The 465,694-nt window shown below is 42.1% G+C and overlaps 43 protein-coding genes, 1 long non-coding RNA gene and 2 other non-coding genes across 77 annotated transcripts; 19 read left to right on the top strand and 27 right to left on the bottom strand.

Moving 5' to 3' along the window:
- Positions 1-8,097: 8,097 nt before the first annotated feature.
- On the top strand, positions 8,098-21,461 carry Su(z)2 (Suppressor of zeste 2). The gene is made up of 7 exons (XM_032436120.2): positions 8,098-9,850; positions 12,499-12,732; positions 12,843-12,939; positions 13,016-13,192; positions 13,681-13,921; positions 15,090-18,750; positions 21,127-21,461. The coding sequence occupies exons 2-6, from the start codon at positions 12,579-12,581 to the stop codon at positions 18,741-18,743; spliced, it is 4,323 nt and encodes a 1,440-aa protein (XP_032292011.1). The 5' UTR covers positions 8,098-9,850; positions 12,499-12,578; the 3' UTR covers positions 18,744-18,750; positions 21,127-21,461.
- A 16,543-nt stretch (positions 21,462-38,004) lies between these two features.
- On the bottom strand, positions 38,005-38,086 carry TRNAS-AGA (transfer RNA serine (anticodon AGA)). The gene has a single exon. It is a non-coding gene; the product is annotated as a tRNA-Ser (tRNA).
- A 10,072-nt stretch (positions 38,087-48,158) lies between these two features.
- Positions 48,159-48,256, top strand: TRNAY-GUA (transfer RNA tyrosine (anticodon GUA)). The gene is made up of 2 exons: positions 48,159-48,195; positions 48,221-48,256. It is a non-coding gene; the product is annotated as a tRNA-Tyr (tRNA).
- A 21,065-nt stretch (positions 48,257-69,321) lies between these two features.
- LOC6626260 (probable salivary secreted peptide) lies at positions 69,322-69,905 on the bottom strand. The gene is made up of 2 exons (XM_002048737.4): positions 69,691-69,905; positions 69,322-69,628 (listed from the first exon to the last, which is right to left on the bottom strand). The coding sequence occupies exons 1-2, from the start codon at positions 69,862-69,864 to the stop codon at positions 69,452-69,454; spliced, it is 351 nt and encodes a 116-aa protein (XP_002048773.1). The 5' UTR covers positions 69,865-69,905; the 3' UTR covers positions 69,322-69,451.
- Positions 69,906-77,877: 7,972 nt separating this feature from the next.
- Positions 77,878-105,128, bottom strand: Drl-2 (Derailed 2). The gene is made up of 11 exons (XM_002048738.4): positions 104,409-105,128; positions 97,181-98,037; positions 92,278-92,405; positions 91,956-92,193; positions 91,720-91,888; positions 91,476-91,633; positions 91,264-91,406; positions 81,980-82,395; positions 81,780-81,920; positions 81,423-81,719; positions 77,878-81,334 (listed from the first exon to the last, which is right to left on the bottom strand). The coding sequence occupies exons 2-11, from the start codon at positions 97,311-97,313 to the stop codon at positions 81,223-81,225; spliced, it is 1,935 nt and encodes a 644-aa protein (XP_002048774.3). The 5' UTR covers positions 97,314-98,037; positions 104,409-105,128; the 3' UTR covers positions 77,878-81,222.
- LOC6626262 (tyrosine-protein kinase RYK) lies at positions 85,753-160,989 on the top strand. 2 transcript variants are annotated; one of them, XM_032435719.2, is made up of 8 exons: positions 85,753-86,093; positions 140,677-141,533; positions 146,303-146,430; positions 146,515-146,752; positions 146,820-146,988; positions 147,075-147,232; positions 147,302-147,444; positions 160,894-160,989. In XM_032435719.2, the coding sequence occupies exons 2-8, from the start codon at positions 141,401-141,403 to the stop codon at positions 160,897-160,899; spliced, it is 975 nt and encodes a 324-aa protein (XP_032291610.1). In that variant the 5' UTR covers positions 85,753-86,093; positions 140,677-141,400; the 3' UTR covers positions 160,900-160,989. The 2 variants fall into 2 exon arrangements, with proteins under 2 accessions (XP_032291610.1, XP_070066597.1); XM_070210496.1 differs by having other exon boundaries at positions 160,891-160,989.
- On the bottom strand, positions 156,010-157,149 carry LOC6626640 (uncharacterized). Its single transcript, XM_002048740.4, has 3 exons — positions 156,946-157,149; positions 156,646-156,881; positions 156,010-156,591 (listed from the first exon to the last, which is right to left on the bottom strand). Exons 1-3 carry the CDS (start codon positions 157,022-157,024, stop codon positions 156,274-156,276), a joined length of 633 nt encoding a protein of 210 aa, XP_002048776.1. The 5' UTR covers positions 157,025-157,149; the 3' UTR covers positions 156,010-156,273.
- On the bottom strand, positions 157,445-160,497 carry LOC6626641 (armadillo repeat-containing protein 3). The gene is made up of 4 exons (XM_002048741.4): positions 158,983-160,497; positions 158,620-158,852; positions 158,121-158,514; positions 157,445-158,059 (listed from the first exon to the last, which is right to left on the bottom strand). The coding sequence occupies exons 1-4, from the start codon at positions 160,444-160,446 to the stop codon at positions 157,550-157,552; spliced, it is 2,601 nt and encodes an 866-aa protein (XP_002048777.1). The 5' UTR covers positions 160,447-160,497; the 3' UTR covers positions 157,445-157,549.
- Positions 160,986-166,676, top strand: Cap-G (Chromosome associated protein G). Its single transcript, XM_002048742.4, has 9 exons — positions 160,986-161,480; positions 161,580-161,756; positions 161,814-162,631; positions 162,696-163,344; positions 163,400-163,907; positions 163,973-164,352; positions 164,407-165,114; positions 165,183-165,329; positions 165,823-166,676. The coding sequence occupies exons 1-9, from the start codon at positions 161,199-161,201 to the stop codon at positions 166,492-166,494; spliced, it is 4,341 nt and encodes a 1,446-aa protein (XP_002048778.1). The 5' UTR covers positions 160,986-161,198; the 3' UTR covers positions 166,495-166,676.
- Positions 166,677-172,461: 5,785 nt separating this feature from the next.
- Positions 172,462-182,643, bottom strand: Ack-like (activated Cdc42 kinase-like). Of its 2 annotated transcripts, XM_002048743.4 has the most exons (8): positions 182,520-182,643; positions 181,940-182,009; positions 181,219-181,612; positions 180,059-181,144; positions 179,271-179,995; positions 178,978-179,209; positions 173,176-174,642; positions 172,462-173,110 (listed from the first exon to the last, which is right to left on the bottom strand). In XM_002048743.4, exons 1-8 carry the CDS (start codon positions 182,641-182,643, stop codon positions 172,919-172,921), a joined length of 4,290 nt encoding a protein of 1,429 aa, XP_002048779.2. In that variant the 3' UTR covers positions 172,462-172,918. The 2 variants fall into 2 exon arrangements, with proteins under 2 accessions (XP_002048779.2, XP_032291605.1); XM_032435714.2 differs by lacking the exons at positions 172,462-173,110; positions 173,176-174,642 and adding an exon at positions 174,892-178,723.
- LOC116650854 (uncharacterized) lies at positions 182,005-182,767 on the top strand. Its single transcript, XR_011417042.1, has 3 exons — positions 182,005-182,162; positions 182,300-182,652; positions 182,720-182,767. It is a non-coding gene; the product is annotated as an uncharacterized lncRNA (long non-coding RNA).
- Positions 182,768-183,372: 605 nt separating this feature from the next.
- Positions 183,373-188,959, bottom strand: TppII (Tripeptidyl-peptidase II). The gene is made up of 14 exons (XM_002048744.4): positions 188,652-188,959; positions 188,469-188,588; positions 188,068-188,404; positions 187,707-188,012; positions 187,402-187,645; positions 186,478-187,032; positions 186,292-186,413; positions 186,072-186,228; positions 185,805-186,010; positions 185,586-185,749; positions 185,410-185,521; positions 184,347-185,345; positions 183,953-184,283; positions 183,373-183,897 (listed from the first exon to the last, which is right to left on the bottom strand). The coding sequence occupies exons 1-14, from the start codon at positions 188,703-188,705 to the stop codon at positions 183,525-183,527; spliced, it is 4,080 nt and encodes a 1,359-aa protein (XP_002048780.2). The 5' UTR covers positions 188,706-188,959; the 3' UTR covers positions 183,373-183,524.
- A 219-nt stretch (positions 188,960-189,178) lies between these two features.
- On the top strand, positions 189,179-190,321 carry ND-MWFE (NADH dehydrogenase (ubiquinone) MWFE subunit). Of its 2 annotated transcripts, none has more exons than XM_032435720.2 (3): positions 189,179-189,367; positions 189,547-189,633; positions 190,126-190,321. In XM_032435720.2, exons 1-3 carry the CDS (start codon positions 189,269-189,271, stop codon positions 190,228-190,230), a joined length of 291 nt encoding a protein of 96 aa, XP_032291611.1. In that variant the 5' UTR covers positions 189,179-189,268; the 3' UTR covers positions 190,231-190,321. The 2 variants fall into 2 exon arrangements, with proteins under 2 accessions (XP_032291611.1, XP_015030382.1); XM_015174896.3 differs by lacking the exon at positions 190,126-190,321 and adding an exon at positions 189,917-190,023 and having other exon boundaries at positions 189,188-189,367.
- Positions 190,322-190,459: 138 nt separating this feature from the next.
- On the top strand, positions 190,460-193,175 carry Nrk (Neurospecific receptor kinase). The gene is made up of 4 exons (XM_002048745.4): positions 190,460-191,076; positions 191,131-191,410; positions 191,469-191,711; positions 191,773-193,175. The coding sequence occupies exons 1-4, from the start codon at positions 190,681-190,683 to the stop codon at positions 193,038-193,040; spliced, it is 2,187 nt and encodes a 728-aa protein (XP_002048781.2). The 5' UTR covers positions 190,460-190,680; the 3' UTR covers positions 193,041-193,175.
- A 1,312-nt stretch (positions 193,176-194,487) lies between these two features.
- GLaz (Glial Lazarillo) lies at positions 194,488-198,513 on the bottom strand. 3 transcript variants are annotated; one of them, XM_070210497.1, is made up of 5 exons: positions 198,385-198,513; positions 196,993-197,418; positions 195,155-195,309; positions 195,020-195,092; positions 194,488-194,920 (listed from the first exon to the last, which is right to left on the bottom strand). In XM_070210497.1, the coding sequence occupies exons 2-5, from the start codon at positions 197,134-197,136 to the stop codon at positions 194,648-194,650; spliced, it is 645 nt and encodes a 214-aa protein (XP_070066598.1). In that variant the 5' UTR covers positions 197,137-197,418; positions 198,385-198,513; the 3' UTR covers positions 194,488-194,647. The 3 variants fall into 3 exon arrangements, with proteins under 3 accessions (XP_070066598.1, XP_002048783.1, XP_070066599.1); XM_002048747.4 differs by having other exon boundaries at positions 198,211-198,509; XM_070210498.1 differs by having other exon boundaries at positions 198,469-198,502.
- Positions 198,514-198,754: 241 nt separating this feature from the next.
- Positions 198,755-201,076, top strand: LOC6626305 (transcription factor grauzone). Its single transcript, XM_002048748.4, has 4 exons — positions 198,755-198,895; positions 198,951-200,209; positions 200,272-200,662; positions 200,726-201,076. Exons 1-4 carry the CDS (start codon positions 198,776-198,778, stop codon positions 201,005-201,007), a joined length of 2,052 nt encoding a protein of 683 aa, XP_002048784.1. The 5' UTR covers positions 198,755-198,775; the 3' UTR covers positions 201,008-201,076.
- Samtor (S-adenosylmethionine sensor upstream of TORC1) lies at positions 201,040-202,157 on the bottom strand. Its single transcript, XM_002048749.4, has one exon. It carries the CDS (start codon positions 202,021-202,023, stop codon positions 201,121-201,123), a length of 903 nt encoding a protein of 300 aa, XP_002048785.1. The 5' UTR covers positions 202,024-202,157; the 3' UTR covers positions 201,040-201,120.
- A 101-nt stretch (positions 202,158-202,258) lies between these two features.
- Positions 202,259-205,185, top strand: LOC6626307 (2-acylglycerol O-acyltransferase 2-A). 2 transcript variants are annotated; one of them, XM_015174104.3, is made up of 7 exons: positions 202,259-202,350; positions 203,366-203,628; positions 203,698-203,795; positions 203,855-203,986; positions 204,061-204,402; positions 204,465-204,664; positions 204,734-205,185. In XM_015174104.3, the coding sequence occupies exons 2-7, from the start codon at positions 203,500-203,502 to the stop codon at positions 204,889-204,891; spliced, it is 1,059 nt and encodes a 352-aa protein (XP_015029590.1). In that variant the 5' UTR covers positions 202,259-202,350; positions 203,366-203,499; the 3' UTR covers positions 204,892-205,185. The 2 variants fall into 2 exon arrangements, with proteins under 2 accessions (XP_015029590.1, XP_070066596.1); XM_070210495.1 differs by lacking the exon at positions 202,259-202,350 and adding an exon at positions 202,982-203,002.
- Positions 205,186-207,566: 2,381 nt separating this feature from the next.
- On the bottom strand, positions 207,567-225,869 carry Gdap2 (ganglioside induced differentiation associated protein 2). Of its 4 annotated transcripts, XM_002048751.4 has the most exons (13): positions 225,602-225,869; positions 218,450-218,528; positions 218,228-218,379; positions 218,031-218,173; positions 217,831-217,963; positions 217,639-217,748; positions 216,750-217,010; positions 214,563-214,690; positions 214,377-214,477; positions 208,676-208,829; positions 208,472-208,611; positions 208,193-208,391; positions 207,567-208,118 (listed from the first exon to the last, which is right to left on the bottom strand). In XM_002048751.4, exons 2-13 carry the CDS (start codon positions 218,522-218,524, stop codon positions 208,074-208,076), a joined length of 1,641 nt encoding a protein of 546 aa, XP_002048787.3. In that variant the 5' UTR covers positions 218,525-218,528; positions 225,602-225,869; the 3' UTR covers positions 207,567-208,073. The 4 variants fall into 4 exon arrangements, with proteins under 4 accessions (XP_002048787.3, XP_032291607.1, XP_032291606.1 ...); XM_032435716.2 differs by lacking the exons at positions 216,750-217,010; positions 217,639-217,748; positions 217,831-217,963; ... (2 more) ...; positions 218,450-218,528; positions 225,602-225,869 and adding an exon at positions 216,244-216,386; XM_032435715.2 differs by lacking the exons at positions 216,750-217,010; positions 217,639-217,748; positions 217,831-217,963; ... (2 more) ...; positions 218,450-218,528; positions 225,602-225,869 and adding an exon at positions 214,789-214,831.
- A 766-nt stretch (positions 225,870-226,635) lies between these two features.
- On the bottom strand, positions 226,636-307,033 carry LOC26531019 (uncharacterized). Its single transcript, XM_070210494.1, has 3 exons — positions 306,781-307,033; positions 301,727-303,700; positions 226,636-232,548 (listed from the first exon to the last, which is right to left on the bottom strand). The coding sequence occupies exons 2-3, from the start codon at positions 302,813-302,815 to the stop codon at positions 230,758-230,760; spliced, it is 2,880 nt and encodes a 959-aa protein (XP_070066595.1). The 5' UTR covers positions 302,816-303,700; positions 306,781-307,033; the 3' UTR covers positions 226,636-230,757.
- A 1,306-nt stretch (positions 307,034-308,339) lies between these two features.
- cn (Kynurenine 3-monooxygenase cn) lies at positions 308,340-310,280 on the bottom strand. Its single transcript, XM_002048755.3, has 3 exons — positions 310,093-310,280; positions 308,837-309,883; positions 308,340-308,776 (listed from the first exon to the last, which is right to left on the bottom strand). The coding sequence occupies exons 1-3, from the start codon at positions 310,180-310,182 to the stop codon at positions 308,534-308,536; spliced, it is 1,380 nt and encodes a 459-aa protein (XP_002048791.1). The 5' UTR covers positions 310,183-310,280; the 3' UTR covers positions 308,340-308,533.
- An 837-nt stretch (positions 310,281-311,117) lies between these two features.
- On the top strand, positions 311,118-313,117 carry CanB2 (Calcineurin B2). The gene is made up of 4 exons (XM_002048756.3): positions 311,118-311,284; positions 311,443-311,482; positions 312,451-312,749; positions 312,816-313,117. Exons 1-4 carry the CDS (start codon positions 311,282-311,284, stop codon positions 312,984-312,986), a joined length of 513 nt encoding a protein of 170 aa, XP_002048792.2. The 5' UTR covers positions 311,118-311,281; the 3' UTR covers positions 312,987-313,117.
- A 1,204-nt stretch (positions 313,118-314,321) lies between these two features.
- LOC6625675 (defensin) lies at positions 314,322-314,639 on the bottom strand. The gene has a single exon (XM_002048757.4). The coding sequence runs from the start codon at positions 314,602-314,604 to the stop codon at positions 314,365-314,367; it is 240 nt and encodes a 79-aa protein (XP_002048793.1). The 5' UTR covers positions 314,605-314,639; the 3' UTR covers positions 314,322-314,364.
- A 522-nt stretch (positions 314,640-315,161) lies between these two features.
- On the top strand, positions 315,162-322,812 carry PolZ1 (DNA polymerase zeta catalytic subunit). The gene is made up of 14 exons (XM_002048758.4): positions 315,162-315,388; positions 315,453-315,682; positions 315,739-315,983; positions 316,052-316,293; positions 316,350-316,782; positions 316,838-316,957; positions 317,020-317,433; positions 317,494-317,581; positions 317,644-317,754; positions 317,811-319,986; positions 320,043-320,854; positions 320,926-322,020; positions 322,091-322,318; positions 322,371-322,812. The coding sequence occupies exons 1-14, from the start codon at positions 315,269-315,271 to the stop codon at positions 322,759-322,761; spliced, it is 6,705 nt and encodes a 2,234-aa protein (XP_002048794.2). The 5' UTR covers positions 315,162-315,268; the 3' UTR covers positions 322,762-322,812.
- A 775-nt stretch (positions 322,813-323,587) lies between these two features.
- Nop17l (Nop17 like) lies at positions 323,588-329,407 on the bottom strand. Of its 2 annotated transcripts, none has more exons than XM_002048759.4 (5): positions 329,203-329,407; positions 326,352-327,798; positions 325,192-326,296; positions 324,971-325,121; positions 323,588-324,350 (listed from the first exon to the last, which is right to left on the bottom strand). In XM_002048759.4, exons 2-5 carry the CDS (start codon positions 327,595-327,597, stop codon positions 324,132-324,134), a joined length of 2,721 nt encoding a protein of 906 aa, XP_002048795.1. In that variant the 5' UTR covers positions 327,598-327,798; positions 329,203-329,407; the 3' UTR covers positions 323,588-324,131. The 2 variants fall into 2 exon arrangements, with proteins under 2 accessions (XP_002048795.1, XP_015029557.1); XM_015174071.3 differs by having other exon boundaries at positions 329,236-329,407.
- Positions 329,408-329,534: 127 nt separating this feature from the next.
- sax (type I BMP receptor saxophone) lies at positions 329,535-332,729 on the top strand. Of its 4 annotated transcripts, none has more exons than XM_015174105.3 (8): positions 329,535-329,654; positions 330,126-330,243; positions 330,401-330,436; positions 330,577-330,652; positions 330,708-331,372; positions 331,431-331,841; positions 331,904-332,129; positions 332,189-332,729. In XM_015174105.3, exons 1-8 carry the CDS (start codon positions 329,588-329,590, stop codon positions 332,336-332,338), a joined length of 1,749 nt encoding a protein of 582 aa, XP_015029591.1. In that variant the 5' UTR covers positions 329,535-329,587; the 3' UTR covers positions 332,339-332,729. The 4 variants fall into 4 exon arrangements, with proteins under 4 accessions (XP_015029591.1, XP_002048796.2, XP_070066093.1 ...); XM_070209992.1 differs by having other exon boundaries at positions 329,559-329,723; XM_002048760.4 differs by lacking the exon at positions 330,401-330,436 and having other exon boundaries at positions 329,536-329,654.
- Positions 332,730-333,143: 414 nt separating this feature from the next.
- On the bottom strand, positions 333,144-335,270 carry TTLL12 (Tubulin tyrosine ligase-like 12). Its single transcript, XM_002048761.4, has one exon. The coding sequence runs from the start codon at positions 335,160-335,162 to the stop codon at positions 333,264-333,266; it is 1,899 nt and encodes a 632-aa protein (XP_002048797.1). The 5' UTR covers positions 335,163-335,270; the 3' UTR covers positions 333,144-333,263.
- A 215-nt stretch (positions 335,271-335,485) lies between these two features.
- Positions 335,486-338,147, top strand: puml (pummelig). 2 transcript variants are annotated; one of them, XM_032435874.1, is made up of 2 exons: positions 335,486-335,533; positions 336,761-338,147. In XM_032435874.1, the coding sequence occupies exon 2, from the start codon at positions 336,827-336,829 to the stop codon at positions 338,045-338,047; it is 1,221 nt and encodes a 406-aa protein (XP_032291765.1). In that variant the 5' UTR covers positions 335,486-335,533; positions 336,761-336,826; the 3' UTR covers positions 338,048-338,147. The 2 variants fall into 2 exon arrangements, with proteins under 2 accessions (XP_032291765.1, XP_002048798.1); XM_002048762.4 differs by lacking the exon at positions 335,486-335,533 and adding an exon at positions 335,560-335,923.
- A 1,042-nt stretch (positions 338,148-339,189) lies between these two features.
- cathD (cathepsin D) lies at positions 339,190-340,664 on the bottom strand. The gene is made up of 2 exons (XM_002048763.4): positions 339,640-340,664; positions 339,190-339,580 (listed from the first exon to the last, which is right to left on the bottom strand). The coding sequence occupies exons 1-2, from the start codon at positions 340,552-340,554 to the stop codon at positions 339,320-339,322; spliced, it is 1,176 nt and encodes a 391-aa protein (XP_002048799.1). The 5' UTR covers positions 340,555-340,664; the 3' UTR covers positions 339,190-339,319.
- A 311-nt stretch (positions 340,665-340,975) lies between these two features.
- Positions 340,976-342,916, bottom strand: zda (peptidyl-prolyl cis-trans isomerase zonda). 2 transcript variants are annotated; one of them, XM_032435876.2, is made up of 7 exons: positions 342,738-342,916; positions 342,151-342,663; positions 342,000-342,082; positions 341,781-341,922; positions 341,547-341,714; positions 341,255-341,485; positions 340,976-341,182 (listed from the first exon to the last, which is right to left on the bottom strand). In XM_032435876.2, the coding sequence occupies exons 2-7, from the start codon at positions 342,655-342,657 to the stop codon at positions 341,105-341,107; spliced, it is 1,209 nt and encodes a 402-aa protein (XP_032291767.1). In that variant the 5' UTR covers positions 342,658-342,663; positions 342,738-342,916; the 3' UTR covers positions 340,976-341,104. The 2 variants fall into 2 exon arrangements, with proteins under 2 accessions (XP_032291767.1, XP_002048800.1); XM_002048764.4 differs by having other exon boundaries at positions 342,734-342,915.
- Positions 342,917-343,157: 241 nt separating this feature from the next.
- On the top strand, positions 343,158-347,295 carry LOC6626985 (endoribonuclease rege-1). 3 transcript variants are annotated; one of them, XM_015174106.3, is made up of 6 exons: positions 343,176-343,466; positions 345,488-345,568; positions 345,629-345,841; positions 345,901-346,652; positions 346,708-346,929; positions 347,004-347,295. In XM_015174106.3, the coding sequence occupies exons 1-6, from the start codon at positions 343,263-343,265 to the stop codon at positions 347,206-347,208; spliced, it is 1,677 nt and encodes a 558-aa protein (XP_015029592.1). In that variant the 5' UTR covers positions 343,176-343,262; the 3' UTR covers positions 347,209-347,295. The 3 variants fall into 3 exon arrangements, with proteins under 3 accessions (XP_032291763.1, XP_015029592.1, XP_015029593.1); XM_015174107.3 differs by having other exon boundaries at positions 343,177-343,466; positions 345,626-345,841; XM_032435872.2 differs by lacking the exons at positions 345,488-345,568; positions 345,629-345,841; positions 345,901-346,652; positions 346,708-346,929; positions 347,004-347,295 and adding exons at positions 343,550-344,045; positions 344,112-344,230; positions 344,710-345,465 and having other exon boundaries at positions 343,158-343,466.
- LOC6626986 (uncharacterized) lies at positions 347,220-352,449 on the bottom strand. Of its 2 annotated transcripts, none has more exons than XM_015174070.3 (3): positions 352,092-352,449; positions 351,953-352,019; positions 347,220-347,664 (listed from the first exon to the last, which is right to left on the bottom strand). In XM_015174070.3, the coding sequence occupies exons 1-3, from the start codon at positions 352,158-352,160 to the stop codon at positions 347,309-347,311; spliced, it is 492 nt and encodes a 163-aa protein (XP_015029556.1). In that variant the 5' UTR covers positions 352,161-352,449; the 3' UTR covers positions 347,220-347,308. The 2 variants fall into 2 exon arrangements, with proteins under 2 accessions (XP_015029556.1, XP_002048803.1); XM_002048767.4 differs by lacking the exons at positions 351,953-352,019; positions 352,092-352,449 and adding exons at positions 350,407-350,467; positions 350,556-350,804.
- On the top strand, positions 347,874-351,726 carry Adck1 (aarF domain containing kinase 1). 4 transcript variants are annotated; one of them, XM_015174108.3, is made up of 5 exons: positions 347,884-348,037; positions 348,632-349,325; positions 349,383-349,934; positions 350,002-350,365; positions 350,423-351,726. In XM_015174108.3, exons 2-4 carry the CDS (start codon positions 348,672-348,674, stop codon positions 350,341-350,343), a joined length of 1,548 nt encoding a protein of 515 aa, XP_015029594.1. In that variant the 5' UTR covers positions 347,884-348,037; positions 348,632-348,671; the 3' UTR covers positions 350,344-350,365; positions 350,423-351,726. The 4 variants fall into 4 exon arrangements, with proteins under 4 accessions (XP_002048804.1, XP_015029594.1, XP_032291764.1 ...); XM_002048768.4 differs by lacking the exon at positions 350,423-351,726 and having other exon boundaries at positions 347,874-347,959; positions 350,002-350,401; XM_032435873.2 differs by lacking the exon at positions 350,423-351,726 and having other exon boundaries at positions 350,002-350,401.
- A 2,286-nt stretch (positions 352,450-354,735) lies between the features above and the next one.
- LOC6627090 (probable WRKY transcription factor protein 1) lies at positions 354,736-382,612 on the bottom strand. The gene is made up of 7 exons (XM_032435785.2): positions 382,561-382,612; positions 375,992-376,438; positions 374,901-374,986; positions 374,048-374,838; positions 370,344-370,731; positions 369,835-370,260; positions 354,736-355,255 (listed from the first exon to the last, which is right to left on the bottom strand). The coding sequence occupies exons 1-6, from the start codon at positions 382,610-382,612 to the stop codon at positions 369,841-369,843; spliced, it is 2,184 nt and encodes a 727-aa protein (XP_032291676.1). The 3' UTR covers positions 354,736-355,255; positions 369,835-369,840.
- Positions 382,613-385,165: 2,553 nt separating this feature from the next.
- Cyp9c1 (Cytochrome P450 9c1) lies at positions 385,166-387,647 on the top strand. Its single transcript, XM_002048770.4, has 2 exons — positions 385,166-385,998; positions 386,063-387,647. The coding sequence occupies exons 1-2, from the start codon at positions 385,270-385,272 to the stop codon at positions 386,912-386,914; spliced, it is 1,581 nt and encodes a 526-aa protein (XP_002048806.1). The 5' UTR covers positions 385,166-385,269; the 3' UTR covers positions 386,915-387,647.
- A 10,879-nt stretch (positions 387,648-398,526) lies between these two features.
- LOC6627092 (venom allergen-1) lies at positions 398,527-399,673 on the bottom strand. The gene is made up of 3 exons (XM_002048771.4): positions 399,495-399,673; positions 399,039-399,436; positions 398,527-398,981 (listed from the first exon to the last, which is right to left on the bottom strand). The coding sequence occupies exons 1-3, from the start codon at positions 399,648-399,650 to the stop codon at positions 398,609-398,611; spliced, it is 927 nt and encodes a 308-aa protein (XP_002048807.1). The 5' UTR covers positions 399,651-399,673; the 3' UTR covers positions 398,527-398,608.
- A 707-nt stretch (positions 399,674-400,380) lies between these two features.
- On the bottom strand, positions 400,381-402,145 carry LOC6627093 (carboxypeptidase N subunit 2). The gene has a single exon (XM_002048772.4). The coding sequence runs from the start codon at positions 401,938-401,940 to the stop codon at positions 400,495-400,497; it is 1,446 nt and encodes a 481-aa protein (XP_002048808.2). The 5' UTR covers positions 401,941-402,145; the 3' UTR covers positions 400,381-400,494.
- An 18,626-nt stretch (positions 402,146-420,771) lies between these two features.
- Positions 420,772-421,775, top strand: LOC6627094 (isochorismatase domain-containing protein 1). The gene is made up of 4 exons (XM_002048773.4): positions 420,772-420,901; positions 420,970-421,100; positions 421,169-421,378; positions 421,439-421,775. Exons 2-4 carry the CDS (start codon positions 420,978-420,980, stop codon positions 421,709-421,711), a joined length of 606 nt encoding a protein of 201 aa, XP_002048809.1. The 5' UTR covers positions 420,772-420,901; positions 420,970-420,977; the 3' UTR covers positions 421,712-421,775.
- Positions 421,776-422,104: 329 nt separating this feature from the next.
- Positions 422,105-422,758, bottom strand: LOC6627095 (larval cuticle protein 4). Its single transcript, XM_002048774.4, has 2 exons — positions 422,653-422,758; positions 422,105-422,586 (listed from the first exon to the last, which is right to left on the bottom strand). Exons 1-2 carry the CDS (start codon positions 422,725-422,727, stop codon positions 422,191-422,193), a joined length of 471 nt encoding a protein of 156 aa, XP_002048810.1. The 5' UTR covers positions 422,728-422,758; the 3' UTR covers positions 422,105-422,190.
- A 123-nt stretch (positions 422,759-422,881) lies between these two features.
- On the bottom strand, positions 422,882-423,464 carry Cpr60D (Cuticular protein 60D). The gene is made up of 2 exons (XM_002048775.4): positions 423,323-423,464; positions 422,882-423,254 (listed from the first exon to the last, which is right to left on the bottom strand). The coding sequence occupies exons 1-2, from the start codon at positions 423,425-423,427 to the stop codon at positions 422,949-422,951; spliced, it is 411 nt and encodes a 136-aa protein (XP_002048811.2). The 5' UTR covers positions 423,428-423,464; the 3' UTR covers positions 422,882-422,948.
- A 68-nt stretch (positions 423,465-423,532) lies between these two features.
- LOC6625041 (uncharacterized) lies at positions 423,533-424,425 on the bottom strand. The gene has a single exon (XM_032436620.2). The coding sequence runs from the start codon at positions 424,347-424,349 to the stop codon at positions 423,639-423,641; it is 711 nt and encodes a 236-aa protein (XP_032292511.1). The 5' UTR covers positions 424,350-424,425; the 3' UTR covers positions 423,533-423,638.
- A 26-nt stretch (positions 424,426-424,451) lies between these two features.
- Positions 424,452-425,598, top strand: ND-19 (NADH dehydrogenase [ubiquinone] 1 alpha subcomplex subunit 8). 2 transcript variants are annotated; one of them, XM_002048777.4, is made up of 5 exons: positions 424,452-424,590; positions 424,651-424,806; positions 424,987-425,162; positions 425,228-425,318; positions 425,381-425,598. In XM_002048777.4, exons 2-5 carry the CDS (start codon positions 424,678-424,680, stop codon positions 425,510-425,512), a joined length of 528 nt encoding a protein of 175 aa, XP_002048813.1. In that variant the 5' UTR covers positions 424,452-424,590; positions 424,651-424,677; the 3' UTR covers positions 425,513-425,598. The 2 variants fall into 2 exon arrangements, with proteins under 2 accessions (XP_002048813.1, XP_070066474.1); XM_070210373.1 differs by lacking the exon at positions 424,452-424,590 and having other exon boundaries at positions 424,601-424,806.
- LOC6625043 (RNA-binding protein 28) lies at positions 425,581-427,928 on the bottom strand. The gene is made up of 3 exons (XM_002048778.4): positions 426,725-427,928; positions 426,409-426,664; positions 425,581-426,348 (listed from the first exon to the last, which is right to left on the bottom strand). The coding sequence occupies exons 1-3, from the start codon at positions 427,876-427,878 to the stop codon at positions 425,743-425,745; spliced, it is 2,016 nt and encodes a 671-aa protein (XP_002048814.2). The 5' UTR covers positions 427,879-427,928; the 3' UTR covers positions 425,581-425,742.
- A 128-nt stretch (positions 427,929-428,056) lies between these two features.
- Positions 428,057-429,046, bottom strand: LOC6625044 (uncharacterized). The gene is made up of 3 exons (XM_002048779.4): positions 428,775-429,046; positions 428,358-428,717; positions 428,057-428,307 (listed from the first exon to the last, which is right to left on the bottom strand). Exons 1-3 carry the CDS (start codon positions 428,855-428,857, stop codon positions 428,103-428,105), a joined length of 648 nt encoding a protein of 215 aa, XP_002048815.2. The 5' UTR covers positions 428,858-429,046; the 3' UTR covers positions 428,057-428,102.
- A 176-nt stretch (positions 429,047-429,222) lies between these two features.
- Pof (Painting of fourth) lies at positions 429,223-432,077 on the top strand. 3 transcript variants are annotated; one of them, XM_015174111.3, is made up of 4 exons: positions 429,223-429,749; positions 429,946-430,710; positions 430,773-431,006; positions 431,088-432,077. In XM_015174111.3, exons 1-4 carry the CDS (start codon positions 429,350-429,352, stop codon positions 431,243-431,245), a joined length of 1,557 nt encoding a protein of 518 aa, XP_015029597.1. In that variant the 5' UTR covers positions 429,223-429,349; the 3' UTR covers positions 431,246-432,077. The 3 variants fall into 3 exon arrangements, with proteins under 3 accessions (XP_015029597.1, XP_002048816.1, XP_015029596.1); XM_002048780.4 differs by having other exon boundaries at positions 429,820-430,710; positions 431,118-432,077; XM_015174110.3 differs by having other exon boundaries at positions 429,224-429,749; positions 429,820-430,710.
- Mmp1 (Matrix metalloproteinase 1) lies at positions 431,712-461,058 on the bottom strand. Of its 8 annotated transcripts, none has more exons than XM_015174066.3 (6): positions 460,698-461,058; positions 453,086-453,314; positions 437,264-437,667; positions 436,198-437,116; positions 435,955-436,120; positions 431,712-432,339 (listed from the first exon to the last, which is right to left on the bottom strand). In XM_015174066.3, exons 2-6 carry the CDS (start codon positions 453,194-453,196, stop codon positions 432,176-432,178), a joined length of 1,764 nt encoding a protein of 587 aa, XP_015029552.1. In that variant the 5' UTR covers positions 453,197-453,314; positions 460,698-461,058; the 3' UTR covers positions 431,712-432,175. The 8 variants fall into 8 exon arrangements, with proteins under 8 accessions (XP_015029552.1, XP_002048817.1, XP_032292509.1 ...); XM_002048781.4 differs by lacking the exon at positions 460,698-461,058 and adding an exon at positions 459,313-459,756; XM_032436618.2 differs by lacking the exon at positions 460,698-461,058 and adding an exon at positions 455,985-456,497.
- Between the last annotated feature and the right edge of the window lie 4,636 nt (positions 461,059-465,694).

The following is a 465,694-nucleotide window of genomic DNA, read 5'->3' as shown; positions in this document are numbered from 1 at the left end:
TCCCTGTAAGAGGTTTCCAGTACGAAGAAACGAAGAGCTTAACGAAAACTTAAGAGTATGTATCCTTGACATAACCAGTTCATAGAAGAAGTTCCAAAATTGTTGATTGTTATGCCGTAAAGAATATCTATCTCATTATATCTAACGCATTTCAACAAGGCATCAAACTCTACTTCTCAATATATCTCAAGAAGAACTAAGAAAGTATGAGAGGATGATTTTTAGTATATCTAAAGTATTTCAAAAAGCATATTTCACAATATATTTCAAGGACTTGAGCAAAGTATGAAACATTATTTTTCATTTTGTATCTCAAGCATTTCAACAAGGAAAGAAAGTGTATTTCTCATTATATCTTAAGGACTTTGTGAAAGGCTACTTCTCATTATATCTAAAGGATTTTAAAAGAGGGTTCTTCTGATATTACCTGAAGGATTTCAATAAGCTTTTCACAAGTTTTTACTTCCCTTTAATATGTTCAGATTCACGGTCTCTCGAAATTCTCTCGATAAAGTTTAATGTCAAGAGCTTAAAGAGAAAAAATCATATACATGTCTTTATTAAAAAAGGTTCTCTGCGCCAGCGTTAGCACGAAAAAAAAACGACTCCATTGCCAAAAACGGTATTCCACAATGACTAAGCCCTTTCCGATTCAGCCTCTTGGCCAGGACCTAATTGAGATAAGCCTCTTAAATTTGAAGCCGGCGTAGCTGTGCCTGTCTGTACTTTAAGGCCAGAACTACCTATTAAATTAATACTTGTAGATAGTATCAGAAGACCCAACTTGTGTTGCTTAATATCCACTTAAGGTTGGAGTGAGAAAAGTCTTTAATGGAGACAAACGTAAGAGTTCGAGATACTTTTCTTGAATGAGAATGTGTGTGTACTATAGGAAAGAAGTTTAAAGATGATTGAGAGAATTAAATGTGTAAGGATGTAGTTTTTTAACTGAAACTGAGCTATTCTAGCAGAAGAACTTTACAAAGAAATAATTCACCCAAAAGTCGACATCTTGGGAATTTCCACAAACCAACCATATAATACTTTTCTCACAAAGGTATATATTCAGCGCAGTATTTCAGCGAATGCTCAAAAACCAGTCAAACAGCACTTTTATTGGAGGTGTGGGCATTTTTAATGATCTCATGTAGGCGTGATCGATTGCCATCCAATTAGGTAAAGATTACGAATTCTTAAAATAAGAATGCGCTCATTTTTGGTTCGCCTGTGGCCCGACTCTCGATTCTCACTGAAATTATTTTCATTTTTTTCATTTATAAACAAATGTAATACTAAGCCAAATAATATAAACATATTCAAGGTGGAACTCGCTTGAAAGTCTGTGAAAAGAATTACAGATTTGTGTTTTAAGAAATGTCAAAATATTGCTACAGTAGCCACTCGATAATTAAAACATTAACAAGATATGTCAGTATCTGGGAAAACAAATATAATCAGCATAGTAACTGCTTAATTTAGTCAAGATATCTTGATAAACAAAAAAAGTATCCAGTTTCGGACCGACTGTTCCTATGGCAGCTATATGATATCGGGTACCGCTCCCTCCTATACCAACATACATATGTATGCACTATCTGAAACAGAGATAAGGACCTATGCATAGTATCTCGTCTGATCTGGAATATATTAAGTTGTCGGAGACACAATTTTGTCGACAAATTTATATACAATACTCTCTAGAAGTGTATTGTGTTCTTTTTCCATTTATGAAGCTTAAACTTGTTGAGAATTGTAAGCATCATGCAATGAAAAAAGCAAAGCGCGCAACCGAAAAGCTGCTAAAAATGTATAACTTGGAATGAAGGGACTCTAATGTCTTGGAAATATCTATTTTGATTACTGAAGAGTTCCAATTTCTGTAAATTTCTATTTCAAGGCGTCTAACGAAATGTAAATTTCTATTCTACTTGCGACACAGTTTCAGTTTAGGATTGTTTATATTAAGAGGGGTTTAAAGCGTTGAAAATATTCTATTTACTGAACAATACCAATTTTTGAGTTCTTTTAGCTCTCTTTTTCTTCTAGTAGAGTATCTAGACATCATTTAGGTATAAGGTCTGGAGCAGAAAGCTATTTCGTTTGGGAATTTTGTAAAGACTGAACCGAGTTTTGACATCATTTTATAAAGCAACAAATTGAAGTGGACTTAGTCAGGGATACCTCAAGCAAAGCTAGAGTTTAGGGACTATTTTTCGAAGAGCCCTCTAAGATGATGTGCGTGTGTGTGTGTGTGTGTTTATCTAAGGAAAAGCTAATCAGCATAACAAATATGACAAGAGACATAAAATTCCGAATCAAAATTAATCAGATTAAGTCCACATGTAAGCCATGTACACACACTCTCTCTCTCTCCCTCTCTCTCTCTCTCTCTCGCTCGCTCGCACACACTCAGCACAAGTTTTTGAAATCTGCGGCACATTCTTGATATGATTATGCAAATTTGTGGCGCTTGCGGCAAGAACTGACGGCAAGGCTTTCGTAAATCATTGCGAGCAATTTAAATAGCCGCTTTAATTGGAATTTGAAAGTTAAAGATTAAAGCAGAGCACGAAATGTGGCAACAACAATTGAATCTCTTAAATTGCGCACATTTCGCAACATCCCGTGGGGGAAAATGCCTGTCAGCTAGCACCCCCCCCCCTCCCCGCCCCCCGCTTCACCGCTCCACACTCAACCCGCAAACGCTGGCAAATTGGAATTTTTCAAGCCCACCCCGGACACAAAAAAAGGCGTCGCCGTCGGCGTCGACGCTGACAGCGACGTCGCGCAACATTCATAAACTAATTAGTGAGCATAATTTGAAAAGTAATGAGCGCGTCGGCGGCTGTGACAAGTCTTTGCAGGTCGTACGGTCGGGCATTACGCAATAATTATAAAAATAAAAAAAAAAAATAACAAATACCTGAAGCACAGAACTAGCGGATAGCTGAGCGTATGACAAATAGCAAAGCGATTGTTAAGAGATTAGAGATCCGAAGGCCCCCATAATTAATCATGTGCCAATCGCCTTCGTGTTGTTGTTGTTTGTCTCAATAATGTTGTGTGATAAATCGAAACAAATTATAATTGGACAAAGCACAAAGCAACAACAACAACACAAGAGCTTCAAAGCTGTGTGTGTGTGTAAAACGAAATGAAACGAAAAAGGCGCAGCAACAACTGAAACAACAACAGCAATAACGGCAGCCTTTTAAACTACACCCACGAACGCGGCATCAAAATGCGCCTCAACAGTTTCCCAATCAAAATGTAAATATGCCGCAGTCGCGGCCAGCGTCAGCGTCGCTGCTCCCAGCAAAGTGGTGGTTTGTCTGTGCAGTGTGCGCGGGGGTGATGGTGGTGGTGTTGGATGGCCTGCACTGCTGCTGGGGCTGGACGACTGCTTCGGACAGCCTGTTTGCAATTTTAAAGTAAATATTATACACGCACACACACGCACGCATACAGCTCCACTGTATCGCTGCAGCGAAAAAGCAACTGCAAACGTAACAACAACGGCAGCGGCAGCGGCAACGCCATCGCCATGTTTGCGCACTACGTGAAACTTGCCGCTGTCGCTGCCAACGTCAGCAGCAAAATTTGTATGCTGCCGTGGCCAGGGCACAGCACGAAACGCAAACCAGCCCGCTAGGAAATCTACTAACAAGCGCTACATGTGCGCTGCCAGGCGCTGACTAAATTGTGCGCTGGGTAGTGTGCTTTGCTCGCATGTGTGTGTGTGTGTGTGCGCAACATTAAATGGGAACGATGAACGACGAGTCAAAAGCAATAGCAATAGCAGCAGCAAGAAAGCGTAGCGCTTGTGTGCATGTGCATGTGTGTGTGTGTGTGTTTGTATGCATGCAAGTGTTTGTGTGGCTAGCAGTGGTGAGTGAGCAGCCGTCGGCTGCTGCTCGCTGCCGTTGTTGTTGTTGTCGTTGTTGTTGTTGTTGGTATTTGGAGTGTAGCTGGCATTCAGCTCTAGACGTTTACGTTTACGTGTACCGCAAGTGCTCATTACGTATTCCACTGCACACATACATAAATATATAGATGCACGTATGCGCGCATTGCGTTTTTTGAGGGTTAATATGAAAAGATACTTCACAGATTTTTAGCTGGCTCGCAAATCTTTCATGTTTACTCGCTCGTTTATACCCTTAATTCAGCTCATTTTGGCTTTTATTTTTATTGCATATTTATATTTTGCCCACTTTCTGCCTCTCTCTTTTTGATACATTTGCCTGACTCTCTGTGACTGTCTTTGTCTTTTTGTGTGTGCGTACTTTGCCTAATAAATTATGCGCCCTTTTGATAAATGTCACTTTGAAAGTACATTCCACCTAATTGTGGCGAGACCGTGAAAGAAAATAACAGAGCGAGAGGATGTGAGGATGAGAGGAACAGACCGGGATATTAATTGCCGTAATAAGCGCACCTGTCAAAATTTATTTGATATTTAACAGTTTGGCTGCGACAGAAGAGAAAAGCGGGTGCTATATGTGCACAGGAAACGGAACGAAATGGCATTAGAACTTAATTGAAAAAGCTAACAAATTGCATGAATAGCCAGGGTGCTGTACTTGTACGGAACGAAACGAAATGGAAGTGGAATACAGCTAAATTTAAGCAGGCAGCAAATAAATGGGAGGAAATAAAACGAACTGGCAATGGAATGAAATGAAGCTGGCCCAAAAAAATGACTTTATCTGGAACGCAACGGAATGGAACAGAAACCATAAAAACACGAAGAATTAAACTGTTTCTTATAGAACGTAACGGCAAGTCGAGAACAAAATAAAATTAAGTTATGTAACTGGAACGAAACGAAATGGGAAAAAACACGAATTAAAACAGAAGAAATATGAGAAAAGAGATCTTGCCTTACATATAACACGTAACGAAACTGAGTGGAAACGGAACTAAAGTCAAAAAGAAACTGTGTGTAAAATGTACATGGAACGCATAGAAAATGGAGATCTTGAACACAAAATAGAGAAACGAAATGGGAACGGAACAAAAAACGAAAAGAAACTGTGTGCAACGTCTAGATGGAACGGCTGGAAATATTAAGATACATTAATTTAAACTTAACAATACAATTGAATTTGAAATTGGAAGAGGCCCGCGTTAATGCAGACAGTCGAGAAACTGCTTAAACATAACAAATGTGTATCTACAGTCAAACAGAAGTATCTGCCGCATGTCTGTTGTGGTGCAACCGAACTCGGCAAATATTCAACTCATGCAGCTTCTCGTAACCGTAATATGCAACCGCACAGACAAAACCACAGTCGGTTGCTACACACACATTAATTATTCGTTTTGCCAGGAGGATTCATATCCAGCTGGGTCGCAAGGACACACACACACACACACACGCATCTATCTCTCATGGATGCAGTTAGACACTCGCCCAAAGCATTCCAAATGGGTTCTGCATCAGCTTGGAGCAGTGTGGGTCCACATATAATTACTTTAGCATGCAGCTCCATTCCAACAGAGATTGGGAGTATGCATAAATAATGTGTAACCGGAAATGTAGAAGTCAACGGATAATATAACCGGACAAGCCTCTAGCCAAAAGCAGCTTCTGGACGGAAGCAGATATTATAGATCTCTACTCGACTCCGGAACTGGGCTGGTCAGGATTGGATAAGACTTGAGTTTAGTGCCTTACTCCCCCTTAAAATGTATTATTTATACTTATCGTCTAATAGGCGTTTCCCTTCTTAACATTTTCGGAAACCATTTTCGTGCAATTACCTGACTTATTTAAATCGTTGATGATGATTTATACAATACAGTCACCCATTAACTTTCCCCATTCTAATAGTATAAGGCTTTAGCAACACACATCACACTAAAGAATAACAAACTCGGTGGAGCCTAAGTGTGATTATGAAAATCGCATAGAAGGGTCATATTTGACAAAGGAAAAAGCGAGTAATAGCGATGGTTAGGAAAAGAGAACGATAACGAATTTGAGACAGTGAGAGAGAAAGTGAGCCAGAGAGAGAGAGAGAGAGAGAGAGAGAGAGAGAGAGAGAGAGAGGGAAAGAGAGAAAAGAGAGAGATATATTTAAAGAAAGAGGGAGAAAAAATAGTTTTGAAGCATTATTTGACAAACGGAAAATCTGGTGATGTAGGGGAAAAGAAAACAAGAACGAATGAGGGACTGTATGTGACAGAGAGAGAGAGAAAAAGAGAGAGAGAGAGAGAGAGAGAAAGGAGGAAGATGAAGAAAAAGAGGATAAAAGAAAGTTATAACGAAAATATGGGAGAATAAGACCAAACAGGAGAGCGTAATTGCGAGAGAATAAATAATTGAGATTGTGAGCGAGAGAGTGCGTGTAAGAGAAAAACTGGAGAGATATAGAGAGAGAGAGAGAGAGCGAGAATAAGAACGCGAGTGAGAGAAAATCAACGAACGAAGATCGAGAAAGCGAGTGAATGAGTGGGACACATCGATAGAAAAAGCAAGCGATGGAGAGAAATAGGCGGAAAGAGCTAGAAATTGAGAGAAAGTAAGAGAAAAAGATATAGGCAAATTGGCTATGGCAAAGACAACTGATATTTTCCAAAAGATATTAATAATTGAAATGTAATTCATGATATTGAAGAAGGTGAAGGTTTAGGTATATCTGGTTTGAGTCGCAGAGCAAGCGGAAAATGGACGACATGTACATTAAAGTGATGTTCCACTGTACGATTTGACTGTACTCGCTGTCCTGGCTTACGTATCATGCATATATCTAAATAAAACACGTATCTGCATCGTTTATAAAACTGAATAATCGCGATATACGAATTTTCCACCTTTTGCTGTGCATATTAATGCCTAACAAGCCTTGAAATCAACGCGAAGACGTGCCACAAAAAATGCTCAAGGATATGCGATTTGGCACTTGTCCTTGTCGCCGACGTCGCTTTTGGCTCCGTCTCCTTTAAGCCTTTGAAATGCAAATTTTTGTCAGCCGCTGAAGTCGTTTTCAATTGAATTGAAATCAAAAAAAAAAGAAGAAAAATAAATAAAAAGCCGCCCCCTGACTGTCAAAACGAGAAGCGAGATCAAGTAGGCTTCAAGTGTCAAGTGCGTGTCTGTGACAGGCAGAGATACAGCTTAAAAGATACACAAGCGCACAGATACACGCACGCACACACAGATACACGCACGCATACAGTCAATGGAGAGGACGTTACCTTTCGCATGTGGCCCCACAAGTCATGCAAACGGGGCATATTCATATTTTATACAAAATGCCCAACGGACAGAGTGTGAGCGAGAAACAACAACAGCAGCAACAGCAGCAGCAGCAGCGGCAGCGACAGCGGCAGAGAATTCGCGATAATTATAAACGCCAAGGCCAATACGTAGCTGGCACGATTGACGACGTCGCTGTCGCTGTCGACGCCAGCGTCAATGCAGTAGCGTTAATCTCTCATTTGACAGTTGAATTCAATTAAAAACGGCACCCACACACACACACACACACGCACACAGGTACGCAACGCACAGCCACCCCAAAAAGGTAAAGGCAGCGCAACGCAATACACACACACGCACGCACAGAAACACACATGCAGACACGAGCAGAGGCACGAAGTCTTCGTGCCAGAGCCGAGCAGCCGAACGCAGCACTTGCAGCCAATCAAGCCTCACAACAGCCGCAGGGTGGGCGGTACAGCAATGGCGCGAAACGGCAACAGAGCGTCTCTTTGTCTCGCTCTCGCTAGCTCTCGCTCTCACGAGGGCCTCTCAGGCGCAGACGCGAACATTGGCAGCGCGGTGCCGAAATCGTTGGCAGGTCTAATCAGAATCAGTCTTTGAACAGTTTTCGTGCCGTGCACTTTGTGGACGGAGTAAAGTAAAATTTTTCGCTGTCAGCAAAAGAGAGACAGTGATTGAGTGAGTGAGTGAGAGACAGAGCAAGAGCGCTGAAAATCTCAGCGGCTGTTCGTGATAATAAAAACGTGTATGAGAAATCGATAAGAGCAGCAGCAGCAGCAGCTGAAGTGAAAGAAGCGCGCACACATACAGCGTGTATATGTGTCGGCAAGTGCTATAAAGTAAGAAGCAGAATAAGAAGAAGAAGAGTTAGTTCATCATTTGGCTTGAATCGATTTATGCTTGTGCGTAAAATAGATTTCAATTCGTTTGCAGCATTATAGCCGGTAACTAGTTACCGTAATTTGTGGCCACTGCCCGAACAATTTGCGTCGCAGCTTGGCAGAAAAATTCAACGTTTGGGAAAAACTCGCGCTGTTGTGTGTACATTTCTAATAAGAAGAAAAATTTCACTTTGCATTTGATTGCGCGGCGAGCGCGGCGAAATGTAACGAAAAAAAAATGTTATAACGCTCTCCCATCAGTGTGTGTGTGAAAATTTTGTAAACACACGTACACGTGACAAGTGCGTTTGTGTTGTTGTCGTATTGGAATTTTCGTCGCTGCCAGTTCGAAATGAGCGAAAAAAAAAAAAAACAAACAACCGAAACTAAAACTGCGGCGAAGGCGAAAACACGCGCGCGCAAATTGTAGAAAGTTTTGTTTTGGGTTTTGGTTGTGCCGCGCTATGCTATGCTCTCCCCACACAGCCCACTAGGGGCGGCCAACAACGTACGCTCTCTCGCCGCGGCGAATAGATACAAATTGGTGTCGTCGTCGTCGTCGTCGTCGTCGTCGCTGCTTCGTGTTTTCTGTTGCTGTCCGAGCGCTCGTTTCGCCTCAATTGCGCGGCGAGTACCCGAGTGCGAGTACGAACGCAGCGTAGCATTTGAATTTCGTGCATTGCTTTTAGTTGTATTTTCAGCGGCTGCTGTTGTGGACAAATACCGCACGTTCATAACGCAAGTAGATTTTGCCTCAAATTTCAATATATATTCGCTGTGTTGCCGCGTCTCTCGTCATCGGCAAAGCTTGTTGCGTGCGCGTCGTGTGTTTATATATGTGCATGTGTGTGTGTGTGTGTGTGTGTGTGTGTGTGTGTGTAACCACCCTGCGGGTTGGTGTTGTAAAGTGCGCTCGTGCCGGCGCCAGTTGCTGCTGCGACTGCTGCTCCGGCTGTTTTTGTTGTTATTGTTTCGCTTCGTTTCGATAGCGATAACAGCGCGGCGAAGCCTCTGCCCACTGTGCAAGCTGTGGCCATTTCGTCACTGTCAGCGTGTGCGTGTGTGCGTTTGTGTGTGTGTGTGTGTGTGTGTCTGTGTTAGTGTGAGCCTTGCTCGTAAACTAATACGACAACGACATTGAAGACGTCATCAATGTTGTCAATTGTACGCCCAAACCACCCACAAAGACCGGCACAGTGGGCCACGCGCGCGTGTCTATGTGTGTGTGTGTGTGTGTGTGTGTGGGCGTGGGCGTGGGCGTGGGCAGCATTGATGAATGGCATTTGAGTGTTTGCCTTGCCCACACATTCTCATTATCCTTAGCTACGTTTGCATTTTCTTCTTCTACATAAGCTGCAGCTACCGCTGTGTCCAGCTACCTTATCGCGCCCCTCGCTCCTTGTGCCCACTTTGACTTGGTTTGCCAGCTTTTGTTTTTGCTGCCTTCCTTTTTTGCTCGCCTTTTGTTTTGTTTTTGTTTTTCTGTGTTTTGCTAGCATCGCATCGCATCGCATCGCAGCGCAGCTTCTCTCGGCTTGTTGTCACTGCTGCCGCCTATTTCGTCTTTCGCCTTTTACAAGCTGCTTTCGTGCCAGTTTCGCGTGAGCGTGTGACGTACAGAGCAGAAACATGTCAAAGGCAACAACAAAATGAAGAAGAAGAAGATGAGGAAGAAAAAGTGGGCAGCGCATAGCGAGCCAATGCGACTTTTAGTTGCCCTACAGCTCAGTTTCTAATTGTGAGTAGAGCATGTCCGAGTCCAAAAACTAGAACTATATCAATTTAAATATAAACATCCAATATGCATCCAAACACATAAGCCCCAAACAGGGTTGTTGAACTCTTTTTTACGGCAAACCACCTTCACTCAAATTAACACTTTTAATTGTAAGAGCTAACACTTGGCAGAGTTTCTCAAGGAAATGGATTTCTATAGGAATCCAAGCTCTAGATAAAGTTAGAATGCTGGCGTTAATATTATATAATTAATAAAGTAATCTAGTTATTAAAGAACTGATCATTTTTAAGGCAGACAATAAGACAAGCCTCAAAAGAAGGTATCAGAATGGAATAGAGTACTCAAATAACATAGGGTACAAAATAAATAAGATTAAAAAATGAAAATAAGTTCAATTGCGGGTTCGTAGCGAAATATAGGAAATATAGATAGTCTTTGGTAAATGCAAAAGCCGGGTAATTCGAAGAAATGCGAACTAGTTTAAGGATAAGTCTTAAGAAAAGAGTTTAAAAATGAAAGCCTTTTTGTTTATTTGTAAAGTAAAATTATGCAATATGTTGATAGTTTAGTCGGTTCAAGGTCTGGATTTTTTATAGGTTTTGAGAAAAGGAGTGCTACTCTTCCAATTCATATACAATTATAAAATGCTTTTGATTAAGCTGTGCATTCACAAGTTTGAAGTGTGTCCTAGATTATCTGAAGGTAGGGATCCAATTTTTGAAAATTACCTGATTCAATATTGTTTTTAAAAGATATTTTTGTTAATTCATTTTTCTGACACTCCACATTTTTTAGTTGATTGAATATATTTCATAAAATGGATGTGTTTGTTTTTCAACATATTTTCCTTTGGAAATGTTCAGGCAATTTCCTTTTCTGTTTTCCAATTTTTATGTCTAGAGAACTTTCAAAAATCTAAAAAAAAAAAAAAAATAGAGTTTTTCTGCAGATCGTTAAATTTTAAGAATTATTAATTAACATTTTTGAAATTTTACTATTTGGGTTTTCAACTTTTTTATCATATACAAAATTGACAGTTTTTGTGCTTTGATTAACATAAAAATGTAGAATAAACTCAGAGAATGTAATTTTTTTAAATTCTCACAGCTTTCGTATTTGTTTGTTAAAAATAAATAATGTTATATGCATAAAATTATCATTATTATGTATGCAACATACATTACATTTAGATGTTCTAGTCTCGATTAATATCTGTAGAAACAACTTAATTGCCGACAGGCACAATTAGGACTAGCTGCTAAAAGACCTTACCCGGCACGTCTTTATTCACACTTTATATAGACGTTAACATTCATGACATTTGCTGCCGTTTTCTATGTTCCATTCAAATCTCATCAACATGATGTGGCACACATTCCCCTTGCCCCTCCTCTTGCCCCTCCTCTTCTACTGCTGTTGCTGCTGCTGCTGCTGCTTTTGCTACTGCTTCTTCAAGCCAACCTGCTGATCCAACTGGCTGCCCACATCATAATAATTATCATCATCATCATCATCATCATTATGATTATTATTATCAACGCCGATTGTTTGTGTGTGTGTGTGTGTGTGTGTGTGTCGGTGTGTGTAGGGCACACAAGAGCGTAATTTTCGTACTTTATTCGTTTGCACGACGAAGAAGAAGACAACGACGACGACGAAGACGAAGGCGAAGACGAAGACGAGGCAAAAACCTAAAACTAGATTCAAGTACACACGTTGAGTGCGCAGTTCGTGTGTGTGTGTGTGTGTGTGTGTGTGCTCGTTGCGAGCTTGTGTGTAGGGTGAACTGTGTGTGGCACAAAGGGCGTCGCTTGTGCGCCCGTAAGCCCAGCAGCTCCCCCTCTCAGCCGCACCTCCTCCCACTGCCCTACGTCCGCTTCGCATATGAGTTAGTTTTTGTTCTTGTCTTTTTGTTTTTGTGCATACATCTACATATATATTCGTATATATAAGTATATATATGTATATATATATATATATTTTTGTTTTCGGCATTGTTCCGATTCCATGGATGGCTGATTTACTAGCTGAAAGTGTTGTGTCTAGTGCCGCCTGACGTTGCCATATCTTTGTGGCAGACACAGATACAGATGCAGATGCAGAAGCAGAAGCAGATACAGATGCAGATACAGATACAGATACAAAGATAGAGATACTTGTGTGTGTGCTTGGCTTTTGTTTGACGAGACCTAGAGACCCGACCGACCGACCGACCCGACCGACAGACCCGACCACAATCATGTTGATGGGTGATGATGGTTGTCGGTTGTCGGTTGCTGCTTGCTGGGATTTTGCTTTATGTTGTTTCTCACAGTTGGAGTTTTTCACTACTTTTTTTTACCTTTGTTTATGCCTAGCTGTGTGTGTGTTTTTGTGTGTGTGTGTGTGTGTGTGTGTGTGTAAAGCTTTGCCCTCTTATAGCTCTCCACTTTTTGCGCAGTCGCAACAGCTTTGTCATCAGCCTTGGCTAAGATCTAGCTGTCCCATTAAGCGCTGTTCATCATTAGATGGCCACACATCAAAAGCTTAGATATATTCATACATTATTAACAATATATAATGCTAATAACTGGAAAACTGCGAGCGCTTGTAGGGATTGTGCCTGACTGGAGCGCTACTTTAACTCAACTCCTTTCTGTTCCTTGCAGGACATGCTAGCATCTTAAAAAACCAACTACACAGAGGCTAACTACACATAAAAATAACAAAATACAAATTTGTAATAAAAATGCATCTGAAGACGGAAACCCAGCTGGACAAGCTGCATACCGAGCGCAACGGCTCCGTTCGCGAGCTGAACCAGTTCAATGAGCTGTTGACCTGTCGCATTTGTCAGGGCTATATGATAGAGCCCACCACAGTTGACGCCTGCTATCACACGTGTAAGTGGGCTACACGAGTCTGCCTAAGAGCCACACGAGCTGCAACTCAATTAAAAAAACTCAAAAAAAAAAACGTTTCCTTCTTTTGCTTTGTGTTTGACACTTTTCAGATTGTCGCAGTTGCATTCTGAAGCATTTGCTGCGCGATGTTTACTGCCCACAGTGCAAGTCCAGCGGGGGCAAGCACATCAGCGAGGATAACCTCAGGTAGGTGCCACTTTGCCTTTGCCCGACAACCACTTCCATCAAGCTAAGCTTAAAATCAAAATCGACCCATGCACAGATCCGATGAGACGTTGCGTGCGCTGATTTATAAACTGGTGCCGGGTCTCTATCAGCGCGAATGCAAGCGTCTGGCTGAGTTCAGGGAACAGCACCAGGAACTGGATGCCGACGAGGAGCTGCTGAGACCCCAACTGGAACAGCAACAGGAGTTCTTTACGCCAGGCGAGCCTATTAGGTAGGATACCGCAACCTGTTCTCTATGGCAGATGCGCTTCCATTTATTCCTAGAGTTTGGCTATTTTTTCGTATTATTCCTAAAGCGATTTTTCATGGTTTTTCCTTACAAATTTTCTCTTTCCCAACTGAACTTTTCGTAATTATTATTTTTTGTTACTTTGAGATATTTCTTTTGGTTTTTTTTTTTGTTAAATATCTTTTATATCCCAGATATCATTCAATTCAATTTCCAGTTATCCTTATCCATCCTTCTCGTTTCTTTCTTGAAGGAAACTCTTTGCCATAGACTGCGGCTTTTCAATTGAAGCGCTTGTAAATACCTTCTTAAAGATACAATTCATTCGCTTTGCGAACTTTTCATATTATTGCGCGAAAAGTATTTGCTGCTCTCAATATTCTGTTAAGTTTTCTTTAGCTAATTGTTGCTGCATTGCATCTCACTTACACTTGTTTTTCCGCCTTCTTCTTCTTTCGGTTTTTGCACAGTTTATCGCTAGAATATCATCCCGCTATGCTGAAAAACTGCGGCTCATCCGAAAAGCCGCCCATCTGCTATCTGCAGTGCCCCGCCGACTTGAGGGTTGTGCATCTGAAGCGTTTCCTCTGCTCCAAGTACGACATCGATGCGGAGAACAAACACGTCGAGGTCGAGGTCACGTACGAGGATGAGGTACTGCCGCCCAGCTTTACGCTCATGGATGTCGGCTATTGTTACCAGTGGAAGCGGGTGAGTTCTCAACTTTGTTTGCACATGTTTTGTATTTCCCTTTCTATTTCTATTTCCATTTCTATTTTTTCGGCTAAGGCTGGGACTGGGGTAGAATTTGCTGTGCCTGTGTCTGGCACTTCAAATTAGCCGCTGGCAAATCGGATTGTGCCGCCAGTTTAGTGTCCTTTCCATAATTTATATGCACACACAATGCCCGGCCCTAGTTTTGTCAAGAAATGCGCAACGCATTAGGCCAGAAAACACAGAGATCATAAAGTAAACACAGTTTATTTGAGGTAGTTTAATCTAGGGGGAGTCCTTTTGAGGTCTTTGTGCCTATGTGAACTAAGCTGTCCTTATGAAACTTGATTCAGTTTCGTCTTTTTAACTGCAGACAGCAAATTCTACGATATCCAACGAATCGAAGAACTATAGCCTGGCATAGAAATAATCGTTCTAATATGAGATTGTGTTAGCAAAAACTTATTTTCTGAAGTTAGCTTTACCAAAACCAACAATGTTGCGATTTTCCTATGCCATTCAAGGCTAGACAAAAAACTTTTTTACATCAGCCTACATTAACATATAGCTGCAATAGGAATTATCCGTTCAGAATTAAGTTTTTCTGTGTAAAATTGTTTTGTTTCTTTGAGTTATCTTCACGAAAGTTAAACTTTATAATATGTCCGTTATATAAATAAATTTTAATTAATCGTTGCACTATATAATATAGCTTGCATAGAAAGAATCGAACGATAATTGAGTTGTTTAACAAAAACCGAACAAAATTTCCATAATAATTCCATTTTCTTGAGCTTCTAACTGTTTGCCTAAAAGGTTTCTATAAAGATAAACCATATTAAATAGTTCTCTTAGAAACAAGAAAAAATATATAAAATATCTATCCATACTATAGAATTCCCTAAGAAATAATCGCTTGAAAATGGGCAAATATAAGAAGAAAACTCTTGTGTCTCTCAAAATATCTCGAGAAAACTGGGCATTCTAATGCTAAACTCATTTGATTTTCATAATTTGATATCTTAAATAATATAAAAGACAGTCGACAATTAGTAAATAAATATAAGCATCTGTATAGCAGGATATCTATCTATTCTCGTAGAGCCCCAACGATAACTTTTTGCTTATTTGTATTTTGTTCCACGCCCTTTTGTCAATTGCACAGCACGCGCCCATGGCATTTCGGTATAGGATATTGCTGCACGAACGCGAGACAACAAAAAACGATGAGAACAATTTGTCAAAGGTTAAACAGGATATTGAGTTAAGTTCCGCGGCGGCGACGGCGACGGCAAAGAGCGGCAAGTCGGTGACCTTTGCCATGGACGTGGATGTGGCTGTGGATACACAGCGTCTGCCGTTGCATGCCACAAGCAAGGCGCGCAACAAGTCCGCACAGAAGCTGGCCAAAAGCAAGCGCCTGGCCAAACGGGAGCCGGACGATGCCGCCACAGCGCCAAGCAACTTCAAGAGCCTGCGCAGCAACGATATGCGCTACAGTGATTATGGTGTGGCTGCCACAAGTTGCACGCAGCCGTCGGCACCGCTGCTGCGCGTCAAGAGCGAACCGGAACCGGAACGCGAAACGGAACTGGACAACCTGGGCGCCGTGCCCAATCTGAACATTGTGGTCAGCATACCGCAATCGCAGCTGAGCAAATCGGCCGGCTACGGCGACGAGGGCGGCTTCGAGCTGAAGACGGCCAACAAGAAGTCGTCGCCGCCGCAGACGGCGCTGGTGCGCAATCTGCCCAAGCTCAAGATCGAGCTGAACAGCATGAAGGCTAAGCTGACAATGAGCAAGTCGGCGGAGCCGCGGCTTGAGGACACGGCCACAGCGCAACAGCAGCAGATCGATCTGGAGACATATGCCAAGAATATTGGCCTCAAGCCCATCGAGCCGGCAGCTGCAGCAGCCGCTGCGTACGTGCCTTCGCAGGATGTGCTCAAATACAGCCCGAATGCGTCGCCCATGTCCTCCTCCTCGTCGTCGACGAACGGCTCCAGTGGCACTGTCGATGCCAGCACCTGCACGAATGCCAGCAGCAATTGCTCCACGTCCTCGCATCGCAAGCGCAAGAAGAAGCACTCAAAGGAGCCGAAGGACGCGAATGGCAAACGCAAGAAACTGCATGCGGAGATCTCCTCGCAAACGGACGGCAAAATGAAAATGAAAATAACAACAACGCACAACCACAAGGCGCACAAGCTCGACCTGAAGCGCTCCCATTCCCTCGCTGGCGGCGAGCTGGTCTCGCTGAATCAGCTCAAGCTCGAGGAGCAGGCCCCATCGTTGGCCACCAGCAAGGAGGATGCACTGAATCGCACGCTGGGCGAGGAATCGCGCAGCATCAATAGCCTGATGCCGATCAGCTACAGCAGCTCCTCCGCCTCCAATTCCTCCTCGACCGTCGCTGCTAGCTCCGCCGTCTCCTCCTCTGCTGCTATTGCAGCTGAGAAGCTGACAGGCAGCGGCAAAGAGCTCAATTTGCCCGCCTCGCCACCGCTGCCGCCCAGTCTATTCAAGGGCTGTACACCAGCCACGCCCCCGGCTACTCTCACGCCCACTTCTGCACCGGCTGCGCCCGTCAAGCCCAAACTGGCCGCGCCGCCGAAGCCCGCCAAGCCGCAGCTTGTCAGCAATCACAACAATCGCAAGGCGCCCATGCTGTTGACCTGTGCCACGCCCACTGCGAATGCAGCACCACATTTTGCCGTGCCACAGACGCCGCAGCGGCAGGCGCCGCCGCTGCCGCCGCATCACATCCAGCGCTACCAATCGACGCCCAGCTCGATAGCCAGCGCGGCCAACAAACCGCACAAGCGCTCGCTCTCGCTGGACGAGACGCAGGCCCAGCTGCTGGCCAAACATCCGCGCCTGGACTACCACCAGCAGCAGCAGCAGCAGCTGCAGCTGGTCAAATATGCCGCCAGGCTGAAGCCGAGCCCAGCCTGTGCACCGCCCATGCGTGTTTATGGACCCGATATGGCCAAGACGAGCCCAATGCCGGTGCGCTGTTCGGCCAGTCTGAGCCTTAGCGTGCCGCAGCCAACGGCGACCACAACACCACGAGCGCGCAACAGCCAGGTGGGCCAACAGGTGGGCCAGACGCTGCATGGCCTCAGCCATCCGTATGCGGAGATTACGCGCCTCAGCCTGGACCTGGGCGGATCAGCTGCATCGCTGATGGGTCCGCCGGCCAGTCCGGCCAAGCAGCCGGCCAGACGTGCCGCCGCCCATGCGGTACAGTCGCCGCCGCTGTCAATGCCGGCCATGGTTAAGTCGCCGCCGCTCTCGGTGGCGCTTAGCGGGCAGCGCGGCGGCAACGGCAGCAACATGCCCAATGCGGCTTATCGCACATCGCCGCCTGCTTTAATAAATCTGCGCAGCCCGCAACACGCTTTCGCAGCCAAGGCAAATGCTGGCGCGGCCAAAGTCGCAGACAATGCCAAGAAAACGGCAACTGTTGCTGGCGCAGTGGCAACGACAGCAGCAACTGTTGCTGCCAGCAGCAATCAAAGCAAAGCCAATGGCAACGCCGCGCTGGACAAGTCCAAAACAAGTTTGCGCGATTTTCGGCCGCCAGCAACAGCAACTGGCACGACAGCAGCAGCAGCAGCAGCAGCAACAGCCAAGGATGCTGACATACTTGATTTATCAGCGGGCACAGGACGCAGCAGCAACAGCAACAGTAACAGCAGCAGCAAGCAGGCAACAACTGCCAGCAGCAACAGCAACAAGCACAACAAGTTGGCGCCCACAACGTCTGCCCTGAGCTGCAACAACAACAGCAGCAGCAGCAACAGCCTGGAGGCTGCTGTAAATAAAATCAAGCAAAACTTTGGCGCCAACAGCAACAGCAACAACAACAGCAGCAGCAGCATCAACAACAACAACAACAATTCTGCGGCGGCAGCAACAGCTGCCAGCGGCGATGATCTACAAAATCTGCATTTGCTTTCGGAGTCGGCAACGGCGCGCGAAAAGATCTCGATTAAGAGCGGCAACATCTACGAGAATAAGCCAAAGAATGCGCTGGTCAGGCCGCAGAATGCGTCTGTGCGCAGCATACCGAATCCATCGGCGTTGGCCTTTCGCAATCAGGCGACGCCAACAACAACTGCACCAGCAGCAGCAGCAGCAGCAACAACAACAACAATTGCTGCTGCGACAACAACAATTGCTGCTGCCATAACAACAGCAATTGCTGCTGCTGCAGCCGCCAAGCCGTTAACAGTCAAAGCCGAAGAGCAGCCCAAGTTGGCAGCAGCCGCAACGCTGCTCAGTCCCAGCAGCAACAACAACAACAACAGCAGCAGCAACAACAACAACAACAACAACACGAGCTGCACTGCGTCTGCTGCTGCTGCTGCCACCTCGCCGCGTGCACTGAAGAAGCCGACAACAATCGATCAAGTGGCTGCCAATTTGAACATACGCGCCGAGGCCAAAGCCGCCGCCCTCGCCGAAGAGGCGCCACTTGTGCTCGGCGGGAGCAGCAGCAGCAGCAACAGCAGCAACAGCAGCAATGGGGCAGCAACTGCAGCCAAAACGCCGGAACTGGAGAAGGCGGCGAGCAGTGCGGCTAACGTGGCCAAAACGGATGCCAAGGCGCCAGCAACAGCAACAGCAACTGCAACGGCGACAGCAGCAACTGCGACTGCAACAGCAGCAGTTGCTGCCACGCCCACCACACTCGCCCTGCCCTCGCTGGCGATGCCAAGCGCTGCGAGTGCTGTCAGCAGCGATTCAATGTCAAAGCCGCCCGTTCAAATTGCCGCCACCGACACTTTGGCATCGGTGGCAAGTTCCGCTTAGTCACAAGGTAAGTGCCCCAAAATGTTCATATAAATCGAATATCATATCGAAACACACATAAACATGCACTTAAATGAAAGACTGAGCGACACTTGTAGAGAAAATGAGCCATATACTTATTTATACTCATTGAAAAGAAAGCTGATACGCATAAATACGCATTTGTGCAGTGAATATACTTATTGATGTACAGTAAAATTTAGAAAAATACTCGAATAGAAGCATGTCTGCATGGAAAGTGCTTTTATATATTCCTTACAAATTAGTTAAATACTCAAATGGGAAACATACTTTTGCATGCTTCTAGAATATACTCTTAAATACTCAGTTTTTCTTTTAAAGATATTCAATGATACTTTCTTAATTTAACAGCAGACTCACGTTTATTACATGTAAGACACATACTCTTGCATATACCCGAAAATATACTCACACATACTTATTTCTCTTTAGAATATAATTTAAATATATTCAACTTACACCGAATATATTTAATTTACTCATTGATATTATTCATTAATGCCTAATTATTGCACATATTCGCAACATACTCGCACATACTCTCTTTTATTAAGCACTATACTCATTATTACTCACTTGAATATGGTAACTACTCACTTTTACTCACATATGCACAAACTATACTCGCCTTTTACACATTATAAACTGAGCACAGTTGCTGTTATGCTGCCCATTTTAAGATTTGATGTTTTCATTTTCAAGTGCAACATTTAATGCTCTCAAAATTTGATTTTAATTTTTGTTATTGGCATAAAAAGTTCTTAAAAGCTTTCGGTTTGAAATTATATTTTGGATCTTAGAAGCTATTTATAGATTTTAATGGTAGAAATTACAGTTTTGGATAGTTTAACGACTCGAAATAAAACGCATTTCTTATGGAATGTTGTCGGTTCCATTAAAATTCCGTGAGTAATTGACATATGAACCTTGAAGAGCTTGCATAATTTATTTTGTTTCTAAAGAATGCGGAATATTATTGAAAAGTTCAGACAGTTGAGAGATATACAATATATGTGCGTCTGTCTGTCTTCAAACCGTTCGGATCAGACCTATATATAATATAGCTGCCATAGGAACGATCAGTCGAAAAGTTGTGTCTGATATGGAATTTTGTTTTCTTGTATTACGATAACTTGACCAAACTCGGGATTCATTAGCTCTATTATAATGCTCACATATAAGCTATATGTCTACAGGGGTATTAAATCTACGGCATGCCGAAGATATTCTTACTTTCACGTTAACCTTTCAATCAATTTTTAATACACAATTGCCGCATTTCAACAAATATTTGGGTGTCTAGACAATTGAGCTTATCTATTTGTTTTTATTCGCTTATCTATTACTAATATTATTGCACATATTATTGCTCTTTATTGCCATTATTATCATTGCTATTATCATTATCATTCACATTATCATTATCATTATCATTTTCATCATCATTATCATTTTCATCATCATTATCATTGTCATCATCATTGCCATCATCATTGTCATCATCATTATCATTGTCATCATCATCATCATCATCATCATCATCATCATCATAATTTTCATTAGCATGCAAGGTATTTGCTCATTTGCTTGTAAATTCTTGGACCTAGCTTTGGATGCCTTCGCTTTAGTGGGTTTCGTTTTCTCTTCTTCTTTTCTATTGTTTGCCTTTTGACTGACCTCTCCGCATGTCTCTGTGTATGTATTTTCTTTTTGGCGCGTTTCCCACACTCACCCAAAAAAACTAAAAAAAAAAAAAATACGAGTCTCAAATTATACAAATTACATTTCGTGTTTGCGCGTTTTCTGCTTGTTGCTCGTTTTTTATTTTTCTTCTTCTGTTTTTTTCTGCTTTTTTCTTTTCTTTTTGCTTTTTCTGTGCTCTTTCGTTTTTCTCAAGTAGTCATTATACACAAATTTAGCGGGCAACGTTCGTCAACGTGTGTCTTCCACGTTAGCCTCACCTCTGACGCCGCGCCGCAACCCCCCCGCCCATCGACTAACTATCAAACTATCTCTCTCGCTCTCGCTGTCTGGGTCTTTGGTTTGTTTGTCGGGCATTCGTTGGTTCGCCGGGTCGGTCATTCCTACGAGCGCTGCTTTATTTTTGCCGTTATAACAACAACAACAAGAACAACTCTTTTTATTTGTAGTTGCTTTTTATGCAGTGCTTCTTTTTTTTTGTTTTTGCTTTTGGCCTGCTTTTTAATGAACAGCCGCAGCATGCAACGCCGTCTCTCATTCTGTCATACGCTCAGTCTCTCGCTCTCTCTCTCCCTCACTCTCTCGCTCATTTGGACATTACATCATTTTCGTATTTTCATCCATGAATAACAATTTTCCTGTACTCAACAAACAAATGCAGCGTTTCTTTGGATGTGCGGCACGCAAATGTATCTCGTGGCGCCACTCGAGAGTCTACAAACCAGCAGCAGCAGCAGCAGCGGCAGCGCCAGCGGCAACAATCAGAATCCAAATGCAAACTGATTCCAGTTCCAGTTGGACTAACGCAGCCAGTTCCAGTTCTGCTGCAATCACAATTGTTGAGAACCACGGAGAAAGGCAGCTGGGGGGCTGGCACACACGCCCCTTGCTGCAGCGAGTAAGCCTTACAATTTAAGCATAAGCACACTCATTGGCAATACACACCCAAGACAAAACTCGCATCAATCCAATACCAAAAAAAAAAAAAAACAAAAAGATACAAGCTATAAGATTCAAGATACTTAAACACACACATCTGTAGATACGAATGCGACACAAATTCGCGCACATATGCAAATATTTGCGATTGGAATTAGTACGCGTCGAAATAAATTATAAGCGTAATGGAAACATATATAACGTATACTATATATAAACGTATTTGTTGCTAACTACAACAGCAACAACAAAAGCAGCAACAGCACAAAAAAAAAAGCTGACACAAAAATGCGAAATATAAATAAATAACCACAACGCGAGCTGCTGTTGTTGTTGTTGCTGTTGCTGTTGTTGTTGGCAAAGCAAAAATGCGAACGAAAATTAATTATAAAATATCAGCAAAATAACAAAAACAAGATAAACAGAAACGTAGATACTCTAATCGCTGGCAATATTGCTATACATACGCTAACGTGTCGGGCACACGTCGCCAATCCAACTCGCTGAAGATGATGAGGAATATTTGGCAGATCAAACTACTCGCTGTTGCGCCAGCGAGTGCGTCTGAGGAAGAAGAAAGGAGAGCTAAGCCAAGTTGAACTCGGCAACAAACTCGCTGCTGATAAAGCGAGTGCTTTTAAAAAAGTGCGTCAATTAAATGCGGCGAATTCGCAAGCAAAGTGAGTTGTTCATCTACTCGTTGTTGCGCCAGCGAGTCAGCTTGAAGCGAAAACCCTAGTGCCGCTCGGAAAGGAATGCAAAGAAAAAATGAGTTAAATAAACTCGTGACTTGAGTCAACGTGTTGTTGCAATAGCGAATGCGACTCGTTGGGCTCTTGACAGCTCGTTGTTGCACTAGCGAGTGCGGAATAAAGCGACTGCGACTCGTTGTGCTCTACAACGGACTCGTTCATGTGCTAACGAGTGCTATAAAAGAACGGGTAGTAGAAACCAGAATAGAATTTGTTCCTATAGTAGCTAGTGTATCGAACGCGTAAGCTCTCGAAAATAGCACTCGTTCCAATACATATATATTATAATGACAGTCAAAAGTTAAAAGAACTGGCTATATATACCCCATAGACTCCATAGACAGCGCCTTAAGGGTATCAGCTAGTTCATAAACGGAATAATTGTAAGCTGATAACATGGGAAGGGGAATAAAAGGCGTATTTGTATTATTGCGCGTAGCTAGAATCAAAAACAAATCGCATAAATTATTTAATATGATGAGAAACGTGCAGCAAGTTTATCGGAAGTGTTTTTTTTTTTTAAACTACATTTTTTTTGTCCGCGGCCAAGTGTGAAACGCGCACTTGACGCAGGTTGTTGACGAGCGCTGCGAATTTTGGGTTTTTAGATTTTTCGGTGGTGGTGTGTGAACAGTAGCCACACACACAGACACACACACGCACACACGTACACACACACAAACACTCACGCACGTTCGCTGAGGCGATAAAATTTTAACGATTTTGCGCCGCTTGAGCTGAGCGTGTCAAGCATAAAGATACAAAACTCAACAGATACATATACGAAATAACTATATATAAATATATATAGACACCTATATATAAATATATTCAAATAACGTGTAGATACTTTATCGCATTAGTGTTACGTTTAATTACAGCACGAACTTTGTACATAAATTTAAATATCGAAGCGACAAAAATCTGGACAAAAATCGACAGAAAGAAAAAAAAAAAGCTTCGACCAAAAAACAACATAATAAACTGTATTTATAAAAAGAGTAAAAAAAGGAGGTGCTTTGTTGTTTAGTAAATTTATCGATAACTTTCTATCGCTTAACACGCGCCTATCGATAAATTTAAAAAACAACCTGGCCTTAGTTTAGCTACTTTTAGTATATCGTGTATCGTATATCGTTGTCTATATCGATAAATATCGTCATGCAAAGCTTTACGAGCTCGTTTATATCTCTCTCTATAAATTTGTGTCGCAACATTTGCATTGTGTTTTATCTGTTATTTATATATGTACATAATTTATAAAGTTTAAAGGCCGCAACGACAGCCGAATTGTATAATATATATATGTATGTGGCGCAGTTTCCGCTGCTCACGTCATCGGTATCGATATCGTTATCGTCACCGTTATCGATATCGTCAAGTTACTCTCTCAGCCCTGTCTAGTTATAAATATTAATATATTGAAAGAAAAACAACCCCTTGGCTGATGAGAATCTAACAACCACCTTTTTGGTAAAAATTTGTTCAAATTTACATAAATCAAAAACCCCACCCCCTTGCCCATTCAACCCTCAACCCCCGCGATATCGATATGTTTGCGTAACCCTGGAAACTGCGCACGAAAAGCACTTAACAATTGCAGCTCGAAATTGTTGTAAATTCCTAAAAGAGAAATGAATTGAGAACAATTATAGAATTGTATATTTATTTAATATGTAACAACATTAACTAACAATTAATTAATGATTAACTCTGGCTATTGGCATCGTGCAAAAACTATAATTATAATTATATTATTTTTAAGCTCTGATATTAATGTTTGTTCCCAGTGAAATGTTTAAACTTTGATGCTGAAAATTAACTAAATATACAACAACAACAACAACAAAAAATGGAAAAAAATTATGATATAAACTTAATAAACAATTATATATTTAGAAATCTGAATGTGTGCACATACAACATATAATTATAATTATTAGAAACATATTATATTATTGTTAGAACCATTTTTGCGGCGCAACTTCACATGTAATCCACACAAAATTCTAAGTTAAACAATAAATTAGCTGATTTTCAAATAAAACGAAAAATGAAAATACAAAAACAACAACAATTCACTCACAAATAGACAAATGCGTTTTGTTACTTTTATGACCCTGATAAATCAGTGCAAAGGCGAAGCTGGAGACGGAGCGGGAGGCGGAGGCGGAGACGGAGAGGGAGAGGAAGGGCACAGGCGACAACGGCGTCGACAGAAGGTGTCGTTATGCGGCCAGGAAGACACATACGAAGATACTCATACGATATACGAATATCGGGTTACAGTCGCCGTTACAGTTATGGGCCATATTGCGCCTAGAGATGAGCGCGTGTCGTGCTTTTTCAAGCACAATACAACAGGTTTCTGCATAGAGAAAATGTACTCGTATTGTTTATCTTTTAAGGATTTTATATAATTATTTATTATTTTATATAATTTCTATACTTATGTATTTATTTGAGTTTCAGTTATGGGCCTTATTGCGCCTAGAGATGAGCGCGTGTCGTGCTTTTTCAAGCACAATACAACAGGTTTCTGCATAGAGAAAATGTACTCGTATAGTTTATCTTTTAAGGATTTTATATAATTATTTATTATTTTATATAATTTCTATACTTATATATTTATTTGAGTTTCAGCCGCCCTTTTTCGTGCAGAGTTCAACAGGTTTTATCATCGAAGAACTTCACTCGAGCAGTTGGACTTTCGAAGGGTTTTGTTCTTACTTATTTTTACTCCAGGTATGGGCTTTACAGCGCTTTGATCTGAGCTCGTGTCGTGATTTTTCAAGCACAATTCATCAGATGCTGCATAGAAAATCTTCACTCGAGCTGTTGGCTTTCAAAGTCTTGTGTATTATATAAATTTTATAACACTTTCATCCTTTAATTCACACTCGATTCACACTCGATGAGCTCATTAGCAATATGTGAACTCTGAGTTTTGCTGCTTCAATATATTTGCGTGTCGATTCGTGTCACGCGTGCATCTCTAATGTAAATTGCCAAATGGCATTGCGGCCAACGAGCTGCACAAGTGGCAAGGGGGGCTGGGCAGCATGAGACACTGTGCTGTGGGCTGTGGGCTGTGGGCCGTTGTCAGTTTTTCATTTGAAATTCCAACCCCCGCTGTGGAAAATTGCACGCCCAGCACCCAGCAGTGTCAAGGCAAAGGCAAAGGCAAAGGCAAAGTCCTGGGCCCTGCGACCGCTTTACTTGTTGGCATTGCAGATTTCAACGCTTTTCATGGCTAAGGCAAGGCATGGGCCGGGAAGTAGGTGTGGGTGGGGGCAGGACACTTGCCGGAAACATATGGCGGCACGCTAAAACCAAAGTCGTCGTTGTCGTCACAGACACACACACACACACACACGCACGCACACAGAGTCAGGCACATGCATAATGCCAAAGCCACAGCCGCAAATACGTAACAACTGGCACGTGCCCGAGCTCGTGCCATAACCTTCAAGGCAATGACAAAGTCGGGCGGGGCAGAGTCGCGCCAAAGAGGGTGTGTGAGCGAGCGGGCAACATGACGAGGACGAAGGCGAGAGCGAGAGCGAGAGCGAGGCCGAGGCCGAAGCTTTGGCTTGTGGGTGCCGTGCCTGTGTGTCTGTGTGCATGTGTGTGTGTGTGTATGTGCAGCTACTTGTTGTGTTTTATTTGTTTGTCGTACTTTTATTAAAAACGAACGCTACCTAATCAGCAGCAAAATGTCGCACTTTACTGCACACACACACACACACACACACACAAGCACACAGACAGAGATATAAAATTGAGTGTTGGAGAGTTTGGAGAGTGGGCGAGCGCGACGTTTGGCTCTCGCCCGACGCCGCACACCCGCTGCCGTCCATTGCGAAAACGAACTTATCAGCTTTTTGTTTTTGCCGCTGCCTTTGCCCGGGAAGCTTTGCCAAAGTCGTCGCCAGCGGCTGTCGCTTCATCCGGCCTTCGCAGTTCGCCTGCAGCCAGCAGTACCCCTACCCCTACCGCGAGACCCCCGCCAGACAGCTTTGTTGCTGCTGATAAATAGCGTTTAGCTGTTGTTGTTGTTGTTGTTGTTGTCATTGTTGTTGCTTTTGCTGTCGTTGTCGGCATTGGAACGTGCCCAGCTTTGCGATTTGCGATTGGTAAATTGGGTAATTGAAAACACTTAACCGTTATGATTTATTATCTATATTATAAGCCAGACATATCTGTATGTATGTAAGTGTCATATGCCCGGCCCCCACCCACCGCCTCTGGCTGTTTGCATTTGCAGTAAATTGTGTAATCATTTTTTGACTCGTGCTGCTAAAGCAACGCTTTCCATTTTATTGTTAGCTTCGTTTAACTGCGGCTGTTATTAAAAACGAATCAATCATAGATACATCAGCTTTTAAATTCCGTTTGATGGATGCTTTGGCTGGCATTTATGCCCGGATGTGGAGCACAACATTACATCAGGCTTGAAAGGCAGTTATTTGCGTTAAGTTGGTTGGGCTTTTGGATTTCCGTGGAAAATATTCAGAAATATTGCATTCAAGAAAAACAATTAAAACTTTTTAAAGCTGTCGTACGATTGAAGAGGTGCTTTTACTAGGTTTTTCGCGTGTTAAAGTGTTGGAAAGTGGGCGAAAAATAACTTTTTAGCGTGTTTGAGTGTTGGAAAGTGGGTGAAAAATAGTATTTAGCATTGTTTAAGTGTTGAAAGGGGGGGGGGGGATAGTATTTGGCTTGTTTAAGTGTTGGAAAGTGGAGGGAAATAGTATTTTGCTTGTTAAAGTGTTGGAAACAGAGTATAAATAGTTATAAGTATGTTTAAGTGTTGAAAAGTGAGTTAAAAATAGTTTTTGGATTGTTTAGCTAATGGAATGTGAGTCAAAAATAGTAGATAACATAAGAAACTATTTAATTTATTAATTGTGTCATTTATATTCATTCTACATTTAAGTAGAAGGCTTTTTATATTCGAAAAATTTGGTATTTAAAAATGCAATCAATAATTTATTTCACTGTCAGTGATTGAAGAAGCTTTCGCTAGATTTTCAGTGTGTTTAAGTGTTAGTAGAAAATAGTTTTCAGCGTGTTTAGTACTGAAAAATGTATCAAAAATAGTAAAAACACATGGGAAAATATTCAAATTATTAATTGTGTTTTTTTTTTCAAAGAATTGTAAATTCAAATAAACACATATCTTACATTCGTAAAATCTGGTTTAAATGTAGATATTTTTAAAATGAAAAAGGTTTCGGCGTTATGTAAATCAAGAGATTACTGGATGTCCCAAGTCCTATACAAAACTATATAATTTTAAATACAAGTTTCCAGTTACATTTTATTTACTTTCCCTAAACATTCAGTCCTTTTGATATCAAGTGCCTATTCATTGAATCAATTTGATATATTCAAAAGAAAAACTTGTTTAAACGGCACAAATAATCCTCTAAAAGCACATTTACTCAGCTCGATTAGTAGCCCCTTGGTTTTTCTTTTGTATTTTACTTAAACTAGCTCTCGCAGTCCAATAAGCTTAGCTGATTTTTAGGGCCCAGCCTGGGGAAATTCCTGTCTGCTCGGGCATGAACAAAAAGCCACATTTGCCTGAATGCGCTTACTCAACTATTTCAAAGCTTAGCAAGTTGTTTTATAAAGTTATTTTGTAAATTTATAAACCTCTGCTTGTTTTTCATAAGCTTATTTGCAGTTTTCTTTATGGTCGGACAATGGAAAAACTTTACAGAGATTGGCAGAGTTGTCTACGTTGTGAAAAAGAATGCTGCAAAGTTTCAGTCGTATTAAAGTTGGGTAATGAGAAGAAGAAAAAACAATGAAATTAATCAGTTTGAGCTAATGCAAGATACTGATACACATTAAAGTAGACTGGGATTACATAAAGTGTTGAATAACGCAAGTTCATAAGTGCATACAATTTAGTTAAAGTGTTGAATAAGACTAAAGTTTAATTGAACATTTTAGTGTTAAGCTAGAGTTGAATAATCATTATTTATTTAGTTAGACATACAGTGTTGAATAGTGCTGAAGTATAGTGGAATAATCAGTATTTAGTTAGACGCATAAAGTGTTGCAGAAGGCTAAAGCATAGTTACCAATTTAAGTATCTAGTTAGAAGCATAAAGTGTTGAATACGGCTAAAGCATAGTTGGAAATTTATGAATTTCAACAGGAGAAATAATTTGGTGTTTTGTGATTGGATAATATAATGTCTGTCTAGCTGTAGCTAGAATTCTATTAAAGTTATTGCCAAAAGCAATGGCTTTCTTTACTTTCCCATCACAGAGAAAGGTTAGCACTAAAACATGTTTTAATATTTTCTGTAGTCCAAAAGTGAACAAAGACAACAAAATGAACATGTTTTCAATAGATAAGCAGAAAGAAAGAGATAACAATTTGAACGGGAACTGTTAAAACCGAAGCTGACATTAAGATAGTTTCGCTTAAATTAAGAAATGTTCATTTTAGCGGTTATTTTGAGCTTGTTTCCTCTTCAGTGTTTGTGACAGCTTTCGTCTTGCGGCATTAAATCGCAATTGGGCTCCATAAATCAATTATAATTTGCAAGGCATTAGTTTTATGGAGGTCATCGAAGCTCAAGCACTACGAGAAAGTTAGCCCTGGCCGAATCTTATCGGAAATTCGTTAGGTTTTTTTTTTCCATGCGCAATTACTGCAAATCGAAGCTTGAGGCCTGGCCAGGCGCCATCTGTGGGCCAGTTTTGTGAAAATTGTAGCTGTGCGAGATCTGCGCGTCGCGATAAGCGACAGAGAAACCAAAGCCAGACTCGAAAGCAATTGGCAGTGCCAGTGCAGTTCCCCCTCGCTTCCACTCCTCTTCGCAGCACGTTCCGCTGCACGCTTCAACTTTGAACCCGCTGCCAAAGACAGCAAATATACTTTTGTGCAACGATTAAGACTAATGAAAAGGTCAGCCAGTGGGAGCGACAGACAGAGACGGCAGAGCGAAGGGAGCACAGATCGAGTGAGTGCGAGCGAGCGGGCGAGTGAGTGAAAAACAACAAAATGAGCGTTAACCAAGCGAATCCTCGGCACGTTTTGCAGTTGCGGGCGTTCAAGGTGTGTCCCTTCCACCCGCTGTTAACCCGCTGCCAACAGTCGCAATAATACACGATATGCGAAAAACACGCAAAGCGAATTCGATTTCGTCTCTGCTGTTGTTGTTTTAGCTGTTGCTGCTCTCCACTCTCCGCAGCTACTCTCCACCCCCCCCCCCCCCCCCCCCCCCCGGCTCTGTGGCCGTTTGTTGCTCGCATGGCAATTTGCCATTTTGAACAAAGTCGGAGCCAGCCACAATTTTGCGGCTTCATTGGATGCCGTTGCCAAAGGCAGGCGCAGTCGAAATAAGCCAAAGAGTAGTGCGGGACGAGTGCAAAGTTAGGGGTTTGGGGGGGGGGGTCAGTTTAGCAGATGCCTGCCTTTAGCCTTTGGCAACGGGGGAGCTTCTGATTCAGATTCTGCACGTCCCAACGCAACGCGGTCTGCAGCTGTGCGATGTGTGAACGTGCACAGAAAGCAAGCGACCCGAATCTGATGAGAGTGTGAGTGACGTTCCTTGCAAGTATTTGTGTGTGTGTGTGTGTGTGTGTGAGTGCGTGTCTGTGTGCGTGCATGTTCTGTGATTCGACTCAACTCTATGGCCGTGCACCTGTTTTGTGCGCTCTTTGCTGATTTTGTTTTGTTTTGAACTCTGCATTCTGAGTGATTGCATTGAAAAAAAAAAAAAGCACAAAAGCTGCTGCGCTGCTGCTATTGTTGCTTTTGTTTCATTTTTGTTGTTGTTATCTCGCAGGCTGTAGACTGTAGGCGGAACTCAAATAAAAGTTATATTGCCGCTAGAGGGGCATTCGAGTTAATCGAATAATAAGCGCGTGCACACAGACACACACAGGCACACGCACACGAGCACAAACAAGAGAACTGGCTGCAGTCTCGCCGAGGTCGAGACATGACCAATTGGCGTGTTTTTCGAAATACTTCGCTTCGTTGGAATGGAAGATGATAGCCTCGCCGCAATGCCGTCTCTCGCCGCATTGCCGCCTCGCCGGCTCGCCGCCTCGGCTGTGCGCCGGCATTCGCCTTGTTATGTTTGCGCCTCGTTTTTGATTTTCAGCACACACACACACACACGCACATGCACACACACTTTTTTTTTGTATTATTTTTATTACCTCTGCTCTTGCTGTCGCTGCAACGGCTGAACGGGTTGTTGAGCGTGCGTGGGGGAGGGGAGGGGGATGCACTGGGTGCCCATCAAAATGATGTGCACTCATTTGTGAAGTGAGGCAACATCGACGGCGCTTTGCGCGTGAGAAAATACACAAGTCGGAACTTACTTTTCACCCTTTTGTGGAGCCAAGCGGTGCTACTTGAAAGCGATTCTTCGAGTTGCTCAAATTCATTTCTAATTGATTCCGAATTACTTTCAATTGCGGCTCCAAGTCGATTTCATCTCAACGTATATCAATATTCAATATACATACTTATATGTATATAAATATATATATATATATATACATACATATGTGTGTAGATTCCTTTGAATGATATGGCATCTGATTTACTTGACTCGAACAGAAATGCATTAAAATGCCGCTCCCCTTCGACTAGATATGCGCATATAATTTGTTTAATTACAATTAATCATTGAAGTTACAACTTTAGCTACATTAAGATGTAGATATGCGAGTGTTTTTAGAGATTATAAATCTAGATGCATCTACATATAAGGCACTCACAGGTGACACCTGATTTTAATATACAAATTACGTGCTTATAATATATACGAATGTTTATTCAATATAAGGTAGAGCGTATTTTAAAACTGAACAATTGGCCTTAAGCTGGGCCTATCAGTAATATTCTTATGCTTCAGTTCTACAATTGTTGTAAACATTTTCTTTAATCTATTGTTGTCAAATGATTCGGAAAATATCTGAAAAACACAAGTATTTGATGCTCCATAAGTCAGTTTTCGCTTCATTCAACAGATCCTAAGTTATCCGTAGTATTATGCTGTCCGTCGAGAACAGAAGCTAAGAACTTTACGAATAACATCTTACGACTTCTTCTTCTTGAAAATTCTTAAGCTTGTATTGCTCACAGAGACCGTAATACTAAGATATAACTTTACCTAACTTTATTTCGCAGCACATTTATATTTATGAAACATTTTATATCGAATCATATATGGCTTTTACTACAGATCTTATCGACTAAGAAGCCCGCACAGTTTTTTTTTCACAAGTAACTGAAATGATTTACGCAGATTAAACATTGTTTTTGTTAGCTTTCTGACAGTTTAGTGATATGTTTATCAATGCAGTATCCGCCGGCATTTATAAATGTTATAAATATTATATAAAAAAAATATTTCGCTTAGTCAGCTTTTGTTTTACTTAAACAACATTCAGCTTATGCGATAGCATTTTCTCGGTTCCTTTAACCGATTCTGATAACATTTTGAAAAGCGTACGAAGATAGAATATGTAAAAGATGTCAACGCCCTGAGAAATCAGAAGAAACTCTACATAAAGCTCTGAGTATTTTAAGGGGGCAACATTACGTAATACTTTGAGTATTGTAAAGGGGAACTTTACGTAATGCTTTGAGTATTTTCATTGAGTTATAAATATAAATCTATTTATTACCCCATGGAGTAAAGAAAATGTTAAGTAATGCTCTGACTATTTAAAGGAATCTTTAAGTAATACTCTTAGGCGAAATTGGAGGTCTATCCATCCTAATCTTAGCTTCTTCCATTGTCTAATAAGTGAAGCATCTTACAGTTTCCGTTTCAAGCAGCTTCTGAGAAACAGAGTTAGTAAATTTTCGTCTATCAATACTCTTTAGATATCTTCCATTGCATTGTGTATATATATTTCTGATCAGTATAAAGCCTAGCCCAAGTGCTGCCAACTTTTGTATATCTTTTGCAACTACCTTGATAAAATATGGCAGCGATTCGTCTTTTTTCAGGATAAAACGGAGTTTTTATACGAATAACCTGAATGTTCCTTCCAGATATCTCAAAATAACTCACGTCAGATGTTCATTGAAATATATATAAGGTAAATTTTGATAAAATCGCGCTGCTATATCTTATCATCTCATAACTTCTATGGGAACAATCCGCTGGAAATTGAGAAAATTGTCAAAAAGAGAGCAACAACAAAAATATGATTAGTATATGCGTGCATGTATGTATGTATGTATGTAGATGTATTTGTGCATTTGGGCGCTTTTTAATGGAGCGCAACTAAAGGTCTGAAACTTTTGAACTTGCAGTCTAGTGTCGACGTTGGCATCATAAAATAAACAATAATAAATACGCTCGCATTTTTGCTCGCATATTGCGCGAACGGGAACACGTTTCAAAAGCGCCAACAGAACATTCATTTTGTTGCTTGTTTTGGGCAACAACAAAGCTAAAGTTTTCGTACAAAAAAATTCCACAGCGTTAGCCGTGTCTCTTCCGCTCCCCGCACTCTCTTTATGTGTGCGCGTCTCTCTCGCTCTCTCTCTCTCTCTCGCTCTCGCTGCTGTAGTTGCCCGTCTGCAACAAGCGATAAATTCGTATGAACAAATTGAATGTGCGCTATTGCTGTTATTGCTGTTGCTGTTGTTGTTGCTGTTGCTGTTGCTGTTGTTGTTGCTGTACTTGTTCTTGTTGTGCTTTTCGTTCGCTGTTGTTGTTGATGTTGTTGTTGTTGCCGCTATTCGCTGGCGTATTTCATTTCATGACTGACTGCCTGACAGCAATTTTAAATTGCAGTGCGCGACGCCAAAAATGGAGCACATTTTTTATACAATTTTTCTATTTCGACTTTTCATGCAGCTCAAGGTTTACAGTTTTGCATGGACACATACACACCAGCGCACACATACATACATACATACGTGTATATGTGTGTACACAGCTCACCCTTGTCTGCAGACATTTTATTTTACACATTTTTTTTTCGCCCGCTGCCACTGCAAAAGTTTCTCTGCCCCTGTCTCTGCCTCTGCCGCTGCCAACTAGTGCGCCATTTGTCATGTGTCGGCTGCGGCGGCGACGTCGCTTGTTTTTATTTGCTCACTCTGCCAAAACCCGCCCGCCCGCTTGCCTACCTCCTGCTGCTGCTGCCGCCCATTTGCCTCATTCATCAAGCAGTTGCTTAGCACGCCTTGCTTTTTCTATTCCTATTCCCTTGTCGTTCAGTCCTGCAGCCTTTAGCTCTGCTCTGCGCTGCCCCCCCTCTATACAGCTGCTCGCAATCTTCACTCTACACACACACATTCTACTAGCGCTGGCTGTAACGTTTTTTTGCTTATTCTCGGCTTCGTCTTCAACTGCTTTTCTTCAACTACATTCCCTTGGCCCCAAAATAAAGTGCGCCTTCTCTCTGCCCACTGCCGTCGCCGCTGCTTCTGCTTCTGCTGCTGCTGCTGCCGCTGCCGTCGCTCTCTTCACAGCACTCTCGCGCTCTTTAGTGTCTGTGCTTTGCAATTTTCTAGCTTTTTCGCCTTGTTTGCGTGCAGTTCGTTGGTTGTTTGGGATTTCGGGCGGGGGTGAGGTGCACTGGGGGCCTGACGCTTGTGCATGTGCGTGTGTGTGTGTGTGCGTGTGTGTGTGTGTGTGTGAATAGCATAAAGTTCGGTCTGGGTCCAACGGACTACGGACTTTGCTTTATTTTCACATTTTTCGCTCTGTTCTGTCTCTGTCTCCTTCTCTCTCACTCGCACTCGCAGTCTGTGTTGCCAACCAGCGCTGCCAACTTTGTTCGCAAGCAAAAATTCATTTTAAATTTCATGGAAAATCGTTTTAATTATATTCGTAAAATTTCATACAATTTTTTTTTCGACCTCTGTTGTTGCCCTGTTCGCATTTTCTGAAACTTTTACGCTGAGTGCGAAATCATAAATTTAAATGAACAGCGAACGCTAAGTGTTAATGCAATTAGGTGGCAACTCGATTAAATAAATCTTAATTAACAATTTAAATGCTGCCACCCGGTTGTGCAACAGCTTTTTAAAGTTCCAGCTTGAGCTGGCATTTTAAAATGGCGTCATAACAGTCACAATTTTGCATGCTTACACACACACACACAAACACGCACAGGCACAGACACATGCACATGTGAAGTCCTTGTCCATGTCCCTGACAGCTATTTGATGGCTCTGTCTCTGGCCCCAACGAGCCAAACGACGCCGACGCCATGCGGCGCGAGGTGCGCCAATTTGATTGGCATTCACAACAGCAACATCTGCAGCCGCAGCAGCGCCCCAGCATCAGCATCTGCATCAGCTTCAGCTTCAGATACTCTGGCAAGAAGCAGGAAATTCAATTACGCCATTTGTTGTTGCCTGTCATATGAAAAGCGCATAATATTACATGAGTCACAATTTCATCTCGCCTTTTATATACATGAATATGTCCGACATAATCATATTGGACTTTGATTGACTTTTGCTTTAATGCTTTAACAAGCATTGCGACGAGCGCAAAATTATAGCTGCAAGCTATATTTAGTACTTTACAGTACTTTATGCTCGGTACTCTAAAGTATTCACGCTTTATGCTTGGTACTCGAAAGTATTCACGCTTTATGCTTGGTACTCGAAAGTATTCACTATATATATTTGCTTAGCTCATATCGTTTTATTTGTTTACTACGCGAAAAGTCGATTTATTCAGCTTGATGAAGGCCATTTAGTAAGATTTGAGAGTTCTCAATACGGCTCTATGCTAGTTATTCTACTAATTAACACTCTATTCCTAGAGTTGAAGCATTCAAGCGTTTTATGAGACAGCTTTGCTGGTAAATACATTAAAAACATTTTGAATCAAATCCCAATCCAAATTGTATTTAAATTTTGTTAAGGAAGCACATACGTTACGGCAAATAAGTATTTTATAATTGAGTTTTTCGGGGGTGCATATTTGCAGTCATTTAACGAGTACCTTGCCCGAAGGGTTAAGTCAAAAGGTTACAAATGTATGCAAAATAATGCCCATAAGGGAAAATATCCATATGCGGATAAGAATCTCTAGAGCCAGCCCGTACAAATGACTCTTTAGATAGATCAACGGCGAAATGATTTAATAAGCACATTTAGGCTAAGGGTAGGTTTTCTTCTTCTTCTTCTTCCTCGATTATGAAGGAGCGTAAGAGTATGGAATTACTCGTTGTACTCGATATACATCCAACTCTGAGCTGCCTTGGAATGATGCAATAATATCTAAAAAAAAAAAAACAACACCAAGAGAATGTTCCATTTTTATGGCTCTCAAATTTCAGCAAAATAATATACTTGACGTTCCATCAGAAACATGTGCAATATTTTTTTACTGCGGCGACATAAAAACAAAAAAAAATAAGAAAAAACACAAAAAACCAGCTGCGGCCATTTTGAGATATTTTATTGCCCATAAGTTTTGAGTTATGACAAATATAGAAACTGAAAAGCATTAAGTTTGGCGACAGGCCGCGTTTAGCCATAAAATCGAAACGAAAACGAGAAGAAGAAGAAGAAGAAGCAGAAGAAAAATTAATATGCGACACAAGTCGGAGAGGCCTTCAATAAGTACAGCAGCAATATAATATATGTATATCTATAGCTCTGCCGCCTGCCATATAAAGTTAAGATGACAGACTTGAACTTGAATACAATATGTCTATAGCCATACATATATCTATAGCCATATATATATATATATATACAAATATATCTATCTATAATAGTAATTAGCAGTCGAATATGTGTGAAAGCCGCGCAGCTCGTTTGATTTTCTGTGTATGTTTATTTACAGCCCGAGACAGCATATCAAATTTATTAAGGCTGATAAAAATCGACAATGTCTGGCCTTTTTTTTCTGTCAAAGATAATGAATACAGTGAAACCAGCTTGGCCAGCTGAAGAGCTCACATGATATCAGAGCGCGTACAAACAAAATGCGATTGAGCTTGTTTTTGGAATTGCTTTGAATATGTTTAAATACTCGCAAGTTATTCGCAAGCCAAACAAAAACAGTTTTTGAATTAATACAAGACGCAACACTCAAAGGGAGAGCTCAGAACTTGGCACCAAAATTATCTGAAAAGTAGTTATAGGTATTCGAGGTGCATATTCCATTCTTATAAACCATAGTCTAGTATTAAGATACTCTTTTAACATTTTCTAGATACTCTATTTTCGGTTCAAATATCAAATATCTTGAAATCGAGCAGATTGACCACATTCCAGTTCAACATTTCAAATGCGGCGTAATTTCTAAGTGTCAAAATATCCTACGAGTAATCCTTTCCCCATTCTTATTTCGAGCCAATCGAAGCTCTTTCAGTTCAACAAATATGGCCACACTAAAATATACCAAAATTGTAGTGTTTAAATTCCTTAAACTAATCTTTTCATTATTAAAAGAACTTTTATATAATCGAATACTCCATTTTTATATACAGCAAATAGAGGCTTTTCCAGTTAAACCGTTGATTTGGACTTATACTAAAAGATACGTTAATACTATTATATTATCCTCTTCATGTAGTATCTTATGTGTGCATGTATTTATATGGTAACATTATATAAAGCTTTGCAATTCATATTTAAGAAGAAAGTCTTAAGATTCTGTTTCGTATCTTTTTTCTTTGAATACAATTGAAGGAAGGAGTGTTAATTTTAAGATCTCAATCTGATGCATTAGGCATATATATGTATATATACATGTGGAATTTCAAGAATATGCGCTAAAACTAAAACTATCTTTAGAAATATCTATAAACATATATTGATAAAATGTGAATTGCTTGTTTATGCTTCTTATTCATTTAGTTCGTCTGCTTTATAGCTGTTTTCTAGCCAAATCTAGACATTGCTTTTAGCTTTAAAATGCAGCTTGAATGACTAAATTTTGTGGCCAATTTGGGCAACACTTTCGTAACATTTGAAATGGCACTTAACACGTTTGGGCCAATTGTCTGTTGGGCTAAATATGTATTGCATATAAGACTGGGATTGTTTTCAATGCAGACAATTGCCATAATTTGGCTTAGATATGTGTGCATGTATGCCGTGTTGCCACATCCGGCTACATATCCGCATCCGTATAACTGTCTATAGATATTATTGGGCCATGTTCCTGCCGCATAAAATGCGGCAATCGGCACGTTTCAACTTCCCCACACGGTGCCGTGCGGCAGCTTCGGCGTGGCAGAGAGACAGCTTCATGAAATTTCTATACAAAACTCGCAGCCGACACGCGTCGCTTCGACCTTAACCATAAAATGGCGGCGGTGGCAGCGGCAGCGGCAGAGGCAGCGACGCTGTTGACGACAGCTACGGCTAACCAGCCCAGATTAAGCTGTGTGTGCCCAGGCAACTCTCTGCTCCTCTTCTTCTTCTTCTTCTTCTACTTGTTGTTGTTGTTTCTGTTTGGAGATAAAAATGCCATAAAAATCGCCGCCAACGCCCGCAGGTAAAACACACGCAGCAAACCGACAAAAGCCAATAACAACAACAACAACAACAACAACGAGAGCATGAGGAAGAAGAAGAGGAGCAGAGGCGCTGCGATAACGAAGCATGCACACAGCATTCGCCCATTCATTCATTCATTCATACAGCCGTGTATTCGTTTATTCATTTGGACAGCGGACAGGGGGCTTGGCAGGTAGAAACGGACGCACAGACGGACGCACTTGTGGGTGGGCTCTGTTTTTCAACATAAAAGTAGAATAAAAACTCACAACGAAATGAAGCGTGTTAATAAAAAAAAAAAAGTGGTAATGGGGGAAAAAAAAAAGAAGGTTGTCGCGGCACTTTGCACGCGCGCCCTTGCTCTCGCTCGCAGCCGGTAGGATTCGAACCTACGCTCCCAGAGGGAATCTGATTTCTAGTCAGACGCCTTAACCGCTCGGCCACGACTGCTCTTGGCAAGCGAGCGTCTAGTTAGCGGCTTTACGCTACGCATAGCAGCGGCGACGGTGAGGCGAGGCGCGGCAGCGAAGCGGCGACGTCAGCGGCAGCGAAGCGGCGACGTCAGCGTCAGCTAAAAATAAAACATGCGAGCATGTGAGTGCATGTGTGTGTGTGAGTGTATGTGTAAGTTCTTGTTGTTGCTGCTGCTGCTGCTGTTGCTTTTGCGTCGTTTCTCTTGAGACGTTGCGTCGTCGCTCGCACTACAGATAAGATACTTTTTAGACTTTAAGCTTCGCAATGCAATAAAAATAAAACCGTACAAAAACTTATTTACGCTTTACAAACTTTTGTGCTCACTCTCGCACTCGCTATCTCGCTCTCTCTCTCTCTCGCTCGCTCGCTTGCCTGCTCGTTTTTAGTTGTGCCTTAGTTTCGTTTTGTATTTTTTTGTTTTTGTTTTTTTGGCATTTTCATTTCCATTGTTCTGGCAACGCATTAGCGCTGCCTTCTTCTTCTTCTTATTCTTCTTCTTCTTCTTCTTCTTGCTGTATTTATTGTTGTCGGCTTCACGCAAAAATGCGTAGAAACAATTTGTTCATCTTGTGTCTGACCTCTCAAAGTCGTCCCTCCTCTGTCTTCTGTCCCCTCTCCCCTTTCGCCTGACCCCTTCATCACAGCGTGTCTCCAACTTTACGTCGCGGCGTGTCCAACGTAGAAAATCTCTTTGTTCCGTGTCTTAAATGACATGAGTTTGCAGAATTTCCGCAGCAATTTTTTCCAAATACTTTTTTTCTGATATACATACATCTTTATAAATGTATGTATCTATATATGTACAAACATAGATTCATATGCATGTGTATGTATGTACATTCGTGTTGTTTAACTTTCAAGTTTTATGTATATCTACATATTGTATATGCTCTACATTCTGTGATGTTCTCTATTTCGCCATCATTTCGCCGCAAATTCGCTTTATTTGCAGATTCTAGTGCTGATCCAGAGTTACCACCTTGTTCCAAATATGGTGTTTACCTTTATAGTTAACGATAACTTTCTTTTTATTTCTTTTAAAAACATATCCAAATGAAATTTAAAGAATTTAAAACTATGCAAAATATATCAAGAAAGTTCTCTATAACTGATTAACAAGACAATTATTTTAACTATTTAGTAACATATTAAAGAGTTTAAATAATAAGAAACTGCTAAGCTTTTCAAATAACTTTAGTCCTAACACAAAAACAACCAAATCGTCGAGAAAAATCGCATTTTAGCCGAATGCGGAACTCGGAACAGAGTTCTATTAACGCACATCTATATACATATGTACCTCCAGCCGTTTGCATACATATTTTCCTCGTCGGAGATGCCTTAACTTTGAACAGGTTGAAGTGGTTTTCGTGGTTTTGGGTACGATTTCAATTTCAGGCTAAAATTCTCAAGGTTTTTGCCAACTTCAACTTCAGTATTTCCATTAAAATTTCAAATTTTCAAATGCTTGCTCGCTCTTAACTAGGCAAATATGTGCACAATTGTGTTGCCAACTAACCAGACGGCAGCTTTAAGCACCCCCCCCTCCCCCTCTCCCTTTTGAAGGGGCTGGGAGGGAGTATGGGGGCCAGGCACATTTAGCCTTCGTTGTGAACTCATTAAGAGCACATTTTTAGCTTGAAAAGAACTTCGCCTGACTAAACTGTGCAAACAATAACAAACCCATTAGATATTAGTACAAGTATCTGAAGTGCTTTCGGTTCTCGGTAGTCGCGCTTAATGCTTAATTCAACGGATTTTATACCCCTAAAAGCATCCAGTAAACTGGTCTTACTCAATTGTACATTGAATTAGTTCGCATTAAGGGGAATAAACATAAGTTTTGGTTGTATTTGTAGAAAATGAAGTTAGCTTATGTCGGCAGAAAGTACGTGAGGAAAGTATCTGGAATATATATGTTGATATAAACGAAACCCATTTGACTAACTTGCCATAGTTTTTAATAGATCGATTGAGCGAGTTACTAAGGCAACTTATCTAATCAGTTCTATATTCAAATTCCAGGCTAGGGTGAAAATATAGCCGTGTCTTCGTTAAATGTCAGAGGAAACGGAACGGAAGACGGTTTTTGGGTAATTCCACTCTCAAGTGTGGAAAAAACGCGAAAACGTTTGTATGCAACGTTTTGCTTACCATCCGATCGACCTCAAGCTTATTTTCAATGAAATTTGTTCAAATTCATTTCACACTTGTTTCACAATTTTCAGAAAAGCCCAGTCCCGCTTAGTGGAAATGCAAATCAGAGATTTTATAGATAATGTTTCCGTCTTAAAATCAAAAGAATTTTATAGTAAAGATTGAAATAGTCTTTAACTGAAGTTTACCTTCGCGGTATTAGTAATATTTGATAGAAAGTTTTTCATTCAGGCCACTGCACAAAGAAAATGCTGGTTCGAAGTCCCTTAGGCTGTATTAACTCTATTAACTAAGTTAGATTGTAGGTATATATATGTTACTTATACTAAGAATAACTGTAATACAAATGGACATCATTATATTAAGAAATTGGAGATCATTAATATTTAGACTTTCATATAGTTCCGCTGGGATTTGTCATTTAGGAATATGTATTTCGTTTTGAATGTGGAATGTGAAATGTGGAATATCTATCGAGCTTTATATCTATCTATCTGTCTATCTACTTGTCTGTCTGTTTTTCTATCTATCTATCTTTATATCTATCTATCTATATATTTATCCACCTATCTATATATCTATCTATCTATCTATCTTTCTATCTTACTATCTCAATATCTTTCTATCTATCTATCTATATATCTATGTGTCAATCCATCTATCAATCTTTCTATCTATCTATCAATCTTTCTGTGTCTCTATCTATATATCTATCTATATCTATATCAAGATATCTGTCTATCTATCTCTTCACCTACCAATCTATCTTCTGCCTATCTATCTTTCAACCTATCAATCTTTAAGTACATCATATTAAGTTCTTGCAATGTAAACATGTTTTGGGATCTGCATAGAACCCAAATAGTTGACTGTAGGAAGCAGAGGATATTCCACTTTGCAACTGCTTCAAATTACGCTCAAGTATCGACTCTTGAATTAAGCTTAGCTTCTTTTGGTTTCTTACGAATCATCGGTTCTTAAGATGCATCTGAGTGGAGAAGTGTGTATTTGTACTTTGGTCCTTTTTCTCGTGGCTTGTCCTTCGATTAACAATGGCGTCTAATGCGCGCTCCAATTGAGTATCGAGTGCCTTGCGATGATATCAAACATCTTAACTTTCGGATTTTCAATTCGCATTGTTGTTGCGCTGCGGCATTGACCGCAAAACGGGGGATGTTGCGATGATTACAGCGATTGCCCATTTATTTTCTTCTTGTGCTTCTTCCTTTTTTTTCGTTTTGGGGGTTGGTCCTTGTCGGCCTTGTTTGAGTCCTTGGCCAAATGACGTATAAACGATGTGCCAAATCTGGGCCCCGAGATTAGTATGACCAATGGTGCACATAAAAATTTTGATTTGCTTTTTTTTTTTGATATAAATATTGATGCTGTTTATACGTAAATGGGGCTCTAATGGGATTTGTGGCCAGAAGTTGGGCACACTTATTTAATCTAACGGTAAACTAGGGCTATGCTAAGAGCTTTTAGCAAGCTTTTACGGTACATGCTTTGCATTCACACACACACACACACACACACACACACACACACACACACACGCACATAAGCTGTCAATAAAAGAGGGCAATGCTTGTTTGAGGAGCGGGACAGGGGAATTTGACCCTTTCTGTTGTTCGGAAAATTGTTGGCGAGTCAGCATTTTCCCATTACCTTGGCTACAATTTAATGTGAAAAACACAATGCAACAACAACAGCAACAAATCTGTTGCAAAGAGACATTGCCATGCATCTTACGGTCCGTTCGGACGTTCGCCGCATGCCGCAAGCCAAGGAAATGAAATAAATTGCAAATAAATTCAATATACTCGCCAGTGCAATTGTGTATCTGTGTGTGTGTGTGTGTGTGTGTTTGTATGTCTGCGCTCGCATTAGAGATCCAGTAGCAGAGATACATAAATCAAGGCCATAAATGGCAATTGCGCTCGACGCCGACGTCGACGTCACTTTGATTGGGAGCAGGCAGCAGCAGCAGCAGCAGCGTCGTCGTCGTCGTCTTCGCATTGTGATTGGAATTGTATACAATGTATATGTATGTGTGTGTGTGTGTGTGTATTTGCTTGTGCATGCTGCTTGCGCTCTCCTTGTACGTCTCCCACTCCTTCTGCGTTTTGATTTCGCCTTATGCACTGGCTGGCACTTGAGCGTGTCTTGCACTCGCCGCCAACTTGAGTGTGGCTGCCGGAGAGTTTGTGGCGAGACGGGGCGAGATCGTAACAACTTTTGCATAGAGCTTTTGTGCTCTCATTTGTCATGATTTTTTGAATATGTGCCCTACTACCCCTCGCCGCCTTGCATGCGGCTGAGTGAGCGTCGGAGTTTCTGTGTGCGGGGAGAGATCGACACTTGAGCATATTTGAAATTGAGCTTTTGCGCTCTCATTGCGCATTATTTGCCAGAATTTTGGCTACACATATACACATGTATGCATGTATGTATATTATGTGCTGCCCAGGGCAACCGCAACTACTGAGATTCTGTGTGTGTGTGTGTGTGTGTTTAAATCAATCTTTATTAAGCGCGCCCGTTGCCTGCAGTGGCGTCGCGCAATAAAAAACCAAATTGCATTGCCGGCCACTGTACCCAGCAGTTACAACAACAACAACAGCCTGAACCTGTTTAAAGTGCAACTCGCGACGAGTTGTGCTCGTCGCCTGTGCTTCAGATTTCTCCATCACCTAACTTGTTGTTGTTGCTGCAGCTTTTATTTTATTTTTTTTTTTCTCTGTCGTCTTCGGGCTGCAAAAGTCGAGTGGGCTCTTGTGCTCAATTTGGGCCTATGTTGTTGTTGTTGTTGTCAACGCGCATTGCCGGCGCTCACTTATGCGCACCGCCTCTGCCGCGGCCGCTGCTGCGCCAATGCCCGACGACGTCGCGTCGCGCGCTGCGCATATCGCAAAATGCAATCGCAATTAAGTTTTATTTTGTAGCGAGCGCATTTTTTAATTAGCAAACGACGCGGCGTACGCTTCGTGTCGCCAGCGCAGCTACCGCCCCAACCAAAAAAAAAAAAAAGCTTCCCAAGGCGTCAGCTACCGATCCCCGCAGTCGCAGTCGCTGCCGCTGCCGCTGGCACTGCCGTTGCCTATGCTGCCTACGCGCGCGCCGCTGCTAATGATGATGATTGCTCTCTGACTGCTGCCGTCGCATTGTGACGTTGTGTTAGTGATGGCAGAGCGAGAGGCCAACTGGAAAGCTTCGGCATGCACGAAATATACAGTTGAGCGCTGTAACATATGAAGAAAGAACTTTTAAGATAAATTATTTTTGAACCAAATTCAAAAGTTTTATAAAATGAGTATTTAACCATATCGCTAATATGCTTAAATGTAAATTTACATATGTATGTTAACTTGAATATAAAACAGCTTGTACACACACACATCTATGTTAAGTCAACATAGCCTGTTAACGCGCTGTTATGTGTAGAGTCTACATAAGCTGTTATTAGTTTTTTGCTTATGCACACACTCACACATCTATGTTAAGTGTACATGGTCTGTTAACTCGCTGCTATGTAGAGTTTACATAAGCTGCTATATATTTAAGCTTAAGCACGCACGCCTCACGCGCCCATCTCTAGGCTGTATCTTTTTCTGTATCTGCGCATTGCATACGAAAAGTGCACGAAAATTTATTCGCTTTTCGATATTTAGCACCCATGGGGGTACTCGATCGTTGTTGGATCTCGTTGCTATATTTGGCGCACGGCACCCCGCTACACGCCCAACCCCCCTGCGCCACGCCCATGGCCCAGGGAGTGCAACAACTGCGTAAAGCGTAAATAAAATAACAAAATTTTCATATTGATTTCGTTGCCATTTTCAGTTTTATCGTTCGTCACTTTTGCGACGACTGAAACAACAACAACAACAACAACAACAATGAAAAGAACAAGCACAAAATTTGCATTTGACTTTTATTGACATATTCGCATTTTTATTGATCGCTTTAATTTGCATTTCGATTTCAGTCAAAGTTCTCCTTTTATTTTATTTAGCATTTTTTTTCTTGTATATTTGTGTTTTTATTTATTATGCATATTATTTTGTTGTTTTGCGTGCCCCATAAACTGGTTGCAGCCGCCACATGCTGTGCAACATTTGCAATATTTATAAAAATTTTATTGCATTAATTATTTAATTTACGGCTTTCTTTTATGGCATTTAACGACATGAATATTTGCATTCCGTTTGCCCCATAAAATGCATTAACCAAGCCCGATAAACATATTGTTCATATGCACACATATATAGTATATATATACATATATATATATATATATATATATGAAAATATATATATGTATATTTGCGCATTAATGATTGTCTTGTTGATTATTATTGCTTCATTCGCATACATTAGGTAATTTTTTAGCACTCGCAATAATCGCATTGCATCTCGTTTACCAACACTTGCAAGTCGATACTTTTTGCATTTGTAATCGATGCCGCATTGACTGATTGATTGATTCATTTACTCAGCTCTTTGCGCATACAATATGCACAACAGTTGTCATTCGGTGTCATTTTGAATAATGGCACGTTCCACTGGCCTCATTGTTATGACAATTTGCGTGAAAGGAAATGAGTTATTCGCCTTGAGGTTAGGTTTGGCTTGCTTTAAATGAGTAGTTTAATATCATCTTTAGGCTATGGAGAATAGAGTTCAACAAAAGGCATTCCAGAATTAGAAATAGATCTTATTGTGCAATGTAAAATAATACACGTAGCCAATGTATTAGCTTATTTCACTAATGAGCTACATTTAAAGCCCTTTCTTTTAAGTTCCTTCACTTCCAAGTCCTTCTGCTTAAAATGAAGTGAAGAGTTCGAACTCCAGGCTGCAGTTGATATGTTTCTGTGTCCTTATTGAAGATTATATTGGTCTAATTCCTAACTAATATGCAAGCTTGCAAGTAAAGTTTAAATCATATAGAAATATTCAAATATTTATTATTATATTTAGCTGAAAAGGAAGGGAAGGTGATTAGGAAGCCAGAGTGTCAAAATGGACACACTTTTCAATGTTTACTACAGGTGTTCGCCAACATATACTCTATTCTCGTTTGGGTATGTTTGTTCTATATTTTTTTGTCATCAAGCGAACTCTAAAGTTGTCGACGCGCGAATGGGAACAGCAACAGCTGCCACAGCTACCGAGTTGAGGCTTTAAATGAAACTCTCGAGTTTAGTTTTAAAATATGTTCAAGTCGGCAAACACTCTACAAAAGTGAGCACAAATATGCGACATTAGAATTTCGAATGCTAATGGAAGATAGAATAAGGAGCAGAAATGGAATGTTGCCGGAAACCGGACTCTAAAAGCAACGGAGGGAGTCTAATGGAAAAGTTATCAATGAAGTAATTGGAATTGGCTTTTGTCTGGAGGGGAAAAAAGGGAATTGAATAAACCCAAACACGCAGAGCCTTCAGCTATATCAGAGAGAGACCTCCCCAAAAAAAAAGAGAGAGAGAGAGAGAATAATAACAATAATAATAATTGCGATAAGCGAAAACAATATTATCGGAGACTCGTGTACGACCCGGTCCGGCCCGGGCACTTCCTGGCCCTGGACAAAAGTTAATAACTGTGCCGTTAAAGTTACGGCGAGGCCCGTTATTATTTCATGGCTTAAAGCTAACGTCCAGAAAGGCCGCAATGCTGGGAAATTCAGCTCGTAGTCGCATTCGCCTTCCGTGCTCGTTCGTGCAAGCAGAAGACGCTGTTAGAGCGCCGGGGCGAGGGTGAGGGTGAGGGCGAGTGACAAAAGGAAACCTTTGCGGTTAATTGCACCACCATCAATCGCTGGAGGGGTGCGCCGGCGGGTGTAGGACACGCGGGTCAAAGGCAGCGTTAAATGTCAATTGGGCCATTCGGAGGGTTGTCCACGCCGCAACGCCGACCCATTGTCTGTCTGTGAGTCGGAAAACCTGCAAACCAACTGGTATTTGGCTCTAACTGTGATATGTGTGTGTTTAGTTTGTATTTGAGATATATTTACCAGGCATTTCCCGAAGGTTTCCAACGGGCTGATCTCAGAGTCTCTCACTTTGTTATGTAGCCTTCTTGAGGCCTTGGTTCCCCATAAATTGCTTTGAATTCAACACATTGCCTTGCAAGTTCCCAGAAATATCAAGAAATATAATACGATCTTAACTTGATCAGAACTTCTAAAAAGGAAAGATATCTTAAAGTACTTTAAACTGTCCAATAACTGGCATAAACAGGGGCAGTACTCAGAAACTCGAGGAGTTAGGAAGTTTCCAATATATAAAACAGACAATAAACTAAATATCCTTTATAGAGCTAAGCCTCTTTAATATGGCCAGATCTCGAGGAATACAAGAGTTCGAGAGCCCAAATTTGGTATGCAGTTACCTGTGGTCCTTACCTAACTGAAACTAGCTAAACATTTGCCATAAGACCAGCCTACGCTCAGTTATAAGCTGTATAAAAATGATATAATATACATTTCGCACATTCACAGAGTGGATAAACCTAGTCAACAATAGAAAAGAGAGAGACAGAGAGAGAGAGAAGAGAGCTCGATTTAATAACAGTAACTATAACTGTCAATATGCCCGCTGGGCAAAGTGCGGCAACCCCGCACGGAGCACGCCCCTGGCCGCTGGCTAATTAGCTGGCCAAATGTTTTTTGCGCACACGAGCATTTCGCAACAATTGTTGTTGTTGTTGTTTTTTATGGCGAATTGTTGTTGGGGCGAATAAAAAGCTTTTGTACACATTTAAAGCGAGCGAAACGGGCGAGATTTAAAATAAATTATAACGTCATATTCCCAGGGGCGCTTTACGGGGCGCCGTTTGTGTTGTTGTTGCTTTGTTGAGTGCTTTACGCCGCCCTCTTTGGAGCGGCAGCAGCAGCGGGAAGAGAGCCACCCAACCAAACATACACCCACACACGCACACTCAAACACACCCACACACGCACACACGCACACACATATGTCTGAAACGAAGACTTGCGCTCGTCAACGTCGACACGCCAATTCCATATGTTACACCAGAGGTGGGGCGGGAGGGGGCAGCATGCGAGGGGGTGGAGTGTGTAAAGGGTGTGCAAAGCATAGCACATCAACAACACAGCGTCCAACGGCGACGACCGCATGGCATGAATTCAGCTTAACCTCAAACCATTTTGGGGCTACTCTCAATAGCTCTCCACGGGCATATGTGCATGCGAGTGTGTGCGAGTGTGTGTGTACGTGTGTGTGTGTGTGTGTGTCTATTGGGGTAAAATACAAGCAGGCAGGCTGGCAGAGCAGCGACAGCAGCAACAACAACAAAGCGCTGCTACTCTGCGATTATTTAACATGTTTCCGCTGCCGCCGCCTATCGAGCCCTAAACAGCAGCAGCGACTGAGGCAGCGGCAGCAGCAGCGACTGAGGCAGCGGCAGCGGCAGCGACCGCAGCGTGCGAGCCCTTTAGCATTTTTTGAAATTGCTTTTTGTTGCTGCTTCTTCTTTTTTTTTTGGATTTACAGCTGAGCAGCAAGAAAAACAAAAACAAAACGAAACGAACGAGCGCACGAATAAACTGAATGCCAGCCAAGCCCTTAACACACACACACACACACACACACATACGCACGCACTCACACGCACAAACAGGCGCTAGCTACTCCATTTTGTATGCGCTGTTTTAGGGTGACCAGCTGACGTCAATAACAGTTTTTACAGCCGGGCCAGGCCTTCTTGTTGAAGATTTTCGTTGGCATCGTTGATTAGTGAAGCTTTTTGCATTTCATTATCTTGTTGCTTTTGGTGGAAAGGTGCTTTCGGGTGAGCATTATTTTTGATAGCGCCACACCTAGCCGTAGCAGCAGCTGACGATTTGGATCGACGCGTCTATCGACCTTCGATAGCTCAGTTGGTAGAGCGGTGGACTGTAGAAGCGAGCAAGCAGAATTAGTAGACATCCATAGGTCGCTGGTTCAAATCCGGCTCGAAGGATTCTTTTTTTTTTTAGTTATTTTTATTATATTTCTGTCTTTAAAGCTAGTTGTACACGCTATGCTTTGTTCAGTTGAAAGTATTTGAAATGCAGCAAGCTCAATTATGGTTCACTTTTTTATATATATGCCCTCCTAGGCAATGGATAGTAGGTGGTATGTTAATGGTAACCCTTTTTTGTATCACACAAAATATATCTATTTGATAAGCTGCAGTAAATTACTTTCACATTCACCTGAGTAATAATATTTGGAATGTAGATCTAATTCTCATTCCAAATGAAGCAACGTTATCCCTTTGAATATTTTAGGAAGCTGGTCACCCCGGCATGCGCAACGATTACAGTGGAACGTCTAATGAATGGGCTGTTACCTCATGCATTCAAATGAAGTTGGGGGAGAGCTTAATACGCAGTACGCAGGACACGCACAGCGGACAGGACACAGACACAGATACGTACATGGTCTGGCGGGGGAGGGGAGGAGTGGCGGGCAGGGTTAGTCAAATAGAAATGTGAAACATGCGACGTGCTACGTGTAATGATAGGCCTATTTTCATATGCATATTTCATTAACTATTAGCAGCGACGCGGCAAACTTGCAACAATAATTGATGAAGGCGAATCGAGGCGCCGCAGCAACAAATGCACACACACACACACACATGCAAAGTGCTCCCCTGGGGCAATGCTACTGTAAATGCGGCGCCAGTCCAATGTCAAAAACACACACACACACACAGCATTCGCAATCATAAAATGTGAGCTTTATGTGCGCGCATTTATCCTTTAATATTTTTAAAGCCCACACAAAATGCTAAACCCCCACACACACACACACGCACGCACACAGTTACAACAGAAGTGCAGAGAGCATGAAGGCTTTATAAAAATTAAATATTTGCCCAGGAGAGCCAGTCGAGCGGACTAGGCAAAGTGAAAGGCACCAAAGGGGAGCGCAACGTGGAGAGAGCAAAACACAGCACATCAAAAAAAAAAAAAAAAAACCAACAAAGTTTACAGCGTGCAAACTTTTTCTTCTATTTTGATGCGCTGTCCTCGTTGCTGGCGCTGTCACTGCTGCTGCCGCTGTCGCTGCTGCTGCTGCTGCTGCTCTCAGTTGCTGTGCGTGTGTGTGTGTGTGTGTGTGTGGTGGGTGGTCCACAGGGCGCCCTCTACCGTAAATTTGATATACGAATACGTTCAAGCACACGCACACAGTTGCACACGCAGAGAATTTGTATTTGCTTTTGACTTTTTATGTTAAGAACATTACAGACATTGCATACACGTTGCTGTTGCTGTTGCTGTTGTTGTTGCTGTTGCTGTTGTTGCTGCTGTTGCTGTTGTTGCTGTTGTAGTTGCTCTGTGCATTTATTTCACTTCCATTTGGGGTTGGCTAACGCTCTTTTTTGCTGGGCCTTCTGTTCGTTTGGCTGTGCCGTGTCCTTATTTCCGGCCACCCTCTTGTTTTTGTCATTTCCATTTTATTCGACTTTTTATTTTATTATATTTTCAGATTTCGCTTCCCCGGAGCTTCAATTATGCCATTTAATGATTGGTTCGGCCTGCTACAGCCGAATGTGCCCAGACTGGGCTCATCATTTAATCGAGTGCTTCTTTATGCGCTCCTCCTAAAAGGTAACTGACACACACCCTTACTTCTTATCTACACGTACATATGTCTGCGGTCCCAGTTTGTCAAGTGTTGAGAAATTTGAAAAAGTTTGGTAGGTATAAAAACTCTTTCTATCTGGATGAAATTACTTTTGTTTGATTTGAAAAGTATTGAAGGAATTTGAATTTTTTTAAATTTATCTATCTTTTTATATATATCCGGAATTTAAAATATCTTATAATTGTATTTTTATAATTAATTTCTTCTCTCTCCGCAATATCACGCTTTTTTGCTTATGTCTTCTTGTGAGCTTCATAAAACTATATTATGAAAAGAAAATAGAGCAACGTATTCTTTTTTTGAGCTCTGGACCTTACATTAATAGCAAAATGTGCCTTAGAACATCAAGAATATCATATAATCCCTGCATGTCCTTTCTGAATACTTAGTTTTTCAATAAAAGGAGTCCGTTGCATGTTTAAATGTTAAATGTTAAATATTACTTCAGCTTATGAGCATAGAAACTACCCGTAAATGGCATGAATATGAATATGAATAGCTCTATTAAGCTTCCATTATATGAATACTAAACGTATTCCATTTACAAATGCTAAATCACTTAACTACTCATTGCTTCAGCTTATGCGTATCAAAGCTACTCATACTTGGGATGAACACGCATATAAATAGCTCTGAACAAGTTCTTTTATTCCATGTATTATTTCCATATATTGCAGCATTTCTTTAATTCATTTAACTACTCATTGCCATAGCTTATGCGTATAAAAACTACTCATACTTGGCGGCAATGCATCATTTGGGTACGCATTCAAAAACGATTTGCTATTCGAAATCCCAGTGGAGCGATAGTTACATTAGAAATCCACTTCAAATTCATCAACTCAACTCAAACAAACGAAACCGAACTGAACTGAACTGAACTGAACTTCAATTCTATTTAATTGACACGAAGTCTCGCATTAGACAGGCGGAACTGCAAGTTTCCCCAACGGAGGCATCAACTGGCAAGTTTCCAGTTGATTTATGGCCATGTCCAAAAAGTCCGCACACCTTGCCACAACACAACTACGGGAAGTTGTGGACCCGGTGTGTGTGCGTGTGTCTCGTGTGTCTCGTGTGTGTTTTTGGTGTTTGGTGTTTGCCGGCGGTTTGTTGTGCTGTGTTCGGGTTGCGTTACCGTTCTTCTTTCCGTTCGGGGACTTAATATATTAATCAAAGGCATGAAATCTTTATCAAGTTGTCATGGCGTACGACTGACAATGAGTCTGTCCGTTGGACGAAACCCGTTTGATCCTTAACACGCACGGATTTCTGCTTCTTGCCGTTGTTCTTGTTGCTTGGTCGCATTCTCATTTGCAATTTGCAATCGCAATCGCAGAATTGCACGAGTCCCCAAAACACAAATACAACAAATTGAAAGTGTGCTAAATTCAACTACAAATTCAACGAGGGCTGCTCTATAACTAAGGTCTTTGGCATTCAAGTTTAAGATTGAATATGCATTGTGTTTGGTCTGAAATCTGGCTTAGATCTTACATTATCAAGGAATTAATATTTGTCTTAAAGTAGGTAGTAGCTAAAAGTAGGAAACAGCCCTCGTTTTAACCGGAAACAGCCTACTTTGTCTTGTGATTAAGTAATCGAAATAAACATACACTCGCTTGGGATTTGAACCAGCAACTTCATTGCTATTGGCTCAAACAGAAAACTTAGTCGAAATATTCCATATTGTTTCATATTAAAAGCATATCTATCTATAAATTTCGAGTATCTACATGTTTCTTAACTTATTGTCAAGTTTTAATCCACCATTGGCTATTTACGTCTGCTACTAAGACACCGCCTGCGATTTGAACCAGCAACCTCATTTTAATTGGTTCAATTTAACAATTTATTTGGCGTGGATTGCGTTAGATTCCTTATTTATTATCATGCTTAAGGCATATCTATATAATGCATGTCTATGACTAAGAAACCGACCCATCCATGCACTAGCCTGGGATTTGATCCACCACCTTTTAATAAGTGGTTCAATTCGACAGTTTAGTTTGCATTGCATATTGTTTATTACTTTTCAATGTTCGAAACATATCTATCTATAGAATTAAAATATATAAATGTCTGTCAACTTATATTCCCGAATTCCTATTGATGTTTCTGATATATTTGATCTCTCTCTCTCTCTCTCATATTATTAGTTTTATTCGCCACCTCTTAATAATATAGTCTAATTTATGCATTCCTTTACGTTCTTTATCAATCTTGACTTGAGTAAACAATAGTTAAATCTCTTTCTAAGGCATTTCAGCCATTTGCCGCGCAACTCTCTCAAAGATTAGGGATATTCCCTTGCTGCAGGCCCCATATCATGTCTCGGGCTTTTACACACTTGAACGACCCTCGTGTCTGCCTCTGCGCGTAGTGCGAATCATTTTGCGAGCAAACTCTGAAATTGTCACAAGATTTCGTTTGGGTTTGAGTTTGAGTTTGCGTTTACGTTTGAGTTTTGCGATCCGTTTCCAATCCGTTTTGTTGTGGCGGCAAACATTAATATTCACATGTCGTTCGACGGTATGCGCGACCAGTTACGGGACGGGCGGCAAGGGGGGAGGCATGGGGCAGAGGCGAGTTGGAGTGGGACGTGCCGGGCACGGAAAGCGGCCCTGATGCCGGAGCTACCCATTCCCCATTCCCCAATCCCCATTACCATTCCAATTCCCATTCCCGTATCCATTCGCTGCTCTCTCTCTCTCTCGCTCTTCATCTCTCTCCGCTCTTCGCACTCGCTGCCTAAACAGGCCGTTCCCCGTGTTTTTCTGTTCTGCTTGCTCTGTGCCCCCTTCCAACCCACTCCCCCCCCCCCCTCCCACTCCCTGCCCACTCCACGCGCCGCTTCCATCTGGACACAAAACGCGCTTTAGGCTGCATAAATTTATTCGTCGCTGTCGCTAACTAAAGCCGAGGCGGCTTTTCAGCTACAGCTCCTCGGCCCCAGCCCCGACCCCAGTTTCAGTCGCAGCCCCAGCTCCAGCTCCAGCCTCTGCCTCAGCCTCAGCCCCAGCCTCGGTCCCAGCTTTGGCTACGTCTCCGTCTCCGACTGGGCCTCAAAACAGGTTCCATTTATGCAAGTTTCTGTATTGTTGTTGTTTTTGTTTTTTGTTGTTGCTGGCGACGCTTTTGGTATTGTGTGCTAGTTGTTGTTGTTGTTGTTGTTGTTGTAGCTGCGGCTGGCTTTCGCATTGAATTTTGCACCTCGACTTTGCCGCAGATACATTTTACTTATCGGCATCTAAATTCAGACACTGTCATGCAGTTCCCTCAGTGTTCGCCAGCTCCCAGTTGCCCAGTTGCCCAGCTGCCTCTGCCTCTGCCTCTGCCTCTGCCACAAAACGCGACTCTTAACGAGTAGCTCAGCCTCAGTCCCAGTCCCAGTCCCAGCCTCAGCCTCAGCCTGAGCCGCAGTCAGACTCTGTTTGTCTGTTTCGGCTGCGGATTTGGCCACAGGATGAGCAAATAGCGCCGAAAAATGCACCGAAAAGTATCAAATTTCAGTTGAAATACAAGAAATAGCTTAAAGCAAGACTTGCTCGACTCGTAGATACCCTGTACAGAGTCTCGAGCTTGGCGCCTGTTGCATTTGCACTTACCTCTAAACACAAACAATTGCCATCTTCTACTTCTTAGCGCAGCCCCCTACTATGCTCGACTAGTAGATACCCTGTACAGTATTTTACACTTACCTTACACTTCACTTATATCTACCACAAAGTCCCCGAAAATCGAATTCCTAGTCGTACCGCACCAATCGTGCTCGACTTGTAGATACCCTATATACATTCACAAGCTTACCTCGAAACCACAGCTCCCCGTTAGTAGAAAAAATGCCTTCTAGTGCCTATTACGATCTTCGATTTTGATATACTTTTCAGGTCCTTAAGATGTCGTTAACATGTTCGCATATACCAAAAAAATTAAGGCCGCGAAAGTACTCATCCAGAGAAAGTATTCGCTTTCAAGCACAATTTGCGTCTCTAGCTCCTATAATAGCCGAGCTATGCGCTAAAAATCGATAATCGATATGTATCGAGACTGCAATAATCGATAAAAAGCAAAGAAATCGCCGCGTCTTTCATATCGAAAGACGCGCTGACAGACAGTTAAGCTGGCAGATAAACTGACAGACAAATTGACCGACAGATAAATATAAGGTCGAATAAATAGCTGGGTATGGCCGGATATAATTGATCTTTAATGTACACTAGAAGGGGCCTTAAGATGAGGCTTTAAAATTCCGATTAACAAAGAAAAAGACAACTTTGTCATCTAGCCACATTTCTTGTTAATATTTACAGGGTATAGAAACTCTTCTATGCATAGGCATATGTATAGCTAGTTATTTCGTAATGCCCATGGGAAATGCTTGAAAAGCGAAACGATTAAATATTGAAAAACTTACTCGAACTAATCGTTTCTGAGCCAAAGCCGACAGCATCAAATTCCAACAGACTGATGCACATTTATTCCAAATATTATTATTTCAATTTCAATTTTTTAATTTTGTATTTGAATTGGTTTATTTTGTGGAATTTTTCACAATTTCTCAAGTTAATAAAGTTGACTTTGACTGATCAAATTGCTTCTGCTTCGTGGGCGAAGTAAACATCCGCTGGGATCTGCGTTGCCTTGGAAATTGGGATTGAAATGATTTCTTTGTTTACTTTGGCAGCAGCAGCTCTTCTCTAGATACACTCGGCACAGTACGACTATATATATATAAGTGTGTGCATAAATACTTATTATATGCAAACAGATACAGCTACAGATACAGATACAGCTACAGCTACAGATACAGATACAGATACATACGTACATTAAATACCCTACGCATAGAGTCATTCGTTGATGTTGCTCGTTTGTTTCTTTGTTTGTTTGTAAATAACGCAAATGAAGGCCTTTGTAGCTGATATTTAGATACAAACACACAAGCACACACACTTGTTTATACGATTAACTTTCTATGCTGGACATTAAAGTTAATGAGCTTTCGTTTCGTTCAAATGTTTGTCCATAAACGAAAGTGATCCAAAGCAACTCGCACATTACGTACCCTCAGCAAATCTCACCTGAACTCAGTTCAGTTACGGACAAAACACAACCCAAGATACGATCTTGTTCAAGAGTTTGAATGTTGAATGTGGCCAGATTGAATGCTGACAAGCCTGGCCACCATTTTGTGTTTCAGTGTTGGTAAACGTATACATTATTTCTGTCACTAGATACTTAAAGCATGACGGGTTCATTTACCTCCTTTCGAGATTGTTGAGTTTGAATAATGAATACTCACAAGCCTGGCCACCATTTTGAGTTTCAGTGTTGGTAAACGTGTACTGGTCTTCTGTTATTGGATACTTTGAGCATGCTGAGGAAAAGCAATGTCCTTTCGTTTGTACACAACATTTAGGCAACATTCAGGCTATGAAATGGGTTTAAATAACTTGAATAACAAAACATCACGGGGAACATCTTACTCAATAATACATTTTCCTGTTCCATCAGATCTAAGAAGAAACTCGTTATATAATTATTTAGACCCTTTCAACTAGTAAATATTGAAATCGGAAAACTTAAGCATATGTTTCCATGCTTTTTACAATATTTTGCGAACTATTAAATGTTATATCTGGGATTTTCCTTTGAAATGCATAAAGTCTTAAGATAGTATTACGATCCATATTACTGCGAATTTTGAGCAAGTTTTAACCGCTAGAACTCGAACCCTGAACTTCGTTGTTTAGTGGCTTAAAAAAGTGCCTCACTTAGACAACTCTTTCGCTGAGATTTGTTCTATGATGATAATACAGTTAAAACTCGCTTGAGCGGACAATTTTGTCGTTATGAACCAGGCCAGATCCATTGCCCCTCCATAAGGCGAACACTCCTCTTGAGCGGACCCAGAAAACAGTTTTCATTTAAAAGGAGTCTCCTTAAGCAGAGTTTTCACTGTGCATATATCCGCCTAAATGTACGGAGGAGGCGTTGATTGTAGCCCAAATGAATCCAATAATTGGAACTTAAAGATAAAGCCATCGTAACAGGAGCTCACGTTAAGCTTTGGCTCTACTCTACATATAGAAGATATTCCCGTCTCGTTCCCTTCCACTTCAAAGAAGTAGCCAGATCTACTCAATCTCTATCTCAATCTCAATTTCAAATGGACTCTATTCGCCTAATACTCTTCGAGCTGTAAAGTAACTTTAAGCTATTAGATACGCTAGGTGCACGCCCACGCCCACCCGATCGAATGCCCAGCCAGACTCTTTATGGCCAATACTCAATTTCCGCGACTGTACAAAATGCTGAAATCCCGTCGAGAAAAAAGCGCGCGCTGCATTTGGCTGCGGTAATTCGCTTTGAAACTTTTGTGCAAAGTTGTACGTAAAAGTTAATTGATTTATATTTTGACATTTGCCGCAACAACAAAAAGTGTAGACAAAAAGCAAAAAAGAGAAGGTGCACCATAAAACTTGCAGCTCCAGAGACCTTTTCGTGACAAATGCCGGAAAGTCGACGCTGACGTCGCCGTCGCCGTCGCTGTCGCTGTCGCTGTCGCAGTCGCTGGTTTTTGTGCCGCTGGGACTTGAGAGTTTTGCAAAAGTTACTTAATCATGAGCTTCAATTAGTGCAGCGCAAGCTGTGTGGACACACTGGTTACGGACCGGGCCATAGGTTTCGTGCCAAGAGCATATTGTGTGTCGAGACGTCGATGCGGCGAAGGCAAAATAAAAATGGAGTGTCACGGCTGTCGCACACAACTGGCTGCAGTAGGCAAAAAAAAACAACAACAGCAAAAGAGGATGGAGGGTGGCAAGGAGAGGGAGGGTGCTTGCGCTCATTGTTGTTTTTGTGCGCGCGGCAAATTGGCAGCCGTTGCCGCCAGTCGGTACCCAGTCGCTCGCTCAATGAGCCGCTTCCGTTGCCTTTGTACAGCGACACCCACCGACAGCCGCCGACTGGCATTGTGTGCGCCGCGGGACTGGGCCCCAAGCCCGTTGACACGATTGCACTTACTCGCACGCGTGCTCTCTCGCTCGCTCTCTCTCTCTCTGCCTATCTTTCTATCGCTAGGCCCTTTTGGGGTGTTCTCTTTGGCTCGTTTGGCTCGCAACCGTGAGACTCCACCTCTGGCCCCTTGGGAGTCCCACACTCTATGCACAGCTCTCTGGCGTTCGGCTCGCGTTCGTGCTCTGCTGCTTGGCATTCGTGTTGCTGCTCGGCTTTCGCTCTGCTCGTCGCTCTGTTCGGCGTCTTTCATCAGCATATTTCGTGCTTATCGCTGAGTGATGAAAATTATGTTGATGACGTTTGCACACACAACAGCAACGACGCTGCCGCTGCCGCAGTCGCTGTTGCTGTTGCTGTTGCTGCTGCTGCTGCTGACGCTGTCTCTCAGTCGCTTTGTCTGCTGTGTCTATCTGTGTGCGCTTTGCACGTCGTCACCTACAGCTCTGCTGCCCAGCCCCTCACCCCTTTGGCGTCAGCGTGCGGCCCCAAGCGGCGACAACTAGCGAAAGTTTGTGCTAAATTGGAACATCAGCGTTTTGCTTCTGTTTATTTTCATGTTTGCTTTGCGCCAGCCCCATCAAAAGCATGCGGCGGCGAACTCAGCTACAGCTACAGCAACAACAACAACAACAACTATACAATTTTAACAGTTAAATCTTTTATATGCAGTTATTCATTTTATTCTTCATATGTTTTTCTTTTCTTTATACTATGCTTACGTTGTTATTGTGCAAGTTTTGTCGTTTTCTCATTCAACGATTTTGCCTATCGCCGCCCTTCTTTGTGCTTTGTCCATTTTCCATTGCATTGCGTTTCTTACTTATCTATCTTCCATCTTTGTGCTTCTCGAATGGAAGATTGCTTCAATTATCATTTGCAAGTTTTTACAGTAAAAACTAAAGACAATTACGGAACTTTAAAGATATGTAAGTACAGTAAAGACTCTCTGGGGCGGATAGCGACTGGCAAAAGGAAAGTTACAATCATATGAGATTTGTATATTGGAAATGTCCATGAGCAGAGTTTCCACTGTTTGTATAAAATCTTGAATTTAATCAAGTTTTAGCAGTGATATTGATTTGATTTCTTATCAGATTTGGGTGTTAACACGTTTTTGTTTTTATCATTTTCAGGTAAATGGTTGACAGAGCTCAAGCTTGTCTGTTCACACTGGAAATTCTATGTTCTGTTTCTATTTGGAGCAATATCTGCATTGATAATATGAAAGTTTCTATCTGAAATCTTAAGATATTTAACACCACCTTATCGGAATTGCGAGAGCAGATATCTGGGTAAGAAGATTTCCGTTTACCTAACTCGTCGCATACATATTAATATTCATTTAGCATTTGCGTAAGTTTCCATTTATAATATTTTTCCAATATTTCGTATTTCAACATTTATGACATTTTGAAATATTCGTCTGCTCATTGCTAGGGGTATTCATTATATCCAATCGAATCTAAATATATATTTTATGGCATTTTCGAAATGTGGGCAAAAAAAAAACTTTATCAAAATGGCCGTCCAAATGAAAGTCTGTTTCATTCAAATGTCGATAATGTGCTAAACGGCGTTTCTTTCAAGCTTCTCTCGCATTTTGTAGGCATTTTATTTTCCATCTTTTCAGTATAAATCAAGCGCTTTATCTCGAGACACATTCTTTCAAGTCGCCAAAGCCTGGATGGGGAAATATAGTATTAAGGAATGTTGAAGAATGTCAGATAAATTCATTTTTATGATACTTATGCATATTTACAATTGACTATAATTAAAGCTCATAGTGGGGAATAACTTTCAGATTTATAAACCTTTACATTACATGAAACTCTAATTCAAGGACTTTTCAAAAACATAATGAGTATTTTCAAGCTAGAACTACAAAAACCTTTGAAAACCCTTTGATTCGTCATAAAAGAATATGTTAATTTGGCGAAAAACTGTATTTCCGTTTTGTGCAGTTTGAGTTTCCACTCATTTCTGAAATGCCACGATTTCGAAATGAAAGTTAAGTGCGGAAAACGTGAATTTCAGTCAATTTTGAAAATGCCAATTTCAACTGACTTTTGGCCAATTTTTCAGACGAACAACAACAGAAATGGCAAAACGATATTGGGCGTAATTAGAAGCGAGCCAAAAACCAAAATCGACAATAACAAAATGATTTTAGAGGCTTGTTTTTGCGTCTTTGCTTTTTATTCGATTTGATTTTATATTATTTTGATTGTTGTTGTTGTTGCTTTTGGGCGAACGTTCGTTCAATTATTATCGGCATCGGCGGCAAACGAAGCAGAAAGCGAGCTGCGGATTGAGAGTGCCGCCGTTTCGGCAAGCGATGCGCTGTTGCCGCTTTTCAGCTGCGGCAGAGCCAAAATGAAGCAACAACACACAGCCAAAGCGAAACCCAAAACATAACAAAAACTGGCGCGCTTATAAAATTTTCCGCGCTTTTCTGTTTTGAATCAAAATCCGCACTCACACACACGCAAACGAAATCGACACACACACACACACACACACACAAGCGCAGTTGAGCCGTCGTGTGCTCTCGTGCTCACACTCTCTTGCGGCGAATTCGCTTGCGCTGCTCTCACATTCGAAATTCGAATAAAATATTGAGTTCGAATTGAATATCTTGTCAGTCGCTTGCTTTGCCGACTGCAACGTCACGAAAAAGGTCACAACAAACACACACACTCGCACACACACACACGCACACACTCGCACACATATATGTAGACGCGCGCACATGCTCGCATACGAACGCATTTTACTATAATTTACTTTTGCGTTTGCCGTTTGCGCTGTTGCCAAACTTCATTATTACGTAGCATGGCGAAAATTCAGCCGTCAGTTGTGGGTTGTTTGCCAGCTTTGTGGGCCACAGCGGGGGCGACAGCGCAGATCGACTTGCGTTGCGAATGGCGCCATTTATGGCGATTATTAAGTTGACGCCGTTGCCGTTGCCTGCTGGCACATTTGATGAGCTTTTCTTCTACACACTCTGCCCCGCTCCAAACAGCACGCTGTGTGTGGCACACGCCCCTTGCCAATGCCAGCACACACACACACACACGCACACATGTATGTATATATGGTCATAATGAAAACTGTCGCCTATCAAAATCGCAATTACGAGTTTGTGTTTGGCTTTGAGCATTATCGTTAGCTGGCGCCGCTTTTACGACTTTTCATTTAACGTTTTCTCGCTGAAAATGTGTTTGTTTATGACTCTGCCCGGCCCCTCCACCCTCGCACCCTTCTGCTGCACCCTGCACTCATTTATTTATAATTATTTCAGCGAATGCCTGTCGAAAGCTTCGGCTTCGCTTCGGTCTGCGGTCTTCGCCAAGTGATAAAATTTAATTATAGCATTTTTGCGTGTCGCTTTGGCATTTCGATTTAGCCCGTTTTGTTTTCAATTAAAAGCCAAAATAAATATTTAGCCAAACAGAATGTTAATTGAATTAAGTTTTCGAGCTAATGCGTGTGTGTGTGTGTGTGTGCCCCGCCGTGCAGCCCGCCCCGCATGACGTCAATGCATGACGTCTCTGTGCCTCTGCCTGAACGCGACGCCATTTTATGCGAGCGAAGGCTGTGCGTTTCGATTGCCGTACATTCGAAAGAGGTGCAGAAGGAGGGGAGGCGAGGAGCACTCAATTGTTGTGCGTTCATGATAACTGTTCATAGCTGTTCATAACTGTTTATAGCTGTTTATTGCTGCGTATTAGAGAAGAAAGCGAGAGCACGTTAAGAGCTGAGTGGAATTTTTTACACGTGGCAATTGTGAATGAAAGCTAAGCTGTATTTTGACACCTGAGTTCTCTCTTCTTCGCATTCGTATCATTCTTCTTCTAGGACATTCGTCATCTCTCTCCCTCTAAAGTAAATACATTTGTGAATCAATTGATAAGCGTTTTCGATGTGAAAAATCTCCTTTAAGATTATTTAACTTGCACTGGTTGTGAATTTTATCACATAAACAACTCGAATACACGTAAAGCTCGCGAGTTGTCAAGCTTGATTAGGTTGTTTTTCAATAGAACACCCTGTAGCTTTAAGGGATTGTACTTGGTTCGTGTAAGTAAGGCATAAGTTTATATATCAAGAAAGAAGAGAAGATTTTAGAAGACAAGCAAGTATTTTCATTTTAGCTGCAGCTAGGCAACTGTACTTTGTCATATTCGGACTTTGCCAATGGATTTCAACTGTCAATAAAAGTACAGTTACGCATAACCTCAAAATGTTGTCACTTAACAAACATAACCTACAAATGTGTTGGGCTCCTCCCCTCTCCTTACCCTCTTCTCCCGACTAAAAGAAGAACTCGCATCACGTTTTCAACCACGTTCAATACAAATCTGTCAAAAACTCAGCCACTAATAAAGTGCTTTAAAATATGAAAGCGAAAAGCAACAACAACAACAACAAAACATTTAGTTTTTGCTACTGTGGGTCCAGCTGAAGGTAACGGCACTTTTGACAGCTCATTTCATTAAAAATGTTGATTTGTGTGGCAAGTCAAGTGCCGCCGCGCAATAAACTAAAAGCCCAAACGGACTCCGACGGGCGGCAACTCGAGTCACAGATGCTTCGAGATTTTGACGGATGCTCTGGCTCTGGCGGGAGCAGAGGCGGCGGCAGGTGTCGGGGGCAGAGTGACTGTGGCAACATAGTCGAAGCCATTTTATTGCCACGACTGCAGCTAAAAATGGGGAATAAAGCGAGCTTCCCGCTGTGGCAGGACGTGTGGCAGAGGAGGGTAATGAGCCGAGGGAGGGGGGTGGCAGCTGCGTCTCGACTGATGGCCAAATAATTGACTGTGATAATTGATTGATTCGGAAATAATGGACCTTGCGGCATGAGAAATGCAGCAGAAACAAAAGCCAAAATATAGAGAAAGAAAATATAGAGAGAGCTGGACGATACAGTGGAAACTCTTTGAGGCGGACAGAGGCTAGGCTAGCGGAGGCTAAGCTTAGTAGACAACAACTGGATATGGATATGAATTGATTCATTTGTGATTCATTTATGATTTGCTTCAATTATGATTTAATAGGAGTGTTCGTTGGCGGAGTTTTCACTGTATGTGAACTTATGTAGCTTTGGCGTCCCAAGAATGAAGACTGCTCCTTTGTATCATACGAGAGCAGTGAAATATTTGATGTGACTTTTTCAGATAAAGTTCGAGCTTGTGAGGTTAGGTTGGTTGCAAGAGTGTAGAGAGTTGCCAGACGGACTTTCTGATCCCAAAAATACTCATTACAAAAGACGATATTTTCCTTAATAATCTGATTCGTATTCTTATGCAGATAGAATAAATTAGGTACAGTGAAAACTCTTAGAAGAGACTGACGAGGAGGTGACATGAGAAAAGACAAGGAGAAAAGAACCTCTTCCCTTCACTTCTCTATTAGTTGAAATATTTTCATCAACATCATAATCTTATATTTCTTACAGTCGAAAGAGTCTGGTAAGACTTTGCCCAAAGCAACTGGCAGTCAAATAGAAAAGGTTTTTGAAAAAATGTTGTAAATGAAATAATTCATAAATTAATGCGCGTCGCGTCTTTGCAAATGCTTAAATTCAGTTGCTCTCTTGCAGTGAAAGAGAGCGCGCTGTAAAAGTGAAGAGCGAGCGTCGCATTTGTCGCTTTGCTGCGCTTGCAACGAAGAGAGCGCAAAACCGGTTGCCGAGCAGCCGACGACGACGACGACGACGACAAGAACCGAACGAAGAACTGTGCACGATTCGTCGGCAATCGAACGAAAAAGTCGACCAATCGCAGGCGAGCCGACAGCAGCTAGCCGAAGTGTGCGAGCGGACGGCGATTGGGCGGCGCCCGAAACGTGCTGCGATTAGGCCAAACGGTCGGGTTGTTCGGGCGTGGTTAAGGCGCGTTTCGTTAGCAAAAAGGGGGCGAGTTTTTGCGTCAACGGAACAGGAGCAGCAGGCATACATATGCACATGAGTATGTGTGCGTGTGTGTTTGTGTGTGTGTATTGATTGAAGGGCTCGGGTCGGGCGGGGGTGCAAGAACTAGCGCTGAGCTGAGCTGAAAGGCAAACGAAAAGTTGGCTTGATTTAAAATTAATGGCCGCAAAGGTGCAAGTGAACTAGACGTGAAAATTTACGTTTATTCACAGCTGCAAATCAGAGCCAAAGAGCGAGTGGAAAGCACATACAACCAACTGAGGTACAGTCGCAATTCGTTAAGCGTAGCGGAATATTAAAGCCCAACGGGCTGGCAAAAATGCCCAACACAGAAACAGAAATACAAACATCGAAAATACAAGCGAGAGACTTCGTTCCCTCATTATTCATTATGAAAATGACAGAAAGGAAAAAAGTATCTAACCATTCAAAATCAGCCATATGGAAAGATATCTTTTCCGAGCGCTGCACAAACAAACCGAATGTTTTGGGCGAGCGGAGAGCGGCGCGAGAAGGGAAGAAGAACAACACAAACGAACTAAGCACAAAGAAAAATGCCTCGGCGCCTATGTAAGTGTGCGTCTATGCGTGTGTGTGTGTGTGTGTGTGTGTGTGTGTGTGTGTGTATAGTGGTTGCGTGTATTTGATGAGCGAGGAAACTCGAACTGTGTTTTTTTTGGGGTTGCTGTGCAAATGCGTGGGCGGCAATGTGGATGGATTCCCGTGGGGCAGGGGGGGGGGGGGGTGGGGTCGGATAGAAGTTGGTGCTGTGTGTGCTATGTACTTGAACAAATTACGGGTCTGTTTTATGTAAATGAATGAGAGACTTTTGTTTAACTTGCGATTTACAGGCGCGCACATGTGTGAAAGTCCATCTGTTTGTTCGTCTTTTCATAGTTTGGCTGAATCAGCGTTAATGTAACTGTACCTATTTGTATCGTTAGCTTGCGTTAACGGTACCTTGTTGTTACTTGATTTCCCATTTATCTTAATTAATTTTACGCAATTTCGGCTTGAATTCAATTGGCGCCATTTTCGATAAGTAAATGCGTGCAACTCTGGCGTCTTATCTGTGCGGCTGGTGTGTGCAGTTACTAGCCGTGCTGGCGCCATCTATCAGCTATAAAGCATGTTCAATTTAATGCGAATTGGTTGGTGTCTTCGCTAACAAGTTTGCCCTTTTCTACGCTAGGCGCTAAGTTTGCTAAGCATGAAGTTGGCTGCGCTCAGACAAGTTACTTCGTCAAGCTGCTCAACGAAGAGCGCCAATCGTTGAAATTTGAATTTACGCTCTGGCTTAACGAAAATCTTTATTTGTTGGAATTTAAATGGAAATGTTTGTTAATGCAACGTTTTTCAAATGTAATTTAAGCAATTAATTGCTGATTTTGCACGGATATTACAATGTTAGGGCAACTTAGTTCCTTTTAGGTACTACTGTAGCTATATTTAGTTAATTTTGAATTTTAAATTAAATTGAAACATTAACAACCATTAAAGCAAGGCTTCAAAATTTTTGTTTCTGATGCAGTTAAATACTCGCTTGATGTCTGTTTGTCGTTGTCTTTGTTGTCGTCGTTTTGTTACAAATATAACAATTAAATTCACACTAAGCCACACGAGTTATTCAAATGCCATTCAATTTATGCGACCAAAGCACTTGCATTTCCCTATTTACACATTTATGGCAATTGCATTTCTATTTTCTAAAGGTGTGTGCGTGTGTGCACCTGTAATCTATGCAGTTCATGCTGGGGCTTACCTACAAGTAATTGCCTTTCGATTTTCATGAAATTCATTTCACAGTAAATACTAAAAGGCCAAATTTCGATGCATATTTTATGGCAAAAGAGATGAAAAACAATTTTTGTTGCAGCTGAGATAAGTTGACTTAATCACTTTTAGCATGCAAATAAGCTGCAACATGCCAAATGTGGCGATAAATAACGACGAACCTAATGCCGCAGTTCAGAGTTCACCAAATTCCAACGATTCTGCGGCACACGCCACTTGCCCCTTGCCCCGCCCAGTTGCAGCTGAACTGGCACAAAAATATTTGTTGCCGCTCATCAATATTGATTGCCGAGCCTGTGTGTGTGTGTGTGTGTGTGTGTGTGTGTGCGAGTGTGTGTTGGTGTTGTGCAGGTGCCCTGTTATTTTAGAATTTTCGGCACGAATTTGTTATGCCACAAATCCCCAGCAGCGCTTGTCAAAACTGTTGCTGCTGTTGCCACGTTGGCCAAAAGTGGCGCAACGGATTGGCCAACACCCCGTTGCAATCAGCCAATCAGCCAATCATAAATACTTCATTACGTTTGCATCAACTAGCAAAGGGGCCAACGTTGCACGTTGCACGCTGCATGGTGCACGGTGCACGATGCACAGTGAGTCGAACATAAGCGAAACTGGCTTGACAATATAAACAAATAACAAATAAGTATTAGGTAGATCGTTACTTTTTTAGGAATTATTGATTCAATTAATCGATTAAATAGTTTAGGTAAGAAAATCGATTGTAGACATCGATAACAAAAGCCAAAACAAACAGAAATCTATCGATAACTAACTAGCACACATTCGATAGCATAAATGGAAAAAACATATCGAGAACAAATTCAATAACATATCGAATATAGATACTACTATTATCGATAATAAAATCGATAACATATACATGCTTGATTAATTGTATATATCGTGTTAATTTGATAACAACTCCGATATAACTATTTCTTGCGCTGATAATAGCATTCGATAACATGCAAATGTTTGACTTTTTGTACATATTGAGCTCATTCGATAACATAAATCGAATATACTTACTTCGTCTACCGATAACTGCAATCGATAGCAAAGGTATGTGTATTGGTTTCTATATATTATATTGAATCAATTCGAGCAGATAAATGTGAACCGATAACCTACAAATGTTTGGCTATTTTCTTACATATTGACTTTTGGAGCATGTTCGAACGAAGAAATGCCTATTTCATATAACTTGGCACACTGTGCAGTGGTAAACTTTGATGATTACAGCTTGAGGCACAGGGCGAAGGAGTTGGGGGCGGAGTTTTTTGTTGGGAATAGGGAATATCTAGCGCATTAGAGAAACATTCTCCAAGCAATGCATTGGCATTAATTTAACCAATTTTACAGATTCAAAGCTGAAAATTGTTTGGCTTGTTGCATATTTGAAGCGATTGTCCCTGGACGGGGAGGCGGTGGGCTGGGGCGTGGCTACGCTAGTTGGCAACACGTAAACGTAAACACCTGAAAGCAGATTGTGAGAACGTGCTGCGAAAATAATAATAACAAGTCCGTTTGCTGGGGCCAAATTGCTATTTATTAAAAATCAATGTTGCTGGCAACAAAATCAGCAGAATTTAACCAGCCGCAGCGGCATGTGGCAAGGTGGCATGTGGCAGGATGCCATGTGGCATGGTGACGGCAATTGTGCGGCTGTGATGGTGGCTCTGGCTATGTCCGTGTCTGCTCCAACCGGCTGACGTCTACTCTGTCGCCATGGCTGTGCCTCGGGGCCGCACTGCGGTCGATGTTTCTGCCATGCTCCAATAACTGTTGCAGCAACACCCCCACATACACACACACACACACACATACGCACAGCTTGCCACATATGCCAGGGCCGAGAGCAGTTCATGGGGACACCGGCATCTGGTCAGCCAGGCGACATTTCCGGGTAGTTTGAAGTAATTGCTTTGCAAGCTGTTGCCTGGACATGGACGACGTCTGTTGCACAGCTGTAGCCAGAGAGAGAGAGAGAGAGAGAGAGAGAGAGAGAGAGAGAGGGGGGTTCTGGTTGTGGGGCTGTGTAGTGGTCAGCTTAGCCAGCAAGCGGCTTAAGTTAGGCATTCGACCAAAATGACTGCCAGCAGCGCACCACGCGGCGTATGAGAAATTTGTCAACTAAATGCGCACCCAAAGCGAATTTGGCAGCAACTGCCTGCATCTCAAGCGAGGGTCGCTCTTAAAGTTTGTCGCAATATTAAGTATTTTACATGATTTGCGTTTTAGTTTAAATGTGGAAAGTCACTCTCATGCAGCAAGATGTAAAGTGAAGTGTGGTGCGGGCAAGGCCGGGTAGTAATAATCGCTATTTATGTTCGCTTTATGCCTAACGTGCATCAAGTTAGCTTAACGAAATTAAAATAAAATTTATTGTGAAGCATCGCCTTACTATGCGATTCTCATAAATTCAATTGTTTACAAATCTTACTTGCTGCCCTGCTCTCTCTCTCCCTCTCTCTCTATCTCTCTATCTATCTCTTTCTTTCCCTCTGTCCCACTTTCCCCCTCTCTCTCTCCTTCTCTCTCTCGTTCATTTTCTCTCCCAATAATGTTCTCAAAAGCATTACCATACCATGCCATTCTCATAAATTCAATTAGGATATAGATTGTCTTGTTAAAAATTCTTGCTCTGTTCTCTCTCTATCTCTCTATCTATTCCTCTCTCTCTCTTTCCCTCTCTATACCTCTCTTTCCCTCTCTGTCCTCTCTCTCTCGCTCTTTTACCCTCCATTTCTTGTTCTCTAAATTTTCTCATAAATTTCCATGTCTACTTTCCTTTCTCCTTTCCTGTATCTCTCTCCCCTTCGATCTCTCTTGTTCTCCACCTCTCTTTCTATCGCTCTCTCTATAAAAAATATTGTGAAATTTTGTGCTATTTTTTCTTACTCCCCTAGAAAAATGTTCGACTAAAAAAGAACTCTACGTGACTTTGAGTGCATTTTTTTACAGCCTTGGCTGCAGTTGTCGCAACTCGACGGAGCGTGCAAGTTGCGAGTTTTCTTTTCAGATTTGCCCCCGCCCATTTTTTGGGGTGGTAGGACCAGTTTAACCCCTAACCCTCCGCCGCCCCCTACCCCGTCGCATTGATGGCCAACAGATGGCGTGTGTATCCGTGTGGCGGCATCCGTAAACATATCCGGCTCCGGCTTTGCATTGCGAGCCGCGCGTTTTGCATATTAACTAAGTGAAACATTTCGTTGACAACTTTTCAAACATTTGTGCGTCCTGTGCAAATATTTACCTACATGCAAGCAAAACAAATAGAGACAGGGAGGGACGAAGGAACGGAGGAGGGGGCTTCGATTTGGTCGCCTTTTGTCGCCTCAAGACGTTTGAAATTGAAATTTCAATTCGATACAAAATGCTGGGCCTTATAGAAAATAGAGAAAAGGACTTCGGGGCGCATCCTTTTGACCGTAACGCTTAACATTTTCGTTTGGCCAACACCCCCTCCCCCCTTCCCCTCCCTCAGCTCAGATGAGGCCCAGGCCAATAAGTCCTTGCCCCGCCCCCCTTGTGGCGTCTGTCTGCTGCAGGATTTGTGTGCAAAATAGCTAACTGAAAAAGAAAAAAAAAAAAAAAATAAATGTGTATATTTCGTGCTCGCCTACATATTTATTAAATATTGAATGTTTTCCCTTGCCAGCTGCCTGCAGGCGCACAAAGTTTTCTTTTCTTTCCGTTTATTTTTTCTATCTATCTTTGGTCCTTTCTGCTTGCGGCCAGGAGCACCCTTAAAGCCCGGCCAGGACTAGGGCATAATGCTGCCACACCAGGTACCCCCATGCAAATCATCAGAACGCCTTCAAGTGCAAGTTATGGCTAGATAATATGTTGACGATTCGTGGGTCGGCCCATTCAGGCCCATTCAGGCCCATTCAGGCCCATTCAATGGCCGCATGAAGCGTTCTATAGCTACTTATCTGTTTGGCTGGCACTCAGTTTCGCCAAGAAAGATCGTCAAGATATCAAGCATTTACATGCTTTTAATGAAAATACTAAAAAATCAGTTGATTTTCAACACGCCGAAGTTCCGATGCTCTTTCAGATGTGTAGCTGGCAGAGCTTTTCTTTTGAGCAATTTTTCGATTTTCCTCATTCGATATAGTTCTTTGATTTGTTACTCTATTATAGATAGAGTTAGAGCTCTATATATCTGGTAAAATATCAACGTTTTCTATCCTTATGCTCATTCTACCCATTCTTACGGAAGAGCTTTATGATATAGTAAACCGATCTGGCTAAGATTTTACTGATTCAAGAAGAACTTTCTGCTTGAACGTTGATTCCTGTGGTAGATCTATGATATAGTGCACCGATCCAGCGAAATCCTACAAAACACAAAGACGAACCGATGCAATTCTATGATATGCGCTTTAAAACTGAGCAACTAGCAAAGTGTACACATAACATGACAAATTTGTAATGCCCTAGGTAAGAGTATATATAAATTATAGAATATTCCAGTATCTAGAAGGTCTTCCTTTCTATCTGAGGCCTTTCAATAAAATTTAATCATAGTCTGAACGCAGACAGTTTATAGCTTCGAGAGAGAGAGGGATAAAGAGAGAGAGAGAGAGAGAGAGAGAGAGAGAGGGAGAGAGAGAGAGGAAGAGAGTAACGTTTTTATAAATGCAAATTCTGTTTTATTTTAAATTTTTATTATTTTTTTTTTTTTAACTTTTTTAAACTATATTTTGATTGCGAGTTTGGAAGAGTTTCGTATCGGTTAAATCCCGCCAAGCATTACAGCTTAACGACCCCAGATCTCGACGGTGGAGTTGAGGCCCTTGCTGACCTGGCTGCGCAGATTGATTTGGGCAAAACGATAGCCGGGGCCGCCGGACCACAGGCTGGGCGTGGCGCCAGAGCTGTTGCGGAAGTTATCGATAACATTGATGGCGGTGATCGTGTAGAGATTGCTGGTGCCCTGCAGCAAGAGAGTTGGTTTTCAGTTTCAGCTGTTATCGCTGATATCTATGCTAAACTTACGGAACGGGGAAAGTCCACATTGATGTTCCAGTAGCTGTTCTTCAGCGGGGCACGCACCTCCGTCTGGCGGGAGAGCAGGTAATCGGTGCTGTTCCTCTTGCCCCAGGTGGCGCTGTAGGCCTGGCTGGCGGCGCACAGGGCCAGCAGAAGAACGCAGCTGTATAGGAATTTCATTGTTTCGAGTTGGAAGACACTTGGCTAGACTCTGTTTGCCTTCTGCCACGATCGCTCTGCTTATATAGTGGAAGCTCTCCCTCGTTCCTGCGGCTATCGCGTGAGTAATATTGTTTACATACGAGTGTGGTTTTTAATTAATTTTCCCGTCGCTGAGAAGTGTTCTTGCTTTGTTTTTTTGCGCGCGCGAGCTTGCACAGGGGCGTAGATGCCGCCAGGTAAATAGAGAGAGAGAGAGAGAGAGAGAGAAAGCGGTGAGTTCCGCCGGGTAATCAGTTCGCTTGATAAGCAACGCAATTTTTATTTTATTATTATTACAATTGCGTTGACTCATGCCCACTCGAGCTGCGGTTGCATTATTTCGGACATGTGTCCAGCTCCTCGAAACTCTTATCAATATCAAAATTAAATAGAAAATCACATTTTTATTCAAGTGCTATCGAATTCGTGGAAGCTGCTTGGCCAATCAAAAACTTGATTTCGATAATCATGAAATTTTGCTTATCAATTGGTTCTTTTTTCTTTGAATAATTTTTAGCTGATTCTGCTGAAAATAGATTGTCATTATGTAAATGTTATCGTATCTGTTCGAATTTACATTTTCACATTTGTCTTCCTTGTTGTTCTCTTTGTTTCCATGCGCCATTTGTATGATCCGTTATGCGTTGCCCTTGCGCAGCTGTAGTTGTTGTTGTTGTGCTTGTATTTTGTTCCTATCTATGCTCTCGCTCGCTCTGCAGCGCATCTCTATGCTTCTTCTTCCACGCTCATACATTTTGTTTTTGTATGATCAGCACTGCTCTCTAGCCTCTGGCCGCCATTATGCGTTGATCTCGCGCCCATGCAGAGCTGCTGTTGCTGTGTTGGTATTTTATTGTTGCCCATGCCTGCGTGCAAGCCCAGCTTTACTCTCTCTCTCTCTCTGTCCCCGCCTCTGCTCGCGAATTCTTAAGTCCGTTTTGTGTAGGCGGCTTGCACTCAGGCAGAATTTCGTTTTAGTTTTCGGTTATCTCTTGATTGATCTGGTTGCATTCGTTTTCTCTTTGAGCTGGACGCTGCTCCTATTGCATTTGTTTAATGTGAATAATTAATATACATATATGAATAAGCATATCTATTGCTGCTCCAGTGATAAAAAGCGAAGTCATTCATTGAACATACACGTTGTGTATGCATATATGTGTATGCTTGCATATTACCTTATAAGCAAGTAATTACAAGTGCATGTACATATATTACCTATAAGGAAATATGTGTGCATTCAGCTAAAGTAATAAAAAGTATGTGTGCATTCAACTAAAGTAATAAAAAGTGAATAAGTGTTCTAATTTAAGATAGTGCTTTAATTTATGTCACATTCGTTACGCAATTTCGGCAATCCGTTATTCGCTGCGCCGTTGTTGCTGTTGCTAAGCGCAGATTTTTTGCATTCCTTCTTATTCCCACGCCTAACGGATTTTACGCTCTCGAGCTGTTATGTTGCTCTCTCAGTAGGTAAGCTGCATATTAACATGGCTTCTTTAACACATCAATGCCAATTAGCATGGGGCGTTCTGTAATAGCAGCTTATGTTAGGGCTCTGAATTTGTTTTAACATAGTGCAGAATTTTACATCTCTCTCATCTGATAAGCTGCATATTAACATATTGCTCTGTTGAGTAACCTAACAGATCAATGCAAATTAACAGAGTGCAGAATTTTGCAATTACAACTTATGTTAGGGCTTTTTTGCTCAAAATTTGTTGCGTTTATCTCATTAAACAGGAATTTTAAAATGATAAAACATTGTCTGTCGAACCGTTCATAACGTTATCAGTGCTGTTTTGTAATTAATTTGAGCACGTTTGAATGCGGTGATCAATAAAAAGCTGTTTGTTTACCGTTGTCGAATTCGCTGTGATTGCTGACACAAGGGCTTAAGGGCTAAATTGAAAATTGTTGAACTATAAAACGTTTCTATTATGCGTCAAATGTTGCATTTATTTAAATTTAAAGCAAAGCTCTTCGGGCAACAGACCTGCTAATCACCCATTTACAAAAGGAAATAATAAATAATCAAAAGTCTTGGCTCAAAGGTCATTCACACTATTTGCTCTGTATGAAATCCATGCTAATAGCACTTAAACAATTGCATATTGATTGCAGCTTTTGCCAAAAGTGGCAAAACAATGAATACAAACACACACACACACACACACACACACACACACACACACACACACACACACACACACACACACGGACACATGAATTCAATTTTGCTGCCAGGCATTTTGGCCAGAAACGTAAAGCAACAACAATTGGCCTGAGGTTATCATCGTTATGAGTGGCATTTGTTTAATTATGCTCAAAGTTTGTGGGTTCATTAAATTGCTGATTACAAATATTTCAAATGTATCTGTTGTTTGCCCATCCAATTGAGCTGAATGGCAGATCTAAAGTTGAAGTTATATATGCAGATAATCTGAGCTGCAGTTGGGCTGAGTATTGCCTGGGGCTTTATGGCTGCCACACGACTGCCCGCGCCCGCCCCCAAAGACGATGCCGGGCTCTTATCTGTGCTGCTGACGCAATGACTCTTGGCCTGGTTGGCTGCATATTTATTGCAAATTACAAAACCCAAGTCACTTGCTTTCAAATCAAATCTCATTACTTGCAGCAGCCCAACGCACGCGCCTGATAAGGGCGGACAGGCACAGGATGGGAGGGGGGGGGGCAGGGGTGAAGGGACTGCTGCCTGCTCCCAATTGCAGATCGACAGACATATTTGTCACTTATGAAAGGGATAATTTGCCACGGTTGCCAGCGACAACAGCAACAAGGAAAAGTCTGGGGAAATGCTTTGGGATTTGAACAAAAGAAAAATGCCTGCGGCCAAAACAGAACAGCGTGCAGGGGGTGGTGGGAGGGGAGGGGGGGGGGGTGTAAGGCAACCCAATTGCAATCGACTGTCGGCATTTTTATGCAAAACTTGTTAATCACATTTTATTGACACATTTGACAGAGCGTGGGGGGGGGGGGGGGGTGTGTGGCATTGTGTGGCGTCACTCGAGGGAATCGATTTCCATTTTTAAATTGGGCAAATTAAGGGCGGCTGGCGCGACTGACTGCTGCAAGCGCTGCCTGATAAGCAATTTGCAGCTGGCAAGTACCCTCATTGCGACACACACCCCACACACACACACACACCCCGCACACACACACACACACACACACACACACGCATGTTAAACTCAACTCGACAATTGCCAAATTTAAAAGCAATAAACGTACGAGCAAATTTCTGGGTTTATGCCACGTTCTTTACTTTTTTTTTTTTATTTTAACTGTTTGACAAGAGGGCGGTGAACGCGTGCCACAGTTTCACCCGGCAACCCGCAACCCGGAACCCGCCACCCCGCAGCCGGCACCCTGCACCCTGAACCCTTCACCCTGCATCCTCAAACCAAGCGGCAAATGTCTATGTCTGAGCTCTGACTGGCATTCCGGCGCTGACTGTGCCATTGCTGAGCTTAAACATGCAAAGGCTTCCCTTTCATTTGCGCTTTCAATGCCAATTGAAGCGCACCCCAAGAGAGAAACTCACCCCCCTTAGACACCCCATAGCGGGGCAGAGTTCAAAATGCGCTTTGGAAAAATGTCAAGTGCGGAATGTGCACTTTTGACAGTTTCAGTTCATTCGCCAGTCACTCACACACTCACACTAGCACACACTCGCCCCTCGTCTGGGCTCTGGCGTCTGGCGAACCCTGACAGGCCAGTCTTTAACCCTAAAACATCCCTCACACACAAACTGCCATCCAGACACGTACCCATAATAAAACTTGCAGCCTGTTCAGAAACAAAAAAAAAAAAAAACATGCAAAAACAAGTTGCGCAACTCTTAAATACCTCGTAATCAGTTAAAGTGTTGTTTGCAGCTCAAAAGTATGCTATTAAAGCTTGCCACAGACTTTTCGAGGCCGAGACTCTGTCTGCTTCGATAGCTTGAGTTATCGTTTATCGATAGTCGCAATAAGTGCATAAATGAGAGATCGGAAGTTTTTCCAAGCATAATTACCTCAACTTCTGCATACCCTTTCTGCACTTTGCCCACAGGGTATTATAAACAAAATCAAATATTAGAAAAGCGTCGGGCAACAACCATTCCCCATACCCCGCGCCCATGCGCAGCGTGTGTTTTTTATGTTTTTAATGTGTTTTGCTGCTGCTGCTGCCGCTGGGGCAAGAATTAGTTGCTGCTGCTAACAAAATAACACTAAAAAATGGAACTTAATGCGACGGCAAACGACAACAAAGCCAAAGCACAAAAATAACAGGAAGCAGGAGTGCAAAATGCCACAAGCAAAAGGCAAAGCCAAAGCCAAAGCCAAAGGCGAAGGCTCAAAGGGGCAGCCGCTTGAAGTTGCCACCAACAGTCGTGGCCATTGTTGTTGCAGCTGCTGTTGTTATCGTTGTTGTTGTCGTCGTCTTCGTTGTTGTTGTTGTTGTTGTCGTTGTTGTTAATTGCTAACTTAATGGCGCTTTAATTAAATCGTAACACTGCAGGCGGTCATCCAACCTTAGCTTGGAGCAATAGAAAGCCGAATACATCTTGTATATATGTATACCCCGCACCTAGCCATGCCCCCAATTACCAGCGCCGCTTTCTCATTCCTCACTTCGACCTTGCAAAAGTTATAAACTGTTTGCGCCAAAAGTTGAGCAGTTTTTATCAATAACAAATAAACAAATATTCAGCTGACCGCAGACAAGATAGCTACCCTCTTCCTCTTCCTCTTTTGTTGTTGTTGTTGTTGCAAGTGATTCATTTGGCTGCAACCCCAAAACTATGCAATGCTTTTTCTTCAAAGCCGTCTGCAGTTTGGCTCGATTTGTATCTGGCTGCCACCCGCTTGTCTGGGCCCTGTCTATTGTGCTCTAATTGCCGCCTTTATCATTCGATTCAACTTGAATTATCGTTATTGTTAGCTCTGCGCGAAGCGAACTCCGAAATTGGCGTAAAATTGCAATTAACGAGAGCCCCCAAAACAGTTGCCAGCCAGTTCTCACCAAAGGCAACTTCTTACATATATAAATCAAATTTTAGCTTTCTAAATTGTCTATTCCTTAAATACATTCGATTGTCTACAGACATGATCTGGGTAGCAAAATTAAGTTGATGTCGGGCAAAAACTATATTTCTATATTCGTTTTAGAGACGCAAGATCCTTGTTTAGCTTCTCATATAGAGCTCTAGGTGTCTAACCTTTGGCCTCTAGACCTCTAAGTCTGGCAACATTATTTTAGCCATGTGGAAATTGCCCTCTCAAATATTCTATATAGGCATAGGTCGAAATCTTCCACCCTCCCTGGCTCTAAGTTCGCTTTTCAACCAGTTCTATATATATATATAATAATGCACACACGAAATCTGCCAAACAGAACTTAGCTTGGATTATATTACTTCATTTTTATAATATTTACGTTTAATCAAATGGAAAATCGATTGCAATAACTGAAACTGAAACTGAAACTGTAATAATAATATCACAGTTCCAACGAGTTGCCCTCTCGTGAACTGTACCTACATATATGCACATCTCTGCATATCATCTCTGTCCGCCTGTCTGCCTGTCTGTCCGTCTCAAATTGCAGGAAACATAATCTCTATTGGATTTTAATACCCTTGCCAAGGGTATTGTTCATTTTGTTGTGAAAGAAACTTTCAAGTAGGCCTCATAAGTGCTCAATAGAAAGAAAAGCTGAATTTGTGGATGATTGAGGCATATTTACAATTAAGTGAAGGGAGGACATGGCATAATACTCGCCTTTGGTATCTGAAGTGTATCTGATCTTCGACCTTTATCATGCATTTATGTAAGGGTATTTAAGCTGCCGCAATCCGAAAATAATCTATATTGCTTGTTATGCTTTGTTTTTTCTTATTGCATCGAAATGTATTTATTTTGTGGTTGCGAGCTTTTCAGAGTGTAATCAACGTTTTACTAAAAAATATATGCACACACACACACACACACACACATACTCAGGCATATGTCATTTTAATTAAAGCACCCGAGAGAAAGCGTGCAAAAAAAGCCCAACTCCAAATGCGGCTACAAAATGGAATTTGTTCGCTGAGTTTTACGATTTTAAAACAATGCAAAAAAACAACGAAAAAAAATAAATTGTTTTTCGGTTTTTGTTTTTTTTTTTTTTGATGAGCAATAAAAACTAATTTACTTTAAATTATTTTCTATTGATTTTGATTAAAGCGCTTTTAATAATCCCCTATCACGTGTCAACATTCATTTTGTGCATTTTAATTGAGCGTCGAACATTGAAAACGATTTTGGTCAAATGCACAAATCATTAAAAGTTACGAAATCCGAGCAGTTCTTAAATAATTAAAATCGTTTTGCTACACTTCATGTTCATGAATTCCGGTAGCTGACAATTTAATTTTGGCAAGCATTTGATTCGATTTCAATTGGGCCACCATTTTAAAATATTAATCGGTTGCAGCGCCAAGGGGCGTATGGATAATGGAATGCGCTTTAAAGTTTTTCTATGTGTTGTCATACATTCTGTAGCCTGATTTATGCAACAGATGTGCCAGCCAGTTGGTTCGACTTGCATAAAACATGCGTTCTATTTGCCATTATTCATCCATTTATTGCTGCGGGATGCCCAAATGGGGTCCAGTGTTAAGTGTTGTAAATGGCTGCAAATGCACATACACGTCATTAGTGTCGACAATTATGAGAGCGCATAAAAACCCGTTAAGCAGGCAGCGTAGCGCAGCACGGCTCCAATTGGCTGGGCGTGGCAGGGGGGAGGGGGAAAGCATGTGTGGGGCACGCACAACAAACAAACAAGTTTGGCAGCACCCGAAAAGCCCTTTGGTCAACTGTGCGTTGTTCCAGTTTTTGCCAGCTCAGCGGGGCGAATACACAACATGGCACTTTTTATTTTTGCCACTTGCCATTTGCCACTTGCCGCTTGCCACTTGCCACTCAACAAAGTGCTGCCGTTATGAAAACGAAAAGCGAATGTCCTCTCGGACTGGCAGAAAAACAAAAAGGAAAAACACAAAAAATAACAAAAGTGCTGAACAAAAAACAAAAAGCAGAACTGACACTGATTTTGTAATTAGAGCGCAGCTAAAGAGGGGTTGGAGAGAGGGCTGAATGGGAGGGGGAGGGGGAGGGCACTGCAAATGCGCAGAGTTCAGCATTTGACACGCACGGCAAATATATTCCGGCGGGCGTGTGTCTGAGTGAGACTGTGTGTGAGGTTTAAGGCGCAGCTGTATTTGACTTAAGTAAACGAAACTAAGTAGTTTGGGGCCCTACACATGCCAAATGCACCACTTAGAGAAGGGGAGATTTCAGTAGCTGTTTAACGCACAGTTAAAACATTGTGTAACGTTTAAGTCTAAGTTGGAATCAGTAGAAATCTATCGCTAGGCATGCCAGAGGCAATGCTTACAGAAGGGAAGAATTCAGCTATTGCTGTCACACTAAGTCTACTGGAGTCTACGTTCCCAGCAGACATTTATATTTCTAAGCATGCCAAACGCACTGCTTACAGCAAGGAAGACATCAGCTATTGCTGTCACACATGCTATAGAACGTGGAACATAACTATCTTTAAGCATGCCAAAGGCACTGAATGAAGAAAGCAAGTTTTCAGTTGTTATTTGGTTTAAGACCCGCATTTAGAGTTGAAGGCAAGTTGCGAGTTTTTTTCTCTGGAAACACAATGCATCTTCTGTTCAGCATAAACTGTTGTGGCTTGCCATTATCTTTTTTCTGTCGTGTTGCCGCTGGGTAGCTAAGAACGTGCCGCAGCATGGACATCACGCATACGACGCATAAGCCAAGACAAGCCAATCAAGTGAGGCAACAAGAACGGACAGCATAAAACAAGCTGCCAACTGCGTGCAACTTGCAACTGTTGCAACTCGGACACGTTATACTTACTTGCTTAGAGTAGAAACCATTGAGAGATAATAATAATAAATAGAGCTTTGTGTGTTTTGTTGATGATTCAAAAGGAACATTTATTTAATTTGCTTTTTGTTTTAGTTCGTTTAGTTTGTTGCTGTTGTTGCTGTTGTTTTCCTCGATTTTTGGGCAAAAATTGAATTTCTGCTTTTGCTTTTTGCTATTTTAAATTGCCACCACCCACAGAGTCGGAGAGTTTCCAGAAAACCCAAAAACTGTCGCACAGATGAAGCTACATTTGCTGTGTGAGTGTGTGTGTGTGCGTGTGTATGTGTGTGTGTGTGGGGTGGGTCGGGAGTGTGTATGTGTAAGTGTGGGTTAGTTTAGCAAATATTTATCCAATACACATACATAGTAGTATACTAGGGTACACATATATCTTAAGTTAGACAGAGACAGAGAATACATCTATATAAAAATTGGGCAGTGTTTAAGAGTGAGAGACGTTCAGAATCTGAATGTTGATAATATTTAGAGGTTGTGTTTTGCTTTCATTGCTCCAGCAGTGAGTGTGCTTATGTGTGTGTGTGTGTGTGTGTTGTTTTCTTAAAAATACATAGAGAAAACCTAGTTGATGCATGTATTAGTCGTCGTATCCTTTTGCTGTTTGGCTGTTGTATTTCGTATTTGAAGAGTAGCAAAAATATCCCTTGGGGATATTGCTAGCTATTTGTTTTTGCGAATTTACTTTCTAGTTGTTCAATTTGATGACAAAATATACATACAAACATGGTACATACATTAATACATACATACATTCAGGAGTTAGAGTATTTTATATAAATATATATATGAAACACATTCAGTTAGTTATAGTTTTAAGTGAGTGAGTATGTGTGCTGTGTGTGTGTGGTTGTGTGTGTCAATTATTATTAACTATTTAAAACTGTTATACACTTAGTTGAGGGTTTTTGGAATTTCAGTATTATATTTGTTTGTTTTTGTTTTTTTGCATCTGCCAAGCAGCTTCACATAGTATATACTACATTATAGAGTTGAGAGATCAGAATCAGAGAATTATTTACTAGATTTCATTCTTTTTTTTTTCGTTTTCGTTTCTTAAAGTCAGTTTAGCTTTTAGTGAGTACTCGTATTAAGTAGTAGTAACATTCATATTCATTGATCAGTTTTTTCATTGAGTGCAAAGTAAAATTCTTGAGCTTGAGCTGGCAGTGTAATATTTGATCTTTTTCTCAGCTAGTCTGTGCTTAAAAGTTAAAACATATTGTGATAGAGCTTACGTAGCTAGAGTTAAAAAGCAGCTGTTAGTGTTTAAAAGTGAATTTCTTATTTGTATTTTCGATTCTATTTGGCTTTACGATATATTCTGTATCTTTTTTGTTTAGCACTTTTTTGTGCGTTCATTTTATTGCACTTTCAACATTTACAACAACACTTGCTGTTGTTATTTCTTTTATGGTTGGATTTTAAGTTTTAAATTTTTTGTTTGCATGGTTTTTGAACAACTTTCAGTTGTCTTTGCTAACAGAAATGCAAAAAATAACATAAATAGAAACAGAAACAGACACAATGTAGCGCAATTCAAACTAAAACTAAAGCAGAAACAACAACAATAATATCTTAATCTAGGCAGGTAAAAGGACGAGCAGTCGAAAACATAATAGAAAGCTACAAAAAGTGAAAATAAATATCGTGAAAAATTGCTATTTTGTTGTTAGAAAAGAGCTTTGAAATCACGTTCAACAATACAAAAATTAATCAAGCTCAAAGCTCCTCGCTGCGTAACTGTTTCGACGAGCGCTTGCTCTGTGGGCAGCTTTTAAAGCACACAATAGCTTTAAGTTAACTTTAATCAATTTTTCAATCTTAAAGCTCCGCGCTGTTTGGAGCGCTTTCTACATAAACAGCTTTTAAAGCTCGATAAAGCTTTAAGTGAGCTTAAATCGATTTATCAAGCTCAAAACTCATTGGTGCTTGGCTGTCAACCAGCTAATACGCGTTCTATATAAGCAACTCTTAAAGCACACGAAAGCTTTAAGTGAGCTTTAAGTGAGCTTGTATTGCCTAATTCCCTCTATATTCCTCTGTTAAATAGTTGCTCTTGGTAACAACTGTAGCTCACATGTGCACATTAAAACTTGAGACGGACTAAGTTAGCTGAAGCAGTTGTCAGTTTAATAACAAAATTAGCGTGAAGCTTGCTGTGTGCGAGTGTGTACATTGGTTGTGTATGTGTGTGTGTGGGTGTGAGTGTGTGTGCCATTTGGTTTGATTTGAGTTTTAGTGTAGCTTGGTGCTTTGAGTCTCTTGTGGAATTTAGCTTGAACCTATTGCTTTTGCTTATGACATTGGCAATTGATTTGATTTTGTGTGACTTATGCGTTTAACAATTGCTTTACAGTGTCTGTTGTTTCACCTGATTCTGATTCTGATTCTAATTTGAACTTCAGCTGCCGCTGTGCCTCACTTTGACTCGCAATCAGTCGAGAATTTTCCTTACAAATATTTGATAATAATATGTAATATAATAATATTTAAATGCTCGTTGGTAAATCAATAAATAAATATATCGTTTGATAACAATTGAGGACAACATTTGAGAACAAAAGATTCCGTATTTTGTTGTCGCACATTCAACTTTCTATTCGCTTCCCCTCTCTCTCTCTCTCTCTTCCTCTCTCTCTTTCTATCTTTGTGTTCTCTTGCTCTTTTCTTATGCACATTCAATAAAATATGCATTCTCAATACTCAATTTGCATTTCGCAATCTGAAGTGTATACATATACTATATAAGCATGTGTATTTAATTTCTAGCTACTTAAATGCTCAACTGTACTTACTGTAATGCATTCCAGAATACGCATTCGGCTCAGTTACAACAGAGTATGTAACATTTACTCCTCTTAATTGAAATTCAGCTGTTTTATAATTAGATTTTGGTGATAAGTCAACTGTTTCCATTATTGAACTTGTTAACACATCCTTTGCAATGTGCTTTACTAAGAATTACGGCAGTTATTGTTTGCGATTTCTGGCAGTTTACGTTTCTAGGAACACATGCAAATGCAACAAATTGCCTCTGTTTGCATTGTTGTGCTTTGAAGTGCAATTGTCTGCAACTGTTGTCGAGTTAATTGGTTTCTGTGACACTTAAACGCCTTAATATTTACTTAGACAATAAATTGCTATATACTATATACACATATACGTACGTTCAATTGGTTACACACAGACGCCAGAGAAATTGGTAACAGGTAATTCACATTCAATTCTCACATTTAAAATGCAAAAGTATTCAATTAATTTATCTTACGCAACTCGTGTGCATGCATCTAGTTATACAATAAGTTTTTCACGCGCTGAATGCTTAGCTCGCAGGCCTATCAGCCAGTCATCATCAGGATCCTTAGATATACATGCCCAGATCGACGTGAAAGTCTTGCAGATAGGACAACAGCTGGGCGGGTGTCGGACGCTGTTTGGGCTCACAGTGCCAGCAACAGTTCATGACCGTAAAGCTACACAGGTGGAGCGAAGGTGACGGTGGGGGGATTTGGGGTTGAAGGTTTTGATCGGTTTTGGAAACTAGAGTTAATAGCTACTTACAATTCATCCGGGCAATTTACGGGCTGCTCCAGACGATAGCCGGCAGCCAAGTAATTGGTAAGCTCAAATATGTCCACCTCCTCGTGCGGCATCTGGGCTAGTGTGACCAGCTCCCAGTAGAGTACGCCCAGAGACCAGACATCGCCCTGCGTGGTATAGACCTTCTTTTGCAGCGACTCCAGCGACAGCCATTTGAGCGGACGATTCTCATTATCGCCCAGACAGTCATAGTCATCTGGGAAGAGATCCCGCGAGAGCGCGCTGTCGCAAATCTTCACATACGCCTCCTCGTCCACGCTGCAAGCAGATGCAAGAGGTTACATTGACGCTCTCGGCCCCATCCAATCCCATACTTACTAGCAATTGCGTGTGGCCAAATCCTTGTGCACGATGCCCAGCGAGTGCAGATAGGCCAGCGCCTTGGTTATATGGAGTCCAAACTCCACCAGCTGGCGGGTGCTCAACGCAGTGCTGGATTCCCGTGACTTTTGCAAGTACCTGCAGAGTACATGAAGGAGCATGATTCTCCTGGGGCTGGAGAGGAGCGAGAAACTTACATCTTTAGATTGCCCTTGGACGGATAGGGGTATGCAATCTCCGGCGGGCCGGGCAGCTCCGTGTTGGCCAGCAAAGGCGCCAATATGTGCTGATGGCTGACGCCGATCAGCAGCGAGGCGTCCTGCAGCAGGCAGGCCACCTGCGTCAGCGAGGCGCCATCGATGACCGTCTTGACCAGCGCATCGCAAGTCTCCCCCAGCTTGCCCGCATAGATGCGACCAAAGGTGCCCTCCTTAATGAGCTGTTCATAGCTCAAAGCACCAGGCTGCACGCTCGGTATGCGACGCAGACGCTCCTTGGTCTTGTCGCCATGTCCGTGACTGGCCACGGTGATGGTGCTGCCGGTGGCAATGCCGCCGAAGAGACTGCCGCTGCCATTGCCACGGCTGCTCTTCGGAGTGGACATGCTGCAGGCCTGGTAGATGAATGGAAAGGAATATAGAAGAGGATTTCTTGTCAGCGAATGCCTAAACATATGTTGGGTCAGACGTAATGCAGAATAATTCTACAGAAACCCTTATTTTATTAAAAATTCAATAGAGGCAAGATTCCTTGAGCTTTTGTAGAGATCTTTTACTTAAAAGAAAAAAACACATACGTTTAGACTTTACATATCCTACATAGTCGTTAACCTCTGCAATGCCGGAAGTATTATCATCTAAAACGAAACTCTTTTTAGGGATAAACATTTGATGAGTTTTAGGCAGCAGGAGATGGGGTTTTATGAGTGTGGGGCCTTACGGCTGTGAAAATGTTGCAAAAAAGGGGGCAATGAAAACGCAATTTCATCAACCGGATTTGCATCTTTCATTTTGCATCCGTTTACCGTTAGTCATGCACTTGGCTGCGCTTCGTTCATTCATTTTAATGAATTGAGTTCCGTTTCCGCTTGAAGGAACTGCTGATGTTGCCAACTGGCTGGCAGTTGGTGTTGCCAACGCCGTCAAACGCCTGCTGCCTGCCGCCTGCCGCCTGCCGCCTGCGCCATAATTTGTACATAAAGTAGGGAGTGTGGCCCATGGGGAGGTGGGTCAGGCTGTGAGGCAGAGCGGGAGGAGCTGGCTGGGTGTTGGGGCTAGAGCTGTATCCGCCAGGACAGCCGTAGTTGTCTTACGGCATGAATAATTTATTGGTTGGCAAAAAGCTTTAATTCGTCGAGCATTATGTTTGCATAGCCTTGTGCCAGGAGCCAGTAGGGCGAGACAGGAAGAGGGGGGTGGGAGCGGTGGCAGGAGCGAAGCAGAAGCCAAGCCCTAGACCAACAAAAAGCAGCAACAGCAACAGTGGGAAGCATGGAGGGCGCAGCTGTAGGAAATTGCGAGCTGAGTTGTATAAACAACGTCTTTTCCGGAGCAGGGGCTTGCAGAGATGCGCGGAAATGGGCTGGTAGGGGCCCGAAAGGCACTCAAGATATATGAACAAGATATAGAGAGAGGCAGCAGCTCCTTAGCCGCGGCTAGCAGCTCATTTATTTTCATAAAATTCACACAGCGAAAATCATTTGCCCGGCGGGATGGCTGCGAGGAGCAGGGATTCTCAATGCACTGGTCTAATAAACTCAAGAAAAATCTCTTCATTTCTTTCTTAATTTGGTGTGGAAATTTACATAAATGTTCGAGCAGAGCAGAGCAACCGCCACCTGAGACTGAGTCCAATAATTTCGTTTATTAAAAGTTACAGCTTTATTCGAGGCGTAAGCGCGACATAATATGTGGTCTATAACAATGTCTGAGCGGAGGACAATTGCGACACAGGCACACACAAGGGGACAAGGAGGGACAACAAACGAGCGGCTGGCAACATTGACAGCAATAAAAACAATAGTTGTTTGCCTTTTGTTAGTGAATTTCATTCATTATTGCCTTTATTGCCACTTTGCTCAGACAGTTGTCGTCCTGTTCCTGCGTCTGCCTCGCGCTCCTTTGTGCGCTGTTGTCCTTTATTTTATTTGTTTCTGCTTCTTGTTGTTGTTGCTGTCGCACAAAGAAAATTCAATTAAAACGCAACAGTATCGCACTCCATCATCAAAGCTCCGACTCTAGATACTGCTAGATACTGCTGCTGCTGCTGGCACTGCTACTGCATGTCCTGCTCCAGCTGCTCCAGCTGGCTTTGGCCGAGCTCATCAACGCGTGCTCGTCCCCTCTCGTCAGCGGCAGCTCGTGACTGCGACGCTGGCGATAAATCCTTGTCGCCCAACTGGTCCAACGACATGCAAAGCGCTCTGCACACAATGCTAGTCAGAGAAGAGAAAAGTGGTTGCGGAAGGGAGGGGTGGGGGGGAGGGGGGGGGGTGACAACAACAATGTCACCGACAGGCAGTACAAAAGTGTCTGCGGGCTGCACCGGCGTCGCTTTTATGACCCTAACTGAGGCAAAGGGAAGCCACTTCCTATCGTTGTCCTCGTTGTAGAAACAAGCACAATTTATATATAACATATATATCAATTTGTATGTTTATTGCTTTTTTTGCATTAGCAGAGAGAGCAGAGCTGCCCTCTAATGAGTGCAGGTCAAGTGCAATTAGATTTGATGTAATCGGCTTAGCTTTAATCGCAGTGCTGCACAACGCTGTTAGAAAAAGAACAGAAATTCCAGCTTGAATCGCGGAAAATATAATATCTTAGCCCCCTATCAACAATCAAGGCGAATTCTCTGTGCAATTTATAGCTTAAACTGATTGAGAATTCTAAGAAAAACTTGAAAGTGCTTTGCAATTGGAACTAGTTCTTCTATTATTGGAGCACATTTGACAGGACAGGATTTAAGCTGAGTCTGTGATACGATTTCTGACTCTTCATATCAATTGAGTGCTTCGAGCTCTGCTATTTCTGCGTATTCCTTTCGCAGCAGCACCTGCAACAGCTCCGAATGCTGTGCAACTACGCCCTCTGCTCAAAGCCAAGCTATTTCTGTGAGGAATATTAAAAGTGCATGTCAAATAGACAATATTGCAATGGCTTTTACTGCTGTTTTTGTTGTCGTTGTTGTTGTTGTTGTCGTTGTTGTAGCTGCAGTTGTTCTGGTTGTTCTTGTGGATTCTTATTGCTTAAACTGAAAATTGGAAAACATCCGTTGCCGTCAACTGTTTGACTATTCGCAGTTCTCATCTCGCTTTGCATTGACACTCAGATGAGACAAGCTCTGGAGAGGGGAGGATTAGGGGACTGGGGAGAAGAGGAAAAGTAGTCACCAAATGGCTGACAGCATGGCCATAGATAGATAGAGGAGGAAGGGTGTGGGCAGCTGCTTGTTAGTATAAATTTGCACAAATTTAAACTTGATGCGGCAGGGTGGCTCGGGTGTCAAAGCAATAGAGAGAGGGAGACAGAGAGGGAGAGAAAGAGAGAGAGAGAGAGAGGCTGTGGGGCGTTGTTGTTGCCAACAGAGGCGACACTTGGCAACATATAACCAAAAACAGCAACAGCAGCAGCAGCAGCACCAACAACAACAACAACAATAACGACAATGTGGCTGAAAGCGTTGGCAATGTTGACGTTTGGTTTGCAGCTGTTTGGCTTTGTTGTGACATTTCTAATGACAACACAACACGGCAGGCACAAGGCAGCATGAAAGCAGGGGCTGGTTCAGGCTGTGTAGCTGCTGGTCTGCAAATGACATGCACACACACAAGCATACACCCAAACACACCCACACACTCACACACACACTCACGTAGACACAGAAATTTTGGCTCTCGCACACTTGACAGGCGTCTGATTTGTTTATGTCACTTGCAGCTCTACGGCTGCCCACACACACGCAACACACGCAACACACACACACACACACACACACACACACACACACACAGCACACACCCCGCACAACCACAGCGTTGAGTTGTCCTGCCCCTCGCAACTGGCTCGTAATTAAAAACGCTTGATGACAATTTTGCCAACATTTCGTGTGCATTTCCTCGCCTGGCAGCGTTTTTGCCAGCAACCAAAATGCAGCACAAACTTTCGAAGGCAGCAACCGACAACAACAAGCAACAACCAACAAAAAGCAACAACAACAAGCACTTCATCAGCTACAACAATAGCGACAGCAGCTACAACAATTTCAGCGCCATTTCAGATAAGCACAGTGGCACACACATGTGCAGAAAAGGTAAGAAAATTTTAATTACTCAATTTTAATTTTATTTAAAGTTGTACTTCAGAAAACCCTCAATAACAATAGTTCTTTCAAGCTAGCGCCAACAAATCAGATTTAATGTTTCTGTTACATTAAGAACGGATTATCTTTTATAAAAATAGCTCATCTAACCTTCAAAAACTTCAAATTGAGCTTACAGCACATCGAAACGCTTGCGAATCGTTTAAATGTCGGTTAAGCTAAAACCCTGGGCAACTCTCAGGCAACTTCCCATCCTACTGTGCACACTGTGCATTCTTGTTCAAATTGTTCTAAGCTGTTGCTAATGCAGCTACACACGATTGCCGCAGGCAACGTTGACAGCAGCAACATTGGCGGGCGGATATTACGTATACGAGCCATCACCTTGGCATTTCGAGGCGAGCGGCATCTTAATGAACTGAAATTAGTCAGTTGACAAAAGTTGAGTTTGTGCCCAGGCCAAAGAGTCTTAGCTCGCAGCTCAATTATATTTCAATTTACCTGACTGCCTGCCCTTTTCCATTCGCATGCCACATTTTCCATTTTCCATTTTCTATTTTCTTCGACTCTCTGGAGTCGAGCCTTTAATCAAGGTTGGGGGAATTCTAAGTTTTTTCTTACGGAGGTAAGCTCTCATTAATTTCCCATTTGGCATTTAGGGTACAGAGGGAGAGAGAGAGAGGGAAAGAGAGAACCTTCTAATTGGCTGGGAAACTAATTTGAATTTTCGTTTGATTTATGCCTGATCGATTTGATGCATGGCAATTTGATGAGTTGCTGCTGTGTCGTTAGAGCTCGCCCCATTTTCTACTTTCTCCGAGCATTTGAGCATTTAATAACAGTTTGGCAACTTTTTGGGCGCCTTTTGTTGTGGTCTTAAGCATCTAATGCATAATTAAAGGCCCAAAAGCCACGGGTCCTAATTAAAAGTGCCGCCTACTTAACCCACTTTGCCGCCTACACACACAAACAACGACTCGCACACACTCACACACACACATACGCACATACACACTGACACACGCCTAATTAGAGGTAATTGCCTTTCAATTAGGCATCGCGTGCCCCTGGACACGCCCATCAGCGAGTGCCTGCCAATTGGTATTCAATTGTGGCTGGCAAAGTGTAAAAGGTTTTTACTAATTAAAATATTAAAAAAAAAGAGACGCTCTAGATTTATTGCGAAATCATCGATTACTTTCCACAAAACCCAATCTAAACTGAACACCTTGAATAAAAAAACTCATAAATGTGTTTTATATATTTTAAAACTCTATTTACCATAACCCACTTCCAGTCAAAAGTGAGTTATGCTACATAGAACTAGGCTAAGCGGATTACAAGCTGAATGAAGGACCCGAGAGAATAATTGGCAGTGGAGTTGACTTAAAGGGAACTTCAATTGTCGAATAAGTTGGAAAGGAACAAGCTTAACTGGCCTAAAAGAGGCTCTGTGCGCGTCCTGCTCTAAGCAAATGCATAAAGTGTAGTTTAAAAATGATTGAAAAGATTCAAATTAGAAATGTGCTTTACTAATTTTCATAACAATATTGCAGTCGAAAGTTTTATAAGATTAATTGCCAGCCATAGAGCTTAAGACTTCGACAACAGGTGTCAGATGGACATTATGCTCTCCAAAGTCTGACCAATTCCTTTGCGCTTAAAATTTCTTCTGTTCTGCTGTCCATTCCAACTCTCTCTCTCTCTCTCTCTCTTTTTCTTCTCTATCTGGTGTCTGTCTCGCTCTGTGATCAATGCCTCAGGTAAACAACGCAAACTGACCGCAATGAAATCAGCGGAGAGCAACAAGCACGCATCCATCTTATCGCATTGCAAGCCAGTCTCTGGTCAAGTGGGTGGTGTGAAAACCACAAAAGCCTCTGCCACAGTCTGCAGCTGACCAAATCCCACATAAAGCCCATGTTCCATGTCAGACAGCGAAACTCTCACTCCGCGTCGGTCGGGCTCGCCGGGTAACCGGCTAACTGGGCAACAGGCAACAGGCAACAGGCAACCAAGGCAACATCCGCTGACGCCTTCCGTTTGCCTCTCTGCGGCTGACAGGAAGCAATCAATAGTGTAATGGCAGACAAAAGCATCCGTTATAGTTTGGCACTCGATGAACAGAGCCTGTACTAGGTCTGGAAGGACCGAAGGAATACTAGAGAGCGAAAAAACCAACGAAATTCGAGTGCAAAGAAATGCAAAAACTGAGCTTAAATCAACTTTCAGCTGTGCAATTTGTCAACCTTTGCCGAGGGCGAGTCGACCCCCAGCTGCGCCACGCCCCTCACCTGACCAGACTTAAGCCCCGTCGCACATTAAAATGTCCTCTCCACCCCTCTTTTGGCTTTGTCGCAAATGTAAATAATGCGTTTTAATCAAAAGAACAACAGTGGAAAATCCATTAACGGCGTACGTGCCGCACCACAGTTCCTCCGCTTGCTCCAAAAGGGGGACAGTTGTCGGGTTACTCACCCCTCCTAGTCCCCTTCACTTTGCTTGGGCCTAGGCTTAACTTTTCGCATGCTGCGCGCGTCATTTGCAGGTTGATTTACAAATTTCTTTAATGAGGCGACGACAACATTTTTAATTAGCACCTGTTCGGGTTGCACGAACCTCTCTCGTAATCTCCATAAAACACTCTAGTCTGGGCGTGCTCCATGCAAATTAATTTCCAACTTTGCGCTGTCTATGCTCCTCCCCATCTCTTCCCATCTCTGCCTATTTTCCTTCGCTTCGCTGGCTCACGCACTTCTCCAAGTTTGCCCTCAAATGATGACATTCGAATGCGTTGCGTAGCGTGGGGCTGGAGGTGGCTGCTGTGTCGCCTTCTAACCCATTCCCTCCATGTACTTGCTCGACATCTTCAACCGCAGCAGCCACTTACGTCCCATCCCGAGTCTACGCGAGCTTACTTCTGATCCAATATCCTAATGCCTTTCTATGTTTGCTTCGCTTTGGCGCTGCACATGGCGTGTAGCTGGCCTAGGAACTGGCTCCCATTCTGACTCCCCGCAGTTAGTGGTTCCCCCCATTCATCCTCTTGCAATAATATTTTGCAAGTGTTTCTAAACAAGCACAAAGTCATGTTTCAACAGCTGTAGTCTGGCTTCTGCTCGCTGCTGTTTTTATTGTTATTTACCCCACTCTTCAGGCCTCTCCCCTGCCCTTTCCCTCACCGCGTCCCTTCCACTTGTGCTGTAATTGTTGTAGTCCCCACAGCCGTTAGCTAAACTTTCGCTGCACATTAAAGCAATTTGGCCAACATTTATAGACTGATTTAATAGAATCAAAAAGGAGTGGTTGGAATGAGAGCGACTAGACAGGAGGGTGGAGTGCGGCGAAGGATTGGGGCAAGGAGCCCCACACAAATGAGATATTTCCACACAAGTGAGCAGATCAGGGCCGACAACATTTCAGTGTGTGCACTTGGATATAATTGTTTGACTAAATGAGTGCGTCGCCCCGCTGCCCGCCCCCGGCTTCCTTAAATTCCCTTTGCTTAGTGCTTCACTTCGCTTAACGCTCACAAATACTCATACGAGTGTGTAACAGGAGAGTGGCTACTGACTATACCAAGAGAACAGCAATAATTATGGCAAACACCCCTTCCCTGAACTGCCTCCGCTCTTCAGACAGAGGCATATGCTATTTGGGGCTCAACTTTTGTTGAAATTCATTTAACTCTGCATCGCCCCCTCTGAGAGTGAGTCCTATCAGTAGACAGCAGCAAATGGATACGACTCTTGGCATTGTGCATTATTCCAGACATCCAGATATTCCTGATATCTATGAGAATCCATGTGAGTGCCTTGAACGAGTCATGACTGTAGCTGCTCCGCGGAAGCCCCCGTCAAATGGCTCGAAACGGTTGCCATAATGAGGACGAAATTGAAGTCTAAACAAACAGAAATCGTTTGGGCAAACAGAATATGCCAGGACAAAGTACGGAAGCACTTTAAGAAATGTTAAGGAATATGCAGCAAATAAAAATCCAAAGGAGTCTCCATGGAAATTGAATATTTAATTATGCGTCGATGGAAATTGCGTTTGAAGATGGTGACGAAAATGGCCCAAGCAATCACGAGAATGGCGACAGAGCGGAGGAAAGATAGCGAGAGGAGATGGCAGACTCTGTTGTCTAGGAAAAATGTGAACGTTGACGCCGCTTGGGTCTGTGAAATGTTACAGCTAGAAAGACGAGAAAAAAAGCTGCTAAATAATTTATTGTAATTTGCGACAGATTTGCCAAGGCCAAGAAGTTAAAGTGTCAGAGGGATTTCCAGAGAACGGGGAGGGATGCCAGAGAGGGACAAATGTGAAAAAAGTTTTGTAGGGTATCTTTAAATTAATTTGGGATTCGTACAGACAAGTCTCAAGGTTTAACAGCTGCCTCTTAGGGCTTCATTTGTGGCTTCTAGTTAGTTTAAATTTAGTTTCCCAACTGGAAGGAAAGCAAACGGTCGCGTAAACAGAGTATAAGCTTTCCTTTCTGTGTTTGCCTGTTTGTCTGCGACTGTGAAGCTCCATCCGCTTATCTAAACAGACTCACACGCTTACCCCATGCCCTCTTTCCTATCTACTCACATATAAGAACGCGTATCTCCGTCATTCAACTCTGCTGGCAGTGGGTTTGTGGGTCGCAACACGTGGTACGTGAGCGCCGGGCACAACTTGCCCCAACCCACAGAAACCCCTTGGAATATGGAACAGGGCTGGCTGGCACCCTGGCAAACTGGCTGGCACCCTGGCGCGCGGCAAGGAGGGTCGCATATTTATGAATGGCTCTTGTTTCGAGTTTAACGCACTTCGGGAGCTTTATCAGCTCGTAAATATAAATTAGAATTTAATTTTTATCGCCGTGGAAAGGTGGCTCGAGCTGGGCATTCGATGGCTTGGGATGTGGCTACAGCCTTGGGAGCAATCGTCTGGTCTGGTGAGTGCTGCAGATTGGCAACAGACTGGTTCTGGTGGCCTAGGCAACCGACCGACCCATTGCAGGCTGAACTTCAACGGGATTCATTTCCATTTGTGCCTGGCGCATGGCACGTGTCACAACATATCAAAGGCATTGGTTTACCTGAGGGCAGTTGCCTGCTGCAATCAACCCCCAGGAGGAAAATCGTGTGACCACAAAATCAGAGCAATTGGAACTCACCTGAGTTAGCTGGGAGGAGGCGTAGTAGGATATTCTTGAGGGACAGACTGATTCTGGCTTTGAGTAAATGGTTTCTCCACCCTGGTCTCCCATTGGCAGCAGGGCGGTGGCGTAGGGTGTGGGTGTGGGCGAGCTGCGGAACCCTGTAGGGAAAAAATAGTTTGGGAATCGATAAGTAAGCAATGGGACTAGGAAGAGGACGGATAACTTACGGTCGAATATGCTGCAGGACTTTTTGGTCTCCGCTGGATATTTGTTGAGGCTGGCGATGGTCGCGTAGGATCCGGTGGCACTCGGCGGTCGACCTAAAGGATCAAGGCGAATGAACACATTCTGATGACTGCCATAACCCGCTGTGGTGAAGCTGGTGCTAATGGAATGGGAAGGGAATGTAACAAATGAGAGGGTCAATGTAAGGAAGCTAATTGAATTGATGGACCAATCAATAGGACTTACTGTAGCGAGTCCTGGCGCAGCTGCTTGCGAGCCCGCACATACATCATGCTAGCCACGAGGCCTACGGCTAAGACCAGGCCCAGAGCGCAGGCAGCAGCACTCATCAGAGCCGGTCCCTGGGAAGGGGCGTGGGCTGGGGCCGGCGACTGATTTGGTTCAGGTGAGATGCCTGCAATTGGAACGGGAACGGACAATATGCGAATGACAGTCGAAAATTGGAGGGAATGGTTACTTACCCTTGGCACAGATCTTGTTGCGCTTGAAGTGGAGCCGGGTGTCGTTGAAGCGGGGAGGTCCCTGCACTACCATGTTGACATTGACCGGCAGTTGAAGGCTGGCGTTGCCAGTGCAGGGCAGGTAGACCAGGAAGGACTCGATCTCCTGCGGCACCAGACCCTTGTGTGGAATGCTCAGCGTGGGTGTACCCAGTGCGTCCTGGTCGTTGGCATATTCGATGCTGATTGTGTAGCGCAGCTACCAGTGGGATAGCCAGTTAATGGAGTGCAAATCAAATTTGAAGTGAACTAAATGGAAAGGGGAAAGGGTTGGGTGGCTTACCGGATAAGCAATGAGACTCTGCCAGGAGAATTCCAGCTCGTGCACATCTGCCGGGACGGGAACGGTGAAGTGCATCGCGTATGTGTTAATGGCTCCCTCGTGCACGTAGAACAAATCCGCCTCCAGCCCTGCGAACGCGAATAGATGGAGGATGAGATTGGGTGGCGGATGCATTGCAGGCATAAAGAGAAAGTTTATTTCACAATTTGCTTTGTTACACCTTTCCCTTGGTGTCCCTTCTTTGGAGTTTCTACTGCTGTGCAAACTTTGTGCATGCTGTGTTTATTTTCCCCGCAGTTGATGACTCTCTTTTCCCCCTCCAACTGTATCTACCTTTGAGCTTCAACGGAAATTGATTTCCTCGACAACTCAACAACAGAGGGTGGCAGCGGGTTTTGCAGCGGGTGAGCCAAGCTCGGTAAACAAAACCCAAGACACAATAATAATCGAAATCGAATCCGTCACCAGCAGGCGACAATGCACGGGACGTCAATTGGTTCTCGCTCTCGGGTTGACTCGAATGTCGCCCGACAGGCGCCCGGGGGGAGCAGCGGGACTCGAATGGGGTGAGACCAAATATTAAAAGGTGTCAAGTGATGTCTAACTCGATTTGAGACGAGACAGCAGAGACATCATCCTTCGCTTTGTGTAACTTTAACTAGCTACGCGAACGTCCTAATCTCTGACCCCGACCATGGGAGCCTTAAGCCCCTGCCCCCCCACTCCGCTGACAGTGAAAGACGAGCTGTTCAAGTTAAAAAGACGTGAAATTAAATTTCTTCATCCGCTTTCATTGTTGTCTCTGCCTGACTCTCCCTCCTGCCTTCTCCGCCTCTTACTGGGTTGCTTTATGTTGCATCATTTACTCTTTGGGATCAGACTAAGACGCGTCCGCAAACGTCTTGGCCTTGCTTTGCATTTAAAGTCGCAAATGCTGTTTACTCTCCTCAACTCGCCTGCCAGTCCTTCTCTCCCTTCCTGCACTCCACCCTCCCTGCCTACAGCTGTTTCACTGTGCGTCTGTGCCGGATGTAGAATGTTGTGTTTCCGGTGGAGGCAGAAGCGAGAAGCGCGTATGTGATTGTGCGTGCAGTTAGGATAGAAGAAAAGGCGCTTGCGCGATTCTTAAAACAATTTCAAATCCAATTACAGAACAAGAGAGCACAAGAAATCATTTTTCGTTAGCTTCCTTCTATTCATGACTTGTCTAAGAACTTCCCCAATTCTTACGCCGTTTTCCTTTACAGTTTCATTTTGTTTTTGAATTCGAAATTATTATGCACCCTGCTGACTCTGCGGCTCCCCCAGGCTACTTAAACTGTGCTACTTTCCTTTTACGTTTCCCGCTTTCCGCTGACAAACTGCAGAGTTCCCTGCCGCGGGATGACATGAGAGAAGAGGAGCTGCAGCTACCTCGTTATTCATCCATTTAGGGGAATGCGACGCAGACTAAACAAAAAACACAAACATAACCTCAAAGTGACTCACATTAAATATGCACAAACACACGAAAAGGACAATGTCACTCAGCCCGAGTTCGTTGTAGGACAACAATGACAAAAGGTGCCCCAAGAGGTAGAAGTGAGGACTTGTAACCGCAATGGGATTGGGAGAGAGAATGGGAGAGGGAGAGGGAATGCACTTGTGTCAGGCTTAATTAATTCAGTTCTGATTGAAAACGGATGTGATTCACTCTCAAAGAGACTTTCAACTTTTCGATTGGCCTCTTTGGCGAATTTAAGCCACAAGCTGAAAGCATCTTTAATTTCCGTGAGTTCGTTTTCGTTCTGCATCTAAGCACGGTGTTCCTGGAGATAAGGAGGACACGCAGGTTGACTACGGTCCCAAGTCCTGCTCCGTCGAACTTTGGCCGTCTTTCATATCACGCGCCTTGCACAGCGCCAACTTTGCCGTCGCCTGGGAAAGTTTTGGCTCGTTCAGGAGTCTGCCTTGTCCCAGTAAGTTTCCTCGTGTCCCCCTGCCGCTTGTCTCTCTAGCATAATTATAATACCTGCGATTGTCTGAATGGCTTCGCCACACACACGTGACGCTGCAACCGCAGACGCCCGCTGCCAGAGCAGGAGGTGGAACCGGAGAGGAAGGCTTTGGTGGGCGAGACTGAGGGTGGAGGACCGAGTCTGGGTCGGCTTTGACAATGGCAGCACACAATTTGCATAAAAGATTAAGAGGATAATTAGTGTCATTAGCTGGCAGCCGCTTTGAAGGAGTGCAACGTGCATTTTCTGAAATTATCATCCTGACTGTCGACCTAGTCGCTAGCCTCTCTGCTCCTCTCCAAATGACACCTCGACAGGGCTTATCCCTTTGCTGTGAATCAGAGTCGAGTTCGGCATTTAATTGGCACAGTTTTAAATCTCTCACACCTTTCCTTTTTTTCCTTTTCTTGTTTTCTCGCCTTACTCAGCAATAAAGCAAATCGACACCAAAACACCCTGTTAAAGGAGCAGAAGGTCGAGGGTTGCCTTATTAATGTGGCGATTTTCGGGCTGTTTTCTATTCATTAAAAATAATTTTCTTTTGCATTAACTTTTAATTTAAAGGGAAATTTCGGAGCATAAGGTGGGAGAAAGCTCTAGACCTAGAAAGGTCCTTTTTCTCGTGGGGTTCCCGTTCGGGCTCAAGAAATGTGCACATCAAAGTGAAACTTGTTGAAATTGCATTTTTACGCGTCCTTGCACAGCGAGCACTAGAAGTTAAGGGGGTGGGGTGGACGTGGGGGTGGGGCAACCCTCCCCAACTGGTGGCTGATGCTGGTGTCGCTGGCAACTCTGGGACGAACATTGCTCGTTGCTGGGGAAACACGACTCGCTGGAAGGCAGAGCGGAAAATCTTCAACAAAAGCGTAAAAAATATTTAATTTTAATGTTGTCGTCACTTCATCGAGGGAAAAGGTATCGAAATATATGTATATAAAAGTATAGTTAGAAGCAGCCAGAAAAGAAATCGTTTAACTCATGTTTACAGCTGGCTTTATGGAACAAACTTACAGATTGTAACTCGAATCAAGGGTGCAAAGGCGAGGGGGGAAGGGGGAGTTGAAGGGAGCTGTGTACTCGATTTTTATTGCCGGAATGCATCACGTCAATCACAGGCAGCCAGCAATGAGAGGACTGCCAGAGAGCGAAGTTATTCGAGAAATGCGTATGTTGGAAGAGAGGAAGGGAACTGAAACAGAGAGAGAGATGGGACTTATGTTAGGGTCTGGATTTGGGTTTGGGTTTGGGATGGGGTCATTCAGCTATGACGCGTCTTCCACACGAACAAACAGTCATAGAGACATATGCGGAGAAGGATGAGGGGACCTGAAAATAAATCATGCAACGGCATGTAGCACTGTTGATGGGAAGGGGGAGACGATAGAGTTGGATGGGTCAGTTTGTTTGATTCCAAGCTGCTTGTTCATTTTGAAATGGAAACAGGGCCAGAGGGTGGCAAATATTATGAATAAGGGGCTGATAACTGGTCGTTAAAAACATAACGAGCTCTGTGGATGGGGTGGAAAAGAAGAAGGGGAAAGGAAGGAGGGTATCTGTAGGAAGTGCGAGATGGAATCTCTGGAAATCGCGCATAGCACAGGAAATTACAAAGAGCAACAAACAAAGTGGAAGATTCTTTGAGTTGTCGCTAATGAAATCCGATTTGCATTGAAGGATGACAGGGGTCAGAGGGAGCCAAGGGCCGCGCCTTGTGAAGTGTCAATTGCTCGGACGAGCAGCTCATGGCTCAGCACACTTGAATGCAGTCTCAGAAAGAAGTGCAGAACGAAAGGGGAGCACTTGATACAGGCAAAGCAAGGAGAAGGAGGCAAGGAAGGGGAGGTGTAGTAGCTGACCTAGTAACATGCGCGACAGCTGCAGCTCAAAGTTGCCTGGCCATTCATCAATCTGCGCCTCGAGCGGACCTTGTGTGGATTATTTTTATGCTGTTCAACTAATTGAAGTGCCGTGATTTGGCGATTAGAAGCAACCAGTGGGAACTAGGACTAGGATTGAGCCTGCATAATGAGATGGAAGCATTTTGCTCCAATTACACTTAAGTGCCGGAAAATGCTGTGCACAGTGGAATGATGAACTGGTGGGTAAAGGGAGTTGGAGAGCGAATTGGAACCGCCCCGACTCACATTTTGGAGCCATGAACCATTAATCAACGTGAGTAAAAGAACGCGACGGGCAGGACGTCATTCCGCCTTGGCACGCCGAATGAATGCCTATTACTGTAACTATTTTCGAGGATACGGAATGGGTAGGGGCGAGGCCTGGCACAAGGTCGATCTGGAGGCACTTGAGTAGCTGGCGCCATCAATAACGAGGCCTCGCGTTGAGCAACAAACGGGAAAACAGCAAAACAAACAACAAAATGCGCCGCACCGGTCTGTGAAGTCGTTATCAGCAGGGGGAGAGGGAAAAAATCGGAGCTGGCTGAGGGGTGGCCAAGCATGGCGGGCAGCCACTTGCAGCTGTCAACAGGGTGGTGAAGGCGAAGGTGAAGGTGCGAGGGTGGCTCCGGCTACAGCCGGAAATCGATTTGTGTGGATTTGTTTTGTCGTGTTTTCGCGTAACTTTTGTGGTCGTCCACCTCCTCTTCTTCGTCTCGACGTCGTCGTCGTCGTCATGGTCAACAATTATTTTGGAACTATTAATGACTGCGACGTGGTCTGTGCCTACGCCTCCCTTCCACCCTTACCCCTCCTTGACTGTGCTTGTTTGTTTTTCCTGTTGAGGAGCAATGAATTTGTCCTGTCGCACTTTGCCATTCAACTATTAATCATATCTGTGGGGCGGGGTCGGAGGCGTGTCTCGAGGTTCGAGCAACTGTCCCAACGATTACTTTCAAATCGAAACATACTTTCCCTCTCAGAAATAGGTTTCATATGTGGACTTACCCATCAGTTTCATCACCTCGTGGTGGCTGATAAAAATGTTTAGATATCCGCTGACCAAAGGTAGCTGCCAAGTGATCCAAGAGATCCAGAGCAGCTGCAGCAGCGAGCTGCGGCTGGCGGCCATACTTAGCATGAGGAGCACTTCCTCTTCTCCCCCTTCAGTTTCAGCTGTTTCGTGATGGGGATGCTTATTTGGGTGCCAGACATACAGTTAATAGCTTGTCAGTGCATGTGACGCCACAATTGGCGCTCATTCCAGCGGATCTCCCGCATGAATGCCCGCGTGGAGTTTGATTCCCCTTTGGCTCTGTGACAGCCAATTTCAATGTGTTGCCATTGAAATTTCCGGAGGCACAGACGAGACTGTTCCGTTTGGGCCTGAGCTCGGTTTTGATATGGCGCGGCTCTGAGAAATGCGTTAAAATCAAATTCCGGCAACGGCAACTGCTGCTCACAGTTCCGGATGCGGCCACAAAGCGACGAGCAGCTCTACGTGGACTCTGTCTGGCAAATTTGGAACTTTTACTCTGGCTGTCCCCTTCTACGGACTGGGTTCAACTTTTCCAGTTTTGTTTTTAATGCGGTTGCTTCGGTTGTTTTTGTTGTTGTTGCCGAGTTCGCCTGTCGACTGCAAGCGGCATCAGCATTTCGTTAGCTTTTTTATTGGCCACTTCTTCCCCCTTGCCTAGCTGCTTCCACTCCTGCTGCTGGTGGTTCAGCTCGTCACGTTGGCAACGTCTCGCCCGCTGGTCAGTGGCTAGTGCCAGTTGTTGGTGTCGAGCACGTGTCCAGGTTGTCCTCCTTGTGCTGGTGGCCTTTTTGTGCCGTCTGCTCGACTCTTAGTTCCAAGCACAGTCCTGTTGAATAGAAAGTGATTTAGTTGACTTTCGGACTGAAGATGCAGAGTCTGTGACACTCTGTGATGTGTGGTGCGAGAGTGTGTTAGAGGAGTGTGTGGTGCGAGAGTGTGTGTAAGAGGCGTGTGTGGTGCTGTGGTTGAGTGGCTTTGTTGTTTGTTTGTTTCGAAAATAATTTGTAAATGTGCAGCTCAAAGAAAGTTTTCTGCCTGCAAAAGTAATTACAAAGTTGAAAAAAGATTAACAGCTTCGAGAATCGTCCAACAGAAAGACGAAAGGGAAAAGGGAACAGCAGGAGGTTCTTATTTGATTGAAGCTCACATGTGCTGCTTCGACTGATGTTTTAATAAATTCCTGTTAATATTTCGTGTGTTTCTTTGCTCTAAATAATTCAGTGGGCAATGGAAGGGCGAACGAGAAAAATGGGATAAACTTTTTGTTTGCAAAAATGTTTGTGTGGATTTTGTGGTTGAAGTGGTTGTGCCCCTACCCTAGTGGTGCTCACGCCTTCTGGGTGCAGCTAGAGCCAGTGCCAAAGTCAAAACAGTTAGCCAGGTGGAAAGTCAAGAGTTGGCATGGAAATGGAAATGCAAATGGAAGGAAAGGAGGGAAAGAGAAATAGGAAGAACGGCAGTCAAGTGCCTCCAAAATGAAATTGTTGCCAAGAAACCGACCTCCAATTCCACCTGTCCTCTTCCCTCCTCTTTTCTCCTGCTACCCTTCCAAATCTCCATGGCTGCAGATTGGGAACTGTTTCTGGGTTTTTTGGCCGCAATAAAAATCGAAATCAGAAAACTTTGTTGCCGCTTCCACTTCTTTGGCTTTTCGTTCACTCTTGTTCCACAGCTATGGAAAAGTGCTTAAACTTTTGCAATGCGCGGTCAACGCAGCTGTGGGCGTGGCAAAAGTGCAGCCGTAGAATGCGGAATGCGAAGTGTGGCAAGGATTTAATTAAACTTATCTGAGATGAGAGCGGCCGCCGCAAGGATACGCAAGGCGACGACTCACTTGATTAAGAACCAGATCATCAGGACGTCAATTGCAGCTCAGATCCCTGCCAGGCAGTCACAGCCACAGCCCAAGCCCAAAAGCTGACTCTGAAGCTGAAGCCAATGCCATTCAGCAAGTTCATTAATAATTCAAAAGACAAATAACAAAATGTAAGTGCACATGTGTGTGCGGCTGTGTGTGTGGGGGTGTGTGTCCCTTGTGTGTATTTGTGTTGACATTGCGAGGAATGTAACTGATTTAAATGGAGCAGCAGACAAACAGCCTGCAGCCAGCAGCCAGCAGCAGGAGGCAAGCAGCTCACCTCAGCTTCCTTTCAGTCCAACAAGTCGCGAGCGCGTGGCAAACACTCGCTGGCACGTTGGGAGGCTGCCTTCCCTCGCGATGGAGGAGCGCTCGACGTCATCATCGATAACATATTAACGACGTCAACTCAATCATAATCAGAAGGAAGGATAAGGAAACGAGGGATGTATATCTCCCGACCGGGACAGGGACAGAGAGTTGTCTGTTGGCTGTCGCAGGCGGCAGACGGAATCGTGAAACTGGGGAGCCAATGTTGAAAATTTTCTGCTTAGTCACACGCATCATCAGTCAGTGCCCCATGCCTCGACTCAGCGCCACGCCACGCCACGCCACGCCTCCCTCGCAAGCCCGCCCATTCGCGCAAGTGACAAATTGAGCGACGGGCTTTGTCTTTGGCTTGAAGATGATGTTCGGGTTGCTTCAGGATGCTGATGATGACGATGTGAGTCCTGGCAACTGTCAATTCAAAAAACTTTTCAATTACATGATGTGGAGTCTAATGAATAATCATCTTTCTATTTTGCTTCCCACTCTGGTCCCCACAAGCCATAATCATTATCTTCATAGGATTCCCTTTTGCTAATTTTTGTTGCTCGCAATATTTATTGATGTTCTTTATTGTTTGCCTTTGGTCTATGCCACAACCGTTTCGCGTTTATCGTTCATTTCGTTGCGCCAAATGAGGAAAGGCTGTTTTGTGTGGCAGGGGCGTTGGCGCCTCAGGGCGTGGCGTGGGGTGGCAGGCAGGCTCGTTTCAATTATAAAATGGCTTTCGTTTCTAATTGAATCGTGAGTTTGAGTTAAGCAAAGTTAATATTTTATTTCCGCCTCGTTGTTGTTTCAATTGCCGGCAAATCTCACCCCCAATCTCTGCCCCTCCTCTGGGGCGCTGAGCTTTCTGCTGTTTGCCGCGTACTCCCTGTGCCCCCTACTGCTCCACCAACCCCCATTGGCGACTTTAAATGCCAGTTCGCCTTGCTCTAGTTTCCCATTTGCCATTCCTAGCTTCCATTTCTCATTTCTAGACTCGTTCCAATTGCTGTGCCATGTTGCCAAGAGCCGCGGGGCACTTGCTTTTGCTTCAATTGCAGACACAAAGCAACGGGGCAGTGGGCATGTGGCAGGGAGCAGGGGCGGGATGCTCTGAGCCGCCCCATTTGTTGTTTTTGATACAATGGCAACAGATTCAGTTGCTGGCAAAAAACAGCAGCACCAGACGACTGCCACATCGCCTTGGCTATTAAGCTCATCCAAAAATAGCGTTCATAAAAACAAGCAAAAACCCAAACTTTGAGTAATTCGAGATTTTTAATATTCGTCAATAAACTCAACTCCGACAATTTGGCCTGCGGCACGCATTTAGCAAACAGTTGGCCTCCATTTGCCCTATCTGGTTGCAGTTCAATACCCATTTTTCGCCCTGGTCAAATGCTGCGTCATTTCGCTCATTAGCTTTAATGTGACTCGCCTCCCATCTCATAAACCTACAAATTTCAATATGCATGCACCAAGCTCAAACAAACTAATGCAAACAGTCAAAAGTCATGGGGGAGGCGGACTTGGGGTTGGTTTGTGTGCGCGACTTCATTAAACTAGGGGTAAATATTTTACAAAAAAATTTCGCGCACAATATTAAAATTCAACTGAAATGGCAACTGTTTTGCACCTGTTTCTCGACAATGGTTTAGATAAATTTGCAGCTTTACAGTTTGATAGCTGATTAAAAATAACGAGCGACATTTGCATCTGTTTACCTGACAATGACAAAATTTTTGTGCGCCATACCTGTACGAAGTCTATACGAGTTGCAGGGTACATCAGTTATTTACATTTTTTGTGTGTTACATGCGGAAGCTACAAATGAAAGTTGAAAAAGCTCATTAAAGCTTTAAGTTGCTTGCCTTCAAAGTTTCTCATAAGCTGAAAGAATTTAATTTAAAAGCGCGCTTTTATCTACTCTAACCATAGCATAAACATGCTTAAGTAAAACTTTTAGGCTTTAGACTTAATCAAAAGCTCCAGCTTTTCTTCTTTTGTTCAAGAAGATCTAAGGCTTCCAATGTACTGTCTTTTATTTGTATTTTCTTGATTATTATTGCAACACAAATCGGCAACAGATCTAATGCACTTATATTCAAAGTAGGGTATATTTTAGCTGGTAGCTTCGATTGCGTTATATTTGCTGGTGATTCGGCAATTATTTCGTGTGGGGAAATTAGGGAGAGGCGCTTTATGGGCACATTTCTGCCAGCATTTTGTGCTTGGCCTAATGTCCAAAATGTTCGAAATGTTCGCCGAGTTGGCTAATTTGTACAGGCAATTAATTTACATTTGGGACGAGGAGAGTGAGCATTACGATTGGACAACGGCAGGGACGTAGGCGGGAAGTGCTGCAAGCCATTTGTGCGATTTTGTTACATTTCGGCGCTGCGCCCCGCTGTACAATGAGAGAGGGGTCGAGGGCGTGTACTACTATAGCCCATATGTAATAGACAGGCCCCGGGGCCGGGGAGACAATTTGTCGTTGTGTGCCAGGCACATGTGTACTAAATATCGCAACTCCATGGACACTAATAAAGGCTGTGGCTCAAAATGTGGTTGGTTGAGGCTGGCTTTAGTCACGGTGGCTTGCTTCCAACTGCGAGAGTGGAATTTGTGCCATTTAATTTGTTGCTATCTAATTGACAATTTGTGCAATTTTCAATGAACACGTACAATTTATTTAGGGCTACAATTGTGGCTTAAATGGGCGGTTGCGAAAGCAAATTTAATCTATGAGATGAAAGTGCACAAAAGAGACTCTTGCAATCAATATTTCGATTGATTAAACATTTTTTCTAAATCAAGAGCTGAATGAAGCTCTTGTTCAATCTTCAAAATAGTTGTGAAGTAAAAAATTATTTTAAAGCAAATCAAATTAAGTTCAAGCTTAAATGTGAAATTCCTTATGGAATTAAAACCAAGTTCTATAAATTCCAAAGTAATTTCCCAAATAAATAAATTTAAAGTTTAACTGTGGAATCATTTATTACTTAAAGCGATTTCTATAAATTCCAAAGTGATTTCCTAACATTGCATTTCACATGAAAAACAATCTCAATTATGTTTTATGTGCTCCTTTTGATAACTCGTACAATCGGTCGCTTGTCTGTGGCCATTTCTCATATTTATGTGCGGTAAATTTATTGTTATAAGCGAGAGCAAGTGACAGAATCGCAGCTTAGCGATGACACTCTTAGGCGCCCTCAACGACGCATCCCCACGCACCCCCTCGCAGCCCAAACGACCACCTCCCTCACACCCAGTGGAACCACCCTGTCTGGTTGTAGCTTTTATCTGGCAAGTGCCATAAAAAGAAATAACTCGACTCAACGAGCCATTTTAAAGCTTTGAAATGGGAGCCTGGCGATTCCCAGGACAATGCCGGGGCAATAATCATTGATTTATTATGGCTGTCATTTGAGGTTATTAAAATCGTATCATATTCAGATTTGGGATTAAGGACCAAAAGTCCTGTGGCTATAATTCAGCTATATCTGAAAAAATGAAATGAAAGGTGGGGCTTGCATAAATAAAAGTCAAGTATTTATGCCCCTAACAAGCTGCTCTCTACATTGTGTTTTTATAGGGCAATTGGACGGGGATAATTGATACATTGAGTCGTCAAGCAGGGCGCTAAAAGCGTGCCTAATCTATGCATATTTCTCAACTTGGGCACATAATCAGACGCCGTCCACTTAGCTGTGCCCCCCCCCCCCCAAAAAAAAAACAGAGGCATGCGAACATAAAAGAAAGAAGCGAGCCAGAAAGAAAGGCTGAAAAAACTGTAGCATACATTTTGGGGCAACATTTAGTTGCACTTTGCCAGTGTGCCCATTGTTGTCCTTTATGTTTGCCCATTTATGTGGCAGCCATCGTATCCTGGCCGAGCACTTAGGCATTCCATCAGCGTGCGCCCTGGCTCGGCGTGGCGTGTCTGGGACGTGAGCGTGCAAAAGGTGTAGGGTGATGGTGGGGGGAAGCGATGGGTGCGGTGCGCTCGACAATCGCTCAAGACCGCCCAAGCGCAGAGTAAGATTTGCATAAGTTGACATTTTCTCAAGTTGCTGTTGTTCCTTTTGATTTGAACGGATTTTGCGGCCATTAACTTTCGCTTATTTAAAATAGGGAGCACGCATTACTTATTTACCCTATAATGTTATGTTAACAGGGTATGATTAACTGCAGACAAGGTATGCGACGTTAAGAAGAAGCTGTCCGCCTTACTTTTTTTAAATGAAAAGCAATAGTTACTTGTGTAGCCCCAAACATTATTTGTGAGGGTAGACAAAATGTGCTGCAAACCAGCTACTTATACACCCTGTAAAGCACACCGTACGGAGAGAACATTATAAACTTTGAGTTTAGTGTTTGAAGTGTCCCTTTTGTTGTAAGGTCCCTCTCTCTTTAAGTCCATAACATTTAGAACCCTTTTGGCCGTTGCTTATTAATTCATGCTTTATTTTACAGGGCATTTTCTGAACGAGCAGTCGTTTAAATTGTTTTTATTGCCTACTTTATAGAGTTGGTCAAAAGCTTTTAATCTGTCGCACATTGCAATTAGTGTCAACGCTTAACACAAACACTCCTCACAAACAGCATACACTGAGCGCAAGCAACGTATACAAAGATAACTAAATGTTTTTAAATAATGCCCAACCCTTTAAATATATTCCCCCTTACCGACTAGGTAACTTATACAACTCAGCGAACTAGTCTCCACTAAAAGTTTTTGGATTTATAAAAAATGCTTATCAGATTTGTTTCTTGGTTTCGCACAGTGTACTCGACACACACATGTCTGGCAGTAAAGAGGACGCAATGGTTAAATGCGAAAATATTTATTTAGTTTCACTTTGAAGTGGGTCGTCTGTTGACGTCCCGTCTCGAACCGTGCCGGCTGGTTAGACACGGCTGCTGCCTTCGGGTTCGAGAGGACTCTGAGTGTGTTTGTGCGGGCGTTGAAGCTGTTGTTGAGTGTTGAAAAAAGTGTTTAGTAAAACACATTAAATGCTTACTTATCAAAACGCAATCAGCTTAGGCGCCGAGTCCTGTTCCCTGTGTCCTGCGGACTGCGGACTGTCAACCGATATGAAATGTTATGCTTTTAATCCTTTCATTGGCAATTCGACACAGACATGCGGCCTTATGGCCAGTTGACACGCACAACAACAAACACACACGCACAGGCACAGCTTGGGGGCGTGCTTAATCCTTTTGGCTGAGAACGAATTCGCACTTTGGGCCAACACTTTTATTTGCTTGGCTATAATATATCATTTCACAGGACACCAGCCAAACGCTGACAGGCTTGTTGCAAAACGGGGGTGGCGGGGTTTTGGTAATGAGTGGAAAAGCGCCTTGGAAATTTAAGCGCTTAAAAGCCCATTTAAGCCTGTCAACATGGCTCTTGGGGCATTTGGGGCTCAATGTCCTCCTCGTAGCTGGTTGCCAGAGCACGCGCGAGGCGAACCGCCAACCGCGAACAAGAATAATGCTGATGTTGTGGATGGCGCGGCGCACGTTCTGCTTTACATTTATTAATGATTCGCTGGGTTTTGGGTTCGAAACGAAAGAAATATTTGGTATTTTGGACGGAGTTCAGTTCGTCACTTCACGAAATCGAGTCTGCGTGTCCTCTATGGCCGAACTGCCGGCAATATTGCACAATAAGGATGCTCGCGTGCCTTTCGCGTTCCTTTCGCGTGCTCCACGACCGACTGACTCTACCGGAAAGCTGTGCGCGACTAAACGCAGTCCGAGAAACACTTAGACCGAAACCCCAAAAAGCCGAGCTTCGACATAGTTGCCTTCGTGTTTGGACTGTGTGGGCACATGCGCAGCTCGACTGGCAATATGCCGGCTCTTGAACGCAGGGAGGTTAGGGTGTTTGCAACAGCAGAAGGGACAATTGTTTGCTGGTTTGTTGTTGCCACATGCAACTGTTGCGCATTTTTTCCAAATGGCATGTGTTTTTTTTTTGTGCTTTTCCTTCCCACTATTTATGCTTTGTTTTGGAGAGAAAGAGAGCGAGGAAACGATTGGGGTCGAAGGGATTCTATTGATGAACCGATAAGTTAATAAGCATATCACATAATTCAATAATAATTATGGAAATGCCTCGCAATAACAGGCCAAAATTAATTGTATTGGTCTCAAGTGTGACGCTCATATGAATATATACATATAAATATCCCCAGTCCAGGTCGAACTCATTAGGAACAACAGAATATTATTAAGTAAAACTATGTAGTTGATTGCTTGACAAACAGTTCATTGTCCTCAAGCTAGCTCAATATTTACCTGTGTTCCTCCTTGAAATTACCATTAAAAAAATACTCTCAAATTGAATACAATATTGAACTCATAAAATTATTATTATTATATAATTAATAGTATTTCACATTGCGCTATATAAAGTAGCTAGATCTTAAGATAGATTTGATGAAAATAATACAGAAATGTTGAATGTTGTAAAATGGGACTTATGTGAACTTGCGCTTTAACTGATTGTGAATTATAAATTCTGATGCTGAAATGTCTTTCTCTGCAAATAATAAACGCTGTTATTTGGAATAATGCAATGGAGAAAGAAACTTGCAACGGAATTGTGGATAGCTTGTACTTACATGTTAACACAAACACTTGCATATATTTAATTGTATATCAGCCATATGGATGTGTGTGGGCTTCTGACTGTGACAAGTAGCCCTATTTGTTGTGCTGCAAATTCAATTTGTCACTCGAAAGCCGTCGAAATGAAGCAATTTCCTGTTAGCTGCCAACAACAGTAACTAAAAGAAGAGCTGAGGCGATGCAGGACCAGAGAAAGAGAATGATGAACTGTTGGGAGCAACATTTTCCAAACTAATTAAATGAGACGAGCTCAACGAAGTTGGAACCGAACTAAGCAAATTGGGCAACTTGTCGCAGTAATTACATCAAAATATATAAAAAAGAAAAAAAAATTTGGGGGAAAAAAACAGGAAAAAAACAACTAAAAGCTGCACAAGCAAAAAAGCAGAAAATATATATGAAAACTGTCTGTTTGATTCATTTGGGGCCAGGGCAAAGTTATTTGGCAGGACCTGTCCCAGGAACTGACAGATGGCCAGAGCTTCCGACACAAAGCTCAATTTACTAGAAGAACGAATGTCAATTAAAATTTTTAATGAAATAACTTTCTTTGATTTTGAAAAAAGTCGCAGAGGGGTCAATGCAGACCCGGCTGTTCGGCTGTTCGGCTATTTGGCATTGCCAGCTGCAGAAATTCAATTAAAAAAGGTTGATTAGTTCGCAATTACATTCCCGAACGCCTCAAATATGCCTCATTACCAATAACAAAAAGCCGCCCAAGCAGCAAACAAGCACAGAAAATTTCCTTCAAAAAATGTTGTGACAGCCTCAGCAGGAAGGACACTTTGTGCTCTGGACTTTTAATTAAAGAAAACGAGCCTTGAGGTTCTGCAAGAAAATCATCAAATGGCAAGTCATAAGGAAAGCCTCAAAAAATAATTGAAAATATTCACGCTGTGCGAAAGAAAACCCTTTTCTCAATTTGTGACGTCATTTATGATGTTTACACGTGCAAATGTAAAATGAATTGACGAAGGGAGATTGGAGATTGTAAAGTGGAGTCCTGCAGGAGCCACGTGCCTCGTGTGGCCATTAAGTGGCGACCAAGTAAATTGCAGGCGATTAAACTCTGACTTAAGACAGGGCACATCGACTCCCTGGTGGAGTACTTTAGAGCGACTGCAACTGATAACAGATAAGCTTATAGGCAGGCAGAACCACAGGAGAACCACAAAGCCACCAGACGTGCACTTATCAGTGGAAGCAAAAAGCAGCAGCCCAGGGACACGCCCACATTTCTGTAATGAATCCAGCTCATAGCCGAAAAACCCACAAAAACCAGTCAAGGCAGAGGTGGGGAAAGGTTAAGCGAGCCACCACCCCGTGCAACAAATGTGTATAAAAAGCTGCAAAGAGGGATAACAATAAGCAACACGAGCTGCAACAACAACAATTGACAGACGCTTAAATAGTTGCAGGAACTGAAAAAAGCTGCAGCAAAGTGGCAAAGTTCACACCAACCCCAGCAGAGAGGGTGCCGGGTAGTAGAAGGGGAGGGAGAGAGTAAAACCCAAAGCACACTGCAAAGCGGGATAAGGATAAGGAAAAGGATAATAATGCGAATGCGAATGCGAGAACAAAAACAAATAGTATGTGAGACTTGATCTGTGGCTGCGACTGAATGTAGTTTGTGTGTGTGTGTATGTGTGTGTAGGTGAGTTAGTGGCGTGTGTGTGAATGTCTGTGTGGTGTGTGTGCACAGAAGGGGTGTGTGTGCATGTGGCAGGCGCACGCGAGGCAGAGGACAACAACAAACAAAAACAGAGAACAGAAAATAGAATCAAATCGCAATAAAACGAAACGGAATCCTCTTAATGCGCCATGTAAACAAAATGGGCACGTGACCCGCAGGAGAGCGCCTCCCCTCGACTTCCCCTTGAAACTCCTTTTCCTTTTCCAGCCAAAACTTGTGTCCTGCTGGCGCCGGACAAATTGCCTCGTGAAGTAATCCTGCCAGGCAGCAGATGCAGCTGCAGAGGCGTCTCACAGTCTCCAAGAGGGGAAGGGGGGAATAATTCACAGTTGACCGAACACTGTGAATGCACTTTCCAGTCGCTCATCCCATTTATCCTGGCGCACAGTTATCAGAGTCCTTGAATGGCTGTCAAGTTGCGGCCGCTTTACAAATCGTTGCAAATTCTCAGATCAAATATTTTAGAAGGAAGCAGAAGATGAAGGGAAAAGGAAGAAGAAGACGAGTGCAACAATATAAAAGATGTATCTGATGTGTCCGCCGAGAGTCCGTTGCAATCCTTTGCCGCAGTCCGCAACAAAAGCAACACAAGCTCGGACACTTGCTTCAGTCCTACCGCACTGCCTGTTGCTGCCACATTTTGGGGCATTTCCTTTATTGCTTCAACGCTTTGCAATCGTATTGTCAGCTGTTGAGAGAGGAAGAGGGGAGAGGCAGGTGATGGGCTGCTGCCACTTACAGTTAAATGCCTTTAAATTTGAGATCTCAAGTTTCTGGTTCAGGCTTTTTTCCTTGGCCTGTTGCCAACTGCCCACTGGCAGCTGCCAGGTTTCTATTGCCTCACGTATTCCGTATTCCTGACTCGTTGGTTAATTACCTCGATAAATGGGTAATTGCGGCACTCACATGTCATATGGGGCCAATAACCCTCAGACTTGAACCCAACCTAGATGCCAACTTCACTTCACTTCTTTTTATTTTATGCGTCACAATTTGCTTCAAGTGACTCCCTTCCTTGTGGCAGATCCTGGAATGGAATCTGCGGAACTATCGAGATTTTTACGAGTCAACTTATGAAGTCCGAAAGATAATAATGGGCCAACACTTTACTCTTGGCACTAATTCAAAATCCGCCAACAAGTTTAAGAAGCGCCTCCGGCCAAGGCCAAGTTTTCGTGTAGTTGGCTCGTTGGCTCGTTGGCAGCCATAAACAGAACTACACTGAGAGAAATTTAAGGGGAAATCAGGCGAATCACTTGCTACGATATTGTCTTTATTATTATTCCGAGGGAAACTATAAGCAAAACTATAACCAAAAGTCAGGCGAGTAAATTGTTTGATGCTTTGGGCCACAAACTCAGTCGCATCCGCCCTGACTTAGTGGGGAGCTTAGAAGGGGGTTGGGGATGGGAAGCTGGTCGGAAGCGACGGAAAACTTTGCTTGCCAGCAGCAGTCGCAGTAGCCATCAACTGTCGAAGTCCACTTGGATGTCAGCAGTCGGCAATGGGCCAAAAGGATAAGCAGCGTCGCAATATGAAAGATCCGCCCGTCCACAGAATCAAGGGATAAAGGGACAGGGATATGGGAAGTGGACTAAGGAGTAAGAAGATTTTCTTCGCTCAACATTTTTATTGCTTCTTGCTGTCTGGAAAGAGGCTGTTGCAAGTAGCGCCAAATTTGTATGATTGGAAAAACTACAGAGCCAGGCAAGAGTCTAGGCAGGATGGGATACGGATGTGAGGATGGGCATGTAACTGTGGGGAGCACGCCGGGTAAATGAAGTGTGACGCTTTGTTTTCCTTTGATTTAGTTTTATGGGTCTACATCGGATGTAATTGAATTATGCAACTTGGCGCCGACGCCCGACGGCGGCAACATACAACAGACGACATTATTAGTATCGGATCGTAAAAGCGAGTCGAGTCTATCCAAAGAAGGGGATGATGACATCCATATCCATGATGACGATGCGAATGATGATAGAGAGCATGCGATATTGCATAAAACAGGCAGGATATGGATGCGAGCTGGGACAGGAACATGGCAACGCTTTTTAGCGTTGATATTTGAATTTTAGATGCCTCGCTTCGTTCGTGAACAACACGCAGGGAAATGAATTGGAAAATATGTCTGCGGTTACCCGCCAGTCAGAACGGGCTGAGCAATAGAGCCGTCGACATCCTGTTATATTCTGCAATATCCTGCAAACCCAATGAACGCAAATTTCCATAACTCAATAAAGCGCCGCATTAACTGATAAGCAGTTGGCGGAGCTCCCACTGTAGCCACTGGACTAGCTGGGTGATGAGTGATAGGAACATAACTCAGCACGATATGGAGTCGATGGAATCAGCAAATGCCAATGATATGGCAATTGGAGCTGCTCATGCTCAGCCAGGGACAGAGAACAAAGCGATGCGCAGCCTAATTGACTTGAATTGATGCTCTGTTGCCCTCCGAAGTTGACTCTGATCCAAAGATGAAACGGAACTGAAACAGAACCCGTTTCAGGGGCCAAGCAACACGCGTTTGCTTTCAGGTCGAATGCCCCCTGGGAGAATAGGAAAGCTTGACTCAATGGAAACGGGTTCTGTTTCAATTTAATGCATCAGAGTCTGAGACCTGCCCATAATTAATATGCGAGTTGCCATAGAGCAATCTGTCATTTCACAAAAGAAGTGCAACCGAAAGTCACCCTCCGACAGCACATGTGACGTATGACAGGAGGACAGATTCAGATGCAGATTCAGACAGCCCGCTTCAGCGGCTTCCAATTACAGTTTCATGTCCTGTCAGAGCCTTTCCAGATCCACTTCAATCGACGAGAGTTTAAAATCGAAACCATGGAACCAATTGAAATCAAAGACATCAAACTGGACGCCTCCTTTGGCTATCCCACCTCCACTCCGACTGCAATTGGAGTCCCGATGCGCAATGTTGGGTTGGGAGATTGCTCTGGCATTTGTGCTGTGCCTGTTTGATTGTTGTGTTTGTGTCCTGTTGGACAAGGACTAAGCTCTGTAAATGACGTCTGCAGCAGGGGTAGCAGCTCACGCCATGACACGGGGCTTACAGGGCTCGACGGATGTCGTAATTCCAATCAACACGATTGAACTCGAGGATTGCCCAACTCACACAACAAGTTAAGGAACACGCTCTAGGTCATGGATTGGTGCAGTCACCAAGTGAGGAACAATGCAGTTTAGTGGAGCTCCACTCGAAGGGTTTCTAGCTTAAACTTCTTTACCAAAGTTGACCGAAAATGCTCACGTCCGGGGCACGTGACCAAAATGTTTTCCCATAAATTTGGAAAATATGAAAATGAAGAGACTTCGCTTTTTGAAAATATAAGAAACTCGTTTTTCCCCAAGTTTAAAAAGTCTTTCACCGACTTCATATGCTTTGCAGAGAATAAAGTTTGCACGAAACCTTTGAAAAATTCATCAATGAGTCGTAAGTCGCAGCTGAAAGGCCTCGCCACGCCATCTGTGGCAACCCTTCCACCCACAAGACATTAACCCCAATTGGCTAAATGGCTCATTAGGTCAGTGGGGGAGTCCTCTGTCTGTCTCTCTGTCTGTCTCTTTGTCTGTCCGTGGCTCATCCGTGAGGTAAGCAGCAGAAGTCACTCGGCGGCCATTCAGAGAAGTTTTCCGCATTCAACCAGTCGGTCGTTGGGGCTTTTCCATTTCTATTCCCATTCATTCTCTGGGAATGAGAACGGAAACAAAACGCAACCGAGTTGCACTGCTGCGTGGTCAGTTATAATTAGGGGCGCTTTTAGGGTTTTATGGGCTAAGCGATTATCGCCAAGAGCCAAGCGAGGAGCTAAGCGGAAAGTGAACGCGACTCGTAAACACTTTCGCGTTGACCCACTCGAAGGGATTCCATTGTACCAGCGGAGCTTTTCCTTGCCCGTCCTCCACTCTGAATTCAATATTGTTAATTGGCGACATGGTTCCGCATGTTTCGAGAAACCCAAGCGACTCATAAGCTCATCGACTACAGCTGTAGCCCAATTCGAAGCAGCTCCAAGTTATGCTGGCATTGCTCGTCTAGTAGGGGGATTGGGGTTGGAATAAATATGGGTGCGGTCGTGGATATCCATAAGTCAATGAAAATATGTATCTGCGTCTGGGACCGGTTCACGGTTTGGGTCTGGGTCTGTTGTAGAGTTGATTAATTGGCCATAAACCAAACGATTATCATACTAATTTTGAGAACAGGAGGCTTAGACTATGCGAAGTTCTCAAATGTTGATTTTCTAAGGGATGGATTCGAGTCAATTGAAGACATAAAGTGCCGTATGTGGATCTGGACCTGGAAAGGACATAAATGCCTTTTGGAGTTGTTCGGTTTCCATTTGCCTAGGCAACGTTTACCGTTATGATTGTGGGGTGCAACTTCCGCATACTCCCCTTCTCATTTCGAAGTTTCACGAGAGTTTCACGGAGCTGCCCCATAATCAAGGGGATGTGCACGCGGTCACACTGTAGACTGTGCTGCCCAGGGGAAGGGGGTAGACGCAGGGCAGTAATTGCTTAATTTGATTACGTGCCGCCGTAAAAAGCAGAACAGGAAATTTGCACACACACACACTCTGAAACACACACACTCTCCAACACCCTGTACTCGGTAATGAAGTTGATTCGCTGAATGGATGAATGGATGGATGGATAGATGGCTAGGCAGCTAGCAGGCACTCGCACACGGGTGGTTCGCGCAGTTCTCCCCAATTCTCAGCCCCCCCACTGTCCCCAGTCGCCATCCCTTGCCTTTAAACTGTTTTCCAGATCCCAAACAACTTAATTTATGTTTTGGGCTGAAGCTGAAACCCTATGCCCGAATGTCGCCAACGCATTTGCCGTAAACAACAGTGCGGACAACAACAACAACAAGAACAACTTAAACAGGGAGAACTTAGTACACAAGTGCAAATTCAGAACCAACAATGGAGCGTGGAGCGTCAAAGGCACGAAATGGAAAACCATTTGGTTCGGTTCGTGCGATAATTAGAAGCGACCTCTGCACGCTCAATTAGAAGCTTGTAAGCATTATACCAGAAGGGAATGGGAAGCGGGGCAGAGAATTGGGACAAACACGTCCCTTGTATATGTATAAACACTCTCTAAACTCAGCTGCAACAACAGAAGCAAGCAACATGGTGGTCGCAGTGTTGAAGGAAAACACGCGACCAACTGCAGCTGGACAAGGAGTGGGTCGAGTCGAGTGGAGTGAGGGCAAGGATTAGGCAGTAACATGACGCGAAAGAGGCAAAGCAATGGGTCAAAGGGAACAGTGGGACGAATGGCGACTGGTTGAATGTCTTAATTAACTGTTAGCTGCACTCAGCGAAAGCAGCAGGAGGGATCGGGGTGCAGTTCCAAGAGAGAGTAGAGTTTCTGCTCCTGCCTGTAGCCTGTTGTTGCCACTAAATAATGGCGAGGACACCGACGCGGACGCCGTGCTGCAACTTATTTATGATTTGCAATTATTTTAGAGAGAGGTTCGCTTCGCTATTGGATGGAACTGTGACGAGGGGGAGGTACGAGTTAGGCTCGCTTATCTGATTTAGAGGTACACGCAGTGTGCATAAACCTGAACACGTCCCCATCATCATCAACACACGCACACATACACATATACACACATGTGAGTTGGTTGTGGCTGTTGTTTCATTTCTTTTTTTGGCCGCGGCGCCAGACGAAAGTGTTCGCTAGACAAATGCCATGGTAAGCGAGTGGGAAAGGAGGTAGTAGGGAGTCAAGGGGCTGCTAATGGGGAGAGAGAGAGAAAGGGAGACACTGTGAGAGACTGGGCTGACATGTCACTTGGCCATAAAAAAAGTTTATGTCTGACATGAGCCAAAAACAATTTGCATATTTTTCCACTGGATAACAACTTAATTTAGGATACATTCGAGCAACTGTGACGGCGACTGCGACTGAGACTATTGCGTAACCTGGTTAGAAGGGGTTGAAGGCAGGTCATATCTGTAGATGTACCAGACAAGGTTTGGCAAGAAAATTTCATTAAGTTGAGAGTTGACCAATTATTTGCGAAGTGGTCTTCGGCGCGTAAGCCCTGACACGGAGGCGAAGTGGATTTGCGTAAGCAGAAGCTGCTGCAGTTGGTTGGAAGCTTTCACCTGGAATCCAATTTATTTGCTGTCGTCGGTTTGACTTTTGACTGACGCCATATTTTCCGCAACATTTGCAATAGCCGTGAGCTCATCCGCTTCCGTGCAGCGCGCGGCCACTTAGGGAAGCTGCTGCTGCAGACTCCTGTCAGAGATGCATGCGGCATGCACACTGTGGCCGGGCGGGCATTGATGGTGTGCAGCCATTTCTCAAAGTGTCATGACTTCCTGAGCTCAGACGCAGCTCCAGTGAGAGACAGATTAGCATAATCTGCATCTGATACTTAGACTACAAGACTTCGCTCCGCTGACAATTAGTGGTAAAAAATTAAAGCAGAAGTTGGCAATTGAAATATGAGCAGAATAAATGGCTCAACTTGAAGCTAACTTCAACCTTGCCGCTTGAATTTATAATGTATTTTTTATTCCATTTCCCACCCCTCTTTAAGCCAATTGGTTCAGCCTTTGATGTGCGTTGTATAAGGAAAACTGTAAATGATATGATTAGAGGCAATTTCCAGTGCATTTACAGTTATGAAAGGCAGTCTCTAATCTAATAGAGAGTGCACAAAGCCAACGCAGAAGCCCCCAAAATTAAATCGCTTTCATTCACTTTGTGTGTGTGTGAAAGTGGATTTCGCTTTCTCAACCACTTTGTGTGGCCATAAAAAGTGGCAGCAGAAGCAGAGAGCAAAATCCATTTACTCTCTGGCCAAGAGTTTAGGGGCAGCACCTGAAATGTTCGTCCCGTTAGGCAACTTTAAATGCATTTGGCGTAGTTTTCAACTTTGGCGTTATGGGCAAACGCTTCGTCGAGTGGCAAATGTTGGCTACGTTTTGGCCTGGTCCCTTTGGCTAAAAGTCGACGTGAGCTGCTGATTTTCTTTTTTCTCCCGTCTTTTTATTTTTATTGCATGTGCATGCACTTAGCCAACACTGCCAGCGCTGCACAACACTACGCCACGCTAATAAACTTGAAACTTTCGAAAGGGCCCAAAATCGAGTCAGAACTTTTTCATTGCCTGTCGCCGCTCGCAGCTCCTACCCCAAATCCTGGCTTTGCCCCTGACTTTTTGGGCGTGTGTTTGTTTTTTTCATAGTTGGGCGCCAAAATGGCGCACATTGGGCGCCAAAATGAATTTCATTTCACAGACGCAACGCGTGCAATTTTATTCACTGTCGAACCAAATTTGCCGCGCAGTTCCACGACTTGCAAAACTTTGCCCTGGCTCCAGAGAAGAAAAAAGGAAAGAGACGACATTGAAATTAATTTGCCAGTTTCTTTTTCTTTATTTTCTGGTGCTGCCTTTTAGGCTAATTTGCCAGAGTCCATTTCTGTTGCCAGCTGCTCATCCATTTCCATTTTCATATCCATATATCCACTCGCCGAGCACACATAGAGAGCATTTTTAATCCCATGCCAGTTGCTGGTCTCTCTGTGAAATAAGCGGTTGCTGAGAAGTCACTTACGAGTAAATGCTCAATGATAGAGCTCTCTGATAGAGTCCACTCGAATTCACGTTTCACGACAGAACAGTTTGAAGCCGTTAACAAGCTCTGCCTGCTGTTGATTGCGATTGGAAATGCGTTTGCTGCCAGTTGCCTCTTAATGTTGCCCCGGCAACACGCGCTGACAGCCAGCTCGTAAGGGAGTGGGCTGTGGCAAGCTATGGCACGGGGGATGCGGGGGCAAACACTTTGGCAATTTGCAATTGGCATATCGAGAGCACAGAGCTGAGAGTTGAGAGTCAAGATGCATTCATGCATGCAGACAATCCACGGCTCGACGCACTTCTATTGCAAGTGAATGGCACCGGACCCAGTTGGCATGGGTACCGTCAGGTGGTTTCGGGGTCTGCCGCCCGAGTGTGGGGCCCGAAATGTGGCGATAAATCACGCAACGTTGATTCCGTTCGCAAATTTATAATGTAATATTTACGGTTCAGCATAATTCAACATTATTCACAGCATTTGCCGCTATGCACTGTAGCAAAAAATGGATTAAATGTGAACCAATTAATATTCTAATTATAAGCTGGAATATCTGGATTGCATTATGTATTTGTACTAATTTTATTATAGGCACAGAGCCGAAAGTATCTTAAGATTAAGATTCAATGGTTTTCTGTCAATAAATTGACTTATTAAAAGCACTTCTCATAAAAAATTCGAACGCTTGTTAACTTTAATACTGCTAGGACCCTCTGTAATACACACTCCACTCCACATTCTTTTCAACTTTACGAATTTGTTGTGGCACTCAGATAAGGGACGAAAAGGCATTTGGCACTTAATAAAAGTTTTTTGGTCACGTTAGTTTCCAGTAAGTGGCTTTAACAGAGTTCAACAAAGGCAATGAAATTAATTTCATGGCTCAAAAAACACAAATCGTAAACAATTAGAAAACGGTTGCAAACATACCATACAATACAAAAGAAGTGAAAGAATTTCGGATAAACCAACACAACAAAAAGACATGTGAGAATTGAGTGCGAGAAAAAGCCAAAATAAATCTTCAAGTTTGCCTTGGCCGGGGCAATAAATGTCCACTTGCCCATTGTCGTGGACGACAGCAGGATCCATTCGAATCGAACACTGACCGCAACACTCACAAACACGCAACTTTGATATGAGCAAATGTTCGACTAGAGAATGCCCTATATGCAACTTGTTATTCATATTGAACTTGATATTGGAGCAGGGCATCGATCAGTGCCTTCTGATCTCTGGGAGGGTATAGTTACAAGAGGTTTGCTTATATGATATTTACATAGATGGAAATAATTCGCCTTGTAGATAGGTCGCTGCGATGAAGCTAGTTGTAGATACCCCTTTGGGAGCACTCTTGCGGGTTACAGGGTGCACAAGTGTGGCCCATGAAATCAGAAACAATTGTCAAAGTTAGCAACTCGTTTGATTGGGCCAATTGTGCACAGTTTGTTCACACTTTGAGCCGGACATGCAATTAAAGTTTGCGGTCATCTCTCCTTCGGGCCAAAAGTCTGCCCTAGCACTTGAGTTGATGGCACACAGGGTTCTCGCATGAGGAACGCTTCTTAAAACTGCAACATTGGTGCTCTTAATTGTTGGCAAAGTCTCGGCTGGCCTCGACTTAGACTTGAAAAAGATCTTCCAGCAATGTGTGCTCATGTGGACACGCAACTGCCAACTGGCAACTTGCAACTTGAAACTGGCGACATGACTAAGTAAAACGTCTGCCAGGCAGGGCAAGTCATAGCAAGCACTTGGCAAGGATTCAGTCTAGAGTCGAAGTGCGCCGCCATTGGCAATGTAAATACATGTGCGAAAGCGACCACCTGAGAAATCAGCACGCCACGAGGGCGTCTGCCGTGAGGGTCGCGGAGCTTGGGGGGGATGGGAACCTGGGGGCTGGTTGTGTTTTGGCTTGTTACCAAATCGCTTTAGCACCGCCGCAAGGTAACAATAAAAACTGTTGCCGTCGCATCGATTGTATCCTGTTGTTATATATTGATCTAAAATTGAATATGGAATTGCGTGTGGCAGCTGCTGCTGCCGTGTTGCACGTGGGTAAGGCCACAGCTGCCACTTGCCGCCTGCCACAAGCCGCGGCTTAAGCCCTGCGCATGCAGATCCTGTCTAGTCTCTGCTCTTCTCAATATATATATATATTTGTATATATTCATAAATATATTTATAGAAAAGTCCTTTGCCAATGCCGCAAGATTTAAACATCAAAGGCAACCACCCACGATTCGCCCACAGCCGGGGCTTTTAATGTCTTCATATGCGCGTTGTCCTTGCGGCCGTGCCACAGATTTTTATGACATTGCCGCACATTTAATTTAACAGCTTATCAAAACAGTTGACACTTGCACAGCGCCAACTTTTGTCCCTGTTACACCTACAGCAGCTTCTGCTGCTGCTGCTGCTTCTCCTGCTTCGCCCCATTCCAACCTTGTTTCAGCTTCAGTTTCAGTTTCAGTTTCGGCTTTGGGCAACCACATTGACAGCGACAGTGACAGGCACAGGTTTCGGGTTCAGGACAAGCGGTGGCTCCCTTGACGCCATTTACATTTTGGTTAACTGTAAATTGGCTTTGTTTTCGATGTGCTGGTGTGTATGTGTGTGTGCGTGTGTGCCGTAAAGTTTTTGAAGCTCATTGAGCGCGTTAATTGATTTTCGCGCCAAACAAAGGCAAAGTTTGAAGCGCCGAGTTGGCAGAGGGACAGAGGGTGCAGCACATGCGGACGAAACAAAAGCGAGACAGCTATGCAGGACCAAAAGGACGCAAACGACCGCAGGACCAAAAAGGCCAATTGTTGGCGGGCGGCGGTGTCGGCGGCGACACAATAAAAGCAGCAAATGTGAAGGAAGCACTAAAAAAATATGCCAACAAGGGGAGGATCGGGCGACTATAGCTAGTGTTTATGTGTGTATTTGTGTGTGTATGTGTGTGTGTGTGTGTGCATTGTGTGTACGCGCGGCAACTGAAGCAATTTACGAAATGACATTATTTGAACGCAAAACATAAAGAAAAGCGAACGAGCGAGAGGGAGGAGCGGCTGCACAGTGGGAAAATGGGAAAAAATGACGACAACAACTAAAATAGACAGCAATACCAGAGTTGCCCCCACGCTCGGTTGCCACTGTTGCCATTGTTGTTGTTTTTTTTTTACGTTTTTCAAGCTGCAACAACAAGAACAACAAATTGAAGCGTCCTTTGCTGCAAGTTTACATTTATTTACAAAAGAGGGCGCAACTACTTTTTTGCCACTTCATTTTTTCTTTCTGCCCTCCCCCCACCACTCTCGACCGCTTCTATACATATTTTTTTTGCATTTGTTTGGCTTCGCTGTCCCTTGAAAAACATTTTATAGCCTCTTGTGAGCAGGGTGCGGGGGCTACATGGGGGCAAAAGGGCGTGGAGGCGGGCAGGTCAATTGCAGGCGCTTCTCAGAATTTTTTTCGATGTTGCATATGTGTGGGTGGCAATGGCTTCCGGTGGATTGCAGGGCGAGGAGAATGAGTAGAGGGGGGTATAGGGGGGTGTGTGGCATGCATGAAATGATAATAAAAACGAAATAAATTTTATGCAGCAGCGGGTGGAGGGCAAAGAGGGCGGGGCCTAGAGTGACTAACCAAGTACATGCACATTTAAGAGGGATAAAACGCATAAAATAAATGAAGTGCACACACACACACACACACACACAGCAGCAGCAGTAAAAACTGTGTGTGTATGCTGTAACTGACGAATATTTCGAGAAATGCCTCATAAAATAAATGACTCAGCTGTTAATGTGCGCAAAGCGCATATCCTTTCGCCTTTAAAGGAATTTTAGCTCTGTTTATTGATTCGTTTTAAATTTGATAAGCAACCCCCCCAAAAGAACAATTGACTCTACTCCCGCCTCCCTAAAGTGAACAACATGAATGTTCGACCATGTGGCGTATAGTCCAGCTGCTGCTGCTCCTGCCCCCATCTCCCCCTCACTCCTCTAGCATGTGTGTGCCTGGATTTAACAACAATTTTCTGACTGCACAAAGCCTTTTAATTAAAAATGTGAAATCATCTGCATTCGGCGGCAATGTCTGCTCAAATTTACCTTTGTAGAGCCAATATTTACCTGTTCTGATTTTAAAATTTCTAGTCAGTGTGTGCCCCCGCTCCGCTCCGCTCTGCTCTGCTGCTCTATGTTATCCATTGGCCATAGCTCCTGACCCTGTCAGCATATTTTATTTGCCCATGTCAAGAGTCTGCAGAGTGCCAAAACAAATATCAATATATACATACACATATATATATACATATATTTTATATATACACGTGAATTTATTCTGAATTTAAACTAACCCAAATGCAGTTACGAGTGCAACCATCAATCATTCAGTTCACAAAATTTGTTCAAATTACACAACACTGGCAAGTACCGTTAACATTTGCATTTACTTAGCATCTGGCTGGAAGTTTGATTGATGAATATATTATGTTGGGTTATATGTTATGCTACAATATTAGCTGAAAGGTGGATAAAATAATTCATCAAAAGTATACCATTGGTAACATGCGAACCAATTACATTATAATAACAATGGAAATTTATATTGTGCAACGCTTTAAATATTATCCAAAGATCCGAGACATCAGCATGATTTACACGTGTGCATATATAAAGTTTCAAAGCTTTATTTGAGATGACAGTACTGTACATGTTAACTTCATGTTAACTGGAATGAACATGCCATAGAGAATAGCAATATGCAAAGACAACATTTTAATTGAAAACATTTAAGTGCAACATCATCTCCATGTTCAAATTTTAAAACGAATCCACAATTCGGAACATCCTTCAGCATTGTGCAGTGTAATGGAAAATTTTGCTTGTTAAACAAGTTGAACACAAAGTAAAATGGTTCAGTTTATAACCGAGCAAGAGAGGGAGGGAGAGAGGGCAAATCGAATGCAATTGTTGCCAGAAAAGCAATGCCAATGACAGACACAATTATGCAAATGTGTGAGTGTGTGTGTGTGTGTGAATGTGTGTGTGTGAAAGCAACATTGCATAATGAATGCTCTACGATGCGTGGGTGTTCGATATGTTCGTGTCATGTTAAATATGTGCACACACAAACATTCACACACACACACACATAGACGGGCACACACAGCAGCCATTGTCCAGTGATGCGTGCAGTTGAATCTCAGCTGAATGTGAATGTGAATGTGAATGCGTATTGCGAATGCGAATGAGTGTGCCTGAATGTGCGAATGTGGGTGCCTTGCGATTGGTTTGCCATTTGTTGTTGTTCGTGTGCCATGTCGCAACTGACCCTTTGATTTATCAAATGAAATTGTTAATTTGTAGTCAAAGCCAATTTTGAGCTCCACATGTGCCACAGCCAACAAAAACCCCCTGCCCAACTTTGTTTGGAAGCTGCATGCCACAGAAAATGTGCAACAACATTTGCTGCGGCTGCAGTTGTTGTCGCACATTCGGAATTGACAATAATTGAGTACAACAGCAACAACTTAAGTTAATGCAGTTTCGGTTTCCATTTCAATTTCAGTTTTGAGCTTCAATTTTGAGCCACGAAATGAAAATTTCAATTAAATTCTGCACTCGGTCCAATTAATCGATTTCCATTTAAATTTTAATTTAAATCAATTGCCGCACAGATTTGTTGCTCTTGTTCTTGTTAATGTTTGCAACATGCATTTGTTTGACTTGCGGCTTTGTGGCGTGTGTGTGTGGTGTGTTTATGGTGTATGGTGTATGGTGTGTGGTGTGTGGTGTGTGTGTGTGGCATAGAGATCAGACGCAACAAAAATGCATTTACCATAACCAAATTGATGGCGATTTTAATTGGCATTGATTGCAAAATAACAATTGCATTTAATAACCCCCCGACACGCATTTATGCATACCCTATACAATAAATATTTATTGCTGCACACACACTCTCTCACACACCCCTCAAAATATTGAAACCAATTTATGGCCTCAATCAAAAATGCTTGCATAATTCTCGCACCGCTCGCTGTCATTCTCCTGCTGTCCCTGTCACTCACTCTCGGACTCTACCTGTCTCGTGCTGTTGAAACAATTACCATTCCAGAGGTGGGAAGGAAGGCGAACACGCGGCAAGAAGCCATTTTTGTGGGGTTCAGTTGAAGCCAAACTGGACACACAATTTCCGTTCCATAACTTGACGCTGCGCTTAAATATGAACTGAAGAGAACTATTATATTAACTTTATTCTTTAAAACAAAAAAATTGGTAAATTTTACAAAGAAAACGGAATTATTCCTTAACTGATTAAGATCTAACATTTTATGTATGGGAAATTTCGACATATGTATATATAGGATAATGGCGCGTATGCCCCGGTGTTGCCCGAGATACTTTTCAAATAAATCTTTGAAAATGAGTTTTAAGCCGATCGGAAGCTAAACAGAAGAGTTTCATACAAACTTTTTTCACGATGGGTTTGGGTGGAATTTCCCGAAACCCCGCAGTGAAAATTTCAGCTCCCTTGTCAGTCAGTCAGTCAGTCAGTCAGTCAGTCAGGACAAACAGTTTTATATACAGAGATAATCGTAAACTTTTCGAAACGTCCCTTTTAGATATGCCCCAACCATTTGGAACTAGTTCACCTTGTCAAAACTAGAGGGGGACACACGCTTAAATGATTTCAATGAAGGCAATTTCCTCACACGTCGTCAGAGGCTGATTTAATTTAACCTTAAATGGGAAACATCTATGCACGCGTATCTTTCCGGTGAGTGATCGAGTTTCCGTTCATGTTCCTCTGAATCATGTGACAAGGCACATTTGTGGCGCGAAACCTTTTGTTTGACGCAAAATTCAATTAACGCGCAGCGCACACGGAGCCCACAGCCAATTTACAGTTAACCAACATTTGAATGACTTTGGCGGAAAGCGGCGCTGAATGCGAACGTCCCTGCTCGGGCGCTCGCTCCCTGACTGGGGGAATCTCTTTGATAAGTTGTAAAATTTAATGCGCCATCATGGTCGTAAAATCTGTGTGAGGCGTCGACAACAACTCAATGAAGTTGCCACACACAATATAAAGTCATAAAACGGAAGATGGCTGGAAACGGGTGAGGGCTGCAAAGAGCATAAAGCAGCCAAATATGCATGATGTACGGGCTGGAGGAAGTCAGGGCTGGAGTCAGGGCAAGCTCACAGCGCGGATGGGGCACAGAGACTGGCTGGCTGACTAGAGGTCTGGCTAACGTGGCCAGTTGCTGTTGCTTTAAGCGAATGCCTGAAATTCCGTTTGGCAAACATTTGGCCTCGATAAACGTGGCAGCCGTTCGCTGCAGGGGGTGTTCCTGCTTTCTGCTCCCGCCCAAGTGTTGATAGAAAGGCATTTTCACAGGTGTTGCGCTGCAGCTGATTTAAATTATTCGCATGTTTGGCTTTTGGCCTGGCCAGGGCATAAATTCCGGGAATGGAGACCGAACGCAACCCAACCCGACCCGACCCGGCCCGACTGAAACCGTAAGCTGACCGAAAGCAATTGGCCGAGATAAGATGTAATGGCTTTTTATGGCCCGGCCTTCATAGTTATCTACAGGAATTACGAGCGAGGCCAACGCCGGGCTGACCAGTAGCCAATAGCCAGTATCCAGTGCAGCTCGTCGCTGCAGCTGCTCCTGGGCACAGCTTTAAGTTCCGACAAAGTCAATGACACTTGGCCAAGTGTATTGCCAAGCAGCCACCCACATGACTTGGCTACAAGTTGCCCGTAGCCAGTCGCCAGTCGCCAGTTGGCAGTTGCCAGTTTAATGGCCGCTGAATGATTTAGCAGAAGTCTGCCGACTCGGCTAGCAGCCACTGTTGCTACTCCTGCCACTCCTTCGGTTGCCTCCTGTTTGTTTGCCAAGTTGGCAGCCGGCTGCACGTTTCCCACGTGTATCAGCCCAGGTTCGATTCATTCTGATTCAGTTTGATTCATTTGAGCTGCGCTTTGCCTGCCGCATGCCGCATGCCGCATGCCGCATGCCGCACAGCCGCAATTTACATTCAATTTTAGATCCATGCCACAACGCATAATAGCGAGAGAGCAAGTCCCCCTTTCCATAACCAACTCCCCCGCAATTCTGGCCACAATAAGCTGCTCCGTGTTGCCGCATTTTGTATCATTTTTATTGTTGCTCCGCCCACGCTCCGCTTGCTGGCTCAGACAATTGCACTTGATATCTCAGGTGCTCGCTTTCGCACATGTATTTACATTACCAATGCAGCTGAACGACTGCCCCCGGCCCTCGCACCTCTCAACCACCCTCGCTTGGCATATTCTACCCTTCTCGCCTGGGTTGTGTTCGCTTACCCAACCAGCTCGAGCTGTGGTCTTCGTCCTGTTTCGCCTTGACTTTCCTTGAATAGTTTGTTCTCCATTATATGCCAAGTAGCCTGTTCCCCCCACTTGCCCCTTGTTCTTCACGCTGTGCATGTTCAGGGACAAACACACATTTGATGAGCCGAAAGTGGAGTTGGGAGCTCTCCCAGTCGGAACTTTTCCCACAATTACAAGTATCGAGAGCTGCACTTTGAAGTGCACTTTTCATGCGAACACACTTGAAGCGAAGTGCTTTCCGGCCGAGATTGGATTGGGCTTCCACATCGAGTGCTAAAACCACAAACATTAATTGCAGTATAGCTCAAAGTGCCGACAATTGACCAATCAAATAATTTGGCAAACTTTAAGTGATATGGGCGGGACATAATATTTATGTTTTGCGCAGAACTGGAGGAAAATTATATGCCAGCTATGGTTTAGTTAAGTGCATGACGAAAAATCTTACTAGTTTTGGCTTTTCACTCAAATTTCCTAAGGCAGAACTCCTTAAGCAATGTCCACCACATTTCATTTTATTACTCCAGTATGCCTGACATATGTGTGTACACTTACAAGTATATCCTGTAACTATATAAATGTAATCTCCTTTAAAAGAGGCTTTCGTTTCTTTTTTTGCACACACATGTCAGCGTGTTTAGATGGGGTGTTAACGTAAACGAAAAGCACAGAATGAACTTGATTATGTGCTTTCATTCACACCTTTTGCGGCTTTTCTTTTTCGCAGCTTTTCATCAACATTTCTGTGGCTTTTCCTTGCTTCTTGTTGTTGGCTGTTTCAAAAAAAATTATTTTCAATTTGAGCTCTGCGAGCCATGAAATTAATTTCGTTTGCTTTTCCAAGCAAACAAAACATCCTCGTGTAGGATCTCTAATCCCTAACCACACATATGTACAGAGTTATGTGTAGGACTCTTAAGATAGAAGCTGCCCTTCAATGGGGTTTCTGTCACACAGAGTTCATGTTGTCTGAAATCAATCTTTGTTCACATTTCAAGTGCTTTTAACCTAGACTCACAATTGACGCTTCCATTGTTCGAGCAATTGTCCTGCAGGACAAAGGCCAAATGTGCTGTGGCTTTTTAGGAACAATTGAATTCTTTTAGTGATTCCTTTACAGGGCGAATATATTTATTTGCCGCGCATTTATTACAGTTATTCATCTCATCCGGCTGGCAGCTCTTTATTATGCGATTCATTTTCATCTACTTTATTTCAAGTTTATCTCAATTTGAGGCAGCTACCCTGACCAACCGTCCCATTTCCCCACTACCCCTCTTCACTTTTTCTCCACTCCATAAAATACGATTACTAATCGCTTTGTCTACCCTGCTTTGACTTGGACTGGGTCTGCTCTGGTCTCTGGTTCTGGTCTAGTCTAGTTATATGGGTGTTTCTTGCTGCGGGCCCTTTTTGCGCAATCTCTTAGTCATCCACGTCACAGAAGGACACGCCCACTGCACAAGAATTTGCCAGCTCATCATTTGTGCAGTGCTGTGTAATTAAAGGCGCTCCAAAAAGCTCGACCACAGCTGAGACACAGTCAGCCAGTCAGTCAGCCAGCCAGCCAGGCCCAAGGCAATAGCAAAGGACACGAGTGAGTTGCTTAGTCCTGTGCAAAACCTATGGCCATGCCCATGTCTATGAGTCTCTGTGTGTGCCGCCTTTTCATGTTGATTATGCTAATTTCCAAGTCGACTCCGAACACAAATTTCGAGTGAACATGTTTCAGCACTGTTCAACAGCAGCTGCAGCAGGAGCTGGGGTAAAGGGAACAGCCAAAGGACCTGTCAGCCGCACAAATCCATCCATGGAACGTCTTTTGGCTTTGGCTACATCCGTTTCGCACAAGCGTCGCGCACTTCCTCTTCCGCCGCGGGCAACACAAGAAATGCCGTTTGCCACTTTAATGAAAAATGCTGCATAATTCAATCCCCCCCTTCCACCCATAGCACACACACACACCTCTACACCTTCCCCCTAGAGTTAACCACTTAGGTGTTGCTGCCTTTGCCCGTAATTAAGGCCCGGAAGAAGTGAAAGCAATGCGCATGCTGTACTCGCAGCCCACAGCTCCTGGCCATTAACTCCACACTTCGATGGCTAAGCATAAAGTGCGACACTTGCACAAAAGAAAACCCCCCAGCCCCGCGTTCTCACACAACAATCTGGAAGGGGTGTAGGGTGGATAAGGGAGCACAGAGGTTTGGGCATGGAGAATTGGCTTTTGGGGCTGGGGCCACCAAACAGGCGAATGTGAATTGTACGCACAGCTGACAGTTTTGAAAAATGAATGGGCGCATGGGCGAGTTGCCGAGTGGGCGTGTCAGCCGGCGAGAGCAAAGTCATAAAGCAGCGGAAGCCGCGCTGCGGCGCAAATGTGCCGGAAAATATGGCGTCAGTCAAAAGTCAGCGCAGCGCGTTTAATGCGCGCGACAGCAAATAAATTGCATTCGGCTGCAATGCAGCCAGCGAGCCCCCCTTCACACCCTTTACCACCATCTCGTTTAACCTTAAGGCGGGCCAAAGGTGAAAGGAGAGCTGGAAAAAGCAGCTCAGACAAAGAAAAGAGTGAAAAGCAATTTTAATGGACTTGAACCACCCGCTGCGTATTCTAGCGCAAGGTGTAAAATGCGAGAGAAAAAAAATTGGAAAAGCGGGAAAAAAAACCCTTTTCCCTTTCTTAGAATGAAACTAATAAAGCATCACAACATCACGACATTGAAGCCCCGAGAAAGAATTCGTCCTGCACCTGCACAATGGCAAACAATGATGAATGCGAGCTATTTCTGAAGCCAGGAAATAAGAAAGGAAAAACGAATAAAAAGATGACAATGAGCCAATAAAGTGAATGGCGAAGAATGTCATAAAAAGCTAACGTCAAAGCTCAGCAGATATCTCTTGAATGCACAAGTTACCAAAGGATCTCGTGCAACCAAACTAGTTGTTGTAAGTTCATTTTAATTGCCATGACAGCCGGGCCAACAGCTACCCCAGCAATCCCTGTCCCAATCTCTGCCCTAAAATGTCATTCCTAACCCTACGCAATAGTCGCAGTCGCAGTTGCCGTCACAGTTGCTCGAATGTATCCTAAATTAAGTTGTTATCCAGTGGAAAAATATGCAAATTGTTTTTGGCTCATGTCAGACATAAACTTTTTTTATGGCCAAGTGACATGTCAGCCCAGTCTCTCCCGGTCTCTCCCGGTCTCTCCCTTCTCTCTCTCTCCCCATTAGCAGCCCCTTGACTCCCTACTACCTCCTTTCCCACTCGCTTACCGTGGCATTTGTCTAGCGAACACTTTCGTCTGGCGCCGCGGCCAAAAAAAAAATGAAACAACAGCCACAACCAACTCACATGTGTGTATATGTGTATGTGTGTGTGTGTTGATGATGATGGGGACGTGTTCAGGTTTATGCACACTTCGTGTACCTCTAAATCAGATAAGCGAGCCTAACTCGTACCTCCCCCTCCTCACAGTTCCATCCAATAGCGAAGCGAACCTCTCTCTAAAATAATTGCAAATCATAAATAAGTTGCAGCACGGCGTCCGCGTCGGTGTCCGCCACGGTGTCCTCGCCATTATTTAGTGGCAACAACAGGCTACAGGCAGGAGCAGAAACTCTACTCTCTCTTGGAACTGCACCCCGATCCCTCCTGCTGCTTTCGCTGAGTGCAGCTAACAGTTAATTAAGACATTCAACCAGTCGCCATTCGTCCCACTGTTCCCTTTGACCCATTGCTTTGCCTCTTTCGCGTCATGTTACGGCCTAATCCTTGCCCTCACTCCACTCGACTCGATCCACTCCTTGTCCAGCTGCAGTTGGTCGCGTGTTTTCCTTCAACACTGCGACCACCATGTTGCTTGCTTCTGTTGTTGCAGCTGAGTTTAGAGAGTGTTTATATATATACAAGGGACGTGTTTGTCCCAATTCTCTGCCCCGCTTCCCGCTCCCCATTCCCCTCTGGTGTAATGCTTACAAGCTTCTAATTGAGCGTGCAGAGGTCGCTTCTAATTATCGCACGAACCGAACCAAATGGTTTTCCATTTCGTGCCTTTGACGCTCCACGCTCCATTGTTGCTTCTGAATTTGCACTTGTGTACTAAGTTCTCCCTGTTTAAGTTGTTCTTGTTGTTGTTGTTGTTGTCCGCACTGTTGTTTACGGCAAATGCGTTGGCGACATTTGGGGCAAAGGGTTTCAGCTTCAGCCCAAAACATAAATTAAGTTGTTTGGGATCTGGAAAACAGTTTAAAGGCAAGGGATGGCGACTGGGGACTGTGGGGGGCTGAGAATTGGGGAGAACTGCGCGAACCACCCGTGTGCGAGTGCCTGCTAGCTGCCTAGCCATCTATCCATCCATCTATTCATCCATTCAGCGAATCAACTTCATTACCGAGTACAGGGTGTTGGAGAGTGTGTGTGTGTGCAAATTTCCTGTTCTGCTTTTTACGGCGGCACGTAATCAAATTAAGCAATTACTGCCCTGCGTCTACCCCCTTCCCCTGGGCAGCACAGTCTACAGTGTGACCGCGTGCACATCCCCTTGATTATGGGGCAGCTCCGTGAAACTCTCGTGAAACTTCGAAATGAGAAGGGGAGTATGCGGAAGTTGCACCCCGCAATCATAACGGTAAACGTTGCCTAGGCAAATGGAAACCGAACAACTCCAAAAGGCATTTATGTCCTTTCCAGGTCCAGATCCACATACGGCACTTTATGTCTTCAATTGACTCGAATCCATCCCTTAGAAAATCAACATTTGAGAACTTCGCATAGTCTAAGCCTCCTGTTCTCAAAATTAGTATGATAATCGTTTGGTTTATGGCCAATTAATCAACTCTACAACAGACCCAGACCCGAACCGTGAACCGGTCCCAGACGCAGATACATATTTTCATTGACTTATGGATATCCACGACCGCGCCCATATTTATTCCAACCCCAATCCCCCTACTAGACGAGCAATGCCAGCATAACTTGGAGCTGCTTCGAATTGGGCTACAGCTGTAGTCGATGAGTTTATGAGTCGCTTGGGTTTCTCGAACCATGCGGAACCATGTCGCCAATTAACAATATTGAATTCAGAGTGGAGGACGGGCAAGGAAAAGCTCCGCTGGTACAATGGAATCCCTTCGAGTGGGTCAACGCGAAAGTGTTTACGAGTCGCGTTCACTTTCCGCTTAGCTCCTCGCTTGGCTCTTGGCGATAATCGCTTAGCCCATAAAACCCTAAAAGCGCCCCTAATTATAACTGACCACGCAGCAGTGCAACTCGGTTGCGTTTTGTTTCCGTTCTCATTCCCAGAGAATGAATGGGAATAGAAATGGAAAAGCCCCAACGACCGACTGGTTGAATGCGGAAAACTTCTCTGAATGGCCGCCGAGTGACTTCTGCTGCTTACCTCACGGATGAGCCACGGACAGACAAAGAGACAGACAGAGAGACAGACAAAGCGACAGACAGAGGACTCCCCCACTGACCTAATGAGCCATTTAGCCAATTGGGGTTAATGTCTTGTGGGTGGAAGACTTACGACTCATTGATGAATTTTTCAAAGGTTTCGTGCAAAGTTTGTTCGCTGCAAAGCATATGAAGTCGGTGAAAGACTTTGAAAACTTGGGGAAAAACGAGTTTCTTATATTTTCAAAAAGCGAAGTCTCTTCATTTTCATATTTTCCATATTTATGGGAAAACATTTTGGTCACGCGCCCCGGACGTGAGCATTTTCGGTCAACTTAGGTAAAGAAGTTTAAGCTAGAAACCCTTCGAGCGGAGCTCCACTAAACTGCATTGTTTCTTACTTGACGACTGCACCAATCCATGACCTAGAGCGTGTTCCTTAACTTGTTGTGTGAGTTGGGCAATCCTCGAGTTCAATCGTGTTGATTGGAATTACGACATCCGTCGAGCCCTGTAAACCCCGTGTCATGGCGTGAGCTGCTACCCCTGCTGCAGACGTCATTTACAGAGCTTAGTCCTTGTCCAACAGGACACAAACACAACAATCAAACAGGCACAGCACAAATGCCAGAGCAATCTCCCAACCCAACATTGCGCATCGGGACTCCAATTGCAGTCGGAGTGGAGGTGGGACAGCCAAAGGAGGCGTCCAGTTTGATGTCTTTGATTTCAATTGGTTCCATGGTTTCGATTTTAAACTCTCGTCGATTGAAGTGGATCTGGAAAGGCTCTGACAGGACATGAAACTGTAATTGGAAGCCGCTGAAGCGGGCTGTCTGAATCTGTATCTGAATCTGTCCGCCTGTCATACGTCACATGTGCTGTCGGAGGGTGACTTTCGGTTGCACTTCTTTTGTGAAATGACAGATTGCTCTATGGCAACTCGCATATTAATTATGGGCAGGTCTCAGACTCTGATGCATTAAATTGAAACAGAACCCGTTTCCATTGAGTCAAGCTTTCCTATTCTCCCAGGGGGCATTCGACCTGAAAGCAAACGCGTGTTGCTTGGCCCCTGAAACGGGTTCTGTTTCAGTTCCGTTTCATCTTTGGATCAGAGTCAACTTCGGAGGGCAACAGAGCATCAATTCAAGTCAATTAGGCTGCGCATCGCTTTGTTCTCTGTCCCTGGCTGAGCATGAGCAGCTCCGATTGCGATATCATTGGCATTTGCTGATTCCATCGACTCCATATCGTGCTGAGTTATGTTCCTATCACTCATCACCCAGCTAGTCCAGTGGCTACAGTGGGAGCTCCGCCAACGACTGCTTATCAGTTAATGCGGCGCTTTATTGAGTTATGGAAATTTGCGTTCATTGGGTTTGTAGGATATTGCAGAATATCACAGGATGTCGACGGCTCTGTTGCTCGTTCTGCCCGTTCTGACTGGCGGGCAGCCGCAGACATATTTTCCAATTCATTTCACGAACGGAGCGAGGCATCTAAAATTCAAATATCAGCGCTAAAAAGCGTAGCCATGTTCCTGTCCCAGCTCGCATCCATATCCTGCCTGTTTTATGCAATAGTCGCAGGCTCTCTATCATCATTCGCATCGTCATCATGGATATGGATGTCATCATCCCCTTCTTTGGATAGACTCGACTCGCTTTTACGATCCGATGCTAATAATGTCGTCTGTTGTATGTTGCCGCCGTCGGGCGTCGGCGCCAAGTTGCATAATTCAATTACATCCGATGTAGACCCATAAAACTAAATCAAAGGAAAACAAAGCGTCACACTTCATTTACCCGGCGTGCTCCCCACAGTTACATCCCCATCCTCACATCCGTATCCCATCCTGCCTAGACTCTTGCCTGGCTCTGTAGTTTTTCCAATCATACAAATTTGGCGCTACTTGCAACAGCCTCTTTCCAGACAGCAAGAAGCAATAAAAATGTTGAGCGAAGAAAATCTTCTTACTCCTTAGTCCACTTCCCATATCCCTGTCCCTTTATCCCTTGATTCTGTGGACGGGCGGATCTTTCATATTGCGACGCTGCTTATCCTTTTGGCCCATTGCCGACTGCTGACATCCAAGTGGACTTCGACAGTTGATGGCTACTGCGACTGCGACTGCTGCTGGCAAGCAAAGTTTTCCGTCGCTTCCGACCAGCTTCCCATCCCCAACCCCCTTCTAAGCTCCCCACTGAGTCAGGGCGGATGCGACTGAGTTTGTGGCCCAAAGCATCAAACAATTTACTCGCTTGACTTTTGGTTATAGTTTTGCTTATAGTTTCCCTTGGAATAATAATAAAGACAATATCGCAGCAAGTGATTCGCCTGATTTCCCCTTAAATTTCTCTCTGTGTAGTTCTGTTTATGGCTGCCAACGAGCCAACGAGCCAACTACACGAAAACTTGGCCTTGGCCGGAGGCGCTTCTTAAACTTGTTGGCGGATTTTGAATTAGTGCCAAGAGTAAAGTGTTGGCCCATTATTATCTTTCGGACTTCATAAGTTGACTCGTAAAAATCTCGATAGTTCCGCAGATTCCATTCCAGGATCTGCCACAAGGAAGGGAGTCACTAAAAGCAAATTGTGACGCATAAAATAAAATGAAGTGAAGTGAAGTTGGCATCTAGGTTGGGTTCAAGTCTGAGGGTTATTGGCCCCATATGGCATGTGAGTGCCGCAATTACCCATTTATCGAGGTAATTAACCAACGAGTCAGGAATACGGAATACGTGAGGCAATAGAAACCTGGCAGCTGCCAGTGGGCAGTTGGCAACAGGCCAAGGAAAAAAGCCTGAACCAGAAACTTGAGATCTCAAATTTAAAGGCATTTAACTGTAAGTGGCAGCAGCCCATCACCTGCCTCTCCCCTCTTCCTCTCTCAACAGCTGACAATACAAAGCGTTGAAGCAATAAAGGAAATGCCCCAAAATGTGGCAGCAACAGGCAGTGCGGTAGGACTGAAGCAAGTGTCCGAGCTTGTGTTGCTTTTGTTGCGGACTGCGGCAAAGGATTGCAACGGACTCTCGGCGGACACATCAGATACATCTTTTATATTGTTGCACTCGTCTTCTTCTTCCTCTTCCTCTTCCTTTTCCCTACATCTTCTGCTTCCTTCTAAAATATTTGATCTGAGAATTTGCAACGATTTGTAAAGCGGCCGCAACTTGACAGCCATTCAAGGACTCTGATAACTGTGCGCCAGGATAAATGGGATGAGCGACTGGAAAGTGCATTCACAGTGTTCGGTCAACTGTGAATTATTCCCCCCTTCCCCTCTTGGAGACTGTGAGACGCCTCTGCAGCTGCATCTGCTGCCTGGCAGGATTACTTCACGAGGCAATTTGTCCGGCGCCAGCAGGACACAAGTTTTGGCTGGAAAAGGAAAGGGAATTTCAAGGGGAAGTCGAGGGGAGGCGCTCTCCTGCGGGTCACGTGCCCATTTTGTTTACATGGCGCATTAAGAGGATTCCGTTTCGTTTTATTGCGATTTGATTCTATTTTCTGTTCTCTGTTTTTGCTTGTTGTTGTCCTCTGCCTCGCGTGCGCCTGCCACATGCACACACACCCCTTCTGTGCACACACACCACACAGACATTCACACACACGCCACTAACTCACCTACACACACATACACACACACACAAACTACATTCAGTCGCAGCCACAGATCAAGTCTCACATACTATTTGTTTTTGTTCTCGCATTCGCATTCGCATTCGCATTATTATCCTTTTCCTTATCCTTATCCCGCTTTGCAGTGTGCTTTGGGTTTTACTCTCTCCCTCCCCTTCTACTACCCGGCACCCTCTCTGCTGGGGTTGGTGTGAACTTTGCCACTTTGTTGCAGCTTTTTTCAGTTCCGGCAACTATTTAAGCGTCTGTCAATTGTTGTTGTTGCAGCTCGTGTTGCTTATTGTTATCCCTCTTTGCAGCTTTTTATACACATTTGTTGCACGGGGTGGTGGCTCGCTTAACCTCCCCCCACCACTGCCTTGACTGGTTTTTGTGGGTTTTTCGGCTATGAGCTGGATTCATTACAGAAATGTGGGCGTGTCCCTGGGCTGCTGCTTGTTGCCTCCACTGATAAGTGCACGTCTGGTGGCTTTGTGGTTCTCCTGTGGTTCTGCCTGCCTATAAGCTTATCTGTTATCAGTTGCCGTCGCTCTAGATTACTTCACCCGGGAGTCGATGTGCCCTGTCTTAAATCAGAGTTTTATCGCCTGCAATTTACTTGGCCGCCACACGAGGCACGTGGCTCCTGCAGGACTCCACTTCGCAATCTCCCAACTTCAATTTATTTCACAGTTGCACGTGTAAACATCGTAAATGACGTCACAAATTGAGAAAAGGGTTTTCCATCGCACAGCGTGAATATTTTCAATTATTCTTTGAGGCTTTTCTTATGATATCAAATTTGATATTTTTCTGATTGTGTTTGGAGAGTTTTTCTTTTAATTAAAATTCTGCCCCCACTTAGACTGTCACAACAAATTAGAAAAGAACTTTTGGGATTTGCCGTTTAATTTGGGCCTTTTCTGCTAATGAGATGAGTTTTCGGCGATTTTCCGGCAATTTCAACTTCAACTGAATTGAACGATTTTTAATTGAATTTCGTGCTACAGCGAAATCAAATCAACGTGGAATCCGATACGTTGATACCCGAAGCGGACGTGTGATGGACGTGTCGTCGCTTGGTAATTGCCTCGGACGAGTTGTCCAATTTGTCTGGCTGCATGTTTGGGCCTAATCAAATTTAAGCCCGGCTTTTGTTGGCCAGCAATTCGTGCTGGCAATTAGTTATGCGAATATATATTCGAGATGGGCTGCGTTTCGAGTTGATGCCAGCAGATTGGATTAGAGTCCATTTGCATGGCGTCAAACAAAAAAGGCCAAAAAAAAAAGAAAAATCCAAGCGCAACAGTTGCAACACGAGTTTGAGGTGCGAGGCGGAGGGCATTTGGTGGCAGCGACTGCGCATGTGACCACGCAGCGATTCGTCGAAAGCAGTTTCGGAATTTTGGATTTCGGGTATTCGTTTGGGTTTGTTATGTAAACAAGTTTCGGCAGTTGGCTGCCGGATGATGGTCCTTGCGGTGTGTCTGCGACAACTTTGCAATTTAGCCTCCAGAGCTCTCTCGACAATCGATAAACGGTCTGCTTTAAGCGCATTAAAGTCTGTTCTGGGTCCATTATACATTCAGTTCCATGCCGCTTGTCACTCAAAGCCACAATATAGCCAGGCTTGCCTACCCGCAAAGCCTGGCGTAGAATCTAACCCATTTCTGGCTTAATTTCTAACACCGTTGCGAGTTATTTAATTTATTTTATTTACTAATGCTTGAAATGTAATCTGTTGAACGGAAATGCCGGTTGGACACTTGAAAATTCCAGTTGTGAGTGGCTCGAACATGGGACCAACAGCCATTATAGCCACCTTCCCAGACCCTCGTCCCAGGCACATCCTTTTGTTAGCCAACTGGTGACAATGGGAACAGCAAAAACAGCATTTGAGCTGATTGCGTTTTGATAAGTGCGCTCTTAATGTGCGTAAGTGTGTGCGCGTGTGTTTGTGTGTGTGTTTGCCTAACACACCCAAACGGTTCAGCAAACAGACAGTTGCCGACCCACTTCACACAACACGAAAACAAATTTGCAATACCCTAAACATGTTAATGGAATCACAAGTTAACTCTCTTGCAAGAAAGCCATTCTCTTCTTTTACTCTCACGATCATCAGATCTTAAGTCAAACCTCTTTAGCTTTAGTTACTTAGGCTGCATATCCAACTCGTCTGTCACGACTCGGCTGAAACTATCATTTTACTATCAGCTGGGTTTTGAATCTAAGTTGGCTTTGCTTGCTGCCCACAGGGTATCTCTTAGTCGCTCGGATCATATGTCCTGCTTAGTATGTAGAGCCGGATTTGTGAGTGTGGTGGCATGTTCTTGTATGTGCTAGTTTGTGAGCTGTCATCCAATAACCGCAGCATTGCGTGACCAGTTTTCATGTATGTGGTTGTACTTTGCTTTTGTGGGCAGTTTGCGGGCGGAGGCAGCGTCGATTTTCTGGACTGCATGTCGACCGTGTGGGCAGTGTGTATTTTTCGGGGGGTGTTCTTGTATAAAAATCAAAAATGTTGACACTAATTGAAATATGCCAGAGATTAGCGACGGCCCTAAATAATGGCAAACAACTGATTACCACCCCCTTTTCATAATCCAGCCCCTGGCCCTAAACGTGGGCCGCCCTTAAAAGAAAATTATGCAAATTTCTCGCTGCGCTTGGACACTTTTCAATGCGCACGCCCTCCTCAAACGAGGCCCTTTGGCTCGATTGAATGGCCACTAAGTGCTTTGGCTTCTTCGATGTGGCTCATAAACCGCATAAACAACAACTACAATAACAACAATGGCAACTATGCGGAGCCCAAGTGCAACAGAAAGCTTAAAGCTTATGCTGATTTTTATGCCACACCCTGTAAGCAGTCTAAAGGGTATACTCAAGCTATGCAATGGGCAAAAGGCAGCATCTGTGAGCAGAGCATTCCTATTTATAGCAATCTGAATATAATCAAAAAGCTTGTCTCTGTTCGATATGAAGAACTTAGGATATATTGCAGGCTATTCTTTATAAAGCTTATGTTAATCATAAGCAGATTGAAGCGGAAACCAACAAAAGACAAAAAAGTAATCTATAAGTTCTACTTATCCAACACAACATGATTTATTATAAATTATATATATATATATATATATTATAAATTTTCCAAGTCAAATAATAGCCGAGCAGTTCTGGGCTGCTTCAGTAAGGAGGCGAACAGGGTATCTCTCCGTCACATACACTCCACTCGACTCCCTTTGCTTGTTTTTTGTTGTGGCCTCGATACCATTAAGCGCGCTTAGGCAGGGGAATGGGCATAGATTAAGCACGGACACGGCATACCGAGTCGAATATTTCAATTTACATCTTAGCCGGTCAAGAGGACATGAGCCTAAGTAGGCTAACTCGAGCAGCATAATTTCCAAATGCTGTCAAGAGTTCGTTCGCCCCAGCCTAGATTCTGTGCGAGAATCTCGTGCCAATGCCAGACAGTAGCTGCCAGCACAGATTTGCTTAAAAAAGAAATTTCAGTTTAATAACCAAAATGACAGCCATAAATCAATGATTATTGCCCATTGTACAGGGCAGAGCTGTGGCAGGGGATGGGGCAGGGGCAGATGCGGATTGCTTTTAGCTCAAGTTGTTTGCCGCTTTAAAGTGGCTACTGCTCGTTTGCCGGTCTGAAATCCGAGATATTTTTATGGGGCACTTGGTAGATAAAAAGACCGGCCAGACCCAGACCCTAGTCTCTGTTTCAGACGCAGTCGGAGTCGGAGTCGCAGTCGCAGTCTAGGTGGGGATGCCGGGTGTCGCTTAGCTGGCGATTCTGTCACTTTGTCGCTTTGTCGCTTTGTGCACAATAAATTCAGCCACATAATATTGAAAATTCCCAGCCAAGGGTCCCAGCTCTACACCACCGAGTGTTGAGTTATAAAACGTAATTGAGGTTGTATTTCATGCCAAATGGTTGCTTCGTTCGGTGCCCAATCCCAATGGCAGGTGGTTTTCGGTACGTACCCTGCATGATAATCACATTTACGCTCTGCGAAATCCCATAAGTTCTGGCAGAAAAACGATGACGATGACACGAACAAAAACTCTGCAGACATGCAGACAGGCAGACAGAGCGTCATTGGATATGTTTTAAATTTCAATATTCCATCAAGATTTATTCTATCAATTTTGGGGCCATAATAACAAAGATATATTGTGTACTTTTAAAGAGCTTTTATACCAACACATCTCACAGAGTCTATGGAGAGTTTAAGCTTAAGGCTCACTAATATATATGCACATTTACTCACACTCACACACGCACACACGTCAGCTGAACAGCTTGTCTCTTAATGCAATTAATATTAAATATTATTATGCTAATTTGCATTTATATTTATTATATAAAATACGAAAGCATATTTTGTATTTATATTGAATTTGCTTTTTAATTCAATTGATTAAATATGGGTTTGCTTTAAGTGTATTTTTAATTTGCCATACATCGAAATATTTTACTCGTACTCATCTATACTCATTTTTATAACATTTATTGCTGTACCTGGTTATTACTGCGCACACATGTGACAGCTTTAGTGGCCATTATCTGCCAGGTTATTCCAACTTAAACAATTCTCTCCTCTCCTCCCCATCAAAGACCATGCCTAATGTAAATTAATTGCCCATACAAATTAGCTGGGAAAACAAAAATGTTTCGATTTTGGGCGCAGCAAAAATTGTTGCTACAAATGCGTTGACCAACGTATAATGCGCAATTTAGCGTGCTTATCAATTGTTATCGACTAATAGATACCCTATACTGTTCGCAAAAAAAAACAAAAGATAAAGAATTTACTTTTGAATAGAGATTTGGAGTCGTAGCTATTGGGTATTTGAAGCAGAAACAATAGCCCAATTATGAATGGGTATAAAAAGGTACATATATCAGATGTTCAACGGCACCAATATACCCCTTACACATAGGGAATTTAGGCATTATACATCCACAGCAACACAGCCGCGTGGCAGGTAAACAAAAGCTCGAATGTTGCTCGTTATTTTTAATCAGTTATCAAAATTTATCACTTTAAATTTGTCTGCAATGTTAGGGGCGAGTTCTGGACTCTGTATATAGTATAGCCATACAGGATAGAACCGAAAACGGAAAGTTCATGGCTGGCATTTTGTGTTTATTTTAATTTTGTGCGCGTTATTTTGTGTTGAACATTTACGCGAGTTTAATGAAGTTCGCCCCGCAGCACCCACGCCCTGCTGCGGTCCGGTCCACTCATATTGCATTTTCCCACTTGTTTATAGTCGAGAATATGTAGAGAACATTAAAGTTAATGGGCAAGCGCTGAACCGGCGGCTATTCCACGCACAACAATATCCGGTAGAGCAACTGGAACAATGAGAGCTCATAAAACTAAGTTGAAATGCAATTCGATACTTTTTGGCTCGAAACTGAGCTAACAACTATTTGCCAAATGAGCAAACAGCCGCTGGGTCTGCTAAAACTCCATCGGATTCGCATTCCATCAACCATCCGCCCCGTTGACTGCTCCGCTACGAAGTAGAATTTTCGTATTATTCGCATTTTTTGGATTTTGTTTTGTTATTGCCGAATTCCATAAATAGATTTCAAGCACTTTAATAACCAAGAAAATTGAAGATTATATTAAATCTGTTTCCGTTTGCCGCTCGTAAGTTGGAATATACATATATTTTATATGCTCTAAATTTTTGATTCCTTCTAGCTTGCCTGCTCGCATTTTAATCGCTGAAATAATTGAAAGCACAACAACCCGACGGCCAATCCCAGCCGACGGCAATGACAACGTGGTCTGCCTTACAATTAAAGTCGCCATGGCGCCAGGTGCTGAAACACAGGGGTGGGTGCTAATGGAAATTGACGGGGGCAATAACATTTACTTAGCTTGACTCTCAGACGCACGGTTTCAATTAGAAATGAAAGCCATTTTATAATTGAAACGAGCCTGCCTGCCAAGCCACGCCCCAAGCAAAGACGCCCACATCCGACATCCTAAAGCTAAAGATGAAATTAAATGAACATCAATATTCTGAGCAACAAAAATGAACAAAGAAGGGAAATTCCTTGTAGCTAATGATAATAGTTAGTTAGGGTTCTGTCCAGAGGGGTAAGAGAGAAAGATAGTGAGAGGGGGAGATATGATTATTCATTAGACTCCACATCATGTAATTGAAAAGTTTTTTGAATTGACAGTTGCCAGGACTCACATCGTCATCATCAGCATCCTGAAACAACCCGAACATCATCTTCAAGCCAAAGACAAAGCCCGTCGCTCAATTTGTCACTTGCGCGAATGGGCGGGCTTGCGAGGGAGGCGTGGCGTGGCGTGGCGCTGAGTCGAGGCATGGGGCACTGACTGATGATGCGTGTGACTAAGCAGAAAATTTTCAACATTGGCTCCCCAGTTTCACGATTCCGTCTGCCGCCTGCGACAGCCAACAGACAACTTTCTGTCCCTGTCTCGGTCGGGAGATAAACATCCCTCGTTTCCTTATCCTTCCTTCTGATTATGATTGAGTTGACGTCGTTAATATGTTATCGATGATGACGTCGAGCGCTCCTGCATCGCGAGGGAAGGCAGCCTCCCAACGTGCCAGCGAGTGTTTGCCACGCGCTCGCGACTTGTTGGACTGAAACGAAGCTGAGGTGAGCTGCTTGCCTCCTGCTGCTGGCTGCAGCCGCACACACATGTGCACTTACATTTTGTTATTTGTCTTTTGAATTATTAATGAACTTGCTGAATGGCATCGGCTTCAGCTTCAGCTTCAGCGTCAGCTTTTGGGCTTGGGCTGTGGCTGTGACTGCCTGGCAGGGATCTGAGCTGCAATTGACGTCCTGATGATTTGGTTCTTAATCAAGTGAGTCGTCGCCTGGCGTATCCTTGCGGCGGCCGCTCTCATCTCAGATAAGTTTAATTAAATCCCTGCCACACTTCGCATTCCACGGCTGCACTTTTGCCACGCCCACAGCTGCGTTGACCGCGCATTGCAAAAGTTTAAGCACTTTTCCATAGCCGTGAAACAAGAGTGAACGAAAAGCCAAAGAAGTGGAAGCGGCAACAAAGTTTTCTGATTTCGATTTTTATTGCGGCCAAAAAACCCAGAAACAGTTCCCAATCTGCAGCCATGGAGATTTGGAAGGGTAGCAGGAGAAAAGAGGAGGGAAGAGGACAGGTGGAATTGGAGGTCGGTTTCTTGGCAACAATTTCATTTTGGAGGCACTTGACTGCCGTTCTTCCTATTTCTCTTTCCCTCCTTTCCTTCCATTTGCATTTCCATTTCCATGCCAACTCTTGACTTTCCACCTGGCTAACTGTTTTGACTTTGGCTCTGGTTCTAGCTGCACCTGGAATTCCATTCCGTAGCTGCACGCAAGCAACAGAAGGCGTGAGCACCAGTAGGGTAGGGGCACAACCACTTAAACCACAAAATCCACACAAACATTTTTGCAAACAAATAGTTTATCCCATTTTTCTCGTTCGCCCTCCCATTGCCCACTGAATTATTTAGAGCAAAGAAACACACGAAATATTAACAGGAATTTATTAAAACATCAGTCGAAGCAGCACATGTGAGCTTCAATCAAAAGAGGAACTCCTGCTGTTCCCTTTTCCCTTTCGCCTTTCCCACTAGAAGTGTTGGACGATTCTCGAAGCTGTTAATCTTTTTTCAACTTTGTAATTACTTTTGCAGGCAGAAAACTTTCTTTGAGCTGCACATTCACAAATTATTTTCGAAACAAACAAACAACAAAGCCACTCAACCACAGCACCACACACACCTCTTACACACACTCCTCTTACACACACTCTCGCACCACACATCACAGAGTGTCACAGACTCTGCATCTTCTGTCCGAAAGTCAACTAAATCACTTTCTATTCAACAGGACTGTGCTTGGAACGAAGAGTCGAGCAGACGGCACAAAAAGGCCACCAGGACAAGGAGGACAACCTGGACACGTGCTCGACACCAACAACTGGCACAAGCCACTGACCAGCGGGCGAGACGTTGCCAACGTGACGAGCTGAACCACCAGCTGCAGGAGTGGAAGGAGCTAGGCAAGGGGGGAAGAAGTGGCCAATAAAAAAGCTAACGAAATGCTGATGCCGCTTGCAGTCGACAGGCGAACTCGGCAACAACAACAAAAACAACCGAAGCAACCGCATTAAAAACAAAACTGGAAAAGTTGAACCCAGTCCGTAGAAGGGGACAGCCAGAGTAAAAGTTCCAAATTTGCCAGACAGAGTCCACGTAGAGCTGCTCGTCGCTTTGTGGCCGCATCCGGAACTGTGAGCAGCAGTTGCCGTTGCCGGAATTTGATTTTAACGCATTCTCAGAGCCGCGCCATATCAAAACCGAGCTCAGGCCCAAACGGAACAGTCTCGTCTGTGCCTCCGGAAATTTCAATGGCAACACATTGAAATTGGCTGTCACAGAGCCAAAGGGGAATCCAGCTCCACGCGGGCATTCATGCGGGAGATCCGCTGGAATGAGCGCCAATTGTGGCGTCACATGCACTGACAAGCTATTAACTGCACGTCTGGCACCCAAATAAGCATCCCCATCACGAAACAGCTAAAACTAAAGGGCGAGAAGAGGAAGTGCTCCTCATGCTAAGTATGGCCGCCAGCCGCAGCTCGCTGCTGCAGCTGCTTTGTATCTCTTCGATCACTTGGCAGCTACCTTTGGTCAGCGGATATCTAAACATTTTTATCAGCCACCACGAGGTGATGAAACTGATGGGTAAGTCCACATATGAGACCTATTTCTGAGAGGGAAAGTATGTTTCGATTTGAAAGTAATCGTTGGGACAGTTGCTCGAACCTCGAGACACGCCTCCGACCCTGCCCCACAGATATGATTAATAGTTGAATGGCAAAGTGCGACAGGACAAATTCATTGCTCCTCAACAGGAAAAACAAACAAGCACAGTCAAGGAGGGGTAAGGGTGGAAGGGAGGCGTAGGCACAGACCACGTCGCAGTCATTAATAGTTCCAAAATAATTGTTGACCATGACGACGACGACGACGTCGAGACGAAGAAGAGGAGGTGGACGACCACAAAAGTTACGCGAAAACACGACAAAACAAATCCACACAAATCGATTTCCGGCTGTAGCCGGAGCCACCCTCGCACCTTCACCTTCGCCTTCACCACCCTGTTGACAGCTGCAAGTGGCTGCCCGCCATGCTTGGCCACCCCTCAGCCACCTCCCATATTTTCCCTCTCCCCCGGCTGATAACGACTTCACAGACCGGTGCGGCGCATTTTGTTGTTTGTTTTGCTGTTTTTCCGTTTGTTGCTCAACGCGAGGCCTCGTTATTGATGGCGCCAGCTACTCAAGTGCCTCCAGATCGACCTTGTGCCAGGCCTCGCCCCTACCCAATCCGTATCCTCGAAAATAGTTACAGTAATAGGCATTCATTCGGCGTGCCAAGGCGGAATGACGTCCTGCCCGTCGCGTTCTTTTACTCACGTTGATTAATGGTTCATGGCTCCAAAATGTGAGTCGGGGCGGTTCCAATTCGCTCTCCAACTCCCTTTACCCACCAGTTCATCATTCCACTGTGCACAGCATTTTCCGGCACTTAAGTGTAATTGGAGCAAAATGCTTCCATCTCATTATGCAGGCTCAATCATAGTCCTAGTTCCCACTGCCACTCCTCCTGGTTGCTCCTAATCGCCAAATCACGGCACTTCAATTAGTTGAAGAGCATAAAAATAATCCACACAAGGTCCGCTCGTGGCGCAGATTGATGAATGGCCAGGCAACTTTGAGCTGCAGCTGTCGCCCATGTTACTAGGTCAGCTACTACACCTCCCCTTCCTTGCCTCCTTCTCCTTGCTTTGCCTGTATCAAGTGCTCCCCTTTCGTTCTGCACTTCTTTCTGAGACTGCATTCAAGTGTGCTGAGCCATGAGCTGCTCGTCCGAGCAATTGACACTTCACAAGGCGCGGCCCTTGGCTCCCTCTGACCCCTGTCATCCTTCAATGCAAATCGGATTTCATTAGCGACAACTCAAAGAATCTTCCACTTTGTTTGTTGCTCTTTGTAATTTCCTGTGCTATGCGCGATTTCCAGAGATTCCATCTCGCACTTCCTACAGATACCCTCCTTCCTTTCCCCTTCTTCTTTTCCACCCCATCCACAGAGCTCGTTATGTTTTTAACGACCAGTTAACAGCCCCTTCTTCATAATATTTGCCACCCTCTGGCCCTGTTTCCATTTCAAAATTAACAAGCAGCTTGGAATCAAACAAACTGACCCATCCAACTCTATCGTCTCCCCCTTCCCATCAACAGTGCGACATGCCGTTGCATGATTTATTTTCAGGTCCCCTCATCCTTCTCCGCATATGTCTCCATGACTGTTTGTTCATGTGGATGACGCGTTATAGCTACTTGACCCCAAACCCAAACCCAAACCCAGACCCTAACCCAAGCCCAATCTCTCCCTCTGTTTCAGTTCCATTCCTCTCTTCCAACATACGCATTTCTCGAATAACTTCGCTCTCTGGCAGTCCTCTCATTGCTGGCTGCCTGTGATTGACGTGATGCATTCCGGCAATAAAAATCGAGTACACAGCTCCCTTCAACTCCCCCTTTTCCCCCTCGCCTTTGCACCCTTGATTCGAGTTACAATCAGCTGTAAACATGAGTTAAACGATTTCTTTTCTGGCTGCTTCTAACTATACTTTTATATACATATATTTCGATACCTTTTCCCTCGATGGAGTGACGACAACATTAAAATTAAATATTTTTTACGCTTTTGTTGAAGATTTTCCGCTCTGCCTTCCAGCGAGTCGCGTTTCCCCAGCAACGAGCAATGTTCGTCCCAGAGTTGCCAGCGACACCAGCATCAGCCACCAGTTGGGGAGGGTTGCCCCACCCCCACGTCCACCCCACCCCCTTAACTTCTAGTGCTCGCTGTGCAAGGACGCGTAAAAATGCAATTTCAACAAGTTTCACTTTGATGTGCACATTTCTTGAGCCCGAACGGGAACCCCACGAGAAAAAGGACCTTTCTAGGTCTAGAGCTTTCTCCCACCTTATGCTCCGAAATTTCCCTTTAAATTAAAAGTTAATGCAAAAGAAAATTATTTTTAATGAATAGAAAACAGCCCGAAAATCGCCACATTAATAAGGCAACCCTCGACCTTCTGCTCCCCTCCCTCTAGCTTTTAACAGGGTGTTTTGGTGTCGATTTGCTTTATTGCTGAGTAAGGCGAGAAAACTTGGAAAAAAAAAAAAAAAGGTGTGAGAGATTTTAAACTGTGCCAATTAAATGCCGAACTCGACTCTGATTCACAGCAAAGGGATAAGCCCTGTCGAGGTGTCATTTGGAGAGGAGCAGAGAGGCTAGCGACTAGGTCGACAGTCAGGATGATAATTTCAGAAAATGCACGTTGCACTCCTTCAAAGCGGCTGCCAGCTAATGACACTAATTATCCTCTTAATCTTTTATGCAAATTGTGTGCTGCCATTGTCAAAGCCGACCCAGACTCGGTCCTCCACCCTCAGTCTCGCCCACCAAAGCCTTCCTCTCCGGTTCCACCTCCTGCTCTGGCAGCGGGCGTCTGCGGTTGCAGCGTCACGTGTGTGTGGCGAAGCCATTCAGACAATCGCAGGTATTATAATTATGCTAGAGTGACAAGCGGCAGGGGGACACGAGGAAACTTACTGGGACAAGGCAGACTCCTGAACGAGCCAAAACTTTCCCAGGCGACGGCAAAGTTGGCGCTGTGCAAGGCGCGTGATATGAAAGACGGCCAAAGTTCGACGGAGCAGGACTTGGGACCGTAGTCAAGCTGGGTGTCCTCCTTATCTCCAGGAACACCGTGCTTAGATGCAGAACGAAAACGAACTCACGGAAATTAAAGATGCTTTCAGCTTGTGGCTTAAATTCGCCAAAGAGGCCAATCGAAAAGTTGAAAGTCTCTTTGAGAGTGAATCACATCCGTTTTCAATCAGAACTGAATTAATTAAGCCTGACACAAGTGCATTCCCTCTCCCTCTCCCATTCCCTCTCCGAATACCATTGCGGTTAAAAGTCCTCACTTCTACCTCTTGGGGCACCTTTTGTCATTGTTGTCCTACGACGAACTCGGGCTGAGTGACATTGTCCTTTTCGTGTGTTTGTGCATATTTAATGTGAGTCACTTTGAGGTTATGTTTGTGTTTTTTGTTTAGTCTGCGTCGCATTCCCCTAAATGGATGAATAACGAGGTAGCTGCAGCTCCTCTTCTCTCATGCCATCCCGCGGCAGAGAACTCTGCAGTTTGTCAGCGGAAAGCGGGAAACGTAAAAGGAAAGTAGCACAGTTTAAGTAGCCTGGGGGAGCCGCAGAGTCAGCAGGGTGCATAATAATTTCGAATTCAAAAACAAAATGAAACTGTAAAGGAAAACGGCATAAGAATTGGGGAAGTTCTTAGACAAGTCATGGATAGAAGGAAGCTAACGAAAAATGCTTTCTTGTGCTCTCTTGTTCTGTAATTGGATTTGAAATTGTTTTAAGAATCGCGCAAGCGCCTTTTCTTCCATCCTAACTGCACGCACAATCACATACGCGCTTCTCGCTTCTGCCTCCACCGGAAACACAACATTCTACATCCGGCACAGACGCACAGTGAAACAGCTGTAGGCAGGAAGGGTGGAGTGCAGGAGAGGAGAGGACTGGCAGGCGAGTTGAGGAGAGTAAACAGCATTTGCGACTTTCAATGCAAAGCAAGGCCAAGACGTTTGCGGACGCGTCTTAGTCTGATCCCAAAGAGTAAATGATGCAACATAAAGCAACCCAGTAAGAGGCGGAGAAGGCAGGAGGGAGAGTCAGGCAGAGACAACAATGAAAGCGGATGAAGAAATTTAATTTCACGTCTTTTTAACTTGAACAGCTCGTCTTTCACTGTCAGCGGAGTGGGGGGGCAGGGGCTTAAGGCTCCCATGGTCGGGGTCAGAGATTAGGACGTTCGCGTAGCTAGTTAAAGTTACACAAAGCGAAGGATGATGTCTCTGCTGTCTCGTCTCAAATCGAGTTAGACATCACTTGACACCTTTTAATATTTGGTCTCACCCCATTCGAGTCCCGCTGCTCCCCCCGGGCGCCTGTCGGGCGACATTCGAGTCAACCCGAGAGCGAGAACCAATTGACGTCCCGTGCATTGTCGCCTGCTGGTGACGGATTCGATTTCGATTATTATTGTGTCTTGGGTTTTGTTTACCGAGCTTGGCTCACCCGCTGCAAAACCCGCTGCCACCCTCTGTTGTTGAGTTGTCGAGGAAATCAATTTCCGTTGAAGCTCAAAAGTAGATACAGTTGGAGGGGGAAAAGAGAGTCATCAACTGCGGGGAAAATAAACACAGCATGCACAAAGTTTGCACAGCAGTAGAAACTCCAAAGAAGGGACACCAAGGGGAAGGTGTAACAAAGCAAATTGTGAAATAAACTTTCTCTTTATGCCTGCAATGCATCCGCCACCCAATCTCATCCTCCATCTATTCGCGTTCGCAGGGCTGGAGGCGGATTTGTTCTACGTGCACGAGGGAGCCATTAACACATACGCGATGCACTTCACCGTTCCCGTCCCGGCAGATGTGCACGAGCTGGAATTCTCCTGGCAGAGTCTCATTGCTTATCCGGTAAGCCACCCAACCCTTTCCCCTTTCCATTTAGTTCACTTCAAATTTGATTTGCACTCCATTAACTGGCTATCCCACTGGTAGCTGCGCTACACAATCAGCATCGAATATGCCAACGACCAGGACGCACTGGGTACACCCACGCTGAGCATTCCACACAAGGGTCTGGTGCCGCAGGAGATCGAGTCCTTCCTGGTCTACCTGCCCTGCACTGGCAACGCCAGCCTTCAACTGCCGGTCAATGTCAACATGGTAGTGCAGGGACCTCCCCGCTTCAACGACACCCGGCTCCACTTCAAGCGCAACAAGATCTGTGCCAAGGGTAAGTAACCATTCCCTCCAATTTTCGACTGTCATTCGCATATTGTCCGTTCCCGTTCCAATTGCAGGCATCTCACCCGAACCAAATCAGTCGCCGGCCCCAGCCAACGCCCCTTCCCAGGGACCGGCTCTGATGAATGCTGCTGCCTGCGCTCTGGGCCTGGTCTTAGCCGTAGGCCTCGTGGCTAGCATGATGTATGTGCGGGCTCGCAAGCAGCTGCGCCAGGACTCGCTACAGTAAGTCCTATTGATTGGTCCATCAATTCAATTAGCTTCCTTACATTGACCCTCTCATTTGTTACATTCCCTTCCCATTCCATTAGCACCAGCTTCACCACAGCGGGTTATGGCAGTCATCAGAATGTGTTCATTCGCCTTGATCCTTTAGGTCGACCGCCGAGTGCCACCGGATCCTACGCGACCATCGCCAGCCTCAACAAATATCCAGCGGAGACCAAAAAGTCCTGCAGCATATTCGACCGTAAGTTATCCGTCCTCTTCCTAGTCCCATCGCTTACTTATCGATTCCCAAACTATTTTTTCCCTACAGGGTTCCGCAGCTCGCCCACACCCACACCCTACGCCACCGCCCTGCTGCCAATGGGAGACCAGGGTGGAGAAACCATTTACTCAAAGCCAGAATCAGTCTGTCCCTCAAGAATATCCTACTACGCCTCCTCCCAGCTAACTCAGGTGAGTTCCAATTGCTCTGATTTTGTGGTCACACGATTTTCCTCCTGGGGGTTGATTGCAGCAGGCAACTGCCCTCAGGTAAACCAATGCCTTTGATATGTTGTGACACGTGCCATGCGCCAGGCACAAATGGAAATGAACCCCGTTGAAGTTCAGCCTGCAATGGGTCGGTCGGTTGCCTAGGCCACCAGAACCAGTCTGTTGCCAATCTGCAGCACTCACCAGACCAGACGATTGCTCCCAAGGCTGTAGCCACATCCCAAGCCATCGAATGCTCAACTCGAGCCACCTTTCCACGGCGATAAAAATTAAATTCTAATTTATATTTACGAGCTGATAAAGCTCCCGAAGTGCGTTAAACTCGAAACAAGAGCCATTCATAAATATGCGACCCTCCTTGCCGCGCGCCAGGCTGCCAGCCAGTTTGCCAGCCCTGTTCCATATTCCAAGGGGTTTCTGTGGGTTGGGGCAAGTTTTGGCCGGCGCTCACGTACCACGTGTTGCGACCCACAAACCCACTGCCAGCAGAGTTGAATTACGGAGATACGCGTTCTTATATGTGAGTAGATAGGAAAGAGGGCTTGGGGTAAGCGTGCGAGTCTATTTAGATAAGCGGATGGAGCTTCACAGTCGCAGACAAACAGGCAAACAGGCAAACACAGAAAGGAAAGCTTATACTCTGTTTACGCGACCGTTTGCTTTCCTTCCAGTTGGGAAACTAAATTTAAACTAACTAGAAGCCACAAATGAAGCCCTAAGAGGCAGCTGTTAAACCTTGAGACTTGTCTGTACGAACCCCAAATTAATTTAAAGATACCCTACAAAACTTTTTTCACATTTGTCCCTCTCTGGAAATCCCTCTGACACTTTAACTTCTTGGCCTTGGCAAATCTGTCGCAAATTAGAATAAATTATTTAGCAGCTTCTTGTCTCGTCTTTCTAGCTGTAACATTTCACAGACCCAAGCGGCGTCAACGTTCACATTTTTCCTAGACAACAAAGTGTGCCATCTCCTCTCGCTATCTTTCCTCCGCTCTGTCGCCATTCTCGTGATTGCTTGGGCCATTTTCGTCACCATCTTCAAACGCAATTTCCATCGACGCATAATTAAATATTCAATTTCCATGGAGACTCCTTTGGATTTTTATTTGCTGCATATTCCTTAACATTCCTCCAAGTGCTTCCTTACTTTGTCCTGGCATATTCTGTTTGCCCAAACGATTTCTGTTTGTTTAGACTTCAATTTCGTCCTCATTATGGCAACCGTTTCGAGCCATTTGACGGGGCTTTCGCAGAGCAGCTACAGTCGTTCAAGGCACTCACATGGATTCACATGGATATCAGGAATATCTGGATGTCTGGGATAATGCACAATGCCAAGAGTCGTATCCATTTGCTGCTGTCTACTGATAGGACTCACTCTCAGAGGGGGCGATGGAGAGCTAAATGAATTTCAACAAGAGTTGAGCCCCAAATAGCATATGCCCCTGTCTGAAGAGCGGTGGCAGTTCAGGGAGGGGGTGTTTGCCATAATTATTGCTGTTCTCTTGGTATAGTCAGTAGCCACTCTCCTGTTACACACTCGTATGAGTATTTGTGAGCGTTAAGCGAAGTGAAGCACTAAGCAAAGGGAATTTAAGGAAGCCAGGGGCGGGCAGCGGGGCGACGCACTCATTTAGTCAAACAATTATATCCAAGTGCACACACTGAAATGTTGTCGGCCCTGATCTGCTCACTTGTGTGGAAATATCTCATTTGTGTGGGGCTCCTTGCCCCAAACCTTCGCCGCACTCCACCCTCCTGTCTAGTCGCTCTCATTCCAACCACTCCTTTTTGATTCTATTAAATCAGTCTATAAATGTTGGCCAAATTGCTTTAATGTGCAGCGAAAGTTTAGCTAACGGCTGTGGGGACTACAACAATTACAGCACAAGTAGAAGGGACGCGGTGAGGGAACGGGAAGGGGAGAGGCCTGAAGAGTGGGGTAAATAACAATAAAAACAGCAGCGAGCAGAAGCCAGACTACAGCTGTTGAAACATGACTTTGTGCTTGTTTAGAAACACTTGCAAAATATTATTGCAAGAGGATGAATGGGGGGAACCACTAACTGCGGGGAGTCAGAATGGGAGCCAGTTCGTAGGCCAGCTACACGCCATGTGCAGCGCCAAAGCGAAGCAAACATAGAAAGGCATTAGGATATTGGATCAGAAGTAAGCTCGCATAGACTTGTGATGGGGCGTAAGTGGCTGCTGCGGTTGAAGAAGATGTCGAGCAAGTACATGGAGGGAATGGGTTAGAAGGCGACACAGCAGCCACCTCCAGCCCCACGCTACGCGACGCATTCGAATGTCATCATTTGAGGGCAAACTTGGAGAAGTGCGTGAGCCAGCGAAGCGAAGGAAAGTAGGCAGAGATGGGAAGAGATGGGGAGGAGCATAGACAGCGCAAAGTTGGAAATTAATTTGCATGGAGCACGCCCAGACTAGAGTGTTTTATGGAGATTACGGGAGAGATTCGTGCAACCCGAACAGGTGCTAATTAAAAATGTTGTCGTCGCCTCATTAAAGAAATTTGTAAATCAACCTGCAAATGACGCGCGCAGCATGCGAAAAGTTAAGCCTAGGCCCAAGCAAAGTGAGGGGGGCGAGGAGGGTAACCCGACAACTGTCCCCCTTTTGGAGCAAGCGGAGGAACTGTGGTGCGGCACGTACGCCGTTAATGGATTTTCCACTGTTGTTCTTTTGATTAAAACGCATTATTTACATTTGCGACAAAGCCAAAAGGGGGCATAGAGGTGGAGGGGACATTTTAATGTGCGACGGGGCTTAAGTCTGGTCAGGTGAGGGGCGTGGATCAGCAGCAGGGGGTCGGCTCACCCTCGGCAAAGGTTGACAAATTGCACAGCTGTCAGTTGATGTTAGTTCATTTTTTGCATTTCTTTGCCCATAATTTTGTTTTTTTTTTTGGTGCTTAATCTCCCTTTGCTCCTGCCCGATCCGATTTGTGCAGGTCCTGTCAGGCTAGTGCCAAACTATGGCGGATGCTTTTGTCTGCCATTACACTATTGATTACTTCCTGTCAGCCGCAGAGAGATAAACGGAAGTCGCCAGCGGATGTTGCCTTTGTTGCCTGTTGCCTGTTACCCAGTTAGCCAGTTATCCTGTTATCCTGTGAGCCTAGCCAGGAGAGAGTGAGCGTTTCGGCTGACCAACATGGGCTTTGTGTGGGATTTGGTCGGCCGCAGTGCAGCACTTAACATAAGGAGCTTCACCACCGCTCTGCCCCTGTGGTATTAAATGCTGCTGTGAACAGCGATCCGGAGACACCATATGCCCACGGTTTTTGCACCCTCAACTTGGTCATTGATATTATTGTGGTCAAGTTGCGTTCGCTCTGAACTTAAAGGGGAGCCCATTAATCCCATTGTAACTGTCAATGACAGGGCTGGGGGCGGGCACTCAACGGGATTGACAATTGTAATGAGCCAAAGGCAATGATTAGCAAACTGTAATTGACGACAAGAGTCAATAAACTGGGTCAAAAGGTGCACTTGGCGACCTGCCCAGCGAATGGGGTCAAAACTTTAATGACTTGGTTCGCATTCGAGTGTTTAACCAGCTCTTCCATTAGAAAATGAATGAGAACGTGTGGAACGGGCAATTAAAAAGGCACTTCTTGGTTGCTTAATTCTCCCCATTAAAGCGAATGCAGCGCGAGGGCAATCGAAATGCGATTATAACTGACATGTTTTCATTCAATATTCATGAGTATACTCATGCTCGGCTACCGGGCATATACATGGATACATGGATACCCATCAATCAATTCTGAATTGCCGTTGAGTCATATTACATACGTGTATACGAAATGCTGCCAAACTAATTGCATCAAAGTACTGCCCGGGTGCCCAATGCGGCGCGGGGAAATTCGAGTGAACTCCAACCGGATGTGCAACAAATTATATTATGGCAGCCACTGAAGCGAAACCCAATCAACGGCCAACTACCATATCCAACTGGGAATAACGTAATGGAGAGCGCGAATCGGCCAAATTGGTTGTTAATCATATGAATTCAGCTTGATTTCATACAATAATGCCTCAATAGATAGAGTGTAACTTGAACAAAGTGAGGCGCAGCTAACTTAATGAGTGCATTTACATATTCCATGCTGCCAGATCGCTAGCTTAAAGTTGCATGTAAGTGCAAGTGTTTCTGTGGACTATGAATTGACGGTCATACCAGTAAAATGCATCTCAATTGAAAGCTTTTGTCTTGTCAATAGTCGGTTCAAACTCAATTTAATACACTGAAGTAGTTGCTTGGTGCTGCCAGATCGACAAAATGCTTAAGATTTTCTCCTAATAATTTACTCTAAATGACTTTAAGACCTTGCCAACCACAATGGAACACAGGCATATTCTACAAATTAATATATAAATGCGTGTAGCCCCTACAGCCGCAACCCGCCATCTTTGCTGCCATGCCGCCCACTGACACGCCCAGCGTGAGGCAACGTGACACCTGGTGACTAATTTATGTTCATTAAGCAGGCGTTAAGTCGCCTTGAGAGCAGCTGCCGCCGTCCTTGTTGGCCCTCATTTGCATACATTTAGGAGCTGTGCGGGGGAGCTGGGCGATGGGGGGCAGGGTAGAGGTGGCCATGCGATTGCCGAAAGCGGCGCACAACACAACACAAGAAAACACACAAAGCACACACACATACACATAGAGACCTGATTACTTGCTGTGCGCCGAGGTGACAAACCAAAATGTGTAGTTTCATGTAATTTTGGGATCGTTGGAGCGGCTGCTCCTGGCCAGATTAATATGCAAATGCATGTCGGGAGAGGAAAAGGTTGGGAAAGAGAGCGAGAGACGGAGAGCGAAGCGCTTTAAGCACAGATTACGCGCGTGTAGAAAGTAGCTGGGGGAGTAAGTGGCAACCGGCAACTGGCAACTGGTAACTGGCAAATGGTGAGGTGAAGTAGACACAAAAAATCAATTTGCAACACGCGTCTCGACGTCCTCTCCTCCTCCTTTTTTTGCACTCTAATTTGTGTGTAGTGCATTTTCGTGTCCATGTCCGGAAATGGCGAGAATTAAAGCTAAAGCAAGGAAAAGTGAAGCTTTACCAGTGCGACACACACACAGAAAGAGAGGAAATGTGGCAAAGCTTTGAGCTTGTAATCAGCTTGAGAGCTCTGCTGCTCGAAAACCCATTTGGCAGCTATAAATGGATAGGAGAATGGGGGATGAGGGTTAAGGAGCTGCTGTGCATAAAAACCCGCGCACAAATCCCATCAAATCTATCAAAATCATTTACGCAAATCTCACGACACAACAGACCAGCAGCAGCAGGAGCAGCAGCAGCAGGAGCAGCAGCAGCATTAGGAGCAGGACTCAGGCTGCGGCCCGGGACTTAGGTCAGGCGCCATCAGTGTCAGCTGCGTTCGGATTTGGATTTGATCCAATCAACGATCCACGGGCGAAGCTTTATTAAAATGGAACAAAACTGTTCGCACGCCACCCAAAAACAAGGCGCCAAAAACTGACAGCAACAGCCAAGGAGAAAGGGGGATAGGGAAAGAGAGGGTGAGCTGGCGCCTGAGGCAGACAGACTAGCAGTCAGTCAATTGTAGTTGTAGTTGCGTGGCTGTTGCTCAAAGTTTTAATTACACGTTCGCTGTGCCAAGACCGGGAATCTGGGAATTGGGAGATTGGGACTGCAACGGGAACTGAAACTGGGCGATTGCCCGCAGCAACAAGGCCAGCAACTTTTTTGGCTGTGGCTTGGCTTGGCCAGGCTGTTACGCCTGTTTGGGCTCGGCAATTGGTTACTTCGCTTCTCCTGGCTGCAACCAGTTGCTGTTGTTGTTGCTGCAGCTGTTGCCGTGTTTCGCATTTGCCTGGCGACAAAGATTTATCACCTAGAAGGACACAGGCACAACAGCAGCAACAACAATCAACATCGATGGTTGCCCAAAAAGTTGACACGAAGGGGCTGAATGATAAAAAAAATAGACCAAGGCTTAAAGGCAAATCCTCAGGAGGGTTTCCTTCTGCAATTATAACTTGCAGGAATTGGAGCTATAATTATTTTTATCTCAGCAATTCGCATAACTATTTAGGTTTGCGTCTGTAACTTTTAAAGCAGCCCACTTAAAAATCGCACCCCGCGGTCTGTTTCCAGCTGCAGTTTGTGTGGGAGCAGCAGCTCGTGGGTGGCCGCTTTTTCGGCACGGTTTGTTACATTGCCGGAACTGGGCGGGGGGAGCGAGGCACATTGGTGCGCGGTTTGTCAGCTTGGCGCGCTGATGATGGAGTGCGGCATTGTTGCATTTTAATTGAAATTTCTTTGTGAACTTGCCGCAAGAAGAACAACGCAACTAACGCGAGTGCAGAACAGCGACAACAACAACAACATAAACGTGTCGCCAGCAATCACACAGCAAAACAACAACAACAGAGCGAAAAACGCGAACAACGCCAAAGTAGCAATAATAATGAATGAATAAAACGAATAACAGCAACAACAGCAACAGTTGCTGTGGGCCTTTATTGCTGTTGCTGCTGTTGCTGCTGTTGGTGTTGTTGGTGTTGTTGCCGTGCTGCAGCTGCCCATTGACATCGTGCGCAATGACAACCAGCGCCAGCCAACTATATTGAGGTCGGGCTTGGGGTCGGTGTCGGGGTCGGCATTGGGCGTCTGTCGGAGCAGGGGCGATTCGGACAATAGGGGGGATAACAGGGGACAACAGGCGTCGGCAACGTTTGCTTTTTTGCGGCACAACACAAATATAATAATAAATTTCGCATATTGCTGCCGCTTCAGCTATTATTTTTCATAAATGAAACTGTTGTCAATGGGATGTTTCTGCGGTGATTCTTATTGTTGTTGTTGCTGTTGCTGTTGCTGTTGCTGTCGTTGTTGTTGTTGTTGTTGTTGTTATTGTTGCTTTTGTTGCTGCTTTTGTAGCTGCTAGTGTTGTTGCTGTTTTTGTTGCTTGCTGGTTGTTTGGTTTTTGTCACCGCTTTATTGTTTTTACCACCCACAGGCTGAATGCCTGGCATTGCGGTCACTTTATTGTTTGCCGGATATGGCCAACACAGTTGCCGCTGCAAAAAGTGGCAAGGCTCAGTTGCACAAAGAGAAAGAGAGAGAGAGACAGAGGAAGACAGAGAGAATGAGAGTGAGAGGTGCCTGCGGTGTTGGTTAGAGCCGTCGGCTGGCAACCACGTAATTTGCCGTCTGATGAAGATTTACGACATGCAAGCCGCAAAATAAACGCCGAAAACACACACAGTCAAGCACATAAAGCAAAAAGCCAATAGACTAGAGGGACAAACCCCCACAAACTACCCGCCCCTTCCATCCCTACACCAAATCTCTGAACTCTACATGATGAATGCGCTGGGGCGCACCAAGACGTCAACCCTATCGAGCCGAGGCTGTGCTGTAGTCTCCTACGAGTAGACAGGCTCTTGCTGCTGCTGGCCATTTATGTAAATTAAGCAACAAAATGCACAGATTTGTCTTCTGTTTATTAGCCAAGATATGGCTCTCCTCCAGGCTATAACTCACACGCAGCCAAAGCAAAATAATTGCAATTGGACCCAGGGGATGGCCCAAGTTGAAGTCAAAGAGAAAGTTGTCCACTCGCCTCACTTGCTCTGATGAAAACAAATTATGTGCGAGTTCTTTACTCAAGGCTACTCAAATGAGTGGGAGTGCCATGCCCACAACGCATAGATACATACGTAGCCAAATATCTGCTCTTAATGGAGGCCCCATTAGCCAAATGAGCGGGGATGAGTGGGAGGCTGATTAGGAACACAACTTCTCCAACTGCCTCTCGCCAGCTCCTGCTGCTGTTAACCCACTTTGTCTGCTTATGAATACTTTGTCCAATAAATAATTCATGCTGCAAGTAAGTTGTCTGCCCGGAAATGCCGCCCAGAGTGAGCCTCGAGTGGCCAAGTGGGCGGGCGCACTCAACGGATGTGGACGATTTTGAATGATGTGGGAATACGGGTGTCGGATGCGGATGCGGATGCAGGCAGCGAGTAGCGAGCAGTCGGCAAGAGAGAGGGACAAAGCCGGAATCAGTCGTACAGACGACCACACAAACGGATATGTAATGCAATTCACGAAACCAAATGAACGGTTTAAGGAGCCTAGAAGCGGAGCTAAGCGGATCAAGGACTACACATGTTTCCAACTGGATAGGAAATGTGCCATGGCATGGGTGTAAATTAATGCAGGCAATGTGCATGGACTTCAAACTGTATCAGTTGTGCTCAAAATATTCCAATTGGACATTAAGACCCTAATTGGAATTAACTGCAAGTTAGACAAAGGCTCAAGAGCTGAAAGCATCATTTGGAGATAATTTAATTTCATAGTAAATTATCTAATAATCAAATCAAATATCTAAAAATTTCTTAGCGAGGATTAAGCATAAACATAAGCAACTGCAGAAGTTGCTAAAATGCATTTAAAATTCACAACTTGTTCTGACTCTTCGGCCCTCTTAAGCTAACTTAATAAATACTCGTGCTGACTGACACTTGGAATCATTTATTATCACACCATGACCCTTAGCTAACTATACACAAGTACACACACAAGTTCTCTTATGCAGGCTAGTATATAGAATAGTTGTATATGTAAATCTAGTAGTAGGTAAAATGCGGGCAAACAAACTGGTACAGTTAGCTAGTTTAGTGAATAGCTTTGGGCAACTTGAGTGTTTGGTTTGGCTACTTAAATTGGCTAAATTCAATGAGGTACACACGCCTTTTGTTTCGGCGCCGCATTGCGAGGGACTACTGTAGCTGGATGAGCACATGACCGGCATGCCGCTTGTATAGCATTAGCGATATGTTGACCAGGAACGGGGCTGCCAGCCAAAAGATGCGTGTGCCAATGCCCGTTGCCTCGCGATGGAATATGCCTGCGGCGCCGCCACGTCCCGTATTGCAGAAGGACTCCTCGCAGCAGGATGTGCAGGCATAGAGCTTAGTGCGCTCACCTATAACAATGCAGCCGGGCTCACAGTTGACAGCGCATCGTCTATCCAGCGACCACATCTTTGGCGAACTCGTGGAGTTCTCAGTGCTGGTGGTGTACGAGAAGCGCTTGACCTATTTGAGAAGGAGGAGGTTAGAGAAATCCTGCTGGTAAGCAACAGCTCTTACCATGCAGATGAACTCCTCGCCCTGGCACTTCTTCATTAGCGCCGTGCTGTTGCGCTCAAGGACATCTACGCAGGCCGGACCGTCGTCCATGGTATCACAGGCATAGCACCAGAGCTTGTTCACCCGCTCGATGGCCGCCGCCGTGCGATGAATATGCCCGCCGCTGGTAAGCGAGGTGCTCAGGCTGACTGCCGAATTGGGTCCCGATCCGGGCGAGCTGGTGCCCGTGCCAGTCACTGTCCAATGAGATGCGCATCTTTATTGATTTTCCCAGCTGGGCTCGAAGGTCGCTGCACTTACCATTATTAATGCAGGCCGTGAACACAATGGAGCAGGAGGTGAGCACAAAGTAGGCGAGTGTGAGAAGAGCTCTGGACATGCTGTGTTGGCCTCCAACTGGGCCAATAAACACCTTTTGAGCCAGTTAAACAACTTATTCTATAGACCCGAGCAGCCGCGAGCAGACTTTTGTTTATTTGGAAGAACCAACTGATGTCGTTTGACAGCGAATGTCAGGATATAAAGAGCTGGCGATAATGACATGCGCAGTGGGATAGCAAAGACACAAACCCAAGCGTATTTGCGATGGACAACATAAACCAGTTGAGAATTATACAGAAGCATTTAGAGAATGATCGAAATATACGATTCGGGATAGCTTATGCAGGGATAAGAAGACAAAAAATGGTTTGCCACAAAATTAAATTCTTTGAGAGCGAATCAGAAAATATTCTGAATATTCATGCAATTCAATTCTGAATCGATGCCAACAAAACCCAGAAGAAAATTAACTAGAAGATACGGTATTTCAGCCGCTTGACTCACTATAATATTGCTGAATATTTATTGGGGCTAACATCAAAATTTTGCATAAAAACAACAATAAAATCTTTTGAATCGAGCCTCAGTAGAGGCGCAAATACTGTAGTGCCTGGCGGCACTGCATGGGGTAGAGTTCGCCTATATTGTACATAAGGTCAACAATGTGTGTGGGGCGCAGCATTCGCCAGGGCATAAATTTCAAGGTCTTCTTGTCGCAATGTATGTCCTTCTCCATTTCCAGAGGCAACGGCACCTCGTTGTACAGCATGCGACCGTCCACGCTGCGCTGCAGGGTGCAGGGCAGACCAATCTGATCGGCGAAGCACTTGAAGAGGATGGCACGCTCGAATTGACAGCCGCTGCGCACCTCGCCCAAGGGTATGAAGTTGGTGTGGAAGATGTGGCGCAAAGACTCCAGATGACAGCGCACAGCGTGGCGGGAGCACTCCTCGGTGGTGTTCAGATCGAGAATCTTGATGTCCTCCGACATGACGCTGTTGACGGCCTCGGCTATGATCTTGCTGCGCTTGGCCACATTCTCAAAGTCAATGCTGCGTCTGATTCTGTCTGGATTCTCCACAAGGCCATGCAACTGGAAGGGCAGTAAATGGTTAATGCTGGTCGGAAATAATTGCCAAGCTCATAATACCCACGGCCAAGGTCTCGTTAAGCGCCTCGAGGAATTCAGGCAGCTTGGTATCAGCAGGTCGCTTGCAGTAAGCCCACTTCTGGTCGCCCGCAATATCGACATCGTGCAGGCAATGAGATGGCACACAAATCACATCATCCGCATCCACAGAGGGTCGGTCAAAGTTCACCACCAGCACAGGCTCCAGCGGCGAACAGTCATGTCGCAATATATTCTGAAAGCAGCGGAAATCTTCAAACTTACGCTTGGACACGTAAAAATCCTTGCCAGCAGTTATATCCGTAAAGCTCAAACAGTTGCGAATACAGAACTTCATGGTGGGGCACTTGGATAGAATGCTCTCAATAGCCGGACCCCAAGTGGAAACGCAGAACGCATGCTTCTGGAACAGCATCAGTCTGAAAAGAAATCCTGCGTTTAATTGGATATAAATACGATTTGCCAAAGTGAAGCCTGGCCGACCGACTGCAGCTAAATATCACATTTGAATTGGAGTAACTTACACCTCGAGAATGCCCCGATCAATATAGGCATCTACGAAACAATTGAATCGTGTGGTCTGTAGTATAAAGTTGGTGACAGCCGTTTTGACCAGATTGGACAGAGATTTGAGAGCGCGCTTTATCGAGGACACGATGTAATTACTGAGCAGCACCTCGCGAACGGGCGCCTCGTCGATAATTGTGCACAGGCAGCGGAATATGTTGTGGACCAATATGGAGTGAGCATAGGAGCGCTGTTAAAGGCAATTTTTAGACTATAAATGTGAAACGATAAATCGATAAATGAAAATCGATAGACGAGCAGCGATATATATCGATCGATAAACGATAATTCCGATACCTTAACCGATAGATATTATTTACCATAAGTAGCTGTGCAATTTGTTCAGCGAGCGGCGTATATTCGCCCATAGTCGTGCGATACTCATCATTGGCGGCCAAGCTCTCGATAATCGCCAGCAGCGACAATATCAGATCTATCGATAGTTCCGGCAAACCCTGCCTTAGGGTGATTGCCAACGCTTCAGATATGTTTATTTCCATTAGCTTTTCGGATGTGCTACGGAATGAGCTGATCAGCAGACTCCCGATGAACTCGGCGGCCTGCTCGCGTGTCTTGATAGACACGTCCGGCGAACGCACCAGGCTAACCAAACGTGAAAGGGCCCCATTTTCGTACTCCGCGACAATGGTGCGCAGTGCCTCCGGATGAGCAATCATGCGATTCAGACCCATGATAACAAATGGAGCTGGTTCCGGTTTGCTGTTCAGCAGGCACTTCAGCAACATTTGCGTAATGTTGGCATTGTGGATGCGGGGCAGGTACCTTTCGTATTTGGCCGCCTCGGCGAATATGGAAATGATGGTGCAGACGACTTCAGCTGGCAGAAAGTCCATATCCTCCTTCAGATGCTCCACCATCTGGTCAAAGAGATTCTGTTCAAAGAACAGCTTGGTCATCTTCTCGGAGCGCAGAGCCGTGGCCATCACTTCGATAATGCCAAGGGCGTCGGGAGCCCTGGGATTCGCACAGAACGCTTTGACCAGCTGCTGCAGTACAAAGAAGCAGCGATGCACTGGCTCGAAGACACTCTCGTCACTGGTATCGGCCAGCAGGGTCTTGAGCACCTTAATGGCAGCTAAACGGATCTCCAGGAACTCATTGGTCAGCTCACAGATAATGCGATCAACAGGGAAGCCCGGCAGGGTGGTAAACTCAAGCATCTCCTCGGCGCTTTGGACTTGTAGAATTTTGTGCAAAGCTTCAATGGAATTGAGTACGGTATCTGGATTATCCGAGTTAATGAATATGTTCTTGAACTTCTCAAGAAATTCAATATTTTCCAGTACGTTCTGAGCCACTTTCGGATCACGCAAACACAAATTGACTATATAGGTCAGATACTCGATGCAGAACTCATCGCTCTCCTTCAGATAGAACCTAAAGCACACGTCGAGCAGCTGTGCGATCTTCTCCGTTTCGTATTCGCCCAGTTCCGTGTTATCCAGCACCAGAGTGATATGGAACAATGCGAAGCGGCGGATGATTACATTCTCCGCATACATATAGATCCCCTTTTCGATCAGCACCTCCAACAACTGCTGTTTCTTCAGTTCCACTATATTCTCATCCTGTTTTCGAGCAAACTCCGCCAAATGACTGAGTACAACTTGTAATACGGGCTCCTCCTTTGAGCTAAGCAGCAAAATGCCCGTTTCCAGAGATTTTATTACGACCGTCAAAGGCGCGAAAGAATTTTCAATGTTTTTGGTACGATCCGGGTATTTGGAGCGAGCTTCGTAGACGCGCTTTGTTCCGCTCGCCATTTTAGTTGAACAATAATCTCGATTTCTCTAAACATTTACATTAATAACTGACTGAAAAGGCATTGTTTCGATAAATTCTCACAAAAATTGAAGTAAATGTACTTAAACAAAAAGAAGGTCGAAAATCCAATACAAATCCGTATAATAATCCTTAAACTAAATTAGAAAATGGTAAAATATATCATATTTGCATATTAACAATTGAAACGGAAAGAAATTAAAATTCGTGCTGTAGCAGTAAGCATTTGTAATGCAGCAATTGCTTATAAAAAATAGCTGTATGGCATGGCTTAAATTAATTGTATTTGTCGCATACAAAATATTTTCTGATTAAACAGCTCGTGCTTTACTAAATTATAAATATATTAATATATTTCCCAACTTATAAAATTATAAAATACAAAAATCAGTGACCTCAATTTTAAATTTGAATTTACCCGACAGCAGAAATGATCGACGCAAACATCGGCAGCATTTGCGACAAGTTGGCAGAACCAGATGAAAAAAAAAATCATATTAACGGCAGCACGAATGGGGTGGAATGCGGAATGCAGAAGAACGCGACGCTTGTGTTTTTTCGCTGGCATCTAAAAAAAAAATGAAATACAACTGCGCTGTGTACAATTTGAAGAACTGAGCGTTAAAAATAATAATATAAATAAAACAAGGAAATAAGTTAAGTAACACAATAATCGATAGACACGTGAAAGTGAAGAGCCGGACGGCACAATCAAATACAAAATACAAATACAATGGTCAAGAAGGGACGGCCGAATGCGAAGCGCAACAAAAAAACTAAAGAAAAGGAAAATGAAAACGACAAGGAACAGCGCAGCGTCGATGCGGCGTCCATTGCCGCCGCCGCCGCCGCCTCGACCAGCAGCAGCAGCAGCATCGGCAACAACAGCCGCAGCCTTGCCAGCGAACGTCGCACCGTGGGCCAAGGACCAATGTACACAATCCTTTCGAATGCACAGCTTAACGAGACCTTCCACAAGCGCTACATCAAAGAGCTGAAGCAACTGTACTCGAAGGTATGTTACCGAGGAGGGGGGGGCAGTGCGAAGTCAAAGTTTGCAGTTCCCGTTGTAACACCCTCTAACAACTAACATGCTTGGACCTGTTTTTTGCAGCTGGACCACGACGCCTTCATGTTCACGTTCATCAAAATGTTCAAGACAGTGCTGGAGGCGGACGAGGGCAACGAGTATGGCAATACGGCGCTTGCATTCTGTGCCAAGTTCGTCACCAGCTTCGAGTCGGAAAAAACACATCCCATACTGGCCGAAACCTTCTGCTGGCTACTATCGGTGTGTGTTTACTGTACTTTCTTATCGTATAGTTTGTTTACATTTTGTGTTTCGCAGACAATTTCCAATAGCCCGCACATACGCTATCGCATTTGTTTCTTCGTGAATCTCATACTGAAACATCTAGGGCCGTATGCGGCTTTAGATGACTCGCAATGCGACCAGATTCTCCACTATATGCTGGATCGGCTGAAGGACATATCGCCCAGCGTGCGCAAGGAGGCGGTGCTGGCCATGCAGCGACTACAGGTACCGGATCATCCCAACGATCCGGTGCTGTGCGCTTATCAATATCATTTAAGCTCGGATCCGTCGTCCAGCGTACGGCAGTGCATCATCTCGTGCATGGGCCGCAACTATCTAACTGTGCCACACATACTGCAGCGCCTTTGGGACGTGGACGAAAAGGTGCGACGCCACACGTACATCAACATGTGCAACTATCCGGTGCGCTCCTACAAAGTGTCACAGCGCCTGACGCTGCTCGAGCGTGGACTCAACGACAGTTCGGAGAATGTGCGCAAGAATGTCATCAAGTATATGCTCAAGGCCTGGATCGAATCGTACCAGCAGAACTATATACAGCTGACAGCTGCGCTTAAACTCGACTCCAACGAGGAGGAGCTCATGCGCTTCAGACGTGTCGCCCGCCAAATGCTGTTCGTGATCTTCGAGCAGACCGCCAACAGTGAGCTGCTCGCCCAGCTGCCGCTGACCGAGGACTGTGATCTGCATCGGTGCGTGCCGCACGAGGCACTCACCGTCGAGCTTGTTCTGTACTGGCAATGCCTCAGTGGCTACCTGCAGCAGACGCAGGCCGACGAATTCGAGCAGGTGCTGCCCGAGTTGAGTGTCTTTTGCGATTATGTGAAAAAGTAAGTTGCTTGAAAGTTCAGTTAATTCGCATGGAGAGTGTTTAACCAATTGGTATCGGCACAGGTTCTGTCAGTTCCAGAAGCCGGATATGGACAAATTTGCACAGATCGAGTTCCAGAGCATGATGCTGTCACTGGTGGAAATACTACAGACCTACGATCTGGGCGATGAGATTGGTCGCGCCAATCTGAAAGAGCTGATCACGCATCTGCTGAGGGAATGCCTGCTGGATCACAAGATTGTGGCCGTGCTGGTACGCTGCGCGGAGCAGCTGGTGAGTGATGTGGCCACGCGGATGCAGTACTTTATCGAAATCATCTACGAGATATGCGAACTGAATGCCAAGCAGAATGATTTTGTGCACGATCGTGAGCTAACGGATAAGCTGCTCGACAATGTTGAAACATCGCTGGTCATGAAGATTCGATCGCTGAAGGTGAAAATTCTAGAACTCGAGGAAATGGAGGAGAACTTTGTGCGACAAAAAGAGTATATGCGTGCGCAGGCCGTCAACGATGAGCGCATGACTGTGACGGATGAGTACAGGGATTTAATCCAGCCGCTGTTAGAGAAACATGGCGAACTGGAGCTGCCGACGCGCCCCAAGCTATCCAAGCAAGAGCGCGTCCTCAAGGGCCTGTACATATCCTTCTACATGGTCGCCTCCGAGCATGTACACACTCTGAATCCCAGCATCTGCAAGCTCTACAAGGTAATAAACATTATATACCCATTAAAAACTAAAATTAATTTAATTTTCGCTGCAGGACTTCATTTGCCGGCATTTGGCTTCGACGGAATTGGACATATTCGAGTGGGCCATCAAGTGCGGCACCACGTTTAGTATTCTGTACGAGGCGTACACCAAGGAAGTCTTCGATGTGCTCGTGGACGAGTTTTATAAGAACAACAACTTGCGCCTCTGCGAAATATCTGCACAATGCGTGTGCGAGCTGATGGATCACTATGGCGTGGACTACTTCATGGACCTAAATCAGTCCGTTGCGGGACAGGGACTGGCGCCCAAATCAAAACGCCGCCTGCTGTTCACCATGCAGGATTTTGACGGCGAGGAGGACAGAAGTCAATCGCAGGGCAACGATCAGAATACGGACATCATCAGCATGATGGGCTTCTTTGTCGAAAAGGTCGTCGACAAGGGCATCCTGCTGGCCATTGTGCGTGGACTGTGTCGATTGGTGTTGCGCGGACATCTGGACAATCGCACCGATGTGCTGGAGAAGCTGCTCAAGCGTTACTTTAATCCAAACACAGGTAAGCAGGAAATAATTTGAATGCTGTTGTCAACTCGTTCTAAATTCCTTGTATGTTTTGTGCAGAGCCCATCATTAGCCAGGTGCTGGGTATGTTCTTTGAGAATATTGTGACGCAAAAGCTGCAGCACCTGCTCGAGCCTTGCCTGCTACCCATTGTTTGGTCCGTGATGAACTGCAGCTACGATTCGCTGCTAAACGATGTCTTGCCCGAACATGTGACCAAGTTCTTCATTGATCTCACAGTGCAAGAGACGAGTAAGCCACAGAATAACCTTCACAATCGGATTGCGATCAGCTTTCTGCATTATATACACAACTACTACACGGAGCGCAAAGAGATGTGCCGCCTGTTGGCCAAGGAGCTGACCACGCTTAAGCTGAATGTGCTCAATAGTTCCCAGATGAAGGATGAGATGCTCGAACTGGCCGACAAGCTGGTCAGTGTAAGTAGACTCAACACATATGTTGATTTTTCTTTAATTAAATGCCTTTTGCAGAGCGAACTAGAGCCACGTATGATAAAAAACATTGTGGACTTTAAGGACATGCTTAACGGCAGCTTCAATCCGCCCGCACGCAAGCCTGATGGCAACGAAAGTGAAGCGGATGCTGAAGAATGTGAGAGCGTGACAGCCACTACAGCGTCCACATCAGAGTGTCCAACGCAAGTGTCTGCAGCGCCCGAAACCGAACCACCTGCAGCAGCCACGGTCATAACGGAGGCTGCAACATTAACCGAAGCAGCAATAACCGAAGCCAATTCGACAAGAACGTCGCCTTCGACGGTGGCAGTAGCCACCGAGCCCGTGATGACCACTTTTGGTGCCAACAATCAAGTAGGCATACGCTTCCTGCGGCGCTCGCTCCACAATTCTATCAGTCATTCGGATGCGGAAAGCAATTGCGGCTCCCAAACGTCAGCGCCAGATGCCGAGGCACTCGAGAAACAGCAGCAGCAACAAGAGGAGATCAAGGAAATTAGTCGGCGAAATTTGTGCAGAGAAAAAACCAAACAGCGTCTGGAAAAGGCGATTGCGCGTGCCTCAAAGACGCCCGAAAAGCAGCCTGAAGCGCCGGAAACTGCAGAAGAATCAGATATTGAGGTTGATGTGGAAGTGGATGTGGAAAATGAAGCGGAAAAGGAAGCGGAAGCTACTGTCGCCGCCGATGTCCCCGTGATTGCCGTTTTGCCCGCTGAAGAGCAGGTAAGTTTCATTTATTTAATTTGATTTCATGCTAATCCCAGCCGCTAATTCCTTCCCTTCTTGCGCAGCACTCCGACTCGGATGTGATCGTGGACTCGCCCACAGCCGCGTCGCCAGTTGCGAACACAGCACAGAATGAAAGTCGCCTACGTTTGCGCTCGATGCGCAACCGCAACGCAAACGGGACACGCAATACGCCAGCGGGGGGCAGCAAAGTGAGTACCGCGCGCTTGCGCTTGCAGCTCTAAGCAAAGCCGGCAGACCAGACAGTTCCAGGCAGTAGCAGTAGGAGTAGATGCAGCAGTAGGTACCCCGGGGCGACGCAAGACAAACACGAATTAAGTTTAGTTTAAATCGTAGCCTTTAATTATTGATTGCTAACCGAAGAAAAGTTGTTTAATTTAAGCGCAAATGAATAACGATTCGCAATTTGCATTGACTATCTGAAAAGAACACGTTTTTGAAAACAAACAACAAACAACATCCCACAACAAAACGCTGTTTTCTTTCTGCTCAACGACCACCAAAGCATGCTATATGTATGTATATTTGTTTATTTATACAAAGTTGTATGGAGCATTTTTAGCACTCTTAAGATATACTTAGCTATTTATTTAGCTCTAGTTCGCATCCGGTTTTTAATTACGTTTTAATTTCCATTTTGTTTTGTTTTTGCTATTTTTAATTTTCCTCGTTTTTCTTGTGCAGCGCAAAGTCTTACACCTCGAGATCCAAACGCCTCTGCGCAATGGGCGCAAGCGTGTGCTCCGCAAGTCGCTGGCTGCAACGCCGGCGACCTCTTCGCAATCCTCGGACTCGGCCACATCCTCAAAGCGCATCTCGCCGCTACGCAAGCAGCTGCGTTTGGATGCCAGAACGACCAGAAGACGAAGCAGTGTGGCCGCTTCACCAGTGCCAAAGGCAATGGCAGCGCCAGCGGCAAAGAGCACAGCCAGTCCCACGGACAGCAGCAGTTCGTCCATCAAGGAGAACACGGTACCGGCAACTGTTCCTCCACCAGCGCAAGCTCCAAAGTCCACTTACAAAACGCCTCAGCGCCACAGCACCAGGCGCTCCGGATCCCAGCTGAGCAGCAGCACGCCCGTGACCAGAATAATAACGCGCCATTCGGCGCGCAGTCTGCGAATGAGTGCCATGAGCTTGACCCGGAAACGAATGTCCCAGGAGCTAAGCATCACCGAAGGGCACCTAAAGATGTCTACACCGAAGCGCGTGCGGCAGGACAAAGCAACGCGCAACAAGTCCACCTCCGGCGAGCGTGCCGCAGTCAACACGAGCAGTTCCAGGAGTGCCACAACGCGCACCCGTGCGGGCACAGCAGAAACCGCAGCTGTGGCAACCCGCACCCGACGCAAATAGCTCTCACCGGACCCACCCCTTTCCCCTATCCCCATCCACCTCTCAGTGTTTAGAATTTTGTTTTTGTATTGTATTCGATTAAGTTCTATTTTAACATTGTGCGCACTTTTCATGTTCATTTGACCTTGTAAATTTTATGTATATTACGTAGTCATGTTTAAATATACTTATTTCAAATATAATTGTCATTTAAGGATCGTCGGCGCTCCACGAGTTTAACGCCCCAGGATCAGGTTTTGTTTGACTGAGATAAGGCCATGTAAACTTTTCCAAAAAAAATCGTGTGATTGTGCGCGGTGAAGTACTGCAAAGCATTGCATACTTTCGAGCTGTTCACATAAAGCCTATTGTGAATAGGTAATAGAATATGAATTGTAACAAAATTTGATTAAATATTAAAATGCAAATAACTCGGCTAAATTCAGTCCGATTTCGAAGCGATATACCTATTTCTACTCGTACGGATGCCGGATCAGCATTCTAAGAGATTACCCAAAATGACCAAGAATCACGTGTTTTCGAAAAATGACATTTTTCTGAAATCGAAAAACGTTGATGGTATTCGATTCTACGGACCACCGCGAGTAACCCATCCCAATCTGCCCTCTATCGGCCATTATTTCGCCGAGATATAGCCATTTAAAGTTTTCCAAAAACTTGCGTGTGGTTGTGGACATATTAGTAAAAGAAAGCATTGCATACTTTCGAGCTGTCCGTATAATATGCTTGAGCCTATTAGAATACCAGTTTTACTGCATCCTTCGGGGCGCGCATAAAATTAGCCCTTTACAACAAGCACGTGGCAGCGACATAGCTCCGCCGCTCTAAAAAAATCTTGGAGATATGACGTTTCAAAGCGACATAACTTCGCCGTCGATCATGGCGAGATTATGTCGTTTTGAAGCGACATAGCTCCGCCACTCTAAAAAAAATCTTGAAGATATGACGTTTCAAAGCGACATAACTTCGCCGTCGATCTTGGTGGATTCTACGGACCTCCCCGACTAGCCCCTTCCATTTTGGCCCCTATCGGGCTTTATTTGACCGAGATATGACCATTTAAAGTTTTCGAAAAACCAGCGTGTGGTTGTGGACATATTAGTAAAAGAAAGCATTGCATACTTTCGAGCTGTCCATATAATATGCTTGAGGCTATTAAAATAACTGCATACTCTTGGGGCGCGCATAAAATTAGCCCTTTACAATAAGTACGTGGCAGCGACATAGCTCCGCCGCTAAAAAAAAAATATCGGAGATATGACGTTTCAAAGCGACAAAGCTTCGCCGTCGATCATGGCGAGATTATGTCGTTTTGAAGCGACATAGCTCCGCCGCTAAAAAAAAATATCGGAGATATGACGTTTCAAAGCGACATAACTTCGCCGTCGATCATGGCGAGATTATGTCGTTTTGAAACGACATAGCTCCGCCGCCCTAAAAAAAATCTTGGAGATATGACGTTTCAAAGCGACATAGCTTCGCCGTCGATCACGGCGAGATTATGTCGTTTTAAAGCGACATAGCTCCGCCGCTAAAAAAAAATATCGGAGATATGACGTTTCAAAGCGACATAGCTTCGCCGTCGATCATGGCGAGATTATGTCGTTTTGAAGCGACATAGCTCCGCCGCTCTAAAAAAATCTTGGAGATATGACGTTTCAAAGCGACATAGCTTCGCCGTCGATCATGGCGAGATTATGTCGTTTTAAAGCGACATAGCTCCGCCGCTAAAAAAAAATTTCGGAGATATGACGTTTCAAAGCGACATAGCTTCGCCGTCGATCATGGCGAGATTATGTCGTTTTGAAGCGACATAGCTCCGCCGCTAAAAAAAAATATCGGAGATATGACGTTTCAAAGCGACATAACTTCGCCGTCGATCATGGCGAGATTATGTCGTTTTGAAACGACAAAGCTCCGCCGCCCTAAAAAAAATCTTGGAGATATGACGTTTCAAAGCGACATAGCTTCGCCGTCGATCACGGCGAGATTATGTCGTTTTGAAGCGACATAGCTCCGCCGCTAAAAAAAAATATCGGAGATATGACGTTTCAAAGCGACATAACTTCGCCGTCGATCTTGGCGGATTCTACGGACCTCCCAGACTAGCCCCTCCCTTTTTGGCCCCTATCGGACTTTATTTGGCCGAGATATGACCATTTAAAGTTTTCGAAAAACCAGCGTGTGGTTGTGGACATATTAGTAAAAGAAAGCAATGCATACTTTCGAGCTGTCCGTATAATATGCTTGAGGCTATTAAAATAACAGTTTTACTGCATACTCTTGGGGCGTGCATAAAATTAGCCCCTTACAATAAGCACGTGGGAGCGACATAGCTCCGCCGCTCTAAAAAAATCTTGGAGATATGACGTTTCAAAGCGACATAACTTCGCCGTCGATCTTGGTGGATTCTACGGACCTCCCCGACTAGCCCCTTCCATTTTGGCCCCTATCGGGCTTTATTTGACCGAGATATGACCATTTAAAGTTTTCGAAAAACCAGCGTGTGGTTGTGGACATATTAGTAAGAGAAAGCATTGCATACTTTCGAGCTGTCCATATAATATGCTTGAGGCTATTAAAATAACAGTTTTACTGCATACTCTTGGGGCGCGCATAAAATTAGCCCTTTACAATAAGTACGTGGCAGCGACATAGCTCCGCCGCTAAAAAAAAAATATCGGAGATATGACGTTTCAAAGCGACAAAGCTTCGCCGTCGATCATGGCGAGATTATGTCGTTTTGAAGCGACATAGCTCCGCCGCTAACAAAAAATATCGGAGATATGACGTTTCAAAGCGACATAACTTCGCCGTCGATCATGGCGAGATTATGTCGTTTTGAAGCGACATAGCTCCGCCGCTAAAAAAAAATATCGGAGATATGACGTTTCAAAGCGACATAACTTCGCCGGCGATCATGGCGAGATTATGTCGTTTTGAAGCGACATAGCTCCGCCGCCCTAAAAAAATCTTGGAGATATGACGTTTCAAAGCGACATAGCTTCGCCGTCGATCACGGCGAGATTATGTCGTTTTGAAGCGACATAGCTCCGCCGCTAAAAAAAATATCGGAGATATGACGCTTCAAAGCGACATAGCTTCGCCGTCGATCATGGCGAGATTATGTCGTTTTGAAGCGACATAGCTCCGCCGCTAAAAAAAAATATCGGAGATATGACGTTTCAAAGCGACATAACTTCGCCGTCGATCATGGCGAGATTATGTCGTTTTGAAGCGACATAGCTCCGCCGCCCTAAAAAAATCTTGGAGATATGACGTTTCAAAGCGACATAGCTTCGCCGTCGATCATGGCGAGATTATGTCGTTTTGAAGCGACATAGCTCCGCCGCTAAAAAAAAATATCGGAGATTTGACGTTTCAAAGCGACATAGCTTCGCCGTCGATCATGGCCAGATTATGTCGTTTTGAAGCGACATAGCTCCGCCGCTCTAAAAAAATCTTGGAGATATGACGTTTCAAAGCGACATAACTTCGCCGTCGATCATGGCGAGATTATGTCGTTTTGAAACGACATAGCTCCGCCGCTCTAAAAAATCTTGGAGATATGACGTTTCAAAGCGACATAACTGTGCCGTCGATCATGGCGAGATTATGTCGTTTTGAAGCGACATAGCTCCGCCGCTCTAAAAAAATCTTGGAGATATGACTTTTCAAAGCGACATAACTTCGCCGTCGATCTTGGTGGATTCTACGGACCTCCCCGACTAGCCCCTTCCATTTTGGCCCCTATCGGGCTTTATTTGACCGAGATATGACCATTTAAAGTTTTCGAAAAACCAGCGTGTGGTTGTGGACATATTAGTAAGAGAAAGCATTGCATACTTTCGAGCTGTCCATATAATATGCTTGAGGCTATTAAAATAACAGTTTTACTGCATACTCTTGGGGCGCGCATAAAATTAGCCCTTTACAATAAGTACGTGGCAGCGACATAGCTCCGCCGCTAAAAAAAAAATATCGGAGATATGACGTTTCAAAGCGACATAGCTTCGCCGTCGATCATGGCGAGATTATGTCGTTTTGAAGCGACATAGCTCCGTCGCTCTAAAAAATCTTGGAGATATGACGTTTCAAAGCGACATAACTTCGCCGTCGATCATGGCGAGATTATGTCGTTTTGAAGCGACATAGCTCCGCCGCTCTAAAAAAATCTTGGAGATATGACGTTTCAAAGCGACATAACTTCGCCGTCGATCTTGGTGGATTCTACGGACCTCCCCGACTAGCCCCTTCCATTTTGGCCCCTATCGGGCTTTATTTGACCGAGATATGACCATTTAAAGTTTTCGAAAAACCAGCGTGTGGTTGTGGACATATTAGTAAAAGAAAGCATTGCATACTTTCGAGCTGTCCATATAATATGCTTGAGGCTATTAAAATAACAGTTTTACTGCATACTCTTGGGGCGCGCATAAAATTAGCCCTTTACAATAAGTACGTGGCAGCGACATAGCTCCGCCGCCCTAAAAAAAATCATGGAGATATGACGTTTCAAAGCGACATAGCTTCGCCGTCGATCACGGCGAGATTATGTCGTTTTGAAGCGACATAGCTCCGCCGCTAAAAAAAAATATCGGAGATATGACGTTTCAAAGCGACATAGCTTCGCCGTCGATCATGGCGAGATTATGTCGTTTTGAAGCGACATAGCTCCGCCGCTAAAAAAAAATATCGGAGATATGACGTTTCAAAGCGACATAACTTCGCCGTCGATCATGGCGAGATTATGTCGTTTTGAAACGACATAGCTCCGCCGCCCTAAAAAAAATCATGGAGATATGACGTTTCAAAGCGACATAGCTTCGCCGTCGATCATGGCGAGATTATGTCGTTTTGAAACGACATAGCTCCGCCGCTCTAAAAAAATCTTGGAGATATGACGTTTCAAAGCGACATAACTTCGCCGTCGATCATGGCGGGATTATGTCGTTTTGAAACGACATAGCTCCGCCGCTCTAAAAAAATCTTGGAGATATGACGTTTCAAAGCGACATAACTTCGCCGTCGATCATGGCGGGATTATGTCGTTTTGAAGCGACATAGCTCCGCCGCCCTAAAGAAATCTTGGAGATATGACGTTTCAAAGCGACATAGCTTCGCCGTCGATCATGGCGAGATTATGTCGTTTTGAAGCGACATAGCTCCGCCGCTCTAAAAAAATCTTGGAGATATGACGTTTCAAAGCGACATAACTGTGCCGTCGATCATGGCGGGATTATGTCGTTTTGAAGCGACATAGCTCCGCCGCCCTAAAAAAATCTTGGAGATATGACGTTTCAAAGCGACATAACCTCCCCGAGTAGCCCCTCCCTTTTTGGCCCCAATCGGGCTTTATTTGGCCGAGATATGACCATTTAAAGTTTTCCAAAAAAATTTGTGTGATTGTGCACATTGAAGTAAAGCAAAGCATTGCATACTTTCGAGCAGTTCACATAAAACCAATATTAAAATGAAAATAACACGGCTAAATTCAGTCAGAATTCGACGTGACGTTTGAAAACGGCATAACTCCGCCGTTGAGCATGGCAAGATTATGTCGTTTATGTTTTTTTTAGCCATATCTGCCACGCCCCAGGTGAACAGACAATCAAAAATCATATCATCATATTTGTTGACCATTTTAGTCATTTAGGTTCACCAGGACTCTATCAATGGTATATAGTATAACCAAGGATATATGGGTCATCTAGGAACCACAAAGTGAGGAGGTGTGGCTGAAAGAAAAGGCATACATGTTTGTGGACCATTTACGAGCGAATTTCGCACGTATTTGGTCCTTTAGTTTCACCAGGACTATATCAATGGTATGGTATAATCAATGATATATGAGTCATCTGAGAACCAGTTTAAATTCTTTGTTCGGCGAACAATATGTAGTTGAGACATTATTTGTTTGTTTTTACAAATGAATATCCTTATTTTAAGACGAAGACAACTCGGCTATATGTTTGCAGATTTTAAAAGGATCGTTTGTTTTTAGTTTACAGTTCATTCGTTTGGAACTCAAGTTTCGCACAAAGTCTAACATAGCCAAACATGATTTTGTAAGATGTATTAATTGTATACATGGTACTCGAACCTTCAGATATTTTAGATTGCGTGCGAAACTGGCGATAAAGGATAACATAGTATAATTAAGAACTAGAAACATTGCATTATTAGATAAGTACATGCTGAGATTCATTCATACAATAGGAGAGGAGTATGAATTACATTAGAAACATATTTTGAGCAGTGATTGAGGTCGAGTTAGAGATGTCCTATTCACTATAGTATTAAATAATAAAGGATAATGTAATATCCGCAGCGAACTTTAAATGCTTAAGACACAAATAATAAGGCCCAAAGGATGTTTGTAGGTATACGTATGCATATATAGCTCTATCTACATGCGCATCATTTAGAGCTTAACTCCCTTCAGTTTGACGGCCGTGGTGTGCAGATCCCATTCCTGCTGCTGAAGCGCCTCGTACGCAGCGGACAGGCTCAGATTCGCCTCGGCGAGTATATTCTGCAGCTTAATCAGTTTAATGGACTTGTGAACATCCCAGTTGATGAACTCCAGGGCGCCCAGACAACGTGTGGGCGTGCTCTGTGTGGAACATAAAAGAAATAAATTAGTTTAAATTAACGAAATGAATTCAAGATTTGACTTACGTCCTTTCCCAGCACTTTGACCATGATGCGCACTTCATCCGAGTCGACGCCGCGTTCACAGCCGCGCGGCTTCTTGTCGGAAAACTCGAGCAAATCCTCACAGCTCACGGAGTTGGAGTCGGCCAGGCGAGCCGCGGTAGCTGCAAAATATTCTGCCTCCGTTTGTGACTTGGACGCGGGACCATTGGCCAAAGCTGCCGTCGTATTGTTCGCATCCTTGCCATTAATGGAGTTGCGGTTCATGGCCTGGTTAACGGAAGCACGCACCTTTTTGAAGAGCGCATTGCCCGCCAACTCATTGTCCACGCTGCCCAAGCGGCGCGTATTGATGCTCTCCAAAGGCGCATCTTCTGCAGCAGTGGTTGCTGCAGCCACCGCCGCTGCTGCTGCTGCTGCCACCGCGGAGGCTGCCGTTGGCGCCATCTCCTGAGGAACTGCTGCGGAGTCCAATGTGGTTGAGCTGCTGCTGGCGGCCAGCGGTTTGTCCAGATTGCGCAACTCATCGTCGTTGACATAGAGCCCCGAGATTTGGGCAGGTTCGAAGCCAACATCCTTGCTCTTGTTGTAGTGTTCCTTCTGTATTGAGAAGTTGTAGAAGCCATCGGTCACGTCCGGCGATTGGAGCACACCCTCCTTGCTCATGTCCGCCTCCAGTATGGACTCGAACTGCAACGAGGCGCTGTCTGTCAGCCCAGCTGCATCGGCAGGCGCCAGTTTGTCCAGGTTCTGGTAGGTATGCGCCGATGCTCCGCCTGCCAGGGAAGGCATGTTCTCATATTCTCTGGCCTCGGGTCGACGACGCACGCTACTGGTGCGCACGGCCGCCACCACCTCTATGGAACGCGCCTGCTGCTGCTGCTGTTGCGGCGATGCGTCGCTAGCTTTGCTGGCCGCCTCCTCGCCAAAGTCCGCCAGCTTGCTGAGAGTGCGCTGCACGCCGTTGGCCGGGATAATGAGCGGATATTTGCGGACGTGCCGTTTGGCGCTTGTCTTCACTTGTTTTTTGCCCTCGCGTGAAGGCAGTGGCAGCGGATTCGCCTCCTGCGGCTCTGGGAACTTGTAGCTGGAGTGTGTCATGTAGCTGGGACTCTCGCAGGATTCGTTGGGCCCCAGCGAGTTGCGATTCTCATCATTTGGCCGCTCCCCGTTCGCATGCTCGGCCCGGCGCACACGCTGAGCCGCGCCACGTGTGGGCAATGTCATGGGTCGCGGTGGCTGCAGCTGCTGCAAAGGACGGGCGCACTCCGCAGCGGCAAGGGCTGGCTCCAGGGTAAGGGCAGCGGCAGTGCCCGGATGACTCAACTGACTGCCCAGGCGACGTGGCAGCGTCTTCGAGTTCATCAGCTCAAACTCGTCCGTGTCCATGTGGCGGAGCAGCGTTGCAGCCGGACTGGAGCCAATGTCCAGCATGCCCTTGCGCTCGATCAGGCTGTTGTAGGCCTCGCGACCCTCCTCGCCAATCAGGGACTGTGGGTTATGAAATGGGATAGAGGAAAAAATAAAAATAAATGTAAATAAATAAAAAGTAAATAAATATGTAAACAATAACAATAAAGTTCTTAACATAACAGAATAAATATTAGTAAATACGCGCCTAATAGAAAACAACTTTTGCAGCTAAGATAAACAGATAAAAAGTTAGTATAAACTTATTGCAAATAATATACATGAATTTAAATCTATATTATATAATATAATAATATACAATTCCTCTCTGTTTTCTTTTGCTTTATTAAATCCCTTTAAATATACACAACGTTTTTGATTACCAATTGGATTTCCTGTTTGGTTCTTAGAATGCAAACTTTTAGATATTTTATTTTTTTGTTTTCTTTTTTTTCTTCTTCTTCTTGAAATATGTATATATAATACTTGGAAAAAGTTTTGTTTTCAGATTTAGATTTTAAATTTTAGTTTAAGTTTTAAGTTTAGGTTTTTTTTTGTTGTTGTTTGTGAAACGCTTCGAACGCATGCTTTAGAATATCATTTTTTGTAGTATAATATTTTAGTTTTCTTTTAGATATGAATATATATATGAATTTGTAATTATATTTAAGTACGATTAATCTCGTATGTATATAAACTTTGTATATAAGTAATTTTGTGTTTGCTTCGTTTTCGGTTAGCTTTATCATTAAATGCACTGAATGCGACTGACAAATCGTTTAATTCGAATACATTATTCGATTATCTAGTTCCCAATTGGAGTTCTATAAAAAAAATGTAGACGCTTGAAATTTGGACAAGCGCACAACTCGGTTTACTTCGCAGCAGCAAATACTCTTTCTCTCACAATACATTTCGTTCATTTACACATGGTATACAAGTAGAACTTTAATCAGTTTTATATAGTTAGTATATCAATTATATATAGTATAGTAAAAATGCAAGCGTAAGGATATGGCACATAATACACATTTGCATATGTACGAGTTTTTTTCTTCAATTTTTTGGTTTATATTAAGTTGGAATTCTTTTGGGATGTTGTTTTCGGTGAAGGATTGTCAACGGTTGGTGTGCGTGTGTGTGTGTGTGTGCATGTGATGACTGTTGTTGTTGTGTGTATGTGTGTGTTGTTCTTGTTGTTCTCTTTTTATTTTTTATACCCTGTCATATTTTGGTGAGGTGTTGTCAGTGTCCTCTGTGTTTTAAATGGAATGCTAATACTGATATTCTTTTTTTTATCTACCTTTTCTTCATCTTGTCACGACCCTGACAACCAAGCTCTGTTTGCGGATGATAATATGTTGATGTCTGAGGAATCTGTAGGAAATACTTTTCTTTTTTTTTTATTGTTGCCAGCGTCGTTTCTGGAGTGCGTAGCCTTGTCTTGGAAGCCTGTCTGAGTTGAGCTCTATGCTAAGTGTTTCTCGAGTCTTTTAGCAATGCGTTATACCCATGCAGTGACTGTTTAAATTTTACTATATTTTACTTGTATGCTCTGTGGAAGACAGATTGGATATCGTAGGGTGTCCGTCAAGCTGATTGAACTATCTTGTACTGATCTCTCGGTAATTCAATCGGACCACTATTTCATCTAATTCCCACAGAAACGGGAATCGAGTTTTAATTAATATATTTAATATCTGTCTGCTAGGGTATTTAATCTTCGAACAGCCGAAGATCGCTTGTCTTTATCGTTTTATTTATTTTTTTTAAATATATTCCAACTAGTTAATATTGCTTTAATGATTATTGAGCTGTTTAGTTTAATGGGGCTCCCCCCTCTCGGCAGGGCCCTGAACTTGCTTTGGATATTGCTTATCTTTAATCTCAATTGAATTGAAATGTTTTTGAATCTGTAAACTGTAGCTGTATCTGTATCTGTATCTGTTTCTGTGTAACTGTAACTGTAACTGTTTTTGTTAGCTATGCAAGTGCACATTACGCGTATTATTATCATCCGTTCTGAGAGGTCTTCCGTGTTTCCGAATAAGGCACTCTCCCAAATATTCAAATCCAAAATATATATATATGGTATATGTATAGACTAATAAATATTGGCTGTAAATATTTCTACAATTTACTCTTCGACACACCTGGCGACACACACCACACTACATCACACACACACGCGCGCACACACGCACACCACTTGGGGGCGGGGCGTGGCATTTCCCTAATCCGAGAGCACATGACCGAATAGTAAATTGAGAACATATTTCAGCATTTTCCTTAGTTATGGAGCCGGGCTGGGCGGAATGCGCGGCGCAACGAATTCACGTCGGAACTGAAACTCATCCCCGCTCTCCGTGCTGGTTGAGGAGCTGCTGTCGCTTGAGTCATGCGCAGCTGTTACTAGGGGCACCAGAGGCAGCTGCTGAGGCTGTGAGAGTTGCTGCTGCTGCTGGAGCTGGAGCTGGCGCCAGTGCATCTCGTGCTGCTGAACCGCCGAGGCGTGTATCTTCTCGGGCCAGTGGAACTCTGTGGGTCGTTGCGGCTTCACTGGCAGCTGCGTCTGGGCGCTGTTGGATAGCTGTCGCTCGTCCGGCGAGCTGCTCACAAAGTTGGTCGACGTGGGACTTTTGCCCGTGAGGCGACTTATGTCGAACTCGTGCAGCGTGGCGCCGCTCATGGGACGCGGCACCGCAGCCGTGGCAGTGCGGTAGGTGGCCACCGCGGAAGAGGCCGCCGAGGAGGATCCCGAGCCGGAGCTAAGCTTCTGCGATTGCGTGGATGCCAGAAGCGTATGCTGGGCCATTTGTGCCGTGTAATTGTTGCCCGGTCCGCGTCCGCCAAAATCATAGATGCGCTCATCATAGTGGAACTGTTCGTAGCCGGCGGCCGGTCGATGGAAGCTGCGCCTGTTGCCGCCCAGGTTGTAGTGTGGCGCCGATTTGATGCTGGAGTTTGAACCATAGAGCTGCCGTGGCGATATGACGACCTCCCGTTCATCTTGGCAGGCGGACTGCACCTGTCGGCTAAGGCCCGCGCGACGCCGTCGACTTAGCGAGTTGCTGGAGCTGGCAGCAACGCGGGCGCGTATATCACACTCTGAGCGCGCCAAGCTGGGCTTGCTAGGCTCCTCTCCGCCGCTGGACGAGCTGCTCGAGTCGAGAGTCATGGGATTGTAGCTGAGCCGGCGCAAGGTGCGCGCGCGTATGGAGCGCGGCTTATAGGAGGCGGAACGTCTAGGTAGCGGCGCCTGCTGCTGCTGTTGCAGCTGCTGGTGGACCTGCTGTTGGAGCAGTGGTTCCTGGCGAAAATGGCGCTGCTTGGCGTCCGACAGAACCGGCGAAATGGGCTGGAAGCTCTCATTAAAGGAAGTGGAGCGCTGGCGATAGCTCTTCGCAGCCGCTGCATAAACGGAACTGTTGCTGGCATTCAGACAAGACTTGACGGGCGAGGCGCTAGCCAGCAGCTGCTTGGTGTGGCCATTGCCGAAGCGCTCGTAGCCGCTGCTCATGACCACTGGCGGCGCACTGTACAGCGTCTCGGTCTTCATGGGAAAGTAGCTCTCCTGGGGGCTATAGCTGCTCTTCTGGCTGCTGCGACGCGACAGCGATATGTTGGTGTCTCGCGAGGCGAAGCCCGTGTCTGGCGTGCTGCTGCGCTTGTCCTCGAGCAGCTTCTGCTCCGGCTGTTGGCTGTGCAGCTGCGCCTGGTTGTGCATATACTGCAGATGCTTGTCCAGATGACTAGTTGCCGCATTGAAATCAAACATGGTCTGCACCCCGTTGCTGTAACTGTAGACAGCTGACTTTAGGCTGCCGTTGGCACTACTGATACCATCGTCCAAGGAGCCCACCAGCTGCGGCAGCTGATCGTTCAAAATGGTGTCGTTCGAGTCGCTCTTGTCCAGCTCCGTGTACGTGTGCATAAAGTCCAGATTGAGCGCCTTTAGAGTATTCTCAATGTCCATTATATTATCATTTATGCTCTTTGGCTCTCGATCTCGCTCTCTGGACTCCTCGCTGTGGAGCTCTCTGTTAAGCGGGCGGCTGAGTATCTCGCGTGACTTCTCAAAGAGAAAGTCGGAGCTCTCCTTGTCAAAGATGGGTATGCGTAGCTCGGAGCTGTTCTTGATCTCGCTCAAAGAGCGAAAACGCTGCTTAATGTGTGTGAGGGGGAAACGAAACGGAACGAAACGCAAAGAAAAACGAACGAATGGGCAACCAAAACAAAGCAAAGGGAATGAACGGAGCGCGCCAACACGAATGAAGAAGAAAGAGAGAGCAGAGTGTAGACAAAAAAGAGACTTCCAGATTAGCAACAGGCCACAACTGCAACATCTAGCCTAACCCTACGTTAATCTAACTAAATACACATCTTAGTAGCTGACTAATTCGAGGCCATGCTCACCTGTATATCGGGTATGCTTTGCAGCTCCTCTGTAAAGTTCTTCTTCTTGGAGAAGGGCGAGGCATTGCCATGCGTAGGTGTGAGCCCAGAGCCGCCAGCAGCGCCACCTAAAACGCCACTTGACTTATCTCCGCCGCCGCCGCCGCTGCTCAAATGCGGAAAACGAAAGCTGAACTTGCGCTTAGGACTGTGCGTGGCTGGCGTATGATCAGATACCAAATCAATCATGGATCTGCATAAGAAAAAAACCAACTCAGTTTTATATTACCCTATAAAGATGAGATATAACTTACCTGGCGCTAATCTCGTTGGCAATTTCGATGGCATGATTCAGTATTTTCTCATCCTTGACCGAAATGGGCTTCACAGTGCCCGTCGATGTCTTCTTTTTGGACAGAAGTCCATGACCGTGTCCATGGCCATGCTTGTTGCCATTGCTGTCGCCAGTTTTGTGGCTAAACTTGGCCGACATCTCAGCGAATTCATTTTTTGTGTTCACATGATCGAAATCGGGCGACTTTGGCTGGCTGCCAGAGGCGCCGCTGATTGATCCAAACATTGAGTTGATTTCGTCCAGCAGCGAGGGCCCAAAGTCCAGCTTATCGCCAGCGATCTCATCGTCGGATATCTCGTGATACTCGTGCGGATCGTCGGTCGTGTTGCGGGAACTGGCGCGCCAGTTGGGCTCTGAGTGGATGCTCTTGCCATCGGCGCCATAGTTGTTGTTCTGTAGCGCATAGGCGAGCTGCTCTTCGTCCAGTTTGTGCGAGGCAAAGGGATTTGTGGAGCCGGTAAAGTCAAATGAGCTGTGTCCATTGCTGGGTATCAAGTTGGGCGTGTGCTCCGTAGAGGGAATAAATGTGGGATTCATTGAAGTGCCACCGCCTTCCGGAAAATAACCGCTAGCCGTTTGCAGCGAATCCGGACTAGTGGGCGTCGGCGGCAGCAGCAGCGGCGTCTGCTCTATATCCTCCGACGGCTTGTAGGGCGTCACAATCTGCTTCGGCACATGATTGTACTACAAGAAAAAAACAAACATATGAATCTACGAATGACGCTAATGGGCTAATGTTTGGATTACATTTTGGGAGCTGCCGAGGAAGGCGATATCGCCAAAGGTGGCGCCATCGATACCCACATGTCCGGTGTGCTTAAAGTCATTCTGCGGCTTCGAAATCATTTCCGTGCGCAACTTACGCTTGCTAATGCGATGGTCGCCAACGCGACTGAAGGAATCACGATTGGAGGAGCTGGGCAGGCCCTCCAGGAATGCAACCGTGTTCGAGGGATTGAAGTATCCAGTCTTTCCAGTACCCAAAACGCCTTTCCAGAAAGGCGTACCAGTATTGCGATCAAGCACGCTTATTATATCACCCTGGCGATACAGCAGATGATCTTTCTTCGGCTCCACGCAATTGACGACGGCCTTGAGCTGCTCGGGCTTCATATCGGGCAGCTGTTCATAGATTTCACTAAACTTGGGCCGCTTGGCCGCATCGTCCTGCCAGCACTTCATCATCAACGTGTAATACTCTCGGGGACAGCAGTCCGGCTGCTCGAGGCGCTGATAATTCGGTGCATCTATGGCCTCCAGTATTTGCAGACCAGTCAGTGCCGCCCAGGGCTGAAAGCCATAGGAGAACATCTCCCAGAGGCAAACGCCAAAGGCCCACACATCGGAAGCGTTGGTAAACCGCAAGTAGTTGATGCATTCGGGCGCACACCAGGCAATCGGCAGCTTTAGATTCACATTGAAGTTCGTCTTGTAATAGTCCTTGCCCACACCCAGCGCACGCGACAGCCCAAAGTCCGAGATTTTCACCTTATCCTTGCTAAATACCAGAATATTCCGTGCAGCCAAATCCCTGTGTATGAGTCGCTTCTGCTCCAGATAGCGCATGCCGTTGCAGATCTGCAGCGCGAACTCACAGAGCGTGGGTATCGTGAGAAAGCTGACACGCAACCCGGAATCCTTAAGGCACTCGAGTAAGGAACGAAGGTGCGCCAGTTCCGTAACAAGCATCAGCGAATCAGTTGCCAGAACCACGCCGTACAGGCGCACAATGTTCTCGTGCTCGATCGAATGCATTATGGCTGCCTCCTTGAGAAATTCCATGGGATTCGATTGCATGCGTTCGCGGCACAGACACTTGATGGCCACTTGAATCTGTGCAGCACTCAAAATTAATTACTCAATTCAACCGGAAGAAGCCCTTAAGAAGGGTGGGAGGCCCGACTCACCCGCTCGCTGCCATTCGTCCAGACGCCCTGCTGCACAATGCCGAACTCCCCGATGCCCAGCTGCTTATTAACGCTAATCGAATCAGCTGGTATGATGTGCTTGTTGTTGGGCACCTTGCTGCCCGGTGAACTGCTGCCATTCCTCGTCGCAGTGGCGGTGGCTGCAGCGGCGCTGGTCTCGTTTGTTGTCTGCCCGGCTGCGCCATCCTCACGCTTCACAATTGTGGCGGGCGCTTGGAGCAGGCGCTTAATTTTGCTGAGGTAACTGTGGGGGAAATGCTTTTCATAGAACTTGCGCAGTCTTCGAATTTCCGGCCGCGACAGGCCAATGAAACGTAAGTCCTCATCCGCTGCATATTTAAATTGAGCTGCATTTGTTATTTTTAATTCGTTTCTGCGTGACGGAAAATTGGGGTTGTAAAAATGTAAAATGAGTCACGTGGTTGGCTAAGCTCAGTATACAGATCACAATTTACGACAAAGCCTAACTGTTCTTTCGTATTTTTTCACTTCTCTTTCACTACTTTTCACAATGGCGCCAATATGGACATCGATACATATACTGTGTATATCGGTATTAAATTATGGCAATTAAAAAATACTATTTACTAGTTCATCTCCACTTGAAAGCCGTTAGCATATGGGGAATTTCTTACTGCTCGCATTTTATTGTGATCAGCATACCAGCCATGCTATGGTCAATTTAGGTCACACAACTCACTTGATGGCATTGTAGTACTGCTGCAGTTCGGACTCGGTAAGGAATTCATATAAATCAATTTGTGGGCACTCTGGAAGATACATATAAATATAAAAATAAATACGACTATATAAATGCTTATTTAACTTAAGTATGCATGTGGTGTAGCAGACCTACGACCAACAGCTGCACTCCATAATATTGACTCTGTTTGTTTGCGTGTATGGTATATGGATATGGAGTGGTGCGTATGTGTGTGGGTGGTATGGATTTCTTCTACACCCACTAGCAAAGACGCCAACACATTCATTGGCTGCGGCGCCCTCATGTGGCAGCCTTAAAACATTTCCATTCTTTCATTTCAATATCTTTATCTTTCAGTCCCACCTCATCCAGTCCACATACACAGACATATATATGTATATTCACACGCACTAACACAAAATTCTGATTGCCGCTGCCTCAACCCGCAGCATTTGTCATTGTGTCGTGTTTTTGTTTGCCTTTGTAAAGGAAACACTGCAACACATGTATATACACATTTGTGCATATGTTTGTATTTCGTATGTACACAGATTGCCTGATAATGTCTGTTAAAAACCTCTGGATTTGCAATTTGAGTCATCAGCGCGGCATTCGACATTCATTGAGATAATAAATTCCATGGAAACTGTCCACATCCGCTTGAGTGTTTCGTTATTGCAATTGCACCAACTGTAATGCATTTATTTGTTGTAAGTATAGCTTTAAGGACCAACGAATTGATTGCACTGTAATTAAATCGTCATTGCTATCCCGCAGGATTTGCAGTTGTCCTTGAATTTGCAAAATAAAATCGATCGGTCAATACACACGCGTACACACACTGACACAAACCGCACTCACATACGTGAACGGAAGCAATTACTACGTAGCAGACACAGTTTTTCCAGCATCGAAAACGCTTGCATTTTGCAACATCATATTCACTTTTCACTATCCTGTGCTTTGCTTATGATTCATTTACCTTATTAGCACACTTTTTAAAACATATTTGCACTTTTTAACTCAATCTTACCCATTTTATTTTTGCGTGTGCATTGTTTGGGAGTACTGCATCTTTACCAGTGTGAGCTCAAGCGTCTAAATTGAAAACACCACTTTGATTTTATAGAAATATACCAACTCAAGAATGCACCCTTGGTAAGGTCACACTTTGCTGCTAATCCACAGTGCCATTTTGAGTTTAACATGTAAACAAATAATTTGAGGTAGCAGCTGTTAAGCGAAAAACAGCTGTGCAAGCCTCAAAAACAACCAATCATAAACAAATATGAACTTGCAAATATTTCATTTAAAAAAACACATGAATCGCAAATTGAAAGCTGAACTTGCGGTATAACAAACTGTGCACGCGCACGAAACAAAAATTAGAAACGAATTATTTTTGCAAATATACAAGACAAACACACCTGTTTTGTTTTTAAATTGGAAGCATACTGAGTTCATGTACATTATATATAATTGATTACTTCATGGCTTGCAATAGAAATAAAACAGTGATTAGATTTAAATGTGAAATTGTAAAGGTTATTTTGCTAATTGCATAAAAACTGCCAACGATCACTTAAAACAAACGGAAGCCGCCTGGGAAGTAAGTGACAGCCATACGATCTATAACAGCTTTGGTATGCTCATATCCCAAAGCGCTGTTGATGGCCGCCATCTCCTCGAAGAGTTCCCGTGTGCGTTTATCCTCAATCATCTTTGTCACATATTTGTACATCCGTCCGTAATGATTGTGCGCATAGGCATGCCATATGGCGAATTGGATGGCCTTGGTATCGGTCGCATCAATAAACTTAATGATATCCGTGTACACTTCGTTCAGCTCGGCCAAATGATCCTTGAGATTGTCTTCGAGCACACACAGCTTGGCGAGTGCAATGCCCTTCTTGCTCAAGGCTTCGATGAGATTATTCTTCTGTTTGTCCATGTTGCTAAAATGTCATATTGATATGGATTGAAGCCCAGATTTCGCATTCATCTACTTACGTCTTGATTTTGGCCGCATCTGGACGTGTGTCGTTCTTAATTCCATAGTATGAGAGCAGGGCATCGGCATCAGTTTCTTTGATTACAATATCTGCAAGTTTTACAATGCGCTCCAAGGCAGAGCGCTGCTTCTGCTGATCCTCTTTTGGCTTATCCACGTTGGCGTTGTCACCCTCCTTGTTTGAGTTCTGCTGGGCAGCGAGGAAGGCGAACGGTAGTTGGCTCTTCAGCTCGCTCGACTCGATGTTTTGGATCATCTGCAGATGTGCCGGAAGATGCTTGGGATGTGCAGCAATAACATCGTTGTATATTTTTTCAGCCTTCTCCAGTTCTAAAAATATACAAAAAGTGAACAGCTGTGCACACTTGGTGTCCATCGGGGTCCTGTACTTACCACACTTGGCAATGTGAGAGCATTGGAAATCTCGCAGGCTCTCGGCATAGTCGTCGGCGCTGGTCTTGCCCTTTTGGGGAGAACTGGGCGCACCACCGCCTCCGTTGGCGGGCACTTCGCTCTGCAGTGTAACACCATCACCGCCAGCTGAATTCGCAGCGCTTGTTGCACCCTGGGGCGTGGCTGCTGCCTTCGGTTTAGCTCCATTGGCGGTGACAGCGGCGGCCGCCGCCGGGCTGGCATTATTAGCAGCAGCTCCATTGGCGGCGCCATTAGCGGTTGATTTCTTTTCGGCCGGATTCAGTATATAGGTGAAGGGATGCAGGGCAATACGACGGCCGCCCTCATCTTTCGGAAAGATTAGGTTGCCGGCAAGCCAGGCGCATTGCGCCGGCAAATTTGCCTTTGTGAGCTTCTCTTGAGCAATGGGTGCAATATAGAGCATTTTGGTAGTCTCACGCACCTTGGCAGATGTAATTTTGCGGCCACTGATAATACACTGATTGTAGCTGTCGTAAAAGTCGAACGAGAGCATATTGGCCAACTTGTAGGCCGCAATAAGATTGGCCTCTGAGATTTTCTCGAGCAACTCGCGCTTCTCGTGACGCACCTGCAGCCGCACCGTATACTCCCCCTTCTCCAGCTTCGTAAAGAACGTGTGAGAATGCGCGTCGCCGGTGGCAACCAGAGTTTTGTTCACATCGAAAAGCATCCACATCTGCGACTCAAATTCGGCTTCATACAGCAAATCGTTGAACAGAGGCGCATACAACGCTACTTCCGCTGCCTTCGCTACATTCAGATTGTAGACAAGAATATTTTGATAGACCTGCCTGCCCTCCGGTATGACATCGCGTGTCGCGCTCAATGGCGAAATTTTTGCCTCGGTGGGCTTGAGCACAACTGCGGCATTCTTGAGCTGCAGCAGTGGTTGAATCTCCTCCGCCACCAACGCTCCAATCTCCAGCTTGTGTATGCCACGACCAGCGTGCATGACATCTAAAATAGCATAAAACGTAACATTAAAAAGCAATTTAGCACTCGGTTCTGGAAGCATATTTACATGCGTTGGGATTTAGGGCAGCCACGCCGTGAAACTCAAGGCTGTACTTCAAATGGCTCTGCCCATGATTCGACCAATATTTGGCTATGCACAGCTCCAGTATCCTGTTGGCCTGCAAGAGGGGATTTGAATAATTGCCTCGTTTATAGACGATCTTTAATTGCTGCTCAGTTTACCTTAACACGGAAGGTGGCCGTGGCCTCAAATTCCGAATTGACGCCAATTATCTTCATGGTTTCCAGTTTGCGGCACGATTGATTCGGCAGCAGTTGATTCGTGTGCAAGAAGAACTTTCCAATGTCGTTGCCCCGATTGGGATCAGTTATGCGCAGCCGCAGCACTAGAACGTATATAAAGGTTTATCAACTCATTATAGTTTTTGCATGGGCACACACCTGCCCAGGTGGCCTTGTCCGGCACTTGAATAAAGTCCCTTTGAATAGTATTGGGCTGAAACTCAACGCTCTTGTCGGCCCTATTTGAGGCAGGCTCGTAGATGGGCGTGTTTTGGTTGTCTTCCAACACATGGGGCTGCACCACAGTAACGGGTATCTCAAACAATGGACCCTTCCTTACGTTGTCCGTGTCGTAGGCACGAACCCTGCATTTGTGGAGATATAAATTAAAAGGAATTATAGATAGCACAAGCGGCAGCTACTTACACAGCACTGTGCACGCCTGGCTGCAAGCTAGTCGGATCAATTCTGACCACAATAGAGCGTACGCCGTAGCTGAGGTCCAGGAAAGAGCCGCACTGCACCCATGGCTGCGAGGGCAAGAGGCTAAGACGCACATTGAAATTGAACTTCTCTTTGGGATCTGCAGGTATTGCTCACAGTTATAAGAAGATGAATTTGAAGATCACTTCAATATACAACTCACCCACTTCCTTGTCGTTGAAAAAGACCGGCTCGATGTTGACGTTGAAGTCAACGAACTTGCGCTGCACGCCTTCGCGTAGATGAATGCCCTTAGCTTGGTTGGTGCCCACGCGCACAGAGAAGCTGCAGCGAGCAGAGGAGGCAAAAACTATAGACGATATCAATGACTAAAACTAGCAATACTCACCGCAGCATGTTGTCCTTAGACTGCCGATGCTCAAGCAAATGCTCGAAAGCCTTCTCCACGTTTAGCAGTCCATGGCCCTGTGCGTAAGGATCCACATAGCCAAGTTTGGTAGCCGTCACGCTAATGGCGCGCTTAATACTATAGGGCGAATACTCAATATTCTCCTGCTTCAGGCCAGAGATGAGCAAGGCCACTGCACCGGCTACGTGTGGTGCCGCCATGCTTGTGCCATTCATCAGCTGCGACTTGCTCATGGTAAACTGCGGGACGGATGTAATGGCGCCGCCGGGTGCGCACACCGTCACGCCCTGTCCGCCATCGATGCAGGGATCGCGTGATGTCCATGTGTATACGTTGCCGGGAAGCTTCTCACGCATCGCATACTCTGCCTCCATCATCTGCGGCGAGACATAGGCCCCGACACCTATCAGACTGGGTTGACTGATGTCCGGCGGAGTGCCGACGGTGCTGAGCGCCGGTCCATGATTTCCTGCCGAAGCAACCCAGACGACGCCATACTTATTGACAATCTCGTTCATCAGCTCACCAATACGGCTGCAAAGACATAGTGTATAACAGTTGAAAAGTGCCAAGAATCCAAAGATCTTATAACGCTGACTCGTTTGTTTTATCAACCTAAACAAATATGAGTGTTTATTGGAGCTTGTTTATTGAGTAAGAGATTTCGCAGCGAGACGAAAGTAAACACAGACAACTGCTCGGATCGAGACGTATTTGTGTAATGCAATACGTGTGGGATTGGGTAGTTTGTTGGGATGCGGGATTGGGTATGTCATTCGATTTACCTCGGAGCACTAATCTTGATTCTTCTGCGCTTTTTATCGACAGACGAATTGAGCTCTTCAAACAAGCTAAAATCACAATTGTAATGCTAAAATCTGCTACATGGTAGCTAGTGCTTACCCAGAGTTCGACCAGTTTGAGTGCTCGCCGTAGCTCATGTTGATCACATCAATGCGTCGGCCCTCACGGCACAGCTCCATGACCTTCGTAATGCCGCGAACGAGCGCCGTGCCCGTCTCCATAGAGCCTAAACGGCCGTCGCCAATGGTTATGGACACTATCTTGGCATTAGGCGCCACACCATCAATGTCCCTGGAATTGTGATTGCCACTGGCAATCGATGCTACGTGCGTGCCATGCGGCGCTGTATGCAGACAAATAAAGACATTTAGCTACGAATGGAACTAAATGTTTATTGTACTTACAGCACATGCCCACCACTTCTAGCACGTTACCATCGTCATGGACATTTACCGAAATCGAGAGGAAATCATCGACATTCTTGGTCTCATGTGTCCTGGTGTATTCGCCAATCCGCAGTGCCTTCTCCAAGTCGCCCTGTTCTGTTGTATCTATGATGGTCAACCAGCCATTTTCGGTTGGAAAGAGCACGCAGTCATAGGAGGTCTTGACCTCGTTGTATAGCTTCTCATAAGTGTTTAGCATTTCCAGCTCAAAATCTAGGTTCTCCTTAATTATCTTTTTGTCCCAGGGCAGCTTGGGAGTTTCGCCTACGAAATAGACAATAGCGTTAAGCGTGACTCAGTGGAATTGCCTTTGACTTACCTGGATTTTGAGATTCAAATTCAACTATTTTGCGACTTGCATTAGCTGTGGCCATCTTGTGTGGCTTGTCCCAGTTCTTCAGCTTTGCCTGAGCAACAATGTTGTCGCGCACCTTTGCTGGCACTAAATCATTGAAGCTCTTCAGGCCCACCCGTACAGCACGTTCCTTGTCTGTGTTAAGAGCCAACAGCTCCGCACTGAGCTTTAGTGAGCGACCCGACAGACCCTTGAAGGTGCCCTTCTCACTTGGCGTCACCTTCTTGCTCATGTCCACATCGCCGCAGCCCGAGCAATCATAGCGCTCAATGACTTTCAGCGTTTTGCCATCGCAAAGCGTCTATAAAAGAAGTGGCAAATAAATGAAAAGGATATAAGAGAACTCTTGACTGACGGAAACTTACTTCAAGTCCGGTTGCACGTGGATCCACCCCGGAATCGAAGATAGCTATTGTTACATCTCGGCCATCGTAGTCCGGATACTTTTGTAAAAAGTTCAGCACGCCCGTCTCCGCTTTCGGTACCTGGCGAAATTGAGAAATAACTTTTTTTATGCAAAGTCAATACTTATATGTATGTATACGTACCAATGCACCCGTGGGAAACGATGACTCGACAATGCCGCTTAAATCGCTTGCCATATTTTCTAATATTTTTTGTTCGCTGTTCTTGTCGTTTTTAATGATTTTTTGTATATCCTTCTTTTGGGTTTGATCGATGTGCACTTCAAAAATGATATCCTTTCTATCACGTGATTGGTATGTCGACTGTTGTCTGCTTTCTAGCTTCGATGCACCTTTAATAAAATGATTTTGCGGTAATTCGTCTTCTCCTTTGCATACGTATGTATATTTGAGGGGGTGTGGCGTTGCCACACTTTACATGTTTCAGCTGCTCTGTTAACAGTGTAGCAACGCCAGCCAAGTTAATTATCGAATTGTAACTGTTTTGCTTATGCCGCGAATTAATTGGTTAGTAACATAACAGAAAACACCAACATAATAACCAACATCTTACAACAACATATTAAAAACAATAAAATGTTTTACACACTGACTTTAATTTCATGCAATAGCTGTTACGATTTCTGTTAGAGTATATCGATACATCGATAGCCGACCGACCATAACAGCTGTCTGCCACCGTCATTTGGCCGTGTTTTTTTGTGACAAAATATCATAATAATTTTGGTGTCTCAGTCAAAATGTGGTTTGAAATCATACCTAGCGCGGCTATCATCACCGTGGCTCTCTCTGTGCCCATATACGCAATGTACGGCCTGCAGAAGCTGACTCTGGGCAATGTAAGTGTCTGTTGCAGCAAAACAAAATTCTTATATAATATTCTCCGTTGATTGGGCACTAAACATAATTTATTAAACATGATTTAAACGCGCCACCAATGTTGCCAAACGCATCCAAATTCTACTAAAACCGCTGCACACTTTCAACTGTTATGCTTAATTTTGTAATTTATATGTAGGCCTATCGCCGCAATATGGATGAACGATTCGACCGTGTTATGTACCAGCGCGATTTCCGACTGACCAACAATCCCTACATTATGAACGTAAGTGATATCTCTAATTTTAGTTTCCTATGCATGCCAACTATTATCGACCTGTTTCATTTGTTTAACTATGTTGATTGAGTTTCATTTCATTATTTGTAATATGTCACGTTCTTCATATAATCCCTATATTATTCATTATTCACTTCTTTATGCCATATTCACAAATTGTCCATGCCCATGTTTTCTCATTTAACCCTTACGTTGCACGAATTTCCTAACCAACCTCATAAGCTTATCTTCAAATTTTAAAAAATTGAGAATTCGTCTCATTATTTTACAGGGTCTCCATGCTATACCAGATGAGTCTAAAAAATAAATGTAACGTAGTTGAAATTCTGTTAAGCTTAAGTGCAAAAAGTGAATAAATTTACAGTACGAAATTGAAAAGTTATATCTTTTAGTTAGGGTTTTTTTTAGCAGGTTGCGCTCGTTTAGTAGTTTCGTAGAATCTAGTGTCTATTACCGATTCTCAAGGGCATTTATTTACAGGGCCTGGAAGAGATTGAGGACGAAGAAGAAGAGAAGAAAAAGGAAGAGAAGAAGGAGGAAAAGGAGGAGAAGAAAGACGAGAAGAAGAAAGAAACCAAACAGTAGTTAAAAAAAAAATGTTGACTATTCCAAATGATTTGTGACTTAAGGTAGATTGTAAACAACTAGAATAAACTCGAGGTTTGCCGCGCAACAAACAACCCTGTTCTTGTGCTCGTATGGAAAACCACCCCTATGGGGACGCTTCCCCCAATTGGGTTGTCAACTTTTGTGGTATTCTGAAAAAGGCGTCGACAGAGGCGAGTGCCGAGCGCACAGTACGGCGTATAGAGTTCGATGAGCTTATATTTTTACTATAAAGTGCCGCCAGCATCTCAAAAAAGTGCTTTAGTAATTCTCTAAATAGAAAACATAAAAAATGCGTGAAATCTTGTTAAAGGGCGCCTAAAAGACGACCGTTAAAATTTCGGCAAAGGAAGGCAAACAAAACGCAAAACGAAAGCTTCCTGCATAAGTATTTACATATACAGACACATACCACAAGGGGTGGCAGCCATGGCGGCCGGGCTGGGGGCTGTCAGGCTTGGGGCCAGAGGTGGCCAAACTTTTATTTCTGTGCTTGTTGTTGTTGTTGCCGTTGCTATTTGCATGTTATTGTTTACATGCGAAGCGAATGCCAACTCACTGAACGCCATCGAGACGGAGGAGCCGGCGCGACGCCACCACCAGCGACACCACAGCACAGACTACGAGCGTGACCGCGAGCGGGAGCGGGAGGAGAAGGGCTACTGTGCGCCGTATAATGGCAAAGTGTGCAAACAGTTCATTAGCGGTCCCGTGTGGTACAGTCTGGAGGATCCAACTGGCGGCTGGCACAACGAGCAGATCACCACAGCGCTCTGGGAGGAGCTAATTGTCGATCTGACGGGCCTGTGCCGCGAGGCGGCTGAGGTAGTATCACATGACCAAGGCATCTTCAAGTAACTTATTTCTCTTGCCTTCCAGAAAATGCTTTGTGCCTATGCGTTTCCACGCTGCCATGTCGAGAACGGACGCACTATCAAGGCGCCGCTTTGCTTCGAGGATTGCCAGGCCACGCACCTACAGTTCTGCTACAACGACTGGGTATTGATTGAGGAGAAGAGGGAGCGCAATATGTTCCTCAAGAGTCGGGCTCACTTCAGGCTACCCAATTGCACGGCGCTGCCGCATTATGATGCCAGCATGCGCCGTTCCAGCTGCTCGTACATAGGCCTCGCCGAAATCAAGGAGTCGGAGGTCAGCTGTGAGTATTAACAGCAACGGATTCGCTTGCCACAGGCACTAATCTTGCGTCCCTGTAGATGACTGTCGCAATGGCAACGGGCGCTACTATCTGGGCACTATGAATGTAACCAAGTCGGGCATACCCTGCCAGCGTTGGGATACACAGCATCCGCACAAGCACATACAACCGCCGCTGGTCTTTGCACAGCTTACCGAGGGCGAGAACTACTGTCGCAATGCCGGCGGTGAGGAGCCGGCACCTTGGTGCTACACCCTGGACGAATCTGTGCGCTGGCAACACTGCGATATACCCCTTTGCCGTAGGTTGACTCTGGACATTGAATCCATCGCCAAATCTAAGTGCATTCCTTTCACTTGCAGCTGACTATGTGGATCCCAATGCCAAGGATCTGAACACACCCATTAAAATGGAGGAGTTTTTTACGCCCTCGATGATATTCCTGCTGGCAGGCATCGGCTTCATTGGCATTGTGGCATTGCATCTGATCATACTGTTGGCTTACAAACTGTCCAAGCACAAGGATTACTCGCAGCCGTCGCAGGCAGCGCATGGGGAATGCGGCGCCTCCGTGCGCGGTGATTGCAATCTGTCCGCCAGTCGGGAGACCCTCGGCTCGACGGGCTATGCTCCTACTAGCCTCAAGTGCGGCACCATACGCAGCACTGCGACCATACACAGCAATTGCGTCATGCTGACGACCACGGCTGCGGTGCAGGAGCCGAAGACAAAACTAAATGCTCGCCTGGAGAAGCTGGAGTATCCACGTGGTGAGATTGTCTATGTACGCTCGTTGGGCCAGGGCGCCTTTGGGCGCGTCTTTCAGGCCAAGGCGCCGGGTCTGGTTCCGGGTAACGAAGACTTGCTGGTGGCCGTCAAGATGCTGAAGGATGATGCCAGCGAACAAATGCAAACGGACTTTGAGCGCGAGGCCTGTCTGCTGGCCGAGTTCGATCATTCCAACATTGTAAAGTTGCTGGGAGTCTGTGCCCTGGGTCGACCCATGTGTCTGCTGTTCGAGTACATGTCGCCAGGGGATTTGAGCGAATTCCTGCGCGCCTGCTCGCCGTATGCGACTCATCAGGTGCAGACACGCAATCGACAGCAGCTGGATGAGCTGCAGCTGCTTCACATGGCCTCGGATGTGGCCTCCGGCATGCTGTACCTGGCCGAGCGCAAGTTTGTGCATCGCGACTTGGCCACACGCAACTGCCTCATTAATGAGCACATGACCGTCAAGATAGCGGACTTCGGTCTCTCGCACAAGATCTATCTGCAGGACTATTACAAGGGCGATGAGAACGATGTCATACCCATACGCTGGATGCCCATTGAGAGCATTCTGTACAACAAGTTCTCGCTGGAATCGGACGTGTGGGCTTTTGGTATCTGCTTGTGGGAGATATTTTCCTTTGCTCTGCAGCCCTACTTTGGCCTGACGCACGCCGAGGTCATCAAGTACATCAAGGAGGGCAACGTGCTCGGCTGTCCGGACAATACACCGCTCTCCGTTTACGCTCTAATGCGGCGCTGCTGGAATAGCAAGCCCAGCGAACGACCTGGCTTCGCGGAAATCAATCACTGCATCCAGCACAGCATTGCTGAGAGCGAGTGCAAGGCGATGCTCTAGGATGCATCCAACCACGAATCTGCTAGCCAGCAAATATAAATCGAAATTATTCCGTCACTGTTTCAGACATTCTCAACGAATCCGTATCCGTAATCCAAATGCTCTCCAAGCTGTCTTCCGGAGCAGACGCACAAATTACACACACATATAAGTTTTAGTTATTTCTCCTTTTGTTTTTATATTCCGTGGAACTATTCCTGAGAGGACTTTACTTTTGTATCTTGTAATTTTCAAAGCTGTTTCCTCTTGATTACATGTCTGACGTTATCCTTTTGCTAGTTATTTAATGGCTCTTTGTATCTCTACTTGCAAATATTATAATTACTATGATAATTTATGATATTATATTATGATTATTATCATTATGATATTACTTTTTACAACGAATGCATTAAGTCAGCCATTTTATTGGTACTCGTACTCATATCTAGTCCGTAGACAAAATATGTTTAATTAACTGCAAACATATTTACATATATATATATATATATATATAGATTGAATGCCAATCGGTTTTTATTAGAGTTAAGCTCAAGTGCACCGGGAAGCCGGTGTGCTATACTCGGTATTTATCACTAGAGAGCGGTCCGCACTGCCCACTCTTGGAAACGAATCACAACAAACACCGAAGACCATCAAACAATAAGGAATATGATATATAAACTATTTAGAGAACTGTCTACAGCCTCAATTTCTTAGGACATTTACATAATAATCTTTGTAACTGAAATGTTGATGTAATTTGTATAATATATACCTTTCATAATCAAAAAAAAAACAAAACAAAAGCCCTCTTCTCTTTGATTCTTCTATCAGCAGTAGTAGCCGTTGTAATAGTCATAGTCATACGAATATGGACGTCGACATGGATATGGCACGGGAACGGGTAGCGGCAGAACGCCGAGTCCAAAGCCACCGTAGCCATAGGGTCGATAGCCTCCATAGCCATAGCCGCCGTAGGGACGGCCATAACCACCGTATGGTCGCCCATAGCCACCTCTTGGTGGACCGCCAAAGCCGCCAGGCCGTCCGCCACCGAAACCGGCAGGACGACCGCCTCCAAAGCCTCCAGGACGACCGCCTCCAAATCCACCAGGTCTTCCTCCGCCACGTCCACCTCCAAAGCCACCGCCACGACCTCCGCCGCCATGCCCTCCACCACCGTGTCCTCCGCCTCCACCGCCGTGTCCTCCGCCACCACCGCCTCCTCCTCCTCCTCGCGCCAACGGCATCTCCAGCCCATTGAGAAGCAATGCGAACAGCAGCAATATCCACAATTTCGACATGTTTCCTACGCGATTCGTTCTCGTACTGCGACTAAAATAATTTCTCTTAATTTGCGGATGGGCAGGTTCTAGGTGCATACACGAAATTAATTAGAGTATTCATAATAATTGGCGGGGAGGGAACTCTGCTGGCCAGGAATCACCCATATCGTGCTCAAATATTAAATTTCGCATATTTATATTTGTTTCGCAAAGCAAAACAGAGCTCTACTTTGCGATATCACAGCAACCTAAGGCCTATAATCTATACAATAGACTCAATATATGATACTTAAACAATCAGTTATATAGTTATATATAAATATATGGAAAGGCATTGAATCAGTGCAGTTTGGGGCAGTTGGTGTTTTTGCTTATCACCAGTCGCTCCGGATCGAGGGACAGTCGCTTGAGCACATCGTAGATTTTCTCGCGAATCTCCACAACAAAGTCCGTTTCGCGTCCCAATATCCAGATCTGATCGGCATAGCCGAGGGAGCCGATGCTGCCGCAAGACCACAATATGGCATAGTTATCGTAGTCCGTATAGAGCACCTGGTATTTGCCAGAGCCGGGTAATAGACGGGCAATCACCTCCGGGAAACGCGTGTTGAACTAAGATTTCACATAGTCAGTATGTTGTCCAGGATGAGGTGATGTCCATGATGATATAGCCCCCACCCAAATGAGAAATGAAATAAATGCTACACATACCTTAAAGTCCATTATGGAGGATTTGCTGTTCTCCGGCGTGGCATAGCCCAGATTAACATTTGGATTACCAGTGCTAAGGAAAATGCATATAAAATAACAAAATAATAACTAAAATAAGCGAAACTCTCTACCTACATGCGATTGACTGTTTTGATGGCCACCTCCAGCTTGAAATTGTTGAACTTCGACAGCTCCGCCTTGCTGTAAGGCTGGAACTCAAAGGTGGTGCAGCCCGAGGCAATTTCTGGCAAATAAAATGAACGCTCCACCTCGAACCAGTGGCCCAGCACCTGAAATAGTTTAAATACAAATTGGACGCAGGCATTAGAAATAAGTTCAATAAGATCTGCGGCCTGCGTTTCTCTTTGGGGCGATGAGTAAGCATTTAACTGGGTTACTATTATACAAAAAACGAGAAGCAGAAAAAAAAAACAACAACTGCCTCCACTCCCTGCGTAAAACATAAACATTTCAAGAGTTTTTATTTATCGTTAAACTGGTTTCAGTGCTGGCAGCGCTTAAACATTGCCCAGTAGCCGATGCCACTGATAACTGCCAGCTGGTGGCTGGTGGCTGGTGGCTGTCATAAAGCCCTCAGTGGATAATTATTCTTGGGCTCGAGGTCTTTGCCCCCCTAAGCGAACCATGTCAAGCTAAATTCACGCTTATCAGCAGCTCAATTGGAAGCGTCAACTTATCCAATTAATAGCTGCCCGCAGCGAGATAAGAGCTACTGCAGCCTCCAAGCATAGCTGGAGCTGAATACGTGACACGAAGTACACACGATCTGCTTTAAAGGGATTAATGTGGCAAGTTAAAGGGAGTTGCAAGATGGTTGTAAATTTAACATTTAGGTCTGAAAATAACTTTCGAGATATTCTTTACTTTACTTTACACTTTACAATCGAAGGGATTGATGTGGCAAGCAGAGTGGAGTTACAAGTTGCTTGTAAATTTAACATTTACATTTGAAAATGAGTTTCAAGAGATTCTTTAATTTAATTTGCACGTGACACAAAGCACACACGATCTGCTTCAAAGGGATTGATGTGAAAAGTAGAAGGGAGTTGCAAGCAGGTTGTAAATTCAACATTTAGATTTGAAAATAGCTCTAAAAAAATTCTCTACATGACTTTGTACTTTATAATCGAAGGTTTTTATGTGGCAAGCAGCAGGGAGTTACAAGCAGCTTGTAAATTTAACATTTAGATTTGAAAATCCCGTTCGACAGATTCTCTACTTAAATTTTCTTCAGTCGCAGTCTAAAAAGCGATCATCTCTAAGAGCTGCGCTTTGTTCGTAGCTCTCACTTGCCTATTATGCTGTGGATATGGTAATTTGTTCATTTTACGCGAATGGAACTCCGAGTGATTTCAAGGCGGTCAAGTGAATGCGTTTACATGCAAGTCCCCCTCCCCTCGTATGATTAATGTAATTGGGCAGCTAAATTGATTAAGGCAATTTTCTAGTTTGTTCAGCTAAAAAAAAAAATTAACAGCAGCAACGAGAAGATCTCTTTGATCTTTGGTCTCATTGTTGTTGTCCTTGGCGTGCCAATGAAGTCGTCGGCTTGGACATGGTCTCAAGTAGTTCGCTTGATGGCTTCTTGAATATGTTAAAGAAGTGGATTGTTTGCCATTGGTGACTACGAGACGAACAAATATAGATATGTATGTATGTGCCTAAAAAGTTTATTAAGTTTTTTTTTTTAAATCTGCTTTGCTCTAAACTGGTTTGCACTTTTACATTGTTGCAGACCTCAAATTGGCTCAAGTTCATCTTTATGCACAATCTATAAAAAATAATAATAAAAAAAAAAAAAAAAACAATGCTCCGGCCGACGCCTTGTACTAATTAATGGAAAATTTCACAGCTTTTTGTTGTTTATAGCAGTGCCAAAAATTGATATATGTATTAAGTTTTATTGTTGTAGTCCATTTGGGCTGGGGGATTGCATGTACAGTGGAACTTACTCGACTCATATTGAACTTTGGCATCGATGGATACTTCGGGCAACGTCCAAATCCATAGGCATTCGCCTGCTCCACGAATGTCAGCAATAAAACTGACGACAATAGCGAAAATCGCCAAATTGTGCAAAACATGCGTTCGCTCATTTTGTAAACGAAATAATTAACGCGTTTTGGCTTAAGGATTGGCACAGTTTCTCCGGCAATTTGAATATGCTGCGTCTGTTCTGTATAGAATGTTTAATTTATGGCCGATCCACTTGATTATGCGCAGCAGAACTTCCGATTTGGATGTCAGTTGGCCAATGAACGCGGGAGTTGGAATTCAGTTTCCTCAAAGCGATGCGCTGGGTCGAGTTTTGTTTTGCTTTTGTTGCTTGTAATTGTTATTGTTATTGTTGTTGTTAATGTTGTTGTTGCTCGATGTACCTATTAATATTCCGTAGAAGAAATGTGCGATAATAAAAACGTGCTGCTCTATGCTCGAGTCATGCTGGACTTTGGCTGCGTTGACTGCTTCGGCAAGTGCAACAAAAATATAAAGAGTGAAAATGAAACACACACACACACACACATACACACACATACAAATATTGCTAACTAGGTTGGCTCGTGCCTGGCTAGGCGTTACGTAAAAGAAAATCCAAAACAAACTCCAAACCAAACCAGACCAGACCAGAGCAGGCCCCAGGCTTAGGCTCAGCGATGCGAAGCGTAGCGAACCGGCTGCCGCATAGATCCCGCACATCGAGCCCGTTGCAAGTGGCAAGTCCATGCGGAATGCAACTGCAACTAGTTGGTGGCAATCCAGTGAATAGGCATTTGTGTGCAGCACGCAACTGTTGCGCATTCATTCATAAACAAAAGTAAAAGGTCTAATAAAGGAAGTTGACTGTAGCTGCAAATGTGTCATGCAGCTTGTTTTCATTGCAAACCAGCTGCTATTGAACAACAAATGCAATTGAATTGGCCCAAGTTCAAGTCAACTGTAACAACTACAATTGGCCAAACATAAAAGAAATTCCACAATTTCCACATGCCAAATGAAGGAAGTTTGTTTTGTATTTTGTAACAATTAACGCATTGAAAAACAGGCAATGAAAATCGGCAATTGGCCAACCGAGCGACAAATTTAACATCCAAACACACGAGCGAGAAAAAAAGTGTTAATTCTGCAGACAGACAATAAATAAAAAACGCAAAAACGAATCATTCAATTACATATAGTCATAAAAGTTGCCTGGCACTGTTCAGACGCCAAGGCAATTGCAAAATTATGCTGTTTTTGTCGTTTCTTTTTTTTTTTTTTTATTTAATAATTCAATTGACTTTAATAGTCGTAGTTGTTGTGTGCGTCTCGTTGTACAATGCTTTAGTTGTTATCTTTTTGTTTACATGTTAGACTGCGCGTTCTTTGGCATTTGTTCGTTATATGTCGGGCTAGAAAGTCTATTTCAAATTTTTGTTGCGTCAACTGACTTTCTTCTACAACCACACCACACGACCGTTGAAAACGTACTGACTGATGTTTATCGTAATGGCATTTGAATTCACATCAGTGTGACCGTTGTAGCTTAAGATATTTTTATCGATTAACGAGAGGGCACACACTGGCAGAAAAATCGATAGCAACTTTACTTTTTCGGGCATCATCCGACCTCCACAAATTTGTCGACTGTCAACAAAAAAAGAAACAAATTTTTGTTTTTAAACAAATTTGTTTTTGCTATTAGCAAATGGCGGCTGCATAAGCTATTGCAACGAACACAAGGCAATAGACTAGGCCATGGCAGCATGCGTGCTCTGTTTTGGGTGCTGCAAGAATGGCGAATCGTATAAGATATTTTCCGAGGCTGGTTCGCGGCTCAACATTTGCAAAACAATAAACAAACACTTTTGGCTGGAGGTAAGGGCGCGATTTCGTGCTAGTTGCACATTTGCTTTGATTTAACTTTTTGCAGCTGAGCAGCGCAGGCGGCGAGCAGGAGGAGATTTGCCGCCAGTGCTGGGAGTGCGTCAGCAGCTTCAATGAGTTCTATCAACGTGTGTACAATGCCCACCAGGAACGACGCTGCGATGTCAAAAATGTGCCCATCGAATTCTGCGACGAATCGGAGGCAGCCAATCCTCTCGCCTTTGGGGGAGAACTGGATGCCCTGGCCGAGGACTTCTTTGCAACTGGCGATGTCAAGGTAGAGGTGAACGAATTGGAGCCGCTGCCCAAGCTTGAAATGCTCGAGGAGCCGGTGCTGGCAGAGAAGAGCAGTGCAACAAAACGGACCTGTGCTGAATATCCAGCCAGTGCTAAGCGGCGCATTAAAAACGAGCAGCCGATGCTCGCCAGTGACTCGGATGGCGACATACCGTTGGCTGAGTTCCTGGACCTAAAAACGCCTGCAAAGCAAGCAGCAGCGAGCGATAAACCAATTACAGCCAAGGGAAGACAGCTGCGCCGGAGCTCTCGACGTGGACGCCGTTCAAAAACGCCGCCAGAATCACCGCCAACCTGCATGAAGAAGGAATTCGAATCGGAAGAAGAGCATGATAATGATGACAGGGAGTTTGTCGCAGCCGAGGCATTGCTGGGCACTGAGGACAGTGCCAGTTCCAGCGAGAGCAGCGACAGTGACTCCGGCAATAGTTTGCCCGACATTGAGCCAGAAGAACGTTATGCGGAAATACCCAAACGCATTGTAGTCAAGCCCAAAAAGTATCGCAAGCGTCCCAAGCCGTTGGTGCCGCCTGTGCGCATGAGCCGAGAGGAGATCGAGAAGCGTAAAGCACAGCAAAACGAATTCGATGAGATTATATTTGACTTTTTCAAGAAGCTGCCATGTCATATGTGCAATCTGCTGGTGCCCAACTTCGGCGACATGCGTCGCCATCAGCGCATGTCCCACAACATTGAGAGCGGCTTCATAGCCTGCTGTGGTCGCAAGTTTCACATACGCCGGGCTCTGGCTGAGCATGTGCTGGTGCACAAGAATCCAGAGCATTTTATGTGCACACAATGCGGCCGAGTCTTTCAGGACTCGAAATCGCTGGAGACGCACGAGCAAACGCACACGAATCCTCAAGCGGATGCGAAGGATAAGCGTATGTACCAGTGCGACAAGTGTCCCAAATGCTTCACCACAAAGGCTGCTGTCGAGTATCACAATGTGTCCAAGCATGTGCCCAAATCGGATTTCAAATACACCTGCCCCGAGTGCAATAAGAAGTTAGCATTACTTTGCACGATCTCCCAACTGTGCCTAATCCGGAATGCCTATTTTCTTACAGGGTGCCCACAGAGCGCAAGCTGAAGGAACATCTACGCTATATGCACGATCCAGAGACTGCCATCATCTGCGATAAGTGCGGCAAAACCTTACGCTCTCAGGCCAATCTAAAGAAACACCATGAACTGGAGCATTCCGATAAGCCACGTCCCAAGCCCGACCCGGTGCAGTGCGAGATATGCGGCACTTGGCTGCGCCATTTGTCCGGTCTCAAGCAGCACATGAGCACAGTGCACGAACCGCCGGGCGGCGAGCATCGCTGTCACATCTGCGATAAAAAGTCGACCAACTCGCGCGCACTCAAACGCCATATCTATCACAATCATCAGTGCGAAAGAAAGTTCCGCTGCACCATGTGTGAGAAGGCCTTCAAGCGGCCACAGGATTTGAGAGTAAGTGAAGACCTTTAAACATAGAAATTAGAGGAACAATGCTAATCAACTGTTTGCTCACAGGAACACACTTCCACGCACACGGGCGAGGTGTTGTACACCTGTCCCAATTGCCCACAGACGTTCTTTTCAAATGCCAACATGTACAAGCATCGGCAACGTTTGCATCGCGCCGAATGGGAGGCGGATCGCAAGAAGCCGCTGCCGCCCAACATAATGCAGCAAGCGGTGGGCGCAACAACGGCCATGAAGAAGCGTCAGACCAGCAGCGCCGGCCCAGCGCTATTCACGCAAACCGCTGAGCCCACCGCGGACGCCCCAAAGCAGGAATCACAACTGCAATAGTATTTAATAAGTATTTATGACATAGAAATAGATAAAAGAAGGAACTCATAAATATACTTCATACAAGTACATCCATAGATAACAGTTTGCATATAAGACATCTATTATTTCAATTAATGCTCATCCTGTGGAATGCGGATTGTCTCACAAATGCCCTCCTCTCGGTGCACGCTGGCCCAGTGCTGGGACAAATGCTGACTGATAGCCCGGCGGAAGACCATGCAAGTGATATGCGGCAGCTTCTCGAAGCGAACGCGCAACAGACCCAGCTTGGCCAGAGCAAAGCGCCAGTTCTTCATTATACTGGCATTTTTGCCCACATGCTGTGAATCGGGTGTGATGATGACTAGTATGCCCTCGGGACCCAACAACTCGTAGGCCTTCTGGCAGCAAAGCAGACGCTGCTCGGCACTGGGCATATACTCCAGTAGGAGACTAAATATGACGCAGTGGTAGTAGCCAGCAGGTAACTTTTTCACACTCTGATTACTTATCTCTGGTTGCTTTAGAGTGGCATCTACGTCCACAGTCAGAAAGTCGCCCTGCAGCACAAGAGCGCCCGGTGCCGGGCAGAGATCAATGGCTGTCACCTCCAGGTGCGGTATATTGCCAAACGGATTGAAGCAGCTGCCCACATCCAACAGACGCACTCTGTCCGGCGGCTCATCCATGTATGCACACTCAGAATCTGCCAGTTCGTTGTAGGACGCCAGCAAACGCTGCTCCCGCTGGCGCTTCTGCAGATAGATGCCCTCGGTGTAGAAATACTTGGTTATATAGTCGATGGTCCACTTGATGCGACTGCGCGCTTGCAGCTCCGTCTTGTTGGTATTTGATTCCCATATGCCAGCAAGTTGCTGCATTGCATCTGCATATTCAGCCAGCTTTTTAGCATTGTGCGGTCCGGTGTGCTCCTGCCAGGCGCGCTCTGCTCCGTATAATTTGGTGAGTTGCCTCAAGCTATCGTGGCAGCTCTTCACAATATTCGCCAAGCGTTGATGCTCCTCGGTGGCCATGGTTTTTGTTTATTTTCATCCAAGGCGCAACAAATGTGTGTGTGTGTGTATATAATTGAGATGAGCGATATTTACACATCTGTATACCTGTATTCTATGTTTGCCACCACTGTATAACATGTATACATTACCAACAAGGCGCAACAGCGCATATCAACAAAAGTATGACCAGCTGCAGATTATCTTTGGCATTTTTAGTGCCGCACTTTTAGGTCACACTGGCCAGCTGGCTAAACGGCAACTTTTTCAAAACAAAAAGTGATTCTCCAACGATCGCATCGGATTTAAATATATTTCAACAATATAGAAAGAGGGCTAATTGATCGGGTGTGTAATTTTGTGAATTGGGAAACACGAAACGACTTTTGGAATTTTCTGTATACACATATTTAGGAAAAGCGTGTCTCAGTTGTTTTTTACAGCAATAAAGCTAAAAATAATGTTCCCACTGGTATTTTAGTTAATCTAATTTTGTGAACGCTTCAAATAAACAGTATGACTAATCAAATGTTATGCAAATGCATATGGCTTGCACCGGTTTCCATTGAGCTGGAATCACTAATTACAAATATATCAAGTACACCCGGTATGATAATGATAAGTAGAGAGCCGATCGTGTGCTAATAACAACAACAACAACAATAACATGTGTAATATGTTATTTACTTACTCAAATGATTCAGCTGGAGAGTAAGCGAACATGAGCAAGCAAATAATGGGATAGGCTCGTAAACCGAGCAGATCAACCCATTCCAATTCACATCTGTACACATATTGATAAGAGTCGACAGACGAAGCGTTGTCCCCCTTATCAGATCCAAACACATTGACCATACACAACACAATTTCACGCCAGGCTAGACTGTTGCGAGCGGAAGAAAGAGCGCGATACAGATACATATGTTCATAGTTCTCAAAGTATATCATTCTAAAGGTCACGACTGACACGCACACACACGGACACACACACACACACAATGTATGTGACGCATATATATGCATGTGGTTTTTTTATGCCTATGGCAACATGAATATGACAGCCACGACGCACTCTTTGTACTCTATATAAGTTGTTCTGTATACGGCAAAGCAAGCTGATTTACAGCCCAATTCAGTTAAGTGAATAGTTAATTGTTGAATTAGGCATTCGCCAATTGATAAGGCTTTGCTAATCGAAAACGAAACGAAACCCATGTAAAATGTTGTCTTCGATCTACGGGCACGGATGGAAGGCAATGTAGTTATGTGCCTGGCATGCGGTTTGCCTTTCTTTGCCTCTGCTTATCAATCGCAAAACTTATCGCTAACTAATCACTGAAATTTGTTCTTAAAATGTTAACAGCGATTTGCGACGGCTGGCGATACGGTTAAGAACGCATCGGGCATTGCCGGAACAGTTCAGTTGCCGAAGGGTCATCAACTCGAACGCTTGCCGCTGCTCAAGTCTCCTCGCCACACACTACTCCGCCGTACAACATGAAGATCGAGTGGGCGCCCGTCAAAGTGCCGCCCAAGCGTCGCTTGGAGACTCTGGTCACGGGCCTCTTCACCTTGTTCTTCTTCACGCTGCCTCTGACATCGTTCCTGATCATGGCCCTACTCCTGGTAAGTAGCCGCAAGCCAGTTGTCCGTTAAGACCAAGTTTTCACTGTCTACTATTATGAACTTTTGCAGTACTTTGGCGGCTTTGTTGTACGCACTCTTCTGGTAATCTATACGGCCTACATATATATCGAGCACAAACGCACCTACTCCGCCATGGACGGCAATGGGTACGTCTCCCCCTACACACTCCCCCCCGCCCACTGCTAATGTTTATAAATTTATCTAGCTGGATGCTGAACCGCACGAACTGTCTGTACCGCATATATCGTAATTATTTTCCTGTGCAATTGGTGAAGACCGCGGAGCTGCCGCCCAACAGAAACTATATATTGGCCAGCTTTCCGCACGGCATTCTTGGGTAACTACATGCAGATAACTTATCAGCTATATATATATATATATATATATGTATGCTAACTTACCCACTCGTAGCACCGGCATTTGCATCAATATGGGCCTGGACATTAGCCTTTGGCTGCAGCACTTTCCCCAGGTGCGTCCCAAGGTGGCGACACTCGATCAGCATTTCGTGATACCCTTTCTGCGAGATTTGCTGCGCTGGTGGGGCTTGGTGTCCGTGTCCAAGGAGTCATTGGTCTATTATCTGACAAAGTCCAACGACCCAAAGCATTCGGACAATCGTGATGGCTTCACATCGAATGCTGTGGCCATTTTGGTTGGCGGCGCACAGGAGGCGCTCGATTCGCATCCCGGCAAATACATTCTTACGCTGAAGAATCGCAAGGGCTTCGTGAAGATGGCCATACGCACGGGGTGAGTACGGCTGACTGCGATAACTGCACGCACATTCACGGCATTCACTCTCCCATGAGCAGTTCGTCGATTGTGCCGACCATTTCCTTTGGAGAAGTCGACATCTTCGATCAGGTGGACAATCCGCCGGACTCGCTGCTGCGCCGGCTGCAGACGATGGTCAAGAAGCTGACGGGCATATCGCCGCTGATTCCCGTGGGCCGGGGCTTCTTCAACTATACCTTTGGCTTTGTGCCCTACCGTCGACCCATCGTGCAAGTTGGTAAGTGCTCAGCTGGGCTTAAAAGACTTTCGATCTCGGGTTTTAATGCGAACTGGTTCATTGCTTTAGTTGGCGCGCCAATTGATGTGGTGCAGAGCGCACAGCCGGATCCGGCGTATGTTGATGAGCTGCACGGCAAGGTAATGGAGGCTCTGGAGCGCATGTTTGATCAGTATAAAGATAAATATATGCCGAACGCCACAAAAACACAACTTGTAATACACTAAACGCACGGAATAACTGTTTCGCGGAGCTGCCAACTTGCCCACAAAATTGCCACATTGGCATTTACTATGCAGCCAAATTCGGTCACACTTAAAACTGAAGGCGTTACTTTTCAAATGACTTCGAGCGTAACGCAACAATTGAAAATAAACTGAAAAACAAACAAGTTGCAATTGTTAGATGCGCAAAAGTGATGTTAAGTGATTAATCTAAATACAATTTGTTATAAGCATTGATCTATGTTTAGCGTTTAGTTAATTATACACAATAATAAAAAAGGTTAGTTGGTTAATTTTAACGAAAGCGTATGTTCTTTTTATTATTAATATTATTATTATTAATTTACCAATTAAATTTGTTGCTTCGTACATAAATATTATATACAAAAAAAAAAAAAATGAAAAGGAGGTTTCAAATTTCATATTGGAAAACTTAACTAAATTTTGCTTTTGCGCTTGTGCCATAATCTTTAATCCATTTCAAGTTTTAGTTCATTAACTTTTTCTCATTTGTATATACTATATAGAATTTTGGTTTAACAACTATGTATAAGGAATTTTAAAAATACAATATTATGCTACACTAAATTCAATCGCAGAACTTTCGAGTAAGGTACAATTAATTTAATTTCTCATTAGCAACCAATCACCGTTCATAAAAGATATTTAGATAAAAGCAAAAGTGAGTGGGAGAAACGACATCAAATGAAATTCTACTAATTAATTGTAGTTGGCTTCATTACTAAATTATATAAATTATCTACGAATATACACAAATCAATGTGCTAGGAAATTCTAAAATACAATTTCAGAAGGAACACTTGGCATAGTTGGGTTCTGGTAATGGAAATTAATGATGATTTAATGGGAGCACGAATTCTGTTTACCAATTTCTGGATTCGACAAATGACACTTTATGGAAAATGCATTGGGAAATCGAAACTCTCAATAACAACAATATCTCAATTACTTTTAGATGCATATGATTATCTTTGTAATTCTTGTAAAAATAATAATATTCTGTGGGCTTTTGCTCAGAGTCTGTTGACGCAGTAGTTAAAAGGATTGCAGCTAGTTGAATATTTCGTTCCTATATTAACTCTCTTTCTTTATATATCTATATATATCTATGTACTCCTGTATGATTGGGATCTAGTTAGGCGTGGGTGTGCGTTGATGACAAAAATAAAATATATATATATTCTGTTTTAGAAGCAATTTGATTGCTGCACATTCCAACTATATGAGTACAATTTAATTAATTTAAGTTCGCATTTTTTTTCCTTTGGCATAAATTTGTTTATGTTTTTGTTGATGGATGAGTTAACATTTCATTTTGTTTTATTTCAATTGATAAAAGAGCCTAAAAACATTTGCTAAATCTCATATCATTTAAATGCTAGCTCTCTCTCTCTCTCTCTCTCTCTCTTTCTATCTCTCTCTATCTGTCTCTATAAATTATTTCTAATTATTTTAGGTACTAGCCAGGCAGCCGATTTGCGAATGGGCGCAACAATGCAAAAGGTTTACGATATTTGCTGTGCTTCCAAAAAGCGTACTTCTTTTATCTAAATATTTTTTATATATTTTTGTTTTTTTTTTGTTTGTTTTTTTTGTTTTTTTTTTTTTTTTTTGGTTGCTTTAAATCAATCCCTGAGTGCATTTGTTTGCTTCATATTTTTGCTTGTTTTGCGTCTTGCTTGATTGCTGCTAAGTTTTTGGTGTTTGTTTTGCTTGTTTTGTAATTGTTTTGTTTTTTGTTTTTTTTTTTTTTTTTTTTGTGCTAGTTTAATTAATAATTATTAATTTGTCGCCTTGAAAGTATTCTCAGTTTTCAGCATTCCAGAATTGATTTTGGTTTCTGATTTATTGCGCGGGTGCTCTAATTGAAAAAAGTTTACTCATTAACTACATTAAGATACGAATTCTTTACATATATATATATTTTTTTGATTTTTTTACCAATCTCAAAAATGGTGGCAAGTGCTTTAGTTAAGTCAAGAAAAAACGTTAAGTAATTTGTTAGTTTGATGGATTTTTTTTTTTGGTTTTTTTTTTTGAGTTTTTTTGAGCGCAAAGGTGCATGGAAGATTAACAAGGTGTGTGTGTGTGTGTGTGTGTGTGTTTTGGCTTAAACCATTTAACATTGAACATTTTGAAATCGTTAGGTTGTTCTTTTGTTTGTTTTTGTTGGTGTTTCAATTGCGGGCCTTGCGTTGAGCTCTAATCGAATAGTTTAAGTTAGTTTCATTAAATTTGTTCATTTTATAAGTATGTGTATCTACAAAAGTTTTCATTTTTAACAATTTTCAAATATATATTATGAATTTTGTTGGGAATTATTTTTTCGGTTTTATTTATCGCAACAAATATTTATATATATTATATATATATTTTTTTGGGTTTTTAGTGTGTATATTTAATATATGTATATATATATATATATATAATCTGGTAATTAGATTTCCTTTGTATAATTACAATTGAATTTATAGTATGTACGTATTTGTTTTCTTAGTGTCCATTTAAGAGTTAGTATATGTACTAACTGCACAAGTACACGGCCCGTAATACAATTGCGTTTAATTCTTGTTTTAATTTTTGTTTTTTGATTAACGACAGTTTCTCTAATCGAATTCTCAATTTGTTCGGCTAGCTTCCCAGAAACATTTGCTAGGTTTTTAATTTTTTTTTTGGCAAATTAACTAAGTTTGGTAGCTTTTTTTTTTTTTGAATTTCATGCACTTTATAAGAATGTTTTTTTCCTTTTTGTTGGATTGCATTTTAATTTAGCTATCAGGTTGCGGGTTTTCCTTTGTTCTTGCCTTTACGGATTACAGTATATATTTGTATATATCGTCTATATATCTTCTAGTTCTACACATGATCAGCTCGCGTTCCATTTTTGGTTAGTTTTAACTTTAAACCTACACAAAATCTATATTTCAACAATAAAACACAAATTGAGACTTACAATTAAAAAGGGAAAAAACAAGAGTACAATTCTATAAAATTTATAAAAAATTTCAATATACCTTTCTCTGTATATATATGTATATATATATATATAGATATATATATGGTTAGGTGTGTGGGTGTCTGTGTGTGTATTAGTGTATATATGTCCTGTATAACTATATATTTCTGGTGGTTAGAGCTGTCTAGACAGCCACAATGGCCGCCATCTACGAGGCAGTCGGCACGGGATTAAAATAATGCAGGCCGTTGGTCTAGAAGGCAAAAATGAAAATAACATAAGATTAATATGAGTTATCGGTGAATGAAAAAGGTATTAGGTACGCACCGCCATATCGTATTCGGTTATATAGGCGGGTATTTCCAGCTGATCCTTTGTTATGGCCGAATACAGGTGCTCGACGCCGGGCAGCGAGTGCACCTTGGCCTTAATTGCGGGCGCCATGAATGTGGTGAACCACCAGGTCATCATTTTAGTCCAGAATGTCGGATGCACAATATAGAAGGCCTTCAGATTCTTCTTGTATCTGTGGATTAGTTGAAGATTTAGTACCGACCAGAGAGAGAGAGAGAGAGAGATAGAGTTAATTCTGTCCGATCGACTTACTTATATGGCAAGACACTGTAGACCTCACGCAGCCAGTGCAGCGATGGATAGTTGTTGGTGGATGTGAGTGTATGGAAGTAGGCAATGACATAGTCGCCCTTGACAATCGGATCGAGCAGCTTTATCAGATACAACAGGGCCTGCAAAGGGATTATTTCAGGGATTAGTTGTTGCTCTCAAAGTTGAATCGAGTGTTTTCTTTACCTTCTCCAGGTCAAGATTGTGTGCTGGAAACCATTTGCCGCAGAACACAATCACGGGTCGTCCCAGACGATCCACACCGCTCTGATATAGACAACCGATGCCAGACACCTCGTTCAGATCCTCAACTTGTGCGCGCTGCAGCAGGCGTTCATATCTGTAAAGGGGGCGTAAAATGGAAAAGTATTTAAATTGTGGATGGAGTAAATAGAAGTGTAAATAGAATTTCTTATTGGCAATTCACTTCAACTTGTTATTGATACCACTCAGTTGCTAATGGCTTATGGCTAAGCCAAATAATGCGTATACGACGTGTTGGCCAGCTTTAAAGTATATTGTTTAGTTAACTAAACTGTTAGTCAACTGATTCGGTAGCTGACGGCAATCAAATCATGAGCACGAGTAGCTGTTGTACTCGTAATTGTGTTTACCTTGCTGTCCGCTTAAAATTCGCAACACATTCATATTCACGACATGTGCCTGGATATGAGTTAGTTGGGGCTTTGGCTTTATTATTGTGCTAAAATGAGCGCAAATATTTGGGCGATAAAAAGCGAGCAACGCAATTAAAAAGTAAAGTAGAATGTATATAAATATTATTTTATCTGCTTTTTTTTTTTGCTAGGCAAAATGCAATCAAAGAGTACAAAAATTTGTGTGCATAGAGGGAAATTACAGCTGTTGAGAACAAATAAACAGACTGTTTAACATTTCAAAAAACCTACATTTTAACTGGCACTGTTAATAGCAGCTTTATTTATTAACAGATGCTAGGACTAGCAGCGGGCAACTGTGCTCATTTAATAACTTAACATAGTAACAGTGATGTGAAGCTTAGACAGCTTCAGCTGTTAGTTAGAAGTTAGGGTAAACTGTGCACAGAGAACAGTTTTACACACTGTTAACAGCCGACTGTTGTTTACAGAAAAGTCCTGCAGTTAACAGAGACAAGCGAAAATTTGAGACGTACGATCTAAATATATCTCGAAATTTAAGCCTTGGTTTTTTTAAATAAAATTCCTTATATTTTCCATGCAGTTTAATTGTTTGTTTTTTTTAGCTAAAATGTTGATCTTGCGCTTTGTGTAGAGCGCCTGACTGAGTCATTTATGAAATCGTTGACTTCGATATAAATTCAGGTGGCAAATGGTGTTAATTAACCAGTTTCGAATCGGTTACTGGCACACGCCTCACCAAACTTTTTGTAGGTGTGTGAGTGTGTATGTGTGTGTGTGTGTGTGTCTGTTTTGGCTTGGTGCAAAGTGACGCAGGTAAACGCAACTCCGGTAGCAGCTGAGCGAGTGATAAGCCGTAAACCCGATAAGCCCAGCGACAGCATCTGCAACGCATCCGAAAAGCAGATTAAGATAAAAGCCTGCCCTCGTATAAAACGAATGTGACGCATTGTGACGCAGCGTGCAAATAAGATACATCTGTATGCATATCAAATATATACATATATACTATATATACTCTCTAATAACTATACTAAGTATACCCTGTATATTTATGTACTAACAATTAGCGTGTGAAAATTGTTGTTGCTGTTGTTTTTGTGATTATTCTTTTTAGTTAATTTCGAAAATGAGTTAAATTAAAATGCAGTTTTGTGGCTCAGTTATTTAAACTGGCAACTGGGCATTCGGTAGCACGTTTAGCAGCTACAGTGAAAGCTGCCTAAGTGGAACTTGGACATAATTGAGCACTCACTAAATGATGGCAAGTTAAATTAGTCTAGCTGAACGGAAACTTAAAGTTAGTTCCACTTTCATAGTTTATAAAGATGTTGCAGACACTTTGCCCAGTTACTACTGTATTCATGGCCAATAGCCTGCCTCAAGCCCGCCCGCAAATTGCATGCTATTGTTCAGTTTGAATTGACAGGCATGTAGGTAAAGTGGAACCGGGCGCAACATTCCCATTCCGATTCCCATTCCCAGGGTCGTGGGTGAACGTGGTTTCAATAATGCATGACTACTGACAAGCTGTCTAAAGGACCCCATCGATAGTTATGCTCAATTGGCATATCGAGCGCTATATCTATAGACGACAACTAGTTGAAGTTATGAGCCATAATCGAGACGAGTCGAGCTCATGTTGAAATGACGTCACGCAATTAAAAACGAAAAGAAAGAAATGTCAAACGTCATCAGAGCAAAGAGTTTTGCGCTGGCATGTGGGTGGGCGTGGGTTGAAAAGTGCTTCAATCCGTCGACTGACAATGTTTCAATTGATTTCTTTGGTCAATGTTTACCTCTCCTCCGGCGTCTCCATGAGCTCATCGGCTGCGATAATGTCCCCAGTGGTCTCCTGCATGGGACTGGAGCCCAAGTCTATGGACGTCATGCCCTCGAGCATTGTCATTGTGGGTCGGGTCAGGTTGGGTCGAGTTAGGTGGGTGGATGGGTTGGGTACTGTTGTTGTTGTTGTTGTTGTTGTTGTTGTTATTTGTTTCTATACAGCTGCTTTGGTTTGCTTTAGTAGCTGGTTGTTGTTCAATTAGAATGTTGTGCTCGCCTTTTACAGGTTTATCGATCGAGCGAAACGTAAAACGAAGAAACTTTATGGAATTTTGCTTATATTTGCCCAATGCAATTTCTCATCAATTGACGCAAATGGCGCAGACGTTTCGAGTCTTTCAATTACGTTTCAATTTTAATTTTTTCTTTTTTTTTTATTAATAGAATTCTCAATATTTATTTATTCGAATTGTGGCAGCTACTTTTGCCAGACTTTTGCGTTGCGTACGGAAGCCGCGTGAAATTGTTTTTACTTATGAACCGAAAAATGTACAATATATGTACATATATATATATAAATGGATATTATGCTTGTGTATATATTGTATTGAGTTTATATAAATCAGTTGGCCAAACTATTCGAACCGTATTCAGAGCACACACGACCAAATGAAACGAGCTGCGTTTCTCGACTGAACGAACGGCGGCAGCTCTTCAAATGCTTACCAAAAGCCAAAACACGCGCTCTCTCTCTCTCTCTCACTCTCCTTCTCTCTCTCTCTCTGCAGCTCTCAGCTGAGTGTGCGAAACATACGCAGACGTGTGCACCCCAAGAGACGCACACAGCAGGAAGTGCACACACACGTTCGCTCTCGCAGCCACACTCTCACGCGCTCTCGCAGTTGTAAGCTTTCCCTCTCTCTCTCTCTCTCTGTCTCTCTCTCTCTCTCTCTGCAGCTGGCGACTGCGCCTTTGCAGCTGTACAATGACATCAACAGCAACAATAACAACAACAGTTGAGGGAGCACAGGCAACTATCCAAGGACGCGCCATGGACTAACTGACTGATTGACTGGGCGACTGCCTCTCTGCCTGCCTCTCTGCCTGATAGCCTGCCAGCCTGACAGCCGACAATCGCATAATGCAAATGTCGTGTCTGCTTTGAATCAGTTGAAAAACAGTAAAAATTTCTATTTTTTCTTTATGTGTGGCACTTTGTTTTTTTTTTTTGGACAGCGCCAACGTGACGTATGCGCAATTTTCATTTAAACCAAAGCAAATAACAAACAGGCGAGCCATAAAGTAGAGAGCATGTGTTGGCCGAGAATGCTCGACTGGCAGATACCCTGCATTAATGCTCTCTTATATTATTATTACTTGAGAGAAAATGTTGTTTGTCAAAAATCAGACAATAAAATATTTTTATTTCAAAATAAATATTTTTTCTACCTCAAGAATGCTCTATGCATCGAGTATTCGAGCATGCGTCTAAGCAGATTTATGCTTAAATATGCCCATGCCCATTTTTGTGATTTACAGGGTATAAACAGGGGAGCCACTGTGAACCCGCCTGAATGCATTGAACCGAACGGCTCTGCCCGATTGCCTGGCCTGTTTACATGAATATAATATATGTATATGCGTGTTACTTATATATTATAAATTTATTAACATTAATTTAAGATCTAAATATTTAAATGCATAACAAATGCGATGACACACGATACGACTTGTACAAATCGAATGCGGTTGCATTCAACGAACTGCAACATTTCGAGTGCTAATTACATTTACAGTCAGTAAGGGGAAAGGGGGGGGGGGGTGAGGACTGTGTGGCCCATAATTGAATTGACGGGGGGCCAAAAAAAAAATATGTGAACGCATTTTGACACTGACAAGTTGCAATGCTGAATTTCAAGTTGAAAAGCCAAAAGTTATTTAATTTTATGCGCATCATTTGGTTTTTGTTTTTGTTTTTGTTTTTTTTTTCCTTAGTAGATATTCGCTATGCATACTCCGGATTGGTCTTGGATTCGTTTTGGGCTCGGAATATGTGGTGCAAAATGCAAATCGCGGCGCAATAAAGATTAAGGCTAAGGTCAACGCAAACTTTTACGAAGGCGTTTTGAGACGTTTTTTTTTGTTTTTTTCACTGGAATATGCTGAACAAAATTTAATAATATTTTGATAAGAGAAACTTGGGCTATTTATAGACAAGTTCAAACCCATTTATGATATTACGATTTGCTATCGATAGAGTTGGGAATTGAGCCGAATTCAAAGGCTTTCAATACCCAGTCGGATGGATTGGCATTTATTTTTAGGCGGAACTATTAGGCAGTTATATTTAGCAAGTGTGAACAAAAATATAAATGATATTTGGTATTTGTGCTTGGGACATGCTAACGATGACGTCGACAGCCGCAGGACAATGACGTCACGTGGCCTGGCAGAGGCCCAAGAAAGTGCCGCTGCGATAAGGGATTTTGTTTTTGGGGGGGGGGGGGGGGGCGGGGCAATGGGTGAAATGGACTACAATTCCACGATACTCGTTCGCGTGCCAATGTCCTGTAAAATTTGCATAGGCACACAAATGCCAGGCAGTGGCCGGGTGCAGAGAGAGTGGGGAGGGAGGGGAACGGAGTTGGGCTCAACCAAAGGCAGGCAGTCAGTCCGAAGGAAAGCCCGGTCAAAGAAGTCATTTGTCAGACGTTTAAGCTATTTCCGGCACGCGCACGCTAAATACACGAATTCTCTATTTATTTAAGAGCATTACGAATGATCTAACAAAAAATGTGTTTATGTGGCCAACTAAGGGCACTTTTATGAACTGCAGACGGCGCCCAGTTAGAAAGAAAAGCCTAATTTGAACGTATTTAATGACGCAAGCGGACACCTGATGTCGACTTGATGTGACCAGTCGTCTGTTTACCTGATTCCTTTGACACATTGAGGACAGAGGAAACAATAATAATAACAACACGGGGCTTACACATAAACAACATGCTAAAAACTCATATTACGATCTATTCTTGAGGCTCCTCGCTCGAAATAGCATATGATACAGATTTGATACTCGATTCGTTCGTCTAGGGAACATTTATGGGGAAATGTTTGAGCTTATTTTATAGTTAATGTAATTTTGTAAAAGGAGATATTTTTGTTGTAATATTTGTTACGAATTTTAGATGTAAAATGTATTTTTAATAACAGGAATAATCGATTAGATAGTATTAGAAGCTTGCTCCTATTAATAAGAATACTTTACTTGAATTGGGAGCTGTCTCCTTTAGCAATCTCTCTCTCTTTCACTCTCTCTCTCTTTCACTCTCCCACTTTCTTTCACTCTCTCAGTCTCTTTTTCACTCTTTCTTCCTCTGCCTCAATCTTACTCTCTTTAAGTTCCTTACCTCCTCACTCTCCCTCTCTCTCTCTCTCTCTCTCTCCCTCTGGCAAACACTCACCTCTCTTGATGCTCCATGCCTTCAATGCCCTCGGCAACGACACTCTCATAGACGCCAGCTCTGGGTCGATCGCTCAGCAAATGCTGCCTGTCCAGATCGCGCTGTTTGTGTGAAAGATTAAGAAAATGTTGTTTAATATGAGTAAAAGAGAGAGAGAGAGAGAGAGAGAGAGAAATCGTTACGCACCTGTAGCTGTGCCTGCAGCCCGCTGCTGTAGGAATTGAGGCTGAGGCCATTCATGTCCCGGGCGCCATACTCCAGATCCGAGCTGTTGCCCTCCATATCGTGTGGACTAACGTCAGAATCGTCGTCAGCTATTGGAGCGGGAAGGCGAGAGAGAAAGAGAGAGAGAGATGCAGAGAGACGTTTAGTATAAGGTGCATTGATATTTATGAGATGCCAATGCATTTACATGAGAACTCAAATGAGTTGTTTATCATGTTTGTTATTGTTTGGATCTATTATCAGTTGGATCTATTATCAGTTGAATCTATTATCAGTTGGATCTATTATCAGCTGGATCTATTATCAGTTATCAAAGCTCAGCCTCAATGCCTTGTTCGGCTTTTGTTGTGCTGCCCCAACTTCAGCGCTGCGTAATTTGATATCAACTGAAAGCGACGTCGGCGCCGACAGCTTTGGGACGCCGCTTTTGTTGGCTGCGTCGACGTCAACGTCGACTGCGATGCGAGCAGCGTAAGAGCAGTCAGTTGAAAGGAGGCAGGGAGACACCATCTCCCCCCCACCCCCTCTGCTGGCAGAGTGAGGGCGTCAAATCTGGCGATAAGCGAGTTGCGTTGTTTTTGTTTAAACGCTGACATGATTTAACTGGGCCAAAACGAACTTTGCCAAGACGACAGCAGCGACAACAACAAGAACAATAGAATTGGCCAGAACTACAACAAGAGCATCTGCTAGAAACACGGCTGACACTCGTCTTAACTAACTGTCGCGATAAGCCGCACACAGTTAATTCAAATGTTTGACTATGAATTCATTTGATAAACTTGCGTGTTACGTGCGCCACGAAGTAGAGCCTGCCCAGTTAGCCAATTGTGGCAAATCTGCAGTGAGAAGTTCAGCGAGCGAACTTTGATCTGGCAAGACTTCTCCTTTCCAATAATTAAACTTATAGCTCAAACGATTGATATGAAATGAAGATTTTTCTTCAAGGCTTCTTGTTTAGAATCCCGCAAATTGATATGTTCTTTTTATTAAAGTAATGTTGTTAGATTTATATGCTGAATTGAACTAGAGGCCAGACCATGAACACAAAGCCAAACCTTATAGAAACCTCTTGAGTCTTAGTCGAGTTTTAGGTGGGGTATTTCGACCCATGTTCATATAGGATTTTTGAGGGTTTAATTTATGCATAAATTTCGATCAAAAATAATCTTGCCAGATTTAGAAGCCGAATTGATTTAGAAGCCAAACCTCGAGCCAAACCTGACTAAAAGCAAAAACTCTTCCATCGTGGAAGCTTTGATTTAGAAATATATAATAATAAATATATGTATGCATATATATATTTTTTTTTATCAACTATGGGCATCACGATTAATATAAAAAATTGCCGTGCCGTTAAAAGCTGCATTTAAATGAAATTAATTCGAATTATTTGCAATATTTTGTCCCCACATTTTGCAGCTGCCTCAAAGTATGCAACACTTTTTCTATCTCGCAGAGCAGCTGCTGACGTCATTCGCTTGAATTGCTCAAAATTGTCTTTTTTATCAGATTAGCGCATTTTATAAAAGGCTATTAAATGCTTTTGGCACATCACTTTATGCATCTAGATCTAGAACACGTACATATATCCAGTATTAGTCACAATTTTCAAAATTATCGTGCCAATTAGATCACTTACAAATGCGAACTGTTTTGTTTTGCGCGTTTCAGCCGAGACGCACTTGTTTTTAATCAATTGTGAAAAATAAAGTAAGAAACCCGTTGGAAAATTGCGTTCAATTAATGCCGTTTGCCGTTTGGCTGACCACGCGAAGGTGTCTTTGGAACGTAACTGAAGCCTTAGCAATGTGTGTGGAGGCAATTTGAACGAACTCGGATTCGGATTGGGAATGGGAATGGAACTCGGCAAACGCACAAGCATATATCATGTGTTCGTGTGTGTGTGTGTGTGTGTGTGTGAGTGTGTGTAGTCTAATCTTATCGACATCGACATTATCGGCAGCTGTCGAGGGGCTAAACAAAGGCAAGAGCCCAAGGCTGATGCTCTACAGCGAATGATAACACACGCACACACACACTCACGCACACACGCACACACACGCAGTGCAGTCTTCACAGCTGATAACCAATAGCTGATTAACGATAACTGATAACCAACAAGCCCGTCATCGTTTTAATACTCACCATGTCGATGACGCATGTGCACACTGTGACTGTGCTGCGGATTGCGTATGATGCGTATCTGTCGATCCGGATCCGGATGCTGTGGCTCGCCCAGCTCGCCGCCCGTATCCTTGGGCAGCTGCCAGAGCGCGCTGCGCTCCTCCAGCTGATCGCGTGGAAAGTAGAGCGGCGCCAGCACCTCATAGGTGCCACGCTCACTGCTATTGACGCACAGTATCACAACCTGCTGTGTAAACTTGTCCAGAAAGCGGCGTATGGTGCCTGTGAGAATAGAAAGGCATGATTAAATGACTGTTGATATTGAGTACATAAACAATACTGATTTGATTGAGGTACAGAGTACAAAGAAGGCAGGCTACTAAGAACAAGTGCTGCATAATTTATGGCCTAAACTGTTTGGGAATTATAGCGTAGCATGTTTCTTATAGAATAGAGTTGTAGTTGCAAGTAGTCCAATGATTGAGACAAAGCTTGAATATATATAAATCCAAAACTGATGTATATATAGGATAGTAAGCTATACAGAAGCTGCCGTAAGCAAAAGTAGAAGGTTTCAGTAAAATGCCTTCACAGTGAAAAAGTTCTCTTTCAAATATGCTGAGAAAATAGAAATGAATTGAATGAATGAAGAACCCTTCTTAAACTGCCTGAAGGGGCCGCCTATAAATCGAGAAAAATAAATAAATTAGGCATTCATAATGCTTGAGTAATATCTCTAAAATTAAAACATGTGCCTAGAAGATTCTACAAACAGAGCACATGCGATTAGACAAACGTAAGACTAAATGACTAACCGAGAGATAGGCAAAGATAATACAAATATCAAATGAAATCATAAAAAAAAATCAGATCAGATCAGTTTAGTCGCTAGATTTCTGGCATTACTCACGCAGGGCAATGTGCGCGGCCACATCGGCTGGAAAGGTCTTCTGATTGCCACTCACATTGCACACGGCGATGGTGCGCAGATTCAGCTCCTTGGCTTTGCAGAGAACATTTCTGTGGCAGATCAAACGATAGAGAGAGAGAGAAAGATGCATTAGCAAAGTTTATATGAAATGTCGGCTATAGGGAGACTCACCTGTAGCAACAGTGCAGCGCATTCTCGGCGGCCGTCTTGAGCTTCTCCTTGTAGGCGGGTGCAACAGTGTGCAGAACATACTTGGCTGGCAGATTGTATCCACGCGTTACGCGTACATCACCAATGCGGCACTCTGCGAAGAGAGAGAAAGACAGTTTAAAGGTTCTGTATAGGACTGTATATGTAGGCCCTTGGCTTACCCTTTACAGTTGTGCTCAGTTCCTCTTTGAGCTGATTGCCGGCAACGGCGATAATGCGCTCCGATATGCTATTGCTTTCAGTCAGGGTTTCGTCGCTGCTGTTCGTGATGGCATCCACCTGCAGTGTGGTCATGTCGCCATCCCTGTTAAGGCAAAGGGGATTAGTTTACGAGTCAGTTTAGAGCTAATGCACTTACCAAATCACCAGGCGATTGTTGACATCTTTGGATAGGGGAAAGGGACTGCAATTGTGCCGCGGTCCGCCGAGCGTTGAATAGTCCGTTAGGGGCAGCCGTGTATCCGTCTTCTGTGAGCCACCCCAGGTGGCCAGGTTGTCCAATTTGACGAGCTAATTGAATTGAATGTGTTCCTTCTTTATAATTATTTCTGCTATAACAGAGCTTAATTTGAAGACTTACACACGGGCTGGTGCTGGAACTGGAACTGGAGTCGAACGCTTTGAAGTCCACATTTGAGTTAGTGTCGAGACGCATTGCGCTATAACGAGTTGGGAATTATTAGGGAGGTTGTATATATAACGATTGGAGACGTATAAAATGAGTGTGTGAATGTGTGAGTATAAAAGGAAAGAGAAGTGAAAAAGAGGGAGATAGAAGGAGACTTAGAGAGCGAGAAAGAGAGAAATGAGAATTACAGAGAGAGCTAGCGAAAAAGATTGACAATCTTAGTAAGGCTTTTGAAAGATTAGAAATCTGTAGAAATCTTGAAGGACTGTGGGGTAAAGATCTATGATCCATGGGGGAATATTGATAGGGGAATATCTCTACGTATATGCTTAACGGGCAACAGGGTATACAAAGCGAGCTGCCGCCTTTCTTTTGTATTAATCTGCACAAATTTGAAGAAGCTGAACCGAAGTTCAGAAATTGTCAATTAATATGTCAAAGACTTCGATAAACTGTGGGCCAAGCCAACGGCCTGTTGGCTGTCAGCTGTTGCCGTTTCGAACTGGTTCAAACTCTATGAATACACTCGGCTTATCTAAATTTAACCAGACCAGACGCTGTGAGTCAGCATCGAAGCACGACGAGCGTCAACGAACTCGTGTTGTTCTAGCCAAATGTTTAACTAGTTGACATTCTAATTGCCACTAACAGAAAGAAACAACAGTAGAAGAAACAAACAAGCTGAACAACAAGCGAAACAAATGAAAAAATCAAATTGTTTCATTTGGTGAATACAACAAATGGCAAAGAATTTTTATTTTGAGCGAGTGTCTCAGCTATCTCGCGCCTGGAAAACAGCTTCAGCTGACATCTGGGCAACGTCCCTGCCCCTCGCCCTACGCACTGGAACGAGCTCTATTTATGGCATGTGCGTCAGACGCGTTGTGAATGGCAGTTTGCTAAAACAAAGGCGCAACGCCCAAAGCCCTTTTGCAGCCTGCCACCTGCCATCTGCCACCTGCCACCTGCCACCTGCTATCTGCCACCTGCCACTTGCAACGTGCAACAACTGCGCCTGCAACGCGCTGGCTTTTCTAATTGCCACAGCCACAGTGGGTAACATTGACAGCTCCCTACCTTCCTCTCTCTCTCACTAGCTCTCTCTCTCTCTCTCTCTCTCTGTCTCTCTGGCTCGGCTGAACTTTGCACTTTTGCACAGCAGCTATGCAAAGCTGCAGGCGTTTATATCGTATATACATATATGATATATAGTATATAGTATATGGCATCTGGTGTATACTTATATATATTTATATAGCTCTGGCAGTCTGGCCTAAATTGGTTTTGGTAATCTGGCTCAAGGTGCTATTTTCGAGTGCGGCCGATAACAAAAGCACAGCCAAGGCCCTTCCCCCTTGCCTCCGCCCAAACCCCCTTCATTATATAAGAGCTATACTATATAGCTTTATTTTATATATGCACATTGATAAATTCATCTGCAAATGTTTGCATTCCAATTCACAATGAAGAGGGAAAGGGAGACTGCACAACTTGGTGAATACCCCGCAAATTTCACCATAAAAATAATAAACGCTTTCACTCGAAAAGTATTCCCTTTTGCGAGTCATCACTGTACCAACAACAAATGAATATGCAATAACAAACTGATGCGATCGCATTCTCATTTCGGGGGAATACCAAGCAAAATGCATCCAAAGATTGGCTTTTAAATATAAAGCTTTGAGTTGATGTGGAATGTGAATATTTTGTACATCGAAATATCACAATATGCCATATTATACATAACTGTAGCTAAAATCGAAGAATTTACATGCCAAGCTTCATCAAACTAGCTCTAACAACTCCTGAGATCGCATAGGCAGTTGGAGAACTAGATATAATGATAGGGTGGATTTTACATGAAAAACGAATCTGTTTGCCTTGGTTCTTAATAACTTTAATAATAAAGTAATACTTTATATAGTTGGCCTTACACATGATTCTTTCAAAGTAATACCCTATAATACCCCCTTTTGAAGAGCTTGTGCAAAGAGAGTATATGTGTGCCTCTATTGTTTATACTGAACTAACATTAGCATACGTCCAAATGCGTCTGCAATTAATTAATTTCTGTTGTTTCAAGTTATAAACCAATTATGACCAAAATGCTTTGAGGGCTGTTGCATACAAATTATAAATTTAAGCTTTTATGTAATTCATTGTGAATTACCCAAGATTGCTTTGTATTTAAATATAGCGGGGGGTTTTTTTTGTTTTATTTTTTGCTGAAGTTTAATTGTGAATTGGAGATTTGTTAATATTATAAATTTAAAAGTAACTTCTTTCCCAGGGCTGAGCGGATTTGCTTGTCTAGCCTGAACTATTAATTCTGATGACTTGGCAAACACATTTCGGAGTTCCAGAATATTTGCACTTGCAAACTTGGCTGACAGTCGCGGAAGCCGGAGATTTGCGTCAGACTCGGACGTGAATATACAAATGTCACCTTTTTTTGATAATAGCCACACAGTTGGCTCATCAAGAAGGTATTTGTGTGCCTTGTGCAGGGCACAGAGGCAGCTAATAAACAAAAGTTCGCTTACAATTCGCAACTAGTTAAAGCGCAAGGTTGTAAAACAGACTAAAATCAAGCGAACCAAGAGATTATATACATATATATATAGATTATGTATGTGTGTTTGTTAACTGAAAGATAACTTAACAGTCAGCTCTTGAAAAAGCTGACTAAAAGCTAATAAAACAACTAAATCAACTGGACGAGAGGAATGCAAAGCAATGCATTTGCTAAATATACTATATATGTATATATGCAGGCACTAGTCACATAATACCCTATACTATATGCACATATAGTATGCCCATTTGTTAAATCTACTATATATATGCAGCTCCTAGTCACATAATACCCTATACTATATATAGACATATATTATGACCACTTAACGGGCTATTTTAAGACTTAATTTGTGCTGATGATGTGATTTATTTGTTTACAGTTTACATTTCAGCTATGCCAAGGCACACACCCTGTATACAAGTCAAGCGGGTCTCGGCGGTAAATCAAAATTGACAAATATTTACATGCTAGAGAGAGGGAGACAGGGAGAGCGGCAGCTGTATGTGCAGGTGTTGTCGCTTTTAGTTTTAGCTTTTGTTCTTATCCATTCTAATTGCTAATTTTGTAGCCATAGCCGAGTAGTTGCCAGATATCTGAACCAAACAGGCCTGCAACACTCCAACCCCTCCCCCCCCCCCCCCCCCCACAGGTGTGTTTGTGTGTGTGTGTGTGTGTGTGGGTGTTGACTTTTGAATGAATTACGTCTCAGCTTGGCTGTGCTTGATAAGCGCCGCGCTCGACTGTCTAAAACGTAAGGCAAATAAATGCCGTCAACAAAAAACTTGGTGCCTGCCTCTGTGTGTGTGTGCAGGTGTGTGTGTGTAGGTGTGTGTGTGTGTGTACGTCAGACGATCACATCATCGTCAAATAGTTTATATTTTAAATTTTTTTGCTGGGTTTGCAGAGATTTAGTTGGACAGACGCAAGCCCAACTGCAGCCAATGGCCAGTTAAGGCACATTACGTATACGCCGCGTGCACCGCAGTCAAATGTCAAAATGCAAAAGGCATTAAATATGAACCGAATGGCACGCCCACCATTTGGACAGCCCACTTTTGGGCTCAGTTTCAGTCGAGCAATAAGCCAGCGACTGCTTGTTGACGAAAATTAATGGGAAGTTGTTGCGTCTACTCCTTGGCTTGTTGACGTTGACGTGCTACAGTCAATTATATTATTCTGAAACGCAGTACCATGTTTTTCACTTCGTTTCTTGTACTTGTCGGTTATATGTCAAACTGTTCCCAACTTGAATTGTATTTGCTCCACTGCAATTACGAGTGGAAACGGGGGAAACGGGAAACAAACTGGAAAATGCACATGACGCGGCGCAGTATATCTAATAAATAACAGACAGTAATTGGTAATTGTTGTATAAGTGGTTGCATTATAGAAGTAAATACGAGCCCGTGTAGAACTTGCGCTTCGCTGTTAAATTATTTAACATGAATGTTAACCTTCTGCTGGATACAGACCTTTTTTGCTTAAATTAAGCGAACTATTCTTGGACTGAATAGGGCACAGGTTGACCAGAGTGTTCTTGAGTTAAGGTAAATATGAAATAATGCTAAAATGAAATTTTTTGCATTGCAATGCATTAACATGCATGTTAACTTTTTAAGCTTAGAATAGAGCGCTTGAGTATTCATTGATTAGCTGGAGGCAGAGCATCTGCTCTCTCGATGACAGTCTTCCATTTCTACAAGTAAATGTGAAAAAATGCTAAAAATTTACTTTATCTTTAAAGTACATTAACATGCATGTTAACTATTTTTTAGCTTAGAATCGAGCACATGCGGAACATCTGTTCTGTCGATCACAGTCTGCTTTTTCTACAAGTTCAGCCAAATCTTAAGTGTGCCGTTGACTCCCAAGATACTTCCAGCTCGTTGCAGCTGTTCCCCAGTTGTTATTTGTATTATTTTTGTCGCATTTTGTGCTGTATTTTGGTCGCGTTGCAGCAGTTTGTTTACGCTACACGCTCAATCCGCCAAACTGTTGCATAATCAATGCGAAATTTGTCGCCCACATGCTCAAGGACTGCCAAGGACTTCTACTAACAGGTCTTGGCCCGGTTCCCCGAGGCCCATATATATATATAAATATTGTATATATATGGTATATATGTGTGTTGTGTGTGCATGCGGTAACTGCGCTTGGCACGAAACAAAATATTACGTATACGGCCTGTTGGCAGTGTCCTTTGCTGCCTTTTTTGATCTCTGGCCGAAAATAAGTCCATAAAGAGAGACCAAAAGAAAACGTAAGCAACGACATATTACGAGTGGGAGAGAATGGAAATGGAAATGGGCAGGGATTGGGCTTGGGAATGGGCATACCAAATGACAATGCCAACTTTTTGTACCAGTCAGCGAGCGTTCGATTTGTTTATCTTCGAATTTCGACGCTTAACGTGAACGGCAAACGTGGTTGTTATTGTTTTTGCCACTCTTATTACTACTATTGTTGTTGTTGTTGTTTTGTGTCATTTGTTGTTTCGTTGTTTATATTTATTTTGAATGCGTCATTCGTCGCGCTTTGTGGGCTCGGTCTTGGTCTCCGTTTCAGTATCTGTTTTCGACTCTTCACAATCATCACAGTCGGGTCGAAAACCAATCTGAGAGTTAAGTATAGTTCTCTTTGAAAGAATAGATCGATTGCCATCATCATCATGATGTCACTTTTAAATTGCCTCAATTTGCTGCACTTACGACTGCATTTATTAAATAATATATTCACATTTTGACCAAGCTATAAACGCATTCGTGTGTGGCTCGAACTGGCCCCATTTGCCATATCCGATAATTGATATCAAAATGAGTTGGTTTTGTATATTTCTCGTCAATTCCTCGTATTTCCTAGCTAAGCTGCTTATTAATAATTATTATAATCGTTATGACAATCGTTTGTATTGAACACGCACAGTGGGCCATACTTGACAAATGCACAGCAAAAAAAATAATTCAATTAATAATCCAAGCTGTATTTGAAGACGAACTGAGCATTTTACCTGAACAAAGTAATATTTGTTTGTTATGAAATTTCGCGAATTGGCCCACTGTGCCAATGCCTAATGTTAACAAATAATAAATGTAATAGAGTTATCAACAGCTTTTTGATATCCGAGCACTTATTGGACTATTCGCATATCCTGTAAACAAAGCTAATGGGTATACCAACTGTTTAAAGTGTACTCCAAAGAGAAGTCGCAAGTTTTTACTGAGAAGAAATGTTAGTCAAGTCAAATGAAAATGATATTATAGAACTCTGAACATAGAAATCAATATGCCCCCCTCAGGTCTGGCACTGGCATGTGTACACCTTAAAAGCATTTGATAATTGAACTGCAAAAGCGCATTCAACCGGGGAATAGCAACAGGGTGCACAGGGCTGCACAGGGTGCATATGTTATTGAATAAACAAAGTGCAAAGTACATGTGCACACAGAGTCTAGTGTTCGTTTATGGCATTGAGCAAATGGTAAATAACAGGGTATGGCGAGGGGCAGCTAAGGACAGGGGCTTCTCCAACGCTGACAATTAATCAGTTATGGTGGTATATGTGGGTCGTGCGGGGTATATTTGGAGTGTGTGTGGCATGTTTGCGGCTGTCAAACACCAACTGGGCTACTACGATATGAAGCTAGGCCTTGGCTTCGAATTCTGCACACCCACACACACACACATACATACATGTATGTACACACACCTGTCTATATTAAGAGAATTATATCGTTTTATTGCATTGCGCTGCACGTAAAACCGAAAAAGTTTTGATTGCTAAGCATAAAATAACTGCACATTTCTCCCATCCCATTCTTAAGCCGCGTTCACTTACAGTTAGTTTGTTGTTTTGCTCTCTCTTTCCAATGCTGCTTCAGCTGCGTCGGCGACGGCGGCAGCGGCGGCGGCGGCGGCTGCTGCAGCAGAATTGGACAGCAAAACCGTTGCACAAGCCTTGAAGGTTACGTTTTGATACGTTACCGACACAGATGCATGTGTGTGCGCGTGGGTGTGTGTGTGTGTACGTGTGTTTTGCAGTAATTCTTGTCTATGTATGTGTGTGCGTTACTGTGGCTTCGGCTTTGGCTCTGGCTCTGTGCCTATCGAGCCCAACAAAACTTCTATTGTATAACTAAAATGCAGGCGCAGGCAACTGTTATATTGGTTAAGATCTATAGAAAACGGAACTTGAAAAGAATTGCCTTCAAAACTGCACGCACATAAACGGCTTTGGTGACTTTTACAAAAATGAAAACACCGAAAAGAAAAGCCAGCTCCATCAAAAATTTACACACAGGCACAGACACACGTACGCTTGTGTGCGGGTGGTAGTGTGCGAGGGGTGTGGGCTGGGGCGGGGTGGTATGAGTAAAATGAAAATGCGGCAGTCAGTGTTAGGCGCGGTGTGTGTGTGTGTGTGTGTGTGTGTGTGTGTGTATGTGTGTCAGGTAACTCTACGAGTGTGTATATGTATGCATGTGTGTGTTCAAATGAAAACTTGAATGCTTTAGCTTAATTTTTACGCACTTTTCTCAATGGATACAACTCGTTTCACAATTTACGCACTTCCCAGCACTCGATGCTTATTTCCTTTGGTTTTTTTTTCTATTGTTTGTTTCGCACTTTTTGTTGCTTTATTGCCTTAACTTCACTCTGTGCACTCTTTTTTTTTATTGTTGGTGTTTATGTGTGTGTCTTTTAGTGTTTTGTGTGTGTGTGTGTGTTGCAAATTAACTGGCGTAAACTCGTTATCTCTGCCCAACGCTCGTCACGAATTCACGTTCGACACTAAAAGCTCGGGCTTAGACTTCTTGGAGCTAGAGGCATTTAGCGCTAAAAATTGAACAAACAGGGTGACCGTTGCGCTGCTTAAAATCATGCCTAAAATAAATACCAAAACGCAAGTGCTGCATGACACAAGCTGCTTGCCTTCGTCTGGCTGCAGCTGGCCAGGCTCTGGCTGTGTGGCGCGCAAATTTGAATTTGCTTGGAAATTGTTAACAATATTTATGCTAAAATAACTATTCGAGCAGCGTTATATAAGTTGTATACTAAAAGCAACACGGTATGACACTTGGAATACAACTGGCCATATGATTTTAGCAACAATTTAATCAAAATGCATAAATCTTACCGGCGGCAACCGAAGATTTGTCATATTTTATATTTACGGACACTTATCAACACAGCCGGGTTCGAGCCACTTAGTGCAAAGACCGCCTCGTATGATACGGAACATTATACAATAAACAAGTAAATGAAATGTTCGAGCGGAGAGTGAAACCCGACTTGGTAGAAACAGGCGAAAGTGAACCGTCCCAGCTGGAGATGAAGATGCAGCTGCTGCAGTTGGATCACAGGCCGATGCCGTTTCTTGTGTCTCTGTCATAATCAGCAGATGTTTGGACTAAAATAGAGAAAAAAAAAACTTAAAAACTCCAATTGGAAAGGAGGAAGCACATCGCAAACAGCGTAACCAAACGGTAAACGGTAAATGGCCAATGGCCAGCGCAAAATTTGTCGCAGGTGCAAATTAATAATAAATAAATGCAATTTGTAAATTATATTTTGTTTATTTTTTTTTATTTTTCGTTGGTTTTATACTTTTTAGGTATTTTTTTGTTTGTTTTTATTGAAATTCCTTAGATCGCAAGAAGCGCACAGATGTAATATGTATATGGTAAATTGTTGTTGTTGTTGTAGATACATACATAATAATTAAGATTATTCATATAATATATATATATGTTTACATACATATATATATATATATGTATATATACAAACGTGTGTATACATACATATACATATATATATATATATATGGTAATATGTAAGTAATATTTATATATAGTATATATTGGTTGGGTGTGCCTGTGTGTGTGTGTGTCTAGTATGTTTGTGTGTGTGTGTGTGTGTTTTAATTAGATATACATATATAGTAGAGTATAGCATAATATAATTAGGCATAATTATAATATTATATACAAATCTCAATAGATTGTTGATTGATTTGATTTTTTCAGTTTTTTTTAAGTTGGATTTTTGTATAAATTTAAATTTACGCGCTAATTTCTCAAAAATGTCCGTTTTTTGATTTTATTTAGTTTTTTTTTTGTTTTGTTTGATTTCTTTTTGTAATTTTTCTCCACACACTTACAGACTATTCGCTCTATTTATCATCATCAAACATGAAAGATCAACAAGCATTCGCGCTCCTCCTTCGCTTTCTTATAGCTACTATTATATGTATATATATGTGTGTGTGTGTGTGTATATATAATAAATGTTTATATATATATAAAAAGTCATGCAGCCAGTTTGTGAGCAAAGTTACAATTTCCAATGTTAACCAAAAACTTGTCAAGTGTACAAGTTTTATTTTTCCCTAAATTATAATTTCTTTTTTTGGTTTGGAATACATGTTCTATATATGTATATATATATACACACACACACATTATATACAAACATCAATCAGTTTTACATAATATTTTAAACTAAAATTAATACAGTACAAATTCAAAAACAAAATTCACTCAACGCTATGCAAAACAAAAAAAAAAGAGTTAGACAAAATAAAACAAATTGAAAATGAATATGAACGCAAATTATGTAAAGTTAACAGTGTGAGATTTAACAGCAACACTGTTAACCATTTACAGTTAACAGTTAACACATTTACAGAGGAAACATAGCATAGCATATGCAATTTTATGTTGGACTTAACATCTTTTTTTTGTTGTCTTTTACGGAATATTGCTTTAAAACAATATTCAATGTTTACATATACATATATATATATATATGCTTACATTGCATGCGCTGTAGTTTAATTATTAAAAGTATTATTTATAAATTGAATATGTTATATATTAGATGCACATATATGTTTATATATATATGTATGTATATCAGTTGAATCATTCATAAATTATCACCCAGCAGTTTTGTTACACAAACAAACAAACAAACAATCAAACAAACGAACGAACAAGCCAAAACAGTCACTCAATCACAATGCTTGACATCAATCAATCAATCAATCAATCAATCATGTTGCTGCTGTTAAACTTCACTAGATACCATTAGTTTTACATTAAGTTATATTATTATTTTTTATATAAACTATAGTTCTACACGATTTTACAGTTTTACGGTTTTACACGCATAATTTTATGTATATATATATATATATGTGTGTATATTTATTGTATAAAAAAAAACACTGCAAATATTTTAGCAAAGTTGCCTTCTTTCATGCACTCTCCCATTCGTTTCTTTTTCCACTCTTCTGTTGCATTTATAAAATTTTTAAGTAAAAAAATTGTTTGTTTTTTTTTTGTTTTTTAGAGATTTTGATTTGCGTTTTTTTCCGTTTGACATGCTTCATGTTAACTTTTGCAAGCTGCTTGTAAATGTCTATAATCTATTGTGTTTTCAGTATTTCTGTTTTCCCCCCATTGAGCAACGTCTTACGCTGAGATACATTTAGTTTCGGTCAATAACTGCACTGCTATTACCAAGAAAATGTTTCATGATTGTACAGTACTAAAGAGTCGAACAGTTACAGTTACAGTTACAGTTAAGAGTTTAAGAGTTACAGCTAAGAGTTACCATTAATGTTAAATCATATACAATATATAAATACAATGTTTTACTTTGCATATTATGTCAACTTGGACAGCTAAAATTTGACTAATATTTAGTATATAGATATAATTTTTTTTTGTTTATTTACATGTCATCGTATCTGCCTTGTAATTTGATTTTTTTTGTTTGTAGTTTTTTTTCATGATAAGTATTTTTTGTTTTTTTTTTTTAAATATATTTATGTAGTTATATTGTATTTATTATATGTATATAGTTTTATATATATATATATATACGTAGATATTTTGCTTGGAATTTCTATGCGGCGGCACGAAGGCGGCTGCGCTTATTGCATAAACGAACAAATTCAAAAATATATTATAAAATAGCATGATAATTATGTAGTGTGGAGGGGTTAGGGGTGGGGGATGGTTCGTTGTTAACTGCAAGGCAAACTTACAAGTGAGCTGTAAAAGAAATAAATGTGTTTAATAAGAACAAAATGAGTTTTTTTTTTTTTTTTTTTTTTTTTAGTGTGTTGCGCCGCAATTTAAACTATTTTTTCTTTTTTATTACAAAATCAAATCTTAAACGTGTGCGAGCAGGAAGTGTAGGGTGGGTGGGGGTTGAAAGGGGGGTGGGCTAGGTATGTGTTTGAAGGGTTCTTAAATTTCTTTATATTTTCTTTTTTTTCAGATTTTTTTTTTGTTTTTTTCGTGCAAAAGGGGGGGGCTATCAAAAAATTGAAGTTAAGAGCAAAATTGATAAGAATTACATGTGGGCGTGTGGGAGTGTGTGTGCGGGAGTGTGTGTGTGGGAGTGTGTGTGTGTTTTCGTATACAAGTAGAGTTCTTTTGAGGTTGGTTTTTTGCGATACAAGAAAATTTTTTTGAAGCGACGCATAAAGAAAAAAAATTTTAAAAAAAAAATATTATCTGGCTATTATTTTTTGTTTGTCATATCGTTGTGTGTGTGTGTGTGTGTGTGTTGATGTGTGTGCGTGTGTTGGTGTTGGTGTTGATTTGTCCTGGTTTATAGGCAAAAGTGAATTGGCTGCGACATCTTTCTCTTCCGTATTCACTTTCTTTTCTTGTTGGCCCCCATTCTCATTATTTTGTTTTATTATTTTTTGGCCATCGCGACTTGCTCCTTGCTCCTTGCTCCTTGCTCCCGGCGCCCGCCCCAAACAGCGGCTCTTCAGTCAAATTAGTTGAAACTTGGCGTAGTGTATTGTGTGTGTTGTGTGTATGTTGTGTGTTAGTGTGTGTGTGTGTGTGTGTGTGTGTTTAGCTACATCATTAACATCATGCTCAACATTTTGCAGCAACAATTGTGGTTTTGTTTTTCAGGTGAGAGAGGGGGAGAGAGAGAGAGAGAGAGAGACGGTGAGTTCTGTTCTGTCGAGTCTTTAGCGTGCGTACAAAAATGTATAGAAAAAGGAACAACAGGATATATATATATATATATGTATATATGTGTGTGTATATATATATATATATATATAGATATATATATAAATGACAGGTTTGTACAACTAAAGGCTCGTGTCTTGCAGTTAGCCCGGGCTTTTTTTTTTGTTTTTCTTTCTGTAAGTTTTTCTTTTAGATATATTGTTGTTGTTGTATTTGTTGTAGTTGTTGTTGTTGCGCCAATGTCACATTTAAGTATGAATCCTCGCCGAGCAGCAGCAAACTGGGCGCCGAACCATCGTGCGGATAGAAATATGCAAATTGCCCGCTGTAGGTGCCCAACAGCAACTGTTGCTGCTGTTGCTGTTGTTGCTGATGCTGCTGCTGTTGTTGCTGCTGCTGCTGTTGCTTCGCCCGTGACTGTTCTTGCTGCTGCTGCTGCTGGTTCAGTTTGTAGACTGGCAAATTGTTGATCTGCTGCTGCAGCACCACCAAGCTGCCCGTGGCTGCCACATTCTCATCCTGCGCTCTGCTAATCTTCTTCTTGCTGTTTATATTGTTAAAGTGTTGCTGTTGTGGTTGTTGTTGTAGTTGTTGCTGCTGCTGCTGTTGCTGTTGTTGTTGTTGATGTTGTTGTTGCTGCTGCTGCGTTGGCTGTGGCTGTTGCTGTTGCTGCTCCAATCACGTGCTCAGCCAGGTGGAATTGCAGGTGCAAATGGTGCTGGGTATCACAGGTGCATAGTAAACGCCATTGGCATAGATCAAGCCCGGCGGACCCGCCTGTATCTGTATGGTCTGCGGCTGGGCCACCTGTGCATCAACAGCAACAGTTGCTGTTGTGTTCGCTGCCGTTGCCGCTGGCGATGCTGCCGCTGCTGCTGCTGCCGCCGCTGCTGCTGCTGCTGCTGCTGTTGTGTTGCTGCAGCAAATTGTGGCACTGGCCGGCGCTGCCTGTTGCACATAGATCGTTTGCGTTTGCGGTGTCTGCTGCGACGGCGTTGTCGAGACCAGCGCCAAGACGGGCGGCGATTGCGCCGGCTGCGGCTCCATCTGCTGCTGCTGCTGTTGCTGCTGTTGCTGCTGCTGCTGCTGCTGCAGGTATGCGGCATGTTGTTGCTGTTGATGATGGTGATGGTGATGTTGTTGCTGCTGCTGCTGGTGATGATGATGTTGCTGCTGCTGGTGATGATGTTGCTGTTGCTGCTGCTGCTGCTGCTGCTGTTGCTGCTGATGATGATACTGTTGCTCCTGTGCCTGCTTGACCTGCTGGGCCAGCGTGTGAATGAGCAGCAGCGTCTGGCGGCGCTCGTGTCCCATCAGACAGACTGTGGACATTTCGACAACGTTATATAAATACATGAGATACTCATATTGCAGCGGCTCCTCCTCAATGCCCCAGAAATGATTGCGCAAATAGGCCTCCAGCTTGGTTGTCTGTGTGCTTATGTCGGGAAAGTCTATGAAGAAACGTGAGCACATGTAACGCTCCAGAGTCTTGATCAATTGTGAATCGACGGCCGTATAGTTGCGCACCAATAGATTACAATATTTTAATAGACCACCGCCGCGTATCTCCTCCGGCTGGCGCGTTGAGATCAGTTTCTTTTGCAAATGATACAATGCCTCCTGGAAATCGCCGTAGACCGATTCGCCAACGACGGTCGGATAGAAATTCTCCGATATGGGCAAGGCGGCGCAATCGTAAAACAACAGCAACGAGTCCAACACAATTTGGAATGAATCGACGGAGAATTCGAATTGACGCCGCATTGTGTCCACAAATTTGAGCTCGACATTCTTGTGGCCGGGCGAATTGCCCAGCGAGATGAGGGACCAGCGATCGCCATCGTTGTTATTGTTAACCTTGACCATTTTGCCGACATAGGCCTCCTTGAGGCTGCCCGTGTAGATGCGGCGCTTGCAGACGCCCTCGGGCATCAGGTCGAGCAGCGTGTTCAGCACGGCGGTCTTGACCCGATCGAAGACGCGCGGTGAGCTCAGCTCGATGGCAAAGATCAGGTCCAGATCATTGTACGGCTGATCCTCGCTGGCCAGCACATGACTAGCTGCGCCGCCATTTAGTCGTATATCCTTAACTAGGACACCGGCACCGCCGGTGTTCACGTCTGCCTCCAACTTGCGACGCACCAGATTCACCAGATCCTTGAGCGTTACCTCCAGTGTTGGAAAATTGCCGCGTCCATGTATGGCCACCTTCTCGTCCATGACGCTGTGCAGCTTGCGCACCTGCTCGAACGATAGCACCGCCAGCCGTTGTGTTCCCCCTGTATCAACGCTCTCCAGCGAGCCGTGGTCCGAGGTCGAGGCTATCGAGGAGCCCGAACTGGGAGACGGCGGCGGTGTCTCGGTACCGCCATCCGAGTGGAAACCATCATCGATCTGATAGACGTCCATTCTGTTGTTGCGCTGCTGATGAAATAACGGTTCGGCGGCTCCGTCTAGTGTCCCGCACTGCGTAAAGAAAAGGATAGAAAAATGAAAGCTTTTTAGTAAATTGACAATTAAAAAAACAATAAGGTTTGACTGAGAGGGATAAGAGGCAATAAGAGATGTTGAGCTTTAAGCGAGCAGATTTCTCAAAGCTTTCAAAGCTTCTTTAAAAGCTGTTCGGGCACTTTAAAACACAGTAAAGCTTTATTAAAGCTTGTTTAAAATCAGGTGTAGGCGCTTTGAAAGCTCCTGTTTAAGAACTTTCGGGGTGCTATGCTAGAAGTTAACGTCTCATACTTCATTTTCTAGCTAACAAGTTGCTTAATTTAACATCCTTTATATAACTCACCTAAAGCTTTCAGGTGCTTTCAAAAGCTGTTTGGGTGCTTTATAAATGCATAAAGATTGATTAAACCTTTCGGAATGTGTCTAGACCTGCCCAAATTTGTATATATTTTTATATATCTGCTCTATATAGTACCACATGAAGCTCTCGCTTTGAAAGCTCAGTTGAAGTAAGAGAACTGAAGCCAGAGCTAAAGTTAGAGCATGGAATTCAAAGTTTATGCACTTGGTGATACATTTTTTATAGCTTTTAAGGATGCACTAAATAACTCATTTAAGATGCTTACCTAAATGTCTTAAAGCTTCGCCAAGCTTTAAGCTTTTATTAAACTCGCCTACAGCTTTCAGGTGCTTTCTTAAGCAGCTCTTTGTGCACATTATAAATGCAAAAAAAAACATGCTTAAAGCTTTCAGAATTTGTGTTCAGAATCGCTGAAAGCTATACAGATCTGCTTTCGCATATCTTAATTTAATGTCCTAAGATTTCGCCAAGCTATAAATCATTTTTAAGTCTTATCCTAATATATCATTTCTGCTTAAGTCTTGAGTTCATTTTTATTCTACTCGCATTAGTCACAGTTTAGTTGCTTTTCTTAATAAGTAAAATAGGTGCTTAACCAAGCTTTAAATCACTTTTTGCGCTTATCTTTACATCTATTTCGCTGTTATTCGTAAATTCTAGTTAAAAACACATTTTGTTGTTATTTGTACAATTATTTATTTAGCTTGTTTTTGACATTTTATTGCGCCAATGCCACCAAATTGTTGAAAGCTCCCCAACAGGGGCTTCTTTTAATTAATTAATTTGCTTTAAATTTGCTCAATTTTCGCTTGATGTGTGAGCGGAGGCGGGGAGGGAGGGGGGTAGGGCGGGTAGATCCTCCCTCGCCCACACGCGTTCACTAAATTTTTGCGCTGCTCGCATTTTCCCACACATTTATTGCTGTTTTTTTGGTTAATTTATTTGTTTATTGTTTATTATTGCCAGAAACGTCGTCTCTCACCGCTCAACGTTTCCCTCTGCACTGGGCTAAAAATTGTCGGTTTGCCTCTTTCAATTTGACAAAGAACTAAATATTTTTTCAACTGGCGTTCAAAATTTCCGCGTTCTGTTATCGACCAGCTACCCGCCCACTCCCCTCCCGGCTCTTCTCGGTTTTCTTTCACCCCACCTTTTTTTTTTTGTTCTCTTGTCTTTTCCTTTCGGCTTTTCGGCTGTTTGGCTCTGGCTATCATCTGTGCTATCGGCATATGGGTCTCGGTCTCGCTCTGGGTCTGGGTCTGGGTCTGGGTCTGGGTCTGGGTCTGGGCTATGCCTATTTTGTATCTATCGCTTAGCTCTATCTTTAACTTATTTCGAATTTTTTCTTTCTTTATTTTTTCGCCTTTTTTCTTTTCCATTTGCATTTGCGTGCGCCTGTTACTAGGTTGTGCGTTTTTGTTTGTGTCGCTTTTATTTTATCTCTTTTTTTTTTTTCAAAAACAACAATTTTATTTTCTAGCATAACTAGCTGCTGGTCGAGCATATGAAAGTGTGCAAGTGTCTGTGTGTGTGTGTGTGTATCTGTGTGTGCTGTGCGTGCAAATATTCGGACTGCCATAAAACAATTCAAATGGATATTTGCGTGCCCCTACTGATGCGTATGATTCACGCGCTTGCGAGACACACACACACCAACACACACACACACACACACACACACTTACAAGCCACCTAAGGTCTGCGCTTACACGTGTGCATATCGCAATAACCTTGATTCAAACTTTGTCACAAAATTAAACATTATTTTGTGTGCTTCTATTTCTTTCTTGATCAAAATGGCATTTGGTAATTTATATTGCCCATTGATAATGATTAAAGTGGGTATATTGGTTTTGTGCACATGCATGTAACAGGCCGAAGGAAGCATCTCCAATTCCATATTGTATATAGACACATGATCAGCATCAATCGACGAATCGATTTCTCAAGTTACCAAAGATGAAATTTCGCTTCAAGTGCCAATACGAGTTTTTTTTCCGATAATCGATAGCTTGCCTTGTTTCCAAGCAATCGATAATAATCGATATTGATTTTTCTGTTTTTATTTTTAGCAAAAATCTCTTGGATTCTAAGAGCTACAGTCAATAAAGTTGAAATTTAGCTTCTAGAATAGTGTATACAGTTCGAGTCCTCTTCTATCCCAGAAGGTTCTGGGGGGGGTTCGGGCACTCTCGACTAGTCTTGTTTTAATTATAATTAACTATATATATTTATTTATTGTCTTAAGTGTAAATAAATAGCTGTTTCCACTTTTCTATCTGTTTTTCTTATCATACAAAGTTGCTCGAGTTTGTTTTTGTAAATATTTGTTTTGATTTCGTTAAAGATTTTCTTGCGCTTTATTTTTTATTCAAATATTTATCATGATTTGCAGTTTTTATTGTGCCAACTTCCTTGCTTAACTGAGTTTTATCTCCGACATTCTTCTGCAGCTCAGTTCCGCGCACTTTTTCTATTTCTCATTCAATCCAGAATTCGTTATACGTCGGAAAAGTCTGTGGTCTTTATCGTGATATACTTTATGCTAATGAATGATAAACATGGAAATGCAGCTAAAAGCGAAAGGGCAAATTGAAGCGCAAATAGAGAACAATTCAAATCAGATGACGCATAAATTGTAATTCAACAAATCCATCAATTAGCGTAAATGCACTTTGTTCACTTGGCTTGGCTTTATGACTGTATAATACAAATAACGCTATTATCTAAACTTTTCAAGTATTTAAGGTTTTGTTGTTAATGCAAATTTATGCGAATTCAGGCAGTTCTCACACACCAATTAAATTCTTAACCAAGTTCTTGTTTCTTTGGAGATGTCGCGATAACTTCTTAATTAAGTTTTTGCTTCTTTAGAGATTTCGTGATAACTATGCAACGTGTGAACTCGCGATGCAATTCCTGACTAAGTTCTTGTTTCTTTAGAGATTTCATAAAAACTTTGCAGTTGCACTCTTTGGAGTTTTCGTGATAACTTTCCAACGTATAAACGGGCAGTTAAACTCCAAACTTAGTTCCTACTCCTTTAGAGTTTTCATGATAACTTCTTAATCAAGTTCTTGCTTCTTTAGAGATTTCGTAATCAAGTTCTTGCTCCTTTAGAGTTTTCATGATAACTTCTTAATCAAGTTCTTGCTTCTTTAGAGATTTCGTAATCAAGTTTTTGTTTCTTTAGAGTTTTCATGATAACTTCTTAATTAACTTTTTGCTTCTTTAGAGATTTCGTGATAACTATGCAACGTGTGAACTCGCGATGCAATTCCTGACTAAGTTCTTGTTTCTTTAGAGATTTCATAAAAACTTTGCAGTTGCACTCTTTGGAGTTTTCGTGATAACTTTCCAACGTATAAATGGGCAGTTAAACTCCAAACTTAGTTCCTACTCCTTTAGAGTTTTCATGATAACTTCTTAATCAAGTTCTTGCTTCTTTAGAGATTTCGTAATCAAGTTCTTGCTCCTTTAGAGTTTTCATGATAACTTCTTAATCAAGTTCTTGCTGTTTTAGAGTTTTCGTGATACTTCGCCACGTATAAACGCATTTGCCAAAGATTTCTGCGCCAATTCTGAGCGGAATTCGAAAGCCTTTTCTATGCTCATCTTGAGAATTGATGCGTGGGCTAGTTTTATGAGCCTAGAAGCCAGCTGGAGGCGCATTGTTAATAATAACATTTTTGAGCTGCGTCTGGGTGTGCTTTTGCAATTGCACACACACACACACACACACATATATATATATATATATATATAAATAAATTTATATAAATATTGTTCGGGCAATTATTTATTTATTAATTGCCGCGCTGTCTGGCCTGGCATTTATTATACATATTTAATTGTAACTTGTAATTGTTATTGCATTTTCATGAGGCAACAGCACAAATTTTCTAACTCTTTACACTTTTTTGTGTGTGTGTGTGTGTGTGTGCACGTTAATTTATGGCTTTTATCAAGTGCAGTTAGTTTCTTTCGTAACTTCTTGTCATGGATTTAATTTGCCAATTGGCAATAAAAGTGTGTAAATTGGCTTTTTACTTTCTCCGCTTAAACAAATGAATGTATAATAATTTTTTTTTTTTTTTTTAATTAAATTAACACAATTAACACAAATTTTTGTCAGTTTTTGTCACGCTTTAAAATTACATTTCTAGCACACATTTTATGCAAATGCACATTTCTGATCATTTTTTATTTTTTAACTTTTGACACGGTTTTTTTTTTTGGCAACAAATATTTTACATTTTTATTTCTTTTCAGATTTCAGATAAGGCCTGCTCGTAATACTTTTTGCTTTAATTGGCTGTGATAAACGGCTAAAACCAAAAATAAGTGAAAAACGAAAAAACAAAAACTATTTTCGCAGTTTGGCATTTACCACAATTTTTTTTTCACTTGTTTTTTTTTTTTTTGTTGCGAATTTCACAATACATGCAATGTATTCGTTGAACCTTTTTCGCAGCTGTACATACACACACACACACACACACACACACACACACACATGTACATGTATGTATATGTGTGTTTATGTGTGCGTGTGTACTTTTTCCACAAATAATAAATTAACGCTGCAATTTTCACCAATTTCTTCTCGGCATTTTATTTTGCTGCTCATTATTATTATGAATGGTTAAACTTCATTATGTCCTAACATGATGATAATTACGTTGTTTGGCTGCAATTGCATTGCAAAGCGACAAACACACACACACACAAACAGTCTGCCAGATTTACAGCTAGAGAGAGAGAGAGTAAGCGAGAGCGAGAGCGAGCGAGGGGGAAGAGACACGCAAACAGGTGTATGGTCTATGGCGTGCCTGCTGGCCTAGACAGACTTGCGACTGGTCTCAAATAAAAGTGAAAATCGTTGTTTTTTTTTCTTTCTTTCTTTCTTTCTTTCTACAGCAGCCGCAGCAGAGAAAAACAACAACAGCAACAACAGCAACGCATGCAGAAAGTCTTTGCAAAGCAAAGCTTAAACAAGTGTAACTTAGCAGCTGCTGTGCCTATGTGTGTGTGTGTGTGTGTGTGTAATGTCCAAAAACGCAAAAACAAATATGGATTCCGTGTAGAAGCAGCAACAAAAAGTATGTTTGGCCAGTTTGTTAAAGTGGGCGGGCAGGGCAAGACAGTAAGGCAGCAATTACCGTTTTTTTTTTCTCAAAAAAAAAAAAAAAACAAGCGAAGACGACGCACCCGCGATTTTTGCTTTGACTTAGTTTTTACTTCTTTCGATATGCTTGCGATTTTGTAGCTGCGTGTTTTTTTTTTTTTTTTGTAATATTTTATTTTTTTATTTTGCTTCTATCGAAAATTAATTCAATTTAATTAATTGGCTTTGTGCACTTTTTAGCATTTATCACGCACCACTTGCATACATATGCAACCGTAATATTATGCTTTCAATATTTAACACCGAAATATGCTTTTTGAATTGAATTTTGAAGCTAATGCGACGCGCGCTCCGTTCACCAGCGATGCGTTGCGCGTTTGAAAACGAAATGAATTGAAATGCTTATTAGAATATTCGCGAGCGTAAGCGGCGGGCGCGCGTATACGAAAAACGAAAAGAAATAACAAAGCTTTTTGTCAGCTGACGTCACGACGCTTTTGACGCTCAGCGAGTGAGTTTTGTTTGTTTGTTGAGCGCGACACCAGCGAGAGCGCTTTGAGTGAGTTTTTTTTTTGTGAGTGTTTGTGTGTGCGCGCGTCTGTGTGTGTGTGTGTGTTTCTTGTTTTTTTTCTTCTTTTTTTTTAGAAGGGCAAGCATAAGCATAGCGTTGCAGGTAAATTCTGACGGTCGCTCGGTTAGTCGGTCGCTGTCCGCAGCAATGCGGCGGCTGCTGCTACTCAATCGTTCGCTCGCTCAGCTGATAAAGCGATCATGCACTGTGTGTGTGTCTGTGTGTGTGTGTGTGTGTGTGTGTGTGGGACTGTGTGTTTGTGTGCCTGCTGCCTTTTCTGCCATATTTGTACTGCATTTTTGCTGCTAGCGCGTTTTCGATTTCATTATTTGTTCATTTATTCAGTTTTGATGCAAACAAAAAAGCAAAAAGCAAAAGCTTTTGTGTGTTTGTGCAAACAAGTTTTCGTTTACGTTGTTTTTGCTTCTGCTGCTGCCGCTGCCGCTGCTGCTGCTGCTGCCGCTGCTGTTGCCGCAACGCAAATTGCTTAAATACTTCTTTTGCTACGTTTTGCTGTTTGCCGTTTGCCGTTTGCTGTATTCAGTCTATTTTTAGATTGCTATTTTTTACTAATTACCCGCTATGTCGCCGCAGGCGCCCACTCGCCGCCCCCCTCCCCCCCTCTCTGTTCCTCTCTCTCTCTCTCTTGTAGCGTCCACAAATATACCGCAAATAGGTCCGACAATGGACAAAAGCTGATAAGCGTGCGCACTTAGAAAGGAAATATGAACACACAAGCACACAGACACAGAGAAACACAAACATGCACGTACACACGGCACACATACAGGCACAGCTTAAAGCTTGCTGAGCCGACGACACAATGCAGTAGCAGCAGCAGCAGCAGCAGCAGCAGCAGCAGATGATGATGAAGCAAAAGAAGAGATAAGCAGTGAATGCAGTCGCAGCGGCCGCAGCAGCGACAGCAACAATGAAAGCGCAGGGCCGCAAGCGCCGAGCTTTGAATTCTAATGCGGGCTGATCGCGGGCTTAGCTCATACAAATTATGTAACGCTTGAGCTCGTGAGCTTTTGACACAATGCGCTGCCGAAAATAGATTAACGGCACATGCAAGGCGCAAGAAAAAAAAAAACAACAAAATAAACAACTGTAGATTTTTTTTGTTTTGTCTTTTATAATTAAACAGTTTAACAATAATTGCCATATTTTATTTTTGTATTCATAATTTTGTGTTTTTTTGTTGTTTTTGGTTGTTTTTGGTTGTTTTTTTTTTGTTTTTTGCCTCATTTAAATTGTGTTGGCCTTTCAATTTGGCAGGCATTATCGTAAACACGTAGCTTTATATACACATTATTATTGCGGTGCACAGCGGACAGATACAGATACTCTGGCTATAGATACAGATACATGCATATGTACCGTTACTTTGGCATTTTGACGGAGAACGCAATGATCGGCATTTATTTTGCCGCTGCTGCTGCTGCTGCTGCTGCTGCTGGCCTGTGGTTCAATGTTAATCAGCGGCTCAAATCGACAAAAAGAAAACACAACAACACACCCAAAAACACACACACACACAACAAGTAACGCAATTCAAGTGCCAGTGTGGCCAAAAAGATTAATGTTTGTTTTTCAGCCTTTATGATGGCAAGCTGATGGATGCCCCTTGCCAAAGCAAGCGGCAGGCAGCAGTAAAACTTTAATTTCAGCTACAGCTCGCTAATGTATCTTGCAGATACATACGCACACAGATACATAGTTGCACTGCATTACAAACAGGCGCAACTTTTGCGTGTCTCTGACAGCTGCCCCCAACACACTTCCCTTCCCTGGCCCTGGCTCTATTAATGCCATTTATTGCATGTATCTGTAACCCATGTATCTGTATCTGTATCTGTAGCTGTATCTGTATCTGTATCTCTAGCTGTATCTCTAGTTGTAGCTGTATTCATAGCCACTTGTTGCTGCTGCTGCTGCTGTTGATGATGGCGCTCTTTGGCAAGTCTTTGGGTTTTCGGCTCAGTGTGGCAGTCAGTTAGTCAGACAAGACATTATTCAGTGTGACCCTGACCTAATAAGTATGCGCAAGCGCAAATTGTCCGTTTGCCGCATTTAGCATTGTTTTTTTTTTTTCTTTAAATTACATGTATCATATATCATATATCTTGTATCTGTGACTGCATTTGCTGCCTTGCATTTAAATTCCAGAAAAATTAAGTTAATGCCAGAGCAACTGATTAATTATATATGATATGATATATGATATCATGTTATATGATATATCATTGCTTGTTGCGCTTGAAACTTTTCACAATTTTTGTTTACAATTCGCAAGTAGTTAAAGCGCAAAGCGTGTGCAATACGAGTCTTGGGCGTCGCTGTATTATATAGTTATCTATTATTGAGAATTCATGTAACTGGAAGAATATTATGTGTAAATGCATTTATAGATATTTTTCCTTATGTGAACCACATTGTAAACCACCTTAAGCCAGATAGTCTATGGAATTCCACATTCCTTTCTTGTGTTTACCTGCAGTTTTTTCTTATAATTCTCAACTAGTTAAGGTGCAGTTGCAGGAATGCCAAGAAAGTTATTTAATGATCATACAAAAGTTTTCTCGCTTATAATTCTCAAGTAGTTCAAGCGAGGTTGTAGGAATATCAAGAAAGAAATCCATTGATTATGTTAAAGTAATAGTAATAGTAATGTAATGTAAATAGTCTTGTATTTTATAGTCTCAACATTCTATCACATATCTTCTCTATTTGAAAACCCTGCCACAAGGTTATTTTCTAGACTGTCCCCCAAAACTATATAACTATTGACATGGTCGAGGCTATATTGGTTGCCTGATTTATTTATTGTTGCTGTTGCAGTTGCTTTGTTCATTTGATGTCCAAAACAAATGCCAACGAAAGTGCGACACCGAGTTCCAATTCCAAACAAAACACAACAGTACACAACAACAAAATAACAGAAAAACCAATACCAAAATCGAATCAAATCGAAAACCAAATTCTAGCGCGCCTTCCAAATGCAAATGAGACTTAATTATTATGCCGGGCCCGAACGTGGCGAGTGCGGCGCGGCAGGCAAGTGCCAAATTGAAACCGGTTCGACCGACATTTCAAATACGTGAATACGCGCGCCGGACTACAATTCAATTATACAACTACCAGCAGCGACTGGCGCTCGAAGAGGACGGGGGAAAAAGGGGGGGCAAAGCGGGACGCCAAACCTTGCTTAGCCAGGCCAAGACGCCAGCCAGGCCAGACAACGACTAGAGATTCACTTGCGCTTTTTTTTTTGGTTTCACATACCGAAAAAACGTTGCAGCTGAGCTGAGGTACGCTTGCGAGAGGGGGGGAAGGGGGGGGGGGGCGTCAAGTTGCCGGACACAGCGAAAATGAAAGTGCACAGTGCGAGAATTTGGAAGCGTTTTTCGATGATGACGGAAATGCTTTCTTGGCTTTGATAACAAGCGCAGCGACTCTTCGCCTCACACACACACTCTTCGCATCATGTGTAGACACAGGTAGGGGAGTGGGGTGTTGCACCTTAAAGGCATTGCGTATGTCTCTGGTATTATTGATTTGGCTTTCGTTTGACGTCGTTTCGTTTCGTTTTGTTTTTGTTTTAGTTTTAGTTTTCAGTTAATCTTGACCCGACGTTACAAAACGTGACCGCCGTGCAGAGAGCTGGCGCGGCCAGGTGCCAGGTGTGTGCACACACACCATCCCGCACCCTTCCCCTTAGGCTAATAAATGTCTTAGCAAAAGACAACACGAGTCTATATTTACGACAATAGCACGACGCGACGGACACCAAAAATAAATTTGAATAATTAAATTACTTTACTTGATTTTTCTTTTCTTTTCTTCTGTTTTCTTTTTCTGTCATTTTCTTGTTGTCGCTGCTTTTCTTTGCCTTATCATTAGCTGCGCTTTTGTTCGCTCAAATTTTGTGTGTGTGTTTTTTAATGCCTAAATTTAGTTATATAATCTTCGAAGAAAAAAAAAGAAGCGACTCTCTAATTGTGGGCACACACACACTCACACACACACACACACATACTTCATAGAATCCCTGTGTTTAGCACTGTGCGAAAATTTAGTTGCAGCTCCTAATGAGCTTAACTAAAATATTAATTTGAAAGTTGTTTTACATTTATAATAACTTCGAAAGAAGCAAAAAAAAACCAACTATATCTTTCGAGAATAGATGTCTATCAAAGCAGGTTGCCTGTTTCGAAAGCGGAAAATTTGGCATCCGTCAGATACAAAGACAGAAAACAGACAGACAGATTCTATGCAAATACAGGCCGTGCAAATTGTGGGCCGCATTTGTGCAAATATTTTGAAATATTATTATGATCAGACTTGAATTCTCTTGTTCGTTTCAAACAATAATGTGTGTGCTTCTTTTGTGTGCGCTTTAAGTTGAGGTTTTTTTTTTTTTTGTTTGTTTGTTTGTTTTGTATACATTACCAGCAACAGCTGAACTTGCAGTGTCTAACGTATGTATTTACCTGAAAATGAAAACAAAATCGAAGAAAAAGATAGATAAGTTAAATGTGCACATTCCAGAGCATTTTGTATCTCTAAAGAGCAACAAGCACTCAAATGGAAAATGTTGGCAGTGGGATAGGCCCAGAATAGTTGTGTAACAGTAATGCGAAATAGTTTCTAATTTTGTTTGCGCTTGAAATTCCCAACAGGTTAAGCCTAGCTGATGAAGATGCGCTTATAATTCGCAACTGGTTAAGGCTTTGTCTAAGCCTTGCTGATGATTCATCTTAATTTCCTCTTATGTCCCTCTCCCATTTATATTTCTCATGTTCTTCTGTTTACAGTTTCATTGCACTTGAAATTCCCAACAGGTTAAGACTTCATCTAAGCCTAGCTGTTAATGATGCGCCTTTAATTCCCAACTGGTTCTCACTATTTCCTCTTTAACTCTCACTTGCACGCTCTCTCTACATATGAATCTCTCATTTTGACTCTCTCCACAATCTCCCTCTCCCTCTCCCTCTCTCTCTCTCTCTTGGCTCACTTTTAGTTCTCACTCCCCCTCATTCTTAAATGTCGTTCTGCCTCTTCCGTTTAATTTCTAGCACAATTTCTAGTGCTTTCGTAAGCACTCTACTCTTTCTTTCCCCTTATCTTTAACTCTCTACCTCACCCACTCTTGGAATCAACCAAAAATAAACTCAGCTGTCTTTGTACATTTTATTGCTCAAATTATACTAAATATTGATGTTTTAATTATTATTTGGTTTTGTTTTTAGTACCAAGTCCAGGCAAACAGCAAACAGCTGTTGTCTACTCCAGAGACAAAGAGGTTTCGGTTTCTGTTTCGATTCTTGTTTAAAGCTGTTGCTTGCAAGCCAACTTTTAGTATTGAAGCTAAGAAAACAATTTGCTAATGGCGAAATAAACATTTGCAGTTGTTATGGCCTATGCATTAGCCTGATTAGATTGCGACTAGTTGGCAACAATAATTATCACGATCACGTTTATAATTACAAAGTGAGGGAGGCAGCAACTGCAATTTCGGTTAGGTTTATGCATATAGCCAAGCAATTATATGTCAAGTTTACGTTAGTTACATTAACTCAGTCGAGTTAGTTGGTTTTTTGTTCCAGGAAGTAATTGATAGCAGAGTCCGCGATCATTTGCGACACGAAATCATTTATCAATTTTAATAACAATTCACAGGCAGATGACGCCAATTCGCATGACAATCGACAACAATAATTATATTGCTCAAGACTGAACAATTAAAATGAAAAGCTACTCCAGCTGCTAACCCGGGCTAAAGCTTGAGTTTGGGTCATTTTGTAGCTCTTGTTGAAAAAGGGAGAGCAAATGTTTCTATGGCATACATATGATATAGTAGTCCGATCCGGTTAACTTTGACAAACGTACTGCAGCCTGATATAGAGTATATATATATATACTCAAATGGCCTCAAAGTTGACTCCTTCACTTCATGACAAAGTTATAACAATCTCTAGAAGGGCATACAGCAAAAAACACTTTGCAGAGTTTCAGCTATGCTTATGAATGCGCACAAGTACAATACGTATTTGTATCTTAAAAGCGATCACACGTTGTGCACAGCTACAGATACTCATCTGTCATTTCATAGCTGTAATTACGAGTTACATGATTTTGCGTCAAGTCACGCCATAAAACAATGAGAAACAAACTCATAACAGGACAGAATAGAACCGAACACAACAAAACACAACAGAACAGAATAAATAACCCATCAAAATCAAATCAAAGCCAAAACGTGCAATACGCAATTAAACTATAGATACAACAAAAAATAAAATAAAAAAAAAAAAAACAAACGACGAGGCGAAAAAAAATAACAAACTGTGAGACAGAGCAAAATAAATAAATACTAAAAAGTTTACGCCATATAATCGTTTAATTGAATTCAGTTGATAGGCAAATGAATAAACCTTTCAAATGCAAAAAAAAAAAAAACAAAAAACAATAGTTTAGGCTAAGCACGTGTCGCACTCTTTAATGGCATGCAAAGTGAAGCACAAAAGAGATACAACAAATACATTTGTACATATCCTGTTAGTTAAACATATATTATCTTAATATATTCAGGGAGTTTTGCAGCAGCCAAATACAGCTCTGCCTCTCATAGAGTCTGCGCTGGAACCACTTGCGAATTTTAAACGAATTTCGTAGTATTAGTTTATGCATGACTTGCACTGATTGTATCTAGGGAAATTCTAAGTGAGAAAGCTGTAAATTTAATCAGCTGCAGACATGAAGAGAATGCATTTCATTAAGTCCATGCTTAAACTGCTTGCGAATTATAAACGAATTTCGTATAAAAAAGCTTTGGTATGACTTAAATTGGGTTTATAGCTTCTAAAGATCAGCTGCAGTTGTGAAGCCAAAGTGAATGAGTTACCTGTGATTAAGTTAACGCTTAAACCACTTGTGAATTATAACAAAAACTATGTAAATTGTAAAATAATGCCAAAATGAAGTCAGCTTCTAGCTGATAACACTTTTAAAGTTCATTAAAGCACATTTCAGCCAAATATCACTTTCTTTCCTTAAAAAAAAAATGGGTACACGCCAGCTCAGCAGAAATGTAGTGCAATATAGTACACAAAAACTGAAAAACTGAAGAACTGTCAGCTGTATTCCGAAAAAAACCGAGCAGTTGTTTCAACAACATCACAGAGAGAGAGAGAGAGAGATAGAGATAGAGATAGAGATAGAGAGAGTGTGTGCTAGATTCAGTTATAATAAATAATATATTTATACGCAATATTTTGAGCTGTTATTGGGCTGTGAAAAGAATAAAATAAAAGATGACAAAAATGGCAAAAAAAAAATATTGAGTGCAAGAGTCGAAGTATCAGAAACATATATCTAGATCTGGTATGATATAAATATATATGACACAAATATACATATATACATCTTCTATTCTTTCTGCACCTGATATAATTGAGTTACAAGCGCCCACGCACACAATTGGCCGGCCCGTGGTATGTGGCCTCTATAGATCTATAAATATAACTATGAAAATGCGCAGGCTATTAATATGTATATACGAGACGAGTGTGTGTGTGTTTGTGTGTGTGTGTGTGTTGCAGGTGACTAAGGCCTGAGAATCTGGGGATTGCCGCTGCCAACACACGTGCCCCTCTGCGTGATTTATGCATTTAAGTGGCTTTGAAATTTCTGAGATTGAGTTAAGTGATTTTCCACAGAGCTTGGCTTCATTTTTATTTACATATTTACTTATTTTGTTGGTAAATTGATGGTGCGATTTTAATAAATTGTTTAAATTTCATTTATTATTTAATTTATTTTGTAGCTTTTTTTGAATATTATTTTGCAGCTTGTCAGCGCAAAATGTCAAGACGAGACGTGAGTTTAATGCACCCGGAGCCGCAGAGAAAAAGACGGCGTGCGTTACGAGCTGGGCGTAGGTGCGAGAGAGCTGCAGCTAGCACGGCAACAGCTTTCAAATGTAAATTGTATATAAGGCCGTAAAGTGCGGGCATAAGCAATTTAATAACCATATAGCCTTATATATAGCTATTGAGATACTTTAGACTATATAGAGACACGGACGCTTATCAACATCAATCACAGCCCAAGGGTTCATTAGACCAGGCGGAGCACGTGCAAATGCCTCCTGCGGCAGGCAAGGGTCCATTAATAGCGCATACTCTACACTAAATCATATACTATATACTTCTATATATATATTTATATATACTATTTTCATTCAGCAAAGACTTGGCTAATCAGTTTGTCGGTTGCGGGTCAAAGTTTTGAAATTGACGTGTTTGAATTTACGATTAAGCTCTGCTCGGTTGGATTTTACAATTCGGCATTACAAAATTTGCTTTATTTGAATTCTCTTTCAATTATTAACATAATAATTTCGACAATGTACACTCCTCCCTGGGCTAGGCGAACAGTTCCCTTTGCGCCCCACTTTCGTAACTCTTTTTGTAATTTCACTTTCTTCGACGTGCGGACTCGCGTCTGTTGGCTACGTGCCATTAAAAATTGGCTATGGCCATCAAACTTTATAACGAGCATTATGTAATCGACCTGTCGACAGTGCAGACAATAAGTAACTGCATCGAATTATATGACCAAAGGTAAGAGCAGTAAAAACTGGATAGTATAGTCCAAAGGTTGGTTTTGTGAGTTTAAAGCAATGATTTATAGGGCAAAACGCAAGAAATTCGATTGAAAAGCTTTCGGCAAAGCTGCATTCTATAATTCTCAAGCTGTTTTAGCAGCTAAAAAGCTTTCGCAAAAGTTCGCCTCGACACTATCTCCCGCATCTTTTGAGTAATATCTTTTTTGCCTAATGAGACAAATGTGACTATTCGTTTTTTAATCGCGCAGCGGAAAATAAAACACAATCAACATAAATCACATTTCAATATACTCTATTTTTAATGATGCTTCCGTTTATGTGGGTTATAATTAGAATCCAAAAGCATAAAAAGCGCAAACAAATTGAAAACGAAACAAAATCGAAATTGAATTAATTAAAAAGAGTAGAAATAAAAAAAAAAAACTATTTCAACAGCACTCGAGACAAAAAAAGAAGCAGCTGAAGATTACGTAATGCTGACGTTCCAAAAAAAAAAGAGGTTGGGAAAATAAGGAAAAAGAAATATTTGCGCATTCTGAAGTGTAACAAAATGTCGAAAAGACAACCCACGTTTTCTTCTTCTTTTTTTTATACCCTTGCAGAGGGTATTACAATTTTGTCATGCAGTGTGTAACATCTCCGAAGGCAAGGCAAAGTATTCAGATTTCCATCAAACACTTCGCACATTTCTGCCAAAAGGCAAATGTCTGCAAGGGTATTAAGTCTGCGGCTTGCCGTACTTTCTCGTCTTGCTATTATATTTTTTTAAGCTAAACGAATCGAGCTAGTTGTCAGCTCTTGGGAGATTTTTAATTGGTACTCCTCGAACTCCTAGCTTTGGTCTGGGTGCTAGGCAAATATGTGGGCTGCTCTAGCCATAAACTTAATCAGCTTAAAGCCAGCCACATGTGTTGGAAGTCAGTCGAGCGCGTTAGCTACAGCTCTGCCCACACACACACACACACACACACACACACAGAGAGAGCAGCACTCACAGCGCATTAAAAATAGAAATTCAATTTCAATTATAGTTCTGCGGCTTAAGGCACTTAACCGAGCCGCGAGATGTACTCAAGTGCATCCATCAGATACACGAGACGGAGAGCGTGTTCCGGTTTCGTTATAGTCAGGTATTGCTTTACTTTCAGCACAGCGGCTTGATTTATGATGCTCGACACATTACGCATACGCCATGTGCGACAAATGTCGCATAAATTGCAGACGACTCTCAACTGTTGTCGCTGTTTCACTTTTGAGCTTCCTGTGAAACAACCAAGATGCTGAACCTAATGCACAGCGAATTTGCGTTCTACAGCAAATGTCGTCGAAGACATGATATGATTGAGTATAGAGGCTTGTGAGTTATGTTCAAATGAGTTTGTCGCACATTGAGCCATAAAATGCTCTGCTTATTACTCAATGAAAGACAACAGAATAATGGAATTGTGGGCAATTGACTTTGATGCTAGGACTTTGTGTGGTTACCATTTGAATAGAATAGTTGCCAATTAGACGAGCTTCAAATTGCAGGAGGCGCCAGTTTAAGCTAAAGATACTTTTGTATCTATCTTTTTTTTTTGTTGACTTTTAGTAGAGTGCGAATATCTTCAGCAAGTCGATTGGTATTTATCATAATTTATGTGCCCTTGCTTTAGTCGAGTCTAGCTTCTAGTTTGTCCGACAGGAAAGGCATCTCACAGCCTCCTCTTCTCCTCCTCCTCTTCGTCAGCAGCTTCCTTGCCTTGTTCACACTTTATATACCATATAAGTAATATATATATATACTAAGAAATACATATACTAAAGTGTAATATATGTACCCAAAACAAAAAAAGCCTCATTATTTTACAGCCCAACAAACCCGCTGAAAGTTCATTCAACGCGTCGCGTTTTTTGACTTCATTTGCTCAGTTTTCTTCTTTTTTTTTTCTTATTTATTTCGTGGACTTTGCTACGGTTTGTTCGTTGCGCTTTAGTTGGTCTCTGTGTCAGTCGAACTTTAAAAAATGCCAGCCATATATACATATCAAAATGTGTGTGTGTGTGTGTGTGTGTGTGTGTTTGTGTGGCAATGTGGCAAACATTCTGCACACACATACACACACACACACACAGAGCTGCAACGGGCGCAACTGCAACCGAAACTGCGCTTCGTTTGATTTCTACCAAAGTGAAAGGAGTTTTTGTTTTAGCAAACATTTATTTCCAGTTTTTTAATGCATTTATAAAATTATTTATTGTTATTATTATGTCTTGTTTCTTGTTTCTTTCTTTTTTTTTTTGTATTTTGCTAAATAATTGGCTTTAAAAATGTTTTGCAAAGTTAAATCATTTTTTTGCTCTGCGCAACTTCCTGGAGTTACAAGCAAAACGTGCCGCCCAATTTGTAGATCAATTCGGCTTTGGGCCTTGGGCCAAACGGTGGGCGTTTGTCTAGTGAAAGGCAGAAAACAAAATCGAACTCAAGAAGCTGCAACAAAACTTCGATTGAGCAATTGCTTTTTGTGAACGAGAACGCCACAAACAAGACAAGAATATAATATTTAATTATTATTTAATCTATTGTTGTTGTTGTTGTTTTTTTTTTTGTCAATATTGCAGCCAGCTGTGGGCGAGGTTGTTGGCATTGCGTGTCATTGCGGGTCACATGATGCACATGCAAAGCGCATGTTCAACCTTTTGCGATAACACGCGACAACAACAAGACAGAGAAGAAGAAGAGGAGCAACAGCTGCTGGTGAAAATGAGCGGCCAACGAACAACGCTTTTCACTTAGCAAACAAACAAACAAACAAACAAACAAACATACAAACAAACAACAATTGCAAATGCCCAACCCCAAAAGCAGCTTCAAGCCAAAAACCAAAAACTCAGCCACAAATTTGCTGCTGTTGCAGTTGCAGTTGCTGCTGCATTTGTTGCAGCTAAGGCAATTGAATGCCTCGCGAGCAGCAGAAAAAAGCATGCACACACACACAACAGTCTGTACCCGAGTGTGCGTGTGTGTGTGTGTGTGTGTGTGTGTGTTACAATGCCCCCAAGTCATGCACATGCACATGCCAAACCATTGCGCCACAATCAACAGCAGCAACAACAACAATAAGCACCTGATCGTAGCTAAAAGTGCAACTGCAACTGGCAACAGCTCGTGAGATTTAGACAAGAGTTTGTGGCATTTTGTTGTTGTTTATATACACACACACACACACACACATATTTATATATATATATATATATACGAAAAGGTGCCTATTACAGTTAGACTTTGATATTGCTCGGCTTTCATTAAAGCCAGCGCGCCCAAACCACATTTATTAATCGATACAAAAAAATATCAAGTATACGCATCTTAAAGATCTGAAGCTAAACATTCTGCAGCCCGTCTTTCACAACAAAAAAATGGCAAAAAAAAAAAAAAAACTTTTCTAACTTTTGTTTTTGCTATGCTAAGAATATGAGAAATATAGCTGGGCCCAGAAAATGACAACAAATTGCTTTTCTCAACAAACTTTAAATCGTTTTTTTAATGACTTTGCTGTTGCTTGTTTTCTTCTTGGGTTTTTGGTCCTTTTTAAATCTCTGGCGATGTTTTTCTATCTGCTTTCGTTCTATATATTTATATTTGTTGTTTTGAAGTTACCCTAAAATTTAACTCATATTTTAAATATATTCCTATAATATGGTATTGTTATAGTTTTGCGATACACTTAAATCACTTTACTATAAGCTCGCATCATTTTTAACAAAAGAATTTAGTATATGAGCTCTGAGAATGTGATTCTTTATGTATACGTTAGTTCTCCAGTGTTCCGACAGCCTCAATGAACTTGGCTAATATTTAAGTTTTTTTTATCTACCGATAGGAATAATCGGATATGAGCGGATCAGCCATCGATAAGTTATCGATAACAATGGGCTGGCTTTTCTATCGATAACAATTAGCAGCATTTTTGGCGCTGGACTTTGCATTTGCATTTGCGCCTCTTCTGTTGTTAACGTCAAGAAAGTGAAATCTTTGAAAACGCGCTTTTCCTCACATTCAATTTTGCTGTTGTTGGGGTCAACAAATTTCACAGCAGCCGCAAAAACAAACAAACAAAAAAAAACTGTGTTTGCGGTCGTTAAATTAAGTTTTAGTTTTAGTTGCTGCTGCTGCTTTTGCTAAATATTAACAAATGCTAAAAACGCAAACGTAAAGTTGTTTTACTTACGAGTGCAGAATTGAATAACATTCACAAATGATTCATTGTGATTCAAATGATTCGAATGCGCAATGGCTTACCTGAAAATAGAAGACAAAATATGCAAACGAGGCGTCAGTAAAAATGCTTTTCAAATAATTCAAATTACATTCTAAATCAAGCGCAACAAGTGCAAATATATACAAAAAAAAACCAACAATTCAGCATGACGAATAGTGTATGCTCTTAGACAAATTAATTTGTGTTTAATATGCGAGATATGCGATATTGTATATTAACAAAGAGCTTAAGGGCAGTTTTTAGAATAATAAAACCTATTTGAATAGCATAAGAGCTATGGAATATATCACTCCCGATTCTTAGCCTATCACAGCTTTACTCTCTTCGCCTGAAGCACAAAATCAGCCACATAGCTTAAACGAGAATGCTATAGAATATCAACTCCAAAAAAGACAACTTCTATAACTAAACTATATTATCTCTTTCTGCTAAGAGTATGTTAAGAAGGCGTCATAAAGTGTCTCCAAAGACGAGCGTCATTCCAACTCATGTAAAAGTCAAATTGACAACGAAAACAAAAGAAATGCCCGACTAGGGTATACCCTGAAGCTGCTTCTAGTAGGGAGAGGTAACTAAGCTAAATGTTGCTCTTAAGACCCAAGCGATTTCCTTCTAAAAACGATTTAGGTATCGATTTGTATCGATTGTTTGGAAACGGAGCAAGTTATCGATTAACTGAAACAAACTCAAATTGGCACGAGGAGGACCTATGTTCAGGTCTTTAGCTCTTAAGGGTTCTAAGATCCTTGGGTTTATACAGACAGACAAACAAATAGATGTTTGCTGATCAAGAATATATATACTTTATGGGCTTGGAGATGATTCCTATCTTCTGGCCATATACCCCATTAGACATTTGCAATTTGTACAGGGTATTAAAAACAACTAACAAATGTGGAAAATTAAAATAAAATAAATTACGCACCGTCTAAATGTGAAATGGTATTTAAAAATATACACAACAACAACAACAAAGACAGCAATAATAACAAGAAGAAGAACAAAACAACAAAAATAAAAATCTTGAGCGCTTGACAACCGCGATTCAGAAAGCTGCGGCGGGATGCGACGTGGGCAGCGCGACGAGTAAACAAAATTTGAATAAAAATTCGCGAATGTGTTGTTGTTTTTATTGTTATTGTTGTTTTTAATGTATTCAAGGTAAACGTGCCAAAAAAAAAAAGGATTAAATAAATAAAAGAGCTGCCTTAAATTCAAAAAACAAACACATTATTTTGTTCGCCCCAAACTACAACTTGTGCTCTACTCTAGTTAAAATTAAAAACAATACAAATATAAACAATTATTTATAAATATGTTTTGTTTAAACAGTTGCTGCAGCTGTTTCCCATTCTCTTGAGGCCCACTTTTCGGGCTGCTCGCAACTATTCTCATATGAATATACAATAAGAATTTAGGTGCGATTCATAACTGTAACAAACCGCAAAGTTTGCTGCTGTCCGCGTTCAAAACAGCTGTCAGCTTCAACTATAGATAGTACCTGGCACCCCCATAAACAGTCCCATTGAACTCGGCCCCTATAAGAGCCAGACTCCGTTTACTTGGTATATGGGCTTTTTAAGTGTAGCTCTATAAATATACTTAAGTTCGGTTATGTTTTGTCACTTTATAACCATCCCAACTAGAAATAGCCTCAAGAAACTCGGGTACTATAAGAGCTAGACTCGGATAACTTGGTATAAAAGCTCTTTTAATGTAGTTCTTAAAATATACTTAAGTTCCTGCAGGTTTAGGCACTTTATAACCATCCCAACTAAGAATATTCTCAAGAAACTCGGGTACTATAATAACAACAGTCAAAAAATTTGGTATGTGGGCTCTGAGAATATTGTTCTTTTTGGACAGATTAGTTCTCGAACATTCTGGGTTTCAAAAGTAACCCAAGTAACCAGCCTCCATGAACTCAGCTCATATGTAAACTACAGAAAATACATTTTTAGCATATACCATTTGTTCCATTCCTTCAAACATAAACGTAATACGCATTCAATATGCGTATCCATGGGAATCAGGAATTTGCTTTCAGGCAAAATCTTTCAAGCTAATTTAATAGTCGTTTATTTGTTTGTGTTTAATTAAGCATTTTATCTAGTTAATATAACGCGCTAGATTATATCTTATATTGCCCCAAAAAGCACTTTGGGCTAGTTATTTGGGTTTTCATACAGTTTTGTTTGTGTACAAACTCATTTATTTATAATAATTTCTGTTTATTTTCTGATGTCTGTTTTATTTGCACAACGCAGCACGAAAATAGCCGAAAAAAAAAAATGGAGAAGAAGAAGAGTGCCTAAATAAATATTAAAAGCTGCCCTTAGCTCGCTGACAGCAACAGATACAAATGTATCTGCAAGTGAGTTTTGACATTGTCGTTGTTGTAGATATTTTTGTTGTAGCTGCATCTCGCGCCTGAGTCGCCTTCTGGGTCATTGCTGTTCTCTTAACCCCCCGTCTGTCTTCCTCACCCTCTCTCTGCACCTTCCCCCCTCTGTCTCTCTCTCTCTCTCTCTCTCTCTGCTCGCTCTTCAAATATATCTCAGCACAGCCTTGTGGCTCGCGCGTCTTTGTCTGCAGCTCTTTTGACCACTTGGCTGCTTGTCGTGTTTGAGTCTTAATTAAATTAGCATTTGGCTGGCTTTTCATTGTGCTCTTGTCCTTAACCGACGCTTTGGCTACTGCATACGAAAAGCAACAACAGCAGCAGCAGCAACAACAACAACAAGAGAAGAACAGCGATAAACTGCGCCCATTTTTAATAAGAACGCAGCCAACAACAATGCAAATTCGCTGACGTTCAGCGAAGTTCGACATCGTCGTATAATGTAATCAAAGTCAAATCGCGCCACAGCCGACTGCATATAGCCAGCCAGTGCATAAGTATCTATGTATCTAAGTATCTATGTATCTAAGTATCTATGTATCTGTGTATCTACGTATCGAGCAGTACGTGTGCTGAGCTCACAGCTATTTAGCTATTTAGTTTGTGCATGAAATACCCGACGGACAACGCACTTGGCGACCTTCGCCGTGTACGCCGCGGCATACGTAGCTCAAGGTTAACAACAACAACAACAACAACAACAGCAACAACAATAACAATAAGCAGCAGCAGCAACAACAAAGATAAAAGCGCATTAACTAGAGCAAGAGCGCCGCCCGCCTGCTCCGATATTCGGCTTTGGGTTGCATTCTAAAAAGCTCAACTCCGTGCACAAAATCCGGGAAGTCACAAACTTCGGCATGAAAACTGAGACACTTCAAAGCAAAAAAGAACTGCTCCTTTATAATATTAATGTAAGCGAAAGGGAACGTATATACGGATATGCAATGCCCTTGCAGAGAGTTGCGCTTGGCAGAAATGGAATATGGACTTGCTTTTAAGCTGGGAGGGAGAGAGGGGCTCAACTCATCTGTCCAAGCATCATGACAAAGGACATAAATCCGTTCAAAATAATAATAATAATAAAAGGACATGGAATCGTATTTATTTTTGTTTTACAGATTCTTGACAACAGAAAGGTATGAAAAGTATAAATGAAAATATACAAAAAAAAAAAAGTTCACTTGTCTCGCAAATTAAAATAACAATTTTTCCGGTTTGACTAATTATGCTACCCCTTTGATTTCCTCATGTGCATTTTCATTGCAATTGAAATGCATTATTAAAAAATGCGACGCTTTTTATGGCCCTTTTTACACAGATGCTTAACATAGCTCGCATTGGAGAAAGGCTTCCTATAGCCGAAGTTTGCCCAACCCCCAAAAAGTCAGCTTGCAGCTTGCATTGTTTTGTTGTTGTTGTTGTTGTTGTTGTTGTTGTTTGTGGCCAAAAACTTAATTGCAGATTGCAACGAAAAAATAACAACAAACACTTTGCGTGCGATTTTGTTCGTGACAGCAGAAAAATCTCTTGAAAAATATACAAAAATTGCTCGCTTTAATGGCACACACACAGCACATAATACACACACACACGTGGCACACACACATTGCCCCTTTTTTAATAATTCTTTGGCCAGTTTCAGTTTCAGACCCCAATTTAATTCCAACTGTGTCTCAGCTGCAGATCTATTATGCAAGATCTATTATAATCTATTATAAGTGAACAGCCTGCAATTACATTTACTAAACTCGCGCCCCCTCCCCATCCCCATCATCATCATCATCATCATCATCATCATCATTGTCATCATCGTCGTCGTCATCAAATTTACATATGTAGATATTTGGTGTATTATCAACGCGCCCCCTCGCAGCCGTGCGCATCTATTTGCATACATTTTGTTTCGGGTTTGTTTCGGTTTACCCATTTACCCATTTTACTATCTGGTAAACGCTCGTTTAGAGCCCACAACTAATTTGACACAATTACTTATCGGCTAAATGCAAATGATATGTATTTTGCAGTAAGCGGGGGTTTTCTTTTAATTTGGATGTATGCCAAGGTATTTTGTACTCTGTGCTTAAACAAGTTGTGAATTATAAGTTAAAATGCAGTTAAATGGCAAACTAATGTTGTTTCGAGCGTATTTCTTTGAGTTGTTTACTTTAGATATCAATATTTGCTAAATACTATATTTGCGTCAAGCAATTTAGGTTATGCATAGACTAAGTGCATTGCTCTGCTTAAACCAGTTGTGAATTATAAACTAAAAATTGGTTTAAATCGCAATCCAATGTCATTAGTGCTATTAAAATTAACTTATGCATGCCTCTCTTTGAGTCATTTACTTTAAATACCATAATTTGGTTCATTCTATATTCACTTTAAGCAATTTATTATACACAACATATACTCAGTGCATTCCTATGCTTAAACCAGTTGCGAATTTTAAGCCAAAATTGGTTTAAATAAAAACTATAATTACCTAAGATGGCTGTTGCTCTATGTATTGCTGTATTATTTTGCTAAATACTTTTTTTGCGCTTAGTTTATTTGCTCGACACGCCTCTTACTTCGATATTCTAATGTGTATGTGTGTTTTCTACCTAAGCCTCTGTTATTTTTAGTGTATGCCAATACAATGCGTAGGCCATTTACCTATCGCATATCCAGATGTAAGTCTAAAAAGCGCCCCAGGCTAGAGTTAAAAGATTATTTATTTGCCATGTGCCAAGAGCTTAGACAACAACAACAACAACAACAACAGAAATACGAAGCACAGTTGTTGCTGTATGACTTTGAATGGGGTCAGAAGCCAACAAACATCTCAGTAACGGAGCGTGTGCCACACGAGAACACAGACAAACACACACACACACACACACACGCACATTCATCAAAGTTAACAACAGGTAGATGCTGGTGCTGCGATTGGCTAATTTGAAAAGCAGGTTATTAACCTCAACGGTCGGCACAAACAAATAAAAAATAAGATAAATATCAGGTAGTAGTTCTCATATGAATCCATTTATCGATAAGCCACACATACAACTAAATACATCTATTTAAACAATTTGTATTAAGTGCGCCTTCAAATAAAGGGCCACAGCTGTTGAGTTTCATAAGAATCCTCTAGCCACCCTCTAAGTAAGCCCCATCCGCCCTTGCTTATAAAGTCAGTCTAAATGGTCTGTTGACTGTAATATGCATGTTTGCACGACGTTCGCTCCAAATAAACTCAATATTGTTTGTCTTTCGTTTTTTTTTTTTTTATTCTTATTCGTAACTTGTGGCAACAACCACAAGGCAAATAAGTGCATTCCACAACTATGCAACATGCTTGTGGACAATCGATATTATCAATTGAAAGTCGAGCAGAAAAAATAACATGAGAAAAGAAAAGAAAAGAAGGCAAACACAATAAATTGTTTACATAATCGTTGTCAGTGACAACGAATCTTGAGTAAAGTGCACTGAGAAATAAAACTCGAAGCTTATGTTATAGCAGAGCATATTTCCCGGCTTTGCCCGAGCCAAGTTCTTTGATCAATCAATCGAAACAAACATTCTAATTAATACTTATATTAATAGTATTGTAGGCAAAGCATATATTAAAAATATATCAGAGCCCAAAGCTCAAGTAGGTTTGAGCAAACAGAGCTGAAATCATCAATCAATCAGTCAATCAATCAGTAGAGATATTTTAATCATTTAAAACAAATATATTATTGTAGCTAAGCTTAAAACGAAATTAGAGCCATTAACTCAAGTCGTTTTCTTTGTTCATCAATCAGTCAATCAGTCACCAAAATATAATTTAATTGAAGATAAATAATTGATATAAATATATTAAAGTAAGTTAGCAGAGTTTGAAATTCGAGTAGATTCGACCAAAACTAACTCAAAAATGTAATTGTTTTCCTAATTCAATCAATCAATCAATAAATAGTTAGCTAGCTAAACTTATGAGATATCAGAAGCCAAAACTCTAGTAGATAAAACGAAAATCAGCTAAAAATCAAGAAAAGCAGTTTCTTGTACATCAATCAATCAATCAGTCAAAGATAATTATATAAATATATTAATGTAGCTCGTATATAAGATAGCTCAAAACATAGCTCAATAGATCTTAAGCAATCGAAATTAGATTGGCTTTAACAAAAACGTATTTAAAAATAGCTAAATTGGAGCAAAATATCAAATATTTGAATATATTTATTCGCATTTTTGTCTGGGCCCCTCCACCCATTGATAGTCCAATTGGGCTGTGTTTGGCAACGTGCGTTGCCTACAGAAAAAGACGGCGAATAAAATAGGTGCAATAATTGTGCCAAGTGTTATATACACACACACAGACACAGGCAGACAGATATATATATATATATATATAGCAATGCAATGTAGTGTAATGTAATGTAATGTAATGTAATTAGTGAGGGTTTGCAGCGTCAAAATGTAATTTGCGCTTGTGAAATGTGTCTATGTCTGTTTCTGTTTCTGTTTCTGTGTCTGGGCCTGGGCCTGGCTGTCACACGTGACCCGAGCAGCCCCCCACCCCCCCTCCATTTACCGCCCACCTGAGAGTCACCCCGCAAAACACGTAAAGCTGCCAAATGCAAAAACTGACCAAGTCATTAGGTTTCACTGCGCGCTGCGCTAACGAACCCGGATATACATATATAGCAAAATATATATCTCTATATATATCCACATATATATATATATGCACATATGTCCATATGTATGTATATAAATTAGGCATGTACATATATTTGTATGGCACGCATATTTGTATCGCATTGGCATATCAATTTCGTATATTGAATTTGAATTTGAATTTGAATTCGAATTGAAGTGGAAATGGAAATTGAAATTGAAATTGAATTCGATTGCATTTAAAATGTGTCTCGATTTGCGAGATGGAAAAAAATGTCTCTTGTCTTTTTTTTTTAAATGACTTTTTTGCCTCTAAATTGAGCAAAATTCTTGGCACCTAATGAGCCACAACAAAAGCAGCAAAATGTCATAAACAAGCATGGCCAAAGTGGCAATGCTCGAAGAGCAGATACCCTGTGTTTGTGTGTGCATGCCAATCAGGTCGTTTAACTCATGTAAATGCGATTCGAAATCGATATTTATCATTTATTATGCGAGAAGATATACATATATAGATACATCTTTCTTCTCTTTTTCTATCTTAATAAAAAAGGGTAGGTTAATCTACATAGAAATTAAACTTAATTCTTGCAAAATACGAAATATGATGTACTTGGAGGAGAATTTAATTGAAATCACGAAATACTAAATATACACGAAATATAATTTAAGTTCCCTTAACTTTATCAATATTTATCACTTAACTTTCGATTTTCAATCGATATTTATCAATCTTATGGCAAGAAAAGAAAGGGATAGGAAGGGAAAGAAAATGGGTTTCCTTAACTTTATATTTTAGATTTCTAGATTTTCAATCGATAGCTATCGATCTTATGGTACGAAAAGGGTTAGTAAGAGAAAGGAAACTCGTATCCATTAACTTTAGATTTTAAATCGATAATTATCGATTTTATGAAAGGAAAAGACGAATTTACATACCACATTTTAATCGAAATCAAGTAGCTCATGCTAACTAAACTATTAACTAGCGCAAACAACAAGCATATACATATATGGCTAATAATGTCGAATTTGCCCCCTGCTGCCAGTCACACGGACATACATATATACCCCTTTCTAAGCATTCCTAATGGGTGCGGGGTGTATAAAATGAAAAAAAAAACGAAAATAAAAACAACATTTTTAACGAGCTACGCATCGGGAAAACTTTTCAGCGCCATATGCTACAGTTGCAAATGGGCTGTGTGTGTGTAAGTGTGTGGGTGTGGCTGTGGCTGCCACTTGTGGGTGGCTGTGTATGTGGGGCGTGTTCTTGTGGGCGTGACATTTACCTTTGCATTGCTGTACGTTGCGGCTGCAACGGTGGCGTTGGCAGCGGCAGCGGTAGCGGCAGCGGCAGCGGCAGCTGCTGACGTTGAGGCAGATGAGTCGAGCCAATTTTCCGGTTTCATTTAACAAATCTGTTGTGCGCGGCAGAAACCGCACAAAAATGTTGCACAAAGAAAGAGTTACAAATATTTCAAGTGCGCACTTTAGTTGGGGGCGCGTGGAACGTTGCGGGGCGGCGCTGTGACAACTTTTTAATTGCAGCACTTGCACTCACTAAATTGCTCTTCTTCTAGCTGCTTCTGCCTGCTCTTCTTCTCCTTGTTGTTGTTGTTGTTGTCTAGATTTTTGCACTGCACACACACACACACGCACACAAAGACAAATAGTATAACACGCGAAATGACACGAAACTCTGCGCGCTTTTATTTTCTTATTTTTTTTTTTTTTTGCTACTCTTTTTTTTTCGCTTTATTACTTAAACGCTTTTTGGCACACACACGCACACAGCTGCACTTTAGCGAGAAGCGGCCTCTGGCGGCTTAACATACAGTATGTCAATAAAGTGTTTTTACTAACAAAAAAAAACTAATTTTTTGGGTTTAGTTGAAAATAAATGTACCTAAAAGTGAGAATTTTTTTTCAATTCTAATTTATTTCGATTCTATATTTTTCCTAGAACTTAATGGCAAAAAGAATTGTTAAATAACATTACCCAAACATTTTATAAAATTAAAAAACTAAAAACATTCAAATTTTATGCTGTCAATAAAGTGTTTTTACACGAAACTTTATTACTAAATAACAATGTTAAAAAAACAGGAATATTTTTTTTTAATACTTTGTGTGGCTGCCATTAGCGTCACATACAGCCTGCAATCGCCGTTTCATTGAAACAATAAGGTTTTGTATGTATGTTTCTGGAATCTTCTGCCATTCTTCCAGTACAGCAGCTTTTAAATCAGTTTTTGATTTTGGACTCCGCTTTGCGACTTTTTTTTTCAAATATGACCACACATTTTCTATTGGATTCATATCTGGACTTTGTGGTGGAGTGTCTAACACCTTTCCACAGTTGTACAACAGCCAAACTCTTACCATATGAGCTTTATGCTTCGGGTCATTGTCCTGGTAAAATTTAAAAATTGGCTTATTGTCCTCATAGAATCCAAATTTCTGTGCACTACTGACGAGATGTGTCTGTAAAATGCTCAGATATTGTCTAGCATCCATGGTATTCTCAATGAAGGTCAAATCTCCTACACCCTTGCTCGAAATACACCCCCACACCATCACTGATAGTTTTCCGAATTTAACGGTTGGAATAATATTGCGGTTTTCCAACGCTGTTAGTGGCTTTCTCCAGACTCTGGATGGCCCATCGTTGTAGAATAGCATCATCTTGCTTTCGTCACAGAATATGACGTTACTCCAAAAATCGTTCGAACTATTTACATGGACTTGAGCGAACGATAGCCGCTTCAAAATATTCGCCGCCGATAGTAGAGGTTTTTTCCTGGCAACTCGTGATGTGTAGTCATTGGAATTCAGTAATTTTCGGACAGTTTCATGTAACACATCAACACCACTTTCTTCCTTGAACTCCTGAGCAATATCCCTAAGCGAAATTTGTGGATTTTTCTCAATTTTTCTCAGAATTTTTCGCTTATCTCTGTCAGAAATTTTGCAGGGTCGACCACATACTGGCTTTGCCTCTAGCCTATCTTCCTTATTGGCTCTGTTTAATATGTTGTATATCGTTGCTTTTGATAAATTAAACATATCAGCCAGTTCCGAGACTTGACGTCCCATCTGATGGTTATAATACACCAGCTGAGCGACTTCAAAAGTTGTTCTTTTTCCTGGCATTTTATTTTTCATAAAATTAAAGCAAAACGTTATAAATTGCAATAGAAAATGACAAGAAAAGTCGAAGACACAAGAGAAGCCAAAACGCATGGGCCCAAATCTAACGGGATCACCCAAAAGAGAACGGCAAAACAATTTACCGTAGCTGTAAAAACACTTTATTGACAGCATAAAATGTGAATGTTTTTAGTTTTTTAATTTTATAAAATGTTTGGGTAATGTTATTTAACAATTCTTTTTGCCATTAAGTTCTAGGAGAAATATAGAATCGAAATAAATTATAATTGAAAAAAAATTCTCACTTTTAGGTACATTTATTTTCAACTAAACCCAAAAAATTAGTTTTTTTTTGTTAGTAAAAACACTTTATTGACATACTGTATGTTAGATTTAACGGCAGTCGATAGAGAGCAGCTTCTGTTGCAGTTGTTGTTGCTGTTGGCTTAGCAAACATATGTTTGACCAGCCAGGCACGTAGGCAACTTTTGAAGGGTCGCCGTGACGAAGGCAATGCTGAGAGCAACAGCGAGAGTGAGTGTGAGTGTGAGTGTGAGAGCGTGCGAGAATTTAAACAGGAGGCGTGAGTATGTAGTTACGTTGTAACGGTAACGGTGTAGGCAAAGCAAAGGCTGTGTTCTAGAATGTTCTCGACTCGATTTGAGCAGCTGCTTGTTCTTGATTTCGTCTGTTTGTGGCCTCCTCTGTACGCACTGCGTTAAAAATGTCGATGGATGGGTTCGTCTGTTTTTTGCACAAATTTCGCTGCTGGAGCTATCGATCTTGCTTGCTGCTCTTTCTGCTCTCTTTCTCTCTCTCTCTCTCTCTCTCTCTACAAATACAACATATGTTTGTATGTATGCTTAAATCTCACTCTGAATATATATGAGTATGTTTTTGTAGCTATCTATTATAAATTCTTCTGTTTTATTTATTTATTTTGTTGCTTTTTTTGCCTTTTTTTTTTTTTGTTGTTTGTGCGGCTCCGCTGTGGACTTGTTGGGGCTTTCGTGCGCGGTCACTCTCGTTGAACGACTGAATTCAACGGCAATCGTTGGTGGCATGAAACTTGACTACGCGGTAACCAAGCAAACGGCAATTGAGTGAAAACGCAGCAGCAGCACCGGCAGCAGCAGCGGCAGCGGCAGAGGCCGCAACGGACGCGGCCGCAACAGCAAAGCTCTCAAAAGCACAAGCGCGACTCTTAAATTGAGTGAAAAGCACAACAAAACAAAAAAAAGAAACAAAACTTGTCAAGCATTGCGGTTGCCGCTGCCTCTGCTGCCGCTGCCGCTGCCGCCGCTGCTGCTGTTGCTGCTGCTGCTGATCCCATTCGAAAGTTTAATTATATTTGCGCCACCGACACTAGTTGCTATGCTGCGGGCTGTTGCTGCTATTGTTGTTGTTGTTGTTGTCGTTGCTATTTGGATTTTCGAAACCGGCAAGGCGCACAACAACAACAACAACAACAACAACAACAGCATCGGCCACAGCAGCGACGGCGGCGTCGCTGCGTTCGATCAGCAGCAAAGAAGCAACAACTTGTACGCGCTCATTGTTATGGTGCTCACAGTGTGTGTGTGTGTGCGTGTTGGTATTGGTGCGTTTGCCAGCAGCAGCAGCAGCAGCAGCAGCAGAATTACGTCAGAAATGCTCACACACACACACACACACACACACACACGCTAAAACGCGCTGTTAGCAGCGACAAGCCGCAAAGCTTTGCACTAAAAGTTTTCTTATACGAATTTCGTGCGCCGTTCTTTTTTTCAATTCATGCGCGACCCAAAGCGACGCGACCCAAACACACACACACACACACACATGCCTTAGTTAGGCGCTCACTAAAAGCTGCAGCGGCGACGGCGACGGCAAAAACCAACAAAAAAAAAGCGAGCGAAAACAAAAATTAAATTAATTAGAAATAAATATTGTGCACACGCACGCACACACTCGCACCACAGCATGTGCATGTATGCGTGTGTGTGTGTGTCTGTGTGCGTAATTAATGCAATTCAATTTAAAGCGTATCGAAATGGCAGCCACAAAAACAAAAACAGCTCGACGCAAAAGCTAAGCGCAAAAAGCAACTGTAAAAATTGCAAATGAAACATTTGTTGATTTGTTTCTTTTCTTCTTCTTTTTTTTTTTTTTTTTGCCTTGTTATTTTTGCGTTTTTGTGTTGATTTTGTACACTTTTGTCGCCTGCACCAAAAAGCGTTGTTGTTGTTGTTGTTTATTTTTGGCATTGTTTATTTGCATAGATTGCAATAAGTTAACTGTATATTTATTTATATTTTACGAGACATCGAAATTGCTTTTCATTTAAACGAAATCTCTTAAATCTCATTGAAAAATAGAAAATCGCGTATACGCAGCGTGCACAACGCTGCTTCAAGTGCGCGCACACACACACACACACGCACGCACACACAGACAAGAGCTAACACCTCGTGTTAAACAAATTTGACAGGCACTTGGCTACTTGAGGCATTCCGACAAAAAAGCAGAAGAAGACGAAAATTGTGTGTGTGTTGCACTTAAATTTGATTTGACACATGTGTGCGAAAAAAATATTAAGGGTATGCCCGCTAGCTAATTAATAATTGTTAGCCAAAGTAGCGCAAGTACTTATTACAATTAAAAATAATTATAATAATAAATAAATTTACTTTTTATTTTATTTATTTTTAAGCCACAATACAGTTAAAGTGGGAACATCCCGCTTAATTGCAGCTTAAAATTTACTTGATTTTCTTATAGATATTTTTTGCTTTAATCAAAAGTTGTTTTTAATTATTTTCCATGGCAATCGTCTATTAATTTAGTTAAATTTGGTGACATTGACTAATTTATTCAACTCGCTCATTTCAAATAATTAAAGCCATATATATATATATATATATATATATATAGTGCATAGCTATATAAATATAGATTGTATAGCTGTGTGTACTCAATGCTTCGAGAATGTCTATAATCGAAAAGTCAAAGTCAATGGCAATGGAAAATACAAATATTTCATAAAATTTCAAACAAATTCTATGGCTGGGCTCAAAGACGTTAAGACATAATTATAGTGTATGTGCGTGCGTGTGTGTGTGTGTGTGTGTGTGCGTGTGTGTGTGTTGTTCTAACAGCTTATTTTCGATTTCTGATTGACTGAACTGATTGATTGACTGACTGATTGATTGGCTGGTGCAATTTCAATTTCTAATTTCTGATAAACTTGTTCGAATTAGGGTTTTTATTTGTTCTGTGACAGAAAACGAAAATTAGTTGATTGACTTTCGTTTTGTGCGTGACAATTAAGTGGGCTGTACCCTGCACCCGTTGAAAAGGGGTATATTGTTTCTGTGCAAATGTATGCCATAGGCAGAAGGGAGCACCTTGGATCCCATATTAAGTATACGCCATGCCCGTCCGCCTCTACTCCTGCTGGAACATGGTTTTACCTAGCACACGCGCTGTACGCGTTTCTTTTCGATAAACGATAACTTGCCCTGTTTCCAAGTAATCGATAAAAAACGATATCGAAATTTCCGATTTTTTTTTTTTTTTAATTTTACATTAATTTAACAATCAATAAATACAAATAAATCGTTGTACGTTAATGGAGAAAAGTTTTCAGGGCTTGTTTCGAGTTGTTTTGTTTTGTTTGTGCTTCGTAAATAACAAAAATAAAAAAAACCTAAACAAATTCTTATCGATATTGATTGTAAAAGATGTAAGAATGTCAGTTTATCAACAATTCTGAAAATAAATAAAGCAGAGTTAACTATTCTGTGGGCTCAGCTAAAAGTTTTCAAGAGTTTCTTTATGGAGAGGGAGAGGGGGGGAGGGAGGGAGAGAGAGAGTAGAAGAAAAGTGCGCTGAACTCAAGCGTTTAAGTCTAGATGTATTATATATACAAAAATATGTCTATATATATAGACAGCAGATGTTGTAGCTAATGTTGCTATCAGCTCAACGAAATACAAGCAAACAGGATGCATTTCTCGGTTATATTTATGAGGTGGGGGAGCTCTGCTTATCGACAATTTGTGGCCCGACGCCCTTGACAACAAAAGCTAAGTGTGTGTGTGTGTGTGTGTGTGTGTGGGTGTGTTTGTTGCTAGGTTTACCTTTGCGATAATTATGGTTGCGGCTAATTGCAATTAGACGGCCTGCATTAGACACGACACGTGCTCAAAGTCCAGACAGACAGCGAGACAGTGGGAAAAGCGAGGGGGAGGCAGGGAGGGGGAGGGGGGGGGGGGCTGGCACAACAAGAATATCCCACCTAGTTATTTATTATTAGTTTCGTGTTGTAGCTTCTAAGGCTTTAGGCCAATTCGCAAAAGCGTATATTCCTTTTGGGCAACATGTGTGAGCGGCATGTGACTTGGGGCGTTAACTAAAATATATGTATAAAACAAAAAGCATATATATATATATATAAATTACGTTCTAAACTAAAACTGGAGCTTAAAGAACCGAAGACAACAACAAAATCAACTGTCCGTCCCGTCCGTCTGTCCGTCTGTTTGTCTTTTCTTGTCTGAGTTGTTGGCTGCGTGTTTTGCGCAGAATAAAAAGACCTTGCTTTCGATTTTCAAAAACGCACACACACACACAATACACACACACACACACTCTCGGTCGACAGTCACACTCAGTCGCACACAGACAACAAGAAAACGTTTAAATTGCTATTTTATGCATCTGAAATCTGACTATGGAATACCAACAAACCGAAAACGCAAATAAAAATTTATTTAAAAAAAAATAATAATAATAATAATAATAAAAAAAAATATAAGCAGCAGCAGCAGCAGCAGAACAACAACTTTTGATAGATACAAAGCAAAGTCATTTAAAAATTGTATCAATGCTTTTTTTCTTGTTTTTTCTTGTTTTTTCTTTTTTTTTTTTTGCCTGCGCCCCGCTGCCGACGCCCTGCCACGCCCACAGCTCAGCCAGCAGCGAGACCCAAGTCCAAGCCCAAGTCAAGCCAAAAAGTGCAAGAACAACAACAACAACGTCTCGATAACGCTTCACTGCGCTGACAGCGACGTTGGCGTCGACGTCGACGTTGACGTCGGCAGCCAGCGTCAGCAAGCGCTGCTGTCGCCGTCGTCGTCGTTGTTTGTAGAACTTGTTGGCCAAAATGTTTTAGTTTAAATACCCTGTATTAACTAAAACGTGCTGTTAACTAGCGCTGCTGGGCAGCTTCAGCTTGTACATTTACTATCGATAACTATCGATAGTTTCGCTATTTGCATTTGTTATCGAGCGGAAATAAACGATTAGAAGCTGCTTGACTTATATCGATATCATTAGCAGAGATCACCATCAAGAGAAAAAATGTGAAAGCTTAAATATGCTGCCAACTAGATTTGATCAGCTTCAGCTTCTGTCCTTAATAGTTTATATTTATCGATAACTTTACTGTTTGGCATTGCCTTTGTTATCGAGTGGAAAGCAAAGTTTAAAAGATATTCAAAAATAATCGCTTCAATATCAGTTTAAAAGACAAACAACAATTGTTTTAACTCCGCTTCTACATTTATTATCGATAATTATTTATGGCTTTGCTGTTATCGGGCGGAATACATAATTGAAATCTACTCGGTATATGTCGATAATCTGATCATAAAGCTTTAAATGATTAACAATAGTTAACAATTTGATTCGTCTGCATTCTACAACTAAAATCTAGAAAAATGTGAATCGATGGTTATCGATAATTTTTACAATTACAGGGTATTTCCCTCGCTAAAACGCAATTTCTTCTCGGTACTAAGAGTACAATTGTTTATAACAACCAAAAACGATTAATATAATTGCAAAGGCAGCATACTTAACTTTAAAGTTTCATAAAAAAAACAGGGTATCTGCTCGCTGAGAACTTTAAAGTGCTCAAAAAACTGCATTTTCGAATTTATAGCTGAAATAGAAGCTTCAAAAACAAAACATTTTAGTTAAAAGTGCACACATATGCTTAACAGGGTATATGCTAGTCGAGCTGTGTGTGTGTGTGTGTGTGTAGTTGTTTGCCTTTAACTTGTCGACTTGGCTGAGTGGTTGTGGTCGATTGGTTTGTTGCCTGGGCTTCGTGTTGCTCTTGGTTTGCCCTGTTCGGCCTATGCCAGGTTAAAATAAAAAAGAGACACCTTTCAAGACTGGTTTAGTTATTGACTGCACACACACACACACACACACATACATAGCAGTTGTGTGTGTGTGTGTGTGTGTCTTTGGCTGGCTTCTTGTTACAGCTCATTTGCTGCAAGACTTCTAAAAGCCACCAACTAAATGCAACAACTAATTCTGGACTGTGTGTAAGTGTGTGTACGAGTGTGTGTGTGTGTTTAGTTGGGTGTTGGCTGCCAGCTGTTGTTGTGCTTGTTGTTGTTGTTGTTGTTGTTGTTGTTGTTATGGCTGCAATTGCCAACAAGTTAGAAGAATGTCGTTTATTGTTGACTGAATGCAAAGTGAATTGCTGAAATGCCTCAAGTGACCCAGCAAGCTGGCCAAAAGGGAGTGTATCTACTGTGTGTGTGTGTGTGTGTGTGTGTGTGTGTGTGCCCAGCAGCTGAGGAAGAAGTGCCGAGGATTAGGCCAAGAATCAACTAGACTCGGGCAAAAGCAGCAGCAGCAGCAGCAGCTGCTGCTCGTGTCTTTGTTTTGTTCGCAGGCTTTTGGCCTTATGTAAGACACGTTAATTACATTGGCTTTATGCAAGAATTTCAATTGCAAAAAGTGAAAGTCAACTGCAGCAACAACAACAACAACAGCAAAACACATTACGTATACGCAACGTTGAGCCGTCGTGAATTGTTGTCTGTTGACCGGGCGGGGGGGGGATTGTTGCTTTTGGCCAGATTTTACAAAAGATGCGCACATCCCGAATTCCCAACACGTTGCCAGAAACAAATTTACGAGCAACAAGAACGTGCAACAACAACAGCAACAACAACAGCAAGAAGCAGAAGAAGAACGACCTTAATTCTGTGGCAGCCACAGATCGTCAAGAAACGACTCCAAGGGCAGCGAGAATGCTGCCTGCACTCGACTCATAAACATACCTAAAGGCAGATATATCGTGTATATATACCATATGCAATTGTGGCTACACTTGAAGAAATTGAGTACCTAAAAGTGCCCTAAGGAATCAATTTGGTCTTAGAGTAGATGGGATTATATGTTAAGAATGTGTTCAGGATTAAAGACGGTCGCTTTATAAATGTCATTGATATTTTTTACTTAGATTTTATTTTATATTAAATATGGAAAATTTTTACATATGTCTATATAGGATGTTCGAGCATAATCACATGAACTTCTTTTGAATGTCTCAACTCGTTGGGAATTACAAGCGTAAAGAAAAAACAAAGCAAAGCAGAGACACTGCACACTTTATCAGCTAATTAGCGTTGAATGTTAATTAATTGTAGTTCAATTACAATTTAATAACAATTTAATTAAAATTTTTATTGGACTGTAGCTAAAGTTAATAGAACTTTTCGGCAAGTGTAGCTCTCTTGTGTTGGCATCCATGGCAAACGCTCACTTTGCAGGCGCATTAGAATGGAACTGGTTGCAGCTGCTGTTGCTGCTGCTGCTGCTGCTGCATCTGTTGCAGTTGCTGCTGCTGTTGCTGCTGCTGCAGTAACATTTGGCAGCGTCTGAATTGTGTCCTAACACTTGGCGCAACGCCTCCGTGGCATGCAGCCTCCGTTAGGCGGCGTTAACGAGCTCGTGTTGTGGCTGCCACAACAACGCACAAGAATTGCCATGAACCAATTTGATAATACACACACACACACACACACACACACACACACACGCACAACAATAATTTGCCGAGGCTCAACAAGGCAAAATGTTGTATATGTATTTTATATAAAATTGAAAGTTGCCGTCAACGTTTTGTGGCGCATTTGAAAACTTGGCGAAGCGTGAACACAGCTCAGAATAAAATACAAGAAAAAAAAAAAATTGGCGAAAGAAAAACGGTAAATTATGCCACATAAGACCCCCAAAAAGCGCGGCACGCCCCGCCGACCCACAAGCAAATGACCGTGAAATGAATGTCCTGTCGCGTGGCTGGCGTCAAAGTGCTTAACTGAAACCCCTCCACCCTCCCACCAGAAAAGAAAGGAGCAAGGAAAACAAGATAAGAAAATAATAAAAGCTAAAGTTGAACGGCGCACGACTAATAGATACCCTATAACAACTATAACAAGTCTTACTGTTTATCTGAAGCGCAGCAAAGATAAGATTTTGCATGTCATATAAATTATTTATATAAAATAGAACAACTTTTCAATCAACAATAAAAGAAATTTTACGTATTTTTCATTTGCTGAATTCACATACACAACATTCTCTTATTCTAGGTCCTCTAATCTTCGAGTTTCTACGGATAGTTTGGCACATTTGCTTGACTTAAATTACTAACATATCATTTTTATAGAGTTAACATACCAAATATTTCAGCAATAGCTCTTCTAATCATTCAGTTCCTCTAGATAGTTTGGCCAATTTGGTTAACTTACATTTCATTTATCGATCTCACACACAAATCTACAAGTTGCCACAGTTTCCTATGCACAATTTCTAGAAGTTCCCAGGGTATTTCTTTAAACAAATATCAAATGTGAGGCAAAAAAAAAAAAAAAAATCACGGCAACAATTTCCTGTCTTCATTTTGTGTGGGCGCGTGCAAAACTGTTCGCAATATTGTTGATAAGCATTTAATGTTTATCAGCATGAAGCACACACATCCAAGAGTCTGACACAACAAACACACACACACACACACACACAGACACACACTTGACTTAACTTGATTGAGGGTCCTCCTTATTGCCAGTCTATTTACAAAATTGGCTTCTAAAAATAGCAAACAGTTGCGTCGAGCTCGCCTGCATTCGCGTATATTTTCATGGCGAGGGCAAAAAAAAAAGCGAGGGGAAAAAGCGAATAACGAAAATAGAAAGAAAAAAAAAAACAGATACATATATATAAATATATATGAAAAGTATGCCAAAGGAAAGCGAACACGTTCAACGAATTGTGTAATACGCTTGCGAATGCAAGAAAAAATATAAAGGAAACAAAAAGAAAGGTTGCTGGTTCGAACCCTTTAGTTAAATTAAGCTATACGAATACCTATCATATTATTGTATGCTTATAAACTAATTTAAACAATATTAATAATAATAATAATATTATTAGTTTGCAAATAAAGTCGAATTAAAATTTGCGGGTTCGAACCCGTAAGTGTAGACATTTCCAATTCCAGCTTTAGCATATTAGCCCACAATAAACTATAATCATAATTCATAATACCACACGATATTAACACTGAAATGAACTCAATTTACATTTTTGCAGGTTCAAACCCTCCACTTTAGTTATTTTAATTCCACCTTTAACACATTAACCCTAATAATAATATTCCTCAAGATTATATCTCAATTGAAGCCTATTAAAATTGTCTCTTGGATTTCACATATTTCACTCAAACAATAATCATAAATTATGTTATGTAATTATGATAAACAGCCAAATTTAAATGCCATAATTAGACGCACAATCTGAAAAGCTGTTTGGTCTTTTTCCTGGCTTTCCTGCTAATATATTCAAATGGCTTACATTGTAAATATAAAAAAAAAAAGAAGATATTATTTACATAATTGATTTGCATATTGTATCAAAGCTATCAACAAATTCCCAAATCTCTAGACTAATTTAATGCACAGCTAGTTAAATAAACCTGATTTCCAGTAGTATATACTGGTTCCCAAAGGTCGCACAGAAAATATATATATATATATATATATATGATTCGGTTTGCGCTTCAAAATTTAATAAAATCAAATAAAGAAAAACAACTTTGGGGCTTAATTAAAGCTTACAGTGGGTAAAAGAGTTACATTAGTTCCAGACACGTTTACTCTGGTTCACTTTTGGAAGTTAATGAACTCGCTATGGAACTAGTTAAAAGGCATATATTATTTATAAGATAACTGGATCGAAAAGCATAGATCTAGTTCCAGGCAAGTTTAGTTTTGATACGGATCGATACAATGTGGCATCAGTAGATGCTTTGATATATCAGATCAGGTTCCGAGTTCCGAGTCATTCATGCGTTTGAACTGATCCGATAAGGAACCAGCTAGTGAAGCGGAATAATAAATGAAAAACTAGTCTATTTATTTATAGGATGCAGCTCTCTGTAAGTAGACTTGCAAATCCAGTCTGTTTGGACATGGAACCAACAAGCATGCGAAGTAGTCTCAACAACACACACACACAAAGTAGGTACTGAGTCCCCAATGGAGGAGCTTAAGACGAACAGCTCTCAACGACAGATCCCTGAGGCTGACGTTGATGACGCCAGTCCGACAGCTGGGAAAGCTTCAATGATGCTTGCTCTAATGAAAAATCGATAAACCGGCAACGAGGCAACAGCTCCGGCTCCGGCTACGGACCCTGCTCCTGCTACACAGCTCCAACTCCTGCTACACTCTGGTGGCTCTGGGCAGCCGACAGGCGCCCACGCCCAACCATGACGGCTGGCGGAACCCAGCTGGAATCACACTTGTGGTTAAGTCAATCGACGAGCGGGAGAGAAGGTGGTGAGCAGCAAATTGGATCATTTGGAGAGTGAGCTGCATATGTGTGGCATGTGGCATGTGGCATGTGGCGTCGACTGGCGCCGGTTCAGTCAAGGGGCGTGGCGCCCACATGGCGACATCGTGGGCGCGCGCATGACCAGCCGCACCACCGGAAACATGGCATTCAATTAAGCGCAATTTAAGCAAAAACTAGCAAAAGTTATGCAATGTATGCAGGGGGCGGCAGGTAGGGGTTACGGACGCAGTGGCAGGGTCACAATTGGCCATATGCATAGCAGTTGCCATGACTAAAAGGTTATCTGGACGCTATCTAATCGCAGAGGGCAAACGCAATAAACGTTAAGGATTAGAAATAAGCGATTACCGTTTACCTACATTATGGAGCCTGCAGTGTGCATGTGTACGTGTGTGTGTGTGTGTGTGTGGGTGGGTGGGTGGTTGGGTGTTTGGTCGGTTGACGCCCACGCAAAATCTGGCACAGTGAAAAGTTACGCATGCTGACGTCATTGTGAATGAGTCGCGAAGCTTCCAATAAGCCGCAAACTGCGTCATTCATTCATTCGCACCGAAAAAAAAAACACACATACAGACACACAGACACACCTACACTAACTGTACACACAATTGTCGTAGGTTTGTTTGGTGCGCTAGGGTGGAACCGAAAGCGCGCCTGCTGTACGCTTGCCTGCATTTCATTCATAAAAATTTCGCAAGAGAGAGAGAGAGAGAGCGACGGGGAGAGACGGGGAGAGAGTTAGAGAGCGAACGTTGAATTGGGCTTTTTCACGCGCAGCGCCACATGCGCTTTGCAAATGCCGAGTCCTTTGTTGACCTCTGTCAATGCGCAAGCCTTGAGTGCGACTGCAGCAGCAATAGCCGCAATTGAGTGAAAGCTTAGCACAAGAACTGCGCAGTAAATGTGCTCAGAGAGTGGGCTGGAGTGCGAGTGCGAGAGAGCGTTATAGTGTAAATGTAAATGTAATGAGAGCGTAACTGTGTGTGTGTGTGTGTGTATGGGTGCTGCAATGTCAAAGCCAAAGAGCAGATTCAGTCGACCTTTAAGGCAACTATTTCGACGCCAGTTGTGGTCAGTTCTGGGTTGGGCTGCCACAGGAGGAGCGCAGCAGCAGCAGCTGCATCAGCAACTGCATCAACAACAGACACGAAATCCAATCAAACCATATTGTTGCATGGCAATCACCTCATAAACCGTTCAATTTTATGAGCCGAACCCCACAGCCCAAGTCGAACCACAGCGTCAGCGTCGACGTCGACGTCGGCGTCGGTGTCAGCAATCGAGCTGCGGCTGTTATCGAGAGTTGACAAAGAGTCTCACCACAACAGCAGCAGCAGCAGCGTTAGCAGTGGAAGCGTGTGGTGGGAGGCTCGCATTTGATTTCAAGGTTGACTCGAAATGTCAAAATTGCAGATGCGACGCCAAATGCGAATCAAGTTTGCGCCTTGGTCGAAAAACGAGACGAAACGTTTTGAAAAACACAACGAAACGAAACGAAAACGAAACTAAACAAGTTCCCAAAGAGCATTAGAATAGCACACACACACACACACAGCCAAAGTCACATACGAAATGGCAATTGATAATGATAATATAATATCATCATGATCGAGATGATGATGATGTTGATGATGATGCGCAGCAGTCGGTTATCTGGCTGGCATTCCAAACCTTTCCGATACTTGGGCAAGAGACGAGAAACCGACAAACCGACAAACCCGTATTAAAATTTATTGTGTAATGACTGCAATGACTACCAGCAACAACAATAGCAACAACTGCGACAATATATGAGGCAAGAATGTCTTAAGGGCAAACAACGTGATATGATGAACTTGCACATACCCTAGTTCGGCATATACATATATGCAGCTTGCAATGGCAACGGGTTTGAGTTTGCGAGCAACCCCAATATAATATTAAGAGGTATATTTTAGAATATGTTCCAAAAGCACATTTACAGCTAAAGCTCTATTCTTTAATTAAACATTGAGCATGTTAAATGGCGAGCTTTTCATTTAAGTACAGCTTCCCTCGCACTGCCACAACGCGCATAGCCCACACACAAACGACAGCCTACAGGGTATCCATGAGACAAGTATGCGACGGTGGTGACGGCTGCGGCTGCTCAATGCAATAAGCAAATCATTTGCAAACCAAAAAACATACACACAAACACACACACACACACACAAAGCAAATACAAAATGCAAACACAAATACGATACACAGACTAGACAAACAATATACCGTTGCTTTGAAAGCAGCAGCAGAACAGCTTGCGAATATGACTTTCAAAAAAAAAAAAAAAAACACAAGAAAAAGACAAAAACGAACAGTCGAAATAAAAGCTAAAACAAAAAAACAAGCACATTTGAGAGGAGCTTAAAAGTATTGAAAGCCTATGGAAGTTTAATGGAAGCAACTGCACTTTCCCAACTTTTATGCGCTCGTGTGTGTGTGTGTGTGTGCGTGCGCTGCGTACATTTGTATGTGTGTGTGTGTGTGCGCGTGTGCCTGCAGGGCTAGATTGCTTTGTATTTTAGGCCCAGGGCTGATACAGTTTAGCTGATGCAAAAATCTGTGCTGGCTGCACACGTCGCAGGGGGTGGGGAGCTGCGGTGGGCGCTGTAGTTTAGGGGTAGGGTAGTAGGAGTTGCCCATGCGCTGCGCTCGTGGTCCACAAAAGCAATTCGAATGGCATAAAATGCAGCTCAGTGTGCCAGTCAGTCAGTCAGTCAGTCAGTCAATGTGTGCGCGCGCGTGTGTGTGTGTGTGTGTGTGAGCAAGTGAGCAACAACTGAGTGCGTGAGTGAGTGAGAGAGAGCGAGAGATAGAGTGAGCTGAACTAGTCGTCAGTCAGCTTTGCTTGTGGTTCGTTCTATGCAGCACTCGTTGCTGCGGCTGCTGCGGCTGCTGTATCGAAAAAGTGAATGTCCACCAAAAGTCCTTGAAACCTGAAACCGATCTTTCCAGTTTACAAGCTGAGTGCAGTCGCTGCTGCCGCTGCCGCTGCCGCTGCCACCCGCTGCTGCTGCTGCAACTTGGCAGACAACGAACTCAAAACTTGCCAAGATGCTGTTGCGGCTGCCGCGGCTGCTGTTGCTGGCCCAGACCAATCCAATTCAACCCAAAACCAATCCAATCGAATTCAATTTAAGACTACTGTAATCCTTCAGCGAGCACCTGAACAAATTACAAGTGCTGCACTGCGCGAAATTAGTCGAATTAGAAATGTCAAAAAAAAAAAAACAAAAATGAAGCTTGAATTCTGAGCATGTTTAAACTTTTTTCATATTATTATACAGTACATATATCATAAGAAACTCTATAGGTTAATAACATTTTAGAATGTGTTTGAAAATAGTATTAATTTTTATACAGTATTAATTAAATACTATTTGGGGAAATAACTCTTTGAATATAAGAACATTTGAAAATGTGTTCAAAAATTACATTATTTATTTTTGAAATTGGAAAGCTTGTATTCTAGGATATCTAGGTAATATATTTGAAAGCTCCACAAATGGAAATGGTATTAAAATGAAGGGGCAATAAAATTATAAGCGAGTAGGTTCTTCTTCAATAGAATAGAATAAAAATATAAAAAAAAATAAAATCTACTTTAAATTGTTATTTTTTTGACTAATTTTAAGTCGACAAAAAAAATTAAATTTAGCTGAACTAATGTAAAATTGTCTAGTGCCATGTTAAAAAAAAAAAGTTTATATTATAATAAAGTTTACTCATAATTTTGCGCAGTGCATTCGCAGCTACCTGTCAAGAATTTGGGTTGCTTTTGGGTGCGGTTCAAGTTGGAAGCACATAAATTATATAAGAATAATACGCGAACAATACCATAATAATAAAAAAAAAGAGATTACAAATGCGGACAGCTCCAAGATCCTTTTCAACCGGATCTAAGGGCGGGAACGCAGAGCAGAATCCACAGATCATATGGAAAGATGAAATCAAATCAAATCAAATCACAGACACCTGTCCCTCCCTCTCCCTCAATCTCTCTCTCTCTCTCTCTCTCTTTTGGCCAAAATTCAAGCGTAATGCGATTACAAAACACACAAAAATACAAAGCGAAACAATTAACCGAACGAGTCTGGGGCCTAAACGTAAAAATTTGTATCTGTATCTGTGCGCAACCTAACGAGCGTTACAGATAAATCAAAGCTCCGTTGTATCTTTTTTTTGTATCTTTTTTTTTTTGTATCTTTTTTGACCAAAAACTGAAACCGAAAGCTGGGGCGCAGCCACCTGCATTCGATTGACATTGAAGCTGTTTGGTTATTGGATTGTTTTCTTGTTGTTGCTGTTGCTGGTTTTACTTTACTTTATAGACAATTTTTTAAATTTGATTTTGCTTTTTTAAAGTTTTTCTTTTTGCTTTTGTTGTTGTTTTTAAGACCAAACCTACAAGTGTCTTGTTGTGGCTGTGTCTGTGTCTGTGTGTCTGCCTTTCATTTCTTGCAATTGGCATTTTAATTTGCGCACTTCACCGAGCTAAGCCCGAGCTGCATACCTGTCTATCTCCATCTATCTGTGCAGGCAAATTTAATCAGCTTATGGGTAAATGGTACGATTAATAATTATAATTTCAATATATTTCAAATTTGTAATCAATTATAAATAAAACTAAAAGCACACTCAAGCGTAATGCAAATTCAGATCAAGGGAATTCAGTTAAATAATGCACAGCACAAAAATGCATTTCAAGCTTTAGGTAATTATGTTAATTATAGATAAAATATTCTGAAAGTCTTCGCGAGAGATGAGAGAACAGAGAACTGAGCTAGGCTTGTTGAATATTAGAAGCTTGAGCAAGCTTTTCCGTGCTCTCAATACGAAAACTTAAAGTTAAGCGAGCTTTGAGTAAAGATTAAAGATGTAAGAGAAGCTTTACAGAAGCTTAAATAAGCTAAGGCACAAGCTGATAAAAGCGCTCACACTTACACTTAATCGAGCCTTAAATTTATATAACGATATTGAAAAGATTATGCGAAGCTTAATAAAAGCTATGATAAATGCGATCAAGCTAAAAAAGCTTCTGTAAAGCTTAATTAAGATCAGCCGGAAGCTGATGAAAGTGCCAATAAATGCACTTTCATTCGCCAAGCTCTGTCAAACTCTCACTTTCAAAGCACTTCAGATTAAAAAAGAGATTAAATTTATCTTTTTTCTGTACCGGCAAAAGTTTAGAAAGTGATACTCTACTTTAATTGTTAACCAATTAAATATTTTATTATTTAGTATAAAACTATATCATTTAATATAAGACAAATCTATTCTCTAAATAAATTTGTTTAGGCAAATAAATTCTCGTCTGTGTGTTTACCTTTCAAAAAAATATATATAAGTATAACATAAAAGCCAATTAGAAGCCTGAAATGCCAAAAAGCCAGGCACTTAACTTGGAAATACCCATCATAAAATAAACCTTAATTACTTGAGACACAACAAAAACAAGACATGAAACAATTTGGTATAAGGTCTCGCTCTTCCCCTCCCTCTCTCTTTCCCTCTCTCTCTCTCTCTCTGGGCCGCACACTCGAGTGGTCTTTCGGTGCTGTTGTAACCCTAGCCCAAATAACTCTATAAAACTTTTATGAAACTATGTATTAATATGCCATAAATTTGGTATTTGGTTAGGCAAAGAAAGAAGCCGCCAAATGCCGCTGGGCAAAACATGGAAAATATCAACAAACAAACAAAAATTAAACAACAAGACACAATTATACAAAGATACATATATATATATATATATATATATATATATATATACTGCGTATATATATCTAGAGATATATGCGTGTGCATAGTAGATAAATATGCACCTTCAACTGCTGACTAAAGTGCTCAAGATATTTGTGATTATCGTTGGAGGAGACGCTGACAAGTTCCGAGAAATGACCCAACGGTTCGCAAATAAACAAATCAAAGTGTATTTAATGAAACTCGAATATTAAATACCCTTTAGTATAATAAGCCTATTTTTAGGAGCTTTAATCTGATCTGATATATATGTAAATAAAGCCTTGAAAATTAGATATATATAGAGACAGCTTTAAGGCCTTGAAGCCAGGCTATATTTCTATTAAGCTATATATATAAGCTATATTCATATGTTAATAATTGTCCATTTGGGATATAATTGTTTGATAAATCATAGATCGATCTATATATTATGTGGTACATAGATTAATATATCATCGGTCGATCTATATATTCCATGGAATATATAGATAAATATACCATCGATCGATCCATATATTCAATCCTAATTATAAGAGACAGGATATCATAGTTATAAAACAGCATATATGATCTTTTAAGTAAACTGGAACTCATTATACTGAGGGGCTGTAGAATATATACATATATCGATAGATCGACCCCTAGATCTAGATAGATAATTTTAGTTACAATGAACTCTATGCACTTTATAAAGTCAAAAAGATCATACCTTCAGAGCTCGAAAGCTTCTGTTAACAATCCTTCTGTTAAATAACAGACCTCTAACATTTGATCGGATGTAAATAGGCCCTCATCTATGTACATATAACTCTAGCTGTCAGAGTTGCCAGACCTACATATATATATGTAAAAATCTGAGTTTGGAAATGTCTGCCACTCGCAATGTTACACATAACATGACGTAGCAAATAATGCCCTCTGCTAGGGTATACGGCAAATACAGCTGACAGTTATTGCAGCATAACACATGCATATACCTTTATATATTTATATACATATATATATGTATAAGACAGTGCATGTGTGTGTGTGTGTGTGTGTAGAACGACCTTGCCGAAGGCAGTCTTCCGAACTCTTCCAACTCTTGTATTTTATTTTCAGCTGTTTTTCAACGCTTCATGGCAAAAAAAAAAAACAGTCACAATAAAAGAATTAGCGGCGCTTAATGCGCAAGCGTAACTGAAAAATCGCTAAAAAATTGAAAGAAAAAAAACACATTTTTTTGTAGTTATATTGTTGTTGCTGTTGTTGGGGTTTCACGCATACTTATGGAGGTTTTTCAATGAAAGAGACACAATAGCGGAACAAGGCAAATGATTTGGAGTAAATGCGCCATTCATAAGTGGATGCCGCAGCTAGAGACAGCTATAGATGCCTATTAACAACTAAAGATACATGCAAACAATCTTATAGATACACACAGCTAGTACAATAGTCAGATACAAAAAAAAAAAACGATATTCAACATCCGCATTTTACGTGGCGCTCCAAAAACCAAACAAAACAGCGAGAAGAAAAAAACCAAGAAATAAATAAATCTTTTGATTAATCGTTTTGCTGAAGTTTTATTTCAATGTTAATTGAAGTTGGGAGCGTAGCACGTGACCCCTTCCCACAGAGGGGTTAAGAGCGAGAGAGTGTGAGGGGAGGCGGGGAGATGACTCAGTTGGTTAAAATTGCCCTGACGTCTTAACTGAACAATACTTGTAGCCAGAACGTCGAGCAATTATAATTGCAGCGCACTTATAAAACGATTCGTTGAAATTGAGTTTCTGAATTGGAATTGATAATTATATGAAACAGAAAAAAACAAAAAACAAAGTCTAAATACAAATCTAAGCTGACAACTCGACATGTGTAGCTGTCAGCTGAAAACTGCTGTTATATAGAGGCTATAGCCAACAGGTCTTGAAGCGTACTCATCAAAAAATAAAAAGAAAAAAATGACGTTAAACAATTATCAGCCTCAAGTCAACGTTTAGTCGTTTTGCGGTGTAGTGTTTATCAAATAACTGAGCAAATAATAATTGCTTTACACTTGTGCCTGTGTGCGTGTATTTGTGTGCTGTGCTAGTATTGGTGAGCTTTTGCCTTAATCATGCACATTGCCGTGAGCTTTCACTGCATTCTATATACGTGTGCTGCGTGCATGAGTGAAAGCTCTGACGACTTTCAGCTAGCAGCTTGAAAACAAAGAGATTATGCTAATAGAACCTTTATGTTGAATACTAGAATGTTGCCAGTTTCAGATAGTTGAGGGTACCATTTTAACATGAATTTTGACCAAAAATTATGTTGTCAGATTTAGATGCAGAATTGATCTAGAGGCCAAACCATGAACAAAAACACAAACCTTGTGGAAATCGGTTGAGTTTTGACCGAGTTATGGGGTTAGGAAATTTCGACCTATGTCTATATGGGATATTTGAGGGTACCATATTTAGATGAATTTGGACCAAAAATTATATTGTCAGATTTAGATGCAGAATTGATCTAAAGGCCATACCATGAAAAATAAAATAAACCTTATTGAAATCGGTTGAGTTTTGACTGAGTTATGGGGTTAGGAAATTTCGACCTATGTCTATATGGGATATTTGAGGGTACCATTTTAACATGAATTCCGACCAAAAATTATGTTGTCGGATTTAGATGCAGAATTGATCTAGAGGCCAAACCATGAAAAATAAGATAAACCCTATGGAAATCGGTTGAGTTTTGACCGAGTTATGGGGTTAGGAAATTTCAACCTATGTCTATATGGGATATTTGAGGGTAACATTTTAACATGAATTCCGACCAAAAATTATGTTGTCGGATTTAGATGCAGAATTGATCTAGAGGCCAAACCATGCACAAAAACACAAACTTTATGGAAATCGGTTGAGTTTTGACCGAGTTATGGGGTTAGAAAATTTCGACCTATGTCTATATGGGATATTTGAGGGTACCATTTTAACATGAATTCCGACCAAAAATTATGTTGTCGGATTTAGATGCAGAATTGATCTAGAGGCCAAACCATGAAAAATAAGATAAGCACTATGGAAATCGGTTGAGTTTTGACCGAGTTATGGGGTTAGGAAATTTCGACCTATGTCTATATGGGATATTTGAGGGTACCATATTTAGATGAATTTGGACCAAAAATTATGTTGTCGGATTTAGATGCAGAATTGATCTAGAGGCCAAACCATGAAAAATAAGATAAACCCTTTGGAAATCGGTTGAGTTTTGACCGAGTTATGGGGTTAGAAAATTTCGACCTATGTCTATATGGGATATTTGAGGGTACCATTTTAACATGAATCCCGACCAAAAATTATGTTGTCAGATTTAGATGCACAATTGATCTAGCGGCCAAACCATGAACAAAAACACAAACCTTATGAAAATCGGTTGAGTTTTGACCGAGTTATGGGGTTAGGAAATTTCGACCTATGTCTATATGGGATATTTGAGGGTACCATATTTAGATGAATTTGGACAAAAATTATATTGTCAGATTTAGATGCAGAATTGATCTAAAGGCCATACCATGAAAAATAAGATAAACCTTATGGAAATCGGTTGAGTTTTGACTGAGTTATGGGGTTAGGAAATTTCGACCTATGTCTATATGGGATATTTGAGGGTACCATTTTAACATGAATTCCGACCAAAAATTATGTTGTCGGATTTAGATGCAGAATTGATCTAGAGGCCAAACCATGAAAAATAAGATAAACCCTATGGAAATCGGTTGAGTTTTGACCGAGTTATGGGGTTAGGAAATTTCGACCTATGTCTATATGGGATATTTGAGGGTAACATTTTAACATGAATTCCGACCAAAAATTATGTTGTCGGATTTAGATGCAGAATTGATCTAGAGGCCAAACCATGCACAAAAACACAAACTTTATGGAAATCGGTTGAGTTTTGACCGAGTTATGGGGTTAGGAAATTTCGACCTATGTCTATATGGGATATTTGAGGGTACCATTTTAACATGAATTCCGACCAAAAATTATGTTGTCGGATTTAGATGCAGAATTGATCTAGAGGCCAAACCATGAAAAATAAGATAAACCCTATGGAAATCGGTTGAGTTTTGACCGAGTTATGGGGTTAGAAAATTTCGACCTATGTCTATATGGGATATTTGAGGGTACCATTTTAACATGAATTCCGACCAAAAATTATGTTGTCGGATTTAGATGCAGAATTGATCTAGAGGCCAAACCATGAAAAATAAGATAAGCCCTATGGAAATCGGTTGAGTTTTGACCGAGTTATGGGGTTAGGAAATTTCGACCTATGTCTATATGGGATATTTGAGGGTACCATATTTAGATGAATTTGGACCAAAAATTATATTGTCAGATTTAGATGCAGAATTGATCTAGAGGCCATACCATGAAAAATAAGATAAACCTTATGGAAATCGGTTGAGTTTTGACCGAGTTATGGGGTTAGGAAATTTCGACCTATGTCTATATGGGATATTTGAGGGTACCATTTTAACATGAATTCCGACCAAAAATTATGTTGTCAGATTTAGATGCAGAATTGATCTAGAGGCTAAACCATTAAAAATAAGATAAGCCTTATGAAAATCGGTTGAGTTTTGACCGAGTTATGGGGTTAGGAAATTTCGACCTATGTCTATATGGAATATTTGAGGGTACCATTTTAACATGATTTCCGACCAAAAATTATGTTGTCGGATTTAGATGCAGAATTGATCTAGAGGCCAAACCATGCACAAAAACACAAGCCTTATGGAAATCGGCTGAGTTTTGACCGAGTTATGGGGTTAGGAAATTTCGACCTATGTCTATATGGGATATTTGAGGGTACCATTTTAACATGAATTCCGACCAAAAATTATGTTGTCGGATTTAGATGCAGAATTGATCTAGAGGCCAAACCATGCACAAAAACACAAGCCTTATGGAAATCGGTTGAGTTTTGACCGAGTTATGGGGTTAGGAAATTTCGACCTATGTCTATATGGGATATTTGAGGGTACCATTTTAACATGAATTCCGACCAAAAATTATGTTGTCAGATTTAGATGCAGAATTGATCTAGAGGCTAAACCATTAAAAATAAGATAAGCCTTATGAAAATCGGTTGAGTTTAGACCGAGTTATGGGGTTAGGAAATTTCGACCTATGTCTATATGGAATATTTGAGGGTACCATTTTAACATGAATTCCGACCAAAAATTATGTTGTCGGATTTAGATGCAGAATTGATCTAGAGGCCATACCATGAAAAATAAGATAAACCTTATGGAAATCGGTTGAGTTTTGACCGAGTTATGGGGTTAGGAAATTTCGACCTATGTCTATATGGGATATTTGAGGGTACCATTTTAACATGAATTCCGACCAAAAATTATGTTGTCAGATTTAGATGCAGAATTGATCTAGAGGCTAAACCATTAAAAATAAGATAAGCCTTATGAAAATCGGTTGAGTTTTGACCGAGTTATGGGGTTAGGAAATTTCGACCTATGTCTATATGGGATATTTGAGGGTAACATTTTAACATGAATTCCGACCAAAAATTATGTTGTCGGATTTAGATGCAGAATTGATCTAGAGGCCAAACCATGCACAAAAACACAAACTTTATGGAAATCGGTTGAGTTTTGACCGAGTTATGGGGTTAGGAAATTTCGACCTATGTCTATATGGGATATTTGAGGGTACCATTTTAACATGAATTCCGACCAAAAATTATGTTGTCAGATTTAGATGCAGAATTGATCTAGAGGCTAAACCATTAAAAATAAGATAAGCCTTATGAAAATCGGTTGAGTTTTGACCGAGTTATGGGGTTAGGAAATTTCGACCTATGTCTATATGGGATATTTGAGGGTACCATTTTAACATGAATTCCGACCAAAAATTATGTTGTCGGATTTAGATGCAGAATTGATCTAGAGGCCAAACCATGCACAAAAACACAAGCCTTATGGAAATCGGCTGAGTTTTGACCGAGTTATGGGGTTAGGAAATTTCGACCTATGTCTATATGGGATATTTGAGGGTACCATTTTAACATGAATTCCGACCAAAAATTATGTTGTCGGATTTAGATGCAGAATTGATCTAGAGGCCAAACCATACACAAAAACACAAGCCTTATGGAAATCGGTTGAGTTTTGACCGAGTTATGGGGTTAGGAAATTTCGACCTATGTCTATATGGGATATTTGAGGGTACCATTTTAACATGAATTCCGACCAAAAATTATGTTGTCAGATTTAGATGCAGAATTGATCTAGAGGCTAAACCATTAAAAATAAGATAAGCCTTATGAAAATCGGTTGAGTTTTGACCGAGTTATGGGGTTAGGAAATTTCGACCTATGTCTATATGGAATATTTGAGGGTACCATTTTAACATGAATTCCGACCAAAAATTATGTTGTCGGATTTAGATGCAGAATTGATCTAGAGGCCAAACCATGAAAAATAAGATAAACCCTATGGAAATCGGTTGAGTTTTGACCGAGTTATGGGGTTAGGAAATTTCGACCTATGTCTATATGGGATATTTGAGGGTAACATTTTAACATGAATTCCGACCAAAAATTATGTTGTCGGATTTAGATGCAGAATTGATCTAGAGGCCAAACCATGCACAAAAACACAAACTTTATGGAAATCGGTTGAGTTTTGACCGAGTTATGGGGTTAGGAAATTTCGACCTATGCCTATATGGGATATTTGAGGGTACCATTTTAACATGAATTTCGACCAAAAATTATGTTGTCAGATTTAGATGCAGAATTGATCTAGAGGCTAAACCATTAAAAATAAGATAAGCCTTATGAAAATCGGTTGAGTTTTGACCGAGTTATGGGGTTAGGAAATTTCGACCTATGTCTATATGGAATATTTGAGGGTAACATTTTAACATGAATTCCGACCAAAAATTATGTTGTCGGATTTAGATGCAGAATTGATCTAGAGGCCAAACCATGAACAAAAACACAAACCTTGTGGAAATCGGTTGAGTTTTGACCGAGTTATGGGGTTAGGAAATTTCGACCTATGTCTATATGGGATATTTGAGGGTACCATATTTAGATGAATTTGGACCAAAAATTATATTGTCAGATTTAGATGCAGAATTGATCTAAAGGCCATACCATGAAAAATAAAATAAACCTTATTGAAATCGGTTGAGTTTTGACTGAGTTATGGGGTTAGGAAATTTCGACCTATGTCTATATGGGATATTTGAGGGTACCATTTTAACATGAATTCCGACCAAAAATTATGTTGTCGGATTTAGATGCAGAATTGATCTAGAGGCCAAACCATGCACAAAAACACAAACTTTATGGAAATCGGTTGAGTTTTGACCGAGTTATGGGGTTAGAAAATTTCGACCTATGTCTATATGGGATATTTGAGGGTACCATTTTAACATGAATTCCGACCAAAAATTATGTTGTCGGATTAAGATGCAGAATTGATCTAGAGGCCAAACCATGAAAAATAAGATAAGCCCTATGGAAATCGGTTGAGTTTTGACCGAGTTATGGGGTTAGGAAATTTCGACCTATGTCTATATGGGATATTTGAGGGTACCATATTTAGATGAATTTGAACCAAAAATTATGCTGTCGGATTTAGATGCAGAATTGATCTAGAGGCCAAACCATGCACAAAAACACAAACTTTATGGAAATCGGTTGAGTTTTGACCGAGTTATGGGGTTAGGAAATTTCGACCTATGTCTATATGGGATATTTGAGGGTACCATTTTAACATGAATTCCGACCAAAAATTATGTTGTCGGATTTAGATGCAGAATTGATCTAGAGGCCAAACCATGAAAAAAAGGATAAACCCTATGGAAATCGGTTGAGTTTTGACCGAGTTATGGGGTTAGAAAATTTCGACTTATGTCTATATGGGATATTTGAGGGTACCATTTTAACATGAATTCCGACCAAAAATTATGTTGTCGGATTTAGATGCAGAATTGATCTAGAGGCCAAACCATGAAAAATAAGATAAGCCCTATGGAAATCGGTTGAGTTTTGACCGAGTTATGGGGTTAGGAAATTTCGACCTATGTCTATATGGGATATTTGAGGGTACCATATTTAGATGAATTTGGACCAAAAATTATATTGTCAGATTTAGATGCAGAATTGATCTAGAGGCCATACCATGAAAAATAAGATAAACCTTATGGAAATCGGTTGAGTTTTGACCGAGTTATGGGGTTAGGAAATTTCGACCTATGTCTATATGGGATATTTAAGGGTACCATTTTAACATGAATTCCGACCAAAAATTATGTTGTCAGATTTAGATGCAGAATTGATCTAGAGGCTAAACCATTAAAAATAAGATAAGCCTTATGAAAATCGGTTGAGTTTTGACCGAGTTATGGGGTTAGGAAATTTCGACCTATGTCTATATGGGATATTTGAGGGTAACATTTTAACATGAATTCCGACCAAAAATTATGTTGTCGGATTTAGATGCAGAATTGATCTAGAGGCCAAACCATGCACAAAAACACAAACTTTATGGAAATCGGTTGAGTTTTGACCGAGTTATGGGGTTAGGAAATTTCGACCTATGTCTATATGGGATATTTGAGGGTACCATTTTAACATGAATTCCGACCAAAAATTATGTTGTCAGATTTAGATGCAGAATTGTTCTAGAGGCTAAACCATTAAAAATAAGATAAGCCTTATGAAAATCGGTTGAGTTTTGACCGAGTTATGGGGTTAGGAAATTTCGACCTATGTCTATATGGAATATTTGAGGGTACCATTTTAACATGATTTCCGACCAAAAATTATGTTGTCGGATTTAGATGCAGAATTGATCTAGAGGCCAAACCATTAAAAATAAGATAAGCCTTATGGAAATCGGTTGAGTTTTGACCGAGTTATGGGGTTAGGAAATTTCGACCTATGTCTATATGGGATATTTGAGGGTACCATTTTAACATGAATTCCGACCAAAAATTATGTTGTCGGATTTAGATGCAGAATTGATCTAGAGGCCAAACCATGCACAAAAACACAAGCCTTATGGAAATCGGCTGAGTTTTGACCGAGTTATGGGGTTAGGAAATTTCGACCTATGTCTATATGGGATATTTGAGGGTACCATTTTAACATGAATTCCGACCAAAAATTATGTTGTCGGATTTAGATGCAGAATTGATCTAGAGGCCAAACCATGCACAAAAACACAAGCCTTATGGAAATCGGTTGAGTTTTGACCGAGTTATGGGGTTAGGAAATTTCGACCTATGTCTATATGGGATATTTGAGGGTACCATTTTAACATGAATTCCGACCAAAAATTATGTTGTCAGATTTAGATGCAGAATTGATCTAGAGGCTAAACCATTAAAAATAAGATAAGCCTTATAAAAATCGGTTGAGTTTTGACCGAGTTATGGGGTTAGGAAATTTCGACCTATGTCTATATGGAATATTTGAGGGTACCATTTTAACATGATTTCCGACCAAAAATTATGTTGTCGGATTTAGATGCAGAATTGATCTAGAGGCCAAACCATGCACAAAAACACAAGCCTTATGGAAATCGGCTGAGTTTTGACCGAGTTATGGGGTTAGGAAATTTCGACCTATGTCTATATGGGATATTTGAGGGTACCATTTTAACATGAATTCCGACCAAAAATTATGTTGTCAGATTTAGATGCAGAATTGATCTAGAGGCTAAACCATTAAAAATAAGATAAGCCTTATGAAAATCGGTTGAGTTTTGACCGAGTTATGGGGTTAGGAAATTTCGACCTATGTCTATATGGGATATTTGAGGGTAACATTTTAACATGAATTCCGACCAAAAATTATGTTGTCGGATTTAGATGCAGAATTGATCTAGAGGCCAAACCATGAAAAATAAGATAAACCCTATGGAAATCGTTTGAGTTTTGACCGAGTTATGGGGTTAGGAAATTTCGACCTATGTCTATATGGGATATTTGAGGGTAACATTTTAACATGAATTCCGACCAAAAATTATGTTGTCGGATTTAGATGCAGAATTGATCTAGAGGCCAAACCATGCACAAAAACACAAACTTTATGGAAATCGGTTGAGTTTTGACCGAGTTATGGGGTTAGGAAATTTCGACCTATGTCTATATGGGATATTTGAGGGTACCATTTTAACATGAATTCCGACCAAAAATTATGTTGTCAGATTTAGATGCAGAATTGATCTAGAGGCTAAACCATTAAAAATAAGATAAGCCTTATGAAAATCGGTTGAGTTTTGACCGAGTTATGGGGTTAGGAAATTTCGACCTATGTCTATATGGGATATTTGAGGGTAACATTTTAACATGAATTCCGACCAAAAATTATGTTGTCGGATTTAGATGCAGAATTGATCTAGAGGCCAAACCATGCACAAAAACACAAACTTTATGGAAATCGGTTGAGTTTTGACCGAGTTATGGGGTTAGGAAATTTCGACCTATGTCTATATGGGATATTTGAGGGTACCATTTTAACATGAATTCCGACCAAAAATTATGTTGTCAGATTTAGATGCAGAATTGATCTAGAGGCTAAACCATTAAAAATAAGATAAGCCTTATGAAAATCGGTTGAGTTTTGACCGAGTTATGGGGTTAGGAAATTTCGACCTATGTCTATATGGAATATTTGAGGGTACCATTTTAACATGATTTCCGACCAAAAATTATGTTGTCGGATTTAGATGCAGAATTGATCTAGAGGCCAAACCATTAAAAATAAGATAAGCCTTATGGAAATCGGTTGAGTTTTGACCGAGTTATGGGGTTAGGAAATTTCGACCTATGTCTATATGGGATATTTGAGGGTACCATTTTAACATGAATTCCGACCAAAAATTATGTTGTCGGATTTAGATGCAGAATTGATCTAGAGGCCAAACCATGCACAAAAATACAAGCCTTATGGAAATCGGCTGAGTTTTGACCGAGTTATGGGGTTAGGAAATTTCGACCAATGTCTATATGGGATATTTGAGGGTACCATTTTAACATGAATTCCGACCAAAAATTATGTTGTCGGATTTAGATGCAGAATTGATCTAGAGGCCAAACCATGCACAAAAACACAAGCCTTATGGAAATCGGTTGAGTTTTGACCGAGTTATGGGGTTAGGAAATTTCGACCTATGTCTATATGGGATATTTGAGGGTACCATTTTAACATGAATTCCGACCAAAAATTATGTTGTCAGATTTAGATGCAGAATTGATCTAGAGGCTAAACCATTAAAAATAAGATAAGCCTTATAAAAATCGGTTGAGTTTTGACCGAGTTATGGGGTTAGGAAATTTCGACCTATGTCTATATGGAATATTTGAGGGTACCATTTTAACATGAATTCCGACCAAAAATTATGTTGTCGGATTTAGATGCAGAATTGATCTAGAGGCCAAACCATGAAAAATAAGATAAACCCTATGGAAATCGGTTGAGTTTTGACCGAGTTATGGGGTTAGGAAATTTCGACCTATGTCTATATGGGATATTTGAGGGTACCATTTTAACATGAATTCCGACCAAAAATTATGTTGTCGGATTTAGATGCAGAATTGATCTAGAGGCTAAACCATTAAAAATAAGATAAGCCTTATGAAATTCGGTTGAGTTTTGACCGAGTTATGGGGTTAGGAAATTTCGACCTATGTCTATATGGAATATTTGAGGGTACCATTTTAACATGATTTCCGACCAAAAATTATGTTGTCGGATTTAGATGCAGAATTGATCTAGAGGCCAAACCATGCACAAAAACACAAGCCTTATGGAAATCGGCTGAGTTTTGACCGAGTTATGGGGTTAGGAAATTTCGACCTATGTCTATATGGGATATTTGAGGGTACCATTTTAACATGAATTCCGACCAAAAATTATGTTGTCAGATTTAGATGCAGAATTGATCTAGAGGCTAAACCATTAAAAATAAGATAAGCCTTATGAAAATCGGTTGAGTTTTGACCGAGTTATGGGGTTAGGAAATTGCGACCTATGTCTATATGGGATATTTGAGGGTAACATTTTAACATGAATTCCGACCAAAAATTATGTTGTCGGATTTAGATGCAGAATTGATCTAGAGGCCAAACCATGAAAAATAAGATAAACCCTATGGAAATCGTTTGAGTTTTGACCGAGTTATGGGGTTAGGAAATTTCGACCTATGTCTATATGGGATATTTGAGGGTAACATTTTAACATGAATTCCGACCAAAAATTATGTTGTCGGATTTAGATGCAGAATTGATCTAGAGGCCAAACCATGCACAAAAACACAAACTTTATGGAAATCGGTTGAGTTTTGACCGAGTTATGGGGTTAGGAAATTTCGACCTATGTCTATATGGGATATTTGAGGGTACCATTTTAACATGAATTCCGACCAAAAATTATGTTGTCAGATTTAGATGCAGAATTGATCTAGAGGCTAAACCATTAAAAATAAGATAAGCCTTATGAAAATCGGTTGAGTTTTGACCGAGTTATGGGGTTAGGAAATTTCGACCTATGTCTATATGGAATATTTGAGGGTACCATTTTAACATGATTTCCGACCAAAAATTATGTTGTCGGATTTAGATGCAGAATTGATCTAGAGGCCAAACCATGCACAAAAACACAAACTTTATGGAAATCGGTTGAGTTTTGACCGAGTTATGGGGTTAGGAAATTTCGACCTATGTCTATATGGGATATTTGAGGGTACCATTTTAACATGAATTCCGACCAAAAATTATGTTGTCGGATTTAGATGCAGAATTGATCTAGAGGCCAAACCATGCACAAAAACACAAGCCTTATGGAAATCGGCTGAGTTTTGACCGAGTTATGGGGTTAGGAAATTTCGACCTATGTCTATATGGGATATTTGAGGGTACCATTTTAACATGAATTCCGACCAAAAATTATGTTGTCGGATTTAGATGCAGAATTGATCTAGAGGCCAAACCATGCACAAAAACACAAGCCTTATGGAAATCGGCTGAGTTTTGACCGAGTTATGGGGTTAGGAAATTTCGACCTATGTCTATATGGGATATTTGAGGGTACCATTTTAACATGAATTCCGACCAAAAATTATGTTGTCAGATTTAGATGCAGAATTGATCTAGAGGCCAAAAAATGTAAAATAAGATAAACTTTATGGAAATCGGTTGAGTTTTGACCGAGTTATGGGGTTAGGAAATTTCGACCTATGTCTATATGGGATATTTGAGGGTAGAGCTCTTATAGCTACTTCTAGAACTTACGGAAAGGACTGTGCGTTGTCCTGACTAATCGGTTTTACAGACCTTATGTTAACCATATAATTTTTTATGAGCGGTTGCACAGGCTATTCAAAAGTTAAGCTGCCCAAATGTGGTCTGTACAGACTGTCCCAGTTCGTGATGTAAACAATAATAATAAAATATAATTTGGGCCTTGTCATAATCGTTTTCAAATTGGCTTCAATTAAGTTTAAATATAGTGTGTTAACGAATTGGGTGCTTGTTTTTTGTTGCTCCTCCATTTTATTTCTGCAAGTCAGAGTTTCGGCTGAAAACAAGCTAAAAATAATATAATAATAACTTGGACAATACGGCGAAATAAGCCCACATACGTATTATTATTGTTGAAATATTCGATTTAACCTTTAGAGTTTTTGGCATATATTTTTTTTTTCGATTGTTTATAGAAGGAAGACATAAACAAAAATAGAAACCGAGAGCTGGAAATTTCATAATTAGCGGAAGTAACTTGTTTTCACACACAAACAAACGCAAAATAGACAAAAATATGCGACATATTTTTAACTATTCTTTTTTTTTTCTCTTTTTTTTTTTGTTGGTTTTTTGACAACAGATAAAAGCGAACTTTATCAGGTGCCACGGCGTTGACTATTTGTCGCAATTTGGCAGCACTTTTGGCATCTATTTTAGACGCAACATTTCTCGGAAATTCGGTTAACAAATTACACTTGCCAGATTCCAATGCGGCAAGGCAACGGCGCTATCTCTGCTTCAAATACCACAAGAACAGCCAAAAAAAAAAATGAAGAGAAAAATACTTTACAATTAGTTGGGCAGCAACAAAAAAAAAACAGTACAACGACAACAACTAGAGTCCAACTGTCAGCACTTGGGAATTGATAAGTCGCTGCACTGATAAGCTGGCGGCCGCAAAGCCGCAGCGACAGCCGGAGCTGGAGGCAAAATATAAAAAAAAAGCTAAAAGTCAAACTTATTTAAAGTGAAGTGCAACCAAAAGAAAGGGAGAAGCCCTTGAGATTGCAGCGACAAGCTGCGCTAAAATTCACAAATGCCAAAGTCAATTAACACGAACCGGACTTGGCTGAAGGCGAAACGGCTTTTATTCGAGCTGGCAATTATATTAGCTGAAAGCTGAAACTTAACTGTAAGCTGTTCGTGGAGCTTTAATATAAATTAGCTTAAAGCTAAACATCAAACTTTAATTTATACTTTAGTATGTCTAATGCGATACCAGCTTAAAGCTTAAGCTAAATCTTTAATATGTTTGCAGAGCTTTAATCTAAAGCTAAGCTAAATCTTAACTCTAAGGTGTTCGTAGGGCTTTAATGTCGTTGCTATTATGTCTATTATGATACTCGGTGAAGCCGAAGTCCCAATTGTCAGCTTTTCGCAGAGCTTTAATCTAAATTTGATTATTTCTACTGTGGTTGATCTCACTTAAAGCTTTAAAGTTCATTAAATCCAGCCCACACGTTGAGCTTTAAGTTTTAATGAACGCGGTCTATAAGAATATTCACTTTAAGATACTTATTGCAGAAAGCTTTCAGTGGACAAGCAGCGAAAGCTTATAAATGTGCTAAATTTAAACCTTTTGTCTGTTAATATTAAAGCATGTCCCTTCTTGAACTCCACTCTTTTCAAGGCCGCACTCTGACTACGCACGCGCTCAAGTATTCGCTGCACTCTGACTGCGCGCACAGTGTTGGAAAGCCCACTTCTTGGCTGCACTTTGACTGCGCGCACAGTGTTGGAAAGCCCACTTATTCGCTGCTCTGAAGCGCCACTTGTTGATGCTGCTCAACACAAGGTATTTAATAGGTTACAAGTGCCACTTGCGACTAGTGTCATTGAGCCATAATCTGTTGCATGGGTTGCTCTTCGTTCCGTTCGGCCGTTTGGCTTTAAATGTCAGCCAAAGCCGGCTAAATAACGATAGCCGTGCATAAAATGTTAAATGTCTTTTTAAATACCAATCGAAGCGCCTCTTTCGGGGCTCGCGCCATCAGACAAAGCTTCAATTTTGAAAGTTTGTGCATAATTATTAATCGTTTTATGGCCGTACGGTAAGTATTAGAAAAAGACAACTACATAAAAACAAAAAAATCCAACACAAAAAAAAAAAAACATTTTAAACAATTTACCAATTTGCTAAAAACAAAAACAAAAAAACAAAAAAATAGTAGTAAGAAATACATTTGCGGCCTTCTCGCCTCTGCTCTGTGGCAGCAAACTTGCAACAGCGACAGCGACGGCAACTACTTGCAACAACAACGCGACGATTGCAAGTCGAGCTCAGATTAGGCGAAAAAATTTGAAAGGTGCACACACGAATGCATTGCAAGCATTTTGAACAAAGAACTACAACAACTACCCGTCCGTCCGTCCGCCTGACTGTCTCTCTGTCTGTCTTTCTGTCTGTCTGTCTGTCTGTCTTTTGGCTTAAACACAAACATAGACAAACAACATCGTCAGCAACAACATTGCATGTGGCATGCCTTGCATACATTTGTCGCTATGTGATTAAATTCGTTGTTTAACTGAGTATTCACATCCTTAAAGTGAGTATTCAACATGAATCGCAATCGATAGAGATATCTAAATTATCGATTGCTTCATTTAGATATTAAAGTCATTAAAGCTTATTAAATAAGTTGATTGAATCAAGATGCGAAAATATGCGTTTTCTGCTAAGATATGCATATGCTCAAAATTGTTATCGATAACACTGCAAATAGATATCGATATCAATAGTTATCCATATGGGTGCAATCAACAAAATCTCACATTTTAATACTTAATAACAAAAACTAAATAAATATCGACAACTATGCCTCTGGTATTCAAGCATTAGAACTTATTTATAACATTGCCTATCGATAATTTCGATAGTTCAGCAAAATATGCTGAACATATCGGTAGGTCGATAGCTAAACAAAATACCGCCAAAAATGTATTGATAACTATGCTAATCGAAAAGTTTAGGGACTGAGCATTAATGAACTAAATATCTTCAACAGAATAAATGAGCTTCGATAACAAATTGGCTTATAAATCGATAAATTCGTTAGCAAAATTGCATCAGGCAAATAAAAGGCAATTGATCTAATGTACTATATATATATGACTATATAATGCACAGCTCAATTAACAAATGCTTAGCAACAAGTATTATGAAATAATTAGCATATCATTATTTATCAAATATTTATATTTAATTATATTTACGCATTAACATAATAATCACCGCAGAAACTTGTTCAACGGCATATAATTAAAAATCTGCACAGACAATGACGTGCAAGGGAAATATCTATATATATATATATAAATATATATTTGTGATGGAGTAATACCAGAGAATTCTCCGCACAGTTAGCTGGTAGAATAATGATAAATACAATTTGTAATTAGAAGCCCGCAACAATATAATACAATCTGTCATCTAAGAAAATAAATTGTTTATAATTAGACTAGGTTTGCATAACAATTGATGCGAGAGTCAAGTGCTGGAAAGAGTATCAAGTGTTATTTTCTTTACGGCAAAAGCCGAAACTTTAATTTGAATTGTAGTTGAATCTAATCAAAATACCTGCGAATGCAGCAAAGTGAAGCTCGATTCCGAAAACTGAATAATTGCATATATATATATACATATAAGTATATTCTATACAATCTGTGTGGGGCGGTTTGTATTCTTATCTCTTGTAGAGACTTCGAAGAGACCACAAACATTTAAAGTTTCACATTCATTTTTGGTTGGCTTCTTATCAAGACTTTTTTTTGTTCGTACCAGCCACTGCATTTTCATATAAATATTGTTTATATATACAATAAATTTAGATTATTTGTATTAAATACATATTTATTTGTATGCATCTGTGTATTTAGTTAGACCTTTGTCTTATCAAATGCATGACTTAATGCGGGCCAAACACATTGTTGTATGTCAACTCGGGTCAAATGTGCTCTCAGACTTTGTCGCTGTCTTTGTCTTTCAGCTCGTTCTCTTTCTAACTCCCTCCCTCTGTCTCTCTCTTTCTCTCGCTCTCCCACTCTCACTCTCTCTCTTTTATCTTTGTCTAATTAGGCTAATTGCTGCTCTCATTGTGTTTGGCCATACAATGTGGCCTGTCTCGGGTTACACAAAAGCTTCTAATTAGCTCAATTCTGGTCAGAGGTCAAATTAGGGTTTTGTCTTGGCTGTCGCGGCAGACTTTAAAGTTCTGCAGAGTTCGGAGCATGTTCTTTTGCAAGCTTTCAAGCACAGCTTTCAATTCAAGTTAGTTGCGAAAAAACGCTGCCTAGTTTTAGGCAAGTCTTAAAATCAGCTAGAAAATATAGTTTTCAATTTAACAATGCATACTTTTTAGAAATTCCAAATGCAGAAGGCTGTATATCTGTAGAGTGTGTCTATTAGAGTGAAACTGCAAAATGTCGCTTTAGGGAGTATCTATAGGGCTTATATGTAGGGTGTATCCGTAGGGAGTATCTATAGGGCGTATCTGTAGGGTGCATCTGTAGGGTGTATCCGTATGGTGTATCTGTATGGTGTATCTTAGGGAGTGTCTTTAGGATGTATCTGTAGGATATATCTATAGAATGTATCTGTAGGGAGAATCGATATCTATATATCTATAGGATATGTCTGTAAGGTGTATCTGAGGATATATATATAGGATGTATCTATAAGATATATCCGTAAAGTGTATCTGTAACGTGTATCTGTAGAGTGCAGCTGTGTGGTGTATCTGTAGAATGTATCTGTAGGGTGTATCTGTAGGGAGTATCTATAGGGCGTATTTATAGAGTGTATCCGTACGGTGTATCTGTAAGGTGTGTCTTTAGAATGTATTTGTAGGATGTATCTATAGCATGTATCTATGGGATGTATCTGTAGGGAGTATCTATAGGGCGTATCTGTAAAGTGTATCTATAGGATATATCTGTAACGTGTATCTGTAGAGTGTATCTATAGAGCGTCTCGTCTCTGCATGGTGTATCTGTACGGTGTATCTTTAGAATGTATCGATAGAATACATACTTTTTTATAAATATCTACTGCTATATGGTGTATCAGTGGGATGTTTCTGTAAGACGTATCAATAGGATGTAACTGTAGAGTGTATCTGTAGGATATACTAGTTGACATATCAAATTGGCGTATCAGAAGTCTATCAGGTTAGGGCTTATAAGTAAGGCATATCATAACGCTGTATCTGACAGGGTATATTGATTGGATTCATCAAAATACCACAGCTCAGTTGGCATATCAATAGCACGTATCAGTAGGGCTTATCAAGGTTTTCTCAATAGGTAGGGCAGATGGTTAGGTAGGTTGTATTGATAGCGTGTGTTGATAGGGTATTCGTTGGATATATCAGAAATATGTATCAAAAGGGACTATTAATAGAACTTGTCAGAAGAGTTTATGAATAGGGTTTATCAGCAAGACAAATCGGGTGTCTGTACCGGTATACCCTACCAGTTGTGTGTATTGTTAGGGTTGATTAGTTGCATGTATCCGAAAAACTAAAGTAATTGTCATACCTCAGTTCCCCAATTGATGCGTAGGTGACATTTAAAACCAACCTGGTCAACCAACTTTTTAATGTTGCCTAATCAAAGAGCTGACAATTTGTTTTTTGCACCTTTTTAAGACAATGCGCTGGCATTTTTGCGGCCATTGAATAACAAGCGATTGTAAATAATTATATTTCGAGCACAACAAATAAACAAAAAGCAAAGCAACGCATATGTGGCACTTTCTATGCCAAAAAAACACACTTTTTTCTGAAGTAGGTAAATATTTTTCTTCTTTTCTGTTTTTTTTTTTTTTTTGTCAGTTTTTGATTAAAATATTTATTATATTTTGCACGGTTTCTAAGGTTGATAAGGCGTCCGGGCGCAGGCACTTAGAGAACGTTGAAAACGTGATAACAAATTATCATAATCATTATCATTATCATAATTATTATTATCATCACTATCATTATCATTATCATTATCAATCTCATTATTATTAGCATTATCTGAACTTCTTCATTTCGTTTGTGCTGCTTTTTGGCCTTTCTTTAAACGCATTTCTTGGCCTTGTCAGCAAAGAAATTTTACGACGCAAATTATAATATGAAAAAAAAAACAGAGAAAAAATAACAATAATCGCAAGTTGTTAAATTTGTTTCAAAAGCAATTACTTGACTGCGGTTGGGCGTGGGGAAGGGGTCACAAAAACTTAAGAAAACATGGCTCAAAATTCACACACAGCTGCGTTTGAAGCGAAAATAATGAGAAATATAAATTAATGCTGCAGTATTAAACGTTCGACATTTAAAATACCCGAACTGCCGGAAGACCAGAAAAAAATATATTGGCAACATTTAAAAAGAGACTTTAAAAAGAGCTGAAGTAAGCCAAAACATATCGATAACTACTATATCGATAACTTAACTTAACTCGAGATTAGAGTATGTATAAACTAGATACCAAATTGCAAGCACATTGAAAACTAGGCATATTTAATAAAATTAAAAATCAATGTTTAACAAGCCTACTAACAACTATCGATAACATATCGATAACTTGACTTAGCTTATATATATGCTGCTGTAACTAGAGGAAAAGAAACCTTTAAAAGTCAATGCGTCACAGCAGATTATGACTTATCGATCATTTGACTTGTTTGAACTAGAAATTAGAGACTATATAAACTAGAGATCAAACTGCAAGCACATTGTAAATTGGGTACATTTAAAAACACACTACGCGAAACATTCAAACTCATCTATCGACAACATATCTTTAACTCGACTTAGCTGAAATATATCCCACCTTAACTTCTAGTTCTAGCATCTTCAACTATCGATAACATATCGATAACTCAACTTAGCTGAATATAACCCATCTTCTAGTTCTAGCAGCGCACAAGATAAGATTAATTTCGCTTGAATATCGCTAAGATATGTCCAGTACGTTTCCTAAAAAGCCTTAGAAGAAGAACTTGAAACAGCTTAAGCGATCCTAAGAAAAAGTTTTGAACAGCTAAATAATTGTTTAAAAGAAGATATATAATCAAAATTGAGGACATATGCCCTACAGGCATTGAACCCGTCAAACCTAGTGTCTCTGGCTCGCATCGTCCATGAGTTCATATAGATTATTGCCTGTAAGCCATCAAAATGAAATGTTCAACCGCAGCTGGGTGTAAAATTTAATGAGTGAAATATTATAGCTGGGTTTTTTGTTAGAAGTAATTGGTAGCTGCTTTCATTGAAGGTTTCCAGCGAATAGGCCCTATTAGCGAAAAGTCTCTTTTTACAAATCATTTCCATATACTACACAGAGCTATATATATATATATATATATATATATATATATATATATATATATATATATATATATATATATATATATTATATTTGTGCACATCTGTGTGTATGGTCCTATCGATGGGACTAGCTCTCGATTGACGTAAGCAACGAGTTTCAATATTTGCAACGCCTGTGCTTCTGTTTGGTTACTCTTGATGTTTTCTATTATTATTTTACTTATTCTTTTTTTGCATTGTTTTCATTTTATTGCATATTTTATTATTTCGTTGCAACCGACGCTGATAACACATACATGAAGTGAAAGAACGTGAATCTTTCAAGCCAGATCGAAATCGCGGCTAAAATCCCCTCAAAACATTCCCCCATACATCCATATATATATATATATTTATATGCATATATACATATCACATATGTCAAGTATTTGGTTATTATTATTTTTTTTGTGCTGACAAGTGTTGCTTGTTTATCTTATCTGCACGTCAGTTCATTTCCGTTGCCCAGTTGATCAGCTTTTGCCACGTGTTTGACGGCTTCGCCCCACTGTGCCCCGACAGCTGTGCTCACGTGAAGAACGAGCGAGAGAGCGAGAGAGCAAGAGAGTATCTTGCAAGCTTTCGCTCTTCGAAAGAAAGAGCTCGTGCGCTTAAATGATTCACACGCAGGTTAAAAATAATAACAATAATAGTACAAACAAAAAGAAAAACAAAAAGTGTGTTAAGTTTGTTTGGAAAATGCATTTGAAGGTTAGCTCTTGTTTGGGCTCTGGCGACAGTTGTTTAAACGTTGTTTCCCAACATTTTTGTCTGTCAATTGTTTAAACAATAATAAAAAGTTCTCAAATGAAGAACATGAATCAATTTGCATTTGTCGTTTCCACTCTCGATTCTTTTAGCAATAAAGTTAACGCAAAACAAGTTTCCCTTTTCGCATACATTTAGAACTTGTTTCGGTCTTTAAAGGTAATCAAACAATCCCAGCCCCGGCAACGTTTGCAACTGACGCACATGCTAATCTGTATTTGATTTGATTTGATTTTATTTTTGGCTTAACTATTTTTCCAACATATGCAGATTTCTATAGACCTGAATAATTAGCATAAACAACAACAGCTACAAAAAATATGTTGAACTTTTCTGGCCGTCGTGTTTTTTTGTATTTTTTTGTATTTTGTTTCATCTATGCAACAGATGAGCCAAAACACATCTCGTTCCTTTTTGATTTGTTTTAAAATTCCAAGGCTTTGCAATTTCCGCATTAAAGAAAATATCTATCAATCCGCAGCTCGTCAATGGACAAATTTTAAATCGAAACCAAAACAAAAACACGCAAGAACTTTGCTCGAAGTTCAAATACCCTTGATAGAAGATTATATATATGCACAATTGTGATATAGTAAGACGATCTGAACGTTCGTTCGTTAAAGCTTTTATAGCAAATTTCCCATAGATCTTGAGCAATCCAATTAGCTCCAATAACTCAGCTAATGATGTTGATCAATAACATATATATAGTTATCCGATCTGATCCATACCAAGTTTCACTTGAAAAAGCTTAACTTTAGGCTCCCATAAATCATGATGCACTGAAATATCTATAGATCAGCTGATAATGCTGATCAATAATATATATACTTTATGGCGCTTGCGCTGCCTTATATACAAGGCATTACACATTCATTCGGTAACAATATTGAAATAAAATTAATGTTCAACATGCCGTATACGTAATGCGTGGAATGCACGATCCCAGCTCGGTCGCACGTGTCTTTAGCCCAGTGCAAATATGGGCAAATATTAGACACAAAGTGCAGTGATAACAATGCCTGAGCAGCTACCGAGCTAATCAAATAAACAAGCTTCGTAATTCTCAACTTGCCAACTAATTACACACACAAGAGGCTAGAAGCGGGCAACGTGGCAGGCGGAGGGAGAGGGGAAGGGAGCGAGGGATTATTTTCTTGAACTTAGTAGAAAGACAACCAATCTAAGTATAACTAAGTATATTTCATACTGTGATGCAATCTGCATTGAAAATATACAGATGACTAATGAAACACGACAACAACAACAATTATATACTCTCTCCATTCTATTCTGTTTTTATAGTATTTTTTTTTTTTTTTTGTTTTGCTTTAGGCCTTATCATCTAACTGCTTTTGCGCCATTAATTAGAACCGCTTCCTTCGGTAGCGCTGATTAGAAAGAACTTCTCGAATCTTTATGTGGCAACAAAAACAAAATATCACACAAATGGAAAGTTACGAAAGATAACCCACAATAATATCGGCACAAATATTATACATCACGTTTTAAACGAATCTTCTCTTCAATTTGTTGCCTGCATTCGCTCACAATTTCTTTAAGCTAAAACAGCTTCATTTTCAGATAAATCCTTAGATAAATATAAATAGTTAAATCTGAGATCAGGTATCAATTTGATCTCCAGCAACTCTATAATCTAATAAGATTTCGCCGAGGCTTTAGTCACAAGAAAGCATGCCAAGTTCTAGTTGGAAGAAAATTGAATAAGAATCTAGCCAAGAAATTGGTAGCTATAGAAATTGTTAAGATCTGATCTGATTTTCAATCTTAATTAAATCCTGAATTTACCGCCATCTTAAGCAACCGCACAAGCCAATAAGAAGCTATATAACACATGTCTAGTTGGAATTGAATTCTAATCAAATTATTATGCTCTCAATTTGAGCCTGAACCTTTTAAATTAAAGAACTCTATAATCTAATAAGATAGTCCCGCGGCTGTGCGATTCTAGTTGGAAGCAGATGCCTCAGTTCGAAATGGAATAAAAATCTAGTCAGACAAGAAGTTGGCAGCTATAAAAATTGCTGAAATCTGATTGCAAAACTATAAATAAACAAGTTACAAGATTTCCAAACTCAATTTGAGCCAGAACTTTAAGCGTAAAAATATCTCAAATATAATTTGTATCTCTATATATAATGTCTGTAGTTAGTTGGACTCACCTGCATAATGGGATAGGCGACGCGTCCCTTGCCGAAACGCTCGATGATGGTCAACTTGCTGGCGCTGGCGCTGGCTATGACGCCCGCAATGTTCGATGAGGAGAGAACGGGACGCAATGGCTGGACGATGGGCACAAAGTCGCGATTACGCTCCGCAAAGGTGCGATCGAACGAATTGCGGCGATCGCTCTGCGAGCGTCTATACGGTATGTTGCTGCTGTTGTTGCTACTGCCGTTGCTGTTGTTGTTGCCAGCTGTTGCTTTGGTTGCGTATTGGGAGACGCCCAAATAGGATTTCGATTTGCGATACTGTTTGCCCGGATAAATGATGGCTGCCTCCAGTTGCTGCGACTGTTGCTGCTGCCGCGGATCGCTGCTTCTGCTGCTGCTGCCGCTGCTGCTGCTGCTACTGCTGCTGCTGCTGCTGCTGCCGCTGCTAATGCTGCTGTAGCTGCTGCTGCTGGCCTCCGAGCTGGCGCTGCTGCTGCTGGAGCCAGACGAGGGCAGCAGGCCGGCGGGCAGCATGGCGGGCTTTGAGCACTTGGCGCAGGGCACGGCCAAGGCGGCTGTTAACATATCGGCGGGACTTACTTTGCTAACGGCGGCTGTTAATGTTGCTGTTGTTGTTGCTGTTGCTGTTGTTGTCGCGTTGCTGTTTTTATTGCTGCTGCTGCTGTTGCTGGCTGCATCTTGTGTTGAGCATGTTGAGCGCTGCAGCAGCAGCTGCTGCTGGCTGTTGCTGCTGCGCGTCAGCGGCTGAAAGAAGAGCTGCTGCCGCTGCGGACGCGCCTTTTTGCTGCTGCGCTGCTGCTGCTGTTGCTGTTGTTGTTGCTGTTGTGCTTTGTTGCTGCCAGACTTGGCACGCGCTGCATTGTTGTTGTTACACTTGTTGTTTCCATTTTTGTTCTTCTCGTTTGTTTTCATTTGATTGTTGTTGCTGCTGCCGCTGCCATTGTTTTTGTTACCTGGTAGCACCTGTAGCGGCTGCTGTTGCTGCTGTTGCTGCTGCTGCTGCGACTTCTCCTGTTGCTGCGTAGCTTGTTTGTCCTTGTCTGCCTTCGCCTGTTTTCCTTGGGCCTTGTTTACCATTTTCACAACGGTAACGTTGTCGTCACACTTAAAACTTTTCCAGCCGTTTTTGATTGTTTGCCTTTTTTTCTCTTGTGTTTCGATTGAAATTTTTGTTAATTTCTGTTATTTTTTTTTTTTGTCTTTTTGTTGTGTATTTTCGTGAGTTATTTTATTTCGGCTTCTCTGCGCTTACGAATGTGCTTCTGTGCTTGTTCTATGCGCAATTGGCTTTGGCCGTTGTTTCGCTTAACGGTTGCTGCTTATTGACGCCTCTGCTTTGGCACGCTCTCGCTTACGCTCACGCGCTCACTCGATCTCTCTCTGGCTCCCTCTCTCTCTCTCTCTGTTTGGCACGCTCACTCACAACACTTGAGCACACACACATACAAACATACACGCACGCACGAACACTGTTATATTCACTTGCACTCTCACGGGCTCTGCTTGTTGTTGCTGTTGTTGTTGTTGTTTTTGCTGCTGCTGCTAACTTGCGAAAGCTTTCTGTTTTAGTTATTGCCACGTTTGTTGTTGTTGTTGTTGTTGTGCGTTTGTTTTTCTTGCTTTTTTGAATTATTTCGTTGTTGTTTTCTTTTTTTGTCGTTTTGTTTTTGTTTTAATTTGATTTTTGTGGGTTTTGCCGTTTGGCGTTGTGCTCGATGCCGCGATTTTTTATTAAATGAGCTTTTGTTGTACCTTTGAAATATTTATAATCACAAAATTCATTAAATTGCGCCTTGTTGTTGTTGCTGTTGTTGTTGCTGTTGCCTGTTGTTGTTGTTGTTGTTGGTTTTGTTAATGTTATTGTTGCTTGTTTTTCGCTGGCTCTGACTGATGTTTTATTTTGTGCATACACTCTTTTTTTTTCACTGCGTCCTCTGTTCGAAACGTTTGCCCTATTCCTTGCTGCCAATGGAAGAAAGGGAATAAACAATTAAGAAAAATGCATTTAAGTACAGTTATTGTAAAGTATGCAAATTAACTGTTGTATTGTGTTTTTGTCTTTTTGCCAGCATATCCCCATATTAACCTTGTTGCCGTTGTTTATCAACTTTGTTTTGCACTTGTCTTTAGTTTTGTGTTAGAAGGAAGAAGAAGAAAAGCAAACTGCGCGGCATGTTTGCGGTTTTTGTTAGTGTTTTGTTGTTGCTTTTGTTGTTGTTTTCGTCGTTTCCAATTCCAACGCGCAATTTCTATTACTTTCGCGTCTGCCCGTTCGACAAGAACGGCAACAACAACAAAACATTGCTTGCCATTTTTGGCGTTCGACTACTCTCTCCCGCTCTCGCTCTCGCTCTCTCTATCTTCCGCTCTGCGTGCTTTGCGGCCCACAAGAAGATGATGTAAGTTTTTTTTTTTCAAATGTTAAACTGTACCGACATACATACACACATACATACATAGATCAGTGCCCAATATGTTTGACGTGCGTATGTATGTCTATTTACAAACGATTACAAGTGTTATTGTATGCGTGTGTGTGTGTGTGTGTGTGTGTGTGTGTGTGCGTGTGTGTATACGTATTCACAATTGATTTGCTTATGGCCTGCGGCAAAACGGCAACCAGGATTGGGATTTTAATGCCATAAAGCGCAATATTGTTTTACATTTGCATACAAGAAAATACATTAACACACACAAAGTACAGAGTATATTGTGTATTTGTATCTGTGTAGAAATGCAAATTAAAAAAGCCACCTTACAGCTAATGACCCCCAGATTTGAGTGCTGATTTTGTGCTATTGTTATTGACACGGGGGGGAAATCCCAATTTTGAAGCCTTCGATGATTTATTTATGTGATCTTCCACATTCATATAAACATACATATATGTATACATATATATATATATATATATAGCCATATAGAATTCTAGTACACATTTAGCTTCTTCTGAGAAATTGCTAAATTAGACTCTGTTTATTGAAAACGCCCCCAAACACACCTACAGAAATTATATGTAAATATCGATCAAAGCAACGTTGAATAAGTAAATGAATGATGACAAATATGATCAGAAGTGAGATACATACATACATCATACTGTATATGCATATGTATGCATGCGTAGTTTCTAATAAACAGCAGTTACTCATAGTACTCATGCCTAGTTGGGAGTGAATCGACTTGAGAATCGTCAAGAAGCAACTCTGTTTGAGAGAACTTTACCTCATTGAAGACTGTTGAATATTTGAAATATTTGTCTAATCTCCTTGGTTGGATAACTGGAACTTTAAATAGCTCTTCATGCTGACTCTTGTGGTTAGCATATGATTCGCATTTGGCGATTTGTTAATGGCTTGACAAAAGCTGAACAGCTTCAGGGATTGTCCAAGAAATCTCCTCAATCAGAACGGAATTTAAAAAATTTTTGATTACATGCTGTTTAAACTTACTGAAATGAATATTTTGTCATAAATTGAATTGAAATAAATAATTGTTTGTATTTTTAGCCTGCTATATGAAATACTATATATGTATACATAGATCTATTTCAGTTGTGTGCTTTAATATATATTATATTTTATACAACGCCGATTTAAATGCCAGAAATGTCTTCAAATGTATGCAGGAAAGCATTTAAATTTGCGTCAGGGCCAAAATCCCAAACGCCCTGAAGGTGAATTTTTTCAGCCCAATCCGGAAATGACAAGACTCCCCCCAAAACAAAAAGAGCCGAAACGCGTGAGAATAGCACATAGATTTGTGAGTGTGTATTAGTGGGAAAGAGAAAGAGAGAGCGAGAGAGAGTGCGTTTGTTTGGGTGGGCGCTTCTTTGGCAACCCGAGACCCGGCAGCGCCGTCTGCAGCGCGGTCACGTAGTCCGAAAATTGCAAGTTCCATATTTTGATAAGCCTTTTTGTGATATTTACCTGGTAAACTGGGGCGGCTAGTCGTGCTTTAACTGTTATTTTCCGAATTCACAAGATGCCGAACGCGATTCAATGTCTTTGGTATACGCTATTTGCTTTAAACTTGCTTTCTTCGAAACACGTAGACGACAGCGACGGTGCGAGCGAGAGAGGGCACTTGCGCCACGGCCACAACAAGGACGAGGAGAGCCGAAATAACGCGCGAATGATAATCGGAAGCCAGATGGCGCTAGCAAAAGTACGTAACGATCTGAATGCTTCTGCTTCTGCTTCTTGTAATTACGTGCGAGAGCAGGCTGGGTGTAAGAGAGAGAAGATTCGCGAAACGCGTTAGCGGCGTTATTGACCGTTACAGTTACTCTGACGTTATTGGTTACGGTTACACGATTACAAAGTCTCTGTTCGATTGGCTCACGTGTATATGTAACACTAATGTGAATAGTTGTATGTTTGAATGTATATATGTGGGTATATAGAGCACACACATACGCACGCTCACACACAAAACAATCTATTTGTTGAATTCGAATAGAGCACAGCCACTGTATTAAAATAAATCAGCAGCAAGCAAGAAGAATCAACGTATCGACGGCTGCTGAAGAGGGAGAGACGAAGCGAGGCACACAGTGAGAGAGTGGAAGCGAGAGCGGAAGTACAAATGCAATTCGAAGAGTGCAATTAACGTTTGACGATAAGCGAAACGATGGTGCGGTGCGGGGCTTGGCGTTCGATAGATCTTGTGGCACCGCAACAACAGAGCCCAAAAGATGTTCGATAGTTAAATTTGTATTGTTTGAATATGACGTTAAAGTGCAAATAACCGACGAGCCGACTGCATCTGCTTTTTACTACACACAACACCACAGACTGACAAATAAAACCCTAATTGCTTATATTCTTTTCGATATTCGCTTTTCCTTTTTAACACGCTCAACACACACACACACACACACACACAGACACACACGCACACAGAGACAAGAAACACAACCGCGTGTGGTCAAAGCACGTTGCTCGGAAAGCTTCGAGAATGTTGTAGGCGGCAATGGCGCGTTGGCAACTAAGTGGGTTCGAAATGTTAACAATTCGATTAAATTATATTCGGACACTCACACAAGTTGCGGCTGGCTTTCGATTTGTTTCGGTTCGATTTTCGACTTTCAATAAATCTCAGTCTCCACTTTCAATTGTCGGTTGGTCACAGAACTGATCGTTGATCCAATTTTCTGCACAATTCCCGTTACTTGAGGTGGTCTCTACTTGAGTGTCGAACATGTGACGAGCAACTGATGGCCGCTGCTTAAGCAAAACCGTATGTTTGTATAAATCGCGGCAGTTACGCGTCGTGGTCTGCGACAACGCACAGTGGTCCAAATGCAAATGCCATTGGTCAGAAAAGTGAATTTCTTGCGAGCCGCGGCTAAAGTCTTAGTCTTTTGTCATAAATATTATACACTATTATTGAAATGTTGTAAATTTACAAATATATATACATATGTATATATGAAAACATAAGAAAAATATTACATACATATACTAGCTCGAATGCCAGTTTGATTCCAATTCGATTTATCGTTTAGATTGTTGATAACGATACATTGCACCACTGTGCCGACAGCGACAACAGTTCTAGAGAGCAAGAATTGAAATAAAAGCAACAACGAAAAATAAAAAGTGAGCAGCGAAAAGTTCACAAATAACTAAATCGCCGCCGGCAAACAGCAACAATAACCAAATGTGTATGTGTGTATGTATGTATGCATGAGTTGCACACATTTACATAAGCTCACCATGTATCCGTGTAAGTATGTGTGTATGTACATATGTATGTGTTTAGATTTAAACATTCACAATTAATCGCTGCAAAACAACAACAATTAGTTGATATTTTTTGTTGTGCTTGGCTCTCTCGCTCTCACTCTGCCTCACGGCGCTGCCTCATTTAACAGCACTGGGTCAGACGTTAGCTGCTAGTCATTGTTTTGGACGTGTTTTCACTTTTAAGCCTAGTTTTTCGCTCAAGCAACATGTGGCTGCTGCTGGCAACGCCATGCGAATGTTCCAGCAAAATGAAAAGAGAGCGCGCGGGAGAGCAGAGAGTGAGCTTTTGTCAGATTTCAATTTAAAGATCTGTCGACGCATTTCGTATAATGTAAAATGTTGTTGTTTTCGTTATTGCTTGCAAGTCATAACGGAATACCGGCCGGCGTCGACATTGAATTGACTAAGAGAGCGCGGAAGAGGGAGAGAGAGAGAGAGAGAGAGAAAGCGCGAGCGCGAGCGCGCGAATAGAGAGAAAGCGCTGGCCTTGCGTGTCAGTGCTGCCATTTACAATTACAGTGCTGCCAGTCACATCTCATTCGGTTTTATCTTGTCAATTAGCAAATAAGTGAGGTTAGTCATAACATGCGTTCTTCCTTTTCATTTTCCGCCATAAACATTCGATGGTACACGTGATATTGAGTATTCATGTATGTGCATTTATTTATGGGCATCTACATGCATATGTATGTCTTCTGTAAATGCAACTGTACACTGGTGTGGCATATTTTTGGCTTTGTACAATGCCATCGACTTTTCAAACGCAGCAAATAAACAGAAATAAATAAGAACAAATACATGTTTAGAGTGCCAAAATGCGATGCGTAGTATTTAACCACGCGCTAAATACAAATATACACAAATACACACATGCATATACATATATTTTTATGTTTTTATGCAGCATTCGGTTTAAATGCCGCATAAACCATTTGGGAATTACAAGGAAATTAGAAAATATATATAAAACAGTTGTAAATGTATTTCGTACAAAAGAGTTAAGGGTCCATAGCATTTCACAACATATCAAAATTGCGTACTGCGCTCAGCGCAAACGCCGCCCACAGATGGCGCCACCAGCAAGCAAGCCCATCAGAAGCGTTGCGCCCAGCACCCTGCCCAGCAGCTTGTCCTGCCACTGGCGATTGGCTATGCACTGGCTATAGGGCATGCTGGTAAAGGAGACGCTATTATAGAGCGGCACCCAGCGTCTGGGGAACAGCCGGAATAGCATCGTGTCCAGCCACTTGCGACAGCGGAAGGACCAGCGCTTGGTCAGATCGCGCATCTGCAAAGGGATGAAGGAAATGACAAGGGAATGAACAGCTTCTGCTAGCAGCATACGCACCTCCACATAGTTGTACATGGCCAGGTCGCAGATGGCGTAGGCGTCGCGCCAGCGCGACTCCGTGAACTGGGCGAGCGCCGCATCCAGCGGCAGCTGCTGATTCAGTATGGAGCTGAGCAGCGTCAGATCCTCCATGCCGGCATTCATGCCCTGGCCATAGTAGGGCACCATGGCATGCGCGGCATCGCCCAATATCAAAGCCTTGTCGGCGAAATGATACGGCCTGCATTTGACGGACATCAGGTGCTGCGGTCGCGTCTTGAAGAAGTCCTTGATCAGCTGCTGCTCGCCAATTAGAGGCAGTGCGTCCACATAGTGCGTGCGAAAGAAATCGAGCAGCTGCTGCTGCGTCTGCAGCTGGGCAAACAGCTCGAACGGCATGGACAGCGTGACCGTAAACGATTTGTCCTGGTTGGGCAGCGCGATCATCATGAAGGAGTCGCGCGGCCAAATGTGCAAATAATTGGGTGGCATCTGAAACTCACCATCCTTCGCTGGTATGCACAGCTCCAGGTAGCCCGTGTTAATGTACTCCTGCGAATAGTTGAAGCCGGGCGTGCGCACCAGCTGCTGGCGCAGCGTGCTGTACGCTCCATCGCAGCCCACAATCAGATCCGCGCTGGCCGAGATTAGCTGCTCCACGGCGGGTCGCTTGAACTGCATGCGGCCCTCGGCAATGTTGACCGTGGCCAGTTTGTGCTCGAAATGGCAGCTAATGTTCGGAAAGGCATCGCACGCATTCAGCAGCAGCTCGTTCAGCTGCTTGCGTCCCACAGAGTAGAGACACTGGCCGTTGCACGGATCATACAGAACAATGCTGGTGCGGCCGCGCACATTGTGCAACATGCGTCCGCGCATCGGTATTGCGGTGGCCAGCACCTGCTCCTCCAGCCCGACGGCGGCCAGCGCCTTGCGTCCGCGCTGCGACAGCGCCAAATTGATGCTGCGTCCCTGGACGAGCTGCGCCCTGCGTATGTCCTCGCGGTACTCGTACAGCTGCACCTGGTGGCCCATGCGAGCGAAGTTCAGGGCGGCCAAGGAGCCAACCTGCAGGCATTGACGATAAATGCGACTTATTAAATATCATAAATTAAATGCAGCTCGCTTTAACACAAGACAATGCTCTTCTTTGAGTTAGAATTTTCGTATCTTTGTTTTATGACTTGATTCCAAATATTTTCTTTTTTTGGTCAACTAATCCCCGCTGTCTGGTGTATCGCTGATAAGACATGTATTTAGATTAAAGTAAGACATACCAGACCGGCGCCCACAATGGCCACCTTGCGTCGCACGGCGGCGGCTCCGTTGCCATCGGCATAGGCATAGCTGTTGATGCTCTGCGACATGGTTTCTGCCCGAATCTGGAACTGGGTTTACGGTTGGGAGTTGTCGTCGACCGTTCGCTTGGCGCGTCGCACGCGTAATGAGATACGGCTGCGAGTCGTTGTCATTATGATAATACGGATAGGCAGTAAATGCTGTCGCGGGAAGCTCTATAACTGTCTAGCCGCAATTCCCTTCAGTGGGCCAACCGCCAGCTGAGTTTTCACTTTCAATTCTGAAATGGCAGTTGCCAAAGGGCAATCCAATTTACCCAAACTAAGTTGACATTAACTTATGAAATATGGCTGCCAATTGAATTATGCAATTGAAAAACTATTCGGGTTGAAAACTGAATCTCAAATTGGATTTCTCTTAAAAATTTTATTGGGTCAAGCATCAATATATTGTCTCGCAGCTGTATGATTGAAAAATGTTGTTATTTGCATGGAGTTACAACGAATGCTGAGCGTATTCGGTATTCAGGTATGTATTTGTGTCAACCGCAAAAGAAATCTCAAAAACAAGGAAAATCTGCTTAAATTGAAAAATCCGTTACAAAAGCGCAACAGCCGATAAATCGATAAGACAGACTGCGCTTGCGCCACTGTTGGCTCATATTTGCGTTAACGTTAATGGCTAACAGACTGCTACTTAACATAGCTGCTGCTGCAGCATGCGAGCCGTCAGGCATGGCCACTCTGATTGGAGAACAGCTGATCTGTTGTGCGCGTTAACAGCGAATGGTCAGACGCCATTGTGTACAAAAGTGTGTCGCAGTCGCCAAATAAAAGAAAAAATCCTGTTAGCTCATATTTGCGTTAATGCTGCTCAGTTGGCGTTAAAGGCTAACAGACTGCTACTTAACATAGCTGCTGCTGCAGCATGCGAACCGTCAGGCATGGTCACTCTGATTGGAGAACAGCTGATCTGTTGTGCGCGTTAACAGCGAATGGTCAGACGCCATTGTGTACAAAAGTGTGTCGCAGTCGCCAAATAAAAGGAAAAAAAAGTCCAAAATCTTTTATAAATTGCCAAAGAAAATACAAAAAAAAAAGGTCGCGTCGTCGTTGGTGTTTATACATTAATAGCTTCCAAGGAAATCGCACATAACGCACACACAAAATGGTAATAAAAATTTGCGTGCGCGCAACAAAATAACCAAAACCAAAACCTAGAAAAAAAAGGTGCTGCGCGAAAAATACGCAATTTTTATGGGTTTTGCGTGCAGATGGAAATTAAAGTTCTCTTGGCCTATTTTAAACAACTTTATTTGTGCATTGCAGGGAAATGAATCGTCGCTGCCGATGGAAATGTGCTCGAATTGTAAGTAAAATTCGCATTGTCAATGTCATTTGAATGGAATTTGGCCGAATGCCTATCCATATTTGCATATTTCAAACACGTAGCTCTACATTTTTACATTTTCTAATGCGACCCTTATGTGCATACCGTTATTTGCCTATCTTTGCGCTTGTTTGTCCAGCGTGTGCAGTGGGCTGCGGGAAGCGGGAAACGGGCAGCGGGAGCAGCAGTTTTATGGGCTAATTGGAATATGAATTGTGCTAGAGTGACACTGGCTTGGGTTTGCGTTGCGTGCTCAAATTGGAATATGAATTGTGCTAAAGTGACAATTGTTGTGTTGCGTGTTCTAGTTGGAAAGTGAATTGTGCTGGAATCGAATTGGAACCACAACTCTGTTAGCTTGACACTTGTTAGCTTTGTGTGTTCAAATTGGAATGCCCGTTGTGCTGTAGTGACACTGGCTAGTTTTTGGGTTGCGTGTTCGAATTGGAATACTGTAGGCTGATAGAATGAGACTTGTTGGAAAACTGTTGCTATTTGAATATTATTTTATGCGTCGTGCGCCAATTGGAAAATGAGTGATATTGGAGTAACATTGGTTAGCCGTTCTAATTGGACTGTGAATACTGGTGAAATTAGAATTGTTAATAAACTGATGCTATTGGAACATCAGTTGTGCGTACACCAGTCAGTATTTATGTTGCATATTCTAATTGGAATATGATGTAATGAACAAACAAGTGTCATTCGCTTGCATTCATTTGGCTGAGAAGCTCTCGCTCTGATCGGCCCATGCATTGTGTGGACATCAATATCATTTTCATTGACATCAGCTTGTTCGGGGGGTGATCTATAAATAAAATGGTCACATTTTTGTACAATACAAGCAGCAGTACAGGGCGTACAGGGTGCACACCCACACGTGCTGTTCGCTGCTGTAATCACCCTGTGGCCAAAATCTAAACAAGCTACCATTTAAATTTGAACAGTCGATGCGGATGAGATACGTCGTCTGGGCAAACGTTTCCGCAAACTGGATCTGGACAATTCGGGTGCATTGAGCGTGGATGAGTTTATGTCGCTGCCGGAATTGCAACAGAATCCGCTTGTGCAGCGCGTGATCGACATTTTCGATGCGGACGGCAACGGCGAGGTGGACTTCAAGGAGTTCATCCAGGGCGTCTCACAGTTCAGCGTCAAAGGCGACAAACTGTCCAAGCTGCGCTTCGCATTTCGCATCTACGACATGGACAACGATGGCTACATCTCAAATGGCGAACTCTTCCAGGTGCGTATCGAGCCTGGTCACCTCATATATACATGCTTAACTAATATTTTAATACGATTCGTGCAGGTGCTCAAAATGATGGTGGGCAACAATTTGAAGGATACGCAGCTGCAGCAAATTGTGGACAAGACAATCGGTTTTGCGGACAAGGACGAGGACGGCAAAATCTCCTTCGACGAGTTCTGTTCGGTGGTCGGCAACACGGATATACACAAGAAGATGGTTGTCGATGTCTAAAAAACAAATTGAAATCGAAACGAAAGTTTGCCTAAAGTTGCAACTGCATAGGTTTACCTTTTTTATATATATATATAAATATTGTATATGCATAATCAAAGCAAATCATTTTCACTAGTTACTATTTATTATTATTATTATTATTATTACTATTATTATTATTATTATTATTATTTTGTAATGCATATTGTTTGTTTTGAAAAGCTAATTGTTTATATATTTCTCTTTTGTATTGTTAAGTTCGGAACGTAAAACAAATATTGAGCAAATTTTTGAAAAATCAAACGCTTTAACAAATAAATATCACAATTTCTCAAAGAAAAAAAAAAACACACACAAAACAACAACAAAAACAACATAAACAATTTTTTAAAAGTTATAAAGTAAAAATGAAAAAAAATAAAAGAATACGCTAAAAACATATATATATATAGAGAGAGCGAGAGAGAGAGAGAGAGGGAGAGCGAGAGAGAGAGGGACATACTTCTTAATTTATTGTACAACAACAAAAAATAGTTAATAATTGCAACAAGGCAAAAATAAAGCAACAAAGTTGAGTGTTTTTTTTTTAAATTTTTTAATTTTTAATTCTATAACAAATCAAAAAAAAAAAACTTATATACAACAAATAAATAGAGTAAAAGCGAAAGGAACATTAAAAATATTGAAAAAGTTGTGTTCAAAACTTTGTGTGTGTGCGTGCGTGTGTGTGTGTGTGTGTGCGTGTTTACACTCTTAAAACTTGTCTTAAACTTAGATTTTGTTAATAACTTCTGATTCTCCTGTGATTTGGCCAAAAAAGTAAAGAAAAAAATCAAAAAAAAAATCGCTAGCCTCTATATAAATATACTATATATATATATATATATATATATATCAAAAGAAAAGGAAACTTTTGAAAAGCGAAGCAACGCATTTTTCTCAATTATAATATATATATATATATATATTATATGGTAATTGCAACTAATTCTAATCAAGTTAACTTAGTAATTAATTAAAACTTATATGTGAGTCAAATCGAATAATTAACAAATTTTATACTTAACTTATATTTAATATACATTACGAAAGTCTAGTTAAATGAAATGATATGAAAATTAACAAAATGCATGTAAAATTAGCAAAAATTTTATGCACAATCGCCATTCAATTTGTTAGCTAAAACTAATCGAATTTTTTTCATAACAACCTTTATACATAAAATATATATCTATATATATATATATATATATCGAATGCAATTTATATGAAAAGTCAGCCAAGGAAACGAAATGCTTCTTTTCACAGCTGCTGCAGCAATAAATAAATATATATATATATATATACACTAACTACGAGATGTTCGCATATTTTATTTGATTATAAATTAATGAATTTAACGCCGACAAACACAAATGGCCTTGTTATTGCAGTAGCCGCCCTTGTAGCGCCTGGCCAGGCAGTGGGCCACACAGGCTGTGTTCTTTACGTTCCAGAAGCTCAGCAGATCGCAGGTGGCGCGTTTCTGGCGTGGATGCCATTCCATTCCCGTTGGAGCTGTCGCCTCATGCGTAGAAGTCAACGCATTTGTCACAGCCAGGATTAGTAGCAGGCCCAGGCATACGATCAACTTCATTGTAATGCAGTTTGTCTGGCAACTGATGATGCCAAGCGGCATGGCTCCACGTATTTATACAGCGAAAGTGTCGCTTTTGTCAAGCTAAGGGATTCCCGGTGGACACTGCTTTGCTTTCAAGTCGTATTCACAGGCTGGGCACGTACAGGGGGATCTTTTAATCATCTCGGTTGATGAGCAGTTGTTCAAAGAAGACAACAATGGAAAGTCAATAGCAGAGTCTAGACTAAGCTTGGCCCCGGATGTCATAAAATACAGCACAGAATCAATTACAATGAACTATTTCTTATATAAATATAATGCAAAGAACATATAAATATAATATATCTAATAACAAATGCAGAATTCATTAAATTTACAATAGATACGTTTAATTGGCGCCACAAGTTTGAATTTGAACGAGTAGTCGTACTTGTCACGAGTCAGCATTGTACTTGTGCAGCATTGCCAGCCCTAGTTGCTAGCCCTAAATGGCGGCAATTATTTGAATGTGCAAGTACCAAGTACTCGTAACGAGTCGCAAATTGAATTTCACAATGTTGCCGCAACGAGTTTCGCCAGCCCTGGCAGTTATTCGCATAAAAGTAAACAAGTTGCAAAAAATTAAGTTGTTGCTGGTTTTTAATGAATACTACGTTTATATTTGCACACAAAACAACAGAAAATGTCCGATATAGACGGCATTTACTCCGTGCGGCTTGTAATTGCCGATTTTTACATGGAAAAACCCGTATTTGGCCTGGATCCCTGCTACTCGGAGTTGCGCGGCAAGGAAATTAAGCGCGTAAATATAGCAACTAATTTGAAATTGTTAATTATATGCTAAGGCCCTTATATTTGTTGAACAGGTGCCCATTGTGCGCATATTTGGCGCCAATGCCAATGGCCAAAAGTGTTGCATGCATGTGCACGGCGTCTTCCCCTACTTTTACATACCCTACGATAGGCGGGACTTTGAATCTGTGGAACGGGGCATACTGCAAATAGCCATGCACTTGGACAAGGCCATCAATATATCCTTGGGCCAGGGCAGCTCCAATGCGCAGCATGTCTTCAAAATACAATTGGTAAAGGGCATGTGAGTATATCTTCGGATATGCCAAATAGATGCCTTAATGCCAACTCCTTTTCCAGTCCTTTCTATGGCTATCATCGCACCGAGCATCAGTTTTTTAAGATTTTCATGTTCAATCCGCGCTTCGTGCGACGCGCTGCCAATTTACTGCAAAGCGGCGCCATATTGAGCAGAAACTTCAATCCCCACGAATCGCATGTACCCTACATTCTTCAATTTATGATTGATTACAATTTGTACGGCATGAGCTATCTGCATGTGCCGCTCGAGGTGGTCAAGTTTCGCAGGCATACGGATGAAGAGGGTAAACGAAAAAACAAATATTCTCTCTCTCTGGACTGGCACTTACAGTCCATTCTGTTCTTGTTCCAGTTGTGCCCTATGCGAATGTGAAGCCGGAGCAGCTGCTGGACACCAGTTGCGTTAAGAAGATCGCCTGCAGCGCCTTGGAGGTGGATATTAGTTCGAATTTCATACTGAATCGCTTTCAACTGGTCACCAAAAGCAACACGACGCACACGAATCCTGGTATCGAGGCCATTTGGCATGATGAGCACGTGCGGCGCCAGAAGCTCGCCCAAAGCTATGGCGCCGATAGCCAGAAACTAAATGCGGTAAAGATTCAGCAGCAAATCCCCTCGCCCAGCCAATAAATTTGCCTCAATTACAGCTGCCTGCGCTGCAAGTGCCGCCCACCCAGGAGCGCCCGAATGTGGAAGTAGCCGAAAGCGATAGCTTCTATCGGGCTGCGCTAGAGAGCAAGCTGTTATCCCTGGAGCAGACATTGAGCTCGGATCAAACTCTGTCCGATCAGACGCAGATCAGCCATGCGAATGTGACGCTCCAGACAAGCGCCAAGGAGCAGCGCCGGCAATTCAATTTGCAAAAGCTATTGGTGAATGCCGTTTATCCCGATGAATGCACCCAGGATGCACAGCAGCAGCTGATGAATGCATCTGTCATACAAAATCATCTATCAGGCAGCGGCAGTCTGCAAAGCCTGCTGCCGGATGTGGGCAATGGCGAGGCTGCCTTTCTGGACGATACGCTCGTGGACGAGCAGCTCTTGGAGATGCAGGGTCCAGTGCCACATGACGCTACCTGTGAGCTAATTATTTTAATTGCATTTAGTATGTAATCTTTACCAAGTCAATTTAGTGCGCGAGGAGGATTTGGAGCTGCTTGAGGTGCTGCAACAGCTGGAGGAGCAGAACGCAAACGAATCCCACATCGATTTGGACAGCTCGCTGGCGCCGCTCTCGCAGCAGCACAAACAATGTAAGCCCCTTTTAAATATAAGCTTAGTTAGTATTTAAATTAATTGTTGGCTACGCTTTCAGTTGAGCTAACGCCTGAGCTGCTGGACAAACAGACGGCAGCTGCAGCCTCGCAGCAGCCGCTGTCCGAAGACGAAAGCGACAACTCGGATGAGGACAACACCGCGGGCAACATGCACGACTTTTCCGTTGCCCTGGATGACATTGACGAGCTGCTACTTAAGCTAACCCAGAGTCAGCCCAAGTCTCAGAGCAAGACCAGCCAGAACCCGAAATTGCCGCAAATCGATGGCGCCGATGATCAGCTGCCGCGCACGCCCACTAAAGCCAAGTCCAAGGCGCAGCAACGGAGTCCACCGCGCACGCCCACAACGCCCAAGAGTCGCATCAGCATGCAGCAGCCGCGCACGCCCAAGTCCAGTGCGGCCAAAAAATATGCGCCCCTGCCACTGATCATAACCAGTCGATCCGCACAGAGTGAGTGTAGCGCCTTTAACTATTAAATCTCCTAAAGCTAAAGCTTCGATTCCATTGTAGAGCAGGCGGATGCAGCAGCTGCAGTGCCTCCAGCGAGCAGCGCGGTCAAGACGCGTCTGAGCCAACAGCTAGAGACGGGCGTTAGAAGGTGTGCACATCGATTAATATCCATAATCTCTGACTAATCCCTTGTCCATTCACCTTTTGCAGCCCAGCTGTAACGCTGCGCAAGAAACTGGCCATGACTGAGTTGCGTCGCAAGACAATCTCCGCAGCGTCTTTTACGGAGATGTGCAACAAGGCAGCACAACCGGATGAGCCGTAGGTTAATTACTTCATGCAACTTGCAGCCTTTTAAATAGCTTGCTTCCATACAGTACTCCCTTGCGGCGTAGCACGCGCAGTCGCACGCGTGATTTGGACAAAACGCACATCATTTGCTCCCTGACGCCGCGTCGGAGAAATTCTCGCATTTCGGAAGTCTTTGAGGCAGCGAACAGTTCAACAGCCACAGCTGAGATCTTAGTGGAGCAGAAGAAACCACGTCGCAGCGCACGGCACAGCGCCAAGCAGAATGTTGAGGAGCGAGCAATCGCTAAGGCAGCGCCTAGTTTGGCAACAATTAACCAGCCAACGGACTCGCCCGCTGTAACTAGCGACGATGAGGCAATTGTATCTGACACAGAGAGCGATAGGTCTGTGGCTCAGCTGCGCAAGACGCCAAATCTGAGACGTTTGCGACGCAGTTTTCGCGAATCGGTGCTGGCCAAGAGAGCGACGCCAGCGAGTAAAGGAAGTATAACGCCAGCGAGTGCAATAATTGCATCTAAATCCCCAATGCCAGTTACTAAAAAAACAACGAGTGCTATAAGTCGAATTCCAGCGAGTGCAGCAAGTCCAATGCCAGAGCGTGAAATGGCAGCTTATGCTATAAGTCAAATTCCAGCGAGTGAAACGGCAACGAGTACAAAAACTGATATAAGTAAGACTTCAGGGAATGCAACGCCAACAAGCACCGAAACTCAAGCTTTAGCGAGATCAATGAAGTCCACTCCAGCGAGTAAGACACCAACGAGTAAAGCGATAGCGAGTAAAGCGACAGCGAGTAAAGCGACAGCGAGTAAAGCGACAGCGAGTACAACTGATATAAGTCAAATTGCAGCTAGTGAAACGCCAACGAGTACAAAAAGTCAAGCGAAAGCAATGTATTGCACTCCAGCTAATAAGACACGAACGAGTAAAACGCCAGCGATTGCGACGCCAACGAGTTCCAAAAGCCAAACCCTAGGGAGTCCTATGCTAGCAATAAACTGCACTCCAACGAGTAAACTTTCAGCGAGATCAATTCGCACTCCAGCGAGTAGGACACCAGCGACTCCAATTGTGCCACTCAAGAATGCACATGAAGTAGAAATGATTGAAGCAATTGACACACCACAATGTAGTCCACAGAGCATAAGCAGTAATACTCCAGAGCTGATGAAGAGCTTCTATGAGCACTCGTTGATTGTGAACAGTCCGTCCGTATTCAGCGATGATCTGGGCAGTCCGCAGCTGCCCGCCCAATCAAAATTTCTCGCCAGGCCCAGCGGCAGCTCAAGCAACTCCGCAGATCTCAATACGTTTGTAATTGCGCCGCTAGAGCTGCCGCCCAGCTATGAGGAAGTGCTGCAGAGCTGCCGCAAACTGGACATACCCGAGTACGTGTTCCAGCAGCCCTTCTATAGCAATCCCGCCGATGTTAGCAAAATGACCGAGGTGGGATTTCTGGTGCTGCGCATACCGGGCAACAAGCTCAACGATTTGGAGCCCTTTCAAAGCAGCGTTTTGGCCAGCCATCAAGGTCTGGCGGCCTGGCGCCGCAAGCAATTGGTAGGCATTGCCGGACCAGCCATATTGCAGCGCTATCGCAGCGAGCAGCAGGTGCGGGAGTACTTCAGCAGCGAGCAGCGGCTGGTCATGGAGCCGGCAATGAGTCCGCCTAGCAGGCAGGACGCCAAATTGTGGCTAAAAGCGCGCGAGCTGCACAAGCAGCGCCAGGGCGAGCAGGAGGAGGAGCAGCTGCGCCCGCTGGCCAACGATGTGGATAGCCCCATTAAAATCAAGCGCCAGAAAATAACCATGATGCTCAACGAAGGCAATGGCGAGAGCGGAGCAAGTGGCGATGAGGACGGGGAGCCGAATTGCAGTCGCCTAACCCTGACGCCCCTGTCACAGACGCCAGCAACGCCTCAGCCCACAGGCAGAGGTAAGCGGCAAGCGAAGGACACGCCGCTAAGCTGCAAGATGCGCGCCAGGCGCGCCACCAAGCTTAAATTTCCAGCAGAACAGGATGAGCCGCCAGGCAGCAGTCAGTCGAGTGAGCAGAGCGTCGCCAGCAGCGATGCCTTGGATGCATTGGAGCGTAGCTCGTTTGTGCGCCAGCTGGACAGCCTGAGTAGCGGACGGAACAGTCATGAGCTCAGCTTTGGGCTGACCAATGCGACGCTGGACAATACCTTTGGCTTCAAGGTTAATCTGGAGAATCTGCAGCAGGCCAAGGCCGACATTGAGGTGGGCAACAGTTCAGACCAACATGTATTCCATGTATCAAATCTTAATTTCTGCAGTGCAACTATTTGACCACCATGACGCTGGAGCTGTTTGTGCCCACCCGAGACGAACTGCAGCCGGATCCGCTGTACGACGAGATACGCTGCATATTCTATGCCATAGAGCATAGCCTGCCGGCTGCAGCTGGAGCGGAGCAGCAGGCGCTGCCCAGCAAGGCCTGCGGCTATATTATAGTCAGCGATGCCCAAGATTTGGTCAGCGAGGGACGACATCACGGCCTGGACGCAGACATTGAGCTGCAGGTGGTGCAGAGCGAGGCGCAGGCTTTTGAGGCGCTGCTGGCGCTCTGCACGCGCTGGGATGCGGACATCTATGCGGGCTACGAGATCGAGATGAGCTCTTGGGGCTACATCATTGAGCGTGCCAAGCACTTGTGCTTCAACATTGCGCCCCTGCTGTCGCGTGTGCCCACGCAAAAGGTGCGCGACTTTGTCGACGAGGATCGCGAATCGTTTACGGATCTCGATGTGGAGATGAAGCTCTGTGGCCGCATTTTGCTGGACGTGTGGCGTCTGATGCGCTCCGAGATTGCGCTCACCTCGTACACCTTTGAGAATGTCATGTATCATATTCTGCACAAGCGTTGTCCCTGGCACAGTCCGCGCGCCCTGACCGATTGGTTTGCCTCGCCCTGCACGCGCTGGATTGTGCTCGAGTATTATTTGGAGCGTGTGCGCGGCACCTTGGCGCTGCTCGATCAGCTGGATCTGCTGGGTCGCACCAGCGAGATGGCCAAACTAATTGGCATACAGTTCTATGAGGTGCTCTCACGCGGCTCACAGTTTCGCGTGGAAAGCATGATGCTGCGGTGGGTATTGCCCCCTCTACATATGGATGCCTATATTAAATATTTATTATTATTCTCTCGCCCAACCACAGCATAGCGAAGCCCAAGAATCTGGTGCCGCTCTCGCCGAGCGTGCAGCAGCGCGCACACATGCGTGCACCGGAGTACCTGGCGCTCATCATGGAGCCCGAATCACGTTTCTATGCCGATCCCCTCATCGTGCTGGACTTTCAGAGCCTGTATCCGAGCATGATCATAGCCTACAACTATTGTTTCTCCACCTGCTTGGGTCGTGTCGAGCATCTGGGCAGCAGCAGCCCGTTTGAGTTTGGCGCCTCGCAGTTGCGTGTCTCGCGTCCGTTGCTGCAGCAGCTGCTGGAGCGCGATCTGGTCACAATCTCACCCTGCGGCGTGGTCTTTGTGAAGCGCCAGGTGCGCGAGGGCATCTTGCCGCGCATGCTCAGTGAAATACTGGACACCCGGCTGATGGTGAAGCAATCGATGAAGCTGCATCGCGACAGCTCCGCGCTGCAGCGTGTGCTGCACTCACGCCAACTGGGCCTGAAGCTAATGGCAAATGTTACCTACGGCTATACGGCGGCCAATTTCAGCGGGCGCATGCCCGCCGTCGAGGTGGGCGACTCGGTGGTAGCCAAGGGCCGTGAGACGTTGGAGCGTGCCATCAAACTGGTGGAGACGCACGAGAAGTGGAACGTGCGCGTCGTCTACGGCGACACGGATTCCATGTTTGTTCTTGTGCCCGGACGCAATCGTGCCGAGGCCTTTCGCATTGGCGAGGAAATTGCACAGGCCGTAACCGAAATGAATCCGCATCCGGTCAAACTGAAGCTGGAGAAGGTCTATCAGCCGTGCGTGCTGCAGACCAAAAAACGCTACGTCGGCTACATGTACGAGACGCCCGAGCAGCAGCAGCCGGTGTACGAGGCCAAGGGCATTGAGACGGTGCGACGTGATGGCTGTCCGGCGGTTGCCAAAATGCTGGAGAAGGTGCTGCGGCTGCTCTTCGAAACGGCGGACGTCAGTCTGATCAAGCAGTACGTGTGCCGGCAATTTACCAAGCTGCTCTCCGGACGCGCCAATCTGCAGGATCTCATCTTTGCCAAGGAGTTTCGCGGACTAAACGGCTATAAGCCCACAGCCTGTGTGCCGGCGCTGGAGATGACGCGGTGAGTAGAGCATATAAAGATACCATAATGTATAGATTCGACTAATTTTCTATTCATTCACCGTACGCAGCAAATGGATGCAAAAGGATCCCAGACGCGTGCCGCGTCGCGGTGAGCGTGTGCCCTTTTGCATTATCAATGGACCGCCCGGCGTGCCGCTGATACGCCTGGTGCGCAGTCCACACGAGGTGCTGGCCAACGAGGGCTACAAAATCAATGCCATTTACTATATAACCAAGGCCATAATACCGCCACTGAATCGCTGCCTGCTGCTCATCGGAGCCGATGTGAATGATTGGTAAGCAAGTGAATCAGCTGCACTGCCAAGATTAACCATCAACTATTTCCAGGTTCAGCAATTTGCCGCGCAGGCTGCTCATAATGCCGGCTCTGTCGACGGCTGGGGAGCTGATGAATCGCGGCAGCGCCAAATCCACCATATCGCAATATTTCTCAACGAGCAACTGCATCATCGACTGCGGCCGCCAGACCAAGGCGGGCATCTGCACGGATTGTGCCCGTAATGCCAGCAAATGCGTTGTCACGCTGCAGGCAAAGCTGGCGCAGCTGGAGCGCGGCTACAGGCTAACCCAGCAGATATGCCAGGCCTGTTGCGGCCGGTTGGGTGAGCTGCAATGCGGTTCACTGGACTGCCCGGTGCTGTATGTGCTGGAGGTGAAGCGGCGGGAGCTGCAGCAAGCGCCGCATATACGCAAACAGCTGGAGGAGCGTTTCAATTAGTTCAATATCACGTGTATATATATAAATATTTAGTGGATGCCTGGAAAACAATTCAAGACTAGATATGACTTCATTTAACCGAGTTACCGACCGACCATCGATTGGTAATCAAAAGAATCCGCATTCCAAGATTGGCAAGCGGTAAGTAAGATCACAAATTTTGTCAAAACTGACTTTGTTAAGATATCCAAAATTGTTGATGCAAATTTATTATATGGGGCTTGAAGTCGTGTAGTTTCCAATGTGTCCAAGAGCAAGCTCCATTTAAACGATATAATTAAATTCTTAAGTAGCCGATGGATTTTAGATGACCTACATATATATAAATCCTTGGTTAGTTATGTCAAATCTCATAGATATAGTCCAAGTCAATCTATGGAGGAAAACCCTTATAAGATTTCATAAGGGCAACTGGCATAGAACTCCATGAGTGCAAGAGGGAATGGGAATATCTTTCCAAGATCGCAGTGCATTTGACCGAGTTATATTATAATGGGTATCACCCGGCTATGCGATCCCCAATTCAGCTTCCTAGCTCTTCCGATTTAAGCTGTATGCATAGACATATGTGTATATATATTGTTTTTTTTTTTTGTATATTTAACTTGCGACTGTTTAAAAAAGTTAAAATACTACACGTACAACAATCAGTGTCGGCATCCCGTATATATATATATATATATATATAGCTTAAACACTATGAATGCAGGTGTGTGTGTGTGTGTGTGTGTGTGTGTGTAGCATATATGCAATGTTAACTATTGATATTGTTTAGTTGCCGCTTGTAATTTGCATTAGCATTTGTTCAAATGAATTTCTTGACAGATTTCCTTTTGCTTTAATTAAATATTTATATATTTGTTTTGTATGCATGCGCGTGTATGTATAATCAGATGGTAATGCGTTTTGTACAATCTAAAATTAATTATTATGAGAACGTTTCAATTTAACAATTTTTCCAATTTATGTTTAACCAAATTAAATAACAATTATTTATGTATGTATGTATATAACCATGTACATAAGTGAATTTTTGTGTTCATTTTGATTTTGTTGTTAGCCCTGATTTATCCTTCATTCTTTACATATATATATATATATATTCACTTAGTTTAAATATACATATATATATATATATATAGTATTTGGGTGTGTACCTAAACAATTTGCAATTGTATATGGTTATTAAATTGAGCGCCTGTTTGCAGATAAACAACGTTTACCATTTACAATTAGAAACTCTTGTTTCACAAAAAAAAAATATATATATATATATCAGTACAATAAAAGTAGCTTCAAAAATTCCTTTTTAAAATTTTCCTCGAAAAATAACACACGCACAGTTGCTGTAACGAGCGCTCGAGGTGCTCTTACATATCCTCATCCTCATCCTCGTCATCGTCATCCATTTCAAACATCATGGCATTCTTGGCATCAGCCTCATTGCGTTTAGTTTCCTCTTCGTTGTTGTGATTGTTGTTGTTGGTCAAGTCCAGACCGCTATCGTGCATCGACAGCTTCTTGTTCTTGTCCTGGTCGTGACCATTATTATTGTTCGGCTGCTTGAAATACTGTGCATTGGCAGCGGTCTGAGGGCGAGAGTAGAATCAAGGATATTAAGTAGATGTAACGAATCAACTTTTAAATAGAAATGATCGCACTCAAAATTATAAAAAGCAAAATTCTAAAGGCTCTTATGGAGTTCTGTCATTGCATTTTTTTAACAGCTTTCGCCTAACATTTTCACATTTAACATTGCCGTCTTATGTTAAACGGCTGTTAGCAACTGCCACTTATCAAAGTTATATCAAGTGTTTATCATTCAATCAAATGTTTACTCAAATTACACACAAATTGCAAACACAAATACTATATATCATATCATTATCATTATCGCTCGACGTTTGACCTTCGTTTAGTGACTAGTTAGAGGCTGATTTAACTTAAATCGCAATAGCACTGCTAAGAACTGGAATGCTTTAGTTTCAATTGTGTTTGCTCGCGAACTTATTTGCAACTTGCGGCAAATATTTAACTAGCTTACACACGTTTAAGACTAGACCTGAAGCTCTCGATAGCCAAATGGGTCATACAATAGAAACTAACACTTGGATAACGCGCATTCCAATACAATCAATATTCGCGTCTAGCACTAATTCAATTAGCTCCAATCGGCAAATTAACAAGCTGGCGCAAATCACAAGTTTACCTTGTGGGCGGGCGGCTGCTGGCCATTGCCATGCTCCACCTCCTCGTAGTCCGCCGAGTCGCCCTCGCTGAGGCGACGCTGTTGGGCGCGCAATTTGCAATCGCGTCGCTTTTGATTCTTCTTTCGCTGGCCCAGTATGCTCGAGTCGAGCCTAAAAATAGAGATGCGATAATTAGATGAAATTGAATACAATTGGATCCGTTTTATATTTTTAGACGCACCTGAACACTTGCTTCATGATGTGATCATTAAATCTAACAGTCTTCTTGCAGCTCTCCGATAGACCTACATCTCCCTCTCCGCTACGCTCCTCGGGTATGCCACCAAATGATTGTGAGAAACCCATACCAGGTGCATCCATTGAGCACGAATATGTTGAGGAGCAATCATCAATTGAGGAGCAACTATCGGATATGGAGGGGCGTGGTCCATAGCGACTGAAGCGCTTCAATATGCCACGCTGCACACAGCTGCTGCTCTCATTGCATTCCGAGTAGCTGCGCTGCTTGCGCTGCGGCAGCTTTAGCGTGTCCACCGGTTGAGACACGTTCTGCAAGCGCTCCGGCGAAGCATCTTTGGGTGTCGACGGCAGCTGCTGCTGCTGCTGTTGCTTCTCGTGCTGCAGCTGCAGCTCCTCCTGTGCCGCCTTGAGCTCCTCACAGGCAGACTCAGAGAGCGAACGTTGCTTCTTGTTGCGCTTGCGCTGCTTCTTGTTTAGCTTCTTCTGCTGCTGCAGCTGTTGCAGTTGTTGTTGTTGCTGTTGCAGCAGCTCTATACTATCTAGAGGATCAGTGCTCTCTTGTGGCATGATGCTCACCTCCAATGCATGCTCCAGATCATTGTGATCCATGTTAATATACAGTGACTTCTCTGAAGCCAAGCTGCAGCCTTCATACTCTTTCTCATTATTGTTGTTGTTGTTAAAGTGGCCAAAAACTGGATATTCCTTGAGATCAGTGCTATCGGGTCCAGCCAGATAGCTAGGCAGCAGCATGCAGTTCTCATTCATATACAGTCTCAAGACCACATTCTCATCGGCGGCATCCACGTCGATATGATCGATCTGCAGCTGCGGCTCAAGCCCATCGGGCAGCTGCACTAGGAACGCATAGTGGGTGGGATAGTAGCCACTGCCCATGGAGGCGAATTGCAAATGCAGGCTGCGTGCCTGCTGCAGTGTCTGCACAGAATCCGGTTGCACATTGGGCACGTGCAGCACAAAGGCAATCACATTGTCCAGTATGTTGCAATCAAACGAGGCGGGCAGCTTATAGTGCAGGTTGTCCTTCAGAAACGAACGGGGCGAAACAACGGCAGTGGGCGGGACTGTTGGATGAGGCAACAAGTTAAAAATGGACTTCATAAAAAGTGAACTACTTACATGCATCGGAAACATCGCGTTGATCGTGCGACTGCAGCTCAACAATGGCATCGGCTTCAACTTCCGCTTCAGCTTCATCTTCAACGGGCGATTCACCATTGGAGTTGAGCTCCACGCCGCTGTCCTCGCGCGTGAGCACGCGCACGGTGTCGTGCAAATTGCGCTGTTCACGTGCCGTGGAACGCACCACGGGCAGCGTTATGCACAGACGTCTGTGCTCGGTATCGAAGCGTGCATTGCCGGCTTTATCGTTCACCGTGTACGGCAGATCCAGCTTCAGTCGATATTTGGCTCCTTGACGCTCGCTGAGCAGATAAACGGACTTCTCGGTGACATCCAGCTGACAGTCAGCCGTAGAGCTGAGCAGCGGCAATTCGATTTCAACGACCAGAGCACGTGGCATAGTCACCTGCAGTTTGGCATCCAGTTCGTCTGTGTACTCGGCCAGGTCCACATCGTGGCTGTGCTTGATGCTGTACTTGGGCACGGCAAACGTTGGAGCAGGCGTCACTTTTGTCTTCATGGGCAGCACCTTGGGCTGGTCGGCGTTTGCAGCCGGCTTCTTTGGGTACATGTGCTCGAGGGGATGCGGTTCGAGTTCCTCGGCTGTGGCATCCTTGGATAATTTGCGCAGCACGGTAGGACGCGCAAGACCCTTATAGTCGAGCTTGGGAAACTTGAGATTGGCCCGATCCAAATTGACCTTATACTCGCGCTCGACACCATCCAGTGCGGTATCTATAAGGCATTGACGGAACTGCGCATTGCGCTTGCCCAGATGCAGTGCATCCGGATGGAAGACGACATCAAAAACTTTGCATTGCTTGTTATTGGCATCGAGATCATCGCGAGGCGGTGTCTGGGCCATCGGTATGGACCAGCTGAGACCCTTCTGCCCAGTTTGCGAATTGACCGAAACCTCATTATTGGGCCGCTCCACAACCGTGGAGCTGGCAATATTAATGAAACACTTTAGTTCACCATCAATGGACGTTTTAACCACAAAGCCCGGCTGCGGATGAATAAAGGTAACATCGACGCCGCGCTCCTTTTCCAGCTGCGTTATCTCCTTCTCGTAGAGCTTACGATTCTCCGGATCTTGAATTTCGTCAACGTAATCGAAGAACAATTTGCGAAACTCTTCGTTGCTTAAAGCCTGACGTATGCGGTCAAACTCATCCGTGGTTATGTCCAACTTTTCATTGCCATGGATCTTTGAGTGTTTATTGCGTGTGGAAGCGGACATAGCTTCAAATGCTTTAACTTGCACTCACTATCACTATCACTATCACAATCTCACTCTCGCTCTTGCTCTTACCGATACGCGCAATTCGAACAAAAAAGCGTTAAACACTTGTTGCACTATTTTTAATAATTTTACAGTTAGCAAGAAACACGTAAGCCGCACGAAATGCTAGTTTATGTTATTATAGCGTTCTAGTTGTTTCTGCAAAGAGAAATGAGATAGAGAGAAAAGGAGAGAGATGGTAATTTAACATTTGACAGCTGATGCAATAACACTCAAAATTCATATTCGTTAGAAGCCGCATTCTGACGTATGCACACACACACTCACACGCAACACACACATGCAAAATCGATGAGCGGTTTATCGCTCGATTGTCGTAGGTTTTAATTCGTAGCATATGGGAAGGCAACATTATCTACCCAGCCTTATATACATAGATAATATAGAATAACATATAGTAGTTATCTACATACATATGCATGCATGTAAATTGAAATCGGATTCAAAATGACGAAAACCAACGTGCCCCCCTACTCTCTTATTCGCATTCGCTCTCTCAGCACAATTTGCCGGCTGCATTGTGCAGCCTTTTTTTTTTGGCAACAGCGAAATGTATATTTACATTTGTATGTATGTAACAGTTATGTAATGCAGCCAAAACGGACATGGGAAACGAAGGCGAACAGAATGGAAGGCATAGAGAGATCAAGCGTTTTATTATTGAGCAGAAACGAAAAACAAACGTACTGCGTAGTTTGCCGTTTTGTTGTGGCCGTTGTTTCGTATCAGTGTTTGTGTGTCGATGTTTGCGGCGCGAGCGAACTTTTACGAATGAGCATTAAACGCCGGCAAATGCTTCGCACGCAGAGGAGGCCGCATGCTGAATTTGCGACGGAAGAGGAGTACGGCGGAGACGAGGGCAACGCTAGATAAGCACAGGCACAGCTAACCAACCACTTGCCCTCAATTGTTTGTGTCTGCTGCTGTTGTTGTTTTTTAGCGAGGTTCTGTATATCGAATGAATGTATGTAATGTGTGCCCAGCCCAGATGAGATGGGATGTCAAAACAAACTGTATACACAATCCAGGGACACAGGACGATGGAATACTAGAAAAGTGGAAAACAAGCAAACACATGTTCTGCCCCTTGGTTCAGCGTGTTTGCGCGTACACGCTCAAAAGAAAATGTGGAAAAATTATTAGTTACGTGACCAAGGAGAGCACATCCATCTATGTGTGTGTGCGTGAGCTGGTACATATGTAAATATGTATGCATATACGCAATCGGTGTTTGATCAATATCGATAGAAACGGTGGAACATTGATTGATTTTCTGCATAAGGCATGGCCACAAGATGAAACCGGTCCGAATGAGCTTAGCACACGCCCACTGGAACAGGATTTACGGAGAATTGCAGAGGAGCCGTTGCAAAATGATGTTGACAATCTGCTTGAACTTGAGCACGATGAGGCACGTCAATGACCACCAATCGGCATCTACAGCAGCCACAATTAGAAAAACAGTAGAACTAGACTCGAGACTGCAATTTCTTTTAACAGACACAGACACATGCACAGGGCACACACACGGGCAAGACTTACCTAAAAAATATATATATATGTATTAATACATACGTGTATGCACTGTAAATAATTATGAACCGCACAGAACTCTTTTTAATATTTTTTATGTTTAATTACTGTGAAATTGTCTTTGAAGTTTTTTTCAGAAATTCTAGAAACTTTTCAGCTGATCAATTTTTTCCAGGCGAAGCAAGCTGAGGACCGGCTCAGTGTGACCTAAACAACGTGACGACGTGTAGTTTAAATAGTTAGCTCTAACAGCGTTTGGTATTATCATAACAGCGGCAAGTATGGGCACCCAAATCGCTTGGAGCAAATTTTAACATTTTGGGGTGACCACAGCCGTAAATGTATACCTGTTAGTGCTGGCTAACACAGTACTGTTAGTGTTGGATAAAAAACAATGGCAATGGAGTCAAATTTATTTTTGGTTTTCCTGTTGTCATTTTTTTTATATAAAAATGCAAAAGGTGTGTTAAATTATGTTTCCAAGTGTAATACAGTGTGTGTGCATCAGAAGCGGCTGCATTTAAACATAAGTGTGTGACTTAAATAGCGGCATATTGCCCTGAAAAATTGATACCTACGCGCTGCATATTTGTTTGTGTGTGTTTGGGTCACAATTTGTTTTCATATGCTACTGTTCTGAACAATTGCGCCGCGTACAAAGCCAAATGTGTGACAAAACTGCCGTTGAGTGCATAAAACAGCATAAAAATAATGCAAATACATAAAAATATGCGTTATATAAATGAATAAGAATGCTTATGTGGGCGAACGTAGCATAAAAGTGCATTTATAATCGACACACACATGCGTATTATTTGTGTATACACAAATGCCTATGTGTGTGTGCGTGCGTGTGTGTGTGTCGTGTTGAGTATTTCTAGCCAATTTGTGTGTATGTGTGACTGTTATTTTCCGTGTTGTTGTTCTTACAGCGGAAATCAGTGGACTTTTGCTAGATGAGCAACAGGATATGGACATGGAGCTACCGCCGAGCATTAATGGAAAGGAATTTCCAGCAATACCGCAAAACTCCTTACTAACGCATCCCAGGTAAGCAATAGAATCGTATGCACTTCCAATCCAATCAAAATAATGTAATAAGCCAAATGAAATTTCTCTAATCGGAACTATTGCTATCACCTAACTTCATTTTAACACCTAATCTTTACTACCTCCCACCCATTTAACACGCTGCACTCCTTAATAGAAGACATGTTAAGAGTAAGCGACGCATGAAAAGAAGGTAAAGCTGAGTGCATTAGCCCGCCTGTTTTCATAAACCCCACACATACACATACACACACACACACACTCACAATACATACACGCTAGTGCATATTATATGCTTGCATATTCGCTAATCTGATATTTTCGCATGCACAGATTAAAATGTTTTGCGTGCGAACCACCCTGTCTCGATCCCAATGAGCATGCACATACGTGCCAGAACGCTATACAGGTGAGTTAATAAGAGTCTGATATCTGAATATCCAATAATTTATTTCTTGCCGCAGTGCTGGAAATCTCGCACACGCGATGCCGTTGGCCAGGAGCAAGTGTCTCGCGGCTGCACCACGTCGCAGGATCAATTGCCACTGATTTGCAATCCGATTGGTTTAAATAAGCTCAGCGGACCCGCAAAACGCAACACGGCAAAATTCATAAATGTCGTTTGCTGTGCCAGCGATTTTTGCAATGACGGTGAATTTCCCGAGCTGCCACCGTTTGTCAGCGGCGATGTGGCAACGGTGATCACAGCCGATAGCAGCAATATAAGCAAAATGGCCGCCGCCATTTTGGGCCCATTTCTGGTCATCACGCTGATGGGCGCAGTGGCCGTTTGCTTTATGCGGCGCAGCCATCGTAAGCGTCTGGCGGCAACCCGAGTTAAACAGGATCCCGAATCATATTTGGTTAACGATGAATTGTTGCGCGCCACCAGCGCTGGGGATAGTACTCTACGCGAATACCTGCAACATTCGGTTACTTCCGGTTCGGGAAGCGGCTTGCCGCTGTTGGTACAACGGACGCTGGCCAAACAGGTGACGCTCATTGAATGTATTGGCCGTGGCAAGTACGGTGAGGTGTGGCGTGGTCACTGGCACGGCGAGAGCATTGCCGTCAAAATATTCTTCAGTCGTGACGAGGAGTCGTGGAAACGTGAAACTGAAATCTACAGGTTGGGCTTCGTTTGGATTTCTTGTTGCTTTCTATGCTAATCTCTTTCACACTTTCAGCACCGTGCTGCTGCGCCATGAGAACATACTTGGCTTTATTGGCTCCGACATGACCTCACGGAACTCGTGCACCCAGCTCTGGCTAATGACGCACTACTATCCACAGGGCTCGCTCTTTGATCATCTGAATCGGAATGCACTCAGCCATAATGATATGATTTGGATCTGTTTGTCAATTGCCAATGGATTGGTCCATCTACACACTGAAATCTTTGGCACTGAGGGCAAGCCCGCCATGGCACATCGGGATTTGAAGTCGAAGAACATATTGGTCACCGCAAATGGTACCTGTGTCATAGCTGATTTTGGTTTGGCGGTTACACACTCGCATGTGACGGGACAACTGGATTTGGGCCACAATCCCAAAGTGGGCACCAAGCGTTATATGGCACCCGAGGTCTTGGATGAGAGGTAAGCGCGCCAAGTGCACTTTTTATCAGCTGGTGTAACTCTTTATTTTTATTCCCGCCCAGCATTGACATGGAGTGCTTTGAGGCACTGCGACGCACTGATATCTACGCTTTTGGACTGGTGCTGTGGGAGGTTTGCCGGCGCACCATTTCGTGCGGCATTGCCGAGGAGTACAAGGTGCCCTTCTATGATGTGGTCCCCATGGATCCCAGCTTTGAGGATATGCGCAAAGTCGTCTGCATTGACAACTATCGACCATCCATACCCAATCGCTGGAGCTCAGATTCGGTAAGTATAAAACACCATATACCTTTAGCTATAAAGTTTTATTATATACCTGTTTGTAGCTACTGGCCGGCATGTCCAAGCTAATGAAGGAGTGCTGGCATCAGAATCCGAATGTGCGTTTGCCAGCGTTGCGCATTAAAAAGACTATACATAAATTAGCTTCCGTTGACGAGAAGATACGTTTAGACTTTGATGAAGTTTGCGTTTAGTAGCTTTTTAAGTGTAGAGTGTAAGTTAAGTTAATTATTAATTTTAGTAAGCGACATTAGTTAAGTTCATTTTGCTAGCAGCTAAGTTTTCATATATATATATATTGAAGTTTTATTTTATTTTCCCTTTCATTAGTCTGTAGATGCATTAATCGAGATTTAGTTTTGTGCCTTTCAAATTGCCTTAAATGTAAAATTCCACTTGACTAGAGATATCATCTATTTAAGTTTTATCAATCGCCTACATCAAGCTGCCTTCGTGTAGTAGGCAGCATTTTTATAATCTTTAATCATTTTCATTTCAAGTGCCATTACAATTAAGAATTGGTAAACAAAAAAAAAAAAACACAACATTTTTATACATTACATTTAAGCTCACTTTTTACACCTACACCTATTCACAAACACCCATGAACAGCCAGCTATCAGCTATATAGCTATATAGTTTCTTTTCTTATCAAGCTATGATAGAGTTATTGAGAATGTAAACAAATGGCGCCACACACACTCACGAAACATATTGTGCACCTAGCTAAGAGCATATGTATGTACATGAAAAGTTCCCAACTACATATAGATGATATATATTATATATATATATACAAACAATACTTTGTATACTGTACAAATGCGCGCTAAATAAGTTGTATATGTAGTTTACAAATGACGTTAAGATACTATCAAAAAATAAAATATACTCTAATTGTTAAGTAAGTCAAGTTTATCGAATAACTTTTTAAGATCGTTCAATGCTAAGAATTCATCTGAGAAGAATAAGTGAAAGGAAACTCAAAGATACTGAAAATTGGTATTCATAACAGAAACTTTATTTCCAAACAAAATATTTAACATTCATATGCTTCTAGCATAAGTTTATGAACTTTAGCAATTAGTTGAAAAGTATAATTAATATAAAAGATAGGGATCATTGTCCATTTGCCGTCAGCAGCCTGAACATCTCGTTGTTCTGCTCGTCGAGAAACAGCAGCTTGAAGATGTCATTAAAGAAATCCGGATAGTAATCACAGGCACGTTTGCAGTCGGGCGTCCAGTTAATCTCCAGCAGCTTTGACTGCATGCTGCGCTGCTCCACACCGTTGCCCGTCCAGGCCAGCATAACATCCGCCGCGTAGAGGGCGCGGGACTGAGCGCAGGACGCCAAGCCACAAGGCGGCGGCGCTTGGCTGGCGCACTGCAGCACCTCATACAGCATGGCGCAGATCTGTTGCTCCACAACGGCCCAGTCGTGTTTGGGATACTGCTGACGCCACATGTCCAAAAAATCATCGCATTGTATATGATGCAGCTGTGCCTGCTCCTGATAATTCATCACCGTATAATGCTTCTCGTAGTCATCAAAGTTGTCCAACGAGAAGGGCCGATTGGCGAAGCGCAGAAAGAACTTGCGATGCACATAGGCCTCCAGCGGCTTCACGCGCTTCACCAGCATCACATAGCGCACATCGAATTTGACCTGAGCATTCAGTTCGTCGCGATGAAACAGCACGGGTCGCTCGATATATTTTTGGGCTATTTTTGGTCCCGTTGCCGGCAAACGTACAATTTGTTTAATGTTATCCGTGATGTGGGTGTCGAGACCGCGTGCCAGGTTCCAGGGCTTAATAATCCAATGGTTATCCAAACGTTTGGCCGCACGCTGCTGATAATAGGCGACAAATTCGCGCAGTTCCGTGGACAAATTGTAGGTGGTGGGCAGCCACGTGGGATACGTGTCCAGCGTCTCGGCATTGTGATGCTCCTTTGCAGCACGACGACCGACAATACCCAGCAAATCCTTGATGGTGATGACGTACTCGAAGGGAAACTGATTGATGAACTTGTGTGGCGTATCGCGTGCGAATTCCGCGAAATTCTTATAGTGGCAGGTCAGCCAGAGCACATCCGCATCCTGTTCGTTGTCGACCAGCACAAATTCGGGAGCTGTGAGATGCTCGCGCAGCACATCATACTGGGCGTATACCTTCAAGGGATCACAGCGAGCGGGCGGCGCTTCGGCAACGGTGCTTTCCTCCTCCGGATATGTTTCTGGTATGTGGCCGCTGGAAAAGTAATCCGCACTCGGCTCCACCTGCAAAAAGCTCTCCCCACTCAAATCGGTCTCTTGCCAAGGCAACAGCAGGGCCGAACGTTGCGGCGCATCCTTTGACACATATTCGGCAAAGTCGCGCGTCACTGGCGCACCTTGTTCACAATCCCGAATGGGAAACAGCAGGCTGTATGTGGTCTGCGTGTTCAGGTAGAGCAAAGGCACTACCCGAAAATTGGGCTCATCCGAATGGTTGACTGCCGAACCAACTTCGTCCATGACATACCAAATGGGCATACGCTCCTCATCGGTTAATCCTTCGCTGGCAATGGAATAGGCATGACAATACCTCCACAGGCGCCTCAATATTTTGTCAATGCGCTGCTCATGCTCCAGATCGACGCCGGTGATGGCGGACAACCGATCCGCCAGCTGTGGATAGTGCTCCAACTGCTGACGCGCGCTGTTTAGCCGAAACGTCCAGGCGTGATCTATTAAATAAATGGCCTGCGGATCACTTGCCTTTATGCCCGCTTCGCGTGCTACCTCCAGGGCAAACGCTGGCTTGGCATTGTCATCATCAACACCCTCCTCCTGCTTCTCATCCTCGTCGTCGTCGTAGTCGATAAGCAATAATTGCAGAGCCTCGCCAGCATCAAAGTTGTCCGTGGTCAGTTTACGGTAGAGCGCCGGCCAGAAATGCACTGGCACCGCCGAAGATTCCAGCTGCGGCTTATGCAGCGCCACAAATTCATTGTATTTGTTAATTCCGTCCATGCTGCGTGCAAATTGCCCGGCTAGTTCACATGGTCGGTATATTTAGCATGGCCGCATTTAAGCACAACAAAAATATACCAGCTACCAACAAAATACTAAAGATCAGGACCATCAAATGCGAAATTTTGAATAGTTAACGATTTAAAAGGGCTATCGATAGGCACAAAGTAAATTAGAAATGAGAATTAACAGCAAAGCCTTAAGAAGAGCAATTCTTTAAATAGTAGTCACTCATCACTAGCTCAGCTAGTGGACAGTGCTGGTATTTTTTTCAATGTGACAGCATTTTGCTTGGCAAATTTAAAACCAACTATAAATCAAATACCAGGGCTGCGCAATGCCGAACAGCTGTTGCACAAGTCTGCTTTTTGGTGAGCACATATAAATAAATGACAACAATTTACAATTTCACCATTAGAAAAAATTACACATAAGCAGCGGCCGCACATACAATCAGCTGGCCAGCTTAGAACAAAAATTCATAGTCATCACAACTCGACACTAACCGCAGCAGTTTTTGATCAAAGGGTTACCTTCGTGTATGCTAGACTAAATTTTTGCAAATGCTGCACCGTCGCAGCTATATGCTAGTATTATTCTAAATAGTCCGTCTTTTGGCAAATTGTCAATATTAACAACAAAAAAAGAACCAAAAAGAACGAAAAAAAAAAACACACTAAATGAGCGGTACACTGGCATTGCCAAACCACGCTGAAGGCGCTACAGATGTTGTGCTAGAGGCTCAGACCATGGACGTAGAGGTAAGCGAAACGGCGAGGCAAAAGGATTTCGAACAGCTAAACAAGAAACATTGATTTTTAAGACAAAAGGTCAAACAATAAATTGTCAACGCTGAAATATGATACACATACAAACGTACATTTGTATGTATGTATGTGTGTGTGTGTGCGTGTGTGTTCCTAGCTAATTGCGCAGTTTCAGTGGGCGCGATCGCGGTGTCCGTTAGGTAATCCACGCCCATTTGGCAGCACTTCCGGGCCAGAGCAGGCGGAGCAGGAGTGAGACCAAGGCATGGAATTAAGTGGTTCGAGTATGTGTGACGTTTGTTTATATGTATGCGCATATTTGTGTGTGAGCATATGCACAACAAAGTAGTACAAACGAACGGGGCCTGAATTTACAGTTATATTTACACTACTACGAAATTATTCACTTGTTAAGGGTTTTATTCTCTCATATATTTGTGATCCTTATCAGCATGTTTATATATCGGTATGTTTCTAAGCAAATAAGTCTCGCTTGAAATACCCTGCATAGTTGTTATTGTCTCTTGTTACATGTATAGAATAGGGCTTTTTTTAATCGTAACTCGGGAATTTAATGCTTTTCAAGCATATCGGTAAAATCTTATCAACATTGAGACTACGACATCTCTCCGCAGGGGCTTATAACTGTAATCGTTCTTATTGGATTTGAACAAAATTGCCTTTTAGATTTTGGTTTAGTCAATTTGACATTAGTCAAATAATAATAATAAATAATTGAAAGCTTTGTATTTTTTACATTTGATTTTCATTTTATAATTATGTTTTATATGTAGTCAAATTTTCGTTTACACTTAAAAACTTTTATTTCAGGTTTCGAAAAATAACGGCTTCTTTCTGTGGCAATGGTTATATAACTGGACATCGACTTCACCAACAATGCTGCGGGCCGTTGAGAAGAAGATACTTTCATATCTGAAGCTGCCGTATCGGGGCTTCTTTGTGGACATTGGTCCGGCTGTGGGCGAGGCTGACAAAATCTGGACGCTCAGCATGAATACAGAGTCCAAGGAGGTGCCGCTGGTACTGCTGCATGGCCTCGGGGCTGGGGTGGCTCTGTGGGTAATGAATCTGGATGCCTTTGCCAAGGATCGTCCGGTCTATGCAATGGATGTGCTCGGCTTTGGCCGTAGCTCCAGGCCACAATTTGCCAAGGATGCGCTTGTGTGCGAGAAGCAGTTTGTCAAATCTGTCGAGGAATGGCGTCGCGAAATGAACATCAACGATATGATACTGTTGGGTCACTCCATGGGCGGTTTCATTGCCTCCAGCTATGCACTTAGCTATCCGGAGCGCGTTAGACACCTAATACTGGCCGATCCGTGGGGCTTTCCCGAGAAGCCCGCCGACTCGACGAACACCAAACAGATTCCATTGTGGGTGCGTGCAATCGCGCGTGTCTTAACTCCCCTGAATCCGCTGTGGGCGTTGCGTGCCGCTGGTCCATTTGGTCAGTGGGTGGTGCAGAAGACGCGACCGGATATAATGCGCAAATTCCAGCATACAATTGAGGAGGACATCAATCTGCTGCCCCAGTATATACACCAGTGCAATGCACAGCGGCCGAGCGGGGAGTCGGCTTTTCACAGCATGATGCAATCGTTTGGCTGGGCCAAGCATCCGATGATCCATCGCATCAAGGATGTGCGCAGTGATATACCAATCACATTCATCTATGGCTCACGTAGTTGGATTGATTCGTCGTCGGGCGAGAAAATCAAATCGCAGCGCGGCGTCAAAATGGTGGACATCAAAATTGTGACCGGCGCCGGACATCATGTGTACGCGGACAAACCGGACGTATTCAATCGCTACGTCAACGAGACCTGTGATATATACAAAGTCAGTAGTGGGAAGCTGGCATCGCCATCCATTCAGCTTATCCGGGAATCCACCGAATCAGATGAAGAGCATGAAGTGCCCATTTTGGGAACGACAGCCGAATCGATGGAAATCAATGCGGATGCCGATATTGTTCAAGGTATGACATCAACAGCAACAACTAATACGAGAACAGCAACATCTGGGACGTTGCCTGTGCCCAAAAATGAGCAATCCTCGGTTCCAGCTATTAATTTAGCCGATGTGAAACGGAAATGAGAGCAACGTTCTTGCCGGCTTAAATTATAAATTTAGCTCTACTAACTTTGTGTCTATTTTATTTGCGTTTTTGCCTAGTATTAAATGTTGTCTTATCTTAGTCTTTAGCTTGTTATTCCATTGTCATTCTATTATTTACACAATCATTTCCCTGTCCCATAATCGCAACGACTCTTGGTCAGCGTGATTCAATGCTTGAATCTATTAATTACGTGCTCGAGCTACGGTTGCGTTACAAAGTCCAAGTTTTATTATGTTCTTCAACTGTTTCTTGGTCGAGCTATGATAAATAATTGTTCTGGATACGTCATGTATTTAACAACAGCGCCCGAAAGTGCGCTATGGCCAACCAGCTCGATCCGATCCCAGTCCGTATCAGCTTTCCGGGCGCTGACGTCTGTCCAGCGCACGCGGAAGTCATCGACCTAACCCAGTGGCCTATAGAAAAAATTGATTTCATTTGACTTTCAGCTTAGCTAATCACAATTAATCATGCATTGAAATCAACAAAAGCGCAGAATTTTATTAAAATTAATTCAATTCTGCGCTCTCACTTATCTCTCTTATTCACCCACTCGCTCTTTTACTTCCGAGTGTACTCTCTTCTAGAAGAGAGTTCTCTTATGCACTTGCTTTTTCACTCTCACATGAGCACCGTCTCTCACCTACCACTAGCACCTTTCTATGCGATTTTCATAAATTCATATTATGGTTACAGATTTTGTTAGGAGTCTATCAGAAACTTAAGTGCCTTGTAGCGTAGTGTCAATTTTTCAGGCTTTTGCGCTATCAGCAAAGCTTATCTTAATATACGCAAGCATATATATACAAAAAAAAAAGCCCGAAACAATCAAATGTATTATACATAGACATTTACATATAGTGCATCAGATCGGTTTTCTTTATTGCTGTCGGTCATGCAATCCGAGCAAAAACAGTGTCTGGCTCTCGAAAAGTTTTCTCTCTCTTTATTGGAAAGCACAAATAATTCACAAACAAAGCAGTTGGCGAGCTTATCAGCGGCGAAAGTAAAAAACAAATATAATTGGCCGCCAGATAAGCAAAGGTCCATCGCATGACTAACAATATGGGGTCGCAGCCAAAACAAAAGACAGAATTATATGTAAACAAAATAGCGACAATTTTATAGACTACAATTATAATGTTGTAATTTAATTGTCAATTGCAAGAAGAGTCTTGCGATTTTCGAATTACAATAAAATGTTAGCATATTTTTGTATAATATAATAGGGTTAGCTTTTGGTTGACGCTCTATTTGGCATCGGCAAAGCCCACGCGATCGTTGCCCATGTCAAATTCGGTATAGTATTTGCCAATGAAGACATCGCCCAGAATCCAGAGTGGTCCGTTTGGTGGCGGTATGTCCATGCCCATAAATCCGGACAGACAGATGGTTTTGCCCATTTGAGCAACACGCAAAATATAATCCTTGCCCTCCAGCTCAAACGTTTTTCCGCCTAGCACAAACTTAATGACTGGCAAGTTGGGTATCATATCACAGGACACGATATACTGCAAGAGATATACTGGCTTGTATGTGTTACCTTATCATATATCTAGACAGCTCTTACCTGTCCGCCCACAATGGGTGTGCCACCGATAGCCTGATTGATAGAGGTAGCCTCAGCGACGGGCGCAGCAATCAGCGAGGTGCCAGTATCGGCAATTATCTGGCAGCCGCCCTTGCACAGCTCCAGATTATTAAGCTGAGCAGAGTCCATCTTGATTTGCCAATAACCCTTGCGTGTTACAGGCAAATAGGTGAAGTCGCCCGTATAATGATTGGGATCAGAACCGCCAAAGATGATTTCGCCACCCTCTGGCGCCTTGGGATCACGATTCAAGTAGAACGAAAATACCGGCTGGGAGATCAAACCCTGCTCGAACATGGAATAGAATGGAGGCTTGACACCATCCACAGATATCGAACTGTAGCCCAGTCCAAGAATACCATCGAATTTGGCAGCGACAAAGACCAGACCCGGTTCGCTCAGTGCCTCGGCAAAGGTTTGATCCTTAATGTCCAGGCCGGCAATGTTGACCGTGTCGCTGGACAAATAACCCGACAAACTGCCCGAGCCATAGTGTATGGCGAATTCGGTGCCGTTCTTGCTATACGATGACGACTTGCTGGCATCATACTTGTTGTGCATGAGGCACGCAATGTTGGTCAGGTGACATTTCTTCGATGGCACCCACAAATTGGACGAACCTGTATCGAAAACTACCTTGAAATTCTGTGGCGGCGAGCCAATCGATATGGGGCCATAGTACTGAGCATCCAGATAATTGGAGAGAGGTTCGGGTGAGACGCCGCCGGCGCCACCATACTTGATGCGCAATTGCTGCAGCTCGGTGCCGACATCAGCGAAATGCCGGCGCGCGGATTGGAATTTATTTAACGGCACACGCAACAGCTTCGGTTCCGCAGCGACGGCCCAGGCCAGGGCCAGGCACACGGCAAACAGCAGCAAAGACTTCTGCATGGCCACTGTAAGCGATTTAAATGTTTTAACTTGTTAAATACACTGTCGACTGTTGAAATTCAACTGTTTCTGTTGCAGTTAATCAAATATTGCGGTGCAGCGAAAATGATTCAGCAAACAATATGTGCTAAATTTGTCCAAAAAGACGTTTGACACTGCCAACCAGGGCTGGAACAGTACAAAAGTGAGTATGTTCATTTGACGAATCAGTTCTTTTTCAAAATATTTATCATTTTTTAAGTCTTGCAACTAAAGTTAAAAATTCAAACGGTACATAAATCACATTTTTTTTGTTCAAAAGGCTTGAAAGTTGTATATATTTCGCAAATAATTGTTAAAACTAATCTTAAATTATCCAAAAACCCATTATTTCTATTGGAAAGTGTGCATTGCAATATTTATGTATAACAAAAGGGATATCTTTACAAGTGAGCAAATAGTTTCCAACATTTATAATTTTGCTTTATAAATAAATATATACCATTTTTAAAATGCATTTCAATTGCTTAAATTACTCTATGGTTGAAATAACAGCATTTATACCCCTCTCTTAGTACTTGTAGCGATAGATGGCCACTCCGGCGACGCCAATTAGTATGGTACCCATCAAAAAGCCAAGTAGCTTTAACTAGAAGAAAATTAAAATATTTAGCGATTTAAAATATATGTAGTTTGTAATGGGGTAGTGTTTGCGACTAACTTTTGAGTTATCTACCAAGGGCGTCTTCTGTCTAATATTACTTTTCTGTTCCATTTTCTTAGCCTGGCCCAACATCTTCTGATACATTTCCTTTTCGTTGTGTTCGTCGCGACGTGCTTTGATAAACAGTCGGGCCAGATCTGATTGTACAGATCGGTTGTCTGGTTCCAACGTAGCCACTTTCTGCAACAGCTTAATGGCCCCCTGCGTATCATTCTTGCCCTCGAGCACCTGATAACGAGCGCCAGAGAGATTAAGTCTTGAATATGCCACGTGTTTAACTAGCACTCACTCTGCCCTTGCGGTATAAAGCCTTTGGATTATTTGGCTGACAACGCAATACATTCTCCACGGACTGTAATGCGGCATCATATGCTCCGACCTTAATTTGAGCCATTGCCAAATTGTTATAAACAATCAGTCGATCCTCCAAGAGGCTCTGCAGGTCACTGTTAGACAGCTGTTGGCAAAGATATATATATTATGCATATATAAGAAAGAATCTTAGTAGTCTATAGTTCAATACCTCTAGATCTTCTTTGCCGAACTCTGCATCTGGATCCCCATCACGACTATCCAAATAGTCAAGTGCACGCCTGTACAGATGGATGGCATTATTGTACTCTACACGCTTATAATAATAATTGGCGCGCTCTTTTTTTCTGGCGCTGCATTAAGGAACAATCATGATTAGTAAACATCTTAGCTTATCTTATATTCAGGTAGCTGGTAGATGTGAACGCACCCATATTTACGTAGAACATCAAACGACTTGAGGTCTGAGAAGTCTTCAAACTTAACATCCACTAGCTCTACTTGGTAAACCAGCTGGAAAATAGTTATTACACATGATGCACTTCGATGATGCACTTCGGTGGCTAAAACTGGGCACTTACATTAGCATTTGGTGGTACAATTATTTCAGGTGGGTTCTCGGTTTTCAGGCCAATGGTGCCGTAGCCAAAGCGTTGATCGACGTTGACCTGCGAAACTTCGCCCACATGCATCATTGGTAGTACCATGTCAATCCCTTGGACCACCTCGAAATCACCAACATGGCATTGGAAGCGCTCCTCCTTCTCGACAACGGTGCCATCCTCCAGTTTTCCGGTATAGGTAATGGTCACTAGATCACCGCGACTGGGACGCTTCGCGTTGGCTGGTGCCTTTTTGATGATGCGTTTTATAAGCTGCTTGTTACCCAAAATATCGCATTCGATATCGTCGTCCGACTCGTCCTCCTGTGTTGCGCCCTCAGCGTGACTGTCAATATTTGCAGATGGAACATCGGCTTCAGATGTTTCAAAGTCGCTAATTGCCGCTTGGGCTGCACGGATATCCTTGGTGTCATCGGCATTGGTTAGATCTTCAAAGGAGCTGCTGCTAGATTTTTCGACATCCATTTTAAACTGTCGGATGTGCGTGTAAAACGTTGAAACAGGGAACAAAGGGCAACAAATGGGCCGAAGCAATGCTCACCAACCAAATGTAGTGCAATTTAGTACTAAATGTGGATAGACGGTCCTTGGCAACAACTGTTCTCAAAGTTGTAAACTTACAAACGGTTCTCGCACCGTAACAATCCAACAATTTTAGAAACTAATAACTTTTTTTGGAACCAGTAATGTAAAATTCAGATTTGGAAATGATTACTTTCACAAGTTCGTTTGACATTTCACAGGGCTAGGGTTGCCAACATACAACACAGGACGGCCAAAGTGTTTTGTAATTGGTAGCATGCTGATAAAAAAAAAAAATTAAATTAAAATTGTTTAAAACTTAGTTGCCGGTAAACAAGCATTTACGCCCCTCTAGAATTCTGAGTGGTGGCAAAAATGTTAATTCCTTAGAACCAATAATACAAGTTTCTTAAATACTAAAAGTAATTGCCTGATATTTTTGGACAGTCTGGCAACGCTGATCAGCTGTTGCAGTTCGCTTTGTGTTTTGTATGCATACGTTTCATTAGTAATTAAATCTTTTGCGTCCCAAAAACAGCACTCAAATAATGGGTAAAAAAAATAAAAGTGGTTGTAAGAAAAGAGGTAAAATCCATAGGCACCGCCATAAGAAAGAAAAGCACCTATCCCCACGTAAAAGTCGTAGAGCCCTGCTAACACTTTCAGCAGCCCCAAGCACGTGCCAAAAAATTGCAGAGCCAGCGCTAGCTGAGCCCGCGCCAACTTGTTCTGCTGCGGCTAGCCAAATGGATGTGAGTATTGTTGCAGTTAAATGTTATATTTATATTTATGATTTCCGTGACGCGATTAATGGCGGGTCGTTCTGCTATTTTAGGGGGTGCTGCTGCAATTGCAAAAATTCGTTTTGCGCACGCGTCAGGCCCCCAAAATCCGAGAAAAAAAAAATTAGTGAAAAACTGTGCGAGTTCCAGAACAAATTTCCAGAAAATTGAATCATTGCGATTTTGTGCAAGCAGGAAAATTGGCCAAAAAGTGTAACTAAACCCACCAAAAATACCCAATTAATAACTTAAAAAAAAGTGATGGAACAAATCTGGCGTAATATTTGTGCACACTATGATGTGCCCGAGGATGTGACCAACACCTGGTATGCTCGCATTGAGCAGCATCTGAGCGATGATAGTCCCACGCGCGCCTATCATAACTGGCAGGAGATGATGCAGCGCAAGCACGACCATTTGACCGACTGTGCGCCCAGCATTGCACTGGCCGCGTTCTTTCAATATTATCATTTCGATGGCAATCGCAGCTGTGTGCAGGAGAATTGCGAGGTATTCGAGGAGTTTTGTCGCGATGCCATGATTGAGGATGTGAGTAGTCAACAACTGTTGATATATGATTTACGCAGCTTTTAAATGATAACAAACACAACATAGGAGCACGCCAAGTCGCTTGTGTGCAATCTGTTGGGGCGCAAGACGCCCGACAATGAGGTCACCTGGTCGCACGATGACGAGGCCAATTTGTTGCAGGATGTGGATCTGGTTGTACTTGCGTATGTATTTCACAAAATACCTTATTTGCACACTGTACCGACCTGTACCCACCCAATAGAGACATAAAGAGTGCATTGGGGTTGTGCGAGGCTTCGTCGTTTTGCTATATCGTATATATAATCCTTGTCAGGTCGTCTAATTGAGTCTTGTCTATCAGTTTGTCTGTATATAAGCTTCAAGAGCTCGTGTATCAGCAAAAGCTCGAAGCTTATCGATAACCGTTTCCGATATTGAAAATAATCGACTGTTAGCCGGCTTTTCAAAATATTTTCGGAATAACTTCTTCCACTCTTATTTATACCTAGAAATTTTCAAAACGAAAACGAAAAGGGAAGAATATATTCTTATATCTGTCGATATATATAGAAAAACTATTGAGTGTTTGTTCTGTAGCTGGGTACAGGGTATTGCCTGGTCGAGCAGCCTCGACTAGAGCACACTGAACAATAGTCTAATGTTGCTGTTCTGCCACGCCCAGTGCTCCGCCGGAAGAATACAAGCACTACACCCAGCTGCTGCGTCACGAGTACGCCAATCTGGATGATGAGAACTACAAAATGATGCGCGTCAAGGTGCTGGAGACATTGCTGCTCATACCAGCGATATATGCCACCCCTGAATACCATGAGAAGTACGAGGAGCTGGCACGTGCCAACATACGCAATGAGATTAGGGAGCTCAAGCAGTGAACGCTTGTCCAACCGATGGTCAAGGATCAACGATTCACAGTCAAAGTATCAAATTTGCAGCTTTTTATCTAATATATGTGTTGCCTTTTGTAACTAAATGTTGTCATCTGTGTTGTGTTTAAATAACAAAAAAAAAAAAAAAAAAAAAATATGATTGAGACACACGAAATCGATTAGATAAAGAAAATTCTCATCTAATTGATATAAATTATCTCAGCTGAAATGAAAAAGCGAAGCGCCAATCATAATGTAGTAGAATACATTTTCAACTCTTTTAAGTGTCTAGCCACAGAGGTATTTTAATCAAAATGCATTGTACTCAAAATTGTAACAGTTTTGATATATGATAATAATTGATATCCAATATGTAATTCAATAATAAATTTGGTGTATATAAAAACAAGCTGATAATCTGTAGTCTTACTCAAAGCACCTTAAAGTAAACTCTGTTAAATGAAATTCAAGCGCAGTAAGTATGAAAAGTAGCTAATTGTTTACTTTTCAATATGTCAAACAAAAACTTCAAATACAAAAATTAATACGCATATATTTCTCATCTGACATTAGTATCAAATTACCTACGACGCTAGTACCACAATGCCGCCCACTAAACCTCAATTCCAAAAGTTTAAAGATGATCAAATTAAGGTATGCAGCCAATTGAAACTTACGATCATTTGATTTTTAACTAAGTGTTACTTTCAGAAGCCGCTGAAGCGCTTGAATAACACAAACCCCAAGCCGAATAGAAATAGTTACGCACAGAAACTGGCAATTTTAATAAAACGCCGAGCATTTAATACACCATACAAGGGCGCATTAATTGCAGCCGGTTCCAAGCGAAAATTGGACTTTCAGCGCGGGAAAAGCCAACAAACCGAACAGCCTCTACCAAAACCAAAGTTTTATCGTAACAATCAGGTAAAGAAGAGCTCAATTATTCAATCGCAATATTCTCTAAAGAATTAAACAAAATGCAGGCGACGGGCTCAATGAAATTGGAGCAGCAGGAAGAGGATGCGGAGGAGGCGGAGATTATTGAAGAGATTGAGAGTAGCGATGAGGATGATTGCATCGTATTGGAACCGAATGTGGCTAAAATCAACATTGACGATGATTCAGAGGATGAGACAATATCCAAGGAGCCAGCAAGCAGCAATGCACTGAATGATGACAATCCGACATTCAGTCGCTTTGAGGTGGATAGGAAGCGAGATTTTCACTTGTGGGAAAGTTTTTCAAATAGCTCAAGCCATCCGGCCGTGTATCCCGTTAAGAGCGCCAGTTCAGCAACAAACAATGATACTTGCATTATAATTGATGATAGCTTTGATAATTTGAACAGAAATCATAGTCCTTTTCGCATTATTGATGATCGCCGAGATGCTGCGGTGGCCAGCGTAAAGAAGCCGCCGACGCTAAACCCAGAAAATACATTAGACGATAGTGTAATATTTGTTCAAGAAGACTTTATACCTCTGTCCAATGACAGATACGACGATGACAATGGCTCAAAGAGAAAACGAAATATGAAATCTAAGGAAGATGGTTCTAAGTTTAACAAAACGCCAAGGATGACCACACAGCGTATGAACGAGAGTCTCTTTACCACAACGGAACGTAAAAAACTGGCCGATTATAATAGCAACACATATAATCCAGGCATAGAAATGAACGGGCCCGTCTCCCATAAGCGACCCATCATCATCGATGGCAGCAATGTGGCCTTTGGGTGAGTCTCCCAGCTCTTGACTAAATATTCATTTTATATTGAATTCAATGTGCAGCCATGGTTGTTCCAATATATTCTCTGCGGAGGGCATCAAATATTGTGTGGAGTATTTCCAAAAAATGGGACACGATGTCAAGGCCGTAATACCATTGTTTCGTCGCAATCCCAACAAATCTTCCAATCCGGCGCTGCTCGATCAATTGCACAAGGAGGGCAAAATTGTGTTTACACCCTGTAAAAATCTGCCCAACCAACAGAGTATCAGCTACGATGATCGGTGCGTGATGAGCCTGACCCACGTCTGGATCATGTTCAATAATATATATTTGTTTTCAACGAATTATCTTTCAGCTTTATACTACAATTGGCGTATGAGCGCAATGCAGCGGTCGTTTCCAATGATAATTATCGAGATCTAATAACTGAAAATGTGGCATTCAAAAAGATAATTGAGAATCGAGTGATTGGCTATTCATGGTGCGATAATATACTAATACTACCCAAGGATCCCTATGGTAGATTTGGGCCACCGTTGGCTGAAATTTTACGTTGCTAGAGTTGAAAGAGTTTTTGTTTATCGTTAAATTTAGTGTATTATAATTTGTATCAAATTAAATATAAGATAGTACTTATACACTTGAAATGCATTAAACACATTAGATTCTCGGCGTAACTGAAACGACCATTGTTGTGGATATTGTGGCTGTGGGTGCTCCTGCTGCTGATGCTGCTGCTATGTCCACGGTGCCCTGATAATCCGGAGGCGGCTCATTCAAAGCTGCTGCCAGATTCGAATTGCTGCATCCCAAATCGGTAGCTATGGTCAGCGTGGAGGCGCCCATGTTGCCCGGCTGCTGCTTCGCACTATGGCTTATGTTAAGATCATCATAGCTGGGCGGCAGATCCATGCCTTTGGGCAAGATGGTCATGTCGTTATCAGCTTGAATGCAAACGCTGTTGTTGTCCAGGGTTGTGCTGTTGTTGGCGACGCTTATTTCCATCTCGCGGCGTGCTGTTGGCGGCAAGGTAAATAGGTTTAAACAAGAACATAATCTATTTCCAAGCTTATCAATATGGTAAATACACATTTTCCTCATTAACTTATCTTATCTGTTGTGTCCGTTTAGTTCAAAACGCGGTTTATCGACTTGTGCTAAAAAGAAAAGCTGGTCACTCTGTTATCGATAATTCTGCGCTTTTGCGCTCTTATCGCGCTGCATACGCGCCTTGAACAGCTGAGAGTCAGTTTAGTTGCGCGCTGCCCACACAGCGGCAACAGTTTTAAAGCTGCCTTTCGCGTTTTTAGTGTAAGTGCTAGCAACAGTCACTAACAAACAGCCACATGTGTTGCAACTAATACACACTAATACACACACGCACAGCTTGTAAGTGAAACGATTTGGCCAAGAAGTTTGGCAAAAATATAAACTTCGATTCACTTCGGTCATTTATGTAATGGACAAACAATTGCTGACGTTGTTCGGTCAATAAATGGTGAAAGTGGCTTTTGGGGCAAATACGCATGTAAATGTGAGTTAATGCAGCTGCAACAGGTTTTGGGTCAATCAGCTTAAGTTAATCAATTAACTTGATGAATATTAACAAAGTGCAAAGTGTATGATAAATGGTTTTTCGTTTTGGCAATACAATTATGAGTGAAAGTTCGTCGCAAAGGCTTAAAGGCTTAGTGTAAAACATTTGGCGTTGCTTAAAAAGTTAAGTCCAACTGAAACGAAGTTCAAATCAAAATGAAAACAAAGTTCATGCCTAAAATGCTGGTCCGTTCAAGCTGCTCGCTCAGTCCAAAGGTTCTTTCGCCATGCCGAACTAGTTCTTTGGCCATGCTGAACTTGTTCTTGAGCTTGGCGCAGGTGAAGGGTTAACACTAAAACGAAATGACAACCTGTTGACTTAACGGTTCATTGCGCACAGGGCGCGCTGCCAGCCACAATTAAAGACAATCAGTTTAATCTTTGCAGCCGAACTGTGCTGTACCCGTGCCTTCCGAACCTGCCATAGATGCTGCGACGCGTGCTGGGCTATGGCGTCCTGGGCGCTGGCCTCGTCAGCACCGGTTTGAGCCTGCATACAAACGACTATGAGATCAACTCGCTGGGCATTGTGCGGCTGACGCGTTCGGCCTGTGCCGTGGTCGACGTGGCGCTCACCTACAAGCGGGAGCTGTACTACAAGGAGTGGGATAAGACGACGCCCGAGTACAAGGCCGAGAAGAGTCGCGTGCACAAAATCGCTGCCGAGAAGCTGCTGCAGCTGATCTGCACCAATAGGGGCGTCTATATCAAGGTGGGTCAGCATATCGGCGCTCTGGAGTACCTCTTGCCCAAGGAGTTTGTGCAGACAATGAAAGTGTTGCACTCGGATGCGCCACAGAATCCCATCGAGGATCTGTATAAGGTAATCAGGCAGGACTTGAAACGCAATCCGGAGGATATATTCGATAGCTTCGAGCGTGAGCCACTGGGCACCGCCTCATTGGCGCAGGTGCACAAGGCGCGTCTAAAGACGGGCGAAATTGTGGCGGTCAAGGTGCAACATCCCTATGTCAAGGGCAACTCGCGTGTGGACATGAAGACCATGGAAATGGCTGTCAAAGTGCTGGCGCGCATATTTCCCGACTTCAAGATACAATGGCTGGTCGAGGAGTCCAAAAAGGTGAGTTGCCAATGAAATCTATCGATTTATCGATTTAAAAAATTCATTTCGTTACAGAATCTGCCCATTGAGCTGGACTTTCTCAATGAGGGCCACAATGCCGAAAAGGTAGCCGAGCACTTCAAGAAGTACAGCTGGTTGCGTGTGCCCAAAATCTATTGGGAGCTGAGCACATCACGTGTGCTGGTCATGGAGTATCTGGAGGGCGGGCATGTGACCGATTTGAAATACATCAAGGATCACAAAATTGATAGCTTTGAGGTCGCCAGCCGAATTGGTCAACTCTACTCGGAGATGATCTTCTCCACGGGCTTTGTGCACAGCGATCCACATCCGGGCAATATACTTGTGCGTCAGACGCCCAAAAATAATTTGGAAATAATACTGCTCGATCACGGACTCTATGCCAATCTGAGCGACAAGTTTCGCTATGAATACTCCAAGCTCTGGCTGAGCATACTGAACGTCGATCGCAAGTTGATGCGCCAGCACAGCGAGCAGCTGGGCATCAAGGGTGATCTGTACGGTTTGTTTGTGTGCATGGTGACGGGTCGACCCTGGGACACGCTCATGCAGGGCATTACCAAAGTCAAATATTCCAAAGAAGAGGTGAGCTGCGCACTCAATTAAACAAAATCCAGTAATATTCGAATACTCATACGTTTGTCTTTTGCAGAAGAATACGCTGCAGAACAACACATCACTGGTGCTGCCCCACATTTCGGATGTGCTGGAGCAGGTGGATCGGCAAATGTTGCTCATACTGAAGACAAACGATCTGATACGCGGCATTGAGGCGACGCTGCGCACACAGAATCGCATGACCGCCTTCTGGGTGATGTCCAAGTTCTGTGTGCAATCCTCATATGCGGAACAGCGTGCCCAACAGACGGTGGCTGCCAAACGCTGGCATTTGCAGCTGCGCGAACGCTGGGAGCTGTTCAAGCTGAATATCTACTACCTCTATTTGGGATTGATTAACTTTGGCTTCCTCACCGCGCTCAAGCAGGTGCTCTAGTCGGCTGCAGTTGTTCGTCCCGGTATTGAATTAAAGTACAAATTAAAGGGCAATCACATTTACCTCGTTCTCTCTGCAGGGCCAGCCTGCGTGCGTTCTCCTGACGCTTGCGCTGCATGGAACTCTTTTTGCGTTTGTTTTCGAAAGAGAGAGACAGAATACACAATTAGCTGTTGGAGCATAGGTTGGCCAAACTGTTAGGATTAAGTTACCATTATGATTGCAAATGGCATCAGGATGACAAACAGAAATAGGAGCACTATATAGAAGGCATAGCCCGAATAGAAGTACACATAGCTCGGCGACGGTGTGTAAACGGGCACATACGGCGCGTCGCCATATTCCGGATACGCTGCAGTGGTGCTGGTGGTGCTACCCGACGAATACGAGCTGCTCACAATGCTTGTTGTTGCATTCAATGCTGCTGCAGCGGTTGATGCTGTTATTGTTGCGGTCGCCATTTGTATCGGACTTGATTTCGGTTATAAAAATAGTTTTGCACAAGTCTCGTTTCACTCAAAGTGTCCGTTCGAACTGAATTGAACTGAAGTCGCCGAAAATAAATTGATGGGCCCCGGCGACCAGTCATCATGGGTCAGGCACGGCTCACATATTTGCTTTGTAATCATTAGCTGATAAAGTTGACAAAACCAGTGCCTAGCCTGGGCTTAAGTTCGGTGTGCTTTTCTCTGCCATGCATGCCATATCTCGTGGTTCGGGGCGGGGGCCACAACTTTATCTAATGAGGCACTATGATAAATGTGTGCAAATGTCACACAAACTGCGTGAATGTGTATCTATATATATATATATATACTATATCTGTATAAATATGTATGTAATTGCCTGTATCGTATTGTTTTTATGATTTATGGCAAGTTTTCCATTGTCAAGACGTTTGTTTCGCCTTTTTTTTTAAGGGTAGTCATATTAGCTTTAGGGATGGGCTTCCGGTTATGAGAAACGCGCACGCATAGGCACGGGCTTAGTTTTAATATGGAAATTTGTTCTTAAATTTATGTTAATCATAAATTTTGTTAGTAATTAACCAATTTTAAGGCAATTGCTAGAGTAATTCATATTTTTAAGTAAATTACTCGTAAGAATTTAAATTACTTGATAAATTAGGGCTACAATTTTTCGAGTAATTGTATCTTAACCATGTAATTACTTGAAGAAATGACTGTAATTACACGTAATTGTCATGAGTCGATGTAATTACTTGAGTAATTGTAAAAAGTAATGTAATTGTGCATTCACAATTAAATTTACTCAAATAATTGTGACTTGCCAGTGTAATTACTTAAGTAATTGTGGCTGACAAGTTTAATTACTTGAGTAATTGTGCCCTCACAATAAATATACCTAAGTAAAAATTGTTAATTGAACACAAAATGTCCAATTACTTAAGTAATTAAGCGCACAATGTTTAATTACTTGGGTAATTAGCACAGCTAAGCTGTCAATTTTCCTAATCCCAGTGATATACCCTTTAAAGTCAACTCATTTGAATTGAAGCTCGCACAAAAGCACGAGACATGCCCATCTCTAACCGTGTTGTCGGAGTGCAAGAAACTAGTGTAAATATTTGCCGATTATGTTTGCTCACCTTGTTCGATTTGCGTTGCCTCCTTCAGTCGTTTCAGCAGGTAAAAGCGATAGGCAATCAAAATGATCTATAATTCAATGTCAAGCCTTACATTAAAATAATTGTCTTATTAATAATAATATTAATAACAATCACTTACGCGTATGATGAAGAGACAAAAGCATATTACGGCTAGGGTAATCAGTAAATCTTCCGCTGCCACGCCCATTTTAATGCAACTTTATCTATATATGTAATTTAGATTTTCTTTGTTTACAGATCCAAAGGAAACGTAATTTCGTTGAATTGCGTGGAAATCAAAAGAATTTGAGCAGTAGGATGATTCACAGTAAGCCCTGGCGCATGTTCAACGATAAGATATGAAAATCTGCTACCAGTTGCTGGCATTTGATTATATTTTAATACATTTGCCGCGATTCTACAACACAAATCGATTAAATCTTCCGTCGCTTTTGGCGACGATATGAGGACAACTCCAATTGGCTGGCGGATTGCGAATGGATTTCACAGGCTGTGCGTGCTAATATGCTTATTAATATTATTAACCAATTGTATACACTATCCAAGGGTTATCTCAATTTCGTCATGCAATATGCGACGCCAAACAGGAGTCATCTGCCAGTCCATAAAGTTGGCCCAAATTCAGGTAAGTATAAACTTGATCATGATTTAGGTAAGAGTTCTTATAGCGTAGCTCTACTGTCTGTCTGTCTGGGTCTCTGCCAACTAATCTCTCAGCTTAAGGGTTTCTTGTTGTTTTTGTCAAAGGCAGCCGGATCGGTCGACTATATCACATAGATAAGAACGATCCTTAATTAAGTTCTTGCCTTAAACTTGCTTTGAATCAACATTGGATTGGTCGGCATCGGTCGAAACTTTTGAATATTGAGTTTTTCTATGGAAAACTTTGCCGTTTTTCAAGATATTGATATTTGTATATAGATATTGCCAGATATTGTTATCAAACTTATCAAATCGGACTTCTACATCAGATTATACCCAAGCCAATAGCTATGCCAAACATTTTAGGGTATTTAGCCTTCGGCTTAGTTAGATGTTCCTAATGTTTGTTTATCAAACAATTACCAGTATTCTACATCTGCCGCACAGCTGCCAAATGCCTGGCAAGTGTATCAAGTTTTCGACTTGTCGCAGTTAAACGATGCGTTTTTTTTTATACCCTGAATCCATTAAAAATGGGTATAAGGGTATATTGTATTTGTGCAACATCCAAATGTATGTAACAGGCAGAATGAAGCATTTCCGACCTCATAAAGTATATATTCCTGATCAGCATCAATAGACGACTCGACCTAGCCATGTCCGTCTCTCCGTATGTATGAACGCAAGGATCTCAGAACCTATAAGAGCTAGAGACTTTTATATGTAGATGCTCCTAGTTCCCGCGCAGATCGAGTTTGTTTCCGATAATCGATAACTTACTCCGTTTCCAAGCAATCGATAAAAATCGATATCGATATCCCTTTTAATTTTGGTAAATAATAAGATATGCATTTGATGTTGGCAGAAGAGGGTTCAGGGTATCCCCTAGTCGGGAGCTCCCGACTAGAACCTCTTACTTGTTTTCTCTTGTTTTTTAGATTTTTTTTTTTTTCTGCTTGTGCTGCTTCTGCTTTTTGTGGCATTGCGTTATCGCTCGTTTTTTTGCTCTCGTTCGCGCTGCCACTTCAATAAGCAAATTGCAATTTTTGCTGGCCCGCTTGGGTTATCGCTGTGCAAACCCGCCAACTGGCGAGACGTGCTGTCTGTTTGCCACGCAACCCGCCCCCTTTCACACACACCTGCCTGCCCCCACCACCTGGCAGAATCGCAAATGCGTAGCCAAGCGCCAGTTGCAGTCGTTAACCGTTAATTAAAGTGAATGGCCGCTTGGCTTTTTGGCTGGCATGCACCTTGACCCGGCCCGCACAAAGACACACCCACACACACACACGCACACACACATTCATGACTATCGCTCTTTTGTGCATTGCGCTGTGAGATTTTTGCCGAGTGGCTGCTCATTTGCATAACGCGCGGCTCGAACATAAATTATGGCTGAGCCGGTTCGCACCTGAGCGAAATTCCTTTTGTTGTTTTTATTGCATCACACACACACTATGTCAAGCTGTCTGTGTGCGTTTGTCTGTGTGTCTGCGCATCTCTTCTGGCTTGTGGTCTTTCTTTGTGTCTAGCATTAAGACAATTCGCTTTACACATAAACTTTCTTGTTCATCCTTTCGAAATTAACAAATTTTTGCAATTGTAAAACAAAAATCTTTTTAAAAATGCCCTCTTCTATAGCTTAAACTTTAATAGATTTGTTCAAATTTAAATGCTTTTGATGGGAGTTACAATTTTTATCCTCAGGATTAATTTTGCAGCTAACAGCTAAACATACCACATACCATATATTTTAATATAAATAATAAAATTCCCTTACTTCAATTACAAAAAAAAATATTTTCAATCTCGAAATTTAATTCCTAAACGATCCAAAGTCCAAACCCCGGTTCGGTTTCTGATTAAGTGCTAAATTTTAAAGACAGTTTGCTTTGAGTTTTCAAACATATATATTCTGATTTGAAATCAATAAAACGAATAAAAAGCACCAGACACAAGAAAGTTTCTCCGATTCAATACAACAATTCGAATTACTCACATTAATTATTTAATTATTTATATATATATATAGATAAATATATATACGTTTGTATATATGCATGACTAACATCAACATTCATCATTTAACTACCAGTTAATATTTAGCTTCATGTTACACGCTAACTTCATAATATTTCTAGATTTTGTTTAGGGTTTCATTCTATTTGTGTTTTTTTTTTTTTTTGTTGATAAGTTGGCACAGTATTTGGTTTATTTGTTTCTTTCGAAGTGGAAATCCAATAAACAAATATCATAAAGTGCAATTGCGTATAGGTTATTATATATATATATATATTGTGTATATGGCGATTATAATTTTCTATTTGTATTCAATTCTCTTTAATATCATATTCATGCTTTTACTTGTTTCAATTTCCGCACTCTTAACTTTCTGCCTGTTGACTGTTGCCTTTGGCGTGTTGCAATTTAATTGGAAAACTAAATGAAAAGCACACACACACACACACACATATCTGTTGTGTGTGTACTATTTGCACGCACTGTTTGTGAGTGTCAGATGCAATTAACATGCTTTATTCAGTTGAAATTTAATTAGCTGCGTCTTGTTGACATTTTATATGCGTTTTTCTTTTCTTTTTTTTTTTATATATATTTTTCATTTGGTTTTCGGTTAATCATCTGTAAATGGAAAATTGTATATAATTATTATTATTATTATTATGACAATTGTAATCGGCAGTGCATAAATATCATAACAATTTACAAATAATTTATTTAAATTTCTTATGTGCACTCACACACACGCACACGCACACATTCCGGCACACAAAGCCATCTTTTTGGTTCATAAAAAATTCATAGATCGATTTTTTTATTTGGCCTTAAATCACGCCTCGCTGACTGCGCCCCGAGGGCGAGAGTGAAAGGTTTTTTTCCAAATAATTTCCTTTATATATATATATTGCATAATTTATGATCTATTCGAGCTATACATGTGTGAACAAATGCATATTCCATAATTTATATATCTATTTAAAACGTATTCAAATGCTTTGGTCGGCGGCGCCCGAAAGTATGCTATGAAAAATAATGTGCCACAACAAAGGCCATGTCAAACGTATAATACCCTTTGAGCTAGGGCATATGCGAGTTAAGCGAATTGTTTGCATATTTTGGGCAAAAGTGACATTTTAATTAATTTAAATGCGAATTTCTTGTTAATAGTTGCGTGTTGATTTTAAGCTAACAATGTTAACTGGAATGTCAAACATATAAGACCTTAATCAAATATGCACACACACACACACACACACGCACACACATTGTAAGGTAAACTGTAGAAATTGTGGGCGAAACAGAAGACACAAATCAATTTGCATGAGGATTGAAACTTTGTAACTTGCCGCAACCAAACTTTGTTTTTCTATGTGTGTGTGTGCGTCTGTGTGTGTGTGCTGCTAGGTCTAGGACTGTCTTAAATTTGAAATTCAAATTTATGAAACTGCAGCAGTCAAGGCACCTAGATTTTCCCACACACACACAAACTAATATATGAGCATTTTTAGGGGCCACACACACCCACACACACACACACATGCGCACACACATTTGTGGCATTTGCTTGATGCCTTTACAATTAGATAGCATACTTTTTCGGGTCGGGTGTTCCCCACACGTCATAAAAACCTTTTTATGTGCTGCAAATTTTCGTGCATAGTCTGGCAACCCTGCCTCCGCCCTTGTGTCCATTCGCTCGTTGTAAGTCGTTCGGCTGGAATCAAGTTGTTAGCACAATTAGTGTGGGCGTGCCTGTGTCTGTGTGGGCGTGGTGGATGGGTGGAAGGGGGGGGGGGGCTTGTGGGCGTTAGCATGTTGCGGCTTTCATTATCGGCTACGTGCCTCATTTTGTTCATGAATGTTAAGTAAAATTAATTGCGTAGCCGCTGGCGCCAAAGTGTGCGAATTGTTGCCGCTTTGTTTGCTTATTTTAGATTAAAACAACAAAAACAAAAAACAACAGCAGAGCCGGAAAAGTTTTTGAATAATTTCATTAATATATTTTAGCAAAAATTGCCAGCGCGTGAGATATGCAAGCAATTTTCACACACACACACACACACACACGCACGGCTGCTTATTAAAATTTATAATTGGCTCGAAAAATGTATCAACAATTTTACTTTGTTTGTTTTTCGCGTTACCTTAGCCACGTTTTAGCCAGGGGCTTAATTAAGTGAACTACATCATTATGTGCATATTACAGGGTAGCACGTAGTCAGTCACTTGAATTTGTATTGCTTAGCCGAGCCGAGGCCAACATTTTTAATTATACTTTTTGGATATTGGCAAAAAGTTTGCACTTCGTAGCATATTGGTCAAACAAGCAATAATAAAATAATAATAATAAAAAAATAAAAAAAAAATTAAGGGCCAAGCGGTCGAGTTATAGCCAAGGCACCCAAAAAAAAACAGGTCAACAAAAATGTTGTACAATAAACTTTAATGAATTACAATTTGCACTGGCAATGGCAAGGCAGGGAGCAGGGACACAGGGGAGTGGGGGCGCCTGTAAATCCTTGAGCAAACAGCAACTGTAAAAAAAAAAAAAGCTGAAGCGAATGTAAAAGGAAATGAAAATATGTCGACGGAAATGAGCATTGACGCCGTCTCCGCTGCTGCTGCTGTGCCTGGCGGGGATTGGGGATTGGGCATTGGACTTGTGTTTCTGGTCAAGTCAAGTTGCCCGGACGCTGATTTTGCTCCAATAAGGCGAGTGGGGCATTAAGTTGCCGTTTCATCATTGTCAACAGTCGCAGTCGCAAACAATAAATATTGTAAACAATTTGTTCTGCGCCTGATGCCTGATGCTTAATGCCTGTGTGTGTGTGTGTGTGTGTGTGTGTGTAGAAATGCCAGTGCAAATATTTGAGCACGCCCAAAGAGGAAATAAGTTTCGAATGCGAAATCCGCAAAACCCTTCGTGCCCATAAATTATCATCATCAGCAAATGGCTGCGGCTGCGTTTACAATTTCCAATTGCCGCATTCCCAAATCCCCCTGCCAGCATCCCATCCACCACAGTGGCGTACACGTGGCCAATGTGGCATTAATTAAATCAAGCATCATTAAGCGGCTGTGGCACCAGTTACTGTGTGGGCGTGCCGCCTGTCTATCTGGTTGCATTCGAATTTACCGTCCGTCTAGCGGCACAGTGTGCACGCATTTAAATTGGCGAGCAATTTATCGATGTTTGCTTTTTCAATGAATATCGCTTATCGATACTTGTCTTTCCATTTTGCCGCTCTTTTGTGCCCGCTATCTCGCTCGCACGCACGATCGGCGCAAAGCGCATTTCGCTCGCTGCTTCTGCTTCTTCTTGCTTTTTTTTCTGCTCTCGCTTTTCAGTACGGTCTTAGCGCGCATTGTTTGTGAATGGCGGGAATAAGTCGCAATATCGAGTGTCTGTAGTGAAAAAGTGCAACAATTAATTGTCTTAGATTTGTATCCGCAACCACAGTGCATTCGGGTAATTGAAAAACCGCCCCCCCCCCCCCCCCCCCCAACACCAATCGCTACGCGGAATTTCATTTAGTGGAGTGCAATTTTATTTGTATTGCCTGTTGTTTTACCTAACTGGCCATTAAAGTGTGTGTTAAATGCTCAATTGGACTTTTAAAGCAAAGATGCCCCAACTTCCCATCGAGTCTCAGACTGCGCAAAGACACAAGTAAGTACTGTGTGAATTTGGAATGTAATTTCCAATCGAAAAAATGGCTTTATGCGGACATAAAATAATTTAAAGCAGCCATATACACACATACAGACATGCATATTAGACATACAAACATACATACATACATACGTGCATATGCATGGCCTTGAGACTGCTTAAAAATGCCCAAGCAGCATGGAACGGAAATTTGGGACTTTTTTTGTTTTTGGGACATTTACTTTAGCGCATATAAATTAAATGGCAACATACAAAAATTTTATTACATTCTTCTATTATGTGCTTTATATGCAAGTGCATTTTTCTTTAGCCAAAATGCATTGTCTTTGCTCTACGTCTGGCAGCTGGCCAAGTCCAGTAGCAGCAAAAGGCTAAGTGTGCGGCAAGGGGCAGGGGGGCACGAGGAGAGAGAAGCGCCAGATGCGCTTGTTGGTTAAAACAACAGAAAATGCACTTCGAAGAGGCTTTTTGTGTGTGGCTGGGGCCCACACACACTCTCCAACCAACTAGGGGACACACACAAGCACACACACACGCAGTGTGGCGCTGTGAGTGGCATTTTCTTTGGCTTAAATGGGCTTAACGTACACAATGTCTATTTATTGCGCCGCTTGTTGAGGCCATTTTTCACTAGCGAGGATTTTGCCACGCTCGAGCGCTTGAAATTTCATTTGCTAAATGTAATTCGATTTAAGTTTAAGGCATTCACCAGGCCACATTCGCCATTTGCTTTTAGCCATTTGTTTTTTGCCATTTGCTCTTGCGAATGGCAATGAATTTTTTATAGCACTTAGCTCATTGTAAAAGGGAAAATGCAGTAGACAAATATAAAATGCACATTTACTTTGCTTATTGTTTCTTAACATTAATAAACATTGTTTTAAGTGCGTGTTCTTTTATTTCTCATATAAATTTAATTTGGCTTGCGCAAAGCGCCTTAAAGCTGAATTGCATTACAATTAAGCGCAGCGAAAAGCTCAAAGCTCGATTAAGTTGATTGCAATTTTATGCATTTTTGTTGTTGCTGGTTTTGCCTTAATATCAATCTAGTTTGCCACTTCTAACTGATGGAAAATGTATTTGATTATTTTGTGCAATTTTTAAGCTTTCAGCTGAACTATTTGTGTATGGCCAAAATATTCGTTTGCCAGTGCAATTTCTCTGATTTGGCTGCTCTCAATTAAATTAAAAATTTGAAAATGGGTTTTATTTTTTTTAATGTTTTTTTTTTGCCAAAAAGCGCAGCACTAGCTTCAAGCACGGAGCATCAAATTGTTTTGCATATTGCTTTGTGGCGCCGCACAAATATGGAAATTGCACTTGTCCTTGTATCTGTGTGAAATCAAATTTGCCGAGGGGTGAGGGGGGCGAGGGTGAGGGTAGGGGATTGTAGCCAAAAAATGTTGCGCCAGCGCGTTCGTATACAACAATCGGCTAACAATCAACAACAACAATAGCAAAAACACACAAGTTGGCTAAAAGGAATAAACTGGTCCAGTTGGCCAAGTGGTTGGCATTGCCAGTGTTGCGGTAACTGCGCTGCCCATAACTGACCACGCCCACGCTCACGCCCCCACAGCGTGTCGGTCGAAAAGTGAAGCTTTGCCAACTCAGCAGGCATTTAGTTTTGTGCAAAATGCAATTTGCTGCATTTGTATAAAAACGCCATAGTTGTTGCTGTTGCTGTTGCTGCTGTTGCCTCTCATACTCTATAAAGTACTTATTAAGGGATATATGAATTTTGTGCGAAAGCGAGCAAAAGCTAGAAAAAGTACTCTGCAAATTATCATTAGCTTGCGCGCACAAAAGAGGGATACGTAAATTGTTTCAAATTAGTTGCGGATTTTGAAACTCAGCCTGGGTTTGAGCTGTGCAGCTGAAGTTGGCATGCTGTTAAATACTATAATTTTTCTATATACAGTTGTATGCGCAGAATTTTATTTTGCTAGTTTACAATAACATAAGCAAATATGGGTCTCAAATATCCTAGACATAGCTCAAAAGTTTCCAATGCCATAACTCGGTCAAATCTCATCCGATTTCCATAAGGTTTGTCTTTTTGTTCATGGTTTGGCCTCTAGATCAATTGTGCATCTAAATCTGACAACATAATTTTTGGTCCAAATTCATGTAAATATGGTACCCTCAAATATCGCATATAGACATAGGTCGAAATTTCCTAACCCCATAACTCGGTAAAAACTCAACCGATTTCCATAAGGTTTGTCTTTTTGTTCATGGTTTGGCCTATAGATCAATTGTGCATCTAAATCTGACAACATAATTTTCGGTCCAAATTCATGTAAATATGGTACCCTCAAATATCGCATATAGACATAGGTCGAAATTTCCTAACCCCATAACTCGGTCAAAACTCAACCGATTTCTATAAGGTTTGTCTTTTTGTTCATGGTTTGGCCTCTAGATCAATTGTGCATCTAAATCTGACAACATAATTTTTGGTCCAAATTCATGTAAATGTGGTACCCTCAAATATCGCATTTAGACATAGGTCGAAATTTCCTAACCCCATAACTCGGTCAAATCTCATCCGATTTCCATAAGGTTTGTCTTTTTGTTCATGGTTTGGCCTCTAGATCAATTGTGCATCTAAATCTGACAACATAATTTTTGGTCCAAATTCATGTAAATATGGTACCCTCAAATATCGCATATAGACATAGGTCGAAATTTCTTAACCCCATAACTCGGTCAAAACTCAACCGATTTCCATAACGTTTGTCTTTTTGTTCATGGTTTGGCCTCTAGATCAATTGTGCATCTAAATCTGACAACATAATTTTTGGTCCAAATTTATGTAAATGTGGTACCCTCAAATATCGCATTTAGACATAGGTCGAAATTTCCTAACCCCATAACTCGGTCAAAACTCAACCGATTTCCATAAGGTTTGTCTTTTTGTTCATGGTTTGGCCTCTAGATCGATTGTGCATCTAAATCTGACAACATAATTTTTGGTCCAAATTCATGTAAATATGGTACCCTCAAATATCGCATTTAGACATAGGTCGAAATTTCCTAACCCCATAACTCGGTCAAAACTCAACCGATTTCCATAAGGTTTGTCTTTTTGTTCATGGTTTGGCCTCTAGATCAATTGTGCATCTAAATCTGACACCATAATTTTTGGTCCAAATTCATGTAAATGTGGTACCCTCAAATATCGCATATAGACATAGGTCGAAATTTCCTAACCCCATAACTCGGTCAAAACTCAACCGATTTCCATAAGGTTTGTCTTTTTGTTCATGGTTTGGCCTCTAGATCAATTGTGCATCTAAATCTGACAACATAATTTTTGGTCCAAATTCATGTAAATGTGGTACCCTCAAATATCGCATATAGACATAGGTCGAAATTTCCTAACCCCATAACTCGGTCAAAACTCAACCGATTTCCATAAGGTTTGTCTTTTTGTTCATGGTTTGGCCTCTAGATCAATTGTGCATCTAAATCTGACAACATAATTTTTGGTCCCAATTCATGTAAATGTGGTACCCTCAAATATCGCATTTAGACATAGGTCGAAATTTCCTAACCACATAACTCGGTCAAAACTCAACCGATTTCCATAAGGTTTGTCTTTTTGTTCATGGTTTGGCCTCTAGATCAATTGTGCATCTAAATCTGACAGCATAATTTTTGGTCCAAATTCATGTAAATATGGTACCCTCAAATATCGCATATAGACATAGGTCGAAATTTCCTAACCCCATAACTCGGTCTAAACTCAACCGATTTCCATAAGGTTTGTCTTTTTGTTCATGGTTTGGCCTCTAGATCAATTGTGCATCTAAATCTGACAACATAATTTTTGGTCCAAATTCATGTAAATGTGGTACCCTCAAATATCGCATTTAGACATAGGTCGAAATTTCCTAACCCCATAACTCGGTCAAATCTCATCCGATTTCCATAAGGTTTGTCTTTTTGTTCATGGTTTGGCCTCTAGATCAATTGTGCATCTAAATCTGACAACATAATTTTTGGTCCAAATTCATGTAAATGTGGTACCCTCAAATATCGCATTTAGACATAGGTCGAAATTTCCTAACCCCATAACTCGGTCAAAATTCAACCGATTTCCATAAGGTTTGTCTTTTTGTTCATGGTTTGGCCTCTAGATCGATTGTGCATCTAAATCTGACAACATAATTTTTGGTCCAAATTCATGTAAATATGGTACCCTCAAATATCGCATTTAGACATAGGTCGAAATTTCCTAACCCCATAACTCGGTCAAAACTCAACCGATTTCCATAAGGTTTGTCTTTTTGCTCATGGTTTGGCCTCTAGATCAATTGTGCATCTAAATCTGACAACATAATTTTTGGTCCAAATTCATGTAAATGTGGTACCCTCAAATATCGCATATAGACATAGGTCGAAATTTCCTAACCCCATAACTCGGTCAAAACTCAACCGATTTCCATAAGGTTTGTCTTTTTGTTCATGGTTTGGCCTCTAGATCAATTGTGCATCTAAATCTGACAACATAATTTTTGGTCCAAATTCATGTAAATGTGGTACCCTCAAATATCGCATATAGACATAGGTCGAAATTTCCTAACCCCATAACTCGGTCAAAACTCAACCGATTTCCATAAGGTTTGTCTTTTTGTTCATGGTTTGGCCTCTAGATCAATTGTGCATCTAAATCTGACAACATAATTTTTGGTCCAAATTCATGTAAATGTGGTACCCTCAAATATCGCATTTAGACATAGGTCGAAATTTCCTAACCCCATAACTCGGTCAAAACTCAACCGATTTCCATAAGGTTTGTCTTTTTGTTCATGGTTTGGCCTCTAGATCAATTGTGCATCTAAATCTGACAGCATAATTTTTGGTCCAAATTCATGTAAATATGGTACCCTCAAATATCGCATATAGACATAGGTCGAAATTTCCTAACCCCATAACTCGGTCAAAACTCAACCGATTTCCATAAGGTTTGTCTTTTTGTTCATGGTTTGGCCTCTAGATCAATTGTGCATATAAATCTGACAACATAATTTTTGGTCCAAATTCATGTAAATATGGTACCCTCAAATATCGCATATAGACATAGGTCGAAATTTCCTAACCCCATAACTCGGTCAAAACTCAACCGATTTCCATAAGGTTTGTCTTTTTGTTCATGGTTTGGCCTCTAGATCAATTGTGCATCTAAATCTGACAACATAATTTTTGGTCCAAATTCATGTAAATGTGGTACCCTCAAATATCGCATATAGACATAGGTCGAAATTTCCTAACCCCATAACTCGGTCAAAACTCAACCGATTTCCATAAGGTTTGTCTTTTTGTTCATGGTTTGGCCTCTAGATCAATTGTGCATCTAAATCTGACAACATAATTTTTGGTCCAAATTCATGTAAATGTGGTACCCTCAAATATCGCATATAGACATAGGTCGAAATTTCCTAACCCCATAACTCGGTCAAAACTCAACAGATTTCCATAAGGTTTGTCTTTTTGTTCATGGTTTGGCCTCTAGATCAATTGTGCATCTAAATCTGACAACATAATTTTTGGTCCAAATTCATGTAAATGTGGTACCCTCAAATATCGCATTTAGACATAGGTCGAAATTTCCTAACCCCATAACTCGGTCAAAACTCAACCGATTTCCATAAGGTTTGTCTTTTTGTTCATGGTTTGGCCTCTAGATCAATTGTGCATCTAAATCTGACAGCATAATTTTTGGTCCAAATTCATGTAAATATGGTACCCTCAAATATCGCATATAGACATAGGTCGAAATTTCCTAACCCCATAACTCGGTCAAAACTCAACCGATTTCCATAAGGTTTGTCTTTTTGTTCATGGTTTGGCCTCTAGATCAATTGTGCATCTAAATCTGACAACATAATTTTTGGTCCAAATTCATGTAAATGTGGTACCCTCAAATATCGCATTTAGACATAGGTCGAAATTTCCTAACCCCATAACTCGGTCAAAATTCAACCGATTTCCATAAGGTTTGTCTTTTTGTTCATGGTTTGGCCTCTAGATCGATTGTGCATCTAAATCTGACAACATAATATTTGGTCCAAATTCATGTAAATATGGTACCCTCAAATATCGCATTTAGACATAGGTCGAAATTTCCTAACCCCATAACTCGGTCAAAACTCAACCGATTTCCATAAGGTTTGTCTTTTTGTTCATGGTTTGGCCTCTAGATCAATTGTGCATCTAAATCTGACAACATAATTTTTGGTCCAAATTCATGTAAATGTGGTACCCTCAAATATCGCATATAGACATAGGTCGAAATTTCCTAACCCCATAACTTGGTCAAAACTCAACCGATTTCCATAACGTTTGTCTTTTTGTTCATGGTTTGGCCTCTAGATCAATTGTGCATCTAAATCTGACAACATAATTTTTGGTCAAAATTCATGTAAATGTGGTACCCTCAAATATCGCATATAGACATAGGTGGAAATTTCCTAACCCCATAACTCGGTCAAAACTCAACCGATTTCCATAAGGTTTGTCTTTTTGTTCATGGTTTGGCCTCTAGATCAATTGTGCATCTAAATCTGACAACATAATTTTTGGTCCAAATTCATGTAAATGTGGTACCCTCAAATATCGCATTTAGACATAGGTCGAAATTTCCTAACCCCATAACTCGGTCAAAACTCAACCGATTTCCATAAGGTTTGTCTTTTTGTTCATGGTTTGGCCTCTAGATCAATTGTGCATCTAAATCTGACAGCATAATTTTTGGTCCAAATTCATGTAAATATGGTACACTCAAATATCGCATATAGACATAGGTCGAAATTTCCTAACCCCATAACTCGGTCAAAACTCAACCGATTTCCATAAGGTTTGTCTTTTTGTTCATGGTTTGGCCTCTAGATCAATTGTGCATATAAATCTGACAACATAATTTTTGGTCCAAATTCATGTAAATATGGTACCCTCAAATATCGCATATAGACATAGGTCGAAATTTCCTAACCCCATAACTCGGTCAAACTCAACCGATTTCCATAAGGTTTGTCTTTTTGTTCATGGTTTGGCCTCTAGATCAATTGTGCATCTAAATCTGACAACATAATTTTTGGTCCAAATTCATGTAAATGTGGTACCCTCAAATATCGCATATAGACATAGGTCGAAATTTCCTAACCCCATAGCTCGGTCAAAACTCAACCGATTTCCATAAGGTTTGTCTTTTTGTTCATGGTTTGGCCTCTAGATCAATTGTGCATCTAAATCTGACAACATAATTTTTGGTCCAAATTCATGTAATTGTGGTACCCTCAAATATCGCATATAGACATAGGTCGAAATTTCCTAACCCCATAACTCGGTCAAAACTCAACCGATTTCCATAAGGTTTGTCTTTTTGTTCATGGTTTGGCCTCTAGATCAATTGTGCATCTAAATCTGACAACATAATTTTTGGTCCAAATTCATGTAATTGTGGTACCCTCAAATATCGCATATAGACATAGGTCGAAATTTCCTAACCCCATAACTCGGTCAAAACTCAACCGATTTCCATAAGGTTTGTCTTTTTGTTCATGGTTTGGCCTCTAGATCAATTGTGCATATAAATCTGACAACATAATTTTTGGTCCAAATTCATGTAAATGTGGTACCCTCAAATATCGCATATAGACATAGGTCGAAATTTCCTAACCCCATAACTCGGTCAAAACTCAACCGATTTCCATAAGGTTTGTCTTTTTGTTCATGGTTTGGCCTCTAGATCAATTGTGCATCTAAATCTGACAACATAATTTTTGGTCCAAATTCATGTAAATGTGGTACCCTCAAATATCGCATATAGACATAGGTCGAAATTTCCTAACCCCATAACTCGGTCAAAACTCAACCGATTTCCATAAGGTTTGTCTTTTTGTTCATGGTTTGGCCTCTAGATCAATTGTGCATATAAATCTGACAACATAATTTTTGGTCCAAATTCATGTAAATGTGGTACCCTCAAATATCGCATATAGACATAGGTCGAAATTTCCTAACCCCATAACTCGGTCAAAACTCAACCGATTTCCATAAGGTTTGTCTTTTTGTTCATGGTTTGGCCTCTAGATCAATTGTGCATCTAAATCTGACAACATAATTTTTGGTCCAAATTCATGTAAATGTGGTACCCTCAAATATCGCATTTAGACATAGGTCGAAATTTCCTAACCCCATAACTCGGTCAAAACTCAACCGATTTCCATAAGGTTTGTCTTTTTGTTCATGGTTTGGCCTCTAGATCAATTGTGCATCTAAATCTGACAGCATAATTTTTGGTCCAAATTCATGTAAATGTGGTACCCTCAAATATCGCATATAGACATAGGTCGAAATTTCCTAACCCCATAACTCGGTCAAAACTCAACCGATTTCCATAAGGTTTGTCTTTTTGTTCATGGTTTGGCCTCTAGATCAATTGTGCATCTAAATCTGACAACATAATTTTTGGTCCAAATTCATGTAAATGTGGTACCCTCAAATATCGCATATAGACATAGGTCGAAATTTCCTAACCCCATAACTCGGTCAAAACTCAACAGATTTCCATAAGGTTTGTCTTTTTGTTCATGGTTTGGCCTCTAGATCAATTGTGCATCTAAATCTGACAGCATAATTTTTGGTCCAAATTCATGTAAATATGGTACCCTCAAATATCGCATATAGACATAGGTCGAAATTTCCTAACCCCATAACTCGGTCAAAACTCAACCGATTTCCATAAGGTTTGTCTTTTTGTTCATGGTTTGGCCTCTAGATCAATTGTGCATCTAAATCTGACAGCATAATTTTTGGTCCAAATTCATGTAAATATGGTACCCTCAAATATCGCATATAGACATAGGTCGAAATTTCCTAACCCCATAACTCGGTCAAAACTCAACCGATTTCCATAAGGTTTGTCTTTTTGTTCATGGTTTGGCCTCTAGATCAATTGTGCATCTAAATCTGACAACATAATTTTTGGTCCAAATTCATGTAAATGTGGTACCCTCAAATATCGCATTTAGACATAGGTCGAAATTTCCTAACCCCATAACTCGGTCAAAATTCAACCGATTTCCATAAGGTTTGTCTTTTTGTTCATGGTTTGGCCTCTAGATCGATTGTGCATCTAAATCTGACAACATAATATTTGGTCCAAATTCATGTAAATATGGTACCCTCAAATATCGCATTTAGACATAGGTCGAAATTTCCTAACCCCATAACTCGGTCAAAACTCAACCGATTTCCATAAGGTTTGTCTTTTTGTTCATGGTTTGGCCTCTAGATCAATTGTGCATCTAAATCTGACAACATAATTTTTGGTCCAAATTCATGTAAATGTGGTACCCTCAAATATCGCATATAGACATAGGTCGAAATTTCCTAACCCCATAACTTGGTCAAAACTCAACCGATTTCCATAAGGTTTGTCTTTTTGTTCATGGTTTGGCCTCTAGATCAATTGTGCATCTAAATCTGACAACATAATTTTTGGTCCAAATTCATGTAAATGTGGTACCCTCAAATATCGCATATAGACATAGGTGGAAATTTCCTAACCCCATAACTCGGTCAAAACTCAACCGATTTCCATAAGGTTTGTCTTTTTGTTCATGGTTTGGCCTCTAGATCAATTGTGCATCTAAATCTGACAACATAATTTTTGGTCCAAATTCATGTAAATGTGGTACCCTCAAATATCGCATTTAGACATAGGTCGAAATTTCCTAACCCCATAACTCGGTCAAAACTCAACCGATTTCCATAAGGTTTGTCTTTTTGTTCATGGTTTGGCCTCTAGATCAATTATGCATCTAAATCTGACAGCATAATTTTTGGTCCAAATTCATGTAAATATGGTACACTCAAATATCGCATATAGACATAGGTCGAAATTTCCTAACCCCATAACTCGGTCAAAACTCAACCGATTTCCATAAGGTTTGTCTTTTTGTTCATGGTTTGGCCGCTAGATCAATTGTGCATATAAATCTGACAACATAATTTTTGGTCCAAATTCATGTAAATATGGTACCCTCAAATATCGCATATAGACATAGGTCGAAATTTCCTAACCCCATAACTCGGTCAAAACTCAACCGATTTCCATAAGGTTTGTCTTTTTGTTCATGGTTTGGCCTGTAGATCAATTGTGCATCTAAATCTGACAACATAATTTTTGGTCCAAATTCATGTAAATGTGGTACCCTCAAATATCGCATATAGACATAGGTCGAAATTTCCTAACCCCATAACTCGGTCAAAACTTAACCGATTTCCATAAGGTTTGTCTTTTTGTTCATGGTTTGGCCTCTAGATCAATTGTGCATCTAAATCTGACAACATAATTTTTGGTCCAAATTCATGTAATTGTGGTACCCTCAAATATCGCATATAGACATAGGTCGAAATTTCCTAACCCCATAACTCGGTCAAAACTCAACCGATTTCCATAAGGTTTGTCTTTTTGTTCATGGTTTGGCCTCTAGATCAATTGTGCATCTAAATCTGACAACATAATTTTTGGTCCAAATTCATGTAATTGTGGTACCCTCAAATATCGCATATAGACATAGGTCGAAATTTCCTAACCCCATAACTCGGTCAAAACTCAACCGATTTCCATAAGGTTTGTCTTTTTGTTCATGGTTTGGCCTCTAGATCAATTGTGCATCTAAATCTGACAACATAATTTTTGGTCCAAATTCATGTAAATATGGTACCCTCAAATATCGCATATAGACATAGGTCGAAATTTCCTAACCCCAAAACTCGGTCAAAACTCAACCGATTTCCATAAGGTTTGTCTTTTTGTTCATGGTTTGGCCTCTAGATCAATTGTGCATCTAAATCTGACAACATAATTTTTGGTCCAAATTCATGTAAAAACGGTACCCTCAAATATCCCATATAGACATAGTGCGAAGCTTCCCACTTCCATAACTCGGTCAAATCTCATCCGATTTTGATTTGGCATCTAAATTGAAATGGAGGCTGGTATTGTGTTGCACACACTTCTTGCTGATGTTCATAAGAACACAAAAATGAATTTTGAATTAAACAATGTGTTGAAGTTAAAATTAGCGCAGCCCTGAAGGCTGAAGTGGGAGTGTAGACTGGTATGGTGTTACAGGTTCTCAAGTGTATGCTATGCAAAAGTAAAGCGAAATTGAAATTTGAAAATATAATGATGGCAGCCAGGTTGAGCTCTGAACTGTTTTACAATGGAATTTGTAAATTGTTTTAAATTAGTTCAAGGTTTAAAGCTCAGGTTGGATTGCACAAATGCTGCTTACAACCTGCGATGCAGTCTAGTATGCTGTTAAGTATAGCAAAACTTTTGCTATGCATTTCAGTGTGAGTGAAACAAAAGTGAAACCAGAAACATGACTTTCTATGCTAACGCTCTTTTGTTGACCATATTTGCTAAAGGATTATGGCTTAAAGTATTTTGGCATGCAAAAGGCGCACACACACACACACACGCACACACACACTTAACACCCACCTTAATTTACGTAAATGGCTTCGCTTGCTGTTCGGCATCCAATAAACTTAAATCGTTGAATGTTGAACAATTTTCCAGCACTTGGCTGCTGGTTGCATTAATTAAATCAAAATCTATGGCCAAGCGTTGTTCAGACTTCGACATCCACTCGGATCCGGACTCCTGCGACTCTGATGGGCCGTCAACTTTGCTGCAATTCTGTTGGCAATCAACTGCATAGCACAGCTCCAACTGCTGCTCCTGTTCCGAGTCTCGCTCCCGTTGCCCCTCCGCCTGTGTCATGGCTGACTGATTAGTGTGGCCGGCCGGGAGCAGCATCTGCTCTTCGTAGCCGTAGCCATAGTCGTATTCATCGTCGTACTCATCCATCAGTGATTGCTCCGAGTAGCTCTCGTCATCATCATCGGCGCAATCAAAGTACCCGCTCTGTGGGTTGTAATACTTGTTTAGTTTTGTGGGTCCAGGGGTGCCCCTCTCTCTAACGCCTTCTCAACTCTGAAAATACGCACCTGGCAGTCCAAGCAACGGCAATTATCACAGAGGCTGCAGCTCAGTCCTAGTATCTCCGCCGCCTCCTGGTACAGCTCATAGCTGGAGGACCTGTTGGCTTGTTTATAACTCTCCAGCTTCCGTTCGCCTGCACCGCGTTCCTGTTGTTGCGTGTAGTTGGCCAACTTGTTGTTGTTGTCATTATGCATGCTCCAATTGTTCAATTTATTTTGCTGTTGTTCTGCTCCAACTCCAGCTCCAGCTCCCACGCCTGCTGCCTCTTGACTGTTGTTGTTGTTGTTGTTGCTGTTGTGATTTTTCATGTTGCTGTTGTTATCCTTGCCGGCTGAGTGAGCTGCAAATGATGATGCGGCCGCTGCGTGGGGATCCGCCCCATTGCTGTTGGCCCTGAAATGAAAAGTTTACTCGTCCTGTATTTAGCTTTTGGTTGACTAAACTAAACGCCCAATGCACAAATGAACAGGAACCAGGAGCAGGCAACACAGGAAGCGTATCCACTAAAGGGGCGGCAATAGTGGGCCAGGATATGGGCTAGGACGCAGATGAGAGATGAGTGAGAGAGAGGTATGCAAATTGAAATAAAACGTAGCACATTATTCAGCGCGCTTTAATTTAAGCCTAAGCTGTAGTCGCTTTAAAGAACTTAAAGCTGGGGAAAATGCGCTTTTCGACAATTTAATTTTTAGGGAACAGAAGTCTCTACTTAGGAGGTGAAGAAGTTAGAATTGTACAGAAGTGATGAGAGGCATCTTTAATGCATAAGTTTTCTGTTAAAGGTACATTTAAATATACGAGTATACGAAAAAAGTATGAAAAGTATGAGTATATTTATGAATATCAGAAAAAGGAAGACAAACTACAAAAAATACCGCATTCCGATCGGATAGAGTATTTTTTATTTAAACAGTATTTTTGTTCAGTGTGCAATGGGATGTTATCTAATGTGATATATACATTTCAGGGTTGCCATCTAATGTATTGTGTACATTTTGGGGTTGTCATCTAATGTGATGCATGCATTTCTGGGCTAACATCAAATGTGATGCATGCATTTCTGGGCTGACATCTAATGTGACGTGCACATTTCAGGGCTGCCATCTAATGTGCTGTATATCTTTCAGGGTTGCCACACAGTTGGCAGCTGTTAAACTATGCGTACTGCAACTGAAAGTTTCCGAAAGATCCTGCTATCCACCCTTCCACCTGGGCCTTTTGGTTGGCACCAGCTGCAGTGGAGGCCATTAAGAAAAGAGTCGCCTGTCCTTGCGCTGAGAGCCGCTTATCAGTTCTTGGCAGGGGGGAGGGGGCGTTATGGGGCTGCGACGCAAAAATGCAAAATAGTTGCAAACTGAGCGACAAACTTTTTTTTTTTTTTTAATTCAAAGAAAATGTTTCGCAAAGTTATCTTGGCACACTTGAAGCAACTTGATGGAGTTGTCGCCAAGCGCTGTGACCCTTTCAGCTCCTCCCCGCCCGCCCCTCACGCATAACAGACCTGATGAATGGTGCAGCGAATTCTCTTGTAATCAACTGTAAAAAACGGGGCAAAGGAAAAGGCCGAGTGCATTTCCCTGCAGACGGCTCGTTCTAATTAAAGTCGCTAATAAATCAAAGGAACTTTGGTGCTTCAAGTGCCCCGCGACCATGCCCACCTTCCTCCTCCGCCCCGTTGCACCGCGCTCGGTTGCAACTAATGAAATATTCAACGCTTTGAACTTTGACATAATTACTAGGCTAGGACTCGTGAGCTCTGTGAGGAAGTTGGCGCAAATTATTATTGGGCTCCTTTGTGTTTGTCAGCAAATGTTACAAGTGTAAAATGGGCCGGGGGGTTGGGGCGGAGGAGGGGTGGTAAAGGGTAGTGGCTGCTGGCAAAATGCAAGTTTCGCGTTAACTTTTATTTTTGTGCAGCCACGCCCACAAATCCCCGGCAGCCCGTTAGCTATTGAAATATGATTATTGCACTTCAATATTGTGTGCAGGCAGCCAAACTGCTGCTGCTGTTGCTGTTGCAAGTTTCAAGCTGCAACATGTGTGTGGCATGCATTTTAATCAACTTTATGATGCCAGGCAGGCGAAATACCCCACACTCTCCATTCCCCCTACTATCGGGTATGGACCCTATTGGCACGTTAAGCGCTCCACCGACTTTCTGTTAGCGCGTTAATTTTTCAATTTCGCAAATGGCTGAGCCAACTAAACGACTATGCCCTGTACAGGCCACCTTATCCCCTCCCATACACTTGACACACACCCTCTCACGCCCCTCGTCGTACAGAAAGTTAGTCCGTGCTAAGCGCTGATGATCAAAACTTATGACTTCATGAACAATGCAACAAAACTGGCACTGGCCAAACAAGGGACGGGGTGAGTCGAGGCTGTGCGGGGCTATGCGAAGTAGTCAGTGCCACATCGTGGACAGCTAATTGAATGCGTTTAAACAGCCGCTGGGCACTGTGGTAGCCAGCACAGAAAACAAGTTAGCGCCAAGTTGAGCTCATTTTGCGGCGTGACTGTCATAAAGATGCGTCCTTCCCCTCCCCAGGGCACCGAACGTGTTGATGACTTTGTCTACTCTTCAAAACATTCAAATAAATAATAAATCGAGAGATAAAACTAAATATTTATGGAGCATTTTATGCGTGCAGTCGAAAAAAATCTAATCAAATCGAGGGTATTAGCAATAAATATTAGATTAAGCCTGAGTACGTGTATTTAGTGTTAAACAGCAGCCACTTAAAATCTTGTTCAACACTATTGAATGCTAAAAAAGCTCATTTTGGTTTTAAACGGAAAGTTCGACTCTGCCTTGTACTACAAATTACTAAAGAGAGCTTTAAAGCACAAGCTTTAAGCTGGTTTCGACTGCTTACAATAAAGCGCACTTAAAGCTCATAGCCCAAGAATGTAGCTTCCAACTTGGTAGCATGTCTCAAATTCTTAATCTTCAATCAAATGTTTTTACAGATATATGAAATCTGTCTTTAATTTACAATTAAATCTCTATAGACATAAATGAAATCCATCTGCATGCGTTCAAGACTTTGCATTTATCGATAATCCCTAATTAAAACAATCCCTAATTTCGATAATCTCCGTTATCGATAATCCCTCATTTCGATCATCTCTTTGATCGATAATTCCTCAATTTGAGAATCTCTTATTTCTATAATGCCTTTTTTCGACAACCTCTCTTTTCGATTATCCTTCCTTTCGGTATGCTCTCATTTCGATAATTTCTCATTTCGATAATATCTTATTACGATAATTTCGCATTTATATTATCTCCCACTTCGATATTTCCTTTCCTATCGATTACATGATTTCGCGTTAAATCCTCTGCTTTCGATTGCTGCAATCGTTCGAGCCAGTCAATACTGTCTCTAATAAGATTTTTATTTAGCCTTCGCTTTGGCCAAGTCTCATATCTGCGTGGCCAACTTAATGACAAAGTTGTTGTCATGCCAGCGCATACTTTGTTGGTGGACCTGGCGCCTGAGGTGGGCGGCAGAAAGCAACTCGCCAAATTCCGTTGGTCCAATAAACTTGTGCTCCCCCTCCTATAAAAAAAGTTGCCCACAATTTTAGCACCGCAATATGCCTTATAACATTTATGAGAATTTATAAGTTTTGCCACAGAGTAGTGCAGGAGAGGAGACTGCGGGTGGGTGAGGCGGGGGGTGGTGCTGTGGCAAGTACCTACCTGCTGGGCTGCTGTGTGGCACCGCAAGCTTCCGCCTCATCCGGTGTCAGCTGCTGCTGCTGCTGGTTGCTGCGCCATTTCTCTTCTTCGAGAATTTTCAAAAACTTTGTCTTCTTGGCAATAAGCGTTGATTTGACATTGGTGCATTTCTTCCTGTTGGCCACGGCGCCAAGCAACGGAAGTGCACCTGCTGCTGTTGCCACACCGTTTCCACTTCCACATCCACTTTTACATCCACATCCACATCCACTCCCATTTCCATTTCCAATGGCAGTTCCATTTGCAGCGTCCTCGTGCGCAACGCAGCGGCATCTATGCGAGGCTGTTGCTGACAGGCAGCTATTGTTATGGCTCCCGACTGGGCAATTGTTGTTGTTGTTAGTGTTGCTGTGGCCCTGCTGCTGATTTCTGTGGCTGACATTTTGGCAGTTGTCGCCAATGGATCCGCCGCCACCGACTGTGACGTTGCAATTGAACAATTTCTGCAGCGCTGCCGTTGCCGGTGAACACATTGCGGTTGACATTGATGTAGCGACCGGATTTACGTAGCTAGTTGTTGTTGTTGTTGCTGCTGCTGCTGGGTTTGCTATTGTTGATGTGGCTGTTGCTGCCGTTGCTGCCGCTGCTGACGAGTTGCCGTTGGCTGTGCCAAAAGTTTTGAATTTATGCTGCAAACTGCAGGCGGCACTTGAACAACTTGCCCCAATTGAATTGCTGGCTGTCCTGCTGCCGCTGCTGCTGCTGCCATTCATTTCACGCCCTGTTGCTGCCAACGCATGTGCGCCAAACTCCTGCAAAAAATCGACACTTGACCAACCGATTTGACCCTAAAGATTTTCTGAAAAAAACTTACACCATATGTTGGATTGTAGCCGGCATTGAGCACGTAAATCGAGTTCTGATTGCTGCATTGATAAACCATATCGTCCATTGTTTGAGCTGTTTTACGAAATAAATTACAAAATTATCGAATTAATTGGCATGACAATAAATAAAGAAATATTTCTTGCATTTCAATTTAACGGCTTAGTAATTCCAGGAAAATATTAAGACGCTAAAATAAGCACTTAAACTGTGAGATAAAACTCTTTGCTTTGCTCTACTAAAAACAGCGGAAACCTCTGGGAAATCATGTGTTTGTTCTTCGAGAACTCATTTTAATGTTCAATAATTTTAAAAGCATTCCCAAAAGCTCATATGAAGCGCTTTCTTTAAAAATATTTTTTTTTACTGTGCTCTTAATCTTTAAACAAGTTTTTTGTCATTCAAAAGTGCTGGAATTGCTTTTCATTTCTCATCCAAATCGCCATCTGTCCAAAATGCTCCCTAAAGCTTTTCTCAATATATTTTATTTAACCGAAAAAACTTAATAAAGTACGTTATTTTAAATAAGCCAAAGAAAAACCATAAAAAAGTGTTTACTGTAAGAAACATAATATATCTTTGTGTTTCAGTAAACTCTCTCCCGTAAAAACTCCAAACATAAATTCGCCTTTCGAATGGGCCACATGCAACATGCTTTGTCTGTTTACAAAATAGTTGTCTTCCTTTCACATTTCACTTTAAGCTTCACGGAGTTTTCAAGCTGACTTTTCAGTTAAATTTTTCATTGAAGATTCATGTGCTTATTTAATAATTTCAAATGTTGTAGCCTACTTTTGTGGGCGCCACAAACTGAAAATTCGTTTAATATGCGCGCAAATAATAAAAGTATGCAAATTTCTGTTGCCCTCAATTATACATTGATTCTGATGCCGCATGCTGCATGGGAACGCCTGCTGTTCGCTCATTTCAACTTTTCAAGAGGCAAGCAAAAATAATAATAATAAAAATAAAAGAAAATTCATTTAAATTCTGATTGATGGAAATACGTTCAAGCAGCTACAGTTGCGTTTTGTTGTTGTGCTCGCTGTTGTTGTTAATGTTGTTGTTATTTAATATTACCCGCTGAACTTTCAATAAATTTCGTCTCGTTAATATCGGAGGAATTTCTTAAAAATCTCCACTGCTTCGCCTGCTGTTCCTGCTGCCGTTTGCCCTGATTTTTCAGCTGTTTTAGATGCTGTATGGAAAGTGTTGATTGCTCTTGAGCTGCTGATGCGGCGCGTTCTAGTTGTCGTTGTCGGTGTTGTTGTTGCTGCTGTTGTTGGTAATGTCCGGATGGCAGTTCGTGTTGCTGGTAATCAAAGCTGCAATTACCGCCGTACACGTCCAATTGAAGCGGAAATTTATGCGGCTGTTGTAGCGTGTAAACGCCAGCATCGACAGCGCCGGCGTCTTTTTGCTGCTTCCTTCTTCTGTTTTTGTTGTTGCTGTTGCTGTTGCTGTTGCTGCTGTTGTTGTTGTTGTTGTGGGAGCCAAACCAGCTCGTTAGCCACAAGGATTGTATGTCTGTAGCAAAGAGAAGATAGAGTGTGAGAGCTTAGAGAGCATTCGCACCATATTGAGCAAAATAAGCAAGTTTTTGTGAAAATGTTGCCTTAGATTTGTTTAATGCACACGCTGAGCATTTCGTTTTATACTTTGTTATCGCTTTTTTTGTTGTTGTTGTTGTTATTGTTGTTGTTATTCTTCGTTTTCTTGTTATTTGTTGCCGCTCGAGTCCACACGCATAAGGACTTTTTGTTATTCATATTACTTGGCTGGCTTTCAACTTGTGCGTGTGTGTAACAAGTATATCGACTTGGGTATACCCTAGGTGCTACTATGTGCTTCTATGGAGCCTCTACATTCCTTAAACACTTTACTCTACTCTGAACAAGCACTGGAGACTGTTCCATGAACACAGTTGTCAGCTTGAGTAAAGCAAAGTTGTGCTAAATTAGCTTCAGCTTTCAAAAATCTGTATAATTTCTTATTCAACCCTGTTATCACTATTACTCAACACTGGTCGATTTGCTGCCAATAATTACTTGGAGCTCTGAGCAAAATATAAACCTAATCACTTTGTTTTTTTTTTTTTGCTTTTTCTAGCAAGCTGAAAACTAACTTTAGTTATTAAAATCTAGTAAATTTGCTCTTTCCAGAGTTGCTTAACTACATACTGTTACTCAACACTGTTATTGCAAACCTTGCAGTTAGTTTGCTGCTACTCAACACTGTATTTGTATTAGCATACCTTATTGTTTGGCTACTGTTACTTAGCACTATTTTCGTCATAGCATGCCTGGTAGCTTGTATACTTTTGGTCCACACTGATTTAGCACACCTTGCTGTATGGCTGCTGTTCCTTAACACTGCTTGATTGACCATTTTTATTTAAATTATAAATTATTCAGATAATCGCAACATTTTGTATGTCCCTTAAATGCACTTCAGGTTAAAGCAACCCTTTGATAAAATATAATTTACTGAGCATCTGAAACCCGAAGAAGAGAAATGCGTCGTCCTCCTCGTCCGGTCATGATACAATTTCGTTCATTGAAATGAAGAGCAGCCGGTTGCGGCTCATTCATTTCGCTTGTTACTAGCTCCATTAAAAACCGCTCCAGTACATTTTCCCCCTTTTTTTTTTTTGTGTTATTTAGGCAGAAAGTCGGCTTGAATGTTATCTCGTTTTGCTCCAACCAGGCCGAGCACTAACAATGGCCAAAAAAAAGCGACGAATTTGTTTTGTGGCACGCAAAATAATCAAAAATAATCCTTTTTTCACTTTTTTTTTCCCCTGTATCTGTGTGTGGTTGTGAGTTTCTGTTTTGTTTGTTTTTGTTTGGGGCTAGGCTGGGCTTAGTTATGGATGCCATTGTTGGTTTTTTGGGTTCCATCATTTCGTTAAGCTCGCTGATTGTTTTCATGCCCAGATATGGTCCGAAATTGCTTTTAACAATTGTGCGGCGTATACGTAATATTTGTGCTTAACAGCTGACAACCATTCCATGCAAGTCAACAAATTAATGGAATACCCACCATCTCACAATTATCCTGCAGGACAATTTGTATGCAAAATCATGTGCCCAAATTGCTGTTCGGCTATTCTTTCAGGCATATACAACGCGAGAATACAGTTCACATAAATTCCATGTACACGGAACGGTGGCTACGCCCCGCAAGTGTTTCCATTCATCACAATGTCACAGCAGTTGACCCCGGCCCCTGAATTGCCCTCTGCCCCGTTGAAGCCAACCAGCGAAATCTTTGTGATGTGCTGTCATTAATCGCAGCTAAACCTCCATAAGACATGAGGCGGGCTTCGCTTCGAACTGTGGCAAAACTAATACGTCTTAAAGGCAAACGTACACATACATTGCTCAAAATGTGTAGAAACTTTTTTAACTTAAATGGCATTTTCGTGGCGATAAATGTTCTTAAATTTGTATTCTGCTTTGGAATTCTGCTAGATAGTACTACCAAGTGCAAGGTCTCTGGTTCAAACTCAGGAACTCTTTTCTATAGTTATATGTGTAGTTGTTCATAAAATAAAATACCCTTCCCTTCAAGTTAGGACCATCAAGCGGAAATTCGCTGGTTCTAATCCATGTCTACTGCATGTAATAATTCTATTTACAAAAAAAGACAAAACAAGAAATTAACAATTAATAAATTTAAATGAATGAATGTTAACAGCAATATGATGTACGCCTTATAAAGGGATCTGTTCTGTAACATTTAAAAGTATTTTTACTCGTTAGATTTTCTCGCAGTGTATGTCAGTATTACACACATCAACGAAACAGCTATTAATGGAAGGTGTCATTGTTGTCATCCGTTGTTGATATGTGTGTGTGTGTGTGTCTGTGTTTGGCTTTGTGGGTGGGCTTGTGCGTATGTGTGAGTTGGTATTTGTATTTGTATTTTATTTATTTTTTATTTTGTTTGTCTCCCTGTTAAAGGTGCTCGTTGAGCATTTCTAATGAGCGGCAATAAAGCAAATGTGGCAGGTGACATACATCAAACAATTTGCACATTATAATTGTTGACACGCATCGCCTCGCATGTCGGGATGCCCAGAGAAGCCCTCAGCACAGCTCTCCATGATGATATGTGTCATTAGTAGGGTAGCAGGTGGGGCAGGAGTTTCTCCCTCCCCTCCCGTCTGGCTTTTATTTTATTTTTGCTTTTGGTTTATTTTATTTATTTGGGGCGCGACTGTGTGTATCCTGTGTGCCTGATGCTAATAATAAGACTTGTATTTATTTTGGGATTTGCGTAAAATGACCGAGCAGAAGGCAAAAAACAGGCCAAGCGAAACACAATAAGCGCTTTATGGGGTCGACTTTCTGGGTCGTGCCCCGCGTCCCGTTGCCCCTTCGGCGAATCGCTGCCAGTGAAGCGTGGCATATTTGTCATAATCAGCGCTTAGGCATAAATTTGAATGAGTGTGCACACACGAACCCACACACACACAAACACAGCAGAGTGCTATCATACATCTGCCAGTCACACACCACATGTGCGCTAGTGTGTGTGTGCGTGTGTGTTGAGCCTGGTATGTGACTGTGATTTGTGACTCAAACTGTCCAGCTAACTAACGACTAGTTGTCTGAGGCTCGCAGTCAGAAAAACTAGGCCAGCAAAAGTCAATTTGCAGTTAACTGCATTACCAAAACCATTTGAGAATTATAAGCGAATATACGTTTAGCTCGCCTAGGGAGATTCCGACGAAAATTGGGTTTTTGTATGTCCGCCTGGTTAAGTCTGGCAAGAACAATTGGAAAGCTTAAAGCGTGAACTCAATTTCAATATATGCTCGCCTATATCGAAGCCCCCAAGTCGAGACCAATACCATTTGAGAATTTTAAGCGAAATTGCGCTTAGCTCGCCCAGAGACATTCCGACGTAAATTGGGTTTTTGTATTGCCGGCTGGTTAAGTCTAGCAAGAACAATTGTTCGTTTAAAGCGTGAGTTCAATGTCGATATATTCACAAAATGGTCGCCTATATCAAAGCCCGCCCAAACCCGTCAACGGGGCTCGAAGCCTCGAGCCACTGACCGTGACAGCGTTTTGTGGAGGGCATCGCGAAAAACGCTTTATCGCCAGCGCCGGCAGGCAAATATTTGTCAGACAAATTTCAAAATGCTGCAGGCGAAACGGAAAATCGAATGAGGCACAAGAGAGCGCGAGGAACTGGAGGGCAATACGTCGGACTCTGTGGCAGTATGTGGTGGTATGTGGCACAGTCATGTCGATATATGCTGTGGGAGGCCCACTGGCGACTGGTCATAAATTTTATGCGGGCATAAAAAATGTTTTCGATTTGCTTCGATGCTCGCATAAATTGAAAGGTCACGTATTCACAGGTGTGTCTCCAGGCAAGGGAAAGGGCCTCTCTCGTTACCCACTCCTCGAGGCGGCCAACGAATCAATAACCGACTCTCAACATATATGTTTCACTATAAATTTAGATTTTAATATTTTAATGCAGATGTGTTTTTTTGGGCTTGCATTTTAATTTATTGCATGCAAAGGATTTTCCGGCTTCATAACAACTAAAAAACAAGTCAGAAAAGCTTGCATCGAGTCGAGTGCTGGGAAATACTCAGTACATTGGTAGGGTATACTTGGCTAGCTTCAAATAAAGTTTTCGATACAAGAATCTTCTTTTAGTGTCTACAGATATATGTTATAGCAGTCAGATGTGAATAGGACTTTGCGTATTTGTAGAGATCATAGTAAAACTTCAATATGCCGAATATTCTCAAGATATCTACAAAATTCTCGACCAATCATTCCTATGACAGCTATATGATATAGTAGTCCGATGTTGCCAAGATGTTGTCTGTACAATATGAGAAGATATTTGAGTTATGAATAGCATTTGCTATACTTGAGAATACCTTCTGCTACCACTTCAATAGCTGCTAGGGTATTAAAAAAACAATATGTGGTCAATCATTTTTGTGCGTTTGCGTTTAGCTTTTGTTTTCCATCATAAATTTCGTAGTCAAAACCCATATAAACATTTAAAATCAGCATTTTGGCATGCGCCGTTCTTTGTGCTTTTGTTTCCATGCGATATTAGAACGATATAAAATCGAGAAAATTGCCACAAGAGCCATAAATTAATATTCAAAACAAACACACACATCTGTAGTTATTTCTGGTGCTGTGCGTGCAAAAGGATTTGCCCATTATGCAGTTGGTAAGGCTTTTATTGCGCGATTATCAACGAAATATATATGCATGTACATACATAGATATATATTCATTTTTTTTTTTGGCATTCCAATAAGCAGTTATTCAAAGCGGATTTGGAGTACGTGAACGTTGCCAAGCGGCATCCTTTGGTCAGCTGCTATTTTGTTTTATTTCACAGCGCGCCACTCGGCGTATACGTAATGTGCTTATAAACGGCATAAGAACTGCGCTTGATTCACAGTCTCACAGCGTAAACGGCTTAAACGAGTGCCACATCGAGTTGCATAAAAAAGAGTCAAGAATGGGCATTGAAATAGCTCGCATTTTGATAAGTCATTTGCAATGAAAATCAGGTCGTGAGCAGCTTATGCCTTCAAGAAGCAAAAGCAAAACTACAAATATTTTACAGCTCGTACGAGTCTAGAGGCGCCCCAGCTGGGAACTCTAAGCAATAACTTACTTAAGGTTATGAAACGCGCCAAATAACCAACATATTTTATTTACTCGAACGGGTCGCAGATACTTGGCCCGAGTCCTTCATATACGATGCTTAGAAGCTAACCTATGCCTGGCGCCCGAGCAGGGACTCCGGGCAATAAATTGGGTTAGCTTGAATTTTAGTTAGAAATAACAAATATAGAAAAACAGCAACAGCTCTTAAATACTTTAAACGAGCTCAAATTTTGGCACACTTGTAATGAAAATCTAACAAACAAATTATCCAAGTTCTTGTTGAAGAGCTTTAGCAAGAAGTAAAGTGTGGGGGCAGCTCTCGAAATGTGTGGCATTTTTGTTTAAAGGGCAGCTGGCACTCGAAAGGAGATAAACATTATTTAAGAAATATGCCAAGTGCGTGTTTATACATAAAAGCACACACACACACACAAACATGCACACAAACCACTTAGCCAGAGGGTAAAATTTACATGAAGCTAAGCAAATGTTTGCGCTGTCGCATGGTTTGTTGTTGTCCGTGTGATTGTTGTTGTTGCTGCTGTGTGGTTATGTTGTTGTTGTTCATTCGTATTGAAGAGCAGTTATTAGTCGCAATTAATTAAAGCAAAATATTTCGACTAATTGGTAGAAATGCCACAGAGCAGCATTTGCTTTGATGCGATATTTGATTTGGCCAGAGCCAGGAGCAAGGCAAGCGCCGCCAGCTGATAAAAGCGCATATCAGCAAATGTGGTTGGAGAGCGACTGCTTGGCTGCCTGCGAGCCGCACTTAACGAGCAGCCTTGAGGGCCAGTTCACTTTCAAGTCTTGCGGCACTTGAATTCTAATGGAAATGGCACATAAAACAGAAAGCATGGCAAAAAAAAAAGAAAAGACGAACTGAGAAAAAACGCAGAAACAGAAAAAGAAATAGAAGAAACCCAGACACAAACAGAGAAAACCGAAAACATCAGGACAACGAGCATGGCCAATTCCGAAGACCTGAGGACCTGAGGACAACGTGCGACAGCCGGCAGGACATGGATATGGACATTGTGACCGACCGCCCGATAGCAGGACACGGCGATGAAGTGTACAAAAAAAAAAAAGAAAAAAAATACTTCAAGTACATGCTGAAATTTTGCTTTTTTTTTTTTTTTTTTGTTATTTTTATCAAGTTTTCTTGCTCTTTGTTGGTCTGCTGCCAATGTAAACACATTAGATATCTCTCTGGCATATCGCTGGGCTCCCATTCGCTTTCTTGCTGTGCAACCTGGCTCTGTTTGTGGCCGAAGTTTTATTTCTGGTGTCGTCGCTTCGTTTCTGGCCGAAATATTTGCCTAACAATAAAGCCAGCAGCTGCTGGATACAAACACTTATTGCCGGTGTGCTGAACACACTTATTTTTGCTGCTTAACGCTTATGCGAATTGCAATTGCGATAAGCACGCAGCCGGGCAGCAGGCGAGATGGATGATAGATGGGGGGGCAGGCAAATCAAATGGCATTTGCATTTTTGAAGATTTTCTCTGGTTGACTCTCGTTTCTCGGCCATCATGCCAATAATTTCCAGCGCTTGGCGCGTGTCCAATTTCCACCCACACAGAGACACACACACGCACACACACATACACGCACACATATATATATATATACGCACACATCCATGCTCGCACTAAATATTCACTAAATGCAACCAAATTTTGTCATTTGTTTCAGACGTGATTTGATTACACAAAGCTTTCCCAGTTTTTTTTTTTTTTTTTTTTTCTTGGCCAAAGAACTTAAACGAATCGCCGCTCTGAATCTCTGAATGGAAATATGCGCAAAAGTGAAAGCTGCGGCCAAAGTCGAACAGCTAAAGGATTTTTCAATATGCGAGGGTAAGTCGAAGAAAAGTTCTGTTCAATATAAAGTCTATGCATATATTTAAAATACAAGAGTTGGGCGATATAAATGTGAAAACATTTAACTACACAACTTAACCTCAAATTTAGGGGAAATTCAAGTCAAATATAACAGTTTGGTTTGAGTCGAAGAAAAGTTATATTCAATGTAAAGTATATATATTTAAAGTTCATGAATTGGGCGATATAAATGTGACAACTTTTAATAATTGTCTGCAAAGTATAAACTAAAAAAAACTTATCATTAGACGGCAAACGCACAACTTAACCTCAAAGTTGAGGGAAATTCAAGTTGAACATAACGGTTCATTTTGAGGTTAGGTTTTCCTATTGTTGCTTAACTGAACTCCTGTAACTGCCCGCTCATAATCAAGTATTGGATCAGTTTCAAAGCTTTGCCCAGCGAGTGGCAAAACTTTCATTTCATTTCGGAGCGCAGGTCGTCTTGGCAATGGATTTGGATTTGATTTTGAATTTGGGCACGTAGCCACCCAGAGCTGCACCTGCTGTCATCTCTTGCGAATGTGTCTATGTGTGTGTTTGTACGGTTTTCTTTGTTTGCCAAGTCCTTTATAATAAATAGTTGAGTCACTTAAGGGGATTAATGTTAAAATTAGTTGATGGCAATGGCTGCTGACAGTTTGCCAGAACAAATCAGTTGGGACTCGCCGTCACAGCCGCACACATGCTGAATATTAGATTTGCGACAGGATTACAGATTAATTTGTATTGCTTTAGAAATGAAATCTGTCAGCTGCAGAAGTATTTCATAATTTGCGGTTGGCTTCCCTTTGACATGCGTAAATGAATTTTGTTGTGAAGTAGCCAGCTTTGCTGGTAATTCAAGAGAATTCCAAAGAGGTTCATAATTAAATGACAAATTTTCCCCCTTACATTACAATTTTTGCCTAAGCTTATTGTAAATATTCAAATGAAATTGACATAATGCATATAAAATTTCTTTTCCTCAAATCTCTGTATTATAATCTTAAAATAATGCCAATGTTCTTTAAGCTTGTTTCAAGTCGAATCTTCTTAAAGCTATCGCATTTAGCACCTATAGTAAACCCTCCTCGTTGCCCCAAAAGCTTTATACTTGAATTTGCATTACTTGCGTTGGAGCACAATTTACGTACTTTATTTTTTGCAGTGTACGTGCATGAAAGCAATTTACTTTATCAATTATGTTTATCTCCCACTTTTGCTCAGTCATTAGTGTTATTTGCTCGGACTTCTCCCCACTACAACTTATTACACCCACACTAAGCTTAACAGAGAGAGAGAGAGAGAGAGAGCCGTTGATCATTTATGCACATGCATATTGGTTGCTGATAAAAACTATTTAATCCTGTGCCTTATTGACTTACGTAATTGCATTTAATAATATTAAATATTTCAAATATGTTTAGCCAGCTATCAATGCCTTTTCGATTAACACGCCTCTCTGCATAATTCGTTGTTTAAATAGTTATTAGCTTGTTATTTACGAAAGAAAAAATAAACTTGCTGCTGCTCGCTTTATTTTGACCTCTCTCTCCCTTTGCTCGCTCGCGCTCGTCACGTGCTCGCTCTGCTACGCTCTTCTGTTATGCTCGCGCTGCTACTGCTTATTCTCCCACTGCTGTTTCGTTCAGTAGCTGCGCTCACCAATACAAGCACAGCATTTGCCGGCTCTATGGGAGAGTACAAGCAGCTGTTACGTTTAGTGGCGTTTCAGCGGTCGGCTGTGTAAGACGCAGACAAAAGTGCACGGGAGTTGAATTGAGCGCGCTTTAAATTAGCCACCCCGCTACCCTCTTGGCCCAATGGCGCTCGTCGAACTGTTCTTTCTGCTCACGTTTCTTGGCGCGCTGCTCTACAAATGGTCGGTATCCAGTTTTGCTTACTTTCGGCGTAGAGGCGTGGCACATGAGCGGCCACTGCCGCTGCTTGGCAATGTGCCGCTCTCGGTAATGCTCGGCAGGGATTCCTATGTGCGGCACAGCATTGAGCTGCATCAGCGCCTGAAGCAGCACAAGGTGTATGGGGTGTACAATCTACGCGAGCCGCTCTACTATCTGGCGGATGCGGACCTGATACGTCAGGTGGGCATCAAGCATTTCGAGAACTTTGCCAACCATCGCCAGGGCATTGGAGATGAACACGACACCGGTGATAGCTCCGTCTTTTCGAAGTCTTTGTTGTCCCTACGCGATCGACGCTGGAAACAGATGCGCAGCACATTGACACCCAGCTTTACGGGCGCCAAGATACGCCTCATGTTCGAGCTGATCAACGCCTGCAATGTGGAGGCGGTGCGTTATGTGGAACGCAAACTGGAGGCTGGCGGAGGCGAGGGCATTGAACTGGAGCTCAAGGAGTTCTTTACGCGCTATACCAACGATGTGATTGCTACGGCTGCCTTTGGCATACAGGTCAACAGCTTCGTGGATGAGGAAAATGAGTTCTTTATGCTCGGACAGCGTGTTTCCCAGTTCAGTTTCTGGGGCGGCATCAAGGTGCTGCTCTATATACTAATGCCCAGGCTCATGAAGGTAAGGTTAACGCGCCAAATGGTTGGTTTTTAAGGCCCGCTCTCTTAATCCGCTACTCGTTCAGGCGCTGCGTGTGCCTGTCATGGATCTCAACAATGTGTCCTACTTCAAGCGTTTGGTATTTGGCGCCATGCAGGAGCGCCGCGAGCAGCACATAGTGCGTCCGGATATGATTCAACAGCTGATGGAGGCGCAGCGTCTATTCAGAGAGCAGCAGCAGCTGGAGCAGGATCTGGACAAAGATGCCGCAGAGTTCAATGATGTGGATCTGCTGGCACAGTGCCTGTTATTCTTCTCTGCCGGCTTTGAGACAGTCTCCACCTGCTTGAGCTTCACCAGCTACGAGCTGGTCATGAATCCACATGTGCAGCAGAAGCTCTACGAGGAGATTTTGGCTGTGGAGCAGCAGCTGGCGGGCAAACCATTGGACTACGATAGCCTCATGGGCATGAACTATTTGGATTGCATCGTCTCGGAATCGCTGCGCAAGTGGCCGCCCGCCATAATCATCGATCGCATGTGTGCCGCGGATTTTGAGCTGCGCGACGAGGCGGGGGAGCTGCTGTTGAAGCTTAGCAAGGATGATCTGGTGCACATACCCGTTGTGGCGCTGCATTACGATCCGGATAACTTTGACCAGCCGGACGAGTTTCGACCCGAACGCTTTGACAAAGAGCACAAACATGAGATTCGACCCTTTACGTATATGCCCTTCGGCGTGGGCCAGCGCAGCTGCATCGGTAATCGCATGGCCCTGATGGAGGTCAAGTCGCTCATCTATCAGTTGGTGCTGCGCTTTCGACTGCTGCCCACCGAGCGCACCCCGCTGGACATGATGGCCAGCATTGAGGGCTTCCGGATGCAGCCGCGCGAGCTTTTCTGGTGTCGTTTCGAGGCTAGGCAAACACCTGAATAATTAATCACAAATAGCTGAAGGGTTGCTCTGAGCAGCTGCAGTGACACTAGCTAATGTGCCGGTGGAACTGAATAAAGCGCAGATGTAAGCTTTTAGTGGGCTTAATTGTAAGCATCATTACAATTAAGACTGCCAGAAGCTTTAATGGTTCTGTAGCTATCGCAAAAAAATGAAAACTTTTATTTTATTTAGGTGTGTTAAAGCAGCCATTCCAGCTAACTTCAATAAGCAGCTTTGCAAGTTGAAAGCTTGCAATACAACTTATTTCATTTAAGCTTAAATACGATTACTTTAGACTTGATGCTTTGAAAGCTGAACATATTAGCTTTATTCAAGCTTTAACATGTTTTTTATTAAAGCTTAACGATTCCAATAAACCGTATTTCATTCAAACTTTAACATGATTACTTGAGACTTGAAGCTTTTACATGAGCTTAATAAGCCGAATTCAAGTTTTAATCTGTTAACAAAATTCATTATATTTAAGCTTTACGCTTAAAGCTTTCAATAGAACCCACTTCATTCAAGCATTAACATGATTATTTTACACTTGAAGCTTTTATATGACTTCAATACTACTTTCACGCCTCGTTAAAGCTTTTGTTGGGCTAAATTGTAAGAGCTCAATACAATTATGTGTGCGTCTAGCCTTGATGTGCTCGTAAGCCAGTGTCATTCATAAAATTATGCAAAAAAAAAAATATGAAAAAAGTCGAAAGAGGCAAAAAAATAACCGGAAAATCAGGCAATTTATTACTTTGTTGCTGTTCGCGATGAAAAGCTGACAAATTTGCCGTGGCAATGTTTCACTTGCTAGGTGCCAACCGCGACAAGCCGCGTCATAACACTGTCAGGACTTGATGGCCGCAACGACTACAACAACAACAACAACACAACAACAACAACAAAATAAAAACACAATATATATACATATGAATGGGCGACTGTGGTTACAACAACATTAAAGCCACAACAGAAACAAGAGACGTGTAAAACAAAATCACACGCGGGGCAACATACGAGCAAAATATAATTTATAAGGAGAGGGGGAAGGAGGAGGAGAAGTTTGGGTAGGAGGAGCTGTTAGCGGGTACACACATCCATACACACACACACACACACACACACATACACACGCACACAGCGATGTTGTGCCACAGGACATGGGACACAAAGGCACATTAAGGATTATTTATTGGACGTTATTTTTCAGGCGGCATTAAAATTTTCTTTATATTTTTTTTCGTGCAATATGAATTATATTTCACTTGTGTCATAAACCGCGTAAAAAATGCGATGCCGCCAGCTCAACTGCAAAACAACACCAAAAAAAAAAACAAGATCGTGTGGAGCTGGAGTGCTTAAAAATATAAACTGACGCACGTCGATAAAGTATTTTATATTATTTAACATTATAAGCCTAATATGGGGCAGACAGGTAAAATGCGTCTGTGTGACTGTCGATGCGTATTGTTATCGATAACTTGAATTCGGCGTGACTATCGATTATAGTTATCGATAACTTGGCATTGATATAAATCACACTTCTCTAGGTCGCTGCTTGACAGCTCTCCGCATAACTTCTTCTTCTTTTGGGGCATACAAATAAACTTTATTTACATTTAAAAACCAATCGATAGTTTTTGCTATCGATAACATGCTGAACTCTTAAATTTTTTTAATATCCCAAGTTTAGATACTGTTTTTTCTTCTGTTTCTTATTAAAACTATATTCATAAGCTTTGCTGATTTGTTGTAGTTGGCTGTGGCTATTCCACTGGGCTTCAAGTGCTTTGCTTAGGATCGTTAAGGAGTCGTATAGCGCGATTAAAAATGCAATTAGCTTGTCCACACACACACAGCAATACACATTTATTTACACAATGTAACACACGTAATTAGCTGCATATTTAACTTTGGCCCGGTGGTTCATAAAACTTTTAACGTGCTTCAAATTAGTGGCGCACTGTTTTTTTTATTGGCAACCTTTGCAAGCTGTTCCCGTTGTTGTTTGTTGTTTTTATGGCCAGCAGCAGCAGCAGCAGCAGCAGCAACACGTGCAGCATGTTAATGTCCTTGTCAGGAGACTTGCAGCTGCTGCAGTAAGGATAACTGAAAATTCAGCTGGTTTTGCGTTGCCTCTTAAACATTTAACTGCGGCAGCCAACGCAACGTATGCGTAATCTCTGCAAATCTAAGCGCAAACGCGTCGTCAACAACCACATCAACAACAACAACAAGAACAATCAGGACATCTTGACTGTTTTGCTAGTGTTTACAAAAAGCTTATCAATCAATCCTGGCAAGCAGCATAGACCCACGCGTGGGTAGTCGGGGTCGTCGTCTATCTGACAGAGGTCGTAAAAAAAAACTTTGGCGCCGCGACCGCCAGACGCCAAGCACATCCTGGCCCAGTTGCAAGCCAGCGTCAACCCTTAACGCCCCGCATGCCAAGAACTTGGACAATAAAAATTGCCAAAGTCAGCTGCGGCTGCTGCGCGGGGCGACAGCCAAGGACGATACAATGATAATGCCAAGCATAATAACAGCCAAAACGGCGTCATCGCAACAACAACAATAACAATAAGAGGGAGGAAGGGGGTTGGTGAGAGGGGGGGGACGTCAACATGGCAAAGCCAAAAGCAAGAAACGCTCGACACTAACCATTTTTTGCCACAATGGGAATTGTCGCAGAAATCCAGCTACGCGTCCTTAGCCTTTACTTGCATCCTTGCGATAAACATGATGTGATAACATTTGCTATATGTGTGTGTGCAAGTGTATGTGTGTGTGTCTTTGGGGCGTGCCGCAGCAAAGATGAGCGCGTAATCAATGGCATCAGAAATAAATAATATAAAGCATATGCATATAGAACATGCCTATATGATTGAATGGTTGTAAACAATAGCAACATCTAAAAGCTAAGAAGCCGATTTGAAAACAATTATTATAAAGAATTAGTTGTTAAGTCATTCGGTCGGTAAGTCAGTCAATCAGAGAGTCAGTCAATCAGACAGTCAGTCAATCAGACAATCAGTCAATCAGATAGTCAGTCAATCAGACAGTCAGTCAATCAGTCCATCAGGCAGTGTATCAGCAAGTCATTCAATCAATCAGCCAGTCAGTCAATCAATCACTCAAGCAGTTTGTCAGTCAGTCAATCAATCACTCAAGCAGTTTGTCAGTCAGTCAATTAGACAGTCAGTCAATCAGTCTATCAGTCAGTCAGTCGATCAATCAGCCAGAAAGTAAGTGTGTCAATCAATTAATCACTCAATTAGTTTGTCAGTCAGTCAATCAGACAGTCAGTCAGTTGGTCAGTCACAAACTCAGGTTGTATGTCTGTCTGTCTGTTAGAGGACACTGTTTCGTGTTTAAAAAGGTTTCTGTACTACAAGTCAACTTTATAATATTGAGAATTTCTGCCACAAAACGCCAATCATCTGTACTGGACATGATAAGAACTCCTTACTTGCGGAGTATTTCTTTATTTCTTATATACTTATATCCTAGTATCTTAAATGCATAAAAATATTCGATTTAAACCCGCATAGCTGGCATTAAGCCGTAACCCCTGCTCATCTCTGTCAACTGCCGCACTTTTCACTTGCTTGCAAGAAATTGTTTTGTTTTTGTTTCTGTTTTTCTTGTATACGTTGCTTTAAGCATTTTATTTGACTTGAAGAACTTGGCAGTTGCTGCGGCTGCTTCCTCTTCATTTTATTTTCCGCTTATTATATAAATTGTATAAAAGCGTGCGCGAGTCCTGTTAACGTCTCCTAAAGTTGCACATTCAATAAGTACCGAGCACTATAAGCCCATATTTATATATATACATATAGACATGACTTAAAGCGAAGGCGGAGCTGAAGGAACAGAGCATAATTTGAAGCATCCTTGAGAGGCAAGTTTCTTCACAAGTTTTCATGCATAAGCATAAGTATATTTTTACTCTCAACTCGAGTTGTGTGGCCACGCGTTCAACAAAATCAACATAATTTTATTTAGTCGGGGCTTCTATTTAATACAAACACATTTCAAATGTTGCCAGCAGCTGGTTGACAACATTTTTCAAGTGCATTTGGCAAACAGTCTGATTGTGGTTTCGGCTGGTTCGAGCCACGGACTGTGGCCTATTGCAGCCGGCAGTTGCATAAAATAATAAATGGTCATAATACCGAGGGGTCTGATGAATTTGAGAGTGGCTAAAAAATAAAGTAGGGGATTGGAAAACAATATCTCAAATGTTCTTTATTAAATGATTGTGCGGAAAGTTATGTGCCAAAAATCTTGGGAATATCTTAAGAATTGTAGTTATTATGGTCAATTGATATGAAAATTATCATTTTTTGATATTGAGATACATAAGTTTATTTCCTTATATATTGTTGCATATATAATACCTATACTTGTACTCTGATATGATATATTATATGATATCATATGATATATGATATATGATATATGATATATGATATATGATATATGATATATGATATATGATATGATATATGATATATGATATATGATATATGATATATGATATATGATATATGATATATGATATATGATATATGATATATGATTATATAACTATTGTTTTGTGATGGCAGTGGGGCATGTATCGAGGTCGATATATACTATATTGTAACTATACTCAATATAGTGTATATATATCTACATATATAGAACTTATCAACTTTATCTATGGTTCCCTCTTGTTATAAAAAGCTATGTTCAACTATCTAATACTCCCTCTATAAAATTCTATGACTACAGGGCATCATTGTTATTGTCTAATGCACATTGAGCCTGGCCGAGCATAAATTTGTTTATGTGTGTGTTTGTCTGCCTGTGTTTGTGTGTGTGTGTGTATGTGTGTGTGATTGTGCCTGTCATTGTCATAACATAAAAAGTGCTGTTGCTGCTGCTTCTGCTGCAAAGCATAAATCCTTTTCGGGCAACCATGATGATGGCTGTTGTGCTGCTGCGGGGGCACCTTCTGGATGTGCCACATATTTGTGTGACATTTTTTTTGGTTGCATGGCCACAGTTACGTTACGCGCATGTGGCATGTGGCATGTGGCAGTCAGGTAGCAGCTTTTAATATTTCTATTTTCGCAGCACTAAGCTGCCTTAATGCCACCTGCCAACTGCCGCAGCAACGGCAACAGCAGTTGTTGTGCCCCGCAGCCCGCCCGCTCTCCTCTCCTCGCTCATTTATGCACCAACTGCTGCAGCTTGTTGTGTGTGGCACGATGCGGGCGTTGCGTGATTTGTGTGTGCCCGCGGCAATTTGCCAGAGGCGAACAGGCAAAATGCATTTTGTTCATCGGTTTCGCTTACAGCGCAGCCGCAAAATATGCTACAAAATGACAACAAGCGGGTTTTAAATGCGGGCGGCGCATGAGTAACGGGGCATGGCTTAAAAACGGATTTTTAAAGGGCTTTAAGCTAAAATGTATATGCCACAATACTCTATACTCTATTTATGCCAAGTTCGTGAAAATTAAATGAATGTGTCTTTGAGTTCTAAGTTTTGTATAATACACAGGGAAGTTAAATTTCCTTTGAAATTCCCAATTTAAATTTGACTAGCTACAAGCTGGGAATACATATTTCCCTTGGGATTGTTAATTCCCACTTTTTATAAGTTATGGCTATAAATCGCTTGCTGAACAGGTTCTTGCGTTAGAAACACAACATTTTTATTCAGTTCACAATCGTTTTTAATATTGCGAGCTAGTTCCGAGCTATTCTCAAATTTTCTTTAGTATATTACGTGATAATTGAGTTTTTTTTCTAGTCCCTTTATTTTTAGGCCCGCAACAAATAAATTGTTAGCTGCATACTTGGCCTAACGCACAGAAAATTGCAATAATGTCAAGCATTTATGGCCAACAACAAAGCGAATTTCAGGAATTTGCCCAACTCGAACTCGAACTCAAACCCAAATACACACACCTACGCACACCTGCACACTCGGCACATCCGGCACAACGGTCACCATCAGCGGCGCCGCGTTCCGGAAGTCACTCAGTTGACTTCGTTTCAGGTTGTTCTCGTTGTTATTTTTGTTGTTGTTGCTGGCAGCTGGCGCTGCTTTTTAACATTATTCAGCCCCTGCCCCTGCGAAGGCTATAGCCCCGCTTCGTCTGGCGTTAATGAACAGCAGCCTGTGGCAGGTGAAAGAAGCTGAGGAAAAAAATACAAGAAATGCGGCAAAGAAATCGCTTGGCCAACTGCCATTTGGGCGATTGCAAGGGCGAGGGGGAATATAGAGAGGGGGGGGGGGGGGGGGCAGCGGGTCGCTTGGTGCGTGGCTCAACTTACTTTTTAGCAAATCCGCCAGTGTCGTAAAGTCGTTTATTTCAACTGTGGCGAGACGTAAATGAAGTTAATGTCCTCGTCGTTTTACGACTGTCCTTGCTTGCTCCAGCAGAGCCCCAGTTCCTTAGCTCCTTCAGCTCCTTCACTTCGGCTGTCTCCCGCTTATCGTTTCTAACTTTGCATTGCGCTGGACCAGTTGTTGTTGTTGTTGTTGCTGTTGTTGTCGTAAATGTGCTTTTTTGGTTGTGCGCGCCTTTGACAATTGCTCGGCTGTGTGTGTTTGTGTGTGTGTGTGCGGCAATACAGGTGTGATAATAAGTATAATGAGTCTGTTGGCGACAGCTGAGCTCAATTCCCATTTTCTTTGACTGCGTAAATTCTACGACATTTTTTACGCACTTTTCATTAGGCGCATTTGTGCCAGCTGCTAATGAAGATCTAATGTCATTAGCTAAACTTAATTGGATTAATCCAACAACAGAGTTGAAATTTTCTAAATAGCTTAACTACTTGCATAAGTGCTAAATAGTATCAAATAGTTTGGTAGTTACTCGGATAACCTAGTTATTGTGTTAAGCGCAATTTTAATGGATTAAGCTTTAATGAGCTTCGCAAACTTTTAATGGCAGTCTAAGTGCCATTTTTTTTTAACTGTATGTCGAATGGAATTCTGCTGTTCAAAATACCTGCTGTTTGTCAAGTGATTGGCGGATTGCCAGATTATCAAGTCTTATATTCAGACAGTAAAGTCGCTTAAAGCTTTATGGAGCTTTTCTTAGCATATCATGCTAATGAAAATATTATATTTAAGCTTTCAGTCAGTTGCATTTGCTGCACTAAAAGTGTACGCAAGCTTTAAAGAGCTTTTAAAGCTGTTCAAGTTAAAGCTCAACAGATGCGTTGAATTAATTACCACCGACTTTATTGATATCACTTCACCCACTTATATGCAGCCAAGATTCATCTTGACATTTTCGGCCCGTGCCATGAGCTGCCTTAGGGGGCGACAGTGCCGCGCCTGTCAGACAGTCAGATAATTATGCCCGTAACTGGGCGTCTAACTGATATCGTCTGACTCTTACCAGTCGCTGCTTTATTAAATCTAATGGCCGCTGTGGTTGCTCGAAAGCACGAAGGGTGGATGATGGTGGCACGGAGAAGTGTTATGGCTGTTTTGGCATTACAATAAATAACAAACAGAGACCCGGAACAGGCAGCCCCACGCACAGCTCGGTAGCCCAGTTAATAGTTGCTCTGTGCACCATTATATAAACATGACTTTGACTCTGTGTCCCGGAGATGGAATCGGATCTGGCTGCGTTGCTGCTCCCAGTGCCCGAATTGACTTTAGTTTATATTGTTTTTGTAGGCTCCTTAGCGCCAATCGTGCTGCTGTTGTATGTGTATTTTTTTATTTTTGGTTTTTTTTGGCACAGATAATCAGGCAGTCAGCCAGCTGAATGTTTATGCCTCTGTCTGTGTGTGTGTGTGTGTGTGTATATTGTATCAGCCTGGCCACATTTTCAATATATATACACACGGTCTTTGCATTGGGGCTAAGCTCAACATCAAAGCCGCCCGCCAGTCGCCAAGGACCTGCGGACAAGGACGCGCCAGCAAGAAGAAGAGCTTGTGGCGCACGCAGAGATTTGGCAGCACAGGACTCACGAATGCGTATAAACGTTGAATATTTGATAAATGCAAAATGGGGGATAATATTAAAACGCGAAATGCGTTCAACATAATGCCAAAGAAAACACAATACGATGACTATCAAGTTGTTCCAAATATAAAAAAAAGTCTTTGTATATTAAATAACCTGTATATGAGCAATGGAAAAGAAATAAGAAATAAGCAAGAGAAGCCGCATAGAGCAAAATCAAAGTCAGTTTTGCTGCACTTGAATACGGGCCGAGATTATCGGAAGGTTTGAAAAAAATATTCAATATAAGGTATCAAACATATTTAGACCGCTCTGAGCATAATCTGATTATATTTATATAACTCTTAATAGTTGGTAAATATTCGAAGAATATAAAGCTCTTCTAGCTTTGATTTTTATCAGAAGAAAACCTTCAATGCCCAGGAGTACATCAAAAGCATTTAGTTATAAAAAAAACTATCGTATAATATAATATTTGATGTAACTTCATCTCAGGCACTTAAGATATCGGAATAGCCGGCAGGGTTCCGTCTTTTATTTTGTAAATCGAAGTAATTTTGATTTTTGAGCAAGATATGGAGACTAGGGAAATGTCTAGCTAGAATCATGGGCTCCTGTATGAATGGAAGCCCGACAATTATTCAAGCTTTTCGAGCAAGTCATTTGAAATATATATTATATAATACATGAGAAAATTATGCGTAATATATTCCATTCAGGAACTTGGGGAAAGAAAAAAGAAAAGAATAACTACTTATAACTCGGAATGATATTTGAAACATTAGTTCTTCAATTCACCAGTCTATAAATATTTTTATAACTTAAAGCACATTCACGAATCTTCGCCATGTTCCAACAATGCGCCTGATTCTAAGATTTTAAGAACCTGCTGATAAATTGACAGGGCCTGCTGCGAGTTCCCCAAATGGGAAACCAACAACGGACGCCAGGGAATTGTGTGCTTCGATGATAAGAAATTGAGAGCTTGAGTGCATTTGATTATTTTTGTTCTCTTTTGGTCAAAATGATTTTTACAATATATTATTTACGCAGCTTCAGCTGTCAATTGGCATTAGGCCATAATAATTTATTGATAAACAACCAAAATGGAAAGCTAAGCGGCTTTACAGCTTGCAATTGTTGGGGCCATTTAAATGTCTAATTGTGCCTGTGTTGACAATGGACAGGGGAATAGGGGGAGGTGCGCACAATTAACCTGGCCTAAAGCTAACCGCGCTCACTTTGAGGCTAACTTGTTTGACTGGCAAACACACACGCACACACAATAAGCACGCACAACCAAAGCACACACTCGGACAACCGCGAAACGTAAGCACTTGAGAACGTAAACCAAAATACCGTTAGAGGCGTTAAGCGTGACGTAAGCGTAAGCGTGCGCTGCCTTTGGCGTGCTGCCTTCAACTGATTGTGGCAAATTATGAATCTGAATGATGCTGCCTCAGCTGCTGCCAGCAATATTCGTGGCACTTGCTTCATTTCATTTTTCGGAGTCGCGTCTCGTTTCGGTGCATGCAACTCGTGGCACTAGGGCACTAGCACAGCCGCCCACGGCGCATGTCTCGTGAGCGCGTACTAAAGACAGAGAGGCCACAGAAGAAAGTGGGGCATAGAGATGGGGGCTGGGTAGTATGGATAAGTGGGTGCCATATATGTATGCCATATGTCATATGTATGTCATGCAATGCAAAATACTCGTTTCAGTAAAGCAGCTTAAAGAAGTCTGATGGAATTTAGAAGGGATGCGTAGTATAATTGTCTATATATATATAAAAATTGATCTATATCATTTGCTTATGCCATGTAGTACGGGTAAGTGGGTGCCATATATATGCCATATGACAAACATACTTATGTATGCCACTACATGTGAATATTTTTCAGAAAACTAAGAAGGTATTTCGAAGGAATGGACTAGTGTGTGTTAACTATCTATATATATTTATATATAAATATAAATTGTTCTATATCGTTTGCTTATACCCTGTAAAATGTATTACACTTTAATATTTAACACTCGCTTATGCCATTCTGTTCAACTGTGCGCTCTGATTGCAAGTTGTGCCCATTTCGGAGTAAACAACCAGGGCTGCTTGAGCTACACACACACTCACACATACTCACACTAACGTACACACACACATTCGTCACACACTCAGTCGCAGCGTCGTAAAAACTGTCGTTGAAGTTTGCGCTCAGTTTGAATTGTGTTTGGGTTTAAAAACGCATCAAATTTGACATTTTAAATGTCAATTGTTTGCCCGACAATGTGTTCAACTCAGCTCGTATAGCTAGTCATCAATTGAAATGGCAGAGTTTTCTAAATTTGCTCATGGTTAAGTCCTTAAGCAGTCTAAACAAGTTGTTGTCTTTAAGCTCTGCTCGAATTTTAATTAAATTTAAGAATTTTAATGCGCCTTAGCCATAATTAAATAACTGAGTAACCCGGCGCCGAGCAGGCTAATAGTGGGAAAGATTTGAGATGTAAAGATACTCGATTTAAGAACTAAAATAACTGCTTGATATTAAATTTTTGATTCAAGAACGAATCGCACTTAACTTATGTATTTGGGTAAAGCGAGCAAAGAAATTTCAACTCTAGAGTTTCATTTGGATTTAAGCAAAATTCTCTTTATTGAATTACACAATACAACTGAATTTATTAATATTTTTGGTTGCAAACATGTTGCAATTGTAATTGAAATCGTAATTGTTGCACAGATTAACAAATATTTGGTTGCAAGCATATGAAATTCAATTGAAATTCAAGAATCGCATTCAATAAATGGCACTCACAAGTGCAAACAAAATACAATTTATTGGGCCAGAGTTCAGTCAATTGTGTGCGAATGAAACGCAATATTAATAATAATAAAGTTTTTAATACTCTTGGCCATAAATGTGCGAACTGGCCAGAATGAGAAGGACATGCAAGAGGTGCGCGTGGCGGCAGCGAAAATATGAGAGAGTAGTTCGGGGGGCCAGCTGAAAAGATTTACGAGCTGGTCGAGCACCGGGGAATGCGCATAAATAAATTTCGATGACAATAATGAGTGCGTCAATTATTAATGCTGGACGTCAGTTTCGCAATTATAAGCGATCGATATAACACTTCAGCGACAAAGAGCATATAAAAAATCTATAAATTATCTGTGCCCTGATTGATTGGTAGTCCAACAAAAACGCGAATCTCTTGCTTGAATTTATGAGAATCGCAAAGAAAAGCAATATTAAGCTGAACAAATGTTTAGAATCGTTCAATTTAATATTGCCTTTCTATGCGATTCTCATAAACACAAGCAAATGTGGTTCATTAACAATTGGTTACATGTCTCGTCGCACACCAGCACACCCTGCATAAGCTATGCATAAAATCTGACTTATTCCGATCAAATGCACACAATTTTTGTGTTTTTATTGGAGCTTTATCATTAAAAACACTTCTCAAGCATTTTGTTTCACTATTTATCAACAGCTAAATGCATATGTTATGGTTGTTAACTAGTTCTGGCAATTTTATCGTTTGATCAGTCGATCTATTTTTGCAACCCTTTAACTTAGCTATGTTAGGATCAAGTAATTTATTTATATTCTGAGATACTTCAAAATGTTTAAATTTCCACATTTATCATCGTTTTTTTATAATGCACATTATTTGTATTTACATTTGAGCGAAACTTTGCCTAAAACCCCCATAACCAATCAAGGACAGCTTGCATGGTACCCGGTTTGCAATTTTGTTTAGGCTTTTTGGTTGTTGTTGTTGTTGTCGTTATTGGCCCGGTTATATCATCGTCATCTTCTTTTTTAAAACCGCAGTCTGCATTGTCGTTGTCGGGCCGGCAAAGATTCTTGTATTGCCTGTCGGTGCCGCAAGCGCACGAATCGCCAGGCGTTTTTCCGATGCGGTAAGCAAATTGATCCTTCTGCTTATTGCAACCATAAAGGCAGATCATCAATTGGTGTTTCCAGAGGCCCTCATGGAAGCTGGCCATGGCACAGCCCACACGAGTGTTTGTACCCGTCATAAGTTGCAGAAAGTGTGAAATATCCTGACTGAAATTGAAATTCTATATATTTGTTAGATTTGAAATGAATCCGTTTTCTACTCACCCGCCGGCCGATTTGCCCGTCAATAGGCTCTCCAAGTTTACATAATAGTACTGATCATACCAGGCCTTTAAATGTGAGTTAAGTATTTTGAGTACGTCTTGCTGCTGATGCTTTGGATATTTGCTGAAGACCGCATTGTAGCCTGGCCTGGAGGCCTGTGTCGTTGACAAACTCATCCCAATGGGATCTATTGTGCAGCGCATCACGGCCAGCTTGGCCAAATCAGCCAGAATCGGATCCCAGGCGACTAGCATCATGCGTGCCGCAGCCGGAAGCCTTGCCATATTGCCCTTTGCCACCATGTTGCGATAGACATTATGTTGCCTCACGATGCGCTTAATCAATGCCGGCGTCATCTCAATAAATTTACGCGGCTTGCCGCATTTTTCGCTCCACTCCTGAACATTAAATGAAACTTATCTCTTATCCGATAAAATAGAGACCCATTTTACTCACTTCCTCGCTCTCGCAGGCGAAATGCGGCTGATGTTCTTGACAATAGTCGGGCGCTTCAAGTTTCTCACTTGTTGTCAAGCAAGAATTTGGCATTGCGGTTATCCTGGCCAGGCCGAGGATCACAGCAGAAACCAACAACAGATTGTGCCGCTGCATCGCAAAACATTTAATTAGACCAAAGCTTAGAAGGGTAAAATTATTTATAAATAACAAAATGTTTTGCAGACGTTATGACAGCCAAATCCATTTGTTAAGCATTTTAGACATAGCTCGACAATTTCCAAGTATTATATAAGCAGATAGCTTAGAGGAATGAAATATTTGCATTGCTATTGGATCTAATATCATGCAACAGTTTATTTTAGATTCAGTTCAGTTGCCTCTTTGAGAGAGTTCAATAATGTTGAACATTTGCCATATTGTTTACGTTGTGAACAGAAAATCAAATAATTGTGAACCATTATCAAATAGCCACACTCAGCGACGGCGTAGATAACTCTTTGGAATAGATAAGCTAACTTCCAATCTCTGCTAATGGTGGGTTCCTAAAGTTCTGCGTGCTGGTAAAAAGTTCCCTTTAATGACTAGAAAGCGTGCACTTGAATTGTCCGAAGTACTAACAAATGTTAACTAAAGTCTCTCGATGTTATTAACAGCGCGCAGCTGAAGCTCTGTTACTGTACATATTAAGCTAATGTTAACAATAACAAGACCTCAAGCCTCTCAAAGTTATTAACAGCGCGCAGCTGAAACTCTGTTACTGTACATATTAAGCTAATGTTAACGAATGCCAGAGTTTTGCAAAACTTTTAAAGCAGCCCACGCAGCAAATATTTATGAGTAAACAACGAGTCAATTTGAATCAATGAATAAGCACCTGGTCTCATAAAATATGCATTAGCAATCCTTTAGTTTAATATACATATATATATATAAATATAGAAAAAATTAACACAGACTTAAGTATTGGGCCTTGTCTAGTCGCACAAGACAAAGGTTCTTAGTGCAGGTTCTCCTGGCGATTGGGTTCGATGGTGACACGGGCATAGGGACTGCCGGCGCCCACTTTGCGTCGCATTGTGACGCCACGATGCGGTCGCAGGCCCATCACAATTAGATAAACGCCCGCGGCACAGACTCCAATTAGGCCCAAGATGATCAATCCGTAGGCCCATCGGGGCCATCTTTCGCAGCTAAACTCATCGTCACGCACCGAAGAGACGAGCATACCGCGCACTCGGGCCGGGCGCAGGCAACGTCCGTTCGTCTGTATGGCCAGTTCCTTGAGCCAGGCTAGCTGGCAGTCGCAGTAAAGCGGCACACCATTGAGATCCAACTGGGTAAGTTTCCTAAAAACCGGTGACAAAGTGACATTAAAATTGCGCAGCAAAGTGCCACGAAAACTTAAGATGCGCAACGGCGGCAGCACCGAATAGCCATTCTCCATTACGAAGACATCGCCATCTAGCCAGCTCAGCCGGCGGCTATTCTGGAAGCTCATCTCCTCCACCTGGCGCAGCGGGGCGAACGCGTGTGCCGCGATGCCCTGCAGCAGGGGCATATCCTCCACATAGAGCTGACGCAGCTGGGTTAGATTGGCCGCATCCTGCGGCAGCAGCTTCTCCAACAGATTCTCACTAATGTCGAGGCGCTGCAGCGCCGCGGGCAGCTGGCCGGGCACACGCTGGAAGAGATTGCGTCGCAGCGAGAGTTCACGCAATGGAGCATCAAGCGGCAGTTTCAGTTCGCTCAGATTGCACGCATCCAGATGCAGTGTATCCAGCTTCGGATTAATACCATAGCTCTTGTACAGCTCCTGGCCGTTGGTCTGGTTCAGCTGCCGGTTCCAGGACAGCTCCAAAGTGCTCAGCACCAGCAGCGGCGCAAAGATCTGGTCGGGCAGCGAGTGCAGATTGTTGTGCGCCAGGTTGAGCACCTGCAGGTGCGGCAGCCCGGCAAACGATTGCGCCTCCAGCTGTTGTATGCTGTTCCAGCCCAGATACAGTTCCCGCAGGCTGGACACACGCTCAAAGTTGCTCGACGCAATGGCGCTTATGTTGTTGTGCATCAGATTGAGCAGACGCAGGCTGTCGCTATTAAAGCTGGGCGCACGATTCAGTTTGTTCCAGGACAGATCCAAGGTGTCGATATACAGAGGCAGCAATTCGGTAAGATCCTCCGTCTTGTAGTCTTTGTAGCTGCAATCAATGTGCAGGGCACGCATGCCCCAAGGCGCGGCACTCACATTGCTGCACTCGCAGGAGAGACGCGTGTTGCGATGTGCGGCGGGATAACAAAAACGATCCACCTCCTCATCGTTGGCATCGATACGCTCCGGCCTGGATGAACCCAACAGCAGCAGAAGCAGCAACAGCTGGAGTTTTGGGCTGAGGGCAAAGTTCAATCTTGACGCAGCTCTCGTCGTCATTCTGCACGTCTTTGTCATGGAGTTTCGATTTGTTTCGTTTCGGCTACCACACTGAACAACAGCCAACGATTCGCTATTGAATTCTTTTGCTGCGACACTGCGACTCGATATGGCTGATAGGGGTTTATCTTATCGCTGGAAATAAAAAGCTTGAGGGTTTTGGAATGAGTGAGCAATTGCTGAGGCACAATGAGAAACAAGCACAAACTGTGCTCGAACGATTAATAAGGCAAAGCTGAAAAGTTTCGGAAAATATTTGGGCGAACTAGTTCTTTAGTTCACTTCGGGTTTGGTTAATAGCAAAAACCAATGGGAATTTCCAGTACGAACCGGTTCGGTTCACGTTCGTGATTATAAGTATTATTATTATTATTATTATTAACATTATTATTATTATTATTATTATTATTATTATTATTATTATTATTATTATTATTATTATTATTATCATCATTATCATCATTATCATTATCATTAGGACTAGCATTCGCATTAGCATTATCATTATCATTATTATTATCATTATTATTATTATTATCATTATTATTATTACTATTATTATTTTTGTTATTAATCCTCGATTTTCTGTTTATTTTCAATGCTGACATCTTGGTCTCGAATTTCCCAGCGCTATTTCGCTCACAATTTCCCAGCGCTCTTTCGCTCACAATTTCTGAGCGTTAGCCCTAATTCAGTTGGACAGTTGCGCGACATATGCTTAGGTTCATTTCAAACTCACTCCACTCGGCGCACTCATTCGTATCGTAAGTCCATGACTTTTGTTTCGTTCAGGTGTGCATTCAAATGTTCAATAAGATAAGGCGTTGAGCTTTATTTCTCTCTCACTCGCTCTCTTTCTCTCTTTTTTCTATCAGTGCTTTTGTTTTGGTCTCATATCATTTATCTAGTTCATTAATCATGGCCTATGCCAAAGCGTAAGCTCTGGACATGGGCAAACACAAAAGGTATTTCATGTGGCAGCCGCTGACACACATTGAACCACATTGAATATTGATGAAAATTGTTTGCTTGCGGCCCGAAGAAGTTAATACTTTTCTTTCTTTTTTTTTTCAAATACCACCCTCAAAAGTTGGGACTAATCCCTGACAGCGATTTACACGCTGACTTGACGTTGTTTCGATCTTATCCGCAGGGATTTGTGCGTTTCTGTGGAGCGTTAAATGAGCGCGAAATCAACTTAAATACTAATTACAGCGGCTACTGAAGGAAATTGACTTTTCAATGCCTCGGGCTGAAAATATATACCCTGTATGAAGCAAATATTGAGTAGTTCATATAAGAGGCCAGTTACTAAAAGTCTTAAACAGAGGCATTTATTTTTAATTTTGAAAATATCACAAATTTCAGAAATGAACTTTTCTGTCTTATAAATTTTCTGGTCGACTTTTGATTGTCAAATGTAATTTAATAGCTTTTTGGGCGTAGCGCTATTAAAATGTGTCAAAAAAGCAGCTACATTTTACTTAATTAACGCAAGAAATATTTTGATTAATGTATTTTGTGAAACACTTGCAGCTGGACATTTTCCTTTGAGGCAATGCCGCTGTTCTATAAAAGTCAAGCTTTATTTAAATTATTGTTGCCTCTGCATACATTATGCGAGTACTGTCAATGGTAAATTGATGAGGCGCGCAGCACACACACGCACACACACACGCAAAATGTAAATAAATTAAAGACTTTCATGGAAAACTGTTTGCCGCTCTTGACTTTTGTGCGAAGGCATAGCATTAAATTACATGTGAAGCGGAGAGTGAGGAGGGGGAATAGGTGGGCGGAAAATTGTGTTAAGAAAAGATAGGAGGGCTGGTTGGGGGGATGGTAGCCGGGGCGCAGAGCTAAAATGAGCACATGTAAAGCATTTAATGAGCTCTGTTGCCAGCTGCCAAATGCGCGCGCGTGTGTGTGTGTACTGTGTGTGTGTTGTGTGTGTGTGCATGTGAAAACATGTTGTTGTATTTCTAAAATTTTAGAATATGCCAGGCACACGTTTCAGCCTCGCAGGCAACCCCCGTCCGCTGTCCACGCGCCCTCGATACATTATTACAGGCAAATTTATTTTCAACTAAAAACTCATTAATTACATTGAAAAGCTGATTACGTGTATGCGTGTGTGTGTGTGTGTGTGTTTGCATATACTTAACGATAATTATGCACAATTTAATTAAACGCAATTTTGGCGACTCAGTGCCCGGGGATCTAATGGAATTGTTAATTAATAGGCCAAATTCAGGTTACATTTTTAAGAGAATGCAATAAATTTGGCACGCACGTGAAATCCATCAATTTCCGGCTTTGTTTTTGTGGTCAGCCGGCAAAAAATTGCAAAATAAAATTCGCGCTAAACGTGCAACAGTCAAAGTACATACACACACACACACACACACACACACAAGTTGTGCACCAGCACCTGCTGAATATTTATGAAAATTGTAATATTAAATTTATGCACGTGGCATGCAGCAAAAGACCGTTGTGTCCACAGGCTTAAATGCATGTGCAGCAGCGAGTGGCATGCAAATCCATGCCACAACCGGTTGCATGCAGGAAATGCTAATGGAAATCGAAATGGGAAAATCATTAAAAGGCGCATTCCGTTATCCTGCAATTGACTTTAATGCCCATCTGAATGTCAATGGACAGTCCAGCAGCCCAGTGTTGTGTAATGCGCAAAGAGATACACACATACACGCGGCTACATCAATTGCTGCGTTCGAGCTGTGCTAATTGAATCACTTGTCATGCATTTTGTCTAATAACAGCGCATTAAAATGCAAATAACAATAATGCATTGCATGGGCGTGACTGTGGGCCGGGGGGCGTGGCTGTCTGCCTGCAACCGCATCCGCTTACCGGAAGTGGCTGTGTGCCACTTGCCGCACACGCTGCAATAGCAGCTGCAAGTGGCATAAATGCCTGCATTATGCACACGCTGTGCAGCTGCATGACTTTGCGTATACGTTATTTTTTTTAGTACCTGAAAGTATGCAACAAAGCGAGTGAAAGGGAGGCAGACAGTCAGACAGACACAAAGGTGCAGCACATTAGCTAATTGGCTTTGAAAACGTTTCTGTTATGCCCGATGACATTTTGCAGCACATCTCTCTTCCTCTCTTGCTCTTCTACTATTTCGCCCTCATTTAAGGCCCCGGTTAGTTGGGCACCGTAAGCGCATCTGTGAATATTCCTTTTAAAGAATTCCAAATGAGCTCGCTGCGCAATCAAAGCAGGCACAACACACACACACAGAGTAGGGTTTGTGCTTTTTGTCAAAAATTGTTAATATATATATGTGTAGAAAAATATATCTAAATATGTTTAGTTACCTTAGTTTAGATGGGGACCAAAGATTTCGTGGGTGACGTTTCGAGCTCAAACTCATTTCTCGGTTACAAACTCATTTTCGAAGACCTTTAAGACATTTGTATACGTGCCACGGGCAAGGTCGGGGGATACCAGCTATTATCCTATATAGACATAGACAAATTTTCCCAATATCCATAACTCTTCCAAAAATCATCCGATTTGTACGAGGCTTGGCTCTCTGTTCGTGCTTTGGTCTCCTGATCAATTCTGCATCTTAATCTGGGAACATTATTTTTAGTCAAAATTCATGTGAAATCGGTACCCTCAAATATCCTATATAGACATAGGTCGAAAATAATTAATTAATTAACTTACCATCCGAGCGGCTTAAACCTCATTTTAAGAGATCTTTGAGTAGAGCTAGTATATATATTGTTCTCTCTGTCGGATATAAACAATTAAATAGGTAGGTGTATATATTTAAGATCCTGACGAAGAGCTGGCTTCAGCCCATTGAAGAATTTACGTTCTCATTTAATCTACGATAATCGAATGAAAGCTTTTATCTAAGATCCAATGAATTGTCATATTAACATTTCTATCCAGATAAATTCATATGTTAGGGTATATAAACTTCGCTTTGTTGTCGTTAGCTGCACGTTTATTTACTGCGCTCAATTAAATGTCAAATTTAAAGAAAATGATTTCGTCTAATGGCTGAACGTGCCACAAAACGACCTCGTTGCGTACTTCTGTATAGCATGTAGCATGTCTAATGCCCTGACTAAACAATAGGCCAAACCTAAGCTCAAGTGGGGGAGTGTGTGTGTGGGTGGGTGTGTCTGCGCATTAAGCTGCGTGAGGCGAGCACACAACAAGCAGGTGAACAATTTAATACTTTCATTTGATCAAAATGATAAAAGCCAAAAAGGAACCACACACCCACACGCAGTTGCCGTAAAGTTGGCTTAATGAATAACTTAGATAACGTATCTAAAGGCAGACATTTTGTGGCTATCATTGATATAAACATTAAATTGGCAAAAGTTATTAAAAGATTAAGTCTTAATAAATTGAAAAACAAGCTTATGAACTGCAAAGTGCAGAACTTAAAAGAGAGAGGGCGGAAGAGAAAGAGTGAGAGGAGGTGAGTGAAAGAACAGAAGTATCAAAGTGCAAGTCTTTGTTAAGTATTGTCTGTTGGTTCTAGAACGAACTAGTTCATTTGTAATATATGTGTGTGTGTGTGTGTCTGCCAAGGATATGCTCGTTTATCTTCCTAATGAACCGTTTTGAGTGCAATTTTTCGGTTTTTGCAACGCTTTTGCAACTCATTCTAAGCTGTTTGTTCTTGCTGGCATTTGGCAACAGTTATTCAAGAATACAAAACCATATATTTGTATACTATGTGTATATATATTTATATATATATCTATCTATTTCTATTTCTAAAAAGCTCTCAAAGTGCGTTGGCTGTGCTGGAAGCGAAATGAAATTTGCAAACCTTTGACGGCTTTGCGGTGTTAGTTGAATGCAAATACTTGCAGATTCTCTCCCTCTCGCTCTTCCCCACTCTATATCTTTCTCTTTCTCTCCCTCTCAATCTTTCCCACATACACAACTTAACCAATCACAAATGTTTTTGACTACAAGCATAAGATTTACCAACTCAAAATACACCTTCCACAAAGTGTGTGTGCGTGTGTGGGTGTGTGTGTGTGTGGGAGTGTGTTTCGCCGTCTTCATTAAGTGTCAAATAGTTTTGGCTCTCAAAAATTTACTGCTGTGCTCTTGGCTGCTGAACTAAATGCCAACACCTGCTGGCAACTGTGCGTATAAGTAATATGCCATGAAATTAAGTATTCGCAGTGTGGTCCTTTATTAAAATCGTTTTAAAGAGCCATCAAATAGATAAGCGTATGCATTAAACTAATAGTTTATTAATGACTTGCAAGTGAGACAAACAACAGTTTACGAATTGAATTGCCCTCAATATAAGGCTGTAAAGTGTTTAGAGCATACAACTTTTCAATACCCTGCAGATATTTAAATTAAGTTAAAGGCAGGTTAAGAGTGCAACAGACTATAAAATGGACTTTGTTATAAAATATTTTAAAACATGTTCTCAAGACAACAAGCACAACAAATGCTGTCAAGTGCCTAGAGCAAGCTGCATTTTGATACCCTATGTGTGCATGCAGAGAGGGTATCTGTGTGCTAAGCTTTTATGTTTAAATAGAGCTCAGGTTGAGCTAAGAACCCGCTGACTGCAGCCCAAGCGACGCTTAAATAATAATTCTCGCATTTACAGGACATCACACAGTCAATCATTCAGCTTAAATGCCTGCCTGTTGCTTATTGCAATTTCGCACATGAAAGGCAATTTGCTTAACAACAACATTTGTCCCGATGTGCCTGCACAGGCCCGCTGCCCGCCTGCCTTGCGTGGCCATAGGATGCCTTCACGTTTGGCTCAGAAATGAGAATTCAGTTTCATTTGCAAACGTCAAACCGCCCCCCCTCCAAAAAAAACTCCTCTCCCACGCCGCTGCCAGCTTGTTGTTTTTCTGCTGTGGACACAAAACTCTCACTAGCTGCCAACTGGCCAAAAAGTTGGGAATGCATTTCATTTCTGGTTTCATTTGTTGTTGCTGCAACTGTTGCTGTTGCTGTTGCTGCTGCTGCTGCTTCGAGCTGTAATTTGATTTGTTTGGACTATTCTGTAGCTTGTTTTTGTGTGTGTGTGTGTTTTTTTTTTTTGGCCTTGCTGCATGAAATGTATTGCCATGCGGCAACTGCGAGCTTGGCTTGTTATTTTTTCTTGTACTGCTGCTACTGCTGCTTCTGCTTCTTCTGCTGTTGCACTAATTAATTTTGCTGCTGTTGCATGCTGAATGCTGTTCGATTTTTGATTGAGCCACAATTAGTCCAGTTCAGCTGGCCATAAATGTCGCTCTACGGTTCAAAGCTCACATTGCATACATTAGTCCAACTCCTAGACCAGCTGTGTGTGTGTGCAGTCATTGCGCATGTCCTGCATGGCATGGAAGATTTATTGCCTTTGGCCTTTGCTAAGCTTGAAATTAATGTACTTCACAGTTGAGTTTAGCAGCTGCCAAAACGCCACCAACAGATTAGCGTGGCCCAAACAACTGCCTGCCAATCTGTGCATGTGTGTGTGCGTGTGTGGGCGGCTGTCTAATGAAGTTGTTAAGGCGTAGGCGGGCGTATTCTTGTGTGTGTGTGTTACAAGTACTCGCTTGCACTTACGCTCAGCAGGCAAAACATACAGGAAAATCTAATAAGACGCTTATGACTACGCTTGTGTGTGTGCCTGGGTGTGTTGGTGTGTGTGCATGTATGGCTCGTGTTTTAGTCAAAGCTTTCACACCCTTTTGAGTGGGTTGTCGTGGCTTGCGGCATGGCCGGCGCCTCGGCCGCAACGACAGCCGCTGACGCTGACGATGACCATTAGCCAGCGACAATGGTCGAAAGCTGGACAGGATCGGGGCGAGTAGGGTCCTGGGGGGGAGAAGGCACTGGCTGGGCGCCGGGCACGAGTGACACTCATCTGGTTTATGTTGTGCTCTGCGCTTGTTCTTTATTTTATTGTAGTTATTTTTTTTTTTTTTTTGCTAAATTTTATTGCGCTGCTTTTGGCTCATTTTTATGTGTTGCCCGAAATGTGTGTTTGTAGTTACGATTGAAGAGTTTTCCCCAGTTTTCTCCATTTTTCCGCCACTTTCAGTTTGGTTACATTTTCTTACTTGTTTTATTTTTCGCTGGGACAGCGTTTATTTTTATGTGCACACTTGATTGGATCGTAAAACGCGGCACTAGCATCGCGTAGCTAAACGCATAAATAACTCAACGTGCATCAAAAGTAAAGCACATTACTTATAACTAATCTAAAAGTTCTCTGGTCAAGAGATTGCTTGGCTAATCAACAGATTATGTGCGACACGAAATGGGTAAGTTAATAATACAGTTTACGTTTTATGGGTCTTTCATTAATTGCACTTAAATATCTGTTAACCTTGCTCTAACACTCCCGAGTCTATAGAATTTCTCAATTATCCCTTGTCCAAACAATTCTTTATAAGCATGACAGCTCTATTCTTTAAAGAATAGCTAAAAATTTATGCTTGAAACAATTATCAGTAAGTCCTCTTAATTGCCAATTTTACGACCAGTTGGCAGCTCTGTTAGAAGTAAGGTACAACGGCTAAAAGGCAGCTCATGAGTCTAGAGAATTTCCCAATTATCCTTGTAATATAAGAATGTCAAAACAAATTTTAAAGACATATCAGCTTTATTATTTTAGGAATCTATGCTTTAACAAATTATCGATAAGTGCGCTGAATTGCCAATTTTACGACCAGATGGCAGCTCTGTTAGTAAGGTACAACGACTAGGTGGCAGCTCTGTCCATTGCAATTGCTCTGCAAAATAAAAGGAAATTATATTTTAGATTGCGCAAAGCACGCATTTGCTGCTTAATTCCACTCAATTCAAAGTTAAATAAAGTCTGCAAATCTGTAATTAAAATTGACCTGAATTATAGCTGCAAATATGAAGGCCAACCGATTGGGTTAATTGCATAGGCAAGCAAAGCTGATCGTATTTCCGAGCAAAGTTTTCTTGGGCAATTAAATTGAATGCTTGAGGCATGCATCAGTTGCACTTATGCCAAGGAATTAAATTACCGCTAACGAGTGGGCCGAGTTCGAGCAAAGTTAACTTGGTCTTGGCTCAAATGACATCATTGCAGCCTGTATCTTTTAGTTTGCATGCCGTTGGCTCAGCTCGTCTTTTACTTTCGACTGGGGGCAGGCGGCTACCGGTTGGTGTAGCTGCTGAAAATGAATTAATTTCTCATTTATTTACTGTAAGACTCCTACAGTCTCTGTCGGGGGCACGCCGGTTTCAGGCGCTTAATTAGGTGAGTGAAAGTGGCGCCAACGCCAAACAATTGAAGCTGTCAGACGCCAGCATGAAGTGGGTCAATTGCCACGGGCAGCATCCGACCTGCTCTCCTCCTGCTGCCCCACATCCTGCCACTTGGCCGGGGCAACGTGCTGGAGCATATATTTTAAATGCGAAACAATGCGCCGAGTGCCGCTTGGAGTGTGCATTCCAGTTGACATCCACAGAAGGAGAGAGAGAAAGGGGCAGAGCGAGGTTCGACTGATAAGTGCAGTCTAATTGAATTATGTGCTCAAATTCTGACGGTTGCCCATCAAAGTGTAAGAGCAAACGATGCAGCTGCCACTGGGAATCACTTCAACCACAGGGTCTTAGCCTCAGACACAGGCCAAGTGGCGCCGTAAGAGGCGAATGTGTGTAATTGACAACGCTAAGCTCACTCGACAGTATGCCACACACACACACACGCGTAGAGCAGTAGACAAAACTTGTTGTCTGTGCCATCAATACGAATTGTTATGCTATCAATGACACTAGCTGAAGACAAAAGCGAAATAAGAAGAAAAGCAAGAAACAAAGAAACAAGCAAGGTGCTTTTTATAGTAAGTCAAGGGCTTTTACAATATACACAGCAACTACCAAAGCTTTGTGCTTAAAAGCAAAAACATTGCGAGCTATGAGCTTTGAAAGCACAATAAAGCTTTATCACTTATTTAAACAGTTAGCAATACTCAAAAGCACAGCACAACTTACAGCTTTAGTGCATACACAAAAGCTCATTAAAAGCTTCAAGTTGGCTAGAAATTGTAGCTGTCGAAACAATTTTGAAAGCACATTAAAGCTTACATTTTCAAATGGGAAGTCTCTTTAAAAGCTGGTGATTTTTTTACTGGCATGTTTTTATAACATATACAGTTGATATCATTGCAACTAGCACTGTCGTGCCCAATGAATATTAAGCATAAAATACGTGCAGTGATTTTCGAAAATTTAATTTAAATGTCAACGCCAAGGGAATGCACTCGAGAATTAATTGTATTTATGGCCAAAGGCAGGGCATGCTTCGTCGCCCTCTCGCTCTCTCTCTCTCTCGCTCTCACTGCAATTTGGCATAATTGAAATTTTATGTGCACCGAGAAGCTGCAGTTAATTTGCAGCAACAAATCTTATCAATAGGCCACATTAAAACGAAACAGAACCGAACTTTGACATCGACGGGACGGTTGATCTATGCGCTGCTCGTAAAGCCCGAAACTGTCAATAAAAATAACATCGGAACCGTCGACTTACTGATAATTTATGTACCAGAAATTCGTTTCTTTATTTTCCAAGCAGAGCTAAGCGAAACAGAGATTTGTGTCTCTTGTCGCATAATGTATTATGTATTACGTTTAATGCACACACGCGACTATCCCAAGCACTTGAGCAGCACAGGAGCACAAGTTCAAGGACCAAGGACACAGACGACAACAACAAGACAAAAAAAAATCAAATAATACAAGTAGCAGAGGGAAAGAAACACACATTAGGCAACTTTTGTGGGCTCCAACGGCGACAGCCAGAAACAGGTGAAACTCTTAGGCTTGATTCCTGGCAGATTTATGCATGCAGTTGGTTTATTGGAAAGTCGGCCGAGCCGTTTAGGTGGCTATAAATATTTTTACGCTTCCCAGTACCCTAGGCCTAAGCCAGTTAAGGCTATGATAAGCTAACAGCTGCTGCGCTGAAATACAATAGAGAGATTTAAGTTTGAGCATTTTTCATGAAAATTTTGAAAACGAACTAGAAATATTTTTTGTCAACAAATTTTACTCTCTTTAAGCTGAGTTCCCTGCCTTTTTTTATTACTCGATTCAAGAATATTTATACTTGTTCTAAGACCTTTTAGAGATTAAATGAAATTAAGTATGAATTATACTTAACTCAAGAGTTTTTTAACTGGATACGCGCTAAAAACATGACGAATTTTTTGGTATAGAATCATGTCGTGATATTAGGCCGCCATTTTTCTCTGAGGGTATCTTCCAGTCGACTACTTTGCATCTACGTCTCGCTTTCAAGTGCTTACTTTATTTTCGGTTCGCATTTTTATTGTAGTCGACAGATATGCGTGAATCTTGCTTTGTTGCGGGCTTCAAGTGTATTTTTTGCTATTTGTTAGTTTGTTTGCCTTGGCACCTGACAGCTCACACACACACACACGCACACACACACACACTAACACATAAATGTGTGTGCTCGGGGGAATGTTGTGCGCATAAATCGTGGCACATACATACATCATAAATGTAGACGAGAGAAGCCTAAAAACAAGTTCGCAAATTGCACAGGGCAAAAGTTTTTTATGATGCATTTAAAACTTCTTGATTATGCGAAGCGCAGCTATCTATGGCAATGTGAGTGTGTGTGCGAGTGTGTGTGCGCGTGTGTGTGTTTGGCTGACAAACCTCTACAAATATACGAGCTTGCAACTTATTTCATTTCCCTGCGAGCAAAGTTAATTTAAAGTTGCTTGCAAGCATACATTTCAGGCGGAAGCGAAAAAATTATGCCAGCAAATAGACATGCCTACGGCTGAATTAGCTGGGCGCAGAGTGTGCACGACTGGCTGGTACCCTGTACAGCCAGTGAAACGCATGCCAAACAAATAGTTTAGCTCTAGTTCTTACAGAAACTATCAAATGTTAGCTTTGAAGCTGCCTTCAACTCGTGTTTCACTGTCCCATTTATGTCATTTAACTGCCACGCCCACACTTTAGACAGCCCTCCAGGCCTGCGGCTGCAGTTGTCTCTGCCTTGTGCAACTGCAACTGCATCTGCAGCTGTATCTGTCGTCTAATTGGCCTTTTTATGCACACGAGCACACACTCGACATCATTTCTATTTCCAGGGCCATTTCCGTGCCAAAGCAGTTTATCACTAACTATGCACATTCAGGCGAGTCCACATCCCATGTACGGCTCCCCCCCACCCACCCCCTCCCTGCTGTCCCTGCACCGATTCAATATTACGTATAACAGCAGCTGCTGCTGCTGCTGCTGCTGCGGGCTAACGACAAAACGTTTGCCACTCACACAAAATGCACGTCCAGCCTAGAGCCCACATCCAGTCGACCCGCATCGCGATCCGGCTTTCCCGTTTCCCGTTACCCGTTACCCGTTACCCGTTTTCCTGCTGCCAGCTTCGCGACGCGCTTAACTTGTCGGCTTTAAGTGTCAGCGTTGAGCATCGTTCAGGCTTTTGAGCCCTGCTCTGCGCTGCCTTGCCCGCGTGCCCCTTTGTGCATGACGCTGTGGTGCGTAACGCGAATGGCATTTCATTAGTTCAGCTGCAGACTTTAGTTCGGTTCACAGTTGTCAACGGCGACAACTTTTTGTCATTCACAGCCAGTTGGCTTAATTGGCAGCTCAAATTGGTTCCAAGCTGCGTCAATTGAATGGTATGTTAAGATCTTGTTATACGGCCTGCCTGGAAGTATAACAGTTAGAGTTTGCCTGCCAAATGGCAAGTCTTTTTTAAACACTTATCGAGCAATCGATAACAATTTGGTATTTTTTCAAGCATCTGGTCAGCCGGCAGCAGCTGCATTCACAATGACACATTAATCTGGCCACGTCATGCATTCACAATGACACTTTGCATTTTGCCTTTCTTTGCGTGAACAAAATGATGTGACAAATTTGAACATAATTTCCAACTGTTCTCCAGTTTCCAAGTGCCTTTGTGTCCTGCTCGGCTATTAAATATGCATTCGTTTATAAACTTAAAGAAGCTCCTCCTTCGCCCACAGCAAAATGCCAACTCATGTTTGCCATGGAATATACTTCAACCCCCCTAGATGCCAAGTTCTAGTTCTCAATATTAGAAATTCTTAGGGCTGCCCAGGCACAATTGAGCACAATGAGGCGACAGCCTCATTAAATGCTGTTGTCGATGACAACAACAACAACAACAACAACAACAACAACAACAAAGCAAAGCCAAAGAAAGGCCAAAAACTTGAGCAGTGCTTGTTCATTGTTCGACAATAAAAAGGCTGTTGTTCATTTTTATGGAGTAACGCCTTCTTTGGCACCCTCCCCTCTCCCACCCAAGGCAATGGCGGCGTCCCGAAGACGCCATTGTTGGCATTACACCAAAAACAAAGGCAGCGGCAACAACAACAACAACAATAACATTGGGAACAATTGTGATTGGGCTACAGTTAAAAGTACACGACTCTTTAATACTCTGTAATCTGATAATGCAGCTGAATAAGTTGCTGCTCATTCGATTTATTTCAAATAAGTGCAGCATAAACCAAGGCTCTAGCTTTAAGCAGAAGTATGTCAGTTGATTTCTTTTCTTTTTGTTACAAAATGTCCTGTGTTGTAGATACCCTGTAAGTCAGATTGGTATGATAAGTTGTTAATTACAGTCTTGTGTATATCCTGTAAATCAGACTGGCATAACAAGTCCTTAATCGCAGCTATCTTCCTCTACTATCTGTTATACAATCTTTCTCTACTATCTGTTATACAATCTTCCTCTACTATCTGTTATACAATCTTTTTCTCTATTCGCTGTTATACAATCTTCCTCTACTGGCTGTTATACGAAGAGGCTCATTTCTGGCGCCTCGTCTCATCTACAGGGTATACACAACACAAGCAAGAACAACAAGAACAAAAACAACAGCGTGTAGCACAACAATAAGCAGCTTGTCGTTTAGTTCAGCCACGCCCACACCGCCTGCCGCCTCTATCCTGCGAGTGTGTGACGCACATAATGAGTGCCTGTACGCCAGTCCCCTCGCGCGCCCCCTACCCGCCCGTCTGCCCCGCCCGTGGCGCAACAAAAAGTTTATGAATATGATGGAATAATTAAAAGTTGGCGCCAATTTGTGGGCGGGGCCGGGCGACCATGTGGGCGGCACGGCACGGCACGGCGCGTCGCGTAGGTGGCGCAATGTCAACTTGGAATAACACGAGCAACGCCTACGCCTCAAGGCGACCCTCCTTGAGACACAAACGACTCCCCTTCCCGACAAGCCGCACGCCCCTCCGCCCCCCCCCCCCTCCCCCCCTCCCGCTAAGCAGAAGCAGTTGGCATTGTTTGCCTTTGCATTTGGCACTTTTGTGGCCTTTGGTCCTGGGCCTTTGGGGCCGCCTGTTTGAGGCCTTTGCCGCGCAGCTACACAACAGATTTTCTTCTTCTTTTGACCAAAAATTAAATGTGAGCAATTTTTGGCCGCCTTTTTTTGCGCTGTTCTTGTTTTTCTTTGCTGTTTAGCAAAGTTTCCCTTAGCCTTTGCTATGCTTTTTGTGTATTTTTGTTTGTTTTTTTTTAGCCTGTTTTGGTTTACTTTTCTTTTTTTAATTATGCCACATTAATTAAGACATGGATCGGCCTTTAAGAACAGCAGAAGCTGTTTTTTGTGCTGCTTTTTGCTTAAAGACGACGCAAACAAAACTTAGACGTCGCCCAATTGTTGAGCACAGCACAGAACTGCTGCTGCACTGCCACGCCTCCATGCTCAGCTAGCGCCCTGTCTAGGTGACAGTGTCTGCTGCTCACACACACACACGCACACACACAGAAACTCACGGCTGCATGCCTGAGCACATTCAAAGGATAATTATGTGCACACACATTTAGACTGGGCGCCCAGACCCACGCCTCAGTCTCTGGGTGGCCACTCAAAGTGCACTAGCGCAGCGCCATGTCAACAGCAACAACAACAACAACAACAAGAAGAGCTCAAAAGTTTATTTGCCAGTGCTAAGCAGCCTCAGAGTCAAATACAAACACGGAAATGCGCTCAGCGTTTGGTTCAATGAACCTCAATGAGATGCGTCACAAAGGGGAGGCGAGGGCACAAGCAGCTGCACTGCGCAAAAATATGCGTGCAAAGTGTCGCATACTATATTATTTATATGGAAATTAAGTGTGTGATTGTTGGGAACGAGGTTTTATAAGCAGCATAGGCATGCATCTGTATTTTCTCTGCTCGCATTTCGCTGAGTTTCCATAGTTGCCTTTCAGTTGTCTTTGATTAACCCTGAGTTGCCTTTGTGTTTCTCGCAGTGTATCATTTACTCAGCTCGCTTGAACTGCAATCTGAAACTCCCAATTTGCCAGTTGGCAGTTGGAAGCGCCTTAAATTTTAGCCCAGGTTTAAACGTGTCTGTTGCTCTTTGTGGCCATACAAAAAAAAAAGAAAAAAAAAAAGGACAAGCAGCTGTTGCGAAGAGTTACGACGACGACTCCGATTCGGACGACGACCTGTCGAGCGAGTATAACATATTTCCTAGCTCTTTTGTGGCATATGGCAGGCAGTTTATTTAAGGTAAACCCGAAGGCGAAGAAAACTCCAGCCACCCCCCTCCCTCCGCAGCCTCATAAGCATTTGGGCTTATAAATTTTGGCAACTTGAAACTTGAATTTGTTTTATTTCTTATGTGAGCTACGCAACAACTGAAAAGTTTACAACATAATCCAAAAGTTACACAAAGGAATAAAAGACTAAAAAGCTGGACCGCACACAACTCGAGTGTGTGTGTGTGTGTGTGGGCGTCGCGCTCCCCAGCTGCCACTCGAGATGCCGTGCGTCCCTTGGTTTTATGTTGCAAGTCCTTTTATTTTTGTGTAGGATGACGAATGAGTTCTGGGCAACTTTGTATGTCAGCTACAACTGACAAAACTGCGACAAACTGCGAAATCCAAAAATTGCAGCCAAGCTCGCACTTTGAGGCAAGTTTAAAGGAATGAGAGGGGGCATGGCCGTCAGCATCAAAACATGTCAATTTACAGGCGAATGCATCCACGCAAATCGTATCCTTTTGACGGCGCCGCTGAAAAGCCAAAGATTTTCATCCAATTTGCAAAAGTGGCGCGTCGCGTTACGCATACGCCACGTGCGTCAGTGTCGACAGCGACATTTGCCCCCCACCCCATAACCCTGTCCGCCCCGTCTCACCTGCGTTGCTTGACTTGACTCGCAGCGACATGTGAGCCCTGAGCTAGGGGCGATGCGGGTGGGCAGCCGGTTGGAGCCAGGGCATGGTTGAAGGGGGCACACTGTGTCTGGGACTGGAGCACGTGCCCGCTGGCAAGTCAAACATTACAACATTACGCGCTTTCCAATTCACCTGTGAAAATCATTTGCTCGTTTTTTTTCCTCTTAGTTTCTTCTCTCAATGGGTGGATTTTTGTTTTTATTATTTCGAAAATACCCTGGCCCTAAGCCGCTTACAAGTGTTGTTGTATGAATGTGAGACCATTTGTGCAGCTGCAATAATTGCCAGGTTATATATCATTTTCGAATACAGTCTACAAACGATTTTATGTTTACATTAACAAATTCCCCACTTGTTTAAAGTAATTTGGTTAGAAATTTCCCATTATTTCACATTCTTTTGTGCCCTAGGAATTTTGATGAATTTCCCATACATTGCTGTTACAGTCATAATATTTCGTTGCATACTTTTGTGCTGCCAATAAAAGCAAAGCGCACATTTTACGCTGCATATTTTTGGGCTACTTAATAATACAGTGAGCGGTATTGATCTGTTAAAATAATTGCATACTTTTGTGCTGCGCATGAGTTGATTTATGCGTACGTACTTTTTGCTGCCTACTTTTGTGCTGGACAACTAATGTGCTACAAATAGTTGACTCCAAACTTGGCCCAAATCCTGACAGATTTACAAAGCACATAATGCGCTATTTTAACAAAGGCAAACTCTATAGATCACCAAGAGTTAGCAGCATATGGCCAAGCCGAGAATTTCGCCTAGCTAAGCTTGATTAATGAAGCTGACATTAAATACAGGGTATCCATTGGGTATGGCACACGCACAAGCACAATGCGCTTTTGTTTTCTTCCCTTTTGTTGTTTTTAGCTCCATTTTCGTATGTCGAATTTGCCTTGTCAAACGTTGAAGCAAACGTGACAAGCATTAGCTATAGAGAAGTTGCCTACACAAATGCCAGCATGTCTTCATACAGGGTAGCGCGTCGGGTAGGGGTGAGGTAGAAGTGAGTATGCGTGAGGTAGGGGCGGGTTAGGGGTGGAGTATGGCCCCAACAACGTGCGTAGTTTGGCATATCAGTTCGTTGCCAATTTGATGAAAATCGTTGAGAAAAAGCAAGGGGAAAACTTTATGTCAATACGAAGGGGTTGACAACTAATGTACATGTATATATAAATATTCATATGAATAAAGATGTATATATATAATATATATATATTTTGTGTCAAAACAAAACTTTTGCGTGTCTATCTATCAGCAGCAAAGTGTGTTTCCATGTTGAGCTCGAGTCTGGCTTTGCCACAGAAGCCAGACATATGCCAAAGTCACATATTGCAGAAGTATTAGAAATAGTTGTTGTTGCTGCCGAGGGATGCCCCGAGCAATATGCAAATTGAAAATAGGAAAATGGGAAATGGGGAATACGTAATCGAAATTAAATGACTTTTGCTTATTGTGCAATCAAGAATTACTACAAAATAAACTACAATTGAGTCGCATTTACATTTCATTGAATAAATTGCAGCACACGCACACACACGCACACTCGAGCACTCGAATACTGTAAATAAATGGCATAACATTTTTTTTTTTTTTTTGCACAAAATCGCCCTCCCATTTCCATTGCCATTTCCATTACGAAAAGTTCCCGACAGAAGAAATCACATAAAAATACGCACACACACACAGGCAGATACAACATGTCTGTGTGTGTGTGTGTGTTTGTGCGACTTGCAGACAATTCGAAACAAATAAAAAATAAGAAAATTGTTTTTTCCAAAAATTTTCAAATTTGTGCAGCAAATGAATTTCACCCAACCAAGCCCCCTTCCCGCTCACCCCTCCGTCAGCTAACCCTTTCTTTTTGCTTTTCTCGCAATTTGTTGTGGCAATTGAGTCAACTTATTATTGGCATTATCACCTGTCGATGCCATCACCTGGCCAGCCGGCAACGATGAGCTGTTGAAATTGCCAAGCGGCTGTCGCCTCGTGCTTTTGGGCACAATAAAACCAAATAAAAAATGCAAATTACTTTCGGCGCATTCAAGCGAAAATGGCGTTGAAATTGAAAACCCAAAATGGCTGCGACTAGCGCGTAGCGCCATGAATATAGATAGCACACACACACACACACACACATCTATCTAGATATCTCATTGGCTGTGCGTAGCCACAGGTTAACTTTGCTATGACGAACGCACTTAAATGTGAGAAACTTATCAAACACAAATTTTATCGATTGCTTGAAATAAGGGTTAAATATTTCCTTTGTTATCGATAACTTGTGTCGAGTATCATCTCTAGCTTTAGCAGATTGAATATTATAGAAAAATCTAGCCACAGGTTGACTTGGCTATGACGAACGCATTTCATCGATTGCTTGCTTTAAATATGTCATTTGTTATCGATAACTTTTGTCGAGTATGTTGAAATAATATACACATTAGTTCGCCTGTATGAGGTCACACTGTACCCAATTTGCAGGGTATTGTGCCCACGCAGCAGGAAAGTCAATTCTGCATGTCCAAGTCGGTCGGAAACTTTTCCAAAAGCTTCGTTTACACGTTTTTGAGTGGTACACTCAGTACTTTCCCCATCCACCCCCCCCCCCCCCCTCAACTTTTTTTGGAAATTGCAGCGCTCGCAACTTTGGAGGCTCATAAAATATGTACGCAGCAGCCAGGACTGCGATGAGCTGTGCTCCTAGATGGTTAACGATTTGGCTGCGCCGAAAAAAGGGGCAAAAGGTAGCGCAAATCGTTGAAATATGCAAGCGAGTGGTTAGGGGGGGAGGGGGAGGGGGTGCGGCACGGGGGCATGCCCATTGCCATTCGCATTATCAAGGCGTTGGCGTGTCCAGGACGGGCCATGCCATAGAAAACTACGTGTCAGGCATGCCAAAGTTATCAAAAAAAAAAAAAAAAAAAAAAAATAATAATAAACTCCACTCCAGCTCGGATCTGGGCAATGCGTGTGGCAATGGTCAATGGGCATTTGGTTGGTGGGTTTTGTGGTTTTTGAAATTGAACGCATTTGATTGCGTTATTGAAATTGACTGTGGCTTCATTACGTTAATGCTTGAGCGGCATCAAAGGTGAGGCGGGCCCTGCTCCCCTCGCTGTCCCTCGTATTAAGGAATTCAATTATAAATGCCGCCCACCCGGAATTCTTGCCCTCAGCTGTTTGCCGACTTATGAATATAAATCTGCTGCCTGTGTGCGCCGCTTTTTGTCTGGGTCCATACAATTTTGTTTAATTGCCATGTGGGGTTTTCGGCCCCGAGAGCCTAGTTGCCTGGGATTTGCGATTAGTGGCGCCTGTTGATAAATGTGCGACCTATGCCTATTGGCTGTTTACCTTTTGGACATGAGCTGCCCTTGCCATAAATCAGCTGGGCTGCTTTTAATTAACGACTGTTGCTTAAGTGCTTTTTGATCCATTTAAACTGAAAAAAATGGCTGAGAACAAATTTGAAAAGTAACGGTTAATCGATAAAGTTTGCGGGTGGCGGACATATTTATAACCGTTTCGTGTGGCAGTCATCGATAGCGATCTGCAGTGACGAAAGTGGCAACGCTCTGACAACTGCATTATCGATATTTCTTAACCGTTTCGCAAGCGCAACAGCTGTTTATGCCAATTGGACTATCGCAGAACTTTGTGCTCAGCAGCTAAAGTTGATTTAATTGACGACTGATAAGACGAAAAGCAGAGTAAATAGATATAGTTCGATTAATATAGCTAATTAGCACTTATTTCGATATCTTCTAATTAACAATAGCCACCAAAATGGCCTTCAGACGCTGCCACCTGAACCCCAAGAAGACGCTGTTCCTGCTCTGCGATATACAAGAAAAATTCCGACCCAGCATGCCGCTCTTCGACAATATGGTCAAAAATGTGGACAAGCTGGTAAGTGAACTTTGTAGCTGACTAGCTTATCTTAAGAGAAATTAGATTAAACCCGGTTCTCTTTGCAGACAAAGGCGGGCAAGGCGCTGGAGGTGCCGCTAATTGTGACCGAGCATTATCCCGAGAAGCTGGGCAAGACTGTGGCCGAGCTGGATGTGTCGCATGCCAAGGCTGTTACGGGCAAAACCCTATTTAGCATGATGACGCCCCAGGTGAAGAGTGTCATTAAGGACCTCTTCGGCGAGAAGCCACAGGACGTGGTGCTCTATGGACTGGAGGTGCGTGAGGCCAGAAAATGCTTATCATTCCTTACTAAATCTCCATCTTATCTTTTGCAGTCGCACATTTGTGTCGAGCAGACGGCGATTGATCTGCGTGAACTGGACATTAATGTCTATATTGTTGCCGATTGTTGCTGCTCTCGCCTCAAGCAGGATCGCGATTTGGCGCTGGAACGCTTGCGCCAGGCGGGCTGCGTGATAACCACCAGCGAGAGCGTCATCTTCGATCTGGTGCGCGACAAAAACAATCCCAAATTCGATGTGGTGCGCAAGCTGGTGAATCCGCCCTCGGTGGACATGGAGCTGGCACGCAGCGCCTCCAAGCTGTAGACCAAGCTTTTGTTATTTACATGTTTGGCACTTTGCATTTAAAGTAAAAGGATATGATAAGCAAGGTATGAGTCTTCATTAAGCTGGGCCAGAGGCAGGAACAGCATAAGCTCTAGACTCCGTCGAGGGCTTTTGGAATCCCATTAAGTTGTCGCTTCCGTAACGTGCGTCCATTCGCCGCGAACAATGGACGCGTCGCATTCAAATTTAACATTAACAAGGGCCAACCCTTCCGGCTCCTGCCCCCACCCCAGTCCCATATGACAATGCGTATTTTATGGACTCGCCGCGTTGGAGCGTGGGCGAGGCAGCACGACTTTACACCAAAGAGTTGGACACGCACACGGCTCCAAGCTCCTTTCGCCCACTTTGCATAGAAATTTGTGGAAAATCTTCCATCGTAAAGTTTTATTTTAATGTTCGACCGTTGGAGACGCATCCAATTGCAATTGAAATGGATTGTAAGGGATGTCCGCAGACTACACCCTAATGTCTGTGTGTCCGTGTGGCTGCGGGTGTGGGCGTGGCTTCGCCTCCTCCTTAGGCGGATGCGCCTCAATGTAGGCCAGCGCCTTGAGTATGGCCTCGGGCGTGGGTGGTGGCGTCGGCAGCGAGTCGCCCTGCGGATGATAGCCATTCTCATCGGCCGTGTAGGACACCTGAACGGGCACGCCCTCCTTGGACACAAAGTGAAACTGGCCATGCACATTATTGTGGGCATCGCCCGCCTCCTGGGCGCCAATGCCGTTGGTTATGTCATAGCTGTACGCAAAGTTGCCGTGTCCGTCCTCCTTTTTGTGCTCCTCCGCCTTGGCGTGTGCGTCATCGTCACGCGCCCAGCTGGCCGAGATCAGCACCACAGCAATTAGGAACACCTGCAATACCAGTGGGGCGTGGCAATCGAGTGGGCGTCAACAATTACCAAATAGTCAAGAACTTACGTGCTTGTACATGATGCGTTGGGATTTCGATTGTTGCTCGAACTGCGCCTGGCCAAAGGCTTTTATAGCCGGCATCCGAGTACACCTTGCAGGTATGTACCTAAACGATTACCTGTATTATTATATATACATATATGTATATATATATATCGCGGCATATTTATTTTTTAATTTTAAATGCAATAAGCTCCATAAATTTCAACTGCGCCCCTCATTTAATTGTGTCACATTTTGTTTTCTGTTCAATTTTGAAGTCGTTTTTATTTTTTTTACTCAATTTTATTTTATAAACAAGTTTAATTAATATGCGGATGAAATCCCGTAGAGTCGGCCGTATAGCTCACATGTATGGGCCCATTCTCGCCGGGCAGATCGTATTCCCCCTGCACACCGTTCACATTGCCCTGGGCCGATGTCCTGATGCCATTGTCTACCTCAATCTCGTGCTTATACTGACCCGCTCCATTCAGATTCTGTTGATTGATGTGCTTCAGCAGCTCCGCTGCCTCCGGCACCGGCTCCGGCACCGGCACCGGCACCGGCTCATTGGCGCTGCCAATGGCGGCCAGCAGGAGCAGGAAGCAGGCGCAGCACAGCAATTTCTAGATATTCAAGATGTGCACCGTCAGTTCTGGTGTTCCGTAAAAACAACACAAATCTCGTTACTCACATGATTCAACATTATTTTGTTGTTGTGCTCTATGAATTTCAACCAAAAATATAAGAGGGGCAGGCGCTTTTTATAGCTGGCCGCTTGCCGCGGTCTGGGGCTCATCGAAAACGAGTTTTAATTAATCGCTCTGTTGATGATTTGGTTAACCAATTGCCATAAATTAGCATGAGCTGGCCCGAGTTGGCGCGAGTTGGCGTCTGGTTTGGAAGGGCTCGTCAAATTCAATCGAAAACTAAATACAAAATAAAACCAAAAAAAAAAAAAACTGAAATGAAAATCAGCAACAGTTGAACTCCGTGGAAAGTGTATCGACTTAGTTGGCGTCCAGCGCCTGTTTTTGCTCCTTCTGCTCCTTGAGCTGCTGCAGCGGCATCGGCTTGGCCCGGCTGCTCAGCAGCTTGGCAATGCCATTTATTAGCTTGGGCTCCTTGTGGCTGGCCACCTCCTCGATGACCTTTTTCTGCTCCTCGTCGGCGTGCTCCTTGTTGGGCGTGAACACCACCGTTGGATACAGCTGTGCCACCTGTCTGTCTATATCCGTCTCGCCGTCCCCTTGGTTCTTGGATGCCTGTTGATTGCGTTTGTCGTAGAACTTCTCGTAGTATTTGAAGGCCTCGTTGCGCACCGAATTCTTGAGCGCAGTCATGTCCCAGGGCACGCCCAGTTTGCTTTTGATCTTGTCCGAGACGTTGCTGTCGCTGGACGAGAAGAGCGTGCGAAAGAGATGGCTCAGATCGTTGGGTGTCTCCTCCTCGTTGGAGCGCGCCTTTCGCTCCCCCAGTTTATCGTCCTTGAGCAGCATATCGAAACCGATTTCTGGTGCACTCAGGTAGCCGCGATTCTTGAGGTACACAAGCGGCGAGGACCAAGCCGCAATGAGATCCTTTACAATTTCCTTAACAGAGCTCTGATAATTTAGGGTCTTCACATTGCCATTATTCTCATCATTCCTGATTACGCCCTGCAATGTTACAGACACGCTCATCAGGGATATCAATAAAAATAGCAAGGAGAACTGCATCATTGCACAATGAATTTGTAAGTATACAGAAATTGATTCAAATTTGTTGTTTCAATTTCTTCTGACGTGCACTGCGATATTTTTTACTTTTTCAAATTTCAGCGACCTGCAAAACTATCGATAGTCAGACGTGTCGGTGTTATCGCAGCCGCCTGAGCTGATTGCGTCAAACGGTTATGCCTATCGATATATCGTTGGCGAACAGCTGTTGTTTTGCTGGAGACGAGATTTTTGACTCGAACAAGTAAAAACTAACAATTTAACTTATTTGTTTGCGATTGCAACGCCTTTGCTGCACTTTCAGAGCAACGGGCAGCACAACTTCCACGCAATGGTCATAACAAGCAACACAAAACTGCCCGAGGAGGCGGAACTGGATGTGCAGGAGCTGAATCTGTCTTCGGCAGCGCTGCGTGCGGGTTCTTTTCACCTGGGCAAGCAATGCGAATCGGCCAATAATGTTAGTATGCGGCGCTTATTACAGACATAGTGTACGCTCTAAACCATAGCTAAGAGCATGTATTGCATGTGTGCATTTAGTTAATGTGTACATTATCCGGTTAAACGGCGCTGCGAGTCAGTTATATAACCTAACCTCAAAAGTTGTAGCTAATTGTTTTGTTTACGTTTGTTTTCGCAGGAGTTTATGCTTTGTCGGCAAGAGCTGGATGATCCGCGCGCCTGCCTGGGGGAGGGACGCGCCGTCACCAGCTGTGCGTTGGACTTCTTTCGCAAGGTAAAGAAAACCTGCCATGAGGAGTTCATGCAGTACGCCACTTGCCTGGACAAGAGCAGCGGCACCATGGCCTTCAGTCAGTAAGTACATCCATTCCTAGTCCTACTATTTAAGCTTATTCATGCTTATGCCCAACTATTTGCAGTTGCCGCAAGACCCAGGGCGTTTTCGATAAGTGCGTTAAGGATAACTTTGACTGGGAGCGTCCTTCCTATGGCTACTTTACGCGTGCCAAGGTGAGCTGACATGCTCTCTATATATTAAATACTCTGATTGAAATGTCAATTTTGTTATTCAGGTCATCAAAACTACACGCAAGGCGCCCGAGAAGGAGCCAATCAAGTCGTATCCCGATGCTACACCCGGCCTGCCAGAGGATTATCCCACACCACCAGCCAAATACGGTTCACGCTTCTTCTGGCTGGAATAAACGCTGAGGCTAAGTGAAATTTTAGGGCAGCCGTCGGGCCCAACTTGTAATTTACAACATGCATAAAATCTTGTTTCCATTAGTAATCAGCAAAGTTTATTACCATACAACGTATCCGCATCAGGTTCGAGCTACTTTAATGGATTTGCAGGATGCAACTTTGCCCACACTTAAATTTTAATTGCTAATATACACAACTGAGGCGTCTAGGATTTGGACTGTTGACTACCTCAATCGGCGTACCATTTGGTACGCTTGGGTTTCTTCACTTTGCCGCCTGTGACGCCGCCGCCGCCTTCGTTTCCGCTGATCATGTTCTTGTATTTGTTTATCAACGGCCGGAGATCATCCTTTTCCTTTTTGCGTCCTTGTTTGGGTCGATTGTTGGCCTTGCGCTCAGCCAGATGTGTTTCGCGTATCTTTTTGTTCTTCTGTTTGCGCTTCTCTGTCTTCACACGTTTCATGTGCTCCTGCGCCTGCTCCATTATCTTCTTCTTGGAACGCATACGCAGCGAGGTGCCAGGCTTGGCCGCTGTTCCGACATAATCGGCCTCCACATCGCTTAACTTCTTCGGCTGCTGTTGTTTGCCTTCTGCTTTGGCCGCACGCGAAGCCTCCAGTTTCTTGATGTGCTTCTGCAGCTTCGCCTTGTTGTCGCCTTGTGGCGCCAAGGTTTTGGGCGTCGGCTTTTGACCCTTCCGTTTCAAATTGCGCTGCTCCTTACGCTGCTCCAGCTTAGACTTGTATGTGGGATTGTTTTGCTTGGAGCGTTCGGTGCGCTTCTCTTTTATTTTGTGCACAGCGCGATCCTCAATGCTGAAAGCGACAATCGGTCGCTAGAGAACATGAAAAGCGTTAGGCTAAACTCAATCAAGGCAAGGCAAGGATTCACTTACGTGCTGTGTGCCAAAGATGCTGGGATTATTATTCAGTTTACGCAATGCAGCCAATGCCCGTTGATGCGTGTCGAAGGAGAGGAAGCCAAAACCTTTTGATTTGCCCTGCGGATGCTCTGGGGTAACCTTCTGGTCGCGCATCACACGACACTCGTGCGGACGAAAGCCCGTATAGGTGAGCGCCATTTGCTTGAGCTTCTCATTGTCATAGTTCAGTGGCAGATTGTGTATGGACAGGCGGTTGCGTGATACGAAGCTGCAAAATAATATTAATATATTAATGAATATCCAGATTAATGCCGAATTTACCACTTACCGATTCAGGTTCTTTAGCACTTGCGTCTTCACTTGCTCCAGCTCGTGTCGCTTGGCCATGTCGGATGCGGAAACGCCATCGGCTGCCTTTGAATTGGCCATGATGAGACCCTCTCTGGCCAGGTAGAGATAACGTGAATCCTTGGTGGTCTCGTCTTTGGAGTTTTGTGTTTGCTTCGTTTTGATTTCATCGCGACTGAGTGCCGGATGTGGATCTAGCACCTCGTCCATCAATTTGAACTCGGTGCCTGCCTGCAGACACAGATCGGCCGACTCTTTGGCCTTAAACTTGACAAATGCTGTGCCCTTCGAGTGCCCGGACACTGCTTGTCGGTTAATGATCGCATACTGCACCACTCCAAACTTGCGGCACACTTTACGCAGATCCCCATCCTCTGCATCGAAGGGCACGTTCTTAATGAAGACCGTGCAGCCTTGTTGTACATCGTTGGAAATGGTTTTCTCCTGTTTCAACTGGCCTAGCTTCGATTTTAGATCTTTTTTGTCCTTGTCATCTTCATCATCATCATCATCACCATCGTCATCATCATCTTCTTCATCATCATCATCATTGTCGTCCTCGTCATCATCATCGTCATCCTGCTCTTCATCCTCCTCTACATCAGACTCTTTCCCTGATTTGTCTTCACTCTCTATCGTTTTCGCCTTGCTTTCTGCTGCAGTTTTGTCTTCATCAGTTTCTTCCTTTACCTCCAACTTGGGTTTCTTGTCGTCGGGCTCATCTTTTTGTTGCTTGGCTGCATACTCATCCTTGCCTATGGCCCAATCCACAAAGACCTTGCGCCCGAGCAGCTCCTTGCCGTTGGCGTGTAAAATAGCCTTTGATGCCTGATTTACGGTCTCGTATTGCACAAAGGCACAGCCCACCAGCTTGCCATCTCCACGCTTTAGGATGTGTACATCTTCCAGCGTGCCCCATTGGCCAAAATACTGGCGCAGCGCCTCATCCGTAGATTTGTAGCTAATGTTGCGTACAATCAGACGCGCTCGCTTTTTCTGCCGCCGTTCCTTCTCCTCCTTCAGACGCTGTGTGTTGAATGGATTACGCCGCTTGCCGGACTTATTTTCCTCGGAATTATCGTTGGATTCCGGCTCTGTATCCAGCAGCGGTTTCATTTTCTTTAGCTCCATCATCCGCACATAAACAATTGCTCTGCACGTGGAGTTGAATTGTTGACACGCTATCGATAGCCCGATATATCGATAGTTGCGGTGCTGCCACGGTGCCCATCCACCTGTTGCTGGTGTGGCAACACCGTGCAATTGTTTACATTTTGAGCTGCAACGCGAAATTAGTGCAAATCATGGAAAATTATGTTATAATAAACAACTTTTTAATGGATAAAAACAGCTAAAAGTTATGTTCGCTTTTCTTGGAAAAGCTGATGAAATTCCGACGGCGTCTTGAAATAATCAATCAATAGCATCGATGAACGCCGGCCCAGCATGAACATAATGTGACTCCAAGGATTTAATACATTTCTGTACTCGGCAATTTGCCCACGCTCAAAATAATGCTTAACTGTGCCCACTGGCATTTGTGAGCCGTAGACAGCAACGTATCTGCAATAAATTGTGTAAGTTAAATAAATAAATGTTTGTGTAGTTCTTACTTATCGGCGCTTTTGTATATTCTCAGCGGATATTTGGCAACAAATGCACGTATGGCCAGGTTAATGAGCACAAAACCCGCTGCAAAATAATACAAATCGGTTTCATTCGATACCAGCATAGAAATATCTATTTTCCGGGCAATATTCATAAAGCTCATCGTTGATGCCAGCTGCCAGCCGGCAACCAAACCAATTACGGTTACTGTGCCGGTCGACACATTCTTCGTCCAGGTCACATAGTTCTCCAATGGTGCGCGATAAATCAACTGATAATGTTCTGGTAAGTTATCCAACTTTAAGAGATATTGTTCCACATTAACCGAATCCTTATGGCGCCAGTTGCCGCGTACTGCGCTTGTGCTGAAATAAACTATAACTCAATTAACTGTCTTAACCATATTCAGTTAAAGTTCTTACCAGAAATTGCTTTTAGTTAAAGCTGTTGTGTTTATTCTGAAATTTATGCATTTAATGCTGTTCCGTAAAATTGCCGCACACATTTCTGTTTGTTATGTCGCTTAGTGCATATGTTTAGCACAGTATGCTGTTAACGTGCCCCGCGAGCTACGCAAAAGTCAAAATTTACCACATTTTAGCATACTTTGCGCGAGGCCAAATTTGCAAAGCGCGCTTTCTTAAGTTGTTGGCAAATAAGCTTAATATCAGTAATTCGGTTTTTATAATTTCGATTTAAATTTAAGTAAGTTTATTATTACATTTACATACGAAATTGAACCACAGGGTGATTATTGCGTTTGCCCGCAACTTGTTTGAGCTGAATACTCTGCTTAACAGCTGAGCATATTTGTGTGTGTGCGTAGTAGGCGTTGCGTTTCCTGAAACCAGCTGAGCGTTTGGCGTTGCCACCCATTCAGCAACACAACACAGCAGCATATTTTGTTAAGGAGCTGATATTTTGTTAAAAAAGTGATTTTAACGCAATAGTTTTATACCGCACAATTCTGGAATATATAGCGTATTTCGGGGCAGATATGGACTTAAAACGTTTGGCATGCAAGACGGGCCTGGGCGATGGCCCAGATGCCAAGCGCGCTACAGCTGCAGACGAGGAAGAATGTCTGCAGCTTGATCAGGAATCAGGTATAGATAAAGATACGAGCGATGCACAGACAGAATGCTTGCAATTAGATGTTATCAAGGAAACCGATTGTGATAGTCTAAAAGCTGAACGCGACAATCTGTCGCCCAGCAACCATGTGGCGCCATATACTGGCAACGGATGTGCGCCTTCATTAGAATCATTTATGTTCCAGCAGACTCCTGCTGGCAGTCAGCTCTGCTCCTGGATGTCCAATACAGAGTCCAAGACCTCTGCCAATGATGTGCCCACACTTTTTGATTCGGAAAAGGATTCCAAAGCGAATGCCCAGAGTAAGTGACAGCCAGCCAAGAGCCAATCTCAATTAGTTTCTCAAAGCGAACTCGATCTCTTCCGCACCAGCTGCCAAGCTTAATCGCAAGGCACTCACCAATTTACGTCGTCAAAACGCGTTGCGTGCTCTTGAGTTGGAGCGCGAGTTGGCTACAAAAACACCCCAAGCACCGACGCTTCTTGTACGCTTTCCAGATCCCAAAATCAGTGTCACTTCGGTCAGTGAATTCTCGGAGAGCATCCGGGATGTGGTTTTTCCGACAAATGTCTCGCAGCGCTATTGCCTGGTGCATCTGAAGGCCGGCGCGAATGTTGAACGCACCATTGAGGAGATAAAACAGGTGCGCTTCGGCCATGGCCGTCTGCACGCCGAACTGAAGACATTTACCGATGAGGAACAGGCCGAATGCATTGATCCGTGCTCGCTGTATGTCAGCAATATACCCTTCAACATGAACGCCGCTGACATAAAGGTGTTCGTCAACTCCATGCGTGTCGACATTGGCGTCATGAAGCGCCAGAAACGCGCACGTTATGCATTTGTGCGCTACGCCAATGCCGAGATGGCCATGGAGGCATTCAGGGATCTGGTCCGTCGTACACTTAACAATCGCATATTGACCGTACGCTATCGTCGCCTACGCAAGCGCCTGGCCCATCCGACTGCCGCCTCGATGTGCGCCATATCCAATCTGACCATTGACACCATCGCCACAGATGACGATGGCGTTGAATGTCGCGTCATTTCACCACCGCCGGTGGAATCGATTACCATATTGGATAGCGATGATGACCAGCACTGCGAGTCGCACAGCGTTGTGAGCCTCAGCAGCAGCATTCCACACAAGAAGCGCGAGAGCAAGATGACTGCCCAGGAGAAGGAGATTCAACGCCTCAAACTGCAAGTGGCCGAACATAGTGCCATTATACGGAGCTTACAGAAAAGAGAGGGCAGTATTGGTAAGTTGAACCGATCCAGCTGGACCGAATCTCAAACGAACTAAGTGCCGCCTTAATTGTAGCCAATGCCACTACCAAAGTAGAGCCACAATCGGATTTAACCACAGACAAATCATCATTGATGCAACGCTCACTATCGCCGTGTTCTAGCTATGATATCAAAATGGAAAATGAATATTTGGGCATAGCTCAGAGTACGCCCGAGCCTGAACCGGACTCATTGCCAGATGCTCAATCGCATTCGCCATATCGTGGAACAACTTGCCCAATTGATGGCATGGAGGATCCCATTAAATGTAAACACTAAAAATAACCGCAACTAACCCATTTTATATGTTATATGTATTGTGTGTACCCCTCCCTAATATCTTACTTAGCATCCGATTGTTTTGGCTGGCTGATTTCAGGTCTCGGACGTCGCAAGAGCACAAAATCCAGCGCACAGCAGCCGAACAAAGAGAATACAACTAAGAAAGCTCCAAAGGTTGCCAATCTGGAGGTGCATGCGCAGGTCGAAGCCGATTTGGATACATAGGATAGGATTTTCATATCTACCAAATTGTAGCACCTCAAAATTATTTGCGTATAAGACTTTTTAATCAGCGGCATATATGTACCATATAGATATATATATATATATATATATATATACATGTGTGTGTAGGATAGCTTAGTAGTGGATAGAGTAGTAGTTTTAACATTCATATTTATTTTTATTTAATGTTTTTCGATCACTTTTGCAACGTACAATTTTATAAAATTGTCATCATAATAATAGTACGTAAATTAAATAATATTTCGGTTTTAAATATTAAACCCGAACAAATATCGCTTAAGACTTTTCTTACAATCATACACTTACAAATTAAGTATACATATATAATGATCAAATGTGTTCGTTTTTTTTTTTTTTTTTACGATCCTATGTCCTTTGATTAAAGAGCCTTAATTTCTATAGTTAATTGTTACACGGCTTGAATTTGTCGGGTAACAATTCGAACTAAACTAAAAATATGTTCATATGTTGATCGATTTTTTTTTGTTTTTTTTCATATGGCTCGTTATAGTTAATATCGCAAATTGTCATCTTTAAGTTACATATTATACTCGTAGTCTCGGCTATGATATGAATTCTGATCTCCTGTTTAGTTTTGCATACTTTCCAATTTTATGGAATGTTAATAACTATTTAAGATTTAAGTTAAATTACATTTAATGCTGCTTTTCTGCTTTTGTATTTACACAACAACGATTTTAAGGCACCTGTGTTTCACATCATATATGTATTTATATATATATACTTTGTTTTATAAGTCGTATTATATTCGAATACAAAATTCAAATATATTTTGGTAGCCTGAACTGAATCTCTTGCAACGTGCGCTTAAATTGTATAAACTTTACTAAAATTGTATATTATCCATGGATAACTAAATTTCTAAGAAATGCGCAACGTTCAGTTATTTTAGCTAATTATGAATTTCGATAGGCAGCAGAGCAGAATGGTGCTCAGCAGCACACTGGCAGCGGAGCTACTGGGCAGCTGATTGGACGTCGCACCAGATCCCGAACCCGATCCCGTACGTTCCGCCACTTCGGGCTCATCATTGGATTGATTATCGCCGACAGCTGTTATCGAGAGAGATCAAAGATTGCACGTAAGAAAATGTTTGAAATTTAAAAAAAAAAAAAGTTTTCAATTTTATATCAACTATGCATATATCTTAATCAATATCTATTCGGGGAGAATTGTACAGGTGCAAGACTTTTGAACAGGACTGTGTAAAGATTTTGAGTGTAGGAAAAAAAAAAAAAAACAAAAACGTATAAATTAACTGTCAAAATATGTAAAGGGACTAAAAACTAAAGCTAAGCTAACTTAAAAGAAATACAAAAAAAAAAATAATAGTAATTATATATATAAATAATTAATGCAACATACTGTTCCACGCTGTGCGCAAATGTTTTATGTTGAATTCGTAATTGAATTGGCGTTTTCTTGATTGTTTCTGGGCGTTTTTCAATGGGCGGCAGCGGCGCAGGCTTTTGTTTTTTTTTGGGCGTGGCATTTGTGTGTGATTTTTCTTTTTTTTTTATATATATATATGTGTGTATATATTTTGTGACATTTTACTTTTCAGACAGAGATCACTCAAGCAGGCATATTTATATGGACGTAATACAACTTAAGGCACGCGTTTTGCATTGGTATAAATACAGATACAATAAATGTATGTATGTTTGTATATATATGTATACGATATTAATACAGTTATACGGTTGATGTTGGACAGAACACACGAAACGAAACTGTGAAGGAACTGGAGCTGGAACTAGCGCGCGCTTTTTAAAAGTATCGGTTCGTTAGGCTCCACATCCAGCCGGGCAGCAGACCCATGCCAGTGCCCGTATTTGTGTTCGTATTTGGAATCTGCGGTACTGCATTATGGCAATATACGTTTGGATGGAATTGATCGATTGATCCCAACCGAAATGAAATGAGAGACAGATATGTAATAAAGAAAAATTGATAAAAAAGATAATCGCATAAATACAATTTCAGCAAGTCGAAGCGGTTTACAGCGGGCAGCTTTTGGGTGTGCGCAGGATTACGTGCTGTTTGTGACGTAACTAAATACAATTTGATCTACGAATGATTGCGATTGCGATTGCGATACGTTAAGCAAGCGATAGCGATAGCGATAACGATAGCTAATAATCAGTTCGATCAACTGGCATAAAATACAATTGCTAAAAATGAAGCACACAGAGCTACAATTAATAAAGCTTAATTACACGCAGACACACACATCAGAGATGGGAGAGCAGCTTTTAATTGATGACACACACACACACACAGATTGGGTGAGGGGTAAGTCGTAAGAAGCAAAAGCAAAAGCAAAGCGGCGGGTGTGGTAAATCTTTCGATATGCGCGCGTTGCTTTGTTTTTGCTTTCGTTAAGTTCTTGTTCTTTTTCTTCTTGTTATTTAGTTGTGTGTGTGTGTGTGTGTGTGTGAGCGCGTGCGTGCGTGTGTGTGTGCCGTGGAGTTCGTTGTTATTGCTGTTCTTTTCATTTGATTATGTTTTTGCTTTTCATTTGTGTTCTGCAGTTGTGTTGTTGTTAATTGTTCTGTTTCGTTTTTATCCGCGTCTCTTAAAGCCTGCAAGAAATATGTACATACGTACAAGTGGATGACATATACAGTTGAAGTTCAGAGCTCGATTTATGTAAATTGAATAAGTTATGGGCAACAAGCACGTGCATGCATGTGTTAAGTATTCAAATTGGCCGACCGACCGACCGTCGGTAATCGTGCAATCTGGGTCATAACATAACGGTTGTGGACCACATACATACATATGTACAAACGGTGGATAACTTATGAGGTAATGAGTGTCTGTGAGTGTAAGTGTCAGTGTGGGTGCTGTGTATGTGTGTGTGTGTGTAAGCCATGCGATTCGTGGATTTAAGAATATTGATAAAACATGCAATTAAACAGATTTGTGTACACAAGATTGTCGAAAAGGAAGAGCAACCCAAAAAAAAGAAGCCTTTAGCCGGTTGAATTTGGTGCCACAGGTGTCAAAGAGGGGTAACAAAATTTTTGATTTCGATTTCGAATAAAACGTTGTACGCATACAGTGTTGGTAAATGCCATAAATAACTACGGGATATACGTATTTTTAGTTAGGGGGGAATAACATAATATTAATATTACCATAGTACTATATAAATATGTAGGTATATACTTAGTGGAGGAAGGTGTACGTACTAAGGATTGCAAAAACTACACTTTGTGTGGATTTACTACTCGATAGTTACCGATAGCTGGTTGGGTGTTGGGTTCATTGTGGTGTTTAACAAATAGTGTTGTAAAAGTGTGCATAGGTGTAAATGTAAAGCTCAGTGTAGTGTTGTAAAGTGTTCGATTAGCTCGAGATTAGTAACTTCTTAGTTCAACTCTATAGTTAGATTAGTCAATTAGAAGTAGCATGCGCATGCAAAGTATCGAGTGCATGTGAAGGAGACTTAAATGCTAGATTGATAGATTGATAAGGTATATTGCCTGGTACCGCGCCAAGAGGTAGCGGGGGTGAAGTTAGTGAGACCGACTGACCAGTAGTTTGTTTATTTTTGTTTGTTTTTTTTTTTTTTTTTTACACTGTAAGCAAGATATGATTATAATATTATCATTTTATTTTGTACCTATAATAATTTAAAATTTTGTTCAATTTCGCCTGGGTTTGATTTTATTTGATTGTTTTTTACATGGTATGCTAAATTGAGTTGGTTAGTTAGCTACGAAAGAGTTAGGTTATGTTTGAACATTGTTAGAGAAACAGTTCTAGAAATGTTAACAAACGAAAATTCAAATAAAAAAGATAATATGGTTAGGAGCTTGCCATTTCCACAATTGGACTAAAAAATATATATAATTTTGTTCAATAAAATAAAAATCATATAACCAAAAAATTAAATAAATAAAAAGTGTTATGGAACTCTTTGAAACTTTGGGTATTAGTAACATGAATCAAGAAACCAAGTGAAAATAAAGAATTCTGTTAAAATTAGTAAGAACTTCAGGAACCATTAGCCAGTAGATAAAAGTAGATAAAAGATAATGTTGGTTAGGAGCGTACAAATGTACAAGTGTTGAGAGGAGAGTGTAGCCTATAGCTGGTTCAGTTTGAGTACACTGAAACAAACTAAAGTAAAACACCACAAAGTAGGAAATATCAATTATATATATACACAAATGTTTACAGGAGCTACGAGTACTAATAGCAGAAATTGGACATACACAATTCGAGAATTAGTTTTCAATAAAAATAATGTATTTTCTTTTCTTTTATGTTCTTTTTTGTTTTTGTTTTTTCTTTTTTTCAGGTTCAAACGTTATTTGCTGGGCAATAAAAACAAACACATTGACTTCAATAATAGAATTGAACTACAATACGAGTACGAGTACGATACGATACATATATAAACTTAATTAAACATACCATATTTGTATAAATTCATTTAATGGATACGTCTCTGTGTGGAGAGACTGCCAGATTTTTAAGGATTTTTAAAACATTTTTTTGGCTGGTAAGAAATAACAACTCATACATGTTTATGAGATCTTTTTGACTTTAGTTTCGATCTTTCGAATTTCTATTAAATATTTTGTTTACAGTTCAGCTACTATCGAATCCGCTTGGGACTCAAACAAAACTACCGCCGAGTCGATCCCACTCACCTGCGTCCAGATCAATATCACCATTACCATCATCAGCATGCAGCCGCGATCGTTGCTCAGACTCAAATGGATCCTCTTCAAAATTACCTGTGGACGAGGGCGTGTTCTTGCAGCCGAACCACCAGTGTGCCGTCGGCCTGGGGAATGCCGGCGTGGCCGTATCCACCTGTTAAAGAGAACGCAGTGAGTAGCATTAGTTAGCTTTAGTTTCCGCCAACAGATTAGATCCTAAGTTCAACTTACCGCAAAGCGTGCATCGTGGAAGCGATAGTACTTGTCGCCCTTGAAGAAGTACGTGTAGCCATTTGTGTATCTGAGCGCCGCGTCCAGATTGTTGGGCACGCCCTCCCAGTTCGAGATGGGCTTGGGGTAGCTGGCCTTGACGGGTGGTCGTTTGGCCGGATCGAAGCGCCAGAATTTGCTGCCCTTGAAGAAGTAGATCTTGCCATTGCCGCCCCAAACCATGGCCGCATCCAAATGATCGGGTATGCCCGTGAAGCCCTCGCTAATCTCCTTGGGATAGGCACCGTCCATTTGAGTGCCCTGATAACGCCAGTATTGAGTGCCCTTGAAGAAGTATGTTTTGCCATTCTTGTACGTGAATGCTGCATCGATGTTGCCGGGCAATCCTGGCCAACCCTTCGATATGAGTTGCGGGTAGCCCTCCTCCACGGAGTCTGTTGTCAGTTTGTAGTATTTGTCACCCTTGAAGGCGTACGTTTCGCCATTCGCTGAGTTGAACAGGGTGTCGATCTTGGAGTCCTTGCATATGGAATCATCCAGCGGCACCTTCGGTGGCGTAAACGATGGTCTGTGCGTGCTGGGCGGGTAGACATTGGTGGGCGTGTACTGATTGGTCTTGCGTCCATATAGCGATTGTATGGCCGCCTTGTCGTCCTCATCCAGTTTGAAGACGGGCTCGAAGCCGCGATAGAATGGCGCCATCAGCGCTGAGCTCTGATCTGAGTGCGAGAGGCCCAGAGAGTGGCCAAATTCGTGGGCGGCTACCTGGAACAGATTCGTGCCGCGTGGCGAGCCTATGGTCCAGAGTTCGGCATCATCAAAGTGGGCATCGCCGCCAAAGACGGGGAAGAAGGCGTGAGCCAAAGTGCCTCCTTGGCCATCGAAGGCATCGCCATCGCCATGCTCGCTCTCAACGAATCTGGCGAGGGGAGAGCGAAAGAGAGAAAGGGGTTAGAGAGAGATAACTAAGGATAAAAATGAGTTCAAGTCAATATTGAACGCTTTTCGCTTATAATTCCCAACTAATTTAAGCCCAGTCTTAACCATATCCCTTCCGAGCACTTACTTGATCTCAATATGCACGGGTCCCGATGTTTTTCGGGTGAATGTTAGATCTGTATCCTCGCTCCAGACGGCAAAGGCGCGTGCGATTTCCGCATCGACATCATTGCGCTTCAAGCGCTTGGGATACTTGGAGATTTTATAGGTGAGGTTCTTGACACGCCAGCGACTGCCCTGGAGTGCATAACGCTTCGACCGACTATCTCCGGTGCCGACACGATCTCTGACACCGCAACGTGGCAGTGACATCAATTTCATTGTCTCCTCATCTAGTTCGCCAGTGATATTGAGTCCAGCAAAGCTCTGGAACTCCTGTATGGCACTGACCCATGTGTGCTTATCCTGCAGTCCGCTATTGGCCGGATTGCGCGCCGAGGCGGGCAGATAGCCAAACTGTGACAGGTAGATCTGCAAGGTAAGAAAGAAGGGCACAAATTAGAGGGTTTCTTAAAGGAACAGCTGGACTCAAGATCAATGGCTTGCGCCATTTGCTGCCAGCGGGTGCTTGTGGATTGCCGCTGATTTATGGCGATCAGATAAGACACGTTTCGCCTGCCTTGTAATTGTCCTGCGGAGCCAGGCCAACAGCTCCCACCCGGGAACGTCATTCGTCATTCGTCACATTTCTTGCGGGTATATGCAAGAATAAATTTGCCGCAAAAACTATCTGACTTGCATAATTTATTACCCAGCGCATTGGCATGGCAATGTTTTATAATACAAATCGCCCCCTGTCCCCTCCTCCTACTTTTAGGCCAGACTAAGAGCGAATCACAGTTACGTGACTTTAATTATGCGATTCGAGGTGTGAAAAACAAACTCAGTTCTACTCGAGACGAGACAAGACGAACCGAGACGAGACGAGAGCTGAGTCAAGTTAAGGAAGTGTTTTGGTTAGCTTTTTTATGGCAACATTTTTCAATTAATTGAACGCATGTAAGTCGAATTAAATTGTAACGCGAATCTTTGTAGAACTGCCAATTGTGATTAGCATTGAATACCAGACAACACTCTCTCTCTCTATAGGAAGTACGTATACAATGCGAGGTTAGAGATGCGCCTAACGGTTCCAAAGACAATTTATTTCTCACTAATTACAAGCTTTAAGTGCAGCAATTAGTATAAATACTATATACTGTATTTATATATATATATATATAGTACTTTATATATATACATGTATATCTGGTATTTATTTCATTTGCAGCTTGAGCAAATTTTTTGAAAGTCAGCTGAATTCACGTAAAGCCCATTTGGCATGTGAAACATGTTCCGTACGCCTCATGTGTCGCACATTTTTAATGGGTCGCAGGCAGAGAACAGCATATCAAATATGTACCCTGTGGTATACTGTGCCATATAATGCTGCCAAAAAAAAAAAAATTAAGAAAAACTTAAAAAAAGAAGCACTCAGAAGCAACGGCGCTTGCATAATATCAAACGATCCACTCAGCTGACTGATTTGTTTTTTATATGCATATATATATTTCTTATAGAACTTTTTTATGATATTGTATTTTTATTTTTCCGAGGAAGTAAACTTTTTCGGCCGAAACGCATAAGTATGCGTCGCGTTGCCCCAATCCTAAGTACTTAATAAACTGGGTGGTGCTGCCGTCTTGGCGTGTGGTAACCGACACTGGACTGTGTCGGGGGGACGGGGATTGCGGCGTGTGGGCGGGGGCCTTAGACTCGCCTCAAAAGGTAAATGAACTCGCACGCTTTTGTGGCTTTGTTTTGCTTTTCCTGTAAACATGACTCTGACAAGCCAACAATCAATCTCGGGGGAACTGCAGAATCAGTCACAAAGAGCGATATGCAAATCATTTGCAATTTTGCGTTCCGCTTTTCTGTCAAAATTATTACACAATTAAATTAATCTGCCTCTCTGCTCTCCTCTCTCATCCCCATCTCTATCTCTCTCTGTCTCTGTCTCTGTCTCTGTCTCTGTCTCTGTTATTGTTTTGATAGCCTGGCGGGGTTATAAAGTCTTTGGAATGCAGATTAATCGGGCATATTTCCTATATACATATGTTATTTATTATTATTATATATTTTTTATCTTTCCAATTAAATATTCGATATATTTTTTGAGTTATTCTTTTTCAAAAATGGAAAAAAAAAACCATAATCGATTTTACATTCTGTTAGCGTCACGCGCTGTTAACGTCACATTAACATATACGGCGCAAATTTATAAATCGTTTTAAAGTTGCGGGTTTAAGGAACTAGTTGGCAGCCGATTCGCCAAATGAACCTTTGGCCGTGAAGCATAACTCGCACATTTTTCGGTTTTATTTCAATTTCTTTATTATTTAAGAAGTACTTCAGCTTCGTTGTGCTGCATGTTAAACTCTTAGGCCTAATCTTGTGCCTTTTCCATTGTCAAGTGGTACTACGAAACGAATGTATGATAATATTATTTTGGGCAGTTCCCCGTTAATTGACGCATCGTTCGGGTTCAAACAGAGCCAGAGGCTTGACCTTGTCTGATTGCGGCGAGGAGGGGTTTTTGAAGTGCGGGGAGGAGATTGTGTTTGTTATAGAACCGAGCTGCCTGCACATTCCAGCACTCAATGTTCAATATTCGCATTATGCATTATGCAATTAACATAATTGCAACGATGAGCTGCAGCGAATCGTGGGAAATACATGAAAGCAGCCGCGTCAAAATTCCAATTGAACTTGCATTCGTTTATTAATTTTCAACCGGCTTTTGGCCCTGGCAGTGCACGTAGAACATGTTTGCAAAGCGGGCTCGTAAATCTTATAAAACAAAACACAAATTGTTGGGCCAATTGTCACTGAATCGAAGGCAACTGTCGATGAGTTGGCCCAGTCACAGCCCAGATATCTCAGGTGTTTGTGTTTGCATTCGTGATAAGATACGCTCGAAGCGGCAACAAGCAGAGAGACAAGAAGAAGAAGTAGAATGAGGAGAAGAAGAACAAGCGGCCGAAGTGCCTTTAGAACTGTATTCAATGAGTGCTTTACGGGCTTATCATTTGACAGCCAATGATTCATTTGTGCTGCTGACGAACCTTTCGACTGCCCGAATCGAAACGAATATAGTGCGTCACAATTTAGAGGATTTCGAAACGGAAGTGGCCAACGGAAATGGCTCAATAAAGTGTGGATGTGACATATTTCATGAAACACATACGCAAAGAAAGTTATCTATTAACAGGTGTATTTGCCTGTACTTTATTTATAGAGTGTAGATACATATATAATTCAAAGAGACAGACATTTAAAAGCTTATTAGAACATTGATAACAAACACCACATTGACGCTACAATCGTTATCGATTAATGAGCTTTTAATGTGCAATGATATATTAAAGCATATCAAGAGAATTTTTTGCTTAAAAATATGTGAACACTTTTAATAAGAGAAAGTTTATTAAATGAAATAGCCATGCAATCAACACGCTGATCGATAACAGTTTAGTTGGATAACAAATCGATCGATAAGTCTATCGATAACCGACTGGTTGCATATCGTTATCGAATAATCAGCTATAACAGCGATATATTAAAGCATGTCTGGGGAATCTTTTGTTTAAAAATCTGTAAGGAAAGTTTAAAGTTTATTGTATTTAAAGTGCATCAACATCAAACAAGATGCAGTGCGATTCGATCGATAAGTCTATCGATAACCGACTAGCTGCAACTGTAATCGGTATCGACCTATCGTTGTCTGTCGCCGTCCATCGAGCTCTATTTGCATTACAATGTCGACAGCGCACGTAAATTATACAAAATTATAATGCAAACAGTTGGCGCGGGTTCACGTATCAGCGCACGTTGAAATTGCACTTCAATTTATGATTATAACGAGTACACAAACACCAGAGACATTGACACGAATTGCCCACGAAATACAAAAAAAAAAAAAAACTCTATATATAATAACAAATGTGGCAACAATTTTCAATGCTGCCACATGCTGCTGCTGCACAATATGCAAATGGAAATGTCAACAGCTCTAAAGGAGCTCAAAATTGTACTCAAAGCAGATACTTGAAGTGAACATAGCTGGGAGCACTCGGCATTTGTCTATGACTGACCTCTTTGCCTACTTTAGCGGCTCACTGGCTCACTGGCCACGCCCACTGCGCCCCCCGCAAACACTGCAGTTGAACTTGTGCCAGGCAGCAGCAGCAGCAGCAGCAGCAGCTGGCGTGCGGCATTTGCAGGAAATGCCTAAAGGGCTTTGCATTTTCAAAGCCAGTACACAAAAAAAAAAAGTTATAAAAAAAAAAGTTGAACAAACTAGAAAAGTGTGCACAAACTTTTGTTACTCACTGTATAGCAAAGTGTGTGTGTGTGTGTGTGTGCACACTCAAGGTATGCCCAGTGCTCACCTTTAAAGTTCTTTGATTGTTTCGCATGCGATCTAAAGATTTGATTGCCGGCTTGAACTGCTTGCGAATTATAAGCTTTATTTCATGAAAATTCCCATTTGTACAATGCAATCCTTTAAGTCATTGACCCCAGACGAAATTTACGGTAAATACCAGTAGTTAACGCCTCGTTGGCGTGTTTTGACCCTGCCCGGTCGCCACTTAAGGGCGTTAGCTAGCTTCGTACGTTCTATATATATATATTTCCGGCCAAACAAGAACAGGACATGCATAAATTATAAACAAGCTTCGCTTTTCTTTTTCTCCTCTCCTCTCTCTCGCTCTCGCTCTCTGCTTTTTCCACATTTCACTTGACCGGAAATTGATGAGAAAATTGTATTTGCCCGGCCAAAGAGGGCCAGAGGGTGGCTTGTTTGTGCTTGTGTTTGTCTCTGTGTGTGTGTGGGATTGGGGGGTGGGGTGTGTGTATACGTGTCTAGGTCTAGGTACATTGGGGTGCGTTGCTGACGCTTTAAATTTTCCAACTCGATTTGGGTCAAGCAGCGCCGGGGGTCAATGACTTCCGTTTGTTTGAAACGCTCGCGAACTATTTAAGCCTAGACCTAATTTCAGAAAACGCATCGAGAAAGTGAATGCAGGCAACAGATCTGCCAACTTGACCAACTCGTTTAGCCAACTGGCCAACTGTGTTTGTGTGTGCTTGTGTTGCTCTTAATGATTACATCATTAAAAGCGAAGCCAAGTCGCAGTCGAAGCCTGGCTCATAAATGGGTTTGTGTGGGGCAAAACTGGGCCAAATGAGCCGCTAAAATGTTGCCGCAAAGTTGCGCAATTTCGCTGCCAGCCTTAAGTATATAATACATAAATGCAGGCTAATAACTTTGTCAGCTGCTGCTAATTCCCATAACTCCCATTTGACATTTAGCCCAACTGTCGGTTTTGTGGGCGTCTTCGCAGCACTTTTTGCCCTCTGTTAATTCGCTGGGGCGATAAATAAGCGCCCGATCTTAAGATAACCCAAGTGTTTTATGCAAAACTCCCAATGGGGTATCGCAAACAAGTTGCCTAGCAAAAAAAAAAAAACAGCAAGAGATTCGTTTTTGTGTTTCCAGCTAATTTTTTATGCAGGTGTCTTGCTACCCTGTACTCTAGGATAAAGGCGAAAGAGAGCATTAGCAAGGAAATGGAAACACACGTTCAGCTTTATAAAATAAAGTATAATCGGTTCTAAATGGGTTCTATATCGGAAATGTTATACGCCCAGCTATTTATTCCATAACCAAGCATATTCTAAAAATATGTCCCTTGTCAAAAGTACTTTGGAGTCGTGTGCAAAGTATTTCCTAGTCAAACACTTTTCCGCAAAGGTTTCCAACTAGTTTTGTTTTTTGCGACCTTTGATGCGGCTTTATAAGGATGTGCCACACAAATATCATTTGTTTGCGCTGTTAACATTTGCTTTTTGCATATGCCTTTACAAAATGGCAAGGTTATCCTGTTTAGCTTTTTTTAGCTGTTTACCTGTTCGGCTTTTTCTAGCCATAAACACGGGCATCCTTTTGTTAACACCTCCTGAAGGTCGCGCACACGCAACGTGACTTTTTGTTTGCGTACGTTTTTTTTTTTTTTTTGTTTTTTTGCAGCTGCTGTTGCCCAAATCAATCAAACTTTTCTATTTATTTCTTGACTTTCCCAGTCACGATGTTTTTTTGCAAGCTTTTTGTTAAAGTTATTGATTAGCTGGACGGCGGCGGGTCTGGAGTCTTGAGTCTGTTTTTTCTTGCTCTGGGCGCTGCGTGACGCACGCGAAATTCTGCAGACGTAGAATTTTCTTGGGCAACTTTCACTCGGTTGGCTATTTAATTTAGTTTTTTTTTTTTTAAGAGGAAAGGAAGTAGTAAGTTGCCTGGCTTAACAATTATAATTAGCCAAATACGTCATTAGCGAAGTAGGATATTAGTTTTAGACCAGTTTTTATTTTGGCACTTAATTTCAATTGCGGCAAAACTTTGGCCGCACCACGTTGGGCGCCCAAGTTGGTCTTTAGCTCTGTTTTAATTAGGCCAGTGGTACAAAAAAAAAAGACTGATGATGATGACGCTGCTGCTGCTGTTTTTGCTGCTGCGGTTGAGCTCACTCCAATGAGCCGCAATTAACCCTTGACAGCAGTCGATTATGTATACGCAGCGTATGACGCGAGGCTTTTGTGCGACGCGTTTTGTGGGTTAATATTTATTGAAGGTGGGCTGCACTCTCGATCATAATGCTGCATTCACTAATGAATCATGCACTCTAACAGTTTTAGTTTACCCCCTATCTTCCTGCTTTGTTTGTTAAAATGATGTCAATTTGTTTGATTTGTATCGGTCGAAAATGTAATGCAACTTGTCAAGCGACAGGTGACAGTAGACGACAGTAAGAAACTTAACAATTTGTAGCTCTTAGTGACTCAGCCGAAACATATTAATCAAAGTTGGCGCAGCGCAGCAAAGTACGAATAAATTGTGTTTTTTTATCGGAAAAAAATTGCTTCATTTAAATGCAGTACGAGCTAAATATGTGTAGATATAAATAGACAGCATTTATTTATTGTATATCTTGTTAAGAAAAAGTTTAAGCACACGATTCGTCGAGTGTGGTCCACGACTCTAGACGCAGGCCTTGAGCAATTGCGCTTAGCTTTGAAGAAGTTACAATGAGAAGCGCGGAGAGAGGCGCAGACCAGAACAATGGCTGGCTATCAGCTGTGTTTGTGTGTGTGTGTTTGTGTCTGTGTCTGGCATTGAAACGAGACAAACATGGAACGCGCACAATGTTGACGTATGTGTTCTATGAACATCATTATTAACAGCATGATCATCATGATCGGCATTTAGCGACGTCGTTTTAGGCGACTGGCCAGCTAAATGGCCGCCAAGTTGTTGGCAAACGCGCTCAACATATCAATTAGTCAAATCGAATTGAGACAAAGACGATCTTTTTTTTTTTCTATTTGGTTCTAAGCAGCGCGTGCGATCGTTCATCAACAATTGATCGATAGTTGCGATATCGATACTCGTTACATTTCACTCGCCGTAGATGGCCAAGCAGGAACTGAATTGTGTCGCGGACACGTTCTGAACATGATGCAGCACAATTCACACTACTTTTTTTTTAGCGCATCGGACAACTGATTAAAAGGTGCGGCTACAACTGGACTCGGACTATGATTCCACCTGCTACTACTATTGCCATTTTTTTCTGCTGTTTGCTGCTTAATTATTTATGCAGATTGCAATCGTGCAACAGGAGAAAACACTTTGTGCCGCAAAACGTGACAGCCTTGTCAAACGCCAGCAGCAACGGCAACAGAAACATGAGAAATGAATAAATGACTTGACGGGCCACACAACCCACCCCCACCACCACCCCCACCCTGTTGAGCATCAGAAGCCAGTCACGTGCCTTGCAATTTGTTAAGATTTGTTCTGAAGATTTGTAGAACTCATTAGGCTCAGTTTAGCTTAAGTCCAGCTCGTATTAATGACATGCAAGCTGCAACTCGTTGCAGCTCGATGCCTGTCGTCTGGCAAATAGCAAATAGATCATCCGATTAAGAACTTTAGGCTAATTTAACATGAAGTTAAATTTTAAGCATGCGCAAATTAAATGTTATTTTCTATCATGTACCTTGCGCTCTCTGTGCGAGCCTTGCCCAAAGTTTCAGCTTAGACAATTATATTTTATATAAATGCTTATCTGCCGTCATGCAGACAATTTAGTCTGAAAGTTATTAGACATAAACATGCAATGCTGGCAAATATCATGTGTAATGCAATGTCATGACCACAGCCCCGCCCCAAAAAGCATCTCGCATCTGTGCTCAATGCATGCGATGCACATGAAGTGCGAAAGGGAAAAGGGCTAAGGGCAACAGCTACTGCAATATTTATGCACAGCGCTTGGCCAGAAGGCTAAGGTCGGAAAACTATGGGCGATATATATAGACATATATATTTGCGATATATGCGATATGCGATGTGCGATATGCGATATGAGTTAAGCGATGAATGCATTGCGTGTCGATGTGACTGGAATTAATTGACAACATGCGCAGCCAGTTGCATGTGTGCAGAGGCAGCCGACTATGCACTGCACAAATACATGTATATATATAAACACATATATATATATATATATTTATCATATGTGTTATGTCATATAGGAACAACAATAGCATTGACAATAGCTATCAAGATTTAGCCTCAACGCGCAGCAATTATCTGCACAAGTTTTGTCAAGCAAATCGGAAGTAAATGCGGCAAATCTAGATATATGTTAAATCTATAATATATATATATATATAGTGACATATCCATAGTCGCACCCACCCTTTAACATATCTTAGCACATAAGCATAAGCACAATTATAAACATTTCTAATATTGTAAACAAAGAGCCTGGTGATAACATCGACATTGGTCAAGATCAAACTGTCCCCCTTTGGTAGACATAAACAATTCACCCTAAATATCACGCCACTGTCAATGTTCCCATCAGAGTACTATCCCACGCATAATTGCTGACGCAGCTCAAACTTCACTCAATTTTGACTCAAACTCTCTCAAAGCGAAGTTTGCTAAGCGACCGCAACAGTTAGATAAATCAGTTCATATTCGGGAAGCAAATCTGAATGTACTCAACAAAAGTAGCCGTTAAGTGAAAATAATAAATTGAAATATATTTTTTTATAGTAACCTAACGTGTAAAACTTAATTGGCGCAGCCGGTAGGATACGTCGGGAAAAATTAAAGATCGCTAAAGGATAATTAATTCCCAGATCTAACGCACAATCGCGACCGAAAGTGTTGTCGGAGTGTAATAAAAATTTTCTCGAATACGTATCCGCACAAGAACCTTCGGGTCATTAGTAGCTTAATAATATTGACCCTTTGGGCAATAAAGCTACTACAGTTAATAACGACTGGCTTTGCATATCGTTTGATCCCTGCAATACGTTATTACTGAGTCTTTTTAAGACACACACACAAAAAAAAAAAAAAACATTTACACAATAATCCATCACAAACTTTAACTTAAAATAAAAGTGCAAAATCAAAGAACAATAAAGTTCAAACCTACAAACTCAAAACTATTCAAAAAAAAGTGTATTACACCAAGATGACAATGGAATTATCAGAACAACACCTCAACCAGGCCCTTTCACAACTTAGACAGGTGCCAAGCTTTGACGGATCAACGGATCAACTAAACGCCTTCATTAAAAGGATAGATTACATCCTACACCTGTATCCAACCCGAGATGTTAGACAACATAGCATCTTATACGGAGCCATCGAATTGCAAGTCACAGGAGATGCTCAGAGAATATCACAAAGGACAGCAGCCAACACTTGGCAGGAGCTGAGAAACGCATTGATTGAAGAATACAAAGTGCAGACACCATTTGAAGAACTCCTTCGACGCTTATACAACACGAATTACCAAGGAAACGTCCGTAAGTTCATCGAGGAGCTCGAGAATAAATCTTTTGTTATTTTAAATAAGTTAGCACTAGAAAATATACCTAGCAATACAACCCTTTATACAAATGCTATGAATAACACAATCAAAGATGTTATTACAAAAAAATTACCAGATAGGCTTTTCATGATGTTAGCCAGACACGACATTACGTCGACACAAAAACTAAAGCAAGTAGCTCAAAGAGAGGGATTATATGAAAATAGCGTTACTGAAAAACCTAAAAATAATAATGTTCAGGGAAATCCAAATAACAATCGTAGGAACATGGGAAATTATCAGCAAAATGCTAACCCAACCACCATTTCAAGTGGCTATTCCAACACGAATCAGAGTTATCACGCACAAAATAAACAGCATAATAAGTCCGAAGACAATCAGAAAGCTCACCACGAGTTCCAACAGAAATTAAGTCAAGGTAGATACCAAAATCCCTTAAACTACCAAAATCAGTCCCATTCACGCTTGAATGCACCAAACCCTCCGACTAAACGTCAAAGAGATAGTAACAGTGGGCAGATGAAAATGGATACATCCGAAAATTTTCATCAGCAAGCCTCGGAACAAACAGAAGAAATCCATTCATAAAATTGATTATGAATGACGAAGTTCTAAAATGTGTCATCGACACAGGTTCAACCATAAATCTAATGAAAACAAACCGCTTAAATTTTCCAGTTTACAACGAAACATTAAAGGTTCACACCATAAATGGTGTTATTGAATTAAAACAAAGTATACGATTAGGAGCAAGCAAAATTTGTCCGAGCAAACAAAAATTCTATATTCACGACTTCTCAGAGCATTATGATGTTCTGATTGGGAGAGAATACCTTGAGGCATGTCAAGCAAAAATAGACTATGCACAAGGATCCGTAACCTTAGGAGAATTTAACTTTTGTTTTAGATATAATGACGAAGAGGTCGAAGAGGACATGACCGCACAAGAGTGCCTTGATCCACCCTCAACAGAGGACAGACCATTTAACTTCGCTATTAATAATGAATTAATAGAAAACAATGAGTTTAGGCTAGAGCACCTAAACTCAGAAGAAAAAGAAAAAATAAAAAAAGTTTTACATGAATTTCGTGATATCCAGTACCATGAAGGTGACAATTTGACTTTCACTAGTACAATTAAACACAAAATTCTAACGAAACATGAGGACCCAATTTACAAGCGTCCATACAAATATCCTCAAATATACGATGAGGAAGTAAATAAACAAATAAGCGATATGATAAAACAAAATATCATACGTAAATCCAAATCCCCTTACTGCTCACCAGTAATAATCGTTCCAAAGAAAAACGATGCATCTGGAAAGCAAAAATTCCGGTTAGTCATAGATTACCGCAATCTCAATGAACTAACTATTAATGATAAATACCCTATCCCGATCATGGATGAAATATTAGACAAACTTGGAAAATGTCAATATTTCACAACCATTGATCTAGCCAAAGGCTTCCACCAAATCCAAATGGATCCTGGTTCAATACCCAAGACCGCATTTTCGACTAAACATGGCCATTACGAGTACACTCGCATGCCATTTGGTCTTAAGAATGCACCTGCAACGTTCCAACGTTGTATGAACAATCTCTTAGAAGATTTAATTTTTAAAGATTGTCTGGTCTACTTAGACGACATTATTATTTTTTCCACTTCATTGGAGGAACACATTTTGTCGCTACAAAAGGTATTTAAGAAGCTTAGAGAAGCTAACTTAAAACTACAGTTGGATAAATGCGAGTTTATGAGAAAAGAAACTGAATTTCTCGGTCACATCATCACAACTGAGGGTATAAAACCAAATCCCAACAAGATACAAGCAATTGTCAAATTCCCAATTCCAAAAACCCCAAAAGAAATTAAATCATTTCTAGGATTATGTGGTTTCTATAGGAAATTTATACCAAATTTCGCTAATATAGTAAAACCATTAACACTTAAATTAAAAAAGGGAGCAAAAATCAATATAAAAGACAGAGACTACGAGCTAGCGTTTGAAAAGCTAAAAGTACTCATAACATCCGACCCAATTTTAATATACCCTAACTTCGAAAAACCATTTTCATTAACTACAGACGCGAGTAATATGGCAATAGGGGCCGTCCTTTCGCAAGAGCATAAGCCTATATGCTATGCAAGTAGAACTCTCAACGAGCATGAGTTAAATTATTCAACGATTGAAAAAGAATTATTAGCAATCGTTTGGGCCACTAAATACTTTAGGTCCTATCTCTTTGGTCGACAATTTCAAATCCTTAGTGATCACAGACCACTCGTCTGGTTAAATAATATGAAAGAACCTAACATGAAATTACAAAGGTGGAAGATCAAGCTAAATGAGTTTGATTTCCAAATTAAATACGTCCCAGGAAAAGAAAATTATGTGGCAGATGCTCTGTCCAGAATTCAATTAAACGAAAACTTCTTAGGCGAAGATACAATTAGCACAAGAGCAACAATACATAGTGCTCAAGAAGACAACAGTAACCATTTACAAATCACAGAAAGACCACTTAATTATTATAATCGACAAATAGAATTTGAAAAAGGAACCGAGAACGAAACAAAAGTTACGAATTACTTTCACAAAACCAACATAAAAATTACGTACAAAGACATGACTAATACGCATGCCAAAGAATTAATAAAAGAATACTTATGCACAAAGAAAAGTGTGCTATACTTCCACAACGAAGCAGATTTTCCAATTTTTCAAGAAGCCTACTTAGAAATAATAAGTCCGAATAATTCAACAAAGGCAATGAAAACTAGTACAAAATTAATAGACCTTCAAACATACGCAGAATTCAAAGAATTAATATTAAAAAAGCACAAAGAATTATTACATCCAGGAATTGAAAAAACTATCAATTGGTTCAAAGAAACCCACTATTTCCCAGATTATCAAAATCTAATTCAAAATCTAATAAATGAATGTGAGATTTGCAACATCGCAAAAACAGAACACAGAGATACAAAATTAACTTTCGAAATAACTCCGGAAATCGCTAATATCCGAGAAAAATATGTAATGGATTTTTACATAGTAGGAGATAAACAATTTTTATCTTGCATTGATATCTATTCAAAATTTGCATCATTAATAGAAATAAAAAGTAGAGACTGGCTAGAAACCAAACGAGCTATATTACAAGTGTTCAACCAAATGGGTAAACCCATCGAAATAAAGGCAGACAAAGACTCAGCTTTTATGTGCACAGCTTTACAATTATGGCTAAAATCAGAAGCAGTAAATATTAATATAACCACTAGTAAAAACGGTATATCCGACGTAGAACGATTTCATAAGACAGTTAACGAAAAACTAAGAATCATTAACAGCGACTCAGACGTCGAAAATAAACTTACAAAATTTGAAACTATACTCTACACGTACAATCATAAAACAAAGCACAAAACGACTAACAGAACACCAGCGGACATATTCATATATGCAGGTACACCAGAGTATGACACTCAAGCTAATAAAGAAAAACTAATAAATAACCTCAACAAAAACCGAAGAAACTTTTAACAATTTAATTGAACAAAGTAAAGAATTCAATAACCTTATACAAATCGAATACCTAGTAGAAAAATTAAACAGAGAAATAAACGGCTTAAAAATAGCCAAACGTAGCAAAAGAGGTTTAGTTAACATAGTAGGAACAGCATATAAATACTTATTTGGAACATTAAATCAAGAAGACAAAGCAGAAATTGAACAAAAAATAAGCAACTTAGCAGAAAACAGCGTTCAGGTTAACGAATTAAATTACATAATAGAAGCTATAAACAAAGGAATAGAAATCATGAACGAACTAGATCAAGAGAAACAAAAAGGAAAGAAATTAGATATCCTTATATTTAACTTACAACACTTTACAGAATATATAGAAGACATTGAGATGGGAATGCAGCTCACAAGATTAGGAATTTTTAACCCAAAATTACTAAAACATGACTATTTGTTGCATGTTAATTCTGAGAAATTGTTGAATACAAAAACTTCCACTTGGTTTAAATCAGATACAAACGAAATACTGATAATATCCCATATTCCTCGAGAAATAATAAAAAGCCCGGTATTCGAAATAATTCCATACCCGGATGAAAATAATAATATTTTGACAGAAATAGCTCATGAAAAATATTTTACCCAAGATAAAAAAGTTTATAGCAGAGAAACAAAAAAATTAATTAATAATGAATGTTTAACAGGAATTTTAAACCAAATAACATCAGAATGTAGTTATACTAAAATTTTGCAAAATTTTCAAATCAACTACATAGAACCAAATATAATTTTAACTTGGAATTTACCAAAAACTATATTAAACCATAATTGTATAAATAACGAAATAACAATAGAAGGAAACAATATAATAAAAATCTTTAATTGTTCATTGCAAATTAATGAAATTTCAATTTCAAACAATATGTTAGATTATACTCAAAGCATTTACGTAAGCAATGATGTTATAAAATTAGAACCACTTTCGTTTGTACAAACGAAACAAATTATAAATGCACATACAAAATTTAACAATGTATTCCAGATAATTACAATAACCATATTTGTAATCATATTAATAAGTTTAACACTGTATTTGACATATAAGTTCAAAAGCATACCTAAGAAATTAATTATAAAATATAAAAAACCCAAAGTAGAAGAAACACCTACAATAATAGGAGATATACCAATTGTAAAAGAAGAAAATGTTACACTATATCCAAACTTAAACACCTGAGGACAGGCACTTTTCTAATGGTTGGGGGAGTGACATATCCATAGTCGCACCCACCCTTTAACATATCTTAGCACATAAGCATAAGCACAATTATAAACATTTCTAATATTGTAAACAAAGAGCCTGGTGATAACATCGACATTGGTCAAGATCAAACTGTCCCCCTTTGGTAGACATAAACAATTCACCCTAAATATCACGCCACTGTCAATGTTCCCATCAGAGTACTATCCCACGCATAATTGCTGACGCAGCTCAAACTTCACTCAATTTTGACTCAAACTCTCTCAAAGCGAAGTTTGCTAAGCGACCGCAACAGTTAGATAAATCAGTTCATATTCGGGAAGCAAATCTGAATGTACTCAACAAAAGTAGCCGTTAAGTGAAAATAATAAATTGAAATATATTTTTTTATAGTAACCTAACGTGTAAAACTTAATTATATATATATATATATATATATATATATATATATATATATATATATATATATATATGTATGCCAGCAATACCCATAAAGGGTTCACTCTCCAGTTGGTTTGGCCCTTGACAATGCTCTTGCTTAATTTTTTGCAGTGTCTCTTAATTGCGGCGCGATTAAACGCTTTTATATTTCTGAATTGATTTAATGACTTTTAAGCAAAAAAAAAAAATAAAAAATAATAAATAATAATATAATACTCTCCCCTCTCTGTCTAATTTAGTAAATTATACAGTTTGCAATTGTTATGCATTGCATGGAAAATTTGTCAATAATTGAATGCAAGTTTAATTAAGAGAATCAAGCAAAATTGCAGTTACAATTATTTACATATTTAATAGTTAGATGCCGTTTAATGATGAGCACGTAGCTTCAATTTTGATTAGAACACATTATTCGAGGACATGATTTGATTTTGGCAAATAAATGCCAACTATTTGCTTTAGATTATGTTATGAAAACTACAATTTTCCATGCTGACTTTGGCAACCTTTTCATTTTAAAATCTTAAACAAAAATGAAAAACATTTCAGTGTAGATCTAGATTATTCCGATATATTTCGGCTCGCATCCCATTCTTAAGGCCCTCTTTTGGGTTAATATTTTCTCTCTCTCTCTCTTTCTCTCTCTCTGTTCTGTTCACACTCGACTCAACCCTAGACACTTGTCCTCCATTGTCACTTACCTCAGCTTGTGTTGTTGTGGATACGGGCGCAGTCTGGGCCGCCACCAGAATGGCTAGGAATGTGCCTAGAACTATGAACACGGATGCGTAGCTTTGGCAGGTGTTGGACATGTTGTTGCTGTTCTTGTTGTAGCTATTGTTGTTGTTGTTGTTGTGAGTTTGTCTGCGGTTGTCTGTGGCGCACTTTGAACTTCAAGTCGTGACTGAAGTTTGTAAAAGCAACTGCGCACTGCAAATAGAAATAGAAAAAAAGAAATAGAATTGCAAAAAAGGTCAATTAAGATATTAGCCAGGTAGAAGAATCATAAAAGCGGCCGCCAGCGACAGCGCCAATCAAATGGGCCAAGTGCAAAAGGGCAAACGGAAGTGGGTGACACCGACCAACCCCCTCCTACCCCTTTTGCCAACAGGTAGAGTGCAGCCGTAACTGGGTCTAAATGGGCCTGGAACGGTTAACGGAAGTGGCCAAGTTGTGGACGAACTTGTCTGTGTGTGTGTGTGTGTAGCTGACGTTGTCTTCTGTGTCAGCTGTTGTTGTTGTTGTTGCTGTTGTTGTTGCTAGTTGTTGATTGCAGCCGCAGTCATGTGGCTGTCTCACATTTGTCTACACTTGCACTTAAATTTAGACTAGGCCCAATTACAGCCTAAATTTAGACGGGCCAATATTTGCACTAGGATCCGCACAGATATTAGCTGAGACTTATTTACACCGAGAACATATGATATGCCTTCTAAAAATAGCAACTATACTTTTACATTATTTTCTCTTATTATTTTTTTATGGCACACGTTAGGTATACGACATGTGTTTTTGCTTGATCTCCAGCAGCAGATAGAGCCAAGAAAACAAGAGCTTAAGCCAGGACTAACAGCTGCTGCTTTATGGCCTTATAAACTTGAGTTATAACTGTTTTATTGGCCAGGCTTAACGGCACACGGCAACAGGCAGGTGCAGCGGGCAATGCAGTGGGTCTTAAAATATGAGTTACAGTTGTATTTTGAGACAACCCCAAAAAAAAGAGCAACAAAAAAAGCGCTACAAAAGAAAGCTGTGAAAATGTACAAGGAAGTTGTTTCTTGTTTTTCACTTTTTTTTTAATATATATTCGTAACTTAACAACCTTGTTTTTACCTTTACCTCCTCATTTAATCTGTCGCCCAACATTTAAGTACTTTTCTTATAATATTTACTCAAATCCACAATTGCTAATCACACCTTTCTAATGCCTGTTATATATACATATATATATATCTTTCTATTTGTATATTCTCCTGTCAGAGCTTGAACAAGCCTGGCAACATTTTCGCGCAGTGCATTCTGTGACATCAGCAGACGTGCGATAAGGGATATCAAGTATACGACAAGTGGCGCGCAGTTTTCAACGCCAAGAGCCAAAAGTAAACGCCGCCAACAACAGCAGAGGGTACAATAACTTATAAATATATTTATTTATTTATTTTTCTTCTTTTTGGGTGTGCCAAGTGGCAAGAGGAAGCAGCTGGAGAAACAATATTTGCTGTATGATACGCACAGGTCTGCATTTTGTTGTAGTTGTTTACATTGTTGTCTTTCCTATTGACTAATCACCCGGGGGATTTCTGTGTGGACATGGGTATTATCATTCTGACTGAGGCGAAAATCATGTGTGTTGCCAGTAAAACATACACATATACAGATAAACAGTCAAATTGGGAGCAATTAGCCAGCCAGCCGGGTTGAAGGTCGCACCGCGCCGGGTTTAAGGTTAAAGCTGTCGATTTGGCTACTCTCTGCTTGGCTACACACTCATATGATATATGTACACATATATATATATATATATATAGGGGTAGGGGTAGTCATAGTCGCTATAACGATGAAAGCTTTTGCATTGTTGTTTAATCAATACGCGCAATTTGCGGTAAGGAGTTCAGAGTTTTTTTTGCCAACAAATCGCATTTGATATCGCAACGTTACGTATACGTAATATGGGTCATCGACAGGAGGTTGTTTTTTTTTTTTTTTTGTAGCAGGTGCTACTCAGTCGCCTATGCTAATATTTACCGAGTTTTCCAACTAAATCTGATTCATATAAATAATATTTATTTTATATGCAAATTATTTGGGCATTTTTTTATTATGTTTTTTTTTTTTGTTCTTGCCTTTCTCTTGTGTTGATTTGGTTATGCGGCATCTAATTAGCAGTTGGAACTGTTTGCCAACAGGTTTAGCGACAGCTACACTGAGAGAAACTCGTTTAGAATCTATTCAAATAACTGAACAATTCTGGACTTTAAATATATTCTCAGCTGCTTTTGCAACATTTTTCAAATGTTTTTCAATTTGTTGAAAGTTTTTCGCTAGTTGAACAACTTTTTCGCTCAGTGCATCTATGACGTTTGTTAGCATTTCTAGTTTTTGTTGGCCAGTTGCGTTGTTTTTAACTGAAAGATGCGGCACATTGCACAATGACTCTCATTCTCGGTGTGTGTGTGTGTGTGTGCTCGTGCCTTATCAGCAATTCTTTTAGCTTGTTTTTTTGTTCACTTTTCCAAATACTTGTTAAAGTGCTTACGAATTTACGCATTGATAAGATATGCGCGGCGTCGATTTATGCTTCAGGGCTGTGAATTACCAAATATTTGTAATGGCCAGCGTTCCATCAATAAATATTATTTTGGTTTAGAACTTGACCTTAGAGATACGCACAGGCGGGGCGCGATGGATGTTAGTCAGGCACACACACACACACACACACACACACGTACAAGAAAAAAAGTGAATGTATTCAATCAAATATAAATGGAGGGTGTTTAATTATATTTAATTGCTGCTTATTCAAGTTCATTTCTCTTTCTTTTCGCATTTTTTTTTAGATAAGATTTCGTCTCGGGTTTTATCGCCCGAATGGATGCTTACATGGGAATTGTGGCTCTCTGTGGATCAATGAACCGTTGTTGTTGTTGTTGTTGCAGTTGCAGCTGCTCTCTTTGTTCCTCGGCTGATTGTCGTCGCATGCAACACTTTGACAAATTAATTAATTAGCTCGTTGCATAAATTAAATACGCGCGTTTGTCTTAATTGTGGGCGTTTTTCGTTTGCGTTGACGTTGACGTATTTCTTTCTCTTTACTTATGATTTGTTTGTGCACAGTTTAAAGACAATCCTTTTGTTTTGTTTCTTCTTTTTGCTAAGATACATGCACTAATTGCTGGCACTGTACTGACAATTTCCGCAACAAATGCAACTGTAACGGTCTAAAAAAACGGCACTTGTTCACTTTGCAAACACTACGTACTTAAACTTGCTTTCAATTCGAATGCTTGCAACTGTTACGATTTGAATTCTATTTTGATATTAAGTTAATTAAGTTTCTATCGTATTTCGTGACTCGCCGCTAAACACAACCGCACAGAGCAGCGCGCAATTTTCAACTGATCCAACGGCGCATCACAAAGTGCGAGCCGTTTAACGCTCAGCGAAAGCTTTTCGCAGTTGCGCACAAAACAAAAGCTTTCGCACGCACACGCATCACGCTTAACAGCGACGCGCTGACAAATAGCAGCGCTCTGTTACGCTTAACAGCGGGGATTCCGTAGCTGGTCAAACCTGTTGCTGCGGCTGCTGCTGCTGCTGCTGCTAAAACCTCTTAAGCTGCGCTCTGCTGTGCGTATGAGTAATGCGAATTTCTTGGAAGCCGCAACATGTGTCATGCTCTCTGTGCGCGTTTGTAGCAGCAGCAGCCGCAGCAGCAGCAGCAGCAGCAAAGGCAGCGGCAGCTTTTAACTGTTCAGCGCGCGCTTTAGTGTTTTTGTTGCTCCCCACTCATTTGCATTTTTACAGTTTACAGTTTACAGTTTCTTGCGTTGTCATTTGACAATTTATTGCCGTTTGCTGCTGCTGCTGCTGTTTCTTGCAAATTTCGTGCAATTTCCGATGAATTTGTGACTCTTTAGCGCCCTGCTTTTAGCTACAGTTGTGGGCGTGGAAACCCCTCGATACACGAATTTATGAATGAATCTCAAATTGATTTTCGATTTCACAGTTTGCTTTCAGTTTGTGGTTTTGCGTTTCTCAATGAATATTAGTCATGACTAAGCGATGTGTGCGAATGTGTGTGTGTGTGTGTGTGACAATTAACACCTGTCTGGCACACGCCTTGTCTGTACGTTTCTGCTGCTGAGCTATGTCAGAGGTTGCCTCATAAAATCCAAAGCAGGAAGTTGAGATATTAGTATGTTACGTATATAGACTTTGTAGCTAAATTAGCTGCTTCTGCTAATATTTGTATGATTACAAGTTGTATAAAATATATCAAATATTTAAAATTGGTTTTATATCGTATAAACATACGTCCTTAACCTAACTTCCTAAATAAATGCAATATCGTATATGTAAACTTACCTAACCTCACTTTCTAAATAATTTGTATATCGTAAAAACATACGTCCTTAACCTAACTTATCTTATCCTGGCCAAACATTTCTCTTTTTGTGTGTAAAGAATAATACGAGTTTGTTTCTTACAGCTCTTTTAAGAGTTTCTTTAGAATCGCGAATATGTCAAAGAACTAATCAACTTCTCAGTTGTAGAGTATTACACATGTCGACTGCCCAGTTTTATTTTATAGTCTTCTTACTTTTTAGACACACAAAGCTAATCAAGTGCTTATATACACATGTTTACATATATGATTTTAGTCATTGGAAATGCGCCTGATTTTCTTAGATTTCCTAATAAATGTGGTATTTGTAGATAGATAGAGTGTGTGTGTGTTGGTGTATTTGGCTTTTACCCCATTGTCCATTAGCATCAATTGAGAAAAATTATTAAACACTGTCTACGTAGATCGGCTGAATCAAGTTCTGAGTCAGCAAACGCTCCATACCCCTCCCCCTTGCACGTCGCCCATTTCCAGATAATTTGCCTATAAACAGATGCTGTGTGGAGAAGGGGGGGAGGGGGGTAAGTAAATTGCCCAATGTGCCAGACACTTACGAGCTGGTAAACAATCACAGTAGCTGCAAATGATCTGTGCACATGTGTATAATTTATTGGAGCTCTAATGGAAATTTACAGAGATGCAATGTGACCAAAATGGAAAGACAGCACATGTGTGAAAATAATGTACACAGATTTTATGTCAATCTTAAGTTGTTGTATTAACAGAACGAAACCAGAAGAAGCAGAAGAAAGAGAACAAAAGCGCCACAAAATGTTGCATTGCATATGCGATTCCTTGACAGCTGGAGAACTGGCAACTGGCAACTGGCAACTGGCGACTGCCAAGTGAGGGCCTCGAGAACTTCAAGAACTGGTATGAGACCTGCCTACTTTTATGGCATTGACAACTTGCAGTTGTCGTCGTACAACGCCCGGCCCTACCTCGCCCTACCTCGCCCTATCCCGCCCTATCCCTAACTTGCCTCGACCCCTGCGCGAAGTCATCTCTTGTAGTTTCATCTCTGACAAGAACAATGAAATATTTATGAGCCTCTTGCTGGCTTTTGTTTGTTTTTATATATTTTTAATGGCAACTATTTATCGTACTCGTATTTATAGATTTGTCTTTCGATTCATGGAGCTGTTCTTGCTGCCGTTTCTGTTGCTGGTTCATTGCCATACGGCATGAACTGTATGCAACTCTATGGAACTGTGCTCAAATAATAACCATTTTTTTTTTTTACTTTTTTTTGTCGATTATAAAATAACATTCATTTATGCGTTAAACGATAAGGCTAATTGTTGCTGCTGATTCTAAACTTAATCACGTCACGGTCAGTTCGAGTCGTAATTCAAATTGTTTGTTATTGGCATTTGAATTGGAATTTGAATTTGAATTTTACACAATATGCCTACGTGCCTGCATTTGTTAATGTTTGCAGAACAATCGAATACAATAAATTATGCAATGCAATAAAGATATGATTGTGCAACAGGAAGTGTTGGAAAAGGATAAGTGAATTATATAGCTTATATAGTTATTCGATATGCCATGAGTGACAAGTTTTATGCAAGCTAATTTATAGACTTTCAGTTAAACCAAGTTTCTGTTGCTTAGCTGCTTGATATGATATGATATGTTGTTCTTTTAATCTGCTTTATCATAATTATTCATCAAAAATATCATTCATAAACAGTTGTTGGCACTTCTTGAGTCAGTTTCGTTTAGTTTGGGGCATATTTCTAGCATGACTCATCAGGTTTTTTTTTTTTTCGGGTCCTAGCCCGCAGGAAGAAAACTTACCGCAGCGAATGTTGCAGTCACAGACTGAGATATATACTTATGTTATGTACCCCAAAGTGCGGCACGTGCCTGTGAATCTTTCCAGTTCCGATAAGAATCAGCGCAAATATTGCACAGTGTGGAAGTTTGCCTAGCTGGGCTCTTATCAGACTGGCCCTTAGATTGGCCAATTGCTGATTAGGCACTGATAACTCAAGAACTAGGCAGCGGGCACAAGGTTAACTCTCACTTGGCAGCCAGTTAAAGCTAGTTGTGTATACTCTATGATAATAATTAATAAAGTTCAGTTTTGAAATTTAACTGGCAGCCTATGCGTATGTCGCCAGGTGGGTGGAGCAACAAATCAAATCAAATTCGAGTTCGAGTTCGAGCTCGAATTCGTATTCGAATTCAAATTCAAATCGAGCCGTGTGAAGCGACGTCTTTGGATTACGCGAACCGTTTCACAGCACGTTCCGTGTGCGACTCCCGTTTGTTGTTTAGCCACAGCGTTGACTTTGCGCTAGCTCTCGCTACCTGTCCCCCTTCCACCCTCGCCCCTCTCTCTCCACTCTCTCTCCCTCTCGTTCGCTCTGTCTGTTGCTGATTCGTGGTGGCCTGGCCAGGCTGAATTACGCGCTGTTAACTTGTCTATGCCGTTTCTTTGGCGCGACAAATGCCGGCGACACTCCTCTCCCTCTCTCTCTCTCTCTTTCGCTGTGCGTGTGTGTGTGTGTCGGTGTGTTGTGAATTCTAATGGTACGAGTATTACCTATTACCTGTGCTACCTTTGCATATGTGTTGCTACTTTGTACCCGCTTTCGGCGTCATTTATTAAACTATCTAGACTAAAAGTCCTTTGACTATTAACAGGCTTTTGTGCCAACTGAAAGGCGAGACTATAATATGTTAGTTTATAATTGTGCAACATCAACTAACACGTATTGCTAATTTAACATATCGAAATGCTTCAGTTATTTACAAACAAATTTAAAGCGAAGAGCTCTTGTAAGTGTATACAAACGTCGTCATATAGAAGTTTAGTTTTTTTTTGCCATGTTCTATTTATTATAATAGTTCAGGCGGCATTTGGAACGGCGCAAGTTCGGCGTCGGCGTCGACGTCGACGTCGCTGTCGTCGAGTCACGCGACTAACAATAAACATAAAATACACACACACACACACACACAGACAGACAGACGTACACACACACGCCGTTTGTGCTTGGCTTTTTCATAGGAATATCTAGAAAATAATTTCCTGGCACTTTGTGTGGTCAAATTGGCCGCAGGCATAGAGAAAAGTTAGTTGCCATTGGGACTCGTGCAACAGGCCACAACAAAAGCGGAAAAGTTGAAAAGCTCTCGAGCTGCTTTAAAGCGTTATGAGTTAACAGCGTACTTACCTCAAGTTTCAATTGTGTGCAAGAAGCAAGGAATTTAATAAAATGCCCAAAAAGTCCTCTTGGCTTGATCTATGCGCTGTTAAGCTTAGCAGCTCTGTTAGCGCACTGTTAACGCTCGTTTTATTTGATGATTCACGCTGTTAGCTCAAAGCGACAGCTCTCTAATAAACAAAAAAGCTTTTTTTTTGCTTTTATTTTTTATTTATTTTCTTCTTGTATTTTTTTTTCGGTGCCGGAAGCGTCACAGTTAAATTTTTATACACTCAGTTGGGCTGGTATTTGCGATAAATATGTATGCATAAATTTTTGAATATGTTTTGGGTTCTCAAACTCTGGGCAAACTGTTTGCTCAAGCACCGCGCGCACTGCAGCTAAAAAAAGTGTCGGGTTTCAATTTCAGTTTCAGTTTCACGAGTTTGCAACTAGACTGAAGCCGACGCCGCTGCGCTTAGATACTTTTATATGGCCCGGATCAAGGGGTGCGTTACAACAACAACAACAACAGCAGCAGCAGCAGCAGCAGCAGCAGCAGCAACAACAACAATAACGACGACGATCCAATCGGATCAGTCTGTCAACGCCGACGTCTCTGCCGGCGGCGCAGTCGATGTCGACGTCCTTCCCTGTCAGACGGATGCCTCAATGTAGTGTTTGCCTCTTCCTCATTTGTTTTGGGAAGTATGCAAAGCAACAACAACAACTACAACAACAACAACTACAACAACAACAACTACAACAACAGCAAAGCTCAAGCTCAAAGCTAAAACAATAGCGCTTAGCCTTAGTTCTGCTGCTGCAGCCTCCTCTTTAGCCAGCCTCTTACTCCTGCCACGCCCCATTTGCTGCAGCTTTTAAGGCAGCGCTGCACTGACTCATTTTTGTTCATTTCTGACGCACTTTCGATAAGAACTGGAGCTGGATTCCTGCTGATCAAAACGGTATCAAAACCGCAACGCATTGGTCATTGGAAATCTTCCTCCCCCTCTATCTCTCTCTCTCTCTCTCTCTCTCGTTCTCTCCCTCTCGCTCTTTATCTGTGGCTCTGTCTGAAGTTCATGAGCTGAATCATTTGATATGCGCGCCGTTTCAAAGTCTCAAATGTTGTTGTTCTGTTGTTGTTGTCGCTGCTAAATTTCATTTTATATTGTTCTTATATTTTGATTTATACACAATCAGACGTGCAGGAATGCCACTTTTCTTCAGCTGCTGCTGCTGCTGCTGCTTCTTCTTCGTCACCCTCCTGCTGCTTATTCTTCTCATTAAATGGCTCCTTTGTAACGCATTTATTTATTTAACATATAATACAATATTGGAATCAAACAAATGCGGCATAAACCAAGCATTTTAGTTGCAATGAATAACCCAGCCCAGCCAGGAAGTCAGCAGACAAATCAAATGGCCAGCCGGGCACTCCCCATATATACGCTATGGTTTCTAAGAGGTATTCTTTGATGGATTCTCATGTGAGTCAAACTCGCTTGACACCTTTATTATAACTGTTTATTATGGTGCTTAAGCGCGCGTGGGAGTTCTTTACGGTCTTTAAGAATCGATTCCCTTTATTTAAATCATTTCCCTGCTTTTTTTGGCATACTTTTAGGCGTACAAATCATGTTTTCAAACAGGATTTATCATTCTTTAATGATTTACTTGGGTTTTTTTTGTTTGCTTTTGTTCAATTTTATTGCTATTATGGTTTTGGGTTTTCTTTTTCTTTCAGCAACTTTTGTTGGCAATCTAATAAAAGTCACAGAACATTCTTTTCGACTTCTTCTCACTGCAAATGGTATTTTTCTGAGCCAAGTTCAGTTAACGTACTTTCAAGTACGCTTTCGTTTCAAGATTGTGAATAAATGAATGTGAAATGTGAATCACTTATTTACCGTTACGCCTGGAACTTGACCTTGAATTGAAGCGCAATTGAGAGCTTAATGAAAGGGTGTCTGCCTTATAAACATGGTACTCGATATGCAGTCAGCCCCTAACCTTGACTCTGGCTCGGCTGCGTGTCTGAGCCACCTTTGTCTGGCGGCTCTGGGCCCGGTGTTGGCTCCTCTGGTACGTGTTGTGGTCGTAGGACACGCCCAGATGCATCATGGGATAACAACATTTGCTTATGACAATAGCCCAGACAGAGAGCCTCTATCAATATGAAGCACATATAATTCATGTGGCAAGTGACTAGCCAAACATTCCCAGAAATGTCTTGAGTAATGCTTTCGCCCAAAAAAAAAAAAACAAAAAAAAAACACCAGACGACATCTGAATAAACAAACTTTTTTTTGGGCTGGGGAAATTGGATAACATATTTTTTAATGCGAATCGCTGGATTTTCGATCAAGCGAAGCAAAGCAGCTGCTGCTCTTGATGCGACGGATCAGTTCTTGGCGAACGGATGACTCGATGCCTGATTGGCAGCTGGACAGAGACGATAGGGGATCTGGGAGGGCGGTTCAGACAGCTTGTGCTTGAGTCTGTTTCCAATTAGCGCAACATTGAAGCGCAGCCAAAAGCACTTGACAGCGAACAACTTATTAAATTCAGACGCGAATCTCAAGTCGTTGTCAATATGTTGACCCTCCGCGACGACCAGAGCTGTCATTTAACACCAGTTGCACATAGAAATCGAATTCAATATGCATTCAACATCAAATTCGAATGCACTCAACACATTTTGGCTCTCCGATCACGTGGCCTGATCCGAGCTTGGCTCCCAACTATTTTCCAGCCCGAACTGATTCCGATTTCGAACACAGAAATCAGAATGCATCTGCTGCAGATACGTCTGGGCGTATGACTATTTAATGAGTATATCCGCATATCCGTTTAATTATTCACACACTTCACTTCCCCCCCCCCCCCTCTCACCCTTTCGCTGCCCCCTCATTGATTTGTGATAAGAGCACGACACGATCTTGGCCAATTAGCCAGGTTTCTTATGCGCCTCGACAATGTCTCGCATTGATTCTCTTTCATTTACATACTCGTTAGTTTACAACTTAATAGTTAGTTGAAATTCTAAAAGCAATTCGTGTTTACCCATTAATCAAGTCGGTTTAGCTAATATATTGGGTAATTTTATACTACTCGAATGATTTTTCCCTTTATTTTTTGAGCAGTTCGAAATAGTCTATTTACATAGTTCTAGCTCGCATATCTCGGGCAAATGGTATTCGATTCTGGACTTTTATATCTCTAATGAGTTCTAAGGATTACAAACTTTGACATTCACGTCAAAGGTTTAACCATGATGCTGCTTCCTCCCACTAATTGCAAAATATGAAGCCCTTGCAGCTCCGACTTCAAATATGCTCTATGCCATCAATTTCTCTAGATTTGACATTTTGTAGGATTCTTTAGGCGTTCGCAATGCGTTGTAAAATTATATACAAGATCTTACCTTTCAGCCGGAAAATACATCAATAATCCCAGTCAAAAAAAGGATTCTGCATGCAAGCAGCAACTGTCGCAGCTGGTCAAAATCTATCTATTCTATATATATTCTTTATATTTTGTCAAGCTTAAGGATATTCCAGGATATCTGCATGTACTTACCGACCTGACAGTTAATACATTAATATTCTGTGAGCTATCGCTTTATGAAATGGGCAATGTTTTGGGCTAGAGCCTGACTTCTTCAGACTTTTGAGTCCGACTTTATGGCCTTATAAATATACAATTAATAATTTTGGATGGCAGTTGTAGTGTTGTTGTTGTTGTTGTTGTTGTTGTTGAGCAGTACAATCACGTTCGGCGGGCAATGAACGCGCAAGTGCAAAATCCAATCAAAACATATCTGAAATTTTTTGGCTAAGCGTGGACTTGAATCATGCCGCGCGAATCCATGAAATATAAACAAAAGCACAAATCTGGCATAACAGAGGAGCAGACAGGGGGTGATAGGGTGAGTGGGAGAAGGGGCGAGGGGAGTGTGGAGAGGGGGAGGGGGGGGGGGGGGGTGCAACCACATGTGCCACATGCGTCGCGTATTTGCATTGGTCAAACAAAAGCCGTAAATGGTTGTTGAAAATGCAAATATGAATTGCGAGCTGCAATTGCTTTATTCCCCTCTCTTATTTCAATTCGGGTTAGATGAACTTTTTGGCAGCACCCCGCGGACCCTCTCACCTGCAGGCTAAGCACACCTGTCAAATTTCACCTGACACCCAAACAAAATATCTCGATTTGTTGTTATTTGTTATTTGGTTTGCATTTGAAGCTGGCTGGCAAATGTTGAAGAAAAAATAAAATAAAAATAAAGAACCAGCACAATTGTCAGCTGAAAATTCAGGTGTCACTGCGCCCTATTGCCCATAACTTTCGTTTGTTCTGTTGCCGGTTTCCTGGTTCAATGCGTTCGCGTTTAATGTCGATTTTTGAATTTTCGGTAGTATACTCGTATATTGCATTTAATTGCCGCCCTGCACTGGCACTGCCACTGGCACTGACACTGGCAAATATCGCGCATACGCCGCGTACTCCAAGTGCCATCATAATTTGTTCGTTATCCCCACCTTTTTTGGCTCTTGTCTGTTTTCTGTGGGGCTGGTTCTGGCTGGGCTCTGGGTCTTCGCGCCTGCTGCGTATCGGAATGCGGAGCACGTTGCCGCCGCCGCAGCACGTATTAATGAGCAATGCCCCCAGCCCCGCCCTCAATCCATAAAGTCGAATGTTTCTTTCTGTATCTCCCAGCGGCCCCTTGACAATAATATGTATATTTATTTCGCTCAGTTGCGCTGTGTAGACAACAGTTATGGCATTTAATGGTTAAAACATGCAGCAGTCGTCGGGCATACCCTGGGCTTAATGTGTGTAATGGGTATGTAGAGCTCTGTCATCTGTTTCATCTGCGCCATCTTTCGTTTTGGGGTAGCCATACAAAGTGTTTTAAACATAGGTAGGGTATCTAATAGTCTACCATTCACAGGGTATCTAATAGTCTGATCACACTTGCGCCTACTTTTACTCGAATCTAACAGAAGATTTTTATATATGCC

The sequence above is a fragment of the Drosophila virilis genome, chromosome 5, assembly GCF_030788295.1.
Source record: "Drosophila virilis strain 15010-1051.87 chromosome 5, Dvir_AGI_RSII-ME, whole genome shotgun sequence".
Taxonomy (NCBI): Eukaryota; Metazoa; Arthropoda; class Insecta; order Diptera; family Drosophilidae; genus Drosophila; species Drosophila virilis.
Note: the sequence above shows the minus strand (reverse complement) of the source record. Positions and strands in the feature narration are given on the sequence as shown.

Bases quoted from the DNA above. Each gene is read 5' to 3' on its own strand.
- LOC6625043 (XM_002048778.4), bottom strand. From the start codon at position 427,878: ATGATGGAGCTAAAGAAAATGAAACCGCTGCTGGATACAGAGCCGGAA. The intron at 426,665-426,724 runs GTAAGTGGTAAA...ATTATTTTGCAG, and splicing joins GTGCTAAAGAACCTGAATCG to CTTCGTATCACGCAACCGCC. The intron at 426,349-426,408 runs GTAAGTGAATCC...CATGTTCTCTAG, and splicing joins GCATCTTTGGCACACAGCAC to CGACCGATTGTCGCTTTCAG.
- Nop17l (XM_002048759.4), bottom strand. From the start codon at position 327,597: ATGTCCGCTTCCACACGCAATAAACACTCAAAGATCCATGGCAATGAA. The intron at 326,297-326,351 runs GTAAGTAGTTCA...CTCATCCAACAG, and splicing joins ACGCGATGTTTCCGATGCAT to TCCCGCCCACTGCCGTTGTT. The intron at 325,122-325,191 runs GTGCGTCTAAAA...CTCTATTTTTAG, and splicing joins ATCATGAAGCAAGTGTTCAG to GCTCGACTCGAGCATACTGG.
- LOC6626260 (XM_002048737.4), bottom strand. From the start codon at position 69,864: ATGAAATTCCTATACAGCTGCGTTCTTCTGCTGGCCCTGTGCGCCGCC. The intron at 69,629-69,690 runs GTAAGTTTAGCA...CTCTTGCTGCAG, and splicing joins ATGTGGACTTTCCCCGTTCC to GGCACCAGCAATCTCTACAC.
- LOC6627092 (XM_002048771.4), bottom strand. From the start codon at position 399,650: ATGCAGCGGCACAATCTGTTGTTGGTTTCTGCTGTGATCCTCGGCCTG. The intron at 399,437-399,494 runs GTGAGTAAAATG...TTTAATGTTCAG, and splicing joins TCGCCTGCGAGAGCGAGGAA to GAGTGGAGCGAAAAATGCGG. The intron at 398,982-399,038 runs GTGAGTAGAAAA...TTTCAATTTCAG, and splicing joins ACGGGCAAATCGGCCGGCGG to TCAGGATATTTCACACTTTC.
- TppII (XM_002048744.4), bottom strand. From the start codon at position 188,705: ATGGCAAGCGATTTAAGCGGCATTGTCGAGTCATCGTTTCCCACGGGT. The intron at 188,013-188,067 runs GTAAGTCAAAGG...TCTATTTCGTAG, and splicing joins ATTTGAATCTCAAAATCCAG to GCGAAACTCCCAAGCTGCCC. The intron at 187,033-187,401 runs GTAAGCACTAGC...ATGTCTTTGCAG, and splicing joins TCAAACTGGTCGAACTCTGG to CCGTATTGGTGAGCTGATGA.
- LOC6625675 (XM_002048757.4), bottom strand. From the start codon at position 314,604: ATGAAGTTGATCGTATGCCTGGGCCTGCTACTAATCCTGGCTGTGACA.
- TTLL12 (XM_002048761.4), bottom strand. From the start codon at position 335,162: ATGGACGGAATTAACAAATACAATGAATTTGTGGCGCTGCATAAGCCG.
- sax (XM_070209992.1), top strand. From the start codon at position 329,588: ATGGCAATGGAGTCAAATTTATTTTTGGTTTTCCTGTTGTCATTTTTT. The intron at 329,724-330,125 runs GTGTGTGACTTA...TTGTTCTTACAG, and splicing joins GCGGCTGCATTTAAACATAA to CGGAAATCAGTGGACTTTTG. The intron at 331,373-331,430 runs GTTGGGCTTCGT...TCACACTTTCAG, and splicing joins CGTGAAACTGAAATCTACAG to CACCGTGCTGCTGCGCCATG.
- cn (XM_002048755.3), bottom strand. From the start codon at position 310,182: ATGTCGCAGAGCATCAACAGCTATGCCTATGCCGATGGCAACGGAGCC. The intron at 309,884-310,092 runs GTATGTCTTACT...CAATGCCTGCAG, and splicing joins CCATTGTGGGCGCCGGTCTG to GTTGGCTCCTTGGCCGCCCT. The intron at 308,777-308,836 runs GTGCGTATGCTG...ATCCCTTTGCAG, and splicing joins CCATGTACAACTATGTGGAG to ATGCGCGATCTGACCAAGCG.
- cathD (XM_002048763.4), bottom strand. From the start codon at position 340,554: ATGCAGAAGTCTTTGCTGCTGTTTGCCGTGTGCCTGGCCCTGGCCTGG. The intron at 339,581-339,639 runs GTAAGAGCTGTC...TATCTCTTGCAG, and splicing joins CACCCATTGTGGGCGGACAG to TATATCGTGTCCTGTGATAT.
- LOC6626640 (XM_002048740.4), bottom strand. From the start codon at position 157,024: ATGTCCAGAGCTCTTCTCACACTCGCCTACTTTGTGCTCACCTCCTGC. The intron at 156,882-156,945 runs GTAAGTGCAGCG...CTCATTGGACAG, and splicing joins CACGGCCTGCATTAATAATG to TGACTGGCACGGGCACCAGC. The intron at 156,592-156,645 runs GTAAGAGCTGTT...CTTCTCAAATAG, and splicing joins GCGAGGAGTTCATCTGCATG to GTCAAGCGCTTCTCGTACAC.
- LOC6625044 (XM_002048779.4), bottom strand. From the start codon at position 428,857: ATGTGTGCGGCAATTTTACGGAACAGCATTAAATGCATAAATTTCAGA. The intron at 428,718-428,774 runs GTAAGAACTTTA...AGTTTATTTCAG, and splicing joins TTAACTAAAAGCAATTTCTG to CACAAGCGCAGTACGCGGCA. The intron at 428,308-428,357 runs GTAAGAACTACA...AATTTATTGCAG, and splicing joins ATATACAAAAGCGCCGATAA to ATACGTTGCTGTCTACGGCT.
- LOC6626641 (XM_002048741.4), bottom strand. From the start codon at position 160,446: ATGGCGAGCGGAACAAAGCGCGTCTACGAAGCTCGCTCCAAATACCCG. The intron at 158,853-158,982 runs GTAAATAATATC...TGCCTTTAACAG, and splicing joins AAATTGCACAGCTACTTATG to CGCTCCTATGCTCACTCCAT. The intron at 158,060-158,120 runs GTGGGTATTATG...CTGCCCTTCCAG, and splicing joins CGCTTAACGAGACCTTGGCC to TTGCATGGCCTTGTGGAGAA.
- LOC26531019 (XM_070210494.1), bottom strand. From the start codon at position 302,815: ATGGTAAACAAGGCCCAAGGAAAACAGGCGAAGGCAGACAAGGACAAA. The intron at 232,549-301,726 runs GTGAGTCCAACT...TTCTTTACGCAG, and splicing joins TCGCCTATCCCATTATGCAG to TGCGGGACACTAGACGGAGC.
- Mmp1 (XM_015174066.3), bottom strand. From the start codon at position 453,196: ATGTCCAACACCTGCCAAAGCTACGCATCCGTGTTCATAGTTCTAGGC. The intron at 437,668-453,085 runs GTAAGTGACAAT...CTTACCTTGCAG, and splicing joins CCACAACAACACAAGCTGAG to ATCTACCTGTCACAGTTTGG. The intron at 432,340-435,954 runs GTGAGTGGGATC...TCTCGATAACAG, and splicing joins TGATATTGATCTGGACGCAG to CTGTCGGCGATAATCAATCC.
- LOC6626986 (XM_002048767.4), bottom strand. From the start codon at position 350,804: ATGGCGACCGCAACAATAACAGCATCAACCGCTGCAGCAGCATTGAAT. The intron at 350,468-350,555 runs GTAACTTAATCC...AAACGCAAAAAG, and splicing joins TGCCATTTGCAATCATAATG to AGTTCCATGCAGCGCAAGCG. The intron at 347,665-350,406 runs GTAAATGTGATT...TGCCGCCAACAG, and splicing joins GGCCCTGCAGAGAGAACGAG to CACGCCGCGAGATGGAAATA.
- LOC6625041 (XM_032436620.2), bottom strand. From the start codon at position 424,349: ATGATGCAGTTCTCCTTGCTATTTTTATTGATATCCCTGATGAGCGTG.
- CanB2 (XM_002048756.3), top strand. The intron at 311,483-312,450 runs GTAAGTAAAATT...AAATTTGAACAG, and splicing joins GATGGAAATGTGCTCGAATT to TCGATGCGGATGAGATACGT. The intron at 312,750-312,815 runs GTGCGTATCGAG...CGATTCGTGCAG, and splicing joins CAAATGGCGAACTCTTCCAG to GTGCTCAAAATGATGGTGGG.
- puml (XM_002048762.4), top strand. From the start codon at position 335,843: ATGAGCGGTACACTGGCATTGCCAAACCACGCTGAAGGCGCTACAGAT. The intron at 335,924-336,760 runs GTAAGCGAAACG...CTTTTATTTCAG, and splicing joins CTCAGACCATGGACGTAGAG to GTTTCGAAAAATAACGGCTT.
- PolZ1 (XM_002048758.4), top strand. From the start codon at position 315,269: ATGTCCGATATAGACGGCATTTACTCCGTGCGGCTTGTAATTGCCGAT. The intron at 315,389-315,452 runs GTAAATATAGCA...TTTGTTGAACAG, and splicing joins GCGGCAAGGAAATTAAGCGC to GTGCCCATTGTGCGCATATT. The intron at 322,319-322,370 runs GTAAGCAAGTGA...AACTATTTCCAG, and splicing joins GGAGCCGATGTGAATGATTG to GTTCAGCAATTTGCCGCGCA.
- LOC6627094 (XM_002048773.4), top strand. From the start codon at position 420,978: ATGGCCTTCAGACGCTGCCACCTGAACCCCAAGAAGACGCTGTTCCTG. The intron at 421,101-421,168 runs GTAAGTGAACTT...TTCTCTTTGCAG, and splicing joins TCAAAAATGTGGACAAGCTG to ACAAAGGCGGGCAAGGCGCT. The intron at 421,379-421,438 runs GTGCGTGAGGCC...TATCTTTTGCAG, and splicing joins TGGTGCTCTATGGACTGGAG to TCGCACATTTGTGTCGAGCA.
- Nrk (XM_002048745.4), top strand. From the start codon at position 190,681: ATGGCGGCCGGGCTGGGGGCTGTCAGGCTTGGGGCCAGAGGTGGCCAA. The intron at 191,077-191,130 runs GTAGTATCACAT...CTTGCCTTCCAG, and splicing joins TGTGCCGCGAGGCGGCTGAG to AAAATGCTTTGTGCCTATGC. The intron at 191,712-191,772 runs GTAGGTTGACTC...TTTCACTTGCAG, and splicing joins CTGCGATATACCCCTTTGCC to CTGACTATGTGGATCCCAAT.
- Cyp9c1 (XM_002048770.4), top strand. From the start codon at position 385,270: ATGGCGCTCGTCGAACTGTTCTTTCTGCTCACGTTTCTTGGCGCGCTG. The intron at 385,999-386,062 runs GTAAGGTTAACG...CTACTCGTTCAG, and splicing joins TAATGCCCAGGCTCATGAAG to GCGCTGCGTGTGCCTGTCAT.
- Samtor (XM_002048749.4), bottom strand. From the start codon at position 202,023: ATGGCCACCGAGGAGCATCAACGCTTGGCGAATATTGTGAAGAGCTGC.
- LOC6627095 (XM_002048774.4), bottom strand. From the start codon at position 422,727: ATGCCGGCTATAAAAGCCTTTGGCCAGGCGCAGTTCGAGCAACAATCG. The intron at 422,587-422,652 runs GTAAGTTCTTGA...CTGGTATTGCAG, and splicing joins AACGCATCATGTACAAGCAC to GTGTTCCTAATTGCTGTGGT.
- Gdap2 (XM_002048751.4), bottom strand. From the start codon at position 218,524: ATGCGTCTCGACACTAACTCAAATGTGGACTTCAAAGCGTTCGACTCC. The intron at 214,478-214,562 runs GTGCGTAACGAT...TCACACAAACAG, and splicing joins GGCTGCAGGCACAGCTACAG to CGCGATCTGGACAGGCAGCA. The intron at 208,392-208,471 runs GTAAGTCGATCG...ACTAATCCACAG, and splicing joins TACAGTGTCTTGCCATATAA to ATACAAGAAGAATCTGAAGG.
- ND-19 (XM_002048777.4), top strand. From the start codon at position 424,678: ATGGTCATAACAAGCAACACAAAACTGCCCGAGGAGGCGGAACTGGAT. The intron at 425,163-425,227 runs GTAAGTACATCC...AACTATTTGCAG, and splicing joins GGCACCATGGCCTTCAGTCA to TTGCCGCAAGACCCAGGGCG. The intron at 425,319-425,380 runs GTGAGCTGACAT...TTTGTTATTCAG, and splicing joins GCTACTTTACGCGTGCCAAG to GTCATCAAAACTACACGCAA.
- ND-MWFE (XM_032435720.2), top strand. From the start codon at position 189,269: ATGTGGTTTGAAATCATACCTAGCGCGGCTATCATCACCGTGGCTCTC. The intron at 189,368-189,546 runs GTAAGTGTCTGT...ATTTATATGTAG, and splicing joins AGAAGCTGACTCTGGGCAAT to GCCTATCGCCGCAATATGGA. The intron at 189,634-190,125 runs GTAAGTGATATC...ATTTATTTACAG, and splicing joins ACAATCCCTACATTATGAAC to GGCCTGGAAGAGATTGAGGA.
- Cap-G (XM_002048742.4), top strand. From the start codon at position 161,199: ATGGTCAAGAAGGGACGGCCGAATGCGAAGCGCAACAAAAAAACTAAA. The intron at 161,481-161,579 runs GTATGTTACCGA...TGTTTTTTGCAG, and splicing joins TGAAGCAACTGTACTCGAAG to CTGGACCACGACGCCTTCAT. The intron at 165,115-165,182 runs GTAAGTTTCATT...CTTCTTGCGCAG, and splicing joins TTTTGCCCGCTGAAGAGCAG to CACTCCGACTCGGATGTGAT.
- Ack-like (XM_032435714.2), bottom strand. From the start codon at position 182,643: ATGCATTACAGTTGGTGCAATTGCAATAACGAAACACTCAAGCGGATG. The intron at 182,010-182,519 runs GTTTTTAACAGA...TGTATCTTCCAG, and splicing joins CTCAAATTGCAAATCCAGAG to AGTGCCCACAAATTGATTTA. The intron at 181,145-181,218 runs GTGAGTCGGGCC...AGTGCTGCACAG, and splicing joins GGACGAATGGCAGCGAGCGG to ATTCAAGTGGCCATCAAGTG.
- LOC6626305 (XM_002048748.4), top strand. From the start codon at position 198,776: ATGGCAGCATGCGTGCTCTGTTTTGGGTGCTGCAAGAATGGCGAATCG. The intron at 200,210-200,271 runs GTTAGCATTACT...ATTTTCTTACAG, and splicing joins TGCCCCGAGTGCAATAAGAA to GGTGCCCACAGAGCGCAAGC. The intron at 200,663-200,725 runs GTAAGTGAAGAC...GTTTGCTCACAG, and splicing joins AGCGGCCACAGGATTTGAGA to GAACACACTTCCACGCACAC.
- Adck1 (XM_015174108.3), top strand. From the start codon at position 348,672: ATGCTGCGACGCGTGCTGGGCTATGGCGTCCTGGGCGCTGGCCTCGTC. The intron at 349,326-349,382 runs GTGAGTTGCCAA...ATTTCGTTACAG, and splicing joins TGGTCGAGGAGTCCAAAAAG to AATCTGCCCATTGAGCTGGA. The intron at 349,935-350,001 runs GTGAGCTGCGCA...TGTCTTTTGCAG, and splicing joins TCAAATATTCCAAAGAAGAG to AAGAATACGCTGCAGAACAA.
- Drl-2 (XM_002048738.4), bottom strand. From the start codon at position 97,313: ATGCTAAGTATGGCCGCCAGCCGCAGCTCGCTGCTGCAGCTGCTCTGG. The intron at 91,407-91,475 runs GTAAGTTATCCG...TTTTCCCTACAG, and splicing joins GTCCTGCAGCATATTCGACC to GGTTCCGCAGCTCGCCCACA. The intron at 81,720-81,779 runs GTAAGTATGGGA...ATCTGCTTGCAG, and splicing joins TTGGCCACACGCAATTGCTA to CGTGGACGAGGAGGCGTATG.
- zda (XM_032435876.2), bottom strand. From the start codon at position 342,657: ATGGATGTCGAAAAATCTAGCAGCAGCTCCTTTGAAGATCTAACCAAT. The intron at 341,715-341,780 runs GTATTGAACTAT...CTTTGCCAACAG, and splicing joins TCGGCAAAGAAGATCTAGAG to CTGTCTAACAGTGACCTGCA. The intron at 341,486-341,546 runs GTGAGTGCTAGT...GCTCGTTATCAG, and splicing joins CTTTATACCGCAAGGGCAGA to GTGCTCGAGGGCAAGAATGA.
- LOC6627090 (XM_032435785.2), bottom strand. From the start codon at position 382,612: ATGTCCATATCCATGTCCTGCCGGCTGTCGCACGTTGTCCTCAGGTCC. The intron at 376,439-382,560 runs GTCTTCGGAATT...TCTTTGCTACAG, and splicing joins CGTTGTCCTCAGGTCCTCAG to ACATACAATCCTTGTGGCTA. The intron at 370,732-374,047 runs GTAGGTACTTGC...TTTTCATTTCAG, and splicing joins GCCACACAGCAGCCCAGCAG to GGCCAACAGCAATGGGGCGG.
- Pof (XM_015174110.3), top strand. From the start codon at position 429,350: ATGGACTTAAAACGTTTGGCATGCAAGACGGGCCTGGGCGATGGCCCA. The intron at 430,711-430,772 runs GTAAGTTGAACC...CCTTAATTGTAG, and splicing joins GAAAAGAGAGGGCAGTATTG to CCAATGCCACTACCAAAGTA. The intron at 431,007-431,087 runs GTAAACACTAAA...TATCTTACTTAG, and splicing joins CATGGAGGATCCCATTAAAT to CATCCGATTGTTTTGGCTGG.
- LOC6627093 (XM_002048772.4), bottom strand. From the start codon at position 401,940: ATGACAAAGACGTGCAGAATGACGACGAGAGCTGCGTCAAGATTGAAC.
- LOC6626262 (XM_070210496.1), top strand. From the start codon at position 141,401: ATGCTAAGTATGGCCGCCAGCCGCAGCTCGCTGCTGCAGCTGCTTTGT. The intron at 146,431-146,514 runs GTAAGCCACCCA...TCCCACTGGTAG, and splicing joins AGAGTCTCATTGCTTATCCG to CTGCGCTACACAATCAGCAT. The intron at 146,753-146,819 runs GTAAGTAACCAT...TTCCAATTGCAG, and splicing joins CAACAAGATCTGTGCCAAGG to GCATCTCACCCGAACCAAAT.
- LOC6626985 (XM_015174107.3), top strand. From the start codon at position 343,263: ATGGGTAAAAAAAATAAAAGTGGTTGTAAGAAAAGAGGTAAAATCCAT. The intron at 345,569-345,625 runs GTATGCAGCCAA...TGTTACTTTCAG, and splicing joins TTAAAGATGATCAAATTAAG to AAGCCGCTGAAGCGCTTGAA. The intron at 346,930-347,003 runs GTGCGTGATGAG...ATTATCTTTCAG, and splicing joins AGTATCAGCTACGATGATCG to CTTTATACTACAATTGGCGT.
- LOC6626307 (XM_015174104.3), top strand. From the start codon at position 203,500: ATGAAGATCGAGTGGGCGCCCGTCAAAGTGCCGCCCAAGCGTCGCTTG. The intron at 203,796-203,854 runs GTACGTCTCCCC...AAATTTATCTAG, and splicing joins TCCGCCATGGACGGCAATGG to CTGGATGCTGAACCGCACGA. The intron at 203,987-204,060 runs GTAACTACATGC...ACCCACTCGTAG, and splicing joins TTTCCGCACGGCATTCTTGG to CACCGGCATTTGCATCAATA.
- GLaz (XM_070210497.1), bottom strand. From the start codon at position 197,136: ATGAGCGAACGCATGTTTTGCACAATTTGGCGATTTTCGCTATTGTCG. The intron at 195,310-196,992 runs GTAAGTTCCACT...AAACTATTTCAG, and splicing joins CAAAGTTCAATATGAGTCGA to GTGCTGGGCCACTGGTTCGA. The intron at 194,921-195,019 runs GTATGTGTAGCA...GTGAAATCTTAG, and splicing joins CCTCCATAATGGACTTTAAG to TTCAACACGCGTTTCCCGGA.
- Cpr60D (XM_002048775.4), bottom strand. From the start codon at position 423,427: ATGAGCCCCAGACCGCGGCAAGCGGCCAGCTATAAAAAGCGCCTGCCC. The intron at 423,255-423,322 runs GTGAGTAACGAG...TTGAATATCTAG, and splicing joins ACAAAATAATGTTGAATCAT to AAATTGCTGTGCTGCGCCTG.